The 515,489-nt window shown below is 38.1% G+C and overlaps 8 protein-coding genes and 1 long non-coding RNA gene across 30 annotated transcripts in view; 4 read left to right on the top strand and 5 right to left on the bottom strand.

Moving 5' to 3' along the window:
* Positions 1 to 159,336: 159,336 nt before the first annotated feature.
* Positions 159,337 to 165,633, bottom strand: LOC135425553 (uncharacterized). 2 transcript variants are annotated; one of them, XR_010435632.1, is made up of 4 exons: positions 165,457 to 165,633; positions 164,177 to 164,333; positions 161,724 to 163,250; positions 159,337 to 160,923 (listed from the first exon to the last, which is right to left on the bottom strand). It is a non-coding gene; the product is annotated as an uncharacterized LOC135425553 (long non-coding RNA). The 2 variants fall into 2 exon arrangements; XR_010435627.1 differs by having other exon boundaries at positions 159,337 to 163,250.
* A 62,907-nt stretch (positions 165,634 to 228,540) lies between these two features.
* AKAP9 (A-kinase anchoring protein 9) lies at positions 228,541 to 340,077 on the top strand. 10 transcript variants are annotated; one of them, XM_064677610.1, is made up of 52 exons: positions 228,541 to 228,559; positions 228,880 to 228,932; positions 254,610 to 254,867; positions 261,865 to 261,909; positions 269,330 to 269,383; positions 269,782 to 269,952; positions 272,370 to 272,525; positions 273,476 to 273,673; positions 274,347 to 276,794; positions 277,616 to 277,829; positions 278,609 to 278,688; positions 279,017 to 279,155; positions 279,566 to 279,687; positions 281,883 to 281,988; positions 282,422 to 282,620; positions 283,155 to 283,251; positions 284,013 to 284,105; positions 285,420 to 285,788; positions 286,479 to 286,703; positions 288,291 to 288,431; positions 288,986 to 289,086; positions 289,813 to 290,018; positions 297,300 to 297,511; positions 302,751 to 302,913; positions 306,469 to 306,681; positions 307,889 to 307,927; positions 309,123 to 309,355; positions 311,296 to 311,415; positions 314,481 to 314,657; positions 314,766 to 314,870; positions 315,306 to 315,458; positions 315,724 to 315,903; positions 318,835 to 319,923; positions 320,957 to 321,097; positions 321,464 to 321,967; positions 322,400 to 322,463; positions 323,194 to 323,312; positions 324,118 to 324,309; positions 325,195 to 325,383; positions 326,055 to 326,202; positions 326,939 to 327,158; positions 328,597 to 328,747; positions 329,648 to 330,316; positions 331,996 to 332,195; positions 333,065 to 333,173; positions 334,042 to 334,227; positions 334,715 to 334,915; positions 335,302 to 335,534; positions 336,510 to 336,595; positions 337,286 to 337,406; positions 338,603 to 338,742; positions 339,442 to 340,077. In XM_064677610.1, exons 2-52 carry the CDS (start codon positions 228,885 to 228,887, stop codon positions 339,483 to 339,485), a joined length of 11,871 nt encoding a protein of 3,956 aa, XP_064533680.1. In that variant the 5' UTR covers positions 228,541 to 228,559; positions 228,880 to 228,884; the 3' UTR covers positions 339,486 to 340,077. The 10 variants fall into 10 exon arrangements, with proteins under 10 accessions (XP_064533680.1, XP_064533730.1, XP_064533690.1 ...); XM_064677660.1 differs by lacking the exon at positions 228,541 to 228,559 and having other exon boundaries at positions 228,675 to 228,932; positions 326,055 to 326,190; positions 337,286 to 337,361; XM_064677620.1 differs by lacking the exon at positions 228,541 to 228,559 and having other exon boundaries at positions 228,675 to 228,932; positions 326,055 to 326,190.
* Positions 340,078 to 340,476: 399 nt separating this feature from the next.
* On the bottom strand, positions 340,477 to 350,761 carry LOC135425493 (lanosterol 14-alpha demethylase). The gene is given in 11 exon segments (XM_064677833.1): positions 340,477 to 341,567; positions 342,224 to 342,392; positions 343,274 to 343,369; positions 343,936 to 344,131; positions 344,581 to 344,700; positions 344,873 to 345,047; positions 346,125 to 346,251; positions 348,133 to 348,309; positions 349,244 to 349,342; positions 350,274 to 350,519; positions 350,522 to 350,761. Coding segments are annotated over 11 exon segments (1,722 nt in total). The 5' UTR covers positions 350,660 to 350,761; the 3' UTR covers positions 340,477 to 341,388.
* A 2,655-nt stretch (positions 350,762 to 353,416) lies between these two features.
* KRIT1 (KRIT1 ankyrin repeat containing) lies at positions 353,417 to 374,729 on the bottom strand. 8 transcript variants are annotated; one of them, XM_064677779.1, is made up of 18 exons: positions 374,642 to 374,729; positions 373,272 to 373,602; positions 372,495 to 372,616; positions 371,894 to 372,053; positions 370,656 to 370,748; positions 369,640 to 369,769; positions 367,311 to 367,554; positions 366,889 to 367,004; positions 366,333 to 366,476; positions 365,098 to 365,254; positions 364,708 to 364,815; positions 362,907 to 363,063; positions 360,745 to 360,896; positions 359,915 to 360,081; positions 357,886 to 357,973; positions 356,030 to 356,236; positions 355,611 to 355,727; positions 353,417 to 355,170 (listed from the first exon to the last, which is right to left on the bottom strand). In XM_064677779.1, the coding sequence occupies exons 3-18, from the start codon at positions 372,594 to 372,596 to the stop codon at positions 355,102 to 355,104; spliced, it is 2,211 nt and encodes a 736-aa protein (XP_064533849.1). In that variant the 5' UTR covers positions 372,597 to 372,616; positions 373,272 to 373,602; positions 374,642 to 374,729; the 3' UTR covers positions 353,417 to 355,101. The 8 variants fall into 8 exon arrangements, 7 of the variants coding, with proteins under 7 accessions (XP_064533849.1, XP_064533835.1, XP_064533817.1 ...); XM_064677765.1 differs by having other exon boundaries at positions 373,531 to 373,602; XM_064677747.1 differs by lacking the exon at positions 374,642 to 374,729 and adding an exon at positions 373,706 to 374,216.
* Positions 374,730 to 375,053: 324 nt separating this feature from the next.
* On the top strand, positions 375,054 to 457,855 carry ANKIB1 (ankyrin repeat and IBR domain containing 1). 3 transcript variants are annotated; one of them, XM_064677708.1, is made up of 20 exons: positions 375,054 to 375,236; positions 406,757 to 407,025; positions 420,393 to 420,693; positions 423,677 to 423,859; positions 430,260 to 430,377; positions 433,881 to 434,089; positions 436,347 to 436,435; positions 438,179 to 438,323; positions 439,663 to 439,829; positions 443,206 to 443,294; positions 444,323 to 444,453; positions 446,582 to 446,716; positions 447,268 to 447,354; positions 447,443 to 447,509; positions 447,861 to 448,006; positions 448,605 to 448,783; positions 449,325 to 449,376; positions 452,578 to 452,671; positions 454,202 to 454,335; positions 454,685 to 457,855. In XM_064677708.1, the coding sequence occupies exons 2-20, from the start codon at positions 406,838 to 406,840 to the stop codon at positions 455,435 to 455,437; spliced, it is 3,267 nt and encodes a 1,088-aa protein (XP_064533778.1). In that variant the 5' UTR covers positions 375,054 to 375,236; positions 406,757 to 406,837; the 3' UTR covers positions 455,438 to 457,855. The 3 variants fall into 3 exon arrangements, with proteins under 3 accessions (XP_064533778.1, XP_064533788.1, XP_064533769.1); XM_064677718.1 differs by having other exon boundaries at positions 375,055 to 375,236; positions 452,560 to 452,671; positions 454,202 to 454,245; XM_064677699.1 differs by having other exon boundaries at positions 375,055 to 375,236; positions 452,560 to 452,671.
* A 6,416-nt stretch (positions 457,856 to 464,271) lies between these two features.
* On the top strand, positions 464,272 to 468,684 carry GATAD1 (GATA zinc finger domain containing 1). The gene is made up of 5 exons (XM_064677864.1): positions 464,272 to 464,559; positions 464,690 to 464,815; positions 465,141 to 465,200; positions 466,697 to 466,880; positions 467,620 to 468,684. Exons 1-5 carry the CDS (start codon positions 464,362 to 464,364, stop codon positions 467,808 to 467,810), a joined length of 759 nt encoding a protein of 252 aa, XP_064533934.1. The 5' UTR covers positions 464,272 to 464,361; the 3' UTR covers positions 467,811 to 468,684.
* Positions 468,685 to 479,728: 11,044 nt separating this feature from the next.
* PEX1 (peroxisomal biogenesis factor 1) lies at positions 479,729 to 505,836 on the bottom strand. The gene is made up of 24 exons (XM_064677688.1): positions 505,579 to 505,836; positions 503,358 to 503,501; positions 501,413 to 501,496; positions 501,059 to 501,173; positions 500,197 to 500,969; positions 498,714 to 498,833; positions 495,932 to 496,055; positions 495,550 to 495,659; positions 494,216 to 494,316; positions 492,696 to 492,828; positions 491,879 to 491,975; positions 490,611 to 490,781; positions 489,141 to 489,295; positions 487,743 to 487,932; positions 487,382 to 487,548; positions 486,459 to 486,593; positions 485,814 to 485,878; positions 484,861 to 485,003; positions 484,680 to 484,783; positions 483,545 to 483,721; positions 482,535 to 482,765; positions 481,143 to 481,343; positions 480,690 to 480,820; positions 479,729 to 480,015 (listed from the first exon to the last, which is right to left on the bottom strand). Exons 1-24 carry the CDS (start codon positions 505,819 to 505,821, stop codon positions 479,931 to 479,933), a joined length of 3,999 nt encoding a protein of 1,332 aa, XP_064533758.1. The 5' UTR covers positions 505,822 to 505,836; the 3' UTR covers positions 479,729 to 479,930.
* Positions 505,837 to 505,899: 63 nt separating this feature from the next.
* On the top strand, positions 505,900 to 511,023 carry RBM48 (RNA binding motif protein 48). Of its 2 annotated transcripts, none has more exons than XM_064677851.1 (5): positions 505,900 to 506,041; positions 507,795 to 507,985; positions 508,116 to 508,261; positions 509,211 to 509,746; positions 510,767 to 511,023. In XM_064677851.1, the coding sequence occupies exons 1-5, from the start codon at positions 505,931 to 505,933 to the stop codon at positions 510,842 to 510,844; spliced, it is 1,062 nt and encodes a 353-aa protein (XP_064533921.1). In that variant the 5' UTR covers positions 505,900 to 505,930; the 3' UTR covers positions 510,845 to 511,023. The 2 variants fall into 2 exon arrangements, with proteins under 2 accessions (XP_064533921.1, XP_064533915.1); XM_064677845.1 differs by lacking the exon at positions 505,900 to 506,041 and adding an exon at positions 506,451 to 506,797.
* Positions 511,024 to 511,145: 122 nt separating this feature from the next.
* Positions 511,146 to 515,489, bottom strand: part of CLXN (calaxin) — a 6,772-nt gene continuing 2,428 nt past the window's right edge. For both annotated transcript variants that reach the window (XM_064677907.1, XM_064677915.1), the window contains 3 exons: positions 513,893 to 514,044; positions 512,974 to 513,078; positions 511,146 to 511,276 (listed from right to left, as the gene is read on the bottom strand). In XM_064677907.1, coding sequence (XP_064533977.1) covers positions 511,226 to 511,276; positions 512,974 to 513,078; positions 513,893 to 514,044 — 308 coding nt within the window. In that variant the 3' untranslated portion in view covers positions 511,146 to 511,225. The remainder of the gene's footprint in view (positions 511,277 to 512,973; positions 513,079 to 513,892; positions 514,045 to 515,489) is intronic.

Here is a 515,489-nt window from a genome sequence, read left to right as displayed (position 1 = left end):
ACCAGGCCCATCCATCCTGCAGGGGCTGCAAGAATTTCAGTTTGCAGGGCTAGACACCACTTTTCCAACCAGGTGACACAAGTTAGTCTGTGAGGCCCTGTTTTTGCTCTGTGGGTTGCACAGACAAAACTGCCATTTGTAAATCCATCTGGATTGTTGGTGTACTAGCCCAGGGATACCTAATAGATAAAGACAGCAAAGCCTGATTTTGAAGTTTATCAACTGGGGCATTCATCTGGGACAAAAAAGACAGAAATTTCATTTCTCCGTGTTCCAGTGCATATCTAAATGCTTTTTAAGTCTATCACGAATATTTGTTGGAACATAGCTGACTCCAGATTTTGCTCTCCATTGTAAGCATGGGAATATAGAATCATTGTGAGAGTCACTTCCTTTCTAGATCAAATAATTTTTAATTTTTCCATGCACAGTGGAGCAGCAAGAGCAGTTTTCAGTACATTTATCTCAGACTAACATGGTGGCCAAGTCACTTGTCCAGATCTTGATTCACATCCCTCAGGGCAGAAAAGCAAGTTGAACATGACTTCCCACATTCTAGGTCACTGTGCTAAATCTGTGGCTGTGAACTGGAAGCAGTTATGAGCATGTTTAAGGAAAGAATAAATTATATGCCTAGAAATTGAAAATTGTAAAGCTGAAAGTACACAGGTTTTTCCTCTCTAGTTTTTGCACCATGGATGTTTCCTTGTTATATTTTCTTGCATTAATTGCATTGTGAAATGCCTGTCCCAGGCCACTGAGACAGCAAACATAATCAGTTCAGGGCTGCAAGTCACAATGCCAGGGACGTGCTAACATTAAATTCAAAAGTCTTGTCGCATCCACATCCCCTCAATGATGCTCTTCATGACTTGGGTTGGGTAAGCAAGTACAGAATCTATTTTTTACTTGCAAATTTTGAGGTCTACCTAAAACCGTGGGCTGAGACAGCCAAAGCTCCAGCTTGAAAGGGGCAACCAGTGGAAGGTGGGTGCTTCTCTGCCAGCAGCAGAGCGAGGCAGGACATGAGCACCAGAGAAGCATATGTCCTGCAACAGTAGCCCTGAGGCCAACCTTGCAGACAACATTTGGGAGTGATATGTGAATAACGGAGCATGGAAATACAACTAGGCCAAATGTTGAGCGAACATCTGGCATGGGTGCTTTCAAACCATCATCTGTACTTCATTTTGATCGCCAACACACATCATTAACTTTTAATGTAAAGAGCAAACAAATGTGTTTGTCAGCAGGGTGATTATCCTCCATACATTTTTTTCCATCTCTGAACATGTTAATTATGGTTTCCCCTAAAATATCCATTAGTGTTAGCATTCTAAGCAAATATTTCTGTAACTTGGAGAAGCTCATGAGGACAGTTTGATAATTTTCCAAGCTTTTGAACATTTTTTGTTTGCTACACCTAAATATTTATGTGCCCCCTGCTGCACTGTCACCATTCCCAAATGTTCCCAAGGTGTTACTCTATACCACTCTCTTCCTCAATTTCACAATAAACCTACCATTCAGGATCTCTGTGCAAAGCAGATGGCAATATCCATCTCCCAGATGAGGTCAGTATTTATTGTATATGGAATAAAAATCATTGAGAGGCCAGGAGGACAAGCAGAAAGCTGCAGTAATTCAGGGATTAACTCAAATCAGTTTATTTCATCACTGATACCAGAAATGGATTTTTCCAACCTCTGTCTTATTCTGATCTCACCATCAGAACTATCAATGTACGAACACACAGTTCCAGGTTATAAGAGAAGAAGAAATTGTCGCATATCTGTTATTCTGAAGGCGAGGCAATGGGCTTACAGAGTTAATTTTGCTTAAGGAATCACATACACAATCCTGTTCCAGAAAGTGAATGAAGTGTATATTCAAGCACCAAAAAAAGGAATGGAAATTAAAAAGTCTATTTAGTTTTGTGTCTGGAGCTAAAAGCACCCTGAAAATACCTCACAGAAGGTAAATGGAGTGTAGGTCTTCTCCAAGACTGCTAGTACCCTTCAGAGTAATATGTGCAACTCTGATGTAGCAGTAAGCAGCCAATACCCACAAACGTAGCTTTTATTTCTGATACTGACTAGTTTTGGAAGTCTGCAGTGAGGAAATGGCTTATAAGGAAGCACATATTTTTAGAAACCATCATTATGAAATACTAACCTAGAGTTCCAATATCAAATGAAAGGTTTTCTCCAACACAGGAAAGCGTATTAAAAAGATTAACATAGCTTATACAAAAGTGAAAAAAAAAAATGTTACTTTCCAGTCCTGAATGCATCAAATCCTGCAATACAGACCAATTTTAACACATTCAAGGGTTAACAAAAAACTTTTCAAGTCAGGGTAGGCCTCTAACATACTGAAGAAATTCTTCTTGTATTCAGACTCCAACAAGCCATGAAATATTTAAACACAAAAAGCTATTTCCCCCGTTACATGGCAACATTGCAGCTTTAAATATTAAAAACAATAGCACTGCAGCATTCTAAGGAAGTACAAGAGTTCATTGGCACCAGATATCTCTCATCTTCTCTTGCCGGAGTGGTAGAAAAGATACTTAATTATAAAAACAAAGAGAAACTACTGAGGAATGCACACTCCCCAGATTCCTTCCTATCAGAGTATGGAGAAAAGAAATATCTTTCTGATTTATATATCTATTTAAATAGCACCATTCTCGAGGGTATCTGGATTTGAGGAGTGAGTAAGGCAAGAGGGACCATTTACTTGTTATGGGAATAAGGTACATAATTTGGATCCCCTGTGAGGAGTGTAAAACCATAGCTCAAGTAAATAGCAGCAATGATAATTTTCCAAAACCTAGTGAAAATGCAGAAATATATATACTGAAAGCCCTTTGTTCTCAGGTCAAAAAGTGACACAAAAATATGCAAAGAGCTGAGAGTAATAGCTAGAGAGTAATTCATGCATGCAACTGTGATGATGTGTCTTGTTTATAAGATCATCTCTTTATCTCCAGTCAGGTGGGGAAGATATTGTGGTAAATCAATTTGGAGGTCAGAAGCCAGAACTAAATATCTCAGGATATGCCTGTTGCTGAGTTCAAGAAGAGAACCTTCAGAGACAAGCACAGCAGCACACCTGTTAATACAAGACTCCTGGCTTTCCATTTCATCCTAAAGTCTAACTCAAATTCTAGTTTTATATTGCCTTGGGTTTTGTGGTCTGTCCAGCAGCTTTCCCAGTAATGTATTCCTTGCATCAGTTTCAATCATGTACCCACCACAGTTCTCATCTTTTACTCTTTTCTCTTCCATCTCTCTCCTTCCCTCACTCCCCTTACATTAGCTTCTAATTGTTTCCTCAAACATTCTAATCTCTTCTGACTGTTTTCTTCAGTCTTCCCTCACAGTCTGCACCATAAGAGATCCCTTAAACAAACAGGTAACAAAAATGAAGAAAAATATCATAAAGCACAGGTCTGGCTGCAAAAAGGCTGTACAAAACCTGCAGTTTTGCTCAGCACACTTTCTCCCTTTGTGTATCTCTTGCCATATTGGTGACTTAGCAACAGAAAGTGGCTAAGTCCCTGCCCTTTGCTGGTGTTAGCCCTGCAAAGCAGCATGGGCAAGGGAGTCGGTTTAAATCCTTTTGTTTGCTGCCAGCAGACTTGGTTTTTGTACTCTAGTTGTGTACACAGATTCTGGGACTGAGTTGGGACTAGGCTAGCTGAGAAGCCATACACACTGACGTCCTGCTTAGTAGGACTGCCCCATAATTTGATCAGTCATGGATTATGGTTAACATAAGAAGGACATTTTTTTTTTTAAAAGAAAACCCAGATGCTGTAGTACTGATGCCTGGAATTCCTTTGCTTACATCTTATTACTATGACTGATCTGAAAGAGAATAAAGTTGACCCTTTTATTAGGCACACTTAATCTGTCTCTGTAGGCAAGTATGGGCAGATGTAAGTTACTCTGCCTGCGGCCCAGAAAAAGCATTGATTCCAGATTCATAAAGTTAAAAAACTCCAGCATTGTGTGCTAGTTATACAAATGCATATTTGTGCATTTTCTGGTCCAGAGCTAGTTCAGCTTTGCCCAGGTCTGCAGACAGGAGGAGGTTATACACATCTGCCTGCCCCTGTGCATCCCAAAATATGTTTAAATGTCTGACATGGGAGAATGGGTAGTGAGGGCATGGGAAGACCCTGCCATTCTCCCTTCATCTATATGAAACCAGAGACACTCCCAGCACTGGCACAGAGCTCTTTATACTGCTGCTGATCCCTATGTGTCAAGTCACAATAGCTCCCAATACCAGTCTGTCTGTAACAGGGACCAGGAACACCTATCAGTGCTCAAGGATGCTTAAGGCTTTTCATTATAGTGCTTAAGATAAAGGGTGCTATCTACTGTAAATCCAAAGTCTAAGCTGTGAAATCAGCAAAATTTCCAGTGCTTAAGAAAAAATATATCAAAAACTGAACTTGACTTTTTCCTTCCAGCTTTGCCTGTAACAGGTCTCTTTTGTCAAGGAATGCTACATAATCATCTCACTGCAGCTTCCAGATTTTCCTGGTACAGGAATAAAAGTATAGAATGCACCTATCTATAATACTGCAAGATGTGAGAGCACAGCCAGTTTGGGAATATTGTTAGCTAGGCCTCATTAATAAAATAAGGCTAATGATTTATTCATATCCAGGACAATAAGAGGACAATGTACAGCAGTTACATTAATGGTAAGTAGATGCTTTGGGGGAAAAATGTGAGCAGTAATGGAAATTAGTTCTGTCTGTTTCAGTGTTTTGTATAAGACAGCGTGGGTGATTTTTCTGACCAAATCAGTACATTGGGGACACAGAATTCCCTATTCTACACATTAAGATAGGAACTAGGAAGTTATTCAGATTAATATAAGAATATATTATTACTTTAGTGCTTGAGTAACTCTCTCAATCTCATTTCCCCACATGCAATCTTTTATTCTATCTTTTCACCCTCATTTTCCAGAAGCCTTGAACTTGCTACTGTAATTATGAATGCAGACATTATTGCTGTGAAAATAACACTCTGAAAATGGTCTGTGAAGACACTATTTGAAATGGTTACTATTTAAAGCTGACTTAGCTCTACTTCTGCTCTGCAAAATTATATAATGTGTGCCCTTCCAGAACAGTCCTGTAACATTTTAAACTAGTGGGAAAAATTTTTTTGCAATAGTGTGGATTTTCTACTCAGAAAGCAGACTATGTGAGCTGTGATTTTTCTCCCCTCAAAATCTATGGGCTGCTGATCAGGTTGTAAAATCCTTTTAGTCACCTTCATGGTTATTTGGTCACTCAATAGTGACTATATCTTATTTGGATTAATTATTTATTTAATTTGAATTCAGCAGTATCAGAGTCCTAACCTGGGATAAAATCCCTCCACTTCAGAGTAAGTGTCATGTTCCCTGTGTCCCTCTTCACAACTGTCCCAGTACCAGCCAAGAGTCTGAGAGCCACAAGCTCCAGGTTTTTTCAGTTGTTTTGCTATACCAGGTATATTCCAGAAAGCTGACCTACAAACTCTGTCTAGGATAAAATTTGAAAGATAGTTGAAAACTGTCAAAATCCCATGAGATTCATGAACAGGTGCTGGTGAGCTGAAGGGTGACAGATGACCACACCTGTGCCCTCAGTGGTTTGCACTGCTTTATTACTGGGCTGCAACATGAACACAAACATAGCTAATTGCAGAATATCATCTGCTGAGCAGTATCTCATTACTTAACTTTAAACTTACACCTATGTTTAAAAAAAAAAAGAAAATGCAGAGAAGAGATAAATGATGTACTATCAATGACAGTGTTATGTTATACGACCTAGAACTGTCCTATAGTAATCCCACTGATAAAAATGATGGTTATTTTTCCTTTATATGATAGTCCTCTGTTCCTAATATTTTTATTATATCTGTACTAGCAAATGAAATGGCAGAGGGTCAATCAGCTGAGTCCAAGACCTGATGACTTAGTGTTGCTTATTCTACATGCTTGAACTCTGTTTTCATTCCAACAGGAGGGTCTTTTTCATTGCACCTGCTAGAAATAGTCCTTGGCCCCTTTTACAGCCCTAAAGAGTGTCCAAACTTTGTCTGGAAAGGCAGTTAACTAGCATCTATGTAGTCCTTAACACTGCAATATCTCCTCTGCTGTGGGACAATGTTTTAAGGCAATTGTGAACTTCTGATTAGGCTTCAACTGCCCTAATTCCCAGGCAAGCAGGTTCACTTCCAGACCCTACTTCCTATAGGCAAACAATACCTGCCAAGGAGATTGAACTGTATTCCAAAGGCAGAGGAACCACCTGAAATTTCCATTGGTTATGGCAGCAGACTGGTCAAACACACTTCTTGGGTGAAATCCTGAAGGAAATGTGTTTCTGCACCGTCCATCTCCACACCAGGTAACAAAATCATGTAGCATGTAACCCCCTCATCTCAAGCTGAACACCCTATTCCCTCGCAGGGCACAGGCAGGTCAAGGGCCCCAAAGACCAACAGGTGAGGTGAGGAACACCAGAGGAAGGGCAGGGTAAGCTACACAGGAGTAGTTAACTCTGTGTTGTACATTATCTAGTCAAACATCATATGGCCTGCCTTCTCCAGGCAATCCTGCTTTTTTTTTCCCCCCTTCCATACATTTTGCCCACCTATTTTCTTATTTCCAATGCCATATCATTCAGAGCTGATTGATGCACAGGTTTAACATTAAAAAAAAAAAAAGCCACCTGCTTTTGCAAAGCAGTTGCAGTTCTTAGTTTTTCTCTCTGCAGCATACCTGAATCCATGTTGAAAAGTTGCTGAATGGTCGGTAGTTTAGGGAAAAAAGTGGGAGAAAGTGGAAACACACACTAGCATAACTGTCAGTATCAGAAAAATCGCATGATTTGGTAGGGGAGGAAGAAAAGAGTTTGCTCTTTTTTAAAAGAAAATTTTTACAGAGGTGAAAGTAGAAGGTCAGATTCCATTCTTTGACCAATTCTAGTGCTTTGTATTGGGATAGAGGAACTGTCAAAGTAGCTTAAACCACCATTGTCCTTTCTTTTAAGACTATTATTTCTCCGCTAGGTTTGATAATGTCACCCAAAAATTTAGATCCAAAATCTGTATTTCACAATATTATTGTGCTCTGTACATCAGATTTTGGGTTAAGCCTATTAATAATTACTGTTATTGCTCAAGCTATAAAAACAGATTTTTCTTTTATACAAAGCATCTGCCTCTGATCTTGTTCTTGGTTTATATACGCATAAATCAGTGATGGATTGAGCCTCAGTTGAACTGGAGAAGCGGGGGAGCTGTGTGCAATGCCTGTCAGACAGCAGAGGGAAAAGATGTTATATTGCTCTTATGTTTGCTCTGTAAATCTGTCCTGTAAGTTACTGCATCAAAGTCCCAGGAAGCTGCAGTGGTCAGAATCTACTCTCAAGGATGTGGCAAGGTCTTACAAATCACCCTGTAATGCCTAGGATGAGTGAATGCTTTATGGACATTTGAATTGTCTATATTTCACCTTCTTGACACGTTAATACAATTTCTTTTTTAAATCCAGACAGGGCCAAATGCACAAAGATTTCTCCTCTACCCTGTGTTGTCTTCTCTCTGTTGCAAGGCATGGGAACAGCCTTCACTGCTCTGGTGGGTCTTCCCAAAGGGTTTTGGGGCCCCATTATCTCATTCATGATCTTGCTATCAAAGACATCTAATTTCTATTGAATGTTTTGGTAGATCTACTGCTCCAAAGCTTCCCCCATGCAGTCTGACCACATTGGATTGAGAACCCTGTCTCATGCAGGTGCAGTGCATCCGTCCTTGTATGTCCTACACTGGGCAGGTTCATCAGTGGTGGATACCTTTCTAGCCTTGATGCTGTCTCCTTCAGGTTTCTGCTTACTGTTATGCCCAGAGATATAAAGAGACCTTGTTACCTGACATTAGTACAATCTGCGGTGGAGTTGTTGTTTCAGAATATCTCTGTGCCATAAGTCCTGCAAGTCCTGCTCACCAAATGTTGTTGTTTTTTTTTCTTCTGCTTTGTCTGCCTCTTTCTGTAGACTCCTGGAAAACATCAGGGAGTAACTTAGTGTCACCAGGCAAGTCTAGGTCTTCTGAGCACTTGACCTTCCAGCCATTAGGGTTTATGCTTCTTGTGCAGTTCTCTCTTAAATATTTACTTCGTAACTTATTTTCTACGGGCAGAAATGAGTACAGAAACAAGAAATGTGTTATCCTTAGCAGATAACCACTGATTTCCACTTATAAATCAAGTGGGGCTCCTCAGTAGGATGTCAGAAATTTTATACTATGGCAGAAAAATGAGGCCAAGAACTTCAATTTTTATAATGGTGCAGAAATTAAAAAGAACTTGTCATCAGCACTCATCTTAGGATGGCTACACTTTGTAAGTGATATGAATTTCAGGGCTTTGACTTACACTTTTTATCTACAGTATTTTAAGATGGCTGTAGCCAGTTATGGACACGGAGAAGTTTATTCTAAATAATAGAGCTCAAAAAAAAAGACTCAATGCCTTTAATGCAGCAATTAAATATCCACATTGTATAAACCACACCCATATCTACAATTATGCCCAACCACAAAACCCTTCTTGTAGTTTCCTTGGAAAAAAAAACCCAAACCAGATATTTCTTTCCACAACTAGTCTGTTAATGCTACTTTTTGATGATGTTAATGAACTAACTTAAAGTTCTTTATTAATAGTTCTCTTCATCATGGTTTAGAAAATAAATGTATGCGATGGTGCTTTATATAAGGCAAGTTCAGTAGGCACACTGACATCTGAATGTACCGACAAAGCAAATTATGTAAGATTAGTGCAGAGGAAAGCAGAAAGCAGGAAGGCAGCAGCATAAGAAATTTGAATATGAAAGCATCAAATTCAGATAAATTGGGCCATTTCAACATGGTCAAGGCTGTACTGTACACAAACTTACAAAAGGAATATGTCTCTCTTTCTCTCCTTTCCACCCCACTGTGGCTCCCAGGAAACTCAGGACTGAAGCTGCTATTTAAAGTTCAGTGAGTATGCAGTGGTCAGTTCTCCTCGTCAGCTAGTTATCTGCAACTCCGAATCAATAAGACATATTTCTTTATGACAGGCAAGGAAAAGGCCAAATTTTTCTTTACTGCTTTAGGCACATCATGATGCTCTTGGAACCTATTGCATCCTATGGAGGAACATAGGAGATGGATTTGGTGCCTGTCTGTCTCACTGTGCATTAGTTACCCTCTCACTCTTCTGTGCTAGAGGGTGCAAGAATTTTGACCCAGCACCGTGGGCTTTATGCCAGCACCACAATCCTCACATGGTATCTGGATAAACTGATCTAAATACAAAAGCCCGTCCCTTGGTATAAATAGAACTGTCACAGCACATCAGTTTTATTTACGTCAAATTAAACAAAATTCTGCTTTTTGGCTGAGAGTTAATAGCTGTCAGCCAAAAGCAAATTCTTACCTCTGAGTTATATAAACCCCCTAAGTAGGCCGTTTGTAATACAAATACTAACAGACATGCAGCTTCTATGCAGTGGTGCTTCCAGGTAATGCTAGCAGAAAGATCAGCTAAGTATCACAGGCATGACAAAATGATGCTCGATGGTGGATGTGAGCCCCTTACAAAGCCCTGTGAGGAGGAACCAGATTGAAGGCTGAAGCTAGGAGACATTTATTTTTAGGCTCTTGGTTTTTAAGGAGAGCAAAGGAACAGAGAGGGGAAAACAGTGTCAACAGTTCACACAGACTGGCTTTTCATGTTTGGGAGAAGCTGAGCTAGACTGAAACTGTAACTATGATGGGATTTAAGAGTAGACACAATAAAGGCATCCACAATCTATACCTGTAACAAGGAAGGTCACTTCTAGGAGTTTTTGATGTAGTGAAACTTGAAAAATATATTCATTTTTGCCCAAAGGCAGAGGCTGGCATGGCAGCTTGGGGACCACAATGGTAATTGTTCCTAAGAGGAAAAAGAAAATGTTCCATAAAGTTCCAATTGCCTTTAAAAGAGAGAAACATTTGAAGGACTCTTCGGTGCTGTTCCAGGTTCAGCAGAAGGAAACCTCTCACATAGGGCTGCTTTCATCTGCAGGTGATGCTGAACTCAACACAAATTGCTGGAGAGAGGAATAGGTCAGGGGTGGAGGGAGGTGTTACTTTGCAAACCGAAGATGGAATAAATAGAGCTTAAAAACCAAAAAGTACAATTTTTCGGTAGAGCCCTGAGCAGTTTAAAATCTAAAATGGGGGAAAAGGGGAGAAGTGGCAAAGAGTCATTGGGAAGAATTTTTTTCTGGGAGGTTGGTCTCTATCAGTTATTTTGTTGCATTGTTGATTAATGTAATTGAAGTATATATAACTGAAACAGAAAGGGAAATACGACTTCTTCAGGGACCCATTAATTTCTTAAGGATAGAGTGTTTGAAGGTTCAAAGGCTTTGTAAAGCTTATTTTAAATTTAAAATTTCCATTGCCAAGGGATTGATTACCATTCTTGCTTTAGCTTTGTCAAACAATAAGTTGATGCCAATCCTTTCAAAGTTTTATGGTGATGTACGTACAATATTCAGCTAATTGTAAGAAGAGGGGACTGCCTTCTATACTCAAGGACAACTATTGCAAAAAAGGTCTGCAAATGTTCTTTCAAATGCTTGAAATTTTGGAAATTGTACCACTTGTATCCATTATTGCAAGTCACAGTATTATGAGGTATCATAATTATTTTTAAATATTTCTTCTCATAGGGAAAATTACATAACATCATACATGTCAATGTTTTGGAGTATGTGCAGTACTGGATAATAATGTAATTTTATGCCATTTAATAGAAATTACATCATCCTGAAAACCGCTCTTGTGGCAGGCTGAGACTTGTTTTTCTGCTAAACTCTGTTTTTTTAATGTGACTTCATCCCCCTGACTCATTTCTCTCTCCTCTAACTGGTATCTATGTTTGTATCTATTCTGGAGCAGGGACAGACTTTTCTCTCACTGTGACATCAACTACAGTGGGACTCTCAGTTGCAGCTCTGCAGTATTCCCATCATAGCAATAAATAAAAGGCTACTTTATTTTTCTTATTCTATTAATAAAGTGGCAAACAGTTACAATTAATGGACATGTACACATGCAAACAGAAATGTTTAAAAGTCTTCTTCCCATAAAAAATGTAGTCAAATAAATAAATATTTTTGGTTTCCAGAATTTTGATCTTTCAAAGAAAATTCAGATTCTTGCTTTCAAGTAAATTCTTTCTATTAATACATGTTAAAGCTGATATCTCATTGAAAAAATAATCTTTCATTAAAACAAACAAACAAACCAGTCAAAACCATCAAGATGATTTGTTATTTCTATTATGGCAGTAGTTAAAGACCTCGACCATTTTTCCTAGTCAAATCAAAATGATTTATTCAGTATCTTACACTTCACTCAGTAGGACCACAGATCACTCTGACGTGTAATAATTTCTAAAGCTTCAGAGTACATTAAAGGAGGCTCTTTCAAAATAAAAGTGCATTTGGAGAATTTTTTAATCAGAAGATAATATTATTACTTACTCTTAATTTTCTACTCTTCAAATGTTCTAAAATGGAGTTGTTATTAAAGATGGTGAGAAGAGATTGGCCTGAGCTGCAAAATGTGTTTATGCACTCCGATTTTGGATGGATATCATGTGTCCTGGCTCTCTTATCTGACATAGATGAATTGGTTTCTTGAGGCAGGAAGAGATGAGGACAGCAAGGGAGCAGTGACATAAAATGTTGGCAAGTCTCAAGACTTTATTACAAGTCTTAAAATATTTGATATTTTTCTTAAAGCCCCATCTGTGTAAAGAAGCTATTAATGGCAGCCTGAGGTCCCATTTTTAGGAAAAAAATTATAGGCTTCATGATTGCAATCACTGACACAACTCTGGAAATTCAAACCCAGAAGGCAAATAAAAAGACATCGAAATAAGCAATTTTGAAACAACAAGATTTTAAGGCTCTCTCCTGAATTTAGGCAATCAGTTCACAGTATCTTTGGTGCTAGTGATTGCAGCATCTGTCAAAGCTGCACTGTGTGCATAGATTAGAGGTAGAGAGAGCAGTGGGGCCAGCAGTGCCTGCTGTGGAGCCAGCAAAGGAACCCAGAGACACCTAACAGTACTTCCACACATCAGAAAGACTTTTATTCTTTTACATTTTGGTTTGGTTTTTTTTTTTTTTTTTTTTTTTTTTTTTTTTTTTTTTTTACAGCCAGACCAGCTAGAAGCTGGTTATTTAAGCCACTGCAAGCTCAGAGCCTGAGGAAGGCAATGTCCCTGCACATATTCCCTGGGAAGCCACCCCATCATCTGGAGGTGGAGGGAGGCAGGGTAAGATTTTTAAGATGCATTAAATAGGCAAAGTCACTGTTTACAGTCAAAAGCTGCTTTTTAAGATTTTATGAGTTCTTTATTTAAAGACAAGCAAACAAATTCAGGTCACCTCTTTATCCTGCTTAATTTAGGAAGACAACTCCTCAAGCAGAATTTCCTCCTCTATTTTTCCTGCTGGAATCATCATCATCTTGTGCACTGAATCAGGAAAAATGAGAAAGATGGAAAGGCTGAACTTGATTAATCTGATATTTTATATGAATCTGTCTTAACAGGGTATCCGACAGTGCATTACAGCCCCTAGCAGTGTTGCAAAACAGACATCTCACCTGATGACTCACACAGACAGCCCCACAGCAGGTTAAAGGGGGAAATTATTCTTTTCACCTATAGAAAAAAATTTCAAACCCCATCACAGGCTGTATGTTGTGCTCAAGTTTTTTCCATTTTTCCTCAACAACAGCCATGTATCATCAAGTTTGCTGGGATAAATTATAGCTGGTCTCAAAAGCATAACCCCCACTTCACTGGGGACTCAATGATTGTCTTGATGAATTACTCATCTGTCCTATTGGCTTTCTGTAATGAAGATCATTTGCGTGGGTTGCTATGTCCGCAGTGACAAAACTACATTACAAAGGAGTACAAATAATACTCCTTGCCATAGGCAGCTTATGGTGTAAACTAAGGGAATACACACAGAGTCAGCATAGCAACAGGCTGGGAGGAAATTTGAGAGGAGGGAACAGAAGGAAATACTGTTCCTGGAAAGTATTTTTCCCAAATAGAGCAAGCAACGTATTTCTCCAATTCCTTATGAATCTCCCAGGTTAACTCTGATGCCAGTGAGGTTGCTGCTGAAGCAAGCTAAGAACACAGGAAAAATGTGTTTTGTGGTTGGAATTTCAAGGAAATAAAAGCAGTGGATTTTTGGCCAGGTGCAACTTGCTATTTAAACTCCACTGCTTACATTCAGAGCAAAATTAAGCTGGTATGGGCTAATATACTGTTGTTAACTTGGTGAATCAGTATGGTTTTGGGAACATGAGTTCATTTCTGTTTTGCCTCAAACCTCAAAAATAATGTTTATAAATTTAATACTTGCAGTTCAAGCTCAGATGGCTCTTTTTGGGTGGGAAGAGGTGAGGGAAGGTCTGTGAGAGCAAGGTAGAAGGCAGGGAGGAGCCAGCAGGGAGAAGCCAGCAGGGTGCCTCGGTAATATACACACGTATATATCCACAGCAGTGCAGCTGCAGCTGCACGTGAGCTTATGCTGATGCTTTTCATTCTCCACTAAACAGCATGTAAGCCTTGTGTCTGTAATTAACAGCTAGAGCTGTCTGAACTCTTTGGGTATCAGCACCAGCAGATCAATATTTGCTCCGGGTTTGACTATGTCTGGATACAGGGTGGTCACGCAGGGGAGGGTCACATGGCAACACTGCAGTCATGACATCTGCTCATGCATGCCACAGAGCTGAGTGTGTCTGGAAACAAGGGCTGTATCTGCAGAGTAGAGCTTGGAGAAAGTGATTGTAAAAGTGGGCCGTGGAAAGAAGTCAGAGATGAAAGAAGACAGAGGCTTGCATGGCCAGTGGAGAACCATCAGCTCTTCTTTTACAGGAAAGTACAGGTACACATGGCGAACATGCTGGGATTCACTGGTGCAAATTGTCTTATGCAGAGCAACTTCTCCCTTGAGTTATGCAGCTGTGTGTTGTCACAATAGAAAGGGACCAACTGCCCTTTTTTATACTGTACCTGTTGTTATTTAAATAATGAAGTACAGTAAAAGCAGAACTATTTGTTGACCCTCTGAATAAAAAAAAAAACCAAAACAACCAGCTTTCAGAGAAGTCTTAAACTCCAACAATGAGTGCCCATGCTGACTTCAGTCAGAACCTGAATGTACCTACCTTCAGAGCAACCCATGGGCTTTTTAGGCAGCCTTTGCTGGTGGATGCTGCTTGCTACAGCATCTGGTGAATGAAAATACACAAAAGCCCTCATCTATTTTAGCACTAAATGTGATTTTACAGCTTGAATCTATTCATTGCCACTAAACACAAAGAGGGGCAACTCACAATTTTATTCTACTGCCTCAATGATAGCAGAAATAATCTTTGGGTGATGACAATGGTAAGGGGACGATGTCTTCAACCACCCCAGTCACACCTCAAAGAGGCTGCCTGTTCTTTCCCACAGCTCAGGTGTCAGTGCAGTTACCCAAACTACAGGACAAGAAGAAGTAAGCTCCTTTCTGAGCAGATTTTAACTCACACTGAAAAAGATTTCCCGACCTTTTGATGGGGGACTTCGTTCTTTCTATTATTTGCACATTCACTAGATAAAAGAAAGAGAATTCTGTATTGTAATGACACCAGTGCCAGTGTAGCATTGTAACTGTTTTATTTGTGTTAGGTATCCATGAAATTGGAGCTGGAATCCAAGTTTCAAACAGCCAAGATCTACCTGTGAAGCTCCAGAGGCTTTCTCAAATTTGGCCTGATGCAAAGGTATTTTTCCTCATAGATTGTCTAAAGGACAAAAGGATAAGGTGACTTTAGTGGTATAGGTGTTACGGTTAAAATCCCCCTCAAACTGGAGCAGAATCCAGAACTTGGATCTTTTGAGTGCCCACTAACCACCAAGTGAGTGGATTAGGTGCCCAGCCTGGTACCCACTCACATCATGTGGGCACCCCTCTGTGGATATAGTCCTTTGCTTTAAGGTAGTTCTTACATATTGGTGTTTTATAAGTTTTCTAAAGCAGTACCAGCTGTGATCTATACTAGTCTAAGCATTTTAATGACTTTTGGCTAAACCTTCATAGCTAATAGTTAAATTGCCAAATGCTCCATAAAACAAATATGCAAACAATTTGCTAGTTAATCATCTATCATAAACGGACGTACGCAGCTGCTGAGATATATAATTGCTGTTTCATCAGGGTTGGTACTTTATTTACATAATTCCCTTACTGATTTTAACATAGATTTTTTTTCTCGGAGAAGCACAGAGAGCGAGAAATGCTAACATAATATCTCATTAAATGCAGCATGTTAAAGAGACAGTTCTGGTCACAGCTGGTGGATAACAATAGTAACTTTCTTTGATGTATTTTTAAAAATAATTGAAATTTGTGTATCTGGATACTTATATATCTGCATCTATGTGCACACATTGTTATTTACTTATACAAGGTATTTGTATATAGAATAGGCATACAAGTGTTTTTGTTAACATATTAAAATTAAGATCTCTTAAAAGTGCAGAAAATAGATCTTTTATGCAAGTGAGAAAGATAAAGCATGAGCAATAAAATATAAATCAGCATTTTTTTCTTTGATTCTCTTCAGTGTTTTTGATTAAAGAGAATATCAGCTGCAGATAGAATCCAAGCCATACAAATTAATATGTTTTCTGGCAATGCATATTAAGTGGTTTAGTGGGGGTTTTTTGTTCTTTTTGGTTTTATTTTCTTCCAGAAAAATACCAATTAAAAATGTAATAACACACCTTATTAGTGTTTTCTAGTGAAAGGGTTAGAAAAGAGTGATTGATAGCTTTCTGATTTTATGTCTCCTTTTCTTTGTCAGGCTCTAGAGAGCCGTTGAAATTATTCTAAGCCTAGAAAATTTTAATGCTAAAATGATAGCTTCTACAGTTGTAGAAATAACACTAGCAAGGATAGTACCTGCAATACCAGGGCTGCTTTCCTTGAAATGTTCTTTTATTTGAATGGAAACCCCACACTGGATATTGACAGTATTTATATCAGAGAAGCAAGGTATAAAGAATAAAAAAATGTAGCATGTGGTTTGTAAGTTGTGAAAGGGGTTTTTTTTGTGGGTTTTTTTTGAGTGTTTTGTTTGTTTGTTTGGGGTTTTTTTGGGAGGGGGTCGTTATTTTTTTTTCCCCTCTCTGTTCTATGTTTTGTTTTTCTAGATCCAGGTATGAAAGATGGGAAAAATTTCTAGAAGAAGGCTACTCATTACTTTCAGTGTTACATTCATGCCTTTGGGAAACAGTTTAAGCTCTCTCCTTTGATAACTGTGCAATAAGGAAGCTGCAAAATATCAGGATTCTCCAAATATAGCCATATGGTTTACTGACTTGGTAAGCTCCAGCTTTTCTATAGATCTAGACTTTGGAAATATTTACAAGAAATATATTTCCATTCTTCTGTTTCACCTCTTCACTGATGTTTTCATTCTGATTCTTGAATGCCCTTTGCAATAACAAAATATTAAATTAGCTTCAGCACAATGCTGGAAGAAAAACATTGGAAAACGTGACTTATTTTACCAAACAGTAGAGTCAATAGCTATGCTTTTTTCCCTTCCCTTACCAAAACTTTTGGATTTTTAACAGAAAGAGCTGTCTTTCAAGTGCTAGCTAAAAGCAGTCTGCAACTCTCAAGTGCTTTTTGCCTCTTAGCCATAAAACATAATTTCAGCTGCAGCTGATTTCTACCAAAACATCTACCATCTGTATCTACGAAAACTGGATGGAGATCACCAATGTTTCACTCTTTCAGTCATTAAATTTTGACATGAATTCAAAAAAGTTATTGAATGGAGGATACAAGGTACTGTATCCCACTCTGGTATTTCCACATACCTAACTTTAACATGCTGATCTCTAAGCTACATGTCTCTTAGGTCAAACATTCAACACTACAAAATAATGCTAGAGTTGGCTTGGTTTGACTTTAATCTGGCCTCTTTGAAAATATTCCTCATGAGAGTCTTTAACAATATGATTGTTATATTTATTTTCTTCCCATTAGAGTCTACAACTGTACTTGCTGCTGCTGCTGTTCCAGGCTCCATGTATTTGCATTCCTGAAAATCTAGAGGTTTTTTGCCTCTTCTCTCCTTTGATCTCATGAAAACATCGCCACTCCCTTAAAAACTTGGGGACCATTTTATATGATTTCTAACATTACAATAGAATTTTAAATATGAAAAAACCCAGCTCTTTGTGACTTCACTTGCAGTGGAAAACATTTTTGATTCATGACAACAAAATGAGAACCATAGACTGAAACCATCCTGTAGTGTCTTGTATGACCCAGAACACATTTTCCATGTCTGAGTGGAGCAATCCTTCACAATCTCTCATCCACCCACCAGCTTTCATGCTCTGAACGATGCCTATCCTCTGCTCTGAAACAGTCAGGGCACCCAAAATAAAAGGAGCATGTAGTCACTTCTTTTGGAGCACTATCCTCTCACATGAGTAGCAGGAGAACAAAGGGAGGTCCATCACACAACCAGACTGGTATTTCTTATGTCTTCAGTACTTGACTTTGCAATCTTGGTGTTCTTTTAATAATAGTCTAATTTAATTTTCTCCCTTTTTAAAAAATGAAAGCTGAAAATGTCCAAGTTATTGTCCTGACCATCTCAGGATGGGTAAGAGCTCCAGGTTTCTGATAGTGGGTGACTTGAAGAAACCAATGGCAATAGCATGCTGTTTGAGCCGTCTCCCAGAAGGACTGCTGTACTGTTTCCATCAGTGGTTTCGCAGGTATTTGCTGATAGCAGACTGTTGAGGATGAGGTCTCGGGTCCTGTGCTGGTGGAAGTGTCTTACAGACTAGCGCTCCCCTTTCATCCTTCGCCCCCATTTATCTATTGCACCTTTGCTGCCTTCTCATGCTACTTGTCTTCTTCCTCTTCTGCTTCTGCCTCTCATTAGTCAGAAGTGATACAGCCAGCAGCTGGAGTCATGGGGAGGCCTCCTTTTCCAGTATGCTCACACATGCTGGGGCTTTAAAGTTGTAGAGCTGGCAGTTGGAGCAGTTTTCATTGCTGAGCCTCTCAGTCCCCATCTGAACTAGTCCCTCCTGGGCCCACATGGACAAAACAATGCTTTTTCCTTCCTTAACCTCATTCTTGAAGCCAGGAGAATTACTTTTGCTGAAACTTTCTTCTAGAAAATCATCCAGAGCCAGGCGCCCAGCATGATTTTCTTCAGTGCTTAAAGATGGTTAAAAAGTAAAAGTTCTAAGCAGCTGCATAGAAGATCTTCTGCCATCTCTAACAAAAAGTTAAAGAAAATGAGGGCGCATCTCTCCTGACCTGTCCAAGCTACCAGGTACTGAGGGATTGATTGATTACCAGAATATTACAAAGTCCTCAATATAAAGCAGGCACATATAGATGTGGATTTATAGATCTGGAAGGCAAAATGTTCTAATTTTTATTTTTCTTTGTGAGGCAATGATTTCACTCCTTTCAACTTGTCAAGAAGTAATATGGACTTGAACCCTCAAGTTCCACCTCTTTTTATTTTTTTCTTAAGCCAGTGGGTCAAACTCTGTCCTTTAATGTACCTACCAAGTCCCACTAATGTCAGCTTTCCTTCAGAGGATGAAATAATGTGATTTAGTCCTAGAAAGCAGACCTCAAAGTCAGAGGCTTTTATAAGCATGCTTTTTAGACCAAAGGCTTTAGCAGGTGGATTTCAAGGATTTTATTAGGAAGAGCTTGACATGGAGTGGAAATTCTGAGCCATGAGATGTGCCCTTTCTCTCTGCCAGGCTGTCATCAGATGTGCCAGATGCTGAGCTACAGGTCCTCTGCCTTTGTTCTGGCTAATACTGACAGCAGTTTACTTGCTGCCAAACAAGCTATGAAACAAACACCTTTCAGCAAATATCTTTTGCAGCAAATACTTTTTCCAGAATTAAACTGTGGGTGAGGTATGTAACACTACAAAAAATATATTTGGAATAAAACAAGTTTAAATACCTATAGGTAATTTAAGTGTTTATATATGTTAATGAGGGAAACTACTACTTTATAATCAAAACCATAAATTGTACTGTGTTCTTGCACACTAGCCTAATAGCTTAACAAAGAAAAAATGAATTAATTTTAAAAATGCAGTGAGCTACTTTCTATTTATAGACTTTATAAACTTCAAGGTATGTTCCTGCTAGCTTAAGTGGTGATTTTACATTAAATGCTTTTAAGCAGTTACTTATTACTGCCTACACCTGCGTTAATAAAAACAACTGTCCTCAAAAAGTGAAAAATAGGTCCTAGCTTCGACCATTGCTACAAATAATAAGCAATGGAAATTTCATGAGTCTTAACTGTAGTTAATATTAAAAGATTTCACTTTCTTCTGTCCCACATCTTTTCTGTTGTTTACAATAATGTCAGATTTCTACAGGCCAGCAGCAAAGAATACATCCCATACTCTTGTAGAGCCTGGTGGAGGTTGAAACGGTACCAAAAATTTATCTGACCATATTCCATCAGAAGTGCTTTTCCCACCTGTTGATGAATATGGTTTTGTAAGTTTTCATGGTGTTTCTTATGAGAAGTGACTATTCTGTCCATACACAGAAGTGTCGGGCAGTGTGAGCTGGACCCTCAGGCCATCTCAAACAGGTGTAGCTACATGAGCCCTCTGGAGCATGGCTGATTCCCCCTAGCAGTGCATCTTGAATAAATGCATCTTGTGTCAGGTCATCGTAAATCTTCTGAAAAACTGCTGACTTTGCTTCTCCTTCACTGTGTAGGGAACTGAGCTCCTGGTGCAACAAGAGGAAAGAAGAAACATTTGCTGTCTCTTCTAAAGAACAATGTTGTTTGCATTACATAATTTTTGTAAGTAGGTGGTCAGGTCCTCCACCTGTGAGAAAATAGGAGGGCTCAAGGTGCCTCACAAAGTGCAAAGTCACTGTTAAAGTAACTGCTGAGAAAGGAACTGATGTTGCATTGTATGAGGAGCTGAACACAGGTTCGTGGCCACCAACCCACAGTTGTTGTTAAGGGTCCTGAAGGGAGACTAACTCCATCATTACTTTTTTTTTTTATTTTTATCTCATTCTGATTTCCAGTCAGATCCCTTCTACAGTGCCCTCCCTCATGGGCCTAATTTTTCAAAATTACAGTTTCAGAGCACTACAAAATCTCTTAAAATTAAAAGCAGTTACAGAGCCTGAGGAAAACTGGATGTGATCCTCATTCATTTGCCTTCCTGTGCAATCAGTGCCTTACTTGATGTTACAGGTTTCTGAAGACATTAGGGGAGACACTGCCTAATGCTGCCCAAGAGGTCTGGGAGGGTATATTCCATGGTATTTCATCATAGTGTTGTTCTGTGACAGACATTTCTCACCTCAGCATTTTATTAGACACAACACAGATGCTCAACAGTGAACTCTCTCTAGGGCACGTCTCCTAGTACACACATGACACAAGTGAAAAAGCTATAGATAGGAAATTGCCAACAAGGCAAGAGGAATGGGACACTATCAACACACAGTTCCCAACACTAATGGAAAAACACAATTAATTTTATTGAAAGCATTGTACAGATAGAGATAGAAACTGCAGTTTAAGGCATGTGAAGCATTGTATTATATTTCTATCATCTGAAGTCATAACTGGCTCGCTCTTTGCTCTGGCATAGAAAGTTATACTCTGTATGTCTGATGTGATCTTACAGCTACAGTCTGTAAGCTGAAAGACTGTGTGCGTGTGCATGTCTTCAGAAAGCAGGCACTCCTCAAAGAGCTGACCTGCATCCAGATTCCACTTTTTTACTGTTGTTTACATTCTTCTGCAGATAATATTTATGTGAATGGAGAAAAAAATGGTTTTGTTAAAATTGTAGACATATAGGGTGAGAAGTGAATTCAAGAAATACTTCAGCCACCCTTCCATCCTCTCCATCCCCCAAAACATGCCAAGTGCATGTGTCGATGTCATCCCTGATGCTGGAGACTTTGTTCAAATTTAGTGTTTCATTATTATTTTAAAATATTTTCTATTACTTCTGGTGATCTCTGTGTTGATTTCAGAAAGAGGCTTTTTTCTGCAGCCTCACTGACTTGTCTTCAGCAGCACAACCCTTGGGCTCTGTCTGGCAGCTATTCTGTGAGCCCCAAGATAGTGATGCCCCAAGCAAAGCCACCTACAAGATAACCTTTATAAGGAGCTTGTGGATGTCCTTCTCCTGCTCTCTCTTGCTGCTGCAGTGGCTGCAGATTTCCATGACATGGCTCTAGCCGTGGCTGTGGTGTTGCTCTGCACCAGCTTGAGTTGTCATCTCATGGACCGTGGAATATTACATGGATTTCTGACTTTGAGCCCCAACAGGCCAAAGGGAAGGAAAAGCAAGGAGAGAAAATTCTGTATCAGCTCTTGTATCTCGCTCACCTTTGTAAAAACAATGCTGCATTTGCAAGTGGGACAGCAATACAACTTCTTTCCCAGCATCCACGCTGTCCCTCTTGCCTCTTGCATGTGCCAGTGTGCCAGGCAAGCCAAGCCTACTCACTCCCTCCAGAGACACAGTTCATTTCTGTTATGCAGCATCAGAGCTAGTGTTGCTGATTTAAAAACATTTTTTATTTATTTATTTTCTTTTTTCCCCTGTTTCTTCTATACTTCCTGATTAAGAATTGAATCAGAAATACTGAAGTGCTTCTCAAGAGTTTTCCAATAGCACATTGATGCCTTTCCAAGACTTTGCTGCTAGTAAGAGTCAGAAAACATTTGGGCCAATATAAATGTTTACAGATTCTTGAGTGAGCTGAACTGAATTTGTCAACCTGAGCTGTCTGACATTCACTGCAACACCTGTCTGTGCAAGGAGTTTAGCTCTCTTGCACTCATGGCTTCTTGTATCTTGTCAGTCATTATGGCACACCTCTCATATTGGAAGGTCTGACAGAAAAATTGTCTTTGATCAGGTGAGATAGTCACTTTTTATGGGAAATTAAGGCAACGAAATGTACTACTGACAACGAAAAGACTCACTGGCTTAGATATAAACATCGAAATTAGGTCAGAGCTAAATCTCTGCTAATCACCATGGGCTCCCTTGCTAGTCTAAGGAACAATCCGCCTCAGCCCAAAGCAGGTGTCAGAAAACAGACAGGTCACCAAGTCCCAGTGATTCCCCCTTCTCTCTGCTGGCCACCAGGCAGGGCAGGGTGCAGTGTAAATTTAGTCAGTTAGCTGAGATGAATCCTAAGAAAATAAAATTGTTGAAAGCTGTATTCTGATAAAGAATATGGTGAGTCAGTACACTGAGAAGCAATTAATAGTGATCCATTGGGGATTTATTTTCTCTCCCACCCCTTCCTTTTTTTCTGTCCTCAGCTATATAGCTATAAATAGAGGTGAGCAGTTGAGTGCCTGAAGCAGTCACTTATCTTATCAGTGTCATCTTGCTGAAGTCTACAATTAATTTCTGTATTAAAAATGCCAATTGATTGTAATTTTCTCATTAGGACTGAACAACTGCAAACCATTTATTAATTCTTGCACTGGCATACACAGGCAGTTAACAGCCATACATACTCACCACACTAATCTTCCAGATAGAGGCAGAGAGAGAGAAATCTTCCTGCAAGGGTCAATCTGAAATGTTAGTTCAATTCAGATCACACATCATGGATTATCTCTTTTCCTATTTGCAAACTTCATTATTTCACCATGGGAAACAAAATTAGGAACCTGGCAGTGCTGCAGGGCTGGGTCATGGCAGCCTGTGCCTCCTGCTCACATCAGTGCTGTAGGAGAGACCCAGGGCTGAAAGGATGTTACATGGACAAAGCATGCCCTCCTAACCATGGCCACCACTGCCTGCAGGTCCTGTGGAAGTTTCTTGTGTTGTCTTCACCTAGGAAGAAGGGTCTGGATGTGTGTGAGTCTGAGGAGAGTGGAAATTACCCTACAGGTTCAACAGGCATTCTAAAAATACTTTGACAGTTAAAACAATGCTCTTGTCTGTTATAGCCTTTCCCTCCTCACGTAACTCATTGTGGCAATGCAAATACAAATGGGTTGGAAATACAGTTGTCTTTGATCTTTAACTGTTTCTGATGTTGCAAATCAAGATTTGGAAACTCTGTGAGTAAACTTCTAATATTTGCATCCCATCTCATGCACTTTTTCTGGAATAAGAGGTCAGAGCAAAGTGTGAAAGAGTGTAATCAGCAGAATGACTGAACTACAATTTTTCGGTTATTAAATATGAGAGTAAAGAATATAATAAACGCAGTAGATAATAATAATGATAGCAATAATAAAGGTCTGATAGCAGCATAAAATGCAAAACAGGTTTACTAAAGATGAACCATGCTGAAATGACATGATATCCTTCTTCGACAAGGTAATGGGTTTGCTTTAAAAAAGATTTTTAACAGAGGAATTGTAGTAGAACTCATTTATCTGCTTTACAAAATGCAGTTGACATTATGTCACATAGAAAATAATTAGTTAAGATGAAGAACATGGAGGTAGCAGATGAATTCTGAAATAGATAGCGAGCTGGCTCAGAGGGTGATGGCAAGGGATCCTGCTGCAAGGAAAGTACCAATGAATAGCTGTCACATGCATCACAAAGCTTAGCCTCGGAACTGATCTAGCTTCATGTTTTCATTAATCATTTTGGCACACGAAGTTGAATGGGCTGATGAGTGATCCAGAATGAGGTCTGAGAGGTCCTGAGGCCTGAGAAGCAGGAAGTGAGTGCTGTCATAAAGACAGGCCTGAAAATTCAGTCGTACAAGTGCAAGGTTGTATCTGATATAACATCAACTCCTGCTATAGGCTGGCAATGGAAGAGACAGCTTAGTTGACCATGCAATAGTATAAGATATTGGGGGAAAAAAAATGCACTCATAGGGACATATCAATTCCCATATTTCCAGTAGATGTGGATAAGCACTAATGCCAACTACAAACCACTGTTGGGACATTATATAGAAATTTACCAGCAACTGCAGTCATTCTAGACATATTCAAATATATATTGCTAAAATGAAACAGGAAATCAAGTCCTTGTAGCAGAAAAAGAAGCTGAAAAATCTGGAATTACTGAGCTTATCTCTACCTGTGCCAGAAAGGCTGGCTAACTCTCTGGAAACATCTTTTAGAGTTACTGACTGCATTTCAGTGCCCCTTTTGGATTGTAGCATTTAGGCACTTCTTCCCCTGTCTGTTTGATTGGTGTCCATTTGACCAATTGCAGTAGGCATCAACTAGATATCATGGGATGGTGGGTAGTGTGGCCTGGTAGCATGTGTAGCAACAGGAGGAAAATTTTTATGCCAAGTTAAGAAGACAGAGGGAAACAACTTCCAAAAGACTGTATCAAGGCCCTCCTATACTCTATTTCTTTAAATATTCATTATACATACCAGTTGCTGGACTGGTTCTTTATCTGGTAAAGTGGCAACTTTCCAAGTTAATGTGGAAGTTCGCTGTCACTTTTAACACCCCTTAGAAGACACCTTCAGTCTTCATGCTGAAGCTTATCCTTGAGGGCCTTTTACATTTTTTTGAAAAAGAATCATCCAAATTAGGAAAGGAGCAAGACCACAGGACTGTAACAAACAATCACACAGCTCACTGGCAAGTTTCTATAAGTATTATGCAATTAATTTGTAATTACTAAATAGAAAACTCAAGTAAATAGAAAAATAAGTGAACATTGTGATGTACTGGCACTGCATAGATCTAAAAGCTGTCAGAATATGTTTAATAACTAAACTTTTTGACAAAAAGTAATCTTAAAACATTACAAGTAAAAATTAAGAATATGAACAGAAAGATTCCAGAGGCTCTCTAGGCATAAAGCCTGACAATATTTTACACAACTGGTAGCAAGTTGCATTTTTAAGGCAAAAGAAAGACTACTGAGAAGTATTTTTTAACCACTCTTTATTTTGTCATATCCTTTTACAGCTTCCATGTTATCTTTAGTGTCATAATCCAAACAATTCCAAGTTATTTGTACAATTTTAAAATACAGACTTTCTCTAATTTAAACAAACTGGACAGCAATTCATAGCCCTGTATATACATTTTTACATTCTTCTGTCTGTTTTTATGTGGCATCAGAAATAAAAAGATAATAGGTACATTTTCAAAAAAAAAGTAGCCTCAGAAGGCCGTGGGCTAGTAAAAGGTTGAATTCCTGTGTTCTTAGTAAACACAAAATAGAAACTGTTTGGGGATTACAGGTATTTTATAAGAAAATACCTCTTGCGTCACTAAAGGCAGGAAAATAGCCAGACCTTGAGCAATAATTGCACTCCTGTCAGTTGCTCTGGTCTTCTCCAGCAGTCAGTAAAGGAATGAGTCATTCCCACAGTGGTCTTAAGTGGCCAGTTGGGTCCAGACAATAGGCAAATGCCTTTGGAAAAGCTCTTCCAAGTAAAGTGCTCAGCTCTCTAAAGGTCATTGCTTCTGGCCATGGATGGAGAGCTGTGTGCATTTGTTCAGCTGGAAGACCCTGATATGTAGTATTTTGCCTGACTTTCCAAACTGAGGTTAAATGTTGTCCCCGTAGCATTATTCATAAAAGGATTTAAAAATACTTTCCAGAAGAAGTTCCTTACTGTGAGGGTGGTGAGACCTTGGAATAGGTTGACCAGGGAAGTTGTGGATGTCCCAACCCTGGAAGTGTCCAAGGCCAGGCTGGATGGTGCTTTGAGCAACCTAGTCTAGTTGAAGGTGTCCCTGCCCATGGCAGGGGGGTTGGAACTAGATAAATTTTAAGATCCCTTCCAATACAAACCAAATCATTCTATGATTTTAAATACCTCCAAGGGTAGTGACTTGACCAATTCCCCTGGTATCCTGTTCCAATGCTTGACAACCCGTTGGTGAAGGAATTTTTCCTAATATCCAATCTAAACATTCCCTGGCACAACTTAAAGCCCTTTCCTCTTTCCTGTCACCCGTTACCTAGGAAAAGAGATGATCCCCACCTCAATACCACCTCCTTTTAAGAAATTGTAGTGAGCACCAAGGTCTCCCCTGAGCCTCCTTTTCTCCAGGCTAAACAACCCCATCTCCCTCAGCTGCTCATAAGACTTGTACTGAGTTTAAATAACTCCAATACACTGTTTAAATTCACTAAATCTTTTACCCTTTCTCCAAAAAGGCCCTAGGTGTGATGCACAAAAGCAATTAATAAATTATTCAACTCAGTCCCATGACTTTGTGCATTAATACATGAAGCCTCTGACCCCCTACAACATGAATGTTTTAACAATTAAAGAGGTACTCTGGCATAAATGGGTCAATACAGAGCTCTGGAGCTTCCTTCACCATCTGAATTTGAGTTGGTAGTCTTTCTCTCCTTAATTATAAAATCCCAGAAATTGAGGGAAATACAGAGAAGCCTGAAATCCTATAAATAACACATAGCAACGCTTGGCTTCTTTGGGGTTTCTCAGGTGTTGTCATGTTCTGAACCATACAGCCAGCATTCTTCATACATTAATAATCAAGAGAAGAGACATTAAAGAAGAGGAAATATGTGAATAATACAAGAGACAAGGGAAAAATAATGAAAGCAAATGTCCTTCATCTGACATTGGGCATGATCATTCTGTCCCTGTACAAATACATTCTGGCTTCAGTTTTGGTAATGAGGCAGTAAGTTCCTTATGAGTACTACTGAAGGCAGATAAAGACAGCTGTACTTCCAGATAGCTGGGGTTTGGCAGAATTAAGCCCTTTAAGATAATAGGCAAAAATTAAAAAGGCCTCTTAGCTCCACTGTGTTACACAGAGTTCCTAACATTCCCTGGCATTTGGAAAATCTGCAGTAAAAACAGCTTGGGAAAATCAAAGCTACGGCCTCCCTGTGCAACTCTCCCAGTCCTGTCTCTCTGTGAAGGGCTGAGTCCCTGGTGGTAACAACAGATCACAACCATCAACAGCCACAGCAAAAAGGTGATACAATCAGTTTGTTATACCCTGATCATTTAGTATCTTTCTCTAACCCAGATCCAACAACCTTTTTTTATTTGTTCTTATTCCCTTGCCATCTTATCCCCAAGCTCTTGTTGCTGACACTGGCTGCCTCCCAGAGGTAGACAGACAGGATACTAAATTCATCAGCACTGGTGTGCCCACAGCTCAATTGCATGTTTTGTTCCCAAATGAGGCAAGTGGGGACCCAAAAAATCTCTTTCACTATCCTCCCTTGCTCCCATTCTGTCTCTGCCTACCTCTCAGCTGCAGAGGCACCAAGGCTAATGGTTATGTCAAGATGTGGAAGGAATCAACAGCTCCAGATAATTTTTGCACTTCAGTATCTTATTTACATATGAATATTACTTAATTTGTCAGCGAAAATGATTGAGGAAGGAGTCAGGTGAAGAATAGAGCTTCCCCATGGTAAATGTGGTAACTTGAAAACTGCAGTTCAAAATCACAACTACTTCTTGTGTGATGCGGTTACAGCTCTTCAGACACAAAGTCCCAGCCCTGTATTATCCAAAACTTCACTTTGAGTTTTGGTTTTGTCTGATGATAAGCCTAATATGACTTCAGATGTCTAATAATCATCCTCATAAAAACAAAAAACCCACTATAATCAAAATAGCATAATGTGCACCCACAGAAATTCATTCATCACCACTTCTTGAGTGTTTATTGAAAAAGGGGATGATTGCTCTTTTTCATGCCTTCTTCACTGACTTTAGTCATAGCCTGTTAGACCTCCAAGGTCTGGTGAGAGAAATTGGATCCCAGTGACCAGCTAGGAACTTGGAAACTTCAAGAGACCAAATTTCACAGACTCTATGTGCTATTCAAGGCCCTGAAAACTTGTCTGGATCCAATGTCTCAACATAACATCTGGTATATGCCACACATTTAAATGACATCTAAAAGCAAAGGGCAATGCTAAAAAGGAAAATACAGTATCAACCAGGAAAATCGTTAACACAGATATATTTTTCAGAAGAGAAACCACAGATTTCTTGCCGTTTCTCTAGCTGAAGTTTAAAGAAGCACATATTCCATACTGGATCCATATACAGAAATGGATACAGGCTGGGGGATGAACAGATTGAAAGCAGTCCTGCCAAGAAGGACTTTGGGGTGCTGGTGGATTAGAGTCTGGAAATGAGCTGGCAATGTGCACCTGCAGCCCAGAAAGCCAATTGTACCCCAGGCTGCATCAAAAGCAGCGTGGCCATCAGGTCAAGGGAGGTGATTCTGCCCCTCTGCTTTGCTCTGGTGAGACTCCACCTGGAGTGCTCCATCCAGCTCTGGAGTGCCCAGCACAGGAAGGACATCACAGACCTATTGGAGCGAGTCAAAAGCAGGGCCGCCAAGTTGATCAGAGGGATGGAGCACCTCTCCTATGAGAGAAGGGTGAAAGAATTGGGAAAAGAGAAGGCTTTGGGATGACCTTATAGAAGCCTTCCAGCACCTGAAGGGATCTTACAGGAAAGATGGGGCAAGACTATTTAAAAGAGCATGTAGTGACAGGACAAAGGCAACTGAGTTCAAACTGAGAGAGGTTTAGATTAGATATTAAGAAAAATTCCTTACTGTGAAGGTGGTGAAGTACTGGAACGTGTTGCTGAGGAAAGTGTGGATGCTGCGTCCATGGAGTTGTTCAAGGCCAGGTTGGATGGAGCTCTGAGCAACTTGGACTAGTTGAAAGTGTCCCTGCCCATGGCAAGGGGATTGCAACTAGATGAACTTTAAAGTCCCTTCCAATCCAAACAATTCTACGATTCTATGAAATTCTCCTTGTTGGTTGAACTCAGCACATCCTACCGAAACAAGCTTAATCCTACTAACGTTCAGTTAGAACTAGTGATTAAATCTTCTTAGAAATAGAAAAAATATTTTTAATTTTCAGATATCAGTCTGGGAGGAGAATATGCTGACAGGAAGAGAAAATGAAATAAATGCCATGTGCATATTACACAATATAGCCACAACCTTACTGGGAGTGACATTCTTGGAAAAATACAATTTTTATGTAGAAATAGGCTTGAGCTACAGAAATGGAACACAGATTTTTGGGCATTATTTTTGGGTTTTGGTTTGACCAACTATAGAAATAGAGTCCAGTGACAAGTATCTATTTGCATTCTAAATATGGATTTGTACAAATAAATGACAGATTACATATAAGCACTCATCCTTTCTAATCTGTCAAAAAACAGTTCTCCCATATTTGGCTGGTGTGCTTTTGCAGTCCAGCTGAAAATATTATCCTTTTTCCCATCTAGCCTTAAATAACATGCAAACAAAATAAACTGTCATATTTCTATTTGAGTGAAAAAATATATCCTTGTCATATTAAAACTTTTACACCATGACTGTGTTTTTTGTGTGACATGCAGGGACTCTGTTCTGGCAGAGGATGGGAAGGTGTCAGGAGTGCCAAGTGGAGACCACAAAAGTTTCAATAGAATATTTTTGGCTGATCCATCTGAAATCTCATGTGGATCCTTAAGTACTGAGTTCCTTGGATTTTGTAATTTGTTCCTTCCTACTCAGCTCAAGCAGAAACTCCAGCAGTCTCCAAAGTTAAATGTGTATTAACAGGACAATAGTTTCTGTCTTCATTTGCACAGACTTGATGGGCTTTTTTATTGGCAATTGGAGCCTGTGGATAAGCTATCTTTTCTGCACATACAAAAGGGTACATGTAATACCTATTCTGTATATGTTTAAGAGACTTATTATTCTAGCATTTTGCTTTCTTCTCTAGCTTCATGTCATGGCTCAAAAATATTTATATCCTCCTTTTGTGAATCATATGCCTCAAAGTTGGAAAAAAAACATGACAGTTTGTAAGTTCTCGTACGAGTAATCCATTAATAAAATGGCTCTGGATTTCTGGCCAGTATGCAGCCCATTAACTAGTACTGTGCTGCAATGCAGAGCTATGGATGCTTCCTGCATCACCAGTGAAGATCTCTGCATTTTGTGCATGGTGAACAGAGAGAGAAAATAATCTTTTAAGTTTCTGCTACAAGAGAAGCTCCATGTATCATTCTGTACTTAGGACTATTTGATCTTTAGTGACTACTGAAAATAGACTCCATGCAAAGCACAAACTTGCCAACATGAGCATTTCCGATTACACGTCTTTGCTTTCGTGGTCAGTGCAGTATATCAGTTCTCATTTGTCAGTGCACCAACTTCCCAAACCTTGTGCTACATCAACCAGAATGGCATTATTTCTTCCCTTTTTCCCCTGGTGAATGTAGTTTGAGGACTGTTCATTATGGGTTTTATTCTTCTTTGTAATAGGACTGTGCTGACACTAGTCATTGAATTGATGAGAACAGGTGTCTTTTTGTATTTTCTCACTCCTGTTCACCCTGTTCTCCCACCCCCTCAATCCCTTTCTTTGAGTGGAAATCTGTTATTTCTTTGTTCATGAATAATGTGCTGGTTTTCAACTCAATTAGTACATCACATTAAAAGTGATATGTCAGGTGTTGTTACCTGAAAGTCCCCTTCTCACTGAAAGCACTGTTACACTGCTTCTTCTGTACATCATCTAACCAAGTCAATAGCTAAAATAAACTTAGTAACCCAAACTGGAATGCATCATATTTTATCAATGACATATGAAGGTGATTTCCAGCAATGGGACATAGGTTTGCAAAGACATTTGTACACCCATGCCCCAGAAAGGGACGCAAGAGGATGTGTCATGGAAGTATGATAGCTTAGCTTTCATTCTCTTTTCACTAAAATAGAGGAATATCAGAGAACTGCATCGATGCCAGTATTATAAAGCACAATACATAAAACAAAGATATTTTAATTGCGTATTTGACTGCTTTTTGAAAATCTTGAGGAGTGGTTAGAAAGAAAGCTTTAGAATAGGCTGAAGAAATCTGCAAAATAAGATCATATCTGGTACAGGTGATGCTAAAAAGAATGATATAAGCATCTGATTTTTCAGTGAATGTTCTGTGTTAGGAGAGTAGGTTGTAAATAATATACTCAATGGTCAAAAAATACTAAGAGTCTAAATAGTCTAACACAAGAAAGAAATAGCTTGGAGACAGGGAGGCAGAAGAACAGTAGTTCTGGACAGTTAATTACTTGGGTCATAAGAATCAATACTAGCTGCAACTTACTGGGTTTATATTTTGGCCAAATGCTTATTAATTTTAATTTGTTAATACTTAGTAAGCAGTGGTTTCAGCAGGACAAGAATATTTTCTTGTACCTTGAATAAGAGTCAAAAATAATTTAGAAATACATGGTATTCATAAAGAGTATGATCTTTCCTTAATGATCTCTGCCATATTGATAATCAAATATTAAAAAGAAATTTTCCACACATTTTTCAACTTTGTTTTCTATCAAAAAATTGACATTTTTTAATTCCTTCAATTGAGAATTACTGTTGAATTAATATAATTAATATCAGTTCTTTTTCAATTGAAATCATTGTACTAGTGATTAGGAAAATGAAACAGACCAATCACAAAATAATTGAGTATTAAATTGTGGAGAGGAGAAAAAATAAAGTAAATTTCATGTTCAAAGTAAAAACAATATGTGATGACTTCAGAGGTTGACTTGATGAAGTAATAAGCTAACATCCCCTTTTTCATCTTCTGTTCTGTCATATCTTGGGTTTGGGTTTTCTCTGATCTATATGGACTGAACTGAGCACACCAATGTATTGTAATGTCTAATATACAAAACAGAGGTAATATACAGAAAGGTACATAGCCCATGAAGCAGGCAGTGACAAAAGTCAGGGTTTGTTATGGCTTTCAAATGTACTTTTGAAAGTTCAGGGAAATAGAGTGTACACACTGTTTGCAACTACAAGATGTCTACTGTGAAGCTTCTGTGAATTTAACCTGGTTTAAGACTGCAGGGCAACTCCAGGCTTTCTCCATACCAGCATCGGGCCTGCCCTGTACGAAAAGGTTTTGGTCACTCCCTGGGAGCAGAGACTGTGCTTGGACAACAGCAGGTTGTACCAGGCTGTTTTCTTCAGGTGTCTCCTATGGAGGAAGCTGTCTGGTTTTTTTGGTCTACCCTAGGGCAAGACATAAGAAGTGGGAATTGTAGAGTCTTGTGTATTCATGACAATGGCAAACAAGTATGGCCCTTGGCTCAGGAATGTCACATAGAAAATTCACTCTTTCCATGGAACAGTCACTGTCACATTCTGGTGGCAGCCCCCTTTGTAGTGGGAAGTCTACTTCCTACAGGGGTCTTTCCTGGATATGATTACTTCTATAAAGACCCACTGGGATGCCTCAGAATTTGTCCCACTGACAGTTTTTCCTCCCAAAATCTTAAGCTATCAGAGTATACTTATATATTTTCTCTTATTATAAAGGGTTGGATTTCAGATTCACATGGCATTTCCAGATCCTGCTTAGATAAAGTGACAAAAAGCAGAAATAAATACTACATGCTTCAGTTAAAATCCTTTCAGGTCATTTACATGCTAAAGATTGATAGCTGTGATATAAATTACATTTGCTGTCTGATTGTACTGCAATAACTGCCTGGTCTATACCAGACAACTAAATGCATCATGCAGAGACTTAATTTGCACTATTAAAGTTCATACTAGTCTTTGACATGAGTAATGTTCTCTTGAACTTTTGCTCAATTTTTGAGCTATATAAGCACAGGCATATCCAGTTATTTGCTTTAGCTCATTCTTGATTTTTTTCCCCAAATTTTGATCTTTGATTTTGTAGTTCCTTTTAAAATCTTCATATTGGAAGGTTTCATACATATTTTTAAGAATAAAATTGTTTTGAAACATAGTAAAAGCATTTTAGCTGAAATCTCAAGGTAAGATAAATTTTTGCAAAAATTCCCAAGTAACTTATAAAAGTTCCAGAATTTAGGGCAATTGCTTCCTTATTCTGGTCAGGTGCCAGTATCTAAGAGTACTGTATTATATTACATTGTACATTACATATATGCATTAAACCTAGAACCTTAGAGGATAAAATCCTTCTGGGGTGATAGTAATTTACTTAACATTTAATAATGCTAATCTAAGAAACTGCTCTTTACAACTATTTCTAAAATATGTGAACAATAGATGTCCCTTCCAGTTGTGCTGAAATATGTATGAGAGGAAGGAGTGAAATGGAATGGTAGAAGATCTGATTTACTACATTTTTTATAGGTGTGAATAGTATGACCAAGCTATATAAATAAATGACTCAATGCAGAAAGGTCTGTATTTTATAAGCCAATCCAACAAATTCCAACTGCTTTAGTTAAAATGGATGGCTTTTTAAAGGCCATTCTATCATGTCTGGAAGTATTGCAGGCAGATCTTTTTACTAATGTTCTAAGAACTCAGATATGCACATTTTGTCTTGATGTCTAACATCCACAGACATGCACATTTGAAAATGATTGTCTTAATAGAACATGTTATGGGTCACTCACGGTGTTTTCCAGATCATCAAAACCATCCAGATGACAATTACCAGTTATATCAGTTATTAAACGAGGTCAGTCACAGTGCTTCAGAGTAAGGTCATCCTCACTCTAAACAATCTGAAATACATATGTGTTTCACACAGTATAACAGTATAACAGTATACACAGTATACAGAGTGCAGGAGCACACACCAACACAAAACAAGCCTATGGTAGCAGTAAGAAGAGACCAGGTGGCTCAAAAGAATTATACTTTATGTTTTCTTACCTCTATATGATGTGGTTTATTTTTATTTTCCATGCTCTCTCTTGATTGCAATTATTTTAGAAGTGTTTTCTTAATTTACTGTAACTGAATAAAAACTAAACTGCATTTTTCCAGTGAACTAATAACAACCTGCTGCTGTGCAGTAATATATAATTAACACAAAAATATAATTAATTAATTTTTTAATTACAATTTCCAAAAAAAGAGATAACTAGTATGTAAAATAAATAAGAATTTGTACTTTTCTGTGTCCTGTTTTGCCCTCAAGGATTGACTTCATTCTTACTGGTTGCATGTATAAGAAGACACAAATACTTATGACATCCCACAAAAGGGATGCAGCAAAACTGAAGAAATAGCTTGAATGGGCATTGGTGCTAAGATCCCATGAGATAAAGCTATTTTTATAAAGCTGTCTGTTAATTGTGATAGGTAGAGGATTCATAAGGATCAAAGTTACTGCCAATAATGACACACAGAGCATCCTCACTTCGCTAAAATCTTATTCTCTGTAGTTCTTGTAACTCAATTGCTCCAAGATAATTAGAAGTTCAAGGACAAATGTTTTGAAAAAAACCCAAATCTGTGATAACAGACACAAGCAGTGGTACTGTGTATAGTAATAATTACAGACCCACTTTGAGACCTAAAATTAAACAAAAAATCCTTGTGCTCCACAGCTCAGTGCCTAAATCTTTAGTGCTACTATTGATCTGTAAAGGAGATATTAGATGTTTGCATCTACAACAGGTTGTAGTTACATGTGCAGTTCTGAGTCCTAAAAACTTTTGGGTTCTAGAAAAAAACTATGCTGATTACATGTCCAATTATAGGTGTTTCAAAGGGATCAATTTAAAAGATGCAGAGGGACATATATTCTATCCTGAATTACACCAGTTCATGCACAGTGGCACACATATATGTGCATATGATCCAGCAGAAAGAATAAGTGAGAAGGAATGAGTACTCTGATTTGACTGGGAGGATCTCTTCCCAGTGTTCTGCTTGTTTTATATACAGTAGTAGAGAAATTATTCTTTTTCCAATCTACTGAGCTCTGGTCTCCTTTTGATAAAAAGTGCTAACTGAACTATTTTTATCTGGGCTCCAAGTTAGTGAAATGTGAAATACTTGCTGAAGATGAAGCTGAGTCAACAAAATTCATTGCATCCAAAATGTATTGTCATGTGGGTGTTTTTTGCCTGAAATGTAAAATCTGAAAAGCTAGTGTTTTTATCCAGCATGCCATCCAGTCATCTGAACAATTACTTGCTTAAAGCAAATGACATCTAGATACTGGAGAGAGATAAAGCTAAAAGTCAATTCATTAAAAATACTTTTCTCCTCAAGAAATGATTTGGGTTTTGAAGTAAATTGAACATAAATGGTAGGAAGGAAGAAGAAAAATGTGAAATTTTATCATACCATTTTAAGTTTGATTATGTCACAGAGAAAGCAAATGGCAATAGAGTATAAAGGAATCTAATCCATAAAGGAAGAGAAAAAGGTTAAAGAAGTCAACAGTAATTAAATGGTGATTGAAGCTGAAAGAAAATTGATCTGTGTTAGCTGAAGGCCATTCTTGCCTTTTGGGATGTTATGCATCGGTGAAGAGGGGAAAAAAGGTTTTTCTTGTTTTGATATGGAAATATATGTCACATCTTCTTAGCCTATGGTGCTGTGACTCAAAACTGCACTGAGTTTCTGGTACGCTGATTCTAGTGTCCTACGCATGCTTGTGGGTATTGTGTAAAGATAAGATGCTCTAACAAAGCTTGGCAAGGTCAAAAGGCATGGGAGCTTCAGCAGTGTGGATGTGGTTTTGTCTTGGGGCAAAAATGAAAAGCAGTCTAGAGCAAATGAATATAAATAGAGGTAGCACCTACACATCCATGTAAAATCTGTGCAGTATTCACGACTTGGGAATCAGTCTGGCTGTTTGGCCAATTCTTCTGGATGGATACTTGGATGTGCTGACATTAATTGATATGAAAGAAACATATATGAATACTGAACTGTGTGGAGAAGTTCTTAAAAAGTCAACAGTGCTGCCAAGTACTTTAAGCTTTGGTTAGGTGCTTCAGAGGCTACGTTTAATAAATTTCTGTCAAGGCATGAAGAAATGAAGCTAAATCTGTCTCTTCACTGAAGGTAAATGCTGAAAATAACAAAAACATTAACCAATGCCACTGTAAACAGTAGTTTCCAGGCCAGATGAGAATCCACTTCATAGAAGCTCTTTATTCATGCAAAGATCATTGCCACTTCCAGGCACCAGAGCACTGTAAGATGGGACATAGACCCTGTTGTGAAATGTGGAGCACAGGCTGCAAGCAAGGCTCAGCACTGTGTAGAAGAAGGCCTTGCAGCTGATTGTGGCAGAATCAAAAATGAACTGCAACAATAGGTTGTAAACCCAGCAATATTCTCTGGTTAGAGACCAAATCTTACAGGTATTGTTTTGTCACAATCTCTGTTGACATCACTGGAAGTACTGAGTGTGTAATGAGCCAGTAGAGCATGTTTTGGTCATAGCTACCAAGATTCGTGAAATAAGTGGATTAAAACAAGAAGATCAAGTAATTTGCATTACTTAAAGAATAACAGACAGCCACTAAATGTTCTGAGCTACAGTTTTTATGAGCATTTTGTCACTAGAGAGAGCTGTAGATACATACAATTAATAACATTTATGTTAAAAAATACATCGATTCCTCCCTCAGTGAAGAATTAGGACAAATAACAAATAAAGCATAACAACCTTTTCTCTCATAAACCACTGCTGTGAATCTTTCCCTTCTGTAGTGAATATGGCACTAGCTGCCTGCCATCATCTTATTCAAGCTTGTCAAGTTTAACAAGGATAAGAATCATTTGAGACGGCCACTTCAAAAAGTAGCTCAGAAAGAAAAGTCAATTTATTATTAAAAGACATTAGTGATCTCTATTTCTCACAGCTAACTGCCAAATGTAGGAGATGTAGGATAGAGACATTTTTTCATGCACTTTAAGACCAGGATGAATGTCAACATTCAGTTTTCTCCAGTTAAGATGTCAAGTTTTCAGAGAATTACTTCTATAATTTCTGGGTTTGCTGATACCTTAGCTTTAAATTGGAGCCATTCACTCAAGCAAAAAAAAAAGTGTTAACCTATGCTTCCACAAATGGCTTTGAGCTTGTTTTAGTTAGAAATAATATAAATTTCCAGTGCTTTCCAGTGGCCATAGAAATGTTGCTTCCTAACTTTATAATTAAGGATTATTGGTATTTCTATCACTCTTTTATGATGATATGTGAGTTAAACACTGCATCCTATCTACCCAGACACTTAGGTATAGGCTTCATGCTTCTTTCACACTGCAGATCACTTTGACCATTCCAGTTATGGCTTTAGCTTTATCAAATTCTCCTCTGCACACCTTCGTGTTGTAAGTCCAACTTCCAACCAGTTTTCAGGGCACTCAGTCCTTTTTGCCTTGTCACAATTCACATTGAAGTCAGAGTATTCCAGAACCTATTTTTAAAAGGATATTCACCACCTTTTCCTCCTGTGAGAAAGAAATAGATATGCTATGAGCTATGAGGTCTAATTAGGATTAATTCAACACTAAATTCTTGCACTTAAGAGATTAAAGCCACAGGAATACATTATACTGAAAGTCTCCATATCTAGGCTGAGTGGGACATGGGTTCTTAAGTTTTAGGCATCCTGAAGCTTCGGGTATACGTTTCTGTTCAGGCTATCCAAGAAGAGCACTGTGTAAATGGAGATTGTTGTGCTGACACCTTTTGGGGAGAGGTCATGTCCGATGCCAGCAGTTTGGTCAGGGATGGAGGTGATGAGAGCTCTGTGCAGCACCAGCACAGGAGGCTTTTGGCCATTTTTGCATACACACCACATGGAGCAACTTGCTTATTCCCTGCATGTCAGCCACCAAAACTGTTCACAGGCTCACTCTTAGCTTTTTTCAATGTGCAATGTGATTTTCCTTTGAGGTTTAAAATAGCTCACATTTGCTATGCACAGGTGGTTTACGGCTGTAAAGAGCATACAAATGATCCGTAGCTACTCTGACACTGGGGTTTCAATTCATCTGTCTAAATGCAATCACCCACTGCGCTGGCAGACACATCTGAGCTGTCACCATGGTCTGGCTGTATAGTCCACGGGATGCACTGTAGACCTCTAAAGTGGGTCAGATGAATCATTCCTCAGAAACTCTCTTTTCTCTCTGCTGAGCCTAAGAGGAACTGAGGATGACTAATTCAGATCTAAACATCTACATTGCAAATGTTTAAAAGGTTAGGTGATGTAAAACCTGAGAATAAGGATGAGTTAAAATTGTAGGCAGCAATTCAATGGGAGTTTTGAGAGCCTCAGTAAAACATAAACATTGGATGTAGGTCCCTAAGTAGCAGCCAGTGATATAAATCTCTTTGTTGATTCAGCCCTTTAACCTAAATTCAAAGACGCCCACATAACAGAATTTTGACTTTCGAATGAGAGGTCTAGTTTCCCCTCACTATCTCAGAGGAGATTGCCAGAATCCAGGAGGCAGCACACAAACGCTGGCCAGACCCTGCAGCAGAGCCTTGGGCCCTGAGCAATCTTCTGCAGATCTTCATTTAAACTGCTTCTGTCAGAGGACTCAGGCTTAAACTCTATGTCTCTAAAGATGGGTGTTGAGATAAAAGATTTATGGTATCTGTCTGCTGACTCTGCACAAATCAGTTTCAAGATGAGAGCCCATGGCTGAGTTCTCACTGTGGTCATGGTGAGTTTGAATACATACTTCTCAATGTGTTCCTTGAAGACCAAGTTACAGTGTCTTGTGGACTGAGAAAAAAGCAAAAACACACTCCTTTTTGCCCAAGTTCTACCTCACGTTGATTGATCAAGCTATAAGAATAATCAGTATGGTTCTGCAGCTTGGCAGCATTCACCATATAAGGGGGACAACTGAGTCCTGCTGCACTAAAAGCCATATATGTGTACTATTGAGTTGTCAGGTAACGTGTAACAGAGAAAGAGGCAAGTGATGAGACCTAACATGAGACTTCTCTTTAGAAATAAATGTTCTGCCACCTGGGAAACACTTTTAAAATCCTGTGAGAAAAGGAACATCTTCAACAAGAAGGGATGAAAGAGATATTGTCCAAAAATAGCCAATCTACCTTTTGATTAGGGCATGGATATAGGCCTGAATTATTCTTTCAGCTGTTTTCTGTGCAAAACCAGTTTTTGTAGGAATCCAGTTGTGTTTAATTCCACCTGCGTGTATCAATTAACATAGCTGGAAAATCATGGTTTTGTATAGCATGAGAGCATCCTCCTTCAAAAAACTGAAGCCATATCCAAAGAAAGAAAATACAATAATAAAGTCTGGAATTTCAAATATAAAAATGAAGTAAGGCCAGTGCAACTATTAAAAATATATTTTAAAGAGTAGGGCTTTCTGGAACTCTGCAGGACTAATCATTGATCATACTACAGAAAGAAAAGATCACTTCAGAAAAGTTAAATTGATTATTTTCATCAGTGTTCACTGTGGAAGAAACTAAGGACATTTCCACTGAGGAGGGCTTTTGTTTGGTTGGTTGGTTTTTTTGGGGGGGACAACAGGTAGACCATCATTGAAATTGAAATTACTGCAAAAAAGGATAAGGAACAAATGGTCAATTGAATACTAAAAAAAAAATTTCCAAGAGCAGATAGTATTCATCTTGTTGTTCTAGGACAATGCAATAGTAGAATTATTAGTGAGGGTGTGTAATTTCCTGCCTGAAATTGCCTTATCAGCAGGACTGAAGAGTGCTAAAGAGGGTGTTAGTTTTTAGAAATTACTCCAGGGAAGATCTGAGGAACTACAGGCCTGTAAAATTGACATCTATACAGGGTACATCAGTAGCATGTCTAATAAGAATAGAAATAATGCACATCTGGAACTACTCCATGCCTTTGTCCATGGAAGTTTCACTTTATAAATGTAATGTTCTTTACAAAAATAAAAAAAAAACATGTTGATAGGGCTGACCTGGTAGTTACAGTCTACTTGGATTTCCAAAAAGCTTTTTACAAAATCCCTCAGTAAAGATTTTAAGAAAGCTAAACATCTGTGGGATGTTTAAAGGGGAATTTTTGTTTAGAAGAATATCTGAATGAAAGATAGAAGACAGAAGGTAGGAGTAAATGTTTAGTTTCACATTGAAGTGAACTCACTAGAAGAATTCTGCAGGGATTGTTTGATATATTGACCTGGGTTACACAAAAATTGTGGTATCCACCTTTTCTCCAAATATGCTTTTTTGTCTTTTTGGTGTTTTGCCTTCTTCAAAGAGGCTGAACTGCTAGTGGTTAATGATTCAAACATTCAACCACCTGATGTAAGAGGCTGGACTATTAGTGCTAATGGCTCAGTCAGCAGCGTGCTTTACTAACAATGTGGCCAGGTGTGGGTTTTTTCTGTGTTGGGGAGGCCAGCCACCATCTCCATTTGGTCCAGTGTGTGGGACTTGGGAAGTTTCTCCTCATCAGTTGTTTTAACCCAATTTTATCAATATTGTTATTAGCATTCTTCTTGGTAAAAAGTTATTTTTCACTTACATTCAGGTGTATTTGGTGTCTTTCTCTGTATTGGAGAAACCAGGGATATTGAATTCAAAGGAAGAGACTTCTGTCTAAGGTCTCCTCTCCTACAAATTGTCTCAAATAGAGACATACTTAAAATGTCCTTCAAAAGGGATGAGCGCTGGAGTCAAGTTTGCTAATTATGCTTAGTTACTCAGAACATCAAAGGACAAGGCCCAAATGCAGATGGCTCATTAACCAAATGGGCAATAAAATGGTGAAGGAAATTCACTTTCAATAAATGTAAACGGATTGGCGTGGAAAAATTTTAACTTCACCTAGACAATCATAGAATCAGTTAGGTTGGAAGGGACCTCCAAGATCATCAAGTCCAACCCTTGATCCACTACCTCCATGATTACTAGACCATGGCACTAAGTGCCACGTTCAGTCTCATCTTACAAACCTCCAGGGACGGAGAATCCACCACTTCCCTGGGCAGACCATTCCAGTGTCTGATTACTCTCTCTGTAAATTGTGGGCTCTGAGATGATCTCACCACTCAGGAGCAAGGTCCATGTGCAAAGGTGGGTAACTGTGAAAGTTCATACAAATATTACTTGGTGGTCAAAATAGAAAGTCAAACATTAAGAACTTTTCGTAAAGGATTAGCATGGAGAACATGACTATGCCACCGTATAAAGCCATGATCTGCCATGTCCTAAGAGTCTGTAAACTTTGTTCTCCTTTTCTTAAAATGGTCTAAATCAGGTTCTTGGTGATGAGGTCTGGAAAAGAGGTTAGATCTACGAAATCACCATTGGCATCATAGAAAATGTTTCTTCGCGGCCTCTTCCAGTACCAGACCTTCTGGGCATGCAGTGCAGGCAAATGGAGCTGCAAATAGTTGAAAGCTGGATGTGACACTTAGTGCAAAGTACCACGCAGACTTGACTTCCTCTTACTTTTTCATGGCCACATGTTTACATCCACTGCTGCAGGCAGAAAACAGAGATACACTGACATTTGATCTGAAGTAGTAAGGTCATGCTTTTATTTTTAAATTATTTAGTGTTGATATGTATTCTAAACTGAAGGGTTTGTAAACTAGGGTGCTTGAGGACTCTAAACATCTCCTTGGGGGAGGCAGCTGGTAGATGGAAGTTGTGTTTGTGCAGTAGCTGCAAAGTCAGTTCTCCTTTCCTTTTCAGCTTTTACAGAAATACTATTGGCAGTTTCACATTGGAAAAGGCAAGGACTGAAACGACATGGAAAAGAAACTGCTATTCAGTGATACAAAGGGATGTCTGAAGGCCAAGATTAACACATTGGCTGAGTTGCAGTAAAGTTAGCTTCTCAGTTCTCTCTAGCTTACTTAGTTTGCATATAAATGGATCATTCTGCTACGTGTGATATATGTGGTGTCTGCTGCATGAAAGTCTGATATCAACAAAATCCAGAATTGTATGTTTTGCTTGTTAGAAAGATAACCATACATTTTCTCTATCAATAAGAGGTATTCTCCTCGATATCTCATCTTCAAATGTCTATAATGCTCTGTTATACTTCAATTTCCATTTTAATGAAGTATAAGGCACTTCACTTTTCCTGGGCAGTCAACCTCCCCAGTTCTACTGAACTAACTTCCAGAAAAACTGAACTACTAGGACACAGAAATTGAAGGGAGATTCTTGTTATTGTTTTAATACAATTCCATACTTGTCAATGTTGTCCTCTGCTCTTGTCCTAGCATCTACATGACGCTGTATTTGACATCAGAAATGGAAAATACTTCTTTTGTGCTAAACATAGGTGTAAAACCATAATCAACTAGTTGGGGCCATAGTTTTACAATGACCTAACACATTGTAATTACTTCTGGCATTCACATATAGAAAAGTAATACATACTTACTTTTGAGCACAAGAGTAATCCCAGTGATTTTAACTGTGTCTGAGATAACAGAACTCCACAAATTTCTGCCCAGAAATTTTTATGACATGGGACTACAATTCCTTTCTTGCATTGCTCAGAAACCATACATTCAGGGTTTGGCTCTACTGATATGTTTCCAGATTCTTATAGCCTTATTTTATGGGGAGACACTTTGCTTTGATATGAAATAAATTACTCATAGTGGAAGATACAACCTACCACAGTTGAGTATGTTACCTACTCATCCATGTAAGGCCATGAATATTTGTTGACTAAGGAGAATTTCTTACTGGTAATGACCATGACTTCTGTCATATTAAAAATCTTCAGTAATAAATCCTAGACCACTTGAAAGAAAGAAAAATACAAATAATTTTTCTTTTCTGTGTTTTTGATAGATAGTAAAACTTAGTCACTGATAAATTCTCAAGAGTTAATGGCAACAAGTATAAAAAACGAGTTCCAAGTAGTACGTGGCCAAATTATCTTACATCCAAACATGATCCCAAATTGTTTAATTCTAGCAAGAAAAGTAGCAAGTAAATGGTCCTCTTATAAAATTATGAGCTCAAAAATTTTTAATAAAAGGAAATAGTTACCATACAACATAAGCCTAAATTGTGAAACACATTGCCAAAATATGTTACAAAGGAAAGAAAATGTCCACTAAGTGCTATTAAACCCATAGCCTTGGATATAAGTTCCAGCTTTTGTAGACTGTGATTTACACATTGCCAGGAACCAGAAGGACATAGCAGTGAAAGGAACATGGGAGAATTGTCATCTGAGCATCTTTTCCCTGACAATGTCAAAGTCAAAATAATGAGGTTTATGTCCTCCTAATCACAAGGAATACTAGATAAAGTTTCTTCTAAGTGTAAACAGAACTGGTCTAAACCACCTTTCTCAGGTGGCCAACTCCAAAAAAAAAAAAAAAAAAAAAAAAGGAAAAAATAAATACTTTTAACAGTTTCCTGAACAATTTTTAAGGACAGGTTGCATCCTAGGTAAATAGTTGCAATACCCTAGCTAAGCAATCCAACATTTGCTGTTAATACTACTATATGAACAAAAAATAAAGGGGTTGGGTTCCTTCCACTCACCACACACTGGCCTGGTCTCCTACTGTAAGTGTTTTTGGAGAACAATTATGATCTGAAGAAATGTTTTATTCTAGAAAGAACTCTTATATTCACAGTAGAACATGCCTGAATTTTACAGATCTTCCCCAAAAAATAGGTTTTTTGTGAGTAGTTGGTGAAAGAAGCCAAAGGAAAATGTGTACCTAATCCTATTAGCTGACTTAATTTAGAATTATTAAAAGGCTTGATACACAGGATTTAACACAATCTTTCTAGCAGGGTGTGATGTAATCTATTTTTGTTCCTCAGCTAGCAGATGGCTTACCTTTAAGTTATTTCCAATATGTTAGGAGATCAAAAGCTATCCTTATGCCATGGAGGCAGTAATCGTTCCTCTCTGCTGGGGGTTGCTTGGTACTGTGGTGGGGATATGCAAAAGCTGCTGGCATTTCCAAGCATAGAAGGTCGACATTTCTTCAGACTTTGAAGTTAATAATCCTTCAGAAGTTGAAAAACTGAGAGATTTTCAAAACCCTTTTAATGTTCTATATGCCATGTGCTAAAGTAAATATCTGTAAGTAACCACTGTGGACTAGTGTAAGGAAGCATTGCACATGCAAGCATGGAGTGCAGGCCACCACAGGTCGTGCAAGGCACACTGCTCTGCCGTGGCAGCACTACTCTGGGATGGAGATCTGACTGGGTGGCACAACTCACCCTTGGGACTGCACTACCAGCTCAGTGCACACCAAAATACTAAATACTGCTCAATAGTCCTACATGTGGCCTCAGAGCAACCCTGTGGTGTGCTCTGCCTTGCTGAATCTGTTCGTGGCAACACCGTGTATCACAGATTCGGCCTGATCGCTTCCTCTCTGCAGAGAGCAATGTTTTGTTTTCCTGCAAACAGGAGCCTCAGCCTTAAAATGCATGTTCAGACAATAAAGGAGAGGCAATTAAAGTTGCTCATGACAGCATCATTGATAGTATTGCACAGTTTTCAAAACAGACATATTAAATTGTGTAGTATCTATCCCTATGCCCAGCTTAGAAAGCCATTTCAGTATAGCTAACTTTAATTTCCTCCTTTGGTCACTATTTTCCATTTGAGACAAAAAGACCATCTCACCCAGGAAAGAAGAGCACCAGCCTAGCCAGGAGCAGTGGTCTGGCCAGATCCTTGTTTTGGAGCAGGGGGCTCAAACATTTTGAATAAAGAACACCAAGGCTTAAAAAAAAATTGCCTGCTGGGGCCAACTGATCTGGTAATTGCAATTTTTGACCTTCTTAAAAAAAATAGGAGTTAACATTACAGTTACTCTCTCTAAATATGATTTAGCAGTTGGAAACTTTTACTCAACTTCTTCTGTAGACAAAGGGTGCAAAAATTAGTACTCAAAATAATAATTAAAGGGTCTGTATTTTGGTGTTGATAATATTGACTCATTAAAATACTTAAATAATTTAAAATGAACTCTGAAATTAGGTTAACCTATACAAAGGCCTAAGATTACAGAAATAATTTAAGGCCATTTCATGTTAAATTAAAAATAATACTTGAGTTAAGCATATTTATTCTTGAAATTTTAAGAGTCCCACTATTCAGGAGTAGGGTTTCAATGGCTGAACACCTGGAAAAACGTTTGCTTTTGCCAGCTGTAGCTTCTCCACAGGTGCAGAGAAGGTTTTTTCTGCATTTGGTCTTATTTAAGACGTTCATTCAAGCTGAAAAACTGATCTTGTACTGATAAAACAGGAAAGCTTGTTTGTTTCTTTCAATCTATGAATAAAAATTGGGTGGTAGAAACTTGGATGTATTAGTTTAAACTGTTAAAAAGTAGAAAACCTTAGGGGCATTAACAAAATGAAGACTATACTACTATACTCAATTTGAGCATATTTTGATAACAAAAATCATAAGTTTCCAGAACATTCTAATTAATAGGAAACATTTTTACAGCAGTTTCCTTCAAGCATCCAAAAACAATTTATAGGCTACTTTTGAGCCAAAGAGTAATCATCTGGCTGGTAGGGAGCATTGTATGCTGTTTTATGAGCATAAGACCGTGCAGAAAAAAAAAGTGACAGATACACCGTATGCATAATACCATTACAAAAAATATGCATAAGGCACATCCACTGCACAGCAAATATTGCCTGGGTGGTTTGAGGTGCCCAACAAACAATGTCTGGAAGTCAAGGCAAATATGTGCCTGCCTGGGGAGGCAGCCAGATGCTCATTCCTGAGGTGCAGGGAGCAGACTCTGCTGCAGGGTGCAGGTGGGGCTGTGCTGGCTGTGTTGGCCACAGAGGAAGCCCTGGCCACCCATCCCACCACACAGATGGGATGGAGCAGCGGGTGCAGGGCAGCTTTGGGTCCCCATGGCTCAGGCAGAGCTGTGGCTGCCACGGCCGTGCACCCCAGTGCACAGGGGATCAGGAGGGCTCATTAGCTGCTCTCTGCTGAATTCGAGCAAGTGCAGAAATCTTTTTCAATGTTTAACTCTCTCAGCAGGAGAACTGGCTCAAAGAAAGGTTAGGGCATGACCACATCAGAGTTCTGTAGTAGTGAAAAGAAAGGAATTATACTGAAATCATGGCCAGGAGTATCACCTTGGTCCAATTTACTTCTGCCAAGGTTGCAGAGAATGAGACAACAGTTTTAATGTGTTTTCAGGGTCAGGTGTTAGCTTCATTTGTCCAGGCATGAATAGTGGGGAATATCAAACATGGCACACTCTGGGGTAGGGTTCAGCAACTGATTGCTATGAATAGGAAAGAAATATTGCCAAGGATACTCTTTATTTGCAATCATGAAAAGCCCCATGTAAATAACCTACCATTTTGGGCACACTGTAAACGCCTAGTTTACTTGAGGTAACTAGGGATAAAAACATAACAAAACAATAGTTGCTGATAACCATTTTTATACTAATTGTTGCTGTAAAAATAGCCTCCTAACACCTCAGAAGTCTCAGCTGGAGATGTCCAGCCCATCATTCAGGAGCCCAGAATTTCACACAGCAGCCTGGGGAAGCCTAGGACAAAGCAGTGGTCTCAGCTGTAGCTAATGCTGTCCTTTTTCTTCCTGACTTCTTTTCCTGAGAGAATAATTCTCCAAGCATGGAGATCTACCTGTCTTCTCCAGTACTTCTGCAGCCAGAGTGGCTGTGCACCACCTCCCCTTGCAAACCTTCTCTGCCTGCCTCACTGTGCGTAAGGATTACTGGCACCTTCTTTTCAGGTGATCTGGGTGTATCTCCCTCCTCAGCTGCTGCTTCTCTGCCTCTGTGTTTTCATCTGTTTGCTTGTCTTTTACTCATACTCTATAGACATCAATAATTTTTGTGCTGTTCACCTGTCAGTTTCCAGAACTGAAGAACTATCTGGTTTATTCCTGTTTTCAAGTTAGGAAACCAAGGCTCAGAGCAGGAATGTGATTTATTTAACATAACTGAGGATCCTGATGCTTTAGTCAGTCACCTCCACTTCCTCTCTAAGCTCTCTACTTTTCATAAAATGAGCCTTTGCCTTGACTTCAATATCTATCTTATTAATGAGAAACCTACACCTAGGGGAAAGCTAAAATTAACTTGTAGTCTCACTGGTCAATGCTCATAAAAATGAAATCTCTTCAGTCATGTGGAATCAAACAACAGGTTTAAGCAACTAATAATGTGCTGTGTGACCACAGAGGGAAAAACAGTCAGCCATCCCACTTTAGGAAGACAGCCTTGTATAATCGAGGGAAATCAAGCAAGATTTCCTCTGGTGGCACATATCTTACAGAAACATCCAGTGCAAACCAGTCTCTTTTAGATATGCCAGCATGGGAAATCAAAAATCTAAGTTAGCAATAGGTGTCTGAGGAGGAGTATGAATCTTGTAGCCATTAAAATAGAAGGGAAAAATCTCCCTAATATGCATGTGCATTTCTACTGGGTATTCTGTATTCTTTCCAATAGCTAAGCTGGACTGGATGCCCAAAGGACAAACTGAATGTTTTCACAGTAGGCTGTAAATAGGGAAGAGCTAGGGTTCATGCCAATTAAAAAAACGAGCACGTCCTCCAGTTCGTAGCTCAGTGTCTAGGATTCAAGTCCCTGTCTGAGCACACATTTGCAAAATACAGACATCTTAGCAATGCTTCCCAGGTATATTTGCTGCCTGAAAAATGAACTGAGTAGGAAACTCAAGCTGGCATATTAACAAAGCAGAAGACACCAGTTTCTTCCAAGCACAGCACAGGGAACAATTATGCACAAAAATCTCTCTGATATATAATCCAGTGCAGGCCAACGTTACACAAGCCATCCCATCCCAAGGTGTCTGGACATAAAGGGCTTGTCAAAATGAATATGAGATGACTACTGTGTGTCTGTATATATAGAAAAAAAGCATAGCACAGCAGTGACTGCACAGCATTTTCTGTATTCCTACTGTGTACCATGCAAAGATTTTTCAGTTCATACATCATTCACAACTTGCTACAGGGATTCCACAAAGCCAGTACATAACTCTTGCACAAAGGAAGGGGGGAAAAAAGAATAGACTCAGTAAAGAAAAGATTCTGAAAGTATATCTGCTGGAGGAGTAGTCAGTGTCAGGGGCACTAACAATACACAAAGCTTAGCAAGAAGCAAAATAAATAAGGAAAGAGAGACATTGCTCCTACCCCATCCAAGCCACTATGAAGCAGAGAGTCACATCTCTGATATCATGGTGTATCATCATCCAATATCATGGTGTATCTTCTCACAGTACAGAGAGCAAGCAACCTTCGAAGTGTTTTCTTCCTCTTCCCTTGTTAAATATTTGCACCCTTTGGCATACAGTGGGAGAGGGAAAGGAAGAAACTATGTGTGGGGAATTAACTCACCCAGCTTCAGCAATCTACAAGTTAGATGTCTCATCTAGGATACCTATTTATGCTCTTCTATAGCATTTAGGGAGAGAGAGGCCCCTCCGAGGGCCATATCTTTCTTCTCTCTTTGCAGGCTATTGTGCAAGCCTGACAACAGAAGAGGTGCACACAGATGGACAGAGGATAAGCACTGTTGCATTTGCTTTTTAGAGAGGAGACTACCTTCTTGACCAGAAATTGAACCCAAACCTTCTCGTACTGAAAGATTATCGTAGTTTATGCAGAAGAGCATCTGTACAGGGACACACAGGAACATCAATGATTTCTTCACCAGTGGGTATATATGGACAGTGACACAAAATGAGAGATTTGCCTGTAGTAAAAGCAATTCAGAAGGCAAATTTGCAGCTAGAAAGTCTGAAGTCAGTGGCAAGACCGAGCAGATTTACATCTATCCATATAATCTTTTCTGCTTAGATCCCTTTTTGGGATTGAAAACAACAAAATGAAGGAATTTTTTGGTATAAACCATTTGTGAAGCAGACACGGTGGCATGCAGAGAAGATGCACCAAAAATGAACCATCTTTTTACACTCAATCCCTCTCAAATTTTGTTAAGAAATTACAATAATACCTAGTATGATTGAAGGCTACAGGTAATGGCTGGTGTTGTATTCCTAGATGCACCATCCTAAACCCAATATTTAAGTGAAATATGCTGAAGAGAAAATTTTGAAGGGCTCCATATAACATTTATATCACTATGGGTTCTATGCCATGATCAGTGGTTAAAACGTAGTTTATTGATACTATATTACACACAAGGCAGTGCTGCAGCATAGTGCCAAACCCAGATTTAATCTAGAAATGTGTTTTGACTCTGAAATGAATACTGTAATGCAGACTGCCTGCTAGTTCAGTTTCAGTCATATTTTATCTCCTGGGGTTCTGAGCTGATTGTAGCAGAAAAAGGTGCCAAGACAGTCCCCCATACTAAAATATATGGGTCACATATGCATCAGGTTTTATACACAGTTTAGACTTAAATATTAACAGCATAAGGCAAGTTGGGATGTAAACTGTTTTCAGATGTGTCTACAGGCTTGAGTGGAAAGGAAAATATTAGTGGTATTCAAACTGATGGCAGCCAGGATGCAGAAGGTAAGCTTCAAAGTTCTGAAGGGGAGCTGCTGTGTTTCTCAAAAGCTATAACCTTGACATTGAGGTTAGCTCTATTTCTCCCTTATACAGCTACGTGTGGCATTATGGCTGTCTAAATATTCCTGGAAGCATTTCAGAGATTTTGTGACCCAGATGTGGATTATGTGTAACACTAACTGTGTACATGCTGGAGATGGTTACGCTGGGAGCTTTCAGATTCCATTCTGTATGTGTAGCACTGAAAAGAAACTTGAGTTGTACTTATGAAATTCCTTTTGACCATAAGAAAAACAGAAGGAAACTCCCTTTGGAGACTTCCATAATAGGAAACAGGAAACAGGGCTGTCAAGTGGAAAGTTTGCAGCACAGGAAAAACAATGGACTATATAAACATAAATGCCATTATCAGATACTCTGCAGTGGCCCTGCAATAGGTCTGAAGTTGAAAATATGCAGTGATTTATGTTTTCATTCAGATCTAAAGATTTCTTTATGGGCTATTCCTGTTCCTGTTGAGATCAAGTGGTATTTTGATACTGACAAATGGGCATAGGTTGAAACACAAGGATAGTGGTTTAAAGAGGATACTATTTAAGACAGTTGTCAGCATCTTGACTCACTTTTGCTCCTTGTTTTTGCATATCTTCACAGTCAAAGCAGTGAAACTGGAGCAGTTATCACCAAGCTTTCTCAGGCAGCGATGCAAGGAGTTTCAATGATAGCATCTAAATATTAAAACCACCATCCTGGTATTTCAAAGTTCCACCCATGACTTTAATTTCTCTAGAGTATTGATAAAAGGCTAGTTATTTCATGAAGATGGGAGACTTGGTTCTAGGGAGCATACTGTATCTAGTTGTTTAGACCTCAGTTAATTACATTCTTCTAAGGCTTCCCTCAAAGGAAGAAAACACAGAGGATGCCATAGTCTGGCTGCCTGATGCTTGAGGAGTACAGAGGAAGAAGTTGATTATTTACCTGGAGTATTCTTACCATGCACCAGAGGTCAGTGATGGTGGATGTTCTGCTACAGACCCAGTTTAAAACCAGTCAGCAGTCTCTAGGGAGCAGAACCTCTGGCTCCCAGTGAAAGATAAAGAAATCTCCAGGCAGCTTATGCTAGTATACCTTTATACTTTAAGGTCTGTGTTGCAACAAAATTCTCTTGAACAGAAAATAACCATGCCCAAAGCTGCCCTGTTTTTAACTCAAGGCCATAGAGTTTTACAGATTAGTGTTATCACCAGTTCTCCTTCTGAGGAACCTTTCTAGCTCCTTTGCACTGATGCTAGAGAAGACTCTAAGACATCTATGGGACAGAAGTTGAATCCTTATTCCACAGTATTTGTGGTACAAATGGGAAAACAAAGGCCTCTGATTAAATATAAATGTTTATATTGATGTGGTACTGATGCCATTAATGGCAGTGGAACCAATACATGTTTCATTTCAAAGTTTTAAAAACATTCCCTATAAAATGCCTGTTTCTCTGCATTGCCTGTAAATCTTGGGCAAATGCACCCTCACTGTAAACATCAGATTTAGGCTAGATGAATTCCACTCCACACTTGGACTTTCCAAGTACTTCTAGAAGCCCAAGAGTGTCATTTGCATAGTTTCATGGTTTTACCCTGAAAAAAGGCTAAATTCAGCTTAGCCTTCTCTGTAGCAATGGCTGTTTTCTGCAGAGACAGACGGGCTGAAGATGGAGCAGGACTGAACAAGCTCTCTTATGCAGAAACAAGCTCTCTATTCTCTTAGAGAAAGAATATATTCTTCTCCAGGTGGGATATACACAGCCTGGGCTTTCCCTGCCTTCAGTAACAGAGTAAATCAGAGTCTATTGCGTGCCACTTCCTCTCTGATTCTGTATGACTGCCATAGTGAGAGTTGGATATTGCTCTTGGATTCTGTAGACTGAGTTAGACCTAGTGAGAGAGATTGGCTTATTGATTAGATATACTGAATATATTGCTTATCTTTTATCTTTTTAGAGATATTTCACAGCTGCTTTGTTATTCCTCCATTTGAAATCATGTAGTTGGTATACATCAATATCTTCTACTTTGCTAAAGCCAACAACAAAGATTTTTAAAAAATCTCTACTGCCTCAAGAATCTGAAATTAAATATTTTTATGGTCTCTAGAAAATGGTCTTTTTCATCTCAAGCAACTTCACTGGTAATGTTTAGATCTGATAATCAGATTAAAACCATGTTGAAAAATACACTCTCAAGTGAATGAGTAATGGAGTTTCTGTGTAGCACAAAAGATACCTAACTGAAATGGCATCATCTACTCTGGATGATCACTACTATCTTAAAATAATATGATTCAATCAAAGCTGGTTGGTTTAATAAGTACAAGAGTGAATTAGCTGAGTGGAATCAGAAAATACTTTTTTATCGTGAAAATATTAATTTTGCCCTTTCACCCTGCCTTTACTCACAGGGTGTTCCATCCATGCCTGGGAACTGACTCCCAGCAACCCTTGGGGATCCTTCGTCTTGTTGGCCACACCCAGATGGGAGGTGTCTGCTGAAGCTAGTAGGGTTTCCACTCCCAGTGCCTGGGAAAATGTCTTTTGCTGTGATGCTTAGTCCCACTGAGGATCAGCATGGATCTAAAGTCCTCATCTGGGCTTCTGTTTTCAGTTTCTTTCTTTTTTAGAGTCTGAGCAAATGAGGAGCTCATTGGTTATGTAAAGATAGCACATCTGCCCTTTCAGTCACAGCTTACTCCATGCAGTTCTGGATGATTCTCCTGAAACAGTGGTTAAAAAGTGGTGATTATGCCGTGCCAAGAGAACAGACAAGGGTTTCAATTTGTCAGAGTATTCTCTGCCTTTTCTAGTTCTACATTTCCATGGAGGTTTTCCTAAATGAGCTGTGGCTGAGGGAAGTACGAAAATTAACTGCCTCTCTTCAGGATAAAGAGGTGTAAAATTAAAGCGATCAGAAAGAGGAAACCATGCTCTTAACAACCAAAGGCTCAACTTCTGTCAGCTCAGTGCTGAGCTCTCCCCGCCATTGTCTGCCCTTGGAATTAGATTCCAGTTGCCATTTTCTGAAGTATGTATGATTTGAAAAGCCTAGCTATACTTTCTGTTCACCCGGCCACATCATTTTCAATGACTCCTTTATTCTGGAATTAATGACAGAGCATACTTTGTGGTCCTGTTGTACAGATCCTAGGAACAAATGACTTCAGACTGCTCTAGCCACTGAGGAGCAATAGGACCTTCACAGCATAATTCATCTTTCCTATCTTAAACAGCTGGTTTAGGATGGAATAAATCACCTTCTATAAGTGTCTGTCTCTCCCCATTGACTATTAACAGACCCTAATGACTGGCAGAGAATAACTCCCTCACTTCAGAGGTCTAAGATGAAGGCCAATGGATCTCATCATAAACAGGCAGCTGAACACTTCACCTAGGCTGCATTCCCGAACTGGAAAGAGACTCCAGGCAACTGTAAGCATCCCCAGACTTTGTGTCCTCATGGAAAAGGTGATTTTTCTTTCAGAACTGAAGCAAAATGTTATAGAAATGCTACTTCATTAGTACCTTAGAAGAAGAAAAAAAGAAATATCCTATGGAAAACATTAAATACAAACTGGTAGTTGCCAGCAGGAGAAACCCCAAGCTATATCTATTGACAGTTAGGAGGTTCCTTTAACTTTTTCTGGTAAGATTATGTTAGAAATAGCTAAGATAATATTTTGAAATTGTTTATGAAATCAATACTAATGTAAAAATCAAAGAAATAAAATCTTTCATTTCAGAGCAAAAATTATTAGTCATATAAAGCCATCTGGCAATCGTCCACCCAGCAGGAACAGCTCATTGGATAAGATTGCATTCACTTCCTAGAAGTGGCTGGATGGTGTATGCGATTTGGTACCTTGTGAGAGATGTGGTAGAAGAACCTAAAATGGGGCTTCTGGTCAGTAATATAACTACTGCTTCTTTATGCTGAAGTACAAATTTAAAGTGTGGTAGGAAATCTTTTCAAATTTCTTCCAAAGATGGACTTATTAGCCACAGAAGAATAATGTCTCCCAGAAAATTTATTTTGTTCATTCTGCCCATCTGATCAGAGTTGTTCCACAAGTGATTCATAAAAAGAAACACTGAAAATTCAAGAAAATAATCTCAAGAAAATACAAATGAGGACAAATAAACTCAGAAAAATAATTTTCTTCCTATTTGTGTAAGGTGCTTTTATATTTAAAATCTTGAACCTCTTTCAGTGAAAAAAAAGTAACAGAATAACGCTTTTATAATGTAGTGTTGTACAGATTTGACTTCAAGCATAATTACTTGATTTCTAATTTTTCTGGTTTTAAACTAACGATTATTGCAAGAATGTCAGTACAGGTCTTACTCATTTTGCTCATCCAGTTTGGGGAGTGACAAAATTGAGGGAAATGGTGATTCATGGGCCAGTGGGTGATGCTGCAAGTGAGCTCATTTTTGGTGTTCAGTGTTGCTTAGACACACAACTTTTACCTACTCTGGGACAGGAAAGGTTGCACATGTACACAGGATTAAGCTGATGATTTAGAGACAAAAAATTCTGCAGAATAATTCATATTGAGAAAACACCAGTGAAAGAAAGTACTTGGAAAGCTCACTAATTTAAAGTCACACTTGGTTTTTTAAAAGAAAATTTGTAATGAGTAATGTTTTACAGAATTTAGTTTAGTCACTCTTTATAAAGTGAGATAAAAAGCTTTCCAGTAGTGTGTTTTCCATCCCTCATCTCTGAATATTTCCTTCATCTCTGAATATCTGGAGTGATTGGAATCCCTATTGTCTTTCAAGATCAGTTTACATTTAGCAATATTTTACATCTTGAGTCAACTAAAACCCAGCCATAAATAAAGCCTATTAGCTGAACATCATACAGACAGATGTATGCTTTAGTCTCTTACTGTTATGCAAAGGGTCACTTCTGTTACTTTTTCATTATTACTGTCTTCAAAGAGAGGGTAAGGTAGACTGCATTGCAAGTGAATGTATGTATTTAGCAGCTACTTTGCTTGTTAAACGTAAATCAGGTGTTCAGATTGCACAGGCTGAGCTAAGCACTTGAAATGTCATCAAGGAAGTGCAGAGGCTAAATATATAAATAAAGCCTATTGGATCATCCATAACATAATTGGCACTGCAGCTACTGCTGGTCTTCCTAGTATATCCTGATGTTTGAAAGTGAACATCTTTGCCTGTACTGTTTTTTGCATGGGACCAGATTTCCTCACCTCCACCCCCAATAAACAGTGACTATGATCAAAAATCAAGAAGAAATCATTCTGTGTGTTTTGGCTGGAGTCACTGTTGCCCCACTGAGCATCACAGGAGGCATCAGGGCCATGGCTGTGCCCAGGGCAGCTCTCTGCTGCAGAGCTTCTCTCTGCAACCTGACCCCAAGGAATCTGTTCATCTACCAAAAAAGCACAAAGTGTTAAAGCAACAGGTGTAGCATCAAAGATGACAAGCCTTTCCCAACTTCATCTCTGATAAAAGCAACAGCATAATGAAGATAAATAGGAATTTTACAGACAGGTAGTCACACGATAACAGATCCTTGTTATTTAACACCACCAAAGCTATTTCAAATAGTGTTAGGACTTGTCTGTGCCCACCAGGATCAAATTCTGCTAATCAGTGATCTGTAAATGTGCATGGTTCATTAGGGCTCCGAGAACAGCTGTCCATGTCCGCTCAGGACAGATTACAGGACATCATTAACTTGGATTCTATATCCGCTTCAAGGCTTTTGTTACAACTAACTCATAATTCTCTTTTTGCTTCCCTTTCTTTTTTTTTCTGAATTGCCCTGGAAAGCAGGAGAGCTAACGACTAATGTTTCTGTTTTACCAGCTTCTGTTCAGTATCATTTTAACATACATTCAAAAGAAAGCTGTAAACATAATGTTCATTGTAACTAGTGCAATAAAACACAAAATAGTTTCATGCCTCTTACACATGTCTGTGCTCAAGCTTTATAGTTGAATTGTTTTAGTGGAACTACTTAAATCCACTCTAATCTCCTACCGCCTGTAAAATATGTAAAAATACACATATAGAAAACCACATTGTATATTTCAGAGCAAGCTTTTCACTTTAGTAACTTTTATCTGATAAAAGAATAGATCGGTTTGGCTATTACTGCATGACTTAAGTATAGTTCCAGAAACATAAGGCTGAATATGCTCCTTCCCATGAACTGTACTCTAATTATGGTATGGGTTGTTTGATTTTAAATGCTTTCTACTACAATAACAAATTTATAGGGCATATGTAGAAAAAAAATGGTGGTTTTATTTTTTTCCTTACTTTTTTGAGGCAATTTTCTTCTTTCTACTTTTTTTCTTCCTTAATTCTAAAAGAGACTAAAGAAATTAAAGAAAAAGATGAATTCACAATTGATATAATTGGGAGCAGGAATCAATACATTATTATCTGAATGTTACTCAATTATTGTAACTGTTATTCTCCCAAGGAAATTAAACAATCACAAACTGGATTCATGACTCATTTAGGCAAATAACAGTACCCAAATTCAGTAGGCATTATGAATAATTACACTAGTAAAAAGCAGAAAAGAATACTCTAGCAGAGTCATTGCTGTCTATAGCAAATGTGAGTTTATAATATCCTGTTTTACTCCTGTCAGCCATTATGCAATTACTGATTAGTAGATCTGTTATTAGATACTAGGCCTGATTGTTCACTGATGTGGTTATAAGCAGATTTCTTACATTCAATATGAGTATGACCAAAGTCTACTTATTTCAGTACATGGAACAGGATTAGGTTCCTAAAACAGCTGGAATTCCTAGAACAGCTTACGAAATAGTAAGATTAATTACGACTGATTAGTTAGTAAAACATTAATGCAAACTGCAAATATTTTTATACAGTATGATGTTCAAGCTAGGGTTCTGGGGCAAAAAGTGTTTTTGAAAGCAACTTTGCAGACTTTGTGGCCAAAAATCCATCCCTTGTATTTTCAGGCTCTATTGAAAATCCAGATTTGGTGTATGCCAGATATTTGGGTAGTATTCTAAATGGAATGGCTCTGAAGTGAGGCTGTCAGTCCATACCTAGACACCAAAGTGAATGGATCTGTTCTCTCTTGTAGAAGTTCATAAAACATCTGCAATCGGACTTAGACTGGCCCCCTCATCGGTAAAGTCCCACATTTATAAAACCACTTATATAGAAGCAAAGGCTGCCTGAAACGAAACAACACACATGTGGAGGTTTAAGGTGTCATTTATGGAGCCCAGTTATGTTTCAGGGTCTTGATTGTCTCTTGTTCTTCCTAAACAGGCTTTTCCATAGGGATTGTGATAGTTAGACATTGAACCCTGAAAACGTTGGCCATACCATTTAGATTTCTTTAGTCTGAATCCAAAAATGTTAATGCTCCTGCTCTGGCATGGACGCTTAATAATATAAGTGAGCAGAATTAAACACAGTTGTGTATGCTGTGCCCTTAAACCTCTGGCTGTGAAAATGTGTTCACTTTTGCTTTGTATAAATAATGTGCTATATACATTTTCTTAGCAAAAGACAGGCAAAATAAGACTCAGAATTTAAACGCTTTCAGATGACTTTTGCTTAGAGGAAAAGTGCATTTGTCTTTAAAAATGGTAGGTACTGAGGACTGCCTTTGACAGAAGCCGCATCATGGGAAGTCTTATGTGCTAACGTACTGACCCATAGTCCTTGGCTGCAGGTGCTGAAAGACCCGTTTTAATGTTCCCCTGTCAGTGTTCATGCTTGCAAGCTGCTGAAATGTCCCTAAGGGGCTGCCAGCACAATCTCCTTCTAACAGTCCAGCAGACCATCCCCAAAACCACCAAGAGCTCGTGCACTCTCTGAGGGTGGTTGTAGGCTGGCAGGCCGCAGGGAGCAATCCGGGGCTAATGAGATGGGGGAACCCCACTGGTCCTGGGGCACTGGCCATGGAAGACTGGGACCAGGTGCCAGGGATCCTTCTGGTCAGTTTCCTACCCTTGGTCGGCTCCCTAATGATATCCTAGCAGGAAATCTGCCTTGGCAAAATCTTCTTTCAAGTGTTCACAGTCTGCCAGTCCATGATGGCAATTTAGATTGAGCATAAACTTAGGCTGAAACCAATTTATCTTTGGAATACTCTATTAGAGAAAAACAAAACAAAATTATTGGTAGGCAAATTAGTTAAGTTACAGGTAGAGCAGAACTGGGAGGCATGTGGCTTGGGTTGGATTTCTCCCATCTGGAAATGTTACCACAGCAATGGGAAGCAGATTGTGGGTCATGTTCTGTAAAGCAGAACTTCCGTCCTGGTTGGAATAGCTCAACACAAAACACATACAGTCTGCAGGGACAAAAGGGCAGCCTGTCGTACAGCAGTTTGGGAACTTCTGAGCTGTGTGAAAGCACTTGCAAGCTGTGTGAGTGAGGCAACCAGCATTCATCTCTAAGCATTTATCAGCATGACTGAAGAAAACCCATCTGCTTTGTCTTTCTAGAGGTTATCTCCCTAGAGCTAGAAGTTGTAAAGATTGTAAGTGGCATTTGCATACTAGCCACTAGTGTGAAAGGTCCCATTACTATTAAAGCCATAGCATTGAAATCTGTTGGCAAGGAAGAGTCTTGGCCATAAAACTGGGTTGGCAATAAAAAATAAAATCCATGGCTACTTTATTTATTCATGAATTATTGCCTAATAATGCTTATTAATGGAAAAGTATAATATCAAACCATCTGGTACGAAAAGGTAAATTTTCGTGAAAGCTTATTAAGGTTTAATAAGCTACAAATTATTACTATGAAACAAAATACAACAGATGAGATGCTGATGCTTTTTCACAAAAGATTAATCTTTTAGCTCTGTTCAATGACTGCTGTTGAAATTCTGGCAAGACCTCAGTTTTCTGTTGCAACCATGGTGAAGAATTAGTGTTGGAATCTGCTGGCAGGACAAATCACAGCAATGTGCTTGATGTATTTTTCAAAAGTATTCACCTTAATATAGGAATCCTTCTATCTGACATAGTTTAGTGAATGAATGGTAATTAAAAGTAATCATTCAACTCATTTAGTGTAATTTTTATGAATAAGAGAATGTTTCTATCCCAAATTTCTTTTGATAAGGCACTAACAAAAGACATAACAAAATGTTGTGATGAAAACAAAGTCACAGCTGAGAGCCTTTTCTTACAGCTTTTCTTGCAGCTGTGGCCCAAATTATAGGACTTTTCCACATGCTTAACTCTGGTTCTAATTTACAGTAAGTAGTTTTACCATGGGCATCTGGAAATATGTGATTTTGCTTTCATCATATTGATTTATATGACTGTAATTATGACTATCATGGTGTCTAGGAAAAATAGTAGTTCTCTGGTTACCTGCTTGGACTTGTTATATTGTGCAAACTCCTGTGGGGCTTTTTCCAAAAAAAGCCCGTCTGCATCCTGGCTTCTTTATCCTGTTGTCCTATCTTCTCTGCCTTACATCTGCAGGAGTTGGGGCACAGAGGGACAGGCAAATGCAGCAGGCTGCCTGTGATGATGGCAGCACGGGTCAGCCATGGGAAGCCTGGTCTGATGAGAGCTTTAGATGTTTCTTTGTAAAAATGTAAACCCTCTCACCCACATGAAAGCAGGGCCAAAAAGGGGGTGGCTCCTTTGGGTTGTGCCTCTATTCGTAGCATTGAGACCAAAACCCCAAATCCATATAACCCAAGACTCTCCAACACTTGAATCCTAGATCCAGATCTGGACATATCTTTTGCATTTTGGGCTCATTTCTGAGTAAGAAGGACCAGCGGTACCCCACCAATTTAACATTCACAGCCACAGCCAAGGAGACATTAAAACACAGCAAAGACAACCTCCCAGCACAGTCAGATTCTGAAAGAAGGGACTCAAGATGCTGCTTTGGAAGTATCTGAGGAAGACTTTCAGATGTCCCAGCCTTTTGCACCAATTTGCCAGTCATTTCTTTTCATCATTAAACTCAACAAGGATCATTAATACCATAATTGACTCACCTTCACTTGTGTAAAATACATCCTATAAAAATCCTGTTGAATTCTCTGAAGATTCAGAGCAGAAACAATCTCTTCTACTGTGAACCTGTGATCTTTATTGTCTTTAAATCAAGAAAGACTATCATGAGAAGAGATTGCTCTGGGACTGCTTGGGGAACCTGGGGTATGCAGAGAGTCTTCATTTCTTACAAGAAGTAAACCACTCTCCTATGCTAGCAAACCATTAGGGTTTATTTGGTTGAATTGATATATTTATATCGCTGGCATAAAAGGGCATGATGTGGGCTAATTTTTAGTCTGTCTTCATGTGAAAATGAGATTCATATGGCTTTGCTGTTTCCATCAGTATATATTTTGACTGTTTGCCTTCTGGGGTTTGACAGAGATCTATAAATATTCTATGAGCAGAATGACAACAACTAGCCACTAGATGTGAAAGAAATTTTTGCGTGTATTGAGGGAAAAGCATCAGTAAGTGTCTTCCTCTTTATGAAATGTCACAGAATCTCAGTTTGGGACACTGACTCTTGGGAAGGCGGGGTTGCTGCTAGATCCACTGCTCTCAGAGCAGCCTGTTTCTTTGGGCAATATTTAATACTATGTTAATAAATCTTTGAAAGTCATTCACATTTTAAACCTCAGGAATTGCAAGCTGATGGAGACTTGTTCAGGAGATCAGCCAGTTTTTTGGGAAATGTCCTCTCCATGGGTAGGACTTTATCAGAAGGGGGATGAGAAGAAGATGCTATCACCTGTGACTTCTGTGCTCTGACAGGTTTCTGAATCAGTTGCTCCATGTCAGTTGTTGATATATAGCCCAGGTTCCTATACAAACGCAGCCATGGGATAATTGCTATTTGTGCGACTGCTTCGGTTTCTGCAGACCCACACCTTGTGAAAACAACTTTTCAAGATGTTACATATTTCAACCAAGTTGACAATGGGATAAATTCTCAACAATCACTCATTTCCTACAAAGTAATTTAGTTGGGAAATTGTATACATTAAAAAAAAAAAAAAAAAAAAAAAAAAGAGAGAGAGACTGTGCCAGAGTCCTGACAGAAGTCTTGAAAGTCTTCAGCCAGGGAGTTCCCACCTTCCTAGATGCCAAAGGCATGAATACTGTGGAACCTGCTCCACGCTGTTTGTCTGTTCTCCACATGTGTGAAATACATAAACGAAATGGAAAGTGGCTGTTTAAAGTGGCTAAGGGCGTCCATTAGCTTGCCAAGTATATTTACAGCACATCTAAAAATTGTTGCTAGGATAACTTAAATGTTTATTGGCAGAATATGAGGAGAGAATTTTATAAAATGTTTACTTCTGGACAATAAAAAGGAGGAGAGGGTGATAATTGTACTTCTGACTGTCTGTAACCCAAAAGTTTTCTCAGTCCCAAATTCCAGCCCATTTGTAATGACATATAAAAGTCATGCATTCCATGTCTGAGTAGAAGTCAAGTTAAGGACACATGACATCTGCTCCAGATGAAAGTAATTCATGCTCATAATGTAATTCCACCTCTATAACAACTTCCTCAACTTTTTTTGCAGTTACCAAGGAATTATTTGGGGCATATGGGAAGGAATGTCAGTGTGACAGTATTGGTTTGTTAAGATAATTTGGAATTCAAATTCCCCTTTTAAAGGTGAGAGTTAATAACTCAGTAACTCCTATCTTGTAAAGAATTATCCATTTGTCACACACGCACATATGTGAAAGATTTTCTTATGTTGAAGTGGATATTCAATAATGTGACCACTTATTTTTCTCGTGCAACAAATTGTACAGGCTTTAAGGGAAGCAATGCTGCAGCACTGCTCAGTCACAGTGTTCTTCATCAGTTTAGTACTTCTCAACCACATGGAAATCTAGTCCAATGGCACAGTGCTCTGCAACAGATTATGGTTTACCACCGCCTTAAGGACATACTCCCTCTCAACATACAACCTTGCTGGTATCAGCACCTGCATATTTTACACCTTTTATGTTACTGCCATTGTTAAATCTATTCAGTATTTCCTTTGGCACCCAGACCAGTTAATCTGGAGACATAAATTCATAAGGGCTCAATGCTCATCTAATAAAAAGTTAGTCTCTGCCCCAGTAGCATTTACTGCATCATCACTTTTCTTACAAGACATGAATTTTTCAACAGCTTGTGAAAAGTTGTGAACAGAGCCTTAATTAAAACCACATTCTGCAGAAAGGTATCTTACACTATGAGTGAAGGAAAGATCTGGGTAATATTAAGCAGCTGTTAAAATACACAATTAAGTCAAGGTAATGTTATTACTGGCAGCCTCAATGACAGATGAGCAGTGAAATGCTTGACTGAACAGGCCTTTGGTCAAACAACTGATGTTGCATAGCTATTCTGCAGTAGGCTCCTGATCCCCATTGAATACTGAGATGTAACACTGACCGTCAAATAAACAATGGAATTTGTATGAGTATCAAAAGCATTGTCCTTCCTCCTGTTCTTACTGAAAAATACTGTCTGACTGAATTCAGACTTGAGAAACCTTAACGAGAGTTCATAGGTTTGAGGGACGGGAACCACAAAGGCAGTCTGGTCTCCTGACACAGATTCACAATCTCTTCCAGTAATTCCTGTTCAATATTTTGTGGTTGAACTGGAACACAGCCCATTAAACAGATATTTAGTCATGATTTTATAGATACCAGGGATGGAATTTCTGCATATTTTTCCAAAAGTTCTAAAGTTTCTGAAGGTTTCAGAATACAGGTGACAAAGCCAACATAACAATTTCTTGCCTTCCTTTCCCAGCCTCTGGCTACTCCTGCTCACTGTGCTGTTGTTCTCTCATTTGTGCCAGTGCAGCTCTTTGTGGAGCCACACTGTAAAACAGATTGCTGTAATGATTATAAAAACCCATGGGAACCTCTCACTTTGACTTAATTACAGAAGAAACATATTGTTAACTGCTTCCTTATAGGCTGAGGCATTGCTGCAAATTTGACTTAGTCTTGTTCCACATGATTTGCTGTTATTTACATCTAAAGCATGTATAAAATGCTAACTTTCTGCTATGGAAAAGCTTTATAACCACTACAGTAGTATTGCTTTTGCTATGCAATATAAAGAGCATGAGGAAGTTTCATTGTAACTGTCAATTAGGAAATTACTAAAAGGATGAAAATCTTTTAGTATGTAATCATTTAGGATGTAATCATTTAAGTAGCAGGACAAGAACATGGGAAATTAGAGATGATTTAGAGAATGAATTTTATGCCAAATTGCAAGTGAAGTATTTCAGTTAATATCTCACTTTTTTTTATTTTAGAATTGGGAGTCCTGGTGTCTTCCCATGGCAAATCTCATCAGTTGACATCCTAGGAGCCTTCTTGAGCTTGTAGGAAACTAAGAAAGATTAATTTCCTTACAGAGTGACCCACAGGATTATTTTTCATCATTTGAGCCTACCTGGGAGACCAGGGGTTGACAATCAGTTCCAAAACAAAACCAGGCCTCCTTTTCTCCTTGGAGCTCTTTTAGTTTCTATATATGGAGTACTTTGTTGTGTCAGCTGGTCTGGCAATCACACCTGACAGTAAGGTGTCCAAAGGAAGCATCTTCTGCTTCAACCTCTACTCCTTGGCCAGTATGATGACTAAGTACCTGCACTGCTTCCATACAGCCGTGCTGTGCATCAGGAACAGCCTTATGCATGTGGGAAAAAGGTTGCCTTCAGCAGCCATACCAAGACACAGGAATTTACTCTTGAAGCAACTTTGCCTCTTGGCAAATTCTGTGTCTTTCACACCTCCACTCAATGAAGAGTTCTTTGTCCCTATGTCCCAGGAGGCACTTAGAGCATTCACACCCCATGGCCAAGGAGATGAAAAGTGAACTTTTATGTATTGGTGCTGGTTTTGCTCTGAAAGGTGCTCATATACATGGTGATGGGCATGTCAGAGGAACCTGAATAGGACAGAATATGCTGCCAGCTCTGCTTGAAATCACTTTCTTCCCAGTGAGGTAGTTCTGATTGTGCCTTCGTCCTGTGCAAAGACATTATCATTCATTTAATACAGCTTAAAGTGGAAAGATAAGAGTATTGTCTCTGTGTGGGGGACTCATCTAAGGCTGCAGTTCGTTTCTGAGCTGGTGAGCAAACAGGAGCAGTTACAGGAGGGAATACAAGTGAACAATGTAGAACAAGCCTGATGAGATCTACAGATGAATCATTCCCTTTTCTAATCTCTTCCTTTAAAGAAAAAAGAAAGAATAAGACTAGAAATAAAGCACTAGTTTTTTAGCAGTGCATACAATTAACTATTGAAACAGCTTGCTGTGGATTGTCCTTCATTTGAAGGCTTTCAAACAAGACAGAGTGTCTTTCTAAAACTGATTCAAATAGAATCAGCCTTGATGGCAGGATTCCTGTGTTGTGTGGGGGCTTGGATGAGATTTCTGTTACTACCCTCCTGGCCCTAGACTCTCGGTTAGTTTTACTTTAGCTGCTCTCCCTCTGCATGATGGGAAAAGGGCATTTTTTTTTAATCAGACAACAAAGCAATAATTTAATTCTTAGTAATTCTATAGATATATATTTATATATATAGTTTAGTTTTAGTTGTAGACTCATACAAAAAAGCTTCTGTATCTCCATCATGTATTTGTCTTTCTTTTACTCATGCTGATTAAATTTTTAAGTTTCCAGCTCCTGTGACTAAAGCCAGCACCAAGAACAGAAGGCAGCTCTTTGTTTTATATATACTAAGATTAAATCAGGCACAAATAAGCACAAAAATAAACCATCGTATAAAGATGCACAGTAAAGTCAAAGATTTTGATACATGTGTGTGGCTCAGATTATGGGACTTTGCTGCCTATCATTATCTTCCCAATATGATCCTAAAAGTATTGCTTTTTAAAGAATCATTCAGTGTTTAAACTTAGGCACATTACGTCATTTTGGTCACCTAAAGTTATTTAACAGCTGCTTTGAAGGGTATATGCATCACTCAGGGTCACAGAAGAGGCTTGTTCCCTTACAGAATGACAGTAGAATGACCAGCAGGAGAGCCAGGAGGCTCTTAAGTCCTAGCAATACCTGTATTTCACCATGGAGTTACTCGGACAGCAATTCATTCCCCTGCTGTCTAATATATAAAGCATATTTGCCTTTTTTTTTTTAATTAAAAACCACAGAAATTTGAGGAGGGAAATAAGTATGAGATTAAGGTTTCAGATGGTCTGCACTGGTCTATCTTCATTAATTTAAGACAGGGTTATATTATGTTATCTGAGAACTTATCCCATAACACATAGTTACTTGAATAACATCTGTGATAGGCAACTGATTTCAAGAGAATTATGCTAAAGTCAGGGCTGTCAGTGAACCTTCCCGACGGTAATCTAAGCTACCGTTCTGGTCTCTTTTCAGTGTAATTTATGGCTGACTAACTTGACTACCAGATAGAAAGTACATAAACCCTGCCTTTAAAAGATCTATTTCAGATAACAGATTATCTTGGAGGTAACAGTGTTTGTGTTCAACATTTTGTCAAAATATCAAGCTGGTCCTGTGGGAGGCTGGAAAATATTTTCCTCCCCTTTGAGGTCTTGGTTCTGCTCAATGTGACCTGTACAGCAGGCACTTTGAAAATGTAAACTCAAACTATACACCATCCTCTCAGTCTTACTGCAGTTATAATAATTAGAAGGATCTCACACTGATCTCTTTTCTTTCTGAATATTAATCCTGATCATTGCGACTTGTAAGCATTGACCAGCATTCTAAATAGGTTCATTAACTGCAATTTTATTTATAGTCATCCAAAAGAAAAGGCATAAGCCTAAACCAATCATCTGCATCTACTTTCCAAAATCCAAATTCAGATCCCTTCTCAAAAGATCCCTATTTTGACAAAACAGAGTGAAATCCACAAAGCGTGTGTCCTAGCCTTCAGGCTTATGTGGAATTTACATCTGAATAATATTAGACTTTCAGTCTCTATATTTAAGAAAAATTTAATGGCTCTAAAAGGTCATGATCTAACAGCAGAATTCAGGCAATAAATCAGGACAGCTGTCACTATCATTTAGTCAGAAATTAATACTAAAATTCCAAAAACTGAGATCTAAAAGTTGGGAATTAGATAAAAGAAAATAGAATAAATATAGAAAGTTTAAAAAGTGACATGTGGGTTTTTAATGAATAAATTGTTAATGAAAATTTCCTATTTCACAAACAGTTTAAAAATTATGGTAATTACTTACTGTTTCTCCATAGAGCTGGTTGGATGTTGGGTTCGGGGTGGTAGTGGTGTTGGGGATTTTGTTTTGTTTGTTTTTTAATGTTTACTAACATGTTGCAACTCACAGGAAGGCCTATAATATGCAATAAGGTGGTATTGACACTATGTTTTCTCCTTGATTAGAAAAATATATTTGAGTATACTTGAAAATTTCCTTAGTACAAGCAATATTGTCCAAGAAAACATAATCAATGCTTTAGTCTTCTTGCTTTGAGGGCAAACCCTCAAAGAACACAAAATGGTGTTCTTGGTATAATTTCCGTAGCTGAGATATTTCAAATTTCCTTTCCTGATTTGCGTCTCTGTTGAGTGCTCTTTTAGAAAAGAATGAAACTTCTGCTATTGCATATCACTCCTTTCCGGAAACACCAGCCACTTTCAGTGCCTTTCTCAAGTTAATAATCTATCTTAAAGGAAATGTTTAAATAAGTGTTTATGCTTCCATTTTCTCCTTTTGTGCTGTGTCCAGGAGTTGTACTAGTGCTGGCTACACAGAATATTGTCTGTAGCATGAAAGTAAGATCATCTGATCATGTCCATCCAAAGAGGAACTGGTTATATGCAACACCACATACATCTTCTCTAAGCACCAAAATACCAAGAAGATTTATACCCCCAAAAAAGGAGAAAATAATTATTTACTACTGTATAAGAAATATGAAGAAATCTGATAGTAAGCATATAACCCCCCAGGACATCTCAGTACAAGAAATAAGAATAATTTGCCTTAAAACACATGAATGGATTCATTAACTTTAGCTATCTGCCAGGTAGGTGACTAATGCAAATTTTCATCAGAATTTCTGTATAAGCAGTAAAGAAAGATAGACTCTTTTACAGTACATATCACCAAATTTCAACGTAAATGTTTGCAGTAGGTAGGATAAATAACACTCTAAAGATGCGTATCTCCATATAGGTTCAATCCAGGGAGACAATAATTTATTTAGACTAGGCACCCAAATTGCAGATAACTAAAAGTAGGGGAGTTGGATCATGCCCTGAGTGCCTGGCTGAACAAAGAATATTTCTCAAGTTACTTAGAAAATTAGTGCCACACTGTTTAAGAGTGGCTGCTTCTGATTACTCACTGTCCTTCATGAGCTCCTTCTGTGCTTTGTCCAGGAACTGCTGTGGAACTTGCAAACAGACTTTGCAGAAACTCTGCATCCCATGTTTGTTAGAAAGAGAGTAAAGCACCTGAGCACTGGGTCTGGTGCTGACCTGGAGCTCACAAGCGCAGATGGATCTGAACTAATCCAAGTATTGCTAAGATGTGCTCTTAACTCTGCACCTTTGGGGGAAGAGGACTTGCTGTCAGTAACAGCAGTGGACTTCCAATGCCACAATGCGAGCAAGCAAGCGCTCCAGAGCTCTACAGAGGTGTCCCAGAACCACTGTTTCTAAATTTCTGAGGGCCCTGTTAATGGAAATATATGGCTGCCTCAGCACAGCACCATTTCCTTTTCAGTGAGGTCTGTTGAGGGGGATTGTAACTCAACTCACCCCCAAAATAAGCTTGGCTGTGCCTTTGAGTGGCACTGCTGGGTCAATAGGACCATCTCAGCCTCTCTGCTTTTCAGCAGGCCACCTCAGCCTCTGCTTTCAGGCGACGGGTAATCCACATTGCAGATAAAATCCGCAGCGCAGATAAATGACCCACTGAGAACTACTTGCATCTTGTGCTTTCCAAGTCTTCACTGAGCTTCTTGAGTGCCCAAATGCTGAGGACCAAAATCTGTGTGATACATGAAATGTACTCATATTCTCCTCTATGTCCCTTCTCCTCTCCTCTCTCAGGAGGTATTTAGAGAGAATCCCTAAGGATGTAATCTTTTTCTGTTGAAAATAATTACTCTTGCAACTCTGCCTAACACAGAAGATTTTCTTTTTAAAACATGCAGACCTCACTGAGGGGTTCATTTAATAGCTCAGATCTGTTTAATCATTTGGTTTGGTAGGCCTGAGATCCTCATAGTGCTTGCAATGTGCAAGGCTGCAGTGGCAAAGGTGCCTGCACAGTCCATCTGTCTCCAGAGGGACTGCCTGAAATGGTCTGCCTCACCAGCAGAAAGCTTTTGCACCAGTGACACTCATTCTGTCACCACTAGGGAAATTATCCATATTTATTTTTGTTGACATTGCCCTTGACTGGTGCCTGAAAAAGGTGAACTTTTTCATTCAATACATTCATGTGGCACCTACTGTTATAGGAACATTGTTTTTAAGTGCCAGACTTCAGCTGTTTGGGCTGAAATTTGGCTTGAGCCTCAGGCTCAAGCATTTCAAAAACCTTTCTTCCTGACTTATTTTCATAAATGACAGTGGGGGAAGATTATTCTCACCCGTGTGAAAAACAATTCTGTCAAGCCTTTATTTAGGATAGTCTCATTCTGCCACACTTTACCACAAGGACTGGAAACCAGGCCTACAGGGGAATGCCTCCCCATTCAGGATCACAACATGGCATTTAGTTACTTAATGGGTTCCCAGGAGCAGGACAGGCAAGGAACTGATGAAAGCAGTTTCCCAGCAGTTTTTCAGCCGAGGTAGAGGGCGAGCTTCAGACAGACACAGGCATAGGTCCTATGTGAAAGCACCAAAATAGAAACATCTTCAACAAATATTTTGACAAGTTACTTTTGGATCTTTCCTCACATGTAGTAGCACATGTAATAAGTCATACAGAGGTAGTGAAGACCTTAGATAATGGCATGATTCAGTCTTATTTTTTCCCAATTTAGTTTTTACTAAGATTAGGAAATCATACATGGAATAAAAGTTAAGGGACTGTTATCAAGATGGAAATGTCAATTATTCAGTGTGAATACTAAAGCAGCCAGTGCAAGCTTAATTGTGTCTCTTTGGTGTGCTTAAATTATGATAGCCTTTAACTACAGAATTACTTCTTGGTAAGATAACCATCTCTGTGTGATGCTGCTGGAAATTTGCTGGTCCGACATCAGAAACAAAATTTGGAGTTTTTCCCATAAAGCCTCTCCTGTGGGGCAGGACAAAAGGAGGGACTTTCAAAAGGCTGCCCTTGCTGCCTGCCATCACTGCCATGGCTCAACCAGTCCTTGCTCAGCAGATGAGTTGATGTGTTCATTACAGCAGGGGTGTGGACCTTGACTTAGGGAAAGCTACGGAACTGTATTTTTTACATGAAAGGATATTCTGAATAAGGTAGGGAATATCTAGGGAGATGAGAGGAGGATTTTCAGCTTGTCAGGAGGTAACATACATGACCATTTGCTGCAGTCAGTCTGTTCTGACTCAAGCCTTGTGAAGGACAGACATATTTAGTGAAGCCAAAAAAGGGGAAACTTTAAGTTTCATCTGAAGGAAAGCTTAGGGTACCATTATGTATTAACAGATATAATAAACCGATTCTGAGCTAAATTCTGATTAAACTGACCAAGTTTTAGCAGACTCTGTACTTTTATACAACTGCTGTTTTAAAAAACAAACTATTTTTGTTCCATTTCTACCAACATGGGCTTTCACCTTTTCTGGCATTCGTATCATTGAGTGAACACCTATTCATATAAATGCAGGTATTTGATTTTTAAAATAACCATTGTCACATACATAGCTGCCAGAAGAATCAGTGAAGAGGTGCAGATCAGCAGGCTTAAATATGTTGATTTTCTACCCAGCTAATTCATCTAATCTTGATAGTATTTGTAAATGCCTTGCCTGGTTTCCAAGGGAGAAAAAGCTTAAACCAAGACAGCTGGTGCCTGTCTCAGTCTGCATAAGGATGCAAAACCAGGAAGCAGCCAGAAAAGCAGTGATGTTCCTTTTTCACTAGAACGTGTGGTTACTGATTATTAGTCAGGTGCCTGGAGCTGGAGGAGTTTAAGAATTCATTCAGCTTTGGAGGATCACCTAGCAACAGGGTCTGGGAAACCACTGCTCTGAGGGATTTTTCACTTTATTTTGTTTTCAAACACAAGGCAAGAGTGCACAAAGCCTCGCATGAGATCAAAATCTGAGCAAATCAACATCCAACATCCATCTATCACTGTAATAGAAGTCATAAAAATAGGCTGCCTTCGACTGCTCAAATTATATGGAGAAATTATATTCCCCAAACATTTGTCCAGACAAAGTCAGTTTCACTTAAAAGTTGACTGGAATTCAGCATTGCACATGACATGAAATCAGACTTGATTTAAAATACAAATGGACAGCAAAAAATGCATCCAGCCATCTTCCAGACCCACACTGGTATGGAATGCATTATACTACTATAGAAACAGAGGGTTACTGTAAAACAGCAAAATGCAGTTATTGAACTGGAATTTGACCAGAACATCTGTCGAGATCCAATTTATTAGGAGATGCCTGTACCTGAGTAAAGGTGCAAACGAGACCATACGCCAAAGTCAATAGTATGGATTTTAACAGTAAAACATGAGGCAGAGAGATAGAAAGAAATAGAAAAGAGAGGAAAGAGAGAAAGAAAGACAGACTAAGCAGAAGACAGTCACCACCCATGGATCCAGCAGTGTCCTATTGGTCCTTCTTCCCCCTGGGCTTCTCGATGGTAGGAATCCCAAGGTCATTCAAACTTTTCGCTATTTATCTACACAGTTCTCTTATTCTATTGGTTAAATTATTCACTCACTTCTAATGCTAATTAATTATTTTGAGTCTCTGGGTTGTCTTGATCTGGGGAGTTTCTCTGAGTTGGTGGGTTGGGTGCATTGTGCATGACCTCCCCCTGATGGAACTACCTTTTACCTCCTCAGAGCTGTCTTCAGCCCAGTTGCTGATTTGGCTTTCCTCGTGGATCCTTTGTGTCCATTATCAGTGTTCCCCCAGCTTCGTTTACCTCCCCCTAGGCCTGAGATAATGCTTGGATAATGGTACCACATTTATCTTATCTCAAGTTCCCTTCAGGTGGCTTAACATATGGTCGAAGTTCTGGGAATCCACAGAAGCATATCTGGGGGCAAGGGCCTTTGGTGGTCACAGATGCCAACTGTCCCATAACCTGGGGTGATGACTGTTTGACTGCTGATATGTGCACGGGCAGTTGCCCCTCCACAGAGTTTGCCACAGTGGGAGTCCTTGTCTAGATTCATTACCCAGGATGTGCAGGCCAGACCTCACCAGGCTCAGAGCCAGCACCATCCTGCTCCTCCATTCCATGCTTATCTCATGATAAAGTCCTTCTGTGGTCTTAGCAGTGATTGAGACAGGCAATTGTGAAGTCCTTACAACATCCCTCTGAACTTCTACTGTGGAAAATACCGGTATTTTGAGATCTAGTCCAAAACACCCTGCAGAAATTTTGGGGATGGGGATGGCTTTTTTCCCTCTTCACTTGTTCTAATAGGCACTGGATTATTTAAAAAATTGTCTCATTTAGATTTTATTTAAAAAACAGATCAGAGCACTCCCACGTTAGGTCATAATCCTGTAAGCTGCTGGAGGAAGGATGGTCTGTATCTGTCACATCAGGATCTTCATGTGAGTGTGAGAAGGGAATATAGAACAAATATTTAGTGCATTTTTCAGTTCTCAGAAAGACGAAGACTTTAATCTTGCATCTGTGAAAAAAGTAGGCCACATACTGTGAATGTCTCACCAGTATCCTGTGGGGACAAAATGTGTAACTGTGTTTTGACTTGTATGCCTGTAGGAGTTTCTGCATACTTCTCTTTTTCTCTTTCACACATGCAGGCAATATTTACTCTTCAAATAACCTGATATATTAGAGGGCTGTTAAAACTACTGTGATCCAAAGAAGCACTAACAAATTTGTCTGTATGGACTGGCATATTATCATAATGAATTATTCAATTAAATGTAGTAATGATAGCACATTGACAAATGAAATGCTTAGGCAAATAAAGAGGTGCTTTGAAATGTAGAAATATTTGGAGTCAGCTGAGGGAGAACAAACAATTCTTAAGTATAGGCTTCTGAGAAAGAGAGTGGCTGGATCTCCTTGCTCAGAAAAGTCCCCAGTGCAAACTGACTCTAATATAAACTCCAAACACAGCCAGACGTGAAGTGCTTTCTGTCACAGGTTCAAGCGAAATCAAATGCTAGTCATAGTCTGCAGCTCACAAAGAAGAAGCTAATGGTCAGTCAGCAAAATGTGAGAAAACGTGGAAGTATAGAGTATCGATCTTCAAGGTAGTGGACAGTTATAGCAAAATAAAGAGCCAGTCTTTCCATTTACCCTTTGATTATGATGGCTCGTCATCATAATCCTGTACAGGCAGGGCAGGGAGGCCTCTCTTATTGCAGAATAAAGACAGTGGTGCCATTTTCCTTTTGTGAACTGGGCAATCAACCATTAGTGGTGTCCAGACTTAATACAGTGGTGTTAGGGTCAATCCCACAGTGCTATCCAGAGCCTCTGCTAAATCATAATCTTCTACCAGAATGTCTATGTGCCATATATCCTTCCCTCCCCAAAATTAAACTCCATGTGACAAGTAAATGTTATACACAGGAAACCACAGCAATATCTAAGATAAGTAACTCTTCAAACGCCTGATTCATCTTGTCCAGCTTGACTTGTCTGTGGTGCAGACAGCTGTACTTGAGCTCATGGCCCTCAGTTCCCAGCACCATCAATAGTGAGAAATACACACTTTTATAACGTCTGCTCCTTACTAGACAACTACTTTGAACTAAAATTAATTGTGTCTAAAAGTGCCTACTTTCCTGTTTTAATTATAAAAGAAGATCAATTAACTAACTCAGATGTATATACGTAAAAATAAAACACTGGCGTGTAATCACATCTTGGCATTATTTTGAGTGTATTTAAAGCACTTAATAGAATTTTTAGAGGATCCTGGGAGCCAAGTTATGTAAGGTACCTGGGCACCTATTTGTTTCTTTAGCCTCTTTCAACATGTATGTATATGTATTTATACACATCAGAGATTTTTGTCTGATCCTGGAAGTTGAGCTTTGACTTTATGGAATATCCAAATCTCCTGAGCTCCAGTCCATAAGTGAGGTGGGTACAGAGGGAATGCTGGCTTATGCCTAAAATACTTATTTTTTCTCATCATTTGTGACTCCTGTGTAGCTAGGGGTCATATGGCAAAACCAGATTTTCTAATTACATTCCATTTTCCACAATGGCCCTTGGTCTCTGCTTTCCTGGTCCAAAAATCACAAAGCCATATTTATTTTAACATCTCCAGAATGTAAACCAATTAAAAATATGAAGATAAAGAAAGGGTATCACCAGCTAAATAGCAGAGTAATAAATATCCAATGACATTAGAAGGTTTTTGCAGAATACCAAGGGAAGTTCAATCTCTCTGGGCTGGATTGCAAAACAGTAACTGCTTTAAGCTGAAAGAAAGAGAAATAAATCATCCCGGTGGCATCCTTGTAGCATTCCTCTCAGCTGCATCCCTTTCCTTCAGTACCTTACTTCGTCAGCTTCCCATAAAATGGAAACTGTTCATTTTCAGGATCTCATGGAGGAGTCAAGCCTGGCAGAAGAAAGAGGCAAACACAGGGTAGGACCCCTGCTCTTGTTTATACCACATCTTCACTGACAAAAGTGGAGGGTATTTTACCTCTGGAAGGTAAAGCTCACATTAGTTGTCTATTGTAAAGCCGTGGTGGAGACAAGACCTGACATCCTGAGGCTGAATCTCTCCTTTGCCACCAGAAAATGTTTAGGCTGCTGTAGACAGTCCTATTTTCTGGAAGGGCTGTCTTAGGTCCCTGTAACAGCCTTGCTAAGGGGATAAGTGTGTCCTGTCATTCAGCATCCAGCTTTTTTTTTCTCTGGTTCTTACTCCAGAGCTTTCCATCTGAGAACGGCCCCAGGGAAAGACTTATTTTACTGAGAGGTAATTTGGAAAAGACAACCACAAGGAGAGAAGTTACATGCAATAACGTAATTATTATGTGTTAGTTGTCTTGTTACCAAAACAAATTAAGCAACAGAAACTCCCATGTTTTTGTCTCAGAGAAAGTCAGGATAATTGGTTCTCTGAGCTTTTCAGGCCCATTTCCCCACTTGTGTGTAGGGCTGTGTGCCATGGGTACTATCAAAATACAAGTGGTATTTTGACTCACATGGTGGTGATTTTTTTTTACTGACTTCAGAGACGAGAGAAGTAAGGGTATGGTCTCTAGATGCGGACACAGGGGAGATAAAGGGTACAGAGGAAACAAAATACATTCTCCTCCCTCAGAGGTTCCAGTACAACTGTTGTCAGGGCAGTTTCTGATGAATCTATTATTCTTGTTAGATGGGGACGTGGATAATACCTCCTTTGAATATTTCCTATGGAGGTTTGCATGCTGCGTATCCATGTTTTATTGGATATGACCCTAAAGGCACAGCATGTGTCTGATGAAAGATGTGTTTAGCCATTGCTGCTTGAACTTGTGTGCTGATTATTTTTCAGAGACAAAGTATTAGAAGTGATAAAACCCTGTGTTTCAGTAGGATCAGGATTCTTGAAGGACCAAAAAGACCTTAATTAAGCTTCACAACACATCTGTGTGTAGTTAAGCAAAATGATGTACAAGAGATTAAAGGGTCTGTTTTCAAACTCACTTCCCAAAGTATCTGTAACTTTAGTTACAGTAACTTTATGCATCCACATTTTAAAGATGGAGACTTTTATCCAATCATGCAATGAGGCTACAGCTGCCCCAGAAAACAACTCAGGAATAGAGTTTCTGGGCCATAACCACAAAAAATGCTTCTTCCCATTTACAGAAGTTATTCCAAGTCAGAGAAAAGTTTATTGGTAACTGAAAATCTAGCTTGAAAATAATCTATTTCAAACTTACTTTTAGGGAGGTTTATTTAAAGGTTCAGAGGAATGTGACAGTTCTTGCTTTAGGAGCTCATTCCTTCCCTCTTTTTGGCTGAACAGGGTTTTTCTCTTGAGCAACAGTCCTCAGGCAGGGGGTTATGGGGCTGGTGAATCCCAACCAAAGGTATGTGCTCATCTGACTAGTGAAATCCTTTTGGCAGGAGAATTGCCTTGACCTGCCATGTAAAGCACCCAAGACCACATCCCAGGAGGACAGGCACTCTTGACCTCCGGTGTGTTTGTAGATGGGAGAAAGAGATAAAACATAACAGATAATGATTCACATGCAACTTGGCCTGAAAGGTCTCACTGATTTTACATTCTTCTAAATCAAACTGGCAAATGTGAAAAGAACATGATAAACCCATTCCTAATAGTGTTTTTTTTCCATGGTTACAGTGATTTAATCCTGTATGAGCTCAGTTTAACAGGTTGCACAATGTTTGGCTCCCCATTTTGAATTCTGTAGATGTTATGCTGGGTTTTATGTAATTTATTTTTGGTCTTTCACTAGCACTAGGTAAAGAAGAGGCCCCGTTTTCCATGTTAAAAGTAATTGTTTTCCATGTGAGAGTCCACTTTCTGTTTGACTCTCTTCATTCTCATGGAATTACAAACTTGTAAGACTAAAGAATTTTCTGACTCTAATTAATATATCTGATTACTAAAAGAATTGCTACAGAAACTAAGGTTGAAAACCAATTTCCATCATTTCCATCAGTACAAGTAAAATGGAAAAACAGAGGAAAATAGGATGAAGCCTAGGAAAGTTGCTTCAAAATTCATTCATCATATTTTCATATTGCTGAAGACTAATGTTCCCATATGTCCAGATTTTCTGAAATCATTTTCTTTCTGTCTAGAAATAGGGGTTATTTTTTCTTGTAATTTCTAGAGTTACCAGGTACCTTTCAAGTCAGATATTACTAAGCAGGCTGTATGGAAATCACTGACTTGTTCAGGAATGATATCTGACACTATGGGAAGTATTAGCAACTATATGAACATGGATTTGAAATATATATGTGTGTGTGTGTATACACACACACATATATACCATGAGTCTTCTCCACTATCCCAGAAATGTTGCACAGAGAGACAGCTGCTCCAGTGAACAGCTATGTTATTAATGCCAAGGGAACTCATCGGGAATAGTTTTTCATTGCATGGCCTGGCTTTCAAAGGGACAAACTTCTGCTACTGGCTTTGCTGCTGATTTGGCCTGATCTCTTAGACAATCCAGCAATGCACCTGTGCCTGGATCCACAGCATCGGCACCAGTGTCACACAGCACATCCAGCCCCATCTGACCAGGACCTGCTGCACATGCTGGCAGCAGCATGGCCAGAACTGCTGCTGTGCTCAGCTGCACCCAAGGGCTGCAAGTCATCCACCTGTAAAGTCTGGATAAACGTAGAAAATCCTAAAAATCTGCTCTGACAGGATTTTCATTTAGATAAAGGAGACCAGTCCAGGAGAATTTAGGCTTGCAGTCACATTAGGAAAATTGTGCTTTTACGAGTACAGCTTGTTTCATTTGAAGTGTAAAGTGATTTTACTATTCCAGTACAAAGCAATCCTGCTTGTCCAACAGATTAAGTGCACTTCATTCCCATAATGTACAGGAACTCCTATACCAATGAAGCATTCCCAGTGTAGGTACAACCCATGTTTTCAGACATCCAACTCCAAAATGGTAGAAACCATCTCTAAAAAAAGGGTATGGTGAGAATTCTGTCATCAGTAAACGAAAAGTGCTTTCAGATCATCACAGAAAAAGTCCAATTCCATAAAGGATTATATGTCAACATTATATAATCTCTTTCAAGGGTTTATGGCTTCATAAAAGCATGGAATAAAAGGTGTTTCTGTCTTGCAAACAAAAAGCGACTGCTTTGGGTGTTTGAAAATGATCCTTTACTAATTTGTTAAGAACCAAATATAAATTGAGGTGATACCTATGAGACACATAGGTTCAAAAATTTCAAGGAACATTCCTAATTGTCATCATGATTCTACAGGTTTTCTTTTGATACACTGGACCAGCTCTTCATGTATTTCAAAGTTTCCTGATATTGTGTATATGTATGGCACATACTAGTTCATTATGAATATGGAAATTCAGTAAGACAACAGAAGTCTCTTTAAATAAAAAGACAGATCAGACTTAAAAATATAATTGATTTATTTAAAGCCTACAAAATAAATCAGTTTTTTATTTTCATGAGCACAGGCTGCCTTATGATATTTGTTTTGTAGAATGATTCATATATTTGAACTTTATTAAATACAAGCCATGCAAGTCCTGTCCAGTTTAGAATTTCCTACATATCACAAATGCTGTTGAAAGTGTTTCCAATCTGCCATAGCTTTTAAAAATTGCAATTACCTGAAAGATTCCAAGTGAAGAGCAAAGTGAAAGAATGGGGGAGATCACTGACTATGGTTGACAATTTTCCTATTATTGGCAAGGCCAAATACAGTCAAGAAATAACAACATTTTTACATAGAGTAACTTGGATTGTGCCTAAGGATATTAATTTATGACCATTGCATACTGGAAGATCTGAAGTGTAACTCTTTGTATGCTTCCTGAGATACTTGTGAACTCTTACATTTCCTCTGCCATGCTCTAGAGCAGCATTAGCAGCAGTGCCAGACCTGCAGTGACCACTAGAGATTTGCCTGTGGGTCACCAAGCAAGCAACCCCTCAGCCTCACCTTCTGGTACACATTTGAGAGAGCAAGCAGGAGAGGAGCGCACACCACTCACTACCCTGATCACCACTGCTGTCCTGGGTGCCTCCCTGCCACACATTTCTCAATGCTCCTCTCGGAGCTGGATCGTTGCCTTGCTGGCATGAAGGACACACGTCCGACCACGCAACGAGGCTTTTGCGGGGTGATGGTACCAGCAGGACATAGCAATTAACCCATTTGGCAAACGCAGTCTCTGTGGGCTGAGGGGGTTAAATGAAAAAATGAAGGACTGGTTCAGCCTTCATTAGCCCTGGGCATTGGATTAGGGTGTTTTTTTGAGGCCCTGCTTTTGTCCATATTGGCAGTGACTGTCAATTTAAAAAGAGGTCTGTTGTCAGACACCTTAATCCATGTAATAAGAACAAACTCACCTGACTAAGCCCAACTACATAAACAGATTAGGCAGATGTCATGCACCAACAGGCATTGTATAATATGAGATGACATGATATGATAAACAGCATACATATTGTTTGGAAATTTCTATCTCTTCAGGTTGAGATTAACTACTTATAGAACATACAAAGGCTAACTTTTATTTGACCACTGTCTCTCTTTCTCCAGGACAAACACTCATTCAGTAATTCATGACACATGTTCCATTTATTCAAATTTCATGCACACCTTGTATACTGTGGGTCAAATTCTCTTAGCTGCTTTCTTCGCTAACCATTGGAAATCAATGGATGTGGAAGTGATTCACGAGCAATGAAAACAGAGACATGCTTTTTTTTTTTTTTTTACTGAGAAAAGGCATTTGGGATTATAAGCATGAATTTCAGCAGAATTTGGGCTATGATACAATGACTTTTCAAGAGGACTTAAGAAAAATGGATCTACATCCTCTTGCCATATGCTTTCTGCTATGAACATCTGGTTCCAGTGAGATCTCACTGTGGGATATTTTGTAATGCAAAAATGTGTTAAGTGACTTTTGCTCAGAGAAAGGTTTGGTCACAGACCCTTTATCCTCATTGTTATATGTACATAAGGCTCTAGTCTGTACAATACATGTCTGGGGACAATTAAATATCTGCAACCAACCAGGAGGCGTTGATCTTAGCAAGAATAACAGCCTGCAGACAGACATGTTTGTTGTGAGACCTGGGTGAGATGGAGCAACACAGAAGAAGATCTATGGCACAGAAAACAGCACAATATATCATGTGCTAATGGTTATATTTTTTTTACTGACTATTTAGCTAGTCATTCTTTCCTCTGAAACTGTAGCCTGTGGCAATTAAAGCAAGGCAAGAATACAATTTTTCCTTAACCAGTCACTGAAATTTAAACCTGTTCATTGACCTCCAGTAATTTCTAATTTAATGGACTGAAACTTGAGGGTTTATATGTCTTCATTCAAAAATAATATATATTCTGGATGCACATACATAATGAATATACAGTACTGTATCTCTAGCTTTTAGGTCTTGATTTCCCTAACTGGCTAATGATTCCGATTTGCAGAAATTAGATGTCCACTACTTTTTGGAATCTCAAAGCTCTTGGGAAAAATCAAGCTGAACACTGAGAATCTGAGATGCTCACAGTATAGGCCCTATTTTATGAGCTTTTGCCTCTGATCATCTGGCAACTAATTTTTGGCATTGACTGGCTTGCCAGTCGCCCTAAACAGCTTTTAACCAAGTCATAGAGAAGGTGACCTATGGCTGTGCCTTACAGTTCACTGTCACATTAAAATCCTTTTATCAAAAACCTATATAGTGTGCAAGTCAATTAGTACTTAAATCAAATAAGGGCACCCTGTTGCCTTTTTTCTGCCTGAAACAGCTGAATGGCTGCTGTACATGGCTCCTGGTGTAATGAATACAGAAAGTAGATGGGAAGATGGAAGAAACAACAGAATGAGTTTGGTAGAAGTTTCCTGGAAAGGCAGATGCTCTCCTTGGGGTAGAGGGCTATAAAATAGCCTGAGCAGGAAGGTTTGCAATGGGGAGGGCTGAAACTAGGCAAGTGGCAGAAATGTTTGTCCACACTGGGCATTAACAGGCTCAGTCAGAAAAGAAGCTGAGTGGCCAAAAAGGGAAATTTTCTTGGATTCAGAACCAGAGAACGCTGAGATGTGGGGGTACAACAGAGAGACTGAATAAACAGAGCCACAGCAAGACAGAGGTTGGACTACTCATACTGGGAAGTCCTGGGGTGTTTAGGTTGTCGGGTAAGCAGCAGATACAAGCAATGAGGAAAAGCTTCAGGAGTGGATGCTACTAATGTAATGGGGGCTGTAGCACAGCAAGTTTGGTTTTCAAAAGAGTCATAGTACTTAACTCCATAGGTTTTTATCAAAGACATAAGACCTTCAGATTTCAAAACTAGGTTGATCAAATCTACCCATCCCTCTGTATCACCAGAAGTATATGGAATTCAGGGTGAAAAAAGAGCTTCTGGTAGCACATCTTTTGTGAAAGTCAGACAACTCTCAAAATTTCCTCCATGATGCTGCTTAACTGGATTTCTGTGACTTTCCAAACACACTGCCAAGACCAACACTCCTTCAAAATATTTGGCACAGTAGGGATGGTGGCCTTTGAGCTGAAGAAGATAGGTTCTTTCAAATGGAAGTTAACTGTGAAACCAAATAATGATAGATTAACTTTAGGCACAAAATTTTGAAGTCTGACTTCTTCCCAATCAAAACATTAAAAAATTAGGAAAATCTGTGCAAACTGCAAGACCACCAGCTCACTGAGGTTTTGTAAAATAGGTGGAACGACCTACTGAAATAAGCTTGGAGGACTGAGCAGATTTTCTCTCTTTCTGTTACGAGCTGGATTAGCTGCAAGCACAACGAGGCATTAGGGGAGATATTCAGGTACCTAAATATGAGCAACCAGTGTAATTTCAGTTGATTTCTGGTAAGCTGACAGGTATATAGAAAACCCATGGCCTTCTGGAATGAAACAGGAGGCCGTACAGCATCTAAACTGTGCTGGACATACATGTTTATGCAACCAAATCACCCCATAGATGTCTTCCAGTGGAACTAATACTGCGGTTTGCCCTTCCTGCTTTTAGAAATCCATCCCTGAATAGGTTCAATGTGTCCCCAAAGGTGATTAACAGGCCTGAGGTGAACTAGCACAAGGGTTCAGCAGCACAGCTATGTGAATAAATTCCCAACCCCAGGCTCACTCTGTTTTCCTGCTAGCATGCACATTTTATACTCCCATATAAAATGGGAGTATGTGCTAAGACAAACCCTACTGTTCCCCACCGGGGCTGGGAGCTGAACCAAACCCTCTTCCTTGTGGGGGAGATCTGACCCATTGTCACCCCATTTTTGTCCTTCACATGCTTGTTCCTGCTGACCCTTTTCTCCCCAGAGGTTTCAGCTGTCTCACATCTGTTTGCTTGTTTAACCACTCTACCAAATGCATAAAATGCTCCAGCTTTACACATCTATGTATAATGAGACATAACACGTTTTGTTTAATGCCAGAAGTGGTCTAAGCTCATTTCTGTAACTGCCTTGAAACAGATGAGGAACACTGGAGCAGGCAGCTCCAGTACGCTCCACAGTGCTGGTGGTGATGTGAGACGTCCTCTCCTCTCCCACCCGCATGGACAGGATGTGTGGCTGAGCCCAGGGCCAGCACCAGCACCGGCCGGCTGCCAGCTGCCTTCCCTGTGCTGGGAGCCAGCAGCTCTTTGGTGCTTCTGGTGCTAAGTCTCAGTACAGCATGAAAGCAGTCTTGTCGGTCAGGGAGAGAAGCGTTATTACTCAGATCAAAGTCAGGATTTTTTCCCTGTTCTGAGTCACAGCTAGAATTATTGCGCTATATCTTCTCTGTCATATTAAAGTTTTGAGTGACTTTAACTGAAAGTAAAGTACTTCAACTAGTGCAATTAATGCTTTTAACACATTTGAGCATTTAAAATTATTATCCTTGACTGTGGCATAAGAGTAATAAAACCAAAAAATGAGCAAGAGAGACTGAGATTCTAACTTTATTCCGAGCATTAAACCATGTATAAATTATAAGGATTCTGGACAAGGGGATTATAATGTGATCTCAAATTATTAAAAGGCTTTAACACACTAAAAGAGTTCACAGCCTTTGGCACTGCTAACATAGAATATTTCAGTAATGCCTAAACAACTTTTCTGCAGATTCTCCTTTTTTATTTTCTTTGATCATATTTCTGTCTTCATAGCAGTAAAGGGAAAAGTTACAAGCATAGCATCAGAATGCCTGGGCAGGCCAGGCACTAAAACAAAGAACCCTGGCTTCAAATCACATCATGTAATTGTCTTCCAGTTGCCCCTCAGCTATCAGGATGCTCAGCTATTGAAAGCTAAGACATGTTGTCCTGCTGCTTAAGAATAGGGTAAAGTACCGATATGGCTTTCCATAGCATTTGCCCCAGGGAAAGGTCAAGAACCTCTGCATCTAAATAAACCAAAATAACCTCAAACTCTAAATGGCCGAAGTATATGATAATTAAGAAAACTCATCACACTCGAACAGCATGGTATTTTCTGTGCAGACAAGTAAAGAGTAAACAGAAAGCAGGAGACTATCCTCCAAATTTCCCCGGGAAAGGGGACTATTCCCAGAGACAGAGGACAGGCCACTACCTGGGAAGTGGGGATGAGCCAGCAATTGAAGCCACAGTCAGGTTGAGTCTTAGGAAGGCCAGCATAGCTCCACTGACAGGATAGCTGTTGCCCTAGAAAAAGGAAAGTGGTTAGAAACCCCAAGGCAAGATCAGCAGTAACTGGGCAGCCTGAGTAAATTCCTGAATCCGAGGGCAGGGTAAGCAAGTCTGGTCGAAATTTCCACCCCAGGCAGTCCATGGCAAAAGGACCCTGCAGGGCACAAACACAACCTCTGCTTTTGTTCAGGTTATCAAAAGACTGCAGGAACAGATTCTGAAACCCTGGGAAATTCAGTCAGGGGAAGCAAACACTGATGTGAATGAAAGAAGACCTCTGCGATATTATTCACCACAGAAGGACCTCAGCACTTGGAGCACTGGACACTTTTTGGAAAATGGAGAGCTCTTTTAGACATCAAAATTCAAGACTTGGACATGTAGTTATCTCTGCTGTCTTTATATCTCCAAACACCTTGCACAATGACCAAAATGAGCACCTGTAGTAATTTTCTACCTCTTTTCTGCAAGACATTCAGGCACAGAAGGATACCACAAGCAGATCCTATTGGTTCTGTCCTTCATAAAAGAACTGCTGGGCCATCACAAAACAGTGTAGCTTATACACTGTGATCTTTCTATAGCTATCATTCATTAACGTGGCACCTTGCCTTCCTCTGATTCATGGATACATCTTCCGAAATGAGGCCAATGACAGCATGAACAATAACTGAACACACAGGTGTTCCATTGTGTATGATGCTGAACAAGAAGTACACCTTTGCGGCATGCATCTTCTCTATGGTTCCAAAGCTTAAAGCAAATATGAATAAATTTAACTCTGCTTCACTTCCTAGGCAGGCAGATTTCTCTCTGTTTTGTAGAGAGGTAAAGCTAGGCACAAAGGGCAAGATTTTCAAAGATATTGAAGTGCCTGAAGATGGAGAAATGCCTTTTGGGATTTGCAAAAGTGCTTATGCAGAGTAGGTACCTGCCTCCCACTGAGATCAGTGTTTAGTGTCTGTTCAACAGATGCAAATCTGACAGCTGGCTCTGTTAGAACAATATTTGCTGAGGGTAAACCAACTGTGTACAACAGAGAATTGATACAGGACCCCTGCACCACTTCCCTCCTGAAATAGGACCAGCATGACATTCACATGACAGAGATCTTGTGCTTCTGTCCACAAGCAGCTTCTGTCCACCATTGATCATTCTGTGCCATGCTTGGCTGCTCTCTTGCCATAACCTCACCATCTCTAGGAGCTTCTACAAGTCCCTCAGGGAAACCTTCTGCTATTTTACCTAAAGCAACTGCCCTTAGCAAACTTGTCAGCCTTTTGCTGCAGCAGACAACCAGTACTTGCCTTCTATTTGAAATAGTTACACAATTTTTTAATGTCTGAAGACCTAAATAATTTTTAACACATCCATTTTAGCTATACAACCTCTGGTGCCCTCAGAAAAGAATATCCAGAGGCTCCTGGGTGGGGTCTCTGAAGACTTGCATTCAATCCCATCACCTGCTGATGATTTTCCATATGAATTTAGCAACTGACCTAGGAAGAATTAACACACAAAAAAAGACGGAGATAGCTAATGTAAAGGCTTACATACCAGCAAAATTCTAGTTGTTTAAGCTGTGTGTGGACATGCCATGAATCACCTTCACCTGCTACTGCCATACAATTTGACACCTGTGTGACAGCTAAGCCTCTCATAGGGAACTGGAAGGCTTCAAGCCCACAGGTGTGTTTGCGGCACAGGAACTGTCTGACTGCAAAATCAGAGTCCAGAGAGTATGGGGACTGCAACTCTTGTTCCAAGCAGTGTCCTAGCAGCTTGTGCCCGCAACTCTAATGACACCACCCTCTCTTGGAGATGGGTAAGATTCAGGTCCACTTTGACCTTTCATCAGAAAGGATTCAAAGCAACAAGTCCCATCTCCAGCAAAAAGACAATCATGCAGGCAGAGTATATAAGAGTGAACATCACTCTGGAGCCAAGCAGACAGTAAGGGCCCCACCCAAATTCCTGTCCCTGACCTGAGCTGATGTACTTCAACCAATGGCAATTTAATGCAGCTTTGTGATAGCAATTTGCATGTTATGAGTAATTGGAAATAAATGTGAATCTCTACATATAGTTTGAGCCAAATGATGATTTTCATATCGAAACAGTGAAAATGTTTAGACGGCTTCAGTGCTGTGTCTTTTTTGTGTGCCTGTGACAGGGAGTTTTTTGGCTCGAGGCCTTGTGTTACTGACACAGCTAAGCCTGTTCCAACCCTCCCAGGCTGGAGCGTCAGTGCTGTAATCCTGAGCAGGAAGCTTACTAGTGAAAAGCACACTCTGAGAGTAGGAGTGAAAACGACAATTGGAAAACAGCCTATGGCAACAGTCATTACCTGCAGATTCAGTGCTAACATTCCAGGGTTATCCATGTTGTTCAGTATTTTATCTGCAGTCACACCAGATATGTGAGCTCCCAAGAAAACATCTCTCTTTGCCATGAAATGACTTATATTTCATGTTTAGACAGAAGGATAGGCAAATAAATCTAGCAAAACATCCTATTCCTCACTTAGGCCTCTTGTGGTAACTGAAACAAACCCCCAAGTACATCGGGAAGGGACGCTCCTCAGCGCAAGCACGTGCTCTGGCTCAGCGTTGGGTTCAAAGGCGAGCACATCGCTGGTGCACAGCATGACGTGCATGGGAACGGGCCACTCGCTGGCAAGCCTTCCTCCTTTGTTCAGTCACTTTGTAGCTCAAAGGAAGTTTGTAAGACTTAGAATGCAATATTGAAAAATAAGCAAAGAACTTTAATTACATACTCATCACTGTACTTTATAAATGTCAAAGAGACACTGTCAAACTCAAAACATATTTGAAAACAAAATTTTGCTATTGATATTCTTTGTTTTAAAAGCCAGAGAAAATTTAAGACATATTTACTTTTCTCTGTCAATAGTGTTTATTCATTGTTAAGCATTTATATGCCTAATTCATTGTGAACAGCAAAACAAGTTGTCTCTCCATTCCTCCTCTCTTTGTACCATTTTCTCTTTACGGGAAGCAAATAGCAAAAAGCCCATTAATTTCTTAATCCTTTATGGTTATAATCTTTAAAATTTCTTCAAGGAAACACTTCTTTGCGCTGAGCTCCCTGTCTGTACCTACACACAATAGAAACAGGGAAATACAGAAAATGTATTTTGAACTTGCATGACCTGATGGCCACACCAGTTTCTGTGTTCCAGAGGGCTCTGATCATCAGCAGAGAGGAGGTTCCACAGCATAGCAAGAGGGGAAAACAAGTGCCTAAGTTCCGTGCTTTACTGAGCAGGTGATAAGTAACTGAGGTAAAGTTAACAAAATCTTTCTACATGTATTAAAGCCTTGACTAACAAAAGCCACTCAGAGAAAAACACTTCTCAACTTCGATTCAAGTGCTAGATGATGATCTTATCCATGATGCAGCACATGTGCTGATTAAACATCAGAAAAGCTGTGAGAAATCCTTCTTTATTCATGTCGCTTACAGATTATTACAGCAAAAAAAATCTGTTCCCAATATAGTTGCAGTCAAAATGACAGAATATCCTTTTGATTTGATGACACTGAGACATTAAGTGATATAAATTGGGCAACTTCATCTTCCAAAGACAGAACCATTACAAGTTTAGCAGTGTGATATGGGGACAGTTTAAAATAAGGCTCTGGCTTAATCACTCTCAGAACTGTTTTTCTGATGACCTCTCCTAGCTCCCTCCCCTCTGCCACCAACTCAGTGAAACAGTTTCTCGGCAGGGCAGGCTGTTCCTGGTTCCCAGACACAAGGATGTTTCTTAACTCTGCTTATTAAAGATTCCACATGCTTGCCCCAGGTGGGAGATTGTATAATTTTGCTGATGAACAGCACATGCTGCTCTTAAGGGCAGCACTCCCTGCTATCCTCTGTTGTTGGCTGCAAATCTGTCCCAGCATCATCAGAGTCTTCAGGTGAACTTCATCAGTTGTAGTCATCTTATCAGCTAGGCACAGCCTCCCCTAATAGCTTGATAAATATTCTGGCATCCCTGTATCACTATCAAGAGATTCAAATCATGCCCAGTACTTACTGCTGCTATTACTACGGAGTTATTGCCAATGACTCTTTCACTTATCTCTGCAACCAGAGACATCGAATAGTTCTTTTTATGTCTCCACTCATGGTCACCGAGAGCAGAATTCATACAGAGCTGTCCTCTACCTGGATGGAAAAGTCCATGTGAAATTTGAAGAAGAGAATTAGTCTGTGTGAGAAATGTATTCTCACAATCCCATCCCTAGCTTGCTAATGTAAATGTGTACTGCACCTGATTTTTTAATTTCTGACATAGGAACACAGGATGTCCAAATGTCTCTCCAAGACCACCCTGTGTTTGGCATGTGCCTCAAAGAAGACATGGGTGAAATAATTTATACTGTTACCTTTAGAGTCCCTGTATACCAACGTAACAAAGTATGTATGATACATATTTTGGCTTCAGTCAGAGGAATATGTTGGCTGTCTTAGTGATTTGCGACCTTTTTCTCATGCAAAGCCTTCATCTTTAATCCTCCTGCTATCCATCTGGGCTCTAGCAAAGATGGTCTTCCTCGAATAAAATAGTCTGTTGGAGATTCAGTGCTCTAACGTGATATCAGGCACAACAATGAGGTAACAAATTAAGCAGACTTTACTGCCATTTGAGGATATTCGAGTTAAATCCTTTAAGATTAAATCATCCCCAGTACAGGAAGGGTTTACATATAACCTATAGAACTGTATAGATTGCCCACATTTTTTCTGAGATAACCAGTGCAGTTAAGATGAAGATGTGTGGTTTTCAATTTCTTTTTTTTCCTTTTTCAGAATGATGTAGATTCTGCTTAGGAGGACTGAGAGATGCACCATGTAGTAAAGGAGGCAGAGCCTAAATGGTCTCTGTAGTCTACCCTGCCGTGGAAACAATGAGGAAATGGTTTGGAGAGATGCAAGAAGGGTGAAGAAGAATTGCAGTGTGGGAAAGAAAAAGTGAGATGAATCATGATATCAAATTCAAGGAAAAACTGAGGCAGGGAAGGGGAAAAAGAATTTGGATAAGATGAGAATGAGTCAAGAAAAGAAGGAACATGTAAGATGGAAGCAAAAGAAAAACACGAAACATAGTTGAAAAAATAGGGCTTAAATTGGAGAGTTTTTCAATTTTATGTTGGACTGGCACAATAAACCATGTACCTCAGCACATGCCATCATGTGGCCACATGCCATGCAAAGATGACTGACTGGTTAATCAACTGACATCACGAGAAACAGACACATAGAAGAAAATTATATTTAACCTGACAGAATAATTACTTTCATCGCCCTTCATACAGGTCCCCTCAGGCAGAAACCTGACTCCCAGACCAAAAGATAGGGAGAACTATCACCACACACAGAAGTGTTTTTCTCCCTTGTTACATTGAGACATTTCTTCCACTCTTTGAGTAGGAAAACCATGAGAACGGAATGTATTCTATGATCAACATGTAGCCAGGATGAGTATTTCCAGCACCGGAGAATCACTTAATAACATCTGCAATCAAGATGTCTTGGGAGGAGGTTTTTTTTTAAATCTGCACCCTCTGCAATTCTTGTGGTTGATATAGAGAGCTGTTTATATTACGCTGGAGTTTCACTTGAAGAATGGAAACAGGCAGTGGTATAACCAATCCTTCCCCTCCTTTTAAGGATTCCTGTTGCAATGCGATGCAGTTGTGAGAGAGGAAAAAAATTGCAAATACCATGTGGGAATTCCCTCTAAGTTGTCACTACTTGGTGCTCTTCAGATCCAGATCCAATGTGAACACTGGTAACTGTAATTCAATGATTTGGAGTGATAACAATTGATGTGTCAAGTTCAGTTTGAGTTCCAGTACTGTCTTTCACTTTCCCCAGAGTTAGGACCTGTTTTTGATTATAACTACATTACCTAGCAAGGGAAGTGATGAATTATTATAAAGCTCATAAAAGGAAAAAATACTATAGTTTCCGTGCACAAATAAGCTATCTGCGATCTTTTTCCAAATTCAATTTGTGGTGTAGAATGTGTATTTGCCTTCAGAACAGTGACGTTAAATCAGCTTGTGTTCAAGCATCTACCTTAATGTTGATTTTGGTTTGTATGCTCAGGCAAGTGACGTCTTCCAGCTGTGGAATGTCCCACAGGTATTTGACACTTATGCTTTGTCCAGGGTTTAAGTGACTGAGCAGAGATTGACAGACACTGAGACTGCCCACGTCTTTCCATGACAACAGTCTCATGCTCAGTCTCCCACATTTGTGTGGCGTAGGTGCTAGATAAGAAAACTTGCATTTTAGAACCGGCCTCGACTTGGTTCTCCTCTGTGCCTTGTGCAGATGGGACACCTTATTCTCTTGCACATTGCCAACTCCTCCCACACACTCTGGCCCTCCCAGCTCTGCAGATTCTCCCCACCCTGGGCTGCTGCTACAGTGGCTTGACTTGAGGTGCAGACAGACAAGGAAGTCTTACCTAGGTAGAAAAAAAACACTACCAGCAGAGCAAGTCAGCCAGGTTCTGGGATAAACAAAACTCAGTTTCTTTTCCTCACTCTCCAGCTCTCTCCAGAAATTCCTTCTGGAGGAAAGTATTTCTCTATGAAATAGAGAAAAACGCCCTTCATATGAGACTGCTTGTCCTATCAGACACTCACAGAACTGCAGAATAGTAGGCTCTTCTTTGATGCGTCCTCCCACCAGCTGCATCTAAGTTCACCCTTTATAATCACACAGATCAGCCTTTCAGAACTTGGGAAGAGGAGCTCAGAGGCAGGATGTTTTCTCCATATAACTCTTCTCAGGCTCGGGGTGATCAGCCAAGCCTTCGGACAGATGCATCACCAGTCAACATGTCATGGCAAAATATGACAGTACAGAGTGTTCGGCTCTTTATTCAGAGAATATATTTGAATAATGAGTACATTCAAGAAATCATGTTGCTGCTGCGCTCATGGAAAAAAAGAGCAAAAGACTAACTTTGCCAAATAAATTATGTGTTGCAAATTATTCTTTTTCCTCAGAGCTCATGTGTTCCAGGAGTAAAGAGCTAGCAAAGAAGCTCTTTACCCAGGGAAGTGGTGACTTTGTAAAGAGGATTTCCAACTCAGAATTCAAATGCGAGGACAAGCAGTAACATTTTCTTTTAAAGTGTACAAATACAGGCAGTAGAGACTCTTCCAGAAAAAAAAAAGGTACAGAGAACATACAGGACACTCGACACAGAACTTTCCTTTTATCAGAGAAGATATTTCCAAAAATTATTAACGGTAAGTTAGAATTGTATGAACAGTTACTGGAACAGAGAGCATTTTCTCCACTTTTGCTGGATTCAGATTAGGTCTCTTTCAGGATTCAGGTGTAACATTGCTCAAATTCTCTGGCCTTTGCTTGAAGGCCTGAAAAGTGTGCTCTCTTTCCTTTTGCATAAAAACATCCACAGTGAACTTTTTGTGGGGACTTACACTCTTTTCCTGTTCAAAACGTGGTTGCTATGTGAATTTCTTGGTTTTGACACCTCAGATTTCCTACACGGTCAGTAAGTGTAATTTACCTATTTGTGGTCTAAGAGGTAGCCACTAATATCTTCTAGAGGTAGTCAAAATCTTCTGAATGCAGCAATTAACTGTTTCCCAAGGAAACTGCTTCTTAGACAGTTCTTCTCTCAATATCTTGCTCCTTCTGGACTTTTAGAATCTTTCCTTACCTTTTATTTATGCATAAATTCCCTCTTTTGCGCCACTTCTAAACGACTGTCTTCCTTCTAGCTTCTATATAGAAAAAGTCAAGAGTACCTGTACTGTTAGTGTCTTTCCCTATTACTTAACATTGCTTTCTCCTTTCCTTTCCTACCATTTCTTACCCAGACCAAATGCAGAGGGAGAAAGTCACTGACAAATATTATAATTTTGTTCCTTGCCTTGCACAGCTCTTTTTGCCTGAGGCCATGCCTGGAGCTGCTGGCAGATACTGCACAGCAAAGCATGAGTGAGTAGCCGGGGTAGTTCCCACAGTTGTTGTGATGCCTCCAGCTCCAGTTTGATGGAATGGATATAGGTCTAGGTTGCTCACAGAATCCTGGCAAACACAGCTTCCAAGGCCTCTTCAGAGATAGATTATCACACTCTTCTTGTTTCCCTTCTGGCCTCTGAAGAGACCCTTCACAATTTTAATGACCCTGACCAAATCTGTAAGCCCAAACACAGTGTACAAAATCTTACTGTTCACCTTCCCCTTCTACTTCCCAGATAAATATGATAAAATAAGGTGCTTAAGGTTTGCCTCTGGTGGGAGCTATTAGTCACTGCACTTTCAAAGGTGACCCTTGTTTCATAAGTGTCTCTGTTTAGGAGACTACTTCAAGATTTGGAGTTATTTTTTTAATGCCACTGTTGCAGATTGCGGTCTATATATGCTGATGTCAAGGCATTTTTCCTGAATAAAAGCTTGGAGAAATTAGATTGTTTCCTTATGCCAAAGGATATCCAACATTGTCTAGCTCATTTCATTGTAATTCACTATTTATCTACAACTGTGTTTCTCATTTATGTAATCTTCCTGTGTGGCCTCTCTTATGCTTCCTTACATGGCTGCTATCGCATGCCTGCCAAGTTGGGCTTTACTGGATGGCTGGCACTGATGGAGTTGAGCACCAGTGTGTACCATCCAGTGGTACATTTGCTCTGAAAACAAGAATATGGATTGCTGAGGAAAAAAATTATCTGATTGATTATTTTTAGTTTACTCTTCTGCTGCAGTGGGTGAAACAGCTTGCAAAAGGCATGATCACTGCTGAGCAAGAACAATGAAGAAGTGTTATTTGTGTGCAGACTTCCCCACAGATTCTATCTCTGACGCCAGCTTAAAATGTTCCCAGTCACTGAGGCATGGAAAATGTTCAGGATGCAGTAGACAGTTCTAAAAACACCAGAACCAATCACCTGGGAAACAAGAAAAACAGAAAGTCAAGTCAAAAAGTATTTTAGCTATTAAACAAACACCACCCACCTGTAGGCAAGTGGCTAGCAGCCTGAAGCAATATGTGTAAATCCTTTTTAGGAGTTCCAATTTTTTTTTTTTAATGTAAGGCAGAGAATTGTTTCCTCTCATATTCTGTGTATGATATTTAAAATCTGCTGTGCAATGGTAAAATTTACAGCCCTCATCCCATGTTATTCAATATTTTTAAGTTGATGCTGAAATGTGTTTGTGAATCAAGGAGGATAGAAATAAGAATTAATCTAACTTGATAGAAAAACTCAAATCCTAGCCTCAAAATTGAGAACAAATGAGAGGTATGCTTCTTATACTACACCCTCTGTCCCAGGGAATCTGGAGCCCTATTAAATAGTAACAAGTATTACAATTCTGGAAATCTGATCCTAAAACTGAGGAGGACAAGGTTTTGGGCTCTTTCAAATGGTACTTACAGAGCCAGTTACATCTCCACTGAGTTTGCTCCTTTCTTAGATTAGTCCAGGAAAGAGTTTATCTTGAAATAATAGTATTAATTTGCATTCTTTTAATATAGAGGTTCAAAATCCATACAGAACTGGTCCTGAGAGAGAGGTCCTTATTGTGAATGCTTCAGTTTGCGTGATGCAAATCTTCGTGCAGTGATAAACTATCTGGGTGACATTAAATATAAGCAATCAGCTTAAAAGAAGAGATGAAACTGGTGTCAAGGCTACTTCATGGGCACTGAAAAAAATGGATATAACTACAACGTGCTTGCTTACACTCTATCTTGATATTCACTAGATAAAGGTGCTTGGATTCCTTAGAGCACCCTTCCTTATGGGAAACTGCTGGTTGCAGGAAGGAAAAGGATGTTGTCCGTCTCCTGGGGGTGGAAAACATACTTGGGGTGACTTTATGTTTTTCTGTTATCATAGACAGGACAGAACATAGTCTCACAGAGTGATTTGTATGCATCTGCATGACCATGTATGGCCGGAGTTTTAAATCATTAGTTCCATTCCTGGGCGCCTCTGATTCTGGTATTTTAGGGGCAGTGGAGAGGTTATAAGTCTCAGCCCATCTGATAATTAGGCCCCTGAGAAAGCCATTCATTTTGAATTTCCCAGAATGGAGGCACCTAAAAATCACAGCACTTATGGAAAATGTGTTTTTAAATGTATAACAATTGTGTTTTGGTTTATTTTAAAATCTGTGTACAAACCACAATAGAGAATTACCCCTTCATTTACACCGGTAAAAGTAACGATAATAAACCTTCAGTGCTGTTTCTGAAAGGGAATTGCTCAAGGTTAAGAGAGGTAACCTTTGAACTGGTGTATGTTTTCAAATCAGAAAGATTAAAAGGTGAAAGTTGAAAAGTATATATTTTAAATAGCACCAGATGGCTGTGGTGCAAACACAAGGCTGAATTCAAACTGCTGTGCCGTTAAAGCACATGCACTCGCCGGGACCCCAGGGGTGAATTACAGCCTCTGTGTACGATAGGGCTCTCCATTATCTGGCATATACCTACGCCTCCTCAGTATTCAGCCAGGGACAACTTTTCTTTCTTAATGACTGTTGGATGAATAGGGCCAATTCTTCAGCCATGAGAGCCATTCCCAGGGCCTGTGATGAGAATTGGGTGCATATCTGAGGACAGAGGTTAGTCCACGGCCTGATGGTTTTCAACTTTTTTTGATTTGTGGTCCCTTACTAATTCACTAGGAGAAGTGGAAACCCCAATGAAAATTAACACATGTGGATTGCTATAGAGTATTTATGAGCTTGGTTTCCACAGTCACCTTTTGCAAACAATTTCAAAGTTCCCTGTAGACCCCAAACTGAGACCATCACTGAAAAAAGCCTCTATCACATTCCATCTACTCCTTCCTTTCCAAAATCTAGTAGTTTATCTCAAAAAAATCCTCTTCCAGTTTCACTATTTAACAAAATTAGTGCAGCTGTACATATTTGATTCTACCTTGCACACTCATTTGAAGTTAACCTAATTTCTTTAGCTCTGTAGTTCTCATATCTATATGTCAGCAGATATTTGGTTTGTTTCCTCCCCCCCTCCTCAGTCATTTTTCCCTAAGAGAGCTCTGCAAAATTAGCTGTAAATTATACAGAAAACACTCAAGTTTTTTTTCTGGACTTATGGTGTGGTATTATCTTATCAGCTTGTTGCCTAATCTGAAAAGAATCTTTTTCCATGTAGGAAGCATTCTGTATGTTGATCAACTGGATTTATTGCCTATTAAATTGACAGTTAACTCAGAATAATAATCACCATGAGGAATCTGGATTTTATGCTATGTGGCCTCAGTTCTTTCCAGATCAGTCTTAATTCTCTGATTTCTGATAGTCTTACCCTTGCTTAGGATGCTGAAGACGTCTCTTCCATCTGCTGCAGAGACCGCTTAAAATATGAAAACAGAACTGAGAGTGAAGAGCAACCTTCTTACAAGCTCTGCAAGCTATTATCCTTTTTTTAAATATTCTTTTTTTTAAAGTCTCCCTGGTTATTTCATTTTTTTGATGCTTTGATTGCAAGTACATGGAAAAGAGTCGATTGGTATCATCGTGTTTGTATCTCACAGAACAACAAAGTCTTTGAGCACTACAGGAATATAAATATTAAAGAAGGAGAAGAATGATTCCTAGCATGAGGGTCTTTTTTTCAAAACCTGCCTGTGCTCTCCATCACTTCTCTGATATGATAGGGTTCACGAGCAGGTGAAAAATGCAATGTGAAGCTGTAAAAGAGGCACAATTTCAGTTGTATAAAAATTAAATTTGTTGAGAGGAAAGCTGTGGCCTTTACAAAAAACAACACAGATAGAATGAGTTATTATTCCCTGCAAAATGATAAAACCTATGAATTTAGAAGTGGAAATTTTAAGCCTCAGAAATCTCACGTTATTTGTGAAATTAAGGTTCTTTTCTCACTGTTTTGCACACCTCTTCAATTCTTAGCACTATTTTATAGCATAGTTCATGCATCAGGCTTGCATCTTTCATAACCATGTCAAACTGTTCCCTGTATTGTACCACATTGTGTATTAATTTCACCAGTTCTTGTCACATAGAATTAGAATAAAGGGAGGAATTCTACTTGTTGGCTAGAATTTTTGGCAGTTCAAACTAGTCCTTACTTTTGTATTTGCATAGAAGTATGGTTATTGTCAAATGTCTAAACATTCTAATTTTAACCCTATACCTTTCCCAATAATATAATAATTTTTGTAAATCCACTTATTTTGCCTTCAGATGTCCCATGGCAAGAATATTGATGCTACAGTGGAGTCCATGAACTGAGCCATAAGTAACTTATTTCTGAGCAGTTCAGGGGTTTTCTCTGTTCTATTCACTGCATTTGCAACATGTTCTACGTGCCAGTGTAAAGGCAAGTGTTTTCTGCATGCCTTTCAGACAAATTACAGTTATTGATGGTAGGAGATGCATTTAGTCATAGAAATCCTACAACTAGTTCTTGTTATTCCTCTAAGAGAAGTTCTCACACACACAACCCAAAAAAAAAAAATAAATTTCAAGCATCCAAACCATTAAAATCACAAATATTATCAATAAATCCATATCTTCATCATGATTTGAACTTGCATCAATGTTTGTTCTGGAGGTAAGCCTGGAGTAACTCCCCTGAAATGAATGGAGTTTCATGCCCAAAATAAAACCACAGTAAGATCTTAATCTAGCCCTATATTACAAAGTGCAGAGGTGAAGATATGTACAATACATTTTTTCATATGATTTTATGTACTGTAACATTTTAATGCAAATAATAATTCATATGTTGTGTTATTCACCTATTCCCTACAGAATTTATTAATTCTAAATCTGTCTTTTGGAGGAGGAAAAGGATCATGCCCTAAGACTAAAATAACCTGTGTAGAATAGTAATCAGAGAGTTTAGCTAAAGTTAGCATGCATCCCTCATACCATAAATGTGTTTTCAAGGTTATCCAGTAATTGAATACAGTTAGATTTCATTATCTGACCTTAGAAAGAAATCAGCTATGCTAAAAGGGATAGCAACATTTTTTGAATTCTATTGTCAAGCTCTTTTTTCACATAACTACATTCCTACAACATCTAAGACTGTTTTCAAACTGAACATGCCTTAAAACTTGTAAAACTTAATTTTTTTCCTGACTTTATGTATGCAAATGAAGAGAGACTTGTCAGCAAGCTGTCATTTACTGGCAGGTGAATCCTAGATACCTGCTGTATGAACTTTCTGACATCACCATTAGGCAAAGTGTTCCCCAAGGCTATATAAATGTGTTTGCTTTCTTTCCTTAAAAGAAAACCATTTGATACAGATGAAGAGATTTTATACAGCATCTTGTGACACTTCATTTAAATGCATTAATTATCTTAATACTTTATGACTGCATCAACATAGCTATTTATTAGTGCTTCCTAAGGCTTCTACATCTTCAGGTTTACAACAGGACTGTACTGGAAGTCCTCCTTGCAAATCTGTGCACAGGATATTAGGGATAACTAGGTTAAGAAGATAGTTGGCCATTTCACTTTAAAGTCGCTTTGATTTTTTCCTGGGTCCTGCAAACCTGTACTGTGGCAAATTTCCAGTATTCCCATGCCAAATTGTGCTACCTCCTTGATGCTGTATACTTGCAGCAGAAGCTTCCACTAGAAGCTTTACAGCTCCAAGTTTCTCCTTCATACAACACCTACACTTTCAGAGCAATAGGACTGTGACACTTCAGATCCACGAGAAAAAGCGGTGGCAAATAGAAGGTGAATTTTTCTGCTTTGCGTGTTGTTCACCTCACCTACTTCTCTATAGGATGTACAGAAGACAAATGTTTTGCATGTCATGAGCACATAAGGGGTGCTTATAACTGAAGTTTGCTTCACCATTGTCTGATGGAGATGTCCTGAAATTGACAACTTTGCGCAGTCTGTTCCATTTCACTTGGAATGTGATGGTACCAAAATTCATATTGATTTTTAATTGACACTTTAATGACACACACCCCAATATCCAAAGTTGGCTGGCATCATGGACACCCAGATTTAACCTGAAATTTCACTGGGCACCAGGCAAGTTTGAAGCCAAATCAATTAGCACTACAGTAACAAAACAGTTACATTATTGATAAAAAAAAACTAAAAAAGAAAATGAAGTAAACACAATGACAGAATCACAAAATCACTGAGTTTGGAAGGGATCTCTGCAGATCAGCTGGTTGAATACCTCTGCTCAGAGCAGGGTCAGATAGAGGAAGTTAATTAGGGTTGTGTCCAGTTGGGCTTTAAAGATGCCCAGGGATGGATACACATCAACTCCTCTTGGAAACCTGTGCCGGTGTTTGATCACCCACACAGTAAAAAAGAAGCTTTTCTTCTTGGCGTTCATGTCCATTGCTTCAACTTACTAGCCTCAACGTTGCCTCAACTATTAGCACCATACTAACACACAGGCAGTGTCTCTATATTCTTCCTTGGAAATCCAGTCCTGGTACCATTGCTTATACACTTTCTTTTTATGTTTGAGTTTCATCAGGAGCTCCTTGTTCATCCATGCAGGCCTCCTTGATTTTCTGCTCACTGGGTTGGACCATTCTTAAGCTTGATGGATCCTTGAATGGCAACATTCTTCCAACAGCTTAAAAAACTGGTATTAGTCTCTTCTTCAAATTGCCACTCACGACTTCTCTGAGATATTACTTAGCTATGAAAGCTGGCAATAGATCCTGGCTAGCCTCTACTGGAGGATGCTTTGTTTCAGATCATACTTTCTGAGGCTGTAGTCAGCCTCAATAATCAAGGCAGCAGCTTAGTAGTTCTTTGTCTCTTTAATGCCATCTTGCAAGGCAGATTTATAACATTAATAGAAGACATGAGGGAAGAAAAGAAAGGCAGACATTCAAAACCCCAGAACCTTTCCAGGTTGCATTCTCTGTCCAAGATGGATCTCTTCCCACTTCATCTGCCTTCCTTTTGTTATATCCTTATCTCTGGCTCTTGGGAATGTAGGTTTAAGATTTACATGAAGTGTAACTCCCTTGTCCCTGATAGCTAGCATCAGATTTCTTCTTCCCACAGCCTCTTGGAAATGTACCTGAGTTTACATTCCTAGAGTATTCCTTAATTAGCACATTCCTCCAGCCGAACTGTTCTTTGCATCATTTCAAAACAGCTAAAGTATTTTTTGAATCATGCAATATCAGAACTATTAAATTTCAATACTTCTCATTAGATTTCATAATATCTACGTCACTGTGAGTTTTTGATACATGACATATTAAAAAGGAAGATGACTGGAATGGCATGGCATTTAAATACTTTTTCTATATAACTGCCTCAAAACTATAACACACAGTGGCCTATTGCTTGAGTGTAGGCAAACCATAAGTCTCCTCTTTAAGGAATACAAATTCTAAATCCATCTCAGAATGGCTCTTCATTGGGTTTCTTAATCAAAATCCAAATAGGTATTTTTTAATACATTAATTTTCTCTAATTTCACATCAAAGGGCCTTCTGAATGCTGTTAATTGTCTTTGAAGATATTACGCGTTTGGGCTAAGCAATCCACAGCTTTGCTAAGTTCATTTATCTAGAGAAGTGTGTCAAAGAAGGAAATAAAAGTAAATGGGATTATGATTATTTTTTTAGATGACCGACATGTTTACTATTGAAATTCATTGCATCTCTGATTTTTGTGACTATTAGCTTATAAATATCCACTGGTTTCATTTCTTATGAATTTATTGGTAATCTCTTAATGTTTGTTTTTCCTCTAAGCTCTGTTCTTACTGTTACGGAATTGCTGGTAAATACCCACTTTTCAGCAAAAAAAGGAAGCATCTCTTTTGCATTGTCTCAGGAAAAGTCTCAATTATTATTATTTTTAATAGTATGATTTTAAAATCTGTATTGTGACAATGAAGTGGTTATTTCTATTGAAGTCCAAAACAGTCATTCAATATGTCATCTTAAATACTACTTGTTAAAGATTTAACCACAGATGAATTAATAATGGTAATAATAGAAGTATTACCATAGCACTTTTGAGCACCCTAGTTCATAGGTCCAGTTGACATTATATGATCACAGGATGTGAGGATGATCTCTTCTCTAAAAAATTTATGGTATCAATCTATGATACAGATTGATTAACGCAGAAGCAAAAGGCACCAGTGAAATAGTGGCCGTGAGTGTGGTAGGCAACAGCATCAGAATCGTTGATTTTTGTAGGCATCCAAAGAGAAAAGTTCTAAGGTGGAAAAAGAAGGAAAGGGAAGGGGAGACAATAGTCCCAATAACTAAAAAAATTTAGATGTATGATTCTACTCAACATAAAGAGAGAAGAGAAAAGGGAAAAGAAGATCATTCCCCTGTTAAGTGATTACCATTTGGGCCTGTAGACCAAGTGTTCCATGCTCCTCCTTCTATAGGACAGAATAAAATGTTGGGCGTTGCTTGCACAGCTGCAATCCTATGGCAAAGCCTCTGAATTCAGAGCTGGGACATCTTGACATTTCTCCCATTTTTAGGGTCTGGCAGTAAGTTTACTCTTCTGAGCTTGCAAAATGCATCTGAGTTTTGGGGCTTTTCATGACATATCTCCTGCTGTTGTAAAATGAAAAACACGATATCCTGCTTTTTGCTTCATGAAGCAACATCAGAATGTTCAAACCATTCTGGAATTGCTCTTTACTGGAAAGATGAACCATTCCATGAGAGGTGGCTACTGCATTCTCCACTGTCTGCATGACTGTTTTAATTGAATGATATCCCATTGTTTTTCCCCATAAAACTACTTTAATACGCTGCATATCCCATTAATTAAATGGCATGTATCATCAATTAACAGGAACCACATAACTTCAATGTGGGTACTTATCTTGTCCATCTTCACTAGGAGTGAGTATCTCAGGAAATCTGGGTGTCTCTGTTTTCTTGCAATGAAGAGGGGCCAAGTGTTCCCACTATGGGCTTCAGACCATTTGTTTGTCGCTGTTTTGCTTCCATATCCATCCCTTTTCCTCCTCTTTCTGGCACTACAGCAGTTTTGAACAGCAGCCACTGAGGGCTCCAGCCAGATTTCCTCGACAAAATACCTTCTGTGGGGTAGAAAGACAGGGAATAAAACAATGGCAATTAGATTACTCTTTCCATGTTCCTCCCCACTGCCCTCACCTGTAGCCCATCACTTTAGCCCATCACTTTAGCTGCCACCAAAGCACACCAGCTCTAGATGCAGAAGACCCGTCATTTGGACTCTAGTACAAGTCTTCCATATAAAATACCTCTTCCAAGCTTCTGGGCCAGCTTTAGGAATGTGTTTTTAATATTCATTGTTCACTCTCTCTGCTACAGATGTGCACAGTGCAATTATTATAATGCTTTGCACATGTGGTGTTATAAAATGTGTGCCTTTAAAGTCATGCCAGTTTTTTTTCCTGTAACCCAAATGTATTATTTCTACGTACGTTCCAGTTACTTAGTTTGCCACACATTTAAAAAAGAATACAAAAACTTTATTGTAAAGATTAAACTAACAACTATGTAAGCAATGCAACCAGAAGAGAGCAGACTCATTTTCTTCATAAAAGAACAGGTTTTTTTCATTTGCATGCTTAGATTTACTTTTTTTATTGTGCTCCTGCTTCTCAACACAGACACAGATGCTCACACAAACATCTATCTAAATAAAAAATACGTGCACATAAGCACAATTAGTACTGTATGGAAGGAAATCACTCTCTAGATGGGAAGCCATACTCTATCCAAACATTCTCATCTCCAGCAAACGATGTCCTTGCATTAATTACCTTCTAGCTTAAACATTTCATTTTATTGTACTCAATAATAAAGCTTTATCCCTTGCTCTGAAAATTCAGCTGTCACAGAACATGACAGACGGTCATCAGAGGGTCATCAATCCATTTTGGTTCCTCACTTACCATTGTAGTACAATTAAAGTAGATAGCAACCAGATACCATTTGTGAACTTTGGTGGCTCTGAGATTTCAATGTGAGATCTCCCAGGATAACAGTGCCTTCCTGAAGAAATAAAGTGATCAATGTATGTGGGAAAGCATGGGAAGCAATGAGTGCAGGACACGTCTTCCACAAGAGTCAGGCACAGAATCCTTGAAAGAGAAACTAATTGCTGCAGGTCTCATTGCATTCAGAACTGTGAACAAAATTGATGTCTTTAATCTCTCTCTCCTGCAATTTGTTCTCCACTTGACCACTCAACAACCACTCTCCCTTTGCCTCCATTTCCATTCAAACATCCCAGCCAGCCAGAACACAAACAAAGCTGGTTATTTCTTCAACAAATTCGCAGTAGTATGTATGTTAGTGTTAACTAGGTAACAATTTGGGAATTAATTAGGCACTAGAATAGTATGATCTACATAAAGTGGGATGTTGTGACTTACTGCAGGACCCGGCACTTGGCCTTGTTGTATCTTGTATCATTGGCCTTGGCCCATCAGTCCAGCCTGTCCAGATCCCTCTGTAGAACCTTCTTATCCCCCAGTAGAACAACACTCCTGTCTAACTTGATGTCATCTGCAAGGTGACTTCAGTTTATAGATTTAGGCTTCTTTCCAAGGGGAAACTGGGCTTGCACTGGGAGACAAGATGTAGTCTGTCCATCCAGGTCTCTTTTCAACACAAGCTCAACCTGTGTCCATGATATACACTGGACTCAAGCTGAGTAGAATAGCTGACCAGAAGCAGCTGCCTTTCCAGGTTTTAAAGGACACCATCGAATTAATAGGGCAATGATGTTAATTATCTTTACATCCTTTCACCGATACACATCACTTTGGAAATGCATCACTGACAGATGAACTAGCTGTGATTTCCAATCTTAACTTCTTAGAACAGGAATAGAGCTTTGACAATACACACACACACTTCAAAAAAGTCAGTATTCTGTGACTGAATATTTAATGATGAACAGGGGCAAAATCAAGTAGGCTAAACAAGGACATACAATCTCTGACTAGAGACAGTCGCAAAGACTATCATATTGAATCTTAGCAAGAGGAGTTGCAAGAAAGGCTCATGATACTCAAAACTGGGCACAACACCTTACCAGAAAGGAAGACTGTACTCACAGCTGCAGATAACCAGCACCAAGGTGGCTCAGTCTTTATTGCTGACATGAAAAGTACCAGGGCACAGGTACACCAGGCTATCTCATGATTGTCCATACTGTTAAATATGATCACAGTATCTGGCACAGTTTTGGTCATGCCTTTAGCACATTCCTCAGCAAGTTCTCAGTATGGCTCACAAGCGAACATGGGTCAAGGACCAATCCCCATCCCCAAACCCTTGGGTGCAGCCACAAGGGTTTGGAGGACAGGAGATTTCAACCCTTTTAGATAACCAGAGGAAAGGCAGGATGTACTTTATTTCCTAGTACAGGTATTGCTAGTCTTTGGCATGGAAGCCAGTGAAATCTTAAGGTCTTTGCTTACAAACAGGAGAATCCCATATAACTAAAATAAATGTAATTATATTCCAGTTAAACAGCAAGCCATGGTGAACCTCAATTTGTTTGATGTTGTGGTTTCATTCAGTCAATTGCCTAAAACTTTAACTGTTTTTCTGAAGCACGTCCAGGATTCTTTCCTCTGGAAATCTCAGAAGATCAATCTCCCTGAGGAGATTTTTGGTACACCTTCATTCGGACTGGGCAGGCATGTCTTTCATGCTGTGTTTTGATATTTCCCCATCTTCTAGCTGAATGCAAGGAGTAGGAAAGCTGCTCAGAACTTAATTTAAAAGGTAAACTGAGCTCTTTTGAATTTCAAAAAGCCTCAGGATGGATCTTCTTTTATCAGAACCAGCTTATCCATCCCTAATTCAGAGAGAAATGTAGGAGTTCAGATCAAAAATTTTTGATCTGGCTTCAGATGTTCTCAAAGTTCAGGGGTATTTGGATCTCAGGTTTTGGTATAGGCCCATCCATGATCTCCAGTGCCCACCTCCTACCTGTTTATTCTCCTACACTTATATTTCTTCTTTCCAGCTTCCCTCCCCCTCCATTGTTCTTCAAAGATTAAAGCTTTATTATTATTATTATAAACATAATTCTTCTAAGAGATAAGAAGATTCCTAGTGTATCTTTATTAATCCTAGTTAAGATAACATTTTGAAAGCACACAGAGAAAGAGACTTATAAAGAATGAGAGAAGACAGTTTCAGATCAGCACAGCAGGGCCAGAATTTCCTACTCTGAATCTTTATGAAGAAGAGAGAGTTAAAAATTGCCCTGCATGTGAAGTCGCACACATATAACCACCTTGGTGAGTCTGAGGCTAGATTATGTCTTCTAGTATGGGCAATATTATAATCTTACTGTGCATTTGAATGGCCTCTACTGTATTTTGTCTTGTGTGCAGACCCCTGTATACACAAAGCTATTTGTGGCTTTAATATCCTGTTACTGAAGCATGAATGTAACTTGTGGATTCAAAGAGCGAAGAGAGGTTTTACCTCAGGAATGGGAAACTCGTGGATGTGCCCCAGTAAACCAGAATGTGTGCCGGTGTTTGCTGGGATTTTTGGTTAGTACCAATATTAATTTTTAGATACATACAGAAAATGCAAAACATATAATGCTATCCCAACACTCTGAAGTTAGAAAAGCAGGTTCTCACAGGTGAAAGGAACATACAATATACACAAAGTCAATAATTCAGTGTTGATCTATTTACAGTCTTAACAATCTTATCAAGGAATTATTGTTAGTGCAGTTACAGCGGTCCTACATAGTTCAAATTGCATGTCACAAATAAAGTGATAGATACACAAATTTTATAGTATTTATCCCGCTCACTGGTCCTCCCACTGCCCCTTGACATCCAAAAGCTGGTGATATCCATTTGTACAGGGCATGGAGAGGGCTACTGTGAATCTTAAATATCCCGAGTCCTTCCTTGGCCAGAAGGAGTATTATGTTGGTGCTGAAGGTTTCTTCCTCCTCCTTTGAGATTTGCTAGGGGCATTTTTATGTTTGCTGACATGCTGTGCACTTTGTTCTTTCATCATTAGTCTGCAGATCCATCTTGTATCTCCATGTACTCTCTGTATATAGTGCATTTTGCGTGCATAGGTTACTTCTTGGTTCTCGTGGTTATCCTGAGACTGGTTTACATGATGCCCAAGATTGCATTTGTTTGCTGAACACTAATTGGCCCCAATTTGTAGTCCTCAGGTCTCCGGTATCTGCTTTTGCCTGTGCTAACAGTGTTACACCTCAGAGTTGTTCTAAGCTAAGCAAAAGCTAAACCCAAGCAGGTAATGCCCCCCTCCCCACCACACGCTATCAATAGGTAACTGCTATCACAAGCTGAATCAAATCTCCAGGTGGGCCAAGACAAGTGCAGACAAACCTGAAGGGGCCTGCAGTGGTAGCCTAATGCAAAACTGTACCTGCTACAAGTAATGGAAACACCATATTTACTAAGAAAAAGGCTACAGATTTTTTTTTTCTCTCTTCTGGTCTCTACCACTTTTTTTCACTTTGACTTTCTGTGAGATCCTGGAGAGGCTTCTTCATCCTTCTGAAACCATGAAACAGAAATAAAATATACTGTCACCATATTACAGTAGAATGAGCAAAGTGATAGAAATGAACAAATCGTTGTTATTTGTTCAAATGAGAATCTCTGAATTGCTAAAACCAAACAAGTAAAATCTGAGAAATTATATTTTTTCTGGGAAAGATACCAGAAGACTTAGGAAAACCTGATCTGAAAAACTTTTGACAATCAAATGAAGAAAATATTTATTCTCTACCAGATATGAATGCTGAGAGACACCAGCATGGCAGAATATCTTAAAGTGATTCATCCTATTCTGTATTCAATTTTTCTTAAAGCTGGGAACATAATCATCTACTCAAAATGGGAGGATCACCTTTTAGATACATAAACAGATAAAAAATAATTTCATTATTAAAGTACTGAGAAAATTAAATCATTCTCAGAGGCTAGATGAACACCGATAAAGCCTACTTATTCCGGACTGAGCCTGTGGGGCGAAATACTCTCTGTTGTTCACCAGAAGCAAAGATTATGGAGAGCATAACGTATTGAAATCTAAATTAATCCTGCTTATTGGTGGATCCTGGGGGGATATGCCTAATTTATTACTTTTTAAGTCATTTGGATTCCTTTAGGATGAGCAACTCCCCAATTTATTTTCATTGGCTAACTTTGAGGGGAAAGGAGTCATTAAATATGAATGGGGATTATTTTGTTTTGTAAAAGTATTGCAAAAAATTCACGTTCAGGCAGTGCTGTTTAGATTGTATGCTTTTTCATACTGCATGGAAGAGAGAATATTTGGAGTACAGACTCTAAAAAATAAAAATGAAAATTAGATGCATTGTATTGTTTCCTAGGAGACAGCTATTGTCCTCTGAGTTTTCTTCTCTTTCTGAAGCCATTCTCCACAGAACACATGCAGTACAGACTGGAAGAGTGGTGCTGGTACAGAAGGAGGGAATCTGTTCCCAACGTTGTCATATTCACAAAATAGAAAGGTGGGGAATAATAGAAAATATTTTACTGTAAAGTCTTAAAGGGCAACTTAGCCAGGGGGTGTTACTTGATATAACCCTTGAGGCTGACCTAGTCTTTAGTAAGGGCCCTTGGCCCTGGCTGTAGATTGGCACCCTACCATGTTTAACACTGTGCTCATAATGGAGTCTTAAGAAAGATATTTTGCTAGTTTAAAAAAAAAAAAAAAAAAAAAAAAAAAAAAGGGAAAAAAAATAAAGCAAAAAAGAAGACCTTAATGAAAGAATAATAAAATAAATGACAAAAATGCAGTTGCTGACCTAGACAATCTTTCTGCAAAGGTGTGGCTCCTGTCTGAACTCACCTCTTCTCCTATTGCCTTTGTGCATTTCCCTTTCATAGAATCTTGAGGTCCCTACTCAGTCCATTTGTCACAAGGTACCATTTCTCTACTTTATTGATGTGCTCATCATATTTATGTTGCACTGGATTCTGTCAGGTCTGTAAAAGCATGAGCACTTCAATCTTATTTCTTCTCCAATATTCATCATTGATAAAGGTGTAGTCTCAGAACTGTATGAGGGCTTCAAGTGTTCAGCTGTCTAGTTTTCTACTGTCTACTTTTCTATTTACCTAATAGAATTATGCTCTTCTACCTTTATTACAAACCATCACTGTTAGTTTAGCAGTAAGCAGGCATTAGACAACTGCTTTCTATCTTTGTTTGGTCTTTGATAAAAGTTTTATGAAAATCCTATGAAATTTGGTCATCTTTTATATTATCTGCCTAGAAATTGTCTAGGAAGGAACAAAGGCTGCTCAGTGGATTTGCTTACTGTTCCCTACTAGTGTTTGTAAATACTGTTACTAACAATTCAAGCCAGCATGAATCTAGGTATGAGAAGGGAAAATCTTTGGTTGAATATGGCCTGATAGATGACATGTTTCCCACTCCAAAAAAAAATTCATTACCTTTCACAGAGTCTTTGCACAATACACAAAATGTTCCTCTATAGGTTCAATTTAAGTGTGGAATGAACCAACACTATAAGGGAGAAAACAGACATGCTTTGTCGTAGTCTCTTCTCCTCATACTATATCCTCAAGTGGAACAAGCTGTGGAGTCCAAACTAACCTACATGTGACAGGTAGGTATGGACTAAGTCTGAGTTGTTCAGGGGTTTTGTTGGAGTTTCTTACCTGGGGAGATGTGATCGCTGTCCAGGTTGTAACATTAGCTTGTAGCTATTCTGGCAGACAGGACTGTACCAGGGGTTAAATCCTTCCCTGACAAATGATGGCCAGCTCAGGCCAGCTCTGAGCCCTGTATGAAGGAGTAACTTGCATCCTGAAGATAACCAGCTCAATGTCATCTTTCTTTCCAGGCCAAGGTTCATTTCTGCATTTTTCTGGGATAGAAGACCAGAGGTTTGAAAGTGCTCAGGTACATACTACCTAAACCCTAGAAGTGCACTGATGGGATGGAAGGATGTTCTACACATCTTTTCCTGTATCAGGCTCTATGATGTCTGTTAGTTAAATGAGAAATGCTTAAATTACGTCACTTGCAAGTGAAACATGGAGAAAAGTGAATGCAGCAGCAAAGGGCTCTGAATATATCACATGCCTTACTGGCAGATCCATGGCCTATACAAAACCATAGAATACTTCGGGTTGGAAGGAACCTTTAAAGGTCATCTAGTCCAACCCCCCTGCAATAAACCAGGATGTCTTCAATTAGATCAGGTCGCTCAGAGCCCCATCCAGCCTGGCCTTAGATTTCCAGGGATAGGGTGTCTACCACCTCTCTGCACCTCTCTTTCAATAGTAAAGATGCAGACACTATGGAAGGAGTAGAAAATTGGACCAGGCATAAAGGGATCCTTCTCTAAGTGTGTCCTTCCAGCTTCTGGCAATGTACAGTTCAGGGAATTTCTCAGCCAGAGTTCGTATTTATATATTTCTGGTGATGGACCTTTTCCTTCCATTAATTCGACTCCTTGCTTTCCTGAACACACCAATGCCCTGGTACCTTGCAGTAAAAAGTTCGATGGCGTTAATTATACATTTGGTACAATGATTAGGGCATGAAAACTTCTGGAATCAAAGGCCATGGTTACAGCAGAGATAAAGGAAGATACATCTTTCCTTGGCAATGTGTCATATATTAATGTAATTGATTACATTTTATTCACATAGGCCTTTATTGCCTAATAGAAAAGATAACACCAAATACTGTTATACAGACAAAACGATCTGCAAATGTCTTGAAAGTACTTGTGTTTTCTTGTTCTATTTAGCAAAGTTACATAAAGATAATTTCCTTTCTTCCAAAAAATGAAATTTCATTTGAAGTATCGCAGTTTGGGAGGTCTTGATACTGAACAGCCAGCTTCTGTTTATGTTACATTTTCTGCAAGTCAAGGAAATACAAATTGGGTTTGCAACTGTTTATCAGATAGATTTTGATTCTGTAAAATCCAAACTCACTATTTGAAATTCTGCCTTTATGTTTTCTGCACTGGGTGCTTTTGTCTTTGACCTATTTAAAATAAAAATTTCCTATATAAGCTTTCAAACATAAAAGCTGCTGTTGACTACCTCCAAACTTCACAGAAAATCTAGCCACACCGTATTAGAGACTCACTGCTATGATGTTTAGGCATCACAACATGATTATAATAAAAGCTGTTGAGGTTTGGGGTCAAGGTTCCCCAATGTTCTTGTTTTGACAAATCATCTTTGCAGCATTTGCATATCATAAACTATCTTCAGAATTAATGCTTCAATGAAAGCAACAACTTGGTTTTGCCCTCTGGGGTTATAAACAACCAAAAAGAGATGTGTTTTTTCTCTGTCCACAGCAACAGGGTTATAAGAGAGAAGGAGTAACAATAAAGACTGTTGAAAGGTCACTCTGATTAGCCCTAGTTTTAGTTTTAAGTTTTATTCTGATTGGTAGTTTTGTGGTCTGTCTTACCAATTATTGGAAGCATTGCCAACAAAATTGCACAAGAATTTTCCCACACTCATTTCTACCATTCTGGTTCAGAGAACCTCATTCTTAATTCCCTAGCTCAGCTGTGTCATGGAGCTGTGTTTTTACCATCCTTAAGGCATTTCCAAGATTTTCCCAGAGATAAAAACACTTAAAACCTTATTGTTTATTGGACACTTACACTACAGAGTGCAGCAGAAGGAAGGGTAACTCCAGCAGAAGGAATATATTCTGCTTCCTGAACAGCTTCACTGGTCCACCTACTGTCCTCACTGATTATTATAGTGCAAAGATACTTTTATTAAACATAATGATATTAAATGGACCTGATGCGATTTAACACATTTATGAGAGTCTTTCATGTCTCACTGTAGGAGGTTGATATTTAAACCCTAGTCCTCACTGAACCTGAAAGCATTAATAATCCCCTTCTCTTTGGCCCATATGCAGGCTCATTACAGTTGCTCTTTATAGTTATCTATTTTCTCTTAGGCCCTTATGCAGAAAAGAATCTCTATGGAGGAAAAAGCTTAAGCACTTGATTAACTTTAAATACATTGAAGTCAGTGCTCAAAGTTAAGCAGGTGCTTAACGCTTTCTTGAATCAGGGCCTCACAGCCTAGGGTTTCTGTCTCTGTACTGGTTCAAAAAATAATGCTCTAGGATTGGATTCTACACTCAACTTGGTTGATAAAAATCAGGAGAACTCCATTTAGATTAAAGAGCTTTGTTCATCTTTGCCTCATATCTTATAGAGCCATCTAGAAAGATGAGAGTCAAACATTACCAGTGGAGAACAGCAGAGTTTAAATAAACTTTGCATTCACTTCTGTCACAGTCGTAGAAGACACGTGGTGGAACATCATCAGGAATCTCAGAAGGAAACTGCAACTCTGAGCCGGTGGTGGAACACCAGCATAAAATAAGAGAGTAGGATCAGGCTGAAGTGACTCCTCTTGACCTGACTGCATGAATTGCCTCCAGGTTGGTAGAAGGGAGCAATGAGGTTGGTAGAAGGGAGCTGAGCAGGGCCAACAGGGTGTGTAGACGGTGATGAGTGCCATGAGCAGGACATGATGTGTTCTTCTTGGATACTTCAACAGTCAGACATTACTGCTGGCCAGTGTGCATATGAAAGGAGGCATGTGAAGGCTACCTTCCCTACCCTTTTCCCCTCTAGTTACTGTATTCTTGCCCTTTAGGAATGAGGAGGGACTTTGTGTTTTAAGAGGACAATATCTAAAATCCTGCCTAGGTCCAGTTCCTTTCCCCAAGTATGTGATAGAAAAAACCTAGACATAACTAATTTCAACAACTTCTTAAATATGCTGTCATGAGGGACAAAAAATATTGTAATATATCCTAACTTGTTTGGATTTTTCCAGTTTCTGAAAAACAAATGGAATTCAAGTTTCTCTGCTTCTTTGCTCATGGAATTATGTCAGCCTAGTCTCCATGACACACTGGAACACAAGGTCCTTTGAGACTCATCTGTGTTTCCTCAGACATCAAATTTAATCCAAAGTCCAGTAACACCCAATCTGTAATGTTCTATAGCCACTGAAAATGTGCAGATTTGTCTGGTGCTGTAGATCAATCCTACATCCATAAGATGGCATCTGACCTTGCTGGGCAAGACCTGAAATCCTAGACCTTAATCATGTACCTGTTGACAGTGATGTTTGCTTGGTAATTGTAGATATGCATTCCAGAGTTTCAGCTGCCCCTCTTACCTTCAGCCTTCATTGTTGAATGTTTAGTGTATGATATGAAAAGGCACATTTCAGGCACTTAAAATGTAACTACATAGCAGCAAGGGCAAATTCACAGTCTCATTTTTTCATCTTCAAAAGTGTCTCTGTTTTGGTTTGGAACAAACCAGATGGATATTCACCAAGAACATATTAGCCTGAAGTCATGGGGCCAGCTCTTTAACCACCATCAAACACTATTTTACAGCCTCAGCCAAGCATCCCAACTTAGAAGCTGGCCTCATCTGTCACTGATAAGATGGGATTTAAGAGCATCAGTTTGCAGGTTAAATAAAAGGACAATGACAGCAGATTGGAGTGAGGTTTTGGGGATTATCCTAAGACTCAGATTATTCTCAGGGCCAGCCAGGTACAGCATAGGTACTACCTATAAAGACAAAGGTTCAACATAGATGTAGTCCCTGGGAGCGAATATGTCATAGAAAATGCAGAGCTACCATTAACACTGCCTATGCACAGCACATGCATCTCTTACAGCTAGAAATAGTTAACAGACATAGAATGAGCACATGCAGAGCTGATAGATATGCCCAATTGAATGAATCAGTTTATATATTTAATCCTTCTTAAACAGGTTTATCCTCCAAAGAGTTTCTCATTTCTTCTTCTTTTCCATGATTTAGCAGCCAGCAATCTTACAGCCCTACTGTGCTTAGAAGGGGGCTCCAATTTTTTTATTTCTAACAAGGTTTCCAGCAGATTTTGAATGTCATACAAGTATTCTATTTGCACATTAACTTCTTTCAGACTGAACACATCCAGAGCTAAATTATCATTCTTGAGATCCATAAAGGCAAAAGAGCCATCATTCCCCGTTCTCTGGATGGCAGCATCAGTCCTGGGCAAAGTTTAACAGACACTTTTCTTCTGCATTTGAGAAACATTTAAATATTTAATGCTTTTATTCCCTGACAAGGAGACTTACCAACCCTTACCACTGGGTGGGAGACCTAGAGCCACGTGTACAGGAACAATCCAAAATTTTAAGTGTGCATGGTTTAGGCAGCTAAAGTGAAAGCAGCTGAGCTTGGACTCTCAAGTATATGAATTTGGCTACTTTGAAAACCTAGTACTATATGAGAACAAAGCTGAACTGAGAGTGGTTCTGAAATGTCAGCGTTCTACCAGGTAACAAGGTTTCTTGTCGAGCATTTTGGGACAAAGAACTGAGAAGGAACAGTATTGCAGCTGTCAAAAAAATCAGGACTAGGTTAATTAATAATTATCAGGAACTCATGGAAGACAAGAGACTGTTGCAATCCTGATAAATAAATAGAATACTTACCCTTGGACCATCCTTCATGTGAAAGCAGTTTTAATGTGAAATTCTGTATTTGGTAACATTTTATATGCAAGCTGATTCGGTTTTCTGCATAGACATGCAGCACACTACTGAAGAAGCAGCAAACACCAACAAAGATTATTTCAATCTGCAAGGATTGAAGCAAGGATACAGTCTGTCCCATTGTTTGATGAACTCATCCTACTGAGGGAAACAAACACCATACAACATTGCCTTGTGAAAGCTTTGGAATGGCACTTTCATCCGAAAACAACAAACAAAAATTTGGCATGATTTCTGTCGTACATTGCATCATGATCAATCATTTATGTCAAACATGAACATATCCATTAGACAATTGCATATTCAATGACATACGTTCATGAAAATATACAAGTCATATGCTGATCAGATACTATTATATAGTAAAATCTGATATTTATTTATACTAACCTTTGCCATTTTCTTGCAAAAACAGCAATTATTCTCCCAACACAGAGATATATCTAGTGTGATATTTTCCCATGAGAATACAGTATATTTCATTAAATAATCTCGTAATAATATTAAACATGTTTGTTGTACTTGGCAATATGTTGGATGATATAAATCAACAATGACAATCACCAGCACAAATTCTGAGACACCACAGGGATCATCCTGGTACGACTGACATCCTTATGCATCTGATGAGACACATTAAATCCTATAATACAAGAGACCTCTCAGTGATACTGCAAACCTCCAACAAAGTATTTTTGACCAAAGAAAAACCCTAAAGCCAAAACACAACAAAGCTAAATAAAAGCACTCTACTTTGAAACTGAGGGGGAAAAAAAGGAAAAAAACCTCAACAACACAAACTAGAAGAAAGAGTGAGAATTTAATTGCAAAGTCATCTAAGTATTACAACAAAAAATCCAAGTCACTGTAGTGACAGTGATGGTAAAAAAGTAATTCTGAGATGACAAAAAAGAAGATAGAGTGTAAGAATATTTTCATCTCCCTCGAATCAAAATGTTACTCAGATCTGGATTTGTTAACAGTAGCTGCAATAGCCAATCCTGATGCACAGGGATGTGTACAAATGGGAAGACATTTGATGAACCAAAAAGCAAGCATGAAGTAGCTGTTCTTCAAGACAATTACGTTACAGCCACATAATTCCTGAGCTCACCTTCATCGTCATGCCATACATACGTCTCTCCACTGACTCATCTTGGATTTGATCTGTTAAGTGTTAGTGACCTGAAGAGAATAGGAATGCTTACAGAACACTTATAGGACTTACAGATTCACCACTCTTGTGTAGAATTTTTCAGTTTACTCATTCAGACCTCTAATGTAATGAAATTTATGTAATTGATATGTCAATTTAACTGCTTGCACTCCCCATAGACGTGACAGAAATGACAAATTTCTCTGTAAAAATGCAAGTGAAGACACTGCTAGATTAAATTAGGTGCTTCCCTCTTTCCATTGACTGTATCAGAATTAAGGAGCCTCCAGATATTAAGCCAGGCCCATTAATTTAAGATTTTACTTCATATAGGGAATAAAAACCATTTAATACTTCTGCCAGCTCCATTCACAGCTAATGAAACAGAGTTTCAGCAGACTTCCTCACTATGCCTGAAGAGGGAAACCACTTCGTTAGGGTCTGCCTTTCACCTTCTAATTGGTTAGAGCACTTACATAGCAAATGAAAGCTAAACTGCTCTCAATCTCACTGAGTCCACATTTCTTTGTCCCAAAAGATTGGTCTAGTTGCCAGGCTATGGGAATTTGTAATGCTCCATATCATCTGCTAAAGCAGAGCTGCTGGCAGATAGGACAGCCATAGTTACAAGGTCAGAAGCAGAGGCACTACCATGTACCCTGACTGATGTTGCTGAGACTTCACCACAGCAAAGAATTTAATCCCTTTTCATGGAATAGCTTTCATTTTTGTGACCAAAGACTACTATAAGAAATACATAATAGAAATACTCTATATGGAGTATCTCTATATATGCTATGTGGAGCATAGTAGTTCTCCCTTTTCAGAGTAAAGCAGAAATAAATCCAAATTAAATGAATTTCTTCTTCTTTCCAGGGAAGTCCAAGAATGCATCTTTAAAATTATCCCACCATGATCACTGTGACCTTGACATGCTGGAGGGTGTCACCCTTTGCATCAAAATGCAAAAAAGCCAAACAAAGGTTTGTGAAGCTTAAGGCAGCTGCTTTATATCAAGATTCAGGGACGCTGCTAATGGAAAATTGAAGTCAATTATTTTCTTTTTTTCTGATGAAAAATGAAAACTTAATTGAGAAAGAGGGCACTTTTTAATTTAAATCTTTTTTCCAAAGGAAAAAAAATATTTTGAGAAAAATGAACCACCTATATCAGGTATTTCACTTTATATTCTGTATCTGTTACAAAAGCAACAGAAATTAGGGATATCAGTTAGTTTTCATCTATTCCAGGGAACTATTGTCCATTATCAAACATTTACTATCAAGTATATAGAAGGAACTTATGAAAACTTTTGAACTCTCAAAACTTTGAGGTCCACTATTTCATATCCTTCCAGAATTAACCCTGAATGTTGCATCCTGTACTGAAAAATTTATCCATTTCCTGCCCATTCTTGCTGTGAAAAAAAACCAGAAGTTACATCTATAACACTTCTAGATATTGAAAAGGTGACTAGGTTTCACCTAGTCACTTTTTTTGTTTTCAGTGGCCATGTTTTGGAAGGAAAATGGAATTGTATACTTGTCAATGGTGAGGAATGCAACAGGATACTTTTAAATGAGGGCTAAGTTCCTTTAGTGTTAAAAACTTTGGAATAAATCCTTAAAATTAGATATTGTATTCAGATAAGCTTTTGGTTTTACTCTTCTTTTATTTCTGTGCTTGTAGAGGTGAAGTAGTCCACAAAAAGTAATGAGGACACACTTGTAAATTCACAAATTAGTATTATTTTGACATTTTTCTAAAAAAGTGACTCAGTAACAGCACACTTGGAAATGTGTTAGCACGATGCCAGTTTCCACCCCAGCTGAAAGGTCTGTGTCTGAGACCAGACAAGGTCACAGAGGTTAGAGAAAGCATTGCTTGTAATGGCCACAAAGCATTCAGCTACTAAGGATGAAGACCAGTTCCCTGACCAGATTTATAACCTCCCCTGCTGTTTCAACAGCTCAACGCTGGCATATGCTCCAGAGGAAATGGTCTCCCACATCTCTGGCTCAAGGGGGGAAAAAGTGATGTAATGGAAAAAAAGCAGCAAGAAAGAGCCTGATGCTGAGAGTAAGAAAACGTTTTCACAAAGGGAAGCGTTTGAACACAAAGGTTAGCTACACATGTTGATACAGCGTAGTCGCAGTTGGGTGAATTAACGAGATGTGGTTTAGTTCTGTGGAGAAGGGGAAATTCTAGTGGAAGCAGCATACTCTACATCCATCATTTGATACCTTGATTAGAAAGTATCCATAAGCAATGCTGGTGGTTTTTTAGCACTGATAACATCTGGCATTATATACAGCTAATGATACAGATTATTTATTTATTTATACCTTTTTAGTTTTCTGTGACATAGCATAGCAGCTGACAAGCAAAACAAATATACAGGCCTAAGTTACAGTCACTGAGTGGACAATGCTCCGGGAAAATAAGATTCCAGTTCTCCCTAAAGCACTGGTGAACATGGGGACATCCTCTTCCCCAATGTCTAACTGCAACTTTTTGCATACTCTCAGTTTCTAAAGAAGGGATAAGAGCTTCAGTTGCCTGTGCTTTTACTAAGGATCCAGCTGGAGTCATCCATCACACAAGTGGGGAAACAGCACCAGACTATTAGGAGCTCTGTGCTATAGGAGTGAGGAAATAGTTTTGGCATGGTCATCATTTTCTTTCCTGGCAACTGATACCTTGTGGAAATTTTCGTATTGTGTAAATTCTGCCTAAGAAAGGCAAAAGCCATGACATGCTTAAGAATTGAGTTCTGAAATGTACCATTTTCAATCCTATTTCATATGAGCTGGAGAAATAATTTTTGTTCCCCTTGTATTTCCTCTCTTTCATCTGTAGCACTCCAGTACTTTATAAGCAGAGGAATCATTTATACGTAGCACAGCTCCTATTCTAAACTTCATGTATTAGTAAAGTTAGCATAGCTCACTCCAGACAGCTGTTTGCACAGCTGGATGTGCCAGATAGAATAAGTTCATCTCTTTTAAGATGTGTTTAAATCCAGAGCCTACTAGTGTCTTTCTTATTTACACCATCCACTGTATCACATTGTTTCCATAAGGAAGGTTAGTTTTACTGAAGTCATGTTCTTAATGCATCCCTATAGGTGCATAAATCTTGATAAATTGCCTCAGCATACCCTCAGGTCTTCTTCAAGTCACAGAATTTGTCTAATTATAAGTAAAAAGTCATTGACATTTTTATTATGAGACCTCCAGCTAATGACTCACTGATGGCATCTTACACTCCTCTGGTCAAAATGAATGGCCCCTTCCATTACAAAAGAAATCAGTTTACAAGGGTAATCAGATTTGTGTGGAATTAGGAACATAGGCTTTGATTACACGAAAGAGGCAGTTACCTCCAGAGACTTTCTAAATGTTTGTTCTTTGCAACAAAATTAAAATCAAGGAAAGTCACTTTCGCTGTCATGAGACTGCCAACTCAATCACTGTCCTTAGCAATATCAGATGTCTGCAGGTAGCCGTCTACTTGTCAACTACATTATAAGCTCACATGCTTCATGGACATCTGGTCAGGATAGCCAGCAGCCTCTCAAGAGTGGCTCAGCTGATGAACCACTGCAGCAGGAATCTGTACCAAAGCCTATGTACACAGTACCAACTGGGTTGCTCAGAGCTAGCCAGGACACCTGTGTGGGAGTAGCAGACATTGCACACCACATCGTGTTGCTGCATCAGGGGCTGCAGCCCAGCCATCTTTATTTTGGGAGACCATTTACAATAAACACCTCTGTCTAAGTAAGTGACTTCCTCATAATTTGAGTGCTGTCTAATCTAGAATGGACTGAATCATTCTTAGGATGCATTGACTGTCTTGGGTCAGTCTCTATCAGCTCTCATGGGAGTTTAGATACAGACTGCACATACCAAATACCATCTACAGATGTTAAATGTCAGTGCCATAGTCAGCCAGCTGAACCCTGTCCTAAGGCACTGCGTGCTGCAGACATGTACTTTTAACTGTGTACTTTTAACTTTCCATCATTCACAGCCAGATTGTCTGGTTTCTGAAACTCACCTGCTTTACAGGTGAAGACATACCCAAGTAGCCTTCATTTGGAGAAAGCTGTGGTCCATCAGAATATATTACTTTGGTTTAACATAGGATGTGGGACTCTACTGCTCTAGGATCTGAACTGCATGTTTGGTCACTGTTGTAATCCAGAAATTAAAGACCCTACAGAACCCTAGAAGATGGGGAACATGGTTCAGAGACAGCAAAGATGGGTATTATCTTACTTAGGCTGGTTACTGGAGAGAAACAGGATCCTACATGTACCACCATAGTCAGCTATTAGTTGCACTGACTCATCACTCCATCGTCATTTAGTCATTATGCAATGATGTATCATTTAGTCACTATGCAAGTCATAATGCCCTAAGAAGATCTCCAAAATTGGGATTTTCTTTCTAGCTCAAGCAAGAAGTCTGTTTTCTTTGTTTTCTTCCCCTGGGTTGACATTTAGCTCCACAGCTAGTCATTGGCCATTTCCTCTTGGATTACAGGACCTTGGTTCTGCTTCCCATCCCTGTCTTCCAGCTCAGGGGCTGGGTACCCAGGGAACAACTGGTCTTACCATTAAAGACTGAGGAAAGGAAGGTATTAAGTACCTTGACCTTTTCCTCATCCTTTGTCACTATGTTTCCCCCATATCCAATAAAGGATAGGGATTCTCCTTGGCTCACCTTTTGTTGTTGATGTATTGATAGAAACATTTTTATTGACTTTTACAGCAGTAGTCAAATTAAGTTCTAGCTGGGCTTTGGCCCCTCTAATTTTCTCCCTGCAAAACCTCATGACATCCTTGTAGTCCTTCTGAGTTGCCTGCCCCTCTTTCCAAAGGCCATAGACTCTCCTTTTTTTCCTGAGTTCCAGCCAAAGTTCAGCCTTCTTCTTCTCTGTCAGCTCATCCTTAAGCACATGGGGTTAGCCTGCTCCTATGCCTTTAGGATTTCCTTCTTGAAGAATGTCCAGCCTTCCTGGGTCCCTTTACCCTTTAGGACTGCTTCCTGAGGGACTCTGTCAACCAGGCTCCTACACAGGCCAAAGTCTTCCCTCCAGAAATCTGAGGCAGCAGTTCTGCTGACTCCTTTCTTACTTCTCCAAGAATCCAAAATTCTATCACAACATGATCACTGTGCCTAAAATGGCCTCCAACCATCACATAACCCCACAAGTACTTCTCTGTTCCCAAATAACAGGTCTAGCAGTGCAGCCTTTGGTGGCAGTCTCTGTATCCCAGGGATGTATAATGTTTTTCATAGTTAATGTACAAACAGGCCTTCTTTTAACTTTAGTCTGCAGTATTTGTATAGTCAGGATGAACACAGTAGATAGGTGGATAAGTACATTTTTTTTACAGTGGGAGAAAGAAAATCTCTTGGAGTGACCTTTTGAAGTATTTCATGTTCAAATTTGATTAATAATCAGGGATAAACATGAACTACTCTCATATTCTTTATCTCATAATTTAAAGGCAAACATATCACATGCCAAGTAACTGCATGTCTGCCAAAAGGTAATTCTGTTGAGTGAGACAGAATAATTTCTCTATTCTTTCCAAACGAAATTTGATAACAGAACAGGAATCAATGAACAAATCAATATATGACCATCTTCACCAACAGTTTAAGAGGGACTTCTGGCAGTCCTTACACAAACAACAGTACACTCTACCTGGCAAAAAGTTAAAAAACAAACTCACTGGACTTGTGAACCATTGATTTGAAAAAGTCTCTAGGAAAAGGAAAACTTGAGGAAGTCTAATAGTGTATGATCAGCAGAGGTGGGTAACTGAGAGGGGAGAGAAAACGAAACTTCCAGCACAATGGAAATAAATTGTTAGCCACCTACTGAGGCCTGTGAAGCTGGCAAGAGTTAAGAGAGATCAAAAACACGCAACGAAGTGAGGTGCTTCTATGCTTGAATACATAAACTGATGCCCACTGAAATATCACTTTATGGTTTTAAGGAAAGAAAAAAGATAGGCAAAATGTAGCAGAGATATTGAGTACTTGACAGTGTTTTACCATATCTCTCAAAGCCTTACCTAAAACATAAAATCAAACTGGTTGGTGTAGCAGCGTTGACTAGTGCAGGAGAGGTGTGTAAATGCTGAATAATGACTGCTAGTGACACTACAGCTCCATACTTATTTGGGCAATGGCACAAGTGTCATATCAATAAACACAGTCAGCAGTGAAGCAGGAGGATGAGGACAAAAGTTAATACAACTTCAGAGATCCAAGTGTGGGCAGAGAATAATAAATTAATGCTCAACAGAAACTATTTCCAAAAGAATGTATGAGGACCCTGAAAGGTCACTTTAACTGATAATCTCCCCAGTACAGAGACCTCCTTCACTTAGATGTTTATATGAAGTGGAGAAAATACAGTCTTAATCCTGAACTGAAGTTAACTGTGACAGTAAAAATACTATTAATAACAGGAACCCTGATTCAGGAGGAGAGATAAAGTTGAAGGATAATAAAAATGCCAGACTGGTCATGTCACGAGTAGCAAATCCATAAATGTGTGATCTGAATACTGTTCATCTGAAGTAAGAAACTGGGGCAAACTTGAGCAAACATAACTAGAGAGTAATTAAACCCTACCTATAAGATAAATAGATAAAAGTATTATAATAAAAAATCCTCACTGTTTTACATTTCCTCTTTTAGAAGAAATATAACAATATATCTATCAAATTTAATACTTTTACTTCACTGGTTGCTAAGAAATGCTCAAGCATCCAGGTGAAAATTACCACCAAGTCAAAGAGAGGGGAGCTGGCAGAGAGCTTCCCAGGTCCTGGGGCACATTGCTGGGGGAGGCAAGAGAGAGGCGTGTGGAGGAGAGGTATCACCAGCCTCTTTTTTGCTGTGAGCCATTCAGGAGGGTGCAGGTTGCAGCAAGTCTTCCTTTCTGGGGTGCACACCACGTGTCCTGCATGCTGGTAATCTCAGTCAGACAACAGGGTGTAAGTCAGGGGCTGAGTGCCAGTGCAGATTGCTCATGGTACAGCCATCTAGTTTATCATTGTGGCATTATTTTAAACAGAGCTGACAAGGGAATGCTCCTAATGCCCCCTTGTTAATTGGCACTTTCTAACAGGGCAATCCCCATTTATAGAATGTGGCTTCCATAACAACCCTCTGAATAACGTCTGAAAAAAAAGCACATCCCTCTCATGCTTGAGATTCATGCATCAAAGCAAAAGGTGACGTTGGATGAAGTCAACCTGCAAAGTGTAATGAGTATAACGCTGCACTAGCAAGGTTTCCTTGAGGAGATAACTACGCTCAGAAAATCATTAATAAGAGGGAGGAAGAATGATTCACAAACGAGTCCTGTAACTTGCCTACAGGAGCACCGCGGGGAGGAGTCCTGTTACTCATTATGCTGCATGTCAGCTCCAACGAGGCCAGAAGCGCAGCAGAACAATGCCCGTGACGTCTTGGGTGGCCAAAGGTTTCTTAGATTGTTTTCACATTCATTGTGCACTTGAAATTTTCTCAGAAAAGAAAGGAAGCCTTTGGGCCTGCCTGTAAGAGGCTTACTGCCCGTATAAATTATATGACTCGCACTTCAATTACATATAAATGTATATATGCACCACCCACAGAACACAGGAGAAAGTATCCATTTTCGTCACTTTTCCAGCTTATCATTCAGAAGAGGAGTGGCAAGAATACATGGGCTTATACTATGATTGTCCCCCTCTTCCTTTTATTTGTATTTAGTTTTGCAGGGACAAGGTTCATTTTCTGCACAATCCCAAGAAGGAAAATTCTTTTATTCCGCATTTTATTATTATAAATGCATGTGGAACATATTGTATGGTTTTTCAGGTTGTATGGAGTGAAGTGAAAAGGAGTTTTCAATCTTTTAATGCTCTGTGCTTGTGGAAGAGGCATGAGAAAATGGCCCATGGAGATCCTATATTATTATTTGAGGGATTTTATTTTTCAGGCCTGGTCAGGTTTTATGATTGGCATATTTCTGAGAATGCACCTCTCAAGCACTGAGGTTTATAATGATTTCTCCTTACGCTATTTATCTCACTTTTCCAGTTGCAGTGCCTTTATCCTCACACAGACAGAAGCATGACAGGAGAGGAGAGGAGACATCAAAGTGATTCTGCCAAACAGAGGAATATGGATTTCCTGCTCCCCTCCCCAAAGGATATTTTCAAGAAGATACAAGGTTTTGCAATGCAGAAGTATACTAGCAGTGCAAAGCAAACAGGAAAGGCTGTAACATTTGCTGAAGTTCTGCTGACCTAGCTCAGACTGTGTGTAGAGGGGGAGAAGGATATGGGGCCTGGGAGTTTGCCCTAAAATGTACACAGCTTATGGGCTGTCCTCTGTGCTTCCCCAGTAATTTCTCTTCCACCTACTGCAACTCAGAAAATAATTTGCTCTCAGTTCAAGAAGGAAAATACCAAACAGCCGATGCCCATCTGATTTTTGCAATATCTAGACTTGCTGGATGACTTGTTCCCTCCATTTCTTTTTAGCTATGTAGCATAGCAGTTATGTTCAGCATCTCTCTGCTGGAACACTGGCTGGGTAAATAACAGACAGATTTCTCAGCAATCCAAACTCCTTCCTTTAAATACTCACATCACAGATTTTTCAATAACATTGCCCCCAGTGTGGTGACACCATTATTTATGTAAGAGCATATTCATTCTGAGAGGGGATACAGGACTTAAAAGTTATTACACAATGTGGTGGCAGTGAAAGACAGCTGAACACAGTCTACTAGACAGTCAAATATTGGAACTTAGAAGCTTTTTTCCAAGTTAGAAAAAAACAGAGATTTTTAAACTTTAGAGCTACCTTTAATAACAGGTATAATCCTAGATGGGAAATAGAAAAGACAGTATTTTATACCAAAAAAAGAATGAGAAGGTATTTTCAAATGGATTTTCAAAGGTACTAAAGGATTTAGGTGCTCAAATCTTACAGATTGGCATAAGTAGGTTCTGCAAGCTTCGTTGGAAATCACAGCTCTAATGTCCATAAAAGAAGGACTATTTCACACCCAAGGCACTTAACTGGGACTCAGTAGATTTGGTATTCATGTCTGGATCTATCTGAATCTGCAAGCCACTTGCCCTCTCTGTGCCTCAGTCTCTCCTGTGTATCAGTGTTGCGGTTGCACAGAGAAGTTCTAAGGATGCAGTCATTGTATTGTGGGGGACACACATGCTTATTTAATTTATAATCACTTTTGACAACTAGAAGTAATAAGTGGGATTGGAAACAAGACTTACTATATATGCATAGATGAAAATTCATAATCTTAATTACTCAGAAGAAAAAGAAATAAAGCAGGACTTACTCCTTCCCTGGTAAAAATATGGCATAGAAGAGATTTCCTCAGAACTTTAAAAAAGGCAACTATTTCCCCCTTAGCAGGAAAATCTTAGTCATTATTATGGTGAAATAGCTTCACTCTATGAAGTAACATCAAACCTCATTAAAAGAGGCAGGAACACAGACAAAATGGGAATGTGCATGATGTCAAACATTATGACCAGAGTGTGAGACTGGTCACAGAAGCAATGCCTCGCTATGTGGTATCACCGTCAGCAGAGCTGAGCAAGCTCAGCACACCGATAAAGGAACTGAAATTGGAGACACTCATCTGTAGAATAAGCTAAACATGAACTGGGTCTTCAGCTCTCTTAATTTTGCTGTGATGCTGAGCTTTGGGCTTCAAAAGCATAAAAGGTGCAGATTTGCCTGATAGTGGGTGCTTCCAACAGAAGTGGGGATGACTCATCCCAGCTACCTCCTGGGTCTCCTAGTGAACACATGCTGAGGAGCCAGCTTCTGGGGCCTCCACACAAGATAGCATCATCATGTACCCTCCAACTTGCTAACCCAACTAATCTAATCACTGAGAGAGGGTCTTGTTTCTCTGCTCCATTAGTGTCCTTTTCTTGGGTCAGTTACATCCCAACACAGTGGCAGGTTCTTCTAGAATTTCTCTTGATATACTCAACACACAGGTCATATCCTCTTTCTTTTTTTTTCACAGCGTTCTGGACTACATTAAAATAATTTTGTCCTCACTGGGGACATCTCTGATTACTCACGTTCAGTTTAGTTCCTCATTTGTGTTCAGAGAGGGAAAGGATTCAAATCCTCAGGGAGAATTCAGATTTGGGACTTGAATTGCCTTCTTACATAAATGATCCTGGAACCTCAGATCTTTCTGCAGAGGAGACAGGTAGTGACTTACTGTCAGCTATCTGCCCTGGGGTCCCACTTTGCCTCAAAACCATGGTCCCAAACTTAGAGCTGAGCTGAAACATGAAACATAAGCAAAAAGGAAATCATGCCAGTTTTCACTGTGTCCATATTAACAAGGATTTTAAATACCTTTGTTTCTGCAAGAGATACAAGCCATTCCTCCAGATACCTCTTGAAGTGCACTGGGTTAAATTTCAAAGACACATTAGATTTTCTTCCTGTCTCTGCTGTCCAAACAGGATGAATATGCATAAAAGGATGTCCACAAATGAGAAAATAGGACAAGGTTCACTGATACCTTTAGCTGGTGCATAAGAGAGCTGATGGGGCAGTTTATCTGCTGTTTCCTTGTTTTTAGGCCAACTCTAACTGTCAGCACTTGCCCAGCATAGATCAAAACATTCTGAGTATTAGGGTATAGCTGGAGTCAAACGCACAAGAACTTCAAGAGACACCCTGTATTCCCTGGCGGTTTTTCCATCTCAGCTGGAGAAAGAAAATCTAAGTCTCACTCCTTCACTTCACTAAAATGGTTCAAATTGGAATGGAGTAGGAGGGAAAAAATAGCAAAGCAAGACAAAACAAAAATACCATAAAACCACAGCCTGTAGATAAACAGTTATCAGGATAACTGAAACACAGCGCTTGAAAGTAGTCTGCGGTTTTGGACAGGATCAGTTCCCTGGAAGATCTAGATATTTCTTAGAACTTGCTCAGAAATAGGAATGAGTTGGCTCTAAGTCTCCTGACAAACCAGTATAACCATTACACACTTCGGCAGCTGGCCTGCAGTTCTTTCACCTGTGCTGTCAGGACCAGAGCAATTTTTTCATCCAGCCACAGTTTTCAGATCTTCAACAGCAGAAGACACCTCTCTGGAGCTCCTATGAAGGTCCCTCTTCATTCCTGTGCACAGTTCTGACTGTGTGTGGGGTGTGAACCTGTGTGTTACTCAGAGCATTACCTGGATGAATGCCAGCCGGGCATCCATACCTACATACATCTCACACATGTACGTGGCAATAGGATTTTATCTGATATATAGGGTCATAACTCTGCCTTTGATACTTGAACCTCCCTTTTGAAATCCTGTTTCCAAATAATTTATAAATGACAGACAGAAATAGATTGATATAACATACAAAGGTAAAATAAATTATAAAGTCAAGTTAAACAAAATGCAGAAGAATTCATGCCTGGTAGGAGAGGACAGAGTGGGTGAACACACAAGAGTCAGGGTCACTGTGTGTATGGTTGGAGGTCTTACACACTTTGAGGCATCCTGGCAGACTCCAGTGAGGAACTCCTGCACTGGGAATACCTTTTTACCTCTCCTGCCCCCTTTATAAAAAGACACATTAATCTCCTCCTTGTATTTATGGCATCTTTTACTAGCTGCATTGAAACGGATCACCTTGAGATTTGGTTCAAACACAGCAAGTCCCCTGAGTTTCTTCCCCAGCTGTTAAGGAAGAAAAAAATTATTTAAACACTCACTTCAGGGAAACTGCAGACAAAGTCATTACCTCTTCCCGGATGTGGATTCTGCCTGACTTTGAAGTGAATCTATTGAACCATCCTTGAGACTGTTCTGCATGTTCTGTCATTATGTTAAACCATTAATTGTCCTAGTTTCCAACATAATGTGAATTAGAGTCATTAAGATCCACTGCTGTAGCAGGTTTTTCTCTCTAGTTATTCAGTCGACTTTAAAAAGGCATGTATTATCTGAGTCCCTGAGGTTTTTAGTATTTTCACCTGTCCCATGGAAACTTGCCATTTAGTTTAATGGAAGAAGAAGTCAGGCTCGAGAGGTTCCCCTGGCATGAGGAAAGGTTCACAGGTGAAAAACCTAAAATAATAAAGTATAAATAAATATTTTAATCTCTTAGATTTTAAGGGAATATGGTCACTTTTCTGGGAAGGTGCAGCTGGAGTTTACTGTCTGTACTTTAAAATGTTATAGTGTGCCTTAGTTGACCAACTCCATACTGACAAGCTGATTAATGTCTGGAATAAACAGGAGCATTCTTTCAATGGTTGAAAGCTGTAGAAAAGTGTTGGGGTTATTTTGTTTTCTCTGGAGTAGTAGCCTTTTTCCAAAACACTGTCTGCTCCAGTCCTGTTCCTGCTATCCCAGTTTTAATACAGCACAGTTCACTAAAAGGGATACTGAATACCACTAATAGGGATTTCAGGGATATTGAAATAAATCTCCTTCACATTCCTCAGCTGAGACTAGAATTTACCCCTAAATTCGTAGCTCAACATTAGCTCAATATTCCAGTTTTGTTTTCGGTTTTTAAACAGAAGGTCCCTTATGTCCCCACAGTTCTGCTGGCTGGTTCACAACTAGAGAAATACATAAGAGGTCAGAAAATTTGTTTCACTGCTTCTACAAGAAATTAATAGAATTGATTAGCCACAGTATCTCAAGGCTTAGATCCGTGGTTTGCAGAAGAAATTCATAATATCCTGAAAGTTGAAATCCTAAAATATCATTTCGCTGCTGTGAATAAGACCAAATCACTTATTCGTTGCACTCAGTAAAGATACAGTATAGTGAACAGAATGATAAGCCTAGCTCGCTGTTAGCACTGTAACGAAAGCAGCAAACCATGACAAGGTTAATCCCTGCCATTAAGAGTGACTATAACACACCTTGTTGATATTAATAAGGTCTTTGAGCTTTATTTTATAAAAGGCTTAATAAGTCATAGTGTGAAGTTGACCCAAATATGCTGCTGATGCTTTTCTGTCATCGTATGATATGCCTACTTTGCAACTAGGTAGAGGATGCTCTGTAGACCCTATTCCTTAATCAGAGATTAAAGCAGCTATCATGGTTGTAGATATGGAAAACTCTAAGAAATAGTGTCCATCTTACAGAGTTTTATAGTGTCATTCAAGACCTATTCTGAGACCCACAGGAGAGCCTATGGAACTCACAGTCAGGACTGTAGCCTCTGTACCCCTTCTTTCCCACGTTTTATTTCCTTGCAATAAAAATGAAATATTGTCAGCATTACACTTTTACTTAATCCATTCCTTTGTTGCTAATAATATAGGACAATCTTTAATAGCTGCTTCATTGAAATCTAACAAGACTAAAGCCCCTAACAAAGCAAAACATGTGCTTGAGCTGTCACCCAAGAAGTATACGTTATCACAGCTCTTACCAAACTGCAACTGAGAAGTGTTTTTAAGCGCAAAATTTAAAATAAAATACAAATATTTTCTACCAAATTGCATATTTAGTGCTCTTTGGGTTTGAAGGCTTTGTTGACTTTAGCCTGAAGTCCTCTCTGTCCAAAACTGTTTCATGAGCAATTCATGCAAGTAGTCTGCAAATTGTTCACAAGCAATCTACAGGATGTCCCAACAAACTGGGAGCTGAGCTCTGTTAACTGGTTTTAACCTAGTGCATCAGACATATTATATTCTACTGGGGTTCTTAGAATCATAGAATCATAGAATCGATTGGGTTGGAAAAGACCTCCGAGATCATCGAGTCCAACCCTTGGTCCAAATCCAGTCCATTTCCCTATAGTTAAATCACTGGAATAGATATGCACACCAATTTTAAGATATAAGAGCAAAATTATTCCTGATTTGCAGAGAAGTCCTGTAAAAAAGAGCTTCCAATAAGGAACTATGGAGCCAAGATGTCATCCCTAATAAAACTTTTCCAAAAAGTCCTAATTTCAATTCTATAGGTAATAAAGTAAAACCTAGTTATGAGTAGGTACTGCAAACAGCAGCAACAGCTCCTTGCTGCACTCTTATCCTAGTTCATTTATATCTCATCCACTTATTTTTCCCTTATATATTTGACTGCGAGAATTCTGGAGATATGTGGTGTTTGGCATAATGCTTAATGCAATAGGGCTCGACTCGGGGCCATGCAAATATTAACGTTACTGCCAAGTTAAATGCCTACCAAAAATCATGAGTATTTTGTTGTAAAGATGAACACAAAAATGAAGATAATTAGAGATGAGAAGAAATCTTGGGGTTTGTTTGTTTCCTTGTTTGTTTATTTTTAGGTAAGCAGCTCTCTTAGTAAGTGTCATGGTTTAACCAGGCAGGTAGCTAAACACAGCTGCTCCTTCACTTCCCCCTACCCCCAGTGGGTTGGGGTAGAGAATTGGGGGGAAAAAAGTAAAATTTATGGGCTGAGATAAAGACAGTTTAATAGGACAGAAGTGGATGGGATAATAATAATAAAATTAAAATATAGAAAACAAGTGATTGCTCACCACCCATCAAGTGATGTCCAGCAGTTCCTGAGCAGCAGTGCCTGACCACTTCCCCTAGAGTTTATGTGTTGAGCATGATGTCATATAACATGGAAAAACCCCTTGGTCAGTTTGGATCAACTGCCCTGGCTGTGTCTCCTCCCAACTTCTTGTACCCCCAGTCTACTAGCTGGTGGAATAATGCGAGAAGCTGAAAAGTCCTTGACTTAGTGTAAAAACTGCTTAGTGACAATTGAAACATCAATGTGTTATCAACATTATTCTTATCCTAAATCCAAACCACAGCATTATAGCAGCTACTAGAAAGAAAATTTTATCCCAGCCAAAACCAGGACAGTAATATAAAGAAGAAAAGCTTAAACTTCTTGGTTGAAAAATTAGAAGTAAATCTAGCACACGGCAGTGACTAGATGACCTTAGGCAGGGTAACATTTTCTCATATCCTACTGTACATTTGCATGCACCTTGCTCTTGATGTATTGCTCTTGCTTTCTCCTCTCCTCAACAGAAAGTGAAAAGCTCTTTTCTGTTTGTTTTTTTGTTGCTTCTATCTCATCAATCCTGCTCTAACGTAAGCAGGTCATAATTACAGCCTTCTTATAAGACAAAGGGGTGTGAAATGTATTCTTAAGTGGTTTCTGTTGGCTATGCAGTAGATCATTGTCTCCAGTGTAGCCCACTTCAGCCCCATCTCACAGTGTCATTACCATATAAGCCATAACTGCCTGTTTCTTCGGATACTCAGGGAATGCAAAATCAAGGAATACATATACCAGATGGGGAATGGCAGCTTCACTGCCCTTTGCTTCACTGTCTTGTTACTAGCAATCTTTGATTCTGAGTATGTGAAAAATTGAGTGCAAAATGCCACAAATTATTGCTGAAATATTTATGGACAAAAAAATGTAATGATAAGGTTTCAGATGCTGTTATCATCATGAGTAACGCTATGTACGCGACCTCAGCACAACTCACTCAGTGCCATTATAATTTCTATTCAAAAATTATTCATCCCTAGCAGAAGGTCATGTCATCTCTGTAGGTTGTCACAAATTTCCCAGAGAGTATGTGAGCATGTGTTTGGATTTAAGGCAAAAAGCCCACTCCCAAAAGTTAATGATGGAGGTTGTTAGAAGGTCTAAGCCAAGCAATTATTTTAAACTACAAGCCAACAAAACATTCCTGTTGTTTGTTTTTCTCTGGGTTGTCCTTGGCTTTCAGAGCTGTAAGACAGCTGCAGGCAAGAGGGCAGCCAAACTAGCCAAGGAGGAGCAGCAATTAATTTCAAAAACCCCTCTAAGCATTACAGGGAGGTGCAAGAACACTCCTCCTGAAGCTTTGGTGGGGAATAAGGCACCTGTATATATTTTTTAAACATGATCTGCCCCTAAGTTCACCTGCTAAATCAAAGGCAAGTCCTGGTGGGAAACAAGCAGGAAATGAGACAATGCCAAAGTTAAGGTTCTAAAGGAAACTTTGGAGAGAATAACACAAGCAGCCAATAACTGAAGAATCCATCTGCCTGACAGAAATCCAGTAAGATTTACCTTTCCCAGGAAGAACCCAAGAACAAAGAGAAAACTGAAATACTTAGAGATATGCAGGAACTGGGTTTTCAGCACATGCTCAGGGGCACCCAGCAAAAAAGAGAAGGCTTCTTCCCATACCCAGCAGTGGAAGCAAGCAGGGGGAGGGAAATACGCTATTGTGTCGTCCCTTTTCTGTGCATAGAAGTAAAGTTTTGTTAAAAATAAACTTTTTTTTCAGAGATGCTTTATGCAGATGTCAAACACTGGGGCTGTGACGATACCCAGACAACCAAAAGGCAGAAATGACCCCCAAGTCCCATCCTGAGAAGCTTCAAACTAAGTAGTCAGTACAATTTTGTACCTCAACTGGTACCATTCTATGTTAAATGCAAACTGCTTTACCACCCTTACAGATTCATCAGGTGAACTCCTGATCTTCTTCCTCTCCTGCTCCTGATCTAGCCTTCACATCGGGTTAAATGGGCACAGAGATGTCCAACGGCAGATTGAGATCTCTGTGTCCCTACCCGTGGGTTCTGACTGTTTCCCAGAGGAATCACTAGCTCAGCTCATGAATTTATGCATTTTGTTTGTTTGCTTCTACTGCTGCTCCTGGGTACTGGATTTCCTGATGCTGCCAGCCCTGCAAGAGGGATGAGGCTGGTCCTCTGAGGCAGGTCGCACGGCTATTGATGGCAGCCCTCCTCCACAAGTCCAGTGTCAGGCTTGCAAGGGTGAGAAGAGAGGACAACAGGTGGAAAAGGAAATTCAGAAAATTAAAAAAAAAAAAGGAGTAAAGAGGAGAACAGAGAAAGCTGTATGAAGGGAGACTAAGTAGAAAAAAGTGTTCCACTTTACATTTTAGTCCTCTTCTTTATCTCCCACCTGTTTCTTTTTAAACATGGTAGAGTTCCTGTGATGCAGAATAGCTAACATAATATCCTTGTACCTTTACACCCTCAAATATAATGTCTGAGACATGTTTGGGGTTTTTTTGTCATCTAAAACCAACCAAAAGTAAGAATAATATGATAAAAGAAGTAGGATAGAGTTGGTATATTGGTGCAATAGTCTTGGAAAATGCTTATGGGTTCCAGACCGTCTTACAGAACCCTGGAGTGTCACATTTGCTCTTCAGTCCTTTCTCACTAACTGAATACAATACGGCCCTTCTGCCTGGAAAACCTGTTGTAATAACACATCATCTTTTTTCTTTTTTTTTTTTCCACCAAAATTTCTCATATGGAAGAAATAAATATATGCCTACATGGGGGACACCTAGGTAGCATACAAGGTAGAACATACACATGCATGCAGAATCCAAAGTCGGCTGTGGATCACTCTGCCTGAATGTCACAGTCAAATGCTTCTCAGTGCCCCGTTTCAACTTAGATTGACTAGGCAGTCAAGAACTTGATTTTAGTTACTTTGAGGTAAATCTACCTAATTTTGTTGTGGTGCATATAGGTACTCCAAATATGAAGGTAGACAGCAGGTGGGAATTTCCTCAGAATTTCACCCAGAAATATTTCCAGCTTGGATGAACATAATATAACCCAAAAAGTTGACTCTAATGTTGTGTTGATGCCCACAAAAATTATTTTTAATTAATTTCTTTGATCTTTAAAGTCAGTTTGTCATTATTGTATCTCAGGTTTTGTATTCTCCTAGCAGTGTTGATTACACAGTTAATTTCCAGTAGATTAAAGGTTTGTTCTTGTTAATCTATTTTCTACTGGTTTAGTGGATTTGGACATAACAAATGCATAGATAGCCCTTATTTTCAGACCTCAAGATATGTACTTAGAAGTATATAAAACATTTTAATCACACTGCTTCACAATTCCTAATTAAAAGTGTATTTTTTCTTGATGTAAAAAGGAACAGTTCTATATTAGCATTTATATCAAATGAATCTTACTTCAGCAAATTTAGCAGAGATTTAAATAATGAGATATGTCACACTTTGCCAATTTTGATCAATTTTCTGATCATTTTATACAAAAGTTGTGCAGTTTGTTCTAATTTGGCAATATTGGTCGTGCAAATCCAAGTCATTTGGCAAAGGTGATGTCAGAGAAAAGTTCCTGATAAAAACTACTGCTATTCAAGCTGATAAAAAGCAAACACAGTAAAGATATTGCTAGGTATTTGTGAAACAAAGCAGGTCATATCTCAGAAGCAAGGAGATTTACTACAAACTTACTGAAAGATTTGTATCTGTAAACTGATAGGATGAGCAGCCTTCCATTCTTTAAGCATTGTATGCCTGAGGGAGGTTTTGTTGACTTGAATAGATTTACTCCCAGTTGGTACTGGGAGTAAAGTAAAGTGAAAGAATCAAGCTCTGCATGAAGACATTCTGCTGGTTAACTAGAAACCTGAGGGAAAATTGGATGATGGCATTCCTCATATTTTCTCCACCCCTATGATGTTGCAAGATACAATCAAATGCAATGCAAGATGCTTAATCTTATTTGCATATTTTCCCATCATTTTATGCAAGACGCTAGAAAAAAAAAGCTGCATGAAGCGTCGCTTTGCCTGGATAATAAATGTAAACTACTTTAACGTGTGTTCAAGGACAGTTTACTCATTTTAGACTTCCTTTGGTGGTTCAGGCTTTGCAGTTTTTTGAACCACAATTGTTATACAGGACACTGAAAGCTATTGAAAGTTTCATAACATTTATAGTTGAGAAGCATAAGAGTGTAGTAGTACAAGTCTGATTATTTGGTTTAAACTATATTAATGCTACAAATTATTTTTTAAGTGTAATTCATTTCTGTCTTACTTATGGTGACTTGCAGAGTGGTTAATTACTGCTTGGAGGCAAAAATTGTGGCACGGAGGTCATTAAAAAAAAAGAAAGATTTAGAGACTGCAAAAAAAATCCAGGTCTTTTTAAAGAACTGGTTACTTTGTCCAGAAGGGGATACATTTTTATAGCATACATAAAGCAGGAATATTTGTCTTGAAGCAAACCCACAGTATTTTCCTTTCTGTTTTTAAAATCAACCATTTGGTTGTTCTATAATATTGTTAGATAGATCTTTCATTGTTAATAGTTTCTGTTACAATACTTTCTCTGCCATTGAATTAGAAATTTTCAGGTTATTTGTCATGATCTTATAAAAAATGCTCAGCTCTTCCTCAAATTCTGTTGATGATACACGAAGAAAATATCCCAAAGAAAATGTGGTGAAACTTTAAGAAAAGTTGAAAAAAATCTAATTTTTTTTAATGTTTTAATTGTATTAACTTTATATGCCCTTCAAATAGTCTTGAATTCGACACCTGCCATGTTAATCTGGGGCATTTCCTCTCATCATCATCATGCCCAAACTTAACTTAACTGCCTCCTGTTTCCCAGGAAACTTAAAATTGTAGAAACACAAGCACCTTGCAAAATCTGATCCAACAATGTGCAACAGGTTTTTAGGTGAGCACCTCAGCCTAATCACAAACTGAGCAAGCAAATGGGCTCTCTCAGAGACCTGATTAGAAGTGGGATTTGCTACTGCCTGCCTGAAAACTGGTAAAACATAGAGGCAGAGAACAGCACTGTTACATCAATTTAGTTAATGGAAACCAAGGGAAAAGCATTTTCTCAAATGTATGGGAGCCCAAACAGCTTGTTTTTTAATGGGAAACATAAATACTTGTGTTTCTTGCAGTAAAATAGAGGTGTTGAATTTTGAGAATTTAACAAGAAAAATGTGTGTCCCTGGTTTGTGTTCAGACTCCTACCCAGAAAATAAACCTTGTACTAGATATTTATCATTCCAGCTGGATTGCATGCAATTAACAGTCCCCCTTTTTTTTCCTTTGCTTCACACAAAAAGGCACTTCTCTCCATCTTTTTCTACTTAATCCAAAGTTTAAATCAAGATGGTTGGTAATGGTGGAGAGCCCTGCCTTCATCCCAGAGCACCTGTTTGTTAGCCAGGATTCCATCCACCAGGAAGTCACTTTTCAGTGTGCTGGGTCGTAGCCCATCCTCAGTATAATGAAGTAACAATGAAGCCACTGGAGATTTACCTGATTTCTTGATATCTCAAAGTAGTGATTTTTTTATTAATTTGACTAAATTAAGGCTCAGACCTTTATGAAAAACTGGGTTCTAACAGGCTCTGAAGCAGATTTACTTTAATTTTGTACTTGCCTCTCCCTTAAGAACAAATATGTATTCACAGATATACACACACTTTCTACATTGCCCTTCTCCCTGCTGGCACAGGTTCCTCAGTTACAAGACTGTTTTAGGTGTGTACTGGACGAGCTGTATATATTATGACTTCTTATTTTGATTTAAAGTCTTTTCCTCAGATATTTTATATGTACCTTAATATCTCCCAGGAATGGCCATACCAGGTCACATCAAAATTCCACTAGCTCATTATCTTCTGTGATTGGATTGAAAAGTAGATGCTTAATATAAAATTTAAGGGCAGCATGGAGTATTATATCCATCCATACATTTTCATTTTCCAGTTTCCTGTGACTCAGAGAAGTCAACATAACTTAGAAAATACAGACAAACACGCATAGAGGACTTTCAGTCATTAAATTTGTTTCAATCTCTGTACATTCCAGAATTGGGTGACTTGCAAGGATAAAAAGAAAAATAGCTTTCTACGGCCTCTATGGGAGAAAGGGGAAGAGCTAACTTGGGCGTACTTCATTTGTGTAAACTAATTTCAGCTCAATGTAGCTATGCTTCCTGTCATGTTTTTAAAAGGAATATTAAATGGTACATTAAAATGTATTTCTTAGAGGGGGGTTGAAAGTCTTAAGGCATGGCCAGTATGCACTCTGTATCTCCATAGCACCCCAAAGCTGAGCTCCCACATGCTTAAGAAGTTGTAGGCCAGTAGGACAGAAATACTACCAATATGTTCCATCACATTTTCACTGTTTAGTTTCTACTGCCCTGAAGTTGAAAAGAGCAGGATGAAAAACTTATTTACACAATCACTACCACTAGGTTGCTTGATAGATTAAACTGAATTTCCTTTAATTGAATTATGTGTTCTGTCCTTGTTCATGGACTAAGACTTCACAAAATTTTGATTTCTAACTCCAGAACTTCTCATTCAAATGTAATTTTAATAAAATTATTTTTCTCTTTTTAGTGTCAACACCTCCCATTGATTAGAGTTCATATTCTCAGAGGTGCACAAGTTATCATGTTACACACACACACATGCACACACGTCTTTAGTCCCTTTTCCTATCTTTACACATACTTTTTTTTTCTCTCCTTCTCTCTTTCTCTTCCATACAACTCTAAGGAGACCAATAGCATCATTAACACACCAGCGATGTCTCACATGGACAGGAAAGAGTGCAGAGGACTAGCATAATGTGTAATGTACACGCATGTGTGCAGCCCCAAGAAGCCTGTACTCAGCTGAGCAAATGGCTTCACGGCAGGACTATCAGCCAGGAACTAAAGATTCACATTTGGCCGGAAACAAAAAAGTTAAAAGATGTGGAACTATGCTTTCTGCATTTAATTCCGTATATTTGGATTAAGCCAAGGTCTTTAAACAGCTCTTTAGTCCAGATGCCGAGAACATTAACGTGTGTATTGATGTAGAATTTTGAACAACAAACTCAACAACAAACAACTGTTTCAGTTCAGGAGATTTGCTGGAATCCTTCAAGTTTTCATTTTCGTCTTCTTCCCTTGGCCCAGGAAGCACAGGGCTTGAACTCAAAGCCAAGCTTATTTTGTTTCCTTGGCGCAGAATTTACATGCATGCCCAAATGATAATTTTCGTTTATCAAACAGGGAAAGAACAGAGATACTCTAAAGCAGAGTATATGTGCCTGTAAATTCTTTAGGAATTACAGCACCTAACACAGGGAGTCTGCCAGGAACCTGTTATGATTAAAATAATTTCATAGGCCCACGTATCCAGCTGCCCATTCTCATGATTCTATCAAGAATCTCCCTATAGCAGACACAACAGTCTCTTCTGGCGTCTGGAGATCACATGACAATTTCCATTTTCATTTATAACGAAAAAAGCTCCCAAATTCACAAAGAAGATCTTGAAACTAAGAAAAATATAAAAAATCGAATAAAAAGACCACATTTTTTAAAATTAATAATGAAACCTGTCTCACCAGAGTCTGAAGGTCTCCCGTATGGTTTCAGGTTGGTGATTAGTGCAAGCAGTTAAGTCTTAGCTCTGGGGCTGGCTCTGACCCCTGCAAATTTGTACAGAGCAGGGATTTAGGATCTTGGCTCTTGGTCTGACTAATCTAGGAAATAAAAGACGTGATAAGGAAGAAAATACTGCTGGAGAAGTGAGATGTCTAGCATCCAATGAGGGACAGAGACAAAAAGAATAACCTAGTTTGGATGGATAAGCCCTCAGCAGAGACAGAAACGGTATCAGTATCTTGGTTACAGTACACCTGGCTCTGGTCCTCACCAACCACAAATTGCTTTGGGATTCTTCAAGATAAACAGACTTCCCTGAGTACCAGTTATCATTACTGTGCCATGCAGATCTATTTTCACAGCTGGATGTCCTGATACCCACAGCTACTGCTGCTTGAAGCAGCACACATTCAAGGCGCCTACCAATGCAACTCCACAGATCAGCCAAATGCCAGGATTGAAAATGTTTCTATACCTTAAAATTAGTTTCTTTGCAATTTAAATTGGATACATCAGCCTAGCATTTGATGTCCTTAGTGACAGTTTGAAGGGCACCCTGGCCAAACAACACTGCATTGACAATAAGTCTCCCCATATCTTAATTTGCAGTATGAGAAAAAATATCAAAACTTTAAGAAAGGTAATTAATTTCTACACTGATAAGAATCGCCTTTGTAAATTACAAAAAACATTTCAGTCTTCCCAGGCTAAAACCATTAAGTACTGTTCTGAAAAAGCTTATCTCAAAACCCCTCTCCCCATTTCATTAGGTGCCAAGATTTAATCAGTCTGAGTCAGGTGAAGACCAAGGGGCAGGAGAGCCCTTCGCAAAGGAGATAGGTAAAAATTCATACTTCCTATTAGCCAGTTTGAAGCAAAGGGAAGTTGGCCTGCTTTTATCCTTCCTGTGGTGATTTAAGCATTTGCATGTCTAGGAGTGACCTCTTTCCTCCTTCACAGAGAGTGAAGACTGGACAATATTGCTTCAGGGGATCAGGAAGGCACTTTTCCACCTAAGCCTATATAGACCCATCAGCTCATCCCATCTTCCTCTTAGCATCACACATGCACAGTTAGGGCATTAGATTTTGAACTGTAACGCTCCCGTTAGAGCATTTCACAGAGACATTTAGCTTAAAGCTAAGCATTAGCTCAGCACTTGCTGCCCAAACTGGAGTTCAGTGCACCACCACAGAATCTGGACGTTCTGCGCGTAGAACTCTCTGTGATACCACGCTGGTGGGAACTTAATGAACTCATGTCCTGGAACAACTTGGAAAACAGCTGGTGCATCATTTTAATTAACTTGCAGCTTATGTTGTCTTCAGTTGTATGTGTCTGGATTACTGACTTACTGTTCAATCCATTTCTAATGTGTTACTGGAAACTGCACTAATATTTTTCCTGGTTTGGAAATGAAGCTACGTGTTACATTGCTTAACATTCAGGAATTTTTCTGTGAATCTTCATCCATTTCCAGGCACCGCAGTACCCTCTTTGGCCTTGTCCAGTTTAAAAGTTAACAGAGTTTTTATTCAGCAAGTGGCATACTCATTGGCTGTAAGTCACCAATGGAGATGATAAACTTTTTTTAATAAAAAAATCCTGAAAAGATAAATTAAATAAATGCTTTACCTTGGCTTCAGATTTTTCCCTGAAACTCAGCTAGGACTGGGCCTGTAGGTGAATTTGTATACAGTGACACAGATATCGCATTCAGGGGAGGATCCCATTTCCAGTGATTATTGTAGGAATGAGACACCATCTGTCCACTGTGTCTGGGGGATATAGGGAAAGCTGGGCCTGCTAGGACAAGACTGATCCCATCCAGCTGAGGCACACATGCCTTCAAGAAGGCATGTAATATTTTTATCATAGGCTGTCTGAGAGGAGGAGTCTGCCTTCACTAGTTTGGTTGCTATGGCCAGGTTAAGTTACTCTTGATCCATTACTTTTACACACCTAGGGAAAAAAATCTCCCTTATACCTCATGTTCCAGGAATACTGTGTGAGAATGCAACAGCAGAGTCCTGCCTCTCCCCATCACAATGCATAACAAGAGACAGCAGCCAGGGCACAAGTCCTGAGCAAGAGCTTCTAATTATCTCATGGTTATTCATAAGCAGCACTAAAGTCAAACATATGAACTGCTCCTTCACTCACAGACACTTTGCCGCATCTTATGGAGGGTTCAGTTTCATCCCCAAAGGCTCCAGGACTCAGCTTCTCAGCCTGCCTATCCCCTACTATGAATGTATTGAGAACTATTCTTTCCTCATCTGTATATTCAAAGCAGAAGCTAAGAATACAAAGGTTATTTGCTTCCAAAACCCTCTCTCCGTGGACAGGTCTGCAGATGTCTCTGATGATGAATAGCACCATGCTGGCATGCAAATTTGCTAAGTGTAACCAAGGAAACAGGGTCCTTACTAATACCATACACTTCTCAGAGCATTTGCTGGAGGCAGAATAGCATCTCTGGTATCTGTATGTTGTCATTCACCTCTGGGAATGCAATGTAAAAATAATTACATATGTATAATGAGGAATACGAAAGAAATGTGTTGTATGTAAATATAACCAGGCAGTCCTCTCAATCAATGAACTGGTTTGATCAGGAAAGCCAAGAGAGCAGAATAGGAGGACAAATTTGGTTTTTATTCCCAGTGGAAAACAAAGTAGATTCACAAGAAATATGCCACTGCTTAGGCCATCTAGGCAAAAATTTCTTATTAGCAATTATCTGACCATGTGGAAAGATTTAACATGCAGTGGGGATGATCACGGAGGTATAACCATAGCACACTTGAAAATTTAGGGAAAGGTGAGAGCATCAGTGCTATCTTAAACAAACAAAACATAATTACAAACCAGCAAATAACACAACAGCTTGAAGTCTGATCAAGCCTGAATAATAGAGGGGCTGATGAGAGGAACTGTGAGTTAATGAATAAAAGCTGAGGCTGCCCTGATGTGCCAATCTTCCATAATACACTCAGACAAGTGCTTGTTGAAGGAGATTATTCGGGACATGAACAGGGAACATGAGCTGTGGAGGAACTTGAAAAGGGGTGAAATTTAAGCCTGGATTAGGGTGATGCTCATGGCCTCTGTGGATTCAGCATACCTCTCATAGGTTGCTGCTGTTCGTGTTTTCCACCATGTCCATCCCAGCACTAGACCATGTTTAGCAGTCCTCTTCCAGCCTAACTGCCTCTAGCAAAGTGGTACAAGGACAGGATGACAAAAGAAACACACCCACCTGTGAGAAGAGCAGAATTAGTTCCTTTTTGGGAAATCTGTACTGTAGACATGATGCCAGTGTGAGCCAAGCTAACAACCTTGGAGAGCAGAGTAGCACAGGGCAGAGACAGGCAGCCACTTGGCAGGACAGCCATGAAGATATAGGGCCAACATGCACTTCTTGGGTGGCAATGGGACTGTGGGGATGGGACCATGATGGAGTCAGCAAACAAAGAGGAGAGAGAGGAGGGAAGCTATCTGATTGCATGTTGCAGATTCCTGGAGAGAATGAGACGTTTTTAATTAGAAAAACTGATAAGTTAAAATAAACAAGCAGATATCCCTGATCCTCTCGTCTTTCCTCAATCCCAGACATTTGTTTCCTGCATCACTGGGTTCTTCATTAGGTTCTTTAGGTTTAGAGCTCAGGATTCCACTATTCTAATCCTGAATCCTAATGATCAAAAATCTTTTACAGAAGTGAACATTCTACCACTTACTCAATGGACTGTAATATAAAGAATCTGAATCTATATCTATGAATAGGACATGAATAAGTGAAGAAAGAAGCCTCATAATATCATTGGTAATGAATGGAAACATCCTAGCTGCTGCAAGTGAATTGTAAAAAAGTTTGACCATTCAGTACATTTTGAAGGAGAACTGCAAAACCTGGACATCCACCCAGAGCTTTTGGAAATTCAACTGAAGTGTCCCAGAATGCTGATTGTAGGAAATGTCAGGAAAAAAGTCTTTCTTTGGTTTCCAGTATTTCCTTTAAATCAGCAATACCCCAAAAATACCTGTGGTATTTTCATAATTCTACAGATTTTTCTCCCACAGATTCAAAAAAGTGCTAACATGTAAGAAAACGTATAATTAAACCCTATTCCTAATCTCCAAAAAGTTTCATATTTGGCTCATTTGAACTTCAGGGAAAGCTCAAGTTAAATGTTATTTTCTGTTACATGTGTTGTTTGTATATCTTTATGGCTCCTCCATGACTTTTGTAACAGTTGTAATGCACTTTGTACCAGCTGAACTTCTGGAATTTGGTTTTATGCACTATTTGGATAAACATGTTGTGTTTTCTCAATTCATTTTCTAAATAGGGTGTTATACAGAACAAAGATATCTTTCTTATGTAGATGGTGACACACCCGGCGATGCCCATCAGATTCCAATCCATGTCTCAAGCCCAACAACTGCACAACTGTATGACTCAAAAGTCTAACAATATACACTAATTTTAAATTTAGAGGATACTAGAGTGAAATCCAGCATAGCCCAAAAACTGGTTATGTGCAGGTGCCAGATGCTTATTATGAGATTCATGACATCAATTTGAGCTCCAAGTTCTGAATATTCATGACAAAAAAGCCTCATGCGGCATTATGATGTCACTGAGTTCCACCACGATTGGATGTAGACTGACTGAATGTGGAGCAACTGGAAAATCACTTCCATGAGATAGCATCGATGCCAGGATAAAATACAAGAAAGATGGCATGTTGGCTAGAGAAAATACATTAGCCATTAGTAATTTATGGGTTTAGGTTATTCTGTGACAGTGTCAGAAGTACAGCTGGGAACCATTTGACATTGAGAGAAAAAAAGAAATAATTTTATAAAAAATAATAACCCCAGCATTATTGTCACTAAGAAAATCTTTGAAATACTGGACAGGTAGACACTTAAGAAGATAAAAGAGACAAGTATTTATTTAAGGAAAGTAAGGCAGACATATTTAATGTAATGAGTAATACATGGTCTTAAGCTGTACCAGCAGAGGTTTAGGTTGAATATTAGGAAAAAATTTTTTACAGAGAGAGTAATCAGACATTGGAATGGGCTGCCTCCATCCCTGGAGGTTTTTATGAGACTGGATGTGGCACTTAGTGCCATGGTCTAGTAACCACGGCAGTGTTGGATCAAGGGTTGGACTGGATGATCTCGGAGGTCTTTTCCAACATGGTTGATTCTGTGATTCTATACCAGTAATGCCAAATGGGCTCTGTTATTTACTTTTCTTTTTAATCTACCTTGGGCTATAGTACAGGAATGTAAAAGTAACAAAGGAAATGTTAGAAGTCAAAACAATGTACACAGAAAAAAGCAAATAGTTTTTATAAAAATATTTGTAAAATAGCACTTTCCCTTGAATGATTTTAAGCAACTTTAATGAAGCTAGGCCTCAGATTTACATTTGGGAAGACTAAGACACAAGTAGGTGATTTGCAAAGACCATATAGAAAGTTTGCATGGTAGTTGAGAAAATAATTTCTTTTTTCTCATTACCTCTAGAAAATTTAGAATTGAACTATAGAATTGCTACAGGCCTTTATATGAATTGTAAGTCAGAAGATTCAACTCCATATACATGTCTTTGTGCTAGCGCATACACGATTTTAATTGCATGTATACCATAGAAAAAGAGGTAGGAATTTCCCTAAGGAAAGAAATTCCAAGGAACCAATCCTATGCAATTAAGTATTTTACAATAGTGGCCATAAATAAAAGCTGTTTAATTCATTCACAAAAAACAAGTAATAGGTATTTCTTCAACTGTTAGCAAATACAGTATGTACAGACAATTACAGTGTTGAAGAGTGAGATTGAAAATGGTCTATCGTGAATCCTCTGAGTTAAAGGTAAAAGATCTCAGATGCTCCCATTTTTCCCAAATACTGATAGCAATAAGAGGAGAAAAAAAGAAAAGTTTGTTATCTAAAGGAAGCAAAAAAGCAATTAAGTGTGGAAATAATTTAAGCTTTGGTGATATAACGTATGTTTCAACCCCAATTTAGAACCAGTACTATTCTTACTGGTAAAGAAGGTACTAAGGAAGAAATTAAAGTCTATAATTAATGTTACAACATTACATTAACACATAAATAATTTCTCTGGCAGGTCATACGATTCGCATGCATATTTTATTAAACTGTAAGAAATAATTTTCTGAGTGACCCTGATTTTCCTGTATGCTTTGATGTGTGAAAGCCAGCAGTATAGCCTATAAGTTTAAAGAAATTTAGAAAGAATTGCAAAGTTAAAAGGTACTTTTGATGTTTGTTCTTTCTCTTCTATCACAAGGGCATTCAACACAGAAGGAGTAGAAAACATTAGTGCCTATGAAATTTCCATGGCCATCATGCTCATTTAACTCTTTCTAATCACATAATAGAAAAGGCTGAAAAGTGTTATCCATTTAGAATGGCACTAGGAATTTCCTATCTTGTTGCCCACAAATTCTTCCCTTACTGTCCTTGCACACATTGCTAGAAGTTACTACTTGCATGGAAAATAAGTACCTTCAGCTCTCAAAGTACACAGCGGTCTTTCGAGGCCAGATTCAGACAATAACACTTTGCCCTAAAAGTATCTCTATTATCTCTGGTCACATGAAAAAGCACTGCCAGACAAACTTCATTCATTTGTCCAAACAGCCTCCTCATCCTCACCACATAGACAACTGCACCCACAATCATTCTGGACTGCAACGAGACACATCTGTGTGGTGTAATGGTGGCATGTGGTGGAGAGTCAAATTTTTAATTTCTTTCTTTCAAAGAAGGTTTAAAGTTGAAATCTAGCTGAAAAATGGGACCAGGCTGGCTGTGCTATGAGTGTCTTCCCTTTATCTCACTTATTCCCACAATTCTTCAAGTCTTGTAGGAGCTGAGCCCATTTTCTGGCATATAACCGAGGTAAAAGTGCAATTTAAGCAGCAAATGAACACCGGAATTGCTGAAGTTCACGTGAACTTCCCAAAGGACAGACACTCATTTTATGACTGATAAATCTGTATCCATTCAGAACATTTCTGCCCAGTAGCACCAGGAAGTGAAAATATACCATAAAGTAAACGCCTTCGTAGAAATATTTCAGTGTTGCAGTGCAAAAGCTTTGTAGCAAACTATACTTGACTTTTTGGTAGTTTTTCTTGGAAGCATCCTCAGTTTTGAGCTGAGAAGGCAAATGCAGCTAGTGAAGGAAAATATCTCATAGAGAGATTTCAGAGAGAAATAAGTTTGAAAAAGGATTCAAAAATGCCTCAGCAAAGGTTATAAACCCAGCTCTACCCTGTCTCCTGAGCACAATGTTTCAAGGAGTCCCACCCATCTTGTATATTTAAGTGTAGTTTCCCATTAAAATTGAAGAATCAGAGATAAAAGGGGTCGTGGGTTATTCCTCTCTACACTGAACTCTATCTAGTACTTAAAAACAGCAAGGAACACACCCACAGGCGCTTGAAATAATCCCTACATGTGTGTCATGTGAAATACCATGAGATTGTAAGAAGCACATTTAAATCAATTAATCATAATAATAATTTCATAAGGCAGATTTCTCAGAAGTATTGATTTAAATTCCTGTTAAAGTGTTAAATAAAATTACCTGGCCACCAAAGATGAGGTTTTAAGTCTCCCAGTTGTTGCAACAGTCTCTGCTTGCCAGCTGTATTGTAATAACTGAAAAGTTAACATCTCTGACTTTATAATTATTTGAATTAATGAACAAGATGAATTAAATCTTTCAGCTTAGCTGCTTACACCGTGAACCAGCCTGAGTTCCTGAAAGATAAGAAATATATTGTGCTTATTCGACAGCTTTTCTGTGTGGAGACAGAGGGAGGAAAAGAAGCCAGGTTTCTGTGGAATTTAAACTCATCATTAAAAAAAAAGATGATAAGGGTAATTATGAATATGAGTTGTAGAATTAATTAGTGAGTTTTAGAACAGCTCCAAAATGAGAACTTGTTTCTTTTACCATGTTCAGGGATACTGTGCTTTGTTAAATGGGGGGTCTGTCTGGATGTCCCAAATATGTGTGTATATGCATCAGAATATAATTTCTTTCTAATCACAGTGGTCCAAAAACACAGTTGAAAGAGTGTGAAAGAACATATAATTTCTGTCAGCATTCATTCTTTTTTTCTTGTTGCTGAAGCTTTTATCACCCTCACTGGTATCTACATTTCACACAAAAATATTGAAATCTTTTAAGTTTTTCCATTTCCCTCACAATGAAAGGGATGCTGGTACACTGATGCAATTTGCCAATAACGCTAGCAAACTAAATGGGAAATAAGTAGATGGTGAAGTTGGCTCATTTCCAGGCTGTAAATTCATTACCAGCATGGTAGATCTTCTAGCCAAAAGTATCAGATCTTCTGTGAACAACAAAATATAGAAGGCTATGAATATGAATCCATTTTCTTTTTTGAATTCTGTATTCTGCAAGTAGAACAGACACAGGTGTATCATATACATATATACATACATACATGCAAGCACGTACAAAGATTGACTCTCTTCATCTACATGGATACTGCTCAGCATGGAAATTTACAACTCTAAGTGGAGGGTTAGCAACTGCTTAGGGATTTAACCTCGTTTCCATGCAAAATTCCAATCGGTACTTAAATAAGGAGTTGTTGATGAGCTAGATATATTTGCAGGTGTCTCTGTCCAGTGCTGCTCTTCTCTTCCTGCCTCATGCTTTTCCATGTTAAACACCAGAAGCAGTGTTTTAAACAATAGGAAACATAAGACTCTACAATCATATGTATTTAAACTATGCACACTGCAATTCTTCGAGTGAGAATTACTATGATTTTATGCTGGGTTTTTTCCTATCACATATTTTTTTCCATGTGAGATTTTTAGCTTGCTAAACACTGAAAAATGCCCTCATTCCCCAGAGTTATAAAAGAGTTTTGGAAGGGTAAAAGAGCCTCTCTGTCAAATACCTTTTAAGTTCGAATATTTTGATTTCCTGTGTAATTTCAATTTCGCTGTGAATCAGAACTATCTACAGTAAACAGAAAGCAGAACTGAAGTTTGCTGATATTATGGTCTGCCAGGAACAGGAGCTGTTATTGCAAGTCTGAAGAATTTTATACCTCTCTGATAGCTTGTATACCATCTGCATCTCATTAAACTGTTTGTGCCTGACCTGGAGTCTGGAGCCTGAGTGGGGAACCTTAATGCTAACAACAAAATAGGCTCTAATGAACCACAGCTTCAAAGAGAAAAAATATCAAATTTGAATGGCTTCTTGGAAAGGATTTTACTATCAACAGTGATAAGCAAAATAAATAATATTCCACCAAAACCAACTGTGGACTGCTACATTTGTTTGTTTCAGCCTCTATTTTGACTGCTTGACTGGTCTTTGAGCTTCTTTATCCCGAAATGTGTGCCACAGCCTGATGCCAAGTGTAACATCCCTGTTCTGCTCACTGTGTGAAACACAGTAGGAGGTCAGCTTTAGAGGTACCTGGCAGAGCCAACATTGTATATACAGTAAAATTATCAAAAATGTGCAGATCAATGTACAAGAGAAAACAGAGCTGCAAAACATGGGGTTACACGGCAGAACTATAGATATTTTTTGTTCCTTCCCCTGATGTAAAAGACATTCAGCCACTCATTAGCTAAGGTGACAATAAAACTGTAATTTGCACTCTGATAAATGTCAGTGTAGTATTCTGATCTGCCCCAAAAGACATGGAATTATGAAAACACAACAGAGAATAACCAGGAGATTTCCTAGTCCGTACCCCTTTATCAAAAATGGATCTACAATCCTTAAACTATTTCAGACAGAATGGTTGTCTAGTATTTAAAAGACTTAATGCAAGAAAGAATGTGTTTGCAAAGCTAAAGAAGATCAATCAAACACCTTCTGACTAACAGATTATTAAATAATCAACTTGATTTAAAATCTTGACATTAGTCCATCCATAGTTCTGCCTCCTTTCATCCAAGAAATACTTGTTATTTATTACCTGGAGGTTTCCATAATTCATACTCCAGGTGTACTTAAAGCTAACAGGCCACAATTTTACCAAGCTGTTATTCATGATGATAGAGAACACAGACATTCTGATTTTTTCAAGCTGGCTGGAGTTCTAGACATTGAAATCAATAAAATCATAAACAGGTTGGTTGAACTTTCGGTGAGATCAAAAGAGAAACCGTCACTGAAGTTGTCGGAAGATGTGTGTGTGTGTGTCTGTACACTGTCCATGCAGGCACACTGACGTGAGTCACTAAGGGTGGAAACAGGACTGTAGGGGCATTATTTTGTGGCTGTGTGGTTCCACCTGCCATAGTGCCCCAGTTTTTGGACACTGTGGGACCTGCCTGCAACGGGAATGACTTCAGGCAGTGTCTGAGCAGTGTGCCATCACATCTTCAGACTATGTATAGGAAGAGCAAAGAGAAAAGTCTGGCATAGGAGCTGTCAGGGCTGAAAAAATGTTGACCGTGCAGCAATAGGCTCCCAGCATGGCAGTGTTATAAATGATCAGCTACAATGTTCTTAGACTATCAAATGGAAAAAAAAAATCTTTTTGGACTGACAATTTCATGCAATTGAGCACTTTGTTTTGTAATGACTGCAAGTGTTTGAAAATACTTTCAGTGTATTCTCACCTGTAGTTTATATTGCTTCTATTATAGTGTCACATCAAAATAGTAACAGACCTGATTTTTAATCATTGCTCAGTTTTGCCTTTGTATGAAGTGCAGATACAAATTATTTTGCAGCCTGACATTTTGTAGGGATACAACATATCCCTTCCCCACCTTCTAAATGTAATCAGTTCAGTTTACAAGCCCAAACATTCTTATTACAAATTTCCCCTGCTGCAACTTCCCCCTCACATCCGAAAAGCAACCTGTGGTTGCCTCCTGCCTCCCCAGCATCCGCAGGAGCAGATTAAGGCAACCTCCCGGGGCACGGACCTGTGCTCAGCTGCAGCAGGGGCGCAGGTGGGCGCCAGGGCTGAGCCGGGGCAGGCAGAGGCACCGGGAGAGGTGCCAGCCACCCTCCTGGTGGGCTCAGCTGCCTCCCTTGACCCGGACATCAAGGGCTCAGGAGCAGGGGAAGGCAAGATGGCATCCTGCTGGGAGAGGGAGGAAGGAGAGATCCACTGGGCAGACTGCATGGGGAGAGGCAGCAAAGGAGCATCTTGGAGCACCTGGTAATTTTGATAAATCTGGGCACCGTTTTAAGCCTTAATCCGTTCCTGATCATGAGCAGTGAAAGCACAGATATGCCAGTGATGGGTGAGAGGGAAACAGAATCCTAACACAGTTTTCTGTTTGGTATTAAACATTCCATAATCACAACTGAATTGACAGTTAGACTGGCAACCCTGGAGTCAGAATTCAACTAGTGTGTTGCAACTTTGGAGCTTTTGCTTTGCTTTCCAGACCAAACCCATATTTTTGTCAGTAAAACAAGCAGATTGGACTCAGACGCATGACAGCATTGTATTATTGCATTATATTCAAGCCACAATTCATTTTCTCCATGCATTGCTTCAACTTGAATATCTAAATGTCTCAAGAGATAACATATAAGCCATTGGTTAATAAAAGGTTTAGATAAACATTTCATTGTCAATGTGAGTTTTCAGTTTAAAGATATAGAAATAAACTTTGTGGCCCAGAAAATGGGCAGCAGGGACTCAGTGAATCTTGACAGGCAGACTTACTCACATTTTCAAAGTGGGCTATGGGGAACTTCTGAATATTCCTTTTCAGACACATAAAAACTATTACAAAAAAACATAAACCCATGTCTTCTATTAGTGGCTTTCATGACTCTCTAATTTTGCACTTCATTGAGTAAGTGAGTATTAAAAACCCTGCCCGGTAAGAGCAGAGCAATACTGATTTACATGTTATTTGTACTCTTTAATATTTGTTTTTCGAAACATTATATTTTTTGAAATGTTGTTTTGAGTGCCAGTTTTCCCTCCTAGTGAAGTTGGAGTGCCCTGGAGTGTTTAGGAGAAGAGTGCAATAGCAGTGAACACTGGCATTGGGCTGCGCAGAGCCAGCTGAGACAATCCTCTGCCATTCGTGGCAATTCATTGAATTATGTGACCACCCACAGAATGGTGGGATGCTTTTGAACAAGAAAGAGCAGCTCTCCCTGCTATCAGCTTTACATTTGAATTTCCTATGTAATCACAATTTACCTGGGAATCAAAACCATCATCAAAAAACAGAAAGGGGTTTCTGATCTGATATATTGTGCCAGGAACAAGTGCTCTCCCTACATGTCTGAAGAGAGCTGTACTCCTGCAACTTCACAGATGGATCTTGTTAAATTGCTTGCGACCAAGTGGAGAACCAAGGCTGATTTTCATGCAGAGCCTCCACCATTATCCCTAAGACAGTCTCTTCAGCAGCAAGCAGAGTGGCTCTCTTGTGGTACTCAGTGATGGGGCTATCACTAAGGCCTTCAAAACATCTTTACTAAACAGTTCCTGCAAACATTCACCTTAACTATAGCACAGCAGGGAAGCACTTAGCCCAAGAGCCTTAATTTTTCACTGTTAGATGAAAAGTACACAGTGAGGCTTGACTCAGGCATTAAGGATTTTAGCACATTGTAGGTGAGACATCTTGCTCTCATCTCAGAGCTTCATTATTTATTAAACCAGGAGAGGAACAAAGTTCCTTCTGGCTCACTTCCCTGATTCCCACCTTAGCTGGGGGGCAATTTACCTTCCTGCTCCTACTGCTCCACAAACCTGGTAAAAACATCCCTTAGACCCCACAGCTCAGCTCTGATTCATTCCTATAGCAATCTGCCCTTGGGGAGCAAAGTATCTGCTATCTCTCACTTTTGCGGAAGCACTAAGGTGATCTCCCAGTGCTGCCAACCCCAACAATCTGTGTGAGAAAGCTGAAAAAAATGCATACACTTATTTCACTTCTTCTGCAATGCATGCTGCTTTTCAGATTCCTCTTTTCCTACAGAAATTCAGCCAGAATCCAGGTTCCCATAACACTTTCCAATGCCAAGGGACTGACGCCAATTCACCAATTCCTAGTAAATAATTTCCTCCTGACAATTTGCCAGATGTGTTTTCCTCTAAAAAGCTCCAGTTACCCAGATGTACAAATTTTACATGGGGAGATTTTGATGGGCTAAGAAGAAAGAGATAAAGATGAAAGGTTCACTATTCTGCAGGTATCTGGCCCTTTCCTTCATGAAAAGCTGTATCTGCAGGGAATCCAGCAGCAGACCTTACATCCAAAACATGCCATCATCTTTTTTCCATCTGATTCTGGGCAAGTCACTCCATATCTCTACCTTAAGAAGATTATTACCTTTTCTTGCCCCAGCTTTACAGCAGTGTAGCATTACAACACTGATGCTGCAATACTGGAGCAACCTTTCAGTGAAGCTCCATGAGATTAAAAGACAAATAAGCATGACAATATTAATCAGAGAATCTTTTACATAGAAATAATAAATGAGTTAATAACCAACAATACTAAGCCACATATTTAGCCCTTTTTCTCGATGATCTGGAATGTATCTAGGATTTTAAATGAAATCCAGACAAATCAGAGTTTCTCTTCTTGTTTCAAGGCGGATGGATGCTAAAGAACAACTAACCTGAGTTTGCACAAAGGTGTGTCAAAAAATCCTGTTACAATACAGATTGAAGAACACAAAATGAATTAGTTTTTTCCTGGGAATCATTTCTGAACTCATATGGCCACAATGAAGTACTATGAAGGTAATGAATAATAAAGAAATTTATCTGTTGTTGTTGTTGTTTTGTTTTGTTTAAATATTTCTGCATTAATCTAAGTATAATATAACATCTGAAAATCTATTACTAGTATAACATGCATTCTCACAGCAACATCTTTGTTGTGTGTTACTCAGTTGAAAATGAATTACAAGAGTCTTGTATTAATTAACAAAACCAACTATTTCACCAGCTTCACAGATGTTTTAACACACTAAATGCACTTAACACTACTGCAGAATGGCAATATATATCTGGTTTTCACTTAAAAATTTAAATCTATCTTCGGGGCATATCAAAGATATCTCACTTGCCCCATTTTGATTAGAATCAGAAATAATACTTTATGACATCAAAGGAAGGTAAGAAGGTGCAGAGACTGAGAATGTGCAGCACAGAATCTCTGCAAGATGTGTCAGTGTTTCAGCGATGTCTCTTGCTTTTAAAAAGGGATAGCTATATCTTCTATAGAGGTGACACTTGTTGCCAATTAATTGGCAGTTTCGTGAGAGTCTCAATATATGTGAGATACGATTTAGGCAAATCAAAATGGTCTGGTTCTCTAATTATCACCGAATTATTAGAATAAATTAAGAAATTGTACAAGGCATGTGTGATAAAGACCATACATTTGGAAGCCCACACTAGACCTTTGCAATACTATCAAATGTATTATAAAAAAACATTATGTTTCCTCTGCTGCTCAAAACTGTTTTACCTCTAGCTCTGGGTGAACCTGGGATGATAAAAAAATAGAAACACTTTGTCATGAACAAAACCAAAACGTCCTCCAACCTGGATTAAAATGAAAAATTTGGCCTTGAAATTTAAATACAAACATGGGAATGGGAGCGGCTTTGGCCCAAGGCTTCTTTTCAGATATAGCTCACAGTATTTAGATAACAGAAGTCTGTAAAAAATGGAATGTTCAAAATTCATTTCTCTACAAATTATTCACCTGGAGTCCTGATAACTGTGCTGATAACTGTGCTTTATTAAATCATATCCCATACTGTGGTGATTTTTGAACAGAATTGTAAGATTTTGAAACATTTTTGAATAATTTTTTAAATATCTATTTGTATATGTGCCTGTGTTCCAAAAAGTGTACATTTCTTTAAAAAAAGCGTCATTACAGGTATCCCACAAATCAGATCCACCAGAATTGCTACACATGATGTGACACCTCTGCTTTTCTGTACCATATCACGCACATGAGCTCTACTGGAAAGAAAATATCGAGCTTTTCCAAAAGTTACCTATTAGTTCCCATTAGCTGACAAAACTACTGTTGTTGTTAACCGTAGGGTTGCATATTAGATCATAATTAGTCTTGTGAAAGGTAGTAGGTACCTCTTTGTGGTAGTTTGGCCTAGGCCTTCCTTGGGGACCAGTTTGTAACCAAGGAAGGGTTTAGATTTACCCAGTATTCCCTACGATTTTTACGTAAGCCAGACTATAAGAAGAAAGGAGGGAAGGTCTTTGCTCTCTTTCCTTCCGGCAGCTTGGAGGTGCAGGTTCCCTGCTGTTGAGTCTGTGTGTTGGGGAGCGAGGCGTGGTGAGGCCTTGTCGACCTTGGGAGGCGGAGGTTGCCGGCGATCGTTCCAGAGTGACTCTTGGTTGTCCCAAGGAGAGTAGTGAGATATTTCTTTGCTAACTCTTTTAGTTGTTAGATATCGGCCTACTAATCGGGATATATATATATTTTATTTTGGTTTTGTTCCTTTTCCCTTCCCCCTTCCCTTTCCCTTGTGAAATTGTATATATTTCAATTCTATATAACTATAACATAAGTGTAAATATATTTATATATATTTATATATATCACTTTAGCTGTCTCTCTCTCGTTTCGGGTTTTCTTAGTTGTTTTTTTCTTCCTCTTCTCCCTGAGGTTTGGGGGGGGGGGGGGGGGGGGGAAACGGGATGACTTCTTGTGGTAAGGTTTGGAGACTTGGCAGAGAGCCAACTTCAAACCATATCACTCTTAAAACATGCATATTGTGTAGATGACGGGTTGCCTCTGATAAACTCTTTTTTAACCTGCTCCAAAAGTGAAGTAACTTCCAAATGTTTTTATGTCTTAAAGGTTTCTCCTTTTTATTTGATGTTTCTTTTTTATTATTGGTTATATGATGAAATCTGTAGGGGATGGAACCATAAAGATGCATTTAAAAATGCTTTTAAAAATGCGTGAGTCCAAACAGAATCTAGAGTGAGAGCTGACAGCTTGTGCTTAACTCACCCTGCGGTGCCTCTGCAATGCAAAATTCTCTCAGTAGAAAAAGTCTGCAAGCAATGCTATGACACAGAAGGAGAGTTACAGGTGATGTTTTGGCTTTCTCCATGAACCCACTTCTATCACCATCAGAATCAAAATAAAAAAGATCTATTTGATTATCTTGCCTATCCTAACATTGCAGGACTATCACTCAGTTCTTGTTTTGCCCTTTACACTTGGACAAGGTGATTCAGAGAATTCCAGAGTATGACTTCATAAATTTACGTTTTGCAGATGCTGGAGACATTCGTATTCAGTGTTTGTATAAACTCGCCATCATCAAGCTTTATTCCTCCTCGCTGAGATATTCCAACTCTTAAATTAACACACTTCTATTTAGATGTCGTCTCAAGGGCACAGCACTCTCCACATCAGTTTTTACATAAGATTTTCAATCCCTTCTCTTGGCAATTGCGTAAGAGGAATATAAATGCTATTGGATCAGACCTAGGACCTACCTAACACAAAGTCACAATTTTGATGCTCCCAGGACCAAAAGGTTCAAATAAAGATTCAGGAATGGGAGATTTACAAAGCAGCTTATCTCTCATTTAAAGTCTATAGAAAACAGCTGGTCAAAATCTTTGAACACAGGACATACAACTTCCCAGGCTTAACTGAGTTCAGTGGCTGATGAATACTTTTAAATGTGACACTCAAAAGATTCATAGTCTCTGTCCTCTACAGTTGTGATTTTTCTCTTTATTCCTGTAAATATTTTCCTTTTTAGTATTTTTCAGCTACACACAGCAGCACATATTTCCATAGGTCATTTGTTTGTTAATGCAAGATATTTCCTTTAAAGCCTTTTATGTTTCCTATATTTCTCCTTTATTCAGTATATCTGCTCTTGTACTTTTGGCAGTCAATATAAATTCTGTTTGTCAATTGTTTTAGAGTCTTTTTATACATAATTACTCTATTTGTTATGGTCAGTCAAATTGGTTATTACTAAATAATGTTCTTTTCTTTTTTATTAGAAATTCCAACATTTTATTTTTTGTTTTTACATGTTTTTTGTTTCTGTGGGACCTTCTATCTTTCTAATAACTTTCTGATAACTCTTTTTTTCCTACATGTAAAACCCTCTCATCTCCTATCCACCTATGTCTCTCTTGACTTTTTTTCTGATCAGAAATTAGTATGACTGCCGCAAGAAGGCCTTTTTCAAAACACAGAAACTTTTAATGATGTCTTAGCACATACTCCAACTATTCTTTTGAGATATTAGGCTACAATGAATTAGATCCCAGCCTGATGCACAAAACATAAAAATTATTCCTTTCAGTCTATGTGATCTTGCTGTTGGCCACATGGAACTGTCTGCCATAGTACTGCCAATTTAGATATGTTGTGAGTTTCCCAGAGTCTTCCATAATCCTGCCAAATTAAGCAATTTTGTGCATATGAAAATTGTCTCAGGTTTATATATTTACATCTTTTCAGTGATTTATAACTATGTCCTCCAATTCATTTGTTCATTAGAAGCCTCATGCAATAAATTTGATTTGAACCAACACAAATGAAAACTCCTGCATCCACCTGGAAAAGGACAATTCCATGAGCCAGTACAGACTGAGGTCTGGAAAACAGCTTCACAGAAAAGGACTTAAATGTCCTGGTAGACACCAGGTTGAACATGAGCCATCAAGCACCCTTGCAACAAAGAACACTAAACCAGATACTGGGCTGTGTTAGAAGAATCAGAGCCAGGAGATCAAAGGAAGTGATTACTCCCCAGTGTTCATCACTGATGAGACCACATCTGGAATACCGTGTCCAGTTTTGGGTTACCCAGTACAAGAAAGATATTGGCAAACTGGAACAAGTCTAGTGGATGGTCACTCATATGGAAGACTAGAGTTCAAGGTGCAAAAAAAAGAGTCTAATAGTGCAAGGTTTTGTTCTTTGTTTAAAACAGCTGGTTAAAGGGGATTATATTGCTGTTTTCAGCTTTGTAGCAGGAGGGCATAGAGGGTAGAGAACACACAGACATGTTTTTGCCAGGGAAAAGAGAAGGTGCAATGGACAAAATTGCAGTAAAGGAAATTCTTATTAACTAGGAGGTGTCACCTGATGCTACATGACACTAAAGGGACAGATAGTTCTTTTAAGGATCCTTGGTAAAATGATGGCCACAGACTATTATTACACTTAGAGCCTTATTATTATAGAGAGCCTTTAGCAACCAGAATAGCTTATCACTACACAGAAGTTCTAGCAATTATCATGGCTTTTCTGCTGCCTAACACTTCAGTTATTTAAACTTTTCAGTCATTTGGGCCTTCTGTAAATCGAGTCAAACTCTTAATAGTCAGCACAGGTTACAATAATCACAATCTATACTGTGACTTTAAAAAGTACTTGTCTACTCAGAGACCTCAGAGGAAGAAGGATGGAGGCAGTGTTTTGGTCCTCTAGTTGATGGTGAGAGTGCTCTCCCTTCCCCCTCTGTCATGATTTGACCATCCCCTCTATCACACCAGGGAACATGAAGGCCTTAGCAGTCCAGCTGCTGTTGGATCCACTTAAAAAACTTTTTGGATAAGCTTGTATATTTATGTTTCTCAGTTTGGGACTTTGGTCTTTATCTTTTACCATAAGTTAGTGGATTCTGAAGAGCTGCCACAGATGTTGCAGTAAACAGCAAGATTCAGGTGGTAATTGCTCCTTAATGATCTTTAACTCTTCCTTTCCACTGTCTCCTCACTGCTAGTTGCTCCTTCTTTGATGTAGTGGAAATGTTCCCATCACACATCAGGCTTTAGAATGAGCTCTCTGTTAGAGAAAATGCAGGCAAGGTCTCAGTGAACAGTCATAGGAGGCATCCCTGACCACCAGAGAATCACAGGTTTTGCTATCCAGAATATCTCACATGCTGCTACATTTCCCTGGACTATAATAGGTGTCACCATTTACTGGCACCAAAGCTTCACCAGGTGTCAAGAGGTGAAGAAAAATTACTGTGAACAGTAAGTTATCTAGAGATGCTGTTGGATCTCCCTTCTTGGAGCTATTCTACAATCCACTCTAATTTCAGTATTGTCTTTTGAAGGGTTGGACCAGAAGTCCCTTCCAACTGAGATTATTCCATGATTTTCCAGCCCTAAGTAAATTGTTTGGTTTAATTTTATTGAATATTTAATTTCAGTGCTATAAGAGCTAAAAAATTCCTTTTTCCCTCATCCTGCTTCACAAGATCAGTATGTCAACATGCCCAAGAAAATGGTGGTTTCCACATTTTTTTTTTGCTGATAATGAAAGCAGAAAAAAAATATTTGACTGCTTTGATAAAAGTTCACAGTCTTCCTGTCTTTGATAAAAAATATTTCCTGTTACTAGTTTTCTCCTGACAAACTTGTTTGTATATTTCTTGTTTTCCAAAATAAAACATTGTCTCTCACCACTTAGGCCTCTTTCTGTGGACTGATGTTCCATCTTCTGAAGCCACTTGAATAACCAGCACTGCAATTTTTTCATGGAAGGAGTCAGTTTTGGTGTTGTTCTTTTTTTTTGTTTTTTTTTTTTTTTTGCTTTGACACTAAAGCTGCTTCTATATCTGGCACTGAGCTTTTAAAAATATATCCACTCTCCTTTAACAACTGTACCTTAAATATTTTCTCTTCATCTCTCTGTCTATTGTACCACATTGATTCTTCAGTGTGATCCATGACAGTTGTTTCTGTCATTCATACCTATTTACTATCCAGAATCAGAAGTAACTGTGTCACCTTGAATCTAGTACAATCATTTCCCTCACCATTCTAGCCCAAAATGGTTCCTCACATTGCATTTTCCTGCTATGTCTCCGACCACAAAGGGAAACAAAATCTTGTCCCAGGAAAAGGATGACTCTCTACCAATTGCCAAGGGAATGCTCTGGAAAGACACAAGCAAGAACACAAAGTTGCATCACCTCCTTGCACTAGGTGATGTCTGTCCTCCGATCACTTCTCCATCCATATTTCTTCATTCTGGAGGCTGAGTTGTTATCACAATTTTCTCAGAGTTCCCAGAAGATCAAGGCTGTAGTTTTTGCCAGGGTACCTGGTGTTGGGGGTATGTGACATGTAGAAGTTGTTATAGCTTTTTTTACCATGGACTGAACCTTCAAATCACTGGAAGTCAACCTCCATGTAGCAGAAAGAGTCACTGCTTTTGGTCTCAGGTAACCTACAGAACATTTATAAATAAATCCATTTCATAAGGTCTTGTGAAGATTTTATTTTCATCATTTGTCTTTTTCCTTCCTTTTATTATGTGTAATTGAATCATTTGAATCATTTGAAGACTTTTTTTTTTCAAATCTAAATAGCTGTATCATTTGGTCTAGTGAAAGACACTGGATCTGTCTTTCAAACTCACACAGGTATAACAGTTTTCAGCTACTCATGTAGCTGAAAAACATAACATTCATAAATAGCTGGAAACAGTCCAAGATTACAAAATTCACAGCCAGAATGGAATTTGACCTAAATTTGGGTGGTTTGAAACAGGATTTATGATCTGAGGTGTTTGAGGGAAAGGGTTTCTTATATAGAGGGCTTATCAAATTCAGCAGTTGCACGTGATTCTTTTTTTTTCTTCAAAGTAATGTCTATCAGCAAACCATTAATCATAATAGATTTGTTTGAAAAAATTACCTTTCATTTTCTTCCACAGACAGGTTATTTAGATTGTTCCAGAAAGAAATACGTTTGCTAACTGCAACTGTTCAACTAACAGGATTGCAAGTACTTTAACAGAAGACCTAACTTTATATGAAGTCATTTCTAACTCCTCTTCAGATAAATTTGTTTCATCCAAAACTAGCAGCAATTTGTTAATGACTTTCAATTGTGAACCTCAAGTTGCATTCCTCACCCCTTTTTTTCCATTTTTTTTATATGTAATCCTAGGCTCCAAGAAAATGTGGATCATTTAGGAAACAAATTCCTGTTAAAATACATGAAATGGTCAAAAATTAATGTTCACTTCAATGTTCAAAACATGACAAATAATTTCATTTCTTCTTTAGACTCCATCTCATATTTGGCATCACATCAGTGCTTTTTAAAAGAGTAAATATTATGGTCAAAATATCTTCTCACTGGAGAAAAATGTTGCCTCGAGAAAAATGTTGCCTCAAGAAAAATCTCAAAGAGGATAAAAAAGGTCATTTATTGAGAGTAAATATCCATAAGAGATAATTTTTTTCTTTTAGTTGTAACATTAATACTAGTTTTCAGAAATAAAACACACATTTTCCATGAAGCATGTGCTTTAGTTCACTGAGTGAAGTGTGGTAATGCTGAAACCCCATGTTAGTCCTGACTGATGGTGTTTGAATAGAGGAAAAGACATCATCTGTCAAAGTCAAGTCTATCATGCCTTTTACTATGTTTTATAGCTGGCTTGTATTCAACAAATAATCCAAAACATGCACAAAGAAAAACTAGGAGCCAGCATCTTGAAATATGACCTATTTCCAAGAAATGTTTCAGAATATAATTTTCAGTTATCCCATGTCAATGACTGATTGCTTGTTGTTGCCTATGTGACTAATGATAAGCATGATGAGTTGACATTAGATTTCACACTACTTATAGCTTGTATTTCTTGTTTTGTCACTCAGAAGTATCTCTGCTTATTGTATCACTCACACAATAATTTATTTGCAGCACATAATAGCAGAGTTAAAAGCAGACATTCCAGATAATTATTCTTTTTAGTGATAAGTCAAGGTTATTTTACTTGATACAAAATAAAGAATTTCCTTGCTCAGAAATGATATATATGTGACCTGACCTGGAGCATACCAAGTCAGACAGCTGAATGATGCAAAGCAGACAATGAAGCCTACACATGCATTCTGACAGAAAAAGCTACACTAAGAAATAATGAAAGGGAAAAATGTTTAAGATCTTGGTTCCCATTCCTTAATTTGCTGCACTGTTCTCCCCAATTAATGTAACAGAAAATATACTTAAGTGAGCTTTTCAAGGGACCAAACAGCACAAAATCCACTAGACTCTGGGTATAATTATCTATATAGTTATTATATTCATATCTTGCCTTGATACCCCTCATATTTAAGGCAATTGTTACTTAAATTCTGTTTAAGTATTAATAGAAGTGTCATAGGTAAGGTCTATCACAACTATGGTACAGGAACCTGTTGGGCCACTGTACTTGAAAAAAAAAACAAACAAAACAAAAACAGACAAATAAAATACAGAGAGAAGAAAAAAGAATAAGATCTTTATAAAACATGAGTTTTGTGGAATGATTAAAAGAATTTTGATTTATTAGTCTAAGACACTGAGATCTGTGAGGGCCATGAGAACAGTCTTCTGAGAAGACAACTGCTCTCTGAGTACAGAAGGGGTAGGACAAGACAAATCTGTTTATTTTGCTGTAAAAAAGATAAAAGACAGAGGCAATGAAAACTTTCTAAATGACAAAAGCAGGCAATCATTGCAAAAGAAAAAAACCAAGAGGTGACGGTGTCTGCTTTCCAAGGTTCCTTAAGGGAAAATTTAAAAAGCCACAAGTTATTCAGGGATAAATCATAAATATCTTGACTCTGTGCAGCTGTCTAGAGTAGGTCATCTCAGTTAATGGTGTTAAAGCTAACATTGTTTTCCACTATGGCCAGTGAGGAGAGAAAAGCGAAAAGCACAAGCACCAAGGCAGATAGTGCATTCACTGGAGGTGTCCAGGACCATCAGTGTCAACCTAGTTCACAAAAACAAGACAAAAATTACTGTACCCAGCCAGACCTGAAACCTACCCTCCACTGTGTCCTACCTCCAGACACAGTCAGAGACACATAAGAGCTGGACAAACTGGCTGCTCCCCAGGGCACTGGCAGGCCTGACTTACCCACCCCAGCATCCAGTGGCCCCCCACCCTACCCACAGCCCAGAACCCCATTTAGCCCCTCCCAGGACCACCCTGCCCCAGTGAATCCACATTAGGACTGATTTCCAGCTCCCCCCAGCCCTGCCCTGCCCAGCCATAAGTCCCCCATGCATGGGAGCCTTGGTCTACACATGCACAAGCATGCAGTGGTAGCACTCTCCCAGACCACTTTGTCATCTTCCAAGGCTTTTTTCTGATCAGTCAGAGAGTCATAGAGCTGGGAACAAAGAACAGAGGTTGTACTTGGAGGGGATGAGACCTCTGGGAGGCAGAGGCTACATATTTGTAAGTTATGATTGATTACAGGCTAAACACGAGGACTCTGTACAATGCAGCATCCAAAGTGCTCTTTGAGCCCTGGATAAAGAAAAAAGAAGAGCTGGGAGCAAGGAAAACATTCAGCCTTTGTGGGCAACTCTGGCAAGATCAGCTCTGGAATATCAAATTCATTTCTGGTATCTACATTAGAAAAAGGGTGTTGAAACTTGGAAATGTTACAAAGAGAGGCCACAAAAATAACTTGAGACTTTAAGCAAATACCTTATTGAGAATGTTTTAAAGATGTTCATCTCTTCAGCTTGTCAAAAGAAAGATGCAGGAGTTACTTGACACTATTCTTTAAGCACTTACCAGATGTTAATAATGTGCTCCTTAGCCTACCAAAGAAAAATGGATCAAAGACCGATGGTTGAAACAGAACTAGGAAGAGGAAACATTTCTTAGAAGCTATGGGAGATTACTCCTTGGAAAAAGTTGCCAAGAAAATTGAAGGATTCTCCATTTCTTTGTGTCTGAGAATCAAAACAGAAAGCCTTTCTATAAAATAAACCCAGGTGGACAAATAAACATACTGAAGTTCTAAATGGGTGGAATTCTGCATTTGAATTATAGAGAATTTCAAAATATGATTTATTTTGCCTTAATTTATGCATTTCTCTTAGGCAAAAATCCACAATTAATATTTTTCAATTCTTTTATTTGCACTTCAACTGCAAAAAAATCTGGATTAGATTTAAAGGCATAATAGAAAGAGCTACTAAAGGAACAAAGCAATATGCTTAATCTATGTGTTAAACATGTTCCTATACCAGGACTGAAACTAGTTATGAAAAGCAGATTTTCTGTATCTTTGGTTTACATCAAATGACCAACTTCTTACCTTAGGAAAAAGTGGTAAGTTTTCCCATACATAATTTTTAATCCTGAACCCTCTTAACTGGCACCTGCGTAGAAAAGAAATCTTTACAGATATATCAGGCGGACATATATGATAATGTCTTCCACTCTGGCTGTGTTTCCCCTAGAGCAGCTATAGCCAGTCCAGATGGAGGGCTGGAGGCTCTTCCCTTTTTTGATTGAGCAACCTTTCTCTGCCTTTGATACAGCTTGTCAAACCATAAGGAATGCAATGACAGCCTTCTCAGAAATGTGTCACTAGGAGACATCTAGGGTCAACAGAAAAAGCTCAGCCACACGTTTCACTCAGTAGTTGTAAGAATTCCACTATTTCTACAGGCAGCTGGGAAAAACTGATAGTTTCTGAATTTAGTTTACCTTCTCATGGTCTTTTGACTACTAAGTGTACAGGATAGTGTAGGTTGTTAGCAAAGTGAATAGTGTAGGGATACTGGGCTGGGTCAGGCAGCCCATATCAGACCCATCCACAGTGTCAGCAGCATTACCCTGACCTCTGATTTTGATGCAGAGAATGTGTGCAGACACTTCTTTGCTCTCACATTGAAGCTCTGTGCAGAAAAAGAGTCATTTTATTTGGAGCAAAAATTTCCCTTCTCTTCCCTGCCAACTTTTTCCAAATGTCCTGCACTCATCCATCAGAGTAGCACCTTTCCAACAACACCCTGCCCATAGGATTCCAAACTTTTAAAATCTCCAGTGGAACAGAGGTGTGATAACAAACATTGGCATCATTTGCAGTACTTTTTTCCTGAGAAGAAGAGAAGATACCCTTCAGAACCATAAGGGCTTTTTGGTTATCTTGAAAGCACATGCAAACAAAAATAGAATAACAGCACAGTTACACTGCAGTGCAAACTGTGTATCAGTTTTTCCACAGACTCCTCATGAACTGGACATAAATATAGCAGCAAAGGGTGTTATTTAATGCATATAAAGCACTGTCAAAGCACTGAGAAAATAATGCAATGTTTCTTTTATTAAATTATCACGTATTTATCCTACATTGCATTCTGAGGAAAATGTCAATGTTTACATTAATTATAAAATAATCCCTATTTGTCAAAAAAAATTAATTCATTTTTTGGCTCTGCTGTGTGTAGCTACCAAAGTATAAATACCTTTGAAGGTGTTGTAGAGAAGTAACAATATATGTACTGTCTACATTTCCAAGATGTTTGTTTGATAAAGGGCACATAAACTGCTAGTCTCAAATGCTTTCAGAGAAAAAGTGGACTCATAAGTGTAGTATTTCCACAAGCATCACTGAAAACTTTACCAAGATGTTTTATTGTCTTTTTTTCCCCGTGTTCTTATCTTGAACGTTATTTGTTCATTGAATAAAAGCATTTACAATTTAAAAGTTAAGGTTCTAATTATGGCAGGCGTTCTTCAAAAATTTAAAAAGTTATAAATACCTGAGGACCATGGGAAATCTGGTGATGTCATTACTTTTTAAAAAATATTCATAACAGTGGTGCAAACTTAAAATTTGCATGTTTGGTATATGAATGAAGACCAGTTCTGAGGATCCCAATATAGCTATTAATTTCTGGAGTTTTCCCATTACTGTTTCAATCTTGAGGAGTCCCCGGCAACCCTTTTATGTTTAAACTTTAGTACGTGCTACTCATGCAGTTATTTTTACTGCCTATTGGGTTTATTCTTACCAATATTTTTAATAACATTTTTTAGTCCAACGCAATTTTTTTTCCCTAAGGAGATTTTACTGAAAAAGAGCATAAAGCAAAGCAGCAGAACTTTAGCTTTTCACACCACAGACCACCTTTCATCCATCCCCTCCCTACCATACACAAAGAGCAGTATAGACGGATGCTGAAATTACCCAAACACAAACCTAGTGGATTCCATGGGTTATGACCATTCCTAAAAACATTGTTTTGACCTCTAGTCTGGGAAGCCCTATGACCATGCTTGAGAGCTCTGGATCATCATGTCTTAAAATTAAGAGATCACCCATTAAGTGAATAGCAATAGGAATAAATGAAGCTGTTCCAGTTGCTAGCCAAGGGTTAAATTCTTTACTCCATGGTATAACTCCATTAGCTGTTCCTTCACAAAAATCAAGGCAGCTAAATGAATTGCAGTAGAAGTGATGTCCACTGTGAGCTGATAAATAAGTTACCAAATAAATTTTAATTACCAAATTGTTTGCAGTGAGATTTATTCTTGCACAACAGCACAATACCCAGTCAGTACATCACGTATATATTGAATTTCTTAGCAATATTACAATTCAAAATGATTTATGTCAATTTTGTTTTGGGTGGCAACAAATTATGACTTCACTCAGCGAGAAAACATTTCCTGCTGCTATCTCTTAAAGACTGCCTGTAGTGTTCAACTATCAACTGCTGCATCACGCAGACTAGAAGGTGACCAATGGAATGTGCAAGGAGAGATTAGAATGAATTTTTGACGTGTGCTTTCATTTCATAAATTCCTGTCTCTGCAGATGCAAGTTTGTCATTTGTCATGAGGTTTTTTTCAAAGGCAGTTTTGTCTTATCTGATGTTGAAACTCTTCCATGAAGCTTTGAACGCTGAGGCATAAGAAAGAGAAATCAGTTGGAAATTTGTTCATGTCTATCTCTGTGCTTGACATTTCTCCACTGATAAGGTACAGCTAAATATTGACTTTTTAGTCAAGTTCAGATTAGCTGTCTGGTCCATGAGCATTGATTGTAAACCATTATCTTTTCCTCATTTATGGGCCCCAGTGCTTTAACAGAAAAAAAAAAAGAGGACAGAAAGAGAAAAAAAGAAAGACATAAGACAAAATAAAATGGAATGAAAAACTCTGTGTAATTGTCTGTAAAGGTGTCATTAAATTCTGCTAGGAAAAAAATAGAAATGCTCTTGATGTTTACTTTTAAAAAAATCCTTTTTTCATTCTAACAGCTCAAGTAATTTTTGACCCATTTGAGGAAAATGTCAAACCAAGATTGCCACCAGGACACAAAACTGAGAAAGATATAAAAGATTCTTCTAACATTAATTAACTAAATGCAAAACCTGGCATTAAATAAGCACTATTAAACGTACTGCTCTATAGGGGAACAGTGGTACTGCAAATTCCATTCCATTATCGCAGCACCCTGTCCAAATCCAGTAGAATACTTTGGGTATGTTAAAAAAAAGAGAAGAGAGCAGGGTGACGTAACTATTTTAATTTTTGAACTGCCTTTGACCAAGTCCCTCCCAAGAGCCTCTAGAGGAAACTGAGATCACGCAGTATAAGGCAAAATATGCTTATAGATAAGAAATTGTCTAGGAGAAAAAAAAACAAATTGGATGAACAAGTAGAAAAATGTCAGTTTGGCAAAAGTTGATCAGCGCAGACCTCTGTGTTTCTGCTCCAGAGAGGTGGCAGAGAGGGGACATGGCAAAAGAGTTCCCTACTTCAGCTGCCAAGGGATGTCTCTTTGGATTTTGCAGCCAACTGAAAGAGATTAGGGTTACACACATGTGGATTTATCCTGAAGATTTATTGCACACTCACTTCACATCATTCAGTTACTCCCATCTAATTTCCAAGTGTAGACAAGTATTTTACTTCACTGGGGCTGAAGCTGGAACAACACCCTGGCTGCCCTGAGCAGGTGAGATGCCTGCTACCCTCAGGTGCCAGGAGGAGGAAAGGGGTGATAGAGAGAGGTCTGGATCAGGGAGGCAGTCAGCATTAATGTTGAAAAAGTCTGTGTCTTTTCCTCTAAGACAACAACCAGGCCTGATCTGAGCTAATAGTGTCAGCTAACTAGAACATGCATACTGGCTTTTATAACTTGAACTCTGATGGGCAGTGCAGACAAGGAGTTAAGTTTAAAATTTTTGGTCAGCATATGGTATCTCTGTGTGACCTTAAATCACTAAAGGAGATTGTGGTAGGGGAAAAGAAGCTGCCCTCAGTGGGGCAGAACCAGCTGATGCCTGGATCAAATGTAAAGGGAAAAAAGCTTCTCTGACACTCAGTAGACACCATAGAAGTAAGTTTAGGGATCCTTTCTGCTGTGAACTATACCAGCACTGCCCAGTCAGGAATCAGGAACTCCATGTGTTTTCCTGTGTTGCTCTTCTTCACTGTGCCTGGGTACACAGTTCACATTTCAGATCCTATGTGTGAGTACATTGCAACAATGACAGCTTAGTTGTAGGAATACAACTAAATTAAATCCTTTACATGGCTTATTTACAATTTCGAATAGTACCACCTGCTACAAGAGGACTCATCTAGATGCCTGATTTTCTCTTGGGAGTTTTGGTTCAGAGCAGAAAAGGGAAGGGAAGCTCTGAATTACAACGTTAAAGGCTTCATTGCATCATTTGGTACAGCAGAGCATAATGGAGACCCACATACTTCCACCTTAAGCGAAAGGAAAAATCTGTCATGGGAATATATAGCTTGGATATGGTACAGCAAGTGTTGTCATAAATATCTAACGTGACATAACATGCAAATAAAATGAAAATACAAAAAAGTGGTGTCTGTCTTTGCATCTTATTTAAGGTCTTTTTTCTTTAGATTTTCTTAATTGCTAGCACACCATATCTTCCACAGAAAGAGCTTGTAATATTGCAGTTTTAGTGACTGCCTTTTCTATTACTATAGCACGAAGTATGAATGTCAGCAAAAATTTCCAAAACTTAAAAAATAACTGATTACCTAAAATCCTTTTTCCTCTTTAAAACCAAATGTCACACCTATGCGAAGTTTCATATTGATGCGTATGTAAATCTAAATTATAAATCCTCAGAAATATATTCACAACTGCAATGCTGATAGGCTCTTAACTTGCACCTACAGTCCCAGAAATGAACGCTGTGATCTCGATACATACCACAGGTCCTGCTGGATTTGGGTTAAATCAACCTATGGGTGGGAAACCTCAATGTAGTTTTAGGAAGTAGTATTAATGATTTAGAGTGTATTTACCCTGCAAATTTTGCTCAGATTGCAGTACAGTTCACTGTTTTCAGAAAGCAGGAATAACATTTTAACATTGCTCTTGAAAAAGGATGCAGGACTGTCAACTTCTAACTACAATCATTCTGTGTAACTACAAATATGTAGCATAATTAGAACAAGCTGGGGACCTCTTATGACAATAGGAGGATGCAAAAAAGATGTGTTGATTCTGAGAAAGTCTTCATTTTGCTCTGAATAGCGACATTATGCAAGGCCTTTTTTAAGCACTTGGTCCTCCCCAGTACAGTGTTCATGCTCACATATGGCTGGGAATTCAGGGGCCATAGCCAGTGACTTAACACTCCAGAAAGCCTCCACAGTTCTCCCCAAATGATGAATTGTGGTGGGATTTGTCGGGTCTTCTGAGCATAAAGAGGGAGATTTGTGGAAAAGGATGGCAGAATTATTAGTATGCAAGTGACTCAGTCAGCATCCTGCTTGGAAGACAATGAACTGAATGCATGTGGCATCCTCTTATCACTATGCCTGGCTGGGTCAATAATCCTGAAATTACAGCATCACCAAAGTAAGGTGAGTAAATGTTGTGTGTAGATAAAATGTAAAACCGAAGTGAAGTTCAAATCAGCTCCATAATGTAGATCTGTGGAAGTCAAAAAGCACAGATTCTTCTATGCATCAGAAGTAAGTGTGAAGAGAACATACACAAAAACAAACAAACAAACAAAGCTGCAAAATACACTTCCACTTTAATAGAATTGGTCTCCAATATTTTTACTTTAGTTAAAAAAAAAAAAGACAACTGTTTTCTGATCAGAACCATCTGAAAAACTCTGCATACCACAATGTGATTCACAGTCCCTCTTGCATACCTACTGAATCTTCTTTAAAGAAATATTAATGGGTCTTCTGATATCTCAGGTGGAAGTGCATATGCCCATATTCAGCATGTCTGCCATTCAATTGGCTATCTTCTTGATTCCTCTAGGTCTCTCCTTCTTCCCTTTCTCCTCTTATTCTCCTTTTATTCTAGAGAGAAAAGGTCAGAAAATCTAGCCTAAACTTTCATTGGAACAAAGTTATATTACTTATTTTTATCTATATTTTAACTGTCTGTATTTTGCACAAATCTGAATGCAATAAACTCATAGGTGTATTTTTAAAAATCCATTTAAAAATTACCATTTTTCAAGCACCCTATTAGTTGACTGATGCTTTCAACTACCTTTCCTCTATGACCACTAAAAGCTCAGTAAAGGTCTTGCTGATCCTAACAGACATCTTTCGAGTTGTCACAAAAAGATTTCTCAACCAAACCCTAAAGGCACTATTTTTATCAGTGTTTGTCAAGTTCAGCTGAAAATATTAAAATTAAATGAGAGAACTCCAGGTCTTCAAGGCACTCACTTGAATAAATACCAGAAAATTAAACCAAATTCAGTCATGTCTCCAGCAATTCCACTCAAGCCAGTGGCATTTCAAAGGTTTCAGATAACAAGAGAATTTGTCCCAGTCAGTGTTTTGCAGGCGATTTACAACCAGAGTTCACTGACTTCAGAGAAAATTCCACCATGATAACCATGACAGAGCTGGGAATGATTATATACAGTTAAGATATAAAGACCTAATGAAGCATGCACGAATCAGTTCAATACTTGGAATATTCTCTCAGGACGGCTGGTTAGATAATAACTTAAATAGATTAAGAGTTATAAATGGGATTCTTCTTTGTCTTTGTCTTCTAATTAAATAAGGACTAACCTACACTAAGAAAGTAGTAATCTATAAAGTTGTTCAAAAGACAACTGAAAGAATAAATAAAATTCTAGAGATGTTTTCCCACCAAAAAAGCTTGCCCTTTCATCCTGCATTTTTCTGGTCTTAACTAGAGCAATCTTGTTCAGAAATGTGTGGAGCAGCCAACCATATATCCACTGTCACTTCTCATTTATTGATGGTTAATATACTGATGTAGGCACTTCAGATTTGTCAGCAATTATTAGAGATAATTCACATTACACATATACGCACAAAATTAATACAATACTGAGCAAACTTCTAATTTCTTTTCCATTTCTTTGAAGATAAAAAATTGCTGTCTGTGTTTTGGAGCATGAGAAACAGGATGGAAAATACCGTAAGGGACTATTACCCTGTCTCCAGCATGGTCTCCCAACAATTCTCTGGCAGCTAGGGAATTATTCTTAATTATGTCCTGGACACTTGTAATGGTTTTGAGTTTAGGCCTTCCTTCCTGGTTGCCAGGAAGGAAGGAAGTATTCCATCCTATTCCTTTACATAATCCAGCATATAAATAGACGGAGAGAGAAGCCTCCGGCGAGGTTTGGAGGCAGCAGACTCCCGCAGGCCGGTCTCGCTCCTGTGGGGGAGCTGAGGCCTGGTCGGGCCTACGGGGCCTGTTGTTTCCGCCGATCCAGAGTCTGGCAGTGTGGCTGGCGGTGGCATTTGGGCGATTGCGCTATCCCAAGGAAATAGTAAGATATTCTTTTGCTAATTCTTTAGTTTACCAGATCCTGAATTTTTTGATTGTGCATATCTGTTTTGGTTTTGTCTTTTTTTTTTGTCCTTTTTTTCCCCTTCCCTTTCCCTTTTGGGATTGTACGTAGTATTTCAACTGTATATAACACTTCACCCCATTCTACCATGCAATAACCCTTAAGAACCTGGACCATCATATGTAACTGGATCATTATCAGTTTTAGTAATGGAAATTAATCACCTCTGGTAGAGCTACATTGGTGGAAATTGTTGTAGAATGTTACTCAGGGTTTCACTACCGTCTCTTATCCCTAAAAGGACAAGATGCTGGGACCAGTTCAGGAGATAGATGGTAGATGTTTTCCTGTTTTCAGGTACTGACAAAGAGCTTGGCAGCTCTTTCATGCGTTAATCCTGCAGGCAGTACTAACTCAGAATTTCCAAAGACTTGCCATCACAGTGAGATGTGGAATGATTATGCAGTTATCTAAATGGAGTGCCATCAAATGCAGGCGCGTTCAGAGTATTGGAAAAAAGCCTCTGTAAGGTGCAAAAAAAAATTATTGAAACAGAAGAAGCCACTGAATGCAGAAATAACTCTAATATAATTACACATTATCTAAAAATACTGAGGTTGATGGTAATAAATACAGTCATAAGAACTGGGGTAACATTCAATCCATCACAGGATTCCAAAAAAAACAGTTAGAAAGAAACAAGAATCATAACAGATAAGGAACAGAACAAACAGAACAAAGTGCTGCTAATCCTTATTAGGTTAAAAAAAAAGTCCAGTCTTTTATGATCTCATTGCTAGATACTGCTTTCAAGGAAAATTACATGGTTTATATCTGATCTTTTTTCCATATTTTGCATGATCAGTATTACAGTCTTTCAATCTCTGCCTTCTCCACTTCCTGCCTTCTGTTTATGTGATGATTAAGGACAATTTAAGGAGCAGAGATTTCCAGTGTGGCAGCCCCAGATGAGGAACTGGAGGATTGTAAAGCTAGTCATCCAAAGCGTAAAATGGCTCCCTCACACTTATTCACTGTGCTATGGGCTATAGACAGCTCATGGCAGAGCTGTGTACATGGCCTATGTTGCAAAGAGAGTGCAGACTGGAGTCAGAACTTACAGTTCTGATTTTAACCAAGTTGCATACAATCAACAGAAAAGAACAGGGAATCATGCATGGCATCACCAGTTGAACCTTCTGTATTTGTGGCCCTTTACTATATTATCACCATTATCCATACCCTCATCATTCCATGTAATTGTTCAAGACTGTGTTTATAATCACAATGACATTTCACCCTTCCATCACGACAGATGGGCTGCTGATTCCTGCAGGACTCCAATGACTGCTGTAATCCATAAACAGAGACCTAAGAAGTATTGGCAGAGAAAAAATGAGCTGCAGGCAGAAAGCTCAGTATCAATGTAAGCCATTTGAAAAGCCATTTGACAAACTACATAGACCTAGACCGTTTACCTCTGCTGGTTTTGGGAACAGCTCTGAACGATGCCCTAATCTGCTTTCAGTTCTAATGCTCCAAAGAATGACAGTGACAGATAGGAATAACAAGAGAACAGGTGCGATAGTAGGGATGATTGAAATCTCTCATCTGTAATGTTGGCTTTAATCAGATTTAAAAAAGAGAAAAGTTCAAAGAAAGCAAGTTCTATTTTGCAACAATCCCATGAACTTTTAGAAAACAATCAGTCAGTAAATTTCTTACCAAGGCAGCATATTTATGAAAAGTAAAAGAAAAGTATGTTTATGAGAGTACCAGCTTCGTGAGTGCCTTGCATTCATACTTGCTCAACATTATCTCCTTCCTGCCTTTCCAAGGACTTCACAATGTGTACACATCCAAATTTGTGAGTAAACATTTGCTGTTTCAAAAATTTCTAATTAAATTGAAAATAAGTTTGTGCTACCAGGTAGGGACTTTTGGTTATAACTTCTCATTTTCTACCAATGACTGCTTTAAAGAAAACCAGGCATGTTTCTGAGCTTACTGATCCTACTTTTTCCCTGGAATGATACTGAAAGTAAAGCTCTAATCCTTGTCACTTAACTGACAGATGACTATCATTTTAGATAAATGCAAAAAACTTCTCTGAAAAGCTGATCTCTACATAGTTATGTCAACTACGTTTGCAGGGTCCCTTCACCTCCAGCATTTTGTGTCTGATAGTAGCCTCCTATCTCTCAAAACCAAAACTGTGTTGGTCAGAACTTTCAAGGCTGAAAATTTTCTTTTTTCACTTGCAATCAAATGGCTAAACAGTTGTTTTGTAATTGTCACATGAAAGTAAAGCAATTTATGTAACCTTTTCATTACTAATGAAGATTTAAAATATTTTGATAACTTTCTAGAAAAAAACTTGATGAGGCCTCTTGTGAGAGAATCATGGACATCTGCTGATCTTTATCTGAGACAAATTCATTATCAGAGTAAATTCACAGAACAGTTACAGTGGCACTGCAGCTGGTGGCACACTTTGTCCTATAAGTTCAGTTCCTTTTTCTTCATGTCCTTCTTTAGAGGTTTGTCCTTTCAAATTAAAAGAAACTAAAATAATATTCATTGCAAAACTTTGTTTAAAGAATTAATTAAACATTGAGTAACTCAGTATGAATAATAAATGCTAAATAAAAGAACCCTTTTTTCCCAGCTGTGTTGTGCCAGAGAACAGTGGCAAGATATTTCTGCCCTGGTCTGTTCCTCCCAAATCACTTCAGAGTTGATTTTTTCATGGTTATTATTTTTCTATTCTTCATTATTATTTTTTTAGTATGGGTCTTCCCCTTCCTGTGTTTTACAAATCCACGAGCGAAAAACACGTCTTTTCCTTAAAAGACGTTTGTCTCTTTTTTACAGCAAATTACAGCAAAAGGACCTCTATTATCTGAACTGAAAAAGGTCTAGGATACCATAGGTAATGGAAATATGTAGCAAACATAAGTGCTAGTTAACCACAGATCCAGCATAAGTGTAATTTGGCCTGTGCTGACACAGAACTCATAAGCTTATCCTGACCAAGTTGAGAGCTCATACAATCCACATCAAAAATGCCCCTGCACTGTGGCTTGCTGGGACCAGGTCCTTAAGGTATCTGTGTGTTTGGATGGAGAAATAGTTATCAGAAAATATCACCCCAACAATAGGAAAAGCATGTGCATGGAAATCTCCCAAAGACTAGAAGTCCTGCCGAATATACAACATGGTCCCTGCTCGAAGAGGGGCTGGGACACGTCGCTTGATCTGTACTGGCTCTGTGTCCTCACTCAGGGCTGCATAGGAAACCACAATTCCCTCTCACGGTGTGAGAAGATGTGGAAGCAGGTCAGTAATGGCCAGTATGAGGTTTAGAAAGTCTGACACTGAAGGGCTATGTCTCTACTCTGTGTTTTCAGATCCTTGATTCTCCACAAAGGTACCTCAGATCTACCAGGATGAAAAGTCTGGCCTTGTTCTGGGTGCAGAACTAAGAGTACTGTCCTAGGACCTAATCTGGGCATGGGAGAGGAACATCCTCCTCCACGTAGCTCCGTGCCTGAGCCAAGCTTCAAGGCAAGACACTCTCCAAAATTCTAGACAGTGGGCAAAAGAAATGTGTTGTATAAACCAGTAGTATTTTCGAGAATGTGTCAGTGGTATATGCTTTGCTAAGTGCATTAAGGATTGCCATGTATTTTTATTAATTCATTATGGTTGATCTAGTTATGTAAACAGGAAATGGCAATAGATTAGCTCCTGGAGAGTGTTTCATATGGGATTACATTTAATGCTGAAATTCCTGTCAAACTCTTAACTTTCAAAATACTGATAACACAGTACATACTGTGCACTTTTTTGAACACTTGAGCAGTGCATTCCCTGCAACACACTCAGAGCCCTAATAATCAAGATTGCATTTAGAGAAGCTTAATTTTCATTCTATTAATCTCTCCAGTGGTAAGAGTAATTATTCAGTATTCACTGAGAAGCAATCCCATAACATGCACAGGGTGCCAGTATGTTAGCATGGTTTGAATGACCGCATAGTGAGAAGAAATGTTTCTCTCTCACCAGCAAATTATTATGCAGGTCCTTAAAAAGACTGTGGATTGTATTTGCAAGATATGAAATTCCCTCTGCTACTCCAAATTACCTCCAAAGTGTCCTATCTTGTTTAGTATCATCTTTAAGGTCTTCCTTCCAAGACTACCTTTCCTTTTATAACTACCTCTTTTTTTTTTCACCATGCACATTTGTCCAGCCCTACATTCTGCTAAGGACTTTTACCATTATAGTAATTTCTTATTCCTCTTACCTAAAGCCTTTTTAAACAACTCCTTCTGTGTCTTGTGCAGCCTCTTCAGGTGAACAAGGCAGAAAAACAGTATTTGAATAACGCAGGAACCACTGAACGCTAACTGATGAGTTTTCTCTGTGTTAAAGCCATTTCTATTTCCAGGAAGTAAAGATAATTTTTTTACTGTGACTTTTCTTTGAAGAAAATGTATCTTCTAACCAATTAATATCTTCCATTGTAAAAGATGCAGAACAGTGAAAACTAAAATGGTCTCTTAGATGACGTTGCAAATCTGTAAGTAACTAAACCTACAACTTAAACTTTGTACGTGTCAACATTATTAATCACGTCTCTTGTGTTTATTTCCTTCTGCGGACTCCTGTCATATATTTTGACTATCCTGAAAATAAAAACTATCTATAGTTTTTATTTATTTAATAACTGCAATATGAGAACAGTCTATACTGGTTTTGAGAATTTGCCCTGTGCACCTGACAGGCAAATTCCTGGATACTCAGCACTGGACGGTCACAGTTATTGTATCTAAGCTTCATATGTTAACTGACTTCTCAGTTTTACAGTGGCTGAATAAACATCCAAAGCAAGGTGCCACAGGGATCTTGTGTCTTCTTCTTCAATGTAACTTCAGTAGGTGGCCATGCTGCCTACCCCTGTCTGCAGAGGCTATCTGATTGCTGTTCCTTGTTCACTCTCTTAATCCTTCCAAATCTTCTTATTTCTAATTATTATTATTTATCTCGGTCTATCATCATTATTTATTTAAGTCTATCCTCAGCTGATCCACCTCTCTCCATATAAACTTTGACCACTCCTAATTCTTCTTCCCCACCTGCATTCTCAACTGCTTCTTCACCAGTTCCTACAATTACAAGTTTATGAGAGTTATCAAGTCCTCCAGGTCAGGCAAACATATGTTCTCATCAAACAGGAATAAATTCATGCACGCAGTATGTACCTGGACTCTCCTCTTGATATTTTAAGGGGCACAATGTAATGAATAAGCTTATGAATCACATTTGGAAGATGCCAGATTCCTGCTGTATAAGCATTCTTGAGGGCCTGCGGGTACTATTACGTTTGCTTCAGGGTTTATGAAGATGGTGAGGAGCCAGGTTTTGAGAGAGGAATTATTAGCTGCAACGAGCCTGCCACCTCTAGATGAATGTGAGTGATCCTGTAGGAGTCGGCACCACATGCACATGTTCTGGCTTCCTGGAATCCCCAAAGGGAGCCAGACTCAATGTCTCCCTTCCAGAACAATGCAGTCTAGGATAATATAGTCTGAAAGGAAGGCTCATGGCATGCTCTGTGGAACTGAACCACCACAGCTGTGAATATTATTTTTGACTCATACAAACTCAGCGTAGGTGTGTTCTCTGGCGCTGAAGGCTGCACTGTCCTCAGAGAGTGCTCAAAGTTATGTTAATCCCTTGTACTGCAACTATTATGAGGAAATATTTGTCCATTTTAAAGAGCTATTGTATGAACTGGAATTATTTATTTTGATCTCCAGGAAAGAAAACTATTGCCATTGTTGCATCTTTATACTGAGAATTTCTCTTCCCTGCTGATGGGAAACACAAGTCCGGGTACTGCCCTTGGCTATGTGCTTACCAGAGGAGACGTCAGAGAAGATGACTGCTGTCAGTAGCTCTCTCCACGCTTTACGTGAGCTTGCCCTATAAAATGATTGGCTCCTGGTAATCTGCATCTCAGTGAAGTTATAGAAAAACCTCTTGACACAGTTTCCATTTACAGAAGACAACTGCCTCCTCTGTCCCTCAGGCTGGCCTGGCTACCATTCCACTTTCTCCTGAATTCCCCTGAGATTAACTCTTCGTTGTCCAGCACTCCATCATTTATCTCACTTCATCACCCCTCAGCCTGCCTCTTTCAGCTCTCTCCACATTAATTTTGACTCTTCCCTAGACCTCAAAATCATTTAGGCTTTTGCAGTGTGTATGCAGCTGTGTTCATGGTCAGACTCAAGGTCTGCCTGAGAGCCAGTAAGGCCAGGGTGAACATTAATGTGTAAGCAATGAGGAAACCATTGAGTGTGACCTTGAATCCTAAACTAACATGACAGTATAAACACAGTCCCAGTTATTGCTCATATGCTCTCTGCCTGTCTGAACAATCTCTCTCTTTTTCTCTCAGGTTCCCCCATTCACTGTCACCAAACTTTCATTGCTTCCTTCACCATTCCTCACTCTCACTGTGAGATTGGAGACCTTTTAAGCAAGTTGAATAGAGGTATTCAAACAGTACAGAAAGGCTACTAAAAACCACCTGGTCCTGAATGGCTTCACATACATCTATGCCATAATGAAGTTCAGAGTCTCTATTTGGATACCCACAGGCCTCTGAAATTTTTAAACTAATCGGTCAGTGATTCATCCAAATTATTTCAGTACAGTCCTCAGAACTCACCTATGTAAGAGAATTGTGAATTCCTGTCCACAGTGTCATGACTTTGCCCAGTCGTCCTTCTATCTGATTAATCAGCACTGGTACACGAAAGTATTGACACAAGTGGCCTCATCGATGGCAGAGACAGAGTTAGAACCCAGAAGATGCCTCAAATTCTGCTTCACTTACTTATGGAGAGTGGAGGAAAGCACTATTATGCTGAATAGTTTTTTTATTAAATATTCAGGTTTTTGTGTCTTGCTCTGCCTTCACAAAGGGTTACCAAATTTCAGCATATTCCCCAGCCACTGCCGTCACTCCTTATTCTGATAATTGTTTTACAGGCAGGAAACCCCACTATTTATTAAATTACTTTTTAATGAACATATAATAACAACTAACAATAAATGAAAGTGGAGAAGGCAAGAAGGACCCATAACCTTAGCCATCGACTCTGTCTAAAAGTGTCAAACATGATGCTAATTTAATTTATGATTTAAGAAGATTACAGAAACTGTACTATATTAATTTCCATTTCCACTACCTCAGCAGTCATCTAGCATTGAACAGATGGCATCACAACCAAAACAATTTTTTTGCCCCTTATATACATTTCCTCCAGTAATTTACTTTATCATGATATAGCATATCTGAAGAAAACAAAAATCACAATGTCTGTTAGGATCGTAGAAGACTGGTCTCAATTAGGGTTACATATAAATTTCCTTTCCTATTTTTCAAAAAATTAGTTTTCAATATCTAGTTCTCAACAAAAACTTTAAGGTTTTCATTGTTTTCCCCCGAAGGTCCTCATAAGCCTGGTTTTCCTGATGGACTACGCGATGGATCAGCAAGGGGTGGCATATCACGGAATAAACAAACTGAGCAATAGAGAATGACAGACTAACAAGAAAATCAACTAGAAATTTTATCAAGTCTCTAGCTGCATATTTGAGTTTTGATTTTTAGACAATTTTTGTGTTTAATGTCAAAACTTCTGGGTTCTCCCTTTTACCTAAAAACTTTTTCCAGTCAGCCCTATTCCCATCTTGATAGTCTGATTCTTGTTACAAATGCCTCATCTAGACTGCATGATTTCTTCCATTTTCAACTTTCATTAATTATACAACGTTTTTTTTCTCTATGCCCTCTGTACTCTGATGTTTCCAGACACAACCATTCTGTGACAGACAGATAGGGACTATACTAGCTGTTCCTTTCAAAGTTCAGTAATTTTAGTATGTTTACAATTCTTTTTCCTCTCCTTTTATGAACCTGACCATCTGTGACAAAGAGGAAATGTAACCAGCCATTCAAAATATAGTAAGTTTTAGCATTTAGTTTAGGATAATGTGCTGCTTTTTTTATAAGCTACTGAATACAGAAAAAAGCATGTTCTAACTGTACAGTGGTTTAGTGGGTACATGAGAGAACCAAAACTAATCCTAGTTCTGGTGAAGTCCAAGACCACCAGGAACAACAATCTAATGGAGTATTCACCAAGGTAGGTGGCCTGCTGGATCAAGTAATACAAGTGAAATCGTTACTGAGAATGAAACAGAGAGGCAAGAAAATATTATCAATATTCAGGAATGTATCTGGAGAAGGAGCAAGAGACCTGGGATTTTAGAGGATGCAATGGAGGGAATAAAAAAGTAGGCAGGAAAGTAAACTTACATGGGGAGATAGGCAGAGATTTATAAAATGGGAGATCTGTGAATTTTATGTAAGACATTCTCAGGTTTCAGTTATTGGAAAACCATGTCTGCAGCAAACATTTCACAAGAGCATGCAACATGAAGCAGTTGGTATGGAAACTGAGATGCGTAAGAATATAACTTCAGAATACTACGGAGTCAGAGCAAAGACTGTCAGCACAGTATCCTGTATTTGACAGTGATTAATACCAGTTCCTTAGAGAAAAAGCAGAATAAAGACAACAGGTACAACAGGAAGTTAGTGGTCATGAAGAGATGTGTGTCCAAACCCCTCATTGAATAGACTGTGTTTGGCTATCTATAAAAACAATGTCATATTTTCATTCTGAATCTCTTCAACAAGTCATGTCTGCTATAGAAAGAACTAAAGTGAATCTAGAATGGAAGCATGCAGAGAGATAACAATCTGTTATGATTATACCTTTCCTGAGGAAACTGTCAATTCCACTGGTGAATCTGTATATATTCACATTACCTGGAATAAGAACATCCCAAACCCTTTGCTCTTCACCATCACAATCACAAACCAAGTATTTGGAAAGACATGGCACCTGGATGAGTTCAGGCTCCCTCCACTGCTGCCAGCAGTGTTGTGCTCAGTACAACTCTGAAAAGAGTCAGTTTCAACTTTCAACTACTCTTCTGGACAAAAAGAAAATTGAAGCCAAGTAAACCTGAATCATGGTTTCCTGCTAAGTTACCCCTACAGCTAGTCTGCTGCAGGACACCACAGACCTTCGCACATCAGTTGGCCATTCCAAGTCAATGACTGAAGAGCCAGAAAAAATAGAAAGAACAGTATAAAAATAATGTAAATAATTCTAAAACCTTGTCTCTCAAATCAAGTGTGTTCTTCTATACTTTCAGCCATCGATTTTAACATGCCAGGAAGCTTGACTCTGCGTGAGCAAGCTGCATCATCTCCTTCGATCAGTGCTTTTAAAACATCATAGCTCACATCAAATTGTCTGATGCAATTTCTAGATAGACTGATTTCCAATAGCATCAAAAAGGCAGTGTAAGCAGCATGCTCCTCTCTTTACTTTTTTATGAACCCTGTGAAAAATTTGTCTTTTTCTTCTTGCACCGAGCTTCAGGCTGTTAGACCAGCGAATGCTACGCCAACCAGCATGACTTCCAACATCTCACAGTGAGTCATTTATGTCTGAGTGATTATTTCAAAGCAAACAGTGGCATACATGAGAGGTGCCCAGGTTCCCCACAAAGGCAGGCCACAGGACCTAACTCAACACCTCTGCAGGCGCACATCTGCAGCACACACAGCAAAGCCTGCCTTGAACACTTCCAGGGTTGGAGCATCCACAACATCTCTGGGCAACCTGTTCCAGGGTCTCACCACCCTCATAGCCAAACATTTCTGCCTAACATCTAACATAAACCTACTCACTTTCAGTTTGAACCCATTCTGTCTTGTCCTATCACAGTTCCTGACAAAGAATCCCTCTCTGGCTTCCTTGCCCACTCCCTTCAGATACTGGAAGGTTGCTATGAGGTCTCCATGCAACCTTCTCTTCTCTAAGCTTAACAGCCCCTACTTTCTCAGCCTGTCTTCACAAGGAGGTGCTCTAGGACCCTTATCAACTTCATGGCTCTCCTCTGGACTTGCTTCAACAGTTCTATGTCCTTCTTATGTTGGGGGCACCAGAGCTGGGTGCAGCACTCTAGGTGGAGTCTCACGAAAGCAGAGTAGAGGTTCAGAATCACTTTCTTTGATCTGCTGGACACGGTCCTTTTCATTTCATCAGCCATCACTCCCAAGTCCTTTTCTGCTGGGCTGCTCTGGTTCACTTCTCCACCTAGTTCTTCTGCAAGATCATGTTGTTTTAGAACTAGCATGGATGTATTCCCCCATTTAACTGAGATTTATCGTATTCCACCCAGCAAAAGACCTGCAAATCTGAAGGTTGTCTTCCTGTCATGAGCAAGAAATTCCATGGGATACACAAGTAGTCAAGACCAACAGCAGCCAGAGCAGAGAGAGATCTTACAGCTTCTGTAATCCTAAGCATCTGCAAGCCACATAGACTAGAAATCTCATTTCTCTTCAGAAGTTTGACTTTTCATGTATCTGTACATAATTAAATACTTCTGATTCCAAATATCACAGTATAATAATATAGCCCAAGTTAGATTCCATTTATAGTAACCACCTCCAGATTTGGATAGCATTCCGAAAAGTGGCAAGCTAAACATTTTCAGCTATCTTTACAAATGTAGTGAGAGAAAAAATAAAATGACATTTATAAGCAGGAGAGAATTTCCTTTTCAATAATTCCAGGAAAGACTATTCTTATGGCAGGGATTACACTACAAATAAGAAATGGTATAGATTTAACCCATTTTCCTTAGTCTTAAGGCTGTAATTCTGTGGTTGCAATCTAATGTCATGCCTTTGCTATTAGTAGATTTTCTCCAGAGTCCAGACAGAAGTAAATGTGTTCAGAAAGACCTCAGGAATATCCTGTTTTTCTGGCACCAATTTAAAATATAATTCTCATTAGATTGGTGTCTATTTTTTTTTTCTAGAATTAAATATATTTTGCCTTCAAAAGAAATCCTGTTACCTTTAAGTGAAGTGCTCTTCAGATCCTATTGCCAGAACCAACATTCTGTCATTTCTATCACAGTTTACTTTGTGATATGATGATCATTTAGCTAGAAGTTTGATATTCACATTTAACAGAGAGGAAAGGAGTGCACTTTCATGCCCTCTCTATTTTTCGTATCCAAAGTCAGAAGCAAGGGTAGTTTCCCCGTGATTTCAATGAGAGCAAGACTGGGACACCAGAATATTGGGTTATGGGCACAGGGATCAGGTCTCTCTCTGTAGTCTGAACGATCCCAAACACAATAGTTGTGCCAAGCAGACACTAAACACTAATAGCAATGAGGAAATCACAACAAATTTTGTGGATTTTATTTGGTATATCTAATAAAACAATGCATTATCATGGGTTTAAGACTGTCTGCCAAACAACCCAATGTCAGAGGGAGCACTGTAAGGTGACCCTGGTCATTTCAGAGTGCCAGCCACTTTCCCCCCATACCCATACCCCTGCTGCATGGAACTGAAGGGATGTCCTCTTCTCTTTCCCCCTCTGTCCCCTCACTTTGTCCCAAATGGGACAATGGAAAAGGAGCAAGACTGGAACAAAACCTGCAATTCATGCATATGGAGCCCAATCTTCCTCAAACTACCAAGCAGATTTTCAGATGAGGTAGGAGAGCAGAGTGTCTTTTCAGTGCCAGGCAGAATTCTGCCCCTTGCTGATGTATTTCTGGGTAGGATGTTTTGTTGGGTTTAGTTTTTTTTTCTTTTCAAGCCAGTAGCAGATGGCTCACCCGTCTGATTTCATCTGGCAATTCCCCTGCTCCTGCATTGCCTTCATGGACCACTCCACAGCCACAGTATGAGGCAGTTTCAGAGCTTTCTGGTGCATAATTGTCATATCTATTCAGAATTACAAAGTGAGATACTGACAACAGGAAGTTATTTTAAGTTCTGGGCTTATTTCTATCCAACGTTTCCTTCTACATTCAATTTCTTCCTAAGCTGTGAACCATTCAAACTACGCTTTTCATATAGCTGAAAGCAGATTTGATTAATATGATTTCTTTGTGAAAATCTGAGAAGATTAAGGAGCAGTGATGTAGAGAACATATGCCCTTTCTCAACATGACATTCTCTAACATTATACAGGGGTCTACAGATCCTTCCAGTCATTATATTGTTCCCACTAGTAGTATCTAAATAGAGAAAAACCTATCATCAGGGAAGAATTTCATTTTTTTTCATATTGTAGTTCCAATCTCATGTGCAGGTCAACAAATCTGCAGCTGTATCGATTTCATTCTGTAACTAGGCAGGAAAGGCCACATTTCAAGGGAGAATTTGCAGATTGTTTTTCCTTTGTATTACAGGGACTTTTTGTGATGGTCCCTTAGAAAAAAATTAAGATTGGCCAGATGACTTCTATGCTCAGTGAAGCAAAATGCCAAATAAATATATTTACAGGCACATCAGTTTACTGTTCTTTCTCTGTGTATCACAGAGTGTTACTAACCATGAAACACTTTCCAAAATCAGTGGGGGGAAAAATCAGTCTGTTATTGATTGAATATGGTTTCTCATCTGTCTCATGACCTTTTCCATCATATATAATTAGAAATGGAAAGGTCTTAGCTGCGTACTTGCAGTACCCTCCAGAATACAGATAGAAGGTTTGGTTCAGTGCAGAGATACAGTGAAAGCACACTGTCTATAGATTTTAGGATTTGGCAATGTCAGTATTTGTTTCTCAAAATAAGAAATACAGACCATGCCAGTACTTTCAAGCTGATGCAGTATAGTATCAGTAGTTCTCAACTGTATTACTGTAATATCTTGGATTGGATTGCACATTGTAGAGGATAAATACAGTTTGCAACCCTCTACAGCACAGGAAAACATCAAACCTGATGATTGCATGATATGATTTTTGTTATGCTGCTGCAGGGATTTTTCTATGTCAAACAGTCAACATGATTTGCTAACCAGTGGTTAAGGAGATGATTATGATGCCTGTTTCCAAAAGCATTTATATGAGTTCCTTGTGGTGAGTCAGGCTGCTGCTTCCGAAAGTCTGAAATCTTAAGCAGCCATATTGACCACAGACCCTTGCAAAATTAGGGCAATAGCACTTCTGATTTTGACACCTATACTTCCTTGATTTTGGCTGTATTTAAAGGTTTGTATGAATGCCATTATGAACTGACCCTGACCCTATATACACAAGGAATTAAACGACAGAATCATATGCCTCTCCCAATGTGAAAACAGAGATGTTGGTTATGGGACCATAGAAAAATTAAATACCTTTCACTTTCAGATACAGCTCTATTTCTATTTTGATGTGAAAATATTCTAGCAAAGTGCCAGAGAAGTTGTTATTGATGCTTTCTTCCTGTGTGGGGCCTGCAGCTCAGCAGGATGTGTTTGTTGGCTCACTATTTGTAACTTCTGTACAGAATTGTTTGAGAGACTGATTAATGATGGGTAAAATAGCTTTTCAGTATGGAGGATGATGTATTACTTCAGATGATAAACAACTGTCAACCTCCTGTAATTATTTGCTGTGTGGTTTCAAAAGGACAGTTACTCATATTGCACAGGACACAACTAAAATTATCACAGACTCAGAGGAGAAGTCATTGCACATCATGGGTGGCTGAAGAGATTGATCCAATTTTTGAGACTGTCATCCGCTTTAGAAATCTTTCCCCACAATCTGCGTGAGTCCACAGCTACAGGGGCATGACACCTGACTGACAGTATCTGCCAATCCCATGTCTTTCAAAAATCACACACATACACAAACACATTTTTCAAACAGCTGACACTCCTTCCTGATTTCAGATACCTGCTCAAAATTCTGAGGACTCTGATTAATCAGTGCGTAAAATGTAAAAGATTCAGATCATTTCAACTCCCTGCTTTGGTTTCTGATCTTTACAAAGGTGTTGTATCTGTTATAGGAGAACAACTTTATTGAGTCACCATAAATAAGAGATTCGTAATTCAGTGATATGCAATTGTCCTGGCTGTGAATTAATGGACTGTAATTTCTATTGGCACCACTACAAAATTTTTGAATCATAGATGTGAACAGAAATAACATTTCACAACAGAGTATATACAGGTACAGTACTCTAGATACAGTTCTTCAATTTGTTTTTACCAGAAATATAATTGGATAGTAAAACAATAATGTGAGTATCAGACTGCCAGCTAAGAGCACATTGTCAGTGAGGATGAAATGTGTGTGATGATGTGACTTCATCACATCTGTAAAAACAAATAAACCCCTCCAAAAGAGCAAAACAGAAAAACACTAGTTAGTGTTGTTTCTAAAGTCCCAGTCTTCTTGTAAAGGAAAAATAAAAATAAAACAATGATGGTTTTCTTGCAAAAGATGTGATACAATGCCACCTCCTGGTTAAAAATATACCAGCTTTGTATTGAACACTTTTATCTGCTTACACATGTGCACAACTGGATTATTTTGTGTATGATTTCACAACAGCCATACACTCGATTGCTTGGACTAGTAGACCACAATATATCCACCACTGAACTCTCTGGAGCCCGGCCTAAAGGCAGAGTCTTGCTACTCAACAGTTAAAGTTCAGTACAGGTTTATATCTGAAGACAAGAATCTCTCTATTCCATATGCTAGCGATGGGGTTTGGCCTCCAATTTTAACACACTCATTTTTCATAGAGTATCAGATTTTTTAATAATGTTTCCTTGTTCAAAGATTTATCAATTTTGGCAGCACAACTGTTTTAAAATTAGGCCTTTGTGAATTTTCTCCTGAGAGCCTCATGTGTTATTGGAGTCATATAGCCACAAACTCTTAACTCTGTAACATGCAGAGACATTTTCATAGCAGTTTGGAGATATAGAAGATTTAAATGTTTCCCAGTTTAACCAAAATAAGAAACATTTGCCACTAGGGAAAGCAGCAGCTCTTTTAAGATACCTTAAATACCCCACTCCTCTGGTCCTTTTGAACTGCCAAGCACTTTAAAATAGTGACAGGATCAAGGTAAAGACAGTGCTACTGCTTATTAAACTGAATAGCTGGAAGAGTTAATAATTAATACTGGACACACATACACACACACACAGAGATACCAAATTTCTCCAAACCTTTCAGTCCAGGGGCAGGGTTTATCCATTGCCTTTTACGTTTGAAGAAACTCTAGGACTTAATTCAAGATACTGAAATTTTACCTAAAACCTTCATCTATTCCAAGATCCTTTAGAAGGAGGGCACACCCCTTGTATATTAGTTCGGTGTCCTATCCCTTCACTGCCAGGCTACATAGTCCAATAGCACACTATGGTCTACAGAAATCCTCTCTACAGAGACAAGCAAAGGGAAAAACCCAAAGAGGACTTGAGCATGATGAGTAGAATTGGTGGTGTTTCCCACTTCTGATTCACCCCCTTATTTCAGAATCCCACTTTACCTTGTCTGTATTTTCTGTATGCGTCTCATGAAGAGGAAAATGGGAGAGACATGCATGGAAAGGCAACTGCCACCACTCCAGAGGAGTAGCACAGGGAAGCTCCATGAATGCACCAATATGACCACAGTTATTGCAGCATATTTTTACTTCTTTAGACTTAGAAATATCAGAATTGTTCCTGATGGGTGATAAATTCCTTAACAAGAACTTGATTTCTATGTATGATAAGAGAATAAAGCTGATCAATGGAGAGAATTATTATATTGTAAAACTACAGCAGGGAGGGCACTGTGACAATTACTGAGTATTTATTCAACTGATTTTCCTTGAGGAATTTTAATGAGGATTTCACACTCCATAACCACATGCTTTAGATTCTGTCAGTAAAAATGTTAAATGCTTCTGTTAAAGTAATGTGACACTGCTTTTACTGCATTCACTGATATTTTAGCAAGACGAGAGCATGACCACTTTTTTTTCAGATGTCCTGGGAATGTTTTCAATTATTTATGTTGTGGCTGAATCCCTCAGTATGTCACTAAACCCAGACAAAAATGACAATGCCAGTCCCATAGCGGAACAGTTGTGGAAAGTCCTTCAGCTTCCCATGTGTGAGTTTCCCTGTGCTCTCCACAATGCAGCAGCATTGTGCGTAATGCACAAGAAATGCTTATGGTGGGATTAGAAGTGGTAAAATCCATCCATTTATGTAGAGAAAGTTCCAAAGTTAAACTAATTTATTTGCAGTTATGGCCATTGCATGTTATTGACTTGTATGATTACAGAAAAATTAAGCTTTTGGTTCCCAGTGCTTAGATTTAATCTCATGAATATGGCAGTGGGATTTGAATAAAGAAAAGGATCAACTGAGGGTTTGGACACTCAGTTTATGTTCTTGACTCAGCCCCTGATCTACACTATGATCTTCACAGGCTTCATTTTTCTGTGCTTCTCTTTCACTCTTGTCTTGCAGATTTTAAGTAACACTTTCAGAAAAGATTGTCTCTGATTATGTGATTCTACTATGCCTTGTTTAAGGGGGTACCAAATTCATTGAAGCCTCTAAGCTTTACAATACTGTACATAATAATGTAATAACCCATAATGCACCAAAATCATACTTCACAAACTGAAAATTATAGTTTGTTATTCCAGATTGCCATTACTGACCTGTGCTTCTGACAGGGGTTGTTCTGCACTGGTTCATGGACATTTCCTAGAATTTTCAGACAACATGGCAGTGTTTAAAGTGCAAAATGTGGAAATATCTTTCAGATAATCTGCACTAAATCATTCATTGCTGTGCTTGTTTAAGTATTTCCATGTATATGGCATGGTCTGCTTTTTTTCTTCTTGGATGTTTAATGTAAATAATCACAAAAAAAGTAAGTAGAGCTGTGTGACCCCCTTGTACACAACAACATACATTTAGTTTTAAGCAATTACTATTTCTACTGATGCTTATGCCAGACCACTGTAATTTACAGCTCTATGAAGCAGAACTGAAATTTCAAGTTGGGGGTCTAAATTCCTTCTTGATGTAACTCTACAACATTTTATGAGATTACACCAGAAACTAATACAGCCCAGCAACAGAAAATTACTATCTGACACTTTGGGTTTGGAAATGTGAAAGAAAAATGTCTTTCTTATTGCAGACTTTAATGTCTCTCAGTCATGGTAACTAAAGGCTTGATCACACAGACATTTCATGTGAAAAGCTCTTCCTTATTCAGTCATGCCACTGATACCAAGCAGATAACTGGATAAAAACAATTCAGGAATAAGACCTGCAATATTTTTCCACACCAACAATAGGCCATACTTTTAAAAAAAGAATATCAGAAAATCATCACAAAGTAAAAATGTGTGTGTTTGGTTGAAGAGAATCTCCACCATTGAAAAGAGGAGAAAAGGAGAAGTGAAAATTCTAAACTTTTGTAGGGGCTGAAAGCAAAATTGCAATGACCAACAGTGAAGCAAATAAAAATGCAAAGACTTTAAAGAGCAAGAAGTATTAAAGTAGGTGAAGACTAAATATGCCAATATGTATTTTGGAGCAGTTATGAATGAATCTAAAAATAAGGGTAAACTTTTTGGTGTAAACTATAATGGTGGTCTGGAAGCTTTACATGTGTCCAAGCTTTCCAAATCTCTCAGCTGTGCTGTCTTTAGAAACCCTCACCCTGACCAAGATTGATAAACTCTAGAAGTAAATCTGGGTGAAGACCTAATGCAAATATAGACTACACTCATCACAAATAGCAACATAGGATCAGGGCCATAACATTATAAATTGCTTAGGACAGATATAGATTGTGTCTGCTTTCCTTTGGGAGGTAGCTCTTGGCTGATGCAATAAAATGGCAAATAGTAATAGAAACGGTTTCAGGTATTGTTCATCTGGGCAAAGACCTCCAAAATGCCTTCTACTACATTCCCATGTATGGCATAGCAGAGGCCAAGGGACCAGCCCTCTCTGCAGGTCTAGTCACAGTGACCACATTCATGTATGTAAATGAACAGGCTGCAGGGTGAAGCACTGGTCTAACCACAGGGGGGGTGCAGAACACTCTCCTGGCTTGGGCATCGTCTGAGAGTTAAGGAACTGGAGAGAGGATGGCAAGAGTGAAGCCACACCACTTTGAGTGGGAAGACAATGGATGCAATGAGTGCCATGCCATTTGGTCTTGGAGTGAAAGGTTGGGATTTGGCCTGTGTTATGTACTTGCCAAAGGGTTTTCTGCGAGTGAAAACCATCTCTAATTAGCAACAGAGACATACCTGTAGTAAACTAGCTCAGTATCCAGCCAAGAGCAGTGACTGAAATCTGCCGCTCCAAGGGAAGGTGGAAAAAGGAACTTGGCTCAGCCAGAAGTGTCATGCACCGCATGGGGGAGAGAAAGTCCTTGCTAATAGTGTCTGTGGGGACTAACATGTTCTTTAGGCTTATGCCACTTCACATACCTCCCAGCTAGGAGAAAAGCAGTAACAGCTCTGGCTCACAGGGATTCACAGTCTCACAGGGAAGCTTCCTTCCCTTGCAGCTTTCCCCCAAATCAACTTGCAAATAAGCATGTGGGGAGCTCACTCCTCTGCATGGCCAAGGGAGATTAGAGCCAGCATTTCGTTTGTGCAGGCCTTTTGGCAAGCACCTACTGAACTGAATGATTACACAAAAAGTCAGTTATTTTTCTGTTAAAATAAACTCGCTTTTTTTAAAGGAATCAACAAAGCAAATTTTCCGTGAAGTCATTAAACAAATTTTAGTTTAAAAGAATTTATCAGCACTGAAGGATTCAAAGAAAGAGAAGAATTAGGGGAGCCATAGCCAGTCAAAAAAGAAGAAAAGAGAAGAGAGGGGGGAGAAAAGGGAAAATTATTTCTTCTCAACGTTTTCCTTAAGCCGAGGAAGTCAAAACGATCATGAAGAAGAAAGGGAAAATGTGGCATCTGCATTAATCGGCATTAAGCACTTAAAATAAGAAGCTTCAATAACTGTGCAAATTTAAATTTTGAACTTCTCCTTTCTACCCTTCCTCACTGATATTCATGGGGCAGTAACCATTATTTGCAAACAAAGATAAAAACCAGTATTTACTCTTGCTGGAAAATGCAGCTTTAATTTGCTATGAATGCATTCAATTTAGTGTGAATCACTCTGCAAAACTTTCGTAATATAACCCAAAAAAGAGCTAGACAAACAAGTATGCTTTTTTGGTTCAGTCACTAAAGAAAAAAGAAAACAAAATGTAATCGGTTGAGTTTGAATCAAAGCACACATTTTACGTTTTTTTGAAAAATATGGAATTTTGGGGGGGATCGAGCTAATCTGTAATGATTTTTACTTTCATTTTAAAACCTTTCTGTTTCAGTGAGCTATTATTAAACACTAAAAAGAGGTTTATTTTCAAAATGTCAAAAGTAAACATTCTATCATTTCTAAAATAGAAGGTTTTTTTCTTCAGAAAATTCAGGATTAAATTTTTCTTTTTTAATATAATATCTGTTTTACACTTCATTCAGTTTAATTTATCTGCAGATGATCATATTTGCAAGCAATTTCAGTCCTCTAAAAAATTCTAGTTTGTACTATTAACCCAAAACCCTTCACACAATTTCAGTAAAAACTAGGAGCTACTTCCTATTTGTCTAGAGTTCAATTCTGCACCTGAAGACTCAGGAAATATTTTGAAAATTACTGTTTATTTGCTTGGCTTGACCTGACTTTGCTTGGTTAAGTAAAACCAGGCCAATTTCCAGTAGATCCTGGAGTGACTTGTATGTTTGGCTGGGAACTCCAAGGGGTTTCATGCTGGGTGCTAAAATCTCTCAGCAGGTGAGAATGACTCTACTGGTCAGGTCTACTGGCTCTGAAAGGCTCCAAACACAGGACAAGTTCATGCAGAGCTTCTTGTAATACATAGAAAATGGAAATTTACCACCTCAAATGTCAGGATTCGGAGCTGTGCTGTACCTACCAGAGATGTAGAAGTCAGCACTTAAGGCTGCTATTAGAGTGGGAAAAACAAGGAAAAGAATGAGCTGGGAATGTACATCTTCCCTCTGTCCCCAACACTAACAACTGCCCCAGACATCTCAGCAGAAGCAAACATGAGTTTCCAAGCTATGGCAGAGGGAAAGCAGGTACAGACACATGAGGATGATCGTAAGTCTGACCAATGGATCATTTGGTTCAGCATCCTGCCCCAGCAGTGGCCAAGAGAGGCTGAGGAAGCATGGAAGCGAGGACAAACATGCAGTAATGTCCCCTTGGCTTTGAGCACTCAATGACCTCCAATATTTTCTGAGCCAAAAATGGCATCTGTGTGTTTTACAGGCTTTAATAGATTCTTCTTCTGTGGATTTATATAATCCCTTTTGAAGCCATGTAAACTTCTGTCATTCCTGAATCCTGTGCTAATGTCATCAACAATATACCTACTCCTGTAAAAAAACCCTATTTTTCTTTGTCAAACCTGCTACTCCATGGCCCTATTTGTGCTACCTCCCTTTTGCTAATCATGATTTATAAATTTCTATTCCCTCCTTCCTCAGGCAACTCTTTTTCTACATAGTAAACCAAGTTTATGTAGTCAATCCTCATCTGGAAGCTATTTTATAGCTTTAAGCATGCTGTCATCCTTTTCTAGTTCTGCTCTATCCTTTTTGAGATGCAGAGGACAAGACCACATGCAGTCTTCAAGGTATGTCCAACTCACAGACTTATGCAGTGCTTTCCATCCTTCTCTTAAGAATTTCAACTATTAATTCCAGAGTCAACCCCAGATGCATCAATTTACATCTTCCAACACTGAATTATATCTTCCATTTTATCATCCCATGAGCACCTTAAGATCCCTTCAAAACTACCCTGAATTTAAACATTTTAGGACCCTTTATTTTGTGCCATGCCACTTTATTTCCCTAAAAGCATTTGACAAAAACTTCCTCTCTCCCCTGACCAGCTGGAAAACAGAGTAGAGCATATCAACAGGATTTTCCCATATAGTGCTGATTGATTCCTTCAATGAAATCCACAGTGTTTAGGAATAATTCACTATGTAAACACAAGGCTTGTGTCCTACTCAGTAAATCATATGTAAGTGTGTTCACTGGTTCTGTTCTTTATTATAACAATCATATTTATGTATGTTCATTGTTTCTATTCTTTTTTATAACTACCACCAATTTGCTTGTCAGATGTACTAAGATTTTTTATATCCTCAACTCCAGCATCAAGCCTTTTTTTTTTTCAAATTGTGTCATTTTATCTTCATAAGCAAGGGTGAAATTTTAGAAGACTGTATGCCAAAATTAATAGTTTACTCATTTCATAGCTAGCTTCCTATATAACTCTTAAGTGAGCACCACATACTACAGCTCATCTGTTACTCTTTCTAGTAAAAAAACCTCAAAATATTTCTAACAATTGTTACCCATTTTCTTCAAAAACCTCTTTTTTGCGTACACTTCATTCTATAACAGATCTTCTGAGATGTCCCATTAAAAAATATTCTGGAGCAAGAATCCACCTAAACTTCTACAGTGAATACAGCTTTAAACAGAGTGGGGGTTTTTTTATGCTTTTATAGTTGGATCATAGTGTTTAAAAAAGCATTTTTAAACCCTTTAGCAAAAAGTGCAAGGATGGTCACCCCATAACCAACCCCAAGTCGGTTATGGTACTATCCCATATATATCACTGTCTTAAAGTAACACAGGGGGGAAAAAGGGGATATATAAGATATTATTCAAAACTCTGTAGTGGGTCTGGCTGAGCCAGAATTTATTTTCCCATAGTAGCCTCACAGTGCCATGCTCTGCATTGGTAGCTAGAGGAGTGTTGATAACACACCCATGTTTTGGCTACTGCTGAGCACAGCACTGTAATATTCCTTCTTCAATCCAGGGCAAGATCCTGGGAGGGAACACAAGTAGGCCAGCTGACCCACACTGACCAAGGGGATATTCCAGACCATATGACATCAACTCAGATATAAAAGCTGAGGCAAGGAGCAGGACTGGAGGCACTCGTTGTCTCCGATGGCTGCCTGCTGTCAACTGTTACACGTGCTGGAGCCCTGCTTCTCAGAGAAATGGCCAACCATTGCTGCTGATGGCAAGTAGAGATTAACTGCTGGCTTCTGCTTTGTGCATGAGCACACTGCTTTTGCTTTTTTTTTCTTTTGCATAAATATAAACTGACTTATTGCAACCCACGATTTGTGTTGTTTTCTTTTCCCACCCTACTCTCTCCCCTGACCAGCTGAGAAGAGGAGGGATAGAGAGGCTGGGTGGGTACCTGGCATTTGGCCAAGGTGAACCCACCACAAATTATTATTTATTTCTTACTGTCTAATGATGAGTGGAATAATGGTAATCTTGATTTCACAGTATTTATTTCTACCACATCACAGATATTTACACACAGAGTGTGAGGACAGGCCAACCAGCACTGAAATATTCATGGAGGATTTGTGCACACCCAGTGCACTCTCTCCAATAACCTTCCCCTCTTCCTTCCTTGGAATGAGAAGTGAAAATGAATCTTTGCTAGTCGAGCAAAACCCTTTTTTTTTTTTTATCTTCTTTACCTTCCCCAAAGCATCTGTGAACTATGAACCATAATCTGGCCCCACTTGTTTTATTTGCAAAATATGACAATTCAGTATAAACATTCCCTGTCTCAAGCAAGCTCAGTTTAAGATATAAAATGGGGTAAAAGCATAGATTAGATACTGCTGAACCTAACTTTGAAGTTGTTATATTTAAGCTAAACATTAGTGAAATCAGAATCCTTTATTTGAAGCAGAGATTGATAAATAAAGCAAAAAAGAATAACGAAAAGTAGATTCAAATAAACGACATCTACACTTATTTGCTTAGGCAAGAGTGCTTCCTGTCACATAGAGCCAAAGGCATTTCCCTCCTCATCAAGGTTTTCACAGGAAAGAACTCTGGCTGTGTGAGCTAGAATGATGCACTTCCCTATTTAAACATTTTGGGGAGTGAGTCTAAGGTGGTCAGAGCCCACTTGCCATACAGAGGCGAGACAGTGACATGTACTGGCCTTATGCCTAACAGCAACAACTTTTATGCAGCTTAGTCATAGAAATGACTCATCATAGCTTCCATCAAAATCAAGACTACCACATACTGGTGTAGGAACAAGGTAATTCTCAACATGTAGCACATATGCCTGTGCAATTTACCTCTCACTCACACCCGAATGAGTAGCTCTTCTGTAAGAGGATAACAGCTTGACAGTGGAGGAATGTGTTTTCTATTTTTGGTCTAAGTCAATCCCAAATTCTGTCATTTATTTTAAGGTCTAAGTTTTGACTAAAACTCAAGAGCAAGTGAAAATATTTTTAGCATAAGACCTTCCAATGGAAAATGCTGATCTATCTATCTACCTGTAAAATACTAAGTTTCATTAACTTTCCTTTTTAAAGAAAACCTTGGAAGGAGGTTTTGAAACTGTCAAAACATTTTTTGGCATTTTTTTCAATATTTTTTAAAATTTCAAATTTGGAGTTCATTTATATTTGAAGTATTAAAAAGGGGGAAAAAAAACATAAAACCTATAAGGACAGAATTGAAAGAAGGCATGGTGAATCTATTGCAATATTTCAGCCACTGCACTCTGATTACCCATTGAATTATAATTCCTAAAATGAATTTAACAAATGCATTTTGATTTTTCAGTCTGCTTTTAGACAAGAAGACTCTAAAAAATGGATATTCTTACAAAACAGGCAAACTGATTCTCCTCCCAATTCCATCTTAAATCTAAGTTCAGAATTGTCCATCATCCTGTGCTATTTTTGGCCACAGATTAACAAGTGATGTAGTGCAGAGGACAGGTATACTTGAGGTATTTTGACAGGTAAGAAAACACACAAACCCCTAAAACAGAATCCTGAAGCTAAACCTTGAAGTGATACCCACTGAAGTGTATACTGTTGTGTATTTCAGCAGTCTTGTATTTAACTTTACTTAAATTTAGGAGACAAAACATGACCTTAGTGAAACGGATGGAAATTTTGCTAGAAGGTTAGATGGGACCTTTATCTGATCTCAAATTTCTGCATAGAAGTAACACTGATTTGAGGATTTGCATCAGCAACACATGTTTTATCAAAGCATCCTGTCTCGCTTTCATCCCACTGCTGCTGCCCCTGCTGTTACCATGCTGACCTCGTTCACACCACAATATTGGTTCCCTCTGAAATTGAGATTTGAGTTCAGGATTTTACTGATAACTTTCAAGGTTCTTCAAGCCTTGACCCCTCTGTTCTTGCATAACCTGGTCCACATTTCTGTTTCCTTTCGTAACCTACTTTCTGTTTCTCATTTATCTCCACTCCTGCATCACTTTTTAAGTTGACTGTGTCAAAATACCGTGCTTTTGCACAGTTGACCCCAATGTGGTGGAACTTCGTTCCTCTTGATATCTACAGATGCGGGAGATAAAATCCCTCCCTCTACCTCTCCAAGATTTTGGCAGCCTGTCTCATAGGGTACAAAGTGTGGTCAGGCCATGCGATACAGCTTTCATTCCCCCCAGACCTCCTCCCTCTTCCATTTTTTAAAGTTAAGGTCAGGCTGTGTAAAAGAATCAGAGCTCACAGCCGAATAATTGGAGTCATCTGAGGCTCACACAAAGGTCACATAGGTTAGTGCTTTTGAGGAATCTGTGATAAGGAAGTTTCTGAGAGGGATTTATGATCCAAGCCAATATTTCTGCTTAGTGTAATTTATGGGAGAATTTTTAAAAAATCGTAATAGGGACAAGTTCCCTTTTGCTGTGCTTCTTATAAAGTTTATGAGTTCTGTGTGCAATATTGGACATGTTAAATTGATGTCCCCTTGTTTTCCTGAAAAGTATTTGTAGTTGTTATTGCAGTCTAGCTCTGCTACTGAGAGCTTTCTTCCCAAATAAACAGCTTGAAGACACCTCAAGTATGTTTAAGAATTCATTCCTCCTTTAACACATTGCCTTTTGAAAGAGCATGGTTTGATTTTGAGAGAAATATGAATTAACTGGGAAAATTATAATTTCACACTGTATTAATTTAGCTTAGAAAAATGTCTTTGTTTTACTTATATAATTTTGTATTTCAGAAAACCCAGGAAACAGTTCCACTGCTCACAGGTTTCTCAAACTACAAGAGGAAAAAATGTCCTTTCATATTTTTCCTATATAATGGTATTTTTTTTCATTACTATTCCAGGTTAGTTTCATTTTGATTATGAATTTTATGACCATAAGAAGTAGACACAGCAGTCAAGCACGTTTCCTTACAAAGCTGTTTCTTTACAAAGCTGTTTCTTCCTTTAAATCATTGTTTGCATTACAGCAGATTCTTGGACGAGGTCGCCAGTATAGTTAGCACTGAAGAGGGACTGAACAAGATTCTTCACCAGGATTCTTTTGTAAATAGCTTGGTTATTCATTTTTGTTAAGGAAGAATAAAAAATTCATAAGAACCAATTCTAAGAGTATCTTGAGTATGCTGCTGCTGCCCTTACCAAAATGTGCAGTTTCCTGTATTGACCAAGCTCCATAGAGAGAAGACTTCAATATAAGTCAGGAATGAAACATGTACCTTGTGGGGCTAAATTTTCTCTGGACAGGAAATAGAGACCCTGGTGCGGATGAAGAACTTGACCAGGTTAGCTTCGGAGTTTGCAAAAACATATTAAAAAAAAAAAAAAAAAAAGAGAGAGAGAATGTATTTGTGATCTGACCTTAACTTCTCCTAGCAATAATAGTGTGTTTCTCTTTCTGTCAGTGAACACTTCTCACCCGAAGCCAGCTTGTCATCATATAAATCAACCTGAGAAGTCACACAGTAGACAGAGAAAACTGTGTCTCTTGCATTTAGATTTTTGTAACTCTGAAAATAATATAAAGCAAAAAATAGTAATCTCTATTTTGCAAAAACAGAATTCAAACCTCTGTTTCAGCATTTCCTGGAACTCAGGCTCTTTCAAAGGTATATTTGGAAAATCACTTGCAGTTCACCTTTCCAGCTGTGCAGTGCCTTGACTTGTGTGTGCCATTTCAGTGCAGTCAAACATCCACAGTGATACAACAAAGCTCAAACTTGCATTGAACTTTATCAATTTGTGAAGTCTCACCGGCTCAGGTGATTTGGGCCTTTCAAAGAGCAGTTCAGTTAAGCTCTGCCTTGGCAAGAACAAAGACTTGATAAATGTTTATCTCTTCATACCACACTTCCCTCCTAAACTGACTGCCAGGTCATCAAAAATTCCACCCAAAAATGGGTGGAATTCAGAATAATGACTATATCTTAAACATGTGGGTTTTGCTAAAGAAAATGATTCTTCACCAGTCCCTCACAGTAGGCCTTTACTTTACAAGCACAATTAAGCACTGCTTCCAAAATTTGTTTTCTGCATATTTTACAGACCTTTTCAGTGATGCAGGATTATTGGGTTGGCTAACCAACAAATATATGAGTTGTAAACATTCCTCAGGAGTGCAGCGTCCCACAGCATAAAGAACGGCTCCAGGAATTCTTTTTTCCCCACTCTTTTCCAGATCTTCTGAAGTGTAACAGATGGTTGTTATTATTTCTCTTTTTGGTTTCTACTCCTTTTATCTTTACCCAAAGTATTTCACCACCACATATTTGTACTGTCAAATTGCACCATGGTGGAATTATGCACACTTCTGGAATGTAGGATGATCTCTTCAGTTCTTCAGCCTTCCTACCACTTCCAGATAAATCCTCATTTTTGCTGACAGTCTATTTCTGAGAATCATTTAACAAATTATATACTTTTTCTTTCTCCCTAAATCACATTCTCTGCATTTTAGAGTAATTTTCAGTTCTACTGTTGCTTTTCTTTCCTTACTTTTCATTTACAGTGAAACATATGAATATTAAAATACTTATAATACACAATATCTTTTACCATAAATTTGGTTTCAGAAAACATCTCATCTGGACAAAAGGCATGATCTCACAAGATTTCCAGTGCTCATGCCACCACCAGGTTTGTCATTGCTTAGATACCTTGCTTTCTTCCTCCAGACATAATCCTGCAGCGATGAAAATTTTTCAGACATATCATTCCAACTTTCATTTCTCTCTTTATGGGATCATGACTCTTTCATAGGGAAACTATCCCATCCTTTACTTTCATATGGGCTCTTTAAACAGTAAAAGATACTTTTCAGTTGTTATCATGTCATCTGATATATATATCAAAAATTAACAGCATTATGGAAAAAACCACAGTCTGTGCTCTGTTCATAACTTCTGTAACAAAAGCATCAGCTGGCACTTAGTTAGACAGTTGGCCTCCATTTATACTACTTTACTGATGCACAATTTATTTTTGGACTCATTTGTTCAGTATGGCTACGATTAATTTCACACGTTTCATCATTATTCAGAAAGATCTTCCAGTGTAGCCATTCTTTATATTGTACTCTTATCATACCTTTTAAATAACCTAATGCATTTCAGCTCAAATAATCTCTGTCACTTGCATTTACACTACAAGACTATTCATTCTGAGCAATAAAGCAAGACACATTTTATTCACATCTTACATTCTTCTGAAGATAAACATATTTATCAAAATTCCTGTTACAGTTTGAGTTTGTAGGATGAGGTTAAAGAAACGATGAATTTGCTTTAGAGAAAATATTTCTTCAGAATGCTTTACCCCACTTCTAGTCCCAAGAGCTGTGCCTTCAACGTGCCTGAAAAGATTTCTGTATTGGCAACAGGAATGTGGGTTTTAATTTGAACAAAACAGGTATTATAGAAGAAGCTGTATATGAAAGCAGCAAGAAGCCTTTGAGGTTCAGGAGGCCTTTATTATCTTCCTAAGGGGCCTGTTTAGCTCTGGCACAAAAAGTAATTTATAAACGCCTAGTCTTCTTTATTTTCATAGGAATAATTATTTCTTCCTGTTACAGTTTTCCTTCTGTTGCTACTTTATCCCTAGTGCAGTTTAACCTCTTTGTAACGTATAGTTACAAAACATTGCTTGCAACATTAATTTCAAAGCGGCATCTCAACCTTCTTTGAAGGTGGCTTCAATTCAGTATATGCAGCATTTCTCCTGCATTAGGATGTTTTTTTCCCAAATTTAGTTAGCTATTTTTATCAAAGATGAGCAGAACGGCTGAAAGGACAAAAAGCAGAAAAAACAGGGTCTCACAAGTGTGAAAAGAAACAGATCAGAGATGATAGCCTGAGTTGTGGGTTATTGTAAGTTGTATACAGCCCTGCTAGAAGCTGTCTCTCTGTCTAGTATGCGTAGGGACATCCTTGCTACTCTACTTACACAGTTCAAATGTCAATCTGGCTAGCACAATAAAGCATCAAGGTAGAAGGTAAAAAAGACATCTAGAAATAATCTCATATCAAAGAAATTATGTGAAACCTGGATTTAAAAATTAGATAATCTAGAGATGTGATTAATCTCTAGTTGAAGCTGGGAAGCTGGAAGCAGAATGCATGACTGGAAATCCTAAACTGAATGACCTCCTAAGCAATTCACAGAGGGCCACATAATTATAGGAAAGGAGTTTTTTTTTTTCTTTCCAAAGTTGTCAACCTTCTGTTCTTAGCTGAGGTTCGCAAAAAAAAAATAGATATTTTCTCTTTCTTACACTTTCTTCAACAACACACTATGCTTCTGTAATTCAGAATTCTCTCATTACTTTGATACTAATTGAAGTAGAATATGATCTACCTCCCTTTTCCTCTGCTGCATGGAAAACAAACTGTAAAATGTGGGTTTGTCAGTTTTATGCAAGCAGACAGGACTTAAAGACATATGGGGTTAAAGGTTGAAACATTTTCAATTCATCATCCAGCTCTAGTTCTCAAGTATTTGGCTGTTCAATTTTGCAAGCACAAGACAGCAATTATATGTGGAAATTGAGAAAATAGAACTCTTATCAAGCCCATGTATTTGTATAATGACACAAATTTAAAAAAAAAAAATTCTCACAGGTGTGTAAGGGCACATAAAAGGACTGCAATGTGGTTTGAAAGGATATCAAAAAAAGATAGAATCTATTAAATGTTTGCTGAGCAGAGTCCATATCGTGTATGTGGGAGGCAGTGGTTCTAAAAAATGCCCTTAAAGGAGATAGACATTTCTACATGTCTTTATGGATAGCTGACTTCAGTTTTTTAAATATGCAGTGCCTCTGAGCATTTCCAAGCATTATTATTATCCTGCTCCATTGTGATATAAAATGAGTGAAAAGCATTGAGTTGAACATTCCACAAAGACACATAATGAGAATTTAAACTCTGAAAATTGTGCTCGCTGCAAACAACTACTAGGTTTTCCTACATTTAAAATCATAATCTTGATATGGGGCTTGACTTTCAGAAGAACAGTCTCATTTTATACTTATTAGAGGCTGCTGCAATTTTCCAAGTAAAAATTTTCACAAGCCTGCTATTCCATGACTGATCCTCCTTCCAGCCCAGCCGGCCCCGGCCTCAGCCACACCGAGGGGGCTTCTCCCGGCAGCCGCAGGGGCTGCAGCCCCAGAGGAGAGGAGAGGAGGAACTCCAGAGCACACAGAGGTTTGCCAGTTCAATTTGGGGGAGGGGGTTCAGTGGGCTGTGGGGTCCCCGGATGGGCAGGAGGGCAGATAGGGCAATCCTGCTTGGAGGGTTGTGGGTGGGCAGTGCAAGAAAAGTCCTGTAGTAAAATATGTCCATGGGCAGGGTGGGCTCACTAGCCTTTTGGCAGTCATCCTAGGAGAAGGACAACTCTAATTCCAAACCCAGGCAGATGGATCTCACTTAGCCCTGTAAGGCCACCCATCTAAGAGAAGGATACTCTAATTAAACCTACTTCCTGTGGACCTCGCTGCCACCATCCAAGCTCACTCGGCCCTGGCAGATGAACCCTAGGATTAAAGGGTGGGTTCAGTTCTGCGCATGCTGCGTCTCACCTAAAAAGTCCATTGTGCAGGCCTGAACACTATACCCACATTTGTAAAGCCCTGTAGCAACAGGCAAGGGTTGAAATGGCAGGTGAAAGATGCACTGGAAACCACAGACCCAACCCTGCATGCAGGCAGTTCAGAACATTGGTCGCCTGAGACTGATCCTGGAGATAGTCTCTTTCAGCAGCACCCTGAATGACCAAGCAGTCTTTTTCAAGGAGAGCACTGTTTGTTCCACTTGGAGAGGGGCCTAGAAAAGGGGGCCTAACCAAAGCTCATCTCCACCCTTCACCCGGCTGGTTAACCGTGGCCAACGGGCATCTTCTAATGCAGTCAAACAAAGATTAAAAGACAAAGGCACACACCTGCCTTCAAAGGTGTACCCAAACTGACACTCCCATGCTGGAACATCAGAACCATGCAGATGATGGATGTCCTGAGCATTGTTATGCCCTAATTGCCCACAAACTATCACGTCTCAACATCGAAATTGCCGCTCTCAGTGAAGTTCATCTCCGTGAGGAAGGCAGCCTTAGAGAACATGGTGCTGGTTAAACACTCTTTTGGTCAGGTAAGCCCAGAACCGAAAGGCATCTCTCAGGAGTAGGCCGATAGGTCATTCTGACCACATTATCTTCCTATGCCTTCCACTACACAACAAGCAACACGTTGTCCTCTTTAGTATATATGCCCCAACTCTCCAAGCTGACCCTGCCAAAAAAGATACATTTTACACTGACCTGTGCCGCCTTACCCAAAAGGTTCCCACAGATGATAAGATCATTATCCTTGGTGATTTCAACACCAGAGTAGGAAAGAAGTTTGAAGCCTAGAAAGGAGTATTAGGCAAGCATGGTGTTGGAAACTGCAACGATAATGGTCGCCTTCTGCTAGAGTTTTGTGCAGAGTAGCAGCTTACCATCACTAGTACTATCTTTCAGCAGAAAAATAGACTGAAGACAACCTGGATGCATCCTAGATCCAAGCATTGGCACCTCATTGATTATGTCTTGGTGCGACAGACAGATGTCCGCGATGTCCACCATACCCACGTGATGCCAGTGCAGAATGCCAAACAGACCATCGGCTTGTGCGCTGTAAACTTAACTTCAACCTTAAGTTCAAGCCTAAAAGGAGCGGTATTCCAAGGAGGAGACTCCAAGTTAACGATCTTCAAACAGCTACAGTGAGAGACAGCTTTCAGGCAAACCTTCAAACTAGGCTCGAAGATCTTTCCATAGATCTGTCTCCTGAAACACTTTGGCAACATATTAAAAATAGCATCCTGCAGTCCTCTGAAGAATCCGGAGGGTTCTCTTTCAAGAAGAACGAGGACTGGTTTGATGAAAACAATCAAGAAATCCAGGAATTGTTGAGGAAGAAGAGAACTGCTCACCAAGTACACCTTGCTCAGCCATCTTGTTGTGTAAGAAAAGCAGCTTTTCAGCTTGCATGCAGCAAGCTCCAACAGAAACTTCGTGACATCCAGAACAAGTGGGGGATCAATCTAGCAGGAAAAATTCAATTACACACAGATATGGGTGATTACAGAGGATTCTATGAGGCCCTGAAAACAGCATACGGGCCTACATACCAGGTCCAAAGCCCTCTACTCAGCACAGATGGTCAAATGCTTCTCACAGATAAAACCTCCATTCTGAATCGATGGTCTGAACATTTTCAGACTTTTCAGTACTAGTCGTGTAGTTCAAGACTCAGCAATTCAATACATTACACAACAACCAGTGAAAAATGAATTGGATATTGCCCCTACTTTGGGAGAAACTCTTAAGGCCATACAGCAGGTGAAAACTGGCAAGGCAGCTGGGGTTGATGGAATTCCACCTGAAGTCTGGAAGCGTGGGGGCCAAGCACTCCATTCACAACTGATGCACAGGAGTTCTGGGTATAAATTTGTTAACACAAAAGGTAATGGACAGAAGAGCACATGCGAGTGACTTAGGCATATATGAATGGAGATCACACTAAGTCTCCAAAAATTCGACCTTCTCTAAATTTGCAATACTTCTCTCTTATGCTATCCGAACAGTATTGTACTTGTTACATTGTAACAAGCTAGATTTAATGTTAACTGGCCCTGGTAGTTTAGATATTTTTGTTTTCAGAGCTCTACATTTAGGCAAAGTCAATGCCATGGATCCTTCAACTGTGCTGGAAATTGCCAGTGAATATTCTCCCCTCATTACATACAGTGAAATTTCATTAATATCAATACTGGTTTGATACATAGAATACACAATATAGATCTATACTGAAGATAAAGAATCACAATTTTGTTTTCTGTATTAAACTTCAGCTAAAGTTTAATAGAAGTATTGATTCTTTTGCTATCTGCTCTCCTCAAGGATAACACTAAATTGCTTGCAGATTTCATTATAAAATTATAAATTGAGGGCACATGAAAAAATCAATGATGGAGACCTGTAGTGATTAATATGTCACTAACAAACAAACTTTCCCAATTTCCCTATGTCTTATTTGCTCATTTTGTAAGAGACACTGAAAAACAGCTTTAAAAACATAAAGTGAAATATAGTCCTTTCTTTCTGGGGAATAGAATCCACAAGTTTAAATCATTAAACTATAATTATACTCTGAACATTGGAAGGATTTACAGTAAAAATATCAGGTTGAGATTAAGTCAATAAAATTAATCACTCGTTACCCTGAAGGAGCAAAAGGGTTGAAAAATGCTACAAAATTGAAAGCTACCATGAGCAAAGGGACTCAGGGAATTCATTTTAATTCGCCACAGCCAAGTTCAAATACAAGCTGTTCTTTGTTATTCAACCTGAGGTATTATTTTTCATACAGACACTCACATCTGACCAAGCCATAATCTCATACTGTAGAGCTTTCTTTATCTGATTGTAGAAGTTTCCTGTTTTAGCTATATATTAACAATGAACTGCATATGGATGGGGTGGTGTCACAGAGTGGGCTATATTCTGCTCACATAACCACATCTATCAGTGTATTAAGTGCCTCAAAGCTGGGACTTGAGCAATGGGTAGTAAAGCTGGCCTTCCGTCACTACTCTCTCCCCCTTACATGGGCCTAACAGACATTTTGTATCGTGAATTCTTTGCTTTCCCAGCAGCACAGGCAGCTCTCCTGCAGTGGTCTAAGAGAAGGTTGTGAATTGCAATAACCTTTTCTCTCTCATCTGGTTTTAATGATTGACCACAGTGTCTAAGACAGTACTTCTCAAACCCCCCTGGTATGCTCTACCCATGAGAAACTGCAAACAGCAAATGTAGCCATCTCCCCTTCAAGGACCCACATGCTATGATCAGGGGCAGAAACTTCTTAGTAGAAATTATGTAAGAAATGAGGTGTGAATTTAAAGGGTTGAGAAGGACCTTGGAAAGGTTGTATAAAGGACATGTGATCAACACTCTAAGAAGTAATTTGTAATTCAAATACAACATGCTTGTGCTTTTGGATCTGAAGTGACCTGATCCATCTGCTCTGAAAATCAAGATGCGTCTGTGAACTGTGGGACTGTGCACAATGGTTGAATTTTAATTTGGCTGCAGAGATTTAGGTTCTTCCTCTAGCCCTGAGAAAATCAAAACCAATTAATAAGATCTCTTTTTGCTTCAGTGTAGTATATTAGCCACCTGATTTTACAGCTACAAAAGTGGGGACAGCTGTGTTTGAAGACTCGGAAGTAGTGGAGAGAATTGCTTAATGCATGATGTAAAGTAACACCTCCAAGTGAAATCAACCGAAGTTCAAAGATTTTTTCAACAAATGCTTTGAAAAACTACCAGCTCACAAGCTATTTATGTTACCAGAAATAGTGAAGTAGAGGGTGTATGAAAAAGCATATATGCCATTGCCCATTCATAAGCAAAATCAAACATTATAACCAGTATTTGCTGTGAAATAATTTCAGTGAGAACATAACCTATTATTGGCCTGACATGGCATTCTTTCCAGAATATTCACAAGAATTAGCTAAAACCTTTGTTTATTTACAAGATTTCCACTGAAGCTATTTTAAATAGACAGATTTTTTTTAAAGATTTCCAGAAACATACAGCAGCCATCTGCAGGCAAGTTTATTTCTGAAAAGGCATTTATGAATTTACGTCCAACATAAATAAAGAGCTGCTAGGCAATTAAGCTGGAAAATGTGCATTTTTCAGACAGAAAATAAACATTTGTTTCCAGCCAGTTGATGTACAAGTACCACAATTTAAAATTTGAAAACATAACTTTCTGCACCCAATGTTGAGACTGAATTTCTGCTTGAAAAACAGAATGTGTAAGTGTTCTTGACTATATGGATTTCTTTTATTCTTCTCAATGTGGAAGATGCTAGTCTTCCACATGATTTAAAAGGAATCTTCACTCACATCTCCCTTTTATTCTTACCCTATATGCAAGACCTTTCTCATGAGCTGTACACTGAGAAACTTTTCCAGGCAAATGGCTGCTTCAAGTCAAAGGGAATTTTGCTTTACAGTCCTTGAGGAAGGACTTTGGGACTAAATGTAATTCCTGGAATTATTTTTATCACCTAGGGATACAGGTGAAAATTGAACTTTATTTTAGTCTGCCAATACTTGAGTGGAGAGCACTGAAGACTACTATAGCTTTCTTTGAGTCACTCTATGGGAAAGATAGAGTTCTCCTTTCAAGCCCCTGTTTTCTTCACTTTCCTCAGCTATTACCTTTGGTCTGAAATATTTTGTCATTGTTTCTATCCCCAGTGATGTTTCCTATCTTTTATACTCTTCATGTTTGAAGAATATCCAGCTCTTCCTTCAGTTATGCAAGACCTAAAATAACATAACAATATTTATTGGGCCGAAGATCTGTTAAGATACCTTTGGAATAGGTTAAGCAGAAACTATTTGGCTTTAAACTATTACATGTAGCACTCGTGTAGCTCCGTGTGAGGAAACAAATAAATTTTTGTGATAGAAAATTTGTGAAAGAAAAGAATGAGATAGTTACAAACCATACTATTTTCTGAGGTGTATATAAGGTCTTGGTGCAGCAACAAATCAGAAGATGACTTTCCACATCTATATGAAACCCTACTAGCATTATTGGTAGCAAAATGCATTGATGCATTTCTTACAATCAGTCTTAGAATTACACAGGCTCAGGAACACTTCTGGGAATACAAAATGAGTGACCAATGAGGCACTTGACTCAAGGTTTTTAATTCTGTTGTCCACCTGGACTAAAACTGCATTTCTTAGGCACAGGACAAATGAGATCTGACAGATATGCTGGGCTTGCTAAAGAAACAGAAAGGTAATATAGGTCTTTTCAATATGATTATCTTTGAAATAATACCTATAGATTGCTGCTGTGCTCAAAGCCATTAAAACTGAAAAGAATAAAACCATTACAATTTTTTTAACAGTAGAATTTAGGTGTGGTTCCCCAACCTGCTCAGGAAATAAAAATGCATTTGGAAGGAGTGAGCTAATGGGTTCTGTGCTGTGCTGTACCTCTCCCTAAAATCTCTAAAAGCATTAGCAGCTAGTCCACATTATTCCAATCTCTGTAGTATTAACTTTCACACACACACTAATATTTATATAATCTGTGATATTTGCCTAATTTTACTTTACACTTTGTTTTAGAGAAGCAAATGGATGCGGAGGGCAGGTCGATTAGTGTCTGTTGCACGTGCTCTGGCTACACAAGTCTGTATACAGCTGCTGAGTGCCAGAATTGGGAAGGTAAAGAAGTACAAACGTCTTGTTACTCTTGCCCTGTATCTTATGTACGTACCCTAAGAGTCAAAATTGTCTACCATCAGAAAGGAGTCTGTGCTAGCTGGGTTTGGTTTTATGTGGTACATTTTTATATTCTTGTTTGCATTTTCACACTACTCATCACAGCCTCAGCTAAGGGTCAGGACCCCCTGTGCTAGATACAGTACGAACACAGAAGAAAGTTCCTGTCCAAAAGGACTTAGTAAGGCAGAAAGGGGAACAGGCACTCTTTGTCAGAGAGCAGCACAGAGACACCAAAACATAAAAGACCCTATCTGTTCACTTTACAGAGAACTAAATCAACAAATCTATTTCAGGTGTTGTCTAATTTCTGCCCTCCATTCTCTCAACATAGTGAGAGAGATGCAGGGTAACCCTGATGTTGCAAGCAATATGCACTGTAGATTGAATTTGCATCCCTTGCCTCTGGTTAACAAGTGACAGTTCTCTGCACCATGGAAACCATAAACTATGTATGTCTGTTTGGAAAGAATGGCAATTGCTGCAATAATAGGTGGAATCCAAACTTCTGTCCTAAACAACATGCTCTGCAACACAAAAGCTTCCTGAGACAGAAACACTCCTAGAGACTGCTGAGATCATTCAGATAGTGGGACACAGAGTCCTACCACCTGAGAGATCTGCAAATAAAGATAATGGAGGTACCACTCTAACCCATGAACTGTGTCCTACCCATTAGTGATGGTAGTACATCTCAACCTTCAGTGCCCACTTCATTCTCCTCAAAAAACAGTTTACTCCCTCTTTGTGCAAGCATTAAACTCTTATACATAGCTCTTCTTTCCTTTTAAATAATGTTCCTGAAGGCAGGCTGGGCTAATTTTAACCTGTATGGGAGCTCAGAAACACAATAATGTGAAAGTGCACAACGTTCACGTAAGATCTTGAATATCTAGCCCTCAAGTATCTAAATCCTCACTGTAAACCACAGTAATGTCAAGCTGAGAATAGTGCCCTGATGCTCCAGTATTCCTCATCATTGATTTTCTATATAGATTACAGTAAAAGGTTTCCCAGAGTCAACTTGTAAAAAAGGGCTAGAGTTTCCATGGATTACCTCCTTGTTAAATTGGATTTAAAGTACTACTGCCTCCTGAATATATGCAAAATGAGATAAACCTTTCATTTCTAGAAGAGTGATTAAAAAAAAAATCTGGAAAGTTGTCTATGAGGAGGGAAAAGGAAAATGAAAAAAGAAGAGGTAAAAAGTATAAAAAGTAAAAAAAAATGTAGAAGTAGAAAAGAGAGAAAGGGAAAGGGGAAAAAAAGGAAAACAAAAAGGAGAGGAAAAAAGAAAAATGGAAAAGGAGAAAAAAAAAGAAAAAGAGAAAAGAAAGGAACCCATATTTAAGCTTTAAATTTTACATTCCTTAAGAATCCTGCTTATTTAAACCAGACTTTGGAAACCTTACTGTAGTTTCAGACTGTAAAGCAACAATTTGCAATGCTGAAGATATTTCCTTTTGGAATACTAATCCAGAATCTCCTTTTTTTTTTCTTGATTTAGGAATATTTTAATTGGAAAGATTTTTTTTTTTTTCAGTTTTCTTAAGCAAGCGGTTTTCTTCTAAAATACCCAGGTTTCTGTTAACACTGTTAAATACTTCATCTTCCTTCCTATGCACATACACGTCATGTCTGGAGCAAAGCAAAACACAAACCACATGTTTCATATAAACAGTTAGATGTTTTGCATATAGATGGTGCTCAGCTGGAACAACTATAAAGGAATAAACCAGAAGGAAACAGTAGGTGAAAGACTCAGCATTTTAGTAAGAAAGCAGGAACATAAGCAATTAATCATTAATATGGAAAAAAGTGGATGGCAATAGGAGGAGGAAAGTAGTTACTACAAGAGAGGAAAAGATTTGGTTAAGCTTCCATTTGAGGTGAGCCTCACTCGACCACAGTTTGAGTCTTGTTTAAAATACACATCCAGGGCCACACTCTGCCTTGACAGAACCAGTGTCAAATCCTAAACATTAATTTTCCATAGATATGAGTAAGAAGAGAATTTGTCCTTTCATCATTCCATAAATTTGCTGAATGTGTTGTTTATATTTCAAGTGTTCAGAATTAAAGACAACAGTATAACTCAGATAGAATTTTGTTCCTAATTGCATCTGGTAAAACGCAGAGGAACTCTCTTAAAATAAACCCAGATACCTAATTTTGTTAAGTAAACTTCAGTAGAGTGACATAGATTTATCATTGTGTAACTCAGATCAAAAGCTAATTCAGCCAAAAGCAGTATCGAAGTGAGTAGTGCCAGACTTGTCAAGCCTCATACTTCACACACAAGACATCCATCTGGCTCCATCTTGCTCTCTTCAGTGTGGTGTTTCAGTCTCAGGCGACCACACAACAGCTCCTCAGCTTCCCTCCAGATCGGGGATCCAACATCAGATACATATGTTTAGACTGCTGACAAATTAAGTTTGGCAGATGGGGTCCTGGGTGGGGAGGGAGGGATGCTGGAGCATGATCCACAGCCAGGAGCGGTTGCTGTTGAGGGAGATCCCACCCTCTGAGTCCCGCAGGTAGGCAGCAGGTCCCCAGCTGCAGCTTCACACCGCTGTCTCTTCCCCACATCGTCTTAAGCCCCACATTCCCTCTAAAAGCAGAACAGTCCTGTAAAACCAAAACTAAGCTCTTAACCTTGATGATAAAAATACCTAAAGGAAATTACTTCAAGGATTTTCATTACAATGGAAAGTTTGCTAAACAGAACCTCAGGTTGACAGGTAAGCTGTCACCAGAGCAAGAAAAGTTGCATTTTCTTAATGTTTTGTGGAACATGATATTTCATAACTATGTGATAGTGATCACCGTGGCAATGCACTATCAGTTCAGTGGATAGTCTCTGTGAAATGTGTTTTCTTCCTAAAAAGACAAGAAAATTAAACACTGGACATTGCTAAAGAATGGTAAATGCGTATTCTGTTTGTTTTCTAGGCTAGCAGTCACATCCAGGCTGAAAAATAAGAGGTAAATGAAAACAAAAAGGTTCTGAGAAGAAGGTTCTGAGAAGGGCAATCCCAGTACATTACATAAACACATATTGCAATGTTTTTAGGTCTTCTTATAATGGTGCATAAAAAACAAGTGCTGCTTTCTCGAAAGCTTTTGTAACATGTGCCTGATCAGTGGATATTCTATTGTTGATTAAATTGCTAAACAAAATATTCACAGTGATAGACCTGCTACTTTATTCCCTGCAAATGGAAAAAAAAAAAAAAGGACAATGAGATTCAGCATTTGACTTGCTCCAGGCTACAAAAAGGTTAAGAGCCAGATTCTGTCTCCTTTTTGCCAGGCCTGGGAAGAGAGGGGGCTGGGAGACAGGGTAGAGGGTCAAAGCACAGTGAACTTCACTTACTCTTTTATCTCCTTCTTTCATCCATTATCTTCATCACCCAAGTGAAATTGTCTCTTAAGGATAATTAGGAAGCAGTTTAGTTTAGAGGAGCCCTGCCTGTGGCTGTCCTAAAACAAATGGTTAGAAGAAGAAGAATAGAAAATACCCTTATTTTTTTTCTAACATGGAAGCACATGGGACTTAATGAAAAATATACAGAATTAAAACCAGAGAAAGCCCAAGATTTCCTGACTCCTGGTTCTGTCTGAAATGCCTTATTCCTCATTCAGGCATAAAGGTACTTCAGAGCCTCATTTAAACTAAAAGCTCTAATGGGATTCTCTACCAAATAAGGGTATAGGTCCTTGGACTACAAATTAGGAAAAAAAAATTACTGAAATTCAGCAACAATCAACTTTCTAGTTCACTGTCAATACCATGAAATAGATTGAAAAAACTGTTTGAAGCTAAATCATAACAAGCCTTTTTTGAATTTTCTCAAAAAAATAAATATAACTTCTGAGGAAAAAATCCTTTGTTAAACTTTTTTATTTGAGTGTTCTTCTGACTCTTAAAGGAAAAGAAAACTTCAAGATGATAAAAAGATACACGTTAGGCAGTCTGCATCTTACTGATGCATCTTACTAATCTATCAACAGGCTGGGAAATATGTGTAGTGACAAAAGGAAGCAGATGTGCTCTTAATCCTCCTAAAGTGAACTATGGGATGGGTATCCTCAATCATCCAGAATGGTTTCTCTGGTGCCCTTATGTCTCTTGGTAAAGGCTGAACGGAGTATTTGTCATGGAATCAGGCCTTCACTCAGGATTTGTGTACTTTTTAGTCCTTTGATCATATGTCTCATATATTACCTTAACTGAACCTTCATGGACTTCTGAAGACAATCATTGCTTTCCATTTTTCACCAGAAAATGCTACTGGCATGAGCAGTCATCCCTCTCTGCAAGCACTCCTCTCGAAATGCAGGAAGTCACTCACCCAGCCTACTGACAGACAAATAAGATACAGGAGGTGCCAGATTCAGGCTATTTTCAAAGAACAGTTGTTAAATCTTCGGTTCTTCTTGTTGATTGCAGGCTTATTTAATCTTTCACTGGTCAGATCCAAGAGAGATGGGAAAACATCTTTAATGCCAAAAAGGGAGTAGTGTTTATTACACCTTGTTCATGACCAAGATGCCATGGCTTGTGTAACATGGTGTGCAGAGGGCAGTCACGGAGCTCTGCTTGGCACTCTCTCCAACACTATGTATATGAGAGCTTAAGGCAATCTTAGCCTATTTTTGAGACAGGAAAGCTGCCTTTACCAGTTTTCAGTGAAAGTAGTCTCCTATTTCGTCAGCACATAGAGGAGAAGGAGCCATGCTTTGCTAGAGAAGCCGAATATCCCACCCAAATATCTGAAAACAGCAACAAAAATACACCTTGTATTTAAACACAATATGCATCATGGATCCAACTCCCTTGGAAACAGGGGCCTTTGGCTCTTGTAGGAAACACAAGACTGGAGAGCAGGTCATTGCAGTCATCAGTGAACTTTCTTCTTATTGTGAAGGAAGTATGAGCTAGATATTCTATCAGCAATTTTCTCCTGGAGTGAGCCCTTTATCATTGTCTATTCTGCAGATTCATCAGAACAAGAAGAGAATACAGTCAGGACATTCTGCACTGCAGCAAACCCAGACTGACATTCAACTACTGCTCTAAACTCCACCAGAGCCAAGACACACATTCAGAAATTCGGAGGTCTATAAATGGTTCATTTCCTCTGTACATATAGTGCCTTTGACAAAACAGTATGTGTAGTGCAGTATAGCAACCCTCTTACCTTGACTGAGAAAGCAGTGTAGCTTTTGTTTGAACATAACCTCCTTTGCAAGGTATTTACAAGTATGGTATATTAGATTGATCACAGGACAAAGCATTGTGCATCATCACACAAAAGGCTGTAAGTCTTTTGTTCATAGGAATACAAAAACACTGGGCAAGTGATTACTTATTAATATCACATAATGAGACAGACAGAGCTCTGGCTGAGGCTCGGGTCTCTTGCCACCCAGATCCATTGTAAATCACTAGGCTGCTTTTCCTACAATGAGATTACTTAACCTTTGCATGTCTCATTCTCCCCCCAAAGTAAAACAATATGCTATAATATTCTTTCATCTTTCATTGATTTAACTGGAGTGCTAAACATTCACAGCACACTTTGAAAATGTAAGATGCTCCACAAGAAAGCAAAAAACTGGTCATGGTTTAGTGCTTGTTTATCTGCAGGAAAAACAAAACTATGCAGTAACGACTGCAGGCACCTTTCACAGAGGTGGTACCGTAAGAGTCTTCCAGATCAGCTCAGGATAGACAAAATGAATTAATTCATTCTGTGGCACTTTTCAGCTCTGGAACTGGACCCAAATGAACTAATATAGATGATTGCCATGATTTGACAACCTTCTTTACGCAGCTAAAATGTTCACTGACAAAAGGCAGTGTTTTATTGTGCTAACTAGAGAAAATTGGTTGTTTCATATAAAATTGACCAGTGACTCAGGAGTTCTGAATTCAGCTGCCATCTCTACTACATATTCCTGTAGGACCTTGAGCTAGTCAAGTGTTCTTTCCATTCCTCAGCTCCCCATGTGTAGCATTTCACCAGCAAAGCTGCTGGGATTGACAAAGGAATTGCTGGAAAAAAAACTACAGTAAGTATTGTGGATTGTACATGATTATCAAGGCATAAGTGACATAAAATCTATGGCTCTGTATCTTCTAGATAGAAAGTCAATGCAACCATTCAATCTTGCAAAGTTAAAAAATTCAGCTGGTTTTATTTAACATTTTCCTAAGCATCCAATTTCTTCTTTCCCTTAGCTGCCAAAGTTTTGTAATTAGAAAACATTTTGTTCTCAAAGTCTTGCTATGCTTTCATTGCCATGTTTTTACGAGCTAAGTGACAGAGGAGATAAATGAAGGCTCAGCCGTCTATGGTTTAAAAAAAAAAAAAAGCAGTTAAAAACTTCTTAATGATTGGGCATAAAAGCATCAAGACAGATGATTATCTAGTGGTTACTTCCATTAAGTGGTCCTGAAGGATAAACATTTCAGGAAAAATAAAAAAATATTATATTATCCCTCAATCATTTAATTTGTTTTATGAAATAAAACCACTCCCTTTTCCCCATCCCCTTTAATTTCCATATATAACCCTCCAAGTCAACTACATTGGTATAGACAATGCCATGAAAATATCACCTGATAGTATACCTGATAGGTATAAGCCATGATGAATATGAAGACTACAGTGAAGTTATAAAATCATTTACTAGTAATAAAACCAAAATTTAAATTTTATCTTGTTTACTGAAGTGCCAGAAATTAAATAGCACATTTTCACTTAAACAAATTTTCTGTGTAGCTATATATTAAATATACTCTTGGACTTTCAAATCAGCTACTCACTGTATTTTACAATTCAGTACTGATGTTTAGACTAAATTTTAGTGTTGCACTCACCCCATCTAGCTGCAAGCAGCAGGAAGGCCAGTTAGACAAAGACAGAACTACCTTTACGAAAAGGAGCATAAATCTGAATTAACTAAAACACAGAATCTATTTTTTTACAGAAATAAAGTTTAAGACATTTTGAGTTGTGAGAAACTTAAGTAATTTCTTTAGTTTGCATGCACTCTGTTTCAAACTTTTATCGGTACAATGATACGCTATCTTCCCCTATGGAAAAACAACCGAAATGCTGATCACCAACTTGTTGATCTCAATTCTCATCAGCTTACACAGCAGCACTCTCTGCCTATCTCAGTCTCCTTGAGAACCACATAGTCCTTGCCCCTGGGCACATGGAGGAAGGTTCCTCTGCCCATTTTATAGAATCATAGATCACAGAATATTCTGAGTTGGAAGAGACCCACTAGAATCATCAAAGTCCAACTCCCAGCTGAGTAAGTTTTAGCAAGACTTTTATTTCCAGACAATGCTTCTTGCTAAGAAAGAATTCAACAGAGCTGCTCTTTCCTTTCCCTTGTCTCATTTGTTCTCACTGCCACACAAAGGGAATGAATTAATACAGAGCAAGGGAGAAAGGAACAGAGAGCATGGCAGAAGACTTGAGAATGAGCATGGTTAGGATACCTGCAGGAATAGGTTTTGACATGTAAAAGGGGCTCGGGATTAATGGACACATTGGCAGTAAGCCAGGGTACAAAACTGTTTGTACAAACTAGTTATATATTTACTTCTGCCTAGTAAAAGGTTATAAGAGTTTCCTGTGCTTTTGTAGCACATTATTGGTCATTTGCAGATGGTGTAAGGAAGAAATCATTTGCAGTGAAACAAAATACTGGCAGGAGGAGAGGGGAGGAATGGGGAGGGATAGAATTTCAGTTAATAAACTGTAAATACATAGCTTCAAATAAAAATTTAGTAAGTAGCAATCAATACTGAAAGCATTATTTTTTGGTTCGTAAAAGTTTCCTTCTGTGAAAGAACAGAAATAACTTAATGGGTTGCTGCAATTAGAAATCAATGAAAATTTTTTTAAAGTTTTTCTTGTACATTAAAGAGAGACCTAAATTTAAGATAAACCCAGCAGTTAACCAGGACCTAGAGTGCCATCATATTTTCAAGAAAACAAGAATAAAAAAGGAAGCTGAGTTTAGGGAATCCATTCATAAACTTGATAGCAGAAAAAGAGCTTGCTGACACTGAGAAAAAGCAGAGACAGACTGTAAAACCACATCTCCAGAAATTCCCTTAAATGTGATAGTGCATGCAGTCTGGTGGTCTGTACAAGTGAGAGAGAACAGAGAAACAGGAAATCAGGGACAAAGATAAGACTGTAAACCAGTAAACTGCAATGAGTTCCACATAGAGCCTAGAAAGTTAATAAAATGCCCACTGCTGTTCTCATACTTTTGGGATAGTTTCACCTATAAGGAGACTAAAGAACTGATAATTTTACTATGCATCATAATTTTTTAAAACTCTGCAATCAGTCTTTGTTACTAGTGGTAGTTGCAATACAAGAGCCTCATCAGCTTACTTATGCATGCTGTGCCATGAAAATCAGCTCAGTCGCTCCAACCTGTGTCAGGAATGAATTTGTGCTGTTGGTAACGAGCAGGAGTCTGTGACTGCCTCATTTCCCCCAATGTGTGAAGATCTCACAAGAGCCTACTCTCTCAACACTGGTGATTTCTGCTTCAAATCAGCCCTGAAAATTCCTTCTCCTACAAGCCTTGTTCTGAATGAATCAATAGTGCACTCTGTACTTTCTCTTTTAAATGTGGATTTCAGAAACTTAGCAGGAAAAATAGAACTCAACAGGAACTACATCTTTATCATTAACAACTGTATTAGTTCCTCTTCCCATTCTCCCCCTCTTGCTTGTTTCCACAACATTAAGAGTCATATTGAGTCAATCCTGATTGCAAATTCTTTGAGACAATCTTCCCAGTTTTGTTAAATACCAGCCATATTTTGGGAAGCTATATTAAAAATTAGTGTCATCATGAGTCTATCTAACAAAGTGCACACCCAATCCTCTTAGCCAAAGATGCCATCCCTCCTTGGGATGTCATGCAGACCCACACAACTTGATTAAATTTGTCAGCAGTGAAGTCTGATAAGGTAAAATAATAGTTTGTAGTTTCTCGTACAGCTATAACAGAATTCCAGCTGGTGGCAATTCTTCTCCTGTTCCAGGTTTCCTCCAAGTGAAACAACATTTTTAAAACAAATAATTTTAAGGGAGCATATGGCATATATATAAAAAAAAAAGTCTAAGGCATCAAAAGCCCAAAGCAATTTTTATTTTGACTGCCGAAGAAAGATTTAAAATTTCTTTTTGGCATTGCACAGAAAGGAACCATTGTGAGGCTTTTAGCAGCACTTTCTCAGAAATCTAGCATTAATAATTAAAAGTCTTTTAAAAATACCATAAACGTAGGATTTGCGTGCCAATGTTTCAGGTCTATTAACATGAAACATTTGGAATTCCTTTTGCCCTCTAAGTCATCTGTGGCAGGAGCCACTGAACAGATTGTTTTCCTTGTTTTGCCCTGGCTGCCAGTACCTCAGCTAATCTAGAACATTTTTAACCTATTCCTTTGGACAGCAATTTTCAGGCAGGTTCCTTAAGGGAGGTGAGAGTTGGATTTCTCCTGCTCTTGCAACTAGTTTTTCAAGGGCCTCTCTCAGATAGGAAAGTTCCATCTTATCTTAAACTAGTCACCTCTTCTGAGGCAGATTTATAACTAGTAAGTTTTCAGCTGACGTACTATATTTGAGTCTGTTCTTAACTTTTGTTTTTCTGATTTCAGATTGTGTCAGGGAGAAGCTAATTGTGCATTTATTTGACTGGAAATCGGGATATTGTTTTCTACAAGGACTCTACTTTCAACATCTTACAGCAATGTTTATGTGCCATTCACGTGTATCATTCCCAATAATAGCAAATTTTTTATTTGGCAAAATCGAGATATGTTATTTTTTTACAAACTATCATGTTGGTTTCTATTTATCTTATTAATACTCTTTCTAATGTGGGGAGAGGAAAGAAAAATAAAGTGAAAATATCATATCCCTTCTGAAGGAATCTTTCAAGCACCACTCATGCCTCTCTCCACAGTAAATTGGATCTTCCTGAATAGATAAACTTATATCTCAGATGATCTGGTAGCAGAGAGGATTTGCACTCCTGTAGTTCATGTCTGCACACTTCCTATATATGAAAACATGACCTCTCGCTATGCAGTGTAATGGAGTCAAGTCGTTGACGTTGTCTTTTTAATTCCCTCTGTTACTGGGCTCACAGAGCTTCAGGAATGTAAGAAGCTTAAGAAACACTGAAACGTCTACAAATAGGAGCAAGTCTCAAGACAAGCCCAGGTCAATGTCTAAAGTATACTGAAAACAAGGACACCTGCTTAGTAGAAGCAACCAAATTAAAACAAATATTTCTGTCAGCAGCAGCCTCCCACAAAATGCATAGAACTCTGGTAGGATGTTGAAAACAGCCTCACCTTCAAATTTATCAATATTCTCATAAAGTCTCTATTCTACCACTGAAGAAAGTGAAGGATTCTCATCTCTATTGAGAAAAAATTTTTGGTAAGGAAATTTCTAATAGTTCACACAGACTGCAAATTCTAATGCGCTTGACTGCAAATTCTACCACTTTGGGAGTTCTGTGATAACTCATCTTTCTCTCATTTTCAGCTCCAAAAGTATTTTCAGTGAAAGACACAATGGCTGATCTAGACCAAATAGGTACATTATGTGTTAGATCGTTTCCCAGAAACTATATGTTTCCTCATATTTTCCTGGTTTTGACTGGGATACAGTTAATTTTCTTCTGTATTGCTGGTGCAGTACTGTGTTTTGGATTTAGTATGACAGAATGTTGGTAACACACTGATGTTTTCATTGTTGCTAAGTAGTCCTTACCATAAGTAAAGGACTTTTCAGTTTTCCATGCTCTGTCAGAGAGCAGGTGCACAAGAAGCTGGGAAGGAGCACAACTAGGACAGCTGACCTGAACTGATTAAAGGGATATTCCATTTCCATAGAATGCCAAGGAATTATTTTTAAAAGTATATAGTGTGTAGACAAAACACAGCACTTTCCTACATATAGCACATGTGCAGGCTTTTGCTCTGAATTATCTGAGTCCAGATGTTTTCTTCAAATCCCTTGACTTCAGAAACCATGGTAGAAAATTGTTTCCCTCATGAAATTTATTCTCAGTAGAAAAGAAACATTTCCATTTACCAGATCTGGCTGGCTGGTTTTGGGCTTCTTGACTACAATATAGGTAAAGTATTCTGCTATAAAAGAAGAGGATTTTTATTGGTTTTTAATCCTTTTCCATGATGCTGAGACAAAGTGGGCTTAACTGCCTAGGCCCACATAGAACCTTCCCATGATTTATGTTGTGGCTTCTTTAACAGCCATACAAATTCTGCTCTGTCACCATTCCTCCCCCATCACAGCATTTTTCCTCAGCTGTGCCAGTAACATACTGCTGGTTTTTGTTTCAGTTTTTAAAATAGCTATCATCCTAGTAATATTGAATAGTTTGTATCTGTGCTGTCTGTAGTCACATAAGGTGGAGAGGAGAGTAAGGAAAGGTGTTTGTTTTTCAGAATAATTTTTATTCTTCAGAGGTGTTTTTCACCACTGAGAAAATTCTATGATGTTAAAATGTGTGAAGAGAAACCACCTGGGAGCTAGCACCCACCATTTACAATCATTGATAGAAACTAAGAAAACTTTACTAGAAAGAAGAACAAAAAAGCTTTAGCAGTAAGACTTTTACCAATTTTCCAAGAAAATATAAGAATTGAGAACTGGAACATTGAAAACATAATTCTGCTTTTCTGAAGATACTGTAAGTTAAAAAACATACCTTATCCAGAAAGTATTTTTTTTAAAAGCCTCACAATGACAAAACAACCAATCTTTCTTATGTACATTTCATATACAATTGCAGAATTTTTTACATTCCCTATTAAGCTAACATTGATGATCACACTGACAAGATACACATTTTTCTGTATCTTACTGTCATGGTTTGAGACCCCTAAAATCCAGTTCTCAAGTCCAAGCCCCCCTCCCACATCTCACCCCAGTGTGAGATGGGTTTTCCAGACACAACACAAGACTCAATATGGGGGGAAGGGAATTATATTACAATCACTGTACAAATAAATATTACAATACATCATATACATAATCTTAACTATGTCTCCTATGATAAATCAGTATTTACAATGGATCAATCTCTTCTCCCTCCAATAAAAGTCCAGAAGGGAAAAGGAAAGATCCTTTCCACTCTCAAGGCAGCAGTGTCTCTCTTCTTCCATGCAGCAGCAGTAGCTGGATTGTTGTAGCTGGATCTCTCTCCAATACACACCAGGGGGTCTCCTCTCCCCCTCTCAGCCCTTCGGCTCCAATCGAAGGTCTCTCTCTCTCTTCTATGGACTGTGGTAACCAGGACAAAAGTTCGCCTCACCACGTCATGTCACGAAGTGCAGGGGGTCTTCGTGACGGTCCCTTTCCTCAAGGGATTCACCCCTGAGTCAGAACGTCTCGGGCAGCTTTCAGTTGAAAAGCCTTTGCCTCTGCCTTTGCCTGAAAAGAGTTCTACCAGAACTCCTGTGCTCTGTCTCAGAACTGCCAGCTTGGCAGCAGCAGTGGGGGGCGGAGCAAGGTCACCCCCTCCGCATTCCATCCAGCCATCCCAGTCCAGCTCTGGGACATCTTGAGCTTCTTAGCTCCTCTCTCTGGTGCATGCTGCACTCCAAAACTCCTCTCAAATAGGAGTCCATCTCCTCCTCCTCTCTAGGAGGTCTCAGAGGGGTTTGGGGAGTTTTTTTCAGTTCTTACCCCAAAACTCTGTCTCTGTAGAGCTTAGTTCTCTCTCTGCTGCTGGCTCTCTCTCTCCTTGCAAGAGTTGCTGCATGCCATCTCTGCTGCTTCTCCTTATCTCTTCTAGTTCTCCGCCACTGTTGTCCGGTCAGTGCTGTTTCTGCTGCTGCTTTTCAGTCCTCTGCTGCCCACTCAACATGGCAAAACTTCCCCAGCTCTTAGCTACAGATTCCTGGCCCAGTTTAATACTGTTCCAAATTCCTGCAGCCCCATCTGGGGGGCTGGGGGGCCGTGGCCCCCCAGGGGGGCTCCTGCCCCTTCTCCTCGTGTCTTTAGAACATGGTCACTTCTCTCCAACAACTACCACATCACCCTTCTTTTCCGGTCTGCTTGTGATATGTTTATATTTTGCAGGAACGCTCATTGGGTCCACATCAAGTGACACCACTCCCTCGGGAGTTACCATTTTTTTTAACTCCAGGGGGAAAACTTTTTTTCCCCACCACACTTACAAAGTTCAAGTAAAAGACACCAGAGTCAAAGAATTATTCTGTCTGGAAGGGATTTTTAGAGATCACCTTATTAAATATGCAGCTTACAGTATGCTAATTTCAAAATTAGATCAGGTTGCACAGGCCCTGCCACGTCAGATACTGAAATTTCCTAAGGGTGAAAATACCACAGATTTTCTAGACAGTCTATTGCAGTGCATAGCCATTCTCATTCTTCATATCTAACCAGAAATCTCTTGTTAGCTTGTGTTCTTTCACTGTATACCTCAGAGAAAGAGTCTAATTCCATCTTCCCTGTGACTGCTGTTTAGGGAGCAGAACATTTTGTCTTTCCTTGTCCACAAGGCTACACAAATGCAGTTCCTTTAGCATCTTCTCATTTTTCAGGTGCTCCAGTTCCCTAAATGTGTCTCGGTGGTCCTACAATGATCTATTCATTTTATCAACATCACAACTTCCTTCACCTACAGTGTCAAAGCACAGTCCTAGTCCTGTTACCAGGATGGCTTGAAGAGCATTCAGAGGACTAAATGAGGCAGGATATCTGAGCATCTACAGAGATGTGTATTTTGACTTCATAATCAAAAGAATCAAATGGGTGATCTTCTGATACCTAGAAAGGCCACGACTGCTTTGAAACATACTGTGAACTTCATATTACATATGTACAGTAAATAGTTGGAATAGAATACCACATTAATTATTTCCCAATTCCATACTCTGATCTACTGCTGTCAAATACAATGACCTTTCTAATAACCAATGATCACTCAATTTTTCCCTTTAAGAGCTACTAATGCTGTATTTTGCCTTCAAAAATTTCTGCTTTCACAAACACAGTAATAAAAAGGAAGTTAGGGGGTTTTGGTTTATCCTCTTCATTACTTAAATAGGAAGAAAACGAATATTCCTTAAAAAAAAATCTGGGGTTGGAGTGAATGATACACAAAAGTATAATTATTTGTAATTTATCATGAAATTAAATTATAATGTATAATAATTAAGTCATCTTTTTAAACATCTCTCTAATTATTGTTCTAATGATTAATTATATTAATCATCTTCCAGTGCTAAAAAGGAAACAATTGCTGTTCTACTCTGGAATGTTTAATTCCAATTTTTACTCCCTATGAATATGTTACAGTTCTTCTGTTGGCAGTCGCAAAAACTCTCTATAAAGGCAGCATTTACTGCAGTTTCTCTCAGAGCCAAGGAATACAAACGGAGCTTGACGTTTTTGAATTTTCAGGCATTGAGCTACAGTAGTTATTAGAACTATTGCTCTTACTATATTACACTGTCTTAAATGCACAGCTTATGGAAATTTTTATTTGTTCATCATAAAGGAAAAAAATGGCTTTGCATAAAAATGAATGTTGAAATGGACAAAAAGTCTACACACAGTCACTGTAGGTCTCTAGGATCTCTGCTTTTTTGTTTACCGGGAAAACAACACTAAGAGAAATAAAACCAGTCTCTTTAAAACACTGGAGAGCCTTCTAAACGGAATTGTGTACCAATTGCAGATACAGAGAACCTTATATTTTAAAAAGAGGAAATTCTATTAATTCCTGAGGAACGTGCATCCATTTTCTCTTTTATCACCTGTCCCTTTAAATAGTAACAGCTAGACAATTAAACATCCCATTTTGCACTCTGATTTCCTGCCATAAAGAAGGGTCAACTTTCTAATCAAAACACTTTTTGAATCATAGTTAAGACAAAAATGAGACTAAAGTTCTCACTAAAAAACAATCTGCCTTAACATTTCTCTCTTACAGTAGTCAGGATCAAGCCCTCCTGGCACCCATTCCCTCCCCAGGCATTCCTAACAAGGTGAAATAGTAAGAAAAACACAACTGTGGAAGAACACTGACAAAGAATAATATCTAGAGAAACTCTGTGCATTTAATAACTTCCTGCTCCATATGACTAAAACATTTCTAGAAACAGTATTTAAAAAGCACTTTGTTTTCACTGCATACAGGTGACCTCGTGCATCAGGTACGTCATCAACCAGTTCCAGTCTGCTGAAAAATATTTGTGGTCCTCTGTTCAACTTATCACAAAGGTTTTTAGATAACAAGCCAAGAAAGTAAAAACCAGTATTCTTTTTTCCACATTGCTGTTACTACAGCATGAAGAAAGGACTCTAGGAAATTTTCCAGAACATTTTTAATTTTCACATCACCTGTGGTAATATTTTTCCCAGTGTTTTTCAAGAAACTCACAAGATGACCCATGGCTAATGTTAGATGATGATGGTAATGAGCAGATTGGTCTTCAGGAATTGCTTCAGGCTCTGCTTGTGATCAATCTCCTTAGAATACCCAATGGCTGTATTCTTATTATTTTGACATCCATTCTGACACATGCCAACTTGCTCTTCATGTGATTCTGCATCACCACTATTATCTTCTTTATGGAGCCAGAGAAGGCCTCAGTCTGAATACAGTCCCCACTGGAAATCTAATAGCCAGAAATCATTCGTGTTAGAGAAGTAAACTGTTCTTCATGTGTATCAATCAGCTGACTACCATGGGGATCAGAAACTGTATATACCCTCATATGACTTTTCTTGCATAGTTCTTCATCTGGATATGAGGAGAAGAAAAACCATTCAATGCAACCAAGTTGAAGGAAAAAGAAAAATTTACTGAGGCTGATTTTTTTCACATTAGCTACAGACTAAAAAGAGAAAAACCCATAACCAAAACAGGAAAAGGCACACAATTATTTAAAAAAAATGGCTAAAATTATTCTACAAGTTAGTAGTAACTCAAATTGTTAAAAAGTTAATTTGTACTTCAAACTCAAATGTACAATATAGGGCTGTTTGGTCTTATCATGGAGCCAAATTAAGTTACATTAAAGTTTCAGAGCATCATTTGTAAGAAATGTAAAACAGAATCTCCAACCCTCAGAGAAGGAATAGCTAATATGAATTGAATCTTCTGCTACACTTTCAGAGTTCTGCATGACTTAAGTCTTATAGTACTCAGCTTCATGCACTCTGTCCTGAGAAACACTACAAAATATGGCCTCTAAAATGTTGTCCAGAATTTTCCATTAATGTTTCCCCCCAACACTCTGCAGCTCTGTGTTGTATATACCTGCTAAGTAAGAGTTCAAGGAGTCCTGTAAGGAGAGTATCTAGCTGTTTTTCCACAGCAATCTCACTCCAAAGGAGGTTTTGTCAATAAAAATGGGATATTACAATACCTGATTCTGGTTCCCAATACCTTTTTTCCATGGTTACAAAGAAATGATGCATTTTATTTTGTAAAGATTAACTATTTTACAAAATCTTACTATGGCAATAAGTTCAAAAATTTCATAACAGTATCAGAGTTCCTCTTCACTGTTTTGAAGTTTCAATGTAGTTTCAACTGAGTTTCAGCATAATGTGTCATTTCTTGGGCTTTTAAGTAAAGTTAGTTGTTCAAAAAGCCCATGTTTCTTTTAATTTTCCAGCATGATCACACAGCTCAGGAAATGACATCACTCTCCTACTACCAAAAATCTGGTTGAAAGTCCTAAATCTCAGCGCACTTTCTCAGCCAGTGACAAGAGCAGCCTGCAGAAGTGAATGAAACCTTTGTCCTAGTCAGTGAAACTGGATTTTGCCTGCCTTTTTTAAGAACTGTACAAAACTTACCTGTTTAGAAAGTAAGTTTCAAAAAATAAAAATCTCGAAAGAGACAAAATAAGTTTCAGAATGGGATTCAGACCTCTCGGGACTAATTGCTGGCAGTGTTCCCGAGTTTTAAATAGCAACTTATTTAATCTTAAAAAACAACAACAAACACGAACAAAAAAAACCCTGTTTAAAACATGATCCCTTATTTTGTAATAATTAACAACAAACATGCAGATTCATAACAGAAAATAGGCACTGCAGTAACACGAACAGGAACATTGAAAGGCCACTTCTTTCCCCAAGTGTCATATCAATAATTTAGGAAACACTTTAGCTGAAGATCAACACAGGCCAGCACAGTAAACTAAATGTAGCTATCTATATATGATAATGTTAATGGAGATCAAAATTACGGTCCAATCCTGGTGACTGCCCAGTATATGCCTACTTCAGGGGAAACTGTTTCACTGTCCAGACTCTGTTCACTGTTTTGCAAGTAGGTTTTGTAGCATGAGATGGGGATAGGTCACAAGCTATGCTGACACCAGAGGAATACCTGAGGCTACCTGTAAAAAAGAAAAAACAAGATTTCTTCCATTTCTTCGACACGTTTTGTATGTTGGGGTTTTTTTCCCAAATGGTATGAAGCTGGGTTCAATTCAAACAGTGATAAATAATGTTCATGACGCTGAATTTTCACACTGTTAAACCAGGTCAGTGAATTCAGACTAAAACGCCTTAAAAAGTCCACTGATAACCCTTCAAGTGCATGGAAACAACATTTACATTTTCTTCAAGTAGCAGACACATACATCCATCAATCCCTGTCTATATCCCACTGGAGATAGAAAAAGTTAATTCACAACACCCAGAGCACATCACACAGATCACTGATAAAAGTCACCACAATTTTTTAATCAACAGCAAGTGTTGTGAGGTCTGCTCTTGTTCGAAAGCACTCAGCATGTTTCAGTGACATTCCCCAGCAATATGACATCAGTCTTTACAGACCTAAACTTCGGGCATTGCAGGAACATGAAGTACCACACGTCATTTTGAGCTCCACACAATTGAAGAGCCTGTGGGGAACCACTTCATACCTTAGACATTGCCATTTCCTGCAGCATACAGCAAACACGAGGCCATGCAATATCCTGGAGCAATATGCTTGAGGTTACTCCTTTAGCAAATATAAATTAAGTTCTAGCATTGTTTTGTTCTTTCCCTTTACCCCTAATGTCCTGCAAACAAGTTTACTAGTTAAGCAATATTGCTTATTTCTTAAATCAGAAACCTTTTTTTTCTATCTTGGCATCAGAGGTACAACCCCAGTTCATAACAACCCACCACATCAGCCACACTTCTACAAAACTGTTGCAACTTATGCCTCCAAACAACGAGTAAAGTGAGAGGAAAATCACCCAAGTTCATTTCAGTGGGGCCAGTGAAAGAAGCAGTTTCCCAAATGACCATTTTTTTTCTCCCCAAAGCAAGTTTCCCAGGCTTTGACTTTACCTGTGTCAGTGGTCCAGTAAGTGCATTATTTTGTTTACACTGAGCTATACTCCCAACACAGGGAAAAAGAATACAGATCGACCCTGGATAATCATGGGTTTATGAGCACAGCAGCTTTCCTCACCTCTGTCTTGAAAATGCACAACTGGCCCATGCCAATGGAGGAGAGAAGCTAGGACACAAAGTATAGAATTACAAGGGTAAATACTTATTTATGCACACAAGGTGTACCAGCCAAAATGCGGCATCACGAATGTGCTTTTGCCCAATTGTTCTGGCCTTCAAACATTCAGGTACAACACAATTTTGCTATTCATTGACACCTATACTGCTGATTAGCAATTAGAGTAAAACTTTGTAAAGCAGATATATTTTTGCAGCATTCTTGCTGCTTGTCTCCTGATCCAGATGTCCCTGGGTTCAGTGTTGCTAGTTATCTATGACATGAGACAACACTAAGAAGGTTTCAAAGACATGACAGAGAGGCTGGGATGCTGGTGTTATCTTGGTTTTCCAGGCATATTCTTTACCCTTCCTAAACAGTTCTAAGCTTCCAAGAAGAAAAAGGCTCTTACTTCCAGACTGAGGTAGTCGTTTGTTTTGTTTTACTTATGCATGAATACTAATAAAGTGTCCAGTAAAATTTCACTACATTATGACATTACAGTATCTAACAGGAACCAACATATATGCTAAGATAATACACTTTCACAGAAGAAAGACTTACTGATACAATTATTAGGGAAGGTAATTTTTGTAACAATTCCCCAATGGGCTGCGGCTGCAGGCAGGCAGCAGGAAGGCATTTGGGCTTGCTGCTGTCCCTCTCACGGAGGCAACAGAGGATTCTCTGATTTCACCTTTTCCCTTGTGCCAGCACAGAAGACAGACTCCGTCTGTCACTCCTTTTCCCAGTTAAACTGCCCTGCAGAAGCAGCCCATACCTTTACATGACCTCATCAAACCACATCGAGGACCTCTTTTCACCTCACAGACTACGAGCTACATGCACTGACCAGAAATCGTGGGGCTCTTTACAGCCTCTCAATTTAAAATAAAATGCGGATGCCTAATACCGCTGGAGCTCGGGGAAGGTGTCAGGAAACACTCTCCGGAAGAACCCGCCGGGAGGCGCGGCCGGCTTTGTTCCCACCGCGGCCGCTTTCCAGAGCCTTTTTATTCACCATTTGTAACTGAGACAGTTGCCAGAAGATGGCACTAGAAGATAAAATATCCTTGAATTTTAGTCCCAGCTGTTACCCACGAAGTGATATCCCCCTGTCATGGTTTGAGATAGTCCCGAAATCCAATTCCCTAGTTCCATCCCCCCTCCCGCATCTCAACCCAATGTGAGATGGGCTTTTCCAGACAAAACACACCAGACTCAAAGTGGGGGAAAGGGAATATATTACAATGACTGTACAAATAAATACCATATCACATTATGCACACGATCATAACTATCTCTACCATGACATATAGTATTTACAGTGGATCAGGTCTCCTCTCCCCTCCAAATAAAAGTCCAGGAGGGAAAGAAGGACAGATCCCTTCTAGTCCTTAAGCAGCAGGATCTTCTAATGCAGCAGGTTCTGTCTGTCTTCTCCACATGCAGCAGCTGATAGCTGGCTTTCTGCCAGCACTCAACGAGGGAGGTATCAAACTCCCCCGGCCCCATCGCCTCAACCGAGGGGGTCTTCCGTGGGCTTCGTAACCCCAGACAAGGTCGTATCACCACGTCATATCACGAAGGCACAGGGGGGTCTTCGTGACTGTCTGGTATCTCTTGCAGGAGACTCAGCTCCTTGCTTGCAGGGCCTCTGTGCCCTGTCTCTCAGGCTGCCACCGTGGCAGCAGTGCAAGGGGGGGGGGGAGCCAAGGTCAACTCCCCCTGCATTCCATCTGGCCGTCCTGGTCCAGCTCCCGGGACGCTCTCTGCTTCTCAGCTCCTCTCTCTCCGGTGCTGCATGTCTAAAACTCTTCTCCTAAATAGGAGTCCATGTCCCTCTTCTCCAAGAGGGTCTCCAAGGGAGTTTTGGGGAATCTGGTATCAGTCTTACCCCAAACTCTGTCTCTCAGCTGCTGGCTCTCTTTCTCCTGGCTCTGTCTTCCAGGAGTCTTCTCTGCGGTGCTGCATGTTGTTTCTGTTGCTCCTTCAGTTCAGGTCTTATCTTCTGGCTCTCTGCCACCTTCTCCGGTCAGTCCCGGCTGCTGTACTGCGCCCATGGAGAAAACATCTTCCAGCATAACTACAGGCACCTAACCCAGCTTTATGCTGTTCCAGGTCCCTGCAGCCCCCCAGCCAGGGGCTGGGAGGGGGCCAGAGGCCCCAAGGGGCACAGAGCCCCTACCTCGTGGCTCACAACATGGCCACCTCTCCTACAACAACCCAAAACTACAACTCTTCTCTTCCGGTCTGGTTGTGATATGTTTACATTTCTGCAGGAGCGCCCATTGGGCAGAATTTCAAAACTTCCAAGGGTTTCCACCCCTTGGGGTCTACCACTTCTCTTGGCCTCTGGGGGAAAACAAGGTCCAAACCACGACACCCCCGAAGCCTTTTACAGTAAGGTTTCGATTTACTGCAGCAAGCGGTGTGCTACAAACCTCTTGTACTCCACTGATTTAGTTCTTAAACGGTCGGGTTTATAGCAGCAGGTAGAAAACAATTTGTTTAAAGAATGTTCAGGTTTGGTGACAACAAAAGCTGGAGCCATGCTGAGGAAGCAGGAGCCAGGACCAGGGACCAGCCAGCATGAGGGCCTGGTGCTTTGAATCATAGAATCATAGAATGGTTTGGGATGGAAGGGACGTTTTAGAGGTCATGTAGTTCAAACCTCCCCACCATGGGCAGGGTCATCTTCCACTAGACCAGGTTATTCAGAGCTCCATCCAACCTGGCCTTGAACACTTCCAGGGATGGGGCACCCACAACTTCCCTGGACAACATATTCGAGTGCCTCACCACCCTCACAGTAAAGAATTTCTTCCTAATATCTATTCTAAACCTACTATCTTTTGAAACAATTCCCCCCGTCCTGTCACTACATGCTCTTGTAAAAAGTCTGTCTTTCTTATAGGCTCCCTTCAGGTACTGCAAGGCTGCAATAAGGTCATCCCAAAACCTTTTCTTCTCCAGGATGAAACAAATCCTTTTGCCAGTGTTAGTGAGGTACACTGTGTCTGGAAGTCCAACTCACTTCTCTCAGCTCTGCTGTGTCTGGGGCACTCTTCATTTGAGGTGGCAGAAGATTTCACAATAAGTACCAAAGTTAGGTTTAGGACATTTGTTGTTCTTACCAGTTCTCATGAGATTACCTGATATGCCACCTCTTTTTTCCCCATAAATAATACTAAAAAAGGCATGGCTCCCAGCATGGTACAATGTTTTAGGAGAAATGCTTATTAAGTAATTATGTTTTTAATGTATTTTGAGAACTTGCTAAAATATGAATAACATGAGTCTTCTCAATCGACCATATAAAATACCAGAATAGTAGGAAAATAGCTGACTTTTATGCCTTCATCTGCAATAGGCATAAGAGAATCATATTCTGAACCTTTATGTAAACTTGGACAATTGTGACCAATCATAAAGAAATGTGTACTATAACAGCTCTACATATATCAGATACAAATAATTGATTCGTGGTAGAACTTCATCTTCTGTTGGTATCTCAAATATCAAATGCCAATTTGAAGCTTCTGGGTCACTTAATTAATTAGCTGTACTACTTGCAAGCTTACTTAAATTACCTTCCACAATATATTATGCCTGCAGAATAAATTATTAATTTTACAAAACTTCTTAGCTAAAGAGTCTTGCCTCTTCCTAGCCACAGTATTTACATCAAAGCAGAAAAAACCCCAGAGTATTTATCTTAAGTAATGAAATTATAAGGAAAAGAAGATATGTGGAGGTTATAATTTCTAAAACTATAAGATGTACAACCCCAGGATTGAGAAAACAAAGACACACATCTCCAGGAGGTGTGTGTTACTGTAATAGTGCAAAAGATCCATGCTTTACAACTTTTGTTGAAGTTATTTTACTGTTTGATCTTAGAAACAAGAAATATGTTTGGTCTTAGAAACAAGAAAAACACTTTCATGTGTTGGACTTGACTGCGTGACTGAAGCATGTTAGCAAACCCACATTTATTCACGTATTAAGTGAATGTCTGGATCACATGGAAGGCTTCAATATCTGATTTCTGCTGTTACCTCTTATAACAAAACTAAATAAAATTTAATTTAGGAAAAAATGCATGGTAAACAGACACTTGGTGGGACACTGGTTTTGATGGTTAATATAGATTTGCCTAAGTTCACAGTTGCAGATATGGGTTAAAAATTGCATTTTTGGAAAACTGTTTCTCCTTATGTGGGAACATTTTATTTTCATCTTCAGTGCCCATGTTTTCTCATAGGCTTTGGCACTTTCTTTCATTAAAAAATAAATATAAGAGAACAGAAATTTTAGCTGTTACATGGGACCTTGTTTCTATAATATTCATAGTTGCCTGATTTAGCAATTTTTCATCCTTCTCCAGTGATTTTCAAAAGAAAACAAGCAAATAAAAACAGAAAGAATGAAAACAAAAAAAACCCCACCAAACTCTTTAAAGCATAAGATGTTGTCCTTACATCTCTAGCTCACCTGCTTTTTAACCACCAAGCCTCACTATTTATTCTGTAATGGCATTTGCTGTGCCCTGCTTTGAAGGAAAGAATATTTGTCTCTTTCTAAAACACAGTTCAAGGTAGTCCTGACATAAATAACACAGTTCAGGATAGTCCTAACATAAGTAACACACCTCAAATATCCCTGAGGTGAAAATTTTTATAACATGTAGTCAGACTACCTAAATACAATAGGTCAAGTTCTACCTGAAATTTGAACTGCTTTGCAATTGCTAACAGACAATTAACATAATCCTCCCTCAGTAGTACCTACAATGGGTCTCTGAAATTTGGAGCTTTACATACTTTACCTGAATCCCCTGCACGCTGCAAACATGCCAACTAAGCAGCACTCTGGGAAACTGCAGTGCCAAGGCTCAGTACAGCTGCAGAGCAGATGGTAGGGGACAGAGCTGGCACAACAGGCAGCTCCCTGGTCCTTGTCCCCAGCCTGTTCCCATCACATCCCTCCAGGAATGCCTGCAGGGTAAGTCCAGACCTGAAACTGGGAACACTCACTTTAAGATGGGTGAGTAAAAGTGCTAAGATCTGGTAAAACACAAAGATAAAATTCTAAAGTAGCTACATAGATGCTTTGTTGATTTATAATTCAGAATTTTGAGAGGCCAAAGACTGTAAATCTGTGTTTCTAGCCAAACCTCCTTATTTTATAAACCTTTATATCTGTTTATATTATATAGCGCATTGACAAGATTTAGATGCTGTATTAGCAACAAATCTAATCATAATAATCAACATAATCAGTGTCGCATTTCTTCTGCCTGGCTGATAGTCTTCTCTCTACCACTCTGCTACACATACGTATCAGAAGGTGCCTATCCATTAGCAGGAAGACAACTCCTTTACCATATTATGTTGACCAAATACAGACATTTAAAATTGAAATTTAAAATTAAAAAAACAGGAAGCGGTGTGGTCATTGTATTGGTGCCAGGAAAACAGCCCACTGGTGTCAGATAATATTTTGTTCTTACAAGATGGATCAGGGAATCTTACATGGTCCACGTAGGAGTCTTCCATTCTAATATGAATTTTTTGTTGAAGAAAAATAAATTGGAGTTGGATAGTCTTGTTATTAAGTGGTGTTTCTGAAGCTGCGACACCTGCAGTTCAGCTGTTGGAAGAGGTTGTACCATCAGTTTAAGCCTGTGATATTTTGTAATTTTTGCATGCTATTTATACATGTGATTTATCAGCAGCATATTACGATCTGACAGCCCTCTGATTATGGCTTCAGTGGATTATGACAGAATTTGAATTTCCTAACCAGAACTTTGTGACTATCACGTGTGGTCCTGAGGCTCCACCTTTTGGCTTCACAGACTGCAAAAGAGCCACAGTGAGAGTCATCAGGCATATCTTCACGGAACAGTTAATAAAGGAAACAGAAAAGGTGGGAAGAATGTGGAGTCTCGTTAGAGAAAATGCCGTAGATGATGAGTCCTTTGTCCTTCTTCAGACAAACACAACTAAAAATTAGGTCTGATACTCAAAGCAGTGTCGTTTTGTATGAACATCTTCATTAACCAATTTATTTCTATGTAAAAATAAGCCCAGGCCAAAACACCAGTTGTTCCTATTTTGAAGAATGTCTGATCTGTATTTCTTACCTTGTTAATCTGGTTCACTTCACTTATACTGTTGAAAGCAGTTTACACATGTTTAACTTATGTGAACTCAATGAACCTTAGAGAATTAATCAATGTTTAAAGCAGTTGTTAGCCTGACTCTTGGGCACTATCTTACATTCTTAGGCAAGTGATAATTTTCGGTCAGTTCTGAGAATTAAGCAAACAAGATTAATGCCTTTCTGTAACTGAGAATTTAATTGGCTAGCCAAGCTGTGAATTCCAGTCAGCTTGCCCTGCATGAATGATAAAATAGGAATTAAAATAGCTGAAGTGGAAAACCACACTGTATAGATTTTTTTTTTCCTAAGAGAGAAAGTCCTGATTTTCTTATGTTGAGAGAATATGGAAATATTATTCTCTGGGATATTTTATCTAGTAGTAATTTCCACAGTACTCTATTATAGTTTGTCATTCTGGTTTTCATGACTTCCATAGTCATGAATTAGGTGTTAAACTAAAATCCATTAGAATTACATGGATATATCTGCAAGTAAGAGGAAAACTAGACCCATCATTTCTTAACTCAAGAACCTATGTATTTATAGGTTTGGGGAAGTTTGTAATTATCTTCTAAATGGGATACTTACCAATAAAGAAATTACTATCAAAGTGTTGTGTGTGCGAAATTTTACTGACACCTGATAGCTAGTTCTGCAACAGTGGCCTCTAATAGCCAAGAGGAATGTCATTGACACACAAAAGGTGATTTATTTTTCCCTCAGGGGTCTCTGGGCCTTTGTAATTCCTGGGAAAAACTTCTATTTGTACAGGCTTTGTGTGAGTTACTTTATTTTACTGACTTGAGAACATATTTTTAAGGAATGAACTAAAATAAATATGTATTTCTATAAAAATATTTCCTCTTTAATTAATTCATCTCATCTTCATTTGCTGTTTTTCTATATAACATGCTTTTCCAGTGAAATGGCGAAGTCTGAGAACTTTAACTGAAACATATGCTTGCTTCAAAAATGAAACAATATATAATGCAGACATTTGTCATTCCCTATGATGGATGGTGGTTTGTTTTGACATAAATGGTATTCATTTGAGGACATTGTTTTGTAAACACAGGAATGCACATTACCTGTACTGATCAACAAATGATTTTAGACTTTTCCATGAAATGTAATTTGGTTTAGGAGGAATGGAAATATCCTTTAAAATGTCAGATTGTAGGTTTAGTTTACTTTGGCAGTAATATGGATGTGGAATTCTGCTGCTAGGACACCTAATTTTTTTTTTTTGCCTTGTTCCTGGTCAGTAATACTGTGCAAATAACATTTTCTTTTGGTTTGTTTGTTTGTTTGTTTGTTTGTTTTCTGTTTGGGGTGTGTCTGGTCTTTGCTGGGAAATTCAAGCAAGGAAAGAATGTATTCTAAATGAACTGTGTTCAAAAATCAGCAAAGCTGAGATCTAAGTTAATTTAGAAAGATTTTGGATTTTTCATTTAATAAAGCAGAGAGATTCCAAATGCAGAATAAGGAATCTGATTACATTGCAGGTGGTACACGTTCCTGCCGAGTGTTTTTTTTCCTTTGTGTGTAAGCCTGTACCATCCATCACACCATCACAAACGGAACAGACTTCACGAATAACTGAAAGAAAAAGCACAATAGGGCCACGTGATATAAATTGCTACTAGCCTTGCAAGGCACACATTTAGTAGACTATTAAATAATCCCAGAATATTGCTTTGTGTTTGCTGGGGTATAGAAGTTGTATTAGCATTTAATTGCCACGTGCCATTTTCCCCATTGTGATTTTAACACACTTCTCATAGCTCCTCTGGCACAAGGAGAGCATGCCAAGTAATTTAAACGGGAGCTACACATCCTTTGTTGTCATTGTTACACAGATTGCGGCACACGCTCGTGGAGCTTTGTTGCCGTATTGCCGAGCTTTAGATCGAGTTTTAGGAGCCCTGCAATTTAATGATACGCTCGCAGGAGCAAGAAAATCAGAACTGTCAGAATCAGCCTCGTAGCTGGATTCGCGGGCCAGCAGAACTCGGGCAGCCTGTTCAGACCTCCGTATCGCAGCCACAGGGAGCGAGAGGCGCCCCGCGGGTGCGGTTCTTTTGTAGGCAGCGGGACCCCCCGCCTCTCTGCCCGCCGGGCGCGGAGGGGTGTGCAGGGGGTGTGGAGAGGGGTGTGCCCGCGGCCGTGTCCAGCTCTCGCCGCTGCCCTGCAGGGGGGCGGACGCGCTCCTCCGGTGGCGGCTCCGGCGGGACCCGCCGATAGCCAAGTGGGCGGGCGGGGGTCGTGGGCGGGGGTCGCCGGCGGGCGAGGGCGCTCGGAGCGGCCGGGGCGCGGGGAGGAGGGACCGGCGGCGGGAGGAGGAGCGGCGGCCACACGTCACTTTCCCCGGCCGCGTGTTTACGTGGAGCCGAAGATGGCGGCGCCGGTGGCCCCGCCACGGCAGCTGTCGTCGCTGTGAGGCGGCACGGCACGGGACGGGACGGGACGGGACGGGACCGGACAGCGAGCTTGTGCGCCCCGGCTGAGGGGAGGGCGCGGGGCGAGCCCCTCCTCCTGTTACCGCTAACACCCTGCTCTCCCGCACAGACGCCATGGAGGACGAGGAGCGGCTGAAGAAGCTGGAGGCTGGGAAAGCCAAGGTAGGAGGAGGAGGAGGCGGCGGTGGTGACAGGGCGGCAGGGAGGCAGCAGGGTGAGGACGGGGGCGGGTTGTCAGCGGGGCCGGCCGCGGTGCGGCGGCGGAGCGGGGCTGCGGCAGGGGCTTGGCGCGGGGCCCCGCCGCGAACAAAGCCGCGGGCGGAGCAGGCGCTTTGTGCCGCCCGCCCTGCGCGCCCCGCGCTCCCCCGCCCTCCCGCCGGGCGGTGGGTGCGAGTGCCCGACACAGCAGCCCCCGACAGCGGGCACGCCACAGGTGCCCTCGCAGGACCGGGCGATGACAGCCCGGACGGCCCCCGCGGCGGCGCCGGGCGGAGGAAGAGCCGAGGAGGGGGGTTAACCTCCTTATCCTTCACACCCAAGGCGCGAATCCCGTTTGCCTCATAAGCCTGGGAAACCCTGTGAACCTTTAAGGAAGTTGTATAAAACTGACAGCTGTTCCTCAGTGTGGAGCTAATGCCGTGAGAGAGCCTTAGGAGGCAGGGGATTAGCGGTGCCTCCAGTGGTGCGGAGGGCTGGGAATGCCGGGCAGTGCGTGAGTCACCTGCCGGCGCCGCCGCAGCCCCGGTGCCCGCACACCTGCGCTCGGCCGTCACCGCCCCAGGGCTGTCAGGCGGCTCAGACGGTGCCCTGCGGGCTTACCCAAGTGCTAATCGGGGAGCTTATCCTTCTGCTCTTTAAGCACGGCTCAGTACACACCGGCTGAACAGCGTTTCGCCTTCTGGGCAACAGACCAGTTACTATGCTTTAGGAGGACCTCTTTTTTACTTCAAAGAAAGCTTTGGTGTGGTCAGTGAGATAAGATAATTAATGGCATCGTAGGAAAATAAGATAAAATTAGTGTTTTGGCGTCAGGTATCATCTGTTTCCTTCCTGCAATCATTGCTAAATGATAAGAGTTCAGAAGTTGGCCGGTCATTCATGCTAAAGATATACATGTAACGTGGCAGGAGGTAATAGTACAGCAACAAGAAGACAAGCTAAAGATGAAACCATGAAACAACATCATTGCCTTATTTATGTGGATTATGGAAAAGAGCATATCATTCATCTGCAAAGTATGAATAGGTATTTTGCTGTATTAGGAAAAAATTAGTAACTTAATGTGTTTCTGTTTGGGTTCAAAACGTCTATTGGGAAATTCTCCTAGACAGAGCTGTGTGTTTGTAGAGGAAAACCTGTTCTTTAAACGCTTAGTGCAAGAATGGTGTTTGCACAACATTATGCAGTACTCCTGAAAGGCACTGGGACAAATTAAATCCTGGTGACAGTACATTCTGTCACACACAGATTGGCTAATTCTTCTGTGGAAAATTAGGCAGTAGTTCACAAGGAAAATGGTTGGAGTAGATTTGGCATTATTATAAACCACAAAGAAGAATTTATCAAGGGAATTTAGATTTTTCTGTCCATGTTGGCTTGACACAGAAAACTAATGACAATTACTGAAAATTGAACCAAAGGCTAGGACTCTAGCAGGAGTTCAGTGGCCTCCTTCATACTTTGAGAAAAGACATGTACGCACTTTACTAATTTGTTTTGTGCTTTAAGAGTATTGTCGTAACTCTCAATATTGTTGTAGTCTTTTCTGCTTAAAACCCAATGATGTTCTTAAAAACCCAGTGATGTTCAGTATTTGACTGAAGACTTTAGTATTCTTTGTTTTTAAACGTTTCCCATGGTTTAAGTAAATATCACTCTTTAAAAGTATATGTGATTTATGTGGGAAAAGACTATAAAAGCAGGGTTAATTTTTCAGATTTTTCATTGGTGTTCTGTGTACCATTTACCCCTTCTTTTCACATGTGAGTGATGTAACTAAACGTGCTGTAGAGTGCAGTCTAGGTCACAATCTTCCAGTGGCAAGTCACTGATAAAGGCAGAAAAGAAGAAATTGTGTTAGCAAAGAATGGAAGCAGGAGTTGCTCCTGTAGCTGCTCTTCTCTTTTTCAAACACATTCACAAGTAGCATAATTAGTGCATCTCTTAAGATGCTTGGCTCCAGTGAATATTTTCTGAGAACCGTGGCAACAAACATCCAGAAAACTTTTGAACCTAACCACTTGAGAGTTGTTTAAATAAAATAGTTGAAAAATGTATTTAAGTATGTGTTGTTACTGTGCTAAGAGTGCAGGTATTGCTATACTGCAAATACTTTAAACCATCCACCTGAAATTATAAATTTTAAATGTAAATAAGATGTTTCATAAACTTCAGGATGAATGTAGGTAATTGGGATTATGGTAAACGAGCCTAGTAGATGCCATGAAGACAGCTGCTACATTGCTAATGGTGGCATCATTGTTCAGAATTGAGACTTGCATTCTTCTTTGGTTTGGTTTTGGTTTGGTTTTTTTCTTGAAAGGTAGGTACTGCCAAATCTCGGTAGGTGCATATCAAACAATATGAACTTTCTGTAAAGCAACCATTTGGTTGTTTTCTCATCGTAATGTTAAGTAGGCAAACTGTGGATTTTTGTTTTGTGTGATTTGATCTGCTTTTGAACTTTTTCTTGATGTCTTCCTAAGACAGTGTCTCTCCACATAGCTCTTTTACAGAGAAGTGTATTAAAAATGGATTTTCTGCGACTGGTTTCTTCTGAGTCCTCCTTTATTGTTACTGGAAATAAGAAGCTGCATTGTGAATCTTACCTTCATTGAATGGTGCTAAGTGTACTCAAGCCTGGCAGAATGGGTCTCAGTGTGAGCACACACAGCCTTTGCCAGTACATCATTTGAAAAATGGAATAAAAAGCTCTTGATGGAAGCTCACCAACATTTGTGTTTACCTGGTGATTTTTGGAGACTACGCCAAGTCTGTATTGTGAAGCAGTTGCACCACATGTTGTTGTTCTGTCTGTTACAAGCCCGAAAAGGCAAGGGAGGCACAAAGTTAAAACCAGTAAATTATCTGTTCCTTTTTCCAGACCTGTAGTCATTCATTTTGTTTTGCTGCAAGGTAAATGTGCTGGGTATTAACCCAGCCTCTATAAATGCCTGTCTCCCTCCCATTAAAATGATCTCTCTGTTTGTTTACAGAACTCTCTTCTCTCCAAACAGGCAATTTCTTCATCTTATATCATGATGTGATTATAGTGGAGCAAGAAAAGTGTTTGTTAGAAAGGCCACTTAAGGGAAACAGGGTTGACTGTGATGGAGGTTGGAAGGGAGAGGATGTGTGCCAGCAGTAGAAATACAGATGCATGCTATTAGGTTGATCAGAGCCCTAAAACAAAGTGACATTAGAAATCAATCATATATGTTTTGTGCCTTGCTAAGGAAATTCTGTAATATTGTTGATGGTCTCAAATAGTGTAGATGTATCTGGCCTTAAAAAAGACTACAGAAGATGGTGGTTGAAGAACTTGATATGATATTTATGTGGACACATACTATGTGTGCATGCCTACATGTATCAGTTTCCGTGGAAATCTCATCTAACATTACAGAGGATACTATTTATGGTAGTTGGCTTGGGTATTTTAATTTCATGTATTTATTTAGCAGCTTAGGAGCTGGCTTTTCTTATCAGGATGTGGCACCATTTTGATCAACTTTCAAAACTATACAGAGTAATTTTCTATCTTCAGAATAAAATCATCAGTGATTATATTCCCTTGTAAGAAAATGGCTGAGGGTATTTTGATGTAAAGCTTTTGAAACTTATAAAAATATTTTGATTTAATTTATCCTCACACAGACACACATGAAAGGCACAGCTATTATAACTGGTAAAATTGAGATGAAGCTATCAATAGCAAGTTTTATGGAATGATCCATTTTACAGTACTGAAATTTGGTTTGCAAAGTATTTAAATATGTGTTTAAATTTCTGTTGAGCAAAGGGCACACTCCTTAGCTGTGTGGGAGGAGTGAACAAGGGAAAAACAGTAACATGCTTTGTAAATTCTCCCAGGTTGGTCTAGGATTTCTGTTCTAAGGTTAGAAAGGCATAATTTAATGTCTTTTCAAAGCAATACATGGTTGCACTGTTCAAAGAAACTATGTCATTGTTGGAGAAGCTTAAGAAATTAGGGAATTGGTTTAGTTAAACACTCGAGCATAGAATAAGCAGTGTTACTGCTTTTGATCTACACCAGAGAATTACTGAGCAGATGGAACAGTGAAGTTGGTTTGGGAAGCTATAATGACACTCAATGGACAAGTACTACAGGTTGTATAACTAGTTGGAGAAGTTATCTTGACAAATTGAATAGTAAAAAGAAATAATTGCATATTTTGTGATCTGGTCATGCATGTAAATATTTCAGGCGGCTGAAGATTAAAATTATATGTATTATTAAAATAGCATTGTCTAAGAGTCTGGGAATGTTTGCTCTTTACATGCTACTCTTTTGAGGGTAGAAAAAGATTTTGCTTGCTCATCACAAGTCTATGGGACCAGATGGGATCCATCTAGGGTGATGAGGGAGCTGGCAGAAGAGCTCTCCAAGCGGCTCTCCATCATCTACCAACAGTCCTGGCTCACTGTGGAGGTCCCAGATGATTGGAAGTTGGCAAATGTCATGCCAATCCACAAGAAGGGCTGCAAGGAGGACCCAGGAAACTACAGGCCCGTCAGCCTGACCTCAGTGCGTGGCAAGGTTGTGGAGCAGGTCATCCTAAGTGCAATCGTACAGCACCTACAGGATGGACAAGGGATCAGACCCAGCCAGCACAGGTTTAGGAAGGGCAGGTCCTGTCTGACCAACGTGATCTCCTTTTATGACCAGGTGACCTGCCTGGTGGATGAGGGGAAGGCTGTGGATGTGGTCTGTCTGGATTTCAGCAAAGCCTTTGACACCATCTCCCACAGCATACTCCTGAAAAAGCTGGCAGCCCAGGGCTTGGATAGGGGCACTCTGTGCTGGGGTAGGAACTGGCTGGAGGGCCGGGCCCAGAGAGTGGTGGTGAACGGTGCTGCATCTGGTTGGTGGCCGCTCACTAGTGGTGTCCCCAGGGATCAGTGTTGGACCCAGTTCTATTTAATATCTTTATTGATGATCTGGATGAGGGAATTGAGTCCACCATTAGCAAATTTGCAGATGACACCAAGCTGGGGGGGGGGGGGGGGGCGTGTTGATCTGCTGGAGGGTAGGAGGGCTCTTCAGAGGGACCTGGACAAGCTGGACAGATGGTCTGATTCCAATGGGATGAGGTTCAACAGGGCCAAGTGCCGGGTCCTGCACTTTGACCACAACAACCCCCTGCAGCGCTACAGGCTGGGGACAGAGTGGCTGGAGAGCAGCCAGGCAGAAAGGGACCTGGGAGTTTGGATCAACAGGAAGCTGAACATGAGCCAGCAGTGTGCCCAGGTGGCACACTTCCCTGATCCTGCTGGCCACACTGTTCCTGATACGGGCCAGGATGCCATTGGCCTTCTTGGCCACCTGTACTCAGCGCTGGTGAGGCCACACCTGGAGTACTGTGTCCAGTTCTGGGCCCCTCAGTTCAGGAAGGATATTGAGGTGCTGGAGCAGGTCCAAAGAAGAGCAACGAGGCTGGTGAAGGGACTCGAGCACAAGTCCTATGAGGAGAGGCTGAGGGAGCTGGGGTTGTTTAGCCTGGAGAACAGGAGGCTTCAGGGGAGACCTCATTGCTCTATAACTACCTGAAAGGGGGTTGTAGCCAGGTGGGCATCGGTCTCTGCTCCCGGCAACCAGCAATAGGACAAGAGGGCATGGTCTTAAGCTGTGCCAGAAGAGGTTTAGGTTGAATATTAGGAAAAAATTTTTTACAGAGAGAGTATTTAGATATTGGAATGGGCTGCCCAGGGAGGTGGTGGACTCACCATCCCTGGAAGGTTTTTAAGATGAGACTGGATGTGGCACTTAGTGCCATGGTCTGGTAACCATGGTGCTGTTAGATCAAGGGTTGGACTGGATGATCTCGGAGGTCTTTTCCAACCCAGTCGATTCTATGATCTCTGGCCTCTTCACACTGAGCAGTTTTGAAATTCTCAAGGAAAGGTGTTGATTTGGGTTTTTTTTAAATAAAATACTCAAGCAAAGCATAGAATAGTTATGTGAAACAGTGATTAAAGCTCTAATTTAAAACTCCCATAAGAACTCAAAATATAGACTGTTTGTAAAACACGGTCCTTTTAAGCTCCCTGTAATTTATGTGAAAAGGAAAAAAAGAGGTATCTCAGTGGTTCTTAAGAGTTTTTCATCACAGAAGTCAAATTAAATAGATCTAAATGTTATATTTCATTATAGAGCTGGGCTACTAACACATCATCTTCTGATTTCAAGTGTAAACAGTTCATTTTGCTTATTCTCTGTCTGCCTCAAATAACTTGAACAAAACTCATTAGACAAAATCAAGGAAGCAAGAATTTCCCTTTTAGTTTGCATTTTCTTAGTCTTCTTTTCTCTTAAAATAAGAAGTCATATTTGCCATATCACGAAGTGCTTATTTCATCATAAAGCCCTAGTCATTGCTGTCACTCTTCATAAATTATGGAGGAAAGCAGCTTTTTGAGTTAAAAGTTCACAGAATGGGAGTCATGCTGAGCTATATTTGAAGATGCTGGTGTGTGTTAGTGGACAGGAGAGGAAGCAATTGGATCTCTTAAGAGTTTCCTGGACGAGTGTGGGTGAGTTTTGGCTCAACAGAGCCTAATCTCTTTGTTTGTAGCAAAGCAGGAGAGTGCAGTGAAACTATGAAAAAATGCTATAATGAAGAACATTTTATTTGAAGAAGCCCTTTTTCTTGCACAGGAAGATCCTTATAAACCTGTATCTAATTCCTAGGCATTCCTCTGTTGTATTGCTTAGCTATTTTTTTTTTGTAGGTCCTTCTGAACTTGTGGATTTTGGCTTCTCTTCTTTTACAGGCTTCAATCTCCTCTCATTTGCATCTCTGTCAATTTTAAATGCAAATAATAGAAGGTATGTGGAATTGCCTGTGTATAGTTTGGTTATGAACATGACTAAGCTTAAAAAGCTGATTTTTGTCTTGCAGAGGAAGTTGCAGATACAGGGACTGAACAGCACCTTACAGAGAAAACATGTGGTTTTAAAACTGTTTGAGTAAAAGCAGATAGAGCAGAAATTGAGTAGAAGTGAGAAACAAAGTGTGAGGTGTTTAGCTTGTTGTCCATGTATTTGTTTTTGTTCAAAACAGTGGATATCTTCATTTTATTGTAGAAAAAAAAATTTTATACATTTGAGATGTATATAACTTTTATCTAGATAATTGATTGTTACTGGAGTGGTACATAAGCTTGGATGAGAGATCCAACAGAAAGGTTATCTGTGAAAGCATTTTCAAGACACTTTCTATAGCAGAAAAATTGGTACAACTAGGCTAACTTTTCCTTTGAGGGTAATAGAACTACCAGCTCTTTGCAGTTTACTCATTGTTCTTTTTTTGCTTTGAAAAAATAAAAAGAAAGTTATATTTTTTTTGTCATGTGTTCAAGTTTTTTGTGGACTCTATTGGGTCTTTGTAAATAAAAAAATAGTACTTGAGTTGAAATTTAGGATTTCAAATCTCTTTTCAGTTGGCACTACTAGAACTCTTCCTGTTCCCAAGTGTGTTCTCTGTTTTTTTTCTATATCCGTGTTTTGATCTCCATTTCCCTCATTTCAGAGATCTGTTCTTGCTTTTAATACAGAGTTTGATTATCGATTTTAAAGGTATATTGATAATAGTATTTTTGTTCAAAGCTTTATGTAGCTGTCTACCTTACAATAGTGATGCAAGGTAGAATGAGCTCAAACTCATTTCTTCTGAGAATGCAGAGAAATATCACTTCAGATAACCTTTGTTATTTTGCCAGTTTAGCGAGAACTGTTGTTTAATCCAAGATGCCCGTGAATTTCACATTAATTTCATCATGTAGAGAACTGTCAACACTGTATTGTTAGTAGTCCTGCAAAAGCAAGGAATTGCATTGTAAAAATGCAATTTAAAATTGCTCCTTGCGTAAGGAAAAGGAATTACAAAAATGAAAGCACAAAGTTGCTCTTTGCCTACTTGTAGGACTTTCTTCATTTTAGCACTAGTCTCTCCCTCATTTCTATGGTCTGCTTTCCAACTATTTATTTTTTTAGTCTGGGTGTTGCAATAGCAAAACAGAGATGACTGCAATATTTGTTTCCCCCAGTTATAACAGATTATAGACAAGTTTGTTTGTTTATACTGGTTTGGAAATCAGCTTGATCAGCACCACAAATTCTTTCTAAAGAACTTTCAGTAAAGTGTATCTGATACTCCAGGGGAAGCACATTGGACCTTTTGGCATATGTAGGTGTTGCCAGAAAATCCTGTGGGTTTTTTCCCCATAGAAAATACCAAAACAACAGATTGCTTTTAAGTATTGATGTACAAAGGTATTAACTGCAGAATACTGTGTGGTTACTCCAGCATTTTAGAGTTTGGAATAGGGAAAAATCTGATGGAAATGAGGGCAAAAGAAAAAGTAGGTTGTCCTACCTTATGTTGCAATATAAGATTATATAGTAGTAACACAATTGTTGGGAATCCTAATTTATGGAGTGGAAGCTCTGACTTAAATATCTGCCCTATAGAGAAGGATTTCAAGGTATTTCTCTCTATTTGTTTCAAAATAATTTTGTTACTAATACAACCTAATATGTCATTTTGAATTTGAAAAGATAAATGCACCACAGTTCACTGAAACACAGCTGATAATTGCAGTCTTTTGACTGCCATACTGAAACATAAAGTAAGTAGATCTTGAATTTTATGACGATGAGACATATTCTGTTGACTGTGAAGTGCTGGCATGCCATATCACACTGATGGTCCTGGTGTTCCTGTTTCTTGAAAGAAACAATAATCTTAATTTTCACATGATTTCTTGAGAAGCCAACATTTTATATTATAAACTACCTTTCCTACAACCAGTGGACAAAAGACAGAGGAATGAATAAAAATGTTAAGATTTCTTAGAATTCTTAGTTTCTTGGAAGTATGGAGTCTGTTCTCCTGCTTCCCTCCTCTTCTGAAAAGGAGCCCCAACAGGCTTCCATATGGAACAAATTCAATAGTTGTCAGCTGAGCAAAAGAATGTGAGACTCTGGAAACCTAACACTAAGTTTAGGGTAGTGGGGGAGTGATCAAATCACAGTTGTAACAATCCTAAGTTGTAGCATCATCACAAAACAAAGAAGAGATGGTCTTTTGGACCATGCTTTTAAATCTCACAACATGAAGAAATTTTAAGATTCTCCACTATTGGAGATAATAATGTTAAAGAGAATATATAGCATTTTTGTGATATTTTCAGAGGAAAGCCTAGATTTGAAAACTACTGCCATGGCAGAAAGACAGCATATCTCTAAAACTACAATAGCAAGCAAAAGATCGAGGAAGATTGGTGAAGTTGAAGAGATGGAGTAGATGGCATCCTGGGACTGAGTATGTTTCTGTGCAAATATTGATAAAATAGGTGTTCCAGAGAATAAGCAGGGTAAATTGCATAAGACTTGATTCAAATCTGACTTCACTGGTAGGCTGTTATCCCTTCATCCTGGTTTTATTTGCTAAACTTTTTACTTGTCATCAAACTCTTCTCTCTGAAGAAACCTCCAGTATCCAACCACAAAACAAGGGGAAAATATTTAAATATTCCTGAATCCATTTAGATTGCCTAAGGGAGGTATAAAATTTAACATTAAAACCATACATTTGCATATATAGATAGATAGATAGATAGATAAAATATATATATATATAAATGTATATTGAGAACATATGTTTTCAATTAAAAGGTGTATAGGAGAAATGGCTTACTATTACAGGTAACAATGCTAAGAAAACCCTATCTTGGTATGTTCAATCATACACTCTCTTGACTAGCCTAGTTTGCTATGTTAAAAGAAATAAGGGAAGTCCTGATACAAGACTTCTCAAAGAGGGATGTGTTAGATTTTCTTCATTATTTGGAATATATTCCTGGAATTCAATTTAGCTTTATTCAGAAAAAAAAAAAAGTCCATTGGCAAGTCTGCAGTTTTGTGAGCAGCATCAGTGTCTTTGTGAGTTCGCTTTTCTCATTATTCAGAAGCATGTAAAAAGTAATAAAAGCCTGTCAAAATGGTACAAGCCTGTCAAGCCTTGCACACTGAGCGTGAAATTCATGCAGTTGGTTCTCTCCTTATGTCTGCTCTGCTTCTTGCAGAGCTGTCTCTCACAAGCTGCAGAGTTCGGGGGCTTTATTCTCACTCTGTTCAGTCCCACATGGTATGAATTAATGTAAAAGTGGCATAAACAATGTGGGAAAGTGATGAAGCACAACTGAGTTTGACTTGTTCTACAGTATTTTACAATTTATTAGAAAAAGATCAAACCCCAAAAACATTTTTTAAAATGAAAATTTAAGCTTTGTTCAGTTTCTATACAGAGTTGAAGCACAGAGATGGCCAGAATGCCTATGAATAATCTCCTTAAAATGTATTGAAATTCTCGAAACTACTTTTGAAAACTCAACATGATGTGTGTGAAAAGATTGCATTGACAACTGGATGGAAATCATCACATTGCTTCAGTTTATTAACAAGGAGTGGCTATTAGTTCCTGCTCAGCTTAAACTGAATTCAGACTGTTGATCTGTATCTGAACAGTTGGTTGTCTTCTTGCCAAAGATGTAACCTCTCAGACTCTTCATCAGTTCCTTTGTCTACTTGAAAAAAATTATAATCTTCTGCTCATTATTAAAAAGTCTTATTTAGACATTGTCTGTTCATTCTAAAGGTACCTTTTTCTTTCAGACTTCTTGGTTAATGAGAAATTAACTCTTCAGGTCTTGCCTTAATATATTCTGTCTACCTGTTAAGGGTTTTTTCTCAATTTTTGATCTTTAAATATCTCTGCCATAGCTACATTTTTACTAAAGAGGACACAGTATGGAGGAAAAAAATCTAGGGGTATGCTACATAAATACAACTAAATTGGTTTCCTCTTGGAAGGAAATGTTAAATTTACATGAATTGGCAATATAAGCAGTACATAGAGTTTCAAAGTAAACTGATAGTCGATGCTTTTTCTAACATCAAAAAATACTCTCTTAAGCCCTTTTCAGCCAATATCTAATAAACTCTTCTTCCTTATTTAATATATAGACTAAGTGCTCTAGAAATGGTAGGTTTTTTAAGTTAATTAATTCCAATTTGCATTTGGTTATTTCCAGTGTGTTGTGGAAGAATGAACTATGGGACCTGGAATAAAATATTGATTAGGATCCCACAGGAAGCAGCAGTTGCCTGCTATGGTTTTCTTTAGATGTATCAGGATTTTTGTTGTAGGATTCTGATCAGTATTCATGATTTTTGAGAAGCAGCTGATTACCCCCAACCCTGGCCCCCTGGAAGCTACACTGATGCTTGATAATACACTGTAACCAAGGCTGCAGTCATCAGTAAGACTCTGCATATATTAGAGAGTCTCAAAAGACTGGCAAAGATTGCTCTTTGAGCAGAACAGACTTCTCTAAATGAATTGTCAACATTTAGGTCCTTGGGGATCTGCACAACTGTTAATACGAAACCACCTTTAGGTAACTAGCACTGATCCAAGCAGAACTTACTGAAAGTGTTAAAATTTTTAATACTGTTTGACATGGTCTTATAAGCAAACTAAAGACTTGGTCTAGGTACAACCATCATTTCCTGGCTACAACCAAATAAAAAACTGTACTAAGCATTATTTGTTTTAGTGGCTTACTCTCAAAGTAGGTGGTCTTTCAGTCTTTCACAAAGCCTGTGTCACTCAGTATTTACATTATTAGTGGTGGAAAGAATGCGTGGGTATATGTAGACAGTACTAAACTGAAGTAGATGGGAAACACAGCGAAAAGACTTAGAATTCAAAATGATCTGGTACAAAAGGACACAGAAGCAACACTCGAGCGTTTTTTTTGCCTCTTTGATGATAAAGGCTGTCCTTGGGCTTCCCAGGTCCCTGAGTTTAATGGCAGAATTGGAGGAGCGAAAGCATTATCTACTGTGCAGAAGGTCGAGCTGAGGACCAGTTCAGTAATTTTGATGTATACACATTTACGGCACTGTCAGCATCCTGCAGAAGTTGGATGCTGCTGTTACAAGGCTATTTATTTCCTCATCTTTAAAAGGTCATTGTCATTAGAGATTTCAAATTAAGCAGGGGAAAAAAAGCAAACATCAGATCCATCTTCAAGGAGGGTGAGAAGGAGGATCTGGGGATCTATTGGAAAGTCAGCCTGGCCACAGTCTCTGGGAAGATTATTTCAGATCCTCCTGGAATCCATATTGAGGCACATGAAGGGCAAGAGCATAAATGGAATTTATCAAAGGCAAGTCAGTTATCTTCTATGGTGAACTGAGTGTCTGAGCAGATGGGGACATTGTTTACCTCAACGTTAGGAAGGCATTTGATGTGATCTCTTACAGGTGATTTGTAACTAAGCTGGAGATAGGTGGCTTGGGTAGGTGGACTGCAAGGTGGGAACAAAATTATCTGGACTGCTATGCTCAGACTGTTGAAGCAAAGCCCAGCTGATGGCCTGTAATGTTCCTCAGGTGTTGAAACCATGGCTGATACTGTTTGATGTTTTTTAAATGACCTGCAGAATAGGAAGGAGTGTGCATTCAGCATGTTCACGGATGAGACCGTTAGGAGAGCAGTTACTGAATTGAAGTGAGGGCTTCTTTTCAGAAAGACTTCGACAGTCTGAAAAAACAAGGAAATAATTAGATACAAATTCATTCTTCCCAAGCAACTGCAATAAGATATTCCTTTTTGTTGGGAGAATGACATTCAAATAATCCATTTCACAGAGCCAGATTAGACCCAACATAAAGGTAATTTAGGAAAATACAAATAAGTATGTATTCAGTAGTGTTTAGTACTATACTACATCCTAAGGAGCTGGGCTAATCTGTGCAACAAAAGGGTTATATAAAAACTGCACTTTTTTTGGAGTGCAGTATGATGACTAGCAATTAAGATAACTTATGAAAGTGTCTCACTCTTTCCGTGCTCCTTAAAATAAGTCTGTATTTTTGAGTATTGTCTTCATCTACTTGGTTTGGGGAAGGACGTCTTTTTAATTTGAACCATAATGTCTATGTAGCTCTATCTGTGTGGGGAAAATGGGTTTCAAGTATTTTATTAGGAATCCACTTGAAGTAATGTGCAGAATGCTATAAAACAGGTGAAAGTATATTTATTCTGGTGATTTTTCCCCAGTTGAAAACATAAACATTTTGCTTATAGTTATTTCTTACATAAATGCATGTAAACCAAAATATAAACCAGTCTGGTAATATTCAAAATCAAACAGTGCAAGGAATTTGTATTTAGGATACTGGTATTAGAAACATAACTATCATTACTTTCCTTCTTGAAGCTTTATATTTTTGTATTTTTATTTGTATTTTTTATAGTTTAATGTTAATAGTTCAGTCTTTGCAAAAATGAAAAGTGTCAACCTTAACTTTTAAACATGTAAGACAATTAATAAGCAGAATAAAGTGTCTGTGTTACATATAAACTTGCAGATTCCCAGTGATTTGATTGACAAGCACTGTGTGAAGTTCCTGGCAAGCATTGCTTTTGCATACTTTTGTATTTTTGTTGTTGGCTTCTAACTGGCAGGCACAAATGGCCATAGATTGTGATTTTTGTGTGTTTCTGAATTAGGGTATTTATATGGTATTTTAAATTTCATTGTATAAATATCATGTGTTATCTACTCTATATGGATTTTTATATTAAGTGCTAAATTGGAGTGTGGGATTTTTGGAGCCAACTATTTTTTAGTTAATAATAAGATATTATTCTGTGCCCAGCTAATAATTAGAACATTTGTTCTCAAGTAACTTCTCATTAAGCAATCAGTTATTTTGTGGTGTTTAATGGAACTTTGCAAAAAAAAAGAAGCTTTTTAAAGTTTTTCTTGAAAAAGAATTCATCAGATTTGACACTATCAAGCCTTTATCTTGGTGATAATGAAGAATATTCTACCACAACGTCAGAATTGGTTGTTTCATTGGTATTAAAGTCTTAAGGTCATAAAGTATTTAGGACTGCTCTAACCTAGAGTTTAAAATGCTTTTAGAGAAACCCTGTGAACTTCTCTTTGAAGGATCAGGCTTGTTCTGCCCAATCCATGAAGTTCAGTGTCCTGTATAACTTTTTTCTCCCTCAGATTCCTTGTAAAAATGAGGAGTAAACTCTGTGTTCTAGGATGTGATAAATTGCAATTGGACATGGTTAATAAGAAGAAAAATTATATTTGAGGAGAAAAATTACTAAATATTAGATATGAAAATAATTTTTTATTTTACCGGAACAAAACTTTGCTCTTTCGATCTATTATTACTGAAACTTAGATTGAAGTTTAGCATTAATTTGGGCTCAAGGAAAAGATAGATTTACTTTTTCAGTGCCCCATAGTTTCAGGAATGTTTTCATACAGTTTTGAAGAAGGGCAGCATGTGAAGAAAATTAAGGAACAAGGCAGAGATTTATTAACTGTTTGACTGCTTGTAGTATTTGAGGACATAGTTTCATTGCTTTTTAGACTATACCTGTCCTGAAAGACATTTCTTTTAACTTGAACTTTTTTTAAGACCTAAATATAGTGGAATGAACATGCTTAATGCTTAACTGTGTTACTGCATTGCAGTTGTTTTCTTAAAATAAATTGTTATCCTGTAAGAACTCTGAGGGATTAATTAAAGGCGTCTCCAGCTGTTGATTCAACTATATTTAGTTACATAGCTGATACCACTATATGCTTGTTAAAGAACAGGTGTTAAAACAGTTGCTTTAAGGAGAAATAGAGTGAAGTTACTACATAAGCAATGCTCAGATTGTTAGTAAGTTTATTTTTGTGACACAGAAGGGAGCCTGCTTACTGACACGTGTCTGATGACTCTCTTGCTTTCCAAAAATTAAAGTTCTGAACAGATTAATGTGTTAATGCCTATATTTAACCACTAAGTTGCCACTATGCTGTGAAACATGTTTGTTGGTGTTTTTTTTGAAGCCCAGCTAAAGCTTGTTATCTGTAAAAGTCCATTACTTCTATCTGTATTTCTCTTTCTTGTGTGGGGCATATTCATATATGTGGTTTGTTTAAGTAATTCATTGGGAACAGTTCATGAAGTATGGTTCTGCAGGTAGGAATGACAAAAATTGATCCTTGTTACTCACTTGACAGCAATGGGTCTGTAGAAGTCAACTGCAGTAAATGTAAAGCCTAACACTACAATTTTGTTGAATCGAATACAATATTGAAAGAAAAAGCACATGTAAAACTGGAAGCTACTACACAGTTTTAATACTTAAGTAGCCTGGGGACCATCTCTTTTTGGTCTTCTGTTCAGGAGGGCAGTATCTGACTTTTACTTTCAGAAGATAGCTTGTTTCACAAGGCTCATTTCATCAGGAATTGAATGGGAGAAAAGTACTTAAAATCTTAACCACAGTTGTAATTTTACAACCTTACAAAAAATGTCAATGCAGAAGCTTGAAAAAAGAGTTCATCTTTATGAAATATTGTACTAATTATGGCTTCTGTCTAATGATTGTTCTGCCAAGTGTATTTTGTTGGCATTACTTTAATCTGTCCCAGACACTTTGAGGTGTGATAACTTTTGCAAGTCTCAGGCCTTTTTGTTTGTTTCTTTGTGTGTTTGCTTTTGTTTTGCCTTTATCTTCATGTGATCAGATTTATTGAGCACAAGCTTTGTCTTGGTTGTTCTGTATACCTTTGACCAGTGGAGATACATGGCAATTTACTTTCCATTTGGTTGGTGTCGCGTGTAGCATGTGTACACTATCTCATTTAGTCTACTACATGCCACTAGTGGCTTAGTTTTATTAGTTATTCTTAAGTTCTAGCACAATATTTGGCAGCTTTTCATTAAGGTGAAGGGGGATCATGTTGTTACACATCGAGACCATGATAGGTAAGGTTGTGTCTCCTTCTGGCACTCAGAAATTTTATTTATTATTCTGTCTGTCATAGCCTCCACCAGTTATTGTTCAGCTGTTAAGAGTTGCTAAGATATGATCATTTGATATCTTGACTTAAATCACCAGAGATCAAATTGCCTGTTCGCTTCCTGAAGTCTGTCTTTTGTTTGTGTCAGCAAAACAAATCACATCCGGTGTTTTCATTTGGTAGGAAAGTGATACTAAAATAGTGTAAACTCTCACATACACTTTAAAAAGAACCTTCTGTTTCACTTTATAGAACCTCATCTACATTTACATCCTGCTTAGGGTCCTACACTTCACTGAGCTTACTGTCCTTGCATGGATGTCAGAGCTGAAGTTATCTACTGCTGTATGTGGATACCAAAACACCCCAGAAAAGTGCCTGAAGATAAATATTGATACATCTGTTTCTAAAGGACTGTGAGATAACACGTTCATACAGTCCAATGAACAGTGCTGTAACTGTGTGGAAAGCAGCTAATGCTTTCAGAGTATCTAAATCTAATATTAAGATTCATTTTCAAGAATGAATTAGTATACAAACCCGTCCTCTGGGCAAATTTTCAAAACACTTTCATGAGATGTGAGGAACGGCATGACAAAGCAGCAAAGTTTTCCATTTCAGAGAATTGGTGGAGATCATATGACTCCTTAAAAACTAGCAGTTTAGCAAAGTAAGTAGTAAAACTTTTTTTTCCTCATTCTTCTAGAAGATTAAAATATAACTGAAACATTTGTATCTCCTTTACTAAAATTCATTTGACAGAATTTTAGCTCCGACCTGGAATTTATTGGCTATAGAAGTTGAGTTATTTTAGAAAGGCTAAGAGAGTAGAGGGGGAAACATTTTTCTTAAACGTATTCGAGAATCCATTTGTTAGCATTGTGATACATCCTTCTCCTTCCATAACTTTTTACCAAAAATTTATTCAAAAGATTTTAAGATATTTAAGACTGACTTTGTGCCATGGGGTTTTTTCAGCCCAGCTGAAGAACGTTTCAGGATCCAGTTTTTAATTGGTGTTAATAAACCTAGTGGAATAGGAGTGTGTTTCTGTCAGTGCATAACTCTTTTTGCCTTCCCCTTCTTACCCAGCCTTTGAAACTCTGGGCAAAGGCAAAGGATGGATGGTGTCTTTTGAGACAACTGGTGACCTTCATCACTTAGTGGAGAGTAAAGAAGGCTCTGTTTTATGTCAGATCCCTTTGCCTTGCTGGCCAAAGACTTCCTAATGTTTCAGGCTTCAAGTATGGATGATCTGTGTTTTTTTAGAGAGCAGCATGAAACAAGCTTCTGCTGCCCTCTCATTTTTTTCACTAACAGCTTGGCCCAATCCATTTATTTCCTCTTCACTTTGGGGACATATGGTACCAATGTGGGTCAGATGTTTTTTTCACCCTCTACATCAGCAGAGGCATTCAATGTAAGAAGAGTAAAGTTAAAAGTAGATGGGAACAATATATAAATCATGTCTGTAGAAGCAGTTTAGTTAAGACATCAGCTGAGCAATTATTTTTTAGAAGGTAGTTTGAGGCATTGCATTTCTTGAAGCAGTCCAGCATTGAAATGTGTTTGGTGTACTTGTGTCAGTCATTGTAACCTGACTTGAGGGAATTTTCATACACTTAACTTCCATTCCTTGTCCAGAAAATAACCCAACTGTAATGAACTTAGCTGCTCCTAGATCTGTTCCTATTTAAACTCTTGGGACAGGGAAGAGCAGACCAGATCAGAACCACACTAATTCTGAGGCTTTCCAGCTCACAGTGCCATCTGGAGGGGTTCATTCAAGTTCAGCACCCTTGGTTATTAGCACTGCCAACAGTACTCTAACTTGATAGAGGCTGCTAAAAGAATTGCCCAAGGTGCTGTTCTTCTCATCCTGTGTTGACCTTTGTGGTACTTCAGCTATAAATGTAAATTGTGGTGGTCCCATTGGTTTTTTCAGAGTACTGCAAGTACTGTCTCTGAAGCTGAAAGACTCACAAGTTTGTATTTAGGCAGAGACTATAGCACTTCTTTGGAAACTTTCATAGTCTTATTGTCATCCTGTAATACTCTGAGCCACTGAAGTCTCTATCAGGGGAGACATTCTATAGTCTTGCTTTAGCTATTTGGGAAAATCTGGCTATGAATGCAACCTAAAAATGAGATCTGAAGTACCTCGTTCCTGGGTGATTATTTCTTGTTCATTCAGCCTAATGTTTCCCATTTAGTAAATTCAGCATCTGTTGAATGGAACAAATAAAGGTCCACTTGGCTCAACAGATAAGCAGATTGAAACTTGCAAAGAACATTAATTCTTCACTTAGAGATTGGATTTTCAGCTATGTGACATAATAGGTATTTGCAGGTTGCTTGCTTATCTTCTTGAAGTTTTTATCTCAGGATTTGAAGAGTTGTGATACTCTCCTATTTGTTGATTAGCAGACTAGAATAGAATTGGTAGACTTCACTAGAAAGATGTCTGTTTATCCTCTGTGCTTGAGAATTTTTCATTTGTCTCACTGTGTTATCATTTTCTTAGTATAGGCATCAGGACTCTATAAGAAGCAGGCAGCACTATAAATTTGCCTACATGTGGAGTTAGTGCTTTCACAACACAACCCTCAGTGTTTACACCTTTTGAGAATATGACAAAAAGTGACAAAGTGCTACTTTCTTCTCTAATACAGTTACCAGTTAACTGTTCAGCACCTCTTAGGGGACAGACTGTCAAGCTTTTACAGAACTTGGTGGCCTAACAGCAAATGAGTCTTAAAGAGCCTAGGCGAGATTTACTGCCTAAATCTCAGTGTTGCTGTCTCCCAGACTCTTTTCCTTATCGCTTTTGAGGGCCTCTTATCTGCTGCTGTGAAACATAAAAATGTAACTGTATATTGGGATCACAAAACCAGGTAATGACTGAGAGAGAGATTATGGCAGGTATTTTTTCAGTTATCCAGGGTAAGGTGGGATAGATAAGCTTAAACCACATCAAATATCCAGCTTCTGAACAATGTCAAAATTTCAGATTCAGGTTGGCCTTTTTGCTTTGTCACCGTCAGCTTGCAAAACACCCAGGTCAAGATTTTTTGGGATGTATATGTGCTTAATAAATGATCAAAACAAATCCCACCTCAGGGCCCTGCTTTTTCTTCTTTATGTTTCACTAAAGCCTTTGTAGGAATTATTGCTTACCTATGGTCAAGGGGAGTAGTGACCTATCATTACTAGAGCAGGTGTTTCTTAAATTAATCCTTCACCTTTTAAGACAAGGTGTCAGTCTGTCTTAGTCTACACATTTTGGTTTCACTGTCACTCTCAATAATCTTTCAGAATTTATACTTTATTATCATTCAGTGATGAGTATTAGGAACATTACGACTGGAAAAGCCTGAGCCTTTCTATCACAAGACTGCTTATGATCTTCCATGAGTTTCATGATATATCTGAATGTTGTCATGTACTTGCAACCAGAGTCTGTCTGATTCTGGCACATATAGTTATCACTAGTACAGTACAGTTTGCCACAATGCCTGTTGTACTTTCAGATGCAGCTTGCAGCAGACTCTTTAGCATTCGCTCTATATGCAGACTAAATATATCTTTCTGAGACAAATTTGTGGCTTTTGTGTTGGTGGCAAGTCTGAAGCAACACTTGACAAAGAATACTATTTCACTTTTTCCTACCCTCCGTGTGCTCAGTTGCAGATGCTGCAGCTGTGGAGAGTCTGCTAGACTGAAAGTTTAAGATATGTTTTCTGCAGTTAAACACTGCTTGGACGGTGGCAGTGAGGTCCTCAGGACGTAGGTTTGTTTAGAGTGACCTCTTAGATGGATGGCCTCACAGGGCTGACGAGCTCCATCTGCCCGGAGGAGTTCCCTGACCGGGAATCAAACCTGGGCCGCAGCGGTGAGAGCGCCTCATCCTAACCACTAGACCACCAGGGGGCCCCCATTCAGTAGGTAGTTAATTGCAAAACTGGTGTACAGGTAGTTGGATTTGTAACTTAGTCATTTACTATGGCAGGCATTGAGAGTCATTTCAAAGTTTGATGGTTTCTCTTCATTGCTGCCAGGGAGGGCATGCTGCTTTCTCATGGTTAGCTTTGTTGGTTAACTCTCAGGTCATCTTCAGCAGAGCTACACACCACCTCAGTCAGTTCCCAGCTGTTACTGCAGTGTGGGATAATTCCATCCCAGGTGCAGGACTTGATGTTTATTTTTATTAAATCACGTGCAGTTCTTGTTGGCTTAGTCCTCCAGCATGTTGAGGTCTCTCTGTATGATGGTTCTTCCTTCTGGTGTATCTCTCTTTCATGTTTGTTGTGATTCATGAACTTGGTTAAGGTGCATTCAAATTCATCATCCAGATTATCTGTAAAGATACTAAATATTATAGGTCTGTCAATTTTACTTTTAGCCATTAACCACTGCTTTTAGCTAGAGACCAGAAGATTCAGAAGTCCGTGTCTGTTTACATAAGACGAGTGATCTGAAGATGGCCTGGTCCAGCACAGAACATTTTTCACTGGATACCAGACTGTTTGAGAACAGTCCCCTTCTGTGAGTAGGATACATTCATCTGAAGTTTAAGGAGTATCTGGAACCTCTTTTGAAGTTATAGTAGTTGAGAAATGCATGATGTAGATTAGATCTCCATTCATGCTTTTATTGTACTGTGTAGAAATGAAAAGAATAATGACTTGCCTGTAGCAGCTTCTCTGAGGTTCCTTTTTGTTATCAATCTGTAAGTTTGCCACTCATCCTTCTTTACTTGTTCTTTAAATGAGAATAAAAATAGAGATTTTGTACTCAAGAGGAACTGTGAGAGGTGAACAGAGGTGAAGCAGGTGAACATGCTCTTTCTATAAGAGGTACCTATGCAGCACTGAATTTGAGATGTGTGTGTTTTTAGAAAGTTAAAGTTTGAATCCAATAATGTTTGTGTACAGGTACATCAAGTATGACTGTACAGCTATACTTGTACAGGATGTGCTACCTATAAATTTCTTATCTTAACAATTAAAAGTTGTTTTTTAAACAGTAGCTGCAGCAAATATTGTCTATCTTATTTCATAACATCCTTCTTTGGAGGCACTGAGAAATTTAAATTCTTGTTAACTGTAATACCTTTGAAAATGGTAGCAGTTTCAAAGATCTATTACTTTGTCTGAGAATGTTAAGGAATAATAAGCATTCATTCACAAAGCAGCATCCAGTTTTAAATGGCACTTAGTGTGTTTCTGTTTTAAAAAGTCTTTTAAGCATGTGAAATAAAAATATAGCTATTCATGCTTTATAAATGTAGCTTCTTTGATTTCCATGGATTTTTTCCAGTATTTTCTTCTGCTGGTATATGGGCAGTGATTAAATGTTGCAACTTCTGTTCAAATTTTTTTTTTAAGTGCTTAAGAGGAGATTGAGTTTTGCATTCTGTTGGAGCCAAATTTTATTTTAACATAGACTTTTACTATAGAAATAGTTCAGTTAGACCATATTTGAAATTAATCGATGGACAGTGTAACCCAGCAATCTAGATTGCTGGCAGAAGTGCCAAGGATTAGAATCTGCTGAAGGTAGCTCAATAAATAAATAATGTTCCTGTTGTAATTATAGCAGTACATGAGCTATCATAAGTGGCATAGTTTACACAACTAATCCCCTCCATTCTGCAAGTTAGTTCCCTTCTGTCTCAAGAGTAGTTGATTCTCTTCTGCTTTTCTGACTCTCTAGTTTGAGGATGTCGGCATTTAAAAATGAAGATAATGTTGGTCTGTAATTTTGCTTCAGTCTGTGATGTGGGACTGGGGCCAGTGTGTTGTTTTGGGATTCATGAATAGAAAGAAGTTGTAATTAGAACCAGATAAATACATATATCCTCTGAATTCCTGAGTTCTTCTATTCAATTGTTATTTTACTCTGGGAAATGATTTTGAAAAGTATACCCATTACCAATCTGCATGCTGCTCTATTGTAGTCTGGTGACTTTCAGTAAATGTTTTTCTGTTTATAAGAGTCAACATGTCTTATGCAGAGAATTTAGTGCTCACATTCATTTCCCATTTTCCAAACTGATAGAAAGCTGAGCAGCTATTGTAAATGGCACCTCTGGAAATCTGAAAATAAACATGTAATTCTTCCTGCGCAATTTTATTGTAGCTTTTTATGCATTAAAAGGAAAGAAACATAGTTTCATTCTCAGAGTTTAGCTTAAAACTTCAGTCTATTTATTATACTTAAGAATGTCATTGTACACTGGGTTTGATAGAAATATTTCAGACAATAAACATAAGACTCCATAATTTAATTTTTTTTAAATGCTATGAAGTGGACATGCCTGTTTTCAAGAGGATTGCTTTTTTGCCTAGAAGCAGGACTTGAAAAACCTATGAACTGGGAATTGCGAGTTGTTAGTTAATTTAGTTGCAAAAGCTGAGAGTCAAGGAGGAAAATTAGTTGTTTTTCACTGTTGAAAAACACTGATGGAGTTTTTGACAGGGTTCACTATTGCTTTCAGGATCCGAGCAAGGTTTTATCAGCATGGTGGGAGAAGCTAGAGACAATGTGCTGGCAGATAGGTGAGTAGTGATAAAAGACGCTCTAGGCTGGTTTTCAGATGTGCTAAAAGCTCTGGTAAAGTTGGATCATGGCTATTCTCGCAATACTTTCCCAGAGAAAGATGCTCGTTCTCTGTCACTCCTTGGAAGCGTATCAGTGCAGAGAGCCTATTCTGAGTTGTCCTTCAGCTTCTATTTTTTTGGATCCTTCCTCCTCCATGGGTACCTCCTGTGTTTACATACTTGCTTGCTTTACATGCTCTTGCTTGCAACTTTTGCAACTTTCTGTAACTTGACAGAGACTTGACATTGAATTGTTTCAAAACTGCAGATTCAGAACTGACTGAAGCAGCTTTAAGTTCCCCACAGGCTTAGTTCTGGCATAATCAAGCTGATGTGCCTGGAAGACAGGATTACACATTGTATCAGTGTGTATTTTTTTCATGTTTTGTTCACACTGGAAAATATATTTTTTTTCTAGAAATACAAAATATGGAAATATCTTTCTGTTTAATTGAAAGTTTTATTTCTAAAAAATTTGTTTTCCTTGGCTCCCATGACTGCTGGCAGACTTTTTCCTGCTTGTCATTGAAACATAGATAGATCCTCAACTGTAGTTCATGAGAAGGAATTTGATATTTGAGACTCTCCTCTTTTGGTGTGAGCATCACAGAATGTATTTAGTCAGCATAGCTTTTTCTTATGCCGCTTCTCTCATTTCTACTTTTAAAAATCTAATTTAAAATGTGAATTTAAAGTTACGTTGCATTAGTAGTGTAACAGTTTTGTGTGTGCTTGAACGTGTGGGGTAAAAAGTGCTACGATTTGTGCGTGCATCCATCACTAATAGTGCAGTTGTTTCCAAAGTAGTAGATGCTCATGCAGAGGTTGAGAACCTGTGTAATACAAAAACGTAACATATTCACTTTCCCGTGCATTTATCTTTCATGTGTGCCCATCTTCATTGGTGTTTAAACAGAAAAAAACCAACGTCTGCTTATAACTGCCATGGTAGATTTTAATCTGCTAATTCTGAAGTGAAAGTCGACAACTTAATTTTGAAAGGAGAGAAATCTGGCGTGCCCAGATGCCTCAGTTAAAATATGCAAAATACTTGAAGAGGGACAAGGAGTAATTCATTTGTCCTTGAGCTACACATCTAATTTTGTAGACAAATAAAGACTGTAAAGCTGCTTTAAAAAAGCCAACTTAACTTGCCATTACAGAAGGTTTCAATCAAGTTGGGAAAGAGAGTTCTTGACCAGTGGCACTACATGTCATTCATTATTTAAAAATAAAAAGTAAAAAAAGCAAAATCTCTTTGTAGTTACACTTGAAGTCGGGTTGTCTGCTTTCTGTCTTTGGGCATTTGAACAAATTCTGCTTGTCTTTTGGATAAACTGAAAATATTTTGTTGAGATAAATTTAGAGTTTTAGGAGAATGTAGAGTGTCCTAAGGAGACAACTGAAACCTTCACCCTTCCCATTTTTGAGAAGCTAAATCTCTGTTTAGTTGGGTTTTGGGGTTTTTTGGTTGGTTGGTTGGTTGGTTGATTGTTTTTGTTTCTTTCTCTTAAACTTTGAAGTAGCAGGAGACTATCCTTTCTTTTCCTGTTCAGAATTTTTGGATTTAATAGATTTTTGATGAAATAATGTAGGATGCCTATTTTAAAAATAGAAAAAAAATCATGAAGTTGAACTAATTAGAGAAGTAGTAGGGAGGAGGTAAGTATTAAATACTTAGGTGAGCATATTTGGCTCAGCAAATCTTCAGGTCCTCCTCCTGTAAACAGAGCAGGAGCCATATGCCAAGCTGTCAGTCGTTAAAAAGGAAGAGGAGGCTGAAGAAACCCACAAAGAAATACAAATAAAGGGACAAAAGCATAAACCAGCCACAAGACAGAATGGATCTGTCGATGCATTTATTTAGATTGGGGCTCCTCATCCCTCTTGGGGCCAGATGAGAACCAGAGAGCACTTCAAGTGACAGCTTGCACTGTAACCAAACGGAGACTGGGAAAGGGGATCCGTGTGCCCTGCTTACGTTGTGTGTTCCTGAAGAAGTTGGATGGAAACCTGGTTTTCTCGATTGGTGAATATCATGAGCAAACATGCTATCTTTTCTATATATTTTTCTTAAAATTACAGCATATTTAAAAAAACCCATGATATTTGGATATTAGTTGATGTTAAAAGTTTAAAGCTTTAGCGTCTTTATTTGTATGCTTTACACTGGAGATACATTTATAAAACATATTGTAACACTTAATCTTGGATTCTTCAATTGGAAAGTAATGATTCTTGTTTTCAGATTTATATTGATAGAATCTATTTAATTTTGAATGTTAATTGGTAAAACCTGACATGTTTGTTTTTCTTATTTGAACAGAAATTCTGTTCTTGTTAAGAAAAAATATTTTAAATGGATTTTCTTGTGTAAACCACTGTAAAGTGATTAAAAGTGATAAGCTCTTCAAAAGGCAATGTCTTACAGTATTTGAATAGCTTACATACTAATTGGTTTTTAAACTGTGTGCCTGGCTCACCTGTGACTTCTTGTTCTTCAGCATGTTTTGCTACAAGGTAGTGTGTCTTGTAATCTGCTCACTGTTTGGTTTTGGACTATTTCCTCATTATGTATTTTGCTATTTCTTTATGATGTTTTCAATAACTTGATCTGCTTTCTGACTTGTAACTTTTGGAAAAAAACCTTAATATGATACTTGCTGGAAGACAGGTTTGCTTTTGTCTGTCTCTGGAATAAAAATTAAAAAGAATTTCTGTAAATTAATTTTCAGGTTGCTATAAAATTGAAAGACGAGATTAGAGGTTATTTCATTACATTTGTTCTTTATAATGACATTTGTACCTTTACTTCAGAATATTTTGATTTCTAGATATCAATCTGTGGAACAGTAACTTGCTAGTATGAAACTAAGAAGGAATTCATTAATAGATTGTTGGTTTACATTTAAGATATTTAAAGCAAACCATGTAAATGGAAAAATAATCTGTCTCACATATGCAGGATTAACTTCCAACTTGTTTGCAGTAGTGATTAGTTTGAAGCTTTATGTAGAATAGCAGATAAGCCTTTATAGAGGATGTCATTACTAATAAGAGGAAAACTTTCACTTTTAACAAGATTGTGTCTTCTGTTCAGCTTGCCCAGTTTAGGCAGCGGAAGGCGCAAACTGATGGTCAAAATGGATCAAAGAAGCAGAAAAAGAAGAAGAAAACAGCAAACATCAAAGATGAAGAATCAATACAAGATGGGATTGAAACCGATCGATCTCGAGGTGATGAAATCTCCACATGCAGCAGCCGAAGGGGAGCAGCAGCTGCTACTGCTGACTTTGCTATTATCAGGACTTTGCATAGTGGAGAAATTATCAAACACAGCCAGGCTTACACCATCGAGGTAAGTTTGTTTTGACCTATAAAAAAATCACTTTTGGGGGGGTGTAAAATAATCCATTAAGTTTGAGAGTGAGAATAAAGGAATTGGATGAGATTTTGGGCATTTCCTTGCCTCTTCTGTCTGACCTTAGAATGTTCAGAGCAGTTTGTAGCTTCCTGCTGGCAATCATGTTTTTTATTGTAGTCAGTGTTGTATAGAGTATAGTGTTGTATAGATTATAGAAAATTTGTTGGTACTACTGTACTCCTTAAATGTGCATAAATTAATCTTGTTTTATTAAAAGTTTGCAAATTGCAGTGGATTTTTGATCACTGCACTTATGGCTGCAGCAAAATACAAAACTAAACTTCTTGTATTCATAATTTGAGTCACTTTGGTTAATGAGGCAAAGAAATGAATTTAGAAAACACTACTTAGAACTGAATGACTTGAGAGATTGATAAACAGTTACTCTACTTTTACTACTTAATGAAATATAATCCTGATTGCTAGTGGTTGAAAGTACATGCTCTGGGAAGTCTGTAACGTGCTCTATGAGACACTGGGAGTCCAGTTCAGTTCTGAGTGGACATGAATTCACACACTGTTCTTCCATATACAAGGGACAAGAGATGCTGATGTTATTTACAGAATAACTTAGTCCACTTGTGAAAGCGTTGCCTCTAAAATGACATGGCATTCTGAACGAGCATCTCAATGCAGATTCCCTGTGCTTTCCAGGTGAATGCAGGCTTTTATGAGAGATATGGTACAGATGAGTGCTCTGCATTTTGACTTGCCTGTCCTGTGCTAGGATAGACCATTCTATCTCCATTATTTAATTTCAAGCAACTGAGGACTAACAGAGAAATTACACTTTTGAAATTCTTTTGCATTTTTATTTAAAAAAAGCTTAACTTGGTGGAGGGGCAGGCAGACTAAATCACACACGGAAATAAAAACTTGTAACTGTTGCATTTATTTTACAGTTTTAAGCCTACAGCATATCCGTACACTAGATATTTTGAACTTTATGGATACATACCTTTAATAAATAGCTTTTATTTCTTAGAAAGGTCATGTTAGGGCTTCAAAACTGTTTATAGTAAGTCAATAAAACTGTCTGTTCAACTCACAGATTTTCCTGGAGGAGGTAATAAATTTTTTAAGAGTATTTAATAACAAAATAACTATTTCAGTAGGTGAAGATGGGATTTTTTTGCCTTCTAGGAAAAGAGAAGGCAAATGCAACAGCTGGGTATCTACAGCTAAAGAGAGAGGACTGCTAGGGCAGAGAAGTGTTTAGAGGGAATCACTAAAAATGTTGTAATAATGTAGCAGTCTGCATAAATTCAACAACTGTATGAAATAACTTTCTTAATCAAATATATTTTGAAGTTGCAGATGGACTCTTCTGATGTACTTGCTTTGTTAGGATACATATATCTACTACAATTGGAGAAACAGAGTAAAGTACAGAGTCATAGAATAACTTAGGTTGGAAGGGACCTCCGAGGTCATGTAGTCTGATCCTGTGCTCAAAGCAGGTCTAATTAGATCAGGTGGTCCTAGTGACCTGTGTTGGCCTCTGAATGCATACAGTACAAGTCAGATGATGTTAGAAATGGAAAAAATATCTGTGCTGCAGTTGCTAAAGGTTACACTCATAGATACATTCTGAAGATTGGGTATGATTTTTTTGAGGTCTATCTTATTCCAAAAGCAACTTATGTTTAAATAAATAAATACGGAGATGCACAGATTTTTCTGATATGTTGGGGTTTTTGTTTTGCTTCTTTCTTTTTTAAAATGTGGCTTTAAAAGAATAAGCCTGGTGATCATGTAAATTTGTGCTTTGACTCTCCTGGATTACTTAATCTTAGTGGCTTCTAAAACAGTATTCACTTCCACAAAAAAAAGCTACTCCCAATTGGGAGAGCATTTTAGTTTGTTAAGTGTGGTCTGTGGCCTGCTTATTCATGTTAAACAAGTAATTGGTATTTGGAGTTGGAAGGGGATTGCTGAAGTCTCTGTGCAGTGTTAATAGAAGAAGAAAATATCTGAAATAGTTTCAGTGAATCTCGTGACTTATTGGTTTTACTCTTGAAAGTGCAATGATTGGGACAGAGAGCCTGTATTACAGTAATTGGATTGGACCTTGCTTAGTTGAAATGGCAGCCAATGTAATAGGCAGTTTCAGGCTAATCTCTGCAATGGAGAATTACAGACAGCTTCCTTGAGCTGTTTGCTTTTTCACCCAACATTAAATCTTCATAGGCTGCTGTGTCAAGAGACTGAGACAGGATTACTGGAAGATTATGCAGGATCATTTTCTAGCTAAATTTTGATTCCACTTATTTATTTCATCCTTTACTGGAATTGATATTTAGAATTGTTCTTTCTGTACCACAAAATATACTCAGAATGTCTGACTATACTGCCTGTCTATCTAAAAATATTGACTGGGTTTTTTTGTGGTAGTTTGTACTTTTGTGGTAGTTTGTGGGTAGAAGTTTATCTCCCTGCAGTTTTTATAGTATGATTTTTTTATACCCCAGTGGAATTAGCATGTCCAAATGCAGATAAAAAAGAGTTATCTTACTCAATATGAATAACAGAAAATGAAATAGAGGTAATCCTCTGGGAGCTTATTTCCCTTCTGAAGTTAGACCAGGTTCTTTTCAGAGAGGACAAATATGTTTAGAGAGTGCAAAGTTAGTGTTTTGCTGTCATCCCTTTTCCTTTTTTTGCCCCTCTCTGTTCTTAAGGGTGGGCTCCTCTATCTCCCTGTATTCCCTCCAGTTACAGAATCTAATTGGAAGAACTCTGGGAGAACTATCCTTAGCCATTCCATTTTACCTTCTATCTGAACTTGTAAATCTCTAAGGTTTTCATCCTTTGTCAGAGGAACAGTTTATTTACTAGATTTATTAGAGAAATGCCAGCTGGTATTCCTTGTTTTAAGTATTTTGTTTCATGCTAAATGCTTTTTGTCTTGTTCTCACAAAGAGAATAATATATTGAGGTACTAGTTGTATTTGGTTTTTGTATTTATTGTGTCACACACGAGTATCTTTCGGTATTGACATCTGCGGTGTCCTTTTCCATATAGAAAAAAAAATCTAGAACACACAGCCTGGAAAATAAATTGGATCAATGAAAATCTCAGGTTTAGGACTGCTTCTGTTTTGACTTCTGCAGTTAAAAATGGAAGAAATCAAAAGCCACTTCCAGAGTAAATAATTGCTGAGATCACCCTCTCTGGGAAGTCTTGAAACAATGCATTGAACCACACTGCTTTGCAGGAATGTCCTAATGGCAGGAAAGCAAAAGAAATTAACCTGTGTCACAGTAAAATTGTCCTTGAGTCACCTGAGTAGTAAAAGCTATTATACAAAGCTTCTTAGAAAAGAAAAGTTTAAAGTTCTGTGATGAAGAATACCAGCTAATTGACTAAGGTTGGATTAGTAACTCGTCTTTTGTTTTTCACAGGGCAAATCCTTTTGGTAATAGTTTAAGAATAGCTTAACTGTTTACTCAAGTAGGTGATAGAGTTTATAGCTCCATCCATGCTCATTGTTTCATTTCTATAAGGTACTCCACTTGTTAGTGCCTGAGATTTTGACAGGAAGGAACAGAAAGGGAGTAAGAAGGAGACACTTGGTAGGATTCTTGAGAAGAAAAGTGACAGAAAGAAGAAAACATAAGCAGTATGACAAAACAGAGAGGATGCCTCAGTGAGAAAAGGAGTAAGTGGTGAATGTGGGTAAGGCATTCCTATGATAGAAGCATGAAAGCAAAGAGGGACTAAAGGCTTTGACTAGAGAAGAAGTATTTTGGGATGTACAATAAGATGAAGGATTTGAAAAAAATAATAGAGAAATAAAATGTAGTAAAAATTAGCCCAGTCACTTCAGACAATCTAGCATCCCTTGAAAAATGTTTTGAAATTGAAGAGTGAAGACAGGCAAATGTTTGGAAATAGCCTGTTCAATAGTAAAGTCAGCGTCACGAGAGAAGATAGGAGATTCTCAGCAGCATATGGTTCTGGCTGAAGCCAGTCATCTTTCCATTCACCATCTGGCCAGAAGATTACTAGGATAACTTGCCAATTTTTTTTGATTCATAAGGCAACCTCTGGTATTATTCCTTCCTTTATCTCTGTCAATACTGATATATAATAGATTTACTGACAAAGAAATTACCTGTATTTGAGAATGGTCTTTGCAGAATTACATAGTATTTCACTTTCCATTAAACATTTATAAGACCATGTAACCAAAGAATAGAAACCTAATTGAATGTTTAAGTTACCTCTCTGCTGGTGGTGTTTTCTGATATGGGAAATTTATACACTGAGAAGTCTGGTACCTTGCTGCAGATTACATTCAGATTTGGCAGCCATTTGTCTCCACTAAGATGCACACAATTTAAATTTGATCATAGTAAGTTGGTTTGGGTCATAAATTACCAGGGAATTTGAATTGAATAATTTTCCTGTTAGGAACTAGGAAAGACATGATGAGGCAACATATAAGAATAGCCCTTCATATTCAGAATATTTATAATAGATCCATAAAGTTAAGGATGACCCAGGGAGAGGGTTTTCATGACAGGGATATTCAATTTACATTCTCTTTATCTCACTTCCCAGTAACAGTCCTCTTAATTAGACTAAGTTGTGGTCCTTTATGAATTACTAGAGACCCATCTGAAAGTGGTCAAGCCAAAATAACTTGGTTTTGCTTCTACCAATGGCTAGTACAAGTTCAAGAATCAATCCAGCCTTTTGTAATTACATTTTTGTAACAGTTTTCATTGAGGTCATATAAACATCAGTAATTAACTTCAGGTAGAATTCAGCTCCATGTATACTCAGTCTTGGTTCTTGCTCTTATACCTTCATCCATTTTAATTCAAGTAGTTTAGTACTGGATGTCCGTTCTTGCAAAATGTTTTATTGTCACCTACAAAAGGTTTCTAAAGAAACACAAAAATAATTTTTCAATTCTTGTGGCCAATTTTGTATATGAGTTCTTTTGTCAATCCTGTGATAATATTGAGTATCCAGTGCCTAAGAATGTGACTTCTGAGCAATGCTTAGCTGCATACAGAAACAAGTTACTCTAAAATTGACCTCCTGTATTCCACAGATTGGTACTGCTTTTTTTGTGTCAGCTTGCAGTATTTCCTCTGAAGAATATATACAGATGGAAGTCGTTTTTAATTTTCTGAATACTTAAGTGTTATCTTTAAAAGTATTACCTGCAGAGTTGATGGAGATAGTTGACTATAAGGAGTCTTAGAGATGTCTTTCAGTGTACTCTAACTATCAACCACGTTACCAGTGAAGAAAATACTAAATAAAGAATTAAAATATCTTACAAGAAGAGAGTAACTGTTTCTAGCAGGAAATTGCTGTGGGATGCAGTTGGTAGAATATGTACAAAACAATGGTCAGAGTCTAACAAATGCCTGTTTCCAATTCCATAAGGCATTGAGGAGACTGATGAATAGCTTTCTTGGCATTATTCTGTCAAAAGATGCCGTGTTGCTAACAATGTGTGTATATATGAATTTTTTTAAATATTAAATATTTTCTTTTAAACCAGACCCCTGTGGCTCAGACAGATGAGCTATGTAAAACCTAATTACTTCTGTTGACCAAAAAAATAATTGAAGCCTACAAAATGGATATGCTTAGTAGTGGAAGAAGCTGGATTTTGAAATTACATTGGTCAGGTCTTAGGAAGTGAACATAGCCACTTGGAGGGCAAGATGACTGCCTGTAAAATTCTGGCTACTTGTAATGTTACAGATTCTCATAGCAAAAAAGTAGCATGCAGTCTTACAGTGTTGGAGTCTAATGTGTGGCAATAATACTTGATTTTAATAACCAAAAAACTATCTGCATCCAGGATTGAAGGAGACATTTTAGAAAGATTATTTATGCTGCTAACAGATATTGCACACCTAAATTGATGGAGACTGTGTGGGTTTTGACAATTTTTAAAAAATTATTTTAGGTTGGGTTTTGTTTTTTTTATTTTTGGTGGGTTTGTTTTGCTTTGGGTTTTTGTGTTTGTTTGTTTATTTGTTTTACTTTAGATTGGTATTCAGAAAGGACCAGCAATATTTTTTTTTTGAAATATATCTGGCCAAATTACCATTAAAAAATTAGTAATCACCTTCCTTTGAGAATCATATTTTCTCACTCTCACCTAAGCTTCAATTTACAAGTTCTTTGCCTTTTACTATGATTATCTACTAGGTTTGAGTTTATCCCAGGATGTAAAAATTTATTTGTGACCTTTCTTATAAAAAAGAAAGTGTACTTATTATAGTGTGCCTTATATAGATAATTTGCTTATTTTCCTACTAATATTTTGATTCTCAAACCTGATACATTTTATGTAGTTCATCAAGATACACTGTATTTAATTCAGGCGTCTACCATGGCTTTGTTAAGGCTTTGTTCCTTTAATTCCTCTAATTCATTCGATCACAAGATTTGAGTCTTTGTCCTTTTAGCTTTGCTTGGTTTCCATGGAAGCTGAAGGGTAATATGAGTGTTTGTTTTAAAATTCTAGTCAACATCAAAAGTCATGCATATACAATTGTGTTCTTAAGCCAACAAAGTTCCTAATTAGGTAAAATTGATCCATCAGAGACAAGTCCTTTCCATGGCACTCCCTACTTCTTTTTAAAAAATCAAAAACAAAACCCAAAAAATTGTTACATTTCCAAAATGGTATTTAGTACCTGTAGGTTGTTTGAAGATTTTGTCATGTGGTTATAATGTTTCCATGGTCACAGTTCAACAGCTAAGTAACTTTTTTAAAGCTGGAATTTCAAGGAAGTGATGGTATCCTTCACTACATATATATACTCATCAAATTCATGTACACCTTAATATTTTCAAGTACTGTATATTCTCAGAAACAGATGGAAAACATATTGTTTAGAGTGCCTTAATTGTTAGTATTTTAATATTTTATTTTATTATATTTTATTTTAGCCGGAAAGTGAAATTTCTACCACAGTAGAAGATTACAGTTCTGAGGTAAGACTGAAGTAATGCTTTTCTTAACTTTCTTTTGACCTTTTCTGTTACATGTTTACAGCAATGCTGTGCATAGTTTTTCAAAAAGAGAAGGAAAGAAAGAACAGATGTGATATTATAGACAAAGTTGTTGCATGTTATTACTGGTATGATTTACCATTAAAGCAAGCATTATGTCGACTACATAATGGGATGACTACTGTAATAAATAATGCAGTAGATACATAAACTGTTGTAACAATGTCATCCTTAAAGTTGTGTGAATACTTTGTATTGCCATTGGAGTATTGGCTGTGCATAATTTCTACTAATTTTCTGTGGGAAACTATTTAACAAGTCAATTATGTTTAAATGAGTTTCAAAGCAGCCCTTGCTCAATGACTGGCTGAGTGTCAGTCTGCTGGTGGGAGGTGGTGAGTGAATGCCTTTGCATCATTTGTTTGGATGTTTTGTTTTCTTTCACTTATTAAGTTGTCTTTATCTCATGAATTTTTGTTGCTTTTTCCATTCCAATTCTCTCCTCCATCCCACTGGTGGGAGAGTGAGTGACTATCAGGGGGACTTAGCTCTAGCTGGGGTCAACCCGCCACACATAGGCATCTACAACTCCTCTCTTGATGATACACATTGAAGGGTAGTAGTGTATATGGAACTTTGGTCCTGTCAAAGCAGTTTATTGTGTTTGTCAGGAGTAAACTGCCTCATGCACAAACATCGATCAATAACATGCTTGCAAGAAATAGCCATGGAATATCTGAATACAGTAAACATTGTTTCTAGTTAAAAAAATTAATTTTTCATGTCTCAATCACTGTCTGTAGGGACAATCAGGGTTTTGTTTTGCAGATCTCTGTGCTAAATACTTTAAAACACAACCCAGAATCTTAAGCTTGGCAACAAGTAAGAGTGGATGAAGTAATCAAATATGTGTCATTACTGAAGTAAATTTGGTTCAGAATACTTTGTTCTTCTCTCAGTTTAGCCTTTTATAAGAGAAGATGACTATGCATTAGAAGAACTGTTTGTTTCACGCTACTATTATAACAGCTTACTGTGAAGCCTAAGGAATATACACAGCAGACAGTGTGTCCCTGACCTGTCACACTGCATGGTGCAAAAGGAAAATCATTACTGCAGTGGGCAGTTTAGGCATGCCCTGAAAATGGGAATGGCTTTTCTTTCCTAGTAAATGACCTATCTTCACTTGCTCCTTCTTCCAGCCTATTTTCTTGATCAACTCCATATCTGTTTTGTATCTCCTAGTTTTTTGTAAATTCTTCCCTATCTGTAATGACTCCTGTCAGTTTTTTCACCTTCCCTTGCCCATCTCCTTCTATTCCTTGCTTGATTTCTTAACTCTGTCTTTGCAGCCTTTTTCTATTCTTCCTTTACCTTCCTCAGTCATTCCAAAGCCTAGTTTCTTTCCCAGCCTTTCCAACTTACTCCAAGCATTGTTCTTCCTTCTTTCTTATTTTAATATTTTTTATCCCTCTCCCTTGAAAACCTGTTCTCTTTCATTCCCTGCCTTAAGTTGGGATCCTGCTAACGTTCAGCTCTACTTGTCCTAAGATGAAAGGAATAGCTTTTCTTTCCGACCTCTCTCATCAAATCTCAGTTCAAGTTTCCTTACTAGAGTTGGTCTTGGCCTTTAGTTGAATGCTTTTCTCATCCCTCTGTTCTCCAGTTTGGCTCTTTCTTACCCACTTCTTCCCCCTGCCCTTGTTTATAAGCACCCTCACTTTCTTCTGGTGCATTGGTAGGAGGCACTTGGGTGTACAAGTGCAATGTTCCCTCGCGTTCATTATTGGTTCCTTTCAAATACAGAGGACTGAAACATGGGGACCCTTGGTCTGGTCAATGGCATTCATTTCTGTGGCATGTTTTTTGTGATGCAAATTTAAAAAAAATACATCTGAGATCAGCACTTTTGGAATTGCTCTAAACAAAAGAAGATTTTTGTTGAGGGGTAGGTTCAAGGGCTTAAAGCAAAGTTTGCCTGGGGAAAAAAAACCCATCCATTTAAAGATTTTGGTCTTTTCATAGATAAAATGTGGTTTATTTTGTCCAAGGAATTCAAGTAGCAAAGAACAAAGGGAATCTGACTTTGCTTTCTGTATGGTAGGATGATAGGGCAATATGTGCACACCGTTTGCCATTGAGTGTAGCAGACATGCTTTTGAACAACTGCTGTGACCTTACTGCACCTTTTTAGAATATGCATCACTGTGGTATGTGATTACTTTTAAATGGAATTTGCAGTATGTGAAGAATGAACCCTTGAAAACAGTTGACAATGTCATTGGTGTTCATGTATGTATTTTTACAAGTCAGACATATTACATATGTAATGAAATATGACTGTCAAATTTTGATCACTTATGAGGTGGTAGGAAGCAGTGTTGGAGCCTGATTGTAAAAGCTCAAGAAAACACATCTTTGCACAAGGCAATAGGATACAGAAAAGATCTGGTATAATGCCTCATGGTAATTGTGGATGTGTTTCTGATTTTAGTGTTTTGGGTTTAGTATCAGTTGAATTCAAAGCTCTCATTTTAAAATTAAGTTTTCACATCTAAACACTTAACTTTTACCCTGCTTCAGTCTTCAAAGATTTCTGGAGGTACCTGCAGAGGAAATTAGGGAGCAATTTTTCAGGTACTCAACACAATAGAATTACAGTCAGACTGCCTTCTGAATGTTCCTTTTAAAAATTGCAGATTTCTGTAAAAATGCAATGACAGATTGCATTTAATACGCACTTTTCACTCTTGCAAAAATACTTTTTAGCTCTCTGAGAGTTATTTTCGAAGGCATAAATAGACACACAAAACTTGTGAATAGTAACATGATACTGGATTTGGTGAAGAACAAGCTCAAGCAGTCAGAGTCGCTATCTTAGTAAGTTCTTTTTAATTCCAGCTCATTATAATTGGTTGGTATCTTAAATGGGGAGACAACATGTTTAGGAATGCATATATTTTAGGAACTGAATTCTCAATATGTTTCCTGTCAGCTGTAGTGTTACTTTTATTATTCAAAGCTCTGCTTACATTCATGGCCACACTGTAAATAAAATGATCTGAAGCCGTTTCAGTTCATGAAGATGAGATTAAGTTAAATTTTGTCTGTAACAATGTAATTATGAAGTTGTATAAAATCTTGAGCTTATCTTTTTTACCAATATATAACTTTGTTTCCAGAATTATAAGAAACCACACATTTGTAGAAAGAGGCCTGTTGATCCGTTTCCTGAGTGATTAGAACATCTGTATTATTTTCAGTGGTTTTTGCCAGAAATTAAGTTGAAATTGAGGTTGACATGCTTCAAATTGAAATAGGTCATAAATTGTTTTGTTGTAGCTGATAAAATAAGTCAGTTGTTTTTAACTCTTCAGACCTTTCTCTTAAAGAATTGGATGAAATTTAGTGGTAAGCTTTTCTCTCTTTAGGAGACTTATCAGATACACAATTATAAGCCAATACAGTTGTCTAAGCAAAATTGAAGGAACCAGTGTATGTTTATATGAGAGTTCTTGTCTTGAAGGACATTTGTTGTAAATACAGTCTCTTGTTCAGTTTTGTTCTGCCACCTTTCTAATACCTACACGATCAAGGTGCTAGCCAAAGTGAAGACTGGTAAATCTTTCATATGAGCTTGTCTTTTGGGACAAATTGCTCAGTTTGCGCAGGAATGACACCTAATCTTAAATTAAAGTATAATGGTAGTTATCTATTTAAGGTTATGGTCTAAACTCAGAACTAAAGGTAGTTAGGCTTTTTCCAACAGGTGGGATTTTTGGGGGGTTTTATAGCTGTGTAAGGAAAGTTGCCCCCATACATTTTCTGTATGCCTCAATTTTATGGTATAACTGAAAGACTTCTCCACTTGTTTTTTTTTCTCTTATTGACTCTCTTCCCAATTTGCAAAATGTAGCTCTGAAAAGGTGATTAATATGAAGTCTACAAAGTCTTTGGTTTTTTTTTTAATTTTAGCGAAATTCTATACCTTAACTACTACATAAAGAAACCTGTTGCTGTGCTATTAATATATAGAAAAATATATCAAACCATGATATTTTAAAAAGCCATCAGTTGTTGTCCTTCAGAAGTTGCTTACCTTAGTTATATTACAGGATTATAATTATTTTCATCACAAACCAAAAATGGCTTTTTTTATGGAGTATAAAAAACCCTCTCCCCCCAAAATACACTGAAATTCATTTTCCCAGGTTGACCTAATTGCTAATTTTAGCTAGATTTCATATAGTCAGTTGTGACATAACTAGAAGATTGAGGAGAGCTAAGAACATTGACAAAGAGTGTCAGAGGTCTAAATCCTAATTTTTCTAAAGGAATCAGGTGTCCAAAATGTAAAAGAAGGGGGGAGGGGAAGAAAACACGAGGTAAAATTTTTAGTCCATTCCAGATTCTTCTGTATGTTTCTACTACCAAATCAAACAATTGTTTAGGCAAAAGTCTGCTTGCCCATATGTAATAGGTTGTATTATTTTTATGCACTAAAGTATTTTCTATGCTTTCCAGTGATTGAACAGTAGGTATTGATTTATGCTGAGCATGAATTTTCTATATAAAGGGACATCTCTGTAGTACTGGCATTAATGTTGTAAGTAGTTACACATCATATATTATTACTGCTATTTCTGAGGTATAATTTCAGGTCTTCCAAGCTCTAAGGAACATTGAACAGGGTACAGTGATTTCATAAATTTAATCCTGACCTCTAGTGGCAATTGTCATAAATTGCTGCCTTGGTTCAGTGGTGGAAGTTGGTTTTCCTTGTGTTTCTCAGAAAGAAGATTCCTTTCGTTTATCTTAAGCATATGTATTTACTGATGCAATATAAATTAAACCTTTATTTTTAGCTAATGACTGCAGATTATATTTTACTTTATAATTGTAAATACTGTTTCTGTGAGTTATTTTGAAAATACGAAGAAGGAAGAACAATCAGACAGAATGTCCTTTGAGGAACTTCCATAACCTTCATTTGTTTCATATCCTTTGTTCACCAGAACTGTTGCTGCTGAGTAGCTAATGTATTGTAAAATATAATCCTTTCTAATTTTGTGATTATTTGATTATGCAAATTTTATCCAGAGCTCTTATTACTTCTTGCTTCCATTATATTAAAATGTGTGTGGTTTGATTGTTTCTTTAAATGTTTAATCATGTGCTGGGGTGTGTAACTAAGAACATCATAAGGTATTAAGGCCTAAGGATTTCAGTGTTAAAGGTGAACTGCAAAGCTTTTAAAGAAGAAATTGTAAGAATCTACATTAAGAGTATTTGTGGACTTGCAGATCTCTATATGGGTAAATCACTGAGGCCATAAGACAAAACACAGGAGTCCTATAGGCCTTATCCAGACATTTAGTAACACTCAAGTTGGCGTCTGGAGTACTGAATTAATATATTGCAGATGAGTGAAAAATTAATTCTAAATTAAGATATTTTGAAGCTATTAACTCATTCCCAACTTTCTATCTGCTCTGACACAGCAGAATTTGTCAAACCAGGAGTTGCCAGGCTCCTCCCAAGGTTTCCCTCAACACAGCACCCTGCTGTGGCTGTTTGGCATTTTTTTTCACGTATAGCAGTGCTGTTTGTTGTCTTGTCATGTTTCAACTTTCACTTTGCCAGAAGACATAAGGCATTTGAAAGAAGAAGGTATCAGATGAGAAACAACATGGACTGCCGTGTTACCGCGATTCACTTACTCGTGTGATGTCTAAGACCTAGGGTACTGTGAAATGAGGCAGGATTTCTGATGTTCTAGACAGTTGTTCTCAATGTGTGTAGCAAAATTCCTTTTATAAGTTAAAGGTCTTTCATAGAATTTTCAGCTGCTAAGGAGTCTGGAACATCTAATGAGATAAGGCTTTCATGCCTTTCCTATTAGCTCTTGTTATAAAGCATCCCAAGAGTCTTTGTTGCACATAGCTGTGATTCACAGGAAGAGAAGCATGCCCACTGTTGTAGATTACAATAATCATATACTACATCTTTATCAATTAAGCCTAAATAAAATGGGAGTTAAAAAAAGGAAAGGAAGGCTTACATAATAGAGTTTCTATTAAACTACTAGTGTTACTAATCTGGGGCATGAGCCAAAATCTGAATAAAGACTTTGGTGCCAGGCGCTTTGTAGACACTTGTGTATCTGAACATAGAGCAAACATCTGGCAGTACACAAATGATACACAGTACCTCTGTGAGTTGCCTGGACTGCCGTTTGCTGCAATTTTCTTTATTCTTTCTAAACTAAGGTAGTAATCTCTCTGTGGTGCCTTCATTTTACTGAGAAAATCAGAAATTGAGAGGGCACTGTCAGCCTTGCAAATTCTTCTCTAATGCAGATTTATTCGTTCTCTTAATACCAACTCAATGACTATATTGATCCCATTTGTAACAGTGCACTTATTGATTTCCTTAGACGTGATAGTTCTTTGTAAGTAAGCCCTGACCTAGGCTATGGCAGATGTCTGAGCAGTATAGCTCCTTTTTTTTTGTTTTAAACATAGTATTTGGGTGTGAAATACTATCGTGCCTTACCATTTCTAGTACCATTATTTTTGTTTCAGGCTTGGATGTAATAAACAGCTCCAAGGAGAAATACAGCTATTCTTGCTTTCTCATTTTTATACACTGGTCTGCTCTTTTAAAAGCCTGCCTATCTGTTTTGTGGTTCCTCACAAGTACACAGAATGTTTTTTTCATTTTGATGTAACTGCTACTTTGACCTGTACTTGCCTTTTGGAGATTCGTTGTTATTGGTTTGCACAGTCTGTAGAACCAAAATTCTCGTAGAAGCTGAAAGGGCTTGCAATGTTAGGTGAGTGAAAGTGGATTTTTTTTTCAAATGTCTTATGTCAAATGTATCATTTCTGTTCTTTTTCAATTTCACAAAATTCCTTCAAATTGAGGATGAGTGTCTATGATACTGTCTTTCATCCACTATGGAGAGAAAAGTGGCTTTCAGAAAGATTAAATCTTGTGGTGTATAAAAATTTTTTGGAAAGCATAACTATGTTTAATAATATATAGAAATATTAAACCTGTAATTTAAAATGCAATAGTACTGTATTTTAATAATTTCAAGTATAAAGCATTGCGTTGACCTTTAAATCTGAATTCCTTTGTTCTCTCTAGATGTTTAGATTTGTAATAAGATTTTTGTTTTAAAACAGTAGTATCTATTTTTGCAATTTTAGATGTTTTACCTGTTACCTATGCTTACTTTGATGCATTTTGCTATACATAAAGCTATTTTGTATTTCAAATGAAATAAATGTAACAATTCCTGTGGGTCTGAAGGAATTGCCACATAAGATTCAAATAAATGGGAAATAGAAAATCAAGCATTATATCAAATAATGTATTAGAAATTGTCTTTATACAGGTAAATGGTTGCAGTTTTGAGACAAGAACAGCTATACCTACAGACTTAATCAGGGTACAGTATTGCAAATTGAATTGTAATACTAATGGAGAATACTAAAAACCTCAATTTGTTTTGAACAAAAACTGTGTTGCTGACTAATACTTTATTTTGCATGCTGTGCTCTGCATCTGCATTGTTTGCTATATTAATATAGTATATCATTCAACTTGAAATGCAAGCCAATTTACTCCATCTATTAAGGCTAAGATTATAAAGCAGAATTGCTTTATGTCAGTGCTTTTGAGATGTGAATTATATTAACAAAGGAGGTTACTATGGCAATAAGATCTTCGATGCTGTATTGTATGTTAATGTTCTAAGGTGGCATTTGGTACAGAATTTAATATTTGACTTTACTTACTGTGATAAAACATAAAAAGTGGTGTGTAAAGGAACTTGGATTGATTTAGGAAGAAGAATTTGGAGTTGGAGAGATTCGTTCAGAGCATGGAATGCAGCACTCTCACACACAGCTAGCGGTGATGGAGAATGAATTGACTGGGAAACAACAAGAGATTGAAGAGCTAAGCAGAGAGATAGAAGAAATGAGGGCAGCGTATGGTACAGAAGGATTGCAACAGGTATAATTACCTTATGTTGCTTTCTACTTGCTGTTTGCTTACATGCAAAAATGCAGAGCATCAACAGAAAGAGTTCACACTTAATGGCAGCTGTTCAGAATGCAGTCAGTGTGTGATGTCAAATTAATTACACATAATTTCTTTCAATCATATACCATGTGCTCTATTTCTTTGAGTGGCATTTCCGTTGTGTGTCCTTTTTCTCTGTATTTTGTGACTAAAATGCCAGTGACTTTCTTCAAATCAGGAGTGGAAAGACAATTTTCTTCAAGAAAAGCCCTAATTCATCAAAGACTGTATGTCTTTGATACTTTCCTGTTCCTCCAAGATCAAAAAAACTCAGGTTTTACTCCCTAGGGAATAATATAACTGAACCAAAATGTATTTGTTTGTCAGACTTCACAGCCTGAAATACAAAAACAACTGTGTCAGAATGTTTTAATTAAAAACATCTAATAATTTGGGTTTACAGAGAAGATTTTCTTATTTTAAAAATACCATTGAAGTATAAAGTTAGTTTATAAAGTAAGGAATATTCTTCCAATTTGAGCCAGTGGTACAACCCACTCAAGTCAATGATTTGTAGTGCTTCATGTCTTATTTGTCTCTCTCTTTTAATTTGGATTCAAGTTATGTCACTGTTTTCCTATTTTTTTGCAAAGTACTATAGAATGAAAAAAACAAAACAAAGTTCTAATATTCAGTTATTTTCACCGTTATTATTGCACAGTTATAATTTTTTTCCGCTTGCATTTGTATCTGAACTGTGAAAATATTTTCCACAATATCACCAGTTAAGTGGGTTTTATCCGGTGTTGAATTTTAATTATTGTTTCTTGTATCTGTTGTGCTAAACATAATAGTCATAATTATAGCATAATAAAGAAAATAAGCATAATTTTAGTTTCTTAAAGTTGTAACTACTGTTAGTTTTTTTCTGAAAGAGCTGAAAGTAAAAATGTTTGCATTTTTTAAATGGCTATAATTAAAATTTTTAAAATAAAAGTACATTAAAATCTGGGGCGTTGGGCTGTGGTACAGTAATATTTTAATAGTTGCAGCATATTTTTGTATGATAGTGGTACAGTGCATAATATTTCAGTCGAGAAGTGCATATGCTTTATTTTTCAGAAGAAACAAAAGGAATTGTAAAAGGGGATTGGGAAAGATAGTTGTGTGCTTTAGTTCTACCTGTTGTGTCAAGAACAGAAATGGAATTTAGAAAGTTGAAAATTATATAACATTGTGTGGAGTGGAGCAGACAAATTTATTAATTTGGTTTCATTGAACAGATGCAAAAGTAAAGGTGTGACACACTTATGTTCCTGATCTGTGCCTAATTTTCTCTACTGTAACAAACATCTATTATTTCCACAAGACCCGTGCTTTTAAAGTAGGAGTTCACTCCAGTGTTCTGCAAAGAACTTTAAAATTATTTCCTCAAATTCTTTGCCTAGTTTTGCTAGGCAAAGACTTTTTGGTTGGGACTTTTGGTTTTTATGTCCCTGTCCTCTAAATCAATAAACTTTATCTGGAAGTATGTTACTGTTAGCATCCAAGACTCATCACATAACTCAGTGAAGATTTTGTGGGGGAAGACTGTAAACAAAACAGTTAGAGAGGGCAACTAACGGTTTAAGAAATTTGCAATATGTAGAGATGAGACTTCCACTAGCCTTCAAAGAGTTCAAATTAAAAAATGGACTTTAAAGTGAGTAACATGTTTATATAAATGCACACAAAAATATTACCAATTAGTATTGTAAAATTTCTGACTGCTTGAGTGTAATCCTAGAAAAAAAATAAAACAGTTGCAAAGGGTTTTTTGTACTCTTATAATTTCTTCATCATTACAAATTACAGAAGATTCGTCTATAAATATACTGTATCAGTTTTGCAGCTTGAACTGATGTTTTCATGTAGTTATGAATAATTCCTCTGGGTTCACAATGTAGGATATTGCATGGTATCTATTACATCCTTTTAGTGTGATGAATGCAATTTATTGCACTTTCAGTGACAGAAGACTTGAATTTATTGTGAAAAAAGTGTGAGAACATGAGTAGTTGAACAAAATTGCTGAAACACTATTAGTAGATATCTGGCTTCCTTTATGATAGTTTGTTTATGTGGCCATGCTTTTTATTTTAAAAGCAAGTTGTATATTTAACTAATTAACCTTCTTAAAAGTGCAGATTTCGTTATTTGTTAACTATATTTTATGGAGAGGTCATATATTGTTAGATGGGGGGAAAATTCTGAAATATTTACAAATAGAATTTGTGAAAACATAAATGCTTTAGTAGTATGACATCTTTGAAATGGAGATGACTTATTCCTACTTAACTAAAATTAGCTAGTATTACTTTGTCTGTGGCTTTTCTATGTATTAATAGTTTAAATTTTATCTTTTATAGCTGCAAGAATTTGAAGCTGCTATCAAAAAAAGAGATGACATTATCACTCAGCTCACTACTAACCTGCAGCAGGCACGGAAAGAGAAGGATGAAACTATGAGGGAGTTCTTGGAGCTTACTGAGCAAAGTCAAAAACTGCAAATTCAGTTTCAGCATGTAAGTTACAGAGCTACCAATATTTATTTGGGTTTGAAAATAGATGTTGCTTTGGAGACTCCATAAATAGCTACTTCCTGCAGAAGCACACAATTTTTTGTGCATTTTTGAAGAATTAGTCTCTTTGTATAGATCGACAGTCCTTTTACTGGTCCTACTGTTGTTGTCATAGTACCTGATTTATTTTACTAATTAACTATGAAATTACAAAGATTAGTCTGTTTTCTTTCCTAGTATGTGGTAATAGCTTCTCGTAAATACTGAATTATGGCAGTTATCTTGGGGAAAAACACTTGTGTAATTAGTTTTCAAAGCTTTGTGCTGAAATCTAACGTTTTCCCTTTGAAATCAAGAGATCCAGCCATCAACTTACATGGGACACTGTGCCATGCTGCAGTCCATCCTATATTTTTAAATAAAACCTGCCTTTTGTGGTATTATTAGAAGGTAATTTAAATAAGAAAGTGAAGCTTCAGAAAAACATTTCTTCTAAAAAGTATGGTGATTGAGGTGCTATAAACACTCAGACTACAGCTTACAGTGTTGCAGTTGAATATTGTAGTATTCTGTGCTGTTTAAGCTCATTATTTAGCTTATTTTCAGATTCAAGCAGGCTGTATTCTGAAGCCTGAGCTTTTACTATTCAAACTCTGATTTTGGGCTCAGTAGTTGCAACTAGTTGATTTTACTACTTAGTAGTGTTTCTGAGACACTGCTCTCCTATGTTAGCTTACCATTAATATTTAATTAATATTAAATATCTTTCTATTGGCTAGCCATCCCAAACGACTAAGGATATTTCAGTTCCTCCAAAATAACTTAGAAATTTGTGCAATAATCTTTGGGCTTGCAATATGGAAGAAGAAAGTAAAGATCACTCTTTCTGTATGTAGTGCAAGCTGGTTTTGAAAAACGTGATGTATTTTAGGTTTTATTCTTTATCATTCAAGTTGCAGGCAAGTGAAGCCCTAAGGAACAGCAGCCATAGTTGCACAGCTGCTGATTTATTGCAAGCCAAGCAACAGATACTTTCACATCAGCAACAGCTAGAAGAACAAGAATGTCTGCTAAAGAATTATCAAAAAAAGAATGAAGAATTTGAAGAACAGATAACATGTCTTCAAGAGAAAATCACAAGATACGAAATGGTATGTTCCTTACTACACAGATCTCTTTTCCTAAACTCTTTTCAGGATTTTGTAGTTCCTTTGAAATATAAGGGCCAAAGCACAGATAATGAGTGTGTTGTGTAAAATGCATATTAAGATTTTGGGACTGTTTCTGTTAATTAACACATAATATGTGTATAATTTAAAACTGAAAATTTTATGTCAATTTTGTGTATTATGTTTTTAAAAGTTGCAGAAATATGTACAGCAAAATATGAAACTATACTGAGTGTTAGAATGCCTTCATTGAATGACGTTATTTTAGAAAAAAGATTTAAATTACTTGTTTGAACAATCTTTTCTCTCTTAAGGAAAGAGGAATTTTTTTTTCTTCATGTACTTTTTTTAATTATCCTTCATGAAAAACATTTTAAAAGCACCTAAAAAATTAAATGTCATTAGAAGTGATAAGAGAGGGTGGGGGAGGCAGGGAGGAGTGGGGAGGAGAAGGGAAATGATGATGAAGATGAGGTAGGGATTCTCAGTTATTCCAAGGGTACAGAAAACCTCCAAATGAGGTCAAAAAGTAATATATATTTATTTTTTATCAGTTAGCATTCTAAAAAAGGCTAAATAGCCAAGTCTGTAAATGTTCTTATGTGTTCATATAATTAGCTAAAAATAAGAACATGGTTTTGCTTATTTTTTAAAGGAAAAACAGAAAAACGAGGGAGAAGATTTGAGTAAAATACAAGAAAAAGAAGCATTAGTTGAAGAGCTGGAAGCAAAACTTGGGGAAGAAGAAAAAAATTCACTTCATCTTATGGAAAAATTATCAGATGTCAGCAAATTACTTGAAGAATCAAAAGAAGAGATTTCACTAAAGAACCAGCAGATAACTAATATGAGACTTGAACTTAGCACCTACAAACAGAAAGAAAGACAATGTTCTGATGAAATAAAACAATTAATGGGAACTGTGGAAGAATTGCAGAAACGATGTTATAAAGACAGCCAGTCTGAAGCTGACATTGTGCAAAGAATGGAACTAGAGACACAAAGGAGACTGGCACAACTTCAGGCTGAATTAGATGAAATGCATGGCCAGCAGATTGTACAAATGAAGCAAGAATTAATTAAGCAACATGCGGTGGAAATAGAGCAGCGTCTTTTGCAACAAAAAGTAGAATTGGAGAAAACTTCAAGTCTATCTTTGAATGAGAGTGTTAGTAAAGATCAAATGCATTTAATGAATATTAAAATTAATGAATTGAATGTGAAATTGCAAGATGCTGATAAGGAAAGGGAAAAAATAAAGCAAGAATTGTCACAACAAATGGAATTAATTTCAGCAGAGAAGTCTCTTCAGCAAACTAGAATTGAAGATCTTCTCCAAGAACTGAATTTTTCAAGAGAGCAGGTTCAAAGAGCCAAGCAAACTATAGTGGATATGGAATGTAGACTAAATGAAGCTGAAAAATACCAGTTTGTGATTGAAGATTTAAAAACTCAACTGGCTTCTGCATCTGAATTTAGGAAGGATTTGGAATTAAAACATGAGGCAGAAGTCACAAATTACAAAATAAAACTGGAAATGCTAGAAAGGGAGAAGGATGCAGTTTTGGACAGAATGGCAGAATCTCAAGAAGCAGAATTGGAGAGACTGAGAACAAAACTTCTGTTTAGTCATGAAGAGGAACTTTCCAGACTTAAAGAAGACTTAAAAAATGAGCACATGGTAAACATGGAAAGCCTTAAACATAACTTGAATATGCACCATAAACAGCAGTTAGATGAGGTACAAAATGAAATGAGTCAAAAGATAGAAGCCATGCAATATGAAAAGGACAACTTAATCACAAAGCAAAATCAGTTGATATTAGAGATTACGAACCTGAAAGATTTACAGCAGTCTATTGTAAATTCTAAATCTGAAGAAATGACACTTCAAATACATGAACTGCAGAAGGAGATTGAAGTGCTTAGGCAAGAGGAAAAAGAGAAGGGTACCCTTGAACAAGAAATTCAAGAGCTGCAGCTTAAAACTGAATTGATGCAGGAACAAATGAGGGAGAGAGAGGATAGCCTTCAAAAAAAGTGTTCAGAACTAGAAACCCAAAATAGTGTTCTTAAGGGGAAAAATGAAACTCTGGAAGAGAAATTAAAAAGTATGTTGGTAAGCTCTGAAGAAAACATACTTTGTAACAGTAGTGTTAGCTCTGAGACAGAAGTTTTGGACTTGCAAAAAAGAATAGAGAAGCTGATTACTGAAAAAGAGCAACTTAAAAACCAAAACAGTCAACTCCAAGAGGATAGTGAAAGGCAAAAGAGTGCCTTTTCATTTACTGAGAAAAAACTTGAAGCTAATTATAAAGAGCTGCAGAAACAATGTGCAACTCTTCTGAAGGCAAAAACGGAATTAGAAGAGAATAAGATGAAGCAGGAAGCTGAATATAAAAGCAAACTCAAAGCTTTGAATGAAAAACTTCACCATTTACAAAGTAATAGACCAGGTTTATTTAAAACTAAAACTTGTGGTTTTGAAGGAAGTAAAGAAATCAAGGTGTCCAGGGCAGACACATTTGAGGCTGGAGAAGTTGTTGAGAAAGATGCAACAGAACTAATGGAAAAGCTTGAGGTGACTCAGCGTGAGAAACTGGAATTGTCCCTGAGACTTTCTGATCTCTCTGAACAATTAAAGTCAAAGGATAGTGAAATTTGTCATTTAAATGAAAAGATCAAATCCTTAAAAGATGAGAAAGAGCAAATTCTAGCAAAGTGTAAAGAACTAGAAGTCATAAATAGCCGTGCTCAGAAAGGAAATAGTAGTAGTAATGACTCTAAGACAAAATACTCTAAAGGAAAATCTCTGAAGACTGCTACTACAGCATCTGAAAGTAGAAATAAACCCCCTGGTCCGAGGAGTAAAACTGATGAAGGAATAAATGTAAGGGGAAATCTAGCTTTGGGTAAAGATAGGAGTCATGAGGTAACAAAAAGAAATGAGGTCCAGCAACTGCTGAAACCAGAACAGCAGTCTCTTGTAGAACATTTACATGGGATGCCAGACAAGCTGACAGATGAAGCATCATTAATAGCCATTACACAAAGTGAAAATAATAATCTTCAGCAGCAAGTGGATGCCTTAAAATCAGAACAGGTATGTTACATAAGACAGTATAGAAAATAATTTGCCTATGAGAATTTGTAGGAGCTTGCACTTGGAAATTTACATTGTATTTTTCCTGTTAGCTGCTCTGAAGTACAGGTGTGTGTCGTGTGTGTGTGCATGTCACTGTGGCCAGTGGTTGAAAGGGGTTACATGAATGAATGCAATTGTAATTCTGGTCAATGTGTATGAGGATGGTATTTTTCAATGAAAGAAACACTCTTTCTCTTAGATTTAATTAACAACAACAAAAAAAGGTAAGGAGAAGATGAGTAGAGCACTTCATATTTTGGTGTAGTGTTTCACTTACATGAGGGGAAAACTTATTCAGGAGGTAAGTTTTTATTCTGTGAATAGCTTCTCAGTTCTCTAAGTGCTCATTCAAACAATGTAAAAAATAATGAAACTTCATCAGTCATCTTGTTCAAATTTTTGAAATATCAAACTTGTGAAATACTAATATTACATTATCAAAATTTTTGTGTATATGTGGTTATCACTTCTTAAGAAATGTATCTGGAAGTGAGCATGAGGAATAATGCAAATCGTGTGATTCTAACCAGTCTCAAAGTTTTGCTGGAGCAATTTTACTTCTATTTTTTGGTATTGTAAATGAACTGCAGGCAATATAAAAAGGATTGTTATTTTGTTAAAACTCAATTTTCCAAATAATGCATGTTTAAATTTACCCTAATGCATACCGTATGTGCAGCATTCCATTCAACACATTATTAATCGCAGAAATTTGCAAAGATGGGACTTTCTGTTTTCTTGTTTCTCACTTTTTGTAAAATGTGTCTTTTTATTCAAAGACTGATTTACAGCTACAAATGGAAGCACAGCGGATTTGCCTATCCCTGGTTTATTCAGCTCATGTAGACCAGGTTCGTGAATACTTGAAAGCAGAAAAAGAAAGTGCACTTTGCAGTCTTAAAGACGAACTTGTTCACAGTCATCTACAAGAGGTGAATGATCTTAAAAAAATGCATCAGCTGGAGCTCCAGACCTTGAAAGTTCAGAAAACAGGTAACTTGACCAAATTTTTCAGTGAAGATCTTCATATGAAAAACAGTGTCTTAAAAAAAACCGACAAAACAAACAAGCACAAGAGTTTGTGTGTGTAGCTGTCCAATAAATTGTTTTTATAGAACACTTTGAAGTGGTTTTGTACCAAATTGTTTACCCATTGCCTGTAGTCTATTACTCAGGGAACTTTTAAAAAACAGTATATAAAAAAAATAGGGAATAAAAAGTATTACAGGTCATTGTTTTCTATTTCTATTAGCTCCATTAATTCTAAAGGACTATATAATAGATTGACCTGTAAGGTGAAATAATGAGTAAATACATCAACAAAATATTTTTGGACTTGTTCTGTTCTCTGTTCTTTGAATTCCTGTATTGACTGCCCTGCCCATGTTAAGTAAACTTTACTACAACTTTTTGCCTCAGTGAGCTTTTACGTTATCATGATGGTTTTCTATCTTTGCTTTTACTGTCATCCCATAATTTGCTCTTGGGTAAATTTTTGGCATTAAGTTCTTTGCCCTCTAGTATGTTTCTGTAGTTGTATCTTTCTAGAGGCCACTAACACACAAAGCCATTTCTTATCTCTTGCTACTCTTGAACATGCAGCTCAACCATAATAATTGAATCTGTCCATGTCTTGGAACAAGAAAGAGTGGAACAAAAACTATGCCTTTCTGAAAACTGAAAAAGCAGTCTCACTGTGCAGGAAATTAGGCCTTTGAAAAGTTGGTTTGCATCTAGTGTTTAAAAATAATGTGAATAATTTGTATTCATAGATGATGACATGAAATCTACACAAAGACTTATAGAAAAACTCAATGAAGCTGTAACTGAGGAATGTTCCAGGCTTGCTCAGGTAAGAATTAACAAAAAGCCTTTTTTTTAAATGAAAATTTTGGAAACAAAAAATTACGTGTACAGAGAATCCTCATATTTTTGTGCATTATGTGTGCATTTATGTTTTAGCTGAAAAGTCTTTTCATATCTATTCCTTTTTTCAAAAGCTTTAAAGATTGTCTAGGTTCTTACAATTCAACAGAACATCTAAGCCATCATTTTCACTGCAGTTAATACTCACAAGATACTACTTTCCTCCCACTATTTTTCTTACTTTCTTTGTGAATTGTGATTGATAAATTAATAAAAAATTCTTTACTTTTTTCTTTGTTTCATTTGTTGTACAGGTTTTGTGTAGCAATCAGAATGAACATTCTTCAGCTGCTGTAGAAGTTGATGATAAGGACCAGGAAATTTGCAGTAAACCTGCTGTTGTGAAAGAAAAACTGAGTGTAGAATTACCAATACACAGAGATCAAGCTCAAGGTAATGACATTGTACTATCATGCTGGTTAAAAGTACTGATTTCAAGTACTTCAATCTGGCAAATTTTCCATTAGTTGTTCACATGCTAATTTGTCTGCTTAAATAGGTGCTTTATAGATTTCATTATTATTCTGAAATGCTCTTATTTTTTATTATGAATATTTTCTTATGCTGTTTTCATTATATTGGAAATTGGTATTAAAAGGTGTTTGTTTGGGGTTTTTCTCCTCCTCCTTTTGTAGAAGAAGCTAGCAGCTGTATAAAAATATACATATATTACAAAACATAAGGAAGGGCCTTCACCTGTTTCAATAATGTAGTGTTTATCAGACAGTTCTTCAGGGGAGAACTTGTGAACAAATCATCTGTATTAAAATTTATGGTAAAATGTTTGTTTTCTTTTTTTAAAGTCCCTGGTTCTTTGTGTAATTTAACTGTGCAAGAACATATGGATGCACTTCTACACAAGATAATGGAAGAATACAGCAGGCTGAAAGCACTTCAAACACAGCTGATGAAGGATTGTAAACAGGTAAACTTTTATAGCATATGAGTACATGAGCATCTGAATTTTCTCTGCTTCATGAATTACAGAATCACAGAATACGCTGAGTTGGAAGGGACCCACAAGTATCATCGAGTCCAACTCCTGGCCCTGCACCCATTCCCCAGAGTCACACCATGTGCCCAAGCGTACCATCCGAACGCTTCTTGACCTCTGTCAGGCTTGCTGCTGTGACCCCTTCCCTGGGGAGCCTGTTCCAGTGCCCAACCACCCTCTGGGTGAAGAACCTCTTTCTAGTATCCAACGTAAATCTCCCCTGACACAATTTCAGGCCATTCCCTTCGGTCCTGTCATTGGTCACCACAGAGAAGAGATCGGTGCCTGCCCTTCCTCTTCCCCTTACAAGGAAGTTGTAACTGCAATGAGGTCTCCCCTCAGTCTCCTCTTCTCCAGGCTGGACAAAGTGCCCTCAGCCACTTCTCATACGGCTTCCCCTCAAGGCCCTTCACCATCCTTGTTGCCCTCCTTTGGATGCTCTTTAATAGCTTATTGTCTTTCTTATATTGCAGTGACCAAAACTGCACACAATATTCAAGGTGAGGCTGCACCAATGCAGAGTAGAGTGGGACAATCACCTCCCTCAACCCTCTGGATGAGTGAGGAATATGTTTGAAATTGTCTTTATGTATCCTGACTGAGTGACAGAGCAAGGCAATGATTTGATAAAATGGAGAAAGCTGCTGCCCATGTCACAGAATTGTGGAATGGTTGAGGTTAGGAGGCACCTCTGGAGTTCACCTAATCCAAACCATTGCCCAAAACAGCATCAGCTAGAGCAGGTTGTCAAGGACTGTGTCCAGCCAAATTTTGAGACTCCACAAGCCCTGTGGGCAACTGTGTCTTCTTCAGGTTATACATTCCCAGGTCTTTCAAACTCTCCTTGTAAGACAAATGCTCTGGGCCTCCCATCTCCTTTATAATTCGCTACTGAACTCATGGGAGTATGTCCATTTCTCTCTCGTACTGGGAGTGCAACTCTGGACCCAGCGCTCCAGGTGTTTTATGTCTCACCACTGCTGAGTGGAGAAGAAGGATCACCTTCCTCAACCTGGTGGCAAACACTCTTCCTAATGCAGCCCAAGAGACTTCTGTTGTAATGGCACGTTAATGGTTCCTGTTTGACTTGGTGCACACCAAGGCCCCCAGGACCTTTCTGCAAAGCTGCATTTCTACCCAGTCAATTCTCTGCACATACTGGTGCACAGGGCTGTTCCACTCTAGGTTGAAGGACTTGGCATGTGCCTTTGTTGAACTTCATGATCTCCTCTCAGCCCATGTCTCTAGTCTATTCAGGTCTCTTGAAAGAGCAGAAAAACCATCTGGTTTGTCAACCACTACTCCCAGTTTTGTATGGTCGGCAAACCTGCTGAGTGTGTACTCTTGTTCCATCATGCAGGACTTTAATGAAAAGGTTAAATAGTATTATGGTAATAGTAATAGTTCTGATATCACCTGATATCTTGTGCTCAGAAACCTCCCTCAATCACTGTAACCTTTGAAAGATAATGGAGAATGGCCTCGTGATAACATGGACCAGCTGCCTCAGCACTCCTTGGTGTACCCCATCAGGCACCACCAAATTGTTCCATGTCTAGTTTGTTCCCTTATCTGATCCTCCTCTACCAAGATTGTCTTCCTTGCTTCACAATTTTACAGACATCTCAGGGGCCTAGGATCCCTAAAGACAAATATTATCAGTAAAATTGGAGTTAGGTACTTCCATGCATTAAATACAGTACACTAGCCAATTATATCTAGACATGGTTGCAGGTCACATATATTCAGGGATATATATGTACAAAAAAAAATTTGTATGTGGAAACTGCATCTGTGGCCTGAGAGGAGGATATTAGTGTCTTCCTCTCCTTGGAGAGGAAGTATAGTGCTTCTGGAGTCAGAGGAATTTATATCCAGTTTATATCCAGTTTATATCCAAAGAGAAGAGTATGAGATTTACAGTGAACATTCTGCATGGGCTGGTTAAATAAATATAAATGTATACTTGGTCACTCAGACTATGAAATAAAACACATTGTTTTACTGGTTACACTCTCTTGTGCATTGGCCACCAACCTTTCTTACATGTTTATAATTGCAGTTAAAATTTTTGCGTTATTGCTAGACAAATTGTTCTTAATTGCATTAACTTGATTATTTTTTAGGTCAAAGAACCATGGCTATCCTCTTCAGAAGGAAGGAAAGAAGAGGAACCTATCCATCTGGAAACAAGAAAGGAAAGTCTGAAGATTCCTTCACAGAGTCTAATGGGTAAAAAGATGCATATGCTGTTTTTGATGTATATATATTCAGAGAGAGAGAAAAGACAATGACTTTGAATTTTAACTGATTTATGGCTTACTACAACTTGAAGCACATAAGAGTTTTTTTCAGATTTTGTAGTACAATAGTCTGATTTTCTTCAATCACTAAAATATTTCAGAATTGTATTCTGTGAAACAGTTTTGGTTTAATCTTTTTCAGTGTTCCATAGTTAAAGTTCTGTTACCCATATCAAATATAATTTTGCAAAATGGAAGATAAGGTTATCATTCTTTGTTATGGAAAAGTAATTGATAGGATGTCAGAAACTGGTTTTTAGTTACATTAATTATGCAGTCCATCACTGCTAAATACTTGTGAGGAAGTTAATTCAATGTCATTTCTTTCCTCCTCACCCCCCCATCAAATAACCTACATGTAGATCCTACAGTTCAAGAGTACTGTTCGAAGGAGATAGGGAACCTTAAAAAACAACTTGAGGAACAGCATGCTCAAGAACTGGAACACCTCCGGTCCTATTTCCAACAGCAACTGAAAGAAAGCGAAGAGAGGTACACTACAGAGATTGCCCATATGCAGGATAAGCTTGAGAGTGCTGAGATGTCCTCTGACCACACAAGGTATTCATCAGGTTTTGAATGCATACATCTTTGCACTGTATACCAAACATGTTTTAAATAATCATTCCTGTAAAGCTGTGTGTTTTATTTCAAAATTTGAGAAATTCTCTATTATCACATCGCTCTTCTGTGGTTTTGTTCCTTCGGAGTTGTTAAGAGTCTTACAAAGAAATGACATAAACATTGCAAATTAAGTAGTGCAGCATTTATAGTTAATAGAGGAAGATTTGATAATTGGAATAATGTATAAATGTAATTTCATATATATGAGCTTTATAGCAGTAATTTCAAAACTTCAGCTCAACAGACCACATTTAACCCTCGAAACTCCAGGCACTATACTTTACTTCTAAAGACATTTTGTGTAGACATAGTTGCCTGAAATTAGTGATTTTCTAGAATGGTTTGTAGCACTAAACTTTGTGGTGAAGCTTTTATCCACTTAACACATTCTGGTTTTCACCAAGTCATGGGCCATGAAATACTGATTTTTTTAATTACTATTTCCCCTCTCTGCTTTTTCTACCTTTTTAGTGTAGCTACAGATTCAGAAAGAAAGTTAAAAGAAGTCTTCAGGAAAATAAAGTGCACGGAAAATCTTCATCAGAAAAGAACAGATAAAGCACTGGAGGTATTGTATAACTCATTTGACAGCTAATGAACATATGGTTGATAAAATTTAGCTGCTTTGGGTTCTAGGATGAAATTGAAATATGGACTGGGAATTATGAGCAATAAAACTTGCTTTATTGGTCCTGGGTTTAATTTTATTTATTTATTTATTTATTGTAATTTATTTTATCTCTGAAACAAGACATTTAGGTGGGGCTGCTTCTTACCAAAGTGGAAGAGAGTTACTGTTCAAATTGTGGGATTTATTCAGGAATCTTTAAAATATTGTGACTTTTCTTTAAACACTAGTTATGAAAGAAGAGCAATTTAAGTGAAGTCCTGGTACTTTTGAAGTATAGGCTGCACAGTTTAGGAGAAATTTTGAAAAAGTAATCCCAAAGAATTTAAGAGACCAAAAGCAAATGGGAAATAGCCCATGCATTCCTCCCCTAGTAGTGCTGGAAACCTGGCTCAAAAATTCTGCATTTTGCAAAATAGTGATGCTGTTTTGTACTGTGATCTGTGCTTGCTGGCCTGGTTTCACTGCACTGGCGATTCAAATAGTGCTGGAAGAAGAGTTGTTGCAAACTCAAGTTTTAAAATTCATTTTGAAGCAAAAACAAGGCAAAGTCTTTTACCCAGTTCTTCTATGTTGTAGTACAAAATTATATGACTTGTATGAAAGCCCAATTGAGGAAAAAATGTCTTGTCAGATTGAAGCTTGAAGTGGTGAAATAGAATCACAAATACATGATCTAAGATTTCATGTTTTTCTTACAGCTTGGTAGGGAGATTGAAATGCGAAATGATCTGGATGTTGTTCAGTTACTAGAAAAGCAGTACCAAGAAAGATTAGAAGAAGAAGTAGCAAAGGTATTATTTTTAAGTTATTATTTTAAAATATGTTTTAAAAATACTGTCATTTTTCATTTGCCATTTCTGACAATTCGAACAGTTGCAATAGTGTATGCTGATGCTCATCAGTTCAAAAGATTTTGCACTTGACAGTTCCATACTATTTTCTGGTCATATATTGTTGTGCATTTCAATATATTGTGTAAAATGCATTGTTTTTCTTTGGATCCAGTGGCTTTCTCTAAAACACAAAAAGTAAAATTAAGATTTTATAGGTATAGTAATTTGTTTGTAGATTTACTTACTTTTTGACTTGCAGAAAAGTTTCCACTTTTCAGAGTGAAAAATTATTTCTGCTTTTGTTATTCATGGTCTAAATAAAAATTAAAATGAACATAAATTAAAGACTGGGGGGGGAAGGAAAACTTACTAAAAAGGTTTGTAATCAGAGCTAAGAAGAATGTTATAGCCAGCACAGGGTGATGACATTAATTTAAGAAATCCACATTTCTGGAGTAAAAGTTCCATTTCTCTTATCTGCTGCCAAGGAAACCCTTCTTTATGGGGAAACAAAGTACATGATTGGCTGTTGGGTTTTGTTAGGAGCTGTTTAAGTTCAAGAGACAAACTCACAAACAAGGAGTTAGGTGTTTTCAAGTGTAACACTTCTGTATTTATTATACCATTTTTTTCCACACTTTTTGTAGCTTATGCTATAAACAACTGTATTCTAAATATAGAAAAGAATTGCTCACATGGTTGGAAAAAGAGTTTATTTGTATTAGGAGGAGATACTTAGCAATACAGAAGTTACCAGCCTGTTGTAACTGCAACTGCAGCCAGTTAATGCCAGCAAGTTTCTTTCTGGTGAAGTAAAATTCCTGTGCTGAGTATCAAGCACATGGCACTGCTTTCTTTATACAGCCAAAAATTCCATGTCAGTCAAACTTTTACAAAGGATCCTTGGTTAGAGAAAGCGTAGCACAGCTGCTCTTATGTCAGTATGCAAAGACTTTTTAAAATTGCCTAATAGGGTCTTCTTTAGAAGAACTTGATAATTCTGTGCTAAATAATCTGTTGTAACTGAAAATAGCATCATAGTTTATTAAACTACCTTAAATACCTCATGTCTGTATTTTAAGATGTGACTGTTTATGAGATTGACAAGATGTCTCTGTTCTTTTACCTTTCTGTTTTCCTCTTTAAAAAAATACAATTATAGTTCACAACTTTTAGTACTTACATTTGTATTATTGGTGATCATGAATGAGATTTCTTCAGCAACAGGAGATGTGAAACATAAACTAATATAGACTTCCCTGATTTATTCAGGTAATTGTGTCAATGAGTGTAGCATTTGCCAAACAGACTGAATTGTCAGGAATCGCTAGGCAGAAGGAAGAAGCACCAACACAGATTGTACATCAAGAGGGAATACATTTTGAAATTAAAAAGCAACATAGTGAAGAAGAAGTTGACGGCCCTCTTAGAAGAGGAACAGAAAAAGGCAGTAAGCATGAAGAAGAATTGAAATCACTTTGCAAGGAACTCAGTGAAGAGTCTGGAGAGATCAACTCACTTGGAGAACAGCTTCACTCTAATAGCGGCCCTGATTGCATACTAGGACAGACCACACATAAATCAGTGACTTCTGAAGAACTTTTTTCCCATGTCAAAAGTCTTGCAGCAGAAGAAACAACGGTAAGTGTAAAAAAAAATAAAAATATTGACAGTGCATAACACTATGTCTGGATAATCTTTCCAATGGGTATACAGTCCATTTCAGTGAGAAAATGACAAACAAATAGATTAGGATGAAAATTCCATTTAAATATTTCTCTTTCCCTTTCAAAGGGTTGACAGCTTCAGCTCTAAATTATCTACCCTTTTCTGTGTGCTATGCCTAATGAAAGGAACATGACACTGGTTACATGAAAATAGGTGATTCCATTCATGGATAAAACTGCATTGCAGACAATAAGTGGTTTAAAGACTTTTTGTAAGCTAGGTTATATTCTAGTGTTTTGTACATTAAACATATTAAAAATAGTCCCTAACCAGTTTGAGTCCATTGTGACAAAGGATATCAGCTGAACACAAAAATTATAAAAGTAATATATAGAGCATATATTTAGCATTTCACAAACATGGAGTGGAGGTTAGCTGGAATAAATAAAGTAAAAAGCAGTCATAAAAAGCTTAAGTTATTGGAAAAAACTTGTCTTTTAAATGGAGAATAATTCTAAGCCTGAGCCTTCCAAGAAGCAGGCAACACAGTAACGCTTCCACAGTAATTACTTTTATTTGCGAAAGTATTTTCTAAAATTTATTTGAATATTTACTAGAAATGGTTGTTGAACATAAAATGCTAAAATAGCTCCAATATTTCAGCGCTACGTTGAGATGACAGCATCAGACACAGAAACATCCAGTCAGCTGTTGTTGTATGAGGAACGTTTGGAAGACATGCGACAGGAGCTGGTGCGGCAATATCAGGAACATCAACAGGCAACAGAATTATTGAGACAGGGGCACATGCAGCAAATGGAACGTCAGAAGGAAAATCAAGATCAACTCTTAGCAGAGCTTGAGAATCTTAAAGTGCAATTAGCTGAGGTAATGTGCAGTTTGACTCAGTGAGTTAACGTGTTAACAAAGAGACATCACCAGGCAGATTTATATTTATTTGTACTTTTAAATCTGTAGGGAGAGATTGAGAGAAATGCACATATTTACTATGTGCCTGCATACACACCTGTGTGCACACACGTATCTGTTTGCATGTGTGTGTATATGGACACAGATATGCATGTATTTATAGAATACCAGTTTCTTTAATCAAAGAGATTGATCAATTCAGACTTCTGTAAACCTGGAGAAAAACTGCAGTGCTGCATAGTGTCCAGAAGAGAGAGTGAGTGAGGGTAGTACCTTGTCAATCATGCCACCTTCCAGATACATGGCCCTGTGCAGGATGCAGGCCTAGCAGCCATTTTCATCAGTGAAGCCACCAGCCACAGCTAGAAATACTATAAAATTCTTCATTTTTCCTCATTCCCACTTGTACAGTACCAGTGGCTTCCTGCAACAATGTGTTTTGGCTTTTTTTTCCCCCGAGTTCTGGGAGATAAGTCCTTACCACCTCTAGAATGAAACAAAATCTGTGGGGATTGGGAGGAAACATCAATATTTCTTTTTAAGCTTAACTTGCCATCACTCAGTGTCTATTCAAAGCCTGCAGTAAGTATGGTCATGAAACTCGTTAGTTTATCTTAATTATGAAGTCTTCGAAAATAATGTCATTTATATACATATCTTTCAAACATGTATATAAATACTTCCCTTGACAGACAAAGTTAACAGAATTCAGAAGAATTCATCTTGCTCTAATTTCAACAATGTAACATTACCATAATGCACATAAAGATAGTAATCAGTGAATTCTAAAATTCTTTGCTGTCACTGTGGAGTGGAGTTTCAGACCTTCTCCAAACCTGGTTCTGCTCTGCTTAAGTTTGGGCTCAAGGAGCTGGGAAATCTAGAAAGGCAGTCACTTTTATCTTTGGAATCCTTTTCAGCAATGGCAGGTTGTCTGTTTCTCCTAGCTGCTTTGTAGCTATCATAAAATCATTTATCCTGATAATCTTTCCTTTCAATATATATATACTTCCTCCTTTTACCTTTTTTCCAATTTGTAACTGCAAATTTGTCAGGGGCCGCAAATTCCTGAAACTGATAAAAATCATTAAGTAGAACTTAGCTGCTGGCTTTTTTCCAGCTTTTAATGCCAAGGATGTATGTTCCTAAGAACTGCATATGAATGTATGCGTTGTGTTTAAGCCATGAACACTTCTAGCTCTTCTGAAAGAGAGTACGTGTAGGCTTTTTATAAAAATAAGTTATTATCATCTTTTTTCTTCTGCAAAACGTATCATAGCATGTAATATCCAGAAATTCCCACCAGTTTGCATTATGACCTTTGTGTTTCCTGAAAAGCATAAAAATGGTACAAAAATCTTGAAGAAGGTTTAAGTATTTATTAGCTGTATTCCATTCTAGAAAGCTTTCAGTGTTTTAGTAATGATTTAAAGAGATGAACTGAAATTTCATTGTGCAAAATATGTAAAAAATTAAAAGTGACAGGACTCACTGTACTCAGAAGCTTAAAAAATTGGGTGTGCCTGTGTAACTCCTCTTTCTTAGCGTGTCTCAATGGAGAATGACAGCCTGGTTGCAGAGAGAGAGAGAATGCTTTTAGAAGAACTGCAATCATTAAAACAACATTCTGTACCCGGAAAAGAGAGGCTGTTTTGTGAGCTACAAAACAGCAGCACACAGACAGAGGTAAATATGGACTTTGACTTTCTTGGCAGCTATGGCATGTAAAACCAGTAAGATTCCTTTTTCCTGCTACTCTTTTCATGTAATATATTTTTCTAGAAGGTATTGGGTATTGCTGGAACAGAGCAGGTTTTAAGATCCAAGAGGTGATACTGATAGGCATAGCTTTTTTACTTCAGGTAAGCAGAAGCTAGTTGAACAGCTTAAAGGTGGGGATTATTACTACAACTATTTGCTCAGGTAAACTCACATTTTCATATTGCTATAGCAACACCAACAGAAAATACAACAACTATTTTATCAGTGTAACAAAGTTCTTTCTAATTGACCCTGCCTTGAATTTCCTGGTTTCTTTTTGTTAATGTTTTAGTTAATTTTTCTCCATTGGAAGAGTACTTTTTGATTTCTTGAATAAGCAGAAACTTATTAAAAAAACCTCACAATTAATTTAGGTTTTAAATTTCATATTCTACTGCATATAAGAAGAATATGTTGATTCTGACATGACAGGATTTCTGTCCTTTTTGTCTTCTCTCCCTCTGTCAAAACTTACCCAGAATGAAAATGAAAACCAAAATGTGAGAGAGCAGATCTTTGAGCATGAAGATGGGGGACGAAAGCCTGATGAAACACCTTCAACTCTTCTTTCTAAAGAAAGGTGCTTAGAACTGATAGAAAAACATTATATTTGTTCAATTTTGATAATCATGTTCTTGCTGTTAAGTTAAAATTTATAAGCTTTATTCTGACTGATGATAATGGGCATCTTTTGTTCTAGATAATCATATTTCTAAGTTTACATACTTTAGGTTAAACAGTGTCTTATTTTTTATAAAGTGTAATGATGTAATGGCATAGAGGACAAGACAAATCTTAACCTCTTTTACTATGTATTTCATATGACACTCATGTAAAATCATAAACATTATTTATACACATGTATCTGTATACACATTTTATGTACATATGTGAAATAAGATTATATTAATATGATTGTTGTATTTCATAATTCCATTCAACTATTCTGTAACTCTTTTGATCTGTGTAGAGGAACAATCTTCCTATTTGCCACTTTGAGAAAAGATTAAGTTTATAATGAATACGAGGCAAATTTAGACCTCTGCTTATGAAGAATAACTAGATAAAACACTGAGATAAAAGTAGAAATATAGATAAATATTTTTTGCATATTTTGTGTAAAGAACTGACTTTTAACACAAATGTGTATTTAATATTTACATGATGAGAGGTTTAGTCTTAAAAAAGAAATCTTAATTTTACAGTTTCAACTGCAAGTCTTTTCTGGTTGCAAGGGTGTAAAAGGGAAAAAACTCACTTTGAAAGCAGAGAAAAATCAAAGGACTGATTAGTTTCTGTCCTGCAGGCACATTTTTCAAAAGGCTAATGAAAAACTCATGAAGATTCTTTTAGAAGTTGTGAAGACAACTGTGGCAATGGAGGAGACAATTGGTCAACATGTTCTTGGGCTACTGGATCGATCTGGGAAAGTCCAGCCATCTAAACCAGCCGGATGGGACGCAGAGACAGAGGAATCAATAAAACCCTGTATCCGTGTGGGATATGAAAAAGGTACTGGTTGTAGAGTTTTATATTTCGTAAGAAATATCATTTGCATACTTTTATTATAAATTTAAATAACCTTAGTTTTGAAAGTTTTAATCAAACTTTTTTTAAAAAAAAACAAACCCCTATTTGTCATCTGAATGCGTTTGATATCCCTACTTAAGAGACATTTCGGAAGTTGCCTAGGTCATGCCCCAAGCCAATTACCACTCATGTCTAGAGTCCTGTTGCAAAGCCTGCAATAGAATTAGAAAGTGATTGAGAAATACAAAAATAAATATGTTCCTGTTGAAGGAGACAAAGAGAAAGACAATGAAACGTAGTTCCATGACATCTTCCACCAACTTCCACCTGCCTTCCTCTGGATATATGGGTAATGGGAACTAATGTCAAAGGCTGTGTCTCTACTGGTGTGCTTGATGTATGTAGGTATGTTGCTGGTCACTGAGGCCAACTGGCATGGGACAAGCCTATATATATATATGTGCTTGGGTACTTCCTTAGCCTCCTACAGAGGTGGTTGCATGCAAATAGCCTTTCAGAAACTGTTCCAAAAGCTCACTAACTGCCAAGACTTGCCCATCAGCTGTTTTCAGGCGTGCTAGTTGACACAAGCCTTAAAGGAGCATTTTGGTGTTGTAGTTAGTTGTTATCAGTGTTTAAGAACTCTCCTAGGGTCTGTTTATTTTCTTGTGATTGCACTAGAATAGTGTCTGTCCATTTCTCTTTTGTGCTGGAGGAGGTACTTGATCATATTGCCATTTAGGTACCATTCAGGTTGTTCACATTCATCCTGGATCATGTGGGCAGGGAATGTGCAACAGATTGATTCAGTCTGAAACATATTATACATCTGGATTTGGCTGGAATTTTAACTACCATGAATGAGAAAAAGAACTGAAAGTCAAATATTACATTTCATTATTATGAAAGTGTCTACTACAGGGTAATAAGGCAGCTGGTAAGTGAAGGTGAACTTTACCTCTTTCATTCAAAATGCATATTATTGATTCCCTGTGGCTTTAAATATAGGTCACATTAAGCCTTGGGACAAGTTAAGAAAGGTTATATGAATTTGTAGCACAATGGCATCTCTTTCAGTTGATTACTCAAAAGGTTATCTGCGGTGAAATGCGAAAAGTTGTAGTCTAAAAATTCTTGAATTTTTCAAGTTAGCAGCACTTTTATGCTTGTACTGCTGTTTCACTAAAAGGAAAAAAAATCAAAAACCAAACCCTGTGACTTTTGTTTTCTGCACATTTCACTGTATTTAGTTGTGAAGAAAATTATCTGTTGAAAATTCAGGCTTTTGAGGCTTTGCCTTTTCCCCCAAATAGTAGATTGGATAACTAGCTTCTGACCTTATTTTTTGATACTTATCCTTGAGAACATTTGCTACTAACCATACTTGAAGGAATCACTTTTTTCAAAATGAAGTATTCTTGCACTTTACTTTGTGGTAGGAAATGCGTAGAGTTTGCTTATGTTAAAGTAGTTAGAACTATGTTCAGCCACTAGCAACTATTTTCCACACAGTCTCCTAGCCAAATGGTAAAAGGAATAATGACCAGGCTCAAAGTCTAACATCACCTCCTTTTGTTTTTTGAGGTAGTCTTAAATTTTATGTAAACCTTATTTTAATAAGTTTTCTATATTAAAAGCAGCAATTTAGAAATATTGTATTCCTTTTGTATAATCTGAGGTGATGTGATTTTTAACAAAATACATTACCCAAAGAGATAAAAACTCATTCTGGTTATGAAGGCAGTGATCACAGGCTGTCACAGTTACATGTGTCGTGTATTACCTAGTGCATTCACACTTACATCATGCCTGTTTAAAGAATATGTACTGTTGCTTTTCTCTCTCATTCTCACTTGCTGAACATATTGCTCCCTCTTCTCAGGTAATGTATATATAACTGTATGTACAAAGTGCTAATACGGGATTGTTGCCCTTCACTACTCTCAAAAGTGCCTGCTGTGCACATTTGGAGATATTAGCAATGCACAATACATGCATTTGCTTTTTGCCTGCTCCTGCACAGCAATGTATGTACTTATATGTGTCACTAATTATTGTCATTACCAGTTCTTAATATGGATTACTTGCATTACATGTATGTAGAAAAACACAGTTAGAAAGTACTTTTATTTGGTGTATTGGTTTATTCCTTCCTTTCATAATACTACTGTTTAAAGATACAGTGGGCCTTGTAATTGAAATGAATTGTTAATTTCTTGTTAAGTCTTCTAATGAAAGATTACTCTCTCTAAGTAGAAGAGAACTCTATTCCATTCTGCTAGTGATGCAGGTTGACTGTTTTCATTCTTGTGTTTGCTATTAGTGTATTTTGAAGAGGTATGTAAAATTTCAGTATTCTGTAACAAAGCAGTATGTCTGTTATTGTAATGCACCTCCTTGATATAGAGCAGCATTCAAGCTGTCCACATACCAGTTGTTTATTCCAGGATCCTTTTTGCATGTTTCCTTACATTCATAAATGTAAAAATCCAAGCTTACAGTAGCTATAAAGGGTGAATGTATAGTTTGTAATATATCTTTGGGATTGTATTCACAGTTCTCCTTTTATTCTCTCGAAATTATATGGCAGCGTCCTTGCTACCTCTGGGGTCAGCCAGCCATAATAGTAGTTTTACTATTTCAACAGCTAAAGTATCTGATTCTTCTTCAGAGGGAATTAGATGACAAATTCTGTTATGTTTTCAGCAGTGTGACTGATGTTACTCAGTCACACTGATATTCCTATAGTGACACTAAATGGACTGAGGGGACATAACCTTTTAACATTTTTCCCCTATTGTTTTGGTTTTTTTTAACCTGTGCATGTTATTGTATTTTCTAATACCTAACCAAACAGATCTTCTTCTTTAATTAGTTAGGAAATCTGTAGGAATTAATTCATACTGATAAAAATCTTAAATAGTAAAATAATGTGTTAATTAGAGTGAATTCTCTCTGATCTTCTGAACATAATCCATGTTTACTGCCAAGCAGAACTCAGCTTACTGTTTTTGCCGAGTTTCAGCATTTTTTAAAGCTTTAAATCATTAAGGTCACATACTTATAACCACACCTGATTTATAGAGCATGTAGAGATTTATCTGGGACCTTGCCTAGGTTATCGGCAAGCACGGGATTTTATTTCTAGCAGAGTGAGTAAGGTTCAAATTTCAGTCATAAAACATATCATTTGAAGTGAACAGCATTTGTGCAAAGTGATCTGGTGAGTTAATTACTTCTGCAGATTTGAGCCAGGAATCACCGTGCCAGAGCCAGCACTTCTCCCCCCTCTGTTGCACCTTGGGTAGAGGGACTGCAGTAATGTAGAAACCTGTGCATTTGTGGCATTTCTTGAGCATTAAACCCTCTTACTTACTTTCTGAGTTCCTTGTTGCTGAGCAGCATACCAGGAACAAGGTAGTAAATGGCTTATACACTGAATTGCCACAAAACTGACTTTTTGTTTTCAGCTTGTAATTCCTAAACTTAATTCCTCAGAGGAATCCCAGAAGTAAACTGAGATGTTGGCTCTACATGATGCAGTATGTGTATTGCTTCATAATGTCAGTTGACAGCTCATAAACAACTTCTGTATTTGAAAGTTTTGAGTAAGCACTGTATAATTAAGTACTTTTCTTAAGATTTAGTCAGCCATGACATCTGACGTGCTGAACTGCAAGCTCCATGGCAAAGGAAACAATATGAACCTTTGTTTCTTTGTTTTTAGTGTCTTTTGGGTTTTTTTTCTGTTACAAGGAGAGAGTTTACACAAAGAGATGACAGTTTTACTTTGAGGACAGAGAATTTGATTTTGGTTCTGTTGGGGTGGGAGATTGAACAGCATTGTAAGGATGAACAAAATGGGGATTAGGTATTCAGCTGCGAGGGGTGGTTAATGAGACTGGACAACATTTCTATTTCTTGCTTCCACCACTGAAAATCTTCTGGAAGGATGCTGTACTAAGATGCTGTGTACTGAGACTATTTTGAGGGGAAAAAGATACAGAGACTTTCACTTTGCAGTTAGGAAGACATTTAATGTGAATTCATGTTCTTAAGTGCCACTTTGTAGAAATTGCAATATGGGTGTCGACATTTATCATTTACCATTGATTTTTCTTTCTGAGTTTCCAATCCCACAGTATAAACAGAATTATTACAAGTTTTTTGTGCATTTGATACTTTTTTGTTTTCCTTTGTTGTCTTTGAGACTAGTAAACTTTCCATGTGCCAAATTATGCTTTTGGTGACAGCTTTGCTTTCCTCATTTTTTATAGTTAGCTTTCAAGTAAATTCTGATGTTGTGTTCTGAGAGATTTCGTATAAAAAATTTATATTTTAACATTGATTTATTTGTATTTATCCAGAAGAAAAGGAAGTGAATTACAAAAGAACTGTCATAAGCAAAACAAGAGTTTAAAGTCTTGTTATGAGTTCTTGGAGGCCAGTTTCTACTGTTCTGGTCATTAGCAAGAAGAAATAATAATATTGCTTATATAAGATAATTAATAAGATATTATCAATGTAAGAGACATATTCCAGACCTGGCTTTTAAAAGATTGCATTCTGAGCAGGCATCAGTGTTTTTAAGTTTTTCTCTAAAGGTTTCCAGGCAGCCAGAAGTTCAGATGATTTTGCAACCAACTGCATATTTCCGCAGTCTTTTTGTATAACGTTTATTTTTGTATTTGACAACAGTCATCATTGCACAGTTCAGATGTACCTCTCAGGCAAATAATTTACTGAAACAGAAGGGTTACAGGGTGTGAATTATGGGTTAAACCTGAGAAGGGAAACAGGAACATTATGTAGATAATTAGTAGTACTCCATCAAGAAAGAATTAGATTGTGTAGTAACTAATATGTTATTGTCTTATCTTGTTTATAGCTGTGCCACTGTACTGTGGGCTTTTATTTTGTGAGATCTCTGAAGCTAAGCAGGGTCTTACCTGGTCAGTTCTCTAGATGGGTGGCCTCCAAAGAGCATCAGTTGTTGCAGTAAGTTTCTTGGTGGCTCAGTAGGGAGTATGTTTTCCTTCAACTCGGTCTTTAACCAGTACTTTGGCACAGCATTTGAAAATACTCATGCTGCTGGATGTCCATCTTAAATGAAGGTCCTTTCTACTCTGAGGATATTAAAGCTTCTGCATCACTATTGATACTATGAGACACCCAAAGCCAGCCCAAATTTGGGTGGTGAGAAATCAAAATGCTATAGAATAACAAATGTGAAATTGTTACTTTTTCAGCCTTCCTTATACTGCAGGGGGGTGGAATATTAAGGTGTTATGGGAAAGCTGTTATGCTCTACAAACCCATTGCAAATATACAGTGTGCTGGCAGAAAATGGCTGTGATTCCACTATGGGAGTTTATGATGGAAGTTCGAAAGTGCAATACTCAAAAGTGCTTTGAAATCCTGTGTAGATGAAAGGTGCCATGTGAATGTATATTCTATTCATCTGGTTATTTGTTCCATTCATGCATATAGTGTGCTTCTGTTTTTTCCCTTTGGAGTGTGAAAACAGTTTGCAACATTATATCCCACCCATCTAAAAGGAGATATGAAACAGTAATGATATAACTAGAAGAAAAAAAAATAAAAAATATGTCTGCATTTAAAAAATCTTAGCAATTATAAGAGAAAAGTAAACAAAGTGAAACCTTCCTCATTTAAAATTGCTATAGATTATTTTTTTGTATATGGGTCACATATAAGGCTGCAGATATTATAGTCAGAATATTTGCATGTATGAAAGTATAGTAAGTAGACCAGGTGGGTAATCATGTTGCAGCTTGTTAAAAAAAAACTAAAAACAAACCTCAAAACTAGAATCTGACTTTCTTGCCAGATTTAAACATCAGCAAGAGTACTTGTGTTCCCGGTATTATTTGCTTGCCTGTCTAAGAGGCAAGAGCAACAAAAACTAGCTACATTGTAAGACTGACCTATTATAGTTTCGTTTCAATTTCTGTAGCTAGACAAACTGTTCTAGTTCAGCAGTCATAATTTATGGAGTAAACAGGAACTTGAATTCAAAGATAATCCAGTATTGCAATTTCATTGCTAAACAGTTATTGACTGTTCTTAATTCATTTAAGAATGTAAAACATACAGCTGTTTCCAAAAAAAAGGAGTTTTTTGAGAAAATCATAAGCAAAACCACCTAATTGCTTTTAAAAAAGCACCACACCAAAATATTTCTTTTCTTTTAAATATATTTCAGAAATATAGTTCATTTAAATAAACTGTCATTTTAAAAAACTTTCCACAATAGCATTTATTTTCAACATTACAAATCTATCAGCCTAATGACATAACACTTCTTCATTTTTAAAACACATTATCAACAATAGTTTCTACTGTCACAATGTACCTACTGTATTGTTCTTTCATACTGAAAGTGGGATTTTAAAACCTCTCAGGCCTTTGCTTTCGCTTGCCTTGCTTAAATACAGCCCTGAATACGGCAAATTTACTGTTTTCTGGATGAATTTGTATCAGTTTAATACCACAGGCAAACTTTGTGTCTCTGGCTTTTCAGAAAGTATGGATAATGTCCTAAACTGAATCAGACCTCAGGAAGATTGAGAAGGAGGGAGGTGCCAGGTGGCTCATCAGGAGGGACAGTTAGTCCTGCTGCACTGTACCTGTCCAGCTACCTGTTTTAATAAACTTTCGGTTCACTAATAACAATGCTGAATTTTGTTGTTCTGTGCTCTAGTCTGTCCTGAGAAGCTGACTGAATTACATGCGTGCCTTTCTCTTTACTCACTTGAATCTGTGCATTTGATTGACTGACTTGAACAGTTTTGTGTTACTGCACAGTGACATAACTGAGTGTTGGGGAAACAGGGACTGACAGTCTGTTTTGGTTGTTTGGTTTGGTTTTTTTACCTAATTGTAATTTAAAGACAATCTTGCAAGTATTATTGCAAGTTATTCAAAGTAGTAAGGGTTAGTGATAATAACAAAGGTTTGAAGATGAGCATCAGAGCCCCAATGCATACTGAAAGTATGTCTAAAATATTCTCTGTTAGTATCTCCTTTTCTCTTTTCCTTCTGCTTATTTTTAGTTAACACATTATTTATCTTGTTTGTGTGAGTTTTAGTATGCAATATTTCCGTTTCTGTTTTTGTGACCAAGACAAATATTTAAATTGTTTTCTGACTTGTCTTTCTAATTGTGAGTCAGATGTATGATTTTTCATGTTTTAAATTGCTAAGAGTCTGTGTGCAAAGCTAACTATTTTGTTTTTCCAGAGTCCTGTTCCTCCTATCATGGTAGTAGTATGGGAGATGATGATATTAACATGTGGTCAGAGGCAACAGATGAGGGACTGCTGAGCCAACATCTTGCAGAAAGTGGAGTGGAAATAGACCCTGAAAATGAAGAGCTCATTCTGAATATTAGTTCTCGACTACAAGCGGCTGTTGAAAAGCTTCTGGAAGCTATCAGTGAAACTTCAAATCAGGTAGGGTGATTTAATAGAGAAGCATTTTGAATTTTGTGTCTCAACTAATTTTCTTTCTTTCATTTTCTTGTGAATGTGTTTTTATTAGCCTAAAACACGTAAGCTGATTTTGAAAGCTGAAACAATACTTCAGGTGCCTACACCTGAAAAGCCTGCTTCAGTATGACTTTGCTGATTAATTTAGTTTCTGGTTAGAAATCTGCTTCAGTCTGCAGAAGCAGCATGAATTTGGGCATGTTTATCAATCTAGGACAGTCTTTCATTGCTTATATGGGTCATCTGCATTCTACTGCAATGCAGAGATGAGACAGGAGGTGTCAGAGCACATTGGGCTGCCCCTAGTGAAGAGGGAGGATTAAGAGGAACTATGCCCAGTTCTCTTGAAAAACATTTTAGTCAATTGACTGGCCAAAAAGGTGGAGCTCCTCTACTGTTTCTTCCAGCTATGATTTAAACATGGCCAGTTAAGTACATATCCACCTTCCTATCAGAAAAGGAGTCTGCACTCCAATATTTATATGAGGTATGTGATTAATGAATAGTATCCAAAAAAGAGGCAGTTTGCTATTGGGGTACTTTGTATGGTGGGATGTTAGTTGGTCTCTGGAGTACTTCCTTGTCAATTGAGCTATATACCTAACTCAGTTCAAATCACACTGCTTTTATCATGCACTTTACTTTCAGATTGTGTACATCTCAATTTGAAGGTGTCAAAGTATTAAGCTCTCTTGAGGAACCCAGTCTTTAGAGTCAGCTCTTTAATCTATTTGAGACTTGAATTCAAAGGCTACAGTGTGTTTTATGTTACAGGCCAATCTATTAGTTAACCTGGTAATACTATTACTTAAAAAGTCATTGCTTTCTTATCTCTTCGTGTAAAATGTGTAAATCATAACTATTGGAAAGAAGGAGAAAAAGATTGTGAAAATACTATGACATTTCAACTGTCTAATGCTTTAAAAGTATTTTTTGCTTTTGAAAAGTACTTAAAATATGAAGTTGATACTCTGCTTTTTTGTAAAAAACTGAAAAGATAAAAGACTTAATTTGTGACTTACTGAAGTTAAAAGTAATTTAAATACAAATTCATCAAACCCAGCTCTGACTTATCTAAATCAAGTAGTCTGGTGGATCTTATAAATAAATCCGTTTCTACATTGCATTTATTTGCAAAGTCATTCTGTAAAAACTGTCTGCCCTTTGAGCATGAGTTCAGTTCAAAAGAGATGTCTGGCTCTATGAGGTCTTTTTTCAGCTTAAGGCCTAGCATTCCATAATAACAAAAAAGGCTACACAAATACTTCAATGTGCGAAGGTCTTAAAAAATATAGTTAAACATTTCTAGGAAATACTGCATTCAAGAGTAGCTGTTACAGACAAAAACAATTTCAGTTTTACAGTCACAAAGTATTGTCAATTATTTTTTCCACTTGGTGCTTATTTTTTCTGAGCATTCACTGCTGATCTTTAAAGGCAGTAGTTGTATACGTAGCCCTAAATTATTTTACTTTTGTGACTGATATTTTTGCAGTATTTGCTTTTCATTATGCCAATGAAAACACTCAGTGTATTATAAGCAGCTTATTTTTATTTATTGTCAATTGATCAAGAAAGTTTATTTTTGCTGCATAGCTTTGTAGCTAAGATCTTGCCAATACCAGCAACTGAGTTATGTTTTGGCTCAAACACACACACATACACATTCTTTTCATTATTGTGGATTATAAAAAGATGGATTTATCCCTGATAATCATATATGTTTGGCTCTTTTTTTTTTTAAGTTAATAAAATGTTCATCTATTTACACAGTTTCCCACAGTATAAATACTGACATCTTTTCTCCCTGTTCTGTGGAGGTACTCTGCAAGCATTCAAGCTTGTCTGCTTTGCAATGGCTGGTGTGTGCTTACTGGACTAAATACAGGTCTTATAGATACCAGGGGTTTACAGGTGACTTGAAAATTGTTTTTAAATATTCAGAAAGTGAATACTTTATTTTTTTTCTACTCTGCAATGTTTTATAATCTAAAGCTAGTTACAGGCAGAAAAGATTTTAACCTTTCCCCTTAGTCAGTTGTATTGTGCATACAGACATGTATTCATCTCTTCAAATAAACTTAACAGACTAAGAGAAACCTGGCAAAATCTTCAAAGTAACTATTTGAGACCTGTCTGAACACACACTTTCAGACCTGAAGTGCAGTTTGAATCTTCAGGCAAGGCATATAGTGGGTGTATTAATTCAAATTCCACCTGCTGGTGTTATGTGTAGGTAAATTGGGCCACTCCCCTGAACTCTTTTGGTTGGGAGATACAGGAAGCCTTTAAACTAGCAGAGTTTGCGAATGTTCTTCCTGTTGAATTAACTCCAGGAACAAGAATGAGTACAAATAATGACATAGCTCTATTTTTCTTTCATTTGCCGTAGCAGAGTTGGAAAATCATTTTTAGTTTCTGTTTTGCTAGCTTGCTTGTCTGCTGCAGCGTTCCTGTGCAGGTAAAACAAACATTGTGCTTCCTTGCCTTGGAAATTACTTGCCAGCTGCTATTGGAAGATTTCTGTTGCTTTTTCATGTGAAAATTCTCTGAGAAGGATGTTTTAGGAGTTACCATATGAAGTTTTCCTCTACCTCTCTGTTTGGGATTAATCCACCCCTGAATTACTCTGCTTGAAACGTGATCTGAGGCTTCCTGTGGGTTCTGAGTAGGTTTATCACCGACTGTGCTGATATGAGTCTTCAGACTGCTAAATGTGCATGTTCTGTTATAAATTCCTGTGAGAAATTTCTAAAGCCAGCCTAGCTAGTGTGAAATACCTGCGTGACAGTTGAGAAGACAACAAGAGCAGTATTTTTTGAAATGGATTCTTACCGCACCTACTGGGCATCTAATCTGGTTAGTGGTCTGTGGACTGAAGGCCAAGAAGAAGATACATATGAGGTTGAATCTCGTGTGCCTTTACCATATCCTTTTCCTTTCACTGAACACTTGGATGAGAATAATTCTGTAGTTGTAAATACTTCAATTTTTCACTTCAGTCACAAAAAAAATGGACACATTTTGAAAGTTGTCTCTAAAATCTCCTTGCCTACACCTCCCTATTCAGTAAGTATAAAAGTTTTCAAAAGAAATTATATTTTTAAACAAGTTTAAATAGAAGAGAAAGCAGTGAAAAATTATATAAACTTGTCTCTATCATTGAAGTTACTGTGTACTCCTGTCGCGTTCTTTTCCTAGTCAGTTTGTAATGGGCACTGAAAAAGATTTAATTCTACAATTCTCTGATGATTTCTAATGAAAGAAATTTAGCAGACACAGAAATATGTTAAATTCAAGGGATTTGAGATCTCTTTTTTAATCATTTCAATGTTACTTATTTATTAGATTACATTTTTCTCACTAAGAATAATTTATGTTGCAGGAGGGACTGCAGTCAGTTAAAGTTGTTCCTTTATAGCTTTGGTGCACTGACTAGTAACAGTAACTAGCACAAGCTGGCTAATCGCTTCCAGTGATCCCATGGAGAAATTGTTGATCTTAAGAAATCATGTTTGTGTTTGTACTTCCTTTTGGTTTTGCCCTACGATATTTTTAATAATACCTTGAGTTGTCATTACTGAAAAGAGCTGGAGAATAATTTTTGTTCTGAGTTTTAATTCAATTATTTCACGCATTTCAGTAAGCCACTTTTATGTACAGTAAACCAATCATACGTTTCTCTTTTATCCAAGATGGGTCTTTCATTAAGGACTTCATTAAGGATAAAGTCAGAATACTCTGTGACTTTTAAAAATATGTCAAACCAGTGCAGATAGTCAGCTCTACTGTTTAGACCTTTCTTAACTCCTGTCAGAATAAATAATTAACGTGAACATGTTCGTGATGTCCATCTAAAAAGGAATGTTGTAGAAAAGTAATCAAGTATTTAAATTCCGTGTATTATAAAAGAGAATGTACTGATTATTCAGACATTCTTTTCAAAATGTAAGTGGATAATTTTGTGTGCAGAGTTCTATTAAATGTTTCTTAACAGATTTTTCTGAGTTTTTAAAGCAAGCTCATCACAGTCATGAACTTAGCTGTAGTTAGTGAGAAAGCTTTTATTTTTTAAGAAATTGTGACAGAATATTTTATAGAAACTATAGATGTTACTATCTTCCAAATATATGCTAACATCCAGAATATTAAAAAGTAAAAAAAAACCAAAACAGCAAAGAAGCAGGAAATGTGTTATTTTCTGACATTGTTCTCATTCAAAACAAATTGCCTGATTTTGAATACAAACCACACAAAGAACTAATATGTAGTTCAGCTCTGACAGCTTTGTTTGTGTCCCTCAAAGAGGTGGATGTAGACTGTAAATGTTAACGGTTGAGAAGTAGAGATTTTGGTAATTGTCTTCAGTTTGCTGTTATCTTAGAACATTCAGTGTAATCAAAACTTCTAACACTAATGTTCCTTCTTTACACATTATTTTGCTTTTTTAATTCTAATTTTAATCAGTTTTGAAATTATCACTTTGGGTATGTCTGAACTGGATAGTAAGTATGCAATTTTATGTGACCTGGTTTTTCAGTACTTTAAGATGGTGGTGTAGTGAGATTGTGCTACATCTGTGTTAGTTAATGTTAAATATTAAGCCACCAGGCAAGTGGAAGAGAGTAATAAGAGAATCCTTAATAATTCTGCTGGGTGGACGGACACAATTGGAAGAAGCATTATTTTATTGCCTTGTTGGTTGAAAAGTGTGATACGTTCAAAATTCACATTGTCCTGGTGTTCTAATTTATTCGCATGTTAAGGAGAAAAAGAGAGGAAGCACCATTTGTGTCAATTTATAGTAAAGCTTCTACTAGTTCTATGCAATGTTTTTTAGCCATTCTAACTTTATGGTGGGTGATAACTGACTCATATTTAGTGCAAAACTCATATGTACATAAAGGTGAATCTAGTGTAAACTCATAAATCGGGAATTACCGGAACAAAGACAAGGATTTAGCCAGGTGGCTCATGGAGTTCACTACTGACAAAGCTTATTTGGTTAGACTTTTGTACTGTCAGTCTTCATATTGTACTTTGCAAATGGGTGTTCAATAAAGATATTATTGAATGTCCATTGAGGTTATGTGAGACTTATCATCACACTGTAAAACAAATGTTAATTAAATAGGAATGATAGAACAGTTACTTATCAGAAAATCTGGTTTATCTAATTTCTGTAATATTTTTCCTGTGGTAGCTTGAACATGCTAAAATTACTCAGACAGAACTCATGCGAGAGTCCTTCAAAAAGCAACAAGAGGCCACAGAATTTATCAAGTATCAGGAAGAGCTACAAGAACGTCTTAATGAGGAAACCAAAGCCAGAGAGCAGTTGGCATTGGAACTTAGTAAAGCTGAAGGTAAGCAGCGTTTTTGATGAGTTGTTGGACTTTTCACCCACTTTACCTATTAATTGGGTAAAGAAATTACAAATTTGATGAATTTCTTTGCAAATTGTAGAATGTTATCAGACTTCTGAATAGTTCTGGACATCGTGACCTCTGGAGCTCCCTGCCAACATCAACCACTCTGTGATTCTGTTTCCCAGCTTTGACTCACTTATTATTGTCTGACTTATTAAAAATAATAGAGTGCATATGTGTTAAGGTCCTCCAAATTAATGTATTTCATTATAACATGTCTATGCAGACAAGCTTAAATATTAACAACTTAGAATCCTAGAGTCCTAGATAGTTGAAGCTGGAAGACACCTCTGGAGATCCTGCTTAAAGCAGGATCAGGTATATCAGGTTGACCAGGACTATGTCTGTTCAGATTTTGAATGTCGATAACCTCTCTGGGTGCTTTTTTAGTGTTTGACCACTGGCAAAGAGGGGGAAAGGAAAAAAAATTTTTTTTGTATGTTGCAATGCAGTTTCCCATATTTCAATTTGTGCCTGCTGCCTGTTGACATTGAAACAGAATCTTTACTCTAAATGTGATCATTGGGTGGTGATATGTTTCAGTTTGCACTGTTTAAAGTGATCTTTTAAAAAGAGTATTTGCAACTGCATTAAGGAAGCAATTAAAGTTCGTAAGGTCTTACAACAGGGGAAATTTAGTAATTTTTTCTGACATTTGAAAAATATGTTCAAATCTGTCAGATATTTAATTTGTTCTGTAGAAGAAGCTTTATTGTTTTGATAGCTCTATGTTTTGTATCCACCCAGCATTTCTACCATTATGTATAATTAGCATCTGTAAAAGATGCGAAAAATCCCTACCTTATAGGTAAGATCTTTGTAGTACTAAGCAGAAAGATATTTTAGATAGTTTTGAAGCTCAGCAGACTTCTCTGTTTCAAAGTGGGAGCATAGAGTAAACTTTGACAGCTAAATGTTATTCCTGGAGAATGCTACCCTGCGAGGCTACCTCTTCTTTTTACACAGACAGATAATCCAACATGAGTTCACATGCTAATAATAGCTGGGACACACATAAGCTGAAAAGGAGTGCAGGTTTCTAAGCCACGTGTCTAAAATGTGATATGAAGGACAGTCAGCAGCCTGCCAATTCACACAGCACAAACATTGTGTGTCATCGGCACTAGTACTGGCAGTAACATTTCAATAGCTTTAGCAAAACCAGAGAGGATGAAAATTGATTTCAGAGGGAATAGATTCAAATCTGAAAGAGGCATTACTATTTTTTCTTTTCTAAGATTAAGAGTGAAAAAAATCTTGTTTGGAACACATCTTTACATGCAAAAATACAAAATCTTCAAATATGATCACAAAATATAAATGACCTAAGAATGTGTATTCTGGCACAGATGGAGTTACAAAATGCTTAATATTGAAGAATTTCAGAACATAGGCAGCTCTTTATGTCTGTTGCTGCTCTCTTTGAAGGATAATATTTTTGTCTTGATATAAATTTTATTTTGCAAATTTGCAATTTATTGAAAATTTTCAATAATAAAATAAAAAAGCCTAATACATTAGGACAGAATGGCTGTTCATGAAGAGTTCTAAAACATAACATAATTAGGTGTTATTTTAGTCCTTGATAAATATGTTGCACAATTGAGCTTGTAAGTTAGGTGCATTTGAAATTAATGCACTTGTAAATGACAGGCACCTTTTTTTTGTTGGTGTTGGTATAACAAAACAAAGATGTCATAGAACTCTCTTTATTTAACTTCTGCTCATTGAACTGAGCTGTGAGCATACTCTGATAAAGACAAACTACATTCTTTTATCAAATTCCTTAGGTAGGTGTGCAGAACAATGTCTTAGTTCATTGTATATCTGATGGTCCTGTCTTCTCTTGACATAAAATGTGTCATTTTTGATAATTTCTTTCTTATCACAAAAACTGCTGTAGCTGAGACATTTTCAAACCTCTTGTGTTTTAGTGGTGTCAGATATGACTTACCTAATGTGATGGAAAAGCTAATGCAAATTTGTTCACTGAACTCTGACAACTTTCATTACATCTCTTAAAAAAAGAAAAAATGTGGCAGGAGTAAATACCACAACATGTGATTTTAGCAGATTACCTCTTCACTGTTCATACCTTCTTGGTGGAAGTGTGCACCCCATTTAACCTGGGAATGCCCTCTCACTTCCAATCTGTTGAGTACTCATTGTGAACAGCAGCTGATATGGTGGGAATAATTACTAGAGTTTATGTTGTCTCGAATTTTTGAAATGCTGTTAATGATGTTTCTAGTTCAGTATTTTCTGTTTCAATATCCAATGTCCTATGTGTCTGTGTTCTCTGTGAATTCAAATCTGGAAAAAAAGATTGGTCTACATTGTTAATAAATGGAAACATCTTTAGTTTTCATATATTTTCAAGATAGGGTAAAATCCATCTTTATACTGACTCAAGACTATAGATTTATACTGATAAAGTACTTTAATATTGAAAACAGTATTATGTTGAAAAAATAAGAAGAAACCTATGAGATAGGCGTGTGTATCCAACTAAGACAGTTTAGACATGGCGTGACTGATGTCCTATCTGTCTTTTGGAACCATTGGTATCCAACATTGACAGAACACACCTTACTGTGGAAATCTGGCATATCTGTTTGGTACCTTCTGTCACTCAGTAAAAATGGCTTTTTTGTTCTGTGGTCAGATGTTTCTGAATCATCTTAAGCCAATACCATTACAGGATCTGTTTAGATCTGTACAGCCCTCAATGAAATTAGGAAATTCCCATTTTTTCCTATATCCTTAGCTTTGTGCTCACTTCTGCATCATTCAAAGAGGGTGCTATTTCTTACAACCATGATATCATTCACTGAGCACCCCTTCAGTTTCCTAGACAAACTACTTCACAATGAAGTAAATTTTAAAAGAACACAAGGTATTCTCAAGGTAATTTCCATAATTCTCTATTAAAAAGATAATTCATTATTCTGTACTACTTCGAAAATTGTGCATTAATAGTAAAGAAATTAAATTGCTTCTTAGATGTCAGCTGTTAAAAGGCCTTTTGGGAGTGATTCAGGTGCTAAGCATGGACACTTAATAGCCAGTTTGGGTGCCTTAAGGTGTTGGAGGCATCTCTATTATACTTCACCTACAGGAGACCCATGATCTTACAGGAACTGTTGTTTGAGGTCAGACAAATGTCATGAAGCACCTAAAATGACAACTGAAGTAATTTAAATTTCTTATTTCTTGTGTGTTTATTACACATATATTTTTCCCTGGCTTTGGAGTTCCTGTTTGCTCTAGAGGTTTTGTGCTGAGAAAATATTAAGAGCTGTATTTGGTATTGTGCTACCCTTCCTGTAATTTGTTCATCATGAAAGAATAGCAAGGACAGGAAGGATTAGAAATTGTCAGGTGCTGAGTATCTAACATGCATGTGCATTCAGTAGTGTCTTCAATAAGAAAAAAATATTCAAATTGGTTTTGATTGTCTATTGAATGTGCTTCCAAATTGATGTTCTACAGGCCTCATTGATGGTTATGCAGATGAGAAAGCATTTCTGGAAAAACAGCTCCAGGAAAAAATAGATGTAATTGACCATCTTGAGCAAGAGCTGCTGTGTACAGGTAATAAATTGCAGGAGTTAGAGGCTGAGCAGCAGCAGGTCCAGGAAGAAAAGGAGTTACTCTCCAGACAGAAGGACGCCATGAGAGCAGATGCGGGGCCAGTAGAGCAGCGTATGTATTCCTCACAATCTTTCTATGAGATTTTCTTATACTTTCAAATAAAATGATAGGTAATCTTGGTGAAAGTTTCTCCCCCTCCTTAATAAAAATGTGTTAGGGCTAAATGTGATATTTTCATACTTGATGCCTAAGGTTAGCATGATGACTTTTCTTGATATTTAAACAAAAAATGACTGAATTTTTAGAAGTGTTGAGAAATTGCAATTGTTCTTTAAGCTAGAAAAAGCTCTGTATCTCTGAAAATCTGCTTTTATTTATATTATCACTGGAGATGGAATAGCACCTATGGATAAAAATACTGATCTGAATACTTTCCAAATGGAGTTATAGACAGACAAGCAAGCATACCCACCAGAACATGATTGAACTATATATTACAGCCATATTTATTCTAGGCATAGAAGACAAACTGTTCTGACAAATTCCTCTTCTAGGGAAAAATGGCACAACAGTTGCAGGATAAAGAAAACCTGTTATCTACTGGTAATGAAAGCTTTCAGCCCTGATGTTGAAAATTTCAGATAAATACCATGTCTATATAATCTAACTAACTGCTTACTCAAAAAAAGCATTTACCCTCATGAAGTAAATGTGTCTTTTAATTCTTCCTTAAACTAATAACTGAAATTAATGTTTTATGTTTGAGAGAGAAGGAAGATTAGAACACTGGGGTTTGTGAGAAGTACTGATCTTTCAAGGATTGCAGTGCTTGCATTGTAAATAGCGGGATGAAATTACCATTTTATTTAATTTATAAAAGTTTATGGCAATTTACAATGTTGCTGTTTTTATAGATTGCACACCTTAGCATGTATTTGCAATTTATTCAATCTACTTTGTGTAACAATGAAATTTTAAGAATGACCTACTGCTTCCTACTCTGCAGTAAAGAGGATCCTTGTCTATGATTCCAGTTTAGTTATTTGTTCTATGGTTTAGACTTCTAAATATTTTAAAGTTATTTTCATGTATAACAGCTGTAAGGATAAGCCATTCTATAAATATGTGTAGGTACTTATATCATGCATACCAGAATAACTTACCACATTCCCTAAGTTATCTCAACAACTTTGTCATTAAATGCCACATCTATCTTTGGCTTCATTTTCTCTTACATTGTTATGCCACAAGAAAACTATAGCTGGCATGTGAATTACTTTGCTTCTGTTTTTTGTTTTCTCTCTCTCTATTCTCCTAGGCCTAGTAGATGCTGCAATCGATGCAGCTTCCCAAGCAGGTGTGTTTGTATGTTGCATGGCCAATCTGTAATTGGGTGGAAGACTTACACGTACTGACTTCGTTAATCAGGATTATTGGGCTTTTGGCTTACTGACATTACTTGTAATTCTTACTGGCCTGCAGCTTTGATGTTGTATTTCATACTCAGTTTTACATTTCGCTAACAACATTCCTTATGATTTCTAAACATAATTAGCAAATTCATCAATAACCATCATCTTATTCACCTATGAATTACAGATACTTAGATGGTATTGGAGAGATATTTTTGTAGCCTTTTATTTCTTTTTATTTCCAAATACAGCTGAGTCATTAATTATGATAACTAAACACTCTATTTTATTGATATATAATGCTTACCTAGAAATGAGAATTGGTTAAATATGATGTAAGATGATGGTACCTAAAGGGTCTTTCTTCTATAGTGAAAGTAAATTTTATTGTTTCTGTCTAAATATCAGTCTTGTTTTAAAGATTCTCCAAAAGTAAGTGCACTTTGCAGTTTGGATTTTACCTCAAGGAATTTGTGCGGTTAGTTAATAGGTACTTCAGTGGGCTGTGGCTTAAGAGTCTTAATAAAGTGGTTTGGGGCTTTACTGTATGTGCTTGCCAGCTTTCTCATGAGGACTCAAAATTGGGTATCCATGCAGTCACTGGTTTTGCAAAGCTCCAGTTACAGGTCAGTAATTTCCCTCTCTGTCTGCCCAGCAACCTCGCTAAGTCTTTCAATATTTCCCTCAAATTATTCATATGTATCACATTAAAATAATGAAGACTGGGAGTGGATTGATTTTACTGATGCTGGGGATGAGAAGAGAGTTGGGTTTTCTGTGCTTCATTGTTAACTCCTGTACTGTGGTTTGAACCCAGGCATTTTGTTTTCTTTTCAGCTGTACAAAGACCTTTTAATTGATATGAAATGTAAACAGGGAAGTAATCTGATACAACTTTAGTAACAGTCCTTTGAAGACTAATTAAAGGATAGTAATTTTAACACGAATTTGGTTCAGTCATTATCATCATTATTTCTCAGAAGAAAATACATTTTCAAAAAAAGAAAAATAGTAAAAACCCAAACCGTTTCACATCCTCCTGCAGATTACAGCATGGATACCTTGGGGAGTGGTTTTGCTTCATAGCATTCCTAACTATTCATATCTAAAAGTAGTGTGTGATGCCTCTATTATACCCAGAATTGCTGGAGGAAACAGAAAAGCTGATGAAAGAAAAAATTGAAGTACAACGTCAAGCTGAAAAAGAGTATGACGATCTTCAGAAGCAAGTGAAAGTCTTGGAAATAGACCTGGAAGAACAGGTCAATCGTTTCATAGAGCTAGAGCAAGAAAAAAATGCAGAACTAATGGACTTAAGGCAGCAAAACCAGGCATTGGAAAAGCAACTTGAGAAAACAAGAAAATTTCTAGATGTAAGTATGGCAAAAGGCTAGTTTCATGAAGGTGAGTGGGCACCTGTACTAAGGTTTGGTTCAGGGGGAAATGCTATTTTTTCCCAGATTCCGAGCAAACATAAAGAAGCAGATGATAGTAACAGTGTGTTAGGTTCCAGCCCAAGAATTTAATTAACCGATTAAAAGTTTAGTATTACTTTGAGGTGCTTGCTTGGGACAGCTCCATATTTGTAAATATAAATTAATAGGGCGTTTAAAATAATGGGAATCTTCTAAATTAATGAGGAAACATGTTTTTGTGACCTTCATTTTTTAAACAGTTTGTGGAATTTCCATGTTTTTCAGTAAAGTCTGTTAGAACTAGTATAAATTCTATGCAAAGTCCTGCACCTGGGTCAGGGCAACCCTCGATATCAGTACAGGCTGGAGGATGAAGGGATTGAGAGCAGCCCTGCCAAGAAGGACTTGGGAGTGCTGGTGAATGAAGGGCTGGACATGAACCAGCAATGTGCACTTGCAGCCTAAAGAACCAACTGTGTCAGGGCCAGCAGGTCGTGGGAGGTGATTCTGCTCCTCTCTTCCGCTCTGGTGAGACCCCACCTGCAGTGCTGCACTCAGTTCTTGGGGTCTCCAGCACAGGAAGGACATGAACCTGTTGGAACAAGTCATGAATGGCCACAGAATGATCAGAAGGATGGAGCACCTCTCCTGTAAGATGAAAGACTGAGGGAATTGGGATTGTTCAGCCTGGAGAAGAGAAGGCTCTGGGGAGACCTTATTGTGGCATTTCTATCCTTGAAGGGGACAAGAAAGATGAGGACAAACTTTTTGTCAGGGCCTATTATGATAGGACAAGGAGTAATGGTTTTAAACTAAGGGTAGATTTAGATTAGATATAAGGAGGAAATTTTTTACAATAAGGGTGTGAAACACTGGAACAGGTTGCCCAGAGAAGTGGCAGATGCCCTGCGCATGGAAGTATTCAAGGTCTGGTTGGATGGGGCTCTAAGCAACCTGATCTAGTTTAAGATGTCCCTGTTCATTGCAGAGGGTTGGACTAGATGACTTTTAAAGGTCTCTTCCAACCCAGACTATTCTATGATTCTTTAAATGAAGTAATCAGTATAATTTGTATTTGAAAATGAAAAACGTAATTTTTCTTAGGTTTCTTTTATAGTCTTCCTTCATAGTATCCAAGAATCTATCTCCAGATATTACACTGCACCTTCCAGCCAGTTATATTGTATGTGTACTTGTCCCCATTCACAGTAGCAGCTCCCTTTCTTTTTACCCAGATTCTTCCTGCTTCAGGCCGATTCTGCCCTTTTGTTTTGGACTCTGTCTCATTTTCAGCAAAGACCATCTTTCCCCCCTCCTTCTTTTCCCATTTTATTCTGCTGCTGTTGGGGAAAAAACCTACTGTTTCCATGCCTTCTCAATTAACACTCTAACAGCAGTAGGGTGGAATAACTTTTTACTTAATGAATATAACACCTGTGACACCTTCTCTGCATAATCAATTACTAAGCAGTAATTAGCACAAATGAATTTTTTTCTGATAGTTCCTCATCAGTATTAACACAGTGTAAATTTCTATTCTGAATTTCTATTTATGCTACATTTATCGAAGATAAACATTAGGAAAGAAAATCATAAAAGACTGGCTTATTGTTTGTGTGGTGTACCTGGAACAGAAGAAACCTGTCATTTTTATGACGTATTACTTGATGTGTCTATGCTGTGCTAATTTTTTGATTAAAAATGTGAAATTTATTGCCCCAAATGATAAAGACATTTTTATTAATGGTAGCTGCAATAGGTTCTGCTGTCTTAAAAGTACTGACATACTGTTACTAGCCTCACATTAACAGAAGTAAGAAATAGTAATTTACATAATTTACTTAATTTACATACTTTTTAAATCAAGTGGTATATCCACATAATTTCTTAACTTACAGGAGCAAGCAATCGACCGAGAGCATGAGAGAGATGTATTCCAGCAAGAGATACAGAAGCTGGAACAACAGCTTAAGGTTCCACAAAGGAGTCAGCCTGTCAATGAACATCAAACCAGAGAGGTAACACATTTTATTACTTGCACTTAATGAATATAAATGACAAGTTGACAGCTTTTAAGATGTTATAATGAAGCTATTTTATGGTGTACCTACTCTGCATCCATTTACAAGCCAGGAAAGTAAATCCCTTGAGAATGAAGGGTAAGGTGTTGAGGAAAGTGGTGAAACTGTGTTTTGGAAGTTTTTTTAGGCTGGTTGGTTGTTTGATTTTAGTCATACAGAAGCTTCGTAACTTTCAAAAAGGCTCTTTTATATAACTTAACTTAGAAAATCCACTGTTCTCAAAAGCCTGTGGAAACGTTCAGGACTGTTTTAGCAATTTTACGTGTTATGTTGTTTTGTGACATCCTGTTTATAGCACAGGTACACCACTGAGGGAATTGAGTTACCAAGGTTTAGCACTTGAGATGTAGTAACACTCTTTATGTACACTTGAACCTCCCCAGTGAAAGTCTGTTTGCACTGAAACAAATTTGTACTGTACATGTTTAGAACAGCAGCTCAAGGGAGTCACAGAAAGCTCTTAGATCAAGGAAAATCAAGAAAAGTGGCAGCAGTTACAAATGTTATGTATTCTGATGCTTTTGCATATTTTGTTTGATGACCTGTTAGTCAACTAAATTTCTTTTTTTTAATGTGAATTTTCTTGTGTTTTGCTTTTCCATCAGTGCATGCATTTTGCATGATTTTCTTGCTTGATTTTCAGTATTAAAATACCTCTTACTAAGTTGCAATGTGATAATCAAAGCAAACCACTTACTGAGGTAGTTCTGTTGCTGCAATTCAGTTATTAAATATTAGCAATATTTAGTATTCAATATTGCATAAAATAGTGGAAGGTGTCCCTGCCCATGACAGGACGGTTGGAACTAGGTGATTTTTAAGGTCCCCTCTGACCTAAACCATTTTATGATTCTAGGATATAGATTAGGGCCATAGACAGGAATAGGACATAAATTGATATATGTGAGATGTAAGTTGTCAAAGTACTTATTTACTTAGAATTTGCTGGTTTAGGACTGTATTTCCCTGGGGGTTTTAATATATTTTAATACAAAGGTTTGTAAGAAGTCTTATGAAGTGTTCAGTCAGTGCTATGTGATATGGTTATCATTGGCCTCTGTGAACAATGAATCTTCTGGAATTAGCTGGGTATGTGTTAAAAAAGCATACGGAGCAATTCTGCATCAATTTCCTTCTGTTGCAAAGTGTGTGTGCACTCCTCTGCTGCTGACATATTCAGCAGATGGAGGGGACTCTAGCACAATTAATTTTCCTGAATCTGGGATGTTCATTTGGGGTTTATTTTGTTATTTGTCTGTTTATAGTTTGGACCATTGCTGGTTAAAATTCTCACATTTAAAAAAAAATTCTTTCAAGAAAAAAAAATATTCTAATTTGATAGCATAATGGAAATTGTCCTATTTGTCTGTACAGAATCTATATGTAAAAATCATCCTGATTTATATGCACATGTACACGTGTGTATACTCTTAAGTTGGCAGATATGCTACAATGGAAATTTAAAGCATGCTGGAAAATGAAAGACAGCTGTAAATGTGATTAGAATTTTGAGATTAGTATTAGATTTTTTTAATTAGAATTGTTTAGTAGGTAGAAAGATAGACAGATAATGTCTGCTAGCACCACACGTGTAGCAGCTATTTTAGAGTTTGGTGGTGTTGAATGTGATACATTACAAATTATAGACAAGGATTTTCAATGCTGTATTAGATTTATGTTTATTTTTTATCAAATGAGGCACATAGACTTACAATATGGTATATCTTGATGTCACAATGTTCCTTGGAATGTTTCATAAATATACATTTTATCATTATTTCTCATGCTTTGCTGAGATAGCTGCTTTATTTTTCATAGTTGCACAGTTTTTGAAATCCCCTTCTGCTTTGCGTGAATGCCGTGAGCGTTTTCAGTTGATAACTTTGATTCTTTTTTACTGTTGTTTCAGCTTTGCCAACTTATTCCAGGGAGGGTTGTCATAAAGAGTCTGCTCTAGACTTGATTTTTGTTTTTCCATTTCTCTCTCAGGACTTTTCTGAGGTCACTTCAGACTTTGATGTTACTCATGGATGGATAACGTCAATAATACCATCCTATCAGCTTTATGTTCTGATCTTCTTCTCTCCTATCTGTTGAAATGCTTTGAGTCTTCTACATTTGGCTACATCATAACTTCCTAATTGTAAATACTGAAATCAGCTTCTTGAGTGGGACAAAGATTGCTTTCCATGTCTCTTGCTCGATTGCTTAGTTTAACTCAGGTCTTAACTCTTGCATCATACTATGGGTTTGTTATGCATCTTTCTTATCTGTAATTTCAATTAATAGTTTCTGAAATACATCTAGAAATGGATAGATACTCCTATCTCTGCTACTTCGCTAAATCTTTTAATATGTTGTTTCTGAGCTGCAAACATCTGACCTACTGAGATTCAGAATGCTTTATTTGGATGCTTTGTCCCCCATAGAAAGTAAAATGATATCTTCCATGGCATCTGTTTGGTCCCATTTAAGAAACTCAGCAAGAAAGCAAAACTTCCTGTTCTTGAGATTGAAGTATAGCAATTCTCTTCCAGTGCTAAAGACCCAGTGAGTTTTAGGATATTTCTGTATGTCACTAATCAGCTCCTCCTTTTGAATAATTTTGTCACAAGCTTTTGTAACAATTACATTCCTCAAAGAGGCAAGTAGCATCTTGACTTTAGGGTCAAGACATTCCATCCATAGATGTTAAAGGCATCTTTTTAGTGGGCTGCATAGAAATGCCATGCTGCTTGCTTTTAAGTGACTAGAAAGTCTGAAGGCTTCAGAAGGACAAGGTCAGTTCTAGAGAGAAGGCAATGTAGCACAGAACATATCAGTTCTTTAAAATACTGTTTATATTGGTTGGATGTAGTACTGCAGCATTCTAACTGTACATTCTGTTTCACCTAAAGAGTAGGAGTTTTGTTATTGCTGTCAAAAATGAGCGGTGTTGCTTTTGCTACCAAACCTTTCCAGTGTGGTACAACATATTAATCTTCTTGCCATATTGTCACCAGGTTGAACAGTTAACAAATCATCTCAAAGAAAAAACAGACAAATGCAGTGAGCTTTTGCTTTCTAAGGAGCAACTTCAGAGAGATATACAAGAACGAAATGAAGAAATTGAGAAGCTAGAATGCAGGATAAGAGAACTGGAACAAGCCTTAATCATCAGTGCAGACAACCTGCAAAAGGTATTGCTTTGTCTAAACTTATCAAGGATTTGCTACTTTCTTATTTTCTTGAGACAAAAACAGTGTAATTTTTTATCTGACTATTACTAATATAATTTCTATTTAAAGGTAGAGGAAAGGAAACAGTTTGGTACCATCATAGTAAAGGGAGAGTTACCTCTTGAAGTACAACTGCAAGCTGAACGAGAAGCTGTGGACAGAAAGGAGAAGGAGGTAAAATGCCTGTGAAATGTTCCATGTTTTCTCTGGTATTTTGTTTTGTCAGTTTTTGCTTTCTGTTGTGTTTAGTGAACTATACAGATAAAATTTTTTATAGATCACAGAGACAGCAGTTCAAATCCCCTTGAAATTCTCTTGAGAGTGAGAGCCATGATAGTTGTTCTGTTTTAATATTTATGACTTGCAAGAATGTTTCTGAAATCAAAATTCAGCCCAATTAAGAAAAACTTCATGGCAATTTCAACTGATTTTTTAGCGGGGTTTAGAATTCCATTCAGTTTAAGGACTCGGGTCACTGAGTACACATTCTTTTGTTTGTGCATAGCAAACCAGTTCACTGTAGACATTGTACTTGAAAATTATGGCATTTAATTTTTGGTATGGCTGTCTACTCGTTTTCCACCTTTTTTTTTTTTTTTTGAAACATAGGTCACGAACCTCGAGGAACAATTGGAGCAGTTTCGAGAGGAGCTAGAAAATAAAAATGAAGAAGTTCAGCAATTGCACATGCAGCTAGAAATTCAGCTAAAGGAGTCCACTACACACTTACAAGAACTCGAACAAGAGAACAAATTATTTAAGGTAACTGCATAACAGAGAAGCCTAGAGCTTTATTCTCTCTCCTCTCCAGAAATAAAGTCTTTGAAAATGGCCAGACACCAAATTCTTTCTCTTTCTTAAGCATTTCATAGTTCAACTTGCAAAAATATTAAAAAGCTCATATAATTATTTCTCATTCCATGGAATCTGTTTATTTTAATTCTTACACCTGAAATACTTGGAGAAGTATATGCAGAAAATGTTATGTACACCTCTAACATGTTTTGTTGTTATTGTTTTTTGGCAGGATGAAATGGAAATACTGGGACTAGCTATCCAGAAATCTGAAGATACCACCATAAAGGACCATCATTTAGTGGCTGGGAGGCTTGCACACATCATGCAAGAAAAGGAGCAGGAAATACATCATCTTCATGAACAAATTGCAAAACTGCAACAGCAGCTTGAGGCCACAACTGACAACAAGGTACATACTACTGAAATCTTTTTCAGAGTCCTACTTTGTCCTGCTAGTTGTTTGAAGGAAAAAGCCCCTCTGTCCCCCACCAAATACATTAGCTTCTATTGCTGCCTTAGTTTAAAAACACAAATGCTTCAGTTTCAAGCAATGTTTTAAACCTAATCTCTTTTTCCTCTTTAGCCTGATTTTTTATCAAGGATGCTTTTTGCTTGCTTTTCTTTTTAATTATTCTGCCTTATTTCTGCTTGAGTTTTTGTCTTAAATTCTTCATTTCTTATTCTTCTAATACTTCTGAACATTTAATAATATGCAGATAGCTGAATTCAATCTCAGCATTCATTTTAACATCTTCCCTCCCATGACTTACATTCAGTGTTATGTTTGAGTGACACCTGCTGGATCACATTAGATTTTAAATTTTTTTTATCAGTTGAACTTTTGAGCCCCATGCTTGTGTGAATACTCTGTCATCATACCAGTGCTGGCAACATCTTTTATCCAATTTGAGGAGCAAACAAAATGCTGTGTTTTATTAGAAATAGAGACCAAAAAAAAAAAAAAAACAGATTCATCTTTTATTTACTGAGATTTAACACCTGTAGTTTTCTGTTATTTTTGAATGATGTGTTTTTATGATAATAAGCTTCATTTTCTTTTGGGTTACTTTTATTTTTTACAGATAAAACACACTTGATTTCAACAGAAATACTACTTATTTTGCATTGATGTAAGTGACAGCAGAAACAGACCTTCAGTCACATTTTTTATAGAAAGAAAAATTGATTTTTTCAGTGGATGCATTTTTGATTCTTACCACTTTAAATGTCATTTATTAGCCATAAGCTTTAACTCAAGAGCAAGTATTATGCACTAAGTTAAGAACAGGATTTCTGTTACCCCTTAGAAGCTGACTGAACATTTAGGCTAACATTTAATCCACTGAAATAGAGCTCTGACTGAGCTGGATAATTTCACTGAGTCTTTATGTGCAAAATGCAGTTATAAAGAACCTCAGTGAATAATGACAGAACTTTGAATTGGATTTAGGAAATTGCATTTAGGAAACATCATACTTCAGGAATCCAGAATGGTTTTGCTCTATACAATAATTCTAGTAATAGAGTTAAAATTCTTACCTTGAGAAAAATACCCAAAATTCAGTTATAATTCATTTTAATAATTGGTTCTTCTCCTGTTATATGAAGCTTCATTTTCTTAATTTCATCCTCTTACTTGGTTTTATTTTTCAGGACATTAAATAATTACTCTGCTTGATTATGAGATCAGTATTAAATATTAATAAATTATTTTTAGGTTAATCCTTTTTCTAAGTCACTTAGACATCTTAGTCCCACTAAGTGCTTTTCTTTTAATTACTGTATTTGCCTTCTGTGGGCCTTTATTCCATTATGTTATGAAGAACAGAAACTGTTATGCTGAGTTGATAGCAATCACCAGGATCACTGTTCTTTCTTCTGCCTGCGACAGAGAGGTTGAAACTAAGGTCTCTTCCAACCCAAACTGTTGTATGATTTTGAGCTTTCCGTAGTCTCTGTGGATTTTTAAAATTAGGTTCTTGGTTTGAAAATCAGCCCCCCTAATTTATATAGTCACATTTATCTTTTATTTTTGTACATATTATGCTTATTACAAAGTCTTCGACTTATTCTATTTAACTAACTAAGCGTAGTGAAGTATAGAGAGACAAAGGAAAAAGCATGGCTATTTGAGTAATGAATTTAGTCATCTTTCTTTTCTGCATTTTTTCTTCGTATTTTTAAAAGGCCCTTTTAGAGTTCTTACCTATTTTAGATACCATAACTGATTTTATTTATAATATGTATTTCTAAATATTTTTGACATATTTTCTTCTGTCTTCTTCATTTCCAGTGTAGAAGCACTGTTCATTTCAGATCTTCAAACATTCCATTAAAAAAATACATCCACTTTGTTTCTTAGACTTACTACTTAGAGTCTGGACTGTCTTTATTTTCTCTTTGTAAAGACAAAATCTTTTGTCATTTTCCTACATTCAAATGAGAATTTGCCTCTACTGCAATTTAACAAGAAGGTTTTTTAATGAATTTTATTAAACTTATTCTATTGGACTCTAATAACTTCTTTTTATTCCTTTTGCTAAGACTTTTTTATTTAGTAAATTTAGTGTTCATCCACACTGGTCTTTCCATTTTTTGTTTCTACTCCTTATTAAAAGATGTCTTCTCTTTTCTGCATCACGAAGTCATCACCTTCGTATTTACTCAGTTACATCATTTTATTAATTTCCTGGAATTTTGGGCCCCTTATGCAGTCCCTTATGCAGAACTTCTAAAGCCAAGTGTCTTTCGAAGTAATCTAGGACAGTATTATTCTCACTGTCTTCATGTCTTCACCATTTTGTTTGGATAGTCATATATATTGTAAAATAAATACTTCTTTAACTTTATCTCACTTTACTTTGATTTAAACTATAGCACAAAGAAATAATTGTGCTCTGGGTTTATGAGTACTATTTGCCCTGCATGTTTTTGAGCACTGCATATGTGTGCACACACACAGAGACAGACAAACACATATTTAGGTTTGTGGTAGAAAATGTCAGAGTCAACTGATAGGTGTTTTCTGTAGTCTCAGATTAAAAGTGTTCTTTCTCTGAATATTACAAATGCTTTCGTTTCATCTGATGTTTTAATACCTGTTTTGCAGTTCTTTATGGTCACAGGCTACTTTGTCAGTCCTGTTCGAAGTCTGTATTCTCATAAAACTTTAGAAGAGACATCATATTAAGAAATTCACTGAGCACATACTTTCATTTACAAGATGTTTCAACATTTGATTAAACTGTTTCTGTGAAGTCCAGGGCAAAAATTATCTGAGGTTTTAATAGTTACCTGTTATAAAATCCTTCTCTTGGGTTTGGGTTTTTTTTCCCCCCAGGTTATTGAAGAGCAAAATGAGCATATACGTGAGCTTGAGGCCCGGGTAGAATGTCTGAAGAGTGAACAAGAACGTGTGAAGAAAAAAAATGATGAGGAAGTAGAGCAGTTGAATGATGTAATTGATAAGCTTCAGCAGGAACTGGCAATTATTGAACAAAAAATACCTGCAGACATTGCTGCTTTTCAAGAAGATCCTGACAGTCTGAAACACATGCTTGAAACAGTTCTGGCAGAAAAGGAAGCTCTGGAAAAGCAAGTAGAAAACATAAATGCAGAGGCATCTCGAACAAAGAATGAGCTTGAGAAAACTAAGTTAGAAATGAATCAGTTAAAGCAAGAAATAAGTATGTTAAAAAAAGAGCATGAAAGAATAACAGAAAAATATAAGTGTGCACTGATGAAAGGTGATAAGTCAAAAACAGAAGATAGGAGCAATGGGAAAACTGAACAAGTGGATGAAGGCTTATGTGAGGAGATAGAGGTGCTAGATCAGTCCCTGCTTAGAGCTTCGGAAGAGGATACAGGAGTCACCATTAGCAAGATGGAGGTGCAACTGCAGCATCTTCAGGCATGCATTAAGGACAAAGACTCAGAACTGTGCCAGTCCTACAATGAAATAAAAGACCTGAAAGAGCAAAGCAAAGCTGAAAGGGAAACACTTAAAAAGAAGATATTAGAACTGGAAAAGACACTGGTGGAGAAAGTTGCTGCTGCTCTTGTGAGTCAGGTTCAGCTAAATGCAGTTCAAGAGCAGAGAAAATTCATGCAGGAAATTCAGGAAGCTTCAAAATGTGTGGAAGAAGCAAGCAAGAATGACCAAACAGTGGGTTTGAGTGGTGCAACTGAAAATGAGACAGAATCAAAATTATCACTCTTAACACAGAGGCTTAGTGAGATGGAAGACCAACTGTCAATGGTAAATCATAACTTGGAGATAGAAAAAGAAAATGTAAAAGTTGCACAAAAGGAAGCTAAAGTGAAAGAAGAGCGATTCTTAGAGCTTCAGCAATTACTAGAAGAGGTTCAAGAAAAATATAAAGGCGAGATTCAGAAATACATGAAGCAAGAAGAAATGCAGACATATCAGGTAATTAGATGCCATTTTCTTTTGGCTTGTTTTCACTAAAACCTGTTATTTTATGTAAAGTATAAATGAAACGGTTCTTAATGAGAATAATTCTAAGAATATTCTGCTATGTGAGGTACTTTAATTTCTATATTATTCCTGGAGTTATAAAGAAGAGAAGGGTGTTATTTTAGGTGAACCTCTCTACTGGTTTCCATTTTGCATTAAAAACATCTTGCCATTTTATGAATGCAGGGTGATTTTGAATTTTGGACATATACTTTCTTATTCTTAATTTGAATTGATATAGAGTGGAATGAATTACACTTTTACATGATGTGGAGGTAGAGATATAAAAATTAAAATTATAAAAATTGTCTAAGAGAGGATTCAGAATGACATGGGAAATTATATCAATTTGTCTGTACAGGTATTTTTGGGAGGGAGGTTGATTGTTTATGTCTGTTTTGATCTTTGTGTTTTCTCACTTTCCCATCTCAGTTACGAAGATATTTCCCGTCATTAGTTTTTCCACTATACATTTGTCCTGATTTCCACCCACACTGGTTTGTTGCCTCTGAATTTAAAACCTTCAGTCAAAATTGACTATGCTTGGTAATCTGAACATGGGCTTGATATCTCTAAACGTGAGAGTTTCAGCAGTTGTGGAACCCAGTACTGGACAAGAAAAGGTTTTAGGGTCTTTCATCCTAGTGCAGATTGAATTAATGTCATAAATTAAATAATATGTCATAAATTAAATATGTCATAAATTAAATAATATTATCATACCTCATTTCCTACTCTCTGTTGACCTTCCTCCCAGTGCCTTCTGTGTGGTGTAGGCAATATCTGCTTGCAGTTCAGTAAACTGTAAGAAGATAGTCTTTCCTCCCATGGTCTCTTAGTCTTAATTTTTTGAGGCTGTGTTAATCCAAATAACATACCTTTGTTTTCCCCTATGGTCTTTTCATTTTGTAAGTTAGTGGGAAAGTGATCAGTGCTGATAATACTTGATTCTCTACCATTTTCCCTGTCTTGTGTTGCCATCTAGGTTGGAGCGCAGCTCACTGAAAGTCAAAAAGAAAATGTGCTTATGAATGAACTTGAACAAGTTAAAGAAGAGGCAGCTGCTGCTAAGGAAGAACTGAGCAGTTACAGAGAAAAGGCAGAAAAACTTCAGCAAGAGCTAACAGTAAGAACCAGATTGTTACATATTGTATTTAAAGCAACTGATTATACTGGACTTAGTGTAAGTCTGCTGTAGTTTTTTTTATATCTTTTACCGAGAATGCCACCAAGAAAAACAATCAGTCAGTGCCTACTGTCAGTGGAACAGAGCTGATGCTGTAGATCAGATCTTCACTTGTTGCCAAAGTACATAGTTCTACAGTCCACTGCAGTGCAACAGTGTATTTCTTAGGAGATAATTTTTGATGCCATGTGTCGTAACTGCATTAAAATAGGACTTAACCGAGCTGTAATGGTTTAGAGGATTGCTTGGATTTTAGATATTTAAAGTATTTGGAAGGACTGCAAATAAGATTCTCCATATTTACAGGTAAAAGAGGCAAATCTGATACATCTTCAGGAAGACCTGTGCAAAGTTAAAGAGAATCTAGTTCAAGCAGAAGAGAGGCTTGCGAGTTACCTGAGAAAGGACAAGGAAATGGCAAAAACTGAAAGCAAGAAGGATGGAGAAATGTCATGTGATTTGTCAACCCGTGAGTCTTCTCGAATTGGAAAAAGCTCCTCATCGCAAACAGACAAGACCACAGAAATCAACAGCTGTATGCAAACTTCACCAGTCTCTGTTAAAAATGCAGAAATCCAAATTGATTTGCAAAATGAATGTTCTTCAGAAGAGATTGCAGAGATCATAAGAGAATTTACTGAAAAAATTGACCAAATGCAAGAACTCCATGCAGCTGAAATCATGGACATGGAGACAAGGCATATCTCTGAATCTGAAGCATTGAAGAGAGAGAAGTTTGTTGCAGTGCAAGTATTGACTGAAGAATGTAATACCTTAAAGGAAGTCATAGAAACTCTACGAGCCAAAGAGGTGTGTATCCTATTTTATATTCATTGAACTGCTTCAGTTCTTGTTCTTTCTCTTTCTACAAAAATTTCCATTTAAAGTCTGTTAAGCATAAACCACTCCATGTTCATTATAAAGCTTTTAAGTACTCTAATGTTTCCATGGCCTTGGGAGAGACTGTGAACCCCTTCCTCAGCAATTTAAGTTGCAAGGGTGCTTAATGATCAGGTGCTTCCTTGTGCTTCTGCCTTGAACCTGTTCTGTTCTGTCAAGTGGGGACAAGTGTATTGTTGAATGCCATCTTTCTCATCTCTGGTTTTATTACTTTGATTGCAGGGGAAGTGGAATAAAGTGGCTCACATTGTTTCCTGCTTCTTAGAAGTCAGTCCCTTATTGAGAGTGTTTAAAGGGGTGAGGGGTGTTTAAAGATTGGATTGTTTTCTTTTCTAAATACAGAGAATCCCAGTTTCTGGAGTAGCACGTTCTCCACCATATCAAGCTAGAGATGGAGGTTCTAGTGGTAAGAAAAAAATTTTTATAGATTTCAAACAGCATTATGTATTAAATCTGCTTTTTTGATATTAACTTTTCTGTTAAACAGTTTGTGCTCTAAGAAATCAAAACAACTACTCCCCAGAGAGAAGTAGAAGCCTGTTGCACTAACAAAAGGTGCTGAGCGTGCCATGTCTGATAATTTGCTACAAAAGGAAAATGTCTAAAGCGGAGATGGGTTGATTTGAGGCATCAGATGCTAATTTTTTTTTCTTCCCACTGTAGTTCCTATATTCTTCTTACCTATTACATTATCTCTTCAGCATAGCTTCATCATCTCTTGACAGTATTTAAAGCTACAGCTCCCTAGCAGTGGGGGATAAGAACAGGTGCTGACTTCTCCATGAGCAATAAAAATTATTACTGTGATCCTTTTCAAGGGGAAGGCTAAGCATATTGAGAGGGGGTGATTTGGCAGAATTGTTTGTGTAAGTAGTTGTTTCTCCTTTAAAACTAAACTAAGACTTTTAAGTTTGGTTGGGTTTTTTGTTGTTTTTTTTTTTTAGTTCTGTTTTGCTTTTGCTTCTTTGAAACTGAAGAAGAAAAACTATAAAACAGGTAGTCTCCAGGCTTAGAATCAACCCTTAGTGACATGCAACTACCTGTTACAACAACAAATAAAAAATACTGTTTTGATGCCTGTTCTTCAAAGCTTCACAGTAATCCAGCTTTAATGTTTTTCTCTCCTTTTATTTTAGACTCCGGTTCAGACTGGAGTCAAGGAATATATCTTGCTCAGACCCAGGGATCCGACACAATATCTGAAGGAATAGAAGAAGGTGAAACTTCAGCTGATTTACTTCCAAAAAAAATTAAGGTAAAATAGACCTGATCTTTTTTTTTTTTTAATGGAACAAGAGTGATACTAAACAAAAGTTTAGGTTAGCTGCTGCTTGATCCAGTGAAAAGAGAGCCATTTAGATAAGTTTTAGTGTTGACTATTTCAATACAAAGTAATTCTGAACAATGATGCACATTTTTGCATTTTAAATGAGATTAAATATGAATTTTGTAAATAGCTTGTTCTCAATTATGATTATGAGAAATAAAACTATTGTTAATTATAATTTATTGTAGTTAAACTACATGATGATGTCATGATCATATGTTACGTAATTTTATAGATTCTATTGGTATAGGTTTAGAATAATAGCTATGTTATGAAAGCAAACATACATGTTTATTATAAACAGTAAGGGTATCATGCTTTAATTACATTTAAAAAAAGGTCTTTTGTGACAAAGCCCCAGCTTCATAGTAATTTCAAAAAATGAATTGCAAAGCTCACTTGGAAGCTTCCCAAGACTTTGTTTTTAAAATGCCAGTTTCCATCAGCAACTATGCTAAAAAATTAAAAATTGATTTGACAGATGTACACTGGAAATTTTCTTTTGAAACTGAGGAAAAATGCACCTATTTAATACATTTCTATTTGAGAGATATTAGTAACTCAGTGAAACGTCCATCTTTGATATGGGGAAGTATAAATAGTTTCTTTACGCTGATCAAATTAGAAGTACAAATATTCCAATATGTATGAAATAAGATTTTTATTGTTGTTGTTTGTTTTATTATATGTTGTTGTTACTGGCATTACTGATTTCTTTTTGCATTTATTGTAGGGTTTGCTGAGAGCAGTCCATCATGAAGGCATACAGGTGCTGTCTCTCACTGAATTTCCATATGGTGAAAGAGATCTGTCACCTCATCAGCAAGAGCCAGAACCTTGGCTAGAGGAAAGAAAAGCTTTTCTAAGCACCATTTCATCTTTGAAAGATCTGATTGCAAAAATGCAACTTCATAGAGAAGCTGAGGTATAAATGATGCCACAAGATCCTATCTAAATAAAAAATAATTTATGATAACCTGATAAGACACATTCACAGTTCAAGTTTAAATGCTTAAATATAGTGTTACAAGGCAAAATATTTTAAAAATATGCTGTAAAACTGCATATTGCACTTTATGGTAATAGTCTGTCTTAAATTACAGCTTGTATTTATTCTTCTGTGCGTTGATCCACCTTTTAAAAAGAATTCTATTTCGAAAGCATGTTCCAGGAGCAGTTAAAGTAGATTTTTTAATGATGTTATTTATTGGTGTAGTAGAACTTAGATACTATTAAAAAGATATTGTAGTGAGAGATGTTGTAGTGAGAGAATTATTTAAAATACAACATAGTATTAATCAGTAATCTGTTAAAACTTTTTAGGACTTACTTGCCTGTTAAATTACCCCAGTTAGACTTTTGGATATATGTAGGTAGTTTGTATTATTTCAGCATTTTCTTTAGCATGCAAAGTGGGGAAATTAACTTCATGTCTTTAAAATTAAATCTTTTTCATACACAAGGTCTGCACAGTGCTTCATAGCTCTGTGACAGCCTAGGAACATACATGTAACATAAAAATTAAAAGAATGATGTGATACAATAATATAAATAGTAACTACCCAGGCCTAAGCTTTCAGTTACAGAAAGCTAAATCGCCTCCATCTAAAACACAGATAAAAGTTTAGCATTTGTGAATGCAGAAGAAATCATAACATATACAATAAATGCATCCATTTTTATGAATTAATGTTATACAGTTATTTAGTAAGAAAAGCTAAATATTCCATTGAAAAAACACACTTTACATAAAATTATAATGATGTAATCTTTCAGTTCTGCTGATTAAATTTGTTTTATACCACTGCAGATTTATGCAAGTACTGAGTCTCCTGAAAATGTCTCAGACTGGCGAGGAGAACTTCTGCGTGCTATTCAACAGCTTTTTGTGAGGGAACAAAATGTTCTTCTTGCTGCATTTCAAACTGAACTGGCAGAACTGGGCACAAGAGATGCAGTGATATTGATGAATCAGTTAGAGCACAGACTACAAGAGCAGGTAATATAAACCATACTGTAGTCAAAGTGTTTGTCTACGTTAGATTTTAATTTTGAATGTATAAATCCATTAAAAATATACGTATTAATAGTAGTTTTGACAGTCTAAGAGTGAAAACAAAGTCAGACTTGTAGGGAGAAATGGTGTCTTTAAAAAAAAATTATGTGGTATGGAAAAGAGATTTTTGGGTGCATGAGTTATAATACAAATACAGCTTTCAGAGATCAATTTTAATTAAACAGAGCTGTCCTGAGCTAGATGTCATTAAGTTAATTAGAATTACTTTACATTGTGTAAGAGAAAAAGGTAGCTTGTAAATATGAAGCAAGTTGTAAGAAGAGGAAGTGCTGAGGCTGCTATGGGACAGACTTATCACGTCTGAAACATGGAAGGATTAGTAAGAAATATTAAGGTTTGCCAGAAAACTGATAGTTCTTCTCATTCTGTAACTTTGGTGCCTAGTAGAGAAATAAAAAAACAGTTCTTCAAAATATTATAATATTGACTTAATTGAAAATGTTTTGAATGTGTATGCACTATGAATATATAAGTAAATGTGATATCAACATCATAGATATTATTATATTTTTATTATATTATTATTAGTTATTCTAATTAGATATTCTAATAAAATCTGGAGTTTTACTTTGAAATGTTTCTAATGCTAATAGGCTACTAACCAGAGAGCAGCGATGGATTGTCTTCAGAATGCAGACAGAAGAAGTTTGCTGATGGAGATTCAAGTGTTGCATGCTCAGATGAAAAGTAATCCAAAGAGAGAACAAGAGATTGATTCAAAAAGCCAAGGTGACTTCTCTGGTAATATATGAGTGTTTCCAAATGCTTTCATGGAAGTGCTCATAATGTTGTAAGTTACAAAAATGCTGAGTTTCTTTGCTCTCTGATTTTGACACGTTCTGAACATACATACTTTTCATCTTTTTCAATCTTATTCAACTAATCTTGAAAAAATTAAGATATAATCTGTGTTCTTATGACTTGTATCAAATTGAAAGTGATACAAAGTTATATTCAATTGCTATAAAAATTGAACTTGTATTTTAAGGTTATTTTCCATGTATATGCTTCACTGTTTAGGTTCAACAGATTTGAAATTGTCTAAGTTGGATAGTCAGTCATAATGCAGAAACTAAGAAGCAATTAGAACGAAGAACAAAAAATTCAGAGAGCAGGTATACTTTAAAATTAAGTTAAAGCTCACTGTCAGTGTTTAGTCACAAAAATTGGGTCATAAGTATGCATATATAATATGCCTAACTTCAGTTATGTTAGTCATTATCCAAATTATGCATATTGATATAGTTGTACATGTTTTATAGCCTTTAAGAAGTTTAGGAGTTGAAGTGATTTCTTGAAAGTGTGAAAGGTATTCAAGTGTAAAAGGCATGATTTTGCTTTTATTTCACCTATGAAAGAATATATTTTTTTAAAATATCACTCTTAATCATAGCCTTGTGGTTATGCTCTGGCTAGGGAAAGCTTTGGACAGTGTTTGTTTACGAAATAATTTCCCTACTGATGGTATTCTCATTAGAAACACTGGAGTATAATATGCAGCAGAAGCAGTTACAGCTACTGGAGATGCAAGTGGAGCTCCGGAGTATGAAGGACAGAGCAGCTGAGCTTCAGGAACAGCTGAATTCAGAGAGAATGATGGGTGCAGAGCTGAAGAATGAACTTGCACAAGCCAAACTGGAGCTCGAAGCAACCCTTAAAGCACAGCACAAGCACTTCAAGGACCTAGAAACCATCAGGTTGGCTTTCAGTTGGCAGTTCAGCTTTCTGTGTTGACTGTGAAGATTCTCTTTCTGTCATGGTTTGAGATTGCCCCCCCTGGGAGCTGGGGGGCCTAGAAGTGATTGGATGCCAGGGCAGTTCCCCCTGGAGGGCCAGTCACCACTCATCTTGTTCGCTCCTGCTGAAAAATCATATATACACAACCGGCAGAAGTTGTTGGCAATCAGTCTGTGTCTGCTGGGTGTATGTGGGTGTGTGAGAGAAGGCCTGGGGGTGGCAGGGCCTCCTTCTTCCCCTTCCAGGGGGGAGGGGGGCCCTGCAGCCCCACAACTCTGCCTAAGCTTGGAGGCAGCATTACTTTATTTGTGTAAAATAAATGTATATATACTTCCCCTTTCCCCTATAGAGGTGTCTGCCTGAAAATTTCTCTTCGGTGTTGAGATAAAATATTGGGAAGGGCTGGGGGAAGCCTGAAAATTGAATTTTGGATTTTTGTGGTGGTCTCAAACCACCACGTTTTCCTAATCTGAAATCATAATACTGATTTTATTAAGGGCATTGATCTCATGTAATGTAAATGCTTCTCGGTTTTTCTGTAAAACATATCTGAAAAAAAATAGACTTTTTCTCCATTCAGTAAAAAATGTAATTCCATTCTTAGTTTGATTTAATGATTTATTAATATCAAGTTTCTTTTTAAATTTTGACACAGTAGGCTTCTGTATATGAGCTAATTAGTAGACCATATTTATTAAAGGTTTTTCTGCTTCTAAAACTGAACATGAAGAAAAAAAATCCAAAATTAAGATGACTGTGCAAGTACTTCCATAAGTAGTCCTAAGTGTTGCTTTGACATGGTTGACAGCAGAGGTAACAGGCCAAATATTTGGTACTTAAGAAAGCCATTATTATTTATGCCTGTACCAGAGAGATGTGCCCATGTACAGTATCTTAATGTTCAGCTCAGAGCTAACAAATTAATCTGGAGTTTGAATTAAGATTACTTTAAAGATTACCTTACAGCCTTTACAGACTATCAGGAGCAAAATTCCTTTGCAAACTGATGCAAAATTGATTTGCAAAAAAGGAAAATTCAGGTCATAGATTCTTTTTTTCCCCAGTATAAGTTTCTTCTCTTGAGACACATGGCAGCAAGAAACACATTCTTGCAGATTTTGGCCAGTGACTGGGTTAGGTTGAACACTAACTGCCTCTGAGACACAAGTTCATAAAAAATGGCAGCTACCAGTATATCAGGATGGACACACTCTGTGGTTCTTGAGCTGTGCAACTCTTCTGGTTTTGAGCTAGTTTTGTTTTTCTAAATAGGCTTTTCTCTGTTACTGTACTACACTGTTTTCAGTGCACAAGACAGAATAAATATCAAGTAACTGACCTTACTGTGGTAGGATTAGAGCCATTGCCTAATGTAAAGGTTGATCATTTCTCTTTTAGGACTGAAGTTAAAGAAAAAGCAGCTGAGCTAGATATTCTCAAGGATACGATGGCCAATGAACAGAAAAAATCAAGAGAGCTGCAGTGGGCTTTGGAAAAGGAAAAAGCTAAAATAGAACGCAATGAGGAAAGAGGAAGAGAAGAGCTTGAGGTATTCCATAATCCCAAATGGCCTGGAACATCAAGGAATGAAATATATTGTTTTGGTTAATATTTCATCTCATCTTAAATTTTTGTCCAATGCATGCTCCATATTCTGTTTTCAACTGCAGCATTATATCATTTAGAGCTGAAGAAAGATGTACAGAATCTGTGTGGCAAAGAAAGAAAAAGGCCCGATGCACGTTCCATTTAAATCAATAGGAATTCTACAATGCTTTTCAGGGCCAAGATTAAAAGATTCTATAAGGGCCCTCAGTTATTCCACCAGACAGGATACTGCTAATGTGGCTACACCCAGCCCCCACCACAACCTAACTCATAAAATATAGTGTTTAAGAATATTATTTAAGGAGACATATTGTCTGTCTCCATTTTAAAAGTCAGCAGTTTCACCTCATGAAAATCAAACTAGGGAGTTTACCTTTGGAGAAAATGCATTAGTAGCTTCTTTGGTACCTCCACAGTATTTGATATAGTGAGGGAGAGAGCAGGTATCCTAGTACAAGTATTAAGACAAAAAAAGCAATCGTTTCAACAGCATAGATTTATTCACATCATGAAATCTGAAGTTGAAAAATCATTTTCAGAGGTTTGGAAAGTAAAAGCAGCTGGCCAGCTTCAATTTCAGAAGTACAGCTTTTTGTGTCTCATTATAAAATATGTGTTACAACGAGTCTTTTATGAGATGATCTGATTTTAGAACAAAGATACCTGTGATATATTTTAGTATCAGATGTAACTGCAGCATTCAGAGTATTGTTGTATTAATTACGAATAGCAAAACCTGTTAAGAGCAACATGTGTAGAGGTAGCAGATTTCCAATTTGCAGAAGATAATGAAAAGTATACGCAAATGGCTTTAATCGGTTCTTCTGTTTTCTTTTGAAAGGATTTAAAATTTTCTCTTGAAGATCAAAAACAAAAGAACTTGCAGTTAACTAAACTTTTGGAGCAAGAGAAACAGCTGTCAACTGATCTGCAACAGAAAATCGAATCCCAAGAAGCACTCAGTGCTGCCCAGCTGTCACGTGAGCGAGGCCGTAATTCTGAGTTGCAGGTGCTTCTTGAATCAGAGAAGGTTCGAGCTCTCGAAATAAGCAGTGCCCTAGAAAGGGAAAAGGAGCTATGTGCTCAGCTTCAAAGTGCTGAAGATAAGGGGCAAGCTGGAACACCTAATCCATCTGAGGAATTACTTAAAGAGCTACAGAAACAAATGGATGACAAACATGACCGTATAGTGGAGTTAGTAAGTGAGATGGAGAAGTATAAATTGGAATCTGTGCAAGTGAGACAGCAAATGGAGAAAGAAAGGCAGATGCACAGGAAAGCATTACAAGCAGAACAAGATGCTAACTTAATAGCACAGAAGAAACTTCATGAACTGGAGTCCAAAGTAGAAGACCTTCAGTGGCAACTTGGAGAAAAGAAGCAAGAAGTTCATAAATTAGGGAATGAAACAAAGAAGTTGCAGGAAATAATCCAAGATCTACAGAAAAAAGAGCAGGAGAACGAAGGAAGAAAGGAAGCTGAAAGGACACCAAGCCACAATCCAAATGAGGTACGGTAGGACTGAAAGCAATGTGTAATACTGAAATATGCAATTTAGCTTTAGTTCTTTTGCTCAGTTAACACTGTGTGTCTCTGTGCCTTTGCTCAATCTATGAAATAGCCTGAAGATTATAGAACATGGGCACCAGAGAAAGGGAAAGGGAAAGCATTCGAGTTTGCTACCTAAAACTATTTACATGCCTCCTCCTGAGAGTGAAGTTATAGAAGTGTGTAAGGAGGAGCATGAGCAGGAGAAATGCATCTGGATGTATACACACACTTTGTGTCTCAGTATAGGACAAGAACATTCCCTGCAACCAGTTGCAGGAATGAGCTATTCCTACTAAGAAATGCTCCACGTCAGTGCCCTTAATCTTTAGTTCATAAACCACAAAGGGTCTTTGAAACATTTAAAAGTGATCTTCCAACAGCTTCAATAAATAAATGAGTAAGCAATCAAACAAGCATATGCATGAGTACGTGTATGTTAGCTAACAAAATAGAAAAAAGAAATAAAGATAAAAAATCAATTTAAGAATTTATCCTAATTTTTTTATGAATGAAAGTTGGAAACTGTTGCTTTTCTCTCTCATAAAAAGTTTGGGAAGTTTTAAAATTATTTTTAAATTACTTTTAAAACTTTTAGAAACTTCCCTGTACAGGCTAAGTGTTGCTGGGTGAGTGATTTGTGGATAGTCACAGAAGGGGTTGACAGGAGACTTGCCTCTTTGCTGGCCATGTTTTTGCCCATCTTGGCATCATTCCATGCTTTTTGCAAGTTATCTATCTGTGGAGCCAGGAAGGAGATTTTTCTCTCCATCTAATTTGGCTACTGGTTTTAATCTTCTGAAACATTTGAAACTACTTACAGCTAGAGGCAGGATGTCGACCATATTGGTAACTGTGACATCAGCAGCCCTCCTGCCATGCTTAGTTTGTGCACCTTGTTCTTCTGCACAGAGGTAACTGCCAGCAGTGAATAGTCTTCCTGTGGATCAGGTTGACAACAGCTGTTGGGGTTTTTTCCCATCCTCATCAGCAGACAGTATGATCTGCTTTCCAGGATCTGCCTGGAATTTCAAATAATGATTCTCCTGCTGCTTCCTGTGACATTTACAACACACTGCTTTGGTGTCACACTGTAGTCAAACAGCCAGTGGCAGAGCCATGGACTCAGGTTTCCTTGTGAGGGATAGCAGTTTTTCCATGGCAGTGTTCAGAGGTTGTTAGTGATGAACGCACCTTCAGGGCATTGCTTGGCTTGTGGCAGCATTGGTGGTGTGGTTGCCTGTGACTGTGGACTGACCACCTTGACCTTCCAGCCCCTCTTCTTCTGGCACTGAATTGGTCACCAAAACACATAGGCCCAGTTGCCCAAATTCCATGTACCACTGGTAAAGTAGCTGCTGGTGGAAGAAACAGAAAGGCTTGGTGACTTCCTGCTGACTGGATTCACACTGTAGCTCTATGATTGCTAGATCTTAGTCAAGAAAGACATCACACTATACCTTTTACAAATTATAGTTTAGGGGTACACTACAGCAGTGCTGTAGTCACACTAAGGCTCTTTCTGTGTCAGAATTGTTTGTTCTTTAGTTTCTGGTTGTGTTTCAGAATCATATGTTTTCATTATACAGCACTGGATCACATACATTCTGTATATATATAAAACCACATATTTCTTTCCAGACTACTTGGGATACACCCAATGACAGAACAAGAAATTGGGTTCTCCAGCAAAAAATGGAAGGAGCTGAGACAAATGAATTAACCTACCGCACGCTGACAGGAGATTTCTCTGCTGCTACTGAAATTCTGGAAAAAGTCAGACAAACTCTGCAAAGTGCATCTCCAAAGCTGAAGCAGTTGGCTCGGAAAGCTGCTAGCAGGTTTGACCAGTCTTCAGCTGTTTGGTTTTGTTAATAGCAACCAGCAAGCTAATATTTTGGGTTTGAATCATAATCCACAGACTGCAGGATTTAATTGAGTTTGGGTTTATTCTACTTTTATAGTGTATGCTGCTACTTGAGATATACTGATGGAAGACAGGATCACAGAGTATTAAGTGCTGTTTTAAATCTTACATGTTTAACAGGATCCTTTAGAAGTCATAGCAGTATTGTCTTTTTTTCTCTGAAAAGTGATAAGGTTTATCTGGGTATGGTGTAGGTAGATGAATTTAAAACAATTCAGTAATTAAATAATTCATAATGTATAAGGGAATGAATATAGGGATTATTGTTCTGAATCAACCCCAGGAGAAAAAAATATATGGTAAAGTGAAACTGATCTTGATTCTTTTTTTTTTCATTATCTTCATAAGATTAAAAAATAACATAGTACCAGGTCCATGGGAGGTTTGAATCTGTTTTTATTTTGCTGTGATGGTAATTTAATATTAAACATTCATTCATTCATTTGGGCAAAGCAGAATGCAGTATATCTCGAAAATACCCTAAGATTTTGCTCACACAGATTCAATAGATTTGTGGGAAGCAGAACCACTATTTTAAATGTGCTTCATGTAGAACATCCTTGTCTACAAATGAGTGGAAGCTGTTCTATACACATTTTTTATCAAATCGAGACAATTTAGTTTAGAGTCATTGGGCAGTCTTGAAAATGTTGCCATGTCTCCAGTAACTGTGCTGAAGTGACTTGCTAAAGACCCAGTGTGTAGGGATCCATGGAAAGTCCTGTTGGGCTGGCTCATGGTGTCAGACTGCACCTGCTGTTGAAACTGTCCCTTTTGTTTCAGATTACAGTTTGAAACAGCAGATGATCAAGATTTCATTGCAGTACAAAGTGCTATTGAAGAAGTTATTTCTGAACTTAAAATACTGCCTGGATTGTCCTGTCTGGGAGAGGTGAGAGTGCAATGTTGTAACTTTGGTGGGAGAGTTTGGATGATGAGCTGTGAGCAGAAACTAGCAAGGAGTTTGTTAAGCCTATACTTATTTGGGTCTGTGCTTTGTAAAGGAAAACTCCAGTAAGTGTTCTGAGTGGAGCTGGTAAAGTGTAAAAACCCCTTCCCTTTTATTTTTTTTTCAATTTTAAATACTTTAAAGGTGATTTTTAAACTTTCAAATTAAAACTTTTTCAGTTTCATTATAAAATTTTTAACCTCATGGCTTTTTCTTTAAGAAAAGATATTTTCCTTTCAGTGGTATTCCTGTAACTGAGGAAATTTTGCTCAGTACTTCCTGATATTAAAAACAACATTTAATATTTACTGTATTGTGTTGATACAACACATTTGCTTAAACTGCCGTGTATTTACCAACAGGAAGGCCATTTGAAGATTGAGTAGCATGCACTTGGTGTAAAAAATGAAGTGAGGCAATCTGTTACAAAGAATTCAGCAATACCTGATTTTTAAGTGAACTTGGCTTGGTCCTTACCTGTATTTTAAGCAAGTGTTTTCAAAGTGACTTGAAAAAAGCTTTGAGGCACTTCTTTTCCTCAAAGTTAGGTAAACATAAACATAGTAGAAAAGCTTTGCAAATTGTTATAGCTGGTACAATTGAGCTTGTATGAAAACATTCTATTATAACGTGCAGGATAAGTGTAGACAAGGAAGTCACAGTTAATGTATTGTTTACATGTACACTTTATTTAAGTTGCTACAAAGTTATTGTCATTATCTAAAAAAGTTTTTCACTGTAAGCCAGTCATTTTCAAGTTGGCAACTTTAATCTAATACAAGTTGTGTTTGGTTTTCTTTCTTCCTTGTAGCTGAAGCTAGTGCTACCACCTGGGACTCCATCTAGCTCACTGACTGAGAGGCTGCTGAGACAAAATGCTGAGCTGACGGGCTTTGTCAGCAAACTGAGTGAAGAAAAGAATAATTTGAGGAATGCTGTTATGAAATTGGAGGAAGAACTGAGAAGATACCAGCACAGACAGCCTTCTGGAGACTACGTATGTCTTTAGTGGTGCTGATATAATGGGTTATGTATAGAGTCTTGGCTTCCCTCTGCGGAGTAAATGGGTGTGAGTTGTTCTTGTTCGGTGGTCAGTGTATCTCAACTCCTGTGTTTAGTGTAAACTTTGTGATTTTACCCAGCTGCTTTTTGTTAACTTCTCTTTGCTTTTAAATGCACTTTTCAATCTCATCACCATGTTAAGTAGCAAATAGATCCAGATAGCTTCAGGCTCATGAAGCTAGTATGATCCAGCTGAGGGTGTGGGTTTTTTTGGAGAAGCTGTGTTTTTCTGGGACACTGATTGAGCTCCTAAACTCACTGCTTTTCAGGTGTCAGAATGCAAGGATGGCCTCAGATCCAGTCACTGGATAGTTTTTCTCTCATTAATTTGATGAGCTTTTCATAAAAAACCAACTACTAGAATAACACAGCCTAAATTTTTCCAAACTGTGTGGTTCAAATTCAGTTTCTTTTGTCTTCAGTCTTCTAGGCACTCATCGGATGTTGGAGTTAATATTGATACTCTTGTTGCCTCTGAGAAGGAAACTTGGAACAGAGAAAGGCTGTCACTGCAGAAATCTTTGAAACAAGCCGATGCAGAGCTCTCCAAGCTGAGAGCAGAGCTCAGGAGTGAGACTTTCCTCAGAGAACTGGGATCCGATTCTGAAAATGCTGTTTTAAGGGTAGGAAGACTTTTTTGCCCACATAGTAACTGCAGCTACTTTTTTCATTTTTATTTGGGCCTATTTTTCATTGTGTTCACTCTGCTTATTCAAAGTAAACAGGTATTAATTCAGTTTTAAAATGTTCATCCTCAGATACCAGACTGTTAGTTTTTCTCCCCAGGAATGACATGTAAGCACCTACATTGTCCTTTTGTGTATGCTCTGTTTCTTGCTACTTAGGTGATCCTCACATTATGAAGCTGCATTCAACAAGTGTGAGCAGCAGTGCAGTTTTCTCCATGATAGCAAGAAAGGAATAATCACAGAAATGCTGTAGAAGTAACGGTGTCAAAAGACTCGTTCTTGGAGCTCATGGGGCCTTTTGTCTTTTTTAATTGTTGCAGAGAATTTATGGCAAATACCTACGAGCAGAGAGCTTTCGGAAAGCTCTCATATATCAGAAAAAATATTTGCTGCTGTTACTGGGCGGATTCCAGGAGTGTGAAGAAGCCACACTGGCCCTCATAGCACGGATGGGTGGACAGCCCTCCTACACAGACCTCGAAATCATCACCCATCATTCGAAGGGTTTTACACGATTTCGCTCTGCAGTCAGAGTGTCCATCGCAATTTCAAGGTAAACTGGAGGAAGTAATATTTTGAACAGATGTGACTATGCAGTTTAATAAATGCTTTTCTAGCTCTCTAGTGAAATCTAGAACTTGTCATATTCCATCCTGTTTAAATGATGCCTTTTTGGTATTCATGAATATAGGTAGATACTGTGTAGGGTAACAAGTTGAGCAGAGCATGGTAAAATCTGTAATAGGAATAAGCAATCTGATTGTAGTTGAAGAGGGCTCTGTATTTGATAATCACTGATGGAGTGTACTGGATAAAGTCATAATATTAAAAAAAATTATGAGCAATTCCAGGGATTGCATTTACTTGCAAAGGTTTTTTCTGCAATTTCATTTCCTTTAAATTCTTACACATAAGTATAATGCAGATTTAGGAACTAATTTTCTCCATCTAGGCAGTCCTTTGAATTTCACAAGACTAAGGATAAGGAGGAATCAACAAGGAAGAAAAGTAAAGTTTATTACTGCATTGTACTACCATGTTGTAACAAACCTTCACAAAGGTTTGAATCCCCAAGCACTTCTGCTTGGTATTGTTCTGAATTCAAAGAACTATTCATGTACCTATTATAAGTGAGGTTTTTACTCGTAGAACTCTGCAGTTGCAGTTTTGGGGCTGTGACAGGGCAAAAAAGTATAATTAATATCATTTTAAAATGCTGACACGCTGTTGCTTAGGTGCTTGAGCCATTTGCTGTCCACTTCAATCTATGCAGCACCTCTGGAATCACTGGAATTGCAGAGGTGAAGCTGAAAGCAGGCTTGGACAAAAGCTGGTCTTTCTTAGGGATGTGTATAAGGATGTTTTCTATTTGATATTCAGGTTTTAGACACTCATCCATTAATTTTGCTTGCTGTTCAAGAAATTCTTATACCTCCTAGAATACAAGGAGCAGATTATTTTTATCAGACTATTTCATTTATCCTGAAGCTGGGTTTTTTTTGTTTTATTTTTTTAATTTGAAATGCAGAATGAAGTTCCTGGTTCGTCGATGGCACAGAGTTACAGGTTCTGGTATTCTGAGTATCAACAGGGATGTCTTTAGCCAGAACACAGGTAAATCATAGTCCAGTAATGACTGAAGAGATGGTATTTACAAGTCACACCACTGCTTAATTGAAATGGTTTTTAATTTATATTTTTGTCATGCAGAATGAATGGGGGCTGTTCCCCCTTCCTTTTGCTATAATTGTTTGGATTAATCTATTTCTCAGTTTTCTGAGTTTCCATGCTCAGCACAGACACTAACCTATTTGCTTTCTCTTCAGTCTTGTTTTACTCCATTGTGGGTGGGATTTAAAAAAATATGGAAGCTTTCCCTACGGAGTGTGTTCATGAAAGCAATTTTAGCTACATCATTGGAGTTTTTCTAGGAGATCTGCACCTTGGCCATTTCTTCAGAACAAAAGCTTATCATTTTTTTGTTATAGCTTAAAGTCTGGGAAATAATGGTTTTCTGATGGCTTTTTTGTAGGACTCTAAGGAGAATCAGAAGCTTCTTTATTATTTACTGACTCTCTAGGGCTGCACTAAAATCCTTGCTCAGTCTGTCAGTTTTCTCATTGACTTCAGTGAGGCCAGAATTTCACCTCTGCTTCTCCCTGAGGGAGCCTGAAAGTGGTCTACATTTGTTAAATACCATTTTTGTGATATGCAAACAGAAAACTCACATTTGAGATTCCCAGTAAAGTGCAAAAGATGTTAATTTCTTTTTAGTTTTCAAGACATTGCTTTTTGTTTTTCTAGGTAATGAATTACGGCCTGATTCATTCTCTGGTGGCATGGATCTTTATGGAGAACAAAGACATTCCTATAGATCCAGGTCAGGCATGGAGTCTCCTAGATCTCCTGTAAACTTTCAACATACGTACGTTTTATTTGAGATTATTATTCTCTGTCAGACACTGTTTAACTAAATGAAAGCATCAGTGTTTACTGCTAAGGTTTGTAATCTTTGATGCCGTAAGATTTAACTTTTTTTGTAAGGATATATAAAAAATTATGTCTCAGGCATTCAATGTGCGATTACTCATCACCTGATCAAGGCCAAAGCTCGCACACTTCTAAAGACTGGTTTGCGTCATGTTCTCGGAACTGGCAGAGATCCTGGATGGAGCTGTGGTTACCTACACCTGTAGGGTCTGGGCTTTGCAACCAAGCAGTCCTGCCCAACCTTCTGGTTGGCAGCAGTGTGGTGTGGAGAGGGGCTGCTTCAGGTGCCCTCAGCCAAAGGAGGGGAAAAGCAGGGCCGCCCACAGTGGCTGAGATCACCTGCTTACTGTGGGCAGGGAGGAATTGCTGCAGCCTCAGGACCAGAGCGTGGGTGGAAGCTGCTTGGCAGCTCCACTGCTTGTTCTTGTTCAAATACCTTTGGTTGGCTGCCCTATGCTGTGATACCAGAGGCATCAGTGAGTCAGATGCCTGTGAAACCGGATATTTTTCCTCCAGGGCAATGTTTTATGAGTGCCGTCAGTCTTTGATGAGATTATATGAAGTTGTGAGCTCAGATCTTCACTGAGTATCAGATTCGAGCCATTTTGGTTTTTCATTTTCATGTATATGTATTCATTTTCATTCATCTGTATAATCTTAGTTTGTGATGACTGTAACAGTTTACATGGAAAAAACACTCTAATCTGTTATAGCCACTGTTGACTTTTACTTATAGAGAATAATGACAAGAGGTAGAATCCTGTAAAGGTGGTGGTGTCCTTGTTCACACAAGCTTCTTAATAGAAAGCAAACTTTCACCTACCATGGCTTCCACTGCAGTCTCAGTAGAAATTTGCTGGTCAGTCCTTGTCCCAAAGAAATGCAGCAACAAATCAGGTGTAGTGAAGACGAGTGGGCAGAATGGTTTCTCTGGGGGAGGCAGTATGATGGCTTGGGCAATAAATGGCAGGAAGATTACATGGGTATGATGTGCTGGCTACCACATGGGTAAGCTAGGGGACGTGCAGGCCAGACCATAAAGTATCCCTACCTACAGTAATTTGCTGTGTCTGCTGAAATTTTTACTTGAAAGTTCACTTTTTGACAACGTGTGTGTTGTTCTGCCCCTAGGTTCCATGGGATGCACGCTGATTTAAACCCAGTCTCTTTCACCTGTTCTCAACTGCAGAACTACGATCCCGAAAGAGCTCTGACAGATTACATCCATCGGCTGGAGGCACTACAGAAGCGACTTGGCAGCGTGCAGTCAGGTAAGGGCACAGGTAGCCCTCCCTGTGGCTCCTGGGAGCACAAGGCACACTTCCAAGTGTGTGCTGGTTCTCTCAAAATAACATGCAAACAACAAACAACTTTGATTTTAGGCATTTTCAGCCTTAAGAGGCATTTTTCTGAGCTGTAGCAAAAAGCTCAAGAAGATTATAAGTCTTTGAAGAGACATACAAGTGTGCTGTAATTATAGATTTTGAGTTTATTGATAACACTTTAACTTCCCTGATTTCTAATAAATGTGCAAGGATTCAGCTTGCATCTTACTTAGATTGTAAGCTATATGAAGAAAAATGTACCCAAAGACAGGGATGTGGAAGTACAAGGGGAATTTCTTCTCCTACCACTCTGAACTACAGGAGTTACAGCTGTTTTGTCCCATAGATTATGGCCAATTTTGTGCTGCAAAAGGAATACATAAAATAAATTGTTAGAACTATAGGATGAAATTTATCAACCTTGATTTTTGAAGTTCCTGTGTTGAAGTCTTACTTCAGCATAAAATCCATCATTTGGAGAAGCTTTGTTCCTAAAAGATTTGACCTTTAAATGCCCCTTCCAACCCAAACTATTTTATAGTTTTCCATGTAAAATCTTTCAAGCTTATTCAGCTGAATGTCACTGATGCATCTCGGTATACTTGTTCCAAGTAATCTTAATGGAAATTTTTCTCCATCTTACAGGTTCGACATCATACACTCAGTTGCACATGGGTATGAGAAGATAATAATACCCTTCAACATCTCCATCACTGGCAGTGATGCTAACAGATTGCCTTCTGTAAATCTGTGCTCTTTCTGTGCTTTTGTACAACGTGTATATTGTGGGACCAATATGAACACAGCTATACGATTGTATACAGTTCCATCCTGGCACACCCACATAGACTGGGATTTATGTATGTAGGCACTTTGTGTTCATGGAAAAAAAAAAAACAACAACCAAACAAAAAAAACCCCTCCAAACAAACAAAAAACCCAAAAAAATCCCCTCAAACCCAAAACAAAAAAAACCCCTACCATTAAATTACATGTATATTTGTGGAATGCTAATTTAAATGATTAACTTATGAAGTGTGTATTTATGAAAAGGGTGCGAAGATGAAACTTGTGTATTAATTAAATTGAGCTACATTCAGCAAAGTTTACTTGCACTTTTTCTGGCAAGGCTACTGAAATTACATTGACTCTCATAATATTTGCTACTGGCAGTGCAGACAGAATATCACTTGTAGAGACCTATTTTTGTAATGGTAGAAGTTTTGAATTTTATGGGTATTTTGTCAAAGTACTGAAATAAAGATGACTTCATGCTTCTAACTGTGTTCAAGGACTGCTCTCTTATTTACATGGAACAAGTTGCTCCTACCTGTGGTCCTGCTTGTAGTGGCTGCAGCTTTACTTTTTACAGATTCCAAAGCACTGCTACTAAAGAGAAGGACAGGTACAAATCTGGCTTCTGCAGTTCCTGGTCATATCTGATAGGGCTGGAAGAGAACATCCTGCACTCCCTCAGCTGCCATGACTGATACAAATACAAGGTTTTGTAACTGAGTTCAGACAGGAAAAACAGGACAAAACCCTTGCTACACTGTGCACTGATAAAGGGGGGAGGGAGCTCTTAGCATGACTAATTGAAGTTGCTTTATTACAAAATTACTTACAAAAGCTTTTCAAAAAGAACTGACAGAGTTGGGCACAGAAAACATCCCCAAGAGGTTTGTTTATAAATTTAATTCAAAAGTCACGTGAGCCAGAGCTCATTACCATTTATCATCACCACTTTTGAACCATAAACCATTTAACAATCCTGCATGATTGGTCCATCAGTACCAAACTGGACAACATTCAGCTATTTCACTTAATATGTGACCCTTTTATACACAAACATCTTTTTTACAAAATTCATGGGTTTAGATCATCATATTGTTAGTTTCACACTGTACATCAAGCTTCCAGAGATCACTATTTTCAGAACTTTTTGTAGAGAATTATTTGGTGCTTTCTGAACCTAAGCATTTTACCACTACTTCAAGTTAGACAGTTAAATGACCTAAGTCTTTTTAAGAATAACTGTCAACATTTTGTACTCTGCCTACTACTGAGCTGTACAGTAACATTTTGTTAAATCAGCCAAGACCATCCCTCACTTGCATGGAACAGAATCATAAATGCCAAAGGAAGGGCACCACCAAGTACATTCCCCTGTGGTGCCTGTTCCCTGATGGACTTACTGAGATTGAGTGCAGAGGTAAGGTATTCAGCCTTGCCCCTTAGTTATCTGGGGTAAGTAATCTTCAATTATTTTTCAAAAGTAAAAGGTTCCAGTTGTAGAAATCACTTATTTCTTCATTAAAGAGTTGGCATGCATCTTAAAAGTGTTACGACAATAGAAAAGACACTTTTGCTTTAAAAATACAATGAGAAAGTTGTAGAACAAGCAATTATACACAGCAGCAGTAAATGGTGGGGGCAAACAAAACAGATGCAAAAACTTTGCATTTGGTAGATGACTTTTGCTTTCCTAACAGTAGATGCAACAGCTTCCATTTGCCACTCATTCTGTCACAATTTTATTCAAAAGTCTGTTAGTTCACACAATTTAAATAAGTAAGGCTTTAGGACCAGAATTTACAGTGACCTCCTCTTATATCTGATAACGGGGTTATTAGGTGTGTGTATCATTGTTGTGTAATTTATAGTCGGAAAATAGTCATTGATGAGATCAAATTCATACAAACGAAGCAAAGTAGACCAAATAGTCTTAATTTGAACATAAGCAAAGTTTTCTCCAATGCAGCGATGACGGCCTAGAGGGAAAGCCATAAAATGCAGTTAGAATTTTTTGTTATTAAATCCCCTTTGACAACCAGTTAACTTTTAAAAGTTTTATGCAGACAGTAGTTGCCCCTTTCTAAACAATCCGAGGCTCTGATGTTGGACATACCCCATTCCATAACTTCACTTAAGTCTTATTTTTCTAAGCTGTTACTACGTTAAACAGATGCGTTAAGTGGAACGAAATTGTGTTGTTCTGTCCCCACTAGCAAGCATTAATTTATGTACTAGCAAAGAAGTGTTTGCAACACTGAGAAATGAGATCAACTCTAACCGCACTGTGGCAATAATTTCAAGGTGACTCTGCAGATTTTTACTCTGCCTAAAACTGACCTTGTAATACCGGGTTTTACCTTGACTTGAAAAGATTTGAGTCAAACATCACACATGCTAACCTAAAGATGTGTTTTGATTACTGCTCTGAGTGATATATACAGCTACGACTAATGCATAACTATTAACTTAATTGTTTTAACAGCACTTCCACAGAAAGAAAACTTTCAGGCAGAAACAGAAAGAAAAAAATCTCTTCTCCGATGCTACAGTGTGGAGAGGTGCTGTTCGAGATGACTGGTATGAGCCACCTCAGCACACCTCAGCCAGGAAGGTGCTGCATTCTCTTACTCACCAGCGCCAAATGGAATGTACGCAAATTTCTCTCCAGCTGCTGGGTTATCTTGGAGGTATCGGTCAGGCTTGAAGTCTAGAGCATCATTCCAGGAGTCTCTGAGTCTGTGGTTAACAGTAGGAGATACACAGACCTGATGGCCAGGGGGAATACTGTATCCAGCAACGGTCTACAAGAGAAGAGACAAGACCCGACACGTCACAAAATGGCTCCATTGTTCTTTTAAAAGTGCTGCCTGAAGAGTTGCATCATGAGGCTTAAATTTCAAAAGAGATTTTGGCTAAGTGCATTTAAAATTAATGCAGCCTAACGCTCACTCTCTTACTTGTACAGGTCACAATGTTCAAGTAGTTGCAGGAACCTTTCAGCTGCTTTAATAAGACTGGCAATTCTACAGGAGGTCTTAAAAAAAATTAATAAACTTAAAATTTATTGAAAGCCTTTGTCATTGGAGGGGCATAATTTAAAAAAATTACTTATCTGACTTGGTATCTTATTTGTACAAGCACCAAGTTTTCTTTCAGATTTCCTAGCTTGTATTAAGTGCATGCCAAATTTTTCCATGATAGCTATTAAAAATACTTGGCAAACAAGAAATAGCTTTAAATTGTGGCACCAGACTAAACTCAAGTAAGACTGATAGCTACAAGAAAGAGTCAGTTTTGCTGCATGTGGCTGTTCCTAGATCCCCTCAGAGCCTGCCCTTCTCCAGACCAAAAAAAACCCTGTTCCCTCAGCCTTTCACCACAACCCCCTACCATCTTTGTGGCCATCTGCTTGCTTCACTCCACCAACATCTTGCCTTCTGGGGGCTGGAGTGGTCTGAAACTGGCCACAATTCCAGATGAAGGTAACAAATGCCAAGTTCAAGGTACTAATTCCTTTCATCAATCAACTCTGGCTACCCTACCACTGCCAGAACCACAGGTGACCATCGGCTTTCCTCCCTGCCAGCAAACACTGCTCACTTTTGTTTCCTTCTGCCAACTGAGATACCTCTGATCTGGCCTGTGCTGCTGCAGTAAAGTGAGCTCCAAAAAGTGTCCTCACCTGGGGAGTTCTGGCCATTCTCATCATGGTCATTATAGGAGGTCTGAGCCTTAAAGTTTCTTTTAGACAGCAATCCAGCAAACTGAGATCCTTGAGCTGAAAATATAGAGAAAATTATATATCACAATATAGCCAAGTTTATTCAACACTAAATGCTATTTTATGCCATTTAAAAACAAATATTTAAAAACATTTAAAAAATACTAAGCAGCTTGTATTTACATGTGCTTTATGAGCTACATTTCTTTTTTTCTATTTGATTCAATTAAGAAGGAAAAAAAATCTCTGACCAGTGGAATCAAATACAACTAGTTTCTTACTAATCTGTCTCCTGAGTGTTTTCTGTTGCCTAATTAAAGAACAAGGTCACGTAGCATCACTTTCCTTAGTGGGAATATGAGGATCTTCCTCCTCTACAGAACTATCATTTCTTAAATAGACATAGAAACTGTAATTTCCTTAATGAACACTGATGAAAAACACAGTATCAAGCTGAAAATTTACTTGGACAGGAAGAAAGGAGGAGATGTACTGGCAAACAATATCGCAGAATGACTGTGCCAGTTATTATTCTATCACAAAGCATGTGGCTCTATTTCATGTTTGTTGATTTTTTAACTTTTTTGTTTAAATACCCAGCAGAAATAATGTAACATACAAACCTGGTCGTAACTTAAGGGTGGCAAGTCATCCCCACAAACTGCTTTCTGTTCTGCATAGCACCGTTCCTGTATGGATTTGTCTCTGGCGAGGAAGAAGCCAAGCCAGGCACTGGTGGTGGAGGATGTGTGCTGCCCTGCCAGCAGCAGCCCAATCAGCATTCCAGCAATCTCATCATCGGTCAGCGGGCGGCCGTCCCTACATCAGAGGGAGTTATGTTAGAGCTTCACTTGGTCACACTTCCAGTTACAATAGCTTTTACAATTGCTTCTAACGTACTTCTGTCTCCTGCTACTCTTTTGTTGCCTACCCTAAATGGAGTGCCAAAAGATCCAGGGGTAGGGAGAAGGGAGAAAAGAGGGAGACTTTTAGGAGCTTTAAAGAAAATCATTCCCCAACAGCCAGCAAAGAGAAAGGAAGTAAACTCAGCAACCTCATAACCCCTGATGAAAATCTCAGAAATCTGAATAATGACTGACAAGTTTTAAAGCTGTTTTTAAGAACACAGCTAGGACCAATTGCTGGTAACAAAACCAATTCAGAACATGAGGGAGTATTTCTTGGGTTTTGGTAGATAGTTTTAACTGAAGAGCTCAAAGCTAAAGTAAAATACCTATAAATGACAAGTCTCCAAACCCTTGGCTTACTTGTATGAAGCATCAAGTAGAGTTTGGAGCATGTCATCCTCCTTTTCCTCAGACTTCCGACGTTTCTGGATAACCTTGTAGAAAATATTCTTTATTTCTCTGTGTGCTCGATCTCGACGTCTGTGATTCAAAACACTTCTGTTAGCAACTTAATACATAAAATGCATATGAGGATTTATTGGGATGTCTAGAATAGCTTACAAACAAGAAATGGTGGGGGTGGGGGACAATCCAAACAACAAATGATGCTTAGACAAAATGCTTAAGTTGCTTTATCTGTTATTCCTGGTACCTGAAGCTTGGCAGAGGTAGCCAACCTGGCAGAAGCCAGGCAGCATGAGTAAAACCCCCATCCAGGTCGGCATACAGCTGAGCCACCTTCTCATTCAGCAAGCTTCTGATTTCTTTCCCATGTAAGCAATGACTTGCTGTCAAAATGATAAGTTCTGAAAGGGCTTCAAACAGGTCTGAGGAGAGATTTGAAAAACATTACTGAAGATGCATCTCAGTTGAGATGTTATGTTTTACAGGTCATTCTTCATTTTTATTTTGTAGAATTAAAAAATAAGTAACTGTACACAGATTAATAATTTAAAATAGAGTTTTAGACTGTTTGACTAGGAGAATGAAGAATCCAATTTAAAATTTCTATGTGTCTATGAAGTGTCTCTTCAAAAAACTTTTTAATTAGATCACTGATTTCAACACCTTTTTTCTAAGGTATGTCTTTCTAGAAATTTTTCTAGCAGAGGTAGTAATCCTTCCAAAGCAAGCAGTGCATCACAAGCACAATCCTTTATAAATATAAGTGAAATCATACAAAAATTTAAACCTGAAATCCAAATCCATGGGAAAGCAGTTAGTCTGGCTGCTCATTGAATTATTTTTATATACTAGTACTTAGATATTGAAATATCAAATTATATATTACCATGTTATTAACTATATGACATATAAATTATATCCTTTCAAAATATTTCAATATATTAATATATAATGTATTTAAATATAAATACATAGGCTTAAATAAATATTTCTGACACTGTTATGCAGCTGGGGGCTTGCGACAATGGTGATGGTGTATGTCTAGGAAGCTAGTTGGGAATGGGGGGAAATAAAAAAAGAATTTCACTTAGACCACTAACCTAACCATATCAGCTTCAGGAATGCAGTTTTTTAGTGTAGAAGGTCTCTGAGCTTAAGATCTCCAGCACTGGCTCTGGGGAGTCAGAGCAGCACCTTTTCCTAAGGACTAGGAAGTGATATCATGCAAAACAAGCACAACAGGTGAGCTGACTAAGAAAGCAAAACTGAAACAGTTCTTCATTCCTTTCAGTAATTTTCTGAGCAGCTTTGTTCTCCAATAGCCTTATATTTGATTTTAAAAAAACCTGTATTTTGTTTCTTCTGATGTTCAGTACAATTTTACCTATGTAATTTTTAATTTCTTTAATATTGCAGTGCATAATTTACAAAAAACATACTGCATTGACCTTAATTCCTTCCCAGAAAATAGGAGGAAAAATGCATCTGATATTGCTTACTTTTCTCTCCACTCTCTCCCCATGCTTTGAAATACTCCTTCGTTTCTTTTTCAATCACAGATACATGCTGTTTAAACTGGGCAATGTTTAGCCCAGTTTTGAGCATCTTCTTCTGTTCCAAAAATATCTAAAGGAACAAAGACAGAAAAGCAATCAGTACAAGGATCATCATATTAATGTAATTAAAATTTATTAGCATTTGTACTACAAGAACATTCAGAAATAATTAGGGATAAAAGACCTCATTTCAGAAAAAGAAAAAAAAAAAAAAAGCTGTCTATGGTGGACTTCTGAGGTAGAAGGCTTTAATCATCCCTATATGCCTGAGGTACACAGTTGTAAAAATTGTCCATTTCCAAGGAGCTTACTGAAAGTTCTATAAAACTCCTGACAGATGAGATTAGATCCCATCAAAGAACTAGCCCTTGAATGAAGACATTCAAATCTATCCACAAACTGCAGAGTGTGAAAGCAGAAGTCAAAACAGCTGTAACAAGTGGGCAAACTTTCACAGAATTAAGGACAAACCATCACCTTTCAGTTTCAAGCAGACATCCTGTGACAGTCAGAATCCAAAGAAGCACAACACAGTGAAAATCTGGCCAACTTAGCAGTCTGTATCTGATTCACAGACACTTTTTCTGGAACTATTATGAACCAGAGAAGAACATGAAAGATGTATTGCAGAGAATCATGCACCCTCTACACTCCAGCAGCTGCAAAAGGGATTCAAAACTCCATCCCTGACTTCTCGAGAAAGACCTCCTACTATTGGAACTGGTAGAAACAAGCCTGTTAGAATGGCCCCATTTGTGGAAGAGCTCTCGTAGGACACAAGAAACGATCTCCTACTTGCTGTCCAGGCTGCAGTCCTGCTAGTTTCATTCTCAAAGGGAGGAGCTATGCAAATCTGTGAAGGGCAAAAGAACCCACCACCCAAACAACCAATCCTTACCCCAAACTTTTTAACACTGCTTATCCACAATTTAATACATCCTTACAAAGCAAGAGACAACCAAGTTCTCCCTTACTTATTTACAAAGTAGCAAGATGTATATGAGATTCCCAAAAGAATGGGATAAGAACAACATACATACTTTGTGGATCATGGCAAAATGCAGGTGTGGAGGCAAAGTGAGTAATGATTACTGCTCCTAAGCTACATAATTAATTGGGTAACAATCACCCAAGTAGGTAAGGAAAAATGAAGAGGCATGCTAAGGAGGAAAAGAATTGATGGTCACAGAAACTATTACCAGTCAAATAACTGGCATTTATATACACAAAATCAGGCCAAAACTAAAAATCAAAAAATATCACAGTGGTGTTTCTGGCACCAAACTACTCTGCTGTACAATAGGCTGCTGATGTCAACATGCACTGAACAGAGTCCCAGTGGAGCAAGTCTCTCCACAGTCCCTTCTGCAGCTGGGAGTCTGACATAACAGCTCACACTCACAAACAAGAAAGCCGCCAACGCCTAGCTCAGACACAATGGTACATGACACAGCTTCTGTGCTTCCCATGCAGACTGTATTCTGCAAACACATACAGAATGATTTTTGCCTGAGCAAGACAAATGTTGTGGTACAAACTATTAAATTATTACTTCTGCGTCTAGATTTGTCATGGCATTGAATGAAAAGTTATCACTCTTAAAAGCTGTCTCAGAAAAAAACCCTAAAGTTGCCTGGAAAGGAAAAGTCATCTGCAGTCAGTGGTGGCTGCAAGGGAAGGAAAAAGTGACTCACTTACTAGTTTTTCCTCTATGATTAGATGATTTCAAGAACAAAATATAACACCCAGACAGAACAGTGGCCAGGTGGTAAAGAAAGCAACCTGACCATGCTCAGTCTTGATTATCCAAATGAGACTATTTACCTACTGCAATATGCCAGAATTGCATATGAACACACAACCCCATCATACAGATCCAAGAGCTCAGGGCTGCCTACTCAGAAGTCAAATTATACTATGTTTCCATTCACCTTATCTTTAAAATACATACCGCATTAGGCACATCATAAGCAACTCCTTTTCCAAAAACTGGTGTAGTTAACCGAGAGTATACATCCTCTGCATTCAAATCTTCATTTTTACTGTTGAACAGTAGAGCAGCAGCATCACTACCCAGTAAGTATGTGAACGTCTTGCCAACCATAGTGAAACTGAATACAGGTCCATACTTAAGAGAGAAAAATTAAAAAAAAAAAATTATTTTAAATAAGAAGAACACAAATCATTAAATCCCTATCTCTATGTACAGTCTTCCATAATAAATTACTTTCTCTCCTAAGAAGTGGATCCACAGATCCACAGATTTAATAAAGATATAAATATTTTAAACCACATTTAAATTCTGGGCTCAATATACTTACTAGTGATATCTAATGTTATAATGAACATATGTGATCTTGCACATTTTGAAACCATTTAAAAAATATAAATAAAAGATCAGCGACACTACAAAAACTAGCAGGGAGATGACAGCATATACTGCCTCCGGTAATCTACAAACACTGTCTCAAAAAAATCTGGATTTGGAGTTATGCATAGGTAATTAAGAGCAAATAAGGTTTTAAAATTTAAAAGTCATCTCCAGCAAACCTTCATGCAGAATCTAATTAAATTGGAATTAAGGCTCTACTCAGTTAATTTCTTTTGGGCTGTTACAGTATGAAAACTACTAAGGTTTACCAGCCCTTTTAACATTGGCAAGGCCTTAAAATTCATCAAGTTGCCTCAGAGGTGGTCAGCTACATTCCAGTCTGGTCACAGATTAGTAAAGAATGTGATTAAAAGATATGAATTAAGGCAGAAAATAATGTCATTAAAAATGGCTTTTTAATTAACTTGTGATCCAGCTATGAGTATTACCTAAATATACAAACATATTTTTCACATGTGAATCACAAGAGAGAGCTCAGAAAACACTACTTCTCTAACAACAATGTACATAAAGAGATCTGAAGATACCAGAGCCTACTGTGCACACTCTGTTCTATATTCAAGGTGGTAAGTGAGAATGAACTGATTTTAAACAGGCTCCAGAGAGAGAACTTGATAGATACACAAAAATATTTTAGCATATGCTCAGCCAGTCATGGGGGAAAACGTACTTTGTCATAAGCATTTTCCAAAAATTCAATGGGACTTTTTCCAAATGCGATTGCATGTCCAAGGAAAGGGATGCCTGATGAAATAAAAGGTGGGTATTTCTGAGGAAGAAAGAGAAAAATAATTATTGAATTTTCTTCAGAGAGTAATGCAGAATCATGGAATAATAGAATATTCTGAGTTGGAAGGGACCCACAAGGATCGAAGTCCAGCTCCTGGCCCTACACAGAACAGCCCCAAGAGTCACACCATGTGCCTGAGAGCATTGTCCAAACGCTTCTGGAACTGTGGCAGGCTTGGTGCTCTGACCACTTCCCTGGCATGTCCCAGTGCCCAGAAGTAACAAAATAATGTCTATTTATATAAAAACTAACTGCCGAGGACGTTTTATACATGTTTGTTTAAACTCTTTTGTGAAAAGGTCAACATAGGACAACTGATTATTTTTTCAAATTGAGCCGCATTTGAAAGCAGCAAGAATTAAAGTGAATACGATTAAGATTCTTGTATGCTGCCTCTGAAAGATACTGCAATTGAAAAGAAGGCACTCACAAAACAGTGCTGACAACTGGTTAAACAGCGTCCCAAAAGCACAGAGCTTCAGGTTAGGAATGGGTTTCGCAGATAAATGGGTGCCTTCTTTTAAGCTCCATCGATAAAACAGCATCGGGAACGGCCTTTGCCTCTCCAAGGTCTGAGCGCCTCCGCCTCCCGCGGTACCAACCAGCGGGGCCGAGGGTGAAGCCACAGTCACTCCTGCCAGAAACCGCCCTGGGGCTGCTGCTGGAAACGCTCCTCGCCTTCCTGAGCCGGTTCCCACACACTTGGATTCCAAGACCCCTTCCCCTGCGCTCCCAAGAAGGGCAGTCCCGAGGTGAGCGCCTCTCTCCTCCCCCGCCCGCACCCTAAAGGGACAGCGCCCGGCTCCCCGGCCCCGCTCCGCGGCGCTGCCCCGCAGGGACCACCCTTCGTGGGAGAGCGGCGGAGCCCGCCGGGTCCCCTGCCCGGCCCATCGCCTCTCCCAGCCCTTACCTTCTGGTCGGCTCCAAGGTGGCGCCGGTACCCCAGCTGGAACAGGTACCCGAGGCTGAGCGCGAAGGCGGAGGCTGCCAGCACCAGGGAAAGGAGATTGCCGACGGCCACCCGCTCCAGCAGGGACCCGCCGACCTCCATCAGGCTCAGCATCTCCTCGGCCACCCGCGCCATCCGCCGGGGCTCCGCTCCGCTCGGCTCGGCGCCGCGGGGCAGGACAGGGCGGAGCGGAGTGGCCCCGCCCCGGCGCTGGGCTGATCCGAGCCCGGGTGACGATTCCCGGCGCTGGGCTGATCTCTGCCCATGTGACGATTCCCGGCGCCGGAGCCAACCCGCGGCCGCGCCGCGCGGGGTGACGGCATCGCCCGGGCTGCGCCGGGCGCCATTGGGCGGGGGGCGGGCGGGGGCCGGGCCGCGGGAATGGGGGTGGCCCCCGCGCCCAGCGGCGCCACAGCGGGTGTGCCGAGGCGATGCGTGACCTCGGACACCGAGGGGGCACGGTCCTACGGCGGTGTGCCGGCGCTCCAGGCGAGCGTCACCGCCGGCGTCCCCCCTGACAGCCCAGTGCGCTGGTTCGTGAGGCAGCACAGCACGCGGAGGAGGAGGACAGGTCGTTTGTGTTTAATTGTAGATGCCCCAAATCTTTAATGTCAGAAAATCCGAGTACTGCTTCTGAAATAAGAGTTGCCACTAAGATCTAAGAGTTTAAGATCAAATAGTGCACACAGTGCATTTGGAAACTGAGAGAGCTCGTCGCTGCCGAGGTCAGGTCTGGTTGTCCGTATACAATTTTCTTCATTCAAAAGGAATGTATCTTAATACATTTCCAGAAAAATCTGTTATAGAGAGGTGTTTTAAAGGCAGAGTTTGTTCATCCAGTGAGTCCAGTCAGTTTCTACTTAAAAAAAACTCCTTTACATTTGTAAATCTGGGAATATTGGCAGGAAGCTGGGTTCATTATAATGTACGAGACATTTCAACAGGCTATAGTTGCGAAGTTTACTTGTAATGCTTTTAAATATTTTTTTTTGCAAAGTTCAGAAACCTAAATTTTAGTTTTGTCAACTGGAAAAGGTGCACAGGCAAAAACATAAAACGTATTGTTACTGACTGAACACTCTTTAATTTCTTAAAGTGTGTAATCTCCTTTGGTAAACCCTGAATCAAGGTCTCACGTGTGCTGAGTTTTACTAGCTGTGGGAGGTAGCAGAGAATGCTTGCGAATGCTGAGATGGGTGTGGAATCAGTTAAGTACCTTCAAACTCTTCATATCAGCCACGGGATCTAGTACAGTTTTCAATTGTTGCTTGCAAGATCTGAAGTTTCAACACTTTCTGATGCAAACAGAAATTCATCAGTGCTGTAGTTGTGAAAGAGTTACTTAATATTTACAATTCCTTCAGGAGACATGACAGATGTCACTGGTTGTCACGGACATTCTGTACTGCTGGTTTATGAAGTAAGGATGTTTCTCGTGGCAACAGTGTCAGTCTACTCTTCCAAGGAACAGAATCTCCAGATTAATTACCTGTATTTGAATGCAATGGTTTTATTTCATTATTGTGTAATTGTTCCACCTGCGACTCCTAGAACGCTTCCATCAACGCTGCCTCTGAACAATCCTAAACATCCACTGGTCAGATTATGTGACCAATACATCCGTTCTAGAACAAGCAGCAGTCACAAGTACTGAGGCCATGTTGCTGAGAACACAGCTGTGCTGGGCAGGGCACGTCTCCAGGATGAAGGACCACCGCCTCCCTAAGATCTTGCTTTATGGTGAACTTGCCACCGGCTGCCGCATGAGAGGAGCCCCAAAGAGAAGATACAAGGACTCCCTGAAACAACATCTCAGCCTTGGCCATATTGATCAACATAACTGGTCTACTCTGGCCTCCAGTCGGGAGGTCTGGAGACACACCATCTATAACGCTGCTGATGCCTTTGAGAATGCACGCAGGATCACCCTTGAGGAGAAAAGACAACGCAGAAAGAATCATGTCTTGCAGAATTTACCACCTAAGGAGTCTTTCTGCTGTGCCTTTTGCAACCGGACATGCCTGTCTCGTATTGGCCTTTTTTGCCACCAGTGTGCTTGTAACGAATGTGGGTAGAGCCCTTCCCAAATCTTCGTTTGCGAAGCCCAGCCATGGTGATGTGTAATTGTTATATTAATTATATTTCAACTTATTATATCTTTACCCCACATTAATAATGATTCTTTAAGGTAAAGGAGAACTTTTGCAAACCACACATGTTGTTTCTGTTGAGCCTGTATCTTTTTCAGTTACAGCCCATTTTTGAAGTGTATCCAGCTGTAAGCTAACAAACCTCTCCCTCCCTGGAGTAACTGTTCCCTGTCACCAAGCAGCAGCTGCACAACACTGAGGCAGCCTGAAGGGTTCCCCTCCGGACCAAGGCCTCCCTCTCGCACAAGCTGCTCGCTGGGGTCAGGCGCTCGGTTATTCCACTTGGTAAAACTGTGCCTGCTTCCCACAGTTTTAAGTTTTCAGTTACTCTTCTGCCTTACACGGCCTGGCTGGGGCGTTCAACTCTCAAATCTTTGCTTTTGGCAGCTGCACAGTTACTTGCTTTTTAAAAAAGCACTTGTTAGATGGACTGTAAGTGGTGAGCTGGGCATCTCATGCTTACAAAGGCACAATTATCAGATTTGCCCATCTTGCAGCTTGTTTTCATTGGGTTTTTGTTTGGTAGAGATACCAGGGTTGTTACCAATGGTGTGTCTGTGTGGTGTTGGATTTCCCTCTGTTCCAAGTTTTCATTTCCCCACTTCCAGATGAAAGGATTATACAAGCCAGCCAGCAGGAGCTCGAAGTACCCGGGTGCCTGCTGGGACTGCTGAGTTGGGCTCTCAACGGCTCCACTGATGTGCATCATCTGCAAACCTCTGCTTTGCCACGACTAACAGTTTCCAGTTTAGCTGATGAATTCTGGAGGGGTTTCCGAGGAGCGCTACCTTAATTCATAGTCACCATGGGACTCTCCCCACAATCCTCTCCAATGGTCTTCCTACATACCCTACAAAGATGAGCCTGTTACAACTTCCTGCTCTTTGGTAATAACACCTGCTTGGTGTAACATTTGATGGCTCATGCTGATTACAAAAATAAAAACACCAGATGTGACTTGTTGCAAACAATTTATTAGGTAGTAATAAATACGAATGTAGCAGAAAGGGCTATACAGCAATAAGGCATATTAATTGTATTGTTAAATAGGCAACTGACACACCGTCTTAACATTTTCCTCTAGTTTTCTAAGAAAGTGCTATGTAGAGAAATGTATTTCTGATACCAGTGCCAAGTGATAGCAGGGATGCACTATGAAGGATCCGACTGTTGCCTTATTTACCTTAAATAAAATATAACAATCCATGAAGATTTACTGTTATTTAGGCCAGTGACTTTTAAGTAGAAAAGTATAGCTTGCTAAGAAGAATACAAAATATAAGTCTCCTGTTCACCTTTTTAACGGCTTACTACTTTAATTTCTTAAACTGCACTTACTAGTAGTAAGGTAAGAGTAAAGTTACTATACAATAGCACAGTTCTTCACATTCATTTTAACTTTTATTTCAAAACTGAGAGGCAAGTGCTAATTTTTATTTTTAAAAAAAAAATTTTTTTACAAAATATTGCACACTATTTTAGCATGCAGTTTACATGGAAGAAATAGTCAAGTGCACTTAAAACCCTGAAATACAACCAGAAACTTTAACGATTTGTGTTACGGATTCTATTTTAATGTACAAGGATATGTTTCAGACTGCATAGAATCCCACCTTACGCTTGGGACCCAACATGTTGAGCCCCAGTCCTGACTCTACAAAGAGCAGGCAGAATACTTAAAACTGTATCTGGCTTCCTTCCAATATAAATCTTCATTTCTGCATCCTGCACTGCTCACAGCCTCAAGAAACTGAAGTAAGCAATCAGTAGGAAAATTAGTTTAACAGAAATAATTTAGTACCTCCTATATGAGTTTTTGCTACTGCATATGTGTTGCAATCCAGGGTAGGATTTATTTTAACTTTCTGAAGTCCTCTGAGTAAGGTTCATTTGTAAATCCGTATCTCCCTCTCCTCCATATACACATTTTATATTGCACAGTAAAAGTAAAAATCCATTTTAAAAAACAAGCATGCTAAACATTCAATATGGCTTCTGAATGATTTAGAGTATTTCCCTTTTGGCATCCTCATGCAACATTTTAGAATAAATATGAATACAAAGTATGAGAAAGTTAAGAGTAAAAATAAAGCAAGCAAAAATGTTTGCCAGAAACCAAACAAAAACCAAGAGTTTATCAAAAGTACTTGCTCAAAGGTCTAACTGGTCTTTTAAGCATATTTATCGACATATCTTAAAAATTAAGCGTGTCTACAAAATACTGTAACATATACCATACTTCCTTGATGTTCCACAGAATGACATGAAAGGTAAATAGGTTAACTGACACTTGCTTAATGGCACTGATAGTCCCATAGTCCTCTGGGAACAAAAGCTTTACAGGATTCATACTTGTCCAACTCGGTAAACCATTTACATTTCATTAGCTTTACTGGTTAAGCTCAAGCCCTACAATAGTTTATATATGAAACACAAAAATATTTATAAAAATAATAGATATGTTGTATAGTTTTTTAAAAAAATAAACCATGCAGCTTCTGTACAAAGTTAAAAAACTGTACAAATTGACTTTTCTACTGTGTAAAACTCATGTACATGGAAGTCTTCTGTTACGATGAGACACAAGTTGTTTTTTGCTTAGCCATCAGACGCCACTTTGTAACTATTGTTCCCTTCGATCATTCATTCCTTTCAGCTGGCATTAACTGGCCATTTAATTTCATCAGAAGTTTAACCACGAGACCTGCCTATGTAAAGGTATGCAATTAAATTCTATCAGCATTTCAGATCTAATGACAATCAAGAATACGACAAATGCAATTTTCAGTCTCTGCTAGTTTCAATCGCAAAGTTACCGTCTCCAGCTCTGTAGTTCTCACTATATTTGGAATATCCTTAGAGTATGAGGGATTGGGCACATGCAACAAACAGTTTCAATTAAAAAAAGTTTACCCTAGTGATTACAGATGCATTTTATGTATTTTGAATTCTGAAGCCTTCACATGGTAGGAAAACAAGCAAACATTCTGAAATATTAATATGAAAGTTTTAAAATAATTTCTGCGGGGGCTTGGCTTGGGCTTCTTTTATACTGTGCCAGGGTGGTCAACCTCCAGAGAGAACAGGGACGCAACTAACTTAGGAAAAAAACAATTGAACATGAAGGATGAAAAATAATAATGCTTACCTGTTTGGTGTGCACAATAAAGCTCATTTTGTTTTCCAGACTGTGGATTTGGAAACATGTATCTCCATCTCCCAACTGCCACATAAAGCAACCGTACTTTAGACTGAGGAGTAAAGCCTACAATGAAATGTAGGAAACTGTCACTCAGAAAATATCCTCCATACCTACAGACTGAACTTTTCTTTGTTCACTTAGACAGGATTCAGACTTAAAAGAAGCACATTCCACAATGTAGTTGTAGTTTATAAAGTAGTAAAGTTGATACAAGACTTTGTTAGTAGTGACTTTAAAAGATCTTAAAATCTTGGAAATTTTCAGTCAAGTTTAACTAAACAGTTGGATGTGAAATTACTTCTAGTACAAAATTTTAAGAGAACAGAATTAAGTTTAATAATCACTGGCAGCACATTTAAGCTGACCTTTGTTTCCATATTGAGGAGGTGCAGCCCTTTTACATTTACTCCTACATACACTTTGATGACTTTATGGCTACTTGAACTTGCTTTGGTGAATATCTGTCCTGTGAAAAAAGCTGCTCCATAAGTAGGAATTTCCCAGCAATTCTGCAAGAACATGCGCTGAAGGTGATGCATCTCCTTACTGACACCTTCACTGGTGCTGAGATTCTAGAAATAAAGGAACAATGGCAATCAACAAGTCTTCTCAAGCAGTTGTGGTTACTTGAAGAAAGCCCCCTGTTTAGTGCAATTCCCACTAAACATATTTCCAAAGTGCTTCCCCTGCAACCATCTTCCCACAGTTAAATTAAACCTCAGAGCCACAGAAAGGCTCAAATGCTAGAAGAGACTGAGACAAAATCCAGATACCTGTATAAGCCTCAGAAATCTGAACACGAACACGTAACCTCTGAACAGCCCCACAGTTTTGCCTTTCTCAGAAGTAACCTGGACTTGGGATAAGCATCTGTGCACCCATCTGACAATAAATGCATCACAATCCTTAAAACTAGGCATTCTTCCTCCTTTAAGGGGTCTAATCCCCCCAAAAACATGGATTTTTTTTGTTTGTTTGTTTTCTAAGCAAAACAGGGGTGAAGATCTCTTTTCACTAGTGGAGCTCACCCTCAGAATGAGAGAGGCTTCTGTTCCTTCCTCTTCAGTAGAGTGAGACAGTCAGAACAAACGATCCCTGGAGTGCTCCCACCTCAAAAAAAACTGATACCAAGCACACTACCAAACAAAAAAATTGGTTGGGCTGTGCACAAGGTGAGAAGGCACAGATATGAGAGAGAGCACAAGTCTTCCACAATTAGGGGGCCATGACTGTGGGCGCGGTAGACAGGATCAACCTCTCTGGATCCCCACCCTACATTACAGCTTACCTGAATTCTACACAGCCATTTTTAACGTGTAAAATCTTTGGAACAAAAGATTACATCTCCTTTCTCCTTCCTCCATATCCCACACCCCAAAATAATGGCCTAAGAGCAGAAGTCAAGAAAGCTGTGCTCATTCTTACATATAATCTGATGATAGAATAGAGACTAATTTGATACACCATAGTCTTAGACCACCATCATCCCCTCCTTCATCTGTATTAGAAAGAACAGGAATGATCTGCTGGATTTTGACAAAAAAGGTGCAGGCACCAAGAGAAAGTTTATGATTGAGTAATCTCATCTCAAAAAGAGGGGCAAGGTCTGAAAACATTCCCTGGGTGGATCTGCAGTGTTTCCTGGGAGCTACCTTTAGTGATGCATGTCAGCTGGTACAGTTCTCTTCCTGACACACCTCACTTTTTCCACAATTATTTATGAAGATCACGAATTTAAACTGACTGCAGCCCTCAGTTAGATGTATTTTAAAGAAGGAGCCCAAGTCCACATTTAAAAATTTTGTTCAATCAACTGCTCTAATCAAAGGAGTCCGTTTGTGTGTGTGTGTGTGTGCGCACATCAGCAGCACTATCAGATCCCCAACATACAGGTTACACTGGCAAAAAGGACTTGGTAATCTATCACAACAAACAGACATGAAAATATAAGTTAGACTTTTTTACATCTATGCCTGAATAGGAAGTATCCCCAATACAGAGGTAACACTGAAGGTAAATTAACAGATTGCAAATATATTTACTTCTAACAAAGAGATCAACTGTAATTGTACAAGAAAAACATTCCAAAAACCCATCCCAAACATTCAGAACATACACATTTCTAGCTTTATATACCAGTATTCCTGTTCATTACCTGACAACCAAAGTGTCAAAAAATGTTTAAGAACAGGATTTTCTACTATTTGCTTATTTATCTCACCTTGTATTCATGAAGTATCCTGTTTGTCCAATGAGGAGCTTTACTTTTTAGTTTAGTGATTGGTACGATAGATTTAAGATTTTCTTCACTAAGAGAAAAACAAAGCAGAAAAAAAGCTTTTCTTCACTAAATAAAGTAAGGAGAAAGAACAATGTCTGCCTCGTATCTTCAAGTCACACACTGAGCTAGAAAGTCAGCTCCTACTCTATCTCATCTCATCAGGTGAGATGGTTTACTGAAATGTAAGCCAAGGCTTCCTAAGGTACAGTATAATACTCAGTTAATGGAAATCCAGCTTTATGTTATACCATCTGTGTCATGCATCATGGACACGGCATGGAGAGGAAATGCCAGCAGCAGAACACACAACTCATAGTTGGTTACAGAGCAGTTTGGTGAATTCCAGTTTAGAAGCCAAAATTATATACAAACAGCCATTTGTATCAGCATTTCACATACTTGAAAAATATGACAGACTGTAGATACTCTTCCCTCCACTCCTGCAGTCAGCATCACTGAGGACTTGGCCCAATTCATTTCCACATGAAAGTTACATGTTACATGACATGAAAGAGAAGCTACTTATATAAAGTAGCCTTTTTCAAAAAAACCAAAACACAGCCAACAAAAAACACTAAAAGGAAGAAAGCAAGCCTTTACTAGTTTGCTATTATGTACAATTAAGACAGTCTCAAAACCTAGTAATGTAACCTATTGAGTAATTTTTAAACTGTATTTGTCTGTAACTGCACATATCATCTACCAAGCAAGAATCCTACACAGGACAGTGCATCCAGATCTTTAAGGTCAAGGATAATCTCACAGAAACAACAGCCTGGATATATTTTTGAAATTACCAGTGTTTTAATAAACATTTATGTCAACTGCAAAAAAAATTCAGACTATAAATCTTTTCATCTGTCTGAAGAACAAGTTGAGATATTTTCCAACATCTTCATTTGAACACGAACAGAAAGCATGGCCAAATGCCCATGAGGCTTTTTTTCCGTCCCAAACTATCTTTCCAGGTAGTTCTGTCTGTAGAGTCAAATACCTCCATTGAGCAGGCTCAGCTTGGAACCACAGTACTGATATGCCTCAGTGTGGACAGGAACAGGAACACCACCCTGCAGCTGCTGGAAGTCAGCAGCGGGCAGTTCTGTACTAAACCCAGCTGGCGTTGAACTGCACGCTCATGCAAGTGGGTAGTCCCACTTAAATCCCATTCTCCTTATGCTCCATCTACCAACTGTGTAACTGCAGGACAATACAACCAAAAAACCAGCAAATCAAGACAGCTCAGTTGATGCTGCGAATGAGAGGAGATGAGAAGCACAGTAGCATTCCAGAACTGCACAGCTGCTGTTCCATGAATGAAGTGAGGTGGAGATGGCGGGGGGTGAAGGTGCACACAGTAGAGAACTGGAATCTTGATGGTCTCAGATATTGCTGTAGAAATGTATGTGGGAAGAAAAAGCCATATCCCAGAATAGCTCAGCTACTGTTGTGCTGGCATGCAGAGAGAAGGGGAGAGAAAAATACCATCTGGCAGAGCCCTACTGGTGCTATGGTTTTGACCAATTTAGTACAGCAGTTCTCATACCAATGACAGAAGATAAATTATATCTTTGGTCTGTCCTCTTCAAAGAGGGAGGAAAGTCAGCCCCAGAAGTTGGTCTAACTGTTTTCCTTAGCACTGTTCAAAGTCTCAGTCCTGTCAGAACCCTTCACTCACATGAATACACTTACTCATTTTGGTATTATTGTAATCTCAGGACAGATCTGTAGGATACAGAACCTCCATCCCTCTGCCTGGAACTGCAACAATTAAGATTAATACATTTTTCAGACCCAGTGTCCAGCTTCTATTTATGCATACAAGGGTTATGTGATTACTCTGAACTACAGCTCAGTAATGGAGAAAAACAACAAATATATCATATCTAAAATGTGAGAGTTCCACAGTAAGTGCTATCTAAAAATACTTAATCTAAACCCATAATTTTAAGTTTTAAACACACATACTTACTTTAAAAAGCCCTGTTTATGTTTCTTGCTCTCATAATTCCCATAGACTATTTGTAGAAGCAGACTTGCCAGTGTGATCAGCTTGGCATCAGGTGATGTATAAAAACCTTTCAGTAAATTATATCTGGCTTCATCAAAAAGAATAAGAATAGCCAATGGATCCTCAATCTGTTAAAAAGATATAAATAATATGATTTCTTTGTAAAAAAGAAAATGAGCTTAGAAACTATAAATATAATTTCTCACTGATTCAGAACAGAAGACAAAGGTGTGATCCTGACTGAAGTGTACATTTTAGTAGTGCTTTGTAATAGAAAAAATAACATATTTTCACTGATTTACTTCAACACTTCACTGATCTAACAAACAAATGAAAGGTGACTAGGATACCATGCCCAATCAGAAGGTTCATAAAAATACTGATACATATGGATTTTTCCTCCGTGAGTTCATTTTGAGTAATATGTTTGTATAATCCCATCAAAACCAACCAATTAAATAACTGAAAAACAACAGCATAAGGAAGAGAAAGAAAATCGGGCAGGTTGTTTTTAGCTGTATGACAGACAGACAGACAGAGACTGACACACAGAGACAGATGATAAACCAAACAGCTGAGAGGGTGAGAAAGAGACAGAGAATAGAGAGATGGCAGGAAGGTGAGAGAGAGGGAGGGAAGAATGTGAAGACTCAAACTATTACAAAAACGGAGAGGAGATGTCAGGCTTAATAAGTTTGGATATTACTACAGTCACTATACACACTGAGTGCTAATGGTCAAAGTGTTCTGAGTCTGATCATGATTTCAAGCTATCACTTCCAAATGCTGACCTTTTTTTCTATTTCCAGTGGAAGTCTCACATCCCTTCTCAGGAAAAGCTGTGAAGTTTCCCTTTGAGGATCCAAGTTTGTCAGTTCAGTGAATATTTCAGGCCAGTCTCGAATATGTTGCAAAGGCTTGTGATATGGCTTCAGCTGGAGGCCTAAAAAATAACAGGGTTTGATTCTAAATAATAAAACAGAATAACCCAGTACATACACACACATATATACATAAATTATTAAATGCTGCACCAAAACCAGGGTGTCTGAAATTGAGGACTCATTAACAAATATTTTCCCTATGTTTTCTAAACTGCTACATATAAAAGGTTTTGAAAATATGGATTTATTGGAAAAACTCCTTGCATCAATTCACTAAATGCAGTAGTGATGAAACTTCGTTATTTTCAGTTTCTCAAGAGTAAGTGGTATTTAAAAATTTAATTGAGTACCAAGACTGACCTTAAAAACAAGATAATAAAACATTAGAGACTGTTTTTTCTATTATTATGGGAGAAATACAAAGTCCAATAATCTTATTTCTGACAGAAAAATACAGATATAATTTATCTTATAAATGTATTTGCCATTTTTGTGTACATATATATTGACCATAAACTTTTCAGAACAGACATTTTTCTTTTTAATCTGTAAAATGTCTTGATTCTTCGCAGGATAACGTCATTCAATGTTTCATGTTCTCCTCTGTATACGAGACGTGCAACATTAATACAAAGCTTTCAGCTGCAGTCCTACTATGTACTAGTCTGTACCTTCAGCTCACTCACCCTTCCTGTCCTTAGATCATTGCTTGGCTTTTTCTAGGAGTGAGGCTGTATCTGCCTCCTTGTCACTGCTCTGGCTTTCACACTGTGACATCTCACATTATAGGAAAAACTTCAACAGACATGTTATTACAGTGCAACATCACTCACTGAGAACAATCTGTTCATTCAACTTACTTACCCATCTTACTTGCAAACACAGGAAAACATTATCTGTCCTACCAGCAAGAAATCTATGGTCCTTACAGTTGTATGCAAACTGCAAGAAACATACTTCATAATGAACCTTGTCCCTTAGGTGTTTGAAGCCATAAAACAGAAGCTCATTTTCAAACTAAATATCTAAAGAATTAAACAATGTATCAGTGAGCTCATCCCCTCAAATGCGAAGGTGCAAATGCAAATGACTCTATGAAAACATGACATATTTAGAAAAGGCAAAAGCAGCAACACTTTAACACTCAAACACTTCCCTTCCTTTTCTTCCAGATATTAACACCTATGTTTATCTCAGTGTTACAGTAGTCGTGTGGCATACAGCAAAGTAAAAAGGCAAAAGGCATGACACTGGGAGAGAAAGATTAAAGAATGAAGAAAAGATTTCTGCAATATTTAGAGCACAGTATCCTACCAGAGCTGAATTGTGCTTTGTAATCCATGATAATGTGTCCTATAGCTATCGTGTTGCACTAGTACTGTTGACCACAATTTCTGACAAAACCCAATCACACTCATTGACTCTTTTGGGGTTCTGTTCATCTTTTCCTATTAACTCAAACGAAAATTATAATATACTTTTCATTTAGACCGGAAATACCAAAAAAATACAACAAATGTAATAGTGACTTTTTGCATCAGGAGTCTCTCTCACCAAATAAATCTGAGAATTCATTTATCAAAAATTATTTTGGTGCACAACACATGAAAATTCACATGATTAAAGGACCTAATAAAAAACACATTAATTGGCTTGCTTTAATTACTACTTTTAAAAAGACTAAACATCTATAAACAACTACATGCATCCAATTTCAGATACGCTGGGAAGAAAAACACAACTAAAGCCAGGATAAGCCAGCAGTAAGGACTGTGACAGCCAAGGTGCCCTGTAACAGAAAGACAACCTGGACTAGCTTCATCTTCCTGGATGAAATACATTCTAGGTGCCACAGTGATCCACAGGCAGACCTACTGAGCGTCCCCAAAGTGAAAGCTAAAACAAAGAAGCTCTGTAGCTCTGAAAGCACACTTTGGAGACATCAGGCTGTAAAGGCTGTCAGAGAGCATGTTTCCTGCTTTCCTAGGACAGTATTATTTTTTCCTAACGATAAGCAGAAATAAACTATGATAAAATCTCAAGTATATCCATCACCCTTGTTGACTTACTGAGGTTCTCAGAACAGATCCAGATAGTGAAGTACTGCTGAGTTTCTTGAGACAAGCGCATGCCCTCCATTATTTGCTGCACAGTGGTATTGTTTCCGTGTTTCAACTCGACAGAACGATATGATCCATCCATACGGTAAATTCGTGCCTTTTCATACTACACAAAAATGTAAACATATTAAAAATCCAACTTGTTAAAATCCTTTCTGTTGGTGCTTCTGAAGAGGAAAGTAGTTTTACCATAATTCAGCAACATCCATAATGTTGGGAAAAAGAGCACTGCACAATTCCTGCATATTTATCAAAATTGCTTGGGTTTTGTCCTGTGCAAGTTCATATACTGTGTTTTTTAAAACAATAACTTCCAGAAAGTTATTACTGGTATTTTGAGGACTTCTTTTAAACTTGAAGGCAAGCAGGCATTTAAAAGTTCCTTGAGGGATATGGGCTCAACTGCCTATGCATATCCCAGAATGTCTACCTTGCTATTACCGGCAGGTTATGAATTTTCCCCTTCATTAGTCTATGTTAAAAAGACTCATCTTTCAGAGGGAAGCATCCACCTTTTACTCAGACCCCACTACAATAAGAATACAATCTCATTAAATCTTACAGTGCTTCTATATTACTACTAATAAATCCTTTTCCCCTCCAGAACTCCCACAGCTTTCACTGGAAATTGTATGTGAGCCCACAACATGCCTCCTGAAAGTCATATGTAAATGTAAATCAGGTGCTTGAAGCATACACAAAGCCATAAATTAATGAAATGTCTTGTTTTCATCTCTTTAACAGGTTAAACGTTTCAGCTGCTTGAATAAAAAAGTCATAAGAATTTCCCCTTCTCAAATCTACGAAATCATCGAGAACTGAGTTTCTAAAAACTTTTGAAAAAAAAAGATGGATGACTTGAAAATGACAACTGACTGAAAATGAGCCTGGAATGGAAAACATCAGTCTATTTTTGCTGCAGTAGTCACTGTCCCTCCTACTGCAGTAATTTCTGGGTTTTTTTTTATTTTAATGTATTAAATAGTAATAAGTGACAACATGATATCACCTCTTACACTGTGAAATCTACTTAAAATGTGTCCATTAGTCTTCAGTCATTAGACATACACACCTGCCATTTAATCAACTGCATAATAAGAACCCTAAAATAAAGGTCAGTTCCTTCCTTAATTATTTTGGAAGGTCATTCATACAGAGTAAAATGAAGATAATTTAAAACATCTTGAAAAACTGACTGGTTTACTACCACCTTCCTACAGGGATATCAGTTGCATCTGATTCAAAGAAAAGAAACAAGTGGTTTTATATCATTTGGCTAATATTAAATCTACTTCAGGATAAGAGGAATCACATTGTAAATTTTTTTTCCTACCCTGGCTAAATATCCACTGGCTGCCAAGGAAGCCTACACTGACTAACTGATGTAAGGTCTGCTTTGCAGAAGCCTACATTTAACCAGCTGAATACTCCTGTTTATCAACATATAAGATGACAATGCACAAAGAAAGCTGATGGTTGTATGACCAAAAGTAGACATAAAATCAGAAGCTGATGTGATGCTCCTACAACTAAATCAGAGCATCACGTTTAAAGTCTTACATGTATTTCTTGGGACATGAAACAGAACAGAAACGTTTAAAGAGACAAAATGTCAGTTTGCCAATATTTTCACTAATAATTTCAGTGTACTGCACTTTTCCAGTAACAGCTGTAAGTGAGCCCAGCTCTCCTACAAGTTTAAGTGTAAATTAAATATAAAATTTAAACTACTTAGAAAATGAACTCATACAGGTTTATTTATGGCTTCCTTCAGTAGTTTTGCAGCTTCTTCCCACTCATTTTGTTTGTTCTCTTCACAGACATTCAGTGGAGATCTTCCTTGTTGATCAGTAATGTGCTGTAAACACAAACAGAAACACTGATTCTAGCTCTATTTCACTGCAGTCAGGGAAAACATTTACACATTTTCAAGACAGTTAAGGTTCTTGATCATAGAGTTCAAACTTTTAATTAATGTAAAATGGGAAGAGTAGGAGTAATGAAATATATTTAACCACTTTTTTGTAATGTCTTAACAAGATCATTGTGTTTACACATTGTGATCTGGACACAAAATATTTCACATACACAAGCTGAAGTGTTGCTAAAACTTCTATTTCTATACATAAACTGAACTTACTCTGTCAATTTCTGGATGATTTAGTAGAATTTGTACTATTTCAGCATGGCCACCTCCAGCAGCAAAATGAAGAGGAGAACTAAGTTGGCCATTCAAAAGGTTTGGATTGCATTTCCCTTTCTCCAACAGCATTCGGGTGGCTTCAACTTTTCCATACCTGCAGAGAGGGTTAAAGCAGAACAGACACAGCAAATGTAAAATATTTTTTTCAGATAGTCCTAAATATGAAAAAGTCTTTTTCTACACTCAAGAGCTTTTTAGCTTCCAAATTACACCAAAGAAAATGGAACATTAATAAGTTTGTAGAAATTAACATCAGTTCTGCACTTCTTTGGTATTCATTGGTCTAGTAACCATTTATTGGATTAATTCTAGACAAACTGAACCTTGTTTTAAACTAGCTGAGTTTGGGCAGTTGTAGTGATTCAGTCATGGCTGAACAGAGTTCAGCCTTGGATGGGGAAAAAAAAAAATCTCTGTGACAATCAGAGTTCAGCTTCTGATTGCAGGCAGCTGGATCCGGAGGATTCTTCAGCCTCATACTTATAACTAGTAACTCTTGTGTATACTTTATGTAAAAATTATTTGCAAACTTTCTCACAAACACTAAAAATCAAGTAAGGTTGTGGGTTTTTTATAATCAAGTTTTATTTTTGTGTTATTCATATCGTCAGACATACTGACCACTACATCTACAAAAGACTAACTGCTACAAAGATAAAACATTTTTACAACTGAGGAAAGCTTTCAAGTACTTACAGATTAAATCACAGTTAGAGTCAGACAAGTTGACCTCTGTAAATTACCTAGTTCAGCTTCCCACTCAAAGTTTCACCAGCACCAAAACATGCTCAGCTCAGATACTGCTATGCTGTAAAACTACTCATAGCCTTTAGCCAGCAAAGACTGTAGAAGTTACCACACTAAACTAGACCCAGTGTCTCCAACAGGAATTAGAATAGGTACTCAGAAGAGATGTAACACGCAATAGGTAAGTGATGACATGATCTCCACACCCGGTCTCCTACAAAACCATTCAAGTGAAAATTATCTGAAAACCTGAAGCAATCTTTCTCTTCAGAAGGTTAACACTAACATATATTAGAATCACAGCATAAGAAGTCTAGATGTTTTTTATTTCTTCTTTTTGAGGCTGATAAATTACATAAATTATTAGTGCTACAGAATCATGATAGCAAGAATGCATTTGATTGGCAAAACTCTCATTGACTCACCAGCATGCATAATGGATTGGTGCCCAATGGTCACTATCTAACTGATTAACAGAGAACTTTTTATCCAGAAGGTGGCTTAGTAAATCAGAGTCGCCTTCACAAGCACTGCGGTGAAGAGGGAAATCATCTACCCACTGGTGTTCCCTATGAATTAAAAGGGGAAACAGGAGGAAAACACCATTCAGAAATATCACAATAGTTGAAAACATCAGCATTTTAAAAATTACTAACATAGCACTAACTGTAGATCTACATGAAGAATAAAATTGAAGTTCACGCAGCTAGTATTTTTGTCATGCAGTAGTCAAGCCAGAGCTGTATTTCTTATGCCAAGAAATGCTTCTCTAATGTTTATAATTTACACCTTTCTTAATCCATCCTTTAACTGTTGTGTTTCAGCACTTAGAGACTTTAAAGTAGAATTTTTAATTAAAAAGTATTTATACAGTAAAGCCCTAAATTAATAGGAATCTCACTCTGACCAAGTCTACCAAGTGCTACCGTAATATAACAAAACAAAATTATCAACTAATGAAAAAGGAATGTAACGTAATACTTGTCCTCTGTGACACTGCTCATGCTACGTTGCCACTTTTCTCTTTTAGGAATCTGAATCTTTGAATAGTCTGGGGCTCCAAGGCCAAAGTATGGATTTATTACCACCTTGTCAACCTGTGAAGACATAATTTAAACATCGCTGAAGAAATATCTTACTGGGATTTGCTACACAATCCCCCAGCCAGGCGAGGTATTCTCTTGAAACCAAAGTTATGATAGTAACATTTCATAATTAAAGAGAATGATGTTCAAATTGAGGATTTGAGAAATTATTGCACATCTACTGCTAAATAATGAAATCTGACTGTATTAAACATAAAGCACACACCTATATCAAATAAATGAATGTATGAATGAATGAATGTATGAATGAAAATGTATGTATGTTTTAAAAATATTAAAAGAAAATATAGTTCTTACCCTGTTGGTATATTGAAGGTCTGATCCAAATAAAGGATTATAGATACACATATCTGCTTTCTCCAATGCCAGCATTTTACTCTTTATTTCCAGGGCAGTATAACCCATGTGTAATGAGCTCTCTGTTTGGCCAGGTTCTATAGCATAGGCAGGGTTTATTACATTTGTTTTAATTCTCTCAAGAGGAGATGGTCTGAATAAAGCTGGGATGGAGTGAGACTGGGTGTGCCGTTCATCCAGCCACCTGCAGGAGAGAATGGGGGAATAACTCATTTTCAGGTAGAAAAGGATTATTTTGGTCATCTTGTCCATTATTTTGTTTGATTAAGAGCTGTATGTATGACAATCACAAATTTTAATTAAAAACATTATAATGTGCACAGTCAATTTTATATGACTAATCCCCAAACATGAAATTTGTTAAACACACACAGTTAAGCAATTGTATTTGCTGAAACACATTTCCTGTGGATGGAAACTTTCAAAGAAAAGGAAATTACAAGCTAAGAGTAACACTGGTTATAACCAAAAACTTAACCACACCAATGTGTCACCATTTCGTTTACTTTCAGTTTATCAATACTCCTACTCCCAACATACAAATTTTGAAAATTAAAGCAGTTTTTTTAAGGGTCAGTTTCAATATCTGTGCTGACTTAAGCCTTCCAAGTCATGTGTTTCATTAGGGAGAGACAGAAAAAGGCAAAAAACCCATAAGGTCCAATTTCCAGACTGCTAAGTCTCTTTCACATAGGCTACCACCTGCCTTTTCACAAAGATGTGCTGAAGTTTATTCTCTTCCCAGTGTGTTCCTACTGACAGTATAGAGTTTTAAAGCCCCCTTACTCTCAGCTACTGGGGAAAGTCAGTATTGTGCACCTGCTCCATTTTTTCCTGCCACATATGTAATATAACAAGGTTCAGGTCAAGTTGTTCATCTTGGTTTTTGGATAAATGTATCTTCACTGAGCCCCTAAATTATTTTAGTGTTATGTTGAGTAGTGCACATTTTAACTAAGGGTCTAAAGCCGGGTTTGTATTTAGGTTTCTGCACATGCTTTCTCATGAACTTGAGGTAAACCTGTGCTTTGCTGGAATGTGATATAATCAGTTTAGTGATTTAGCCTGGAAATATAGATGAAAGAGAAGTACATACTTTGGACATTGACTGACAGACCACTGAGATCTTGTCTGTCCAAGAACCACGTGTAAGGATGGCAGAAGGTGACCTGCAGTTTAATGAATATGCTTAGGCCTGTATTTGTAAGTCCCAGACCCAAGCTATGACATGCTACAAAAGCAGCACTCTCTTCACTCACTCATGGTCCTGCTGGGAAGGAGGACTGTAAAATTGTGGTCATTGTGCTATAAACACACTCTAAGGTATTTTCAAGCATTTTCTCTAAATATTTGGTGGATAAATTAATTATGGCAGTTTGAATATTTGAGAAGTGTTTTTTCAGATTATTACATAGAGAACAACGAATATAAACTATTTTCTCTTATACTTCCAAGGCTTCTCTCACAACTATGAGGCTTGAAACACTTTTAAGCAGAGCTTAGAGTCTGAAGGCATTCAGTAAGCAGCAAAGAAATATAGCTGGTATGATGGTATACATGGAAATATGACAACTCTACTAATAAACTCTAAAAACCCTACACACAGAACCTTTTAGATAATAGCCTGTAATGTATGATTTTTCATGTTAGCCAGGAGTTTCAGATAACTTTATTAATGCAAATAAGCTCTGATATTCCTTGTTCAGAGTACATTAAAAAAAAAAAAAATCTGCTCACATACTCAAACTTCAAATTACTATAAATCTGGCTAAACAACTAATCACCTTTCTAAAATTTAATTCCCTAGTGCAAATAGATTTGTGTGTCTAGGGAAGATGCACTCCCTTTCTACAGGGAGATTTAATTTAAATGCAAATCTTAATGGTATACAATTACAGGATATTTTTACTACATTGGCAAATGCTCTTACAGATGACAATTATGTCACTTACAAAAGATTAAACATATGATTTTATAAAACATTCACTGTGAGCAAGAACTTCCAAAAAGCCACTTGATTTAGATAAGCAAAACCTTCTCGAGTTTGCAAAAAAAGTTTAGAAAGATTTAAAAATCTGCTGTCAAGGTTTCAATTTCTGATAAACATGAAGACAATAACATGATATCATGATGATTTCCTTCTTAATCACAAGAATTCTATACAAACAATGTGCTATATTTAAAAATTATCTTTTATATATATTTATATTTTTATATAAAATATGAAATTATTATATTTTAATGTATTTTCACTGATGGCATTTCTTACTTATCCAAGGCAATTAACATTTTTGCAGTCAGCGTAGCAAAATGGGTGCTGGATTCACTGCAGACTCTCATGATGTCTTGTAAACAGTAGAACACGGGGCATCCAGGACTGTATGTATACTTTGTATTATCTAAAAAGGAAACATGCTCTGAAGACACATCAGTGAGAAGAATCTCATTTTCCCTTCTGCATCTTTTGTAGTTACACTTTCCTAACTAATTAAGAGTATATTCTAACTTTAGACTAGAGTAACTTAATTTTTTCAAAATAATGATTGATAGAAATTACATACAATCCTTACATTAATCCACAACCCAAAAGGGTAGACTTAAAAACCAAAAAGTATTCTGTCACTATTTCATCAGTGTGATCAGCTTCATCTGAGGAATTAATGTTAAATGTATACTATTACCAGAAAAAAAAAGAAGAGGACTCAGGACTAGAAGGGGTTACCAATAACTGTATTGTTATTGGTAACTCCACAATGGTATCTATTTGATAGGTTTCATCATTAAATGCTATAAGTAAGGCAAAAATGAAAAAGTTCCTCCAAAAGCAGAGAGACATTTACTTCAGGTTTGGGGGCTTTTTTTTAATATTTTTCTGACAAGAAATTTACTTTGCCTTCTACACTGTATTTACTGTGTAGAGACTTCAATAAGCATTCTTCTCCGAGTAAAGAACACTGAACTGAGTAGGATGTCTTACAGTTGCACTCAGCAAATTCTACACAAGTTAACGCACATGTTTTGAAAATATGATCAAGTGCACAAATACTGCTTAAAACAGAAGTGTGACAGCATTACAGAAACAAAGGCAATACATTAAATACAAGTTTTTTTCCATAATTTTAAGTAACTTCTTCAAGTTTTAAAATATTCAGAGAGAGTTTTTCACCTGAATGCAACTTTTAATGCTTAAATACAGAAAATGCCATACATCATACTCATAAAAAAATGAACCCTCAAGTGAACTGCTAAAATGGGTGCAGCTTCAGAAATCATGCTCAGCATTACCTTTCACAACAGTTGGAACAATGTAAAGAGATGCCTCCTGGCCTGCCTTCTCTCCATCTAGAGGAAACTTCTTCATTAACACTACACGCTTTCCTAGCACAGTATTAAAAAAAACAACACAAAACAATTAATTAATCAACAAAACAAAGGAAAAAAATCTAGAGTTGGCTATCTGAAAGCTTACCAGACAATCTCCCTAATTTCTAGGAAGAAAACAATTATGATTATACCTATAATCTAAAGCAAGCTAAGAAAATCTAAATACATAAGAAAAACATAAATATGTATAAATCCATTAACATGCAAAAGTGACATGACTGTAGCCCTTTATAGCAGGGGGTTTTTTTGCTTGTCTGACCTCAGCTGCATATTTCAGCAGCAGTCACACTAAGCTGAGCATATTAATATTTGGGCTTTCTGTGTGAGTCAATTTAAAACTCTTTAAACTGTATAAGAAACAGACAGGTTTTGCTTTTACAAGACATTCCTTGATATGTATTAATTCTGTTATTCTGTGTTTGCTGAATAACAAGCTTTGTTAGGTCTGTCCAGCTGCAGCTATTGCCACCTGCGACATTTTACCATGCAACCAGCTATTCCTCCTTTAAATTGTCAGCACTGCATTGACTTGTCCTCACTGAACCTTCCCAGTATAACCTTACGTACAAAACAGAGATGAGGTACATAGCAAAAAACGAAAGTTCTTTAGTCTGTATAGTTTATACCAATCTGGAAATGAAATAATGCTGGAAAACAAATTTGTCAGCACAAGTGTGAGGTTCTTTACTAGATCAGCTATGCAACAACAATGAAAAAGAAAACGTACTCATTAAATTCCATCTGTAAGTGATACAGTTATGCCAGACTTTAGAATCTATGAATTCACTAGTGCAAGTCAAATTTTAGCTGAAATTAAGGATAAAAAAGCCACTTCCATCTGGTTTACTGGAAGTTTAGCTATAAACCTAAACTTGAGGTGAAGAAGTAGCATAGACAAAGTTTCATTTATTAAAAATCTTTTAGTAAGTATTTTTATAGAGTTGGAAGGTAAAGGAACACAAAGGTAAATTAAAGGGTTTAGCTGTATAGTTATCTTGGGGTTTTGTGATGAACCTCCAAACATACCTTCTTTTTTTTATACTAATTTCATGCTTCAGGCACAACCTTGCCAAGCCAAATTAATTTAAAAAGCATTTTTATTAAGCTATCAATAATATATCAGATTAAAATCTTTTTACCTTTAATACCCTGATTGGCTGGTGAAATTGGTTTGGTGGCTTCTAATACATAATCCAAGATGCTCTGGGTTATCTCAGTGCCTCCTTGAAGTTTAGTTTCCAGCAAAACTTTCTTTCTTTTTTTCTTTTGGCCTTCAATGGGAACTTCAAGCAACAAAATCTTTCAAACAATAATGAAACCAAAGGAGTTTAAGCACAACTGAAAGAAGCACAGAACCTTTTCCTTTATTATTATTATTTATTGTACTACTGTAAAAGCAGTAACAACTCAAGAAGTACTGAATATTGAGGAGCAGGATGGTGAAGTCAGGATGACCTCTGCAACAGGTTAAAGAGAAAAACACAAGGCTACACCCTTGTAACGAGCAGCCCACAGGGCAAAAGGCCCTGAAATAAAATACATAGGTATTACAAAACCATAAAGTGTCCAAATACCATAAGGATGGAGCAATGCATAGTAAGTATATGACACATATAGACGTTACTTAAGTAATCTTACTGTCAGATTTTTCTCTTCTCCTATATTATTACTTATTTACTATAATGCATTATTTAAAAAAAACCAACATCTAATAGACAATAAAAATTAAAATATTTTTACTTCATAGGATTTAGCTCGATATTCCCGAGAATTGAGGCTAGCAGTGTTTTTTGGACGAATCACAGCAACATATGCATCTCCAATGTTTTCTGGGTTTCCCATCTCTCCTTCTTATTTTATCACTGGAAACAACAAATAAACAGGAAGTAAAGGTTCAGTTGAAAAAGCCATCCAAGAGCACAGTAAACTTCAGGATGTAGTGGTTATATCCACTGGTACTTTGCACTATTCATTTATTGTTCTTTAGCTGGAGAAATGCCAATGGCTGATATAATTCTGCTTCCTTTTTGTGAAAGGGGAAAATAGTACATCACATAGATTTATTACAAATAATCTTGTTCTCTAACTCACTTTTAAAATAAAAAGAATGTATTTTTTTCACTTTGTAACTATCTTCCCCATTTTCCAAGCCAGGCAAAAGGTCAAAGAAATTTAGAACTCTGGAAAAGATACGAAATCGAAAGTGATTCTAAAGTGACAAGCACTGTAAATTATAAAATGTGCTGCAACAAATTACTGCATTTCTATGAGTTCCATGGGGATTTCAAGAAAATACCTGGTTTTTTTCTCCTCCCCTCCAAAGTAGAACACGGTCTTGCCTACAGCCAAGTAACAAAACTGATGAACTCTAATATGGATTCATTTACTTAGTTTTACTTCAGTGGGATTGCAAAGTGGTGCATAATTCATTCAAACAGAGCTTCTGAAAGGAATACATCATTAGTTTTTGCAAAAAGTGGACAGAGGCTTTTATATTTAAGGAAAAAAATTGCTTACCCTTCTGTTTAAACCAAGGTGAGAATTCTTATAATCACAAAATTGTATGAAAATTATAGGGAAAATCTCCTAAAGCTAAATCACTCCACACATCAGCTTTGAGAAAGAAAGGTCATGCCTGACCATTAGCCCCTTCCAGCTGATCATTTTCTTCATCTGCAAATGAACACCCTTTCATTCCATAGCATCAGTAAGCGCATGTTTTTTGCGGAATAATTCCTCCACAGATTTTAAATGTTACTATTTCTAGCTTCTTCACCTCTCCTAGAAGAAACAGAGGTCTTCAGATCCCCATGCCCTTAGTCCAGTAATTTTCTTGGGATCAGATTACCTGAAAACATAGTAAAAAAAAAAATCCCAACATAAATAACAGCATGGTCATTTTCACCTTCAGTTAAGCTAAATACTGATGAATAGATGATTAGTCATGGTACCTGAATAGTAATATCCAAAGAGAAACATCTAATGATTGTCATTACAGTAGCATCTAGAAACATTAAGCAAGCAATGTGCTGACTTGTGATAAGTCATACTTTGCGATATCAAGAGTTTTAAAAGAAAAAAGAAACAACTATCCCTTATGAGCAGTTGGGAAAGGCATGGTCCCTGGGTATCCTTACATGTGCTGGGATATACTTGGCTTGGGTCACTGGCTTGTGCGGAGGGAATCTGCACTGGTAGGGCCAGGCTACCTGGGCAGCAGGTGATGAAACAGGCAAATAAGCAGCGGGTCAACTCCCTCTGCCAGTGCTCTGCACTAAATCCAGAGCACGTCTGGGAAACCGAAAGCCCCAGGAGCTGCGATACGAATGGAGAAAACAAAAACTGAGGATGAAGAAGGATAGGGCTGCAAGGCTGTAACAACAAACGGAAGGCACCACCGGGAACTGACCCTGACCAAACCCAGTGCCAACAACGCGGCCCCATCCCAAAGGCTGCCGGTCTGAAGAACACGCCTCATTCCAGCTTCTCCCAGCACCGCCGACGCTTCCCGCCTCCCATAGGACCCCCCGGGACGAGGCAGACGGCGGCTCCCGCCGGGATCACGGCCCCACCACGGAGGAGACCGCCCGGGTTCCACGGCCTCCCCCGCAGCGCCGCCTCCGTGGGCATGGCGGGACCCGGCCGCTCTCGGAGGAGGGCGCCAGGCGGGGGCGGCCCCGCGCCCCAGCGCCTCCCGCCCCCGCCGCCCGGCCGGGAAACGCCCTCGAACTTCCCCGGCCGCGCCCAGGAGCCGCCGGGCAGTATCCCCGGAGCGGTGCTCCCGCTGCAGTCCCGTGGGGCAGGAGCGGCTCCTGCGTCCGCGAGACCGCCCTGGGGCCGAGGTCAGGGACAGCGCCCCGGTCCCGCTCGCTCCCTGCCTGCCTTGCCTTCCTCGGTCGCACCGGCCGTCGCCTGCCCGCCGCATCCTCCCGCCGCCCAGGCCCCGCGTCCCGCCCCGCTCCGCCCCACCCCGCCCCGCTCCCTCCCCCGGCTCGGCGGATCCGCTTCCCGTCAGAGCTCCGCGGGCCTCGGCTGCCGATGAGTTTCCGGGTCGGCGGCCTGAACTTGTGCTGCCTCCGCCGCCGATTGTTGACCGCGGGCGGAGATAGAGGGAGCGAGCCGGGACTGCGGCCCGGGCCGGGAGCAGGAGGCGCGGCGGGAGGGCGGGCGGGGAGGCGCCGAGCCGGAGCGGCCGCCCGGGCCCGGGGAGCGCTGCCGGCAGCAGCCGCTGTCAGCGCCGCCGCCGCCGAACAAAGGGGCAGCGAGCCGGCGGCAGCCGCAGCGCCCTGACCGCGCCAGGCAACTCGGCGGGCTGAGTGACAGCCCCTGCTGTCCGCGGGGCTCCCGCTGGAGGGGGCACTCCAGAGGGCGCCGCACCCGGAACGGAGCGGGAGAGACGAGCGGCCGCTGGACACATGGAAGCGCTGGGTGGTGGGCGCGGAGGCGCCGGGAAGGGCCGGGGAGAGCCCCTGTGAGGAGCCGGTGAGTGCCCTGCGGCGCTGGGCGAGGCTCGGGCGGGGGCCGCGGGGCTGCGGGAGGGGGCGGCGAGGGGAGACCGGCCGCGGGCACATCGGGGCGGCGGCAGCGCCCGCATCGTGGGGGGGGCGGGCCGGGAGGCGGCTCCGGGGGCGCCTCGGCAGGCGAGGGGAGCGGAGCGGGAGAGGCGGGAGCGGCCGTGGGCGAGGTGAACTGGCGGCAGGTTATCGAGGCTGGAGTGGCAGGGGGCAAGGGGGATACGGGAAGACTGCGGCCGCTGGGGTGGGGGATTAGGGGGCAGAGAGGCCGCCTCCGGCCCCGGCTCTCGGCGGGCGGAGGGCAGGGGGGCTCGCCCGGAGACCAGCCGGGTCGAGGGGGGGTCGGCGGCAGCAGACCCGGGGCGGCAAAGACCGTCGGAAAGTTTGGAGCTGGCCGATGGCCTGGCTTCAGCCAGCCCCTGCTGCTGGGCTCGTGCCCGCCTTGTTTGTAGCCTGGAAATCCTGCCCGGAAGGCAGAAGGGAAAAAGTATGAGTGGCCAGAGTGGGAACGTGTGCGGTGGGGTGAGCTGTGACAGCGTGACCTGGCTTTCTGGCTGGGGAACGCCGTCAGAGCAGCCCTTGAATGAAATCAAACGCTCGCGATCTCGTGGGATTTCCACACCCCCCCCGAGTTAAAAATTGAGTCTTGATACCGTAACAGTTTTATGTAAGTAGCAGTGTCGCTCTCCCAGGCATGTCTAAGCACATACTGGAAATTGGGCAACTTTTAAAAATTAATCTAAATTATGACTACTCAGTCTGTCTCTTATTTACAGTTCAAATAGTATGCGAGGAAATACAGAGTCACGAAAGCATGCTCGGCAGAGTAAAGCACTACAGCTTAAATGGTTTTCATGGATCCCTCCGTTGTGACTAACTGTCCTTGATTGCTCCTTCTTTGAGTGCATTTTTGTGCTTAAGGGTTCCAGAAATGGAGTTTTAGTTGCAGACATAACATCAATAATATGCTGTAATTTAAGTACATTCACTAACAAGAGAGAGACCACTGTTGAGAGGATTTTGGCTGTAGAGGTTAGCAATGAGAAGACATTGTGTCTTCCTTACATGTATGCCTGTTTTCTCCTTTGATCTCTTTGACTTTCAATACGAAGCGTAGTGGATTAATTTCTCTTTATTCTCTCTTGCCTGTAGAGGAAAATTACTCTTCTTCCTTGGAGGGAGGGGGAAAGGCTTTAGTCATAAGGAAAGCAACAGCATTTTTCAACTACTTAGGACATGTGGCTACTTAGAACTTGTTTCATTAAGATGTCTACTCAGAAGTGAACTGATAGAATTTATATCAGCTTCTTGTTCTTTTTTTTTTTTTTTGTGGACATGGGAAGAGTAAGTGGCTGTCCTTACAAATCAGAGACCAAGTTACAGAAGAGGCTTCTGGAAACTTTAATTCCAAGACTTTTGGTGGTTCTGTACTCGAGCAGTTCTTTCTTCAACAAATCTTACTTTAGTCCTTAATCAAAAGAATAAAGTATTTTAATAGTACAATATATTGTTCCTGAATTACAATATTACTATAAATCTACTAAAAAGCTAAACAATGTTGGTGGTGCCCTCTCTTCATATATGTGTATATGAAAATTAGTTTTAAAAGAAAGAAAAACAAAAAAACCAACAACGGCACTATAATAGTAATAGTATCAATAGCCAAAACCCAAAAATTGGGTAAGTAAGTTTTATGCAGTCTCTTTAATTTTTACTTGTGCCAAACACATCTAGATAGGACTAAGTATGTACATACAAAGCTACATGGTTGGGCTTATTGAAAAAACACGGAGTTTCCTGGATGTAGTTACATATTGCATATGAGTTTATGTGTATCTGTCATATGTTCCTAGGTAGCCTACACACTCCAGAAAATTACAGAAAACTGAGCATGTAAATTTGAAAAGGAATGCTTTCTAAAGCTGTCAGGTTTTATTCAATTGGACAATTGTAAAAATAGTTTTAGAAAATGTCATAGTATCTTTGTTCACTATATAAGACCTTGTTAACACTGTGGTTGATTTGTTCTGTCTCGAGCAGTTTCTCACTCCTGGTCTGTGACACCTCTGCTGTGATTGCTTAGCACTATGTTTCTTTTTATTTCAGTAATAGAGCTTTGTTTATTAATCATTAACTAGTTTGATTAGCAGGATTTGTGGTGTTTTGAGTTTTTTGTTTGGTGGGGGTTTTTTTTGTTTTTGTTTGTTTGTTTTGGGGGGGTTAGCTTTTTTTGTGTTGTGTATTGAAAGGATTTCTTTGTTTTGTTTTTAAGGGTTTTGTTTGGTTAGTTAGTTCAGTTTTGCTCTTTGTATACCATATAGTTACCGTTACTTGACTAGTTCATTAACGTCACCTTGGAATCTGATAACTAGAAGTTGCTCTCTGCGGTTGTCACTGTTGAAGTTTTGTCACCTTTGCTAAGGTGACTCATGCCAGTGAGAAAGAAAATTGAGAAGCTGGAGGTTACTGATACATGTGCTGAACCAATTAGGTTTCAAATCACATTACTGTATTTGCATAATTGGTAATGATACATAGCAAAGAGAGATCTGTTTTGCTTGAAAAACAGCCCTGTGGAAATTCTGAAATGTTCAAAATTACATGGAAAATTCTATTTTCAACACCATTATAATGGCTCTGAGGAAATGCTGTTGCAGCCTTTCAGTATATAAAGGGAGCCTACGAGAAAGATGGAGAGTGACTTTTTACCAGGGCCTGTTTTGACAGGACAAGGAGCAACAGTTTTTAACTGTTTTAGATAAGGCAAACACTTCTTTTGACCTAAAGCTTATTTGTAGTACTGCTAATATCCTTGACTTTTTTATAAGGAGTTTTATTGGAGTTACTTAAGAGATATTTTCATTAGGTGGTTTTGCTTACATTTATATTTTTAAGCAGGTAAATTCTGAACTTTGCCTGTTGGAGAATAGTTGCAGTTAAAATAAGGTAACAGCTTGTAAATGGATTACTGCAGGGAAATAGAAGGGTCTCGCTGCTGAATGCTTGGGATCCTTCCTGGTTCGAGTGGCCTTATGGAGAATCGGTGTGACAGTGTTGCAAGAAAAGTTACTCTTGTAACTTTTCTTGTTCAATTCTGTACTGACAAGGAAGACCCATGAACAAAATGAATTCTCTAAAAGTCAGTTTTATATTGATGTGTAAACTTACATCTAGAAATCAATATTTGCACACGGCCTGCAGTATAGTAATGTTATTCTTTGACAATAAGTATAGTTTAAATATTACATCATGAAAAATAAGATAGTGTATTATTAATTATTGTAAAATAATTCTTATGTGCAGGCTTCTGTGTTGGAGAAAACTTTATTAAATTTCCTGGAGATTTTCCCTACCTGAGTGAGTTTCCCAGTTGCTTGTGCTTACCATTTTGACACACCTGAAGAACTCACAGTAGACATGTCATGGAGGATTCTCTGTCTTCTCTCTGCCTGGCTGAATTCAGTGACTTAAGGGATAGGGGCAATAGTGACAAGTTCCTGCCCAGTGCAGCAAGTGTGTCTCCTCTATGGCTACCCTACCTTCCCACATGCCCTCACATAATACTTCGGAGTCTCTGCACATGAAACCAAACAGCTACAAAAACAATGATTCATCTAGCTTGGAGGTGCTGCCAAGGTTAAGTTGACCTATACTCTGCATCAGAACTGCTCCCACAAAGCAAAAAAATATCATTGTCATAGGAGAGTCCATTCTGAAGGGAACAGAAGGCTCAAAGAGAAGGACCTGCTTCTTGGGGAAGTCCGCTGCCTCTCTGAGGCCTGGATTAAAGATGTGAAGAGAAAGTGTCCTACTGCAGTATGGCCCTCAGATTAATATCCATTATTGATTTTAATTTTTTTTTCAGGTAGGCAGCAATGAATTTGCAACAAGAAGTCTGAGGGTAATGAAGGGCAAGTCTCAGGGTCTTCGTTAAGAGATCTGGAGCACAAATAGTGTATTTCTCTATCCTTCAAGTTGCAGGGAACAATGAGGGAAGAAACAGCAAGAGGCAGCTGATCAATGCCTGGCTCCAAGTCTGGTGTCACTGACGGAATTTTGGGTTTTTTGATCATGGGTTGGTTTACATGACACGAGGTCTGCTGGCGACAGACAGGGTACACCTGTCTCAGAGGGAGGAAAGGATCTTTGCACAGGAGTTAGCAAGGCTCATTAGAAGAGCTTTAAACTACATTTGAAGGGCGAAAGAGATAAAAGCAGTCTTGCTGGAGATAAGCCTGGGGCCAGCACACCTATATTTGAGGCATGGTATGCTACTGATGCCCTTTGATCTTCCATCTCAGTGAAGGTAGGGGATGGAGATCCATGTGGCAGCAAAGACCAGGGGTTATTGATGTGTTAGAAACGACAGAAGCATCTGAGATTGATCATACAGGAATTAGGACTTCTCCCCCAAAAGAGGTGGTATCAATAGCTTGGTTGAAGTGCTTCTACACCAATGCACACAGCGTGGGCAACAAATAGGAGGAGCTAGAAGCCATTGTGCATCAGGAAAACTGATATAATTGCCATTAGGGAAACATGGTGTGATGACTCACAACTGGAGTGCTGTAAACTCTTCAGAAGGGATAGTAAAAGAAGGAGAGATGACAGGGTAGCTCTGTGTTTTTGGGACTGTTTGTATTGTCTAAAACTTCACTATGGTGTCAATAGGGTTGCGTATGCATAAGAATCAGGGGGAAGGCCAACAGGACAGATATCCTGGTTGGGAGTCTGGTATAGACCATCCTGCCAGGTTGAAGAGGCAAATGAAATATTCTCTGAGCAGGGGGAAATTTTACAATTGCTGGCCCTTGTTCTCCTGGGGGACTTCGACTCACCAGATGTCTGCTGGAAATATGGTACAGTGGAGAGGAAACAGTCTAAGAGGTTCCTGGAGTGTCTGGAAGATAAGTTCCTGACACAGTTGACGAGTAAGCCAACTAGGGAAGGTGTCCTGCTGGACTTATTGTTCATGAACAGAGAAGGGCTTGTGGGTGATGTGATGTTTAGAGGCCGTCTTGGGCACAGTGATTGAAAACTGTAATTTCACAATTCTTGGACAAGTAAGGAGGGAGTCAGCAGAATTGTTACCTTGGACTTCCAGAGGAGACTGATTGACAAACTTTTGGGAGGCATTCCTGAAGGGCAAAGGAGTCCAGGAAAGCTGGGCATTCTTCAAGAAGGAAATCCAAAAGGCGCAGGAGAAGGCTGTCCCCATGTGCTGAAAGAAGAGCTGGCAGGGAAGGAGACTAGCCTAACTGAGCAGAGAGTTTTGTCTTGAAGTCAGGAAAAAAAGGAGAGTCTATGGACTTTGGGAAAAGGGGCAGTCAACTCAGGAGGACTACAAGAATGTCGTGAGGTTACAGGGAGAAAATTAGAAGGACCAATTAGAACTTAATGTGGCTACACCTGTAAGAGCTGATAAAAAGTGTTTCTATTAATACACCAGTAACAAAAGGAGAGCCAAGGAGAATCTCCATCCTTTATTGTACGTGGGGGGAAATATATAACAAATGATGAGGAAAAAGGTTAAGGTACTTAATGCCTTCTTTTCCTCAGTCTTTAATAGCATGACCAGCTGTTCTCTGGGTACCCAGCCCCCTGACTGGGAAGAAAGAGATGAGGAGTAGAATGAAGTCCCTGTAATCTGAAGGGAAGTGGTCAAGAGACATTCTACACCACTTTAGACACTCGCAAATCTGTGGGACCAGATGAAATCCACCCAAGGATACTAAAGGAGCTGGCAGAAGTGCTCCCTGAGCCACTTTCCATCATTTACCAGCAATCCTGATTAATGGGGGAGGTCCCAGGTGACTGTAGATTAGCAAATATGACACCTATCTACAAGAAGGGTTGGAAGGAGGATCTGGGGAACTACAGTCCTGTCAGTCTGACCTCAGGGCCGGGGAAGGCCGGATCATCTTGAGTGCCATCACATGGCATGTACAGGACAACCAGGGGATCAGGCCCAGCCAGCATGGTATTATGAAGGCAGGTCCTACTTGGCCAACCTGATCTCCTTCTATGACAAGGTGACTTGCTTAGAAGATGAGCAAAAGGCTGCAGATGTTGTCAGTAAAGCCTTAGACACCATTTCTCACAGTATTCTCCTGGAGAAACTGTCTGCTTGCATGGGCATACTCTTCTCTGGGTGAAAAAACCTGTCTGGGCCCAGAGAGTCATGGTGAATGGTGCTACCTCCAGTTGGCAGACAGTCACTAGTGGTGTTCCCCAAGGCTCAGTATTAGGGCCAGTCCTGTTTAATATCCTTATCAATGATCTGGGTGAGGGTATAGAGTGCGCCCTCAGTAAGTTCGCAGACAACACCAAGTTGGGCAGGAGTGTTGATCTACTGGGGTGTAGGAAGGCTCTGCAAAGGGATCTGGATAGGCTGGATAACATCAGTTGGAAACTGATTCTCTCCCCCAAGTACTTCACCTGATGATCACTTTTCCTGGAATTCAGCATAGAAAATAATCAGATTTTTCTAGTTTATAAATATGATTTTGCTTTTAAAACAGGCCCTGCTTGTTCTTATAGCAGGTACTTTTAAGTGACCATGGGAACATCATGTCCTGTTTGTGTGCAGCTGTTTTGGTCCTTGTGGCAAATTATTACAAATTAAATAACTTAGAGGAGAAAATTGTATTTGTTATATTTATTAGTTTGAGTTGTGTTTGTAGTCCACTTAAGATTTCCTCTTTAAGGAACTTCCAGAGATGTTAGTTGGGGTAAGCAATGGCCCCCTGCCCTTTTATTTTAAGTGGATTTCTAATAGAAATTTTGAAGGCAAAGTTACCAATGGTATATTTCTATCAAAGCTGTTGCGTAGAAACTCAAAACTGACTGTATCAAAAAGCAATAGTAGCTTTTTGTAGGATGCACAGATGAAGCACTGATGATAAAAATTGAAATACTTCCTGTTATGAACCAGCCTTTGGAGAAGAGATCATGATGTAGTCTCATCAGTGTTTTTGCACAAAAAATACATCAAATACTGATTCTATTAAAGTTTATTGTAGACTTAAGAAGGAATTTTAGGACTGTTGTCATTTATTAATGGACTCTTCTATGTACTAAGGATTTGATTGTTACTGTGCTGCTGTGATATGCAGTTGTGTGTTTGTATTTTTATTAGCTACTATGTATGTAAGATATATGCAAGGCTGGATGCATATCAAGGACTGATTTTCAACAGTAACAACCTGTAAATGCTCTTGCAACAGAATTTTCCTCTGAAATATTCTTTTTATTAACTTGCCTCTGAAAATTACTTGCAGAATTGTTACTTTTTTAGAATTTTTTATTTTTAAATCCAGATGGCTCTGCTGTTCTAGATCTCTAAGCAGCTGGGGGACAAGCAAATACAGTCATCTCCAGTAAACTCTCTGCTGTGTTGAAAGAGTACAGACAGACATGTAGAAACGTCCTGGCAGAGTAGAGACTATCGAAATGGTGAATTTCTTCAGTGTTGCAAAGGAACTGCAAAAACGTGTAGCTACTAAACTATGAAGACCAAAGTTTCAGCTGTGCTAATAACGCAGGTTATACGTTTTAACATTTTAAGAACTTATTGACTGATGCAGTTTCATTCACATTTGCTAAATAGTTGAAGTTATCTCTGTACCCATAAGGTGGAGATTTTGATATATTAAAGCTCAGGTCTTGGGACACAGCAGTATAGCAGACTACATGATAGCAGAACATGTGATTCTTCAGCAATGATCTGACACGTGTTCTGTGAAAGTACTTCTACAAAATTGTAATACCAAATAATGTAGGCCTGTGAAACATTGTGACTTACATGTGGTTCTAAGAAAAAACATTTGTTTTTTATTAAAGAACTGCTGTTACTTGCATTCTCTGAAAGTTTGTATATGGAAGTACACAGCCTGCAGTATTGAGACCTTACTAACAGCTCTGTAGCTTATTGCAGTATAAATATATAATGGCTCTTAATTTAGGCCCTTTTCCCAGACTTCTTGAGAGTCACTGACACAGATACTTTGTGTATTTAGTTCTCCATATTTAGAAGGATGTGTTGGAGAGAAATCTTTCATTGGAGCTATTTCAGTGAGTCACCAAGTGCAAACTGCCCATAAAAAAAAAAAAAAAAGTACTGAAGAGGCTTTATTTGGTGACTTGTGTGTTGAAGTACAAGGTCTGTATAACATCCCATTTACCAACCTGTTAATTAGTTAAAATTAAACTATGTGAAAGTCCTAGAGGAAGGCTGCCTAGACAATTAGGGGACAGAAGCACATAATGTAAAAAGAGAAGCTGGAAGAGCTGGGTGTCCTCAGTGTTCAGAGAAGGCTAGAGTGGTGGATCTTGTTTTCAATTAAAAGACAGAACCAGATTCTTCTTGGAAGAGCTGTGAGACAACAGAAAAAGTTACAGCAAGGAATATTTCAATTATACATCAGGAAAGATTTGCATCATGAAGGTGGTCAAATGTTGGGATAAGTTGCCTAGAGAGGCTGTAAGATCTCTGGAGTTCTCTGAACTTGATTGAGGACGGCCTTGAGCAGCCTCGGAAGCTCTGGAGATTGCCGTGGGTAGAGGATTGAAGCAGTTGACTTCCAGAGGTTCTTTCCAATATAAATGAGTGCTTGCTCCGTATCACATGATATGGTTGCACAAGCTCTTTCTCTGTCCTCTGTATACAACTGGTTCTGGCCCAGCTGAAGCGTGTGGCCCAGAGAGTTTTGTAGTTGTTAGTTTTTTGGTCATCTTACATGATTTGCACTATATGGCTCAAATCCTGTTTTTTAAATTGACTTCTGCATAGTCAAAGATTTTAAGTGATTGATCAGTTTAATGCTTTGAATTATCATGTGTCTGTCATGAAATAGACTGATCCTGAATGAGATACCCCATTTCCAGAGTTTTGTATGTTTGAATAATGTTAAGGATTTTTTTCTGTAATAAGATTTACTTTTTTCGCTATGCAGAAGTAGCCTGATTACTTGTGCATTCTTCCAGGCAAATAAATGTATAATTATAGTTGGAATATGGACTTATTCTGGTTTGTTGGGTTTTTTTTGTTGGAGTTGGGGTTTTTTTGGGTGCTTGGTTTATTGGAGCTTTTTGGGGTTTTTTTTCCCTCGAAATTCATAAATCCAGACCTTCTCATAAGCAAGTGGCCTGAGATTTATAATTATTTACTTAATAAAGGAATAGAAAGTTAAATTCATTTGTCTGGAATAGGAGTTAGACAGCCAGCATGTTCTAGTATAAAATACTTTGTTGTAATCTTTAATTAAAAGGAGATAATTTGGAGGGTTTAGTCTTTGTTACTCTAAATGTAATTACAATATAAAATATGCAAACCTGAATAAAAGTCACATAATTTTACTGTAAATGCAATGTAAAGTTCCTATTGATTTGGTCTTCATTTCATAGAAATACGTTTTAAGTTAATTCTCACTGAGCTGCGCTCAGAAATTCTGATTTTTTTTTTTCCTGTGCATGTATTCATATTGTATTCATATATGAGTGAGGACTCAGAATGGAGAACCAGAGTTTTTTAATCAGTCTTTCAGAAGGTGATTGGTTAATTTTTTTATCTCTCTCCTTATTCTGTTTTAGCTATTTGCATCATTTTCTAAGAAGATAATGAGTCAAATTTCTCCTTAAATAGTTGCAAACCTTAAAATTATACTGAATTAACTTCAGTTTTGTTAGGTTGTGGTATCAGGGTAGCCATGAGGAGTTACTAATAATTATGTCCCTCATTATTTTGCAAGTATACAAAGGTTCTCAATTTTAGCATCTACTCATGAGTGCAAGGGAAAAAATCATAAATCCCAAAATCATGTGGTTTTGGGGAATAACTTCTGCGTGACTAATACAATTTCTAGCAAAACCATACAGTGTTTTCTGTGTGTCTTCAGCATGCTTTAGCTCCTTCAAAGGAATGATGACATTCAGATCAAAGCAGGCTGGGTTAGTGCTAAATGGAGGTGTTCAAAAAAGTTTCTTTTTGAAACATAAAAACTCAGTATGAACTTTGAACAGAAAAATATTCCTGAAACAGTCTACCCATGGCTTACTTTGAAAATAAATCCTTTCACATTCCTACAGCCAGACAGTCCACCCTAATCATGCTTTGCTTTAGCTATTGTATACTTTATTTTCCCCAGTGCTGCCTCAGTCTGCTTACTGTAACTCTTTGATGATTCCTGTTCTCCTTTCCAAAGTGCCCACCTAGCTGCTGTATCCAAACAGCTGTAACTGAGGGCACATGAGAAATGTTCTGATGCTGTAATTGTATGTTGTGGCTCCATTTCCCTACAACTGAGGGATAAAAAATCGTTTCTATTTAAATGTGGTACATTCTGTGAAATGAGTGGCTTTAACGTTTGTCCTCATAGAGTTAAAGACATGAGAGCAGTATTCCATTTCCAAAACGGATTAACTGGAACATGAGGCTGTAAAATGCAAAGTTTTGGGCTTTTTTTAAATACACTTGCTGTTCTAGTTGATAAGGAAATAAGATTTCCATGTTACACAGACACTTGATTATATCCTGAAAAAAATGAGCAAGCTATTGCATAGGTGGATTATATGCCTTTAGAGTAGGTGGTTCCATCATCCCCAATTCCTGGAACATTCCAGCTTCATGCCTTTCTGTTGCAATACAATAGGTTTTCACACAAATCACCATTTGAAAACGGAGTCTCTTGTGTTTATTTCACCTCCTTATAGAGATATATTTTGATTTTGTATATGCTGTTTTTTAAGCTGTTAGGTGCTTGCTTCGAAGATACTTCTTACTTTTACTTTGTTACCAGATGTTCTGCTTCACTTCTTGTCTATTGCTCTTTTTCGCCTTTTGAATCTTCTAGAGAGTAGTTTTATGTGATTAGAACATCCTTCTTACTGTGCAGAATATTGTATGAATACATTAGGGTAAAAAGCCACCACAGTGGCTTTTTAAAGGTATTTGTGCCTGTTGAAATTTTCAGAAGACCTTAAAACTTAAATCCTCTAATTAATATCTCAACCCTATTGATAAAGTATTGTTGTTTCTACGTATCCACCAGCATTGAAACTCAAGTCCGTGGACTGTTCCCCAGCAAGTTTTAAGTCTGTTATGAAATATGGTGCAACAGAATAAGTGATATAGGAGGGAAGGAAGGGATTGTTGTTAAACATCACCCTTTCCCAAAGTGCAAGTGGAGAGGGACCACATTAGACATATTTCTCACCACTCCGTGCTTCAAGACTGTGTTTGTTCAAAAAGCTTTGTGCCAAGTTAGTAGAGTTTGTTCTCATTGGACTCCTGCTGAGCCCCTGCAGCTACACTGAATGCCTTTAACCAGTTCCTTCTTTTTGACTGCCAGGGTAGCAGAGCTTGGACTTTTCCCTCTAGTAAGTGCAAGCTGCCCTGTGTCCTTTCACTGCCTGTTGGACAGGAATTTTAGTTCTTTCCACCTAGATGTTGCTTACCTAGTGTCAGGCACTAGAATAGCACCTGCTGCTGATATTAACAATCATGGGGAGTTTTGCATAATGAAATTAAAACTGGATCCAGACAGGGGTACTAGTTTTGCTGATATTTTTGTAAAGGGCTGACGTGAAGTTGTTGTATCAGTTATTTGTTGAGTTTACATTCTGATACGCTTTGATACTCCTTTGTACACTCAGCGTGGGTTCTTGCAAGCTTGGGTGCAGTTAACAGAGCCACTGCTGCCTCTGGTGCTGTGATGCCTGCTCAGTGTCTGCAGTCTCCCACTCCACCCAGCTACATCCTGCAGTCCATACCCCATCCACCATCCGCTTTTAAGTGCATAGCCACTGTCAGAGTAATAGCTGATAAAATAATGCTGGGCTACAAAAGAAATTCTGTGAAAGCTGTTTTGACTTCAGTGAATGCAGTGGTGGTGTACTGTACAGTGGTGCTGGTGTACTGCCTTGCCTCCAGCACCCAAACACAACTGCAGGCTTTGCACAGTTTGCACGTTGCTGGTGCTTCTGTTTCTGTCTGCACTTCAGTATGAGCAAACACTGTTTTGAACATATTTCCACTCTTTGTAGTATGCACTGGTACAAGTAGTCCTGCCTCCCTATCACTGTTGCCATGCTCTGGCCATTTGGACCATCAACATCTAGAAAGAAAATGCAGAAGGGGGGACTGATATGAGTCACATCTGTTCTGCTTCTCCGTGCAGCCACAAAGGCACATGCCGGTAAAAAAAAAAAAAACAAACAAAAAAAAAAAACCAAAAAAAAAAAACCAAGGGAAAGTGCAGAAATATGGATGAACAGAAAGGGTGATGAGGGAAAAAAAAGGGTAGGATTGGTTTTGGTGTCAATTAAAACCACTTTAGAAACTACAATGTAAGTTTCTCAAACAACATTAGTGTCATAAAAAGATAATGGAGACAGATTTCCAGCTTGCTAAGTGCATACTTCATAGTAACTATGAAAGTTAATTTATAATTTCTGAGGCTTTCAGGGAGGTCTCATAGAGGTCACACATAGATCTGGGCATCAGTAACAGGGAACTCGAGGCAGAAAAAGACAAAAACAAGAAGTGTAGGGGAAAAAGAAATGCACTTTTTTATGGCTTTTTTCTGGCAAGTAGTGGGGGGAGGGAATGTTCTCTTGTGATGTCTTTTACTTTACAAGCAGGAAGAGCTATTCTTAAATAAGTGCCTGTGTGTTACATTGGCACTGGAGCAGGTTTTTTGTAAGGCGGTCACCAAGGGATTCCTGAGCACCACAACTGTGCAAGCTGCTGAAAGTAATACAGCTGGTTCCCCCAGCTTGTGTCTTGTCTACCACTGCTTGCCTTTGCTTCTGCAGATGTGTGCAATGAAACCGGCAGTGGATATTTGTCTCGTTTTCAGGCAGCCAAATACTTAGTAAATGCTGGATTGATGATTGAACTTCTCCTAGTGATAGGTCAGGCTACTTAAGAGCTGCTTTATGAGTCATGGTAGAGGAAGCTGAGTGGGCTTGTTGAGCTGAAGGAGAGACATGGTGACTTGACCGATGACAGTAAGCCCGATTAGCAGGCTGGATTGCATACTCTCAGGTGGCCATGCCCCATCTTTGGCTGGACATCCGCTGTCACTGCTTTGCAGCCAGGTTTGGTAGACTTTGAGGTAAAAGTCTTCCCTTCTGTGAGGAGGCATGCCTAGCTATGGAGGCAGCAGAAAGGGAACACATGTCCCAGTCACAGCAGCACCACCCCAGCAGGGAAAGCCCATGTGCAGATGTCCTCTGTGACTTTGTGAGCAGCATTCGGAAACAGCACTGGAGGAGAACCTCCTGTGCAGTGTCACTGACACCTCCCGAGTCAGGCGGATGACCTGGATCTTTCTGTTCTGCAGGACCTCCCTGTCTAATGTAGCACTAAATAAGGGACACAGAGGTCCTAAAAGTCACCTTACCTAACCAGAAGTACCGGATCCACTGGTGAGGTAGCTGTGTTTGCAGCACGGTCAGTCATTCTTTTCTTATGACCCTGGGAACTGTGTGGAGCAGACATGGAAGAGTCAGTGATGAACACAGCCCAAGCTGTGTTAACTCTGCATTTTGTATTTTGATAGTAGGTGATCTTGTGAGCAATAAGTGTTATAAACAAAGGGTACGTAAGTCTAGTAAATGCTGCTTTTCAGAACACATACCTGCTGGAACAGTGACTGTCTGTAAAAAGCAGTAAAGCACAGCAGGTTTCCATTAAAAAAAAAAAGAATCCCGAAAAAATTTGAGCAATACACAAAGGTGAACGAGCAGACAAGGCATGACATGATCTTGGGTATTGGCTAGCAAGCCAAAGGCTTCTGTTGAGGATGGGAGCATTATTGTGTGACCATTAGCAGTCTGATATTGAACAGGCTTATACCTCATACCTCAGGTGATCTGGTTCTGTGGCAGTCCAGCTTAACTGTGAATTACAATCTAAATCTTTTTATAGTGATTTCCTTTTTTAGACTGCAGTGTTCTGGTGTAAAGCATAAAAAGTAAAGTATTTCCTGACTGGTATACTGACTGTATAAATAGTATTGAATGCTTAAATCTGTTTCCGGATGGAGAAATCTTCTTCAGATTGAAAAGACAAGTGAAATTTTTGAGATATTCTTTAGCTATTCAAGGGGTTTTTGTGAGGAGGTGTCTCCTTGTTCTTCCCCAGGAAATGTGAAGAACAGTAAAGAGGGTGACGAAGTTTACAGACTACAGGAGAACATGGGAATAGGGAAATTGGGAGAAGAGGGGCAATTTTTTTGGAAAGTTTCCTTTTATTTGTTGTTGCTACAAAGTAGAGACGAATAAGGAGAAGCAAGGTCCGAATATGTGATACCATGAACATTATCAGAGTAGGAGAAACAACCTCACAAGACTGCTTATGCTTTCCTCTCTCTTGTAGCATCTGGCTACAGTCTTTTGTTGCTAATTAATTCAGCATCTCTCAGAGAAAGAGATCTTTCATGAGAAAATGGGAAAGGAATTCTAAATTAATTAAACATTTTTAAAAAACAGAATATCACCGTAATGTAAATCTTAATGTAAAAATATTCTAGATGTGCTCTACAGGTTTCCTGCATTCTGGCTGAATCAAGCAAGGTAAAAGGAGATTAGCATAGACACCATCCCTTTATCAAGTATCATTTGCTGAAGTGAGATGTACGAGAGCCAGGGTCTAATCTCAGAACTGAGATCTGTGTTGAATCTTGTGGAAAAGCTGTGGAGATTCTGTTTCAGGTTATTTTTCTCAGTGCAAATATGATTTTCTTCAGTACTCTTTTTGATAATTAAAACTGTGCAATCCCCCCCTGCATTTTGTCATATTTAACTTCTCCCTTAAGAACTAACTTTGTGTTAGATTACTGGAGGTGGGTTAACGTGATGCAATTTTTAAAAGATTCCAAGACAGGCTTATTGAACAGCAGATACATAAGCCAGATGCTTGTTTCTGGAATATTAGTAGAAATGTAATAAGTAGCAGACACATCAATAAATGTGATGTCCTGAGGATCAGTCAATGTAACATCATAAGGGGAAATCTGATCTTGCAAACTTACTGAAATCTTTTGAAGAAGTTGTCAGGGAAAATGCATTTCTTATAATCTGCTTGAATTTTCAAATGGCATATCACACAATCCCTTGCTTAGAAGTCTTAAAGAATCCAAACAGCTTTGAGAAAGAGGGAGGGTCTATTGCAGAACTTGCTGGTTAAAAAATAGGAAATGGATAGAAATAAAGAGCTTTTGCAGTGGTTGAAGGTTATTGATAGAGTCCCACATAGATCAGTGCTAGGACCTCTGCTGTTTAATGTGAGGATAAATAATCTGGAAACAATGGTAAGTAGTGAGATGATAGTCTCTAGACAATACTATAAACAGTGTCCACTGCAAAGGAATTTTATGAGACACAATGGCAAATAGGATACAAAGCTCAATATAGCTAAAGGTGAAAGATTCATGTGGTTTGGGGGGGAAAAAGGGTCCTAAATTTATACTATTACAATTCAGGAACAAGATCTTGAGGTTATAATAAAAACTGTGAAGAAAATCTGTTTAGTCATTAGTACGAGTCCAAAAAGTAAATGAAGTGTTGAAATAGAGGCCATGGCTCCACAATGTGAATCTGTGCATTTTGCATGTTATACATAGCTCCATGTCTCCTAACTCAGAAAGATGGCGTTGGAAATAGATCAGAAAAAGCAAAAAGATCCTAAATGTTGCACAGAATCCATTTCTTCGGAATTAGGTTTAATCAATCTGTAAAAGAGCGAAAGATTGGTATGACAGAAGGGGGATCACCTGTAAAAGGTGATATGTAGAAGTCTCTAAAGTCACAAGTGGAATGGAGAGAATAAATATGAAAAGGTTTTGCTGCCTACCTCTCAGTTCTTGTAGACGGTGGAAATGAAATTTAACAAGTTGCAGGTTAAAAACAGATATTTCTTCACAATGAATAGTTAAGCTGTGAAATTTCAGTATGCTGTGGCTGTTAAAATTTTCCACAGATTTGGGGAGTTTTTTAACAACTTGGTGGAAGAAAAATGCATTAGAGGTTATTAATATAAAACTAACATGTCTGGCTCAAGAATTCATCAAGTGGTAAATTGCTGAAGACTGGGAGGATATTGTGTAAAGGTATCTGTTCCTGCTTGCCCAGTTTTTGTACTTTTCACTGTTATGCTCTGCTGACAACTCTCTGGACAAGGAATTAGATGAGAAGTATCTGATCCAGTATGGCCGTTATTATGTTTACAATATTTAGAAACAAAATCAGAAAAAAAATGCATGTATTGGTAACAACAAACTTAAAAGAACTAATGAAACCAAATATGAAGCTGTTTTGTGAAAGTACACAATGAACTGTATTAATCAATAAAATTGAAATATAAACAGTAGAAGTAGTAAATAAGATTATTAGAATTGAAAAAGTTATCTAGTTTCCATTAATAACATTTGAGTATATATAATGAAAATCATCTTCAGCTTGCCTTAGCTTATGTCTTGAAGTAGAATTGGTGTTAGGGATAGAAATCCTTCAAAGTAGGAATAAACTAGTTTTTCTATTTTTCTCCCATTTAGAATTTTGGATATTATTCCTAAGCAAAATTCACATTTATTTTTGAGGATTGACACTTTTTTTTACAAGTCAGTCTGAAATAACTTCTAAAACAGCAAAGGACTCTTACCAGTCTTTGTCAAACCTACCATAATTTTTAATTTATGCTATAACCCTTCCAAATCTACAGAGCTGGAAAAAAAAAAGGTGTGAGTTTTGCTTTTTGTAGTTTTTTAAAGGCTTGTTTCGTATTTTTGCAATTCTTCTTTTTCTAGTTTAGTAATGTAGCTACAAAAGGTTAAAGCCAGGTGATTTTTCAGATTTTCAAATTACATATCAATTGAACCTATTATCTCAAGTACACATTGTCTAATTAAGCTTTTTACAGCTCTTTCTGTAATAAATAGTTCTGACTGCTGTCAGGAAAGGTAATGAATTCTGTCAATTTTTGAGGTTGCCATCTAGGAAAACAGTCTCTCTGTAGCATGCAGAAGAAGGTAAATGCAACTTCTGCAGCTCCTCAATATCTTCTAAACTCATTCTGGTGTTACATCCACAGAATTCCCCAGGAAAGGATATCTGAGATTTTTCCAGAAGTTCAACACCATCCCGATCCTTTCTTATTAATTAAATTTCAGTCCTGTTAAGCACAAGGATAGGAGCCCTTACTGTCATCAAGGATCCTTCATTTCTTAGTATCTAAAACTTGCTCTCTTCTACGAAAAATCATTGACTATTTCACGAATCTAGGCACTAGTTTTCATCCAGAAACTGCTGGTCTACATCTTTACCTTTTGCCATCTCAAGTAGCCATTTACCTAGGTCAAACATGTTTTTGACATAATAGTTTTGGATCATCAAATTTAGCTGAGATTGTATCTTGCCCCAGATACCTTTGACCAGCCTTCTGGTCTGCCTTCCCTTAGCTTTTAGCACAACTGTAAGATAATGTCCAAAGAAATGTCCTTTTGTTTAATGAAAATTGCTGTTAAAAAAGAAAATTTTTAAAATACTTTGAAGGATTAATAATTCGATTATATAGGCTGGTTTCATAACATATGATATAGCCTCTATTCTAAACCAATAAAACAAAATCATTCCTGGTTTTCTACAATGATATTGCAATTATTTAAGATGAAAACCTACTGCAAACTGTTTGGCCTTGATCAGTACAAATGCCATTGGATTTGTTGAAGCACAGATGCTCTTTTATTGTTATGGCACATTTCTGCATGAACAGGGAGTTTTTTGTTTTCGGACATAATAAGAAATTGAAACAGTGGATGTGACAGTGAAATGTTCCAGCAGACACAAGATTTAAGAATCTGGTGACCTGAATGTTGTAGTTCAGAATATAAAGAATGGGGTTTATATGAAAGTTTTGCTATTTAAGAAAGACTGTAACAGACACATGTAACAAGACTTATAAAAGAACAATTAAAGAAAAAAAAGGTGTATGTTCACTGATATTCTTTGGGTGTGTAGCTGAAGTGTATGCCAGGCCAGAGTGAGCAGAAAAACTCCCCGGTTTATGCTCCCAAACTTCTCAGCAGTATTAGCTGTGAAAAGAACAGAGAAAAAGTGAAATTAAAAAATTCTTTTATTTCTATCATAGAACGTCTGCTTTATTTATTTGTGAGTTACATTTTTAATATAAATACGAATTTTAAAGCACATTTTAACATATATTTTTCTTAAGCTTGGCTGTCAGGAAGGGTAGTAATGTTAATCATTAGTTTATATTTCTCTTTGTTTCTGAAGGAAGCTTTCTTGTCCTGACTGGAGCATCGTATAGACAAGTGGCATAGGTACAAACTAACTGAAGAAGTTTCAGCAGAAGAAAAGTCATTATAAGAAACTTAGTCTCAGCCATTTCCTAGAAATAACAAGTGCCAGAATAAGGAATGTTTGTTCAGGACAATCACAATTCACCTACTTGTGTAGGCCCTTCATTAATATGCCCTTTAGTTAAAATAAACACCTACTAGTTTTGCCTTATTTGGCTTGCATGACAATGGCCCATGGATGATGAAAGTTTTGAAGTGTCCTTTCTCCTTTCTTTTTCACTTTCCACCCACTGCCTACTGCAGACAGTTTCACTTTGTTTTCTGCATTTTTCTTGCTCCTGGCAATCCAACCAGGCTTGCTGCTCTTTTTCCAGTACCTTATCTGGTTACCAGCAGGAGTAGTGAGAGCATAGGAGAAATGGCATAACTGCTGTTACTGTCTTCTCTGTCTGGCTTCATCGTGACCCCTGGATGTGATCACAGAGACAGCTCCACTAACCATCAGGCACCATTAGCTCTCTTATGATCCCAGTGTCTGTACAGTTACTTCTGGTTAAAGTTTCACATAAATAGTTGACAAACTTGTCAATTAAAGTAATAAAGATTTTATTACTTGAGTAATAAAATCAGACTGGTTCTTGAAAACTTTTCTAGTATTAAGCCTGTATAATGTTCAGTTTCATGTAATTTTGATGCCAAACAGGTCAGATTTTGGAAAAATAAGGGACTCTGGTAGTTTGCATTTCTCCTTATACTGTTTCTTGCCTTACATAGGAAAGGCCAGTAATAGTATTCCACAAAGAACAGCAGTCATTTGTATTGTATTAGTGTCTGCATCAGTCACTAAGTATGTTGATTATGTTAACAGGAGAACTTATAGAAGAACTGATAGAACTGCATGGCCAGCAGGTCGAGGGAGGTGATTCTCCTCTACCCTAACTCTGCTTTCGTGACATGACACTTGGAACACTGTGTCCAGCTCCGGGGTCCCCAGCACAAGAAAGACACAGACCTGTTAGTGAGTCCAGAGGAGAGCCACAAAAATGGTGAGAGAGCTGGAACACCTCTCCTATGAGGAAAGGCCAAGAGAGCTGAAGTTGTTCAGCCTAGAGCAGAGAAGGCTCTGGGGAGACCTTTTTTCAGCATTTCAGTATTTAAAGGGGATTTTTTTCAGAAAGAGAGAGGCTTTTACCAAGGCCAGTTTTGACAAGGCAAGAGATGTTGGTTTTAAATGGAAAGAAGGTAGGTGTGGATTGGACATAAGGAAGAAATATTTTATGATAAGGGTGGAAAGACACTGGAACAGATTCTCCAAAGACGTTGTGGATGCCCCACCATTGGAAGTGTTCAAGGTCAAGTTGGACAGGACTTTGAGCAGCCTAGTCTACTAAAAGATGTCCCTGCCTATGATAGAAGGGTTGGACATTATGATCTTTAAAGGTTCCTTCCAACCCAAACCTTTCTGTGATTCAAGCTCAGGTTGCTTTGGATTTTTTTAATAGCTTTGTTCTCTCTCTCTGTTTTCTTTGGCTTGATATTTATCTTGAAGCCAAAAATCATTGTCATGCAACAAGGTTGTGTTTCATTTTAATTACACTAGTGTCAAGAATATTCTTCATAAATACAAACTGTATGTGACATACTATAATCAAATTTCGTTATCCATAGCCTTTATGTAAATTATTAAACTGTTTGTGTGCAGTGGGAAAAACAGCCAAATATTTCAACAGAGGTGTTCTGGCAAAAGTTTAAAATAGTTCCTTAAGTTATGTGTTTGTTTAAATTAATGTTAGATTAGATCCAATATATCTTTTGCCATTTCCCTGCCAAAGTCAGAATTTTGCCAAGGGATATATTAAACATTTTATCAGAAGTGCAGCAGTTGCAGTTCTGGTAATTTTCTTCTCTACATAAGGTGCAAGTGATGGTCCTTGTCACGGCAGTTACCTGAATGGCTCATTCTTAGTTAGCAATGATGACTCCTGAGATTCTGGGAACTCGGCACCATGACGAGGAGGTTGCATACCTCTTGGACTAAAAAGAGTTAAATAATTCCTGAAGTTGTCTCTCAGAAATGTCATTAAATGCTTCTGAAATATCATGTAGAAAACGTATTTTGCTGTGGGAATCCATCTCATTTTAGACACACAATAATCTCCTGGATTCTGTGTTTAGACCTTAAATTGAATGTGTTGCTTTGAAGGAGTGCTAACTAGTTAAATTACCTCTTTGTTAAAAGGAAATTGATTTGTTCATTCACCTGAAAAAAATCAAGATCTCTTTGAAAGATCAGCGGGGTCACATTGTCTTTTAGCTTTACGCAGAACAAAACGAGCACATAAGAATGCTTCCAGGAAACAGTAAAAGTTATGTGCGTGTTTGTTTCCAGTCCGGTACGTCTGTGAACAATGTTCATCATCTGTCTCTGACAGCTGAATGTGCTTTCTTCACCTCCCACCTGAAAGCATGGAAACAGATACTCCTTTAATGTAAGCAGAGTATATTTTACAAAGTTTCATCCTATAGATATTTATGAAAAAAATACAATGCACCAAGTAGAGATTTACTCATATCACTCTTAGAAGTGTAGCTTGCTTAAGTGAAACTAGAGAACTCTGAAAAAATTGCATATTCCTTGAAATGTTGTATGATATTCTTTTCAGTGCTTTTGGTTATTTGGATAATAATAGAGAAATTACAGTAAGTGTTGCTTACTTTATTGAGAACATGCAACTTGTATCAGTGGTCTACAGATAGAGCACTGTCCTCTCAATAGTGTAGTTATGAGCCAGGAGTCAGTGGTAGGATACTGGGATTGTTGCTTTCCTCTGACAATCTGAAATACAGCATGATATTTTGGGAGACTGGCCATTGAAAAATCTAGATTTTGTTTGCTCACCTTTTTACTTTATTTAAAACACATTGTTAATTATGAAACCATTAGTTTTATGTTGAAAGGCACTGACTTCAGATATTCATTATTTCCAAATGCAACTGTATGCTTTTAGAAAGTGGTGGGATGATGCTTACTCTGTACAGTCTGATTGCAGGTGTCTGACCTTGTGTGCTACCTATCCTTTCATTTTAAGATCTTACTTGTAGCCCTATTGCATATTTACAAGCTCCAGAAAGAGCATGACCCTACCAACTGATAGTCTTTCACATGAAAAGCTTCCTCAAATGAAGAGACTTCTGCTTCAGGAAGATACTAAGGTTTCTAAATACATAAAGTATTTTCAGATTTTGCTGTGGAGGAGTGTGCTCATGAGCAGCCCTGTGTTGCCATCCTCTTTATTTTTGCTTTCTGTGAATATGCCTCGGCAGACAATAAGTTTTGTTTTCAATTTTATCAGTTTAACACCGCTGAAAGTGAAGTTGACATTAAAGCTTTTGACTGGCCAGATTCTACCAGAGGCTCTCCAGAGGGTTGTCTTTAGGCCGTAGTGCAGTTTCAAACTTATTTACCTGAAACTTAACATGGCTTTTAAAATTGTGCTAAGCTGAGCAAATATACTTGAAAAATACATTCTGGACTCAGTCAAGGCCAGGGTCAAGGCACATTGCAACCTGTTTAGATTGGTCAGTCAAGTTCCCCATAGGGTTTTCTGCATCTCTTTATGTTGCCGTCTTCATTCCTCCTTTCATGTTCTAGCTGTGCTCTGTACCAGTACTGGTTGTCTTTACCCTCCCTTTTTCTAAGCAGATCAATGTGATAGGAACATGTGAATTTCTTTAGATTTTCTGCTCCATACAGTGTCAGTCTGTGTGTCCCATCTGTCTGTTACTCTCTGAACCGTTGCCTTGGTTGTGGCTTCACTGTGGTTTTTTGGTCTATTGAATCTGATCTTGGAGGGGACACACTCTTGTCTTTAACTGAACTGAGCTGGGTTGTCACTTATCTCAGAGTCAAGCAAAGTGTGCTTGAATGTTTTTGGCAGAGAGGCTCCCATCCCAGCTGACACACTGGGCATGATGTGTGTATGAGGGTAAGGAGAAACTGGAGAAGCACTACGCTGCCTGAAGTGTGTTCAGGTGCCAACATGAGAGGCATTGCACTGGTTAAGAACGTTACCAGTCTCTTTTTTCATATTCTTTAGCTTATCACTGATGCCAAGTGTCCTGAGGTGTCATCAGCTGCTGGTACTTCTTTATATGGGCGCTGGGTGACACTTGTTCACTTCTCCTTGATGAAAAAGTGTTGTCAGCACTGGCCCGTGATACAGAAGTCACTTTTATAGATATTTATTAAACTGACAATGTTTTATGCACTGTATCAAAAGTGTACCATTACTTTAATCAGTGGAACAGTCTATAGTGAGCTTTTTATGATAAACCAAAGTGTGCTTGAGATTAAAATGCCGGAACTATCAAGCATGTCAGTTTGTAACTTGATTTAATCTAATAAAATGTCAAACATTTCTTTTTGTTCTTCTTAACCTTCTGATCTAGATAGAGGAGGTCTTAAGGTGGTAGTGTCAGTAGACTAGGTACAGATATTTTATGTTTTAGATTTGAGTAATCCACTTAACCTGCAGATTGAAGAGCTAGCACTATAAAAGTTCTGCTATATTTTATGACTGAAGCCTTAAAATACCATTAAGCTGTCAAAATACTATACTGTAGAGTGGCTGGGCACCACAACAGGTCTCCCCAGGGAAGTGTTCACAGCACCAAGTGTTCATGGCCTGACAGAGTTCAAGAAGCATTTGGACAACACTCTCAGGCACATTCTTGGGGTTGTCCTGTGCAGGGCTGGGAATTGGGCTTTGATGATCCTTGTGGGTCCCTTCCAACTCAAGATATTCTGTGACTCTCTTATATCACTGACTAAGCTATAGAAAATGAAATCAGATTATTAAGGCCCTGACAGATGGTTGCATTGGGAACAACTCCAAAGTGTTGTCTGGACTTGACAGAACTTTAAGGGTATTTCCTAAAGAACTTAGGCCTAGGAATGAATTTGAAATGATCTGCAATTACAGTTGAGACTAAAGGATATTCCAGGATGTAATTAGAGAATGATAACTCTTTTGTTGCATCTTACTAAATGGCTGCTCCCTAAAGATTAAAAAAAAAAAAAAATACACCTCAACAGATGCTCTTTTTAACTTGTGCTGCTCGATTTTTTCCCCCTGACTATCTGCAGGGATGCAATCTTTGCCCAGCTATCACAGTGTACCTTTGATTTGGATGCACAGTATGTCATCTCTCCTGCTATGTGTAGTTACCTACCCCACAGTGGATTTACCACATTTTGTTTAGATGATGAATGCAAGTACTGTAAACAACACAATTAAAATTAATGTAGCAATTACTTTAGCTCCATCTATGCAGAATTTTTTCTTAAACTCTTTCTAGTCTATGCTGCAACTGCCCCAGTTGCATTCCCGTAAGTGTATCAGTGCAAAGAAAACCAAAGCCATTCTTAAAATCCTTTTTTTCTCCACAAATTGGAATTGTGAAAGCAGTGTGTCTGAAAGAAAATACTCTAGCTGGATGAAAGTCTTTATGCCTGAGTCAGTAAGCCAAAGTCTCAAATTACTAAATTGAGCAATAACTTTAAGCCTTCAATTTGTGGCTACATATGCCAGCATAAAAAGATTGTAACGTAAGTTGCTAGACTATCTATCCCACAAGCATATAAATGAGGAAATAATTAATTCTCTCACTACCCCACACTATGTTTTATTCAAGTCAACTCTCAACATTACTGCCACTTTTCAACCTTGGTATTTAAAGCACAGAGAATGTTATATTGATGATCATTGTATGAAGAGTGAGATGTTGGCATAGCAATTATTTTTTTGTTCTGTACTTTGACTTGTAAAATGTAACAGAATTTGATAATTTTGAGCCCCGTTCACAAATGTTTAAAGTGGCAGAGACACTTTCATTATTTCCTGTTGATGACTTTAGAACTTTTGGCACAAACCTTAGAATATTTCAGTGTGTGACAAAAAAAACCAGACAGCAAAACCAAACAAAACCCTCCACCACCACTTTCCTGTAAGCAATTCCCAAGCTTTGCAAGTGTATTTGTTACTTAAAGCTTTTCAGAAAAGTTCTTCCAGATACAAGTATCCAGAGAGAACTATTTTTGCCCATTAATTAAAATTTGGCAAATCTTAAATCTTTACTGTAAACACATAAAAATTAGATTTAGCCTAACCTTTTCTGCTGAATCTTAATTGTACGCCAACCGTACATAAAGCAGGCATGCACATTTGAATGCCGAATTCTTAATTTTGTCCTCCTGCTAAAGTGAGCATTTTTTTTTTTGCTTTATGTAGAGGGGAAGGAGTAAATGAGGAAGAGAAGCACTAACAGGGCTTTTTCTGCTGTTTCTGGGAGACAGCCTGGTATTCTGAGAATTCTTGAACATAATTTTTGACTTGCTTCATTTGTGTTATTCAGTAGTGAGGATTAAAATTACCAACATCCCAACATGAGACTCATCCTAAGCATACCAAGTGATTAGGCTTTCTCCTAAACCACGAAGTTGTTCATGGCTCCCTTCTGCAATAAATTATGATTTATAATGTAGACTCTGCAGTAAATATTTTAGAAACTCAGCTTTTAAAAATGAGCTGTTCAACTGCAGTATCCAAAGCAAATAAAATAGCTACCTTTTGAGCTAACTGTACCTGAAGCAGAAGATGCTTTTAGGAATGCATTACAGTATTTCATCCTTTTACAAAAGCCTGGTGCTTTTGAAAAACAAGTAGTTTTGATATCTCCTTTCTTTATTCTTTTTGTGTAAGCAATTCATTATCACTTGTCTTTTGAAACATTTAGAAGCCATGTAACTTACACTAACTTTAGTCAACAGTATATTTTATTTTAATAGTATTAAGATTAAAGTATGAGGAGTTATGTAAAGTCTTACTTCTTTGAGCTTGGCTTGTGTAGCAGTTCCACTACAATGTTTTTATAGTTTACATGACAAGCTACTTAAGAAGTAGTTTTTAAGGTTAAGCTGCAAATTGTGTTCAAACTTTTTAGGGTTAAACTGTGGAATTACACGGTGCTACATGTAAAAAAATGGTTGCAAATGATTATTAGATGCAATCCTGATCTTTGCGCATTATGTAGATAGTACTTTTTTTGATGCAAGACATATATAGCATCTTCTTCTCTTGGTTAAACCTGAGTATTTTTTTACTGATTTTGATAGATTTTCTAAGCAGCGTGATGTCATACAGTCTGTCTCCTTTCCTTTTTTCATTCCCCAGGATTTAGAACAGCTGCTGTATGAACACGTGCTAGTCCTACATTCAGTGAGAAATTCTGCTTCAGTATTAAAGCAATTTAAATGTAAATTGAGAAAGGTGTGCTATCTCATGAAGGACTTGTGTGTTCAATATATGGTTTCTAAATGCATGTTAGAAGTACGGTGTTTCAAAAGTACTTACCTGATCCCCCTTGTACAATATTTTATCATTCATTACGAATTTCTAGCAAGCACCGTGGCAGCATTTCAAAGGAGAAACTCCTTCTAAAATGCTATTAAGTCATTGCACTTGTCCTTCTTCAAACTCACTTCTGTGATGATGCCCATGGAAAAATCAATAGTAATTGAGCAGCTGGTGGAACTGCTCTCAGAATCTCGTTGTTACCTTGCTCTACCCACGTCTTTCTTTATCCACTCTTTTCATCTCGTGCTCAGTCTTCAAGCTCCTATGAGAGTGGCTGTCTCTTTGTTAAATTTTTATAAAACTGTGATATCAAAGTGTTGCTTTTAGCAGTGCTAATAAGCCCATATAAATTAATTTTCACTGCCAAAGCAGAGAAATGTGATAGCCCTGATGGAGTTTATAAGAATCTTTCCTTAGACTTCAAGGTGGGTTATGAAACTAGTATTCTGTTTTTTGTTAGGCTGGAACTTCTGTTTGGCAATAGAGTAGTAAATACATTTTCTCATTTTGAATTGGATGGTTGATGTTTGGAATTCTGAAATAACTTGGGGTATATTTTGCAAACTTGCATTTAGTTTTTCCTATAATCTTTGGTGTAAAATGTAATTATATTTGTGGTTATGATAAATGTTATGCGGTTATGCTAAAGGCTATGATGTAGCCTTTCTATTGGCACAGAGCTTGAAGATTTGGTGAATAGGTCTGCCAACCAAACAAATGGTCTTCTCTTTGTCCTATGAAATTCTATTCAAGTCTCATTTTATTTAGATAAAATACTTGAAAATTGTCATGTTTGTGTGGTCATTTTTGTTCCACTGTAGTGTTTTGTGATACACCACATTAAAAAATAGCCTAAGGGTTTTTAATCCTGTGTTTACACAAACAGCAAAGCAAGACCAGTGACACTGACATGGCACACTACCCCTGCAAGCCTGGGAGCTGCTGAAACTGCTTTAGCAACACCTGTGTTCAGCCCCCCAGGAACTCTGCAGGTCCCTGAGACTGACTGGCTGAAAGCTTCCAGACCACTTCCCTGCCACCTGTTTCTCCCCCTTCGGGAAGAAATACATGAGTTACATGCTCTTCACCTTCAAAAATGTGAAATGAGAGGCTGAAAGAGTGAACCAAGTTTCCCTTCTCTGAATGCCTGGTTCCAGCATTGGCCTTGTTAGCTTTACTGTCCTCTGAGAACATGTAATGGATTGGAAGCTCTTCATGGAAAAAAAAGCTACACGAAGAGGTGCCAGACCGGACCCCTCTCAGCCATTTTCAGATCCATAGTTTTGTTGCATCAGCTGATACTTTGTCCTTTTTCTCCTTCACTTGAACTAGAGACTTCTTTGGTGGCAGATGCAGTGGGTCTGTTTGCTCGAAGATTAACTGAAGACTGCAAATGGGCAGATCTTGAATATTTTACAGAAGGACACTCATGAGCCACAGCAGCTTGAGAGAGGCAGCAGCTGTCACGTCTTTGTTTCTTCTGGACTTCTAAACACGCTGGGAGCTAACTGTTAGAGCCAGAGTACAGAGACAGCTTCTCCCCTGTCTTTCTGTGTTTCTGCTGGCATGTTTGATTGCAATTCAGAATAGAAAAAATACTACAGTGTGGCCCACCAAATTTCCGAAGCATAAAAGGCTAATGCCTGTTGTAGTGTTAAAAGATGAAAGACCTTGTGGATACTGTGTGAAGGTGGCAGGCATTAGTATAGTTTATTGTATCATGTGGTTTAAGTATGGAATTGCTTTCTAGGTTAGTTTTGACCCTGTCACTTCTCTCCTTGCATTCTTCCAGAGATAGGTTTCTTGCTATCACATCAAATATAAGCTGTTTACCATCACCTGAAGGGCTTTCATTAACTATCCCCATTCTATCATCTTTCATTTTATTTTGATAATGTGATGGTTATATTTACATTAGCCATTTGCTAAATTTTCATTACCTCTGTGTTGATTCTAGGTTTTGTGTCGAGTTTACTTGTGTTTGTTCAAAGCCACATCATAGCTTTGTCTCAAAATCCTTAAAATTCTCCCTTTTCTTTGGCTTGAGATTCATTTCATTTGGAGTCTGGTCCTGTTACAGAAACAAGTTTTTTACTCTTTTTATTTCATTTACCTCACTATATCATGTCTGTGTCATATATAGCCCTTTATTGGGCTCATAGGCTGTAAACTTTTTTAATGAAAGCAGATATCACTACTTTGTTCAGTGACTTACACAGTACAGTCTGCATATTCCTAAAATTCCCAGATGTTATGATAATGTACATAATACTTCAAGCAATGTGCCTACAACTTTTATATTATTAGTCGTTAAAGATGGTATGATGTTCTCATATACTCCATCAAAATGAAACAAAGTTAATTTGGTGTTGTAGTTCCTGATTACAAAATGGAGTCTGCTTCGCCATTATCTTGAGCATGGAGTTAAAAACCCTTGATGCCACAGCTAGGCTGCTGTGGAAGCTGAACTACTTGGAAAAGCTCCAGGAGGCACCTAACAAGTCAGTAAAGGCAGGCAGACTAGCAAAAAAAGATAAAAAGTTGTTACAATCAAAAAATGCGTGAAGGAGTTACTCTCCCAAATAAGGTATGCCAGGCAGATCTTGTTTGGAGACTGGGAAACCAGCCAATGGACACTCAGGGCCCATCTTGGTACCAGGCGACCTTTTCTTGGATACTGGTGAACTGGCCAGTGGGCATCAGGGGGCTACCATGGGGAGGGTATTTAGGGCTGTGCCCGGGGACTGTGGGGGGCTGTTTGAGGACTGCTGCAGGAGGGGCTGCCGCACTGTTACCCTGCTGCTTTGGCTCCTTCCTTGGAGGATACAAGGCGATGCAGGAAGAAGCCCTGCAGGGATCTACCTGCTTCCAAGCCAGCAGCACTTCATGGTCCTGGTAACTCCTGTCCTGTGCTTTTAACAGTTGCCCTTAGCTTTTCCTACTTTTCTGTCTTCCTTCTTTCTCTTTGCTCCTTTGTGTTACAAAATAAAGTTGAACTATCGTTTTGGGATCCAGCATCTGGACTCATTTGTGCCTTAATCTCACTTCTGGGAATGTTTTAGAACCTGGTTCTCCTCTGCATCTAAGCGGATTGGAACAGATGTATAGAAGAATCAATGAAATGTACAATTTTGCCTTTTCTGCACAGCAGTAACTTGAGCTTTTTAGTTCACCCCACACAGACCCTCATTTCTCCCTGCCTAAATCCATTCGGATCTCATCTTCAACATCTCAACAGTACCACCCTGTCCCCAATTTCTCTCAGATTGCCTGAGGGCACCATCTTATCTCCTTATACTCTCAATGCTCTCTCTCATCCCTACTTAGGTTTGTTTAATGCTCCAGTTTTGGACAAGAGGCAGCATGTTCTGCAGCTGATGCAAGCTATACATGTGCTAATTTCCACAAATATATCTATATAAATACATGACAATTGATGTTACCTTCTAATTTCAAATGATGGAAGAAGCTTTTGTGCTTTTCTTAGTGTTATGGGCACTAGTGGGATCATTATTGATTTCCATGAAGATTCTGATATCTTTCAGGCACTTGCTCTCATCTGATTTAGTTTCTAGTCTTGAGAGATGGTAGATAGGGATTGACAGATGATAAAATACCATATATTAAACTTTTTAGCAAACTTTACTGAAAATCATTCTTTCAAGGTGTTTTTGAGATCCTAGCTGTTAAAGGTAATATGAACTGCTGATTGCTTAAGAAGAGTGTAGATTTTTTCTTGGGTTTGTAGACTAAAGCCTGAAACGATCCAGTATTTGGAGTAATGCAGGTGATTTTGCATCTGAAAACACATTAATCTACAGCACTGACATCTGTGGTGCTCTCATGCTCTCATGCAGTGCCTTTCTTGAAGAATATAAATATTAGATCTGCATAGTATCTGCATGTTTATATTTTAAAACATAGAGATGACAGAAAGATACAAAATTATGCAGAATCCTTAGTGTGAAGAATCTAGGCTTTTGTTTGTGTATATAACTAAACATGTGAAACGTGTCCATTTGCTTTTAGATGAGTACCTGCTTTATGGTTCCTTCTTTAGGTAACTCTGGTCACAGAGGAGAGCATGGGCAAGATGTTTAGCATGTGGAGTCAGCTGATTCGGCAGTGTCATTGTTACCTCACAAAAGCTCAAAATCAGGGTTGCCTTACCAAAATTTTATAGGAAAAAGGAATGAAAATGGAGGCCACCAAGGCCACATCTCTCCTGTTTGAACAGACCAGACTGCACTGGTGAGATTAGGATGAAAGTCGTCTCTTTCCTCCCCTTCATGAGGTGATCTTTAAGAGAAACTATGGAGAGGAATTAGTGCAAGACTCCTGCTGGTAGGGTCTCTTGCTGAATGGGATCTGAGCAAAGCCATAGTAAGCCTGGGATGCAGCTTGATAGGTAAGTGCATCAGGGTAGCTGTGGGAGATCAGCTCCAAGGAAACAAAAATATTTCATTGCAGGTCTTCCCCAGGTTTCCCCAAATCCTTTTCACATGAATCCATAGCCTGATTCCCTTTGATTTTCTGCAGCTCTATACCCCTTGCATTCCTCTATTTCTTCTGTGTATAAGGCTGGTGGGGCAGCAGTTAACTGTGTTGAAAAGCCAATGTAGAAATAGATGCTTTGAGATAGTCCCAAGAAGTTGAATATAAGGTACTGGGCAGCTCCTGCCCTGTCTAATTATATCTGCATGTACAACATAGTAAGCCTTAATCCCCTAACCTGCTGTGCCTGGCATATTTGGATCCCAGCGTGTGCTTTTTGGAGTGAAAGGTCTGGCAGGGAGCAGTCTGGATGGGATGACTCATGCACAAAAGAGAGCTCCTAGAAGGTTCACTGTGCTACCAGCTGCAGCCTGGTGCTAACACCGCTGTCTGTCCCCCTGACAAAAACCAACATGTGCTCTTTCCAGCTGCACAACCGGATAAGCTTCTGCTGTCCTGTCTCATGAGCGGAGATGCTCTGTCCGCCCTGCCTTTATGCAGCTCGATCTGCTGATTGCCTCCAGGTAAAGGTGAGAGGCTGGGGAGCATAGCAGCTGGAAAGTACTTTGAAGTATTTGTAAGGTGCAGTTGGTTTGTGCCAGTACAAATGTCAGGCATTGTGTGGCCCCATTCATTATTGGTCTACATGTAAGGGGTAGAGTTTAAGAATCTGCTAAGGAGAACTATTAAGATGGGGCCATGATAATTCCTGTGTTCACATGCATTTGTCTTGCTGGCACAGAAGGGTACTGTTTACACCCACCTACACAAGCACAGGTGCTTCAAGCGCATTTTTACATTATTTTCTTTAATTAAAAGTTAAATTGATGTCTGCTTTATTACATGCTTTTGAAGAATTTTACCTCCTTGTTTAAGAATTTTACTTTAGATCTACTCTGTTTCTGAAGTAATTTCTAATTTTTTATTAATTTCTCATTCATGGAAATTCATTTTTCATGGCAGTCTTCTAATACAGATGGATATTGGCCATTTATTTCTTTTTCATGTGTTCAAAGAGTATAGGTAGTGAAGATATTTACACAGAGAGGGAGATGGCACAATTTGTCAGGGAAATAATCTCTGAAGAATTGGGAATTTGTGTGTATTGAAGTAGAAGGATTTCAACAATTCATGAGGAGAGCCTGCAGGCCCTATGTTCTTCTTTTTCACCTGCCAATTTGCAGTGCTGTAGCTCTGGATGAATTCATCTAGGAAAGAGTGTTTAACAGAATAACTGAAATATTGTTTGTCTCTTTTAGGCTGTGAAGCATGTTACAGAACCGTACAACAAGTGGATGAAGGGGAAAGGAAGAAGTGCCCTTGTTAGCTAGGATAGCAACATGGGAAATACAACCACCAAATTCCGGAAAGCTCTTATAAATGGAGATGAAAACTTGGCCTGCCAAATCTATGAGAGCAACCCTCAACTAAAAGAAACTCTTGACCCAAATACTTCTTATGGAGAAACGTACCAGCACAATACTCCGCTCCATTATGCTGCGAGGCATGGAATGAACCGTATACTGGGGTAAGAAGGGTTTGAAGTTTTGCTTGGGTGTGAATAACTGACCTAACAAATGCAAGTGTCAAGTAGGTTATAAACACCTGATGTGTGTGTGCATAGATGTGCACATATATGTGCATATGTATGTGTGTCTTGCACCACAGAGTTTGTAACATGTTCAAGTAGTAATAGAAAACATGCAAATCAATCTATAATCAGAGACTGGTATAACAGTCATCAGTTTTATTTTTAGTATCTGTTCCTTTCTTGTAGCATTAGTCTTAAGCAGTTTTAGCTTGCTTCCTGAAAACTCATATATCACAGTTCTTTGAAAATAATGACTATTCCACCATTCTTGTTGTGTTTTCCTGTCTTAAAATAATCTGTTTGCAAGACCAGATGGATACCATACTGATTGTGACTACTTCTAGCTGTCACAATATATATTTATTCTTGTGTTATTCAGGCAGCTTTTACTTTTCATGTTGGACAATAACAGTGAACATTAATATCTTGATAATGAATAAGTTCATTATTGCCATAGTCAACATGGACAGCAATCCCTAATGTTAGCTGCTGCCATTCTTCTGTATTTTTGTTAGTGCTCTAAGATCAGTTAAAGATTAGCATCTTACCCATGTCCAGACATTGCAGACACAAGCTATTATCGTCTACTGTTTTGTGAAGCTAGTACCAAGCAAACACTGCTAAACCTCTTCTTCAGTAGGCACTAAGTTAGAAAGAATTTCATAAATATTCTCCTCCTTTTATTGGGAAACAGAACAGAAATAACTGCTGAACTGTGTTATTGATAATATTCTCTTCATCTCTGTGTTTATATCTACTGATGGGCCTGTGGTATTCATAATGTTAGTTTCATACCTCATATGCTGTAACCTTACTTGCTATCTGGCCTCCCACCATACATTTTTCCTCCGTGTTTTAGATTCACCTAACAGGTTTTCATGCTTTAGAACTCTTTCTTACCTTGATTTCTGCTAATTTTAATCTGTTTGCATTTTCAGAGAAATTTACAATTATGAGATGTCCATATATTTATCTCTTCATTAAACATTTTAAATATATACCACCTAAGGAGTCTTTCTGCTGTGCCTTTTGCAACCAGACGTGTCTATCTCGTATTGGCCTTATTAGCCACCAGCGTGCTTGTAACAAATGTGGATAGAGCCTTTCCCAAATCTTCGTTCGTGAAGCCCAGCCATGATGATGATGAAGCATTTTAAATATTGGAGAATCTGTAGCTACACTAACTACAAGCTCTAGCTGTTATTTGTATGCATACCATATAATTCAATTTTTCTTTAAAGGCTGAAATTTATATTAATGTAAGTGGATACAAACTGATGTGTTTACAGTTTACTGTGTGAGATTTTGTTAAAATAGAGTAGTGTGGTGCAGTTATTAATCCACCTTTTGCATAATAAAATACATTGAGTGAGATATTCTGGGGTGTTTAGAAATAACCTATCTGGCAATGCTGAGGCAAAGGGACAAACTCCCTGTTCCCACATGTATGGTGGGTGGTGACTGTCCAAAGACGCGGTGAAAGCACAGACACCAAGTTTGCAGTGAAATGGAGCTGGGGACATCCTGGTATAGTGATCTCAGAAGGGACGAAACAAGAAACTGGAAAAGAAGTGAAAGGGTCATGAAGCAAAACTCCTGACTTGGACAAACTTGGTGTAATCCAGCATGAAGAATACTGGCAGAAACTTAAGCCAACAGAACTTTCTCAATGATTTCAAGCTGCACAGTTGTTATGCAGCTTCTGAGTCATCTGGTTGCTATGCCTTTCATCCAGCATTTACATCCCAGAAACTGGATCAAGATGTAAAAATGTGAATATTTGCAGTTAATTTCTTTTCACAAGACTTAGCAAGAATGTGTTAAAAAATGCTAGGATTATTTCTTGATCATTTTTCTTGAGTATCATAGAAAACTTAAGTACACTAGGAATGTTGAAATAAAAAATCGGAAACAGACATTCCATTAATGTATAACTTTTGTTTGGTCTGCAGCCCTAAATAATGCTTACCTGACATATCAGTTTGTTTTAGCAGAGCATTTAATGCTTAAAAACCAAAAATCGCTGGCCACAGCTAATGAGCACAAGCAAAAATTTTCAAAGCACTTGATCTCTGGTTGTCTCAGTAAGCTCATCAGAGAGAGGAGCCCCCTGCTCCAAGGCTGGCACAGGATAACCCTCCACCCCATCTCCTGGCCGTGACACCTGGCAGGAGGAGTTGACAAAAGGGCATTGTACTGGGTTTATGTGACAAGGTTTTGATAGCAGGGGGCTGCAAGGGTGGCTTCTGTGAGAAGAGATCAGGAGCTGCCCCATGCCGGACATAAATGGCTCCAGCCAGCTCCAAACCAGCCCCACCACTGGTCAGAGCTGAGACTGTCAGTGATGGTGATGGCACCTCTGTGATTACATATTTAAGAAAGGATGAAAAATGCTCTGCAGCAACTGTGAGGGAGGAGTGAAAAAAATGTGAGAGAGACAACCCTACAGACACCAGACCAGAGAAGGAGGGGGAGGAGGTGCTGGATGCACTGGAGCAGAGATTCCCCTGCAGCCTGTGGTACAGACCAGGGTGAAGCAGGATGTCCCCCTGCAGCCCATGAAGATTGATGGTGGAGCAGAGATCCACCTACAGTCCCCGGAAGAGCCTGTACCAGAGCAAGTGGATGTGCCCTGAGGGAGCCTGCAGCCCATGGAGAGCCCATGCTGAAGCAGGTTCCAGGCAGGAGCTGCATAGCCTGTGGAGAGGAGCCCACACAGAAGCAGGATTTCTGGCAGGACCCTGTGGGGGACCCACACTGAAGCAGTGTGTTTCTGAAAGGACTGTATCCTGTGGAAAGAACCCACACGGGAGCAGTTCATGAAGAACTGCAGCCTGTGGGAAGGACCCACGTTGGAGCAGTTCTGAAAGAGCTGTATCCTGTGGGTGGGACCCCCACTCTGGAGCAGCAGCAAAAACAGCAGAGATGAAACATCATGAACAGATCACAATCATCATTCCCCATCCACCACTGCTTGGTGGGGAAGGAGGTAAAAGAGCCAGGAGTGCAGTTGAGCCCAGTGGAAAAGGGCTTTCAGTTTTGTTTTTATTTCTCGCTATCCAACTCTTCTATTAATTGACAATAAATTAAATTAATTTCCCCAAGTTGAGTCTGTTTTGCCCGTGACAATAGTTGGTGAACCATGTCCTTGCTCTTGTCCCTTGCTTTTTTGTTGTATTTTCTCCCTGTGTCCTGTTGAAGAGGGGGAGTGAAAGAGTGGGTGGGTCGGCATCTGGCAGCCAATGGAGGTTAATCTACTACAGGGATCAAGGTAGTTTGGGGAGGGACATGCTTGGGATAACAGAGCAAGGGCTAGGAGGGGCTGATGATAATAATAAAAGATATGTAGCACTCAAAGGTGGATTTTGAGAGCTTTGTACAGCATAAAAATTGGTCTTATTCCACTGCAAACATCTATCATGTTTCCTTATGAATTAAGGTCTTGACAGAAGATTCATATTCAAGAGGATAGTTCAAATTTCATTCCCTAAATGTATGTAAAGATATTACAGAGAAAGCACAAACAGGAAACATGTTTTCTCTAGAAAATGCAGTCTTTAGATGATCAAGCACATCCAGTGCTCTCAGGCTTTTTTTTGCCTAAGGTACATTTTAGACCATCTGACTGCTCAGGTAGAAAGAATTGCTATCACTGTGGAAAGTTATTCACTAGGGTTTGACTGTTGGCGAACCACTCCTGGGATACAACAAGAGAACAGACTTTTCCAGCAAGTGGCTGAGATGGAGTGACTGGAAATCACGAGGACCTACTTGACGTTGAAAGGAAAAAAACCTACTTAGATAAACTGTCATTTCACAATATATGTGGTGTGACTTTTGGTGTTGCAGCTTTGCTGGGAAGCTTTTTGGATCAGTGACAGATTTTCTTCATTGTGTGTTTCATACTGCTACATCTGAGCACTTTGTGAGTATTCAAGCCAAAAGTGAATGATTGTAGCAGTTGCTGCTGGTCTTGTGCTGAAGAGGAGGGGGGAGGAGGTGACAGAAACATGGGGCTGTCGGGGGACAGGACAGGCTTGTGAAGCTGATTTTTTTCTAGAATAAGAAAAGCAAGGGTTTCCAGTTACAGAGATCCTGGATATTGAGGCAAATGCTGAAACTAAAAAAAAAAAAAAACACCCCACCCCTTCTTTTAACATTCTTGGTGTCTGCCATTGCCATTTAGTTATAGGAGTAAAGGAACTCTGGCACTGAAGGCATAGCTAAGCTAGCCAGGGAGAAACACTGGTAAATGGGCCCAGGGTTTGTTTATAGGAAGTATTTCTTGTTTCATTGCTGTAATTTGGGAAGTATTTTTCACTTAAGTTGAGTGACAGAACATCAAAATAATGGTGGTTTCCTCTAGGCTGATATTTTATATATTATATATTTATATATTTTATAAAAACTTAAATAAATATGCATCTCTTGGAATTTCAGCTACAGTCCTTTTCTGGCTGTTTAAGAGGTTTCAGAAATGACTGATCTAAGCAATTGTAATGCAATGAAAAAAAGTGTATTGAGATTACCAATATGTTATATAGGGTGAATTTGCCAGAAAACTTGTTGACATCAGAGGGAATGTTGCATTTGTCACAGCACATTCGGGACTGTCTCTTCCCGTGCCAGGTTTTGTTGGCTTTTATTCTTTTTGCAGTTGAGTTGAAAACTAGTTTTGGATGAATTGGAGGGACATGTGTGTAGATTATTTTTCAGAACAAGATTTCTTTGAAGTTGAGAGGATATTAGAAGATTTTTGTGCTGCAAAAATATATGTTAAGGAGAAGTACTGGAGAAAACCCTGTTAACTTCTTTGCAGATCATCTGGCATTAGAGAGGTCCCGTGGTTGCTTATTTTCAGATAAGGCTGAAGCTGCTCTAAATTTCAGATATTATTTTTTCTGGAGATGGAAATCAAAAAGAGGCTACTTCACTGTTTTGACTGGCAGAAGTTCTGCGAATATTTAAACTTTGAGATCCAAATTGACCTAAATCATTTGTGCTAAAATCTTCAGAAAGGTGCTGCAAATCATATTCTTTCTTTATCAAATTTCTGAACATCTATTCAACACTTTGCCAGTAAGTCTGATGTTCCCTTTTAAATTACTTTCTGTAACTGTACTTCTGATATAAATGTGAGCAAAAGAAAAATAGTAAGGTTCTTAGAAACTCTTTGTCTAATAAGGACAAATGGGAAAAATATGGAGCTATTAATCAGAACAACAGGATTCCAGGGTAAGGAAATTTTTATGAAATGTATGGATGTTTTCAGTAGGTTGTTCAGAAAACCTGAAGGAGTCTTTGAGTCTTTTTTTTTGTTCTTCATGGTAACTCTTTGAATGACTAAATTTTCTTGGTGTTCTCCAGGCAATTTTAAAACTCGTTTGGGAAAAAAGATTATGAAGGCATAATAGTTGACTAAACTTCTTTCCTAAAAGTAGTTTTTAAAAGTTTTGACTTCTGAATTTAGTATAAAAGATAGCTACCTAACTATATTCCCTTTCTCCCACATAACAAAATAATTCTGTCCTGTTTCAATAACTTAAAATTTATGATACATTATAATATTTTATCTGAATAGTTTATTAGAATGTCATTCTCTAGATTATTCACTTTGAACAACAAAAAGCAAGCTTCTTTTTAATTATCAACAATTACACAGATAAATATTTAAAATATATTAGTATGTATGTATGCATTGGAAATATTCATGCTAGGCCCCCTTTATAGTCAGTGTGGGCCTAGGTAATAATCTAGTCAGAATGATTAGTGAAGGCAACAGCACAATTCACGTATTGTGAAGTTGACCATAAAATATTTTAAATTACTTGTGTGCCAGAAGTGCCTGTTTCTTCCCATTGATTTTAAAGGGAATTTAAGAGAACTGGATCAGCCACAGTTGTCTGCACTATAGGTTGCCAGAGCTGCAAAGATGAATCTTATCCTACATTATACTAAATGTGTAAAATCAAATAGTAAGCACCTGCAAAGCTGTAAATTGAACTCTTTGGCAGTTTTACAATATGAGACATGAATGCTACTTGTGGGAGATACTGCTTGTGATATAGTGAGAGACAATAAAATTAAGAAGCCTTTAAAACTGAGCAAGTTCTTACTGTGACTGAATCCCCACTGGAGAAAACTGCCAAAGACAGAAAACAGAGGGGACGCTTGGAGGAGCAGCTACAGACAGGGAATAGCAGCAGTAGCATTTGGTAGGTTTCTCAAAGGCTGCCACCCACTTGAGCACTGTCTTCTAAAGTACAGTAAGGCAGGTTGAAAAACTCAGACCCTTACTTGACTGACTTCCTTGGGGTTTTTCCTGAAGGCTCAAAATCTCACTTAAAAGCCGTTCTCCCTGACTAGGTGTGTGTAGCTTCCCAATGTATCTTCCCTGGTGCTCCTCATGACTTCCTCACAAAATCCAAAACAGTGGCTAGACTTAATCCTAATAGTCTGACCAACAAGCAAAGCTCATCCAGTCAGCTGCTATGTTTTCAGGTCTTAAAACTGGCCTTTTTTCTATCTGATTTCTGGTTATTTTAACCTTAGTAGGTTGAAGATATGTGATGCCTGTGGAATTTGTTGCTCACAACACACACAGCCTTGCTCTCCAGTTACAGCTACTACTGTTGAGTATGTTGAGTTATTGCCTCTTCTTGCTGCAAGGTGTTTCTGCACTGTTAGGAAATTGTTCTTATTTTTCTCTCCTTGTGGAAATCAGACACTGCGAATAAAATTGCTTTGTTAGTGGTGGTGAGATGCAATAGATTAGTGCAGCATGCTATTAAAGATTGCTTATTCTGTGTTGTCTGTTCTCCTTAGTAGAGCCTTTGTGAACATTTTACCACGGGCAAAGTAAAATTTTATTTGGGTTATACTGGAGTACATCTTTGGTCCTTCACAGCTGAGATGACCAAATCTTTATTTAAACTAATTTTGTTGCCAGGTAGAGCTTGTGACTCTGTCGAGTTGATTGGTAACTGCTGAATCATTGTGTCAAATGGCTTAACTTCACCCTAGGGTTAGAGTCACACGTGGCTTCCTTACCAGAGAGATTTGTTGACTCAGTAGTTACTGGAATAATGACTGAGAGACTTGCAGTTTCTGATAAACAGAAGTAAATTCATCAGAAATAACTCATTAACTTTTATACCTAAATGCAAAATCCAAGCAGAATATTCAGTGACATTGTATATTGACCCAGTTTTCCTTTTTGTCAAAATTCAGACTGTGGATGATTTGATTATTTAAATTTGCAAATTTTTTTCAATTTAACATAATAAAGTTATGTCATTGAGACATTTAAGGAAAATAAAAATTAGTGTCATTAAAGATCAAGCAACATACAAATTGAAACAATTTTACTGGAGGGAGAGATAGAGGAAGATGAGATAATTTCTGTAACATTCATAGCTTTTAAGAAATAGAAGTGATGCAAAGCTTGTTAGTATTTGCTGTGGAATTTCATAATTATTGCTGTATAAATAATATCAACACTAGATGTCATACACTGCTAAGTAATTTACAAGCTGATACTTAGATAGTAGTCCCACTCAGAAATAGAAATCTGTGTGTTTAAAAGGTGAAGATGAATGCACTCATTAGTAGTTTCGTGTTTATTATTTCATCTGACATTTTTTTGAGACCAGTTTAAAAATAATAGTCTCACAGTTATGTGAGAAGAGAATTCAGCATGGATGGTCTTTTCGGAAAAAAATGGGATTTAGAGAGAAGGCTGGAAGGCTGACACCCATGTTCAAGAATTGGTTCTAGCTGTAAAGAAATGTATATAAGAAAGGACCAGAGACAGAGATGTAAATCACATGGATTTTACTTTACAGAGGGCTGTCACAAAAGCTGCTGGTAAGCAGCCAGGTCCAGTGGAAGCCACTTCTAATTTGGCACTCAGCTCTATTTCTTTTGAAATCTCACTCAGAATATTGAAATAAAATCCAGAAGTGGCATGGGATCCTGGAAACAGTATTATGACCGTCCAGGGGAAGGCCAAACTCAAGTAGCTCATAAATAAATCAATAGATTTCTGGTTGCAAGTAACTTACAGATGTTATTGATACATTTTTGCATCAGGAATTGTTTAATTCTGTGTTTAATGCTGCTCTTCATCCTAACAGACATAGGAACTATATATAAAGCATGATTTTTTTTTTAGCCCATGGTAAAACAAATGTAAGGATTAGCCAAGTTTTGTGTTCCTTACTTTTGGTGTACACTATCTCTGGATCTGTGCTCCACAATTCAGTTGTATCTCCTTGCCACTCCTGCACATTGTGCCTCTTGCTTTTTTGTGTTGTACAAAGCCAAAGATTGCTATCTCTGTACAGAAGGTCATACTTAATCATATTTGCTGACACAAAACCACTAAACCAGAGAAACTTTTCAACCTGTTTGCATCTCTTTAGTAAAGAGCATACAAAGTTCTTTATTGATGCATATTTGTATAAGACCTTTCTTAGGTGTATTTTAGCTGATGGGCTACTCCGTTGACATGAAACAGTCCAGAAATGGAACTCAGATGCGGATGCTGACCTACTTTTAATCATTTAATAGTCTTTTGGAAATGAGCTATTCGGAGAAACCATAGGTGAAATTATAGCAATACAGTGAAAAAGATGGTAAGGCTTTTTAGAGCCAGTATAGGAGAGAGTGAAGACAGTGCTTGCATTCTAGGTAATATTTTTGAATGGAACGTTACGTCAAGTCCGTAAGTGAAATTGGCCCAGAAGAGCACATGTTGAGAGAGTCAAAAGATTTCCATTTAAACCTGAGATTTCTCTGAGTAAAAGATGTGATTCATATGTTGCTGTAGTTTGGACTTGCTTCTCAGATTGGTGATTTTCTCTGAAAATCTGCAGAAATTGAGTACTAGGAAATTATTTGACCTATATGGGCAGATGTACCATACTTGGTAGGAGTCATATGAATGGGAACAAATGGAGGCATTTCTATTTAAGAAAAATACAGAATTGGAGGCCGGAGTGGATTACTCGACATAAGGGACCTTGGAATGTCTGTGAAGATTTCAAATTTCAGAAGGAAAATTAACTCTTCACAGACTTCCATCAGCAGTGGTGACAGTATCATTGACAGCCTCCTGGATGCTTTCTTTGCTCTTAGTCCAAATTATCACTGGTATAACCTTGCACCTTACTACAACAGGATACTCCTAGTGTTTGTGGGAATTTTGGTAGTGTTAATAACAGTTCTTAGGCAAGGGGCCAACTGAATTAAGGCTTACAAAAAATCAGGATAATTGTGGGTTTTCTTTCATAGTCTTTGTTTTACAGTAGGAATAGTCATTCTCTCCTGTCCAGGTTTTTACTGATGCAGGAGATTCCTAGGCTGTAAGAAAGACTTAAGAATCTCAGTGAAACAGAGAAGAAACTTTAAGTACTAATAAATAATTTTCTAGCACTATATAACAAATAAAAATATCAATAATTATGTTTACTCTATGTGGCTTTCAACATCAGGTAAATAATATACTCTTCACAAAATGATTTAAACCAGTAATGACTAAAAAGATTTCTTCAAGTGCTTGCTAGTACTGTGGTTGTTTTGTTATACTACATTTGGGAGAAAAGTACTTTGAGTTAGTGCAATAATCAGCATTATTCAATGTTTAATGCATTAATATTGTCCTACTGTGTTGGAAGCTGAACATTCAATAATTGTATGAATTAATTCATTGCATATGAGTTTTAAATTATTGGGTAACAGGACTTGGCTCTTCTGTTTGTTGTTATAACTCACCGCTTACCTATACTTCTCTTAATGCTCTTAAAATACTTTTCTTAATTCTCATACTTCTCTTTAGGCTATGAGCTTTAGGTTTATACCTTCACTGGAGTTTGCAGTGTAACTTTCTTTAGCAAGCTGTACTTAAAGATCTGTCCAACCCACGGAGCAGAGGGGATGTTGTGAAAGGGAACCCTGTGCAGATTATTTTGCATTATTGCTGCAGCTCACCTTTTTCTAGTACCTTACTTGTCTTGCTTAAAGCAACAGTGTAATTTTCTGTGTAGTTTGTATAGTATACATAAGTGCTTTGCATTCAAAAATCGGTACATTTCACTGTTTTTGTTCATTCAGACATGCTTTAGTCTCCAGCTGTCAGAACTACCTTTATAATCTCATTTTACACTAGTTTTTATTTTGGTTTTATTTTTCCACACATAGGTACATTTCCGTATGGTTTTATGTGCATATATATATAGCACTGAATCACAGAATGGTTTGAGTTGGAAGGAACCTTAAAGATCACCTAGTTCCAATGATGTATGTCTATATATAGCTATAATGTATATGGCATTTGTTTAGAGAGACAAGGAGACTGTAAATGTGGTGCTTTTCATGCCCCCAACCATTAAAAATTTTATTAAAACCTGAAGAAATGGTTGTGTTGATGTTAGTTTCCCAACTGAGGGCATGTCCCAGTTGTTTATTATTCAAGTTCACAGCCTTGCGATCCTGAGTCTCTTGCTGCTTTTCTGCAAATGCAGATAGTGGTAGGTGTAAATGTTACAGCCCTTTCCTTTTTGTCACTTCTTCAACACTTTTTTCATGCTTTTGTCACCTCAAGTTTGGATTCTGCAAAGAGCTACAGCTTAAAGCAAAATCTGGAAGCTGCAACTAGAGTAAAGTCTGGCTGCCTTGCAGTTAAGTGATATTTCCCATAGGCAATGCATATTTTCACTCTATCAGTACATTTCCAGGCAAAATTTAGCTTCTTATACCTCTGAAGTTGTGAGCCAAATTGCAGGAGTCTACAGAACTGATCTGTGGAAGTCTTATGCACCAAATACCACTGTTAAAAATGGAGTCTTGTTGAATAATGAATTTGTGGATTTAAAATTTACCCTTTTTTGGATACTAGTCATCTTCTCTGAACTTGAAGTCATGGGTTCACCTGGTCCTTTCAACACTGGCTTGACTTCACCTTGCACTGAAGAGCTGATCATATCCAAGTGCCTCTATAGAATACATCTCCTTGTCCTCCACTGAGTTATCTTTTTCTCCCTTCCTCCCTCCATTCTTTTCTCCTTCCCACCCATTTCCCTCCTTCTATCTCCATCTTTCCCACCTTCCTTCCCCTCCTTTCTTTCTGTCTCTAGTTTCATACTATGAAAAGCTAATTCAAACCAGCAAATTGATTTTAGATAGTGTTTGATACTGGTTATCTTACCATTTCATGTAATTGACTCTGAAGCATTTAGCCTGTGTTGCTAAATCCCTTTCCTCCGAAAACAAACAAAAAACCTCCAAGCAAACAAAATATGCTGTAAATTTTTTTGACAAGATCTTTAATCTCAAGTTTGGCATATTGATATTTCCTAACAAATGCATCTATCATGTCAGCTATCATGGAATGAAAGAGAGATTTCTCTAAGGAACAATTTTGCTGCCAAAATAGGGCAACGTAGAGGAGACTGTTTTGTTTTTATCTTTTCCTCTGAATACTTTGTTGCCACTTATTTAAAAGAAACAGCATTTTGACAATAAGCTTCCTTATGAATTCAAACTGCTCAGAGATTTTCAGGAGGAAGAAAGGACAGAATTCTGACTGAGAAACAGCTACCATCAAGACATCCTTCTGTCGCAGGACCAGACCATCTGTGCCTAATTTTTCCTACTGAAATACTTGTCCAGACTGCTTTCAATAATTTCCAAAAGGGAAATTCCACATCCACCCTGTACAACCTCTTCCTTTATTAATAAAATAGTTCTAGGATTATTCTTTGTCCTGAACAAAGCATTGACAAACTCTGAGAGAAAAGTGTACCATGTGGTGCCCGGTGGGATGTGTTCAGGGACAACAGAAAGAGGAGATGGCATTTAGACTTGTAACCATAGCATAAGGCAATAACTGAGGTAAATAACATTTTCTTTTGTCAGTTTGGTTACCAAGTTCTTCTGCTCACCACTGTTCACCAAGAGCAATATTGTCTGATTTTTTTATTTAGGCAGCACCTGCTTTCAGGTGACTGAGCTGCCTGAAAGTGTTTGAAACTGTTTTTAATCGGTCTTAGGGATGAGGTCAGGGAGGGTAGAAGCTGGTTCCCTGCGCTGATATAATGAGGATTCCAGAATAACTGGTTTTTTTCATATTTGTAAACTATTTTGAGTCAGGGAACAGCCTGGAGAGGAGACATACAGTGTTTTCTGCAGGTTTTATGTGGGGGGTGGTTTATGGGAACAGTGCAGGCATTTCTGCAGTGACTTCTTGAACGTACGTGCCATGCTTCTGATTTACCCTGATATTACCTCTCTGGGAACTAACTGTCCTTTCTCCCCTCGCATGGAATTCTTTCACCATTGCTGTCTCTCTGCCCCCAGTGCTTCAAAGAGGTGGTCTTTCCTCTCTGCCGTTTCCTAACATTCACTCTCCCTTAAGAAAAAAATATTATTTTAGTGTACATCAAAAGGCTAAAGCAAGTTTGGGTTCACAGGGCTTGTATGATTTGTTTCAGTTCTTCCTTTTCAGATCTGGATTGTAACTTCTAAAAATCCTTGCTGGCAAGAAGCAGCAGGGAGCTGCTTTGTCTCAGGAGCTGTTAGGATTCAAAACTGTGATTCTAAGAATCAGCCTGTTTCCCTTTTATTCCTAAGCAGATCCTTTTTGCTGGTGTAGTTTATTGTCCACTTTGCCTCTAAAGCATTCAAGAGGAGACTTAAATTCTTGCCAACCTCCGTCATCTGCATAGGGGAGGATTTGCATTATGTTGCACTTCCATATATTCTGGAGTGAGAAAGTCTTTCCTCAATGCGTGCAGGGCTGGCAGGAAAAGTATTTAAATTATTTTAAAAAGTAGTAAGTGCTGCATTGACATCTGACTAAAGATACAGGAAAGGAGAATGAATTTTTAAGAAATTGCTCATTCATCTATTTGCAAACTACCAAATGTACTACTATTCAGGACACAGAGCAGAAGAAATAAATTATCTTCTTCATCAATCTTGTGACTTAATAACATTTATCACAATACAACACAGAATTGTAGAATAAACTTTGCCAATTAAAATTTATCTCACACACTGACAGATTATATATGATACTTAGTGATATTTCAATAATTCATCTTGATCTTGGCTCTCGGCTCCTAAGAGAAATGGAGGAGTGCTGTCCAGTAGTAATTATCTGTTAAAGAACGTTCATCACTAACATGGCTAATCAGAATCTTTGCAAGAAAAAGAGAGCTGTCATAATAGACTCTTCCCACTTCAGGAAAATGAATGGCATTGTGTGCTAATTATTTTTCTTTTATTCTTCCCCTCCCTTGCAGAACTTTCCTTTTTGTTAGAGATGGTAACCCAAATAAACGGAATGTGCACAATGAGACATCTATGCACTTACTGTGTATGGGACCTCAGATCATGATCTCAGAAGGAGCTCTTCATCCTCGCCTGGCACGACCCTCAGAAGATGACTGCAGAAGAGCAGATTGTCTGCAAATGATCCTGAAGTGGAAGGGAGCAAAGCTGGATGAAGGACAATATGAACGAGCAGCCATTGATGCTGTTGATAACAAAAAAAATACACCTTTGCACTATGCTGCTGCCTCAGGGATGAAAACCTGTGTCGAGGTAAAAGTTCATATATAATTATAAGTTCATATATCTGGTTATTAGTAAACAACATACAATGTTTCACAAAGCTGATTTGGGCAGATTCTCATATAGTATATTGAATTAACTTTTTAATTCTATTTTTCATTAATTGGAAAAATTGCAGAGATAAACAGCCCAAAACATACACTGTAGAAAACAATAAAGAAATGTATTATATATATATGAACTTCATAACATAAAGCCCTCAACATTAAGAAGACTCCTGTAGGCTTATAAAAGTTGAAATTAATTACAAGACTGTAACAGTGGAGAAAAAGCTTTAAAGTAGGCATAGGCATACCTGTATGTGTAAAGAGACGTGAAAACTGCCTTAGAGAAAATCAGAACTCTTTTTATTTTGCTCTGTACTGAGACTGGGAAATGCTCTCCATGTTTCAAGAACAGGTTTCATGTCTTTAATTTACAGTGCCCAACTTTTTTAGAGGACGCCATATATCTGTGTTAACATACTTAATTACCTTTTCACAAATTAAAAATTAATGTTTATGGAAGTAGTGGATAGCAGTGAGTAATTAGGAATGACTTTTGAAGGTTTATTTTTAAACTGTATCAAGTAATGAGAACTAGTATTTAATTGTGCTGGTAATTTAATTTAAAGAACAGAAGAACAGACATCTAACATTTTCAAAAACAGCTAACATCTTCATAAGTCCCTCTATTTTCACATCAAGATTTGTTTTTTCAATGGCAAGAATTGACTCAGAGTTCAGCGTTTATATGTAAAATTTACATTCTTTTTCTTCTGTGCATAACTTCATGTTTATTGAGACTACACTTCACTCATTAACTTGATATCAGCAAAATTTACATCACCTCTTTATCCACCTGCTTTTCTAGATAGCTACTTCATACCTTAAACAGTCAGGTCCCAGAACCCCTTGGACTTACTGGTCTCTACAGTAAAAAATTATGCTCTCCCTGTGTTTTCCTGACTTTCTCTGGAGGTATTTTTAGTATTGGGGCTACTTTTCCTACCTTCTAATCTTGTACTGTGACAGATTTAGGCAATATGTTGCATATTATAATAAACAGTTAAGAAATTTCATATTTAAGTTTTATTAGGACTCCTGAATATTAGTACCATCTGATGCTGGCTATCTGTATTACTGTATTGGTTTATTGATTTTTCTAGAACCTCTTGTGCTGAGACTTCAGTTTGAAAGACTTACTTTTGTGTCCTTCATAAAGTATATATTGTATATCCAGAGAGAACCTGGACTCCAACATTTCATACCACTTTTCTGCTTTTATGTTATTTGAGATTGCTTTTGCACTTTGTCCAGCAAACAACTTTACAAACATGTTGACATATTTTCTGTGTGATGTTTTAAAATTATTTATTCTGAGTTGTTATGCACTTGGTATACTGCTCAAAAAACAGTCAGATCCTTCTTTACTGTGATTTTACATTTACCTTTCCCAGGCTATGTTCTTCACATATTCTTCATCTGGAGACATCTTCAGCTTCTTATTACCTGTACGATTCTGTCCTGTAACACTATCTTGAAAGATTCTTCTGATCTTTCTAGAATTTTTTTCCACTTGACTTTTATTTAGTACCACTTTTTTTAAAGTAGGCAGTGGGTTATTTGTCTTTTTACTGCTTCTGCAAGAGTGATGATTCTAAGTATATTTTGGAAATTGTTAATGAGTGGTTCTTTGATGGTTAACATCAACTGAATTGCCTAATCCTCAAGTTGTCCTTCGTCTCTCCAGTAGAGAACCCCAGGACCACCTCTCGCCCGGTTTTTGTGGTGGTTACTCTCACTTCAGAACAGCATTCCTTTTTCATCATCTCCCTCCTTTCCTGTAACTTTGCAGGAAAACCTCAGTCCTGTATCTTCCCCTATCCCCACCACACCCAAATAAGAAAAGGAAAACCCAAATATAGATCCTTGCAGATGAACCACCTACTAGTTGATTTGTTTGGAGTTGATAGTCAGATGTGCAGTCTTGGTACTGCTCCATTCACATATGTTCGACTTCTCCTCTGAGCAGAACAGCTGTGTGGAGCCCATTGCTAATGATAGTTTGGGCAAAGTTAATGTGCTTACCCCAAACTACTGAATAGAAAAAAGTAACTTTCATGGTGAATACATTTGATTTCATGCGGATGCATTCCACTCTGTCACAGTGTAAGTAATAATAATAAACAAATAATAGATAATAATAAATAGGCAAAATGGTCCACTTTGGCCTTTAAGATCTGTGCATATGTTGTCAGATCAGTTTATAGCAAGAGACAAGGCTGGCAAGTTAATGAGAGCAGAACAATTAGTGTTTATTAGCTAGAGACTGCATTTTGGGGGGGTTACTGTCAAGAGACAACTTTGGTAAAATGGCCCAATACTAGACCATATTAGAACTATTGCCATTAGCATTATTTCATTTCACTTTTCTCACCTCAAAACCAAGGTACTACCGGCAGTATTTTGTTCCCCCTGTGAATTGGTACCCTATCATCCTTCCTACCCAAGGAACCTCCCATTTTCTGTCACTACCAGTGTACCACTGCTGGGACAAATGGTGGAGTTATACCCATGTAGAAAGAATATTTAAAAGTGTTTCATCTTGCCAGGTGCTTGGGGGCCTCAGGCCTCTCATTTTCTATGGAGCACTGACTATATCAGTATAACAGTATTTTAGTCTTTAAAATCTCACAGAGACATTGTACAGCAGTGCCTGGTAATATACTTTTGAGATTTTGTGGTTCTGTGGAATTATGGTGGATATAGGTCTAATTATACATAAAATCAAGCAGTAATTTATTTAATAACTATTGAGAATCTTTCTTTTCCAAAGACCATTGTTATTATATTTGTCTCTCTGTTTTTCTTCTTCATATTTTTTGTTCTCTTCTTAACTGGCTTGCCTTTTCTTTAGGCTGTTATTAGAGTTGCTAATTAATAACTGTTTACTTTGCCATTTTACTTTTCAGCTTCTAGTAAAACATGGTGGAGATTTGTTTGCAGAAAATGAAAATAAAGATACCCCATGTGACTGTGCAGAGAAACAGCACCACAAAGAGCTGGCTCTTAACCTGGAGTCTCGAATGGTATTTTCACGTGATCCTGAAGCTGAAAGCATTGAAGCTGAGTATGCCGCTTTAGACAAAAAAGAGGTCAGAGGATACTCTAAATCTGAAGTATTCTACACATTTATATTTGTAGCAGTTACATTGTGACAAAAGTCTGCAAAGTATTTCAGTAGGCACTGTCTGTACTTTGTAAACAATTTGATTTTAGCACAGCTCTTTATAACTTTCAGGTTAAGCTCAGAGAACATAAATACATTGTCAAAATTAATCAGAAATTTTATTCATATACTTAATTATGTGGACTGTCTTGAGAGGGTTGCAGGCTGTAAGGCTGAAGAAGATACAGTGGGGCCAGCTTGGAAACAGTTTCCCTTGACCAAACATTTTTTATATTTTTTTATTTCTTAAGATGACTTTTTCTCTCAAAAATGAGGGCAGGAGAAATTCTGAAAAGGAGAAAATCTGTGGGATAGAGAAGGGAAACTGTTCTCGTGGATCTTCCCAGACTGAGACTAGTTGAATGTTACCAAAAATCAGCTGAGTAGTACAAAACTTCAAAACAGTGCCTTTCCTTTCTTGTTTTATAACATGATGCCTGAAGCTACTGCATACCAGAACTGGTATGAAAAACAGGTAATAACAGGTGGTGTTGTTTCCAAGTCAATTATTGAGAGAGACAATTCACTGACACAAATTTGCTTGAATTCTGTTATGCCTTACACATGACTATGATTCAGTAAGAATAATTTGACCAGAAAGATTCTGAGTAAAAGTTCCCTCCCCACCCATGATCAGATTTTAATTATATAAAATTCTAAATAAGTATACATAGATAATATCATTCAGTAAATATTACAAAGTAATTCTGTTTAAATTAAAGGGCAGTAGATTTTTCTATGGCTACTTCCCTCAAAAAGAGCATGGCCTGGCCTTTTACTAGCTTAGTGCACCTAGGACCTAATGATGCTTAAAAGAAAATTCATTTAGATTTAGATGTGAGTAGACTTAGATCACATCAACTGTTCCCATGAAAAATGCCACTAATGGTCACTTTTACTTGAAAGTAAGAAGGTTTTTGTACTGTTCAATTAATTTCTTTACTAATTTTTTTGGATAAATTCAAATATAAACAAGCTTAATTAGATTGTTTATTCCTAGATGAGACATTTTGAGATGAGGTTTAATATACTTGAATTTACATTGAAATAGCAAATGTAATTAACTCATTTTAATTTCTCTGAATATTTCCATATTGCTGTAAGAAGATAGTTGGAAATGATATTTTCTCTCTTGGCAGAAACACTTTAAAAGACTGCAGCGGTTTCCTGCTACAATTACAGTTTACCACTCCTTTGGTTATACAAGTAGAACTGTTTGGATGGTTATGTTGTCAGCTGGATCATAGCAATGTTTAGGCTTAAAAGAAAAAAAAGTTTTAAAGAGTGGTAATATGTAATTGTTTTATTTAGGCTGACTAATTTTTATCTTTATACCATGACTTTTCTGGCATATACATCAGCACAGCTAAGAGAACAGGGAACTTACAAATATGGGTGGGACAAATCAAGAACCACTTGAATAGGCATTTCGGCAAGAGAAAATACTGTCTCGTGACTGTTTAAAGTGGATGCTGAGCAAAACCAGCTTAAAGACTTGATAGTTACAAGAAAATATGCAGTTGTCCGTCTCACATACCAGGGCAGCTTTCCCAAATCCCAAAAAATGTCAGCCTGGAATTCAGTACACTAATTGATTATCTTGGGGATTTACATAGAGCGATTCTGCCTTTGTGTGCTCCCTTCTGGTTTTTCTCCTCTTTCCTTGTGACTTTTCAGTGGGATAATTTCCCTAACTTCTTGCTTAGCTGTAACAGCACAAGTGCTGGCACAAGAGAGATAACAAGAGCATGCAGCCATGAGAAGGTCATTTTTCAGTCTTAGCCCTCAGGGTGGGCTTTTCAGTTGAAAAAAAACCAGCCTTAGAAAGACTTGCACTGAACTGCAATCCAAATGACCACATGTGCTCATCCTACAGGTCTGTGCACGAATGTCTGGAATGGGCAGTGGAAGCTGCAATTACCACTGGCTATGGTGATGCCTCCATCTGTTATCTTAATGGGGCATGAGAAGTAATCCAAAAGCCTTTCCCAAAACACAGATGCTTCACCAAAATTGCCTCTCAAAGATGGTCCTGTATTTTTTTCCTCTCAATTTCATTTCTATATATTATTAAACACTGAGGTACTGAGTGTACAAAATGCTTGTTAAACGTATTTAGCCTGTAATCATTTGGTGGTGCCCTTCAACATCCTTCCAAGACACAGAATATTCATTCATGAATAATTAAAATACTTTCAATATGAAGAAGTGCATTTTGAAAGGAACTTCGTCCCTTAAATGAAGGTTACAGGAAAAGATGCATTTGAAAACCATGAATAGGATTTCTTTCCAGGCAAAACAGGCAAATGGACTTAACTCCAGTGTTTATGATATGCACGATAGTATCTGGAATGATAGTACCCAATACCTCCCCTTCCAGACCTGCTGTGTTTACAGGAGAACAGTCCTTTTTTTCTTGATTCTTTGCTCTTACTTTGTTGAACAATCTCAAAAAAAAAATCTTTGTTACATAAAATCTTAAGTTTATGTTTATCTTTTAAATCTAATTGAAGATAGACTAAATAATATGACAGTAAGTGATTATTTTTAAACTGCCTTTATAAGTTTTGGTTGTTTTATTTGCGCAGTCTTTTAAATTTCTGTTTACTGTAGTATGGGAGCATATTTGTCTTGGTTATGTATCCCTGGGAGATAACCACATTCTTCCTTCCAATCACATCATACAATGTTATGAACTTACATAAGAAACACCTGGGAATGAGCAGTACCTCAGAGCAGATCATCCAGAACAGTTTTGGCCCTTACTCAGAGTCGGTGGAATTTATTGTGCAATAGCAGAGTGTATGATTTCTTCATTCATTTTACATATGTGCCACTGCATACTGTAGAAATACACTGATAGTGAATGTGTCACAGATAATTTATTGAGTGTATAGTAATTGGAATGGTTTTCTTCAGTTCCTGAATTGACGTCATATAAATATACAAGTAATGCAAATACCATAAGTACAAAGAGCAAGGAGTTATCTAAAATTATTAAAAATTATTTAATCTCTACAGATAGAGAATGGTTTATTAAGTGAAAGAAGGGGACTACAGTTAGTTAAAATATATGTACACTTATGTAGATATAGTGCATATAATTATACTTGAATGAGTTAAATGGAGTATAAATAATTTTTTTAATATATGACTTCATTAATTGTAGAATTCCATCCACCCATAACGTAAAATATTTACGTGAAATGTTTTGACACCATTCAATTTTTTAGTCATCACTGTAGCAAATAGTTACTTTGCCACTGTCTATTTTAATGGTACTTCAAAAGAGAAGAAAATAATAATAGTTTGAAATGAACTGTTAAAATAGTCATCTTACATACTAAAAGTATTTTCAGGAGAAAAAAAATATGTAATTTATGATACCTAAATGTTAATGGTAAAAACTTGAGAAGAAAATAGTTTAAAAGAACAGCTCTTGAGAATACGAAAGTGTTGGAATCTGTAATGAGAAGCTCAACAATGCATTAAAGTAGTAATTCAAATAGTATATTCAAAATCATTATATAGTTGAATGATGCTAATATTGAACGGTGTCTTTTTTCACAGAAAATATCAATAAAGAGCTCCTCAATAAATGAGCATTAAAGGAGGTCTCTGAGCATCACAGGCTGTAATCAAAATCTTTTATAGTATATGGCTTTGCAGAGACAAGTCATCAACGTTTGAAGTAGTTTAAAACAAAGCTCTGTGATGTTACATAAAGGATGTGCATCCTTGTAACTAAAGACTGTATCTTCACGAGTCTCTACAAAACTGTCTTGTACACATTAACATTGTTAAGGGTTCCCATTGTATAAAGTCTTTGATCTGGAATTTCCAGATTAAGCTACTTAATAGTGTCAGCCTAAAATTTCTTTTCTTTCAGCTTCTTCTGTGGGCTCATATATTACTTTATGAAACAGATGTCTGAAGTTTCAAACACACTCTTAGGAAATATTTCCCTCATTACTTAAAAAGATAAAATTAGGATTCTTAAAAACTGAAGATCCAAAAATCCCCACTGGGTTGTGTGGAATGCTCCAGCTGAGATAATGTAATAGTCTGTTACTCAAGGGAGATACTTGCCAGTGTTTGACCTAGAACCAATCAGTTAAATATAATTTTGAGCATATCTGCATTTCAGGATAAAATACTGTGTCCTAAAATATGCGCATATGTTGCAAGTTTAACGGAAAAGACATTTCTTCTTATGATATATATGGTCTTCAAGAATTGAGTACTGTTGTGCTGACAAAGCTACTTGTTTTACAATTGCATTTCAGAATGCAGTTCAAATGCACTCACGATGATTTACTCTTTGCTTCCCTTTTTTTGCTGTACATACGCACAATTATAATCATTCTGGCACCCATGTTTTTATAAATTAAAGCTTTTGTAAGAAATTAAGAAGGTCAGTCAAATTCCAGCATACTATGAATCAAGTGGCCTAGATGTATTTTAGTGCAAGCCATTAATGTTCAGATTGTCCTTTACTGAGTCATGCATGGTCAGTATTGGAAGGACATACAGAAACTCCCTGAACTTGGACAAACAAGATATAGGTCAGGACACTCACAGTTCATTTCTCTTCTGCTTTGCTTGCTTTCTAAAAAAGGACAAAGACCCAGTGCAGAGCCGTGGCTCTTGCTGATCACAAAGTTCCTAATAGTGAGAAGCACCTGTTTATTTTACTGATTAGCTTACAGGAGACATCCTTGTGGGAGCCGGTTATGGTTTTAGGTGCATTTTATGGAGTTTATTGTGATGTCTAGATTATAGGAAGGAAGTTATATTTTTAGAGTAGGTGTCTCAAAAGAAGAAAATCGTTTAGAAGCCCAGGGTATTCATTCTCCTCATCACTTCTGCCTTCTGTTTGTTATCCTCAAAGGGCACAGTAGACTTTTACTTAGATTGTAAACATCTAAAGACAGGACCAGTCTTTTGCTTTCTGGCTATGTATGTATGCATGTGTGTGTGCTTATAATGTAGCACTGGAGACTCCTGGACTATGCTCTACATAAAATCAAAATATAGATAGTAAATAATGATGCATGGTCTTAACTGTGGTTATCACTGCTGCTCTGTGTCCTTTCACCTCCAAATTGCTGAAGACATTTGCCATTTGGTGGGCAGGTCCTAATTAGTCCTGAGCACATATCATTTTATGTCAAATGCTTTAAATATTTTGTTGACTAACCTTTATAGGAGTAAATAAAATCAGTGCATGTAATAATAGTATTTTTTAAATACCCTTTCTGTATCCATTCTCTGTACACACCCTCCCGCTTTTTTTTCTCTTTCTGCCTTTTGCCCGTTTTCTCTGTGAACACTAACAAATATATTATTTGCTGTCATGTTCTTCCTTTCTTAGTTTTAAAAAGGAGTCTGCAAAAATATGTATGCACCTCTGCTATCGTGGTTGGAGCTAATTCAGAATCCTAAAATTATTCCTTTTTGTCTTTCTGATTTGCCTTTTTTTTTGTTATAATAAGGAGATGGAGCTCCAGGCTAGGAAGGAATCTGCTCTGACTGTGTAGGGCTATCAGAATTGGCCATTGTTTCTCAAAGAGTTTTGACATCTTCATGTACAATGAATCCCCAGCCTTGAAGATATTCAAATACCATCTGGACAGCGTCCTGGGCAGCTAGCTCTAAGTGACCATACCTGAGCAGGAAGATTTGACCAAATGACATTATCTGCAAGTCCCTTCCAACCTCAACCCTTCTGTGTTTCTGTGAATATTGCCTCAAAAGACCTGTACTGGCTTCTGTTCGCAACTTCTCACTTTCTAATATCTCAATGTGTTCTCCCCCAGATCAATTCAAAGTTAACAGGTCTCAATTATCGTATAAAGTTAGTGTCAAAGAATCTATATGCAATGTATGCTAACCTATCCTTTCTCTTGCTCTCCTCTAAATCCTTAGTTCAAATCTAGTCAGGCATTCTCATACCTATTCCACAATATCTGAGGCTTAATCACTGAATCAAAATTCAGCTGGATTCTGTGAAAATCTAGGGTTTTTTGAGAGAGTTAGTGTTAGGCTAACTTAAGATTTGAACATGCCCTCCAGATATAATGGAGAACTCTAGAGATACTGCTTTTAGATTTTGAAATGTACAAAGATGGTATTATAAATATTGCAAAATGACAGTGTTCCAATATAGCTTTGCATGGTCATTGGTGTGCACCCTGAATAAATTTTGTCACATCTCCCAGCTGAGATGGTGATAAGTAACAGTGCTTTGAATGCTTTCATTTTAATACTGCATTAGAGACTAACTGGAAAATACTAGACATAAATTGTGTTTCTTCTTCTCAAAGCCATATGAAGGGCTAAGACTTCAAGACCTGCGAAGGCTAAAGGATATGCTGATCGTGGAATCTGCCGACATGCTCCAAGCCCCGCTCTTTACTGCAGAAGCTCTACTTCGGGCACACGGTAATCCAAATCCTTAGAGTCTAAAGAAACTGTTTTCAGCAAAATCAAAATGGCAGTTGTATGTTAGACTTTTATTTCCAAGTAAAAGAGAAGTAACAGTTAATCAAATAGCAGGAAACAGACCACAGAGTACTTCAGAAAGAAGTACAGCTGCAGTATGTCAGAAAGCAGTGAGGCAGACAGAAAAGCTGATAGGAAAGTGATTCAAACTAGGAATTATAATGGAAGACATTTTAGCTTGAGCAGTGTGGAGAAACAGAGCTGTCCTATTTGGTGAGACACAGAAGTAAAACTTTCATGGTTTTATATATTAAAAAAGTCAAATTCATCAAACCTATTTTTGTCAGACCTTTGGTTTACTGCCACTATATATTTGTGCGTAAAACTGGATCCAATTTTTTTTATTTATTTTTTGTTGCAATAAAAGCAATCTGACCATTGTAATAATTGTTTGGAAATTGCCGTGGGGTTTAAATCGTATAAGTGTATGTCCTTTGAAGGATTTTTATACAGGGTCTGCTTTTAACACAGGGTATGCTTTAGTGTGTGTGCATATCTGTAACTAGTTTAATTTCACTGAAATAAGTATGTGCTCTTGTGTAATTTAATCTGGGGTTGTCAGAAAGAGGATATACTGAATTCATTGTGTTTGCTCCAGACAAAAGTATTTCTGAAACTCAGTGTAAGCTTTAGGCTTTGATTCAGTGATTCAAAACTTATGCTTACTGAAGCATCTGCATTGTTATTTTATGCCAAAGGAACTACTCAGGCAGTTAATGGTTTGCATGCTCATCACCGTGTTACTGGATTAAGCTTTCATACCCTATTATTGTTGTGGGCTCCTTGTGAAAATCAATGGAAGAGGGAAAAGTGAAATAGGAAAACATTATTTTAAACCCACAACTTTTGGTAGACTTTCATGAAGAGTTGTGGTGCCTGAAATTCATCTCTTTTACGTTATTTTCCATAGCTGGTATTTGCATTCCTTTTAACATTGAATTAAGTCAACATGAACATGTGCCAGTGTGATATTTAAGGCATAGTCTTTGCATATGATTTTTTAATGTTGAATGTTTGTTTACTTCTTATATTGTATTTATAATATGTTCAATATTTGAATGCTAAAAATTATAAATATTTGACTGAGTATGCTCCATAACCTCTGCAGATATTTTGAAGAGGAAAATTATGACAATACTGTTCAAACTCCCAGCTCAGTCTTCAATAAGTCCAAAATCAGTGAGGTTGATGTAAACTGTGGAGAAATGTCTGCCAGCATCTAGAAAAAACAGGACTTGAAAGTTGAGAAGAAATCAGTCTGTGTTGGAATGGTCATTCTGCTGATGTTGCCTTAGTGATGTAGGGGTAACTTAATGCAATTGGCCAGTGCACAGAAAGAAGCACAGACAATTAGCGAGTCATGAGAAAGTCAACTATTTGCCTGTAGCTGTACTGGGTCAGCTTAGCAAAAGGAATAACTGAGCTATTTACAAAGGTTTAGACTATTGGGAAACATCAAATGTCAAATTGTAATGTTTTTTGCATTAAATCTTGAAATTCGTGAGTGAATAATGTGAAATCTTAATTTACATTTCATGTACGAAAAGCATGTGTTAAAGTCTTGGAAAGATCACAGATACATAATATTTAATCTAACAAATTTTGTTTTTTCTTATTGTACTATATCAATTTATCGACACAGTCTTTAAGAATTGAGTGTATTTTTCTTTTCTTTTTTTTTTTTAATTGAGAGACAGAAATACATAGAATTAAATCCAAGATAAAAACATGTTATTATGGCAGTCATGAAAATAAATAACTTTACAGTTTTTCTGCAAGTATTTTTTCAACATTGTCTCTTTTTCTCTCCTAGTTCATTATACAGCAGGTGATTTCAGGATAAAAGAGAGGCAATTGAGAAAATATAACTTGTGTTTTACTAAAACTCATAAGTTAGTAATGAGAACACAATGGATCCATTTAGTAGCACATCTTAACCCTTTCTAATTTTAAAGATACAGTACAATCAAAGAAAGTTAAGAAAATTTTTAGCAAATGTTATATTTTATCTGTATCTTAACATCAGTCAATTTCCATCTGAAGGATTATAAGCTCAGGGTAATTTGAAAAATGCTGATAAAATTTATAATTTTTGAAGTGTAAATATGTTCAGGGTCCATATCTTTAAACAAATGAAATTAAACTAACCCATTATATGTTTTAGTTTAAACAAGTAAGGACTTGATCAATAAATCATCTTCACCTTGAAGAATTTTTTTTTTTCAGATTAGGAAGGAGCAGATTTTAGTATGACTGCAATCATTATTTGACAGAGGCAATATTTTTACTAAGTTCAGTGCTTAGGACATATATCTTTTTTTCCAGCACTAATACAGTATAGGAATACTATTTATCTTTTCCTTATAAAATATTCAATAAAAATAAGCCATCTCTTGATTAATAATATTGATATTTCTTTGGGAGTACCTAACATTTAAAAAAAAACCCAAACTTTAAAATATTTATTTTAAGTGATAGGAAAAAACTGGGAAATTTCTCTTTCTTTATCCAATTCAATTTTCCCTGAACTGTGCATAGTGTTGATGGTTTTAGATTCAAATCCATATAGGAATTTGATAGATTTATATTTAAATGAGAACTTTAAAGTATTTTTGATAGAAAACCCCACTATATATATATATATCTTTAGAATTAATATTACAAATCAGAAACAAAATATTTCAAACAATTGTGAAGAAAGATTTTATTTAGTTTTAGGATATTAATATATAACACATTTTGTTTCACTAGTTCTTTTTTGGTATATAAGTGAGCAATGTTAATTATGAATAAAAATAAAACATTCTTTAACACTTAACTATAGAATAAAATGTAGGAAGAATATATGCAATTTTCTTTGTAATCATGTGGGTTTTTTTATTTCTTTTTTCTCCAGAAACACATCACTAACATATATAATATATATTTGAAGACTGGAAACTCATTAGGTCATGAATCTTTTTGTAATCCAGTTTGGATCTTAGTTCTTCTCCCTTAATTTCATGGCTTCATTTTTTAAAAAAAAAAAAACATAGATAAAAGTGAATCCATATTAAACAATTACTTTTTTCACAGAAAGGAAAAATATTAAAAATTCTGTGATGTGAGGGCTGCTATATTTTCATCTGTCTGTGAAAGTCAGTACAGTTCTGGTTTCCAATCAAATCTCCTAGCTGCTACAGTTGCTTTAAGTAAATAACAAAAATAATTTTAAGACTGATGTAACAGGGAAAGGAGGTGCTTGCAATGCAATTATTTACAAAAATACATTGCATTATGTATTATGTTGGAATGTGTTTGTTCTCTAAAATGTAGTCCAAAGTTCCATTCACTCACACTTTATCATGCTTATTTATTCTGAAAAGGTTTAGCTTAGAATTTATATATGTATGTATTTTAAATATTGTCAGCTGCATAATTGCCTGTATCTGTACTTACTGAAGACTGGGACAGGGAGAAGTTACTTGAAGCATGGATGTGTAACCCAGAGAATTGCTGCCAGCGTTCAGGGGTTCAGATGCCAACTCCCCCTCCAAGTGGATACAACGCATGGGATACTCTCCCTTCTCCACGAACTCCACGCACTACTCGCTCCTCTGTCACTTCCCCTGATGAAATCAGTCCCTCACCAGGAGACTTGGAGACAGCTGTGGTAAGTTTATAAATAGATCTGAAACTAGCAGGGCAAAAGACTGATTTCTAAACATAGTGCACTTGTGTAGACAGAGCTGCATCGTCCTCCCATTCTGAAAGGGCATTTGTAAAGATGTAAGGTGTTTCTCTTGCCAAAAGTGGTGAACAGAGAAGTTGACACCCTAAACATTCTATGTGATAAAACAGTTGAGCCTCTGACTGATGTAAATCATTCTGTTCTTACCTTGGCTGTCACTCACAAACTGTCATTTTAGCCAGCTGCAGTGACATCAGTGCATTTCGCTCTTTTCAACTTCTCATCTCATCCTTATCAAGATCTTCACTTTCATTGTATCCATTTCCCTAAATGTACTCAGTTCTGTGAACCTTGCCTTTTGAAATTTTTTTTTTAGAAAACAGAATTCTCTTTGTCTGCATTTTGAAATGTCAGCCCACTAGTGTACTGTAAGCTTGTAATTACTTTTACTATATGTGGGCTGCTTGAAGCAGTTCATAACGCTATTGCAAATTTGAAATATGAAAGCTCCTTTCATTAAAATCAGTGTGGCTCTTTTGGAAGACAGGGTTCTCTTTTTAATAATCTGCAGCTGCAGCATTATAAAACTTTTGCTCCGTGACCTAAGCATTTTTCTAGAATATTATATGCAGTCTTGCAAGTGGATCATCCCTACATCTCATATTAAAATTAAGATTTTGCATTCCTCCAAAGAAATTTTTTATTTCTTTTTATTGTAAAGTGCTTAAAAAGAAGCTATATAGGAGGAACATGGTTATTGTACATTTATTTACATTAGAAGTTAAATATTGTCTGTGAATATTTCCTAATTAAATTTTTTATGGAAGATTATATGTCTTCAGTTCTACATTGTGTATTTTGGTTTTCATTGATGGTCCATGAGCCAGGAATGCAGGTTTGAATAATGATTGTTGTGCTATATGTAGTATGTCTAAATCCAAATTCAGAGTTATACATTTAGTCTTCCTGTTTGTTTAAAAATCTTATCTAAACTATCAAATCTATCAAAACTCTTTTCAGAATGTTGTTGATAAAACAATACATATTTTTTTGAGGCCTCTCATTTTGGCAGGAACATTAAAACTAAAAGGAATAGATAAAATAAAACCACCAGCTACAAAGCTCCATTTCAGATTTTGCATTTGCATCCTATCTTATAATTAAAACCATACCAGTAAATGTTCTTGCTTGATATTTTGAACTCAGGGCTTCATGAAGTTCCTTATTTTAAAGTTACATTTTAAACAAAATTTAAAGCTTTTATAAATTTAATAGTGAACATTTTTGGTGCATTGTCAACTTTTAAAATATTTAATTTTGGCAAGACAATAAGCTGAAATGACTAAAGCAACAGTAAATACCTTCACTGAGTTTTGCACTTTAAAGGCTGACTTCTTTTGGTTTGATTTTGTTTTGACTGTGATACAAGTGCTTGTAGAGTGGCATACCACAGGTTAACTTTCTGAAAATGTCCTATGAGTGTATAATATCAAGTGTATTGAAAGTTGAAGTAAATTTTCATGGAATCTTTGTTCCAATGAAAAGGAAAATCCATTTGTATTCCTTGAAGAACATTAATATTTATTTTCACACAAAACCACAACCGATGACTGGTTTCATCCCTATGCATTAAATGTTTTCAAAGCGAGGGTCTTAATACTCAATGTTATTTTTTCTTTAGTATCATGCTTCTGTAAAATTCAGCAGTGGTGTCTTCTGTTGGAATATTAGTAGTGTAACTTTTTATTTGGATTGAAAACATCAGTCTCTTTAAAAATATTATTTATGTGGATGATTACTTAAAATATTTGCTGCTGCTGCACACCCAAGCTGTTCCACCTTGATTTGGCCTGATTGTGTGAGATGGCAAACATTCCTTGTAGCCTCTGTCATCTCTAAAGTAATTTCTGGGTGTCTGTGAAGCTGATGACAAATTCAGGTCCCTTTTGGACCCAGAATTCTAACTCTGAGATCCCAGCACTCTGCAGGGTGAAGCACTTCCTGAGCTTCGGGACACAGCAAAAGGCAGCCCAAAATATGCTATTTGGATAGGAAGGTATAGAAACAGAGATACCTAATCTTTCCCATTTCTATTTCTATAGCTTAAATAACTTTTTTTTTCTGATTACAGTTAGATTTTTTCCCCCTGCTGAGCCCTTCTTTGAATTTTCACTGAGACTTTCCAACATAACTTATTCTGCTAACAATATGTAATCAGAAGCATTTTTTTCATTTACAGTGTGACATTTGTATGTGTAATATTTCTGTATTTGAAGACCCAGTGGATATGCCTTGTGGACATGACTTCTGCAGAGCATGCTGGGAGGCGTGAGTATACATGCTTTTCTATCGGGAGAAACTTTCATACTTGCCATTTTGAAGAAGAAAGGACAGAGACTGTAAACAGCTAACGTTAAAGTATTTTTTGGGTTTCAAAGAGTTGCTGGTTTGAACCTATGAAATATTTTAGTTGTCACTCAAACAACTGTTACTGACTGTTTTAGGCTTATGTAATGTTTGGTTTCGTCCTGACTCAGCAAAACTCTAAAGCAAATGTTTCAAGCCTCTACGTAAATAGATAAGCCTACTCTTGATTCGTTCAGTGTGCGTGTGCTGTTGGCAGCATTGGGGTTTACACTTTCTAAATTAAGTACATGCTTAATTCCATCTCTTGATTTAGCATACTGAACTTAGGCATAGTAAATCCATTTCCAGTCAGAAAAGCAATTAAAATGCTTTCTTATGTTGAGGGTTAATAACTGAGGAGTAGGTTTCACTTAGAAGTTCTGTTAGTGTAATGCTCTTGTTACTTCATAGGTCAGAACAGTCATGCTAGTAAAAAACTCAGACATGGATAATTATGCTAGTATAAATATTAATCATACTTCCCAGTAATAATTATATCTGTATGCAGTGCCTTTGTATTCATCTGTGTCCCCATTCAGGAGATTGTACTACTTGAACTGTAGCACTGTAGTGTCTTGTTACAGTGTCATTTCAGCACAGCTATTCCTACTGCAGGTCAGCCCAATTTGTATGAACCCATCCGCCCGAGGTTAAGGAAGAGCACTTTCTTTTCCATAGGAGCTTTTCAAAGGCAGTTCTTTTCAGCAGCAAGAAAATTGGTAGTCATGCTTCTCTTGTCTTGCAAATAGCTATGCAGCGCTGTAGAAGTTACCAACAGATCACTGGCTTGACATGATGCTTCTAATTTGGTTGCTGTGCTGCGGTCTGTGCAGTACAGAGTCCAGCACGGAGCCACAGACTCAGAGCCACAGCCCAATGTCAAGCAAGTGTTTGTAGTGGCACATCTAGGGTGGAATTCATATTCCTGAGCCAGTCATTTCTGAGTTACTCAGAGCATAGCCGGGACTGAGTTATCCTATTCTAGGATATGAATCCAAGATGGGATGAGTTGGCAACTCTTTCTGCCTACCTATTAAAGGATCTCAGGTGACTACCTTAGAATAGCTGTCTGTCCTTTAGATGATTAAAGTTAGATGAGTATCATCCTTGATGTCAGATTAATAAATATATTATAGCTTTTAAACTAAGCAACTCTGCAAACTGTTACAAAGTCCAGCTTTCAGCAGATTTCTGAGCTCATTCCGTCTTGCATTCTGGTGCTTAGGGACTACAGAGGTCACCATTTAGACATTTATGTTCAAGAGCAGACCTGTTTTTATTAGCACAGTTGTAGAAATTAATTGCATATCACATTAATTATTTCCTAGATTAATTACATTTACATGCTCCATTACTCATTTAAGGTAGAAGTAATGCTCAGTTTAATTAAACATTGCAGAGCTCTCTGATAAATGACAAGGATGGAAACCACAAACACATAAGGCTAAATGTTGCTGATGACACTCACATTTGGACCATGACTGTTCTTTTTTTTTTTATTATGCTATTCATCAAATTTGTAGCCCTTTTGAGCAGAAAGGGATACTTCTTGTTCTTTGTTTAAAAATTGATTATTGTGAATATCTGTGAACTTAGTTAAAGTACTCGGCAGCCTTTTAACTTTTACTTTTTATTCACAAATACTGACTGACAAAATTCTGGCAGATTTTTGAATCTGAAAATTCAGGAGGGTGAAGCTCACAACATTTTTTGCCCAGCATATGATTGTTTCCAGCTTGTGCCTGTAGACATCATAGAAAGTGTGGTTTCCAAGGAGATGGACAAAAGATACCTTCAATTTGACATTAAGGTAAATTATTAAACTGTTCTTGTATTCTTGAACTGTAATTCATTTTATAAAAAATAACTTACAACTTCTGTGTGATACATCTGTAACTTTCCAAGTAGAAGTTCATAAGCAAATACATATACTGAGTTATTGGCTATCTTATATACCATATTATCAGTGTTTGCTATACCACAGAGAAAAAAAGAAGGAACATCATTCCTTAAGTGTAAATGCCATACTTCCATAATATGTTACCTAATGCAGTATTAATAAAATCATTTGATCAAACTCATTTTTGTAACAGGTGATATGAAGGTTTTAAGCAGCCAGGGTTGATTGTGTTTGCAACCTGAAATTTTTAAGAGTTTTTGGATTATTTTTATTTCCGAGAAGCAGTTTACATTCAAAATTAGTACCTGTTTACTTTTAAAAAATTTATTAGTACAAGTGAATTACTGACATTTCTTCCATCCAGTGCTTGATATGATTAGTATATATAGGAAGAGGAGGAGTAGGGAAAGCTAAATTTGCTTTTCCTGTTCGTTTTTTTTTAATGTATTTATTTTCATCATTGCAACTTGTTTTTAAAAGCAAGCTTTTAGTTCACCTTTTTTCTTTTATGCTAGTGTAGTAATGAACTAGTCTTTGAGTAATGTGCTACTGATCAGTGGTGGCAGGGCAAAAGAAAGTAGAGAAATATTTTTTAATTTACAGTACAATACTTTGTGTGATGAGTCTCTTTAATGTACAGTAACAGTCTTACACAGTAAGATGCAAATTAAATTATCAGATTTGATTAATCTTTTTAGTGGCTGGTGATCAGCCTAGGTTTGAAGCAAAGTAGTGGAAGTTCCTATTCCTCCTCATTTATTAGGTATAATTTTTACAAAAGAAGACCTGTTACAGTAACCAAATAGATTGGAAGTAAATTCCTGAATTAGTCCAGTTCTGATTTCAGGTTTATTGTGGATGGGGAGACATTATGGGATTTTTGCTTAATCAGTAAGGTTTTAATTCTTTTTATCTGCAAGAGTCAGTTCTGTTAATGAATGTATTGCCAGCACATATATAGTAGAACTTTACTGTAAGCCACATCACAAAGGAATTGACTTGCACAGATTGAATGTTTTGTTTGAAATGTAGTTACACTTAGTGTAAGTTTGGAGTACTGCTGTTATTGAAAAAAAAAGATATTACTTTATTCCCTTTTATAACTATTTTAAAAAGTCTGTCATCACAGCCACAAGATTGTCCTTATGCTTTTTGGCTTTGTTCCTTTAAAGGAAGATTATGAATACAGATTTATATCGATGAAATCTGATCTTATGTAGTCAAGTATTTTTCTTTTTTATTTCCACAGGCCTTTGTTGAAAATAATCCTGCTATTAAATGGTGTCCTATACCAGGATGTGAAAGAGCAGTAAGGCTAACAAGACAAGGATCAAATTCAACAGGATCAGATACACTTAGCTTCCCAATGCTGAAAGCCCCTGCAGTAGATTGTGGAAAAGGACATCTTTTCTGCTGGTTAGTACTAGCAACATACCTACATCTCCATAAACTCACAGTCACTGCTAGTGCAGGTACTAATTCAAAAGTCCCACTTAGGACCAAGGGTACAACACAAATTTGTATGGAGTGGTATGTGACTGTATTATCCTCTATCCATTCAGTAAATAACCCCATGTGCACAAATACTTTAGTATTTTGGAGCACAGCAAAGGTTTATAATACAATACTCATTATTGGCTCTGTTAGATGCAAAACAACAGCATGGAGTGTTGTGAGGTTCTGTTCTGAGGAGACAGAGGAGAAGCGGGATACTGGTAGAGGGATTTTTGTGTCTGCTCTGGATTGTTGTAGTATAATTGAAACATGAATTATAGTGCAGAAAATCAGCAATTTTTAGCTCTTTCTGAATTTTGGTAGAATCACATGAGAGAAGTTGGAGTTTAAAGAGGACCGTGAAGGACCATTTACTTCAGACATAGCTATTCTGTTTGCAGGATCACTCCATCTTTGTTTCACTTTAGGATCAGCACTTTTTCTTTATGTTAACTTCTCTTGAGTCTTAAGATGAATACAAACTCAAGAAGGAGTAAAAAGCCAGATATTTTTTAAAACACACCACACATTGCCGATCTTCAGCGCTTCCAAGGAAAGGACAAAACAGCATCAATGAAAGTAAAAAAGTTTTGGGATGTTTTTCTGAAGTGCAGAGCAAACCCCTGTCATAGTTCCTTGACGTTGTCAGACTTGACAATTTATGACTAATGTAGTGGGACATCTTTTCCCTCTTGGAAAAGGGTCAGCCAAAGTATAGATATTGAGACAAGCTGAGTAATTCTTTTCATTTTTCGTTGAAACCATGATGCAAGGACATCCTGAGTCATCTGCTTGATTCCAAATGTTGTAAGACTGTTAATGAAAGAAGCTTCTGGTTTTAGTTCTTTCCCTATGTGAATTAAAGGAAGAAATACAAAGAGGAAAATAGGCATAGTGAAACAACCATGAAAGTCAGAGAACAGAACTTCATGGGAAGACGTTATTCACAATGGACAGAGAAATCAGAAAGAAAAATAGCCTGTGGAAACAAACCAGAAAATGTTTTTTACCAGTGAAAATATAACAAAACTTAGTACTATTCCACAGGATGGTAGCATCCTCTCATCCTTGCTTCTGATTACAGACAGAGAATCAATTTTTCTGTTAACCTGAAGGAGAGAGCTTGAGACCACTTAAGTGTCTTATTGACATGGTCCTTCAGATATTGGCAGCTTCTGCTTCCTTTACATGGGCTGAATGAACTAATGCCCCAGAATGTTCTCCGGGTGTGAAAATTACCTGAGTGCCTAAGTTTTATGATAAATGTTCTCTATATTTTGGTGCTTTGAGATACCGCACAGGCAAATACAGTTAATGCCTTGAAAAAGACGTCACATTAGCAACAAAATGTCCAAGAAGGCCTTTCCAAAGTCTCTTTTTTCATCCCCAAAATACTGAATGAAGAGTTTCAGCAATGGCAAGAAAATTCTGCTAGCAACCAAAGCATCCTGCAGTACTTAAATCAGAACCATTTGCTGAGGACAACCATATTGATCTTACACTACAAAAACTCTGTGCATGAATGAGTTCCTCTGAAGAAAAAAGAAAGTGTATTCTCAGTTCATGGGGTTTTCATCAGTACCATATGCTTAAAGGGGAGCTTGTTTTATCTCTTTAAATTTCAGTCAGCACATCCCACAGTTCCATACTTATGTCAGTTCTAAAAGTTTTACCCAGGTAATCTACAGCTTCTTCTTGAGTGATGTTTTTAGCCCTTTCATAAATTTTAACTTGTTTTTGAAACTTGCCGCAATTTTAATAAGTATGTACTTTGATTCATAAAAAGTTTCACACGCAATAGGCTCAATGCTATTAAATGACTCCATTAAAATGACATCCCAGCATGAAAATCATTGTTTTGGGGTGGGCTAATGAAAGAACTTCCATAAGAAGTTGTTCTTGAACACTCTGTTGTGACTATCATATAGATAGATATAGATACAAAGTCAAAGATACAGATGATATAGAGATAGATAGATATAGATATAGATATAGATATAGATATAGATTAGATATAGATATGGCTGCACTTTATTAAAAATCCACGAATTTAAAAACATCAAAGACACAACTCCCTCCCCCTGCTCCCCCCATAAAAGATTGACTAATCAGCTTTTAACTTAAAACTGAGCTTGTCAAAGTTAAATCTTTGCTAGTTTCAATCTTTTCTGGTAACAAATTCTATGAGAAGTCAATGAGCTAAGTGCATTACTGTCCTACAGAAAGGTGTCAGCTTTCAACCAGGGCTGAGATGGCCTTGTTATAGACCACTTACCCATTCCAGTACAGTCTTTCCTAGCTAAGATCTTAAGTCCAAACCAGAGATCCTTGTGTGCTGAATTTAAGCTTTTTTGTTAGCAGACTAGCTAGTGGGGGGAAAAGTTCAAAACTGTTGCCATAGCCTTTTCTTTGTCCCTGCATTTCTGCTTAAGGTGGACAAGAGCAATCAGAAGAATATTGATGTAGCTTCTCTGCACTGCAGAGAGCAGTTCACCATTGGATCTGCAGAAAACTCGTGTGTGCTCTGATGCAGCTGGTGCCCATCTGAAATTGTTTTGTTTGATGTGGCAGATGTCTTAGGCTATTTGCTGCCATTCCAGTAAAAAAAGGAGTAATTACAAATCCGGAGTGCATGTTGGCACATCTACACTGAAGCACCATCTGGAAGCCATATATCTGCCACTGTGTAGTAGTGATGGCCATCCTTAAAGCTCATATTAACTTCAGGAGAAGCTCAAGAGACTCAGTACTCCAGTGTGTCCATGTAAATAAGTTAAAGCCCCCATTTAAGAAGCTCTGGTGGAAAGAGTAAAAATCCATAAATACTTTATGCCGGTTTGATCTTGTTCTAGACAAAAAGCTTGAATCTAGTTAAGGATTAGTTATTACAACTGAACAGATGCAAGTAATTCTACATGAAATGCATTTCAGCTATAGGAAACTACTTACTTTTGGATAAACTCTGTATTCTGGGTTATCTTTATGCCAGAAACTATACTAGCACTTTTGTGGCACTAAAATAGTACCCAGCTGATTTATTTCAGATTGTAATTTTAAGAAGCTTCTTTCCTTTCCTTTCTCATTTAAATTCTTTATTAATAATGGTCATCTGTGTTTGTGAGCAAGTAGTCTAAGAGTATTTTAAAATAATGTTATTTGGATGGCTTTTATCTTCCTGACTCAATTAAAGTTTAAGCATGTCTTGGTAAGTTTCCTTTTTTTTTTAGCTTGAATCAATTTTAACTTTAATTCTCAGTCTCTTAGTTATAAGTAATGGTGTTTAAACCTTCATCTTCAGGGAATGTCTTGGTGAAGCACATGAACCCTGTGACTGCCAAACCTGGAAGGACTGGCTACAGAAAATATCTGAAATGAAACCAGAAGAACGTAAGAGCCGTGTGGGGCTGGGGGGGGGAGGTGAAGCAGGTGTTGTGCTGCTGTTTTGATCTTTTGGGTTTAGAGGGATTTTTTTTAGTTGCATTAAGTTAAAAACTCATACTGGCTGAAAAATAGGGGTAAAGGGGAAGAAAATCAGGGGCTGCTTCACACTTTAACTGCAACACTGAAGTAGTCTGGTCTTTGTAAAACATTTCTCCCCACAAATACATGTGTGGTTCAGTCAGGGCATATAAAACTCCTTTTCCTTCCTTTTAAAGCTTTGTTTCTTTAATTAGTTGATTTATTCCTGAATATTACTTTATTTATCCTGTCCCATTTTAATTCTTTTAGCCCAGTCTACTCTTCTGTTTGAGTAGTGTTCCATGCAGTTTTTGTGTGCTATAAAACTAATTCAAGCTACCAGGTGATAATAATAGTAAGGTTGAGGGTGAACTGGAAGGGAGCTGTAGGAAATGGCTGAATGATAAATAATATTTACTAAAAACACTAATAAATGTTGGGTTTACACAGGACAGACTGATCATTTTCTTGGTCAACATTAACAAAAAAATTAAAGATTAACAGTAATTTGAATACATAACTTACCTTGATTACCACAGTTCAGAGCCTTTCCATAGTGTTAGAAATATTTTGGAAAGCATAGAAAATTTTATAAAGAGGCAAAATACACCCTACTTTGTCAAACTATGCCTGTTTTTCTTATATATATATTTTCTCTTTTATAAATTAAATGTCATATATACTGTATATAAATTTGTATAGAAATAGATGTGTGGAAATCTAAAGAAATAAGAAGTGTAGTAATATTATATATAATATGTATAAAGTAGAAAATGTAATAATAAAAGTGTATTTATATATGTGAGAAATATATATAGTGAAGAACTTCAATATTTTGTCAAAGAAACAGATAAACATGCATCTTTCCTCACCTGATTTTCACAAAAGATTACACAAGTACAATTTCGACCTCTCTGTTTTTGCATGCTCTGTATCTTCCTGTCACCCCCTAAAAGTTGTGGGAGTGAGTGAGGCCTATGAAGATGCTGCCAACTGCCTGTGGTTATTGACAAACTCCAAACCATGCGCCAACTGTAAATCTCCAATTCAGAAGAATGAGGGCTGCAACCACATGCAGTGTGCAAAGGTAAGAAAGACCCATCACACAATCTGTTGTGGAACCATCGTTCAGGTTTGTATGTCCTGTACACATTTTAGGAGCACAGAGGTCCAAAACCTCTGAAGTGTCATGCCTGAGATCTAATGGAACCTGTTGCAAGAATTAGGTAATTAGCAAATGTTTAATATTTAGTGAAATCTGTTTGTCTGGCAGATGAACATTGCAATGACTGAAATTTCATAAACACCTAAGAATTAAGGGCAATTCAGTATGAAACTTAGATGGTTAAATCATCATTAATAATGTAGAAGAGAGAACAGTTTTAGTTTGAAGAAGATGTTAGCATTTTAAGGAAGGGTAAGCTTTAATGAAGGTTTTGCCTTACTGTATTTTTCTTTTGCATTATTTCTCTAACATAGCAACAAAGCAGAGAAGTTTAGGTGGAAAACTGTAAACAGGAATTAACCAGCAGGAATGAAAAGACAACCAGAAGTAATTCCAAGGGAAATGTATTGGTGACAACAGCCAGAAAATTAGTCATGAGTTTGCTACCAAAATAGAACAAAATATTTTTGCTGTGAGTTCAGTATCATTTGAGAAGGCTTTTTTTCTCAAAATAGCTAAAAACGGCACTTTTAGAATACTGTTTCTTTATGTCAGATCTTACATAACTACAAATACTACCTCTTGGAGGACCATCATTAAAAATAAGAAAGGACCACACACTTGACATAGTTGGCCTACAATGAAAAGCTAACAGATTTAGAAAGTAATTCTTTTATTTTTCTGAAATGCAGGTGTCTCTCCATTGCTATACGTATCCCATTTTCTTTATATTATCACATATTCTCTCTCTTCCTGTGATATGAATTGAAGGTTGGGATTTTTTTATATGTTACTGACAGCAGAGAACAAATTCTCGTCCACTTTGGTTTATGCCGAGTTTCCTGGTTTGGTTTTTTGGGGTTTTTTTCTTTAAATGATTTTTAAAAGAGCTCATAAATTCCACAGTGCTTAAAACTGTATGTTTTTTGCAGCTGTTGCCTCATCTGAGCAACTGAGCTCATCTCAGTTAAGCAAAGTATGGCTTCAGGCTGGAGATGACTTTGGCCATTAAACACTGTTAAATATAGATAATTTAATTCTGTACCATTCTGAGGCACTGGCTGACAACCACAGTTGTCTTTTTTTCTTTGATGCTATACCTTATAAACAGCTTAAAATGTCCTTAAAACAGTCGGATTCCTTTTGTCATTGAGAAATCTCTTCAAACAGCAGCTGCCTCCCCTCAGCCTAGTGAAGAAGGAGAGGAAGGGTGTCCTCAAGCCCATTGCAGGGCTCAGACATGAGGTATAGTGGTCACCACACTTGTTGCTTCCTCTGCTGAATTAACAGGAAGCTCACACCTACTACATGATGGGCTACAGCTGCCTCTTAGCAGCTGGCATGTACCTTGGTGTAGAGGAGGATGCTCCTTACTCATATAATCATTTTTCTGTGCTTAAGCAGACATCTTCTTACTGTTTTATGAGCCCAGTTTCTCACAAGGAAGGCTTAGGCAGTCCTGCTCTCTCGTGACCCTCATGTAGTTGTTTTTTAACCTGGGTACTTTGAACCAGATTTGAAGGAACAGGAGGGGGTTCATAGATAATAAATTGCTGCAAGTTTCTTGAAACTTGGTAGCTGTATGGTGCAGAGGCTTAATTTGTACTGCCACCAAGAGAGAGGCTGAAATACCTACCCAGCAGTTACTTGCTCAGCAGTTACCTGTTCTGCTTGGCTCAGACTGTGGCCAGACAGCAGATGGACATGAACAGTTTCTGTGTTGTTTAAAAAAATGGGACTTTTTTTTTTTTTTTTGCAATAACAAAACCCCAGGCCTGATCAGGTGTATTTGATTTACTTCATCCACTTAAAACTTAACATGTAGATCCAATGCAAGCCTGTGATCCAAGGAACAAAAGTGATGACTTATATGGTTCGATAAATGGATCTCCTTAGTTGGTAAAATAAGGAAGGAGACTGCCCAAAAATTTTTTACTACTCAGAATGATGTTAATTCACTTGCTCGTGGAGGAATAATGATGCCTAACTGCAAATCGAAAATGTTTCAACTTCTTTTTTTCTTTTTTTTTCCTTTTTTTTTTTTCTGAAGTGCAAATATGACTTTTGCTGGATATGCTTAGAAGAATGGAAGAAGCACAGCTCTTCCACTGGAGGCTACTACAGATGCACACGCTATGAGGTTATTCAGCACGTAGAGGAACAGTCCAAGGAGATGACTGTAGAGGTAACAAATGAATATGTGTTTTTGAAAAATACCACTAAGGCTGCAATTCTCTATTTAGGATAAGTTTAATCAAAATTCTTCCAAAACCATGTTCCAAATGGAAAAATACAGCCTTAAATATATCAAAGAGACAGAAAGAAAGCACTGCTTATTTGTGGATAGAAACATAAGATTTTTGACTTTCGTAATAATCACTGGTGACTTTGCTCAAGACATTTTACTTCTCTGTGCCATGGTTTCCTTTTGTGAAATGGGCATGATGATCCTGTAATTAGCTGCTATGCACTACAGAAGACTTGCCTTAATTTTGGCATTTGGAAAGTTGCTTTAAATAGCAGGCACTCACAGTGTATCGATTCTTTGGCTACAGTATTTGCAGACTTGTGAATTTCACAAATTACTTACTTTGTAATTTGTCTCTTTATTTACATGGCACCATCAGCATTGCATACAATAGTTCATGTAGAAAAGAAAAAGTTGGTTATTTAATTATATCTAATGGTGATTCTGTATTAATTCATAAGATTTATTTTGGTTTATTTTGTTTCCAGGCTGAAAAGAAGCATAGAAGATTTCAAGAGCTTGATAGGTTTATGCACTATTATACAAGATTTAAGAACCATGAACTTAGCTACCAGGTATGGGTCAAGCCATTTTTACTGATTTTCGTTTTTATTAATCCAAAAATAATTATCTTACTGTGTTTTATTTATTTTATTTTTCTAGTTAGAACAGCGCCTTCTAAAAACAGCCAAAGAAAAGATGGAGCAGTTGAGTAGAGCTCTCAGTGGAAGTAAGTATTTGCTGTGATCTATGAATTTGATTTGAAATCACATGTGACTGGCTAAACCTTCCTTTTTTGCATAGAGCTCACATTGGTCTGCTGTGTGATGTGATCCCTTCAGTACTAGAATTCATAAGTGTTGGATGAAAGCTAAATGTACAGTAAATCTTACGTATTCCAAAGACTCAAGGAGATAGTAGCATTAGTAAGAAATTATTGTTCTGTGCTTACCTCTTTCAGTAAGAACACTGTGCAGCCATCTGTGCTGCTGTTTACTTGCAAAATATTTAACTGATATGCACAAAAGTAATGCTGACATCAGCAGGAAAATATTTTCACAATGTTTGTTTCATACTGCAGCTGAGGGAGGCTGTCCTGATACCACATTCATTGAAGATGCAGTGCAAGAGCTTCTAAAAACTCGCCGCATTCTTAAGTGTTCTTATCCATATGGATTCTTCTTGGAGCCTAAAAGCACAAAGAAAGAAATATTTGAACTTATGCAGGTAATACATGGACATATTTTGCTTTTCTAATGGCACTTTATTTTTTTATGTTAGTTTTCAATGTCTTTTTGCCATTTTTGTAGTATAAAACTGATATACCTGTTTTGTATTTGTAACCAAGTTTGGAAAAGTAGCACATATTTTTTACAACACTTGCTGCGAAAGGAAGGGGATAAAGACACATAGAAGGAGAAAGAAAAAAAATTTCCTGTTAATCTGTGAGGGATACATTTTAGCTTCAGTCTTCATCTCCTTCTCTACCTCCTCTACCCTGTCTTTCCCTACTGATGTATCTTTACATCTGGGTGAAGGCAAAAGTGGGCGACTACCTGGGACTGCTGACTCCTTTCCTTTCCCTTAGGTCCCTTGAAGATGTTCAGTATGTCTGAGTGCAGGGAAATCCTGCTCCAAGGTGTAGGACAGCATGTAGGTCAGTAACAGAGGAGGCTAGAGGGCAGACATTTCAGTGTATTTTGGTATTTCAAAAGGTATTTTCAGGAAAATGGATATCACTCCTCTCAGTATATATGGCAAAGAGCTCTGCCTGAGTCACGTTTTACTGTAAAACTATTTTATTCTGTATTATTAACTATTGCAGACAGACCTAGAAATGGTCACTGAAGACCTTGCACAGAAAGTGAACAGGCCTTACCTTCGGACACCTCGCCATAAAATCATCCGCGCAGCTTGTCTCGTGCAGCAGAAGCGGCAAGAATTCCTGGCCTCTGTGGCCCGTGGTGTTGCTCCTGCAGACTCTCCAGAAGCACCCAGACGCAGGTAATCCTTACAAAACACTGCACAAGTCAAAAAAAGTTCATTTGATAGCTGCCAAAGTGGGTGAATCCACTGTTGTTTTTTGACTATGAGATAGATGCTAAGTGTGGTGGTTGTAAATCACTGTGATGGTGATATTTCTTGGACATTCAGTCCTTATGGGATTACAGCCTTCGGGGAAAAATGTATTTGAGGATCACTGCTCTGCTGTTGCAACATAAATTGCTTCCCCATTTGTGATATATTAATGATTAGATTAGGCTTCCATTTCACTTTTTTTTATCAAGATTGCCACTAAATGTCTGATACACTTCAAAAATCTCTTAGGTATTTGCTAAAAATATCAGGTACTTCTGTCACAGTCAAAAATTTATTTGTAGGGCTTTCTAGATTAATTTTGAGGCAAGAATTAAAGGAGAAGACTTGTTAAGTTTAGAGAGTTACAATTGCTCTAGTTTTTAAATTTCAATAGGTTTTGAAGCTCTGGAGGTTGTTCATATTTGTTCTACTTCTAAACTCGATGGTATATCTTTCCATTTTATAGCTTTGCTGGTGGAACGTGGGATTGGGAATATTTAGGATTTGCATCCCCTGAGGTAAACTATTTCCTTTTAATTTTTTTAACTTAGTTCTGCATATTCTAGAAACACAGGTACGATCACAATCTGCATGAAGAGCTGCTTTATTTTGAGTCAAAGCATTTCAAGTTAAGCTTTCATTTCATTTATTTCACAATAGAAGGAAATATATTCATAGCTAATTGTGCAATGACTCTAAGTAATGCCTCTATATGATATAGTTATTTAAGGGGACATTAGAGAAGCTATTTTGAGCTCATCATTTTCCAAGTACCTAACCAGTTTTATAATTGAATATAAACTGGTGTCTGTGTGCTGCAGAACCTTAAAATAATAAATATATGAAATCGTTTAGATTACTTTTGAATGCAACATCAGTTCAGCAGAATTTGACAAAAAGCCTAAGAAATTTCCATCCTTCTGTCACAATCCAAGAAAAACATAAATATTGTTAACTATTTCAAATGTTTATTTTTATTGTTATGTATTGAAGCAGGATGAAAATTGCATACTCAAATGACATTAACTTTTGCTACTTAACTAAGAAAATCATAATTTTTAAATTAATATTCTATGATCTGTATTTGGGAAGGAGTAAGTCGTTTTGGAGACTCTGCCCTAAAATATGAGAAGCTTCCTATAAAGCTTTCCTTTAGCGTCTTAATTTTAATAGATGTTTTGAGAACATTAGATTAAAGCATTCAGTCAGGAAGGAAACTTCATTTCAATATTTCCTTGGTGTTGTTTTCTTTCTATCTAGTCATTTTTAAGCATCCTAGAAAACTCCATGTACTTTTTCTATATATTTCCTTTACTATTGTTGCTGGTGAGCATCACGCTGGTGCAAAAACGGCTCGCTTCTCTAGAAAAGATCAGCTTGCTTCTCCTGTCCAGTTCCTTTAGTTCTTTCTTTTGAAATAATGCCACATTTGATAATGTCAAACTCATTATGATGTTACTGTATCATCAATGGAACTGGTTATGAGAAAAAGCTGGTAAGAAATGTTCAGCAGTAGGTGCCATTGCAGCTGTGCTTAGATCATTGCTTATGAGTTTTTATGACTTGGCTAAATGTGGCACTGTGTAATGCAAGTTGGTTTCTTTGCTATGTAGCTATCATGAATACTTGCAACCACCTATGCTAAAGGAATTTTGTAGAATTAGTAATGGTTATTTTTGTTTATCTTAGTGCATTTCACTACAAAGTGTTTTACATAGTGCTGTACTTCTACTGACAAGCAGTAGAATGACTGTATAGCAGATTATTATAGAAAACAAAATCTTACTGATTTTAGCAAGGAATGCTGGTTGTTGTAGAACACTGTGTGAAACCAAGATATTCTTACCCAACACAATTAGAACTCCTTTTGCTCACATGTAGAAAATTGTTCCTTGTAATTAGAAATAAACGTTCATACATAGTAATTAAGATCTCTTTCTAAAGGTTAATAAGCAACCAAAAGTTAAATGGCTCTTAGTAAAATCTATTATTTTATTGCAAATAAATGACAGATAAGATCTGATACGATTAATAAATCTTAGTGTTCAGCAATCACTTCCCATTATTACTTTCCTGATTCATAATGTTATAATTATATATTATTAAAATAATTCAGTTATATTGTTCTATATCAAGGTTTGATTTTGTTTTGTTTGGGGCAATGCCTTCCATTTAGAAAAGCTCTGAACTCACTAAGAGCTGGAAGAATATTTTGGAGAAGAATCACTTCCTTTTTACCCTGTTTTTTTATGGTGTTCCACAGACTAAAAAGCATATATGACTAACCACGACTAACCAGTTGAAGACAGTATTGGGCTAAATGGACCTTTTGTCCAGCTCAGTAATGCTATTTTTATGTTCTTACCATTTTCATGGATCTTGTTACATAGATAAAAATCTGCCCATGCTGATGATTTTGTGACTATTCCTTTTGGCTTGCATATGTCACAATGAATAAGGACTTGGTCTGAGACAGTTCATGGAAAGAAAACATACTCCCATAATATCATCTACACATTGTGTAAGAGAAACGATACTTCGATTTAAGTTTTAGGTTCTTTATATATTGAGATATTCTATGATGAAGAGTTAATATAAGAAAGGAAAAGCAATGGTACTGGTAGCTTTCCTAGTTCATTTGGCCAAATGAAGCCTTTGGGTTACAGATTTCCCAACTTGGGGCTCAGGAAAATAAAGAGCAGTGTTCTTTGCTGAAGAGAAGCGCTAGTACTGTGTGTATATTTTTATTGCCTTGTGTAAATGAATAACTGCAATTAACAAAAAACCTTACCTACACAGTCAGGTTTAGTGTTAGCTGTACAAACCAAAAGCATATCTGGAAATTTGCCCTCAAGCAATATAAAATTAGTTTCTTTAATATTAGGAAAGGTATGGAAATCAAAACATTTATTTCCAAGTATTAAGATAATTAACCCTTGGGATGTTAGCTTGATGTGGTCAAGAGTGAGTCTTTTCCATAAATGTTATATAAACTGGTTTTGGTAAATACACATAATATGAAGAAAATACAGGCTGTAGGAGTTAATACCCAGGGGTATGGCTCGTTAGCAGCTTAGGTTAGGCAAAAATAGAGGAGATTTGTAATTCATGGAATAAAAACCTATCAAAGACAGCTCAGTAGAAGAGTATTAGCTGTGGCTTAAGAAGTTCCTGAGCCACAGTGTCCTGGAGGCTGAGAAAAGTATATGATGTATGTCTGCCAGCTTTCTGTCATCTCTTAAAAGTTATTTCCTACTGGGAATTGCTGGCAACAGAGATTCTGAGATAACAATTGGTCTGATTCACATTAATTGTTTTTCTGTTCCAAAATCACTATGTATACATTTATTAAAAAGTGTGTCAGTGTGTGTGTAAATAAAGTTTGGCATCAAAGCTTGTAGACAAAAAATGCGTACTTAATGGAATTCTTGAAAAAGGAGATTGCAAGTATTAAAATGTTGGTAGTACATCAAATATTTTTCTTTGCAAATTTAGTATTTTATAGATAGGATTACCTTGGAATTATTTTTGTTGTTTATGTTAAGCGTTGCATGATACAACTTGCAATTCGTTTTTCTGGAAGCAGGTGATTTTATAATAAACATATAAAATCACACATTTTTTATAAAAATGTGGTGCTTGTAACTCAGAAAAATAGTACTGCATGCTGCCCTGTGTTTTGTAACCTTTGGTTTATGCAGGAATATGCTGAATTTCAGTATCGGAGGAGGCACAGACAGCGTCGACGTGGAGACATGCATAGTCTGCTCAGTAATACTCCGGACCCTGACGACCCCAGTGAGAGTACATTAGGTACGAACCTGCCTGGGGCTGGGCTTTTTCTCTTCCTGACTCAGAAATTGCTAGACGTGACCACAATATTTGTTCTTCTGTGGATACAATTTAAAAAAGTTTCAAATACGTTGCTGTATACAACATAAAGGCTTGTCTCTGTTAGAAGTGCTGTTGACTTCATTGTGGCTGCTCCTCTTCTTAAAGAGAAATGCATTGATCTTCCCACTAACAACTCCTCGGCTGTTTAGCATAGGTTTGCTTTCCTGAAGAAATTTTGAAGGGCACTCATATATACAAGCTCTTTTACACCAATTAAAAGGACCAGTTGTGTATAGAGTGTAGAAGAAGGTTCCCTGCTACAGGCCTGTGGAAGGTTGTCATAAGGCTGTGTTTCAAAATCCTGCTCAGAGGCTGTATTGGCAAAGGTAGACAGGAAAGAAGTTGCCCTGGGCTGTGACTTCCAGCATTCTACTCTTCTGAGCAGTGCAACGGCTGGTAGCACCGTCCCTTAAGGTCACTGTAACTTGGCTGTCTGGGATGTCTCAGTTCCACCAGGACCTTGGCAAAGGTAAAAAATAGCTTGAATCCAAATCATATTGTGACACTGTTTCTGCAGAGTTGCCAGTTTGTGTGCTCTAAGCCATGCTGCACAAACTCTCATTGCTGTGTCTCATGAACTAAAGTCCTATGCTTTGCTTGTTCTTTAAAACCAAAAGGAGAAATCCTTTACTGAGGAGAAAGAATCAAATGCTTTGGTTCTTCCCTATTGCAAATAAAATGCAAAACCATCTTGTTAGTTTGAGGACCAGAATTTGACTGAACACTTGGATGTGGTAGTGATGACCAGTTCAATGTTAAAGCATGCAAGAGAGTATTAGTTTGTCTCAGTCTATTTCATTTTGAGTTTTGCAGTGTAAGATTCCATTTTCCAAAGTCAAAAGAGCTACATTTATTTTTATTACAGAGAATTTCTTTCTGAAAATGGCATTTTACTTCTTTTTTTTGTTGGTTGTTTTAAGAAAACAGCAATGTCAGTAATTAAGTTAACACTAATGACTCTACTCTTAATTATGCTGCAATGTTAGGGTAAAAATTACTGTAATGTTAACATTACAGCTGAGGTTTTGTCTTTGAAAGAACAGAGAAATGGGCAAACATTTGTAATCCATCTGTAAATACATCCTGTATTGTGTCCATGTGCAATATTTTTCAGGGCTTTCCATAAATCATGTCTGTGCCTTTGCCCCTTCTGCCAATAGGCTCATGCTCCTGATAGCATAACCCATCCTTTCAAGGAGGGGAAGAAGGGCATTGAGAGTAGAAAGGTACAAATGAGCCAGGCAGTCAGTGGGAAACAGTGAGACTGGTGTTTTGCCATTGTATAAGAGTTGGTGTGGGAGGAGTGGTTTGGATTGTTTCATTCAGAGTGAATAAAGGAGTAAAATTACACAATTGGAATCCAAAAGGAAGAGATTCTGTAAGTAGATAATAGTGGAAAAGGTTTCCTCGCTGGTTCTTCAAGCATTTTTGTTTTAATTGCCCAAACAGACACTCAGGAAGGTGGGAGTAGTAGAAGACATGGCACCTCCATGGTGAGTTCAGCTTCTATGGGTATTCTGCACAGCTCTTCGCTTCATGACTATACCCCTGTCAGTCGCTCTGAAAACCAGGATTCTCTTCAGGTATCTCTCCTAATCTCTTTTCCATTCTCTCTGCTTTGCTTGCCTTCCTCTGCTCTGCTTTTCTATGTCATTTTGTCTCTCTGCAAATTTTCTTAATTCTTCAATGAGACAGGGAGAATCTAGGACAACAAATTACACAGTCACACTGGTAAGAATTGCTAAACAATCACTAATGTAACGATAGTCGCCTTTTAAATTGTGTTGTCAGTCTGTCAGTAAGAATTGATTCTGATGAATGACCTATAGGAATAATGAATGAATTTCAGATTTGAGCCCAAATTACCTTTCATCCAAAATATGTAACAAGATGCAAGTTTTATGCTGAGAGCAACTTTATGTATTTCCACAGGCTCTGAGTTCTTTGGATGAAGATGACCCAAACATCCTGCTAGCTATTCAGCTGTCATTACAGGAATCTGGCTTGGCCATAGATGAAGAAACGAGAGACTTTCTAAATAATGAGGCATCTTTAGGAGCAATAGGTACCTCTTTGCCTACAAGATTGGACTCTGCTCCCATAAGTATAGACAACCCAAGGGGTGCTTTGAGCAGCTCTGAGCTGTTAGAACTTGGTGACAGTCTGATGAGACTGGGTGCAGGCAATGATCCCTTTTCAGCTGATCGTCTTCATTCACACCCCTGCAGTGATACAAGAAGTGGATTATACTCAACATCTAGTGATGCTGATTCCAGCAGTCAAGATCCCCATACCAATGAAAATCTACTTGGAAATATTATGGCCTGGTTTCATGACATGAACCCACAGAGTATTGCTCTGATCCCCTCAACAAGTACAGAAACAGATGAGGAGTCACAGCAACCCAGTACTGAAGATGGGTCAGCAGGGCAACCAAATCTTAGAGACACAGGGCTGGAGCCTCAGGAAGAGCATGCACTATTTGAGGATGCACTCAAAAACGAAGGCAGAGGAACCCAAACAGAGGAAAGCACTTCTGAAGAAAACATTATTCCAAGTGAAACAGTATCACAAATTGGTGATAATAATAGGGAGGTAACAAGCACCCTGGATGCTTCAGGAGATACTGCAAGTCAGACTCCTCAAACCTCAAGTGAATGGATTGAACATGTGCATCTGGTATGAACAAAAACTAAATCTGGAGTAAAAGAATGGCAGTGACAGATGGTACAGTATGTGGAGTAAGCATTATGGAGGCTTTGATCCACATAACTACAGCTCAGTTGTAACCACTGATGTAACAACGGATATTTAGGAGTTCTCTTGAATTGTAGTTCTTCATAATAATGTGAACCTTTCAAGGAATATCCTTCGCATTTATTTAGGTAGTACTTGCCTTTTTGCTCTCAAGAGAAAGGAATAAGTAGGTTGTATTCCACATTCCTAATACAATGCAGCATCTGTTTAGCCTTAGGTTGATGATCCTTAACTTGAAAGTATGGATTAAAGGCTTACACTGATTATTTTGGTTGGTTTTCCTAAAAAATAGTTTATTCCATTTTTTTAGAAATCATTATTTCACCAAAATAACATCTGGCAGTTCATTTGCATTTTGGTTTTGTTTTCCATAACTTTTCCTTACTCATCTTGCATTTTTGTTAGCAGTGTGAACGGAGGTATTTAATGCTTCTCTTTAGTACTGCTCCAGGAACAAGTTTTAGGGGATATTCTTTCCCATTAAAATCAAAGATTTTTTCATGTCTATTTACAGTCCAAATGTGCCAAACTGTGAACGGTTAACTGGCAGTAGCCTAATGAAACAGTGCAGTGTTACTCTATCCAACTAATCCCACAATTCTTAGCAGTGAAAGAAACCACTGGGTAGCATTGCTTCTCTAAATTTAACTGGCATGTGTTGCCACGGTGACTGCATTTAATTAAATGTAGCCTGTATCTTAAGTTAATAAAACCTAATGCTGCTGTTAAACAGTTATTTTAAATATTAAAATACAGTGAGCTAGCAACAGCTATGCTGTATTTTAAGAGACACTTTAACGGAAGTGCAATCATAGTTCTTTGTTTTCATAATTCTACAAAGCATTTTATGCACTAATAGTGCAATTACTTTTAATGATAACATTTTATAAAAATATAGGAATACAGAATTTTCATATATTAGTCCCACAATTAAAACTTCAGATAACACATTCTGCTCAACATGTTACGGTGCCTTTGCCTAACCCAACTGGATAGTTGCCACAGTTAAACAAGTAATTCAAATTCAGTGTGTTCTGGAGTAACTATGCTATTAATTGCAAAGACCTCCATAAAACCACCCATGGCCTTGCCTTTACAGTAAATAACTAAACGTTCAGTCAGTGTTTTTGCATAAACAAAACACTACTAGGTATTTGTTCAATTGCACAATATTCATTTGCTGTGTGATTACTGTTTAGTGTAAGAAAAAAAAATTAAAAAAAAAAAAGAAACCACAAAAAACCTTTTCCTAGTTGTTGTACCGTGAAAAAAACAAAATATACTGGTTTTAGATTTGCTTAAAAGCATCGATCTACAGTTAGTGAAATACAATGGTACAGTATGTAATTACAACTAGAGTAAGTTGTTCAAATGGCTGTTTTAATTACATATAATCAAAACTTGTCATAACATGAGCAAATTACATACACTCCATTTTAAGTTTTGCTTAACTGTTACCAGAGATTTGTTGATATAAAAGTTTATTACTACTGAGTGTGTATAGGCAAGTGTCATGATAGCAAAGTTTATGTATTGATTACTGTGAGTTCAAGTGAGTGTTTTGGTAACTAATTCATGCAAATCCAGCTTTGGAACCTTGCAGTCACAAGGTTCATATTAGTAAAAAAATGAATTAAGAGTATTTTACCTTTACCCCATAAAAACCTTGTCCATTTTGCAAGCATCTTTAGAGAAAATGAATAGAATAGTCTCAAATAATTTTCCAACTTTTCCTCTAGCCACCCTACTCCTGACATAATATTGAGCCTTTGAAAAATACCTGTAGGTATAAAGTCCTTCAACTCAAACAGTCCTTCATGACCCGTCATCATGAATTGGTCTGAAAGTTGTTTAACTCACATAGCTTCCTTGAATTTCTGAGTAGAAAGATTCTCACAAAAAGAATATGTATTGCATTGAGATGTCTTGCAAAGTTACAGTAAGATATGTAAGAGTGCTCTCTGTGAAGATAGTGAAGTTTGTGGGTTCTGGTTTTTTGTAATTTGGTTAGGTTGTGCAGTATATCCATTGTTTCTGTGTTACTCTTATGAGCATGAAATTAGCCTATTAAATTTGTATTTTCTTGGTACTTATTTTAACACCATATTCATTGACTTTACAATTCAAAAATAAAAGTTTGGCAAGACTATTTTGTAAACCTGTTAATTTTATAATGTAAAAAAATTACTCTAACCTTGAATTGTTATTTGCACTTTCATAGTCTATACTTGATACATTCCCACTTTATATACAAGTAGGATACTACAACCATGTAGATGTTTGGCCAAATGAATGCTGTTAATAATATGTAAAATTCTTTGATTAAACATTTATTACTTAAACTAATTCCGTTCTGTCTTATTACATCTTAGACTTACTGTAGCAGATCCTTGAGACTGCTGACAGACATTTTTAGGATATGTTTAATCATGTGTCACATTAGGTGGGGACCACGTAGTAATTGAATGTTTTGATTTGTAAATATAAGGTACCATCATTAAGCTTTGAAAACAAAATCTAAACCGGACATTAATTGCTACAGCCATATTTTGCACTTGTTCTTTGTAGAGTAAAGCCTTGTCATTACAAATAGTGGTGCTAAAGAGGGGATGGGGCTAATTTTTGTGGAAGATTCTGTTAATCAGCGTTACTTAAGTGCCACTTAATATCCAGTCTTCATTGTTACCAGGCAATTCCAGAGCGCCTCTGTTACATTAACAGGCACTAAACTGTTCTGCTCGTTGTTACAGTAATGCCATCAACTTCCTCCACCACTCATTCCAAGATCACAGAATGTTTTTAGTTGAAAGGGACCTTAAAGATCATCCAGTTCCAACCCCCCTGCCATGAGCAGGGACACCTTCCACCAGACCAGGTTGCTCAGAGCTCCATCCAGTCTGGCCTTGAACACTTCCAAGGATGGAGCATCCACAGCTTCTCTGAGCAACCTGTTCCAGTGCCTCACCACCCTCACAGAAGACATCCCACTTTAATACTCATGAAGGCTGGTAAGAATGGAAGCCAAACATGCATAAAGATAGCTAGTTTCTTTACAAAATATTGTCTAGACAATCTCCTTAGAACTGGACAATATAGTGATTACTGTCCTTATTACTCTTCCGTAGATCAGCCATATATGGAAACTTGAGAGATGTAGAGAAACCAGTGATCATGCAAGACTGAGTGTCATTTTTAGCATCTTGTCCTCTTAACTGAAGAGTAAGGCAAAAGATGTGCATCAAAAAGATCAACTGTAAATACTGCACAGAGCTGTTTGCTGTCAGTCTTTGTATGAGAGCAAAGAAATGAATGAAGCCTTGACTTTCTGCAATGCCATGCTTTCATTCCACTTCAAAAACAGACAAGCATAGAATTAATACTATTCCCCAAATACATAACAACATAAAACAATTTAAGTAGTTCACAAAAAATTACTAAAAATAGAATAACAGAGTAAAGAAAAAATGTTTTCTAACTTAACTGCAAAGCTTTCTTCCTCAACTCTTCATAGTCACTTAAGGTTACCTCTTACTAGTGGAATGTTAAAGTTAATTGTTAACAGGGTGGTGTTATTTTAAAATTATGCACGTCTTCATCTTTACAGAAGTCCTTTCTGCATTGAAATGCAAACTTGAGAAGGTTTTTGCATAGTTTTTTTTCTTTTTAGGTCATTTAGATGAATATCTAGATAAATGGAATATAAGCAAGAAAATATTAAATGTAGGTGTTCAGTGCTGTCCATACATAATCTTCAGAATTCGTATTATAGTGATATTTTCATCCAAGCATAAGTGTCTTATCCACCATGAGGTACTGGAAAAATGATGGGGGATTTTATCTTGGGGTTTTTACACTGGAATTGTTCACTCCATTAAAATGATTTACATAGTTTCAGGGAGTTTTTATCAGTTTATGAACCCAGATGTTTTTCTCTGAGTAAAAGTGAACTATGCAAATTATTCATCAGTTATATTTTGGCCACTGCACCTTCTGCTCTAATTATCAGATCAGTTTTATTTATAATAATCTATTGGAAAGAAGGTCTTGTTTGAACACTAGTATTTTTACTCTGCAAATTCTACAGTCAGTCTTATTGTCTACATTGTTTAATGTGGCAGTCCATGTAGCCAACCTCAACATGCCTTTAGGGAGGCAAACAAACAGCAATGTCATATTAATTATCTAGCCCAGATTCACTAACGTGATTGCAAAGAATGCTAGAGTTTGTACATGTTATAGCAGAAAACTTCACATTCTCCAATTTAAAAAGCAAAACAAACTTACTTTGAAATTAGTGGTCTTTATTTTCAGTTCAGGCATCTGGAGTTTGAGGCCCTCTCTCTGACCATGACTCTTTGATGGTCTAAGTAAAAACCACGTTTACCCTATTTGTACAAAGTGAGCAGGGAGCTGCCTACCTCAGAGGGAAAGTTCATTAAAAAATACTACAATGACAATCCCAAGTAACCTGTTAAGTGTAGTTGACTGAAAAGGATAAACTTATCTCCTGTTTTTGAAATCTCAGTGTAAACAGTAATAAACCGGCAATGGTAAATAACTGAGGTTGGTTTGCACTTATTGTGAAATCACGTACAACTGGCAGATTTCCTTTATATATTTTTACTAATTAATTAAAAAGAAAGTCTATGTGATTAACAAGTCAATTTACATGTACAGTGGGAATGTGCATGTTGTGCCTTCAGGCATCATACAGGCTTATAATGGAGACATGAAAACATTCTTTAACAAAAAACAAAGAAAACGAGTTTCCATAGTCACAGTTAACAGCAGTACCCTCTATTGGCACTAGTGCAAAGAGAGTTACTTCCAAAGTCACAAATGAGGTTGCACCCAAGGCCCACATCATTGCAGCAGCATTGTATAGGCTAAAAACCAAGCCTGAAGTATTTTTAGTGGCATGCAGTTTAGCCGGAACTACTAATTCAAAGACTGAATTAGAAATACTACTGTTCAAAGACTTAATATCAAAACTGCTCCAAGTCCTCAAGAACTGTCTCAAATGAAGCAGAAACAGTAACCTGTGAAGATAACCTGCTAAACAGAAAGCTGGTACTATGAGATCCCCATTTGCAAGGAGATGTAATGGTGACAAATTGCCAGTTGTTACAGGAATAAGTCCTGAGGGCCCAAACCAACAAAACATGACAAGGGCAGAAATACTAACTTTTGTTAAAAGGTGTTATTTCTTGCTGTTCTTGTATCACAGAAGCATTCTAGAGTACAAATAAAGTCACTTCAGAGACAGCTTTGGCATGCTTTAAAAGAACCAAGTACTTGTGGTCATTTTATGTTATCTCTGCCATTGATTTAACTACCCATGTCCCACAGGGACAAAAACCAAAGAGTTCACAAAATCTGAGGTTCTTGGCTCTACCATACCCTTGAAGGAGTAATTAAGACCCAGAAGCTGCAAGAAAGGTGCATGCTACCTATGCAAGTAATAATTGTGCAGTGTATCTCAAGAATAGTGTCGGTTTTGGCTATGGGAATTAAGAGAATAAAACCTGCTTTTCTCACAAAAGACGTAGTAGGTACCATAGTACAGGACCATGCAGAAATGCAGAATGCACCAGTCCATCAGATTCATACCCAATTTCAGGCATTTACAACACAAATATTTCTGGAAAAGCATTCCAGGTGCATCCTCTGCAGCTGACTGTGGAATGGTGACACTCAGAAAATAAGAACAGAGGATTCTTCAGCTGTGTGCCAGCAGACTACCAGATAGCAGTAGGAAGCTAAGAGGAAACAATGCAATGAAATCCACTGCACAGCAATTCAACTCCTCAAGCAGCAAATGAACAGAGTGTGTGTGGACGTGCAACATTTCCAATAAAAAACTGTCACTGAGAGGTCCCAGGAAGAAAAGGTTCTGCATTGACAGCCAGTGTGTTTCTAACACAGTCCCCTCCCCAGGTGGAGCCAAGATTTTTTTTCTCCACTTTTTTCTCCTGTCTATTTACATCTGAAGTATCTCAGAGCAGGGATGGGTTCTGATGACTCCAATGGGCAGCCCTTTCTCTTACCGGAGCAAAAATAAAATGAAGTGGAAATTCCCATTAATTGCAAGAAAAGAGTTTTACTCTCCAACTTCATCTGAGCTTACACTGTGTGAAATCCCTTAGCTAAATCAGGCACTTCCAGTTCCAATCAGGCCACAGACTAAGAGTTGCCTTTCAACCCACTTCAAAGACAGGCTAGTTCTATTAAGGAGAATCAGAAAACTGAAGAGGATGCTCAAAATTTAGGATCAACATTCTAAAACTTGGGATCCGCCAGAGAGGAACTTAGAGAGGGGTACTTTTAAGAGGTCCTGAGCCCTCCTTCCCTGCTACCCATAATTGCCAGGTACTCGACAGCTCTTAAATCAAAACATTTCAGCTATTGCCTACACAAAAGTAACCAATAAAGGTCACCCATGCTAGTTCTGTTGGGCAGAACTAAAATAAAAGACATGCTGGTTTTAATTTTTTGACAAAATATGCTAACCACTGCTCTTTCCATTATCTCTCAGGTGAGGTAGGGAGTGATCAAACAGCACTCACAGCCATCCTTGCCTCTCCCTGGTCTTTCATGAGGCCAAAAGAAGTGCACTGTAATCTCAAGGTGTTGTTTGACCTTGAATTACATTGAAATGATAGTCAAAGCCCCACTTTGACTTGCCAAGAAATGGTGAAATAAAACCCTTTTTGACAACATAACTTAAATATGGTTGGCTAAACCCCATTGAATTATCACCTCAAATTAGCTTTCTTAAAGCTTGAGCTTTTTTGGTTTGAGTTTTTAAATTCAAGTTATAATTTAAAAGCAGAAAGAAAAATTATAGCAAATAAGTTTTCACAATATACAGTAGCATATTTAGGAATATACAGATATATGTAAAATACACACATTCTACATTTGTGGCAGAAAAGACCCTGCAGCATTGTTTTGGAAAGACCAAAGGGTTAGAAGCCCCAGAGTTGGGAAGATGGTAGGAAGGCTACAGCAAAACTGGAGTTGAAAAAACCTATTTCCAATTTTACTTGTTATCCATTAGCAATGTATCTTATAAAAAGTCGCAAAATGAAAACTTTCACAAAGTATTAAATACTTATCTGGACAGAAATGGACACTGTCATTCATTTCTAGGCCATTTCTACACAGACCACTGATGCTATGCCAACATGATAGCACTGAGAGGGGCCCCAGCAGTGGAGGACTGCTGAGGTGGGTGGTTGGGAAGAAAAGCAGGCAGAAGCTGGAAAAAAAGTGGTGGTGGAAAGAGTTTAAAGGTCTCTGTGAGATCACTGATCAGCAAGATAAAACTACAGAGGGATGCATTAAAGAAGTAGGAAACAAAAACAATGCCCAAGAAGTATAAACAGCTTGAAGGTAAATCGGGATTTAAATCAAAATTGAGGAAATAAGTTGGGGACCTGAGACAAGAAAGTCAAAGCTGGTATGAAAGATAGGAGTGCAAGAGGTTAAGCATAGCTGGCTATGAGCCAGTACCAACCCAGGCAAGGCCTCCAGCCACTGCACACTGCATGAATGGAACATCTGTAAATAGATCCCTGGAAATTATGTCTATTTGTGTCCACTGAGAACAGGACAAAAAGAAATCAATTTAATTTGCACCAAAGAAGGTTTAAATAAAACCTAAAACGAACACCGAGTATGGGAACTAAGAGGCTGCAAATCATTGTGCATGAATGGGCATTTCTTTCTTAACATCAGACTAGACAAACATCTCCATGGGATGGTCAGAGACCATGTGAGTGGCATCAGGGTGAGGATGTTAGATCCATGGTTCCTCCATGTAGCTCTGAAAGTTTCACAAAGACACACATTCATTACCTTAGGTTTTAAACAATTTGATATGTGACAAAGGGTTCATGCAAGAGGGGCGGTTGGCTTAATGAAGACCAAAACTTCATGTATGTTGAGGGTACTATTCTCCTGAATCAGGACAACTGTTGGAGCCTGTCTCCTGTCCTCTGACTTTGTGTTGATCAGGAAGGATGACTGCTGTAAATCCTTGGATGACAGTGCCTGGTGTCCGCCTGCAGATGGGAATGGCACAGGTACCAGAGGCAGCTTCTGTGCTCTGCTTCACAGAATCACAGAATGTTAAGGGAGCTTAAAGATCACCTAGCCCCAAACACCCTGCCATGGGCAGGGACATTCCCACTAGACCAGGTTGCTCAAGGCCTTGTCCGACTTGGCTCTGAACACTGCCAGGGTTGCGGCGCACACAGTTTTCCTGGGCAACTTCTTCCAGTGTCTCGCCACTCTCACAGCAAAAAATTTCTTGCTAATATCTAACCTAAATTTCTCCTCTTTAGGTTTGTAGGCTCTACCCTGTAGAGCCCCTTCAGGAGGTTGCTGTAAGGTCTCCGCGCAGCAGAGACCTTCTTCCCTTCTCCAGGCAGAACAGCCCCAGCCGCTCCCATCGGGTCTCCCCCTGCCCGCCTCTGTCCCTGAGAGGCACCGCTCTCTCTGCCGCGGCTTCTGCCGACGGGTGAGATGTTCCCTGCGGGGGCCAGGGCTCCTTTCCCTGCGAGGGCGAGGGCTCCTTTCCCGGCGGGGGCGAGGGCTCCTTTCCCTGCGGGGCCGAGGGCTCCTTTCCCGGCGGGGGCCAGGGCTCCTTTCGCTGCGGGGGCCGGGGCTCCTTTCCCGGCGGGGGCCGAGCGCCGCTGCCGCCAGCAGAGGGCAGGGCCGGCCCCGCCGCTCCGGCCTCGCCGCCGCCACATCCGCCGCCGGCGGGAAGGGGCCGGCGCCGGGGCCCGTGAGGCCGCCGCGCTCCCGCCGCTGACAGCCGGGCCCGCGGGCCCCGCGCCGGGCGCACGATGCCGCTGGGGCTGAAGCCCACCTGCAGCGTGTGCCGCAGCACGTCCTCCTCCATGTGGAAGAAGGGCGGGCAGGGCGAGATCCTGTGCAACAACTGCACGGCGCGCTCGGCGCCGCCCGCGCCCGCCGCCTTCGCCACCACCTCGGCCGCCGCCCAGCACAGCAACGGGGGCGGCGGCGGCGGCGGCGGGAAGCAGGTGGGAAGGGTGCCAAGGGTGAGGGTGACGGGGTGGGGTGAGCAGGCTGAGGGTGATGGAGCTGCCGGGGCTGGGCGGGGCAGGGGTGTTTCGCTGTTCCCCCGCGTGTTCATCCCGCCGTTCCCCGCAGAGCAAGCAGGAGATCCACCGCCGCTCCGCGCGGCTCAGGAACACCAAGTACAAGTCGGCGCCCGCCGCGGAGAAGAAGGTTTCCACGAAGGGAAAGGGCAGGAGGCACATCTTCAAGCTGAAGAACGTAAGTCGGTGTGTGGCGGAGCGGGGCGGGGACGGGAGTGGGTCCGGGAGCCTGTGCCGGGCTGGGGCGGACCCGGAGCCCGCAGGAGGGGCTGTAAATATAAACCGGTCACGAGAGTTCTGTGCTCGCTTCTCCACCTAAAGTCCTGGGGATGAAAACTGAAAACGCTGTTGTTTTCAGTTTTAAAGTAAAAATTCTTGTGTTTATAATTTTCTTAGAGAATAATACATCAGTATGTTGTCTAAAAAGAAAAAAAAAATCCTGGTGTTTTATGGTTGCTTGGTTTTAACGCTCTTGATTTTCTATTTCTGTGTTCTTTTCTTAGCCCATCAAGGCTCCTGAGTCCGTATCCACTATAATTACAGCAGAGTCAATCTTTTATAAGGTATGGTTAATGCAAATCTGTTTGCAAAAAAGATCATGCTGCTTCTATTTCGAATTTCAAGAATTATCACAGATAGTGAAAGCACTAGGGATATATTCACAGAAACTGTTCTTCCTTGCCTGGCAGCTGTGTAGGATTTTGCTTTGCCTTAGTTATTGCTTTTAAGTCTTGCAAGGTAGTTTATCCAAGTAGTTTACATAGTTACCATTGTCCCATTTGTTGTTTTTTCTTTCAAGAAAAAGTTGCATCTGGTTTCCTTAGTAATTTTTGCAATCAACATTTTTAAACTTTTTGATTTTCACATTGCAGAGGTCAAGCAAAACTTGACTAGAGCTGACTGTGTAGATTTGTGTAATGTTTCCTACCTTAGGCACAGAGGATGTTGCCCATAGAGGGGATGAGCTGCAGTGCACCAACATCTAAACTGGTTCCTGTTTCCAAGCTGATGGAAGCAGTTTCGAACACCCTGGGAACAAGATCTGTGGACTTCTGCAATGGAAGCAGAAGGGGGACTTCTCACATCATTCATGCTTGAGGGCAGCTTCACCAGCATGCCAAGATGTTAGGGTTTCGAGGTTCTGAAATTTGCTTATTTCCCAGTAGTACAAGCAAACAATTTGAATTGTTTTTCCCCCCAGAGAAAATTTCAGGATAGTCAGTGGAAGACTGCGCAGCCAGTGGTGCACTGAGATTCTATATGCTCTCTAGGGACCTGATGCTTCACACCTGACATCCCAGATGAATGTTTGCTGTTGACTGGTTCAGAAAAGAATTACTGACTTGTGTGTTTTTAGCAGAAACTCCTAAGAATTATAACAAAACTTCAACTTAACCTCCATATGCAAATATTGCTGGTTCGGTACTTTACTGTGTTGTTGTGAAGGGGATTTTTGGGGGGGTTTTGTGTTCTTTTTATCTGTTTTAAAAATAAAATACAACCCTCCTGGATGATTCTTGACTAACTGATCTTGACAGTGCAGGGGCTGCATTGCGCTCTGCGACGCCGCTGCAGCTCGGAGTGAGTCGCCTCTGATGTGCAGCCTCACGTGTTAGAGAGCACCATGGAAAATGGCAGGAGATGGATCTGTGTTTTGGAACTCTTTTGCACTCAAATGAGTGAACTTCTTCATACACAGAAAGCTGCTTCCCCTGCACACACAAGGAAACCACTACAGTTGCTTTTCCTAGAAGGTGGTGTTGCACTCTTCTGCTTTTGACAGAATGAGACCATCTCTGCTCTGCGGTCAGGAGTTGTAGCCTCAAACTCCTGGATACTGGGGGACTGCACAAGCAGTGCTGATGAATGGTTAGGTGAAACAGCTGTCTTTCTTAGGCCACCCTTCTTTTGCATGTGGCTGAATTAAAGCTGCCTTTCAAGACTGGCGTAATTTGAGATGAACTTTTAGGTATCGACACCTAAAATATGAATCAGAATCACAGAGTGAAGCTGACAAAATCAGGTTGTTTGATTTCAGTGTAATTTGTTTGTCTTCTAGGGTGTATACTATCAAATTGGAGATGTTGTCTCAGTGGTTGATGAGCAGGATGGAAAAACATACTATGCTCAGATCCGTGGGTTTATTCAGGACCAATACTGTGAAAAGAGTGCTGCACTAACCTGGCTCATTCCTACACAAGCCAGCCCCAAAGACTGTTTTGACCCAGCATCCTATATCATAGGTAATTTCTAAGCCTTCACTTCACACAACTATTGTATGTACCTAGACTAATGCAGAACTGTATTTTTTAAATGAACTTTATAGCTTCTCATTTAATTTGTGCAAGTTCCACATTTAAGACCCTAATCCTGTAAGAATTTACTGTAATAGCATTTATCTTGTGTGAATAATATCATTAGCACTACTGCAGTGAGTGTGATTATCTTGTACTGTGATTATCTGAGTGTGCTCATAGGGGCAGTTACACTTTTGGGACTTTAAAGATCAAATTATTATTCCATAGATAGGTTTAGACTGTAGTAACTTTGATTCTGATATACCAGTCCAAGTTGTTTCTTTTAAAGTTACCTGAATTACCTGATCTTTATCCTGAGTATGTAAAATACACTGTGTGCAAGCACTGGCATAGAGAGTGTTTTGCTAACAATAAGAAAACTATTAATAATTCAGAAAAATCCTTTTGACAGGCAGGCCACAAATAGCATTCAAAATAACATACATTGAAAATAACTACAGTACTTCACACAAATAACTGAATGCTTCAGACAAAGGGGAAAAAAAAGACCAGCCCAGCAAAAATAAAGGTAGATGTTTCTTGCCTAGTATTTTAGGCCCCTTGGCCAGGAAAGTCATTGATTGCAAAGGCAAATTCTCTAAATGTTGTTGCATATTTTTGAGTCCTGCATACTCCAACTTTATGCCTTTAAATTTTGTCTTGGATGATTTATTTTTTTTCCTAGGACCAGAAGAAGATCTCCCAAGGAAAATGGAATATTTAGAATTTGTTTGTCACGCTCCTTCAGAATATTTCAAATCTCGATCATCTCCCTTCCCCACTGTTCCTACAAGGCCAGAGAAGGGCTATATATGGACTCATGTGGGACCTACTCCTGCAATCTCCATTAAAGAAACTGTTACCAATAATTTATAATTTTTTTTAAGGAGTACTTCGGACAGGTTATTTTGCGTGTATTCTCAGGCCTGTGAGCCTCATACAAGAATTTTTAAAAAATTATAAAATATGCCATTTTACTTTATGGATTACAGGATTTATTTATTTTAAATATATCTTTACAGAGGAAGTTTCCATTCCAGTTTATGCATCATTTCAGTGCTCTGCTCTTCAAACATTATTGCTCATTTTAGGACAAACCCACAAGTTTCATGTCATCTTTTGACTTCTGAAAGTTGCCTTCAGTTTTCTTACTTTCTAAATTATTTTCCAGAAAAGGAGTTAAAAGACGTAATCATCCAGCACTTTTTATACTTGTTTAATTTAGTTAACTGTGACTGTAGTTATTTACTTGTTAAATAATTTAAGACTAGCTTCAGATAAACACTAAACATGGTCAGTGATGCCGTTAATGATTGTCTGTTACATGGAAAGGAGTGATCTGCCTGGATTTCTCCAGACTGAAAACTCTCATCCGCAAGGAGGGACTTGTATTTAACAGTCATCTTTTAAGGTGAATCTGAATCTGAAACGTAATGTATGTAGCTTTCTGCTGAACTTTACATAAATTTCTTGGAAAGTTGGATGCAAATTTAAAAATTAATGTTATTTGGCTTTGCCATCCTGGTATCCTCATGGCAGGAATGTATCTGCATTTCCGGAGCAAGCCAACACTGAGGTATGATTTGAGTTTCAGATGGTTAATATTTGTATGCACGTTAGCTTGGTCTCTTAAAATTGATTTTAAAATGTTTTTTCAGTCTTTCCAATTAATGATGACTAAAAAAAATCCTCAAGCAATTAAAATGAAAAAACCACATTTATTAAGGGAAATAAAAACTAATTTTACGTATTGACAGTCTCAGTATATAAATGAAAATATGTAAATAGCAGAACAGGAGAAATTACACATACTAATGCCCAAGTTTTCTGCCCTAAACTTTTTACAAGCCAGTCAGCTCCAAGCACTGTGAGATGTGCTTGTATGGCCTAAATTCCCAGGGCTTACTGGTTCCTGCTGCCTGTGAAGGATAATAGCTGTAAGTGGCCTTAGATTTAAATGTACAGATCTCTTCAGCTTTTTGTTTTCTTTTTATGAACATATGTGACCATAGCACCCAGGAGCCCCAAACAATTTCAGTATATTGTATGAAAGCCTGTAAAAGTTGCACTGGGCTTATGTTTTAACTTTTAGTACAGTGGGAACTCATGAGAGCAGGAAGCAAATATTGTTTCAGCCTGTAGCCTCTGTTATGCCCTCTTCAAATACCAGGAAGAACAGTCAACTTTAAGGGAGTAGGTGCTGGTTTACTGTCAGTAATTCAAAATGTTCAGAATTTAGCAGTATATTGCTAATAGAGAGTTAAATCTTAATCTTCAGTTTCTTACAAAGATGAGATATGTGCCCATGTTCAGTGTGTTGCAGAAATTAATCCCAAGGTGACCTTGCTCCTGACCTTCCTCTCCGTTCTCTCACTTCCTCTAGATTTTTTTCTGATTTATCTTTATTAAATTGACAACTATAAGAAGATAAAAATAACAACTCTTAAAAGATATGTATACTAACTAGAATGATTTCCTCCACTCAAGCGTTTTCCTTCTTTTCTCTGCAGTCCACAGGGTTTTCACTTGGGATCACTGTAAAGTCACTGTGTTGCCTCGGCATAACCCATGGACCTTTGCTTTTCTGTGGACTGTCTTAGTTAGATTGGAATCATATCTTACCTGATTTATTTAGGTTGAAAAAGCCTTTAAGATCATTGAGTCCAGTGAAGCTCAGGTGCTTTCCTTGTCAGATCCTCATAGGGATAGGGGAAGAAAACAATGCTTTCATTCACAGAATCGACTAGGTTGGAAAAGACCTCTGAGATCATCGAGTCCAACATCTGACCTAACACCACCTTGAAGTTTTGCTTTTTCGAGCTACACCACATAAAAAGTACTTGCTTAACCTTTGCCTTATTTATCAATAAATTGTAATGTAAAAGGAACAAATAATTTTTAATCAGAATACACCTTTCTTAAATTTAGTGCTGCTGCTGATTCCAAGTATTACAGTTCCAACTATAGTCTAAAAAGACAAAATTTTTTTTTTTTTTCGGAGAACTATGGAACAACTTCCCTTAGTAAACACAGAGCATTTTTATTTTAGTTTTTTATTATACAGGGAAATGTAAAAAAAATAATACAAATAGGCAAAAATTATGGTGATAAGATCTCTAAAGAGAGTGGATCTGCAAGCAGTGACTGTTATTAAAGCATTATAACTTTATTTATAGGTATTTGAATGGTTGCATTGTCCTGTTTTTCTTGTGTTCAGAACATCACCCAGTTACATGGGGAAATGACTGACTCTCCAGACAGCATTTTAAGGATGGACATAGCTGAAGAATGAGACCTCTGAGAGCAGTGTCTCTCTCTGAAAATTTCATATGTTAAAAAAATGAAGAACAAAAGGAAGACCTGCAAAATGGACTCAACAGCAGAAGGGATATCAGGATCCCATGGGATTGTGCTTCCATGCCCTGCAACTGAAGAAGCTGAGCAGGTCACCCATTTCTCTCCCTTTCCTTGTTTGGCATCCCCTGTGCCAAAATGTAGGTAGGTTTCAGACTCGCATCACTGGACTGTTAGTGGATACACTACTGCTGAATTTATGGCCTTGTGTTAAGCTTCAGAGCTTTGTGACCAGCCAGCAGTTGTTTTCATTAAGGCATTTTAGTTCTAAAGATGGAACATGTAGCTAAGAGCTGAAATCCACGGAGCTTGTATAATATACTGAGTAATGCATAATACATGTGGCCTGTGCCCTGAGGCATAACACTGCAACTCCTTCTGCCTGCAGGAAACTTGTGGGAGGAGTGACCCACCCTTTCACCTGAACTTTACCGAAACAATACATAGTGGAGAGCAGTTTGCATTTGGGCAATGGCTTTGTTGGGAGCACAATGCTACTCTCTTCTAGGACAAAGTGATGCAAACGCAATGGATAAATAAGCATGTGGCTCCTTGGGCTCCTTTTGAAATGAGGCAAGGATTCCCCTCGATGCTGTACTGTCCCACACAACAATCATCTCAGTCACCCTGGCAAAGTTGGGATACACACAAACCCCAGGAACTGACCCCCACAGTTTGGACTTAGCCATAGGTATCCAATCCAATCCGATAGCCTTGCTTTGAGGTAAGGCAGCCTTATGAATATTATACAAGAAGCAAAGAGCACAATTTATTGTGATTGGCAATATATTGTATATTATGATAAATAAACACCTTAAATGGTCTTATAGAACTGAGAACAAATATTAATATAGTATTGTAGTTTCAACTGCTCTTTACACTTACTGAATTACAAAGATCAGAAAAATCATAAATTTATTCTATTTTCACACAGATAGAATTGGTACATCTCTTAGCTAACAGAGTACATCTCTCCAAAATTATAAATGAGCATTATGTTCAAGCAGAAATACTTTTACAATAGTTAATAGTTGTTAATAGTTATTTTTGTGTGCCCCCCACCACAGAGTCTTGTGATCATTGACAACAGAATTTTGTATTTGGCAACTGTCTCACCCACACAGTCACACTCATCTTTTGGAAAATTGCTTGCTTTTTTTTTTTCAGCCCTTCTAGCTGGTGATTTGTTATTCTTGCATTTGGTTTACAGCTTTGGTGAGATTATTTTTCTTCTCTATTTCAGTAACTTCAGTCTCAATAACAACTTCTTCATGGATGACATCTCCAGGTGGTTCATGCATCTTTATGAAACACTGAAGTACTTTGATGTCTGTTTAACAAAACAGAAGTAGAACTGGAATCTAGTTGTAGACAGACAGGTTGGTTGTACCTGAAAATACCAAGATTATCCTGTGCTGGGCATTGCCCCTGTAGCTGACCCAGAACAGTAAACTCAGGCATCTGTTTGCTTACATATGACAATTTGGGGTCCTGCAAAATCTTCTGAACTCCTTCATTTAGGGAGAACAGAGCAGGAGTGTTCCTCTTTTTTCATGAAGCAGTTTAAGTTTTCTTTAGGGGCAAAGCTGCATTCTTTGGAGGACAGCAGGAACACAATCTATGTTCATGGTCCTTGTGTCCACTTCCTTCCTGAAGACCATCCCCTCTGCCTTTTTTGGTGTAATGTACCTTGCTGTAAACCAGCCCTGTCAGCTGATGCAGGTTCAAAACACACACAAGCTATTTTTTTTTTCTTAACATAAATCTTTCTCTAGGGAATTTCAGTAGGAATGTTTATTTTTGTCTTCAGAAGGTCAAACTCTGATAATCCTTTTCAATGTTTGTAGTATCCTACACAATTGATGTTCCCTTTCATTCTGATTAGGTCACATTTAGATAAAATCACATGGTAAGGCTGCTTGTGGCAGTGAATCTGAATTATGTAAGCAGAATTTGGGAACCCCTTCTCCCCCAAGCCTAGATTTCAGTAGGCCATTAAGAATCAAAGCAAAGATAACCTGTTCTTTTAATCAGTGTGCCCTTCTCAGGAGTATCTATTTCCCAAATTGTGGGAATCTATGTAGGGAATTTTCTAGTTACCACTCCTCAAGGAGTTAGGACATGGCAGAGTGAAGATGTCATCTTGCTCATCCTGCATACGGAGGTAGAATTCCAGGAGATCTTCCCTGTTCACTTTTCTGGTGGGATGCCCGTTTCCCCGAGATCTTGCTAGCCCATCTTCTATTTCACTGATGCTTGTTTTGGACCGGGTTGTTTTTATCACGTGTTTCTCACCTTCCAAAATGTCACAAAAGAGCTACTTACCATGAACTTCAAGGTAAGAATCAACTGTAGCAGCGTAATGAATGACCAAGGGAAAGCTTCATCAATGCTGCTCAAAAAACAAAGCCTGTGAGATCTCCATGATCTCTGTGCGCCTATCGGTTCAGTGCTGGGTGCATAAACCAGCTATAAAGTCTGGCTGCACAAAGTAGTCATGGCATAAGTGTTTAAAAATTAAATGCACATTCAACAGAACATCATCAAAGGTTATAAGCAAATAAAAGGTAGTAAATCTTATTGAAAATCTTACCTGCGTTCATCTTCTCATACAACCAAGAGTGGGGTGGTCATACAGAGTGTGAGAAAGCAAAGCCTTTTGTGCCAGGAGAATCAATAGTTCTCCATGGTGCTGATCCTGATAACTTCTGTTTCACTCTTCCTGCTTCTTTAGATCTCTGTTTCTAAAGTGCTTTGTAACAGACTGCTGCTAGGCAAGATAACAGATTTGTCCCTTTTCATGAGAAGTTGACTGCAAACTGTGGAGGAAAAGGAAGTAGATTTGGCATTTTATTGTTGGCCAAAACAAAACCAAAAGCAACCGCTTCATGCCTGATAGGTTTGCAGAGCCTGGCAAGGGCTTAATTGCTCTTTTGGTAAGTGGAAATAATATGTTGAAACTTAACATATCCATATAAGGCTATACCTAGAAACAAATACTGTGGGACAATGACAGGAACGCATTGCAATATGCAGCTTCAGTAGGCTTTCTAATCAAGCTTAACCTGTTTGGCAGGACTAACAGCTCACCCTGAATAAGTTGAGACCATCAGAAAAGAAACTAAAACATTCACCTCAGCTTTCAGTTACCAACAATATTTTTGACCAACTTACTGCAGTACTTCAAGGCAGAAGAAAGTCTTATATGTCCTTACGGAAGCTAAGTGTAAAACTCAGTGCAAGATCTGGGGGAACTCTATTTCACAGATCTTTTAACAAGACAAAAGAAAAAAAAAATCACATTACCGCCATAAAGGAGCGGCATGTGTGATACACCGTTGCCATTCTCATGTAGAGCAAAGATCCCTCTGTTGATCTGTCTGCATCAACCGTCTGCTCCTTGGTCAGACCGACTGGGAACGGAGGCAGAAGTTTCAAGTTAACATAAGAACAGATATTTTGGGGCAAACCTAAACTCTGTGTAGAAGTCCACCACCAGCGATGGCCAAATCCCAGCTTCTGATGCCTCTGGAAGGGTATTAAGACTATGGGAATCACCGTATTACTGCCTGAAACACATTTCAGAGGTGCATGTTTAGGGCTCCTCAGCAGACTGAAGCACTTTTCCAGTTCTGCTGTATCCTTTTTGATGCAACGGGACATGAACAGTACATAACCTTCAACGGCACACATGCAGGAACAGCAGGGGTTTTTTTTAAAAAACAGAATACTTCCTGAAGTATTTTCTATTTCTTTTCTTATAATTTCTAACATGCACATTCTTTTTAACAACAGGCTCATATTTCATGGGGGATTATCACTGAAGAGTAATGAGCATTAGACCCTACAACATTTTTTCTTTGCTTTTATCTAATAGGAAATTTCATCTGCCAAGTGCAGTCAGAAAGTTTTGTGAAGGTCTTCTGTAGTATTTTATTACCAACCCTTGTTTTTACAGGCCCGAAAAGCTTACTCATTAGGGGGTTTTGCTGTTTCACTGTTCACTCCCTATCAAGATCAGGTGAGGATTTTAAACACCACTGATCTCTCTACACAGCACTAGTGTGACACATCCACAGTGCTGGGACACAGGTTCTGTGCTCTGCAGAACAAGAAAGACATGGACATACTGGAACAAGTCCAGTGAAGGGTTCTCAACAACAATTAAGGGACCAGAACATCTGAAATACAAGGAAAGGGTGAGAGCTGGGACTGTTCAGCATGGAACAGAAATGACTCAGGGAGGGATCTTATTGGAGTATATAAATACTGGACAAAAGCATTTACCAAAAGTATAGGGATCCACAGCGAGACAATCCTACTGTGCCTCTATAGCAGCAGTCTGTTAATTTTGCAGTTCTAGTTTTCTCTCACCAAATCTAAATAATTGAGCAAACAGAGAATTAATTCTGCTAATATTTAAAAAAACACTCCAACAAATATCAAAAACAAAGCAAAAAAGTCCCCATACAATGCTGTCAATTGAGCATACATTACAGATCTCCAAGGGGTTTTTATAGTTAATGTATGAAAATGCTATCCAGTCAATACAGGCACACAGAAATAATCTGAAAGGGAGCCGAGGGCAAAAATCTAAATGCTTCCTCAGAAAGTACTCGCTTAGCATGATATACAAAAAGATGTATATAATACTTGAGAGTTATGTATGTTTAGAGAGAGCTCATGAATATAAAAAACATTTTGCCAGACACAAAAGTGTAGCAAAATCGGAGTATTCCCTGATTCAGTACTCTCAGTATTCTGATTAAAATATACAGTCCATAATATATGCACAACGATAGCACAAGCTTTCAAGAATAAATGTTTCAACATGGGGTGTTGCATTATTACTTCATGCTTGGGATGAAATTAAATAATTATGTTTTGTTTCTCTATTTTTAATGTTTAGAAAACCTCACCCACTGCAAATTCTCACTCCACCCAAGACTTCTCCAAATCAGATTATTTGCAAAGACCAACTCCCAAAGAACTCTAGAAAATAAAGTTCAGTGATGAGGAAGCCCTGATACTTAACTTTCCCTTCCACAAGGGAAGTGCAATGTCTCTGAATGTCAGTGGGTACTGTGAGCAAGACCTTCACAAGCAGTGAACTTTCAGTGTATTGCCTTTGATTCCAGCTACAAGAAGAAATTACCTGAGAGCATATTTAGTGTATGTGACCTCTGATGTGTCCTAAGCAGAAGATGCTGACTGAGGCTTTTATTGATTGTTCATAGGTTCAACTGCTCTGGGATGGCAGTTTCACTATTGCTTTTCTAGCCTAGTTCCTCCAGCTATTTATGATATTACACGTACCCAAAGAAGCTGCCTATAATATAATTCATGAGAACATTTTCAGCTCCAGAAGGCTGACAAACACATGCAGAGCTCTAAAGAGTTAATCTGGTCTGTGATCCATCCTGACAGCCACAGTGATGCAGCAGGGATGTGGGCTGCCTCCCTCTGCTAGGATATAGTGGGAGGGTCTGAATGCTCAGGCTCCCATGGGCTGGCAAAGACACAGACAGATGGTGTCTAAACATAGCACCATGCTGATCAAGCAATTAGATAACTAGGACAGCTTCAATATATATATAAAAAAAAAAATGTTAGGCACACATTTGTGTGTATCCAAAACACCCACTTTTTGTATGTCACCTTCCTTGAAACTGAGCTTTCTAAATGACCTGCCTTGTATCAATATGCTTTGTCTACTGTTAAACTTCATTTTCTATCCTGGAACAGGACACAAGAAGTCCCTCTCGCTTCATGTTTTGAAACATCATTACCATCATCACCACATCTTTGGTAAAATGTTTTACTGTGCTGTCGTATTGTTTTGCCTGTCTTGCCACTGTTGGATCTTTTCAAGGAAGAGCACAAACACTTCAGTGTGTGTGCATTTATAATTTTCCATCAAGTGAGCGAATTATGAGTATTAAGACAAAAAAATCAGGAAACACTTTAGCCTGGTGAGCACTATTTTGTGGACATTTACAAAACCAAGCATTTCCACAGGGAAGAAAAGCAGTTTAAAATACAGAAAGGAATGTTAGAAAAAAAAATTTATATGTGACAAGCAATACTGTCCTCATTTATGCAGTCCCAGTCAGAATAGAATCACTAATCATGCTAAGTATTTTGAACTAATTAGGTTTACTAAACTATGGAAAAGTTACATTTGTAATTTTTTGTTTGTTGGCAATTTCTTGTTAGCTAGAACTAAGAAGAACCCTCTTCAAAATCACATTGGACATATTTCTTTAATTATCTGAGTAGGTTGTTACAGTAGCATTGTTTCTCTTCTGAGGGTCAGAACAATATCTTTTTACAACACTTTGAATTCCATTACAATCTACAGAGAAAGAAACTCGATCTCAAAAAAAATTTAAGATCTGTTCTTCATAAAATACAGTCAGGGAGTTTCTCTGCATTTTGTTACAGTGCCCAGATTATAAAATCAGGTCTTGTTGCCAGAGTTGGACCCACTTGAGTCACAAGATTGAAAATCTGCAGAGATGAAACCATACATGTGCTTCAATGCTGAGAACATATGCTGCTTACAAAACAAGGAGGAAAGCGTGAAAATCTGAGATCAGTGTTATTGATACCTGCTTTTTAGCTCTCTGTAATGCAGCTTCTAATTTTTCAGCTGTTAACTGAAAAGGGTGACTTTCTTCATCAGTCACCTACAGAAGAAAAAAAATCATCAAGATAAAAAGACTGAGCTTTCCAAGGGGAAACCAACGTTACACAAGTTACGTGACAGAAACATCTTGCAATGCTTAAAGGAAAACATTTGCAAACCAAATTTACTCATAGTAGGAGTGACAGAGCTGACAAATTATAATCCAGCCTGTCAGTGTGCACAGAATGGACGCAATCCTGCACATCTGATGGCAGCAGCCTACTGCCATGCTGCAGTCTCAGAAAGAGATGGGCTGTCTCAAAAAGCTCTTCATGGGTCCCATCTCTTCATTTGGCCTCAGTTTGCACTTTTGGGTTTTTTGGATTGTTCCCTGTGAAACGTTTGCTAATGTATGTGAATGGCTCAAGCTTCACCTCACTGGACAGGGGCACGTGAACAGGCTGTGTTCCAACATATAGTCACATTTTGGAATTTACATCACCATAGTATGGAGCTGGAATAAGACATTCACCTAAAAACGTTAGAAAATTAAATGAACATTTCTGATAAGCATTCCTCCCTCTGCCTGCCACCCACGCCAGCTGCTTGAGGAAGGAGGAACACGCTGGGGAGGCTGCCCACGGCACTGGGGCGGCTCCCAACCACCGCCCCTAGGACAGACCGACCCTCCCTGGTGCTCCGCGGTGCAGGGCCCCACATCCCTCACCGACAGAGGACAACAATCCCCACGTGCCTCATGCCATCCCAGCAGACCTCCTGCTTTCCAGTGCAGGAATTCTGCTTTAGACCCACAGTCTTCACCAAGACGTGGCTCTGTTAGCAGGACCTGTGGCACTAGGACAGCTGGTGGGGAAGGACGATGGGATCCACTCACCTAGACATGGAAAGGAAACCTGGGGTCAGTGTGGAGGCAGGTGCTGATGTGAGGGAAGCCGTGACCTTTTTCTCCCCAGGATCCATAGAAGAAGGAAGCTTCGATACTCTGACTTCCAGTGGGTTTTTTTCTACATTATATTTTAAACCTGTCCTTAATGAAGGACATTTTGGTCTTTTAGACATTAAGAAAATAATCAGGTTTTTAACTCCTGGAAAAATGGGCATTAGAAAATGGGATGAGTTAGTTCTGGGGGAACACTAAAACAGTAATGCACCAAAAAGCTCCTGTTGTAGCTTTTTAGCATCTAAAAAAGGTCATGATGCTCTAGTTATTGCATTATTTCAGCAGCACTTCAGCAATATATAAGCATTGTATTAAATACATATTATTAAGAAATAATTTTATTATTGTTTCCTGAAACTTGGTAATCATTAAGGAAATGGAGATTAGCACTGAATCTGTAACAAGTTCTTTTGGAGGACTCAATTATCTTCCAAACAGAAAAATGGCACAAAACCATGTAAATGGCTTTAATCCTCACAGTGCTTGTGGTGAAATAATATGGCATTGACAGCATTTTATGGGTGGTTCCAAATATTTTGAGGTTTATTCTTTGCTTTTTATTCTACAAAGTTGCTGATCTCTAGAAATAAGGGAAATTGCCCAACAGCTTATGACTTCTTATAATTTCTGATGTACCAAAATCTAGTGTCAGCATCCACTTATTCACTGGGTCTCACAAGATATGTACTGTGCTACAGCTGTGCCTAAATCAGATAATAATCATTACTGCAGGATCTCAAGAGCTGGTTTTGTGCAAACAATGAAGAAAAGGATCATCTTTTTGCACCCAGGATTTGCAGAGTGACTTTTCCCCTGAAATACCAGTTTTCACAAAAACATTTAAAACTAATTCAAGCTATTAAAGACTTTTGGAGGCTGGTGTGTGACAGTTGAGAGGTGCAAGATCTGCCCTGGTTATCTAATAGCAGCTGACATGACACTGCTGCTGTAGGACATCACAGGAAGGCCGAATACTTGGGTACTTGGGAGCCTTACAAAAGCCCTGCCAGCTGCTAGAGGATATAGAGGACTGATTTTTCCCACTTTTCATTTCTTAGTCTGACTCACACTTGTGAACACCAGCGAACTGATTTAGTATTTCTTTACCAACCCCTACCTGAGCATCTGAAAGTACGTTATCTTATATCTCTTTGCTGCATCTCTGGAACAGCCACTAAACCTTATGCAACAGAATTTCATTTCAGTGTGCCTATGGCAGACTGTTACCACTTGGGCTATTTCAGAAACGGGAAAACTAAAGCAATTGAACCTTAAGCCCAGGTTCTCAAGTGGCAGCTGTACATGGGTTATTCTCAAATGATGCTTGTGAGAGAGAAGCAAATCCTTACCTGTCCACTGACATCGATTGTAGTCTAATCTCCCAATTTCATGTGGTGCAAATACCCACAGAACTCAAGCAAGAAACTCTCTTTGAGAAATGCTTTTTATGATCTCCAAGAAGAAAAGATAGGGATAAGAAGGTAATACTTCTGAAATGTAACTTGATATTCTTCTGATTAATAAACAGTGGCATAAAACAAGATACAATTATCTTGGTTGGGTTTTTTTTTGCTGTAGTTATTCTGAAAGTATTAGTCTAGCTGCCTACCAACAAACACATAAAGGACCACCCTCCTCTAAGCCCTCCAAAGGCCATTAGAGAATGGCTTTATAGTTTTTTTAAAAAAAAACATTTCCACCATTATATATTACAGTTTATTTGAACAGATTCTATTTTTGTGAGGGAATAAATAGGGATAGGAAATCATTGTTAGGATTTGGCAACTATATTGATAAAACCCAAGATTTAAAAGTTTATGTGATAAACAACAGGACAGAATATAACCAATGTTCTCTCAAAAAATTTAATATCAATCTGAAGGAAGACAATTTTCTTCAAAATAAAATGTGACATAATCTTACAGCATGTAAATTTAAAAGAAACTTCTCTTCAACTGCTGCATTAATAAATTCATATGAATATAAATAATCTGATTTAATCACATTTGTCATTTCCAGTTACAGTTTAGCAATTACAAACAAATACAAGTTACTAAGCTAGAGTAATTTTTTGTCCTGGTCTGAATGTTGAGCCACCTTGTCCTTTCCTCTTCTTGGGATTCTGAAAATTATCATACCTGGAATGAGAAAAAGATATTAGAAAATTCTTCTGACATGCACATGCCTCTTCAGATGCACATTAAAGCAACACAAAACTACAGATGTTTAAATATATTTTTATGGAAATGAAGGGTGCGTGTCTTCTCAGACCTGGGGACTTGGAGGACTTTTCACCCACAAATTCAGACAGCCCTCTGCCCTGCTTCCTTTTTTTCCCCAGCTTTTTTACTTCAGTCACGTCCAAGTCGAAGGAGACACATTCTCCTTTTCGGTATGTTTATACTTCTACAGATTACTGCCTCTTCCCAAACATGGTAGCTAAAGAGACCACCCAGCAATTTGAAAATACGAGAGGCTACTACTAAGTGGGAGCAGGAAGGACCTAGCTCTAAGTCTTAGAGAATCGGTGCCTCTTTGTACTGGTATAGCTCTTAACATAAAACAAGGGTTTTCTCAGCTGTGATTTCTAGGTCCTACATTAATAAAAAACAATAAAAAACAATTCACTGATGAAATATTTTCCCTTTCTCAGTACCTAATTTAATATTTCTGAAAAAATTGCTGCAAGAAGTTATTCAACTCTGCTGCCATTTCCTATGTTTATTTAAAACTACTTTGTTTCTGATGTATAAGGAATGTGAAAAAATAAAATCTTAACTGAATTCACAATTACAAAAGAAGTAATACTTACAGTTCAGTAAAATTCTTCCAGTCATCTTGACTAATGGATGGTCTCATACCCTGAAGTGCAGTCATCAGATGGGACTGGGTAATAATTAAAGTGGTCTTGGCAAGCCCTGACTGATTAGGGGTGCTGTCCTCCTTGGAAACAGAGCCATGAACAGACAATGAAGAACATGAACATAAACACAGTGTCATCAATATCACTAACTCTGGAACCTCCTCATTACACATACAGACAAATGTATTATAAACACCCCCAAATTAATAACACAGAAATAACTGCTTAGTTACATGAATGTTAACTTCTGCCTTATTTTCCTCAAACTAAGCATCACTTTGCTATTTTTGTTACATTATATTTAATATTATTGCAGGAATTCTTGATTGAAATACCAAGAAGTGTGGGAAAACAATAGGGAACTGTTAAGACTAAGTAATAAAAAAAAAATAAAAGCCATACTCCGTTCTTGCTTCTGTTATTGGCTTTGATAGCACTGACTTCTGTCCTCAGGTGCTCTATTTGCTGCTCCTGGTTGTTCTCCAGGGAGCCTTCTTGAGAAGCTGCTCTGAGCATTGAAGGTTGTGAGGATGCTACATCTCTCTGAGTCAGGCTGGTAAAGTCGTAAGTGATGGAGTTTGGTCCGGACAAACACAAAGAGCTCTAAATTGACCATAAGGAGAAATATATTAACTCATTATGGATCCAAAAGAGCTACTCCATCATTAGGAATTAGCCTACAATTCAGTACAAGCTTGTTTTTGTGACAAAAGAGTAGTTTGTCTTTGAAATATATCCCATACTGGAGACACACCATCTTTAACGCTGATGATGCTTTTGAGAACGCACACAGGATCACTCTCGAGGAGAAAAGACAATGCAGAAAGAATCGTGCCTTGCAGAATATATCTCCTAAGGAGTCTTTCTGCTGTGCCTTTTGCAACCAGACATGTCTATCTCGTATTGGCCTTTTTAGCCACCAACGCTCTTGTAACAAACGTGGGTAGAGCCCTCCCCAAATCTTCGTTCGTGAAGCCCAGCCATGATGATGATATCCCATACACAATTTTTTAACAAGAAGATTTAGGTTAATTTGCTCAGGTGTTTGGGCAATGAAAATGAAGTGTTTCATGCTTGGAAAAAATGTAAATATTTTCACAATGTCCCATCTCAAAAAGAATAAAGGTCTGCTAAATCCATTGTTTTATTTACTTACACCTAAGCCAACCTGCACATTCCTGCCTGCAAGCTGGACAGGGAATGCTGCTCTCTGTGCAACATGACAATACCACATCAGGAATTCTGCTTTGTAACAACAGTGACAGAAGCTAAGGTTTAGTTCTGTTCTTGACACAATTCCATGGTCAGATTATTCTATTAACACATGTTTCACTGGAAACTGAAAAAAGTTTGTTGATTCTTAAGATTAGAACTTAATTCTTGAAAGCTGGATGGTCATTCTTTAATGAATGACTAAGCTGAAAAAAAAACACCAAGTAAACCAACCACCCAAAAGTCAAAAACTGGTTTAGTATTAAACTTTGGAAGGGAATAAGCCATTTGACCAGACAGTAAAATCTAGTATGAATGCAGTTTCTTCATTATAAGGTATTAAGCAGTATTTTGGGATTTTGATTTTAAAGTCCTACAAAGTAGCAGAAAAGTCCATATCATATTTTGTCAGATCACATCCTTCCATCCTATTCCCCACTGTCGACTACAAGGTATAGACTGAAGACAGTTTGAAGGTCAAAGGAGACGTAATTGTATTTATAAAACCCTATCATACTTCAGTTTTTCTGCTTTCCAACTAATAATATTTAGAAAATTCAAAATATTAGGTGAGTAATTTACCAGTTCTGAAGGAGTTCCATTTCCCATCTCTGATTCATAAGAGCTTCCAAAATAAATACGATACATATTGGACCTTGGGTCTTCAGGAAGCAAGTCAGACATGTCTAAAGAAACAAGAGATTGCTCTAGCCCTGCTTCTCCATCTATTGCTGAATCATCTGAGCCACTGCTGTGGTTTAGAAAAACCATGGAAGAGAGACTGAAGTCACTATCAGAACTAGATCCAAAATCCTGTAACGAAGAACAGAACATTAGAAGAGTTAATTCCTAAGTGCAATCTGAAATACATGAAAAATTTCATATATAATACATATGAAAGTATGGATTAACATTTTATTCTAGTAATCTGTCTTTCTCTAGGGGTGTATTTCCAAATATTTTGCTAAGAAAATCCAATTTCCAGTTAGAACCAGAACACAGGCATTAAAAAATGTGAAGAGAGGTGGCTGAACAGAGGCTAAAAGAGGAAAGGACCTGTCAGTCAGACAAGGAGTACAAGCTAGGATCCTGTACTTCGAGCTGGTGCCTGAAAGATGAACCAGAACAGGCCATTTCAGACACCACCACCCTCTTGCCACTTCTCTCCTGACTTCAATTAAACTCAATCTGTTGGAACAACTCCACAAAACCCACCAATATTTTGCTTCCTCCATCATCCAAAATGTGCCATCTCAAAACTGAATTTGTTATCTGTTCCTAAGAAACTCTGAGTGGGATCCCTCCTATTGAACTGTCAGTCATTCCTCACAACTGTGATAAACAGATTTGGGCTTACATAAATCTATTTAACATTAAACACCTATCATGAATGAAGCTGTTTAAGAGGTATTCAAACTAATTTGTTACATTATTCTTTATTTTTCTGCAAACATATTAAAATTTTAATCCTCTCTATAAAAGAAAACTAAATCTTATCAACATAATTTGCTAAAAAACATGGAAAATATGAACCCTTTCAAACATATCAACATAAAAAGAGGAGAGGCTTCTTTTATAACAATTTTATTTACCTGTGTTAAACCTAAATTTAGGTTAGAATGGATTGCCTCTAATTGGGCATTGTATAATAAAGCTTTTAGGTCAGCCCCCGTGAACTGCTCTGTTTTTGCTGCCAAATCCTGAAAGTCCACATCATTTGCCAAGGACAGGGAATGACTGAGAGCTTTTAAGATTTCATAGCGTGAATTCTGTAAAAAAAGGAAAAAAAAGTCAGTAAAGCAACCTGTTATTTTACTTGTCCTGACTGCTAGATGGTGCTTTGGCCCTGTCACAAGCAACTTCCTCTCTGAGGGAGAAAGGTGCTTTTTCAAAGAAGATACTACCCTAATACTAGAAAGATACTACCCCTAACCAAATGCAGTATACAGGGAAATATATTTCTCTAAATATCCAGACAATATCATAAAAATATGAAAGTGAAGTCTGCTACTCATATGTCCTTTTGTAAAGAGAAGGATGATGGAAGTGAAAAATTTCTGTTTACTTGAATGATCTTACTCTAAACCAGAAGTTTAAAACACACACAAAAAAATATAAAAAGAGAGAATACCTATGCTCTTAAGGCACAGGATTAACTTCTTCATGTGTGTTCCAGAATGAAATTATGTGGTACCTGTTAAATGTGTGAACTAATCTGAAAATGAACAGCACTAGTTTTTTCTCATAAAATGGGAATCAAATGCACATATTGTACAGCCTCAGAGGAATGGCTATGGTTCAAGCAAATCACATATTTACTGGACTCATAATTCAAAGAAAGATGCAGACCATTACAAACACTACGCTGCATCCAATTTCTTTCTGCAGATTAGTTTCTTGTTTTAATTTTTAATTTTTTTTTTAAATTGGCCATATCCACAGGGTATGACTTGATCCTGAAGACTTCTTTCCCCAGTTTTATGTGAACACATTGACACTGAAGTCAGAATTTATACTGTTGTATAATTGGAGTTGGACAATCAATTCCACTTAGTCCAGGTTTGAAATGCCACTAAATATGTAGTGGATAATATGAAGGAGAACAAAATAATATAAAGGAGATATATATATAAAGGAGATATATATAAAGGATAATATAAAGGAGAACAAAGACCATTAGTTTGATTTTTTCCCTTGCCTCTTATGTGAAATTATTTGTTTCCTCACCTGATCAGGAGGTGGACAGTACAGGCACTTGTCCAGTCGACCTGGCCTTAGCAAAGCAGGGTCAATCAAATCCGGGCGACTAGTAGCAGCTAGCACATAAACCCCTTAGGAAAGTGCACAAAAATGCCATTAACATCTGCTGAACCTTTGCTTAAAAAGGAGCACACGGATGAATTGTTACCTTGTAAGCCTTCCACACCATCTAACTGAGTCAACAGTTGGTTAACCACTCGGTCAGTAACTCCTGTGTTGTCATGACCTCGGCGTGGAGCAATAGAATCAAACTCATCGAAGAAAATGATACAAGGCTTAGCTGCCTGAGCTCTAAAAGGGGAAAAAAAAAAAGGCAAGTTAAGTTTCAGTCACATGTAAAATTGTTTAGAAATATTAAAGGTAATTGTTTTTGCTTCAGAGGACAGTTATCTTTAATGAAAGAACAGAAAATCTGTTTTCTGTAGAATTTAGGAGGTTCTGACTAACTGGATTGCAATGTAATCACCACTCACTTTTATGACATACTTTGCACTTGCTTTATCATTTCAGAAGTGCTTAACTGTCATTTTAATAAACATGAAAGTTCTAAAATCCAATTGCTTCAGAGATCTTGGCTTATGCACATCTAACAAAAAGACTGCCCACACAATAAATTACGTGAGAAACAAAGGCTATGTAGGATATGTTTACATTACTGAGCACTGAGAGCCAGTAAGGGCAAACTTGTTAAACAGTAGGTTTTACTGGCACTGAGGAACTCAATACCAAGTCTAATATGATCCTACATATTAAGTGTGCATTACTAGTTGCAGCACACTTGACTGTCTTCTGGAATCATCTGAAAGGAATTCAGCATGTGTTTTCCAAGGCAGTTCGGTGATGTGAACCAGTGTGCTGCAAAATGGAGAGAACTGGGAGTTCAGCTTCAGAAGTGCACTCCTGATCGGAGCCAAACATGCAGTTCTTGAATAATGATGGTCCAGCTGAACCTGCCGAGACACACATCTGGTTCAGGACAACTGAATATTTCAGGTGATTTTGTGATCTGATGCCATGTCTCTCCTCAGACAACATAATTACTTCTTGGTGCTTCAACCAATAAAATTAACTGATAATATCACAAATCTTCACAAAACGAACCTGTTAAAGATCTCTCGAACTGCTTGTTCACTTGCTCCAATGTATTTGCTGAGCAGCTCTGGTCCCTAAAAAATAATCAGAAAAGAATATTCATGACACGTCTCTTAGTTTTAATGTGTAATTAAACATCAGCATAGATTTTGTGTACTAGAGTGAATTTTCTTGTAACCAAGACAGTGGCATCTTTGAACAGAAGAGCCAAGGGGTCTAGATAAACCAAAAAAAAATTTTGAGCATTCCAACTTATTATAAAGTAGTCATTTCCATTTTTCTACTATAACAGAACATGCATTACAGTATCACAAGGCAAAGGTTTACACTCTATTTTAAAAATCTGTTTTAAATATATTGCTCAACTTCACTGTCCAGTGGAAACAAAATCCAAGGTCTTTAAAAAATGAGAAACTAAGAAGATCTAATTAGATTTTATAATTCTGCATAATGAGTAAGTAGACAAAAGAACCTCAGTAATAAAACTCTGAAGTTCCAGAAATCGGATAGTGGGATATCCAGAGATATGCAAAATTTTGAATGTGAGTTTCTTACTTTGTTATTTTGCCATCACAAGCACATAATTTCAGGTATTATGTTAAGCTATTTCATTCAGTCAATAAAATTAATCAATTAATCTTAAAATCTTGCTACCTTGATACTGATGAAGTTCATTCCACTCTCTCTTGCAACTACTCCTGCTAACAGTGTTTTTCCTGTTCCAGGCGCTCCATACAGCAAGACTCCTGATCTCTGTCGTATGGGCAAGTTCGCAAATAATTCTGGATACTGGAAAAGAGTTTCAATGTGATATATTCTAAAATACACAATGTACTGTAACATCACTGACTGCTGATCACTTTTGTATAAACAGAATGTGTGTCATTTATTTTTTCCACACTATTATCCCAGCAGCTCACCTCAACTGTTGTCAGTTTACCCGGGGCTGTAGCTGTAGTGGGTTCTGAGGTTTAATAAATACTTAAAATACAAGCAAGTGGGATTTTCTACCAAGATGAAACAGGATAGAATAAGGATGGACTAAAGCTTTATAATGTCCATGCTGCTACTTCTAAATTCCTATTATAACACTGAATTGTATGATCAAATATTTTGTTCAGTCATTTCTCTGAAGACTGAAATGGATGGCTCATCTCAATGCTCAAGTTTAAAGCAAGGCAGAAAGGCCAAAGTATAACCAAGGGGGACTGATGGACTGGCATTCATCCAAAAGAAAATACTTCTCTAGCAAAAGCACTGCAGAAGACAGTTGGAATTGTTCTCTTCAGAGAGCTTAATCACAAACCCTGCAACAGAGAGTGTAGCTATACTCCCATATTCTAGAGCAACACTTCATCTGTAGTAAAGCTCAAGCCATTGCCTTTTGTATTTGGAAGAGGGAAGGGGAAGGAGTTTTTCAGTAGCTGAAGACAGCTGAAGAAAGGAAAGCTACAAAAGTAGCTTAAAATCATGCCTGTCTTCTTTCTATCAAACAGTGTGTCACACCTTAAAAATCATTCTTTCCCTACTAACATTATGTACAAAATTCAACTAACTAATTTAAAAGAACTTGGTACCTTTGCAGGTAACATGATGGTATCCATGAGTATTTGCTTCACATCTTTTAAGCCTCCAATCCTGTCCCAGCCAAGGTCTTTAGGTTTATGAAGGTTGACATTTCTCAGAGCTACTGGAGTAAAATCTTTCAGAACTTTCTGAAAATCCACAGTTGATAGGTTCAATTCTGCTTAAAAATGAAAGAAAAAATCCTGAACAAAAAAAAAAGAACACAAAGACTACCAGTAACAAATTCCTCAGAATATGCAATAATTAAATAAATTTTAAACATAAAAACTAGCTTTTTATTTCTGTATTAATCCACCACTTCTGGATAACAGAAGCGAGACCATGAAAAAAGATATTTTGTTTTCAACATACCACCATTATCCAATGTATTCTGGTTAGAAACACAGGTATGAACAGCACGATCAACCAGCATAGTAAAATCTCTGGCAACAAAACCTTCTGTTTCCTTTGCAATACATTGGAGGTCAAGATCAGAAAAGTTCTTAGGATCAGAATTCAGTTTCTTCTTTATTATGGAATACAGCATTTCACATCTTTGCTTCTGAAAAACAGAATTGTGCAGCAAGGATATATTGGGTTAACTATATATATGGAGTTCAGGAATTCAAAGAGTAAATACGTTTAAGTTACTAAAATTTTCTTAAATATTTGCATGTCACCAAACCTTCAAATAACAGACCTGAGCAGGCATGAATATAAATCAATGTTAGTTCTTAAGGTGCATTTCAATAAATTCACCAGTTTTATAACTTGAAGTATTTACCTCACCATGGCTACCTTAAATCCAACAATAATAACGAAACAACCCTCCACCCCCGGATTCCACTGTTTTAAACACATTTTTTCTGTTTCACAGGAAAATGAACCCCTTTCATCTTGTCAATATGAGTAGAAAATACATTTGAGATTAAATACATTGCATTAGATAAAAATACTTGGGATAATGCGGTATCTTTTGAGATCTTGACTTTTCCAATGATGTCTCATCCTTATTTGTGTATTAGTATTAAACATAATAAAAGCAGACTTGCAGGAGGTGGGAGAAAGCTACACTGTATCTAACATAGAATCTCCTCCTCAATGGCTTTTAATAGCTGGCCTGTGATGGAAGACACACCAATAGGAACAACTCATGTTAAATACAAATGAATCATTAGGGATTCAAAGTATTTGCTTTCTCCTGCAAGAAAGTTAATACTGTTTATTCTTCTCTCTATCCATTTTTCTTTTTAAAATGGACTACATTCAAAAGTAAAGGGATACAATTAATATAGAAATCCAAAAACCTTTCCATAAAATTAACATTTAGTTTTAATAACACCTAAAATACACTTTCTGAGGACATACTTATTTCTCTAGCTGTGAAAAAACACACCTACGTTTAATTTCATTTATCTACCTGTGGTGACTTAAATGTTTTTACAGAGTCGCTCCTTTAGCATCCCCTTCTATGTAACATGCCTATCTCACCTGTGTTAGATGACTTATTTCATATTGAATTGAAATATCCTCTGAATATACTGAAGGGTGGGGCCAACTGGGAGTTTTTGCTGGATTACTTTTTTTTTTAAAGTTTATACTGACAGATGTAAGTTCTGAGGTATTTAAGCATCATGAAAGAATTTCTAAGATTTCCAGATTTTTTTCCTCATCTTCGGGTGTAACCTACTATTCTTGCAGCTGCTCCAACGTCATATTTGAGGCTGATGGAAAGGTAAAGTACATTTCAATCATTTTATTTGAATTTACCTGATCCGGAGATCGGATACATTTGAAGCACTGGAATATGTGTGTTCCTTGTGCTGAAACCAGGGAAGGATGAAGGGAATGTTCAGACTCACTTGTGGCAATTAATGCAATCAAACTCCCCATGGAAATAACTTCTTTGATTAGATCTTTCAAAACTAAACACAGAAGATATTGCTCCATAAATTACAAAAAACCAAAAGATTCTGCATTTCAGAACAGATATTTTTACTGTACTGGAGAGCAGCATTAGGGTACACAAGAAGTAACAGCTTATAACATATTATTTTTATTCCCATGTTTACAGTTGTTTTTTTAAATTAAAAAAAAAGGTGTACAGTAATTTTCTCTAGAAGAGTACATTCCATTAATAAAATGACATCAGAAGTGCTCTTGAAAAGCTAATTTTGTTACATTACTGATGATGTCTACCACAAGATATTAAACATGGATTTTCTGTGTGTGCTATTATTCCTTCCATGCAAACAAAAAGGAAAAAATTATAAGAATAAAAACAGATGTTGAGTCTAGAACACAAGCACTCTAAGAAAAAAGTAATATATGAAAGTAAGAGAAATTAAGGGTGCAAAGTAGATCTTCAAGGAATAATCTTTAAAGCTCTGTTGTATGCATTATACCTTTAAATAAAGTAGTAAGAAACCCAAACAATTCTGCATGTAACCTAAGAGCACATTTTTAAAAAAGAAATTATAGTAAGATTTTCTGAACTTCAAAAGTAATTCAATAAAAATTACACTAACTTCCTCAAAGTGATCTAAGAAATGGGAGATATTTTTGCTATGGCTTTATTAATCTTGATCATTTAAATTTAATTTGCGACTTAACCCTGCCTAGATTTTTGGGAATAAAAAGGAACTGTATAATATAGGATATCAAACTACAATTGATCATCTTATTTTTAACATCTGTGGATTGTTACATTGTAAAACAAATTAGAAGTTCTAAAAAGTATACCAAGTACAACGATAAAGAAGTTGGTACTCATCTAAAAGAAGCTGGTTCTAAACATCAGTAAGTATCAAATTTATGTATTGCTGTAATTATAAATAATTATGGGAAACACACAAATTATCAATAGTTGTCAGTTAAAGACTCATCTGCAGTTTGTAATTAATTGCAATGTATTTGAGTGCATGAACAACATAAAATAAAAAAGAAAGGAGAAGCCTTTACCACTGGCAGTGGTACTGACAACAGGCATCACCATCAGCAGTAGTGGTGGAACCACTACTGGCAAGGACTACTCCAAGTTCCAGAGTGGACTATTTTGATTCAGCTAGTGGTCCACAAATGGCCTAAATAGCAAAATTTGTGCATCTCTGCCTGAATATCACACAGTCCAGAGGCAATAATGATACAGACAGAATTGTTCAGGTAGGAGAGGGCAATTCAAGTGCAAGAAATTGTAAGTTACGTTATATTTGTATCCAGACACAGGTAGCACAGTATTACCATAAGCAAGTCTATTGCTTTGGACGGTTTCAGGGCTGTTCTCATGCTCTGGTGTAGGAGGTACTCCAACAATGTGATCAAGATCATCCATCAAAAGAATGGATGGCTGTCTCCATGCTGCCTCTAAAAAAGCTTCTTCCACGTTTTTCCTTATGTTTACTAATCTTTTTCCTAAAACAAAATACTATTATAATGACAGAACGTATCAGGAAAAAAAAAATCAGACTGACTATATCTTGCTCACATAATACCACAATGTTTTGATTTGTCTAGCTTAACTTTACACCTATAAATCCAGGTACCAAGATTAAACCAGTCAACAATCAGTAAAGAAAGGAGTCTACATCTTCTATAAAAAAGTATTAGAAGGATATACATGTCCTAAAATGAGATTAATCGTCTTTCACTAACTGCTATAGAAGCCTACAGGTTTAATTTCCAGACAGTTAAAACCAGAGCAGTATCAGCAGCATTTCTTAAATAGCGGGATCAGTAGCTATTCTAAAATAGCTACTAAAGAGTCCTGCAATTGGAAGAATTTTCCAGAGCAAAGGACCAAGCTCTTCATCAATCCTTCCCTTTTTCCCTGAAGCAAGAAGCTTAGTAGGATCTTAAGCAAAAAGAGTACATCCATGCAACATAAGGGCTCTGTAAGAAAACAGTTAAGTATCTTCTGCTCTATAACAGCGAGACTGTTTAGAAAACCCAGCAAATGAAGGAGCAAAAAAAATATCCCTTTTTGTCCTGTTCCGTCTCTGCACAAAATACTCATTTTGAAGTCACAAAACATAAGGATTCATCTCATCATCTATAATCACAAGTGCTAGACAACTATTGCCAAATATACTAGGTTAGTAAACATGTCATCATAATCAGGTTTCAGTTGGTCTTTTGATCATTCTTTGGTGCCTGTATCATCCTTTCACCGAGCAATACAGGTATCCTTAAACGCTTTACCTGGCACAGCTGAAAAAACACACAGTCCAACTTGCAGCTTCTTCCTATTTCGCAACAATTAGAAATAAGCATGGCAAGCATAGTTTGAATATGGTGGTAGTACATGGAACAGAAACTGATAAAAGTGTGACAGAAGTTTACAGCAGCTGTATTTTCATGAGACTGTTGAAGACAATAATTGTGAGGCATCAAATATCCTTCAAAAGCAGCAATACTACTAGAATAATTATTAAGACTAAATAGAGTAACTTCATAACTGTGCCTCTTTATCGTACAGCAAACATTTGAGATTTAAAAAAATATCATCATACCTCTTAAAGCTTTACAATCAATTACTTCTATGTGAGCATCCAGTCTATCGAAAGCCTCTCTGCAGATGGCCTTTGCTAACGTTGACTTTCCACTTCCCTACAAAAGTAAATGTGAGCTGGTGTAAATTGACAGAACCAGTTCCTTCTGTATACACCAACAAACAAGCTTGGAAAGCTGTACACATGCTGGGTTTATTCCTCACTAAAAGCATATATGGTATTCTGTCTTTGTATCACTTGGCAGAAACCAAAGCCCTAGAGTGAAACAAGTATAAACAAATTCAGAGTGGATACATCGACTACATATAGTGTTCTGAGTCCACTGAGTTCAGTCCTAAGACATGCGCTAGTTTCAGTGGAATATAGTATTAAATGGATCACTGTAAGAGGCAACAGGAAAATAATACTATCAACTCCATTGCCATTTTATGTTAGAACACAGGAGAAAATATTTTATCTTATTTTCATTCAATATTTCAGAGACAAGAGGTGTTTATTATACTATAAACATGAAGTAGATTAATCCCCTATGGGAACAAACTGAAATTGCATTGGTAGCAGTCTTTAAAACTTAAATTTTTTATATATATACACATGAAATATGAATATATGTTCAAGAAGTGTGCATATAATCTGTATACATTCTATAAGATGATGTTTTGCTGAATTACCTCTGTTCAGCTAACTTGCTGTTTTTTCAGCTTGTTCTTTATTCTTTGGAATTTGTGTGGTAACGAAGAAAACTAATGAAAATGATTTTGAAACTATGGAAAACAATCTGGAAGGGTTTGGAAAGTGGAAGTAGTGAAGTATGTACCTTTCCTCCTGTGAGAAGCACTCCTCCACTTCGCAGTCCCACAGCAATAGCAGCCAGCTTTTGAGACAAAGGACGCCCCAGAAGACTGTGGCTTATGTGTTCAAATAAAGATGTTCCTAATTTGTCCACTCCTCTGTAAGGTAAAGGAAACATTAAATGGCCTAGAGTAGCATCCGTACACACAGAAGCAGCAATAGCCTGCACTATGGGGAAGTTACAGATTGCTGTACAGATGCTGACAGATTGTGATGTACTTCACCCCTTCAACAAAAAGATGAAGACAACTCAGTCTGAAGAGACAGCACTTCTATTCTGCAGTGGTGACACAGGGGACACAGACAGACATTACAGAACATGCCCACAAAGGAAGTGCTATCTATTATTGTACACCACACCACACTAGCATAAGGTAGGTCTCAGAAGTTAAGAATTAACCATCTTTTGGGGCTTCATCTACTTGAGTGTCTGAGTAACAACCTACAAAGGAATGTAACGAACTGGTAAACATGGAGCATGGCTGGGTCAGAAAACTCAGTCTTTTCAGAAATGAAACAACCCATAGTTCATGTGAAGACATCCTTATCCTTCACTCACCCTCAATCTTCGTGACTTTCAATATAATAGTGTTCCTGTCAGGTCCACAAACAGCAAAGCTACCAGTTTTGTATTTGAACTTTAAACAGGAAGTGTTGTTCCATGAGAAACGGAATGAACAAATGAATCCTAGTTTCTAACATCTCTACCCTACCACATCCCATCACTACCAGACTGCCCCTGTATCAGTTCCCCTTCCCTCTTCAATAATGGTATGCTGAGTTGCTTTTCACAACGTCTCAGTAATATCCTCAGTTGCCCTTCATAACACTTGACAGCATACTATCACAACACTCTGAGCCTCTCAAGTCTCCTCTGCCCCATCCCTACTTCAAGTTTGCTACACAGTGCCACTGTTTTCCCTTGTATTAAGGACTACAGCACTCTGCATTTCTCTCCTCAGTTGACAATTCTGGAAAAACTTTTAGGAACCACAATTCTTTCAGACCCATACTATTAAATACAGTTAAACAAGTAAACAGGTTGAAATTATTGTGGGAAGAGGATTGACAATTTTGCTTTATTTGGAAACTTCAGAAGACGTAGAAGTCTGTTTATACTGCTTAGAACAACAGCAGGAGCTGCTGAACTATCAGTATTTCTTCTAAAAGTCTCCAGTTCTGAGTTCCAGTTCTGATGTGGTCTCAGTTCTGAGACCTCCCATTCTATTGACAGACATGCCAAAATTTTCAGTGTGAGGGCCTTTAGTCACATGAAGTTTTCTATTCACTGCAGTAAGACCATTCAAGCACAAAATAAACCATCTGCATGAATTACAATAAGGTCTGAACCTGATCTACCAAAAGATGCAGAGTTTTGCTTAAATCTGGTTTAGTTTTCAAAAACACTGAATTTTCACCAATAGTATTTTTTTCTAATTCTCATTCCCACTCCCTCCCATGTTTTCTTCTATGAAAATATCTCACCCTAAACTGTTTAGTTTGTGGTATGGAAGGTTCTTGTCTGTATCACGCATAGGTGGCTGGCTGTCACCATCAGCTTTTCTAGTTACAGGATGTAAAAGAACCTAAAAGGAAAGAGTTAGGACTTTAGATTAAATATAACTATGGAAGAAGGATATAGAAGTGACTAGCCATTTTTGGAATTGTGTAAAGAAAATGTTGCATATATGCTTTGCTGAAGTTTATTGCACTTGAAAGATGCATACAATGGTAAAATGGAATAGATACAATTATTTCCAAAATACAATCCAGTGTTGACAGTGAGGTAATAACCTATGATTAGATGTTGAGCCAATTGCTGTTTGTACCAGACTATGCAGCCCACCATCTCTTTTCCTACCTGTAACTTGTTCCTTCTCCTGTGCCCTCACCTGTTGTGCTGGCAGGAGTACTCGTGAGGTAGAACAGTGAAACAGATCAGGAATCTGATCTGGGTAAGATCGGATTTGACAAAACACCTGGCATGAATTTTTCAGTCTTGTTCACCAGGGAGTTAGTATGGAAAGCTGGGCAGGCACACAGGGTTAACAGAGGTTCACAGACAAGAACAGGCTGGTAGGAGATGCTGACACTGCTAGTAAGAAATGCATTTTGCCCTTTCATCTTAGTACCACTCACTAGAACAATTTGTAGAAGCCTTATTGTACTTCACTACTCGTAAAAATAAAGCTCTAGTTTTACTTTTTCTTTAAACAGGAATCCTAAATTTTGCAGAAAAATTCTATTCTAAACAGCCAAAAAGACACCATAATTCTCCATTAAAATTTCACTGTATGAGTTTAAAGATGAAAATTGTTATCCCAGTCCTTTAACCTGGAGTAATGGGCACTGGTTCAAGCAGGATTATTAATGGATTAATCTCCCAAGAAAGGAAACATGGAAGAAACAAAAGGCACAGAAACTGTATCAGAGAGAAGGCAGGGTGAGAGTGGTAGGTTTGAATGGGGAATATGTCTCATGTCTGGCAGAACAATATACTGTTCCTGCCAGAGACTGTGAAGTGGTTTAGTTAGCAAAGGAAAAAACAACTAAGTATAAAGATGTTCAAACTCGGACAGTACTGACTTTCCTCTGTTCTAACTGATTTTTCTGACATTTTGATAAAGACTATGAAACTCAGTGACAAGCATTGCATGCCTGGAATCTCAAGCTACAAAATAACAAAGATATAATTTCATGAATAGACTAACATTATTTATTTTAAAAGGGAAACCAAAATACATAATATACAAAATGCAATATATTCGACACAAGTATAACAATTTAAATTACTTGATACCTGACTATGTGATATTTACTTGTATATTAGTCTTTTGCAGCAAAGTGGGACTCAGTATAAAAATATTCTCAGACTTATTCTCTTCAGTGTGCACAGGATGCACTACACTAAGGACAAACTCCTCCATTCCTGTAAAAACCCAAGGAACAACTATTAACATTCCAAATAAATTCAGTTTTCATTCCTCACAAGGTAAACAAGATTGGAGTATTATTATGATAGAATCCGAAAGAATAAAAAACATTAATCATTTTTAAAGCATGCTTCAAGCTTACACTTTCCATATAAAGAAGTATCAGTTATGTTAAATGGTGTATATAGAAATTAAATGGTATATTGGCTAACTAAATTCCATAGTGGACAGTTAAGACAGCTACAGCACAGGACAGTATTATCCTTGCCTTCTTTAAAAGATAGATGTATACAGTCTCTGCTTGTCATCATCCACGGGTGATCATCAGTACTTGAATCCTGCAGCCAAGAACTGAAAGCACATTTAACATCATCTTCATGTATATCTTTATGCTAAATAGGAAAAAGGAAAGATGTAAATAAAACAAAACTAGGTGTAAATAAAAATCTTTTCCTCCTATGCACAAGGCATTTGTTTCTTTTATGGCAGTAGAGAGATAAAAGAAAATATAGAAGTTTTAGTAATTTAGAAAAGACCATTTTGTCAACAAGCACAATTTCTACCACCTGCTCTATGGAAAGCACCTGTCTAGCCCTTGCTACGGCCACAGTTGAATCTCTAAAGATTTTATCTTCGGAACACGGATGTGAGGGCAAGGAAAAGCTTTTATTTTTGTTTTCCTCATCTGTCTTGCCAGACCCAAGGGCACTGCTCAGCTCCTGGGTTTGAAGGTATGCACCAATAGTGACCTGAGACTTATTTGAGGTGCTTGTTACACCCCTCCCTTCCCTGTATACCCTTTTCCTACATAAGGAACCCTGGGCTCATCCAATTCAGGGGCATCACCAACAAACTTCAACAGGCAGGCAAAGTGACTTATCCCAGATCACCTAGATAAATGGAATAGGAGAAGAAATTGAGTCTAGATTGCGTATCTCCTGGTTAAGCTCCTAATCAGAGAAGCAAAACTCCTATCTAGAAAAGGGGAATCAATGAAGATCTTGGAAGCTGTGTTAGAAAGGAAAACTAAAGCTACTGTCATAATTGTTTCTGCATTTGTCTGTTTTTTTTCAAGAACTAAAAAAACTTCAACTGAATTAGAAAGGAAAGGCAGAAATCTGTATTCAAAACATACAAAAGCACACATAACTACTTTTTCTTTACAATTTTAGCAGATTACTGCTGGAATATCACAGAATCTTCTCAGTTGAAAGGGACTCACAAGGATCATCAAGTCCAACTAATACTTCTTTGATCTCAACAAGAAAAAATATGCAGTTCAACCATTTTTCTGTAGGTAAGAAACCAAATTAAAATATTGGGGATAAAGAACAAACCTGCATAAGCCTTGTTATAATGGCAAGTGCTGTACTTAAAGCTTTGAGGGGCAGCTAACATGGGAAATAATCAGGCCAGTGTTACATAGTAACAAGCATACAGTACTTTACAGAGAAATACATCATCCCAGAGCTACATCTTATGGACTGTGAGAACTGATACTAAGTATGTTCTTACTGTCACAGATGCTCATTCAGAATGTGTCCCTCTTACAGGAAAACCAGAGGGATTCAATGATATAACTCTAGAAGATTAAATCTTTAGCGTGAGGAAAAGAAAAATTAAAAGAAAGTCAAAAACTAAACAGCACATAAAAATTATGATAATTTCACTGCAAATGTCTTTCTTTGGAAATCCACTGGGCACTGCCATGTCTGGAGAATATAAGGATGTCTTCACCCAGAAGACTTAAACTGGATATTTACTCTTTAACTGTATGATTATTTTTTGTGTTTGTTTTCACAGGTTTAAATGTATACACTTCAAATTTGCTAGGTTTGAACCCATATTAATGTACTTCAAATGAGGGTCTGATGCAAAATTATTATTGGTTATTGTTGCTATTTTGACAGTGTTTATGTTTGAGACCTAATTTAACAGAAAATTTATCTTTCCCCTACCAATGCCATTTCTCCTTGTCAGAGACTGAAATGGTTAATGATTTATGCATTCCAGGAGTTTGCAGGCTTTGACTTTTGCCCTAAAAAGGCAAAAAGATACCTCAGATGGGTAGTTGGGCCCATCCCTCCAGTGCTAAGCCCTAAAAAGGCAAGAAGATACCTCAGATGGGCAATTGGGCCCATCCGTCCCTCCAGTGCTAAGCCCTAAAAAGGCAAACAACTCCTCATCCCAGGGAGGTGCAAAAGCATGCTGAGGGTATATAAACTGACTGGTGACTTTGGGATTTTGGGTTCTCCTTCTCCCCCACCACCTGCGAATCAAGGCCATCGCTCTCATACATCGCTGGATCCAGTGGGCAGTGACTATATCCATTTCTTTGCACTCTCAGCTTCTCTTTTCCTTTACTCTCATCCTGTTTTTCCTCTCCCCTAAACAGTTTCTCCCCCCCCAAAAGTTATCTCTATGCTGCATTGTTTTATGACAACACCCAAAGCACTAGCATGCTTGTTGATACAAAATTGTTAAAATAAACTTTGTTTTCAGACACCGATTATTTAGTGTCGTTTCACTTTAATCCACCCCAAGGGAATTATTGATAAAAATAAAATATTGATAAAAACCTGAGTTACCCCCCCTCCCCTTTTCCTGGGGCGGGTCGTAACACTCCTTCATGTCAACATCCTTTTTAATACGAAAGACATCAGAAATTCTCACAATTTGAGAAAATGGAAGATCCTATGATTTAAAATGTGCTATACAGCATTCCTCTAACAGCTTCAGGAAACAAAAGTCAAAATTTAGAAGTCCTGTTTCCTCCACCCTCTGTAACCTCTACCAGTTCCTTTAAATAGAAGCCCTGTTTAAGTAGATCATAGCAACCTATTAACTTTAACATACACAGCCAAAAAAAAAGCCAGGAATTATACAAAAAAAGAAATTCCTTTGGCGTTATGTCATACACAACAGACAACTTTCAAACCATCACATAACAAATTAAAACAAATAAACATAACCCCCCCTCAACTTGACCAGAGCAACATTACCAGTTTTCCAATACACGAACAAATATGTGACCAAGAATATCAACTCACTAAGTTCTGTTTGGGTTGCAGCATAAGAGACACAGGAATTTTAGGAATAGATTCAACTGACTGAATTCGGACTGCTGAGTGTATTTCAATACTTAGTTTTTTTCTCAGACCATCAGGAATCTGAAATATTTTAAACAAAAGGAAGTATTAGAAAGTAAAACAGTTATAACATTGCATATATCATACAAAGAATTTCTCCATCACTAATAAAACCTCTACATTTGATCATTGATCTGTTCATAATCTGCAAGAGAATTAAGAAGGAAACCATAAAATTGATGGTGGTATCAGAATCATTCTTTCATGCACACTTCTGATTACCTTTTATCCTATTCGTTAAAGTGCTCACTACAGCTGATCTTCTTCTAACTTCTTTAAATAAAAACCAAAAGCTTGAAAAAAAAGATTTAGGAGGAACTCTTAGAATGTTGTAAGAATGCTTTTAGTATTGGAGAAAAACAGGAATGCTATTTTCATTTGCTGATTAAAATTAATTTTACATGGGCAGGTAAATATACATAGGCCATTACAGAGACCAGAACTAAGCACGGCTGCAGCACAGAGAAAGAAAATCCAGTCTCCCTAAATCCTACTAGGCAGTTTACCCTTTTAAAAATAAAACTCCTTTTCAATCATTCTGTGTTATTTTAAACTTATATCCAAATTGAAAACATTTCATAAATATTTATTAAGTCTGAGAGACTTTAAGATTGGTGGCATTTGGAAAATTGTTATGTCTCTCAAAAGATTTCATGGCAAAGACCACTGCAGGCTCTTGCTCTCATTCTTAACAGAGCAATAAGTGAATGGTGAGAAGTGTATTATGTCGAAATAGTCAAACGGGGATTTGGAGCACATCTTATTTATTTTTGTTAATCCTACATGTGCTTCCAGGAAAGAAAGAACATAATCAGGCAGTAGTTCTGCCAGAACAACCTGAAATATCAGTATCTCCACACCAGGACTTGTGCCACCTTGCCAAATGGCATATAAAAACTAAAACAGTGTAAATTATATAAAAAGCAATTATTTTATATTAATTTTTAAGATGTATTTTAAAGAGCATATAAAAAGACTTGCAAACATCATGTAGCACCTGGGATACGTGATCCCATTACTTTACAGTTTGATGACCCCTAGAGCACAAGGCACATTTCAAAGTGCTAAGTGATGGTAAGAGCCTCATTTTGCAGTACTGAATGTATGTAAGTAGATACTTCCACTTTCTCATGAATACAATAGCTACCTACAGATTTTGAAACAAGCATGCATTCCCTCCAGAAACACTGAAGCACTTTCCTCATTTGGTGAATGACTGCAAAGCACAGCTCTAGTAAACAGTACTTGATTCTAGTATACTCTACTTCAGAGCTTAACACAAAGTCTATATCCCAAAACTGCACATTAAGTAGCCAGTTCCACAATTATCCAAAAGAAAATACTATCAAATAAAAGGCCCAATAGATAGCGTGCTCAAACTGACCCAAACTCTTCCAACATGTAGGGTTTCCTCATCGTGGCCATACTCTATGACACTCTTTAGGTCTTCAAATCCATTCCAAACGATTTGAACAACAGATCCCTCACTGGATGCTTGACTGCTATTAGAATCAGAATGACTTTTGTCTTGCGTACTAGTCAAAGGCTTTTGCTTTTCAAGTGGTAGATTTTGCTTTGCTTCTTGGCGACGCTGTCTCGGGGAAAGCAGCTCATTAATTTTCCCATAAGATACTACAGGATTTGGATCCAAATCAATAAATTCTAAATTCCAAGGAAAAACATGAATAGCACTGCATTTCAGAAATGCATGAGTGGCGGATGCATTCTGTACGCTGGGAGGCTGGGACTGACATACTCTAAAAATGGAATCCATGTGAATTAAGTTCAGCAGCTTGTCTTTGAAGGTGCTCATTTCATCTTTATCACACAAAGTCTTTTGTTTCTGCAAAGATGTATGAGAGAAAATGTTCCCCATGAAATTCCATATATTTGGGAGAACATTTGAGCCAAACGTCATGTTTGCATCAGCCTTACTCTGTTCAAGGATTCTAGGCTTTAAGTAAGGTTGTTTGGCAAAAGGATCCTTTACTGTTTCTTCTTGTTCCATGTTATTTTTCACAAAATTTCTGAGTAAGGTGTCATTTTCTGTGGAAGGTGTGCTGGTGACATTCTCCTCTGGTCCATGTGTTTTGGGACATACCAGAAGTTCCGTGCATGGTTCTAATCTCCCATATGGGGCTGCTGGCATAAGTGTACCTAAGTAAGAACAAAACATGCCAATGAATGCATTCACTCCAGCAAAACACCTTCCTGGAGGTGCCATGAGAGCCTTCAGCTCTGCTTACCGATTCTGATGTAAACATGAGTGTGCTGTTCAATCCATACGGGAAAGATGGCTCTTGGAAATACTACTCGAATCTGGTCCAGAAGATGTTTTTCAAGAGAGGAAGCATGCAGCTCCTGGGAAAATGTGATATCATTATAAATTAAATACTGTATACATTTTTAGCATTTGTTTGAAGATAAAAACTGTACATCTCTTTCTAATAAACCATTTGAAATATAAAATATAACTAAACCCCACATTTAGTATTTCCTTACGGGCTGAAAAGAATGGGGCATTGTGCAAAAAACTGCTTGTGTCAGAACCTCTATCATCTGTAAGACAAAGACATGAACACTAGAAAGGGTTTTATTACCAGAATTTCCCAATCATCTGCTGTGAGTGGTTCCACTTCTACTTGCTGACAGGAGGAGACATGGGAACAGGGTTCAAGAAATACCTGACAAAAATAACACCAAAATATTTAACTTCTTATTTTTAGGCATATAAAAGCTCCATCTTTTATTTCAAGTAGAAAATTGACATCTCCTCCATTATATGTTTTCAGTACTTGGAACATACATCAACTTAATGACACCAGGTAATTCATAAAGAGATTAATGCTCAATGGATTGGAAATGGATGGCACTGGGCACACTTGGAGACTTCAACAAACCATTAATGGAATGAATGTGAAAAGCATCAAGAGCTTGATCAGCTGATAACAAACAATCAATTTTTAATACACCTTGATCACATAATCATCTTTATATTTTTTATTCTTTATTTTTAAATGTACAGGACTTTAGAAAGCTGAAAAATTCATTGAGTTGTGCACAAATTTAGACAAGGCAACACCAGCCGAAAAATTAGGGAAAAAGTACAATACAAAACAAGCCTAGGTCTTTTATGAATGGTTTCATAGGATGCAGCCTCATCTCCACAGAACTGTTTTAATGTCCTGTGTATCAGGAACAATGATAAAAGCTATTGTGGCTTAGGTTTTTCAGAATGCATTAAACACGTATTTCAAAAGTCATTTTTTACCAAAGGTTTCATTTGACAAAAAATAATAATTTTCAAACGACATCATGTCATGACTTTTTAAACAAACTTTGTTATTTTTTTCTTGAGATAAAACTAGTTACCTATATTGTGAGAGAGAGAATTATATCAGGTCACCTTTTATAAAAGTAGCAATCGATTTTAAATTCCTCTAGGCCCTCAGTCTGAAGTAAAAATTGAGAGGAATCTTTTCCCCAACATGGCAAATAGAAGATCTTACTGTTATGAAACACAGCAAACACGCAATTCCTGAATCCAAAATAATGGCAAAACTACCTAATTATTCACGTATTCATTCGACTGTACAGATGATTACTTCCAGGCAACAGCCGAGTGAGGTTTTCTTGCGTTTCCTTTGTCCATTGTTTTCCTGTTGAAGGCTATTAATTGTTAGTACTGAAATGGGTAGATACCTTGCTGCTGAACTATTAAATTAGAAATTTCTGCAAAGAGACACATAATTTCTTGAGAAAATACGTTAAAACAGTAAACAAGGTAAGATAATACACTGCTCTGAATCACATTCTTTGATGCCTTCTACTATGCTGAATAAAATTTTGCATATGAGAGAACAGGCACATATGAATATACTACACAATAACACAGTGTAGAGCAATACCTTTCTATTCTTGTTTGTTTAAATCTCCACCTATTAATACAAAAAAACCCCTTGGGTTAAGTAGTCCCATGTCATGAAACTCTGCCTGCGTCTTGGGCATCTCTTCAACTTCTGCCCAATGACAGAGTAATTTATGAGAGGTTTAACAGCATCCAAGAGTAAGAGATGAATTTAAATATACGTTCAAAGAAAGAGGGTACGTGGCGACATATGGTGAAGAGGCAGAAAAAGGGATGAAAATTTAACCCCCAAATAAGTTAAACAAGAAGAAATATGCAATAAGTCAGTAGTTACTTTAAAACAACAGGAACTCCTAGCAAAATATTCCCATTACCAAATTGTTCAATTGCCTACAAGTGTATTTTCCTAAATTAATGGCACTGAGAATAGCTGTTCCATCCCTGCTCAGACCTACCTACAAGCATTATTTAGGCAATAGTTAATGATTTAATGAGAAAATCTTTTCATGTTTGAAACATTTCAGGATAGTTAACGTTTCTCATGAGCAGATATAAATGCAGTAACTGTCTAAATACATCAAACAAGAAGGTCATAGCTAACTCATAAAGTATTGCCTTTTAGGTATCCTGCAATATATTCTTTATTTAAATAAGAACAAAAAAAACGCATTTCAAACCTGTTCTCCGTCTGTGATGCCAAGTTTCTCTGCTAATTGTCTGTTAATCTCTGCAATATTTTCATCTCGGTGACCTCGATGCCTGATTTCCATCCAGCTCAAAAATACTGGCTGATGACCATAGGACACTTTCACAGCTTGGCCCTATGAGTTCCAAAGAAATAAAATAAATTAACATAAACCAAGCTAAATAAGATGGTTATTAGACAACCTAAACTGTATTTAATTAAAGAGATCAAAGGAATTAAAAACATTTTCTGGATTTTACAATTTATTTGCACAACTCTTAACACAGAAGTGCATGTTGGTTTCAACTCTTAAACCAGCTTTTTATTTTTATGGACTATTTTAAAGTAACAAAAGTAATTCTTCCTTCTGCATTATATGGTATTAAAAAATATCTTACAGAAAAGTATAACTACACAATTGCATTTCCAAAATGAGGGGGAAAATATGCCTAAACTTCATAGGAATTATAACATTTGCATGGTCTCCAAGAGTGCTTTCATGACACATTTAAAATAAGTCACAAATCATATTAACTCAGACCAAAATGATCTTATCAATCTGTTTTAGAACCATTCAGGTATTTTGATCCCAAACTGAAGAATGTCAATATGTTCAGTCAGTTTCCATATAGAGAGACTGTATCTTATATTGTATCATTCAACTGGTATTTTCTGTAATTTTTTCAAAAGTTATTATTTTTGCGAAAATTTAGTGATGAAGAGACAATGTACACTGTGAATATACCACAGATTTACTTGTTAACACAGTAATATTTTCTGTTCTGTTCTCAACTGTATTCTAAAAATTTCCATTATTAGACTTTTTTTATAAACTCTGAAAATATCTTCAGAGAAGATACAAAATGGTTCCAAGACCCTTTTATCAAAGGTAATATTTAATTCCCTGTATCCACAGATAACAATCCTAAACATTCACTGGTCAGATTATGTCACTAATCTGTTCTAGAACAGGCAGCAATCACAAGTATTGAGGCCATGTTGCTGAGAACACAGCTGCATTGGGCAGGGCACGTCTCAAGGATTAAGATCTTGCTTTATGGTGAACTTGCCACCAGCTGCCGCATGAGAGGAGCCCCAAAGAAAAGATACAAGGACTCCCTGAAACAACATCTCAGCCTTGGCCATATTGATCAACATAACTGGTCTACTCTGGCCTCCAATGGGGAGGTCTGGAGACACACCATCTATAACGCTGCTGATGCCTTTGAGAAGATCATATCTTTTCATTTTACTGCTCAGGTTAAGTAAAAGCAGGAGCCCACCATAACCACCGATGTACAGAATGACCCTACAAGATCTCAAAGCAATTGCACTCCTCCCTTCTCCTCTATCTTGCCAGCAAATCTGTAAAACATTCAGAAACTGCAGCTGAAATGAAGCTCACATTTATACTGCATTTCTCACAACTCTGCCAACCTCCTTCTACCATCCCAAAGAGCAGGTTTTTACACGTCTGGATTCTCTTGCTGTTGTGAAATGCCCTTTTCGGCCTTGGGAAATCCGGAGGTTACCCCGCCGGGAGAGGGAGCCTGGGGCTGTGCCAGGGCTCCTGAGCTCTGCTCCCGTCTCCTCCTCCTCGCCCGGCTGATTCCTGCCATTTTCCACCCTGTTCTGCTGGCAGACCCGTAGTTCTGTGTTCATGGCACAAGGGACAAAAGCAGGCTCTGCTCCCGTTTCCACGTGTGTAATGTTATTTACGAGCGGACCCGCGTCCTCAGCTCTGCGTGACGGGAGCCCCCTTCTACAGCGATACATTTAATTTATGTACACTAACAACGAGGATTCTGCATGGACTGACCACCTCACCTCCCACGTCGATGATAAATTCACACCTTATTAATGCACGGCTAATGCTGGCGAGTTACTGTGAGAGCTAATATGAAACGGAGTACTGAGAGAGACGCAGATGCTCACGGTGCCAGACCACGTTGGGGGACATAATTTCCAATCTTTCCCGTGTTTTATTAGGAATGGATGACAACGCTGGGCTGCGCAAGGGGCGAGAGAAAGGGGGTTCCTCGGGGTCTCCTGTGAGGAGTCCCCGGCCGCGGGGAGGGAGGAGGGCGCTGCGTCGTCATGGCAGCGGGATGCGGGGGAGGATGGAGTGCGGGGCGGATGTTGCGCTCCCGTAATCCTCACCGCCCACTTGGGGCGTCCCTCCGCCCGGGCCCCGAGCGGCGCCGCCCCGGTACCTGCTGCAGGCGGAGGAGCGCGGCCAGCGCGGGCGGCAGGTGCAGGAAGCAGTCGCGGGTCCCGCTCAGCACGACGGTGGCGGAGGCGGCGGCTCCGCCGGGGTCGCCACAGCCCCACATGGCCGCGGCCCCTCGGCCCTGCGCGCCCGCTGTGCCCGGGCACGAACCCGCCCATCGGGGCGGGGTCCCCCGCCACCCCTGGGCAGTGGTACGGCCCACCGCCGGCCAATGAGGGCGCGGCATATGCCCCTCCCCGCCTCTGATTGGCTCTTCCTCTCCTCCCTGAGGACGCCGGCGGTGTCGGTCCCGGCGGCAGCCAATCAGGGCGCGGGGCGCAGGGGCTGATGGGAAGATGGCGGCTGGCGGCCCAGGCCCGGGCGCTCCCTGTCGGCATCACGCGCAGCTGGGCGCGTGCGAGTCGCGCGCCAAGTACCGCGAGGGGCGGCGTCCGCGCGCCGTGAAGGTTTGGGGGGGAGGGGTGGGGTCGCTGTGGGGGAGGGGGAGGCACGGCCGGGTCGGGAACGGGACGGTGAGGAGAGGAGAGGGGAAGGGAAGGGAGGCCGTGGGCTTCGCCTGCTGCACCGCAGGAGCTTCTCGTTACCGCAGCAGAACTGCCGGGTTTGGGGTTTGCGTGTGCGGTCAGTGTACAGCGAGCTGTAGCGGCACCTTATGGGACTGGTGTGAGAAAGGACCACAGAATCGCTAAGGTTGGACAAGACATTTAAAATCGTCAGGTCCGGTGCCCACCTGGCTCCAGCTTCCTCTCAGGGAGTTGTAGAGAGCAATAAAGTTAACCCTGAGCCTCCTTTTCTGCAGGCTAAACACCCCTAGCTCCCTCAGCTGCTCCTAACAGGACTTGTGCTCCAGACCCTTCTTACCCCGCTCTCAGGACTCACTGCAGCACCTCAATGTCTTTTTTGGAGTGAGGGGCCCTGAATGAAAACAGGGTTTGAGGTGCGGCCTCATCAGTGCCAAAACAATGGTTACTCCCTGCACATACACATAAGGCACGTCTTTTTCTCAAACACGGCCCTCCTGAAAACTTTCAAACCTTCTGTGTTTCATGAAGTCTCAGAGCTGTTCCTTTACTCTTCCAAGAGTGTGCCATGGGTTGGGGACAGAAAGCCTAGTGTATCCACACAGGGACAAAGGCCACCATAGGCCAGCCATCTCTGGGCACCAGACGATACACACAGGAGAAACAGTATGGATGTCCCAGGTGTGAAAAACTTACTCGAATCTCCTCTCCCTAGACATGAGATCAATCATATTTCAATCCATTTGTTCCCAGAATGCAGGCAGGGAATATGCTGCTGTCACAAGAACAACTTAGGTGGCTTATCTGTGGAGTCTTTTTTATGGTGGTAGTTTGAGAGCTGATTTCCCAAGCGATTCCTGTTGTTGTCCAGAATTTGCTCTTTTTTTTTGTTTTGTTTTTAATGGGTAACTTATGCTGTCTAAATATTTGGTTTTTTCTTTTTTTTTTAACGAACTTGGAATGAATTTCCTTTGATCTCAGGGTTTAACTCCCTGTTGTATGTAGTGAGCTGTCACAAAGCTTTCCTTAGAGTCTGTGCTGCTGGACAGTTCACTAAGCAGAAGGAAGTGGTCGATTTAGTTTTTAACCTGCTGGGAAAAGACCTTGTTTCCCTAGGCATCCAGATTTTATCTGTGTGCCATAAAATGGTACACTGTTGGATCATCGTAGCAAGGAGACAGCTCTGCACACACACCATCTGCCCCAGAGAATTGCAATACTTGGGTTTTTTTCCTTTGTGATGAGAAACCCAGTTTTCCTCACTTGGATGATCGCTCTGCCTGTGAACAAGACAGGTTTTTTAATGGTTTTTTTTCTATATTTTGACAGTGTCTCTAACAAACCAGTTACTAGTCAGTCTTGCATGGAAGGTGGCCAGAGGCTAGAGGTTTTGCTCAGCAAATGGCAGTACTCTGACCTCGTGCAGAAAAGTCAGCTCTCATTTGTGTTCTGCTTTGAGTGAGAAGCTTGGGTTCAGTTCCTGCTCAGTGATGAGGAGGTCCCAGATAACCATGCACTTATTGCCCTACCATAGTCCAGAGTCAAAACAGAGTACACAGGGATTTTCCTGAGAGGACTTGGGGGAAAAACAGAAAACATGGAAAAAATGCCTGCCTTTTGCAATACAGCAAGAATGTGAACATTTTTGAATACTCTTTGGTTTTGTTTTTTTTTTCAGGTTTACACTATCAACTTGGAATCTCGCTATTTACTGATACAAGGAGTTCCTGCATTAGGTGTTATGAAGGAATTAGTTGAACAATTTGCATTATATGGTGCCATTGAGGAGTATCATGCTCTAGATGAATATCCAGCAGAGCAATTTACTGAAGTGTATCTTTTAAAATTCCAAAAACTGCACTGTGCAAGGTATTGGACAGGGCAATATCTGCCTCTTGTTGTCTTACTCTTTTATGCCTTCTGTAGTTACAATGTGTTAAAATTCTAGAGAGTTTAAGTAAAATCCTCAGTTTTGCCAATACAATTTAATTCCTTTCAGGGTGGCCAAGAAAAAAATGGATGAACGAAGTTTCTTTGGTAGTTTGCTGCATGTGTGCTACGCTCCAGAATTTGAAACAGTCCAAGAAACTAGAGAGAAGTTGCAGGATAGAAGAAAGTACATAGCAAAAGCAACAAACCAAGGAGGTTTGTGATTACATTTCCTATAGAATCTTAACATCTTTCTTCAGGGGTGGGTGGGGTTTTGGTTAAAGAGCCTGTTAAACAAAATACTTTTTATCTAGCTGTTAAAGATGTATTTTAAGCATGTTTACAGTATAATGGAGACATCTCTCAGTATTTAGAGAACTGTATCCTTTTCAAAGCAACTTTTCAGTTTCAGTTAAGACTAAAATACAGAAATGCTTAAGCTTTAATAATGAAGTATTTCCTTCACTTTTTGTTTTTTTTTTCAAAATGTTATCAGAAATTTCAAGCACTAGTAGGAAATCTAGGATGATATTTTCACCCTTGTTCCAGCTTAGTCAGGCCTGCCCAAAGGGACAGCTTTGGAAGGAAGGTGACTGTACCAGAACTTTCAACAAAAAATTTCTCCAGCCTACATCTTGGCACTGGGGCAGTTAGGAATGGACTGGGTTTACAAAGGCTCCTGTACTGCAGAGTTCCCAGGCAGCACTGAAGGTTGGACAAGATGAGGAATAAGCAGATTGCTGAGTACAAGCTTCTCCTTTCTTGTGCTCTTGTACTTGGGTATCACTATTCATTGTGTGAGGGTATTTAAAGGGAGTAAAACCAGTGATTTTTAACATCAAAACACCTGGTTGTTTTCAATTTTGCTAGACAGCCCGTCCTTGAAATCATAACTGGAGGTAAAAATCACCAATTTGCTGTTAGGAATATTTTCCTTCTGTTCTCAAAACTGTGGAAATACTTCTGCTCAGGCATTCCTTGTAAACCAGCAGAGGAACTAGGCTGGAAAACTAGTTTGAACGGTACCACTTAAAAATCACAGAAAGGTGCCTGGGAATGGAATATCACTGTATTACTTCTGCAGTTGTATTAAATATTTCTTCTTATTTTTTAGAACTAATAATGACATGAAATAGTGAAGCTGGTTTTTTTGTTTGTTTTAAAGATTGCTTTGTGTTAAAGAAAGTTGAGGGCCCGAAGAAGACAGTTTCAGAGACCTCTGAGCATGACTGCCCATGGAGTACATCGGGATCGTATGCAGCCAGTAACTGGAATCCATCCTGCTTTACAAGTTCTCATGGGGTATCCCACAACACAGGGCATCCATCTGGGAATCATAATCAGAGCTTGTTAACATCCCCACACTATGATAACAATTGTGCTGAAGCTTCTGGGTACTTTGGCCAAAACACATCCCTAACTCCCAGTGTACATCTAGGAGGATGTACTCCACCAGCTTCCTTAATGCAGCAAAGAATGGTTCCAACTTATAGTGGAATTGACAGGTTTATGCCTCGTACAACTCACTTGCAAGAACGTAAGAGGAAGAGAGAAGAAGGTAACAGGGTTTCCCTCCTTGGAACAAATGCGGACAATACTGAAGTCATTATTGGTCCACAACTGCCACAAATACCTAAAGTGGATATGGATGATGAGTCATTGAATACTTCAGCTACATTAATTAGAAATAAACTGAAAGAGGTATGGGTTCTTAAAGTTCTGATAGTTTCAAACATATGTGCTTGTTACTCATAAAAACAGCAACCCTCAGGTAACTTAATTCCGCATTCACTCAGTATTACCAGTTTCTTTGCCAGTTAAAGCTAGCATTCTTGCTATTTAATGCTTCCATACTCTAGAGTATTGCAGACAATTCTACTCCATACCTCTTACACTACTCTTAAGAAAGTATAAATGTCTGTGCACAGTCCTAAATGATTTTCAGTAAACCACTTTTTTTTTTCCAACGTGTGGTGGCATGGTAACTGTGCAGGTAGTCCTGCTGACTCCAGCGTGGTGCTTTTATCTGGTTTCTGATTGAAAGGGAGTGAAAAATAATGGGATTCGCAGCTCAATGTAATTTTGCCTCAGTACTTCTTATGCCATTAAAAGCTGTACAGAAGCATTTATTCTATGCTGCGAAACATGAGTTAATCTTTGTAAACATTTACGGAGGGTATTAATCAATTAGCAGGTCAAACACTCCTGATAAAACTTTCCATTTACATTAAGATATGAAAAAGCTCCCTTGACTATGACTAGCTAGACTGATTTGAAAGGGCTTATATCTCCAGTCACATTTGTAAATAAGCACCACTTATATTAAATACATTTCTAAAATATGTGTCAAAATGCACATTTTTGCTTTCCCTTCCTTTCCTGAAATATCCGAGTTTAAAAAGCACACTCAACCTTACTGTGAAAACACCTCTGGTAGGAAGAAGGTGCTCTATCACGAATGCTCTATCACTGAGTATCTGAAATCAGTTTCTCTGTTTAAATACAAAAATGGTACTGCTGACTCTTCTAAGTTTAACCTCTATTGTGTTAATTCTGCCTTTGGTGTTATTTTTTTCCTCTGTGCAGCAGGAAAATTCAATTCAAGCATGATTATAGTAATACATCCCTCCCAATACTCAAATGTTGGAGATGTGGCCTTACTCTAAAATAAGGATAAAAAGGTAGTGGTTACAGGTTACTAATTTTTTTTTCCCTATTTAGGTAGCAGATTCTGTTTCTGTGGAAAAGCCAGAGAGTAGATCAGCCAAACCAGTTGTAAAGCAGAGAAGAAGAATATAGACACTGCTGGCAGGATCTTCCAACAGTCCTTTTATAAAGGATATAGTTTAAAATATTTATTTTTTATGTAAAAAGTAAAAATTTTTTTACACTGTATTTCCAAGGGATTCTGTTAAAGATTGTATCAATTTGTTTCTTGGAATGGACAAACCACTATAATATATTATTGTTGCAATGTTGTCTTGTGTAGCTTATACTTTAACATATTTCCTAACACTGAAGAACTTTATTTAGGTAGAGTCATGGAAGTAAATTCTATTTATGCTGTAAATTTTACAGTAAAGGAATACTGAAACAGTAGTTTCAAGTTGCTGCTATTTTTACTGTATCATGAAGAATGGTGAAGAAAAACACCCTTCACAACAGTATTCAACAATGGAGTTACAGTTTACGAGTGTCCGGGAAAACTCTCTCTTCAAATGCAATCCTGCTCTGTTTAAAAAAAAAAAAAGAAAAAAGAAAAAAAGAAAAGTAAATTTTCAGTTAACTAAAGGATTTATATTTATTGAGAAAATGTACTGGACTGAAATGTGTATGCAAGGAATAGGATACCTCTTGCTTTTTAGCTTAGAAAAGGTAAATCCATAGCACTAATGGTGTCACTGCTGGGAGACCAGTCAGAACATTTAAAGTTATAGCTGAAGGGGAAATTCGAATTTTAACTGCTCAGCAGCAGCAATGTGTGACCAAGGAATGACCTAGCATGGAGGGCAAGAAGACCCAGCTGCAGAATGAGGTAAATGGGCTGGAAGTAGGAATGCTAGAGACTGGGATGACGATGTAAAGGAGCGAAATTTCCCTTGGTGATGAGATTTAATATCTGCAGCATTGTGTTGCAACAACCCTGGAGTGGGAGTGCTCAGGGGTCACCTTTGGGCAGTAGAACTGGCACTGGGGAGATGAATCCAACACCAGGCTAAGATGCCCCATTCTGACATTCACAGGATTGGTGCTGGTGCAAGTGTACGTAAGGAACTGGCTCGTGCCACATCTTTGCAGGCTCCTTCCAGAACCACTTACAGTGGCAGGACTCTGTCAAATACACTATTCATTACACAAATGAGTGTTTCATTTGGGGTAGAATTAAAATTACAATAGCCCCAGTGGGAAATGTAGTAAATTATGGGTTTTCTTCATGTAAAGCTCATAGCTGAAATTTATTTTAGGGCTTGAAAGGACATATAAATATTGTTCTCTTTTAAAAGTGAAACTAAAGACCTAGGGGAAAAGCAGCAGTTGGGTAGGATAAAGAACAGAAGGCACAAATACTGTAAGCAAGAAACAAACCAAGTTTTCCACCTCTTGCCATGATTAGCCTGAATTGTGGGCCTGGTTTATCACCAACACTGACAAAAGAAGTAATTTTTCCATGCTGATTAATGACAGTGATTTTGTTCAGAAACTTTAAAACCTTTTCACTGGTGTTAAAAAACAGAGTACTTACTTTGGTTTTCCCAAACCCTTTAAAGTCTTTTGACAGCCTGCCAGGAGAAATCTGGCATTTTGGGAACAGCTGCTTTGCAGCTGACATGATGTAATGTAGCTTGCCATTGTGGCTATAAGACTCTTTCTTCCTGTCCTCCAGCCTACAGGTGGGTGAGCTGGCAGGAAGTACAGGTTTCCAGCAAAGGAAAACTTGCCATGTTCTCAGCAGTCTTATACAACTCTTCTGTTTCTAGGAATCACTGTGCATATTTCAAATTTTATTTTGCTATGAAAGCTATTGTAGCTATTGTAGCTTCTCTATGAAGCTACAATTTTCAGTATTTAAAAGTCACACACAGCTCAAATAGAATGACAGTTACTGGATTAGGAAAAAAATAGAGCAGAAACTCCCTCCAAAATAGAATTTAACACTAAGGAAATGAGCATGGTCTAAATTACCATCTTCCAAAAAAAAAATAAAATTGAATTAGACATATTACTGATAAACAAAGCCTGGTTAGATGAAATTACAAAGCAGCAGTGCCACACTCTCAAAGGAAGAACTCTCAAGGTGGGTGTTTGTTTTTTTTTCCAGAAAGTTACCAGCTTCTTCCAAAAGACACTGTGAGGTGACAGTTAATGCCATAATACACCTCTTCTTACCAACAGAACAGAAAATATTGCACCTTTTTTTAAACTCATACCTTTATGTCTGGCAAACATGGTCCAAAGGCTTCTAAGAGAAGATTTTCATCTTTGACTGCTTGTTCAAAGTCCGCAAAAGAAAGCTTGCCATCATGATCATAGTCCTACAAAAGGAAGGGAACACTTCAGCCAAGGGTTATTACTTGTAGTAATTGTATTTTTGTTTAACAGATGTTTTATTGACATGGATTCTATTTTTAGTTTGATTGTACGCAAAATCATTTTTTGTGGTCATCAGTCTCTGCTCAGACAAGCTTTGTGTCACTTGCCTCTACCTAAAGCAAAAGGGGTGGGTTTGAAAAATAGAGAAGACGGAGTTAAATAAAAGGAGTTGGGATTCAAAACCTGGTTTTAAGTGAAATTTTTTGACCACCACCATAGAAGGGGAGAGTATATATCTTGATTTGATTAAAATATTGAAAGACAGTCCCTCGCTAATCTGGATATCCTAGATTAAGCACGGTAAGACAAGCTTCACATTAATAACCTTGAGTGTACTATTATAATAGAATATATAAATTGCATAAAGACATTTCATGAGCAATTGATAAAACACAGATGTACTTAATAATAAAGCTAATGCAGATGCCTAACGCATAAATGGAGCTTACACTTTTGAGTTTTCCACTTCTGACGGGGCTTTTGTTTTGCTTGGATATGCACAGGTGGGTATGCACACATTCACATACTAGTTTATACACAAAGTTTATAGTACCTTCACATAGTAAACTAAGTTTCATGTGAGGTTACTGGACTGGAGCTCACTAGATCTGGATTGTATTTCTGGCTTTCCTTAGGAGATTTTCAGAATCCCACTGTAAATCACACACCATATTTTGTTACCTCACAGGAAGGTTCTAAGCTTCGGTTAATGAATGTTTGAAAGACATTCAGATACCACAGTGAGTAAGTACTTGCCATTTTCTTCAGTACTATCTCTATCAAGTCCTTAATTGCCTCATCAGGGTCTTCATCTGTTGGTTGTTTGATAAGAGTGTCCTTCAGCATTTGAAACATTTCCTCTCTTGAAATGTATCCATCACCATTCAGGTCATAAACCGCAAAACAGTCTTTTGAATACAAATAAATTTCAAGTTGATTACAAACTACAATCACGTACCATTAAAGCTATCTGTTACCTATAGAGAGAAAATGTGAATTGTACCTTGTACAGCAAATCTATTGAGCTAAATTTATTATATATTTATATATGTAATAGTATCACATTTTGATATTAGTCAATTAGTACCTATTTTCCCTTTATAGTTAAAAATTATTTATTTCTGCTCAAATAAATATTATTCAGTTCACAGAAACCATACTTACTTACAGATCTTCTCTTAAATTGTCAATTTAAAATATAAATAAGGTTCTGGTTTAGAAGCCAAATTTCCCATAGTGGGGACCTGCTAACTCTACCAAAAGGACTTTGCACCTACAAAACACATCCTCATTTTTTCAGATGCTGGGTTAGAAAAGTAAAGGAAAAAGAAGAATGAACTGTACTGACTGCAAAGAGAAAATCCCTTAAACAAAAGTATTTTGGGTATCTGCATAATTCCTCTTCTAATTGTTTCTACCTTCCCAGAATCAGAAATGTATGATCATAATAAACTTTACTATCCTTCACAAAACTCAATTAAACAAACAAACAAAAGTCTTAAGTTAGGAACACAGGAGATTTGAGTTTTTTTCTGACTAAGACTTTGTCTACAGTGAAAAACACTCCTGGCATACACTTGTGACAGACAACACTGTGTGTCACTACACACTACTAAATTCTATAGTGCTTACAGCAGGGCTGTGTATTTTACTGCTTGTAGTGGTACTGACACATATTCATTGTCCTGGGCACACATTCTAGTGCTATGGCATCTCAGGCCACTTTCCAGATGAATTTACATAGTTTGTTAGGGATGGCTGATGCTGCAAGCTGGGAACTATGGTTGCATATATAGTTCATGTTGTCATGAAAACAACATGCTGTCATTCTCCTTTTTCTTATTACCTTTTTTCCCCCCATGTGCCCTATTTCTTTTTCTCTGCTTCTTAAAATTTTAGAGTTCTTGCTACTTTTTCTCCTCCACCTTTCTCTGTCACTATTGTGGAGGTTCTCATGACCATAGTCTTACAGACTCAGTTTTTCCACTTATGCTTCCAAGCTGAAGAACTGCTGGAGTGAATGCATTTGCTGCTGTGTCCCCACTGTGCCAGTAAATGAATGTTGGCACTGGTCTTGGTTGGCTTGAGACTGTGCTATTTAGCCAAAATCACCCTAGAGATACATCTGCTTCTTTCTATTTCTGTGTGTGAATACAAAACCATATATTTTGTCAAAACTGTATACTGTAGAAGAAACTTCGGTTCCAATGCAAGTTTTTGTAAGCAACAAAATAAGGTGGCAGCTATAACAGCAGTTTACACAGAAAAAACTCTGTCTCAGAGAAGCAATTCAGGACTCAGTTTCATTGCATTAAACTATACAGAAGAAAACTTTTCAATCATCAAATACTTT

The sequence above is a fragment of the Pseudopipra pipra genome, chromosome 1 (genome assembly GCF_036250125.1).
Source record: "Pseudopipra pipra isolate bDixPip1 chromosome 1, bDixPip1.hap1, whole genome shotgun sequence".
NCBI lineage: Eukaryota > Metazoa > Chordata > Aves > Passeriformes > Pipridae > Pseudopipra > Pseudopipra pipra.
Note: the sequence above shows the minus strand (reverse complement) of the source record. Positions and strands in the feature narration are given on the sequence as shown.

Excerpts from the sequence above, each read along its gene's own strand:
- RBM48 (XM_064677845.1), top strand. The coding sequence starts at position 506,642 with ATGAAGTCTCAGAGCTGTTCCTTTACTCTTCCAAGAGTGTGCCATGGG. Across the intron at positions 506,798-507,794 it reads AAACAGTATGGATGTCCCAG|GTTTACACTATCAACTTGGA; the intron begins GTGTGAAAAACT and ends TTTTTTTTTCAG. Across the intron at positions 509,747-510,766 it reads TTAGAAATAAACTGAAAGAG|GTAGCAGATTCTGTTTCTGT; the intron begins GTATGGGTTCTT and ends TTCCCTATTTAG.
- GATAD1 (XM_064677864.1), top strand. The coding sequence starts at position 464,362 with ATGCCGCTGGGGCTGAAGCCCACCTGCAGCGTGTGCCGCAGCACGTCC. Across the intron at positions 464,816-465,140 it reads ACATCTTCAAGCTGAAGAAC|CCCATCAAGGCTCCTGAGTC; the intron begins GTAAGTCGGTGT and ends TTCTTTTCTTAG. Across the intron at positions 465,201-466,696 it reads CAGAGTCAATCTTTTATAAG|GGTGTATACTATCAAATTGG; the intron begins GTATGGTTAATG and ends TTTGTCTTCTAG.
- KRIT1 (XM_064677779.1), bottom strand. The coding sequence starts at position 372,596 with ATGGGAAACCCAGAAAACATTGGAGATGCATATGTTGCTGTGATTCGT. Across the intron at positions 369,770-370,655 it reads TGTTCCAACTGTTGTGAAAG|ATAATACAAAGTATACATAC; the intron begins GTAATGCTGAGC and ends TTTCCTTTTTAG. Across the intron at positions 367,005-367,310 it reads ACCTTCAATATACCAACAGG|GTTGACAAGGTGGTAATAAA; the intron begins GTAAGAACTATA and ends ATGTCTTCACAG.
- PEX1 (XM_064677688.1), bottom strand. The coding sequence starts at position 505,821 with ATGCCGCGCCCTCATTGGCCGGCGGTGGGCCGTACCACTGCCCAGGGG. Across the intron at positions 503,502-505,578 it reads CGCTCCTCCGCCTGCAGCAG|GGCCAAGCTGTGAAAGTGTC; the intron begins GTACCGGGGCGG and ends TGGAACTCATAG. Across the intron at positions 501,497-503,357 it reads GCATCACAGACGGAGAACAG|GTATTTCTTGAACCCTGTTC; the intron begins GTTTGAAATGCG and ends TATTTTTGTCAG.
- ANKIB1 (XM_064677699.1), top strand. The coding sequence starts at position 406,838 with ATGGGAAATACAACCACCAAATTCCGGAAAGCTCTTATAAATGGAGAT. Across the intron at positions 443,295-444,322 it reads TGAAATGAAACCAGAAGAAC|TTGTGGGAGTGAGTGAGGCC; the intron begins GTAAGAGCCGTG and ends ACCCCCTAAAAG. Across the intron at positions 447,510-447,860 it reads GAGTAGAGCTCTCAGTGGAA|CTGAGGGAGGCTGTCCTGAT; the intron begins GTAAGTATTTGC and ends TTCATACTGCAG.
- AKAP9 (XM_064677610.1), top strand. The coding sequence starts at position 228,885 with ATGGAGGACGAGGAGCGGCTGAAGAAGCTGGAGGCTGGGAAAGCCAAG. Across the intron at positions 297,512-302,750 it reads TCAGTGAAACTTCAAATCAG|CTTGAACATGCTAAAATTAC; the intron begins GTAGGGTGATTT and ends TTCCTGTGGTAG. Across the intron at positions 302,914-306,468 it reads GGAACTTAGTAAAGCTGAAG|GCCTCATTGATGGTTATGCA; the intron begins GTAAGCAGCGTT and ends GATGTTCTACAG.